The 455541-nt window shown below is 41.8% G+C and overlaps 15 protein-coding genes, 2 long non-coding RNA genes and 1 pseudogene across 33 annotated transcripts; 10 read left to right on the top strand and 8 right to left on the bottom strand.

The window, feature by feature from the left end:
* Nucleotides 1–5436: 5436 nt before the first annotated feature.
* Nucleotides 5437–46234, bottom strand: ntn2 (netrin 2). 3 transcript variants are annotated; one of them, XM_086303382.1, is made up of 7 exons: nucleotides 45811–46234; nucleotides 32217–33471; nucleotides 19683–19871; nucleotides 15155–15304; nucleotides 12700–12753; nucleotides 7808–7882; nucleotides 5437–7724 (listed from the first exon to the last, which is right to left on the bottom strand). In XM_086303382.1, the coding sequence occupies exons 2-7, from the start codon at nucleotides 33265–33267 to the stop codon at nucleotides 7339–7341; spliced, it is 1905 nt and encodes a 634-aa protein (XP_086159508.1). In that variant the 5' UTR covers nucleotides 33268–33471; nucleotides 45811–46234; the 3' UTR covers nucleotides 5437–7338. The 3 variants fall into 3 exon arrangements, with proteins under 3 accessions (XP_086159508.1, XP_086159509.1, XP_086159510.1); XM_086303383.1 differs by lacking the exon at nucleotides 45811–46234 and adding an exon at nucleotides 43302–43646; XM_086303384.1 differs by lacking the exon at nucleotides 45811–46234 and adding an exon at nucleotides 42947–43018.
* Nucleotides 46235–60202: 13968 nt separating this feature from the next.
* nog2 (noggin 2) lies at nucleotides 60203–63002 on the bottom strand. The gene has a single exon (XM_086303385.1). It carries the CDS (start codon nucleotides 61632–61634, stop codon nucleotides 60975–60977), a length of 660 nt encoding a protein of 219 aa, XP_086159511.1. The 5' UTR covers nucleotides 61635–63002; the 3' UTR covers nucleotides 60203–60974.
* A 17086-nt stretch (nucleotides 63003–80088) lies between these two features.
* Nucleotides 80089–237428, bottom strand: ankfn1b (ankyrin repeat and fibronectin type III domain containing 1b). 5 transcript variants are annotated; one of them, XM_086303387.1, is made up of 24 exons: nucleotides 237120–237428; nucleotides 231724–231816; nucleotides 200669–200850; nucleotides 190334–190563; nucleotides 137735–137775; nucleotides 119571–119693; nucleotides 104705–104924; nucleotides 104261–104468; nucleotides 100870–101067; nucleotides 99999–100112; nucleotides 99356–99453; nucleotides 98559–98649; nucleotides 94913–95020; nucleotides 92723–92822; nucleotides 92063–92195; nucleotides 91849–91968; nucleotides 91535–91750; nucleotides 89005–89171; nucleotides 88727–88877; nucleotides 86963–87131; nucleotides 86661–86827; nucleotides 86303–86510; nucleotides 85442–86166; nucleotides 80089–85357 (listed from the first exon to the last, which is right to left on the bottom strand). In XM_086303387.1, the coding sequence occupies exons 2-24, from the start codon at nucleotides 231738–231740 to the stop codon at nucleotides 85049–85051; spliced, it is 4095 nt and encodes a 1364-aa protein (XP_086159513.1). In that variant the 5' UTR covers nucleotides 231741–231816; nucleotides 237120–237428; the 3' UTR covers nucleotides 80089–85048. The 5 variants fall into 5 exon arrangements, with proteins under 5 accessions (XP_086159513.1, XP_086159512.1, XP_086159515.1 ...); XM_086303386.1 differs by lacking the exons at nucleotides 231724–231816; nucleotides 237120–237428 and adding an exon at nucleotides 213181–213752; XM_086303389.1 differs by lacking the exons at nucleotides 190334–190563; nucleotides 200669–200850; nucleotides 231724–231816; nucleotides 237120–237428 and adding an exon at nucleotides 141562–141763.
* Nucleotides 236927–238487, top strand: LOC147323176 (uncharacterized). The gene is made up of 3 exons (XR_015130729.1): nucleotides 236927–237096; nucleotides 237615–237703; nucleotides 237785–238487. It is a non-coding gene; the product is annotated as an uncharacterized LOC147323176 (long non-coding RNA).
* A 7620-nt stretch (nucleotides 238488–246107) lies between these two features.
* On the top strand, nucleotides 246108–289886 carry capn15 (calpain 15). 2 transcript variants are annotated; one of them, XM_086303392.1, is made up of 12 exons: nucleotides 246108–246422; nucleotides 265982–267650; nucleotides 273421–273629; nucleotides 275549–275732; nucleotides 276618–276841; nucleotides 277409–277534; nucleotides 278570–278722; nucleotides 282729–282890; nucleotides 282981–283216; nucleotides 283363–283532; nucleotides 286378–286556; nucleotides 287693–289886. In XM_086303392.1, the coding sequence occupies exons 2-12, from the start codon at nucleotides 266004–266006 to the stop codon at nucleotides 287868–287870; spliced, it is 3468 nt and encodes a 1155-aa protein (XP_086159518.1). In that variant the 5' UTR covers nucleotides 246108–246422; nucleotides 265982–266003; the 3' UTR covers nucleotides 287871–289886. The 2 variants fall into 2 exon arrangements, with proteins under 2 accessions (XP_086159518.1, XP_086159517.1); XM_086303391.1 differs by lacking the exon at nucleotides 246108–246422 and adding an exon at nucleotides 249744–250758.
* Nucleotides 289887–291400: 1514 nt separating this feature from the next.
* On the top strand, nucleotides 291401–301981 carry LOC147323178 (putative protein MSS51 homolog, mitochondrial). Of its 4 annotated transcripts, none has more exons than XM_086303394.1 (7): nucleotides 291401–291603; nucleotides 292880–293058; nucleotides 293257–293406; nucleotides 295666–295790; nucleotides 296737–297300; nucleotides 299800–299893; nucleotides 300903–301981. In XM_086303394.1, exons 2-7 carry the CDS (start codon nucleotides 292901–292903, stop codon nucleotides 301108–301110), a joined length of 1299 nt encoding a protein of 432 aa, XP_086159520.1. In that variant the 5' UTR covers nucleotides 291401–291603; nucleotides 292880–292900; the 3' UTR covers nucleotides 301111–301981. The 4 variants fall into 4 exon arrangements, with proteins under 4 accessions (XP_086159520.1, XP_086159521.1, XP_086159522.1 ...); XM_086303395.1 differs by having other exon boundaries at nucleotides 292883–293058; XM_086303396.1 differs by lacking the exon at nucleotides 291401–291603 and adding an exon at nucleotides 291728–292327.
* Nucleotides 301982–303602: 1621 nt separating this feature from the next.
* On the top strand, nucleotides 303603–307292 carry LOC147323179 (putative protein MSS51 homolog, mitochondrial). The gene is made up of 6 exons (XM_086304760.1): nucleotides 303603–303712; nucleotides 304139–304288; nucleotides 304378–304502; nucleotides 304775–305338; nucleotides 305480–305573; nucleotides 306720–307292. Exons 1-6 carry the CDS (start codon nucleotides 303696–303698, stop codon nucleotides 306922–306924), a joined length of 1155 nt encoding a protein of 384 aa, XP_086160886.1. The 5' UTR covers nucleotides 303603–303695; the 3' UTR covers nucleotides 306925–307292.
* An 862-nt stretch (nucleotides 307293–308154) lies between these two features.
* LOC147323180 (myeloid-associated differentiation marker-like protein 2) lies at nucleotides 308155–309048 on the bottom strand. Its single transcript, XM_086304762.1, has one exon. The coding sequence runs from the start codon at nucleotides 309046–309048 to the stop codon at nucleotides 308155–308157; it is 894 nt and encodes a 297-aa protein (XP_086160888.1).
* A 2487-nt stretch (nucleotides 309049–311535) lies between these two features.
* Nucleotides 311536–312791, bottom strand: LOC147323181 (uncharacterized; annotated as a pseudogene).
* Nucleotides 312792–312999: 208 nt separating this feature from the next.
* Nucleotides 313000–320609, top strand: cog7 (component of oligomeric golgi complex 7). Its single transcript, XM_086303399.1, has 17 exons — nucleotides 313000–313476; nucleotides 315028–315176; nucleotides 315399–315515; nucleotides 315864–316032; nucleotides 316145–316227; nucleotides 316325–316447; nucleotides 316545–316743; nucleotides 316834–316961; nucleotides 317834–317988; nucleotides 318128–318244; nucleotides 318368–318433; nucleotides 318547–318733; nucleotides 318840–318980; nucleotides 319130–319213; nucleotides 319308–319422; nucleotides 319551–319694; nucleotides 319804–320609. Exons 1-17 carry the CDS (start codon nucleotides 313311–313313, stop codon nucleotides 319968–319970), a joined length of 2310 nt encoding a protein of 769 aa, XP_086159525.1. The 5' UTR covers nucleotides 313000–313310; the 3' UTR covers nucleotides 319971–320609.
* A 1624-nt stretch (nucleotides 320610–322233) lies between these two features.
* LOC147323183 (ubiquitin carboxyl-terminal hydrolase 31-like) lies at nucleotides 322234–337913 on the top strand. The gene is made up of 16 exons (XM_086303398.1): nucleotides 322234–323689; nucleotides 327421–327558; nucleotides 327687–327775; nucleotides 328804–328896; nucleotides 329163–329298; nucleotides 329399–329549; nucleotides 329727–329907; nucleotides 329993–330104; nucleotides 330199–330293; nucleotides 330820–330897; nucleotides 331709–331838; nucleotides 331982–332101; nucleotides 332179–332404; nucleotides 332483–332641; nucleotides 333557–333709; nucleotides 333799–337913. The coding sequence occupies exons 1-16, from the start codon at nucleotides 323150–323152 to the stop codon at nucleotides 335334–335336; spliced, it is 3939 nt and encodes a 1312-aa protein (XP_086159524.1). The 5' UTR covers nucleotides 322234–323149; the 3' UTR covers nucleotides 335337–337913.
* A 15603-nt stretch (nucleotides 337914–353516) lies between these two features.
* Nucleotides 353517–359427, bottom strand: LOC147323184 (heparan sulfate glucosamine 3-O-sulfotransferase 2-like). Its single transcript, XM_086303400.1, has 2 exons — nucleotides 358363–359427; nucleotides 353517–355231 (listed from the first exon to the last, which is right to left on the bottom strand). Exons 1-2 carry the CDS (start codon nucleotides 358857–358859, stop codon nucleotides 354613–354615), a joined length of 1116 nt encoding a protein of 371 aa, XP_086159526.1. The 5' UTR covers nucleotides 358860–359427; the 3' UTR covers nucleotides 353517–354612.
* Nucleotides 359428–362011: 2584 nt separating this feature from the next.
* Nucleotides 362012–365621, top strand: LOC147323185 (uncharacterized). Its single transcript, XR_015130730.1, has 4 exons — nucleotides 362012–362108; nucleotides 364321–364506; nucleotides 364600–364772; nucleotides 365217–365621. It is a non-coding gene; the product is annotated as an uncharacterized LOC147323185 (long non-coding RNA).
* Nucleotides 365622–370566: 4945 nt separating this feature from the next.
* lrrc4bb (leucine rich repeat containing 4Bb) lies at nucleotides 370567–381396 on the top strand. Its single transcript, XM_086303401.1, has 3 exons — nucleotides 370567–371175; nucleotides 375134–375735; nucleotides 375854–381396. Exons 2-3 carry the CDS (start codon nucleotides 375493–375495, stop codon nucleotides 377828–377830), a joined length of 2220 nt encoding a protein of 739 aa, XP_086159527.1. The 5' UTR covers nucleotides 370567–371175; nucleotides 375134–375492; the 3' UTR covers nucleotides 377831–381396.
* Nucleotides 381397–392802: 11406 nt separating this feature from the next.
* On the top strand, nucleotides 392803–400332 carry LOC147323187 (testicular acid phosphatase homolog). Of its 3 annotated transcripts, XM_086303409.1 has the most exons (12): nucleotides 392803–393034; nucleotides 393509–393642; nucleotides 394698–394793; nucleotides 395747–395833; nucleotides 396795–396941; nucleotides 397180–397278; nucleotides 398183–398278; nucleotides 398720–398852; nucleotides 399086–399168; nucleotides 399283–399389; nucleotides 399654–399835; nucleotides 400042–400332. In XM_086303409.1, exons 2-12 carry the CDS (start codon nucleotides 393553–393555, stop codon nucleotides 400149–400151), a joined length of 1230 nt encoding a protein of 409 aa, XP_086159535.1. In that variant the 5' UTR covers nucleotides 392803–393034; nucleotides 393509–393552; the 3' UTR covers nucleotides 400152–400332. The 3 variants fall into 3 exon arrangements, with proteins under 3 accessions (XP_086159535.1, XP_086159534.1, XP_086159536.1); XM_086303408.1 differs by having other exon boundaries at nucleotides 399086–399389; XM_086303410.1 differs by lacking the exon at nucleotides 399654–399835.
* Nucleotides 400333–400346: 14 nt separating this feature from the next.
* On the bottom strand, nucleotides 400347–441056 carry LOC147323188 (myosin-binding protein C, fast-type-like). 5 transcript variants are annotated; one of them, XM_086303402.1, is made up of 30 exons: nucleotides 440948–440993; nucleotides 437074–437088; nucleotides 419241–419261; nucleotides 418034–418057; nucleotides 411245–411313; nucleotides 410989–411137; nucleotides 410771–410888; nucleotides 410611–410659; nucleotides 410364–410420; nucleotides 410079–410251; nucleotides 409766–409898; nucleotides 409109–409233; nucleotides 408864–408969; nucleotides 407065–407231; nucleotides 406554–406719; nucleotides 406335–406441; nucleotides 406209–406238; nucleotides 405961–406103; nucleotides 404572–404731; nucleotides 404331–404435; nucleotides 404057–404245; nucleotides 403811–403945; nucleotides 403526–403693; nucleotides 403278–403366; nucleotides 402803–402998; nucleotides 402557–402696; nucleotides 401500–401659; nucleotides 400969–401105; nucleotides 400695–400881; nucleotides 400347–400500 (listed from the first exon to the last, which is right to left on the bottom strand). In XM_086303402.1, the coding sequence occupies exons 1-30, from the start codon at nucleotides 440967–440969 to the stop codon at nucleotides 400478–400480; spliced, it is 3363 nt and encodes a 1120-aa protein (XP_086159528.1). In that variant the 5' UTR covers nucleotides 440970–440993; the 3' UTR covers nucleotides 400347–400477. The 5 variants fall into 5 exon arrangements, with proteins under 5 accessions (XP_086159528.1, XP_086159529.1, XP_086159530.1 ...); XM_086303403.1 differs by having other exon boundaries at nucleotides 418034–418054; nucleotides 440948–440984; XM_086303404.1 differs by lacking the exon at nucleotides 418034–418057 and having other exon boundaries at nucleotides 440948–441056.
* LOC147323189 (uncharacterized) lies at nucleotides 422319–423519 on the top strand. The gene is made up of 5 exons (XM_086304863.1): nucleotides 422319–422334; nucleotides 422441–422522; nucleotides 422614–422676; nucleotides 422770–422832; nucleotides 422949–423519. Exons 1-5 carry the CDS (start codon nucleotides 422319–422321, stop codon nucleotides 423487–423489), a joined length of 765 nt encoding a protein of 254 aa, XP_086160989.1. The 3' UTR covers nucleotides 423490–423519.
* LOC147323190 (uncharacterized) lies at nucleotides 433883–435291 on the bottom strand. Its single transcript, XM_086304763.1, has 2 exons — nucleotides 435237–435291; nucleotides 433883–434469 (listed from the first exon to the last, which is right to left on the bottom strand). The coding sequence occupies exons 1-2, from the start codon at nucleotides 435289–435291 to the stop codon at nucleotides 433916–433918; spliced, it is 609 nt and encodes a 202-aa protein (XP_086160889.1). The 3' UTR covers nucleotides 433883–433915.
* Nucleotides 441057–455541: the final 14485 nt, after the last annotated feature.

The raw sequence follows: 455541 nt of genomic DNA on the forward strand, positions 1-455541 counted from the left end.
AAAAGTGGAGTTGCTCAAGTGGGTACTTGAAGCTGACTCCAAAAATCAGTCCCCACAAGAAAAAGAAGTGGTTTTGGTCTCTACAATAAAAGAAGCTGTACTGGGAAGGATTTCGTGATTAACTGACTTGTTTGAATTGTATTAGAAGCTTATAAATTATTAGGAGTTTGGCCATTCTGAATGAGGGCTGCCGTTATCATCTAATTCTGACCAGTCAGCTGAACCTAGTCCCATATTTGTGGTAGCAGTTATCCCATGTGTGACACACTTACACTGGATACACCTTGCTAACCAAGCAATAGCTAATAAATTAGCACCCCATAATCTTTCGTCCAAGTGGCTATTTCTGATTAGATTTGAGTCTTCATAACAGGACTTTATAAACCAACATCGCCATGATCATCTTTATGGGTAAACCTTGAAAACCCTAAACCTTTCAATGAGGTTTGGCAACCACCAGTGGTAAGGGAAAAATGTGCATTTCCCAGCTGGTCGCCAAGCGGTTGCTTGAGGTTGGTGGCAGTTGCTGTGAAATCAGTTGCCAAATCCCCGGCCACGCAGGCTGATCAGTGAGGTGGAGACTGCTGGGAGTCGCAATCTGAAATTGGTTACAAAGAGGTATGCCACGTTGCACCAAAAACATACCAGCATTTTCTTTGATTGCTAACAGATTTTCATGGTTCCCCTAGATTGCAATACACTGACTTGTCAAAAAAACAATCAACCGTTGCTCTCCGAGCTGTAGTGAAACTGTTAAAAGCGCAACACAAAACATTAACGGAGAATGTTTGCCTTCAAAGTCAAACTTCCACCCTTTGAAACATGTTGGCTGCCTCTGTGAATCACAGCTTTTAGCCACTTAACTAGTAATTTCCAAGTGTTATCATGTTGTCATCTTCAATGGAAACTACAGGCAATTGCAGCAATCTGCTAGTGACCAAAGCAAAAACAAGGACCTTTGCTGCACCCTCTTTTCGACTGATGTTCACCCAGCGATTCTCAACAACCAGTAAAGGAACACACATTATTCCCACCAGCTGGTCTCTAAGCCTGTGTGACTGAGGCCTTAAAAGTTTCGACCACTCAAAGATTAATCGCTAAAAATCGATGTAGCAACCAGCAGTTTGTAAAATGTTGTTATGAAGACTCAAATGTCAAATTTTCAATGTTGTTTCTAACTGAAGAAAGAAAAAGGAAACTGTATGTGACAGAATTCCCCTATCTTTGTGATTCACTAGTATAGTCTATGGATAAACCTTGCTAACCAAGGTAACTGGGACTTATTGATAGCTTAGGACTCCACCCTCCCATCCCAATATGTTAATAGTTAATGGTAGCCAAAAAGCTAAAGCTGAGGCTTCAAATGAACTTTACAAAATAAAGGGTGACATCAAAGTGGGTTTGGGGTCTGGGACTCGGTTATTGGTTGTCACAGAGATTAAAAAAAAGGAGAAAGCTTGGTGCCTTGTAAAACAACATCTTAACATCTTTATTTTGTTATTCATAAGAAGAAGCGAAGAACTGAGGCAATATTTTGCTCATGTAAATGCTGATCATCTTTAATGACTGAATGTCCTACAGGACAAAGGATTTTCAGTTTTGTTCTGGTTGTAGACGGTTTTGCTTTGGTGTATAGTTAACTGAACTCAATATAAACAGCAACTTGATAGAAGGCCAGGATGTCCAGGAGAAAGATGCTTGATTCAGAGATTCAAGATATGTTTCAGTGTGTGTGTGTGTCCAGTCTGTGAAACCTCTATTCTCAGAGCCTCAGTGGCCATGCCTGGGGAGAGTGATGATAAATGACTGCTTTCCTGTAATTTACCTTCAGGAGAATGGATGGAGCTGGCCTGTTTGGTTAGTGGGTGGGGAGATGAGGAAGAGAGGACACTGTAGGTGAAAAAAAAAGAGAAAGAGAGTAAGGAGATTCCTGCTTTGAGCCTTTCTCTGGAGTTGGGTTTCCTCCAAGGTGAGGAACGCATTAAATTGTGTGTATATACTGTGTGTGTGTGCGCCTCATTGTTTATTTACAGAGCTTTAGCTCTTGCAGCGTTCATAGAGGAGGGGAGCCGCTCTACCCAATATTCTCTTCTTCAAACCCCCATCTAGCCCCCGTGAGTGGAAACATACCAGAGCAGTGCCAACTGTGTTTGAGCAATGGAGAAAACACACATGATCAATTTTATATAATTTCTGCAGCTAAGGCTAATAGCTGCTATTAAAGAGACAGATGATCAACACAACGCACAGTTCATTACCTAATAATTTATTTTTTACCATTTAGATTAAAAAGTCAGTGGTTCATTGCCTCAGAGGAAAATGTACAAGGAAGACTTCGATATAACAGAAGTGAAAAGCAGTGCTAGACTGAGGGCAGGATCCCTTTGTTCCCCCCAAAAAGGTAGGTGGACAATTTTTGTGTGAGTGAACCATTATTCCCAGGACATTAATGTAACAGGACATGGTGGGCTTTGTGTGTCAGTTTCCATCTGTACCTCTATGGGAAAAGCAGAGGGTCCAGTCAGTCACGTTTTTACTCCATTCACCTCAAAGTCATTTACAATTGGGTGGTTGTTGTCTGGAAACAACATAAAACCGAAAGGAATACATTCTGTGTAATATCTGAACCACGTCTTCTGGTCGTGATCACGAAAGCATATGTTCCTGGTTTCTACATCCATATAACATCCATAATCATCTGGTTTGTACATCCATAAATGTGAGTCATCCCAGGCTAAGTGATGCTTTACAAAAGACAACATAAACGGCAGAGGCAGTTCAGTACATATTTACAATATTAAAAAAAAAAAAAATGCATCAGGACAAGCCAAATGTGTGGATGAAAATGACGCATGTGCACAAAGAAAAAAAAAAAATAGTCAAAAAACAAACAATGGGAAGTTGACCAAGAAAATTTGTGTGATATAATTCTTCATCATGGACCGTTTCAGAACCCTACCCCCACCCAAAAACGCTAAACTTCAAATAAGTTTCCTCTCACCTCTCTGCAAGTTGTGTGTGTCACTTGTTTGCTCGGGAAGGTTAATTAAACACACAAACTCACACACCTGTGAATGCTATAAATGCTGTGGAAAAAAATACACAGGGGGGAGGAAGCAAAGTGAAGCAGTTATGGTCTCAGTTCCACTGCCAAGCTGCTGGGCTTGTTAATATAAAACAACAGGATGGCTCTCTCTATGAGGCTCACAAAATAGCTTTCACAAGCGCTACACTTCCACCCCCTAACCCCCCACTCGAACAAAATCTGGCCAATTTTAACCTATTTTGATTTCGATGTTCAGGGTGGGCACTTAAGAAAAGGAAAAGCTGGTTCGTAGTTTTCGATCATGTGACCTGTGCAGAGGCCTGCAGGGAAAACTGTATTTTTTTTTCCAGCTTACATACCAGACCCTCCACAGAACTGCAGGAGAACCGTGTAAATATTTCATCTTTTACAATCCATGAATGTTTAGATCACCCTTTTAAAGGATTCACACAAAGATGTGATCCCGCTCCATTCTGGTGATGTTTTACTTGAACTCTACATGGATAAAAAATTTTGGACCACACCTTTTTATGAATTCAAGTGTTTTCAAACCCATTGCCACAGGTGTATAAAATGAAGCACCTAGCAACGCAGTCTGCGTTTACAAGCATTTGTGAAAGATCAGTTCTAAAGAGCTCATTGAAATCCATCACATTTGTAATTTTTTCCCCTCTTCCAGATATTCTACGATAAGCTATCGGTGGTATTATCGCAAACATGGGTGTGTTTAGAAATAGTGACAAAGTGGAAGGCCATGTGAGGTTACAGAGCAACCGCTAAGGTGCACCTGTGACTCAGTAACTGCAGATTTGCAAACCTTGTTTGCTGTGTGCCAGGAGCTTCACGACATGGATTTTGGTACCTGAGCAGCTCTTGTAGGTGTGAGGTAAACTACTTTTGTCCATATAGTGCATTTAGTGGAGATTCCTTCACTTTACACTGCAGTGCAAAAGCACAAACATGCTTAATCTTGATTTGATTTGCTCTTTTAGATTTGAAGGTAAAAAAGCTCTCAACTATTAAAACAAAGGCAAGGGCGCTTTAGCTAAAACTAGCTAGCTAACACATGGTGATCCATCAGCTGCTGGCTTCAGATGTTTTATGGCAGAAGTGACACACCAGTAACATTTTGTTTAACATCATTATAGTGAAACTTATTTCCTATTGCTATTGACAAGATCAGTTGCTGTGGTGGATTGGTGTGATCTGTCCGCAGTAGCTGCATGACAGGATGCCTCAGTATACCTTTCACGCTGGTCTGTTTGTTCGCCACAGGCAACGTCATCATCATAGTCCTAAACATTTATGGTGCAGGAAGCTGCTACAGTACTCCTCGGAACAATAGGTGTCGCTACTCTGAAAAAAACAAAAACCTCTGCATCGGCACTGATATAAGGGAAATCGCCTCCATCTATACTTTTTTCTCCACCAAGTCATCTTACAACATGTCCGTCTGATCTGTGACCATGTGAGCAGTAAAACCTGACATGATTGTACACTTTTATCTGCTTGGCTGGTACAACGGGGCCCTTAGGCTAAATGTGTTCCCATGCAGTGCCACACTCTAAAGATTTGCAGGCAGGATAGTTATACATGTGTATAGTTTAAGAACTATCCAGCATTTTGGGTAAACTGAACTGGCAAAAATGATCAACAGGCATCGGAAAAAGCCTCTTTTGGAAGCGTTCCTATAGTGTGACATATCACGTGAAAACTAGAAGAGAAAGAATTTTGTGGAATTCCTTCACGAGGGTGTTGGGTGCTCAAGGAGCTGAGGCAAATATTTTGACAATTCATTGTAATGCCAGACTTGCATACCAAGATGCGGACACGGGTGCTACTGTAACACCACCTGTCTGACAGGTCACAGAGGACAGCCGACACATAAATAAAGGACTGCTTCTGCATTTTTGAGAAATTCCATCAGTGGGATTTGTGCCCTCAGCATAGTGCCATAGAAAACCTTTTTTTTGTCACACATCAGAAGTCGTGGTGGCTTATAATTCATTTTGGTTACAACTTGTTTTTGCATTGTATTATAAAAAACAAAAACAAAAAATGTCTTGATGAGAGTGAAAAGCATGAAGAGCCACAATCGTTTGAACAACATCTAGTCATGTTCAGAGTTCATAACAGCATCAAATATCATGCCATTAGACGTCCTCAGTTCTAATAACACTTCATAAACACAATCAGACCATTTACCTGTGTGTCTTTTCTTTGCAGATTGATTTACATTCTCAGAAAACAAGAACTACAGTGCAGTACTATACACCACAGAGGAGTCTGGAAGCCTCTTTCTGTGCTTTCACTTATCTAAAACACTAAATACACAACATGCAAAATGGGTTAAAAGGAGAATTCGGGGGGTGGGGGGGGGGGGGGGTGGAGGGAGGGAGTTTGTGGCTGACACACAGACGAGAGCAGAGGAGAGACACTTTTGGAGGAATGACAAACCAAACATGCCGCCAAAGCCAAAGGAGCGTAACCACAAGCTAGCATGAGATGCCTGTAGGAACACTCAATGCTATGTGAGCTTGATGTGCCCCTCAACTAAACTGTGTGTTTATATTGTACTCTATTTAAATAAATTGTAAAGTCGTTTACAAAATGAAATAACTGCAAAAGGCAGATAAAAAGCTTGAGAGCAACCAGATGGGTCTCTCTGCGGTTAATTCGTTGGTCCTGACTTTCATAGTCTCTTAATTGAATTTAAAAACTGACTACTCTTATTTGGCAAGGCATGACAGGGTTATGCATTTGGGGTGGGCAAGTGGTGGAAGATGACCTGGGAAGTTTTCCTTTGGATCTTCATGCTCATATTAGTTTACCTCTCTCTGCTCCCTGTAAGGATTTGATGGACCAGCAAAAGAAAAAAGAAAAAACCCCACAAACATGCAAACTTAACAAAGCACATGAGGACTGAAATATGATCCTCTCATGTCATAATACAATCAGTGAGCACTAAAAATGTTCCAGGCTCATTCATTTTGTCGAAATACTAAGCAAGGAATGAAAAACAAAAACGAAAAAACCCAACAACACAGCTACGTCTTTTCTTTATCCAACTTGTTTTTGTGTTTTTACTGCATGAAAAAGGAACTCTTGTTTCAATCTCTTGTTGTGGCAAACAAAAGCCTGCCAGTCTTCATCAGTCAACGCAATGAAATGTTCGGCCATTTTTAAAGACATAAGTGACGCTGGCCACACAGCAACGTCTGGAAGAGCTGTACCCAGCAAAGAGAATATCCATGAAGCGCAAAAGTCTCAATGGAAAAGTTGGTTTTGTTCTGAAATTCGGTCTGCGCCGCTTCATCTTCCACAAAGTGACAGGCCATAAGTCATGATGGTGACTTTATAAACCACTCATAAGAGGGAACAGTGGTGAAGAGGCCTGCGATGTGACTCACTCGTGCCCAATGCAACAAAGGGATACATCTCAAATAAGGATGTGGATGGCTGAGATAGCAAAGTAGCCACACAAGATATACAAACTCTAGTATGAGCAGTGACATCGGGCACTTGACCGTATAAGAGCCTACGTGAGCAGTTTATTCTGTGAGGGCTGTGTGGTGGTGGCGGCAGCAGCAGTGGTGGTGTGACTGAGGTTTGCTGTGGAAAATGTCCCTGCAAAGGGAGCCCTTGGTTCCTCGTAGGACATAGAAGTCCTATAGTCCAAAGAAGATACTGCAAAGACCTTGAGAAATTAGGCCTGTTTTGACAGGAAAATTCTGAAGGTCATCAGTGTGAGGTGGCCAAGCTGGAGATCTGTAGCTTGTTTTGTTGCTGATATCAGTCTGTGAAGTGATAAACACTCTATAATAAAATCCTCAGAGAACAGTGAGGGGTGAGCATTGGTAGTCTTGCATGGAAATACCTTAAAATGGCAGAAGACAGGCAGTTTTGACAGGTGGAGGTCAGGGGGTTGTATTTTTTAGCAGGGGGTTGGACAGTTCAGTTGCCGTCGTCGAGGGGGGGAAATGGCGCCTGCTTTTGTCTACACTTCACACCCTTTTTAATGGTCCCTTTTTAAGGCAAACCAATCGGACAAATAGACAAGTGGCCTTACAATGAAAAAAAACTTGAAAAATAAAAATGAAAATAATTATACAATATACACAAAACGTGGTCCTTAAAACAGGCAGGGTACATGCAGTCTTTGTAATGTGCAGCGTTCCCACAATGGAGGAGAAGAAAGGACTCGAGTGGCCGGGGATAAGAGAAGTCAAGAGTCAGGATTTGTGATTGAGTGCTGTGGAGGGAGAGGTAGGGATGGACGCTGCTTTTCCCAATCATGCTTTGCTGCACTTCCCCTTCTTCTCCTTGCGCTGGAACTTCCTCAGACGTCTCGTCCAAACGTCTCTCCACTGGATCACCAGGCTGTTCTTATCGGCCACCAAGCCTATGCGCTCCGCCCCTGGACTGCTGGCTCCACCTCCGGGCCCGACTCCTGGACCTGCTCCTGGGCCCGTTCCACCTTCAGCGCCACCCATCACCAAAAATCGTTTGCTCATCTGGATTTTGGGACACTTGCAGGCAAGGTCCTTCATGTGTACCCACAAGATGTTGTCACCTCTCTTTAAGGGTTCGCCCCGGCTCTTGTACACAGCCACCACGCTAACGGAGAACTTGGCCCAGTCACCCACCGTCTCCATGTCCAGCACGTTCACTTGGACAGCTGGGAACACATTTGCAAGAAACACACTCAAAACTCTTTACGCTTTTTAATTAATGGTATGGAAAGGAATTCTGCTCTCTTACCATAATCCTTCTTGCAGTATTTCTTCATGTTGATCTTCAAGTTGCCTTTCACTGGTTTACAGTAGGACTCACAATCTGCAAAAATAAGGACAACCAAGTTCACACCTGAAATGCAGGCAGTGACTCCAGTGCTTGTTTTCCACCAACATGTGGCTGGGGCCAGTTCTCTCTTGGTGCACTGAAAACCATCCTTCATTTTGACAGATTTGGGAACCAAATGTTGCATAGTGTTACTAACAGAAGTCGGTGTGATTTCCTTGGGAAGAATATCATGGTCAACAGAATCTGCAGACTCCAAATGCCAGTCACTTGTGAACCCTCCCTTTGGGACAGATTTTTGACACAAGTCATCAGTCTTCTTTTTTGTGGTGGAAATGTGTTTAAGCATTTATAGGCTAGGCACAGTCACAGTATTGGTGAAAAAGGTACCAAAGGAGCACATGAATCTTTCATATTTGCTCAGTCTTACTAACACGTTGTAATGCATAATTAGTGTCACATCACTTTAAAATATAAAACGCAGTGATCAAGCAAATATAAACATAACATTGTGATATGTGCTGATTTCTATATAGAAAGGCCAACTTTGACTCCCCGTCCCATTAATATATTTCACATTTTTTTATAAACACAAAAAATACACATCAAAGCATGATCTACTTTTTAAATACATGTGTATTTTTTTCTATAATAACTGAGTAAACTTATACTTGCCTTTACAAACTGACTGATGTTGCCAAAGGCTGAAAGGAAAACTGGAGCAGCGCTAAATAATAGTTGGGCTTGGTGTGGTTTTTGTGTGCTAAAAAACAGCTTCTGACAAATCACACATCCAAATCCCTGCAACAGCCAGTGCTGGGAGGCAAGTGAAACATACCAGAGGAGTAAAAGTGTTCAGTTTGACATGTTCTCCGGGGCCTTGAGAAAAGGCAGAGCGTGGTGGAAGCAGGTCATGGTTGGATGAATGTGGATAGGCCTTGGCTGCCAGAGTGACAACTAAGACCACACACTGGACCAATGACCTCTGCTGACCATTAGTAGGTGGGGTTGCAAATGATGTGGTTTTTACGTTTATGAATATGACAGTCAAAATTGATTTCTAGGCTGGATGACCATTCTCTGATCTTTTTCTGACCGACTTTAAAGGCCAGTCACGGTTTGGTTTAGCTGTTCTGTGTCCTCCAGCATCTTTTTCAATCCAGCTTTTCCCTCATGCAGATTTTGGCCAAAGAGCAGGCATGTGGCGCTGGAAACACTTTGGCGCTTGATTTCAGCATTTGGAACCTGAGCAGCCACCTTTCCTTCTATTATATGACTCACAGCTTACCTGCAACCTGAATTAAATTAAAAAAACAAAAAAAAAGAAAAAAAAACAAATATATATATATATATATATATATATATAAGTTGTTTGTAATTTTATGTTGAGGAATAGCTGTGTACAGCAGTTTCAATGGACCAGAAAGGTCGGAAAGAAACTCTCAGTTGTATTATAGAACCCTTCAAAGATTTGAAAGCATATGCATGTAATTACATCGCGTGGTTTATTTTCTTGTAGTCCTGAAATATTTGTTTTGCCATGTCTGTATTCTCGGAGATCGGAAAACATGTTTTGCAAGAACAAAGAGCAAAAGGGAAACTGAGAAGATAAGCATGATTAAATAGGCTTAAACAGATGAAGTGCGCTAAAACAATGATAAGAATCCCTTTTAAACTTTAAAGCATTCACTGTGCTTTTAACTCAATTTCTGCCACTGGAGCTGCAGAAAGAAAAATGCTGTTGTTTGTTAGTAAGACTCATCTGTGGTTGACACAGGCTGCTGGATTCTGTGACTCATTGAATTTTGGATCCACAGCATAAAAATAAAAATCTATGAGAAGGATACAAAATAAGTTTTAAAAAAATGAAAATGGTGAACTGAAATTGCAAAAGAAACAGAGTTTTAGTCACTTCTAATGAAGGGACGTGAAAAGTTGACCACCAACAAACCACACGCTGGTAAGTGGACTGGTATCTCTCGTTCCCTTCAAGAGGAATAACCATTTAGCCGTTTTTGCTTTCCAAAGAAAACCAAATAAAAATCGCTGGACATGAAATGTCCAAGTTTAAAAACAAAAAAAAGAGAAAAATGACCCTTTTGGGAATGTTGTATGAGTGAAAGGGTGTTGTATTGTTCATTTTTTTTTGTGGAAGAACTGAGGAGGAGGAAGAAACGGGGGACCGAGGAGCTCATTAAAACGTCCAGAAAGGTTGGCTGTATATCAGAGTGCTGGAGATTTTATTAGCCAGAGAGAGGAAAGAAAGGGAAACACAAAAGGAGAAAGAAGATGACTTTCAATACGCTGCAATGAGTGAAGGTGTGGATGAGTGCAAAGGTGTGTGGTGCATGTGTGTACGTTTTACTTTAAATAAATGTTGCAGAATATCACAGTCTACTTAAGGGCTTTCTCATTAGTACAGAGTATGTGGTATTCATGTAAGTATGCATGCAGCTGTGACAGGCGTGCATGTGCATGAGATGAGCATGGATTTCATTAGATCACAGCTGTTTTGTGTATGTAGGTCTCTGTTTTTGTATACAGTGGCTAACCTGCTCTTGAAACTCTGGCTGGGGCGACAGTATGCTCTTTCCCATGAAGCACTACTTACTGCTGGGTGATCACCTGGAAAAGCTCTTGGTGAATTGCCCAATGACCCAGAAGGCCAGCCTGCTGAAAACATGCACAATTGGCTCCAAGACTCTCGATGCCCTCTTTCCCTTGAGCCCCTTTCACTGTGCCATGACAAGGACAAATTGCATCCAACGCCCCTTACACAAAAAGATTTTGGGGGCCTTAGGTTTCTGATGGTGAAGCTCTTTCTGTGGTAGTTTAGGAAGGAGAAAGATGGGGGAAATGCGCTGGTGTGTTTGGTAGAAGCTGAGGTGAATTGACAATCAATGACTCTTGTGTTCTTAGACCCTGTAACATTTTCCCAGGAAAGTAGTAAACAAGAAAGGGCTGGACTCTGCTTCTTTGGGTTAAAAAGACCCAAGCGATGGCGGTAAAAGGTTATACAGAACAAGTTGTAAATGAGTGAAGAAGCTGCGAGTCTAAGGAAAATTAAATTCAGGACTTACAGTCACAGTAAAAAGAAAGTACACCCTCTGTCAGTTCCAATGTTTCCAAAGGAATTTTTTCCAGATGCAATTTTGCAAACTTGAGTTGTGCTGCCATGTTCGAAAGAGAAGAAGTTTCCTCCTGGAGACACTTCCAAACAATCCATACTTGTCCAGTCTTTTTCTAATCGTATTATCACGAACTTAACATTGACCATGCTGAGGCATGTGCAGTCTGAGGTGTAGCCTTTCTGTTTTGAAGTTTCTCTGAACATTGTACGGTCTTGACTTTGGGGTGAATTTGCTGGGACATCCACTCCTGCGAACGGTTTTGAATGTTTTTCACCAGTGGAATAATCTTTCTCACTCTACAATGATGGATTTCAAATTACTAGTTCCAACTTCGCAGATTGGTGAGCAGCATCAGTTGCTTCTCTGAGATGATTTCTGATGCATTTCTTCTTTAATGTTGTGCTAATACACAATTGAATACTCCAGACCTGCAAACTGTCCGAACTTCAGCTTTTATAGAGATGCTCACACTGAGGGTGTACTTTCACACACAATTCTGCGTTAGCATTTTTAAAAATAATAACACAGTATAATCATGTGTTGTTCTTCTGAGGTTGTATTTACATAATTTTAAGACCTGATTTTATGTTTACTTTAACTACACTCACTTGTAAACATAGTCATGGTAAAAAAAAATGAGATGAAAGATCTTTGGCTAGAATTCACCTCACCTAATTGAAATCATTTAGGTAAAGTTTGATCCCAATTGGATTTATTTTATGCAATTATCTGCTCTAAATCTCAATAATTAACCTACCACGATTAATCTGTTGTAATAAACCATTTCTTTCCCCCATTTTTTGTCCAGGATTTTTGCTAAGCTAACCAGTAACCGGTAAGCTTAGCTTAGCTAGTTTACAACATTTACCTTAGAAACTTCACGAATTCTCCACTCCACTATTAGACATATCTGGAGGTTTTTATTTGGAGTGTACAACCAATTTTGGCCTTTTATGTGGACCTCGGTAAGAGCCATTATAAACATCTTGAACTCTATGAATCGAGTCCTCAAAATTTATAGCATGCAACCTCGAAAGTTAAGTCGAAAGTTAAAGTTGGAAATTTATTGTGAGGGTTCTGAAAATACGTATTATTTTTAGAAGAGAAAGGACATAAAAACAAGAAAACCATTATTGCTTTAAAAAGAATGGCAGTAATAGCAAATTTGGGAGGGGTGCACAGTCTGCCGCTTCAGTGATAATATATGATATAAATCCACTAATGAATCAACGTTTCCAAATCAACACCACCATTTAAATCAAACAGTTGTAGAATGAAAAATGCGGACAGGGTAATTGACCGAAGCCTAGAGTGTTAGAGGGAGTGACTGAACAAATTTCCCCCAGTTACTTGCCAACACTCTTTTCATGCCTCGCAACGTTCCCCTTCCACTATATCTCCCAACTAAACTGTAATTAATCACCTCAGCTGCCTATCTTCTGCCCTTGGCTTAAAGCTGCACTTAAAGTCTGAGCACAGCGTGTCTCCACTAACTTGAGGCTAGCAGTTGGGGAAACTATGCCAAGGACACAGGTTTTTAAGACAATGTAAAATTTTTCCGTCCCCAGTGCAATCGTTTCCCTGAGAACTTCAAATGAGCAAACCCGCCCTCTATTAATATTTATTCCACGCCTTAATATTTAATATTTCTGGACACGTATTTTATGTTTTTGTTCCTCTCATAAAGTAGGGGTGCTCAAGGTGCAAGGAGTATATACTAACCTGCTGGTTCCTCTGTGCTGCTCACGACAGCTGTGGGGTTGACCACAGGGATTTCTGAAACACGCACAAGAAACACAAAGTTATTTCAACGATTAATTCTAAGTCCACACCTTTTAAGTATGTCTGAAATGATCTGGCTGCCGGCCTACAATGAGAGCACGTGTGGTCAAAGAAACAAAGTGTGTCCAAATTCATTAAATGTGATCCCAAATATGGGGGTGGGATGGGAAATAGTACTGAGAAAAAGTAAAAAGTGCTATTTGAGGTCACTGGGGAAAAAAAGAAGAAGAATCAGGGTTGCCACACAGTAGGTTTGTGGTGTACTATATGTCAAACTTATGAAAATACACAGGGCTTTCCAGACAGACGTGCTAGATAAACGCTAAGAGACTGACAGGAATACTTATTGGTGGTGAGAGGGAAGACCGGTTCAAATAAACCATACATGCCATAGACTAATGCAGTGGTTTCAGTGTCTTTTTTTAAGGAGATCTTCAGACTAACTGGAAGAAATAATCAAAGTCCAATGTTAGTTGATGCTTCACAAGAATCACACCATAAACCAGTTTGGAGGAGTCAGCGCATTGAAAGTAGGCACACAATGGCAAGGTGGCTACACTAGATTAGTTTCATCCTCCTCTAACAGATGTGGGGTTAACACTGCTGTGCAATCTCCATGCAAGCATGTATAGACAGATGGACGGATGGCAAAGGGGCAATTTTGGTGGGATCATCTTGAAACAGATACAGCCCTCCCTTGTTGTGCCCGCTGGCTACAAAAAAAAAAAAAAGTGCCTTGTAGAATTCCTCCAGGACTACTCCTTTAATCGTATGCATCTTTCCAATACAAATGCTAATGCTAACAACAGGCCCCTCTCCTTTTACCGTAAACAGAATTACTGGAACGCCGGCTTAGCATCCACCCAGAGGATCTGCTTTTGATTGGATTTGGAGGTTCAGGGGTTGGACCGAGTGTGTGAGAGTGTGTTGGCAGGAGGCAGAGGGGGGTTTCTTGGAAAGCTGTTTTGAGGCAAAAGCAGCAGTTGTCTCTCTAAAATTATGGACACCCTGCCAACAAAAACAAACAAGGGCACGGAGCTTTGTGAAGGCAGGCACAGCTGCTAGAAGCCACTTTGAGACCCTTTGCCCCGATGGCCACATCTTGTGAAGATAGACAGATGATGAAAGGATCATTCAGATGTGGGTTGCTGCCATCATACTAATTGGCTTCTTAATGGATTTGTCTTCTGTCTTGGGATACAGTATCCTCCAGGGGTAATATGCTGACATCAGGCTATAATGGCAGACAGGGTTGTCATAATGTGCATAGCTTAAGCATGCCCACACCCACTATTCCTCTTGTTCTCGATAGACAGTTCACCTAATGGCACTTAAACGAGTATAGTCTGCCATCCATGACCACGGTCGTCTTCTCCTTCTTGCCTATCCGCCATCTGCTTCGGAGCTGCATGCAAGAGGAACAACATGGCACCGTGTGGCAGTGTGGCAGAGCTGGTCACGGCACTGGGCGGCGCGGCATGACTTGATTTGGTGGAGGCTATCTTTTGATTGTTTGCAATGTGGCACAGACACGTGCTGGGCCCACGGGCAAAATTCGTAACTTGCGTGGACTCACATTCGCTTGTTACAGGAAATCAAAAACCTAAACACAGCTACTAGAGCACACACACACACACACAAACACATATGGTACATAGTTAAGAGAAAGTAGAATAACAGCACAAGCGTTAACAACAGTATGCCTCTTTGTTCCTTTAGCATGGATCGCGTTTCAATTTAACCCAACTTTATGCTGGGGCGCTCGTTTGGCTCACGTTTTGGGCTCTTCTCCATGAAATGTCATTGCAGTTTCAGTGGCTATGCAAGTCAACACACACACACACACACACACACACACACACACTTTCATATCCTAGTGAGGACATCTAATTGACAAAAGTCTTTCCCTAGCCGCTTACCCTAGCCTTTCAAAAATTAATGCCTTAACCATAACCCTTAGCCTAAACTTAAAATGCCTTCAAACTTGTGGGGACAGGCATTTTGTCCCCATAACTGACTGTTGTCCCCACAAGTAGTGTAGCATTCCAATTTTTGGTCCTCACAAATATATCCAAATACGGCAGGCGCGCGCACACACACACACACACACACACACACACACACACACACACACACACACACACACACACACACACACACACACACACACTTGGGTTATGTCTGTCCGATAGCCAGAAAGACTACATAAAAGTATGTTTTCACTTATGTTCTGTATTCTTCATGGTTTGGGTATGTGCTGCCTTTAGCTATGGATCATGCTTTTTGTCAGATTTTAATAGTCACAGGCAAGCTGATAAAATTAACCATGACGATCTGATCAGTGTCGCATGCAGTAACTGGTAGCTGCGTGTGGATGTGTGTCTGAGTTACTCACTGATGCAGGGGGCCACGGGCGAGCGGCTCTGCTGGTACCCTTTGGCGCAGCGGTTGCAGGTGATGCCCGTGACACCGTCCTTGCAGGGGCACTGGCCTGTGGTCTGGTTGCATGTCTTGCCTGCTGCGCCCACAGGGTGGCAGTCACAAGCTGGCGTGGGGGGGTTGGGGGAAGATGTCAAAGAGGGATGGAGGGTGGTGGGGCAGATAAAAGAGATAAGAAATACCAGTTCATCAAACCTGCTGCAAAATGCAAAATGATAAGACAAAACTCCTCCGACATTCAGTAAATATTATTGATTAATGATTGATTGACTGCATTAATACTGAATGTTTGGGGGCCCACATGTCTTTAGCCTTTATACCTAGGTTTCTCAAACTACTGCATTGTGAAAAACTGCATGCATATCCAGAAAACTGATGAGAAATAAGATATTTGTGTGGAGGACATTACAGGACAACTAAAAGCACAGAAAGCTATTAGATCGGGTGGACGATGCATGTAGTGCATCAGTTTCAGCAGGAGATGCAGACCAAATGCTCGTTTCCTCTTTCCTAAATGCTGCATGCAGCCTAGTGCCTGCCTGCCTGGTAACACACGCTCTGCTGTTTCATCACTTCCCAAAAGTTCCGTGGATGCCCACCAAATGCCAACACCAACAGGCAATGCTCCGGTCACCTCACTTTGGCAAGACTTTTGAGGTTTGCTTTTCTAGGTGATTTATTTAAGCCACTTTAACTCATTAGTTTTTTTGGATGTATGAAGAGCAGTTAATCATATGAGGCCTAGAGTGTTGGTTGAAGCCATTTGACAAAAGCTTACAAGAACACAGGAAGTGTGAAAGCAAAAACACAATAAGCCATGAAACCCAGTAGGAAAACTCTGCCTTTTCCCCCTTTGTTTTCAGTCTGACACTTTGGAAAAATACTCTCAGACTAACAAAAAAAAAAGAAAAAAAAAGGCAAAAGCAAACTTGCAAGGGCCTCAGCTGTAACACAATAGTTGTAATTGTCCAGGCTTATCAAGAAAAGGCAAGAAGGACCAATATTTCATACAAGGGAAAAACCCTGAAATCCAGCAGACTTCTACAGAGCTTGCCAGGGAAAGGCAGCTGCTAACATGCCACGGTTTCTTCCCACCACCTGACGAAACTGTTAATGTGTTTATTTGCGCCCGCAGATTTTTTTTTTTTAAAGTTGCTACAACAAAGGAGAGGACCCTACCACCTGTTGGATCGGCAACGCGAGCGTTTAAATGGCTGAAACTGACCCAAGAGTGTCTGCATGACGGCAGGGTGTGAGGAGATTAGCTCAGCTCAGATCTTTAGAATCGTGTCTGCCTTTTCTGGCAAGGCCAACGAAGTCTACAGGTGTCAAAGTGGCTGCACACTGTTTGAAGCCGAGATGTAAATCTGATGCTTCATCATGAGTGCAAAATCCCCATTATTTGAGTCACGCAGACTCCAATGGGAAACTTGAGCTTTGAAGGCACTTGGTAAAGTGCGACTGAACTAAGGACAAGAACGTTAAGCATGTGGCAGGGTGTGATGCAGGACTAATTCGGGTGCCGGGGGTCACCAGACGCCTTTTTATGCTGTGCCAGCAACCTCCACCTTCATTTAGAGCCAGAGTTTCTTCTGCTTCTGGCTAGGAACTATTTGGGATTTTCCTGAAGTTTGCATTCTCAATAAAACTCAAATGATATAGTGCATTGGTCCGTCAACTTTTACCGTTTTTCAAGTAATGAAAAATGCTTTCAGACCAAAGGAAAAGCACATGTGAGATGACCCATGTCATAATCCCAAGTTGTTCCTGCAGAGACATGTGACAAAGGCAAGGAGTTTTACAAGCTATTGTCTCTGCACTGATCACTTAACATTGACAGGGCTGGTCAGTATAAACAAACTGCGAATGATGCACAGGACCCCCTCGCTTCCCTTCTAATTGAGACTCTGACTGTTTGGAGTTCAGAGGTTACTGTCAGTGTTCACATTGTTCAGTAAATAACCAGCAACGGCCAGATCTGAACGAGCTGTCAGGGGCAGGCAGGATGGAGACGGGGGTTTGGTCGTGTCAGTCTAACCCCCAGCCTTCCTTCCTCAAACTGTTTTTCTGAGGTTTTATGTGCAGAGGCTAGAGCCAGTTAGAAAGCTGTAAAAATGTCCTCAGATGTTGATGGCTTTTCAAGCCCATGTGACTGCAGATGTGACAGGCGCTGCATTGGGATTTGCAGTCCCTTTCTCAGGCGTCTGCTTGTTTTAAGTGATTCAAGTGATTTTAAGTGACTGTGTTACTCAACTTGTGGTGACTGCACTTTGTTCACTTCAGTTTTATTTATGTAGCGCCAAATCACAAAAACAGTCACACCAAGGCATTTAATACTTAAACCCCAACCAATCAGATGATCCCCTATGAGCAAGCGCTTGGCGACCGTGGGAAGGAAAAACTCCCTTTTAACTAGAAGAAACTTCCAGAACAACCAGGCTCACGGCTGGGCAGCCATCCGCTGAGAGCAGTTGGGGGTGAGGACACATGGAAGACTGCCTTTGTCTGCTGTCATGGAAAGTAGCTTTCAGATTTGCGGACTTAAAATATCCACGTTACTTCCGGAATCCTGGTTTTGTGTTTAGATTCCTTCAAATACGCCTCACACTGTGAACAGACAACTAGACCTGGACAAGTTTGATCAGTAACAGACACAACCCCTTCTAGATTCTGTACTTCCCACCAGCCTCCCTCTATTCCCGCCTCCTCCTCTGAACACACCTGTATTTTATTGCAGTAACTCCATTTCAGACATGACGACATGACACGCACCCCCTTCAACAATACCACACCCCTGACCTCTGTCGCGACCGGGTCACAGGCAGAAAGGACATGGAAAGCAAAGGGCTGGAAAGAAAATCATAGATGCTGGTATGAGAATAAGAGGAAGACAAAGGTTTAATGGGTTTGTAGAAAGGCAGAGTGAGGGAAGTCATAAGTCAGGGTGCAATCAGAGGTCCTGGTTGTAAACCATCTGGCAAGACAGAGATGAAGAAAAAGAGAGCAAAAGCAAATGACATCTCCTAGAATGCTGTGGATCAATCATGGAGCTGGCCCCCTCAGCTTTATAAATGTAAGCTTGGATTCTGTCACATCTGGAGCTTTTGGAAAGGAGGGTGTTAAACTGTTTATAACCTGATCACTTGACTTGGATCGCAGACAAACTGTAGTGTCAAGTGGCCTGCATGTGTGTGAAAACATTATGCTTCCACGTACTGCAGGAAATGAAAGATGAGAGAACCATTTGCACATGGGGATGCACATCTCAGAGCGGATCTGTTGTCAGGGGTGCAGCAGATCCCTTTCTGTTATTGTTTCAGTGCATTAACAGGTCAAATGACTTAAGTTTTAAGGTATGTGACCAAGTCGCTGTGGAGGGTTTTTTTTTGTAATTTTTTTGGCCATTACACGATGAATGGCTCAACATCTCATTGAAACTACCATGGGCAACTGCGGCCTGATATCATGCCATTTCTAACCTCTCGGTGTTATATTACAGGCTGCAGAAGGAAAACTGACGAGAAGCCAGTGAGAGATTCCCACCGTGAAATTACAGCCAGGAGATCTTCATGGCTATGAGTGTTGGCAGCTTTCACTAGTGCCGTTTTTTATGTTCTGGAAGTGATTTTTTTTAAACCTTCATCTGGATCATACGGCTACAAAACACTCTTATTTATTTGAGTATTTTCTCGAGCATCAAATACAGGAAACAAGTGTTATTTTTGCAATATTTCCAGCATAATATGGGGCTGAAAAATATCACTGCAAATGTGAAATAATGAAATCAATTTTCCATGAGACATGCATTGGTTACATGAAAATATTATGTGGTGTGTGGGCAAGGGGGGAAACATTCGGTGGGGTGGCCAGAAAGACTCCAGGCATAGTATCAAATCATTTCTCTCTGCTATGGTATGGCAAATCAGACATGCTGATTTTTTTTTTTTTTTAATATATACATATATAGTAAGAGTTGCCATGACAACATATGTTTCCACTCATAAAATATTACCACTTCTCCCCTTTCTCAAACACATAGACTGGCTCAATCAGTGTTTGTTTGAACATTTTGTAAACATTTAGCACCGAGTAGCGCCAAAGAAAAAGCTAAACTACATTTAAAGTAATAATCTGGGACATTTTCATATAATCACATATATCTATAAACAAATATTTTCTACTCTATTAATGACTGACATAACGCGAAGCGATCCGTGCTCGTGACTTGTGGTTGGTAATTCTTTCCCAGGAAACCACTTGTGTGTTATATTTCTGACAGCAGATGAAGAGCGAGCTCTGATCATAATCAAGGATAAATGAATGAGTGCTACAGTTCTGCAGTATGCTTGACTGAAGCCTAATAGAAGTATAGAGGAGGAATGAGCTCATGCAGCAAATAGCACAGACTATCTTGAAAGCCACGTTGGAAAATTAGTAATAAAGTTCTTCATAAACACTACTGTTACTTCTTGTTAGATTCTCACCTTTGCAGGCTCGCCTGTGGGTGATTGGTCTGGCCATGTCCCTGTAGAAGCCCTCCTTGCAGTAGTGGCAGTGGCGTCCTGCGGTATTATGGCGGCAATTCATGCACACCCCGCCACTTTTCCTCCCTGACAACTTGTACAACTCCATGTTGAATCGACACCGGCGGGCGTGGAGGTTGCAGTTGCACGCTGCGGAGGGAAAGAGCAAAGCCGTTATGGTATCGGCAAGGGTGAGGAGGATAGATACAAAAGTTTACAATAACTTCTCAGTATTTATCTTAGGGTTCAAACATAAATTTAGCAGGCTGAAATGTTCACATGGAGCACGCTCAGCAGTAAAATATATCCTTACTGGTGGGGTATGTATATCACAAGAGAGCTGGGAAAGATTTTCAAGTAAGGCAGTGTAATAATAATAATAATAATAATAATAATAATAATAATAATAATAATAAGTGGTTTATAATCTATGCTGCATCTGTGGGCTTGGCTGCTATTCCAGAACTCATCAATCAAAAGTGATATTTGCAGAGCTCATTTTCCCCATTTCATAATTAATGAATTCGGCTTCTCTCAGCCCATTAGTTATTAATCACTGGAAAGAGAGACATTAATTTCATGAATCACTGATGAGTAAAGACTTCTTAGATCTATTAAAAGCGAGACCAAATCAGATATAGGAATGGGCTCGAGCTAGCTGTCTTCTAAATGAGGCGAGCAGGATATATGGGACATGTGAGGGGTGGTTATAGCTCTCCCAGTTACCCTTGAAATCCAGCTGGTTCCTTAATGTCTCTTTTGCTCACAAGTCTTTTCCGTTGATTCCTCAGCATAAAACTGCGTTCACCAACTCTGACATTATTGATAAACTCTTTTCATTATCTAAACGTGGGGGTTTTGCATTTGAGAAGTCTAATGAGAAACCCACACTTCTTGCTTGTGTAAGACTTTGATCCAGAACTTCTGCTGGTTAAATCAAAGTCAGACCTGGAACCTGAAGACTTGGCCGTGGCTTCAAAGTCAACTGTCGCTGAGCTTAGCTTTAGCTCAAAGTTATCTGCAGATGCATTTGAAAAGCGGTAAACAACAGCAGAGCTGTTTGAGTGAAAATGTCAACAGTTGTGGCAAAGCAGAAGTATTAGAGGATCACAACAGAAAGTGATATTCATTAACTTTAGTCAAACTGGAGAGGCGTCAAGGAAATAGATTTCACTACACAATAAATGTTTAGAATAAAACAAGAAGGATGTAGCAACAGAGACTAAGTTAAAACACACTGGGTGAGGGTAAGGCGCAGAGGGGTCAGTTACAGAAACATGTGAAATGTATATTTTCTGTCTTACCCACTCACTCCGTGTATACATGATCATATTTGCAGGGCTACAAGTTTGACACCATCCTCATGCCAGATGGATAAACATGAAGCTAGCGAGAACAGCCTCTTACGAGGGCCAAACACCTAGCCTGGCTCTGACCGGCGGCAACTAAATCTGCCAGCCCTCACTAATTAACACATTATATCTTGTTTGTTTGTAGAGCTATTTCTTGCCCAGGTGCAGTCACTTCATGAGGACACGTCACCACTCTGAAGTTGCTAGGCAAAAAGCCGAGCTACTAAGGTACTACGGCTGTGTATGAATTAAAGAGCATAAAAATGGTACATAACACACCTGCAACACCTGTAACCACAACATGGTACCTTTACACCTTTGTGTTGAGTAAGTAAATAAAAGTTTGTAAGAGCTTTTCACAGACAGTATGTACAAATACATTGTACACAGACACAAAACAGTAAAATAAATAAGAAAATTAAGTAATTAAGTGCCATAATGGGCAATGAAAACAGGTAGTTTATAATCATCATCATCATCATCATCATCACCACTACTACTGAATAAAATTTTGTCCAACGTCACTTTTATGTTCTATGTATTAAACCCCCGCTTTTATAAGTTTTTAGTGTTTATATAAAGACCAATTAATAATTAATCATCTTTTAAATGACTCTGTCACTCCTTTAAAACAACAATGCTGTTCCAAAGATTTGGGAAATATCAGTTTTTTTTATTTTCAATTATATAAATCTTTTCAGTAATTAAGTTTACTACTGACAAAATAAGAAACCAGTTGTAGAACACAGAACTTTTAAACTTATTTTGTTACAAGTTCGTAGAAAATGAGATCTCAGTACCCATTTCATTACAAATATGTAAAGGTGGACTATAAGTGATTTAGAAAAATAGAGATTTACTCAAACTGTGTTCAGAAACTACCTTAAAAACGACTTATAAGGGCCTTCCATAACGTCATGTCACAACTACACAGTCCTCATCTTCAACAAAGCCCCCCCCCACTCCATGACCCTTTACTTCTTTATTTTTTGGTTTGAGCCTGTAGCTCTGTAAAGCTCTTAGCTACTACAATCAAACTAATGTTTAGTGTTGGATGAATGCAGTACACTTTACCCACTCTTGCCTGATCGGAAAACACTGTTAGCATGTTGCACAGCTAATCTGGCAACTATTTGCACGACCTGAGTATATACGCCTACTCACCAGCGTTGTGTTAGAATACAAAAGGCCAGCAAAAAATGCCTTTAATACTGAGCCTGCTACAAGTGGGTATTTTCATGTCTCTTCATGTCCTGTAGTGCGGGCTAAACTCAGTTAGCCCGATTGTACATAAGTGGAAAATAAATAGCCATAATGCAAGTGATTTCAGAAATGGTAACTCTATTATGTGAAAATTTAGTGCAGCATTTCATTCTGTAAGACTCTTTCCTTGCTCTGGGTCCAGTTCTGGTTCAGACGTGTGGCTGAATTCTGGAGTTTTGTTACAAGACAGTGGGTAAGTCTATACTTACAGGATCTGGGCTTATGGCGGGTAACCAAAGTTCTTTTGCTTTACTTTTCCTGTTCTGAGATATCTATTGCAATGGCAGGAGAAGGCACAGCGCTGTTCCAGATAAGCTGCCACTGCCAAGGCCCCTATTTTATTTAAGGGAAACTTTATAAAACACAGCAAAGACCGTGTTTGTACAACCACTGCAGGATGAGAAATCCGTTTTGTATTTTAAGCTGACACTTGACATGCACATTCTTGAGAGATATGAGACTTAGATGAACTTATAATGATAATGGTATAATGTGTGACCTTTAAGACATATTTCCCAATAATTTACAGATGATTTTCATTTCTCTGCTCCAGCCAAGGTCAGTTCTCCAGTACTATTAAGTTCAATGATCTGAGCCTTTTGCAATCACTTAAAGGACAACTTCACTGGAGGAGAATCCCTCAAGCGCAAATGTTAAGCAATAAGTACCCCACATATGGTGAGCAATACATATCGCTGTCCACACTCAAAGGAAAGCCTGGCACCTGGTTGGGAAAGAGGCCAAGTCTCCCCCCGACTCACCCTCTTGCGGGCCCTGGAAGAAAAAGGGGAGCACATTCCCAGACTGTTTCCCAATTCCATCTGGTTATTATGTTGCCCAATTTGTATGGAATCCTCGAGCTAATGAAAATACTGTTTTATGTATAAATTCATATCAAGGCAGCGCTGTTTGTGTAGAGACCCTGCTGGATTTATTTGCTGTGCTTTCATACTCTGGAGAGTCCAAGATCAGAATTAATTCTCAACCCTGGAGAATTATCCAAAATGGAATATGAAGGCAGTGTTAGGGGAGCGGGGCAATTTAATCCTGAACAAAGTTTGAAAAATGAGTTCAAAGCCTTTTAACCCTTAGTCTGCTCTTAGATGGCGAGATGGTTGGTCCCAGGTTTGAGTGGGAAAAACAATATACATCGACTGGTGAGAGACTCCCTGCATGTGTGTGTATGTGCATGTGAAGATCTAAACAGCCTGTCCAACTTCTTCTAAGGGAAATGTGACAAAGAACACACACGTCACACTGAGTGGCTGGGGCTGCAGGGGTGGAAAGCGGGTGGGGGCATGGAGGTAGGGGTCTGTGATTGTGATCAAGCATCTCAGACACACACACAGCTGTGAGCACTTGTGACCATTAACACCTTGTAGCAGAACATGAAAGCGATGGATCGCGTTTTCTGCCCAGCTGAAGTACCAGCGGACCTCTTATGGCATCCTCTAGATTTACAGCTGTGCAATAAGATCGGCCAACAAAGACCGGACTGAGCTTGGACACGCTTAAGTGTGGAGAATGTAAAAGAAAGCTCCAGAATTTAACCTTTAAATGATTTAGCACGTGTAGCTGCAAAGGATTTAACGACATCCAGACATTTTGTCACAGGAAGAAAGAATTGGAAAAAGTTTAGTATCTGACAGTAAAAGAACGACGCAAATGGGGATGGATGCAGAAAAAAAAAAGTGCAGGAGAAAAATGAACAAATCCCAGAAAATCAGCACTAAAAAAAAATTAAAAGCAAGTAGGTGTTTCTATGCTACCTGCATGTGTTTTTTTTCCTGCACTTCACACCCTGCGTGCTGTTAACTCAGAGCTACAGCTGCCCCAAAGATCCTGGAATGTTTATGGGTTTGTTTTGAAGTGCCTACGCGCACACACACACACACACACACACACACACACACACACACACCACCTCCCACCAAAATGCCACCCCCTACCATCACCACCACTGCACACCCTCTCAACCAAATTAGGCTCAGCGGGGATAACTGAACTCTGTTGAAGACCATTTTTCAATTCATTAACACATCAAAGCTTCCGTAGTAGTGCTGTGCATAAAGACTCATTTTTATCTAAAGGAGGAAGGGGGGGGGGGGGGGGGTAGTCATTTCAGTATGGGGGAGGACTTCTGTGGGTGGCAGCAAAGTCAGCAAAGAGTCTGTGATTGCCCCCCAAAGTGAACGATTTTCCTCCGTGGGTCAGTGTCCAATTCGAGGATGCGTAAAGCTGGTTTCTCGTGTTGTCGTGGAAATCAAATAACAAACACAGGCTACAGGCTTGGCAAACGGAGGGATGCGGAGACCAAAATAAAGGGAGGGAGGGAGGAGGAGAACCCTTTGGAAAATTTTAGAGCAATGAATTGTTTCACCACACTGTCATCAAACCGAACGGTGCCAAGTGCAAAACTTTCATCTGCGGTTCTTGTTTCGACCCGGTACCTTCCCCCTACACAGTTCGTCATCTTAGGTGATCTGTGTTTTTCAAAACAAGAGGAAATATTTCGAGATCGAGAGGAAAAAAAATTAAACACACACCACACCACTTAATATCGGTTATTGTGTTAAGATGCCTCTACGAGGAAATGTGCTCCGAAGAGGTTCGCGTGTTGACTCGTCAAGTACGAATGCCAAATTGGCCATTAAAGACTCTGCTCAACAACAACAACAACAAAAAATGCGAGCGTGTTTGTGAGTGCATCAACCCTCTTGCATCCACTCCATATCTCCGGGATAAATCTAACCTCGATTTTCCGTCAGGCCGAACAAAAGCCAAGCCGAACGTATACAGTGAGCACAGCCAATTGATTTTGGATGCCTGTGCGAAACACAAATCCCATGGCTAAAATTGGTCCTTGAAAATTGGAGTGCGCTCACACCAACCACCTTTCCCCTCTTGGCCCATGCCACAGTCCAGACTTGCTTGCAGCAGCCCCCCTTGGGTGCTCTCTTCGCCTGGCCAAACAGGCTCTGCTATATGGGCTGCTGCCATCATGTGTGTGTATGTGTGTATGCCAATGCGCGTGTGTTTGGGCCGAGTTCCACCTGGCTGCTCCAGCCACCTGCTCAGGGCACCAAGGGGAACACCCGGTTAATTAGCTCCTTATTATAGCCAAGCCAGTGTACAGTGTGGACACACACACACACACACACACACACACACACACACACACACACACACACACACCAGTGATAAGTGCCTCAAGAGGTAATAACTGCCCACAAAATAATATGGACTGAGGGTAAAAAAAAAATAAAATAAAAGTCATAAGCAGATGTAAGCTCTGCTGGATCTGTAGACTCTAATGAGCTGTGGACATCAAGCTGAGACAATGACTTAAAGAGTCAGAGCTGAGGACTAACAGGAAATCCGGCTGGGTGCATTACACACTCAGTACAGTATGCAAGAGCTTCTTGTTCCCCCCCACCCCATACACACAGACATCTTTCAATTTCAGATATGATACCACTTCTCAGACTTCCCCTCCCTCTGATGGGTTCTGTGGTTAGCCTCACGCCGCTGGCTTAAGAGCAAGCTCTCAGGAGCCCTTTTGAACTTAAGAGTCCCCTTAATACCTCTGCTACCCCTCCTCTCTTTTTACTTTCATAAGACCCCATCTCAAATGCTGGTCGCTCGTCTCTCCTTTGCTCGTTTCCTGCCTTGGCCCTCGCTCTCGTCCACCTTTTTCCCTGCATCTCCACTTTCTCTCTCTGGATGGCATCAGGCAGGGAGAGATTTTAACAAGATTAGTCTGGAGGGTTGCCAGGTTGGGGGCCTGGTGTCAGTGAGATTTGAGTCCTTAGCTCTGTTTCCCCTCACTGGTCCACTTCACATCCCTACATCGTTATCTCTGTCCTGCCACTGCCTTTGCTTTCCGTCTCTTACTTGCTCTTTTTTTCCTTGTCACAGTCAATAAGATGCAATCAGGAGAAGCAGCAGAGGATGTTGTGCAATCAAATCATCATGGAGAATCAGTAAGAACCAATGTAAAGTGCAGCAGTTTTTACTTTTTGCCTTGACTCTTGGCACACACATGCATGATGTAGCCTCTGGGCATTGCACGAGATGCCCTGTTTGGGTTAGAAATAGAAATAGAAAGTGACAGATGGAACATACTGTGAAAATTCACCACCTTGGCCAGAGATGACAGCAGAAATGGTGGAGAACCGTGGCTCAAACCCCAATAATAGCTGAACATTTGAAGCGGCTTTGGAGTCGTAAAGGTGATGTTTAAATCAGCAGTGAGAAGCAGAGGTAGCCTGACTTACAGATCCGGTCTGTAAGATGTATTCATGGGCTGAACTTCCTCAGTGGAGATGGATGCAGTCTTCTTTTGACTTCACTTCAAATGCAGTACACAAAATGCAAACGATGCCAGCGACTGATTGCTTAGATCAGTCTATTTCCCCACCGTCTGAGTCAGGTATAGACATGAATGAAAACCTGTTAAAAGGGAGCGCATACTAAAACATACTTTCTTTTAATACCCTCTGAAACTTGTTGCCACCAGCAATACCGGCTGGCAGCCAAAATACTACTTCTTTCTTCTTCTTTTTCCAGGCAAGAGAACACAAACACTTGCAACAACATATGAAGAGGAAAAACATTACGAAATGACGAATTCAGCGATAGAAGGAGGAGGCTGATATCAGTGAGGCGAAATAGATGAAATACAAAACAGCAGGCGTGAGTTTGTCCAGGCAGAAGAGGGAACACTGAAGTGTGTGCTACAACGAGGACAGAGAGCAAAGACAACGCTGGAGGTGAAGGGCACCTCAGGAGGTGATTGCTACCATCTGTGGGTGAGAGTTGATGTGGGCCTGGGAAAGCAGGGTGGGCACACACACTGCAGCTCCACCAGTTTGCTTTGGCACCGGGATGAAATGCTACATCACACTTCCAGATTACATGTGGCTTTCACACATGCACAGACGCGAGGAGATTCGTACGCACACTAACGCGCACTCCCTTGGCCTCGGGCAGCTGCGGAGCATCCAGCATTCTAACCCGGCTGACATTAAGCGCTGTTATTTGACACTTTGCTGTCCTGAACGTTTATTTAACCGCGCTTCATTCTTGCCAGGAAGCCTTTATGGGTGGCTTTGCCGAATGAGAACTGCATCAGTCCCTTGCGGGTTGGCCACGAACCAAAGCTGCAATACTGACAGAGGGAATAAAAGCAAAGAGCAAAGCTTACAGTCAAAGTGACCAAATCCTGCTGTCCTAAAGGACCTGCTTCAAATTCTTAAAGCGCGCGCACCCCACCAAAACAGAATTCAGAGGCCTAATGTTATGTTTGTTGGCCTCGCCATGCCATAACTCTCGTGTCTCACGCTAACTATCCCAGAGGCATGATTTTAAAAACAACATTCTGCGGCTGTGTAATTATTTGAAAGCACAGGAGGTTTCTTTAAAAAAAAAAAAAAAAAAAATCACTTTCTTTTGCTCGCCCCCTCAACAAGCACACATACAAACAAAAGTAACTGAAGCATCGTTTCCCCCTTTGCCTCCATGGCAAAGGCAGCGGAGGTCACTTAGTGAAATTAGGAAAATGGAACAAACGTACATCCTTAGCCATCTATATTTAGCATCTTACTAAGATTCATTTCATAATGGCCTCTACAGTCAGATTAAAATAATAATAATTAAAAAAAAAAAAAAAAGTTCAGCTGACCATGTTGTACCAGTTTAAGGTACCAAGTGCTCTGGTGATGTTAGCTTTTCATTTCAAAATAAAAGCACACAAACGTTGCTCATCTGTGAAATCAGTCGCTGATGCATCTTCACGCATACTGTGCCATGCTTTCATGTGTGGGATGTTTAAGGATGAGGTCATTTCTAACAAGTAAGTTTCTAAAAAGTGTCTTGATGAATCTGCTCCATGACTGGAACGCGGGCCTGACCTCTGCTTGGCCTTGGCGGAGGTGAAGGCGGAGGAGGACGAGGAGGAGGGGTGCTGTGAAAGGATGGAGGCCTATTTTGAAATTCTAATAAGGATTGAATAACCATCTGCCCCTTGTCAGTGAGAGAAATGAAAAGGTGGAAAAAGAGATATAAAAAAAAAAGAGGAAAAAAAAGCGGCGAATTTGCGCTTCTGTGGTCTTTCAGAGTTTCCAGCTCTGAAAGCTTCATCAGAGTAATGGTTCTGAGCATGTGTTGCTGGCCGGCCTCTTGCTTTGACACCACTGCTGGATCACACTGCTTTCCCTAAGAAACCTATCTGTCAATGTCCCCCTAATTCCAGCTAATAGTTTCCAAAAAACATAAGCTGAGCCCACAAAAAGCCACAAGCCCCCTGAAAAGCTTGAGAGGGTTTGTGACAAGACTCGCAAAAATCTGTCCGTTCTGCTTCTCCTTCCTCTTCCGCTGTAAAAGTCACATTTTAATAAGACCACTGATTCATTAGTGAAGCAGACATGATCTAATAGCATCTACGTATTATATAACAGCTAATAACTTTTTTCAGAGGTAATAACTAATTTGTGGGATTTCCTTCAGGTGATGACATGGCCTGAGGTATAACGAGAGTCTACAGTGAAAAGGTCTTTGACTGATTGGTTGTTTAATTTCAAAATTAAACCCTCTTGTGCAGAAAAAAAGAAGAATACCATATCATTCATTCCCTCCGTGGACCCAGTGTCTCAAATTTCCTACTCAAAACATTCAACACCATGCCCAAAGACGTCAGCAGAGCAGAAACACTCGGCTTTCGCTGCTAACCGCAGCTCACCTGCATTTCTGGCAAATCAGACGAAACAGCAGTTCAATCAGTCTTTAAATGACTTCCCTGTTTAATGCATACCAGCGCGCCTGGCTCAACACTGGAAGCAGATCTGGCTCGGTGGGCCACTGGGGGATGGATGGTGTCTGGCCCCGAGCTCGCAGCGTCCCAGCAGTGCTCTGGACTTCCTGCAGGTTGAGTACAAATGAGGGAGAGGAAGGGCTGGAGAATAGAGCAGCTTGTTGTTGCAGCCAAACAGGGCCGAGACGGCTGTGGACACAGCCAAGAACAGAGAGCTACGAGACCATAAATTATCATCTACTCAGGATGTCACATTGTCGTTGACTCCACAAGAGGGCTCTTCATCTTACGGTGCGACATTGGCAGATTCAATTTATGGCATGATCTAGTGTCTCATATTTTTAAGTTAACATAAAGTATTTACATTACGAGACCGGCCACGCCAGCAGAAAAGCCCACACTCCATCACAACCACTAACCAAATAGCTCTTATCCATCTGTTTCCTTATTCTCTCCTGTGGCTCGGACGCCGAGCAGATAAATCACAGATTTTTCCATCATGTCTCCCTCAATACAAACAGACACAATCCTTTACGAGGCTGCCCTCTCCGACTACTACAGCAGGGATTTGTAAACCAATGTCTCGAGGCAGGATTCATAGAGAGGGAGGCGGCAGATGGGCGTGTGTGCGCATGGCTTGTGTCTGGAGACGCTATGCGAGTTTGCCAAGAGCACAGACAGAAATCCTGGTGCGGGGCATGTCGAACATTTAGCAAAACCCAAGTTCTGTTGGAGGCGATGTTCACGTTGTGCATGTTAAGATTTAAGTCAAGACCGATAAGACCAAAACCTTTCACAACATTTAAAAGGAACTTGAAAGGGTAAAAAAAAAATTAAAAAAAATTAAAAAAATCAGCCAAGAGGCACATAATTTCTCAAGAGCCGACTCGGCTTCAGTGGCAGGGTGCAAAACAGCTTTTGATGTGGCTCCAAATCTGCCCACTCTGAATTCCTCATTACCCACAAACCACCTCCCAATCAGCTTAACTCCGTCACCCCTGCACGGAGGATCGTGACCTTTCAGACTCTCCCTCCAAACCCAAACAACCCCAGGACCTCTTATGACACCTAAGGGACTCCTCCACTATGTAACTTACCACTCTTACCCCCCCCAATCAGTTTGTGTAACGTCTCAAAAAGAAAAGCAAGCAGAGAAATCGACAAGGCACGGCAGCATTTTCTTTTCTTAAGGGGCTTTATTTATACACTGAGAAGCCTCTTTAAAAGGCCCTCCTGCTACTTTAAGAATATTTTGGAAGTGGTTCCAGTGGAATAGGCTGTAAAAAAAGCAAAAAAAAAGAAGCTTGTGGAACGTGAAATTAGGGACAACTGGGACTGGTTTGTTGGCAAATCAGGATGTGTGATCAGGTATAGCGTGCGACTAGCAAAGACCTTTAACTGCCCTGTATCAACACCGGGATTAGGTCATCGTAGTTGGCCCGTGGAGCCGGGCTATTTAGGCCAGAACTTCTGGGTAAAAGTGACATATCAATCCCACAGAGATGAGATCTACGGAAAGCGGGCGTAACACTTCACAAACGGCTACGGGACATTTGAAAGAGGGCGTGCGCAAAAGTACGAGGGCGAAATCACTCAGGGATTGACAGGATATTGTTACAGAAAGGGGTTAGGTGTATGTGTGCCTGCATCTGTGAGCCGAGAAAGCGAGGGCGTCGAGGAGGAAAAGCCAAAAGTAAGGTTGAAATCTCCCGTGTCAGTTCTAAGTCCAGTCTAAGGCTAGAACGGCCTCGCTTCTCTGGCTCTGTCACTCTCTGCCCCCTTTAAACAGATTTGGCTCTGTTCAATGCTAAATATGAACTCAGGCCAGCTCACAGGGCAATTACAACATGTTAGAAAAATATACTGAGTTTTTCAATGTTCTGCTCCTGTTTCTCCCCCCTCCTTCTCTGGCTGTAATTTTATTTCATAAAGGTTAAAGCAGGGACAGTGGTTTCTAATATGGTTTTATTTTGCTACGCTAACACATTTTTATGACAAGCAAAATTGACCTGAATTGAGTTCAACGTAAGTCTATTCACACCAACAGAAGAACGCTGTAAAAAAAAAAAAAAAAAAAAAAAAAAAAAAAAATTATATATATATTTGTGTGTAACCACCAAAGAAACAGCCACACATTAGAGGATGAATCCTGATAAAAACGCTAATGTGACATGTAAGCAAGACCTTTGTACAGCCATAAAATTGGTGTCATAGAAAGGCCTGATCCTATACAAAGGTAATCTACTTACATTACAAAAATTGCCACAGAAATTGCCATGATTTTTCTTGGCATGCTTTCAGAGCATGTCTGGATGACTTTTACTGAGTGTGTCGTGAGGTGACGGCAAACGCTGCCAAATAACATTCTTGGAAGTCTTAGCCGTAGCCGTGTGCCAATGAGTCGAGCTGTTGTCATCCACTGTTTAGACTTGCTTGTGCAAAACAATTTTTTCCTTTTTTAAATAGACAAGTTCAGGATGTAGTTGAGTGCAGTAGCCCTGTTTTTCTCTACTGGAACAGTAAATGCAAGAGGCTGATGAGAAATGAAAGGAACGTATGGGCTTGTGTTTTGAGAGACATTGCCAAAGTTGTCAGCGCACAACTCTTCACCTGTATAAACAACATAATGTTCTGGCAACATCATTAATTACTCTTATGACAGTCAAACACAGGTCTTCCAACTCATATTTATCCTTTTCTACAGCTCGCTCTTTCTCTGTGTTGCTTCTGTATAAAATCATTTTTGGTGCCCTCTCAGTTCAGCTCACGTCCTGAAAATAACTGTGCCGTGAAAAGACGCAACAAAATAGACAAACATTGAAATTTTCAGGCATTTCCTAATTTTCATCTGCTCAGCTAAGACATGCAATCAGAACTTTAGATGCAGCCACTGTTGCACTGATTTTTGCGCCACAGTGTTGTTCAAATTCAGACTTTTTTATGATTGTCTGCAACCTGAAGTAATGATCCCATGCAATATCCAGATTATATCCACGAGATATCTAGAGCAGAAAAACTAAAACATTGTTAAAAGCACATAACGGATGACAGATAAGAAGAGAGACTTACGCAGACATTCATTGGCCTCGCGAGCATTGGCCCTCTGCCAAGGTCGGTCATAGTGAAAGGGCTTGCAGCGGTCACATTCAGGTCCCTCCGTGTTGTGTTTGCAGTCACACACCAGTTTACCTTCCTTGTCTTTCAGACAGCGTGAGGCATGGCCGTTGCACTTACACCTCCCGCCCACCTGGAAGTCTCCCACTGCATAGAAATAAGTTGGGAGTGTTGATGTCACTGCCATGGGGTCATCATCCCTCCCTCCAGTGTTGCCTCCGGCCCCTAGTACCAACTCCCGGGGCATCTGCGGCCGGCTAAAGACCACACGGATATCAGTGACGGTGACCCAGTCCTGAAGAACTGGGCTGTTGTCAAAATCTTTACCAGAAGGCCGTCCATCCAGAGTGCTGAAAGCTATAAGCCCTCCAGACAGCGGGTAAAGGTCAGTGTGACCATCTGTGCAAAGAGCTTCCTGCTCATTCTGCTTGGTGATGGTTGCTTTGTTGGGTCGGTTGTACATGCGGCGGCACTGCGAGGAGTAGAACTGGTAGGGCATCCAGCTTTTGCCATAGTCCATGCTTTTGTATATGGCCAGGGACTCGGGTCGTGGTGAACAAAACTGCAGGCTGACGTAGGTAATCTCAAATTTTTTACCCAGCGAAAGGGTGAGAGTCACATTGTACGGAGAGGTGTTCAGATTCTCCGACTGCCAGCAGGTGAGGTTGTGGGCCGAGTTGAGGTCGGTGAGGTAGGAAGCCGGGTGGGCACGGCGAGGGTCGGCTGCGTCACAGATTTGGCACGTGCGTACAGAAGGCCGCTCGTCGCCCCGCTCCACCACGCTACAGGAACGGGAGGGAGGTCGGCCACACACGCTGGAAACCATCACCTCCTTGCCGAAGGCAGCATTGATAAACTCAGGGATACACCGGCGTGCTGCACCGGTGTCATCATAGCAGGGGTCTGGAGGAGTCTGCTGTCCTGTGAAGGGATTAGCGGCACTGTGGGTGAAGGTTGAGCATGCCAGGAGGCACAGGCCCAGCAGGTACCTCCAAGGTTCCCTCATCCTGCTCAAGGGGCCTGTGTTTGGATGTCTATGTGCAAGGATGAGGGTATGTGTGTTTGCCCAAGTGTGTAAACTGAGTGTCTGCGTCGTTGCACTGATGTGTCAGTGTGTGACTCCCCCCCCGTGAGTGTGTAATTTGTGAGTCAGTGGAAGAAGAGTGTCTGAGCTCAGTGACCCTTCGCTTCAGGCTGACCAGAGCCTTTCCTGTAAGAGAGAGAAATAAACACAAGGGTCAATGTCATCGACATATTTTACCATAACAGGATAGAAAATGGAAAGTGGCATTGATGTACTGCATAAAAAACAAGCAAACAAAAAACCCAATGTTGTGTATCTTTAAAACCAAATTATACTTCCCCTTATAAAGGAAATTAAATAAAATCTTTTACATTGTACGGCCACAAGTGAATGTTTTCATTGACTGAAAGCCTGTCAAAGGATCAGACAGATGAGGGGCCCGAGAGAGAGAATGTGACCATTTAAAGAGAGACATAAGTGACTGCAAGTAGCTGCATCCTGAATTTCAATGCCGGCCTCTCATTCACTACTCGAGTCCTACGCTATTCAGGTCAAAACTGGCCAAGCCTTCTGGTCATGCTTGAGCAGCATGGCAGAAGTCACCCCATAATCCCTGGTGGTGCGGCAGAGCAGTGAACCGTGTGTGACCCTGGTCAAAGCACTGCTGCAAGCGCTGGTCCTAGAAGGGGAAAAAAAAAGAAAAAGACGGGGGGTGGATTCTACATACGAAGGCCAGGCTGTAGTTACTTGCTAATTTTTGAGGAATTTTACAGGAAATCAACCGTTGCAACGCTATTGTGACACAGTGCTGACCGCAAAGAAGGCAGCATTGTGTTTATTCGCTGAACCAGAAAATTCACCAAAAGTGATGGGTATTTGAGAAATGAACTCCACTTTAAAAGAACTTAGAAAGGCCTCAGTGTCTCACAGACTAAATCTATGGGTCAAGACAGGTACCTGGCTGGCTTCTTTCATAAGCTGAGTGCTTGACGAGAGGCCTCTTGGTCCCCGAGAAAGATCGAGGGGCACAAGGAGAAAAAGCCCCAGAGCAAAGAAAGCAGACAATAGAAAGAGATGTATATGGCCTGAGGTTTCTTCTTCCTTAATCCCCTTTTTACTTCCCTGGATGTCAAGTCTAGAAGAGCCTCATTTTAAAAGTGACAGCGGAGGGGTTGGGAAGGTACCTCAACCGTTTGAATTCAATTACAATGCATCACACCCACCTCCTTCTACCCCCACACTCTTTCTTATACTACAGAATCGTTCTTCATCTTTGTAGAACAAAAAGCTTCATCTGTGGCCAATCAAAAAAAAAAAAAAAAAAGTCAATTTTTGTGGATTTTGTCCATAGAAATCCTCAAAAAAAACAAAAACAAAAAATAACACCCACGTGTCCTAATAAATAGGATGCCTCTTCTGTGCTTAAACACCATTCAGCTGATTGTCAAGCATAAATTCAGATGCTTAGAAAAATTAATGTGATGAATATCGATATCAATCTCTGTCACGCATTACAGAGTGTAACCTGTGTGGTGTTAATTTTAGCAACATTAAGCAGGTAATTTTTTTAGGTTTAGGTTTTTTTATTTTCAGTATGTGTGTGTTATGGATACATGCAGGAGAACATTGGATACAGTTTTCACTCTTAAAGAAAAGAAGAAAAGTATGCTGTTAATAATTTTAAAGTAACAGGTACATTTGGAGTATTTGAAAGGAAAGGAGATAAAATATCATACAGGTGTTTTTCTATTTAAACATACAATGTCATAAGGGAAATGCAGTATCTACACAGTATTGTAAAAGGGTTGTGGGCTGTATTATAGAGTATCCGAATGCCCCTATCTTAATGTGAAATTACATAGTTTGAGGTGCAATCGTACTCTGTTGTCCTTCTGTACCTACTGTATGTATGCATCACAACTTCAAATAAAAAGTTCAGAAAAATTACAGAGAACTTTTGGGACATGACAGCATAAGTTGTAGGATTTAGTATAAAGTGATATAGTGGGAAGTTCCCTATATGTGAGTATAGGGAAATACAACCTAACACATCTGAGATGTGAAGCAGACATTCAGAAATAATCTTCTTGGCAAGTTAAAGACCTCAGCATAAGAATAAAAACAACACATTTCCTCTTACACTATGCACAGTGGATTGAGAGGATGGGTCTGCTCATTAATGACTGGACTAAGAGGTCTTGGCAGGATAGATAAGGACACAGATAGGTTGCATGTGTCTGCGGTCAGGGAGGTTAAAGTGGTTACACAGACGGGAGTTCATCAACCAAACGTACTCCATCAAAAGACCGGTCATGGTAAGGCTGGTGGGCTTGACACTCAGTGGGGAGGGCGCAGAGAGGCGGCCGATAGAATTAGCAACTCATTAGCATCCAGGCCGGGCTTCCATCAGAGGCATGCTCATCTGGGAAAATAAACTGTGGGGAGTCTCTGAAGGAGAGAGGAAATAGGAGTGGAAACAAAATAGGAAAAAGGTCTAGAAAATATCACAGGATTGAAGATTTTATGGGCATGTTTAGAAAGAGTTGGTGGGTGGACAGCAGACCAAAGAAAAATAGATGGCATAATCATATATAAGAGTTTTGGTAGGCAAGAAAGGAAAGGGACACGGGAAGGAGAGAAACAGTGAGGGGCACGACAGTGATAAAGCAGAAATGACTGGAGGGAGGGCAAGCAAGGACAGAGATGAATGGGAGCAGTAGGAGAAAGAGGGAAAGTGACAGAGATGGAGGGAGGGAGTTGAGGGAAGGACATAAAAATTGAGAGAGGGTGCAATGGAGGGGAGACAGATTAAGGTAGAGGACTGCACGGGTCTGTGTCTGGACTTTGGATGACTAAATATGGTGCGGCCCATGTGCCTGCCGGGACTCTTGCAGGGTCTGGTGCTGTCAGGCGCGTCTGACAGACGAGCATGTAGGTTAAACAGAGACGGTACAGTGACACGGCTGTTTAATTCCACTCAGTCCGCCCTCCGAAACAGTTGCCAGCATGCACGAGAGACTTATCTCACTTCCACTAAAATCAGCCTTTTGGTATTTTTAATCTCTGCTATGACATCAGCACTGAGGTGTAGCAGGTTGACCTTTTAAATACTAAGAATCTGTTTCAGCAAAAAGTTATCTGCCTATAGCTTTGGCCGTGTGTTTAACAAGCTACGACTTCCCCTCAGTGGGAAAGATTTAGCCTCTCATTAAATGTGGTTCAAGTAGCAACAGCTGCAGTCCAGTGTCTCCGTCTTTCTGATTAAGACGACGAATCCCACACAGAAATGTTGGGTTAGCGAGGAGAGGCTGCAGCTTTTAAAGAGAAACAAAAAGACTTGCAGATTTGCTTACATTGTTCTAGTAAAGAGATATTCTTATTGTTGTGGGAGAAAATAAAATCATGCATGCAATATTTTTACATTATGATTCCTGCCAAGAGTTAAATGAGATGATTAAAACCACTCTCGTTCAAGTGAGTGTAGCAGTTATCCTGGCTCTGTTTAAGTGTTGGAAAATCTGGCTGCCACGTTGCCCAAGCTCACTAATTAATTACATTTGAGTGTAAAGATGTTACATTTAACCTGAGGGTAATGCATCGCTTCCCATGTTGATCTCCTATAATAGCTACGCTTTTGCATTTCACGTTAAAGTTGGCCTGCTTACAAACCTACTGGCATCATTTAAGTGAGAAAAAAAGAAGTAATTTTAAAATGATTAGCTGGTCGAAGTGCGGTGATAAATACAAACTGCACATTAGGCAAATTGTCACAACAACATTCCTCTGTGGCATAACGGCAATGAAAATCCTGAATGTGCAAACATGCTTTGATCCCAAATCCTGGGCTGTGGCAGTGTTAAATTATTTGCTTATTAGTAATATAGACTCCTTTGGAAATGAGAGAATGAAAATAATATGGGGCTTTTAGAGTGAAAGCCCTCACTCTCCCCCTGCATAGCATGTTTTTAAAGATTACTCAGGCCATTTGGCAGTCGGAACAGATCCAGCGGTTTAAAAATCAAACCAGTGAGCCCAATTAAGGAAGGCTGATGATGAGGGGCAATGGGAAAGGAAATTAGATTAAAGAGATGTGGGCGACGAATAGAGGGAGCAGAAATCCAGGAAGACAGACGAGAGAGAAAGGGAGGAAGAGAAGAACAGGAAGATGACAGGGTGGTCTGGTGGTTTCAGCGGAGACATTCCTGGGAACGTTTTTTCAGCTTCTCGCTGTCACCGGGAGATCATCCCATGTTGAGTTGTCTCTCTTTCAAGCGTGGGCGCCTCTGTCAGAGTTCACAGATTAGGAAAACAGAAGTGGCTGAGAGGCTTTATTTGGCTTGGGTGAAGAGGAGGGCGCCAGGGGAGGTGAGGATAGGAGAGGGACCAGCTGAGCCACTTTGTATCCCAACTGGGAGCCGTTCCTGCTGTTCTGGAGCGACGGTGTGCTGGCTGCACTCAAAGTGGGACTGAATGGAGGCCTTCTGCGACAACCGTCTCAGATGACAGCAAGCTGGGGTCCAAATTGGTACCCTGCTAACCCTCCAGCCTGCTGTATAGTAATCCCTAATGGGGTTATTACCGGCTGCCTGGAATCATGATGGGATTTTTAATAGGCTAACAACAGGGCTACCTCCATTCTCATTATCAGCATGGAAAGATACACTGTATGAATATTACACCGCTGAACAGGAAAGCAACAGGAATCCCCTACATCTACTCCATCCCCTCAATCTTATCCATTTATCAACTACTAGTGTTCTATTTCAGATATCAGGAAGTAGTCACGTTTCACAAGGTTTATTTTAGCTTTTGTGCCACACCTATAAATTATTAATTGATGGCATTTATGAGAGAATAACATAAATTTATATATTTGAGAAAATGGAACCGGCCATAAATGACAGTTCTGATTAATCATGAATCACATCCCTGTCCACTTTGCACCCACACACACACACACACACACACACACACACACACACACACACACACACCTGAAAGATAAACAAACTTGTCCAGACCAATCAACATGACTGACAGGTTTCAGGTAACAGGGGTCAGATATTATCAGCCTGAATCCCACTTAATGATGTCCATCTCCACGGTCATGAAGATCCTACCATTGGTGTGTGTGTGTGTAAGTACGTGAGGGTGAAGGAAAGTCTGAGTACCTCACTAGCATTCATTAGGCACTGAAGAGGCAGGGGGAGGGCTGAGGAAAGAGGGGTGTAACCTCTCACAGCTGAGGGCGTCATTAGCACGGGGATCACTAACAAATTTTTAAAGCCTGCTTATGTCTCCTCAGAGGGTGTGTGTGTGTGTGTGTATATATAATGTGACAAATCCTCCAATTCCAACCTTCAAAACTACTCACCATCACCTTACTGCTATATCAAACTCCTGTAGCTAAAGCAAAGTCCATGAGATAGTACTGGCTGTTTCTGGGATAACACAAAGCCGTTTCAAAGTGTCTGTGTGGCTTGAGACGCAGCAGGCAGATCCACAGAAGATCATAAAACATCCAAGTGAAAAAAAAAAATTCTCTACCTTTCTATCTGACAGAAAGAGACACCACAGGGAGAAACCCTGAACGCCCAGCAGAGGAATGCAGCAGCTTCTCTGGCCCAGCCCACACCGCCGGCCCCGAGTCTGACAGCAGTTCTTTAAATCAACAGAACCTGATCCAGAACCAAACAGGAGGAGAGACGACAGACAGAGAAGTTAAGACGGCTCTCACAGACTCTGGACGGGAAGCTGTACTGAGCTGCTGATCCTTGTATTTAGTGCAAAAAGTCACGAAAACTGCTGATAGGACACCTTGTTGTATATTTTTGTCTGTTAAAAAGAGGGTTTAGTGAGGTGAGCCTGCTCTCGGTGAGAAAACGAGAAGCGTAAGGGAGTGGAGAGGACATGAGCAGACAGAAAGTTTTAGGCATTACTCATGAATTTACACGGGATTAAAGAGGGTTAAACTGTGAGAACAGAAACAGGCAAAAATACACATCAAATGAATACACAAGACCTTTGGTTTTAGTTGTTTTTCCAACTTAGAGCCTCCACACATCCGACTCATGTGTTTTCTGCTTCACTTTTAAATGTGACTGCACTCATAAAAAGCGAGAAGAAAACACAGTAAGTAGGGTGAAGACGAGTATGAGCTCTACAGTTAAAAAAATATAATAAAATATGATGCATTTAAATAATTTCTTTTTTAGTTTTGACCTTTTTTTTAAAAACATTTAGTCAGTGACACAAACCAAACATCTGTGGTAAAATAACTGATTTTAAGACTAAATCCTACAGAAAGCTCAACCTTAAATCACACTGCAAAATAAAGTATGTGAGTTAGCAGTTACAAACTGAATCTATTTGAGTCACAGCCAAATGGATCATGGATCATTCTGAACATAAGTATGTTGCGTTACAGGATGTGGAACTATTTTCTTGAAAAAAAAAAAAAAAATCTCCATGAAGCTCCCACGAGGAAAAACTTTTCTTCTGGATTTTTAGCTGACAGGGTAAAAGTTTGGAGTACAAGGACCGGCGTCCAAAAATTTATAGCCACCTATGTCACGCTGTGATCTGTTTTCAAATACAAGAAATATTTCCCCTACATGTGCTGTCAAGATGAGCTTGAGAGAGAGAGAGAGCGAAAAAGATGGATGATATCCTCGGACCACGATGGCGGGCAGACTAACAAATTCCTTTAACACTGGATGAAAGCTATCAAGTAGCAGGATTACAGCGATAATACAGACATGTGAGAAATGCTGAACTTCCCAAAGTGTGGTGTTTTCAGGAAGCGGTTGGACTGGAGGGCTGCCCTACGGAACATTTCCCATGGACATAAGCACAACCCAGACCGCAGCTTGAGAGGCAGGTGAGCCGTTTCTGGGTATGAGAGGAAGTAACTCGTTCAGAGGCATGGAAGGATTTAAGGAGAAGAGAGGTGAACGCTCCTTTAAAACCCTTTGAAGGTTGGCTGCGGTAGGCAGAGCCGCGGTTTTCCCAAAAGCCCCCCTAACAGGAAAAACGGTCTCTTTTCCTCTTTTTTTTTTTTTTTTTTCCCCATTGCATAAGAGCAACCTCTACCCCACCACAGCCAAAAGCACGGACCTACTTTGAACTCCAAAGGGGGTGCAAATCGTTTTATTAAGTCCTTGAAATACTCCGAAGGTTGCGTTCATTAAACACACTCCTTGACAAACAAGTTGTATTTACAAGACACTTTATCGGATGCCAAAGCTTGTGACTCAGACAAGCCTGCTTCACCTCTTCCTGTTCTTTCCTCTCCATCTTTATTCATTCTCCCTTGAGGGCGATGTTACTACACCCCAGGGGGATTTCTGTAGGGGAGTTGCCCACAGGTCAGAGGTCATAGTGTAAAGGCACTAACACTTTTCCATCACTATGGATGTGTCTGTGTGTATCCAAGTCAGATAAGTATACTGATAGGAAATAAGTGGGGCCAGATATACGCATGTGGACCACACACACACACACACACACACACACACACACACACACTGCATCTGGATGAAATCTGCAGCTAGCAAACGCAGGCCTAGCGTTTGCTGGTGCAGGAAGTGGTGGGATAAAATGTGAATCTCTGCCTCTGGGTCCTCTTCCCACAGCGAGAGCCATCTTGGGTATCACGCTGATGAATGATGGGTATTTTAACAGAGAAGGTAAGCAAGTACAAACACCTAATTTGTCACTCAGAGAGATATCACACAGGCAATTCAGTCAGCAGTCAAGATAGTATTTCAACTTCATTCTCACCTCTGAAGTGGAGACAGATGCTGCCTGAGTGAGTGCATGTAATGTGGGTACTCTGTCACACCACATTCAGCTCATGGGCTGCATATAAATGCAAGGTTGGAAACAGAATATATCAATTCTTCATGGATTGAAATCAAACTCTAATTCTTGGATCTTGTGTTTTATCCCTGTAGCTACCAGAATCTGATATGGTAGCTCCTGACAAACAGCTGCATCGTGAGTTCAATGATAGCCTCTCCCACAGGCTCGTGGTTGAGCAGACCTTATTAATTAATCAGCCTGCACAGTTTATTCGAATGCTCGACTCAAGGGGGATGAAGTTACACACAGTAAAAACAGAGCAGTGTATGCGACTAGGAGAAACAGATATAGCATTACTTTCCCGCTCTCGTCAAACTGCTGAAGCCACAGAAGGAAAAATATAGTGGAAGTGTTGACTTTACTCGCTCAGGTGGACGGAGCCAAGATCCAGAGGAATCCTGCTCTTCAAGGCAGAAGAAAACAGTCTGCTTATGTTACTGCAGCTTTAACCATCCCCATCCAGCCGCACTTTAAGGAGTTAATAAAAATCTGCACTATGTTGCTCTGGATTAGCCTCCACATCATGTGCCTTCAGCTGCTCCTGGCTCTACCTCCCTCGCTCTGTCACTGATGGAAGCAGGGTGTGATGCAATTAAATAATGATGATTAATTTGCAAAAACAGGGAAGCAGTGGCTGCACTCCAGATGAACAGCCCTTTGCTTCAGATGCATTAAACTCCCCCTGCTTTCCTCTGGCTTCGACTTGACATTTCACATTCTTTCTGACCTTGGCGAGCGGCAAGGTTTCAGAGGCCCTCATCGTGCACCGATTCCAGGCGTTTGCGGCGAGAGTGAGAAGTAGGTCAAGTGGCTGACACTGTTTCAGAGCGCAATAGGGGGATACTTTAAGTCTATTGAAGCAGTTAAGATAAGCCATCGGTATGGGATTCTCGCTTTCGCTTCCAGGCTTGTACCTGCTTGAGAGCAGAGAAGTGGATGAGCTCGGGGAGGGTGAACCTCATCAGTATTGTAAAGGCTATTGTTTCCCCATCACACCCTGACAGGAAGTGGACTTAAGTGCAAAAATGTATTATCATCATTTGCTATTTAGAGTTTAGAGCACAGGTATCAAATTAATTTTACATCACGGACCACATACACGTTACTTTGATCTTATGTGGGCCGTACCAGTGAAACTCCCCTTTCTGTCAGTGTGCAGAAGCTTAACTACACATTTAAACCCAGAGAGATTTTAATATAAAAAAAAGAAAGTCAAATTTCAACAGCATTTCTAAATGATAAAGAAATGCTGCTGCAGTAAATGTATGAAATCTGTCAGCACAACTCTTTGGGCTTAAATTCTGTGTAGCAGTAATGTTTAAAATGATAGAAATCTATTATTTATTTACTTTGGGGTAGTATGAATGGTAATGGGGAAGGTCTGGATCAGTTAAAAAAAAAAAAAAAAAAAAAAAAAAAAAAAAAAGGCTTCAAAACTTGTAAAAGGACGGTCAAAAGTCATATATTCATGTCCTCCTACACATTTTCCATCAAGTGGGCCGGATTGGAGTCTTGGGCGGCCGATTCTTGCCCCTGGGACTTATGTTTGCCAACCCTGATTTAGACAGATTTTCCTGACCTTTAATAATAAAGACAAGTTATTTCTCCAAACGAGCTACTGTGTCTTAATTTAAACATTTTTAATGCATAAATGTCCCTTTTTTTTAAAAACCACAAGTTGCACGTGGTGGCGTCGAACGGAAAAGGGGGTAATATTAGAAGCGGCCAATGCACCGATTACGCGCCAGTGCCCGAACCTGGAAGCTGTTGCATGCAAGCTGGCTTTCATATAGCTCACCTCTTGCACCTCGGCACGGGCTGACATTGTTGTTTTTCCTTTGCGGCGACACGTGGGCCAGGTGTAAACCGTGGAGGCTGACACCTGTTCGTGATGTCCGCCGCTCTGATCCAGCGCGTCCCGGTGATTCAGCAACCCGAAACTTACACGACCTCAGTCTGTAATGCGGTAATAACAGTCATTGCCTGCGTTTAAAACAAATAGCAGGTTTGGACAGCCCGTCACAGCGAGCGCCGTGAGTCACTTACTAGGAAAATAAGCGGTGCGTAAAATTGAGATCTGCTCTCCGCAGAGACGCGCACACGCCGGGTGTGTGGAACAAACAGGCACGGTGAGCCGCAAATTATAAACTTACCCCAGTGTCACAAGACGGTAGAGCCGCTGACTTAGTACTTTTAAAAGACGTCCTACAAGCGAGAGATCCACCTTAGCATCAAGCTTCGTGCTCCGTCAAAAACCGTCCTCTCCAAACGAGGGGAAAAAAGTGAGGCGTACTTTCTCACGTTCGTCTCCTTTTAAAAAATAGTTAAGCACAAGTGAGAAGATAGCGGCGGGAGGAGAGATGAACCACCGAACTCATCCCCGTCCGAAGCTCAGAGCGACTGAAGAGCGTCCAGTACATCCATATGTAAAGAGAGCCCGGGTTAGGCTACTCCCCGTTAAAATCAAACCCAGATTTCCCCCAAAACCAAGAGAGAAAGAGCGCACCCGAGAGAGAGAGTGAGGGTGAGAGAGAGTGAGGGTGTGTGTGTGAGAGAGAGAGATCTGCATATCCAATAGCGCACAGTATTTGGATAACTTAAGTTTCATTTTTCCTGTAATTTGAAGAGGCGCCCAATTAATAAAAGAAATAAATATGCGCGAAGAAAAACACTACTTATATCATTTGATTTCATTCCACGGTCTCACTTTTACAACAAATACATCTCCGCCACTTTACGGACCGGCAGTTACTCTGCTGCCTGCTCTGAACGCTACGTGCCGGGCTGTGTTCACAGGCAGCCATATGGAGGTCGTAATGAGCGCACAACGCTGAACCTGTTGAAACAGAGTCAGGGGTTAGCGGGGGCCAAACAAACAAGAGGCAGATGCAGAATGTTGTGACTTATTAATCCCAATAATAGTCCAGCACACGCGGGATTTATTTGCGTCGAGGCACCGACTTTCCCCCCCTTTATTAATAATAGTAACATGGAATCAAACACACCAGGACTGCCTGTTGTGCGCTTGTGTAAAAAGAGGCTCGTTCTGGCAGAGAAAATGTGGACCTGCGCCCTCGGCTATGACAGCATCGCATTAACTCATTAACTGCCTTCATGTGACTTTAAAGAGCATGCGGTCTGTCGTGATGAGTGCTGGCAATTTTATACAGCCCGTCTGGGGAGCGCGTGCCCAAAGGCGCACTGGGGGAGCAAATGGATTTTCGGGGATTTGAGAATTAAAGCAGGTATCGCAGACGTAGGTAACGGCAATTAGAGCCGCTGACGTTTATCACAAAACGGCCAAATAAAATAGGCCGTGTCGGGACTTTTGGGCAGAGTTCATTTAATGTAAGCACAGAGGATAACTTGTCACACGTGTAAAACCAGCCCGGCAGAACCGCGAGGACGGGCCGCAGTTCACTTCATAATTCCAAGTAATTTATAGGCGACAGCTCGCGTGTTGCTCTACGTGTTATTGCAGGTGCAGCCTGCCTACCGGTGGGTAGGCCGGTCATTAGTATCGCGGTCGATCAAATCCCGAGAACCTCCTGGCCCGCTGTAAGCTGATCAACATTCCTCCTGTAGGCGATTTACTGTACCATCCTCTGGGGGGAACAGCATGGCCCAGCTTGGCCTGGCCCGGGCCCGGAACCGCCCTGCCTTCATCCAGTAATTCATCTCAAACAAAGACCGTTCAAACACGAATTCAAAGCCGCGGATAATTAAAATTAATAGGCATTAACCCCCAACCCCGTGCGCGTGCGCTACGCCCACGGAGCACACCTGCAGCCAATACTAATTAACAGTATCAGTGAACACAATGAGACACGGAGAGGGGGGGAAAGGAAATTACTCAAATCAGTTAATGGATTTAAACACAAAGGGGACAACGGCTCAGAAAGTGGGCTAAAATTAATGAAGTCTGATGAAAGTAAGTGACGAGCAAGGGCAAGCATACAGGGGAGCCGTGCAGTGGAGACAGAATATTGGGATTTTTCGATTTGCTTCCAGAAAACTTAAAACAAAGGTTTATCTGACTCCTTTTGTTCAGCGATTAATACTTTATTTATATAAGAGCAATTTAGTTCTTAATCTCAGGTGGTTTGTCTCCACTCTTTCCAAATAACTCCAAGAGTTAAGCTTCTAAATGGGATCTTGTAGTAAATCTTAATATTTCGGATGCATTTCTATCCCAGTCTTATTAAAATCTCTCAGATTTGCAGATTGAACATCGATACAGGCGCTTCAAATATTCTCCAGTGTTTTGAATTAAAATACTTGAGTTTAGTGCTAAACGTTTGAGAAAGTAGGGCAGCAAATGGAGAGAAGCTGACACAAACACAGCAGGCCTTCATCAATTGATCCAACAAACTGTCCGAAACACAAAATACTCAAACTCTTTGGTTTGTTAAAAGGAGGAAAAAAAACAAGTAGGGGCATTTTGCTGCCAGCGTTTCTGTTTACACGGGGGCAGTGCAGTCCACGTTCACGCGTTTTATTTGAGAGAGGGGACAATTTTGACGCATTCCTGTGAAATAAAGGAGCTCCACCATCCAGCCAGTAATCTAGGTAGATTATCTCTGCAGTTACAAGTGGGAGAGGCTGGACTGCGTTAAAGACAGAATGAAAGAAAGCAAGACTAACAACAGGCAACACACTCACTTGCTGTCAGATGGGATTCAAGCGGGGAGCTCTCCTCGGTCCTTTAGTTGTTGCACTTGGATCAGTCTGCTGATTGTGTCTGCAAAACAACCCCGTCTGTCTGTTCCAAGCCCGGGGGCTCTCGGCACTAGGTTCCCTGTGGCGGACACCCTGGAGAAAATGTCAGCCTCCGACTGTTTCCTCGCTTCATTTTTTGGCACCCCTGCTGTCGGGCGCAAGGAGAGATGCTTACCTTATCCAGAGGGGAAACCCCCAATTGGCTTTCAGTGGAGACGGGCCTCCCTCTTGTGGCGAATACCGTGTAATACTCAGTCAGACTAATAACCTGTGCCTTAAAAAAAAAAAAAAAAAAAAAAAATCTGCCCCAAAGTACATAAATGCAACTCACACTTAGGTGGCGCTATAGTACTGAACATTTTCCTTATCACGGGGTTCTAGTGGCGGCTCTGCATTGCCTCAGAGCAAGATAACGTGAAAATGATACCCAGTCATGTCACTAATTAAGCTGGTGAGTTGAGTGGATTTCCACCAGGTGCACCTTTGTTGACGTTTTATCAGCCTCAGATTTTCTGAGACAAAAAAAGATTCGTGGTTGTTTGTATGGCAGTAAGCAAGAGAGCATTTCCACGATATAACTGGATCAGCTGGCGTGGCCACCGTGGAGACATGTATGCCTTAGCATGAAAACAAGTGTTACTGTTAAGATTAGGGCTGTTTCGTTCAGTTACCCAAGTAAGCAGCGTTATATATGAACTAACACAGTACCGATCATCATTATTAACGTTTTTGACTAATCAAACAGATTTCAGCGTGATGACACATTTTTTAAGTCTGTAGCTCACAGCTGAAATAAAGTAAAATACACAAAGAAAAAATACTATCATTTCATGTCGGGATTTCTTTTTGCTGTGTTATAGGTTCAGATAAGTTGTTGAATTAAACAGATCACTTTGCCATATTATTTGATTGTTTGGATTATTTGTTTTTCATTTACTGCTTTTCCCATCTTTTTTTCACTATAGCTACACAAGGAAACTCACCAGAATGTAATGAAATCTTCTGTTGGCACTTAATCACAGATAAAGTCACTCTGTTAGCACTGACTGATTTGCAAAGTCTTATTTTTTAATCCTTGAGGTGAGCGTTCTCACTGTTAGTTTTTAAAAGCAGACGTCATGAGCACAGAGGGGAACTCTTTGCTCATACTATAAGTTATCAATCACAAGTTAGGCCCCACAAAGCTTTATCATTCTGCTGGATACACAAGAAGATGACAATTTATAAAAATGAACATAACGTTGCATTTATTAATACTTTAAATTTAAATATAGGACATAGGAAACTGTTTACTAAGGACCTGAGGAGTTCACCCCTGCTGGCCTATAGAAGAAAATGTGGGCGTAAGAAACTTTTTAACATGCAGAACTTATGAGCTGTCGCTGACATTTTAATATCTGTAGAACCCACAGACTGTATTTTAAAGATGCACAAAGGCACTTTGATGTCACCCACTCAATTTTTTGCTGATATTTTGAAACCCTCAGTTTGGCATTTTGGTTTCTACAATTGTTTTTGTTTGTTTGTTTGTTTGTTTGTTTTTTAAACAAGAATGTTAAAAGAAATGACCATATTTGGACAAGAAGGATGCTATCAGCTAACATTAGTTCTTTCTATCCAGAGTGGTTAATAACTGGGATGTGTATTGTACTGTGACAATAAATGGGATGCTAATTTTCTGAGCAAAAACAGGATGTAAATGTTTAGACTGTGTTTAAACTGTGTCAGTATCTTTAAGGCTACAGACACAAATTGGTTGGAGAGTGCAGCACGACTAAAATTAGCTCAACCGTGTGTACTTGAACTTCGGATCGAGTTGCCTTTCAAATGGTTGTTTCTAAGACGGGATTCTGAGAGGTTTAACGCACAGCAACTTAAGAAAACACCAGCAAATAGAAAAAATGCCACAAAAGCACACGAAACACAGCAAAAGTTGAATGAAACACAATGGAAATGGAAAAAAATGAAACACAAAAACGTCTTTTGGGGAGACAATGATGTGATGTAACAGAAACCAAAGCATGTGAAGGATTGCACTCAGGTGCACTTAAAAGAAGCTGAGGATTCATCTGAACTGTGAGCAGGAACAGACATAAAATAACATGTGCTTTAATCGCATCAGTCATATAATACTATAGATACATGTGTGCTATTAGGCAGTGCATTTGACCTCTCAGGGCCACCGTAGAATCCAGGTCTGCAACCACTCGCAGTCAGTTGCTGTCTGCAAATGGACTTTCATGCATCAAGATGGAAATAAAATGAGGATAACGCACAGTCAGTCTTGATTGAATAAGCTCAAGTTTCAAATTAGATGCAATCTGTTTGTGTTAATGGAGTGAATCTGCGATAAATAAGCAAAAACTGCAAATCTGTTGCCATCTACATACTCAATAACCTTGTACACTTGATTCAGTTATATAAATAGTGACATAAATGCTACAGGATGTCAATTTAAATGCAAAATGAAATAGCAATGTAGGAATATAACCAGAATACACAATGCAAACAGCTGAAAACCAGTTGAGATGAGTCCCTTATTGCTAAAAGATGCATCAACTTAGACAACTGCAATCAAAACTATCGCATCTATTTGTAAATGGTTGCCAAATATGAGAATATTCAATGCAAACACAGTAAAACCACCAATTTTTCCAAGTTGCAAGGATGTTGATGTCCTGTTTTCACTCTGAAATAACTTAGCCAAAACGTAGTGCTGAACAAGATAACATAGCACCCAAGTTTCACTCAAAGCCTTAATACAGTTTAAATAGGCGAGTTAAATAAAAACATGCTACTCCTGAAGCTAGCATCAAGCCTTTTAACTTCATTTTTTATCCCAAAAGGTTGTTGCTTGGTTGAGTTTTCAGTCTCTCAGGAAGTGTTGGCTCACATTTGTCTATATAACCTTTAAATACTTAAATTATTAAGCATAATTAGCTCACGTGGAGGTGAATGGAGCAGAACCTTAAACAGATTATGCCCCTTATCTAGACTTCCAGCAATCTCAACTGTTGTTAAACAATAATGTGGAGCAATTAGGGTCAAAAATAAAAAAAATAAACAACTCGAGCCCATTTTAGCACACCCCCAATTACAACAGCAGTCTCTTGGGGAACCCCGCATGTTTACTTTCCCTCTGCCAGCTCAACTGAAGTCAAGACGGCGGCATTGTGGTATACATCTCACACATTCACTTGCCCAGGGCTCAGCTGTCACTTCAAGACCCGAAGACCTAAGTGGGAACGGAAGTGATATTAATGGGTATAATACCATCATGTCCTTGTCCACTGTGTGTGCACGAGTGTAGGCCCTCTCTTTGCCCATGTGACACAGTGCTTGGGGTGTGAATATCAACATGTCAACATTAAGGAAAGAGAGCTATCAATAGCTCTTCTATCGGTATTATTGTCCCATCCATCATTTTGACGTTACGCCGCCGAAGGTGGCCTCTTCCGAGCTCACACTGATGACTCAACCACGGAGAGTTTTTAAATGAGGATACCTTGAGGTCGCAGCTTGGAATCAGCTGTAACCCAATCTGCGCTGCTGAAGACTCAAAGGATGTGTGCTCTGTGGGGGGATGCTGTTGACCTGATGTGGGATTTCTTGGGGGGTAGCTGCTTACATTTGACAGCAGTGACTGTCAGGACTGACGGTGGGAAATTGGCTTTCCCACTTGGTATGTAGTGCATGTGTGATTAACCCACAGAGAGAAGCTATGACTTGGAAGTCATACATGTATGCATGTCTGTGCATTAAGGAGGTGGTTCAGGTGCCTCTCTGGTGGTATTTAGACCCTTCATTTGTGTGGAATCCAGCATCATTATCCCAAAGTGTTGCCAGCTGGAAGTGCTTGGGAGTTCCCATTTGAACTCTATGTGTGTTCTGAAGATGTAGAACGACTGAAAGAGTCAAAACTCTATAATGAAAGCTCATGTTCTGGTTTTCATTCCACCCTGATATTCATGAGCAGCAGAATCTGGCACTGTCTTGCTGATTAGCTAATAAATTGTACAGCTACAACAATGCCACCCAAAGCTACAGAGATGCTTTCTCAATTATTTGTAATGCAGTGAGCTGGAAGTGGATGATGGTAAGGGTTGAAGTCAAGCATATGATGGTAAATAATGGGCTAATAAAGCTCCAATCGATTCCAGGAAAACTTTAGGTGTTCTAGTATTTCCTCCAGTGCAAGCTTTTCAATATATGCTTATAAAATGGAAAGAATTGTTGCAATTTCTGCAAAACATGAAGACACTAAATCAGGATAATTGGAAATTTATTGTGTTTTATGACCTGTGTGGTATCAGGCAACCAGTGTTGGTGTTGGTATCACATCAATATCAGCGCGATAGGATCAATCCTTTGTTTTTATCTTCTAAGTTTAGTATGTAGGCCACGGAATTGCGACTTAGCTTCAAAAGTGAAAATCACAGTGATTTTGTGGTCGTTAAAATGTGTTCAGAATCTGAATACATATTAATCATCATCCCTGATGACATGCTGCTCTCCCAGCCTGAGCCACATTAGATTAGAAGTATAAGTACAGGCTACGCTGGCACGGTTTTTATGGGATCATCTCAAAACTTCCATTACTGCACACAACTAGACCTCATAAATAATTTAATGCCTTTTCCACTTTTAATTAGCTAATTTTAGCTGATATGCATGCTATATTGCGGAGTTTTCCATGCAAACCAGTCTGAATGACAACTTACTGCAATATTAAACTGAGAATAGGTTATTTTATGTATTTGTTCGTCCTTAATCATTGAGTCAGTAATCTGATTATTGCAATCCCATGCAATCCATGGCAAATATGGTCAAGTTAACAACCCCAAAAAATAAACACTTCAGTACAGCTATGTGAACATGACAGTAATACAGACCTCAAGCTTGTAAAACAGTAAAAGGTCAGCTTCTTAACTGCTTATCACAGATAACCACAGTGTGGTCATACAGCTTTACAAGCTTATTATACTGCACACATTTTATTGGAAGAGATAGCTCCTCATTTCCCCACTAGATGACAGTGTTGATCTAGCTTAGCGTGTTTCTCTGAAGCTAAAATAGGTGACCACTGACCAAGGCCTAATCCATACTGTCAAAAACAGTGGAGATTAACAGCAGGCCTGCACAGAAAAGCTGCCAGACTGATCCCAGGTGTGCTGTAGCTCCTGGGATAAAAAGCTTCTACCCGAGGATTTCAGGCCCACCTGTAGCTCTCTGTCATCAATTTACCACCCTGCAGGTATAAAGCCTGAAAAAAAAAAAGTCATTTGTGGTGTAAATGAAAGCATATATTTGAATCAGACCCTAAAATGTGTGATTTTTGACTGGCTTCAGACCAGCAGATACTTTATATTCATATTTTCTAAATCAATCATTTTAAATTAAATCCTTATTGAGTGTGTCATTGATTTTTCCTGCACGGCTCAAGTCTCAAGTGTCTATGGAGAAACATTATTCTTTGTAGGGCTCAGCGGTCAGCTTTCCGTAGTCATTTCCGTTCACAAAAGAGGTATTTACCTTCAATATGGTTTGCATAAGCTTTAAGGAGGCTCAGGGTGGGTCAGTAATTACAATGCAATTTAAAACCAGCCCTCCCATTACCAAAACGATGCTTCTTCTCATCAGTTGAGAAATATTAAAGTGCATAATGGGTGGCATGAATTTTACAAGGAAATCTTTAAAATAGGAAAACAAGAGATGCTTTTTTTTTTTAAAGCATCTTAATGTTTTGTTGTTTTGTAAAATCACTGCAAACAGTAAGATGTTGTTTCATTTGACTCAGGGAGAGACTCATTTCTCTCAAGTGAAACATACTACACAATTGTCCAGCCAATTACTAGAGTATTACATTGTCCCGTTCTTTGTGGGCTCATTCAGTGTAACTCGAACCATTCCTAAATGCCACTAAATGCTCTCTGATTCAAACAAGTTCGTAGCGGTGTTCCCATGGGGTCAGCCCTTGTGCACTTTGTGCTGAAAAGCATCCTATTTGCCTCTCCCTTTACATTCAGATCCTATTGAAAAGTGCATGCAGACAGACTCGCACGCACGCACACACGCACACACACACACACACAGCCTCCCTCTTTGAGTCTAAACCACTATAGCCATATATGTCCATTCCCTAATTGGTGGTTCTTCTTTCAAAGGAGTGATTATGTGTGTATGTGTTTAGTGGCGTCCTCTCTTTGCAAGGCGTCTCGATTCAGTCCATCTCCAACGCCAGAGGGGACAAAAGAGGCACCCGTTCCTCCTCTCGGGGCAAGGGGCCATTGACACCAATAAATCCCCCCTTCCACTTCCTCCCTGGTGTGTTGGGGTTATGTCAGGAATGTCCCAGGTCCTATTGTCCCCTCGTGCTCTGTTTTTGGTAACCCATCACCAGGCATTCTCTGCTGTTCACAGTGCCACCTCCCTCCCCCTGAGAGACCAACAACACACATGCATGTCCACACCCTTCGGGCTTCTGTGTCCCTTGGTCCCTAACCCTGAATAGACCACCTCAGCTGAATACGACAGACAGACAGACAGGCGTCAGGACATCAGATTCGGCGGGCCGAGTCTTGCATAGTTGCCCAGTGGGGGAAAAAAGAGCCAGTTATTTATTTTCACCTGTTTGGTTGCCTCAAGCTCTTTGTCTAATGGAAGGACGAAGATAAAACAATGGCCTAAGTGTTTTAAAATCCACAGTTAATACCTGTTCTGTACACAACCCCCTTCCCTCATTGTATGGTGACTGCTGAGGACTCATTAATTTTATATTAATAGATCATAACTGAATAGACAAATTTAGGCTTCTAGATTCAAGATCATTTAATTGTCTGCTTATGTAGGGCCCCATACTGCTACACAATAAAAGATCCAAAACCACAAAAAGAAAAGAGAAGTAATTTAGTCATTAAACAAAGCTGGAGGATGACTTCAGACATCTTACAGCCTCAGGAGAGAAACTGCCCCATGATCTGGTGATATGTTGGTGGATCGTTCTTTATAACGTGCCAGACAGGAGCTGTAGATGAGTTGGGTATTGCCATTTAGATGGTTTAATCGCCCACTGGAGAGGGCTGCATATACCAGTTTGTTTCCAGTCAATAAGTAACTTGAAAGCAAAGTACCATCGTTTTTTTGACTTTCAGGAAACTAAGGTGACACAGAAACAACATTAAAAGACACACATACACATGTCTGAACATGTCTAATTATCAGGGTTACTGTGTTCAGTGCACAGCATTAAAGAGCATTTTTGTAACCGCTTATGGGTTAACTATTATTAAGGGATGAATCTTGTGGTTGTGTTTTAATATAATACATAACACCAGCCATCCCAGTAATAACACTGCAGTTGTCTTATTAAATAAAATACCGCACACGGCGGGGTGGCTCCAGTACAGTGGGCTCACTGCAAAAACGTGAATGGCTGTTTGTTTTTTCTGAGTTAGCCCTGTGATGAACCATTCAGGGGGCGCCCCGCCTGTCCTCCAGTGTCCGGGTGGTTAAGAAAATGAATGAACTGATGCCTTACTGTATGATTACCCCCGGTCTCCTCTTGTTATAACTCTTGTTGCAACTTGTTTACCTTTTAAGTCCATGAATGTGCTCATTCATTATTATTGATAGCTTCTCCATCTCTTAACCAGGAAGGAGTCGTCTCAAATCCATCTTGTCTGCATAATCTGCTTATCCAGGTAAACTTCATCCACTCTCTGCCTCACAAACTTGCTCACACGGTGCTTCGGACACATTCATTAATCTTTCGCGTTCCCGCAAAACCACGCACAATCCTTCAAAACACCACGAGGCCGTTCATTCCAAGAACCCCATGCATTCGTTCAGCCTGTCACAGTACGCTCCCCTCAGATGCTTGTTTTCCCCTTTTTTTCATTCATTCCAATCACACAGGAGGTAATATCGCATGCTGCTGCTGCTGCTTAATCGTGTCACCTGCCTGCATTCGAGCTTGCACCACTGCCAAACCCCAAATACCAGAGGTTTGATTTGTTGTTTGGTGGTGGTGGTGGCGGCGGCGGTGTAGAGGGGTGTTGTATGTTTTCTGTGTGAGTCTGAGACTATGTGTGTGTGTGTCTGTTTAGGAGTTCGAAGGAGTAGGTGGGTTGTACACATGTTACGAAGTGAGGCGCCATTGCGGCCTAAAAAACTATTAGGCTCTGTAAATACACACTGTGGCAAAAGTAAACATTCTCAGCATGCCATCTAGGCGCACAGAGGGGTACTGGGAGACAGCCGCCGGACAGGCTGTGAGGGGGAGGTGTGTATGTGTGTGTGCGTGTTTGTGTTAGCGAAGAGAGTAAAGCAGCAATCAGGGAGCAGAGCGGAGATGGAAAATATAGATTTTAATTGGGGGAAAATTCAAGTGTGTGTTTGTTTTCATGTTATTGGTATCGCGATTGGGCTGAGTGGTCAGGTAAACAATTTAAAGATAGTTTACCTGCGTGTGTTGCTACGATGACCAGAAACCGTTTATGTATGAGGACACTGGAGTGTTTGTGTGTGCTGGTGATGAGTGATAGAAAAGTGTGTGTTGTGTATATATGTGAGCTTTTTATTCCTTGTTGTTCTCCCCTGAGTGGTGTGTGGGAAGAGAAAAAAAAATGAAATAAAGGCAAATTAACTGAGTTTTTTTAATGAATAAGAATGTATACACTGATGCAAAGGGACTATTTTCTGAATTTGAGACCTTTATTGGCGATAAAGGCACAAGTAACCATGGAAACAGAGCTTAGAATATGCACTATTCCCAGCCCTGAGAACGCCACACCACCCATAGCTCTATTTTTAGGCCTTACTTTGAGCTTAAAATATCTGTTACATCTAACAAGAGTTAAACTGAGTAATCAGCAAGCGTGACTACAGAAATGTGACTCTGACACTGATTAAAATGGTAGCAGCGAGAAAGCATATAGAATGACCAGGATCTCACTGCATGTGTTTGCCTGCGGTGCATTTAAGGATACAAATCACATAAAATAGACACAAGTTCTCTTATAGTCTTCACATTACTCACATGCACAGATTAGAAATGGAAACTAATAGTAATATGTGATTAATAGGAGCAGTTGGGTTCAGGGAGAGTACAGAAAGCAGAGGTTATATGGAAAGATTAGTCCAGCTAAACCACAACAGAAATACAACTTCATTAAAAAGTGAGGGGAACTGAGCAGAAGTGTTTACAGTTAGTTAAATTAAGAGATAAATGCTAATGTTACAGTAAATGTTATGCTGCAGTCACACAAGGAAAACAATGGTTGGAGACCAGAACATGACCAAAATTATTGCAATCAACTTTAACTTCTGCTCTTGTTTCTTTTGAAATGTTTGCTTTGAAGATGGGGAGCAAGTTTCCAACCACTATTTATCTGTTGCTGTCTTCTTCTTCAGTCTGCTATCATTTCACTTTCCAATGGGGGTCAAGCTGGCAATTACCGCTCCAATTGCTGTTTATAATATTTAACTGTTTCTGTCTACATGCACAGAAATCCAGATTAATTACTTACATCCAGAGTCCAGCCAGAATCACATAGATTTGAAACGGAAATTCAGAAACTCCTCCACAAATACTGACATACATGCTGCAGGATGCCAATTTTTAACTAGAAAAAAAAGACATAAGCGCTCAGTAACCATGCTTTTAAATAAGAAACATAACCAGAATAGCACCACTTTTCAACCAGTTGAGTAGAGTCCCCCATATTAAAGGGACAGGCTGCAGATAAGTTCCACTCACTGACTCATGCAGGTTGATTGCAACCTGTTTGCATTTATAAATTAGACGGCAATTATTTTCAAACACTCACCAATCTGTCTGAGAATGATTGCAGCCAGTCGGAGTCAGACGACAACTGTTTGGAGACAGGTTGCCTCCCATCACATGAGCGCTGTAATCACCTTGCAGTCGACAGTCGACGGCCAGAGGTTAAGGGTGCTGCACGCTCAACCCCTGGGCAACCATTTAGTTGTTGCATCATAGTACAATAATCTCCAAAAGCAAACAAACAATAAAAAATACAAAAATTCAATGCAAACACAGCGCAACCGTTGATTTTTTTCCCTGTTCTCAAGGAGGTCACTGTCCTATTTTGACTCTAGTGACTGAGCCATTAGTTAAACACTAGATATATCTATGAATAAGCAGGAAGTTATTAACTGAAGGTGTGCTAATCAGCAGAAATTAGAAATAAACACATAAAATTAGAGAAATGCATGGATTGTCTAAACATTTGAAAAACTAGTTGAACACTTTGAATAAATAGAGAGGAATATTTGGTAGAGGTTTAGCTGACACTGTTGGCCACAGCTCGTGAGAGTTGTCACTAAGCATAATGAATAGATGTTCCATTGATCAGTAATATAAGTAAATGAATGAATGATTGGCATAATAAGGAAACAGTATGAATAAACAGTTGATAAAGTTCACTAACCCTGGGTGAGCTGAATGCCATCACTAGGAGTGAAAGGTAAGCTGGAAGAAGTGTAGATACAACTGGAGCTTAGTTCAAGTAAGCGTGGTAAGTGGTACTGATGAGGGGCTTCTTGAGTCTATCTGACGTGCCTGTGAGGTATGTTAGATGAAAAAGTCTGGGAGCCACTGCTGTAAGAGGATGGTTTTTAACAAAAGAAGGCATTTGCACTCTTCTGATTTGAAGCTATGCAGTTGAACCTCACATCCAGACCAAAACTAGCAGCAATCCAGTTTTCAGAGTCTGCAGACCTGTATTAATGAATGCATTCATGACTCTTAGTAGCACTGTGCTCATCTCCCAGCTTTCTGCTTAATTACCATAAGCACCACTTGCTGGCAATGGCTGGAGTTTGATTACAAACACCTGTTATTTGACTACAGTCACCTGTTGTTTGTCTGCAAAGATGGGCCACTGTGTTGATGCAATGGCATGTTATGAATTCTATGCCCACTGCTACTGACTCCAGGTCAGGTTTTGCGAGCTCTCGCGGCGATGGATGCCTGGCATCATAAAAGCTGGATCAGCCCGGCAGAGGTTTGCTGAGAGGCATCTGTGAGTTCCTTGAAGACTTCCCATCTTAAACTGGCAGCACATGTGAAAACACAGACATCCATTTCAGGCATTTGAGAGAAACGGGGACCTGGAAAACCCACTGTCACAGTAGCTTCTGCTCTTCTCTCTCACACACGCTCTGCAGGCACACTTACCAGACAGAACTCGTGTACAACATGAACAAATGCTTGACACCTATACACACACATACCATCACACACCGCAAGCCATGGATGATGGTGTGATGGAATTCTGGGTATCATCTGCGGTGAAAGTGTGTGTGTGTGTGTGTGTGTGTGTGTGTGTGTGTGTGTGTGTGTGTGTGTGTGTGTGTGTGTGTGTGTGTGTGTGTGCCCTCCCTCCTCCCAGTGCTCAATCTAATACCCTGTCATCATCAATAACCTCACCAGTGCTGACTCACTGGCTTTTACAACTATGAGGTTTGGGCCTTACTCACAGCCACAGACCCTCGTCTCCATCTCTGTCTGTCTGTCAGCCCACTGCACACACACACACACACACACACACACACACTGGAGTTGTGCATGTGCCTGTGGAAGATTTTATGCATACATGCAATCAGCATGCACGCTCACTTGCACACATATTCTTCTATAAAGATGTGTCCACACAGGTAAGGATGTGTCACTTCAAACCCTTTGCCACCCACCCACACACACAGTCACTCCCAATCTGACCACAATCCATCAGAATAATTGACTATCATCAGGCAGACACAGACTCATCATCTTTACCACTAAGCATGTCACCCCCTCCTCCCACCTACTCCCCCATCATCCCCATCCTAATTGCCTCCAGGCTTTCATTTAATTTTCTTTACAGCCAGCAAATATGGGAGTTCTTTTACATTCACGTGAGGCTGTAGATATGTACGGAGTGTGCACATATCTACCAAACCATATTTATTATTGTAGCTCACTTCGCAGGAGGTCGGTGCTGACGAATGTGGAGACGGGCGCTGTCAGACGATGATGATGCTGAGCATCTGATGGGGTGAGGCCACACGAGTCTTGACATTTTTAAGGACAATGTGATGTCCTTAAAAAGGGTTTTTCTTTTTTCTGATTTCCTCCAGCATAAGATGTCAGTCAAAAGTCTGTTCATAGCCAATAAAAGGGTTATAAATTTACAAACCCAATTTCATGATGAAATTTTCTGATTTATTGATTTTAAAAACAAAATGGACACATTTGATCAGGGCATGTAAAGCCGTTTGTAGTCCAGCTCGTAGTTTGGGGGGAGAAGTAAAGACAGCACAGTTACCCATTTTAGGACTGTTTCCTCCCTTGGGTGTAAGAAAAAGAACACAGGTCCACTTTTAACATACGGCTGCATCAGACGCTTCTATATTAACTCTGTATTGAAAAGGTTTCTATTTGTAGAATGGGATAAAGTTAGTGGATGTGGACTGGATTTGACACTTCAGGCGGACAGATTGAGCGAGGAGATATGTGAGCTTATCTAATTAAATGACAACTTCAGGACAGTTATCAGTTATCAAACTGAACATTTCTGTTCAGTTTAAATCTCCAAACAAAGTCGTAAACCTGCCACTGAAGAAGAGTGCAGAAATCTGGCGGTTGTGATCATGGTCAGAGTGCCAAAATGTGCGTAATTGCAATTGAATGTTGTTGTTTCTTGTCAATGAAGCACTTTCTTGACATTTTAAGCACCCAATCCCCCCTGGAATCCCCACAAAGGCCACATGGAGCTCCCCGGACCCCACTTTGAGAACCAGTGATCTGACTAGCTGGCAAGGTCTGTTTCTAAAAGGTGCGCACCTAACTGGCTGGAGCCAGGGCGGCGTATTGCCTTTCACACGCTTCTAAAATACTCTCCGGGCAGAGCCTGAAAGGGTTACTGTTTCCCAAAGTGCCTCATTCTGCGCAGTCGAGAGGGGGCGGCTGAGTGGCGCCGTCGAGTCAGAGACGCAGTTTCTAAAAACCCCGAGACATCATCAAGAAAGAAGCTGACAGTAAGGAAAGCAGCCCCTGCTCCCCTCCCCTCCCGCTCCTTCTCTTCCTCCTTCGCTGGCATGCTGCCGTTCTTCCCCTCTGCTTACCAAATCCCCCCCTAAGCGGTTCTGTCACAATAACCGGGCGGCAAGTGTCAAATGCGGCTCTGGCCGCAAGAAAACACACAAATGGCTTAAAGGCACACAAAATGCGCTCAGTGGAAACACTCCGCTTTCAGACGTTTAGTCATAGCTCTGTTGAACTCGTTGATTGTATTTAGACCAATAATATAAACACAATTTAGAAAACCCTACTTACAGAAAATTACTCAGCTCTTTGATTTCACGGGACTTCGTTGCCCCCCCTTCCCTCCCTGCGCGTCTCCAGCGCGTTTAATTGCCCATATCTCTTTAACTTGCAGACAGCATGCCCAGGCTCTCCAATTAATAGTCTGCTAACGTCAAAAACAGTTGACCATTGTTTTATGGGCTTTGTGTTCTCTCTCTCTTTCTTTCTCTCTCTCTCTCTCTCCCTCGCTCTCTCCAGGGCGGTCAGACTTGAATAGGCGCCTGTCTGCTCCAGTCCACCTCTATACAAATACCTCATTGGAACTTGTGTGGAGCTTCCAGAGTAAAAAACACAGAGAGACCCCAGACACTGGAGGCTTTGCGCGTCTGCTCTTGCGATTTCATCATCTGACACTGTTTGAAAAGTCTGAATCATATTTTAGCCATTATGTTAACACCTCGAAGCGCATGAGCGAGTTGGAGATGAATGCGTGTGCGTGGCCTCTCCCCCTCGCTCTCCCTCTCTCTCGCGCGCTCTCCGGTTGAGACAAATGAATGCCAGGTCTGTGGAGGCGCTTGAGGTATGCGTTGCGCATTAAGCAGCGTAGTAAATCAGCCTTTTCTAAAATCGCTGTGACGGCGTGGAGCGTCAGACAGTCCACACAAAGTCACCGAAACTTTATAGTAGTTTGTAACTCCACTCCACTTCGGAGCCCAGCCGTCTACACTGTAAAAAAATATGTCATTTGCAAAAGTCTTTTCACCCTTTATTATTTTAATAAAGCGAGGTACAGTTTCAGGGGTTTCCGGTTGAAAAACACACGAATATTGCAAGAATACTTCAGCGTCATCGCTCTGATATGTGAAATCTCTTCAGTCACCCCGAATGGAAACCAGTGAAACGTATCTCTGTGGCAAGGAAAGATTTTTACAGCTTAATGAGACATTTTTAGATAGCTTTTTGTTTTTACAGTGTACACGCCCCTTTGGATATACACAGTGGTGTAAGCATGGGTTGACACTAACACATGTTGAAAAGATGGACTTTATTGCTAAAACGTGTAACCATAACATGTACACTGATATGTTGGGTTTTTTGTATTTATTTATTTATTTTTTTGTCATTTTTAGAAATATTCAAGTAGACATCTCCCATATTTTTTTATTCTGGTATACTCTGCTATTCTCTGTCCTTATGCTCTATACTCACAAATCGTTAAAATAATAAATAAAACGTACAGATTTGTTTATTCCTACAATACTATGTATTCCAAAAAAAAAAAGCTGAGTTCACGCCTTTATATATATCTTTAACCTCAACTTTTCTTCTTCTTTTTTTACAATTTAATTATTATTGATATTAATATACAAAAACTCTAGGCAGCATCGCAGTGAAATAACAGTCAGCATCAATGTTCAGTTGAAGAAGAAGAAGAAAAAGGTCACCTCTTGGAGAAGTGTAGCATATGCAATCCATTTTCAATGTCTCTTAAAAATATCAACAAAACAAAATGCTCCTTCCTCACGAAGTGCTCGTGTTCCCCTCCGAAAAAAAATGTCAGGGTTGAGAATAAAATATGGTCCTGGTTCAATTAGAAAAAATAGCTGCATTTTTCTTAAATATGTACAATGTTGGTATTTCACTTAAAATGCTATATAAAAAAATAGATTTGCTATGGTGCCCACCTCTGTAGAGAGTTAACAGTGCAATAGAAACCGTATTTCCAGTCCACTCCCCCGTCGACCACCACCACCGCCGCCACCACCACCACTACTACTACTTCCTTCCTTAGAGAGAATCAGCACGAACACTTGCACTCTGAGATGATTGGGTATTGCACCTGTATCCACGTACAGTATTTCTGTTTTAGAAAGCCTTGACAATACCACCGGAGGAAAACCTTGGTGATTGACTTGACGGGTTTGCAAGACATCCCCTCGGGGAAGGAGCACGAGCGCTCAGAGAAACAGTTTCCCTCTTTCATGTAACGTGGCCAGAACCTCACACCCAAATCTTTCCAGGTGTACACAACCGGGCAGTGCGTATAGGTCCACAGCCACTGCAGGAATTTCCTACGGGCTTTCTTGCCCACTTTTAGCCGCTTTCCATAGGGGGTCTCTGTGAGGTCCAGCTTTTTAATATCGTTGGGCATGGACCCCTGCAGCTTCACCTGGTTATCTGGCGCGGAGAAGTTCACCAGCATGGGGGGGCTGATGGACATGAAATTGGGGTCAAAGTTACTGCCGAGTCTTTTCCGCAGAGTCCTCTCGACCAAGTCCTGCTCCCGGGGGTCGTACTCCGGGTCCGGGTCCTCCTTCAGGTCGGGCACGGGGAGGTGATCGCTGGGCGAAGGGCGGAAGTGATCGCTGGGCGAAGGGCGGAGGCGAAGGTAATGCTGGGAAACTCCGAGGTGAACGCAAACCAGCGCGTAAACGAACAGCGTTTGAGAGAAGCCCATAATTCCTCTTGTTCAACGCACGGGCTCTTCTCGCGTGAATAATACTCAGTTCTTTTCCCGGTTACTGTGTTCTGTGGAGTCACCAGCCCGGGGCTTCATAAATAGTAGAAGTTCAGTCACCAGCAAGGCGATACTTTTAATAGACCACGTCGGGTTTGAATGACATGGAGCGGAGTGCTTTGCTTTTTAGGGCTCCTTCAACTTTGCAATTTACCCGCTGATGCAAATGTGCAGCATGGAAGCGGGCTACCCCGCTCTCTGCAGAAAGAGTTGAGTCAAAAAAAAAGAAAAGAAAAAAGGGAAAACTCGAGCGCCTATTCACGCTCTCTCCTGCTTCACCCCGCTCCTCAGATTCACTTCGGGTTTCTCTCGGTTGTCATGGTTACCCCGAGGACTCGAAGCCACGACGAAACTGTCTGCACTGGATGACAGCGGCCGAGGCGAGAGCTGCATGGACTGAAGTGTTTTCTGAAAGGGACAGAATAGATCCGGAGCTCCCGGGAGAGAAGGGCGCACAAAAGAGCACTTCACCAAGTTTTAAATGTCACGCGCCCGGCAGCGATTGCCAGCCTTGGCCAATGTTATTTTTACGCACGGCTTTTAGAAACGTGGCTTCTCTTAACGTCGCCTGGCGCTCTCAGGTTTGACAAGGTCCCAGAGCGCACAGTCCACGGACCGAGGAGAGGGGGGCGGGGAGTGGGGTAGTCTCTGCAGCCAGTCTCCTGCGGTATTCCAGCCCGTCGATGCGCACTTTCCCTGAAAATGACAGAAAACTTGGAGGAGCCGTGTGGCACAATCTCAGTTTTTTTTCAGGACGCAACAGCCGCTTATCTTCCCAGAGGATGTTCCAAATCGCAGAGCAGCTCGGTTTTACATGTAAAAGTCTCGCTTGTAATATTCCCACAGAACTCTGGCTTTTGCGTGTAAGTAGTAGAAGTAGAAGAAGAACGATGAAAACACAGCTTTCCAGCGAAATGCAGCCTCACTGCACGTGAAATGCAAACTGCGTAAAGACAGAAAACGTGGTTGGGTCAGAGATCCTCTCAGTGTGGCATCGCTGAATCTTCACAACACCAGCAACAAAATAAAAAATAATAATAAATACATTCAAATAATATTAATTTCAAAAAGAAAAAATCTTCTAATCGCAATGTCGGTGCATGACGAGAGAGTCCATAATCTGCTTTTTTGTTCCCCGGTCTATGAAAGCGGTCAATTCCTTAGGGAGCCTCTCTCCTCCTTTGATAACTGGGTACAGCAGCTACTAAGTCGCTCCTACTTCAGGAGTGTGAGAGACTTGGCGCTGGAGCATTTCTTTGCTTAGGCACACTGTGTGTGAGTGTGTCTGTAGCGAGTGGTGCTCAGTCCCAAGTTAAATATCCCCCTCCGACGGTACAAAGTGTCAGAGGGGCCTGCCCACCCTGGCCACTTTCACTATGATTGACAGCCCCCCCCCCCCCCCCCAACCCTCCCCTCACAACGTGGAAAATATCAGCCACAATGAGGATCAACTGGGTCCTAAAGCACCAGCCTTTTTTTAATCGCATTTAAGAGCAATATTCCCAGACACACAGGATAATACAAGATATTTTTTTAACCCCTCTCTCTTTCTTACACACTGTAAGTATAACAGCAGCTGCTTCTCCTGCGGTTTTCATCAGCAGAGTGTCTCTGATGCACTAATAGGTTCAATGCGCTGTCAATACTCGGCTGAAGTGTAAAAGAGTTTCGTGAACTTTACCATGAAAATGATGGGAAACGTTTGGTAGCTTGTCTGCGGAAAAGGGGCATCACATTCCACCTTTGTTCATCGGGATTTGGGTCTACACAGGAATTGGCCCGTTGAACTCGGGGGTCACAAAATAGGCGCATAATTAAGGGGCTATAAATGGCCGTGGATAACTAAGCGGTACCTTTCCCATGCTAAGCAGTCATTAGGGGAAAATCAACAGAACGTTTTTTTCTTCTTACTATTAAACTATGTTTATTTTCCCATAATCCAAATTAGAACTTACACAAACAAGTGAAATTTATTGATAGTCAAATCGCTTAAACATGTTCGGTAGACGCACTAAACTGATTCAGGAGTCGATCTCCATTCCAATGAACATTTAAACATTTTCAAAACTTTAATAGACTTAAAAAAAAAAAAGAAAATGTAAACATGCTTTGAAATTAAACTTTGCATCAAAAGCTGGTCAAACTCCATCAGCACGTGCTTGCTCTGAATTTAAACCTGACTCTTGGTTTCATTTACCTACGCAGTCTGGATGGGCTGTGATTGTGCTTGTCTTTTGTAGTAGTCACTAGAGGGCGGTGAACTAGCATGGTGAGGACATGAAGCCAGGGGCTCCCCAGACTCGCCCTCACAGTTTGACTACTCATGTTTGAGTCCATGGGGAAAGAATGTTCACTCGTAGTTAGGGTGCAGCTCAAGTGAAATTGCTCAGCAGCTCTGTAATCAAACTTCTAAAAGACTCCACTGAGGGCAAATGAAGTAGTTAACTGGAATCATACTCACTAAGAGTATAATATAAAAAATTCCACAGTTGTGAGATGGAATCATTTTTATCACAAGAAGTGCTGTAATTTCAGTGTCTTGCACAGTTCTTCAACTTCATTATCCAGGTCTAACCAGATGGAAAAAGTTGCCAGCAGTCTTTGGCATCCTGTGAGTAAATTCCCTCTGACCCCCTCCTAACATCTATCCAGACACACAGAGTCATAATCTGGTTAATGATTAGGGTGCCGGTGTAGACAGAACTCAGTGGGCTGCAGGGACAGTGAGGCTGAGCCGGCTACTGTAGTACTGGCTATTCCCATTGTCTTCCTCCACAGCTCTTGGTGTGCTGGACTGAGAGAGAAACCCCATGCCGGGAGAAACACTTCCTGAGTCCCACGCCCAAATACTCTAGAAACCCAGCAATGAGTCAACCCCCATTTACTGGCTAATTACTGGAGATAAAGACAGGGAAAGAAGAGAGGAGGGGACCGGTGGACACAGTGGGGAAGGGTCGAGGTGATGCTGAGCATGTGTGGTGGTGGTGAGTGGGGGAGATGGCAGAGGGGTGATGGTGATGAAGAAGATGGATTCACCAATGGGGTAAGGGTGGGGGTGAGAGGGTAGTTTTAGTGCTGGATGACAGTTTGCTGTGGAATGGCTAATTAAATAACGGCATTAAAGGACCCCGGCTCGCTTTAACGAAGCCCGTCAACCTCTGAGGAGCGGGTCAAACTATGGAGGAGAGAGCGGGGAGGGGGTCTGGTGCTGAAAATTGGCCTTGTATAACAAGGGGACTTAGTCCTTTGGTTGTGCAGTGATTGTTCACGCTCCCTTAGGCCTCAATAGGGCGCATGTGAAGGGGTGCTGGGGCAGCGGGGGTGCCCTAATGCATAGATTTGACTCCCTTCTCCTTTTTCTGCTATGAATGCTATACAGACATACACTCCCACACATAGCTCACCACAAACACTTACACACACTGACACACCTACAGCTCCATACAAAGGCCTTTACCCAAAGTCCAGACAGGAGCTTATGCACTGCAGGGGCACAGCAAGGGGCAGCCCAGGCCAGACTGGCCGACTGTGCCCACTGAGGACTGGTAGAATGGCACAGATGGGTGGATGGAGATGGACAGATTGGAGAGGAGAGAGAGGGGAGAGACTAAACATAAGAAACTCACAAACTAAGACGACAAAATATTACCTGTCAGAAGATTAGTTAAGGAAAGTCATGGAATTTGGCAAGCTGCTGTGGCTATCTGTGGCTTGAGTGGCAGAGATAGAACAAATCCCAGAGGCCACACCCCATCAAATAAAAAGATATGCCCGGAGAACGTCTCATAATTCATTTTGTGTTGTGGCATCTACAGCAGAACACTCTCTGATGGGACTTTGGCAGTCTGACAGATTTCAGAACCAACCAGAGCCTGAACATTTTGTTTTTTTGAGCTGTCAAATCAGTAGAAGCATTTATCAGTATTTCAGATAAATATTTGCAGAAACGTTGAGATTAGAACAACGTCTAATGTGTTGGAAAGTCATTTTAAAAGTGCTTGATGTGACATATTATGTCCTTAGACTTGCGAGACCTGCCTTGCAGCAGCATACACAGAAATGCTCACAATGCAAATACATAGCTTTCACCATTGCTTGTCAATATTGCATATCCCTTTATTCCCCGCTGCCCTGTCATCTTCTCCAGGCTTACTCCCCTCTTCCTTCTCCCCCATATTCGACTCTGTCTCCGAGCTTTAACTGAAAGCAGATGGCTTGGGAAGCATGTCAAAAATCTGTCTCCCGTTAACACTACTTTTGAAGCCCCCCTCCCCGCCTCCCTTCTGCTATATTTTTTTCCCTCTCCCCTAAAATTCATCATAAAGTTATTTTTGCAAAAATATCCAGTAAACAGCATCAAAGTGATATTTTTCCCCCTTTTCCTCTAAGAGAAGAAAAGAAAGCTGAACTAAGTGTAAGGCTTGTTATTGAAAGAGCGCCGCGCCACGCTGTTGTTCAGTCTGAAGTCAATCTGAGCAGGGCCCCGCATCCTTTGTGTCTATTACGGCATTCCAGTCGCGATGGAGAAAATGCTGCTCCACGCGTGATCAAAAGCTGTGATTAATGGTGATCATATTGTAGACAGCTCATTGGCTTTGTGATGTGATTGCGGGGCCCACTTTGAACTCTGAGACTGAAGAACTTGAGCTAAGCCAGGAAACTTTACTGTGGCACAAGCACTGTGAATATGAATGTTTTTCTTTAGGGTTTTGTACGTGTTCAGTCACTCATTACCGAAGCTGTTCAATACCTGAGTTTTCCTTTTTATGAAGATTTCATATGGCGGTGCACATGCAAAGGACGGGGCCTGAAAGCTGAAGTCACATTTCTGTCGTATTGACAGCTAATCCTAAAAAAACAATCCTATGATCGGAAAGTGAAATGAAATTGGAAAAATGAATCTTCTTTTACTTTGTTGAATGCAGTGTTCCTATTGAGGAAAAATTAAGCTCCAGCAATAACAAACACAATGCTGGTTTTCAGCTGTGATGTCACCCATTGGCTGGTGGAATCCCGCTTCTTTGGAAGAGACAAGGTTGCCGCTCACTAATGCAAAATACTAGAACAAGAATAGGCAAACTTAAATATTTTTACATTTGGTGACCAATTACAAGCAGCTGTTGTGACCAATTTGTCACGGATTAGTTGAGCGTGCAACACCCTCGACCTCTGAGCAACCATGTTCAATCTCAAGGTGATTGCACAGGTCGCCTGGTGGGAGGCAACCTGTCTTCTGACAGGCTGCAACTGCTCTGCTATCTGCGTACAGATAGCAAATTAACTCTGTCTTATTTCCATTCAATCCGATGTCATGGCACAGCATGTAATAGACACCGGCATGTCTATTACAAACATTATTAACATATTTACATTGACATACATATTAGCTGCCCAGCTTAATTGTTTCTGACAATTAAGGAACCTGGAATATACGCCATACGTTTTTTGGATACTACCGACTTTTTTGCTTTAAATATATTATCTCCCCCTGCTGGTAATGCAACTTCTGCATGCATGTCCATTTCATATTCTGGAAATGCAAGCATGAAATGGACACGGTGGACCTGCATGTCTATTACACGTTTTGGTGTGATACCGAGTTTTTCCATTTTATTGCCATCTTTACACAAAACACCTCTGAAGACAGCAGCTGATCACAAGTTGATCAAAGACCTCAGAACCTTTACCAACCTCATAAATCAAGAGAGAATATTAGACTTCTGTGCAGTATTACATAGAGCAGTCGCCCCCTGCTGGGCCCGATAAAGAACTTAGCTTCCTTTTTTCTTACCAACATAGTAAATGGAGCCAACAGCCACATAATCACAGTCTGATAATAATGTCATTCGTTTTTAAAGTAGTCATAGACCAAAGTATTTGTGATTACAAGTCATAATGATTTGATCAAATGTCATGGTAACATTGGAGTATGAATATTTGTAAATGTTAGAGAGCACTTCTGCATAGAAATAGTGCTTTTATGAATGGGTGAATGAGGCATAAGGTCTTCTAAGCAACACGTTTCATGCTGCTAAAAAAAATTAAAAGCTAAGTTTCTATGAAGGACCTGTTCACAATAACTGAATATAGTGTTTTCACAGTTATGCTTTTTATTGAGTTTATAATTACTCATTATCATCATTATTCTGTTTTTATTAGCTTAGAGCAAACCCTTCAGATCTATATGGAGAAGGGTTACTATAGTTTGAATTCGGTGACCTCACATCTACATCAAATCCTACAAACTCCACCTCTGAGTTTTCACCATCCATGAAAAGTTTGAGTATTATTGCTACAGATGACTTTAAAAAAATACCTCTTTCAAGAAAGACTTTATTATTATAAAGTAGCTGCAGTTAAGCAGTGAATAAAAACATGTATTTAACTATTATGTGCTTGTTTCGGCGTTTGTAATGGCCTAGCTGGGTCACTTGGAAATAAGCATTGTTGGTTTCCGTAAGTCATTCCCATTTTTCTTCATGAATCGCTATTTTCCTGTAATGACGCCTGGCAGCTTTTAATTGGCTTTGGCGTGCCCTCACAAAATTCCAGGGTGATTACCCGTATTCACATCGTGTAAAATTGAAACAAAAAGAGGATCTCAACAGTTTGAAGCATCCCATGGTCTTCATCTATCCCTCTCCTTTTATATTTGATGCATCCCCTTTTGGAAAACCCCAAGAGTGCCCCCATCCTTCCTCTGTCATATCCTCCTCCTCTGGCTCTCCCAATGTCCCACCCTCCCTTCTTGCCTCCTCGGCCCCCCTCAGATCAGGGAGTGATGAGGGCGGAATTAAATTGATCGCCACCTTCCGGAAAACAACAGGAAAAAACAGCGCATTCCAAACGCCAGGAGGGCGTTCCCCCTGGTCTTCCCTATGGCAGGATGACATCATTGGCCGGCCGCCAACAGCCTGGAGAGAAGGAAAGGCTGAGAGAGAGAGAGAGTGCAAGACAGAGAGATGAATAAAGAAAGCGAGGGGAAAATAAGTAGGATATACGAAATGTCAAGACTCAATGGTGTGTCAAGTGGTGTGTGAATCGGATGCCATGGCAGAGATATGAGAGCCGCAACAGTGTAGTACAGCACAGTTTGTTTCGACACTTAAATAATGTATTTTCAATCTCTGTGAATGCTAAAGCTTTAATCTGTTATTCTAATCTCCTTTTCCATCAGTGAAATCGTTGTTGGCACACTCTATCGATCACCCCCTGGATGCTTGTTAACGGTCTCGATTTACATGAGAAGAGAAATGGAGAAGCAACTACAATGGAATAAAGACTTTAAATGAAAACAATTTGGGTATTTCAAATTCTGCTGTCCCACTTGAAAAGATTACATTTTGAAAAACAATTGTGTTTCAAAATGTGCCATTACCCCCTTTTTTTTTATCACTAACTAAAGAGTAATTTCATGTAACCACATGTCTTTCAGAAGCTCTGTCCAACTTAGGTAAACCCTGACCACAAGTAACTGGCAATTCGTTCATTCTCCCGACCACTAAGCCATTGTGTTGCCACAGGCCATCTTGTCGAAATGAAACAGTTTGCCCACAGCCACTGACCACAACAGATGTTCCCTTGCCCGACGCTCTCCGCAGCATGTGTGTTCTGTTGAGTCTAGAGCCAAGATACTTCCATGGACTGGCACTGGGTAACAAAAACAAAGGGAGGGAAATTCTACGATGGCGTCTCCACCAGTCTGTGACGGGCTTCAGAATGAGGGCGTCCCATTGCACGGACGTGACGGAGCGCATCGGTGTCATGACCCGCTCTCTTTTGGGCAGTTCTCCGAGTGGTAGTGCTGGGATCCTGGTGCCCTTTGGTCCTCTAGTGTGCTTGTGGAACACGCAGGAAGGTACAAGGGTGACGGCCTGCCCAGATGCCAGGAGGACTGGGAAGGCTTTGGGAAATGTCTCGCTGGTGTGTGAGCGCGCAACACTTCTGCTTGGGGGGTTGCCCGCTTGGTTGGGAACTGGACGGAGAGGGATGGTGTCTGACAACAGCCCAAGTGTGCACTCAGTAAGCTCGTTTGTGCAAAAGATGTACCAAATGTTGACTCACACTGGTTTGCTAATCAGCAGCCACAAGCCCCTGGAGCCATGTGTAAACAGGAGCGTCTGCCCTTTTTCTGTCACCTTAGGGGGGAACAGAATTAGGCTTGAGAGAGGCAGGTAGGCATGAAAAGTGAGAGTAACGAAGTGCCAGAGTTATGAGATATTAAATTGGTGTGGTAGAAGAACAGCACATCAGTAAAATTCACTTCGACCTCATTAGAGCTAAAGCCGAAACACTCTTAATGTCTTAATCAAGGATTCAAGATCCACCCACCCACCTTTCACTGTAAATAAGAATCTTTTCCTAATTGACTGCCCGCTGAAATAAACATTAGTGAAGGAGTAGCTACAGACAGCAGATTCCCACAAAAATCATTTAAAAAACTGACGCAATGAAGCCGACTTTAGGTAGGAAAAACTTTCTATATCAACATGCTAGAACTGAAGTTAGTGTAAAAATGGTGTGAGATTCTTGTTCTTTAATTCTTCAACTCACACTTTTCTGGCTCAGTTAACCTTAAAACTAGTTTCACTATGAAAGAGGAATCAGAAGAAAAGATATCTCCCTCCATACACTGAGCAGGAGGCAGAAGCTGTTAAATGCATTTACACTCCAATAACTTTCACAAGTCAGAGGGACATGAAGGGAAAGAGAAAGGGAGAAAAAGTAGATCCATAAAGAGCTACGGATACTATGGATCTGTGCTGGTGTCTGCTTGATAGCCAAACAGGACCGCAGTTGTGCCAATAACCTTGCTGACCTTACTTAAACTTGAATTTGGCCTGATGACAGGTCATGCTTGTTTAAGTCTACTCTTTATTAAATGTCCAGATCAAGACACCCTTAAATTCAAAGTGCCACAGCAAACAGTGACTTCAACAATTTTGGCAAAGAAGAACGTCGTGGCATGTGCAGAGCGCTGATCTCAAACCCGTAAATATCTTTGGGATGAGTTGAAGGCCACATCAGTCTATTTTTTCCAGAGAATTAGATTCAAATGACTTCATACCTTGTAATTCATGTGCTAATATTCATTTGTATTACAGGAATTTAATATCGAAGTATAAAATATTATCGTAGAGGTCAATTCATTTTATATAGTAATGTTAAGACCCTATAATAATAGAAAGAAACCTCAACGTTCAGGCAATTGTCTATGATCATGCACTTGGAAACAGTGGGAAGTTCCCTTTTACAGGAAGTAGGAACCACATGGCCGTTTTCACACCTACTCAATTCAATTCAGTTTTATTTACACAGCACCAAATCACAACAACAGTCACATCAGGGAGCTTTATATTGTATAAACCCTACAATAATACAACAGAGAAAACCCCAAGAATCATACGACCCCTATGAGGAAGCGCTTTGGTGACAGTGGGAAGGAAGAACTCCCTTTTAACAGGAAGAAACCTCCAGCAAACCAGGCTCAGGGAGGGGCGGCCATCTGCTGCGACCGGTTGGAGAAGGAAGACAGGACAAAAGACATGCTGTGGAAGAGAGCCAGATATAATAATAATTAATGATTAAATGCAAAGAGGTGTATAAACACATTTTGAGTGAAAAAGGCTACAATGTGTTAGCAAAAGAGAAAGATGTCAGAGGAACGTGAAAGGAAAATTTACTCCGTTTACTGTGGTTTGAATCAATTGATGAGTTTGTAAACTTGTAGCCTTTCTCCATGATTTGGTTTCTTTTCACACAGAAAAAAATACAAGTGAACTCCAAGCAAACCAAAACCTGCCACTACAAACCACGTGAGAATGTTTAGTCCGCTCATTGGCCAGATGTGTGTGGGGTGAGAGTGACAAAGGTAAATACAGGAATAAGGTACTGGGTTCTGCACTACTGGAGAACACAGAGAATTAATTTCACGGCAAGTTGCTAGCCTGCACAGACCTTTGCACAATTTTGCACATAGTACCTTACTGCATCCCAGAATACAAACATACGTGGACGTTTTTTAGGGTTCACACCATACGTGAACCACTCTGTAGTTCATCACAAACAGGACCGAGACCAACTCATTTAAAGTGTATCTGTGCAGTTGTTTACTGGTCTGCACCCTAGTGTGATTACTGTGTTCACATCTGCACAAGTGAACCGCACCAGGGGGAGAAACAAACCAGGGTTCAAGTAAAACGGACTAAACACTGGGCCTGAGCGACCCAAGTACCATTCTTTAGTAGTCCTGTCCAGCATTTCCTTTAAAAAAAACAAAACGATTATAAGCTGTAGTTAAGTTTTACAAACTTTAGTTATAAACTAACTAAATTCCTTAACCTTAAAGTGGAACTATTTTATGTTTGCATGATTTGTACCTCAAAATAGTCCTTGCTTTTCATATACTAGGCCCTGCAGTTCATCCACTACTTGAAACAACCTACGTTTTTAAATTTGCAGTTGATATAACACACAGGTATCTGTCTAATGCTGCTTTTCTCAAGCTTCTTGCCAGTATAATTCTGAGACTGTTAAGGTGTTCGATGGAGGATGTAATTGTGAACGTAAAAGTGTAATGAGACAGAGAGAGAGCGAGACAGAATTCAGGAGCCGGGCACCTCTCAGCGTCTGTCTGTTAACAGCGTGTGCATCGTGAATGTGTGTGTATGTGTGAGTGTGCGTGCGTGCGTGGTGTAATTACAGCCAGGTCTCCGGCATGGAGCCCAGTAGAAGTATCGTCAGTCTGTCTGTGGCATGTGGTGGTGGTGCTGCTGACCTCTCCTTTCCTGTCTTCTCCTCTCCTCCTCGCTCACACAGGTGATAAGAGCAATGCTGCTTCTCTGTCCACGTATCAGAAATTAATTGTATTTATTTTTAATGAGCACTGACGGTTTTTATTTTTGTGGACTGCATGCTTATTGCTTGGAGCATGTTAGAAAGGCAAAGAAACCAGCAATCGGTCAGCTCCAGTCACTATTACCTGACACAGTGTCCATGGTGGTGTCACTGTCAGCCATTTCTAACTTGCTGCTCTCTTGGAGTCAGCCTACATTTCTACTTTAAGGGTTGCTTGAATAAAAGTCGGTTATTTAGATGTGAAAGTGAAGTCATGTTGGATAATTTGAAGGCGTCATCTGCAAATCATATGTGCTTCTACTGTTTGTTCCAACATTAGGCCGAGAGGTTTTAGTTTTTTGTTGGAAATTTGCAGAGCTGGTTTTACATGTATAGCACAGATTATAGACTGGAATAGAGGTGAATATCAGCTTTTTGTTTAATGTTTGGTCGGTTGACATTAATGTAAGGTTCTGGTTCTCAACCAGGCCTTGAAGTGAAGCTGAGATGGAGGTGCGTGCCGCACAGCTCTATTATTTTTGCGTGAGCGTACTGATAACAGCACCCAAAGAAGCGTGTCGGAGAGGCCGTCTGTAAATTGTGCGTGTCTTTGTTTGCGTGTACAGTCTGTGTGTTCCAGCAACCGCGTCAGTGACGAGGAATGTCACAAGACATCGCAAATCCTAATGATCAACATCGTGATGCTGTGTTACATGTGCTGCGTGGTTAGTGCGCATTAACCCAAGGCTGCCTCTGTTGTGGTGAGACGAGGGTTTCGTGCCAGGCATCGGACAAAAAAGGAGATGAAAGTGCTCAGAGGTGACATTCCACGGGAAGTCATTTTATTCCTTTGAACGTTGAATCAAAAAACGTGTCAGTGACAGTTTGCAGTGGAAACATTTGAAACCGCTTAAATGTCTAAAAATGCTGATTCTTTGATGCTTTTGAAATGCGATTCTTTAATCACTGTGGAAGACGGGGGGAAAACACACACACACACACACACACACACACACACACACACACACACAAGCACAAAAATTAAAGTTGACGCATCTCCAGAAACCACAATGTGTCTAAGTGTGAATGGCAGATAGCTCAGGTAAACATTTTCAGAGTGTGTGTGTGCATATTTGCGCCCCCCCTTTCCAAACCCCCTTCCCAAACGCATACACACTGCATCCAGGGGGATTTATTTGACCCCTTATTGCCAGCGGTGAGCCTGTGGTGGAGATGAAAGCATGCCTTCCCAGTGTGGCCCCAGTTTCTATAGCTATGGACACAGGCTCACACTGGTCAGAGACAATAGAGGGGCCCTGCCACTCGCCCCTTGCCAGAGCCCTCTCCTCTCCCCACCCCATCCGTCACCGCAATCATATTTTCAAAACAATAACACAGCCGGGGTGGGAGTGGGGAGAAAGCATGATTGAAGTGTGTGCATGTTTGATCTGCTAGTATGCGAGTGTGTGTGTCTTTTGTGCGTATATACATGTGTGTTGTTATTTTTAGGCACGCGTTCGGTTTCAGGCCGAGTGCGAACATGCTCATTTGACTTGTGTCTGTGGCTCCGTGCATGCAGTTTAAAAGCAACTGCTTGCAGGCATGCGTTTGTGTGTGTGTGTGCGTACAGATGCAAGCGCGTTGGTGAGTGTGTGAGCTGGGCCTTTGATGGCATGGCCGGAGCGTGCCTAATGTGACTGCTTGCTGGGGTGGGGTGGAATCAGAGGGGTGGCAACGTTGAGCCTCTTGCCCTCATACTGTCTATCCTGCAGCAGCCCAATGCTCCCCCGCAAACTTGAAAGGACCAAAGGAATCCCCCCCCTAAACCCCCTTGACAACCCACCACTCCCCCACCCTGTGTTTTCAGAAAGCATGACATCATCCTTTGCACAAAGGCGGCTGGAGAGGTGGTCAATATGGATGCACAAACGGGCTACAAATTAAAGGAACGCCAATCTAAAAAGTTTTAGTAAGTTTTTGGGTCATTGGGTGCCACCAGAACAAATGTTTGGAGAGTCAAAGATTAACTCACTGTAGAGTTCAAGGATTGTTCTTGCTTCTAAATCCTAATATTTACTCTTTCTTTCTTTCTTTCTTTCTTTCTTTCTTTCTTTCTTTCTTTCTTTCTTTCTTTCTTTCTTTCTTTCTTTCTTTCTTTCTTTCTTTTACTCTGAGATACCTTTCGATATATCTTTAATTCTGCGGACCTTCTTTTTTCAGTAACCAAGACTGATAGGAAATATATTGCTTTCAGGTCCAGACATAGGGTTTTGAACGGAGCACAGAATACGTCTTGACAGATTCTTTTGCTGCCCCTTCCTGCTCTCACCAGTGTCTGCATTTCTTTTTGTTTCTGTCCACAGTGTTGGCTTTCCTCGTACCAACCTTCTGGCAACTCGGAGAAAACCTAAGCTGTGATTTTCCCCAGGGAGACGAACGCTTGGAAGACAAACAAATTGCTTCAGGTCTGTGCAGTTAATGACTGAGGGTGAATGCTTAATGAATTTTCTTTTTTTCTTCTTCTCGTGTGACCGGAAGTTTTATATTAAGATGTGACCCTTTTTCCTTTAATGTAGCCATATTATTAACTAGTTAACTAGTTAATGACCAAGTAATTACAATAATAACCACTACTTGATGAGCAGTCTCCTGGACTGAAAACTGAATCTGAGCAAAGTGCTAAAAAAAACTGCAGTTCCTTATATGTCCACTTGAGACTGGCTCTAAAAAATGAGTCAGTCCCATAGACTCCAGTGTTAAAAACGCCCAAATTTAAACATATTTACAACCAGATGATGATAATCCATCCATTCCTTCAAAATATAATTAAGGCTTACAGTTATTTATGCTTAAAGTAGCAAAATTAGACAAAATAGCTAGCTGTAATCACTGAACTGGACTTCTCATGATTTTGGTGCCATTTGGAGCAATTTTGCTGAACTCAACTAAAAAATACGTGTTTTTTGTTTTTTTGTTTGTTTGTTTGTTTGGCCTGTCCACAGAGTTTGTGCTGCAGTTTTGGGTCAGTGAAACTGCATGTGTTTTTTAATTAGCACTAATTAGGATGTTTGTGTCTGTGTGATGTATCTATACAGATGACAGCTCAGCCTAAAAATAAGTTAGTGACATTTGTGGTGGATACATCCATATTCCATCTACAATCCGTGGTTAATATGGGAAATTGTTTATCATTTCAAGCTCCTTGAAAACGGTGTTAACACAATTACAACTTTTTCTTTGTAGAGAAAGAACTGAATTGGAGTCAGATGTCTGAGAGCATAAGAAGAAAATAAGATATTCTCCTGTCATGACTTTGTTAAAAGGACAGAATACAAACCTTTGTGACACCGAGAGCTGCAGTGAGCTCAATCAAAGCCACCTGCATGCCTAATGTCATGGCCACTGACTTGTGACTGACACACACACACACACACACACACACACACACACACACACACACACGTACGCAATCCTGCAGTGACACTTCGGAGGTTAAAAAAAACACAAAATGTGCACACACAAATTCTTTGCTATTCTCTCCTTTCCCTGCGCTCTCTCTCTATCTCTGCCTTTGTCAGACACACTTTCGGCTCGTACAAGTGCTGCTTAGAGGTGAGGGCCCGTCGCCCTTGCCTGTTTAATGGGCCGTCCGTTTGCCAACTGTTCCTTTGAGGGGGCCAGTGCGTCGGGCGTCGGAGCAGGGATTTGGGAGGGAGGGCCGATGCCGCTGGATCAGACAGATGGAGGGGGGTCCGGCTCCATTCATTTAACTCTATGAGAACAACAGAGCCCCACTTCAAACAACAAGAACGCAACCTGCTGGCCCCATCGTCTGCCATGCACAGGCACGCACATGCTGCAACACATGCACACACGCACATGCTTTTATTAAAGCTTTCTTAATGCGTGTTTGATCTGATGTGTCTTAAATCTAAAATCTATCCCGACTCAATACCTCAAGATAAAGTTGTCACCACTGCTGTTCACAATGCCTGTGTAGCTCATCTGCCTCCCTGACACACAAGCACACACACACATATGCACAGCGGGCAGGCTCCGCAATGCCCATCCCTGTTCCCAGCCCTTCTTTTCCTGGGACTCCCTCCTCTGCTACCACCCAGCCCCCCCCCCCCCCCCCCCCCGAATTCACTGGCACTTCCAAAAAGCTCCGAGGCGCCAGCGGAGCGGGGCTCATCTCTTGGGAACAATAAAGCCAGATCTTCATAAAAACTTCAAAAAGGCCTCGCCAAGTGTTTTATAGGTGCTTTAAAGGTTTATGGGCCCTGGGGAGGGAGGGAGGGAGGGAGAGAAATGAATGATGCAGTAGTAGGCTTCACTTTTCCCACCCACTGCACGCATACACAACACAAGAACACACACACATGGCATCATGCACACGCATATATGCCACTGCTGATCTGCCAGTAAGTGCCGGGCTGAAATCAGCTGGTGGTAGGCAGGGCATGGCAGGGGGTGGTTGTGGATGAGGGAAAGGGTGAAAAGGGGTGGGGGTGGAGGGTGGAACAGGTGATCATGGACTAGAAAAGCCGGCCATTTACCATTTACCATTTATCAGTCGGGGTAGAAAAGGAACATGAAGATGAAAGACGGATGCCAGTGCAGCAGCGTGCATTTCAAATACTTGCAGTTAGAATTTCTATTATTTTCAAGCTCAGACACTTTTGTATATATTCAATGTCACATTTGCAGACAGTGAGAAATTAACTGACTTGTTGGACTGGTACGCCCACTTGTACTTCATGTAAAGCCTGCGTGTTTATGTGTAGTTGTCAGGCTGAGGTGTAGTCCAAGCTTAATCCCCAACGACCTCAGGATGGGTTAAGAGTCAGAGCAGATTAAAGTCCACAGTCTGCACACCATCAAAATACACTGGATGCTGTTTTTTAGGTGGACCTCTTTTAGCCGCACAGAACAGGAGCAGGGACTCACATGCAATTAGCTGTTTGAACTCTTCAACTTCCAGTACACAAGCTTAACAGAGTCCTACTTCTGTGCCAGCTAAAGTGCTGATGAAATCACCTATCAAATGATTCCCCCTAGATACATAGCTTCACATCGCCACATGTGGATGCTTATATTTTGATGAGTCACTGGGCCTGTGCTGAGCGCATTGCACATTCAGTCTCTTTTATGAGCATGAATAGGCACTATTCAAGGTGTTTTTGGAATGTTTGGGTTTTTTTGTAGTTATTCAGATATACGCCAGGGGTTATATTTAGCTCGTGTCTTCCTGGAGTCAGAAGGTTTAAAATTAGGAGGTGTCAGAATTCCAGCACAATTCTTAAGTTACTGTCAATAAACGGTAAGGGGCTGCTCTTAAAGGCGTAGCGTGCTGGCAAGGGTGAATTATAGCACGATATAGGTGTAATAAAGTGCTTGGGAAAGTGTGTATGGATTTGTCATAATATAGTGTAAATCTGCTACATACATGCACAGTTACACATCTACACATCTCAAGATTCCTGAGTCTTTGCTCTGTGTGTGTTGTGCATCGGTGTGGGTTTGTGCGTCCATCTCCACATTAGTGTTTGTAGGATCTGTTGACAGCAAAGCATGCAGCATTTTATTTGCTCAAGGGCTGAAAAAACACATGGCGTTAGCAAGGGAGTGCTGTGATTTGAGCCTGCTGAAAGCAGCCTGGCCAGCCAGAATTCAACCACGGTTCAGCTGCACATATTAATACACTGTATGAAAACACACAAGATTAATCAGTGTGCATGTATAAATGCATATTTTACTGCCATGCAGATGGGCTTTAAGGTTTAGATAGATAGATAGATAGATAGATAGATAGATAGATAGATAGATAGATAGATAGATAGATAGATAGATAGATAGATAGATAGATAGATAGATAGATAGATAGATAGATAGATAGATAGATAGATAGATAGATCAGGCAGACATGGGGGGCAGTCAGTGGTATCAATTCCTTTATCCTCCAGGCCTGTATACTTTTACCAAATGCGGCCCAGCATTATTGTGCACCAGGAGGAACCCAGGACCCACTGCACCATTATATAGGGGCTGACAATGGGTACAAGAATTTCAACCTGATACATAATGGCAGTCAGGTTGCAGTTGCCTGTAGGGGCCTGTGCATCCTCCATGGATATGCCTCACTGACCCAACAACAAACCCATTGTGAATGATGTTGCAGGACACATAATTCTCCAAGGCTTCCCAAGACGCTTTCATGTTTGTCACATGCTCAGCGTGAACCTGTTCTCATCTGTAAAGGCACAGGTCCAGTGGACCTGCCAATTCTATGGCAAATGCCAATTAGGGTCCACAGTGCAAGGCAGTGAGCACAGGGCCCACTAGAGGATGTCGGGTGCTCAGGTACCCGTCATGAAGTCTGTTTCTGATTGCTTGGTCAGAGGCATTCACACCAGTGGCAGAGATCATTTCGTAGCTCTGGCAGGGCTCATCCTGTTCCTTCTTGCACGAAGGAGCAGATACTTGATGGGTTAAGGACCTACTTAAGGACCTTGATTTCTGACTCAACATTTGAGTGGCATTTGACAGACTTTAAGAACACATTAAATCCACCTTCCCAACATTTCTAGTTCCCATTATCTACCACTGCTCTGTCGTACAATCCTTTGGTTCCTATTGGTTGTGGGGTAGACCCTTGGTGGACTGGTCCTCTTGCACAACTCTTGGTCGTTCAATCAAACTGGAAATTTGGAGCCCAAAACAGCACTTTAGCCATGTTTCTTGAGGTGTTACTGTTCCTGTCTTGTGCTAGGGTGTAGTTGGCTCCCATCAGGAAATGCTATTGTTACAGGGGACATCTATTCTGAAATGCATCACTACTATAAAGCTTATGCTTGTAAATGGGTGTATGAAATTTGTGAGTCTTCTCTAGGGCAGCCGAATGAATTTTTCTTACAGTCTTTCTTCACAGAGAATACTTCTTTTTCATAAAAGACATATCTGTCGCTGGATTTGTTTTAATTTAATTCAAAACGTGATGCTTGCGCTTGAATTTGGATTATATAATATATGAGTGTTCATCCATGGAGAGTTTACTCTGTTTGCCTTATATGGCTCTTCCCTCTCCACTTATAGGCTAAGATTCAGAGTGCAGCTGCCCACCATTCAGTTTTCATCAACTGGGTGGCAAAGAACGGTGAGGTCATTTCAATATAGCAACAAGAGCCCTCTATTTGTCACCCTCATTCATATCAGATGAATGAATGGCTTTTGGGAATGTATCATGCATGTGGCTGAAACTTCAAACTAAAAGAATAAGCCCCACAGAATCAGATCTACACACACTTGAAATACAAGCTTGCTTGGTCCTTCTAGCTAAAAATGTCAGTGACGCTGACAGAGTTTTCAGCTTTCACAAACTAGTGCAGTTCATTTGTAGAGTGGACAATCTGTGAAACAGGAAGTGTAAAAAGGTAATATCACATAAAAGAAGTTATTGCTCAGTGGGACACACATGAAGGTCAGAGGCTTCCTACACTTGTGTGCGGCAATAACAAGAGAAGAAACCACAAAAACAACCGAGGCTTTCATTTTGTAATATTCATTTATTGTTCAATAAAAATAGATTTTAAAAAAGTGACGTGATGTCTCCTTCATGACTTTGCCTGATGCATCTGCCAACTCCTTGTAAACATGGTGCCTAACTCTTTTTTTTTTTTTTTTGGACTGGAAAGGGAATTTTTTCTGAAAAGAAAGAAAGAAAGGAAAACAACAACCAGCCTGCTACTTCTCTGATCTTTGACCTCTGTTATGATAACCCGTCTTACATTTACTTTCACATTTAGGGCCGATACAGTACATTCATCCACACTGGTCTCGTTCGTCTATATACATAGTTCAGTTTCTGGCTGTGTGATTTGTTTTTGCAGATGGCCCTCGTAAAAACGGCTTTAAACAGTTCGAATAAAGAAGACATCTAGGCGCTAACACAAGAGTTCAAGCCATCAGTAAAACCAATTACAACTTATTAGAACAACAGTTTGTCTTAAGACATCTTTATACAGTAGTTACAAGTAAACAAAAGGAGTACGGAAAGTAAGTTGAGTCTGTAAACACTTTGAAAGACACCACTGTTGGCTCCCTCTGTGAAAGCTTCAATGGCATCTTGTGAACCTGGAATGCTACAGTAACTGAGGCCAGGTCCACCGACTTCATCAAACTCTCCTCCTTTGGACCTTTCTGGTGCTACATTTGAAAATTCTGCAGGTCACTGTGACGGTAAGACGTTGCTGAGCTTGGCTGACATTTTAGAAGAGGAAACCTATTTATCATAGGCTGAAAATAGCTGAGAGGGGGGAAAAACTTCCTGTTAGAATGAGATACTGTAAACTATGCACAGACTGCTGTCTTTCAAGTGTTTCAGTAGTTTATCTAAAAAAAAAAAAGAAGAAAGTGTAGATTGGTAAGAGGCCCAATTCATTAAGAATGAATAGGGGTTAATAAGAAAAATACAGGTCTCCATGAGAATTGCCTTTGCTGAGACAATTTATGTGTCGTGGGGAATTTCTCGATGGAGGTTTATGTATAGCAAGATTGCTAGCATTATTGCTGGTAGCATCTCCGAGTTACAACAAATGGAATTATAATTTTAAAAAAAAGAAGAAGAGATGGTGTTTTGTACCTGTATGGGATTCTCAAAGTCCCAAACGCTTTCTACAGGAAATAAGGCTGAAATTGTAATGTATAATTTAGAATGAAGAAATCTCCATTCTGGCTTTTAAGTTCTGATTGATAAGAAGTTTGAAGGAATATTTTTGATGTTATATTTTGGAGGTAGAGTAGATTTAAGAACATTATGTAACATTTGCCGAGGATAGGCAACAGTGACCTCTGTGGCCACAAGTGGTAATTACAGTCAAAGCAACAATATACAAATTCCCATACTTGAACTGCTTCTTTGGTGCAGTTTACCAACATACAGCAGAAGCCAGTATTAGAAGTTATACAGTAAGCTGAGTGAAGCAGATGATTTTTTAAATTTAACTGAGATGTGAAAATGTTTCTGATGTGGGCATCTTCAAAAACCAGTGAGTCAACAGCTTTGCTATGTGCACGAGTATAAGTCATAACAAGCCAGCCATTACTTTTTAACTGCAAGACCGAGAGCAAGAATGTGCGCTTGGCATCAGTTGTTTTATTTAACTGAGCGCTTTGCCAAACCCAAATTTACTTTTGATGTCAAAGTTGTCTTATGTGCAGCGTGATTCAGTCACACTAGAGTAAAAATAGGATGGTAACCTCCTTGTAAATAAAAAAAAAAAATCAGTGGCTACCGAGTGATTGTGCTGATTGTTTTCTTTTTTTTTGTTTTTGTTTGCAGTGACAATGCTTGATTGCAGGCTAGGTTGCACACCTGGTCACCTGGTGGAGGCAACTTGTCTCCAAACAGTTGGTGTCTGACTCAGACTCACTGTAGTCACTCTCATACAGATTGTCAAAGGTTTGCAACTAGCTGGCATGTAATTTATAAACAAAGACAGACCATCAATGCGTTGTCATCAATGCGAGTCAGTCAGTGAGTGCAATTTGCCTGTGACGCGTCACCAAGCACGTGTGTCATTTTGTAGTTGAATTGCCAACCAGCATCAACAACATTATTGTTTGTGAAGGAATCTGATTTTTTCTTTTTGTCTATGAGATTCTGGCTGAACTCTGAATGGAAGTAGCTGATGTTAATTTCTGTTTAATTAGAATTTTTGTGCATCTACATGTAACAGATATGCGAATTTTGTCAATTTATCGCAGTAAATCACTGTGTTGTTACTAATAGATTCCGTATAGATTCCTAATGACTTTATCTTATTGCAATTTTACATCTTTGACATCATCAAAGATGGCGACTGACTCCAAGTGGTTGCAGACCTGGGTCTGATCTCAATATTGTAACATTAGTCTATGACTCCATGATGTGACTACCAAGCTACCTTGTGTTGGCTAGCTGAAGACCCAATTGGTGTTGCGTGATGTAGTCCCACAAAGTGTTACGCAAATTTTGTGGGAGATTGTACCTGATCAACCAGAATTACAGTGCAAGAACAGATGGGAATACCACTATACGCTTGAATTAAGTTGAGAGCAGCTGTTCAATGCAGAATTCATGGTCCCGTGTCTGTATCCATTTGCGTAGGTATTTGGCTACGCAGAGTGAAGAATTTTGGGCATGCAGCTTATGCAGTCCACCAGAGTGTGCTATCCTCTAAAACCCAACAGTGTACAGCCCAATGGGGATATAGAGTGAATACTGAGCAGCTGAAAAGTGGGCACTCTATTTAATTTCAGCTCTTCATAGGTTATAGTGTCAGTCTTACCCAAAACTGGCTGGTGTACCAAGCTGATGGAGTAGTCTTATAGACAGCATAAAAGATGGAGGTAGTTTCTGGTATTAATAAGTAAAACTAAGATAAAGTCCTTTAAACCTTCATTCTTTCTAACTGCCACCAGGGGGTGTTACCTGTGGTTGCAAAAAGACTTCTGGTCCCATAGAGGAGTCTGGGACAACTCTCTGACTTGACTTGACCTCTGTAAACACTTTCCAGCTGACTTTATGGTCTCAGTCACTGATTTTGGTTAGAGTTCATTTTGTAAATCTTGGTGGTACGGTGTTTCAGAAATGAATATACCCAGGGTATGTTTATTGGCGATGGACTTTTTATTGACGAGTGCTTAGCAGTCACCAATCACACCTGGTGGCAGACCCATGGCAATGGTGGCAGGAGACAAAACTCGTCGCGCGATCTCCAGCTCCTGCAGTCTGCATGGAGAAGCATTTTTGGGCAAAATACTGAACTCCAAGTTTCCCTCGATTAATACATCAGAGTGTGAGCGTGCATGTGAATTTTAGTGCTTAGGCACTGAATAATAGTACTGTATAAATGTGTGTGTTACTGGGTGAATGATTTAATAAAAAGTATAGTAAGTAAAGTAAAAAAGTGCTCAATTTGAGTAGAGTGGTCTTTGAGGTTAAAATGTGATGTTATGGTAGCTGTTTCCATCTTTTATACTGTCTATGAGTAGTCCGTGGACCAGGTGTTCCACAGATTTTTGACACTGCCCCCTGGTGACAGGAAACTGCAACAACATGCAGATGGTGGTCTGATAAACTGTGTGTAGGATCAACACATAACCTTAAAGCCTCCTATTAATACAAATACGAATGGCTCGATCAGTTGGCCACGAGTCTCGCTTTGTAGAAATGTAAAAAAAAACAAACGAGTCCCTTTGCTGGAGTCGTTTCATGTGTAACACAGTTTAAAGCAGAGTCAGACATGGTTTGGGATATACTGTGTAGTGTGCATCTTACAAATGGTGGGCCTCTTAACAACCCTTTGGGATAACTTGTTCTAGACTGAAGTGCACCGTTTTCTGTTGCATCTGGGAACACCACTGAATCAAACACAACAAAACACTGAACTAGTTAACTCTGAGCACAGCATGACTACAGTACTTGAAATGTACTCGGCACAAATCTGGAAGGTTTGCATGCTTTTTTTTCTCCATCAATTAGAATAACAAAAAAAAAGGAGAGAGTAAAAAGTATTGCTTGTTTTTTCTCTGTTTTGAAAACCCAAATCAGCTGGTTTTATTTTGTGTTTCTCCACAAGATGATCATATCGGTTAGCTACACTGTGACTAAGTCTACTACACAGCAGACTTGTTGCTGCAAAAGGGAGAAAAGGAGCACCGGAGTTAGTGCTGGGGTTTATGTGATGTAACCTCCACCCTCCTTCCTATTCACTCTTTTTTTCCCCTCACTCTCACTCTCTATCATGCTCTCAATTCCTTGGCTGCTTGCTGCTAGACAGTACAGTGGCCAAGAGCAGTTGAGTGACAAGTTGACGGGCCAAATCGTCGGGTCCATTGCATCCCCGAGCAGAGACGCCAGCCACCTCTGTACTTCTCCCCTTCCTTCCTGCCTCCTGGGCTAAGTCCAGAGCCCACATCCTGGGAACATGGGGCCGGACGGCTGGAGCCGACAGCACAATAAGAGGGTTCATAGGAAAAGCCGTGTCCGCGTGTGGCTGGGAGGCGCTGATGCTGCCCATGTCATTTTGGCAGCTCGCACGGCTCTATCTGCTGGCCTCAATCACGCCAAAAGTCAAAGAGACGCTCCATTAATCTCGCTCAGCATCACAATCTTTTACCCAATGACTTCTGACAGCACAAAAAAAATAGTTTCTCTTTGTTCTACTGTTATTGTTCATTTGGTGTCCATATGAGGGTCTCTGATGTTCATCAACAAAAAAAGAAAGGTTCTACGTATGGGAGAACAGATTTCATGGAAACAGATTCTCGGAGTAGCATTTCAGATAACCAGAACACAGCAGAAAATATGACAACATGATATAGCTGCAGCCGAAGACAGTATCAACACAGTGAGAGGGAAAAAATTGTAGAGTTTAGGAGCCTGCAGACAGCGTGACAGTTCAGTACGTTTATCAAAACAGAATCTCGGCACGGGGTGAACTCTTAAGATTTGCCCCTCTCACTTCTGGGAAGTATCACACTGTGGTGGCCCGGCTGTGTTTGAGGGCTAGTGGCGAATACTCCTTAATACGAACACACAGTTTGCCCCTCAGCCAGGGGTTTTGAAGCTCCAGGGGACAGAAGTCGTCCTGTAACCACTTCTCTCTGTCGTCCACAACCAGCACGAGGCCGAAGTGCTTCAGCTGTTCAGGACTGTAGTAAACACACTGCTCCTGTTCGTCACCGTTTTCACTGCTTCCCATCATGCGCCGGGACACGACGTTCATCTCCTGCACCACCAGCTGGACCATCTCCCGTGCGGATGTGCCTGGAGTTACACAAAGCTGAAATGTAGGAGGAGATATTAGCGTTTGCCAAAACAAACACAAGGCGCTCTGAGTGAAAATCCCTGGAAAATGAATCAATACCTTGACGCTGGTCTCCTTTGGCAGACCTGTGCGGTACTGCGGGTAGACTCTGAGTGTGGCATGACAGCCTTTCCTGAGAGCAGCAGGTGATGGTGAGGCGAGTCTCTGAGTGCCGCTGTCTTCTGATAATGTGCGTGCCGGCGGAAGCCGTGACAGGCAGCGCTCAGCGGAACAGCAGCGGTCTACTGATGAGGGCCGGTGCCATCTTCGCTGCGGTGAGGTGGAAGGTGAAGGGCAAGTAGTGTGGTAGGAGTAAGGCTGCTGGTGGGCGGAAGGGAACTCCAGACTGCTGGTCCTCACGCAGAAGGCCTGCCTCTTCTCTGTGATGTGCAAAAGCTCAATCTGCCTGCTGGGCAAGATGAAGTCACTGTCAAACAGCTCCGGAGCCCCCCTTCGCCTTTCTCCTCCACATCGAAAGCCTCCACCTCCTCCACACCTCTCTCCTTCCCTCCCGTGCTGCGGCTCTGATGCTTGGAGGACGTCTGGTGTGGAATCCCGCAGAGCTCCCCCTCCACGTCCACCCCCGCTGAGATGCATTCCTCCTCCTGAGCCGCCCCCGTCGATGCGCAGGAAACCACGGGGCTCCAGGGGCGCAGAGGACGAGAGAGGTGAAGGGGGCAACAGGTCCAGCTCTCGGGGGCTCTGGGCACGACTGGAGTCATAGTCACTGTCGGTAGTGAGGAAAACTTCAGAGGAGCCTTCCTCATCTGAGAGTCCAGCAAAATCTAAAGGGTGCAAGAAAAGAAAGAAATTTATAAATGAGTACAATAATTCCACAATATCACATTTTCTGGTATAAAAAAAATTGCTCATGTACAAAAAATATCTTTTGGAACCACACGAATCAGACGTCTTTCTGACCTGAGTGCTTACGGCATCGTTCGGGTGAAGGCATAGGAGAGGGCATGAAGTCTGGCTGAGATGAGGTAGAGGGAGGCTTGTCAGGCATCACCTCTTTAGAGAAGTCAATTATCCAGCTTACAGAGATGCCTCCTGTCGGCTGCTTGTAGCGGGCGTACTGCAAGGCATCCATAATCCATCTCACATCCCGCCACACCTCCTCCATTTGCTTTGGGAAAGTTATTAAGATCATAAGTTACAGTGACGTCTAATACTGTGCTACTCTGGGATTGTCCATCATAATGGGATATTTACACCTAGACTATGCTACAGGCTCGGATAAATCACAAATAGCTGACATGCTGACAGTATGTCATACCTGCATGTGTTCCTGAACTTGTTGGTGTTTCTTCTTGGCAACGAGGAGCTCAGCTTCAGAGAAGGCCTCCCGTAGTGCCTGCTGAGACATGAGGGACTCCAGCTCCAGCAAGGCGGACACCCTGCAGTACTGGCCGATGAAACTGGGGCAATAGGCATTAAAGTGCACTGAGGAAGAAAAGAAATCCAATAAGACCCAAAAGCAGAAATATAAAATCTTCTGAAATAGAGAAACACATATAGTAACAGCAGTTTTTCAAATATTTCTTTTATATAATACTGCATAAAATTTTATAAACTAACCCAATTCAAAGATCTGCAGCGGCAGTGTGAGGAAGCCGGAGCGCGGGGAGTATGGATTATTCTGACCGGGAGCCGTGCAGACTTCATCTGAAGGTGGCAGGAGGAGGAGGAAACACACTTTCTCCCCAAACTCCAACACTTCCTGGCTGTAGATACGGAAGTCCTGTGCCTAAACACAAAGAGACAGGTGATCTCTGTGGGTCTCTGGCTCCACAGGTATCGATGTACGCTTAGTTGAAGTCCTTTAGGACTGTAAAAATGTGACATAATACAGATATTTATATTTAAATCTTAAGCTTTCATTTGAATATATATGCAGTGTTGTTTGTGTACAAGAACTTTGTGGCAGAGGAATTGTTTTCAGGTTGTTTGACATCCTGTCTGTGAACATTAAGTCTCACGGACAGAAAATTAAATTTGGCAAAATGTTCAATGCAGTTCGGTTCTATTTACATAACAGTTGCCTTAAGTGCTTAATATTGTAAAGTAAACCCTATGATATTACAGAGAAACCCAACAATCATAGGACCCCATATGAGCAAGCATTTTGGCGACAGTGGGAAAGAAAAACTCCCTTTTAACAAGAAGAAACCTCCGGCAGAACCACGTTCAGGGATAGCTATCTGCCACAACCCGTTGGAGGTAAACACTTTGCTGTGTTGGTTCTGGAGGTCAATATTCAAGGTCGCTGTACCCTCATCCAATTAGATTCTCTCTGTATCTTAAAGAAATCCTACAACTGGGAGGTTGTAATAATTGGTTGATATTCTAAGAGTCATTTCTACTTTCCTTTGATAAACACAGTAAAGATCAAGTAATTGAGCCCAAGTTTATTAAGATTTACAGAGTATGGATCATAGAGTGCTATTTAAATCAATTTTATACGTTTCAGTATTTTAATAGCAGAATTAGGAACCAATAAAAAACCTTGTATAACAAAAAGCGACCTCATTGGGGGTTACCTTATCACACTCTTACACTTACACTTTAAACTGATTTACAAAGATTTCCCTACATGAGTGATTCATACCTTTAAGTCTCCAGTTCTTCATTCTTATAACAGTTAAATAAAAGACTTTGAGCAATAGTCCTTCAAGCTTCCTGAAGGTCTTTCAAACATTTTTTGGACATTGGCTGCTTTTTCACTCATTTTTAGTCCTGACCATTTTCAGAGGAATTTTGTTTTGTTTGTTAAGCCACTTAACACTGACTTGTGGATCATTCAAGCATTAAAAAAAAATCACCAAAGTAAAGGGATAAACCAGTGATGTGTCTGGTGATGTGTGGGGTCATCTTGACAGAATGGAACAAAAAGTAGCCAAAATGCAAAGAAGAGCTTTGAGTGTCATTCAATGTTCCATTTTTCTAGCAAAATACAAAGAAATAGGAGGCGGCTCAAGATTGTGACAGTGTGTATGTATCAACACAGTGCATATTTATCTTCATAGTCATGTAACTTTTAATAGCAGTGAAGTTTATGGTGCTGGCGCTCCTCCATTTGAACAGTTGGTGGGAAAAGTCAAATGGACAATGACTGCCATTGTGCAGGAATTCAAACCATGTTCTTTTAGAGAAATCATGTAGAATTAGTGGTCTAACCAGCGCTGCCTCAATTTCCACTGGAGTCATTTTAAAGAGCTTTCTGCTTCTGCTGCTGCCTGACTCGCTGTATGCTTCCCCAGGTTCTACGCATCAGTCAAAATCACTTTTACTAAACAAATTGTGGACTCACTCACTAAATAGATACAGTTGTCTTGTTCTGACCTGATTGCCAGGAATGTTGATGTGAGCTATCAGGTCCTTGATGGCATTACGCAGGTCCTGTAGGAGGCGATGGGGAGCACTCTGTACATCATGGTCCATTTCCAGTGACTCCTCCAGAGAGCTGAGGGCCTGAAGCCACTGCCACTCCTCTCTGGAATATCACAGAAACAACTCCTTTATTGTTTTGCTAGTTTAGTTTAGTTCTTGCTTTTGAAATTTATCAGCCTAACCAGCAGGACTGCAATTCAATTACACATTAGGTAATGCGTGATCCCAACCTGGACACATTGCTGTTGTCTCGAATTTTGGTATGACAGAGCACGTTGGGGAGTTTCTGGGGCACCAGTGCTCTTATCTGCTCCACCGATGTACACAACTTCAGGTAGCCCAGATATAAGCCTGGAGACAAAAGCTTCCTGCTACGCCTGTGGTACGCCAGCTTCTCCTAGAAACAGCAGACAGGGTGTCCCTTAAGACTTTTCATTGCATTTTAATACCACTAAAACAAACATACACAAGATGGAAATACAGAGTAAATTTAAGACGTAATGCAGTCTGCATGTCTTTTATTAAAAGAAACTAGACTAAGGGGCGTATTCGTGATAGCCTTGTGGGCAAGGTAGCCCAAATGCTCACTGTTTTGGGAATCCTTCCACATCTTCAGCTGGTATTTCAATGTAACTGGCATAACATCCTTCAGCCGTATACCTTGCCTGAGTGGGCCATCTAAGACAAAGTTAGCTGGCAAGCTCTGACCAGCCACATCCTTCTTGAGCTCCATTCTCCTCAATGGTTCTCCTCAGTTCTTTAATGGGAAATGAGGTAATGGCCTCATCAACCAGAGCTTAGCACTTGACTTCCTTCCTCATGACAAGCTGATAGCAATCATTATCAAGCCATTTGCCATTAAATGTGTATCTTCTAACTTCTGTCAACTAGCATTGACTAGAACTGGCCAGTCTTTACTTGACCTCCCTGCTGGGAATATGCATCAGTGAGTTTTGTATTTTAGTACATTTTTAGACATAGTCTGCCACAATTAAGGTACCAAATGTATTTAATCAGTCCAGTGTTACTGTTAGCTGTTTACAAACTCAAATGGTCGGCCAAACTACGTATAAGCTGTGGTTTTGTTTTTAGAGCAAAAAAGAACCAGGCACATGTTATGGCTAAACACCATTTTTACCTTCAGTGTCTGGTGTCCACTTATGTTCACTGACAGTGCTAGGATAAATCATCATCAGTTCATCTCTGTGATTTGGTGCTCTGCAACTGGAAAAAAACCTCTACCAGACTCTGGACTGTTCCTGTTCCAAAAGTAGCATGGCCGTAACACTGTTGTCACACTGCATGACCTAAAGGTATGCAGGGGGTAAAAATAGCAGCATTGTATGGTGGAATTTCCACCCAAACTGAACTAAAACTGTGGAATTCAGTACCTTTTTCTTTATAGAAGTAATTTTTAACTCTATGAAAGTAAGTGTTGAACGGGGTGAATTACATGATGGCTGTGCTTTTAATTTTTTCTCCGTAAGCATCCTCTCATTCAGTAGTCCTGTTTTTATGTTTCGCTGTTCAGTTAGTCTTGGATGCTTTTCATGTTGTTCCAGCGTGTTTAAAGTGGAAGTCAGTCCTGCAGAATAGCCCATCAGCACATTTTTTCGCATTTCATCATATAATTTGTTCATAACTGGCCACAAAACAAATATTTCAGTGAGCTGTGGTTTTGCCAAAGGGAATCTTCGCTATTGTTTTGGAACCACAGGACAAAACCAGTGTGCTTTAGAGGCCAAACAGCATTGCAACAATGGCATCAGGTTTACTAGGTTATATAGACAAAATCAACTTGTGGTTTACTTCCAGATTGTTTTTTGGTTGGTTTTTTTTGCTGAACTAAACATCCACACTGAATTAGTTATATAACACTAAATAACAACAGTTACACGGTTAGATCATCATCGTCTCCAACATGCTGAAAGTTTAAACTGCTACTTGCTGAATAAGCGGCTTTAAAACGTGAAGCGACTTCAAGATGGTTACGTTTACATGTTGAGCTGTCACAGATTGACCTGACGTTTGGCATTTTAATTAATCTGATGACAAGTCTGCTCAGTATGCTGAATGGCCTAATAATGACAGTGACAAATGGAAGAGCAGAGTCACGGTGATTAATGTTTGTCTAAATAAAGGGTGTCTGCACAAACAGAACTTGTAATTGGAAGCAGATTTCAATTTAAAGTCCTATTGTTCCTGCCTCGGTGCCTCATGTCTGTCAGGCTGTGTTTGGTTTTCTGTGAATGAGAGCCTCAGCGATTCCACTAAATACATGTTTCGGGGCATTTTGTTGTCGACAAAGCCCTTTATTCGACGTGCTTTGATCTGGCCACATCCTCGGGTAACATAAATGCAACATAAACTGCTGTGGAAGCGTTCTTTGACCAAAACAAAAGCAAAAAATAGCCCAATGTACAAAACTGAGGTAACTCCTAATCACTGCCAGCCCACTTCTCTACAATATGGGAGCCAATCAGCTTGTTTTGAAGAGAGTGGATATCTGGACAACACACAACACACTGACATGAGAGGTAAGATTGTGTAAAATTTCATCTTGTATGTCCCGATTCTGCACATTCACATGCAGATACTGTCTACAAAGATGCCTGCTGTCATGGTCCCATGGTTTTGTGTTATTTCTGAGTTTTGGTTTCTGTTTGAAAACCGCTTGTTGATTTTTTTTTTTTATATTTCTGTGCGAGCCAATTACATGTTACAATTACACAGTAATATCTTAAGACCTGCTGGACTCACATGAAGTGTGATGAGGAGCATGTCCAGCGCAGTGGGCTCTTCGGGGGATGATATAGATTTTCGTTGGAGCTGCAGTTTACAAAGCTGCGTCCAGCGTACCCCGTCAAGGTTGGGAGACGCATTCATGTCCTTCAGCAGCACCAACAGGGCGTTACCATGCTTGTCTTTGATCGGCTCAAAATATACCTGACCAAGATCCTGGGTTCCCAGTGCTCCCTGATAAAAAAAACATCAGATAATATTTCCTAAAATGTTTCACACTGAGCTCATATGATCACAGCCGCCATAATTTACTCATAAAACTATTAGACTACCTGTAGATGGGAGACGGCCTGCAGCATCTTGAGGCGAGTCTGCAGAGTGCATGAACACGACGTCTGGGAAGGACCGAGGCACTGCTGCAGCCACGAAATTTCCTCCCATAGATAGGACACCTGTTGCGGGATAGGAATCATAATAAGGGGCATTGTAATCATTTGTGCAAATGCATAGATATGTGACTGTCAAGTTAAACTGTGGTCCATGCACCTTAGTAAACCATAGAAAGTCCTGCATCAGTGAGCTTGAATACGAATCTTCAATCTCCACAATAGGAATCTGCTCCTCTGGAGTCACCAACACGTTGTCGTCTCTGTAGAATATGGACGCCAGATAGAGACCTCTGGAAGGAAACGCAGAAAAAATGTGTGTATGAGTATTTAATACAGCTCTGAATGTTTAAATGTCAAAAAACACTAGAATCAGTACTTTGCTGTTTTATGTAAATGTACATCGTAAAAAGGTATCTTCCACAGCGTGTCTTTTATCCTGTCTTCCTCCCCTCAACCCTATAAACGGTCACAGCAGACGGCCGCCCCTCCCTGAGCCTGGTTCTGCCGGAGGTTTCTTCCTGTTAAAAGGGGGTTTTCCTTATCCCTGTCACCAAGTGCTTGCTCATAGTAGGTAGTTTGATTGTTGGGATTTTCTCTCTATTACTCTAGGGTGTTTACCTTGCAGTATAAAGGACCTTGAGGTGACTGTTGCGGTGATTTGGTGCTATATAAATAAACCTGAACTAAAAATCTGGCGGGAGAGTGTAAAAATAAAATGACAAATTACACACCAGATTTGTTAAACATATAGTTAAAAGCCTAGGACATGGAGTGCTCTAATTTTTACGCCACGGTTCAAGGATAAACTCTCTTCTACCTTTTCAAACTTTTGACAAATTTGTTGGTGGGCTGGAAAAGGTGCCGCAGGCTCTTGGACACTGAGTGCTTCCTGCTTTGTGGTGGAGCTTTGCATTGCTCTGTGTGAAAAAACACAGGAAAAAAACAGAAAGGATTAAGCTAATTCCATAGCAACAACAGAGTCAGATTACCTGAATAACTATTCCAATGCCCTTGATGCTTAAAATCACAAATAGCATACCAGACACAATAGAGCCGTGACTCTGACTGGATTTCTCTCTAAACTGGTGTCTACTCCTGTCCTAACTACGCCCAGTGGCAGGCTGTTACCAGAGTTACCTAACTGACAACAAACCTGACACATCCAACATCGCGGTCAGAGTGGAATATTTCTTGACATGCTCTCCAGTGGTGCGGTACCATTTGACAGTCAAGCTGGCTGCCAGCAGCAGAGTATGGGCCTAAAGGGAACTGCTTACTCTCAGGTCCCAGAGGAGCTGTGTGTACATGTGTGTGTGTCTGTGTGTGTTTACCTGTACACGCTATAGCTGCTGGAGCATGGCAAGCCTCGAGCAACAGCCATACGCGCAGAGTCAAGGAGCTGTCGTAATTTGTGTGTGTGTACGTCTGTATGTGTCTTAAGCCTTCGCCGCTCACCTACAGGGGAGGTCAGTCAAGTCTGTGGGGACGTGTTTATTTTTAGTGGACCAGGAGGGGGTTGGAGGCCAGAGCGAGAGAGGTGAATGCATATCTATATGTGTGCGTTTGTAAGGGTGCTTGTTGGTGAGATAACGCACCTCCCCACTCATTAGAAACCATGAGTCCCAAAACCCTTTACAGACCCCCCCTGCCCAGCTCCCCACAGGTGAGGTAACTCCAGCCCCAAGCCACTTAAAGTCAATAAACCTCCCCATTCAGGGCCCAAGAAGAACTAATTTTCTCTTCAGGTGGATGAGTTGAGGTGTAGTAACCAGAAAAAAAAGCACCATTCGACCCTTCTCACCTCCCCAAATTTCGCTCCACTCGCGACTCTGTTCAGCTCCAGCCTTGCCAGGCCTCAGTCGCTCTTTGACACTGAGTAAGAGAGACAAGAAGGGCTGACTGCTGGGGTGCCTGGGTTAGTCAAGACTTCTTTCACAGTTTAATTAATAGTGTTTGGACAAGAGGGAGAAGGTGGTGTGGGCTTTGAGCCGGGCTGCGATGGCGGGGGGGTGCGTACATGGACATGTAGGGGAGTCAAGAGTTGAAAGCGAGAGCATGTACTTGAATATTTGCGTCTGCTCGTGTACACGCGTACCCGTGTGTGAGCCTGTCTATCTTTATGTGTGTGTATATATGTGAGGACAGTAGACAGGGCGACTGGTGGGCTGCAGGGGGCGAGAGGGGGAGGCAGCAGTAGTCAGTGTTAATTTATGCCCTCTCCAGACTCCAGCCCGGGACTTGTCTCTTACAGGAATAACAAACATGACCCCAGGACACGCCACCTCGACTACCGTGTCTGAACTCTCAAACTCAATCAGCCACCGTCTGAAGAACCAAGAGCCACTCAATACCGGCTATTATATTGCATCTTGCCCTGTTGCAAATATGGTCTAGCCACAGTGGACAATAGTAAGTGGGTGAGTGTGTTTGGGCGTGTGGGTGTGAGAGAAAAAGAGGGACAACTTGCTCAAGGCTAAGTGCAGTTTGCCGTCATGTAAAAAGAGGCAGTGTGGATAGGTTTTGACACTTATGGGACCAGCTTACAGCCAGCAGTGTTTAGGGATATAAACAGCTTGAGTGTGAGAGAAGCTGATCTGCATTTTGTCCCAGAGAGGGAGAGGTATTCAACCGAGAAACGGCTGAGTCATGGAAAGACTCGTGAGGGATGGGGAGGGGTTGCCGAGACAGACGGGAGGGTATTATTTTTGAGGCGACGTGTCACCTTAATATGTACGGCCTGAGATTGTAAAGTGTCTGTCATGCTGAGATGAAACACAGCAACCTGTTACACCTGTGATTTCAACTCTGCATCGTTGTGTTTCTTTGCGCAGGAAAAAGAATGCTCATGAAACATGAAGTCGTGCCAGTATTAAACACTGATCTTAAGGTTAAGTTTAAAACACCTTTGAAATTTGGTTGGGCTTCAAATACTTCAAGCTCTCATATTAGTTTTTAGTCTTTCTGGGGGAAAACAGCCCCTTCGAATTGGTCAAAAAGTTGTTGATACCATGGCAGACACAGTGGCGGTGAGCTTCTTTTATCTGCCCAAGTAGCTGGTCCAATGACTCCTTCTGTCCTCTCTGACGAGGAGCGCGGCCATCAATGTCCCTCCAACCTTCAGGGAGATGAAATAAAGAAAGAAAAACTGTTATACAACAACTTGTTACTGCAATTATCTAATCAGCCAATCATGTAGTGGCAAATCTATGGATTTAGGCATGTAGACGACCTGCTGAAGTTCAAACTAATAGGAAGGCAACAGTTACTCAAATAACCACTTGTTACAACCAATGTATGCAGAAGAGCATCTCTGTTTGAACAATACACTGGATCTTGATGACAGAAGAACACCCCTGTCAACTAAGAACAAGAAATTGAAGCTATGATTCCCAGAGAAGATTTGAAAAATGTTTCCCAGTCCGTTGAGTTCTGAAAGCATGGATCCAACCTGCCTTTTATCCTTGGGTTATGATGCTGCTGTTGGAGTAATGGGGTGGGAGACATCTTCTTGTCACGCTTTGGGCATCTTAGTACCAACTGAACTTTTAAACACCACAGTCTACCAGATTATTGTTGCTGACCATGTCCATCCCTCTATGACCACAGGGTACTCATTTTCTGATAGCTGTCTCCAGCTGTGTCACTAAGTTCAAATCAACTAGATTCTTTAACATGACAATGATTTCGCTATACTTAAAGGGCCTCCACAGTCTCCAGATCTCAGTCCAATAGAGCAGCTTTTGGGTGTGGTAGAACTGAAGATTTGCATCAAGAGTGTACAGCCGAGACAGCTGTAGCAACTGCGTGATGCTGTCATGTCACCAAAATCTCTGAGAAATGCTTACAGCTCCTTATTGAATCTATGTGACAGGTCTGAAGCCAAAAGGATGTCATGGTGTAACTGACAAAGTGGCCAGTGAGTGTATATTTATCAAGACTCACAGAGCTCATACATAATAGGTGTTTTTAGCGGAAACCAACATGACGAAATTAGGGTACTGGTTCGTTTACACACATTGGTCTAGAGTTAGCTTTTTTTTTAGCATTTTTAGTTGTACCATGATCAAAATTTATACAAATATTTATGGCCCTATGGCGACATTATGTGGTTTTAAGTCCATCTATCCGTCCCTCCGTCCATCCGTCCATTCATCACCTTGACTGTTTACCCCAGTTGGGTCACAGGGTGCTGAAGCCTGGTCAAAAAGCAGGCTGGATGCTCCCTGGACAGCTTATAAGTCCATCTCAGGGTTAACACGGAGAGACAATCAATATACCTACAGGCAAGGTAGAACCACCAGCAACTTATTCAGGCAATCGAAGAACTTGCAAACTTCACTGAGAGAAAAAAAAAGCCTACAGTATAATAGCAACACCAAATGGTAACCACTCCAACACTATGCCACTCAGGCTAACATCTTATTTCACGTTTTTTTTTTTAATTAGTGCAAAACTGTCAATTGTACTGTCATGAAACGTGGTACAAAGATTAATGTTCAGCAAGTTTTTTTAATGAAACAAAATTATTGTTGATTTATGAAAATGGTCTTTTTTAAATTCTATTTTGGACACTGAAAAACAGGAATGTTTCTGTCATTTAACTGTTTACCTATTAATCAACTATATCAGTGTAGTATGAATGGCTGTGGGGGAGGTCTTTATCAGCAGGAAAACCTGTAAAACTTATAAAAAGACAGGTAAAAGTCCCAAAAAATATCTGCTCTCCGTACTTTACAAAGCTGTCAAGTGGGGTGGATTGGAGCCGTTGCTGGGCCGATTCTGACCACCAGGCCTTACATTTGACACCCCTGGCTTATAGTACCACCTTACTTGAGTTGCTCGAATGGCAATGGCCATTTTGTCTATATTGGACACATAAGCTGAATGTGCTTAACATAAAAGAAAAATTAGTAAGAAAATTAGCAGAAATGAGCTGACATATTATTATTATTACAAACTAAACTGGTATATAATTGAGTTTTAGGGTTGTCAGCTACTTCATATTTTGTGTTTGAAAGCTCACTGGCTTTTATAACCAGAGGCTAGTGAGAAGAAGGAAACTAAGCTGATAGTAGACTGTTTTAATAGTGGACCGTTATCAGTTATGGAATGATAAAATTACAGGTAATTAATAAACTCTCAGCAATTTACATTTTATTAAAAACAGCACTTATTTTGTATAAATTATACTTGATGTGACATTAATATCCAGGTAAGATCAGACCCATATAGTCACATTCTCTGCTGGACAGGCAGATCCCCTGAGCACCACTGATTTTGGGTTCAGGACTGAACATGTGCACAGAGATTCTGACGTAGTGCTCCTGCCACCTTGACAGCATCTGAGGAACGTTAATGTACCACAAACTTAACTGTACCCCCAAAACGCTAAATATTCTCATTCCTCGGTCTTTTCGTGTTTCGTCTTTCCCTGTGATGGAGGCACACTTACACAAAAACACCTACTTACAGTACACTGTATTACAAACACACACTTGGCCTTCTCTGCTCATAGATGACCAGCTCTGCAGAAATCCTTCTCCCTTATGCATTAGAACCAGAGGATGTGTCAACGATAACCCACCCCCAACCAACATCAACTCCAACCCACCCCCCACTCCCTCTCCTGGAGCCCCCCGGGGGGTGCATGGGGCTGAAACACGGTGAGGTCTATTCCCGGAAAGGTGCCTGTCCCGACAAGACAAGCGGGCCCTTTAATGGGCGTCCACGGCCCGGTATAAGGCCCCCACTGTTGGGGCCGCGCCGCGCGCTACAGCACAGACATACAAATATTTCCAGTGGTAGGCCCAAATGGAAAACACAAACACGCAACATCGAAATTAGCTCTGGGAGAGGGGAGGGAGAGCGGTGGGACAGTAGAAAAAAAAAGGAGAGGGGGAAGCCTAGTTTCACAAACTTGCTGAAAAACACTGTGTGCTGATGAGGACAAACATGTTCATGTGTTCTCCAGATGTGCCACGAGCGTGCCAGTGTGCCCACAGCAATGCTACCTATGCTCACGCTCTTACAAAAGGTGCATTTTGCATCTGCAACAGTCAGAAGAGTCCTTTCACAAATCTCAAAAACATGGAAACGTAAAAATTTCACACAAACTAAAGAAAGAGACAGATGGACTGAAGGAAAGGGAGAAAGAGGGTCAGAGCTGCAGCGGTCAACAGCTCAGCTGTTGCACATGACTCCACGGTTAATTTCTTGGCTGAACCCGGGTGGCTTCTCCTGGCAGCTGGGCCCAAGCAGCATCCTGAGGCTACTGTTACACTCACTAACATCCGCAGTGAGGGTCCCACAACCCGCCCAGCCGCCCTGGCAGAGCTGGAGGAGAGTCCAGCTGTCATCCCTCTAGTGATGGCACAGCAAAATTGGAATGACACCAGCGTGACAAATTCAATTAACAAAATTAGGCGATGCCCGGGTCATTTTATGTGTAAGACTACGAAACAAATCACTTATGCAAGACAAACATACACACACACACCACAGTTATTAATTTAGTGAGGTGAGCCAAAACCTTGTAGAGCAAGGGGCACGTTTTGAAATCACCCTAAATTTGGAGCTTTATGTTTAGCTTTGTGTAAAATTTAGACACAGGCTTTAAAATACTCATATTTATACAAAGAAAATAGACAACTTACTGGAAGGTGCAGCACAGGCCGGTGTGGAAATTTTCCAAGGTCCCCAGCCCTTCATGTTGTACGCTGACACCTGCACGTAGTAATAGGTCCCCTGGGAGGAGAGCAGATAGGACACTTACGACAGAATCTGCTTGCGTGTGGCAACAACCGAAAAGGAAGTGTTTCTGTAAATGACCATCTGCATACATGTGCATGTGTGGAGCTCAGTGCATCTCTGTCTCCCAGCGTGCAGACGGCGAGCCCCTGCCTCTCCTTTCTCAGCCAGATCAATCACACCAGCCGCCAAAACTCACTGGCCTTGCCTTGACCCCTGTTCTTTTTTGACAGGAGTGAGCTTTAGCTGGTAGTGGGGGTCTTAAATGGGGGATGGGTCTTCCCTCACATAATAACTAACAACCAGTGGAGTGTCCATTTGTCTCCATGTCCGTTTAAAAAATGCCACCCATAAATCAGGTGGCAGGCTACCAAGCTGCTCTTTTTTATCATTTTGGCAGCTGCCTGCAAATATCGCTTACGGGTGGTCAGGAGGGAATAGGGTTTGGTGTGACGCTTAACATATACAGTAAAGAAGGGTCCAGGGCTGTGTGTAACAATACCAGGGCCCTTCCTGTGAGAGAATAGCTACAAGCTATTCTACAAGCTACAGCTGGAGAACCTGCAGCATAGTGCTGCTTAAACTATGGTGATAAAATGTGATTGGAACATTTTATCTGTAAGTTGGAAGGAATCTGTAAGTGCTTCAGCTCATGGAAATGTGCATGAAGAAAAACAACAACAATGTGCCGGCAGAAACTTACAGATGTTAGTCCAGTAATGTTGCACTCGAGTTGAGTGGCATCATCCACTATCATCTCACCCAGCAGAGGACTAAACGAAGGATTACCGCTCCAGCTCACTTCAAACATACACAAACACAAACATTTTTCATTAGTTATCAAACACTAGTCATTACTTTACAGTAGAATTACATTGCTTTTCCTTGTTTTCTTTAATTAATATGCTTTTACAGTAATGAATGCTTACACTGAACACGCCCACTATGGGTTTAGAATAATAATGCATGCACAAGAAAACCCCTATGAGCCAAAAGCTTCAGGCTGTTGGAGCTTTATGATGTCAAAGAGAGCGGATGTCCTTAATATTGTCATCTCAGGGACAAATGTCCCACCCACTGTCCATTTTACCCAATGGACTGCCAATCAGAAGAAAGCTGTGTCCTTTAAGGGAGAGAAGCAACAACAGCTTGTTTCAGGCAAACAGGCCAAGTAGAGATTAAATAAGGATTTTGAACTGTGGGCCATGCAAAGCTACTCTCCAATAGTCCAAGAATAAAAAGCTTGGAGCTGGAAATGAACCTAATATGTCCACTTGTAACTCTACATATTGTAATACTGAGTGGTTTGTTCTAAATGAAGTGGCTGGTCTGGTGTGACGGCCGACCTTTGTATTTGGTAACCACAGCAGAGTTGACACAAAGAGGTTCCTGGAAGTCAACTTTTAGACTGGTGCTGCTGCTGACAGACAGGGAAACTACACTGGGAGCATCTGGAGGACCTGGAGAGACAGAGGACCAGAGAGAAGGCCGGGTAAATAAGCAGAGTACACACAAGAATACACAACAGTCAGATTACTGTAATGGGATCTTTTACATGTTTTGATCTGTGCACAGTGCACTCACTCAGTTTGAGAGGGTTTGATATGCAGTGAAATTGTGTATGATGGTAAAATCAAAGCATTTAAAGGCAGCGCAGCTTCATCTTTACCCTATAATCTTCACAAACCGATATAAGCTTAACACAAGTATGTCACAGATTCTCACTGTGGATATAACAGCACAGACATTAACCTTCAACCTGTGCTTTATTACTTTCACGTGCATTCACACATGCCCATCAAATTACATGAGTAATGTAGAATTAAAAGGCGGGAAAAGATCTTTTTTACATCAAAATGCACATTGGTGTGGGTACAAGGGAGGAGTGTCTGCTTTCTGAAGAGGGGGGCGGGTTAGCTGTCTGCCACTAAGCGTGTCACGAAATGCCTATAACAAATTAAAGCAGGAATACAGGCGTGTTATGTTTGTGCACACACATACATGCCACATAGTTGTGTGTTCGGCTTCCCAGTGTGGAAGCCATTAAGTCAGCCCAGACAGAATGACAGCAGAGGGGGAAAAGGGGTGCAAAAAAACAAACAAACAAAAAGAAAACCAAAGATGACTGCTGGACTGCAGGAGTGATTCAGGCGGCAAACTTTTATCGGCTGGTTAGCATGTGAAAAAAAAAAAATCTAAATCAACTTGAAGCCTTACTGGCATGCTCAAAGCCTGTCTGCATGCGTCGGAAGAGCCGGAGCCTCCACTCCCAAGCTTTTAGCTGGCGCTCACGGTCAGATCCCTCCCGCTCACCGGGACCCTCATTCCGCACCTGGGGCTGTAGCTCCAACACTCGCTGCTCGGCCTCCTGCACCAGAGTGGCCAAATGAACCGCTCGGCCCTCCAGACTCACAACTAAGAGGGAAACACAGTGAGAGGGGGAATGTCAGCAGATAATTTTAGTATCAAAACAAGAAGCATTTTATCACACGAGACTCTTTTATTGCCAAACCAAATACATGATCTCTGTCCCACGAACAGGGGATAGAGATCATTCCCATGTTTGGGTATTATTATTATTATTATTTGATATGTGAATGTTTCCATGAAGAAAAACATGTTCTAAATTATTTACACTGTATTTTATTAAGAGATTGGACGATGCGCAGGCTTAGATAGCGCTAGAAACCCATCTGTCGCCCGCAACGGTGCAAATTTCTTATGAAGGCCGCTCTCTTGCTCCCTTTTTTTAATGCCTTTGTTTGCCCAAAATACTGCGGCAGATTCCACAATAAACAGCATTTAATATAATTAAGCAGTCTCTCTTTTGGGCAATGACATCACCTCGAAAATGACACCAAAAATGGGGCAATGAAAGTGAGAGGGGTGAGAGAGGGAGGAGTGCTCTTCATGTGCGGTTAGAGGGGAAAACAAAACGGTGGGAACGTGCATGGGCATCGCTTTAAAGCGCCATTGTAAAAGCTATTTTTCTGCAAATGTGCGGAAAAAAGTCAACTAAAACTATAATAACGCCACAGGCTGCTAGGACCAGAAGATACTTTCCAAAAAGGGGAGAGGGGTTTCAAAGGCATCGCTAGAGCAGACGAGCTGTAACCCAGGGCCGAGCGGTCGCTCATAGTGACCGGTGGTGTTAACGCAGAGATCAACGGTGCTCCGATTTGCAAATGCATCGCTGTAGATCGTACAAATCAAATTACAGGACAAGTGACGTAAAGCTGCTAAAGGTCAAAGAGGACAGCGAGATACTGTACTCCTCCTGCAAGCGGCTGGTCATTTCTTGGAGTGTTTGGGACCGGTGTGTGTCTATGTTTAGTCTGTGTGGTCTGTGTTTGTTCATTGTAGATTCCACTGTTGAGCGTTAGATTCCACTGTTGACAGTAAGTTTAAAGCTCCGTGTCAAAATGTCCATCTGGGTGTTTAATTCTGCGGCTCTCTCTGTGTCTCCTCGGTGGCTGGGAGCTTCTCTTTTTCAACCTTGAGCGTCTCTTCTGGGTGTCACCTCTGTCGTACTCTGCAGACACTCATGTGAAAACTTGAAGGCAGTTCTTTGCTTTTATTTTTTTTAAAGGGATTACGTGAAGGTCAGGGTCGAATTAGGTTAGGACAGAATTATTACTGAGGATCCTTGGACATGGACTATAGCTTGGATGGAAACAATCAAAATAATAATAATAACAATATTAGTTCACGTTGATTTATAATTCCAGCTCCTCTGGGCTTAGAAAAAGGCCCAGAAGCTGTCATGAATGTGTATGTGTGTCTTGATTTGTCCTTATTTCACATTAAGGCTTTGTCTTGTTGAGAGCCACTAAGGGATTAATAGTGTGAAGATGAAGTTGCTTTTGAGAGCGTGTTTGTCTTTGCCTGTCCTTGTCTCTCTGGTAACCACACACTGTGTAGTCAAGCATGGCAATAACAATAAGCGCCATAATCAATTCCTTTTAAAGTTCAAGGAAAAGTCTGCATCATCTATAGCGTCAATTATCCTCAGATGGCGTTTTGAGCATGTTCTCGAAAAAACAAAGCTTTGACTTTCATTATGTCCCGTCGTTTGCTTCGTTTGTTTCTCTATTTATGTCTTTTTGCGGACAGCGCGCACGGCCCGCTGTCTCGTGAGTTATTGGGGTTCTGGAGAGAGAGCACAATCAAACACTAAACTTTAGTAAACACCACTTTCCATTCAAGTGTTTTCAATTTAATGATACCTTTATAAGACGTCTGGCTCGGTTCTTGAAAAAAATGAAGTGTGTGTTTGTGTGTGTGTGTAAGTGTAAGTACAAACACAAACAGCCTAGGAGCCTTACTGGCGAGTTGTAATCATTAACAGAGGAAGGCGGCGGCGGCTCACCAGATCACAAACAATTAAAAGTGCTTACGCAGATGACTAATATTGCATCACAATGGCTGCCCCTCTGTTGCCTCTAATATGTTTTCACTGGCAGCAGAAAGCAGAAATAGATGTGTGAAATTGTCAGTAGAGTGAGGATAAATCCATTACTGGTGTGAATGAAAGGAGACTGTGTAATGTTTTAACACCTGCAGTTGATTTACATGACGCTGATATTGCTGGTTCAATACAACAGTTCTCCCTTAATCAAACGCCACCCTCTGCCTTGGCTACTTGGCATGAGAGGACACGGAAGACATTTGAGAAACGATAACAGGTTGGTTGTGTCTGTAACAGAAGATGAGAAACACACGGTTTTGGAGCCAGAGGTACCCGCAGAGGTTCAGGGAGAGAAAAGACCGAAACTACAGCACAGCGATGAATGCACTGAGATCGAAAGAGAGAAAAGAACACAATCTCTCATCATTCACACCTTTATGGTAGTTTCTAAGCTTGCTGCAATCCAAAATCAGCAAAGCTGATTAGAAAGCAGCAGTATATTGCTTTCCCCCGGTGTAACAGAGGGAAATCCCACTTTCAGAGTGTCGCTGACTTCTGATCATTTCCCTGGGAGAAGCGCTCCCCTGACTTCAAAGCTCTTACTGAAGTGGCGCTTGTAATTTCCAGTCTCCAGTGTGGGAGCAGAGCACAAATTAAGCCTCCAGAACTAATTAAAACCGTCATGATAAGCTGTCTGCTCGAGGCAAAGACACAAAACCTAATGACAATTGCCTCTGCAGCAGCGTCTCGATTTGTTTTGAGTACACAGAAGTGAGTGCTCAGTTCAAGTGCACGCAGGCAAAGAGGAAGGCTTGAGTTCAAGCTGGGGAAACGCCAAGTCCAAGACAGGTTTATGCTCATATTCTAACTGTAACTGTCTAATTCTTGTTTTCACATGTGTGTGTGTGTGTGTTTAGATCCTATTCCAACAAAAGAAAAACATTCTTCTTATTTCATAAAAAGATCACGTGGAAAATAATGCACAGGTTTTCTCTTCCCACTGTTTAAAAATACTAAATTTATACATTTGTTTTGTAGGTTAATTCCTGCAACTTTAATTTCAGTGAGCACCAGACTGCACGCGCATGTGTTTATGCAGTATTATAACACTATGAAAAGATGAAACTTTATTTGTTTTGTTAACATTATCGTGAGCTTAAACCATCACTACCAGCAGGTACGCTCTGCTTCTCTACTCACAGTGGGGGCTCTCCTTGGCACCGGCTCGCAGCAGAAGCTTAGCCATGGGCACATTATTGGTCATGATGGCGATATCAAGGGGCAGGAGCCCCTCGCTGTTAGGAGTGTTGAGATCCAGCTCCTCCAGACTGTACTGTGAGAGAAGGAGCTGTACCAGGTCCAACTCTTGATGTTCCACTGCCTCAAAAAGAGCTTCATTACTCTGAAACTGTAATAATGAATGTTAGGAATGAATAAAAATGAATAGGAAAGTTCTTTGCAGTGCAAACATGGAAAACGCCATTTTTCTTCATGCTTTCTGTGTTGCTATACAGTAAATAGATATTTGGGTGTGCAACGCCAATACCTGAGACTATTCAAGTCTACGTGTTTTCCCCGACTATTTTTAGATTACAATGTTCCTGGGCTTATTATTTTTTCCCTCTCCCTCGCTCTCTGACTTACTATGGTGGTTTTGCGGAGCCTCTCCTTGTCTCCTCCCCGTCCTGACACCACACTGTCCTCCAGAGCAGGGGGGTTGGTGCCCACGCGGAACTTTCCAGACAAATTGCGGTAAAGGCGGCGAGCAGCGCTCGGTGAGGACAAGCTGGCAGACTTGCGAGCCGAGACTGGCTGGTGGGCCTGGTCCCCTCTCATGGGCTGCGTCATTTTGGCCGAGTCAGCCCTATGGGAAAGATGGATGCATGGGAGACATGAGTGATAGGTGGGAGTAAGAAACAGAATCTGACATCTGGTACGATACATCACGCTGTAGGAGAAAGAGGGGAAAGAAAAGGTGCTGAGTACAAAATTCACTATGTGTTCGCTTCTCAAGTCTACCATAATATCTTACATCTTTGGGAAAGGTCACTGAAGTCATGACCAGCTGCTATAGCAATAGAGGAACAAAATACAAGGGAAGCAGAAACAAGCATTTTAGTTTACACTTACAGGTTTATCGAGATTCTACTTTATAAAATCAGTTTCTGCTTATAGAAACCAGCACATAAACTGCACAGCCGGCAGAAGGACCGGCGAGACCCCCATACAGAAGATAGGTCACATCAGTGGCAATGCATGCAACACTGATTGCTTAGAATGAGGGTTGCAAATTGGCTTGCAGACACACATCTGTGGGCAGTGCTAAAGCAACGTAATTAGTGCACTTTGTACGAGATTTGTCTATCAACTCAGAAGCTGATGCCGAGCTTCACTTTGCGGCCTAATTAACGCTAAGCTCTGTTATATTACCCAGTGGGAGTGGGGGCTAAAACACCAACGATCGAAAGCATGGTGATACATTACACTGATTTGCCAGATGGGCACCATGCTGACATTATCAGCTCTTACTCGCAGGTGGTGCACAGTCATCCTAAACTGGCAATGCCAGCCTTGGTAGCCGGTTTGCCAACGCTGCTCTGCAATATCATACGTTAGTCAAAAAGATCATCATCTCTTGCTGATGGTTTCTTGGCATGACTGGTATGAAGATTATACTGTTCCCTCTCCATTTTGCCATGGGAACTATGTGGACGGCAGTGTGTTTCTGGGGAGAGTCTGGCATGTAGCGCTCTCACACACTCAGCTGCTGAAGGAAATGTCATCAGGACTCTCCGGGCGCTGGTGATAAACTCTGTGTCGGGTCCCACCAAAGAGAAGCAGAGAGATAACTGAATTCCTCAAGGACGCCTTTTCAGCAGCCCTAGCTCTTGTTTAGTACACCTCTCCCGATATCTTATGAACTTGTTCCTCCTCTAATCATCTCCTCCCCACTCCGTCTAACGCCTACCCTTCTTTCTATTGCTGTTTCACTCTTACTCTTTATCCCCGTACTGTTTATATTTCCCAGTATTTCCCAAATTCTCTCCACACTGTCATCACCATGATTCAACACTTAATCCCGCATGTTTATAAACAACTAATTATCCGCTAATTGTCCACGCTGATTATTAAATAAACAAGTAGGTTTCCATGTGAGGTGTAAGATAACAACTAAGCAAAAACTTAGTAAGTAGATGAGAAATTTAACTGTTGCCTTGCTTGGTTACCTCAAAAAATGCTCACTTGTTGGCAGCCACACTGAGAAACATCATCAGATAAATACTGGTGATGTTGTTAAAAAGAAAATGGTACTGGTTGAAGACACTACTGTAAATAAAGCTGTTAGTTTGGGCCATCTTGACACATGCCAAGAACAGATTTGCAAAGGTGAGAACATCTGTAGGAAAAATGTTATTTATACTCCCGCTCCACAATGGACGTGTGAGCCCAAATGAGTGTGCATACATACACACACTAACCCTCCCCCAACACACGTAGTTCGTACAACAGCTGACAGCGGCCTGCATTGTAGACTTTAAAGCGGGTCCAAGCCCCCGCAACAAGGCCTTTTTCACATGGCCAATACACCTAAAATACCCCCGATCCCCGTCCCTTCCCGCTCCGTCCCATCCATCTCCACTCCATCCCGTAATAGAGGCCTTATTTTAGACATCCTCGTGTTCCCGGCTGGGTCTAACCTATTCCAGGGTTCCAGATAAAGCGCGGCAGGTATTTGGAATAATTTTTCCATGGGCCTGGCCCGGAAGATAAAACAAGAGATATATTTGTAATGCGTGTGCTGGTATCCCATTTCAAAGAGAAAGCCCATTGGAATCCAGCTCCAGGCTTATTGTTATTTGCCTGAGATGGAACAGCCGACTTTTTTCTGTCGGCAGGATGGTGCCCCATCACTCTCTGACGACATTAGGGTGTGTGTAATGCGCTCTGTGTGTGTGCCCTGTGCTTTCAAAGGGATGTTGCATCCTACACATGAAATGGGGATGTCATTCCCCAATGACACAGCGCCCACACTAGAGAGAGAGAGAGATGAAACGTATAATGAATGGAGCCATTTAAAAATTATAAATAAATCAAATCAAATCCTAACAATTAAGCGTCACAGAAACAGAATCTATGATGAATGTATGTACGAACACCCTTGGAGAAACTATTGTACTGTGCAAAAGTCTTGAGCCATCTCTCATTTCAAGGAGCCAGACTTTGTTGTAAGGCTTTCTGACAGTCTTTCAACGTTTTTCTTTGGACATTGGCTGCTTTTTCACTCATTTTCAGTCCAGTCCTCCTGCCTGACCATTTTCATGTTTTTTTCCCCTCAGACAGCTACTTAACACTGACCTAACCCAAGGGATGAACCAGGGTTGTGTCCCACATAACAGACAACCTAGTGGAAAAAAGCATAATTTGTACTTGATGAAACAAAGTTATCAAAGATCTGACATAGGGCCTGAGAAATGCATCTGGTTCTTCAGAAGACCCATCTAATCTTCACAGTGGAAGGGTGGCTGTAAAAAAGCCACTCTTAGGAAAGGGAAGCAGGGAATAGGGCATCGAGGGCCGGTGTCCTGCAGGTTTTAGATGTGTCCTTTTTCCATTGCAGCTGATTTAAATGGCTAAATTACCTCCTCAACCTGTCTTGAAGTTCTCCAGAGGCCTGGTAATGAACTGATTCAGGTGTGTACACCCAGGGTGAGATCTAAAACCTGCAGGACACCGGCCCTCGAGGTCTGGAATTGGCTGGGCTAAGGTATGCCAAACTACACAAGAACAGAAATTTCTGGTTAAATCTGTCACGAGTCTGTATGAAGGAAGGCAGGAGAGAGGTACAAAAGTGAAGGCCTAAAGCCATGTGTAAACACGGTAGAGGCTCAGTCATAGTTTAGGGCTCAGCCAGTGGTGTTGGAGATCTTTTCAAAGTTGATTAAATTATATGGGCTATTTTGAGACTTTTGCACAGTAGTTTAATCATACTGAATACTGATGACCTGTCTATCAGTGACCTTAGTGTTGACTGAACATGAATGCACGTGTTTGGGCAGCTCAGATAAATGCTGAAAAAAATCATTAAAACAACGAGTAGCATATTAAAACTGAAAAACTGACAGTTAAAGTTGGTGAAATTCACACTGATGCTGTTTCTGTTATAAAGTGGTAAATGCCAGGCATGTCCGCACCTTAAAGACCTCTAGGGCCCGGCAGTATGGCCCAAGAGAACAGTTTCTCCGACAATAAACATGAAGAACCAGATGTGCAAACTCAGACTCACAACACACAAATAACCATGCTTGAACCTACTTGAACTTGAACAAATCCAGACAGCGACTATTGCACACAATTTCCTACTGTTTTACCAGTTTTTGGGAAGCAGGAAGCAGTTGTTCTGGGAAACCAAAAGTCTCAACCTAAAAGCCAAGCTCCACGCTTGGCTCTTGATCAGTGCCACATCAAATACACCGAGCATGCTGCTGTGAACATCTATTAGGCCCACAAAAAAAATTAACACCCCCAAGTTGCAAACACACGTACATGCAGCATCCGCTTTATCAAACCATATCAAAAACAGCTTGGGCCTCCAGTCAGTGAGTCACATGTAAACAGAAACTTCACAAACACAGGGACACGGAGTCTAGACATTCACTTACTGTTTGACCGAAAGTCAAGATGGGAAAAACTATTATTTAAAGAAATGGTAAATAATTGTCAGTTAAAGCATTTGGGAGCCAACCGTAAACACGCAAATACCAGCATTTGTGTGCAGAAGGGCGTTTCACTGAACCTGGTAGCAGAATGGATAAACAGCAACTTCAATGAATCCATCCAACCGGGGGTGACAGATTCACCCATCCTCTCAATAATAATGATAATAATAATGTATTTTCTAGCAATCAATCTACCCGCAGCCACAACAGCTGTTCTTGTTCTGGTGGTTCAGTCTTGTGAGATTTGGGAATGAAAACACGTTCCCTCTCCCTCACCAGCTTTGATTCCGACACATTTTTGCTGTTCCCCTCTCTTCCTTTGTTTCCCCGTCTTTCACACACAATTAGTTTGCCTCCTCTTCTTGTCACATAGTAACACGTTTTTGCCATTAGCTGCGCAAGTAACTCGGGGAAAAATTCAAAACAGTTGCTCGGATGTTTGTAACGAGGTAATGCACAAATAGTTAGGACAAATAGGAACGAGAATGCAAGAAGAAAAATGTTGTTGGCCACTGCTTTGTATTCCTATAAACACAGATAATGTCAAGATAAACTGGAAACAGTGGAAAATCTCTTTATATAACCACAATTTGCTATTGCAAAGTATGCATGTGCGTACATACGTGCCAGAAAAGGACATTACAGAGAGTGCTGCTCAAATTAGCTACAGCAGCACAAAGGAGGATCTATTGACAGTGAGGAGCAGACTACATAATTGCAGTAAAGCAAAGAGAACAGTACAAATAGATATGGACAGTGCTGTTTAAAAGGTTTGCCCTTAAAAGAGGCCCAGTATGCTACCTAAGGAGCAAACAGTCATTTGTTTTCCTTTCTTTCTTAAAATCACCTTAACATCCCTCTCTATCTCCATCCACACCCTCTCCCACTTCTCTCGCCCCCTTTTCCCACTCAACCCATCAAGGCCATCCAGTCCCAGTGTCTTCACCTTCAGTCTCCAATGCCACTCGCTCAAACTCCTTACTATGGCTAGTCAACTCCTACGAGAGCACATTAATGTGATTCCTGTTTGGCGGTGTACTTCTAACTGAAATTACTACGTATTACTCGACGTGTATAAGGTGATTGTCTCGACAAAATAACTGGAGACGGATGGATGGGTAGAGAAAGATGCAGAAATGGCAATAAGCAGCAGCAGAAGGACGGCGCTTGGGGAAAACAAGGTGGCGGGGAGTGAGGGAGGTATACGGGCGAAAGGAGAAAGTCACACAAACTCGTGCGCTCGCTCACACGCGCAAACACACACATACACAGAGTACGCTGGCTGCTCTAAATGTGGCTTGTAGAAGGAAATTCTGAAATCTGAGTCTTGGCACCAGACAGGCTGGAAGCAGCCAGGCTGCTAGAGGGAGAGCGAGAGAGAGAGAGAAAGTGGGGTTGGGTGGGAGGGAGGGTGGGTGGGCGGATTGGGAGGACGAGGGGAGTATTGCTAGAATTGCCTTGGCTCTTATCAGCTTATAGGCAACATGAGGCCACTGCAACACTCAGCCACATGCAGCCCCTCGTGCATACCGCATGATTTTGCAGAGACGATCAGAACAAGTCTACGACTCTTTTGGGTCAGAGTCTGTGTGTGAGGATTTACTGAGGGATGTATCAGGTGTGTGCATCCATTAAAAATAAAACACTTTTTTTTACAGTAATTCTTAAGGCAGAGTCAAATGTGGGTGGAATATCATTCCTGATATGCATTCAAAAAGAGGTCAAGTGGCCTGTAAGCAGCGCACCCAAGATTTGTAGTATATTAGAATGAAGTCATTGAGATGACAAACAGCACTGATAAGTGCAGAGTAAACATTGCTGTGTTTAATGAAGGGCTGCAGACAGCAACACTGAGTCTGGATTCTGCTGCGGATTCTGTTGTTTACATTAGAATAACACTGCAGCTTCAACTTTCCCGTTTTCATAATCTAGAGGCGCTACCTCATATATCACTGTTCTTGTAAAGTGGTATTTATTTGGTATTGTTAGCTCTGAGTGAGTCAGGGCTGCATTCTTGTAACCTATCTCGCACGGAGATAAAATCCGGGAAACTTGACTGTGATGAGCCCAAGTCTGTGCCGCCGACTGATACACGTCTGGTGTAACAGTCAAACAATTACTGAGCAGAAAAACAATTCACCACATGTAACTTACTTTCACATGTGTGCATATTTATTAAGCTGCCACAAAACCGTGCTTCATCCTCCCTCATTTTCTTTTTCTCATTTCTGCTTTTTCCACTCTTTTTTCCTCGCTTTCTCTTCTCCTCCCTTGGGAGAGTGGCAGAGAAGGGCTAGGCGGTCTGCTGTATGTTTAACCTTTGAAGTGGGCCTGCTGTGCCGAGCAAGGCCTGCCACCTGTTGGCTCTGTGTGTGCGCATGTGTTATGTGTGTGTGTGTGTACGCAGAGGTAAATCTCTCTAATTTTGATGAGCAGAGACAACAGCGGAGTCACCATGGGGATGTGATGTGGCGGGCGGTGGCCGACGTTCTCAGGAGGGAATGGGGGTGGACTTGCAAGGTGGGATCACCCACACACAAACATACACAAAACCCCCTCCCCTGTCAGAGGCTTGGTGACACTGTGTCTCCCACGGCGATCGTGGGTCCAGCCTGGGTGGCTCCAGACCTTCTGTATGTCTCTCAGTATGCATGTGTGTGTCTGAGTGTGTGTGTTTGTGTGTGACACCAATGGGGTTCCTGCCTGGGCCACCATATGCCACCCACCCAGCCAGAGAGAGGCTCTGGGCAGATGGGGGGGGGGGGACCCTCGGCGACTGAAGCCACCAGTTGGCTCATTCTCTCAGTCACACGCCGGTCGGGCGCCATGTTTAAAGTCCCACGGCTATTTATCTGGGCTAGGGATGGAGGGAGGTGGTCGGATGGGTGGGGAGACCATTCTTACTGTGATAGATGCTTTGTAAAAAATGATAACACACATTCTCACACACATGTGCACTGTCCAAACTGGATGGACAGATGAATGATAGAGAGGATGGAAACACGAATGACATCATTGTGAGTGTCTGTGTGTGTCTGTTTGAGAAAATCACACATATATTATTATTATCCTTTATTTATCCAGGTGAAAGAAATTTAACTCTCATTTCCGAGAAAGACCTGGCCATATGCGAAAACAAACAAAAATATTAAACGCTGCACTGTACGCACGCACACACACACACAACCACATGCAAAGACATTTCCATGACTACACAGTGTGCTGATAGAGGAGGCACAACATGTTTGTGTGAAACAGCGAGTTTGGTTGTGAAACAACGCCACGATGCCACAAGCCGCATCATTCACATTCCACAGTGTGTCCTCTCTCCTGTCTTCCTCACCTCACCTCCAACCAGTCACAACAGATGCGCATCCCTGAGCCTGGTTCTGCCAGAGTTTTCTTCCTGTTAAAAGGGAGTTTTTCCTTCCCACAGTCACCAAGCGCTTGCTCATAGGGGGTTGTCTGATTGTTGGGGTTTTCTCTGGAGGTGGAACACTAAACTGTGCATAGCAGGAACATTATTAAATAACAATATAAACATTGTTGATCATTTAACGGAGACAAAAATCTGATGATGTGAGATAAACTTGGCTACTGCTAGCTGAGTGAGAGCTGGAAAATGAAAAGGAGAAAAAAGAGCTAAGAACAAATCCACTGATTTGTAAGTAAATTCGACTCTTTCCTGATTTTCAGAGTGCAAATTATTTTCCAAGACTACTTTAAATGAGGGGGTATAGTTCCTCAAGACTTGGCTGATTGCATAATTTTATTAACCATGCGTGATTATACTCTAACTCTCTGCACACGTATGCACAAGGAGAAACCAACACACTGACGCTACACATTTCTCTCGCGCTCTATCCAAGCTCTCAGTCTAGTTTTTAGATCTTTTCACCACTCTCTCTTGCTGTCTCTTTCCATCATCTTTTCAATCTGTCTTTTCATCTACTTCAGTCTCAATCAGTCAACCTCTCTCCAGTTTTCTTCTCTCTCCTTCTCTTCTTACCTATTTCAGTCTTCTCTGACTTTCCCAACTTCACCGTTTAAGTCTCACTCCCTCCTTCCCATTACACTCCATCCCTACTCCAGTCTTTCTGTGCCTGCGTGCTGAGTTGAGGTTTGGAGTGGAAACTAGAGTATCAAGTCCGAGACACACAGGACAAGAGGGAGCCAGCCTCATAAATCTCCCTTAGCGCAGCCCACAGCATCCAGTCGGGATTGTGTATGAGTGTGCTGCTGGTGCACGCACGGCTGAGGCTGGACATATATGTTTATATGTATTTGACACAACATTGTTAATCTGCTCAAGTGCATTTTTTTGCAAGCGTGTCTTTTTCTTTCACGTGCTTTGTGTCCGTGTTTATGTATGAGCATGAATGTGTAAGCAACCTTGGACTTATTCAAAAGCAGAGCTAGCAGAAATTCTGCACCTGCATGTGGACCAGAATCTGTAGTCTCATCCCACCAACAACTCAACCTCAACAAATGAACCTTGCGGCTCAATATTCAGAGAAAATTCTTTCACGCATTAAAAATAGTGTACAAAAGTCACTCGCCTTTTTTCAACTTGTTTCCCCTTATTGATTTCTTTTTATGCTAGAGCAAATAGTATATATTTTTTGCTGCCATCTTAAAAAAAAGAAAGGAAAACTATCTGGACTTTGACTGGGCAACTGTAACCATGATTCTTTTCTTTTGTCAGCCATTCTATTGCAGATTAGCCTCTGCATTATGGCCGAACATCTCCACTTTGGTCTCATCTTTCTAAATGCCGTTGTTCCAGAAGTCTTGTGGTTTGTTCAGTTACAACTTTTCAAACCCAAGCTGTGCTGCCATGTTCTTTTTAAACAGAAGAAGCTTTCTCCTGGCAACCCTGTCAAACAAGCCACACTTGCTCAGCTGTTTTCTAATTGTACCGTCATGAAAGTTAACATGCTAAGTGAGGCCTGGAGTCTGACATGTAGCTGTTTGTTTTCTGGGGGATTTCTCTGAGGATTGGATGGTCTAACCTTGGGGTGAATTTGTGGAGTCCTCACTGCAGAATGATGGACTTCTATAATCTTTCTCAAGATTAATGGGCAGCAATCACCACTTCTTTAAGATCCCTACAAACTGGCAAAACCTTTACTTTTATAAAGGTGCTGATGATCAATTAACCAAGTCATCTGATGGCTGCTACTCTTAACTCCTGTGGAGGCAGTAAACCTGTGTTAAGCTTTACTTTGATGCTGATGGCTGGTCACTTGCAAACACTTCAGGCTTTAGTTGCCTAGGTAACAGTTTGTATGTCAATTAACAGTATCTCACATTTTCATTAGTAGTCACTTCAATCGCTCATGTGGAAGCTTCTCTGAACCGTCTTACTCAGGTCCCACCTCTCCAGTGGTTCTTTTGCCCATAGTCACTTGAAGTTGCTCAACATTTCTCGCTCTCTCTGCAAATCACTTTGTGGGACGCAGCTTAAGGGCGTACTTAGCTTTGTTTTAGCTTGACTCTAGGCTCTATAATAGCTTCAACTATATGTGTGCAGTCCACACAGGGTTTAGCATAATTAGTTTCCACGTGTCAAAAGCTTTTCAGTGTTTAAAACAATTTAATTCAGTCACAGAGCAGGAATAAAGTGTCACACATTCCAACAGAAGCAGGAGTCCACCCCACTCAGCAGTGATTTTTAACAGATCTTTAACATGTTCCGATCAAAATTTCTAAAGAGAAAAATCACAGGCATTTATAACCTCCTCATTAGTCCGTTTCGTTTGAACTGACAGCTCTCGGCTACAGAAGAAAGGAGAAAAATTTACAGAGAGAACGAAAATAAAAAGGAAAAAGCGAGGAATAATAAATCAAATTAGAACCAAATGCGGCAAGTGGCACAATGTCCAAAACCACTTTACACCCGGGCCCCCTGAGCATTGTCCTCCTTTTACCACTAAGACTTTGGTGATTTCTTAGTACTCTTTTTTTATTCCCTTTGTACACATTTCATAAGGATTAACACTTGGTAGCTCCCATTCACCCCTACACACCCAAAACAGCGCTAAGTATTACAATATGTGTTTGCTCATGTATGTGTGTGAGCATGAATAAGAAGGAGATATTTGAGTTAATATATTGACCGAGGGATAGGGCAGGCCAGTTTCTCTCCTAACATCAAAGTTCAGACGTCATCCTCAGAGTGCCGTCAGCTTGGAGTGATTCCTGAAGACACGGTGGCACCAGGCAGAGCGGAGGGCCTTCGGGGGATTGAGAGAATTTAAGCCTTCTAGCGCACGCTGACTAAAAACACAAGACAATCAAACACTTTCTGGTGTCGTACCAACTGCGCTCCTTCCTTTTCCAACTTTAATTTGTGAAGTGGATATAGTTTGATTACCAAACGTGGATGTTTAAGTACTTATGTATAGAGTTTCCTCGCCACGAGTACTGCAGGGGAAATGTTTTGGGAAATAAAAACTGCTTGGCTGATAGACATGGCTGTTTCTCTATTGCACTCAAGGGTTTTGGTGAAGGGTTAGAACTGCCTCTCTGTCACTATTAGAGAATAAAATAATGAAGACTTACTTGCCGGCCTAGTGTTGCATCAGAAGCAGTATCCCTTTACAGCTCCAGTATTAACTCTCAGACTCTACCAGATGTCTCCTGTGTTCACGTAATACACAAAAAACGAGATAGCAAATACGCACACCAGTGCTAATCAAGACACCCCCATGCGATCTCAGAGGTCTGAAGCCTGAGTTTGAATGCTGATCTCATTACATGAAACTTTGTTCATGTTTAATATTGTAACCATTGCAACCGTATACATTTTTTAAATAACGAAAAGCAGTCTTTTTATCTAAATAACAGATTTCCCCAAAGCCACCGTTTTAAACATTCTGATTTCCATTGTATTTGCAGTGACTAGTAAAAGAAGATCAAATCAATCTTTGGCAATCATAAATTGTAACAGCTACCCTCTTATTTTGCCTTTAACACTTCTTAAAACTCTCACTCTCCACCCTCCTTCCACTATTTTCTCCACCCACATCCCCAGAGGCCATTTACTATGATTACCAATAACAATAACACTGCCATTATCTTTTACTATTGCATTTTCCCAAGGCTCTGCCAGCCTTTACAGACTTTAAGCTACAAAACGGCTCCCGTTTCAAGCTTGTATATGGGCTGCCTTGGCTCAGAATTCCCTTAATAGTCGCAGTTTGTTTGGGTATCTGACATGAATCGACATAAATGGCAATGGCCCACTAAATAAGATAGTAAAGCTTTAAGCCACCTGAGTCAGCCTTACTCCAGAGTGCTGCTGGCTGCTTTCCAGCTTGGTGTTTTATACAACCTTTGTTTCACTTTATAGTTAGAAGTTTTATTTTGAGTGAAAGCAGGGGGCAATGAGCAGAAAAACATAATGAAACCTTAATTTAAGAGCATATTTTTGTGGATAAAATCCTACATATTACACATTGATTACGGGGACACACATTCCAGGGAATTTGTTTTACTGCGTCTGGTTAAGAACACACAAGATTCTTCACTGATTAGTAAGGCTTGGAAAAATGGAAAACAATTACAGACTGCTGAGCTCTACTGGAAGATCAGCATGCAAAACATACAAAACGCCTTACTGTCCGAAAATTATACAGTACTATGCTAAATTCTTAAGCTTCCCCTCCTCTCTTCGTTTAGCTGATCCCTTTAGGGTTCATCATAGCAGATCAACTCCCACCATCTAACCCTGTCCTTTTCACCCTAACCTTTATTTTTCTAAGAAAAGTGGAAAATTGTAAAGTGCACACATACATTGAAATAAAAAATATAAACGAGCTGGCAAGTCATTATTTTGTATGGCCATCTGTATTCTTCAACACAGCCTGAACTCTATTACGCAGATATTGGGGTAATTTCTTTAAGTAGTCTTCAGGAATAGTTCTCCAGGTGTCCTGAAGGACATTCAAAGCTCTTCTTTGGATGTTTCTGCCTTTTGTTTTGATCTCTGTCAAGATGATCCCACACTGTCTCAATAATATTGAGGTTCAGGCTCTGGGGAGGCCAGTCCATGACGGATAGTGCTCCATTGTGTGTTTTTCTATTCTGGCATGCTTTTACTGCATTGGCAGTGTGTTTGGGGTCATAGTCATTCTGAAAAATTAAGCTGTTGCCAATCACACTCTTTCTAGACTGTACTGGAAGTGACTGGTGTGATTTGGTGCTCCATAAATTAAACTGAATTGAATTAAATTGAGTGGTGTGTTAAAATGTGATGGTATGTTTTTGGCATTCATAATTCCATCAGTTTTGACAAGCTCTCCAACACTACTGGCTGAACTGCATCCTTAAACCATGTCGGAGTCCTCACTTTAGACGCTCATTGCTGTACCTCTGTCCTGGCTTTCTCCATCCACAGTGACAAGGATTTGAGCCAAAAGTTTCACATTTGGATTTATCACTCCATCACACCTGCTGATTTTTCTTATTTAATTCAGACTTTTTTCCCTGTTTTCACTTCCTCAAGAATTGCTTTTTGACAGCCACCCTTCCACTTAAGACTATTTCTAATGAGCAGTTAACTGATTAGCTGAAGGGGCATCTCTTAAGCCCTCTCTCAGTTCTCTTTATCCTATTTCTCAAGCACATGACTCCATCGTGTTCATCGGCTTTAGATAGCTTTTAAGGGTTGCAATTTCTTCTTTTGGCTCACAATTATCCAGTTTCATTACATTTTTGGGACACATTCCATGCTATGCCAAAATATATTTAGATTTCTGTGTTTGTATAGACCAGAGGTGGGCAAGTCCAGGCCTCGAGGGCCGGTGTCCTGTGGGTTTTAGATGTGTCTTTGATCCAACACAGCTGATTTAAATGGCTAAATTACCTCCTCAACATGTCTTGAAGTTCTCCAGAGGCTTGGTAATGAACTCACCTCTGGTATAGACAGAACAAAGGTTCAACCCTTGAACTGAGTGTCTTCTTTAATCCTTAAATAATTCATAGATCTGTGTTAAGTGGCTTAGCAAAAAACCTCAAAATCATCTAAAAATTGTTGGGTATAAGAAATGGACTGAAAATAAGTGGAAAAAGTAGCCAATGCCCAAAGAAAAGCTTTGAAAGATCTTCAGAAAGCCTGGAGAACTACAGACCAGACCAAGCCTGGTTTCTTCAAAGCAAATTACAAAGACATGAGGGGTGACTCAAGAATTTTGCACAGTACTGTATATATGGAAGAACTTTCATGAGTAATTGCAACTCATCACTGCGAACTACGCTAGGCAACATGGCATGAAACCACATAACATCACATACTTAACAAGTACACTGCTTAATCATGAATATTTTTGTGATGACATTTATCCCTGAGAAGTTCTCATTAACAATGATTAAAGCAAGACAGATTGTTTAGACTACAGGAAGTGCTGTAAATGTTGAACACTTTCAAATATGCAACTGACTGACACACATGTTTTCCTTTGGAGTCTGTTGATCACTATGCATTCCAGAGACGCTTTTTTGGCCCTGTCAAAGTTGGACCAACCTTGTTTCACCTCCCTGTAGCATGACTCAGGCCTCAACCTTGAATCTCTCCCCCTGGGGACCCCTTATTTATGATGTCACAAAAGGCCAGTCACACTCCTGTAACAGTGGCAGGGCCCGCAAAAAGTCAAAATCCAGCTGTAGTCAAGCCCCCCCTCATCCCTCTTGTAAATGAGCATGTCCAATCTACCCACTGAGTTTCATTAAAACCAGACCACATCAATCAGGGCCTGAACTTTAAAGGCCAGGTCCCTTCTCAAGCAGCATGGAAGAAAAACATGGAGCTGTTAAAGTAAAAGACCTCACACTGCACATACACTCTAACGCTCATTCACTTAACACCACATTTCTGCTGGCGGACCACACATCGCAATACTAGTCCGAGACCACACAGTTGGTCTCATAAGGCCAACAAAAGACCTCGTAAGACCTCACACCAGGCCCTAGCACGATTCGATAGGACCTCAGAAATTTAACACACCTGTAACTCCACAAAATGTAAAGTAACTGCCGAATAGCTACTGTAGTCCCTGCACAGTAATCATCGACCTAGAAAAATCTGGTGATTGGGGATTTTCTTACTTGACAAAATTGAGTGCAAAGGAAGTGTAAGGTCCTCTTAAACCTGTGCCTGTGCTCCCAAATGTAGGGAAAGCACAAAGGAAGAGCCAAGAATACATAGCAGGAAACTCAGGAGGCATGTCAGATGGACGAAAGGCAGGATCAATGGGCAGATAAATGAGTGTAAGCCAGGCAACAAGAGGGGAGACTGGGAAGGATTCCCATGGGTGGGGACTGGAAGGCAGCCTCGCAATGGAAAGCTTTCAAACTCCTTTCATCGGGTGCCTGAAGACTGGAGCTTTACAAGAGCAAGATGAGCCGGCGCCACTGGAGCATCTTGGCGCTCTTCAACGAAACCCAGACGCAGAGACAGAACAGGACCCTATCACCACTTTGCCCACCCTTTGCTCCCACCCCAGCCCCCCCCCCCAGTTTTCATCAACCTGAGACTTGACTTTGTAAACAGACATGACTCATTGCAGTTGTCTCTCTTTTCTTACATGTTATTTTTATTCAAAATTATACCCGTAACAACACTTAATATTTCACTTTACTAAATATTCTTTGCAGTGTGATACGTGTTTAGACCTTTTGCTACTGCTTCTTGCAATTTTTCATAATTTTTAACAGAAGATGAAAAAAACAGAAGTACAGCCTTTGACTTTTAGTGAAAGCATGTGAGTTCAGAAATTGCGAGACGGTCTTACCAGTCGACACTAAGAGATCGTCTCCTGTAGGATGGAGGCCTTTCTGATGAAGTCTTCTCTGCCTTCGCTGGTCGCTCTTTGAGGGATAGACGATGAGTAAATTTGGAGATTCCCGACTCTGACCTGGGCAACAGAAAAATTACAAAGAATAAGACTTAGTAGGACTGATTTAGACAAAGATCTTGGCCTACTTGCTTGGCAAGTCTTAAGAAATCTTTTCTCTTCTTTGACATGTATTATACATTCTTACACAGAAGTTCAGAAGCACTTAATATACTGCCAGGGTCAGCTTGCCCTGGTGCTTCACTGTTAACAACACCTTTTACTCAGCACTTAATATAAAAAATGGCTAATAAGAAACAAGCACAGGGACTGACATATAGCTGGTTTGCCAAAAAGTGTTCAGCAGAGGTTAAATACTGGCAGAGAGCATGAATATCTGAGAAAGATCGATTCACTCATGCCTCAGACTAAACTAGTTTTGCAGAAAGCGCACAATACTCAGTGGGAATGTAGTCCACGAAGTTGACAAACAGCGTAACAATGCTTCAGCTCCCAGAGGAAACATTAGGTTTCAGGGAAAGCCGCATACTTCCTGCCTCATTTTCTCGAAATCTTTTTCCACACGAAAAAAAAGTCAAACACATTTTAATATCCTCTACTGGGCTGCCAATGTCCCAGTTCAACTTTTTACTCAAAATTAAAAACAGGAAATGTAATATTCCATTCCAGCCCGGACACATTTGATGAGACTCAGCATTGCAATATTGCTGTGGTAACACTGGGGACTAATCAAAATGTAATATTATTCTCTATCAAAGAGCCAGGCTTGTAGAGGAACACCGCTGGAGGAGCACGTCATGTAAAAATTCTCAACAATTATTAAGCAAACTTTTAGATCAACATGGCCAAAGTGGACAACGATCCAAAGATAATTTTAAGGCAATTCAAAACCCTGCAGAAAAAAAAATACAGATGAGACAGGATTACATAGATGATGCCCAGGCGTTGTGCAGGATTATCCCCTTTCCCAATCTCACACACATGCTTTTTCCATTTCATTATGAAATGGTAAAACAATAATAATGGCTCATACATATTCACACACGTACATAGATCTCCTCTCAACCTGAGCCAAAAAGCATTTTAGTCTCCATGGTGAGCTCTGTTGGAGACAAACTACATGAATGGTTAGATCAAGATTTGTGCAGATGACAGAGGCGCTTCTTGCCACTCAAAAACAAGACTTGCATCTGCCATCACTCTTGTGGATTTATGTGAGATGCTTCAGAAATTACTGTGAGCATAAGGCTTTGATAAAAGAAAAGATTAATAAAAGCATATACAACATTACCAGATTGCTGAAAAGTGAGACGTGATATGGATGAATGAGAGTGTGGTGATTCACCCCGTTCCACCTAATTAAACTGCTTGAATGGCATAAGATCACGTGTATTTTTATTAATTTTTTACTTTTGATGAAGACGTCTGAGAGGCTTTTGAATGAGTAATTTGTATGATTTTGCCCAGGAGACTGCTTTGTTGTACAAAGGAGACAGAAGGTCTGAGTGTATCCTGACAAGTGTAATGCATCTATGAGGGAGGACTCAGATCTAAGAGAATGATTACTTAAAAACATGAAATTTGGATCCAGACCTTTGTTGCATCACAGACCTTTACATATTCCCCATTGCTGCAAATGAAAGACTGATGTGAGCTTGAAAATTCAATTCAGTGAAACATTACAAGATAACCTGCCTCTCTGACTTCTTCTTCTGATTTCTTTCTTCTTTTTTTAAAGTTATAATAAGAAAGACTTTTAGTTTAAAAACACAACAGCAATTTAAAAATAAATGAAATACAGTGACACTGTTGTTAACATGCTAACCAGCCAGTAGTAACATAAAACTCAAATTAGATTTCAAACTGAGACAACTAGAATTTGACCGATATAAGATTTCAAGACCAAATCTAATAGTTTGGTGATTTAAATCAAATAGTGCAACTTTTCTTTCTTTTAGACACACGAAACATAAACAGATTTATCTAACATGTTTTATGTGAATTATTATTTGATACGTGTTATGTGTATTATATATTTATAAGTCATTACTTAGATAACATGACTACGCAGTTTCATAAGTAATGCATGACTTTATTGTAACAAGTTGTTTAAGAATCAGTTATTCTTTGTCTGACTGTTGTTGCTTTTGGTGTTCTTGTTGACAAATAGGGAAGTTGCAGTGTGCACTCTGGTGGACAAACTATGTAACCTCAACACTCATAAAATGGTTGAAGGGTGTTTCACCTATCACTTCTTTAGTTTTTACAAATATTGTCATCGGCTGTTATAAATGCTAATGCCAATATTTCGGCAAACAAAGCTAATTGCCCGACCCCCGCCTTTATACACTATATTGACAGAAGTATCCACTTGTCTGCCTTCACATGCATATGAACTTGAGTGACATTCTATTCTTAATCTATATGGTTTAATATGATGTTGACCCATGCTTGACATATAACCAATGTTTAGGAGTGTGTTTATGGGAATTTTTGAGCATTTTCCTGGAAGAGCATTTGTGAGATCAGACACTGCTGCTGAATAAGAAGGTCTGGACCACAATTTTCCACTCCAGTTCATTGAGGTCAGGACTCTGTGCAGGTCAGTCAAGTTCTTTCACAACAAACTTGCTCATCCATGTCATTATGGACCTTTGCTTTGTGCACTGGTGTTCAGTCATGTTGGAACAGTAAGGGGGCATCCCCAAACCTCTCCAACAAAGTTGGGAGCATAAAATTGTCCAAAATGCGTTGGCATGCTGAAGCATTACGAGTTCTTTTCATTGGAACGAAGGCCGCATGAAGTTTGGCGGTCTGTAGCGATAGACTCTGCAGAACGTTGGCCACTATGAACCTGGACATTACCTGATCCCATTCTGTGATTTTGCATGGCCTACAATCCTAGTTACTGTTGTTTCCAATCACTTCCACTTTTTTATAATACCACTAACAGTTGACTGTGGAATATTTTGTAAAGAGGAAATTTTACAACTGGACTGTCGCACAGGTGGCATTCCACAGTGGAATTCACCGAGCTCCTGAGCGCGACTCGTTCTTTCACAAATGTTCGTAGAAGCAATCTGCATGCCTATGTGCTTGACTTTTTACCCCCGTGGTCATGGAAGTGAGTGGAACATCTGAATTCAGTGATTTGGATGGGTGAGTGAACACGTCTGGCAATATAGTGTATACCAGTCAGGGTTGAGAGACAACCTTATGTCTATTCTGCCCTCAGTATAGACATATTTATCACTTTTACATCTTAACCAGTGAACAAAATGAAAAGGAACTACTGGAGAGCGGCATGGCCAACAGATAAGATGGATGATTAAGGCTTTTTTTTGGCTTAACATGGACAACCACTCTCTTGCTACACTTAACACTCCTTCCCACTCTCTTTTTGACATTTCCTTCCATTAGGCAATGCCGAAAACTAGAGGCCCGGTCTCCTCTGCAAGCCAACGTTAACCCGCAGATCAGATTTCTGTGCTTTGGCAGTGTCTTCTACACTGATGTCAATGTTAAAACTCAAGTATATGAACACCAAGATGAAAGTGATTTCTGCATCTCAGGGCTGATTAAAGGGGTAATTTCTTCAACCTCTTCTCCTACACCATTTTCTACACATTGTGCCTTTAAAAAGACATGAAGACAAACATCTAATGCGACTAATTAATTACCAGTGTTATTTTCCCCCTCATTCCAACCAGTCCACATCCAGGACAGGCACCATTAACCAACAAAGAAAGTTTTCCTTCGTAATTGCAAAACATTTCTTTTTGATTAAAGACAACTTCTGAAAATTTGCTCTGATGCTGTGCAAGTTATTTCTCTTCAGACCAGCTGCCATAAGCTGAGATGAAAATGCAGTTCTTGTTCAAAATGACCTCATGCTATGGCTTATCTAGTAGAATAACAACAAGCCTTACTGCCTGTGTTCCCACTCCTACACCCTCAACTACTGTTTCCTGACCCAACGCCAACATCTCCAAAGAGCTGGTTGACCTCTAAGACAAAGAGACATATTTTCCTGTATGAATCACACAAATGGGGTGTGGGATTTTAGTCATATGGCAGAGAAACCCCTAATTGACGGCATTAAGCTAGGCTGGGCTTCTTCTTCTTCTTCAAGGGCTTTTAATTAAATTAGCACACAGGCTACTGCCAACAACTGACGCTGATGTCTGTTTTCATAAAGTGTGGACTTGACTAGTCTGTAAAATTCTGATTTATGAATAGATTTCAGGAGCGAGGGGTTTGGCTCATCATCGGTTGTTAATGAGTGATTTACTTTTTATGGATCTAATACGTTTATTTGGTGATTTACATAAAGAATTCAGTGTAAAAACTTCAAACAAACCTTTGGATCAAATGCATGACATGTACTGACCGTAGGATAAAAACTTCAATGCCATGAAAACACATAGGATCATGACTTCAAAGACACGGGGACCAGTGGACACAGAAGAGGACTCAGGGAATCCCTTTGAGGGGTTTACAGGAAAACTGCACATGCGAAGCAGGTGGGTCTGAGTGGAGGGGGATCTGCTGGCAACTGGCTGCCCCTTGGCTCCCTGAGAGCGTCAATGCTGGCTCCACCCCATGCAGCTGTCCCTGATAACATCACCACAGAAGGCATATTGCGTTGACGCAATCCCCTTGGAGGCCCAGGATATCCCGGTCGATTATCCTCTCATCAGAATTACATTTTCTCTTTCATTTTCCTGGTGTTGATTACAGTTAGAAAAATCAATGATTTGATTGATCATTTTTCATTACAAAATTGACACTGGAGGAGGGTGGGTTATCCACACGCAACCGATGACATTTTTAATCTATACCACGACCATGAAAATGCAGACAAAGGAACGAGATGACGCAAATGCACTTGCTGAGCTTCCCTGTCCTCTTTGAAAACTTCTGAATGGCGTCATACCTGTGTGTCAGTCCTCTTTTGCTTGAAACATAGAACATAGAAAAACAACAAGCACTCCGCCAAAGCAGCTCATTCTTTGGGCAAAATGTACTTTTAAGTTGTTCTGTTCTATTCTTTTGGAGTTTAAGAAGCTGGTAGTGCAGTATGAACGTGTAGCATTCATTTAATTGTTTAGTAAATCTGTTTAAATACTTCTTTTATTTAAAAAAAAAGGTATTCAGGAACATCGTACATGCATTCAAACTGTTGTGTATTCAAAAAGTTATAACCTGTGACTGTACTGTACATAAAAAAGTGATAATAAAATAACATGGCAATAAGAAACTGTTTTAATAGCTCTATATAGCAATTTAAGAACTTTGACCGTCAGATCAAAGTGACAATTTACCTTGAAGGAAAAGTCAGAGGTCAAATATGACATTTCTAAAATCTTTATACAATACTCTCTATATGTTGACAATATGCACCACAATTGTAAGAATCATAGTTTCTAGTTTTTAAGTCTTTTTGTCAGTTTTCAAACAATAAAGCACTAAGTTGACTTTGAAGAACTTCTTGGATATGAGCCGAATATTACTGGATTGTTAGCATGACTCCACTCTACACCCCGACAAACTTTTATCAGAACTCATTCAAAAGTTGTCTAATGACACGCACGCAACCAAAAAAAAACTTCTTGGAGGAGCTAACTGAGTTATTTCAGCCTCCGTAAAGCATGGATACAGAACACTCTCTGAGCAAAAACCATGTGTGCGCTGACAGGATCCCCTGCAGTGGATGCTTTCTTTTCTATTGTTGTCTTTGATTGCATCCATATATGTATATTCATATGAATTCTTTCGTTATTATTTTTTAGATTTTATGTGAATCTGTTGTGCAGCAGGTGAAGGTGGAGGAATCCATTTTATCTTTATACATACCAACCCATATACTGTTTTACTTTATATCTTTTACCTGCAATGCAGGGGTGTCAAAATCAGTTTAGCTTGTAGACCACATGCGGCCCCTTTGATTTTAAGTGGGTCAAACCAGTGAAGTTGTCTTTTTCTGTTATTGCAAAATTTAACTACACATTTAATTCTTGAGCTACAGTACATCTCTTTTATACTGTGCTAGTAAATCAAAGAAAACTATCAGCGTGACTCTTTGGGGTTAACGTATAAGAAATCAGTGCATTAAAAATGTTCTGGTAGCTCATTGCCCAGACTGTTCTGTAATTCAGTAAGTTTTTTTTAAAATTCCACATAGGAGGTTATCAGTTATCAGAAAATTATCAGTAGGAAAAGTTGTAAATCTTATGAAAATACAGTTAAAAGTCCAAAAATCTATGCCCTCCTTCACTTTTTCCAAAGCCTTCTGGGATTAGAGTCTTTACCAGACAGTTGCTGAAACATCTCATCAACTGTTTGACGGATGGCCTCGAAAATGTAAAGAGACTTGTGGTTATAAGAAAATAAAGCCTAAAGAATTTGGTAATCCCCTGACTTTTCTTCTAGCACAAAACATTAGGTTCAAATTCTTGCATATTAATGAAATCTCTTGCCAACTACCGGATGGATTGTTTTAAGCTTCACTATAGATATCCTTACCCTGAGGATGAGTCCTAATAACATGTGGATCCCATATTGATGGATTGGCATTAATTTTTGTACAGCCATGCATAGCTCGAAGACATTGTGTTCTAATCACTTTCAGTTATCTGTTGCTTTCCCTCTAGTTCACTATGGGCCCGAAATGTTTCAACAGCTTTGTGATGGATTTCTATAAAATCCAGATACTCGATGCAGAATGAACCGTAATAACGTAGCACCCAGTTTTCTATTTAAACTGCTTACATATAGAGAATTTTAAAGCTCAAATGCTGACAAAATTCTAGTCTTGGTGGTTCTTTAAGCATTAACTGGCTAATGTTAGCATTTTTTTTTTACTAAGATAGTACAGACCCTGGCCTCAAGTGGCTACCTGTACATAGGAAGAAACTAGCAGCCACATACTGTAGCTGCTAGTGATCTAATCTCAATAAAATTAAGTACAGGTGGAAAAAAAACATTGGTGATGCAATCTGATTAAAGAAATCTCAATTTTGAGATGAAACAGCTACCAGTAGGAGCAAAGACAACTTTTTTAAGAAGCAACATTGTTGGAACTAAAAGTCCAGTCTCCCAGTTTGTCTGCGTTCCCAACTGCTTTTACCACAAAAATCTCAATAACTACAACAGTGACAACCATTCCAATAATATATTCCTCCTATTTGAAAGCCTACCACTGCCTCACTCCAATGTGACTTAGATTATCCACTCACCAGTAAGTTTTCCCAATCCTGTAGCACAAAAGTGCTTTTGTCAGCACTGAATGGCTTGTGTGATGATACTGAGAAAATGTTGACCTGCGATTACATGCACACCTCCAGCCGTTACACACACATTCATAGTGTCACTGCGACAGATTGCTTTCTTGCAAACAACTCACCTAATGCCACTTTTCAGCTCTTGTTCTGTTGCCATGGCAGCAATTAACCGTTCAGAGGTATTCATGTGCAGAAGCTCTGCTAAAGAACTAATTGTTCTCACTCAGAGTACACAAAGCTACAGACGGTGCACTTTGACCCCCGCTTACAGCCTCAGTAACCCACTATTCGAGAGCAGAGTTAAGACTATATGGAATTCTAAAAATCAATGAAGCTTAAATGTGTTTAACATTGTAGAGTTACAGTGCAGACACTATTAACCTATTTTATTACTTTTAATGGTTAAAAATACATCTTTATAAATTATTAATAAACATAAACAAACCCGATTGACCAAGTTCCCAAGCTGGTTGGCCGAAAGTTGCAAAAAAATCCCCAAAAGAGAACATGATTTTACTGGGGGGGGTTTTCTATTTGAATTTTAGATTTTACATAACATATCTGAATCCTCTAAAGAATGTAAAATCAAACTCCTTCTAGAAATCTCTTGCCTATGTACCCTCTCTAAATAAAAAAGAAGCATGCCATAACTGTAAAGTCCAAATAACTGACACATTGCAAGGCAATAACTGGTGGTACATAAGAAAAAATAACTCTAAAAATGCTCAAATTTATAAACCGCACTGTGGTCTTAGTGGATGTATCTTCAGTGATATATCAGTACAGCAAATTAGTTCTCTGTTCTGCTTTCCCTCTTTTTGAGCTTTGCCTGCAGGTCAGTTCAATTTACCCTTATTTACTTGATAAGCACCACCTTGATGAGTCATTAAGTCACCACTCTAGAAAGTCAAATTAAGGGTGAATTCATTAATAGTGTCAACATGTTTTAACACATGGTCAATACATTTGCCTAACATGCAAAAAAATCCCAGTTCAGGACCAGAAGGAGACTGAAATCCCTGGAAGGGCTGCGGTAGGAAGGTCATCCGGTGTATAAGCTTGTGCCAAATCAAATGTGCACATCCATCTGCTGTTGCAACCCCTTGTGAAGAAGGGAGAAGCCAAAATAAGCTCAGTTTATCAATAACTGCACCACATCAGGAAGCGATACAATATCCCCTCACCCAAACAATTTGGTGACTTAAGGTTATCAAAGTAATTTTATTCAACTTATCAACTCAATCTGCCTCATCCCATGCTATGGATATGCTAAGACCAGAAAACTACATTTTTACTATCATAAGCCTGTGCCCTTGCACCAGTCAGTCAATGCAACAATGGCTCTGTCTCACACATTTCCTGCTTCAGGTGTTGACTGACTCTTTGGTGCCATTTTTGCCATTAGGAATTCTTCCACAGACCTTTTTTGTCCTAAAATGTGTTGAAATGTCTCCATCCGTGTAATGTCTCTGGTAAGATTATTCTTAAATACTGTTTTTTTTGTATCCGTCCACACGTTTTATTTACATATTTGATAGATCTGATTTGGGAAATATTGTGACAAGCATGCTCTGCATAGCTTCTCAAATCATAAAGAGGGTTTTGTGTGAGATGTGTTTATAAAGGGATCCCATTGAAACCAGCAGAATGCTATGCATTACACAATCTATGTGGTCTGTCTGAGGTTACACTGCCCTTAACCACTGATCTTATGTCAGATTACTAAGGCACAGACACTACAGTAAATCATGAGCATGACAGACAAATACCTGACCCTGTTGGAGCAATTATGGGCAATGGCTCCCTACCTAAAACAACTATTTTGGAAAGTAGGGAAAACAAAGCGCTAGGATTGCTTTCATCTGTGTCTCCCGCTATGGCTTCTTATCCCTGCCAATGGAACACTAATACGCCAAAAAAGAATGTAGCCCCCCCGACCAGTACAAGAGATACAGGCAAAAGAAGTGCATGCAAGCTCAAATGCTCATAAGCGAGTGCGTACACGTACACAAACATAGTTTAATTGATGAACGTACCCCTCAATGTGTTTCATTAGGCAAACAAAAAGGCTTTCAGTGGTCCAATCATAAAAGAACACAGCCAAGCTATGAACATTGCTAATTAAAATGTGCTCAAAGAACGCCTTGTATTCCACTCACCATCCCCATCCAAACCCAAGTCTGTGTGCATGTCTCTCTAACATGGTCGGGGCTGCTTTTATTTCACTTGGACTGAAGTCTCACTAATAAAATACTGATATTTCTTCAAGCTAACAAGCTTTCCCTTTGGTTATATTGTCTGAGTGTAATGCTCAACCATTGGTAGCTGCGATGGTCAATAAATAAGAAGCAATAACACAGAAACTTTTTGAATATTGCCTGATACAATTTGGATAGCTTTTCGTTGTCATCATAAAACTGTCTAAATAAATGCGTCAGAATTATACAAGGGAGTCAAAACAGCGATATGTAGTTTGGAAGCATAATTCTTCGAGCACCCACATGTTCCAAAGGAGAGAGGAGGCCTTTAGGAGTCAGTTCACTGCCTTGACAAATAAATCCTAATGATCTAATCACAACGCTACGTGCCAAAGGAAGGGACTCTGTTATCGTCCTACGTGCATCTTCTCATATGCTGCCCATCCACCCACTGCGATAAACAGAGATATTTCCATCTTGGCTTTTTTCCCTCCATTCCTTCATTTGCACATCTCTGAGTCACAGTCATCGTTTCATCTTCTTCTTCTTCTTTTTTTCAAACGTCTCTCTTTTATTACTTTGCTCTCTCGCTCCTGTTTTCCGCAGAGTCGGCACATACAGAACTCGTCAGGGAGACAAAAATGAGGGAGGAATCCAGCGCTGCTTTTCACTTCGGTTGGCTCCCTGTGGTGTTGGGTTTGATACCATTCCCTCTGTGTCCCCCCTCTCTGTTTGATGTGTGGCATAAGGCTGACTCAACACAGCCAGATATACAGATGATGGATTTGCAGTAGAATTAATGTTGAGTTGAGCTGACAAGCACATGGAAGCCAGCAAATTATTAGAGTCTGTAGTTGGAATACCATGCCACTGAGAAAGGACGGGCAAAGCAAACAGTACCACAGACAGTTTTCACTTTCCACCCGCACTCGGTTAGGTGGGATGAGATAATTGTGAATATAATTTGGGGGAAACTGATCTGGGCTAAATGGCTATCACGTTGGGTAGACATGGTAACACTCAGCCGAACCTCATAATACCCCAGATGTCTGTGCCAGTTACAGGTGTCCCGAATCCAACGTGAGCCAAGGCACTGACCCAGTCAGTCATTAGTGAGACACAATCAAGGAAATACATACAGTACCATAATAATATTTACATGTCTCGGCAGCTGGTTTCATCTGATTTATAACCTGTAAGCCTCATTACTGACGCCACCCTCATCAGTTTACATGACCCACTAATAATGCTGCACAGAATCTTACAATTATCCTCTTAATCTTCATATAAAACTCCACATAATAGTCCAGCTGGCCTCCTGTGAGACACAGAAAAGCTGATAAAACTTTGTGGAGCCTGTATCTTAACCCCCTGTGCTGTTACATTCAGTACTGGAGCACTGCTGCGGGTCTGCAGAGCCTCATGTCTGACTAGTTGACTAATTAAGTGAGGGTTTGGAAAAGCGTGAATATACAGAGTGTCTATGTATTTCAGACTTGGTGTCTTTACAAATTACAGTAAATTGAAGATTTCTAGGCCTAGCCTGCTGGAGATGGACACCCCGCTAGTATCATGTTTAAGGCCTAACACTGACACACAAGCTCACGGCATCCCACTTTTCCCTATCCACCCACAATTGAGCATGGCGTCGAGATTCCAATCAGGGTTGAGCCAGCAGACTGAGAGGATTATTTATGCTGGAAGGGATAAGGAAACCTCGAAGAGGGAGAGACATGTGTTTGTGTGTTTATAGCAATTCTATACTTGTGAGAACCAAAGATTAAATATTTAGGCAAAATTTACCAAAGTTACTTTTTCCTCCAGTCTCCACTTACAAAATAAATTTATTTAGTTGGATATCTGGTAAATAGTTAACACACTGTAGCAAGAGCTAGATATAGAAGCTGGGAAAATATGCATATTAACATCTACAACTAGACAAACCTTGAACATCACGCACGTAGAACGCATGGTGTGAAGGACTATTTTTTGTTTCTAGAAGATGCATTTAGATCTGATGGCTAAACACTTTTATTTGACTGCAAATCGCTTTTAATTAAGAGGTCTGTAGAAAACTGTGAAAGTGAAAGCAGTGGACTGTTGATTACATTTTTTTAATGTTTGTGAGATGTGCAACATACTAGGACCAGTTTTGTTCTGATGCAAAGATTTGTAGCTATAGGAAGATGTGAAATGAGTATTTTGTATGTGAAACAGTTTTTTTCACTGAAATCTGTGAATTATTGTGATGAATAATCGTTATCACATTGATCATTTTGGCTGTATTCATGCAGTCGGGGTGGAAAATTTTAGTACAGCTACTTTATTCTGCAACACAGATTGAAATCTCATATTTAAGCTTTCTTTACATTTCTTTAAGGGATTTCAAGAATAGTTCTCCAGGGTTCTTGAAGAACATTCAAAGCTCTTCTTTGGATGCTGGCTGCCTTTTGTTCTGTTTTCTGTTAAGATAATCCCACACTGCTTCGATAATGTTGAGCTCCGGTCTTTGGGGAGACTAATCCATGACTGCTAGAGACCATTTAGATGTTATTGCATGGTGCAAAATGAAGATTGCCACAGCCACTGGCTGAAATAAGCTCTATACCATAACAAAGCCTCCACTGTGTTTACAAATGGTTTTAGACACACTCTGTCGTACCGCTCTACTGACCTCATCCATACATAACAATGACAATGATGATGATTTGAATCAAGAAATTCAAATGTGGATTCATCTCTCCACCTGTTGCCACCAATTTTCAGTCCAGTTCTTGTCTAACCTGGTATCCCTCAGCCTTTTCTTCCTGCCTCACTTCCATAAGAAAGGTTTTTGTACAGCCACTATTCAGTCTCATCAGAGACCATTTCTGATGAGGCTTCAGCAAACAGTAGACGGGTCCCCTCGGGCCATTTGTTTCTCTCAGATCCTGTATCAGGTCTTTATTGGATATGTTTGTCTGTTTTTTTTTTTTTAAGGACACTGCACACCATACAAAGATATGCCAAGTTTTCAGCTAACAGCTCTTTGGGAATCACCTTGTAGGTGCTAAAATACAAATTTGTCCCTCTCGACCTGTGTTATGTGTGGTATTTTTCAAATATTGATCTAAAGAAATGGGAAGAAATTATGTGTTTTTGCGACAGTCAGCAACAAAGCACCCAACGACACAATTTAAAATGGGCTCTTTGTCTGTTATATGTAGACACAACAGTGATTCATACCATGACCTGATTGTTCTTTAATGCTTGAATGATTCATAGGTCAGCATTAAGTGGCTTAACAAAAAAACAGCTTTCCTGTGAAAATGGTCAGGCACAAAGACCATATCATGGTCCCCATGTTAATCCTCGTGTTTAGATTCTTAGGGTTATTTAAGGTTTTTATTTTGATTTATATTCCTTCCTGAGCATCATAAGCATTTACTCCTTGTCATGTTGATCTACTTAATGTTTAACATTCGTGGAGATATTATTCCCCTCTGGGTTTCCCCTTTCTGTTGTTGTTCCTGCTACACTTCAGTAATCCTTCGCTTCCTGTGTTTTGGCTTTAGTTTTACTTCCCTTCTGTCTCATTGTCTTACCTTTTTGTGATTATTCTCACATGTCTCATTTCTCACAGCTGATTCCACTCATCATTTAGCCTTCCACGTATAAACTGTCCTGTCTCCCCTTGTCTTTTGTCGATTTGTCTGTAATCTTACCCCGTGTGTTTCCCCTCTGTGATCTCATGCGGATGCTGTTGCCTTGCTTTTGGACTTGCTGTGGAGTTCTGCTATTTAGTTTACTGGACCTTGCTACAGCCTAAATAAACGACTTGCCTTTTGTTGTTGGAGCTCTGCCTCTCTGGGTCCTCGAACGACATAAATCATGACAGAAAATGAGTGACAATGAGTGAAAAAGCAGCCAATGTCCAAAGAAAAACTCTGACAGAGCTTCAGGAAGCCTGGAGAACTGTTGCTCAAGGCCACTTAAAAATATACTTAAAAGTCTGCTTTCTTGAATGCAAAATGTAAAAACATGGAGGGTGGGGTAGTTCAAGACATTTGCACAGTACTCTACACGTAGATCACAAACTAGAGTGCCATTTTAAGAAACTGTCACAATTTGAGGATAATTATGCAAGTCCTGCAGTCTTTTGCATACCCAAGCACTCATGGGAACTCAAATTACTGTCATTGAGGAGGTTTTTAATGTTTTCTAAATACTTAACTGGTCTAAAAACATTACTTCTTGTCAGCAGCTAAATTATGAGGGATTCCTGAAAACAGGGGCTTTCATCATGGTCACCATGGTTTCCATTCTGGGAAGAGGTGAGATGGAGAATGGATTTCATCCTACTTTCCTTCAGTCATAGGTCAACAAAGGGAAATTCTTCCATAATAGGAAAACAGAAACGTAAGAAATGCAGTTCGGTTTGGTTTCTTAATTAATCCAGAAGTCGCCTGTTGAGAGGAAAAAAAAAACTTGATGGTCTTTGAGTGACCTTGTATTTGTGATCAGAGTTAAAACGCTGCGTTGGCCTATTTGTAGCAAAGAAGAAGAAGAAGAAGAAAAAGCTTAATCCTGAAATGATGGTTGCAGTTGTAAGCCAGCAAACTATGAGAATCCAAAGTGTTGAGATGTTTTTGGGAAAGCTGATCAAATTTTGATGTGTGGTTTCAATACTGGTTGGAGAGGTTTGGTAAAGGCCTTGTTGTGCAACATGACAGAAAGAAATTTTCCCTAAGAACTCCCTTAGCTGGTGTGGTTGCAGGGATGGAGTGTTTTTATGTGAGTTCGTGCTTTTGTATTGAAAGTTAGAATGGAAAAGGCTCTGCTCCGTAGAACAGCAATGTTCAAGTACTCTAAATCATGCTCTCCCTTAACGACTCTCCCTTCGCATTATCTTTCTCTTTCTTTACTTTGCACACTCACCTACATGCAAATACACAATTACAGCCTCGATGCTTTACCAACAACAATGGCTGTCTCTCCCCGCTCCATTCCTTGGCCTGGCAGCCTGTTGTTGGGAAGTTCTCAAACAACCCAACCTCACTGCAGCCAAACCACATCAAATACAACACGCAAACACGCAGTAGTGTAAATTCTGCTAACAGCGCGCCCTTTTCATGTAATGAAACAACACTGGATAAATACTGCAGGTACAAACACGCAGGCAAAACATGTGCGCGCACATATTCGCACTGGATCAACTGTACAAATAGTCCTGAGCTCAGACAGTCAGCCAGCAGCAGTCTCCTCCAGCCCGCTGAGTTAGCTCCCACTCTTACCACCATTACCACTATTGTAAATAATCCTCAGTATGTATTTACTTGGGGATTTCAGAAACCTGAAAAAAAGAAAAAAGAATGAGGCGAAAAGAAAAAAACCCTGGAAAAATGAAGGAATGTGTTTCACGTCGGTCAGTCAGCGGGAACCCTCATGCCTTATTGTGTTTCTGCTAGAATTTGCGTTGGATTGCTTTGGGAGATGAGATTGAGTCGTGCGGTGGATATTCACTCCATATCTGTGGACTCTGAGTTTGCTCGTTATGTTTTTTGCTTTTCTTTTTTCCAACTAATGCTAAAAGGGGGAATGGAAAGACGTGACGGCCGAGGTCTTTACAGCATGTAGGGCACATTGCGGTGGATCGTGAGATCATTGAAATCATGACCTGTTAAGTGTTTCACTCTGAAGTGTATATATATATATATATATATATATATATATATATATATATATATATATATATATATATATATATATATATATATATATATATATATATATATATATATATATGTACATATACACACATATATATATATGTGTGTATATGTACATATATATATATATATGTACATATACACACATATATATATATATATATATATATATATATATATATATATATATATGTACATATACACACATATACATATACACACATATACATATATATATATGTACATATACACACACATATATATATATATATATATATATATATTTTTTTTTTTTTTTTTTCTTCTCATCATAAGTTATTCCTACATCACCTACATATGAGAACAATTGCATGACGTGCTCCCATGAAGAATTAATCTAATCAAATTCTCTCTAAATTCTTCTCACCATGAAGGGACAGAAGTGTCTCCCAGCCTCTATGATGCCACAACTCAGATCCCTTATTATTCCACCCTGCCGTCTGTGTACAGTACGGGGAGCATAGACAAGCTACATAAAACCAAATTTTTGAAAACTATTTATAGTACAAGCTTTCACAAAGCTTATTGGACAATAAGAAGCCTACAAACAACAACATAGTGCAAAATCAGATACCAAATAAGGTGCACAAGTCTAACACCACAAGATGAAATATTTGTTTTGCTTTCCATGCAGTAGCAGATCTAGGGGTCTGTCAAAAGCTCTGTTTTCAGGGACCTAAAATGCCAATTATATGAAAACAAAACACCAAAACTCATACCTGCGTATGTCCAGATAAGACCTAAACCAATTAATATGGTTGGCAATTTCAATGCCAAAAACTAAAAAGGCAATTAACCAAAGCAATAACAGCTAATTGGCCATTAAATATACTTTTACCACTTTTATTTTTTTCTGCTTTGGGCAGAAACCTCCATGCCTCAGAGTTTGTGGAAAGCAGATATAAAAATGAATGTAATGTGAGACATTTTGGTACATCTGGTATTAAGCTTTGCAGAAGGGTTCTCAATCACTTGTAAATGATGCAGCGATTACCAGCTAAAGCACATAAAAAGAAGTTTTGAGTGATGCAACATCAATAAGCTTCCCTTCACAAGCACAGCAGATCGAAAGAACATTAGCAAAAGATCTACATGAGATGACTGGTCATGTGGTCCTTTATGGTGTTTAATTAACTATAGAAAAAGAGGTTTTAAGATATTTCAAGCCTGACTGTAGCTTAATGGTAGCGCCTTTGTACACTAATGTTCACATTCACAATGGGAAGCAGAAAAGAAAAGGCAGAAAACAAAGGAAATGATCGTTAATACGGAGGAGGAAAACATAATGCAGGTTTAACATTAAAGAGCACATACTCAGCAACACAGACAATGTCTGTCACATACTTACATTTTTTTTGAGACAGAATGAACGTCTGTTATCGTTTGTGCCTCAGGTTAATGATCAGATTTAGCACAGAAACATGTATTTCATGATGTTGATGTCTGTGCCCATGATGTTCCCCGTGTACTCTGCTCTATCATCACTTCCGCTTATTCGCTTGTTTGTCACAAATCAGTGTGCGGTAGAGTAGAAATCAAGCAGCTCTCTTTCCCTTAGCCTAGGCCAGACTTCTGTCACTTGACATCCAGCGATGGCCATGCTGATGAGTCTCTTGAATACAGCTGCTTGTCTCCTGGCAACAGATGCCTCCAACTCCGGCACACTGAGTGCTCACAGCGCCGGCACAACCGGCATGTAACAAACACCAGATATGACAAACAGTATGCATAAAATCTATAATGAATTAAATCAGCGGTCCCCAACCCCTGGGCCTCGGACTGGTACCAGTCCGTGAGTCGTTTGGTACCGGGCCGCGAGAGTTGAGGCTCAGGTGTGAAATGTATGATTTTCAGGGTTTTTATCGGTTTTCAGCATTATTTTGTTATCGTTTTTATCGTTTTTATCGTTAACTCGGTTTTCCTGGGTCTTTTCACTTGCGTTATGAATAAATCTTCTTTTTTTTCGGTACCGGTACTAGTTTTATTTTGTTGTATTTATCCGCGACACCTTAAAGGCCGGTCCGTGAAAATATTGTCGAGCTTAAACCGGTCCGTGGCGCAAAAAAGGTCGGGGACCGCTGAATTAAATCACACCTCAAAATCTACTGAAGTGGAAAATATGATACAAAAGTATCATTTATGGAAAAAATAGCCTAAAAAATGTAGAAGATATATTTGAGTAGACTTCTTTATCAAATACTGACTGATATTTATGTGTTTCATATGTAACTTCAGAAGTGCATAAACACATGTGTTTCTATGTGAAGGTATATGCACTGGCAAATGCAAAGATACATAGTAGTGATTGCATTCGATGCATGCTAATATGTGCAGAACCTGTGGCTGATAACGCTCCCTGTGTTTACTTACTGAAAATGGGTGACGTGAAGCTCTACAGTTTATGTAGTCTGATGTTCTCCTTCTTGTAAATTACATTTATTTAGCAATTTTTTTGTCCCTCTCTAAATTCTGGAAAATCCAAAGAGTACAACACTGAAAAACTGGAGTGACTGAGAATTAATATTGTTGTGGAATGGATTACTGGTCACGCACAGACATGAAGGGATTTACTGGCACCTTAATGAATCTGATGAAACTGTCTAGTAACGCTGATTACCTTAAACGAGTAAAAACTCAGCTGTCTAATGTTGTTCTTACCACACTTGGGAATTAAGACAGAGTCAGTTATGTAACACATTGTACCAAGTTCTATTTTTACGGCAGCATACGGCAGAATGTGCGTTCGTGGTTAGACGTGTCCAAACCAGTAGTGCTGATTTCAAGAACTAAATCTAGGAAGTGAAATCTGTAACACAAGGATGCGAGGGAATGGTGTGCAGACAGGTAAAGGTGAAGTAAATGAAGGGACTTACTTCTTATTCTGATTCTCCTTTCGGTCAGCTGAGCCCAGACTCTGGAAATAATTAAAGAAAAAGAGAGATCAGAAATGCTTTCAAGGATTTCCCGTCTTTAAGGATTCAAAGAGAAGTCTCCTGTACATACTGTGAAACAATGGGATGGTTCAGAGGTTCTAAACCTAATAAACTTCATGAAGACTGATTTGTTACATTAGTGGAGGTTTGTCTGCACTGGAGGCATAAAGGGTTACATCAAAAAGGCTCTGTACACAGTTGGCAACCACCTGCTCAACAGCGGAGACTTTCTGGTAATAGCAGTAATAATACAGTAGAAATTAATAATTAATTAATTAATATTATTAGTTAAAAAAAGCATGAAAATCAACCAAAGCATCAGTTGGTTAGTTATTCCCAATCAAGTCACACGTTGAGCTATCTTTTCTGTTCTCTTAACTGAGTTTCGATTATTAGACTTGAAGTGATCCAACTACCTTCTAGGCAACACCAATCAAATGATCATCAACATCCAGTAAGTGCCAATTACGTCAGTAACGACCTGGCCTCCAATGAAAAACAATAAGCTCTCTGGATAAAATTACAAACACTTATCCCATGGATTTGCTTTATTTGCACGCATTCATCAAACCGTGGCGTCTTCATGCAAGGTGGCGCGCACGGTCGTTTTAAAGGAAGCGAGGGAGAATAAACGTAGAGGGAGCGAGTTTAAAAGCCATTTTCCCGATGATGAAGTCAACCGAGTTTAGAAACTCGAACGACAAAACGAATACACCCCGCCGGCTTGCCTCAACGGGGGATGTTTGAATGCATCCCTCTGGCAAAGCCACACACAATGACACAAAACACATCTATAGCGGACGTCTATAAACCCTGCTGTCTGCATCCTTCTGAGGTGTATTGCGCTCAAAGGAGATGCATGCTGAGACAGCGCATACACAGAAATACCGGCACACAAACACAAACAACTGGCCTTAAGCTGTAGACAATTTTGGAGTGAAATTTTGTTGCTATTTTGCATATTTACCTTTGGGAAAGATACTAATCTGGACTCTTAAATGTTAAAAGCACTGTGGAGAAAAAAGTGGGGAATCTGAATGCCCTGAGGGAGCCGACCAAACAAATACTGTCAGTCAACACACTTAAACCCACTGCATTTCAATTTGACCCATCTATTCTCTGTGGTATAATCACAGGGGACTACAAGGAAATGTTTCTGTCTTCTGGGAATTAAAAAAAACCCCTCCGATGCTCAATGGATTACAAGACCATGAGCTTTAAAATTGCTCTAATATCCAAGATCCACTTAAAGCTAATGCTAGCAGGTTAATACACTACAATATTAAACATAACAATGGGTACAAGGCTCACTCTAACATTTTCAAGAATACCAAAAGACTGTAAGTGTGTAAGTTCACCTATAGGAAGAACATTTTACTGTGCATCTTGAGACACTTGTCAGTTCTTTATGTTTTGCTTTTAAAGAGCCAGACTTTCTTGCAATTTTTTAAGGTGGTCTTGAGCAACAGTTCTCCAGGCTTTTTGAAGTTTTACCAAAGATTTACTTTGAAATTTGGCTGTTTTTTCACTCATTTTCAGTCTGGTCTTTGTACCTGACCATTTTCTCAGGACTTATTGTTTGTTAATCCACTCAACACTGACTTATGAATCACCTGGGCATAAAAAAGCACCAAATCAAATGGACAAATAAGTGTTGCGTCTACACATTTGACACATCTTTAGTCGAATCTACATAAACTCAGTAACAGTCTGACATCTACAGCAGATAAACAGTATCTGAAAGTCATGTTATTATTAAATAGGGAATAAAATGCACACAGAAACCTAAGACATCTGGCCCTTCAGTTGAGCAATCTACTATTAGTCAAAGCCTCATCAGAAATAGTAAAGATGGCTGTTAAGAAGACATTCTTAAGGACAGGATAGAGGGAGAAAAGGCTCACATATTCCAAACAAAAACTCCTCTGAAACTCAGGTCTTATGAAGTGATGAATCCAAATCATATTTTTGGTTTGAATCAGCAATCCACCCTGCAATACAATCTGGAGTGTCTGATTGGCAGCGGCTTCATTTTTCAGCATTACAGTGGTTTCAGACACACTCCTAATGCAACACAAACACCATCAGTCATGGATTAGCCTCCCCAGAGCCCGGACCTCCACATTATTGAAGCAGTGTGAGATCATCTTCACACAGAACAGAACAAAAGGCAGAAACATCCAAAGAAGAGCCTTCAAGAAGCCTGGAGAACTATTCCTGAAGACTACTTAAAGACATTAAAAGAAAGCTAGGAGCTTTCAGAGGCTGTGCCGAAAAATAATGGTCATTTTACATTTTATCTGAACTGTCTTAAATGCAAACAACACAAACAATCAGTTTGCTTTTTGAAGCTCAAAAAGATGCAAACGTTTGAAAAAAGCATCCCCTTCCTTTTAATCTCAACCTGAACATCACAGAAGTGTTTTTCTCTTTCTTTTTTGGAGTGTGTGTGTGTGTGTGTGTGTGTGTGTGTGTGTGTGTGTGTGTGTGTGTGTGTGTGTGTGTGTGTGTGTGAGTGAGTGTGTGAGTGTGTGCTTTCATGTAAGCAGTGTGAGCTGACATTTTGACCAGCCAGTGACTTTTCTACTCTGGCGCTCAGAGTGTGTGGATATGAGTGTGTGTGCTTTTATGTGCTCACTGCTATGACATTTTGACCAGCCTCTCTGTGCATACATGTTTGCATACAAGTTTCATCCTGATGGAGGGGACAGGATACACCACACAGAGTGATTAACCTTTCACCTGCCAGCTCGCCCACAGTGCCTTCAGGTAGTACCACTCTCCCAAGAGGGATGAGGGCAGGTGGGTGTGCATCATTTGAAAGACAGCTCTGCAGGGGGTGAAGGAGGGCTATTTTAGAACCTTAGAACATTAATGACTCGCAGCTAAATTGTCTGCACACGAATATCACTACAGCATTACACAATATTAGTATTTTACACTCATATTCCTATTTTTAACATTAGATTGCCTCTTTTAAATCTTCAAATCAATTTTCAAGCACACCGAAAGTAAGAGAAGAAGGATCATCCCTCGTATTTGAGCCATTACAGCATCTGTCCCTATTACACTTTTATTGTTTTATCTTGGCTGCTCATTAGTTTTACTTTCAGTACCTGAAATCTAGCATAAGAAAAAAAACCGAACAAATAAAATCAGTCAAACAATCAGTCGCTCAGTCTGCACCTGCTCACCTCTTTCTCCCTGTAGCCACAGAAAGCATCACCAGCAGTCAGCTGAGGTAAAATACAGGATGAGTTATAATCACCACTCCTTTACCAAACCTTCAGCCTACATCAACATGAGCAGCGTGCATCGCACCTGACAACTGCTGACTATTTCTGGAATGTATGGAAAAAATTCATCTGGCTTTTCCTGTCAGCTGTGCATAAAGGTGCTGTAATTACTGATATGAAAGAGACCACACGGAGCGGTCAGGAGTCTGATAGCAATAAATACAAAACAAGCAACCAGTTAAAAAAAAAAAATCAATATCTCAGCAGCGTGTTTGAATAGGAAGGTGTGTGAGCACATACCTTTACAGTACCCAGCACCCCCTGGTTTCTGCTGGTAAATCACATTCACACCATATTCTAAATGTTTTAAAAGCACAGACATGTTTATCTCTAAATATTTCCTCATTAGCAAAACAAAAAAAGAGTGAAACATGAACTACACATAAAGTAAAAATGCACAGGCAGCTGGCAAACTATATTTGCAAAATCTGTATGCACTATTTGCAAACACACACAGAGACACTGACATACCTGCTGAGTCCAACCCAGTAAACCCAGTCAGAGAACGCTATTCCCACTCTCTCCCTGTGTTGCTTCTCACTTCTTCTACAAAACCCGAGGTCCTCACTGCGCCGACTCCGATTGCTGTTCACCTGTTCAACTTCAACTCTTTAGCTCTGTTTCTCCCCCTCGGTGTTCAACTCTCTCTGTTTTCCTGTCTTGCTGTCTGAAGCTTTTGGTCACACGTAAGGTTTGCGAAGCTTGCTCCAGTGGTGGCTGCTACCACCACTGACTTGTTGTACTTTAATTGTAGTTGCTAGGCGATAAGCTTCTCCAATTCGGCACACAGTGTGAAGGGGAGGATGGAAGGGAGGGGGGGGGGGGAGTGAGAGAATAGGTGGTGGTGGTTGGGGGGGTAAATGCTCATGACACAGCATAGCCTAAAGAGAAGGATGGACGATTTGCAGGACGGGAGGTAGTTGAGAGATATGCACAAGGAGAGGAGATCTCACATAGCAGGTGCACTTCCTTGTTTTCTTTTAGCGGCCACTGAGTGCAACCTGGAGCAGCAGCGCACTCAGAGGATTTGCTGTAAATACTCTACATGGACAACGGATTTTAGAGAATTCCTGTGTGCACATTTCCTCACCCTTTTTTTCTGTTTTATTAAGACATTGTTCTTTTCATATAGCACTGCATTATGTTTGAAAGGACAACTGAGAGCTCAGGTCAACAGCAATTAGTTTGTTATCTGTCTGAGTACTTTACCCCAACCCAACCTAAATCTTGCTTTTGAAGTACACAGGTTTCTAAAGCTGATAAACTATTTAAATCAATTGTTTTTCTGTTTGCAATATGTTATCTAGCCTATCTCTATCACAGCGTGGTGCTACTGTTCTGCCTTGTTAACAAAAATCAGGACCTGTCTTTTAATCTATCTATCTATCTATCTATCTATCTATCTATCTATCTATCTATCTATCGATCGTAGTTTGTCACCACTACACATGATTAAAAATATATTTAATCATGTTTCTGACAAATAATGTTTCTGAGTCAGGGTTGAGAATCATAGCTTCCTTTATTGCTTAAACTAAGAACTGGTGTTTCCCACATGCCACTGACTCACACTGAACTTACTGGCTTGTAATACTCTCAAGGCATTCCCTGCAGGGATGATACTCTAGTAACTCACCGAACCCCACTAACTGGAAAGCCTCATTTACTGTGTGTCATCACTGTTACATTATCATTATTGATTTAAAATGAGTCCTTTGGCTTTTATTCTAAAGAATCAATTGTAAGTCACTCACCGTAACCAGCAGGACTACAGAAAAGCACGTATAACTTAAATATTAAGTTATTTGTTTGGTCTCTATTACAGATGTAGGTTATTCTCTAAAAGAACATATATAGTATTCCTTAAATAATGATGACGTTCTTCTGTTGTTAGATTGGATTTTTGTTTTTTTCTTCAGATTTTGGGGGGAAATGTGTCTGGCAATGCATCATGTATGACGTCTGCAGGACACACAGTGGTGACTTCTTGACCCAGAGTTCAAAGGAATTGTTCAAGACTATTTAGCCATCTTTAAACATGCATTACAGGCCTGAACTTTCAGAAATTACCCACCGGATGTGGGTGAATGTGAGAACAGACGTCTGATGGAATCTTTACCAGCTCTCTGGTACAAAATACAAAGTGATTGCCCATGGCACTAATTTGCACTGATGCGAGAATGGCGAAGATAATAACCCAATGGAGTCACAGTGAGCAAGCGGGCATCATGTGTTCTGTGCTCCTCCGGGCAGGTCCCTTGGACCAATCACATGGAAGTAAACCATTTCCTGCTATGTCTTAAACTCGACATTGTCCAAAGATCTTGCATGGAAATGGCTTTAGAGACATGGAAACCTGCATGTCTAAACAAAATACTATAGCAAACGCCCCCACCATGCTTAAGACTTATCTCTGGTTGATGTTAATATAAGTCAGTACAGTAATAAAATCTACCTTGTCCTTAGCTGTTTTGGTTAAGTTTTTGTGTGTACGTAAAGGTGCATGCAAGTGTTATTCGCCACTATTTGCAAAATAGGCTGGATGAATCTGTAAAGCACCAACCAGACTCACAAGATTTTTTGCTTGGTGAGTGTTGGATGGGATAAACCTCTGCCTCCACATCAGTCTGACTTTAGACAGTTATTAGACTGAAAACAATGAATGGTTGCTTTCAATGCCAGAATGGTCATACAGCATTGATTTATAACTTTAGCTACAAAAATTTAAAATAATTTTGGAAGATGGGGACTTGAGGACAAGATGGTTCAGTGGCTCAGTACTGTTTCCTCATAGCAACAAAGTCCTGGGTTTAAACCTGGTGGCTTGTTGTCGACCGTGTACAGTCCAATGACATCCATGCTAAGTTAATTTGTGATTCAGAATTGGCTGTACCCAGCCTGCACCCCATCTGGGGCAAATTCCAGGCCCCATGCAACCCTGAATGGATGAGTGATAGAAAAATTGATGGATATATCCCAAATTATCCATTCAGAGTATCAGTTTGTCCATATTATCAGACAACTTTTATCCATTTGCTGAGCTATCTATTTTTACAAAAATTCAAAGAGTAATAAAAGGACAGGAGAAACACCCTTCAACTATGTTATGAATGTTGATAATGTATAGTTTGACCACTAGAGGGCACTCTACAAATTAACCTGTTGGAACGCCACAAGCGTGCATTCTTAAATCATCAAATATCCATTTCGGTCTTAAAGATTAGATATCAGTTGGGACTTTTTCTTTTGTTGTTTCTTGTGAAGCATTAAGCGGCAGCTACCTGTGGATTACTGATCATGAATAATTGTCAAAAGCTGGAGGATTCTCTGGGAAATTCTAAGACATTTCTGCTTAAGCAGCTTGTTTACCCACATTTACACTTCTAATTCCAGATGCACACTCTCATTAATAATTCTAGCTTTAAGATAAATTTATCATAACAAATATGAGATCATGTATGACAGGACAACACAAAGGGGGTGAGTTTTCTCACCCCCAATTTGTGCAAGCACAGTATACCTTCAAAAAGAGTGGACTTGGTTACAGACCCTGCATGGCTTTTTGCATTCACCCAGCAGAAAACTTGTGAGCTTGGCTGCTAATCTCTACATGTGTGCGAGGGTTGTGCAAGTGGCAGTAAATCCTTGCTCGTGTGTTCGTGATATTTGCTCATGAAAATTTTTTATTGTTTGCCTCGCTCATGAGAGAAATTAAACGCCATATAAATGTAAATGTAGGAGACAGAGCATATATGTGCGTGTGTGCATGGTGTACTCTGACTCACTGTGTGTTTTCAGTGCCTGTGGCTGTGGGCACACACAAATCTCTGCCACCTCATTGTCTAGGTGAGCAATGTAAGCATCCTGCCACCCGAGCTGAATAGTGGACATTACTCATAGCTGTTGGAAAAGTCAACCATATTGCCAATGTTCTGAAAGGCCAAGCAGGAAATACTGTCACACTTTCTTTTTTTATCCTTCCATTTCCCATTGTGTCCCTCCACCCCCTCCACCCCATCTTGTTTTACTCCAAAAAATAAAATCCACCTGCCAATTTCAGCCTCTGAGACTAGAGGAGAGGCAAGCAACCCGCTCGCAAAACTGAGGGGGCCGTAGCAGGTTGTCCAAACACCTGCCAGTCAAGTGAGGCTTTTCTAACAATAGCTCACACACACAATACACGCAAATGCAAATGCGCACACCTCTCGCTGTCATACTTCTACGCCTCCAAACTCACATTTAGCAACATCCTTTAAGGGCTCTCAGTGGGTTCCTGGTAGCCCTTTAGTAAATCACTCCTGTGCAACCTTGTGGGAGAAAGTGTGACAGCTGACTTGGCGACACACTACATGCCCCCGCAAGCCTCCCAGTGACAGTTTGAAGAAAATACGTCAAATAGTAATTAGTCAGACCTAAATTTGGAGTATTTCTGCTGGATTTGTTGAAATGTGTGTTTAAAAGTTGATTCGATTTGCTGTACGATATATTTTGCTGCTGATGGAGTGATAAAAGCACTCTAATCTGTATAGAGAAAGTAGAAAGACATTCATTACTGCAGCTTTATCACTTGGAACATTTCACAGTGCCAAATGAATAAAAAAAATGCACAAACAGTTTCACTTCCAACGCTGTGTCCAACAACCAATAATTGGCCTTCAAATTAGCCAAGCTGTGACTTTTAGGACATGTAGAGCTGTAACTGCTGTGCTTTTTGTGCGTGATCAGTTGGCAGATTCGGAGGATAAAAATTCTGCATGCTATGGCAACAAGGCGCAACCCAATTAGAGGCTCCCAGTCCATTAGCAGCCGGGAGCCTCCTACACATTGTGTTTGGCTAGGGGGGGAAAAAAGGTCAAGAAGGTGAAAAAGAGGTTGAGTTTAAAACGAAAGGAAACAGCTTAGATAGAAATTGTCAGGTAGGAAAAAGAAGCAATGTGCGGTAAAACTGAGAAAAAAAGGTCAAAATCTTTGGTCTCATTATAACCAGACAAGGGTACAAAAATACACTTTCTGTTCTGCAACACTCGACAGGTGTTTTGAGGTTTAAATAAGCGTCTCATAAACCAAAACAGTTCAAATAATTTACAGGTCTGTTAACAAAATACAAAGAAAAATATACTCAGTCGAATGCAAGGGTGAGGATGCAGAGAGTGCGTTCCTTCTTGTGCTAATCATTTTCCACTGTGCTGTTAGACAGAATTATTAGGGCTCTTAAAAAACTCAGACACTTCTATGACAGAAATAAAAAGGGAAGGGAAACAGATGTCACCGGACAGGCAGATGTATTAACAGCAGAACAAATGGACAGAACTGACATGAAAAGCTAGTTGGAAAGGTACGCATGTGCAGATGGGGAAACATGGTGCAAAATCACTGCTGTTGTTGCACATGTGTGTTGTGATTTCTGATTTCCCTGACCAATCAGAGCACGTCAGCCATACCGGGTGATGAGCGAGTGACAGGCTGGGTCTTCTCCCCCTTTTACCTCACTGTCTCCAGTTTTATAATGTCATTATTTGTATAGGATTCCCCCTCCCAGATCTTGTGGTCGGGGGACCAAAGGGACCAAAACATGGCTCATAAATCAACACAGCAGAGACTATGGATATTTACCCATAAATCATTGCGGCGGAGCCACCTACAATCAGACTAATAGGGCTGGAAGACGTGCTGTCATCCAGGCCATGATGTCATCAAGCCCGAGCCTTATGGTGTTGATGTTGGTAGTGGGTCGTTGGTACTGTGTGTGTGTGTATGGGGGGGAGATGCTGAGGGTGGGGGATGGGGGGGGGGGGGGGGGTGTCTGAGTATGTGGTGGTAGGTCTACAGTTCTGCTTATGTAAGTGTCTGTGGTGAGTGTGTGTGTGGTGTATGTGGGAGGCAGGATGTCTGTTTATATGGGTTTGTGTGTACTGGGGTGGCCAATGTGTGTGTGTGTGAGCACGTGTATGAAGATTTGTCTGTCAGTACACACTTTCATCATGTGCATGCATTTGTGTTACACCGATCTTTACACTGTCATATGCACACGCTCAACTCGCACATTGAAAAGCACTCAAACACTGACATGCAGACACACACACACACACACATTAGTCTTGTGGTTATTGCTGGCTTACAATGGGTGTGGGATTCCATAGAGAAAATCTAAACAAGTCGAGCGGTTAGCACGGGTCTGCCACGTTTCCACACAATGGTGCTCATTGACATAAATAACTGAGGACTTTGTGAAATGAGACACCCATTAACTTCTCCTCCATAGATAATTGTCCATTAGATGTTGGAAGAGCATTGCATTGAGAAATAACTCAACTCTGACGCTAAATGCAACTTGTAATAATAAAAAAAAAAAAAGAAGTCACATTGTGAAAGCGGCCTGGAATCCGTTAAGATGGGTTGGCTTTTTTTGTACTATCACCCAGCCAAGCACTTGGATTATCAACAAAGAAAATTATGGCTTGTTTTAGGAGCCTGTGCCTATGCCTTTGAACATGGAAAAGATGACAACAAGGGGAAAAAAAAGGAGACAAAGATGAAGAGGACTGCAAATTAGAAAATGAGAAGAAAGGCAAATATAAATTATTGTAGAAGAAAGCGAAAAATGCAGTCCAAGAAACACAAGCAGCAGAGAAAAATGAAGTATTTTCAAATCAAAGAAAAATATGAACAAAGCGCAGGAGTTCCTAGTTATTTCTTTGCTTCTTGAAAGTAAATATAACCAATTATGATGACTAATAAATGTCCGCAACACGTTGAGCACTGACGTCACCCCTGACGTAGACACTGGTAACAATAGCCTTCACCTTTGATGAACCAGCTTTGTTGTCGGACCCACGTATTCTCCCTACCCTGATGTGCCCATATCAGTGCTTCACTTCCACTTACTGTCATACGCCTCACTCTGTGCGCGTGCTCTGGTTGGATGCGTCACAGGAACATGAAGATAGGACAAATGATCCAAAGTACAATGACTCATTCACAAAAACGAAATGCCTCCTGCCTACGTCGCTCCGAGCGTACCACACACAGTAGCAAAGCAGGCGCAGCAATAAGGGGTGAGTCAATTCTGATTAAACTATTGTGACGATAACAATCTGCACGGATCATCTCTGAGGTGAAAAACAGATCTTACAGGCAATGACACGCATCAGTCGGGCCGACATTAGTTGTCAGCATTTCGTCTTATTACAGATTATTATTACAGATTCTAGGCGATTCCTTTGAAGTTGTTGGGAAGCCGTGCCACAGAAACTTTAGCCCAAAGTGAAGCGCTTGGTCACATCTGTGATTTAACATCCACAAACTTGTCCTTCAAACCTTGGTGCTCACACAAATGGGTGACAAATGAAAAGAAGAAACAACAGTCTGTGTCTTAGCGAAGCCACCGGAACAGAAAAATACTCTTACGTGGTCCTCAATGATAGAGATGGAGAGTGCGCTCTAACACTGGTCACGATTTTTCCTAACTGTGTTCATTTCTGGCTAAGATATGATAGATGTGACTCCAAAGGCCCGAACAAATGATTCACATCATTTCCATACTTATCAAACCATTCAGGGACCCTCCTGTGTGCCCAATGGACTGTGATAAGGCCATCCCAAACAAGTCCACTTCCTTTATGACGGAAAAACTTCATCAAAGGATAAAAGTAATCACTCCAAACAAATTTGACCCTTTGTTGTAAGGGGACAGCAGGACCCAACTCGCTCAAGCACAACACTGTGGAGTCAGTTTTTCTTTGTCATCCATCCGTATGTATATACAGAAAACACACTGCATGGTCACACACATGCACTTCGCACATTCCACTTACTCATGCCAATGGCAATGGCTCTATTTATTTTCCCTCATTAGTTTTAAATGGCCCATCCAGACATTACTGTGGCCCCTGCTTTTAATCATGAATGCTGGCGTCGTCCTCTTTGATGTCCTTATTCAGTCTGCTGGCCAACCAGCAAGCCAACGTATCTACTGCCTTCCTTTTCTGCTACCGCAAACTGCAAATTCTGCTGAACTCTTCTTAGTTCTTTCTTAGACTGAATCACACATCAATCAAAAATAATCTAAAGCATTGATGCACTGATGAAAATTACAGGACAGTTTAAGTACAGCTTTACTGGTCAATGTAATATAAACACTCACTGCTTAGCAGAAGGCTAACCTCTACTGTAATTTTACGGCAATCGTGGACGATTTGACTGATCAAATGTTTTTAACTAAACTTTCTCTTGACAATTTGTAGTTATCAGAGATCCATGACAGTTGATGATTCAGGCATACAGGGACTATACTTATTCCAGTAAGTTCATCGACATTTCCAGCCTTTTTCCACATTCCTTTCAGAAATTCAAAGGATAAGGCATCACGAGGGTACAGTGTCCTGAAGTCACCACCTCACAGCAACAAGTCTCATAGAAATTTGGACAACTTGCAACTCTGCCTGACAAGTTTGATTTTAGTTTGTTACATCTGATATGACATTTGAGCGTTGTCAAAGCATGCATGCTAACATAGAGTAAATGGATGAAAGCTGTATGGGATAAGTTGTGGGTAAGATTACACTGCGTACAAATGAATGCGGTTTAGGTTGCTGGCAGTTTCTATAATGAGCACAAGACTTCATATCATCAATGCAAAGATCAGGAGAAAGCATTTTCTTAACTATCCAGTTTATGGTTATGGGGGAGGGCTATCACTATGAATCACTGCATGAGAGGTGGGGTACACCCTGATCAGAATGGTCAACCATTGCAGGGCTAACACATAGAGACAGACAGCCACGCTTACTCACGTTTAAACATACAGCCAATCTGAGACTATCAGTTAATCTAACAAGCATGTCTTTGGACTGGGGGAGGAAGCTGGAGAATCCAGGGACTATGCAGAGGATGCAAACTCCACACAGAAGAACTCCAGCTGGCCAGCAGGTGACAATGTGGAACCTTTTTGCCGTGAGACAAAAGTCCAAACCACTGTGCCACCTGCATTAAACATGACATATGAAAACATGCTGATACTCTTGAATATGTGTGTTCCAACTTGAAGGCTCACTGCGAATACAAAGGAGGCATATTCTTTAGTGGTCTTTGCTTAAGTGGACAAAAAGACTTCTTAGATTTTGATAGAAGGAAAAGAAACTCACTGCTTTCACCAACAAGGGGAGAAATAATTATTGGACCCCTTGCTGAATCTGTGAATTTGCTCTCAAAGAAATGAACGGTTGCTTATTTTTATGGTAGTTTCATGTTAATGCAGAGAGACAGAAAAAGCACATTAGATAAACATAATAAGCTGATTTTCATGTCATTGAGTGAAATGAACATTTAATCCTCTGCAACCCAGCCAGAATTATGCCTCCCGCAGATTGGCTGATTGCAATCAATCAATAATTACAGATACTCCTGATCACAACAATGTGTACAAAGTACACCTGTCCACAGAACCAGTTTCTTCCATTCCAACCTCCACCACCTGCACAAGGCTGGAATGAGCTACAACACCATCAGGAAGAAGCTTAGTGAGAAAGTGACAACTGTTGGTGTGATTATTCAGAGAGGGAAGAAATATCAAATGCCCATCAGCGGCCCTCCAAGATCTTTCCTTATGGGATGATGATGACTATGAGAAAGTTGGTGGGCCAGCCCAAAACTACACGGGATGACCACAGTCCCAGCTGCCTTCAGACACCCACTACACTGTAATGGATTGAAATCTCAAGAAGGCAGCCTGTATTAAGTTTACCATTGAACCAAAGTGGTCTCGGCAGAAAGTGCTCATTAAAATGAAACTACTGAAAAAAAATTATAGAAGTCTAAGTTTGCAAACTTAGAAATTCACAGGCAGGGTTTTAAATAATAATTTCTCCCACTGTACATTTAATTAAATGTACTTTATCCATGTTGATGCATTGTAAAATGAATTTACACCCCCCCTTGTGACATCACCAGTCTATGTAGTGTTTGTATTCAGCATAGCAGGGGGTTGGCCCACAGACACCAGGTCCAACAGCTACTAATTAGCTGTTAAGAAGGATAAAAAAGGCTTTGATATGAATGACAACATCACAGCAGGACCCGATTTTGACTGGAGGCCTAAACACACACTGTGAGCAAAAAGGGCACTTCATTGTGGTGCGTACTTGGACTCATGCCTCCATCTCTGATATGCAAAAAAAAAGAAAAAAAAAAAAGAGAGAGAAAGGGCAGGTGACTAATGGGAAATTTTGGTCAAAATGGTCTGAAAATAACTAACAATTAGTTTTCATTTAGCATTCATGTCATCGTTGTATTTATGTAATCATTCAAATTCACAGATGGAAAGAACCTGGCTTTCTTCTTTATAATCACCGATTCAGAAATGTGCTGTCCAGCATTACACTATAAACTGCAGGCACAGCCTAACGGGCAGCATCTGCTGCGATGCTGCTAGGTGGCACAGTGCTAACAGCAGTAAGTTTGTGTTCCCTCCTGACCCCAGAGTGATTTATTCAATTTTAATACAGCATGTTTGCTTTGGAGCGCGATATGTATTTGGTCATGAGACCATTAATAGACTAGAAAACACGTTGAAAAATGAGCTCGCTGACGTGTGTGTTTGAGCACTGTATGTGCCGGAGTGTGTGCGCCTTTGTGAGTGTGTGTGTGTGTTGCAAGAGTCTTGAGGCCCATGCTGTCACTCAGCCCAGCTCTCAGGGTGGTCTAAACACTGAGCCTTTTTGACTGAGTCACACACGCACGCACACGCACACACACAGACGTGCATGCACAAACATACGCAGACAAACAAACAAACACTCACTGGTGTACATGTAATAACATACATAACAAAGTATACATAAATATATGGCCATATATATGACCATAATGAAGCAATCAAATAACCTCAGCGCTTCCCCCTCTTCCTGTCCCAAACCGTACGCCTAAATATACCGCGGCGGACTCCATCGCGTAGAGGCAGAAACGGCGAGTCCAGAGGAAAGGACCAGCGCTCTGCACAGTGACCCTTTCATGCTTCACATTTCTTGTGGCGAATGGTTTCACAGGAAGGATGCTAAGTTTGACAGCATGGTGTATTAGCCAGTAAGTGGCTGTCATTTGGCACCTTTTTTTCTGGCAAGTCAGCGAGGCGACCATTAACAACCATTCTCTTACCAGAAGAAGACAGTTGAGGCGAAACCTCTCGATACCCAGTTTTTTCCAAAAGCCACCCAAGCTTAGGCTGTTTTGGCTCTTCAGTCAATTGCATTACAGTGGCATTGATTAGAATCTGTTTCTCCTTAGCCCAGCGAGTAATAAAGCTCATCCCCAAAAGCACGACAATTTCACATTTGCTCGTTCAGCAGTTTTGACGATTTCACAAGTCGGAGTATCTGAGATGACAGCATTTCTTGTAAACAGCACTCAGCCGAGACAGCTTCGAATCTAAATATTTGCCTCCTTTAGCTCCACCAGTTGCCACTTCAGAGACAAACTGCATTATGATTGCTTGCAGGATCGTGGTGTTAAACAAAAAAAAAGAAAAAATGATCAAATGGGAGAGCGCGAAAGAAAAGGGGGTCTCTTTGAGCCTGTGTGTATAATTGGAGCGGGGAAACATGGAATGCAAGCCGTGCAACATGAAAGTGGTGCAAAAGGTCCCGGTGTTGTGTTTGGTGACGAGAAGTGAATACTCCTGTCATTACCAACCAGAACAAAAATGTAGATGTGTAACCAGAGTGTCAACAGACTAGCAACAAAGAGATAGGATCGAAAATAGGTTCAAACGTGAGAAAATGTCTGAGCACGGCACCATGGATTGATTTTTCCATATCCTCCAAAAAGACAACAAGCCACAAAGTGAATGCAAAAGTGATTTAGTGGGGCTATTAGCACTGAAGTATCTGGATTAGCTCTACTTTCGTCTTCCAGGTGAGGGGGAAATGAGTCATTAATATCTGAGCCATGCTACATGCTTCTCTTGCAGCATCACAGCTTGCACGGAGGGGAAATGCCCGGCTCCCCTCCCTTTCCCGGTATTAGACAACCACCGAACAAATACTGCAAATGAGCCCCGCTTCCCCCACAAAATGGTAATAAGCCATAATTGCCTGTAATCTGAATACATTAGTTCTAAGAGGGTCCTGTTGCTTTTGTGTGCAATCATGGTAGAGCTTGAGCACTAAAATACGATGATAAGAAACATGTATCTTTGTCTGCAGGCAAGAAGGGGTCTGATTTTGGTCTGCCTCATCAATTATATGTTGCATGTTTCATTAACCAACGAGATTAGCTTGCACATAGAACCTTTCCAGAGAAAAAACCCACAAAGATTTTACACTTTCTGTAAGTTAAAGATTTACCAATCAAAGAAAAAACTAAAAAAAACACATCATTGTCAGCCTCTTCGGACCTGAGCTCACTTATATTGAACTTAATGTTTTACTTTATTGCCTCCATGGTGAATCCAGAATGGGAGGCAAAGCCTTCAGCTTTCTGTGGAACCCGCACCCAGCTTGGATTCAGGAAACAGACACCCCCCTCTGCTTTGGATTTGGCTTGAAGTGTTCCATTTTGAGAAAGCACATAGTTAGGATGGATCAGGTGACCCTGAAGTGCTCCATTAATTATGCTGCAAAAAGCCTAGGCCGCTGCAAGTTTCCCAGAGTGTTTCTTCTCCACTCACCTCTTTTCACTAACACGGTTTATACACCTCTCTGCATTTAATAATTAGTTATTATTAATCTCTGGCTCTCTTCCACAGCATGTCTTTTATCCTGTCTTCCTTCTCTCACCCCAAGCGGTCACAGCAGATAACCACCCCTCCCTGAGCCTGGTTCAGCCTGATGTTTCGTCCTGTTAAAAGGATGTTTTGTTGCCAAATGCAACGACAGCTCATAGGGGTTAATTTGATTGTTGGAGGTTTTCTCTGTATTACCTTACAATATCAATATTAATAATCCATAATGTCTGAAGAAAAAATAAAGTCAAACATCAAAAGTCAACATCTGTGATAATATGTGTAAAGACCTCACTGATTATATATACAGAGTGTGGAGATCATATACTGCCATCCACATGAAACTTGGATGGGAGTACAGAAAGCCCCCATGGAAAAGCCTTGCTTCTACTAGCAATGGCACATTGTGATCAATAAATATTACAACAGCATGGCTATAGAGCAGAACAGGTGCTAAACTGCTCTTCCTTATCTCCGAAGCAGCTAAAATTATTTCAAAACTGCAGCAATTAGTCAGTTCCCTAATGCTTAGAGTGCTGATAAAGGAAGGGATAATGCAGCACAGCGGCAAACCCGCTCTTGTCCAAATGAGCCTTTGCAAGGTGTTGCATTACATTTCTAATAGCATTTTACAAAGCCTTCCAATCGTTTTGGAAATGTTGCTGCAGATTAACCAGGCTGCAAATTAAAAAAAGAAGAAGAAGAAGAACTGGGGTTTTGCCGAGACACGAGAGACAATGTGAAATTGAAGCTGACTGCCACGGACAAAAGACAGATCGCATTTGACATGATATGCATTCAAGCCTTGACTTTATTATCCCACATGACTTCTTTACTTAGTTGGTGTTTTCCAATGATGGATGGTTGCACTGCTGTTTTTCTGTTGGTACGCAGTTATGCAAAAAAATAAAAACAAAAACACAAAAACAACCTGCCAGCATTTCTTAAAACTCGGAGGGTAAGTACAGGACAGTCAGAGGAAGAACCCATTTAAATTGTAGTCTGCATCCACTTTAGTTATGTTTTTTTAACAAGGCAAGATAACGTCCTGGACTTGCATGCTCTGAGTTGCTGTTTGTTTGGAGTTGTATGTTCCCCTCCGTCTGGAGGTTGGCATGCCTTCTTTCTGTTTCTCCTTTCATTTTCTCATTGCGCTCCTTTCTTTCTCTCCGACTCTCTAGAGTGAGCGGCGCCATTGTGTGCTTGCGGCTTGTTTACGAGGAACACTGATTCACCCGTGAGGTTTGGCTTGCTCGTACCCGAAGTGTGAGGCGGGGAGGGTGGGGGGGGGGGGGGGGGGGGGGGGATATGAATGAATTTACTCCAGTACTCTATTTCTACCCTTTTATTCCCAAATTCTCCCATCAGCGTTCTTCCTCTCTACATGCTGATATCTCGAGTCGCACTTTTCCACTGCGCGCGCGTCAGTGAGTGTGTGTTTGCGCAGAGCCAGACGGGCGGCCAACACTGGCCAGAGGCTCATTTTTGTGGCCGGGCAAGTGTGTATCCCGACGGCTTGCAGGCGTCTCGGGGGCCAGCTCCTCCTTCCAGCTCCATTCCCTCACCCCGGGGCCTCTCCAGAGAGCCTTTGCGACCCAGCCACTGCTTAGTCATTTCGAGATTCTCCAGCACACAATCAGCACTTGGTTTCCAGCATTTATTAAGAGTGACAGACTGCGATTGTGAGACCTGTTGAGAAGAAGAGGATGAGGAGGGGGAGAGGGAGGGCGGGCGGGCGGGCGGGGGGGGGGGGGGGGGGGGGAGTCAAGTATTCAAAAACTGGAAAGAACATTGAGAGCGGGTTTCACGGCTCAGCTGGCAATGGGAAGTCTTGGACTAAGATGTAATGATATCGCTCCAAAAATGTCAAGGTTAAAAATGTCTGCCTGTCTGCCTCCCTAGTTGCTGACGGCCATGTTCTCTATCTCTCATGTGCAATCCCGGTGGTTGCCATAGAGACCCGCAATATCGCCTATTCTGGGACACTAGCTGGATGTTAAGAGAGTAAACCAGCAGAAAGTCAAACACGCTAAACCAGGGCTGAAGTCTATATTTATCCCCACCAGGGAAGAAAACGTGCAAACACCCCCACCCCACCCCAAGAAATGTTGTAACTATAGAAACTTTGTTGGTTATTAATATCCACAACATGTATGACAACAACTGGCAGCCAGCGACTGGGCTCTTTTGTGTCCATAAGTGGGTCTGTGACCGTGTACACGTGGCAAACAACTAAAATGGCACACGGTTTTCAGGAAGTTCAGAGGCTCAGGACATCAACGAAGGAAGGGGGTGGTGTTTGATTTCTCGCTGACACAAGAGGAAAAGGTCGGGGGGTTGATGAGCGAGACCAAAAGGGGGAGCGAGAGGGAGAGACAGGGCATGGAGACAGCAGCATCCTCTGCTTCACACCTCATCTTTCCCACAGTATTTGGTTTGTTTACAAGCAGGAGTCAGTGACAGGTTCATTCCTTGTATCCCAGCCCGATGCCAGGCAGGAGGCAGTCAGCCTGGACTCTGAGGTCTTTCTGCCAATCAGTGGGCCACATGGGCCAGAATAACAACAAGCTGGGATTTCCATGTCGTCACAACCTCCCCCCTTTCCCACCAATGACTGACACTAATCTTTTCCATTTCCTCTTTGCTGTCTCATACTCCAGCTCCCCCCTTATCGCATCCATTTTGGGAAAGCCTTCATCACTCCGAGGGGCAACAGTAACCGTGCAAGATCAGGAACCTTACTGGAGATCTGTCCAACCCCACCCCCACCCCCCTCCCATCTCTTACATCTAATCGTTTCTGCAGTTTGTGCTGGTTTGGCATTAGTGTCCGGATGCTGATACCTAAGACAGCAAACCCGACCCCTGCTGACTCCACACAGCCACATATCCCCAGAAACAACCCCCAGCTAACAGTTTAGCCTGAAATCGCAACAACCATCTCCCTCCTAAGTCTGATCTACTTATCCCCTTCCCTTCAGTTATTTGTTTTTCTTGCCATCTGATGGCCTCTACTATACAGTATCTGTGTGTACGGAGACATCCGTGAATGGCCAGCTATTCTGGGCATGTGGAACATGGCATGTGCCGGATCACATCCATGAGATCTCAACTACCATACCACGCTTACCATCCCCTGCTAAAGCATTTATACAGCCTGGTTCAGGTGTCTTGCCCAGTAGTCGCAGAGTCTGGAAAACATTTTGCTTTGTCACAAAAGGCCAGAAGCTTTTCTGGTGCACCACAAGGGTGGCCCAGGGTGGCCAGACAAGCCCTGGCAGTCTCATCAACCTATTCCAAGTAAACTTCCAAAAAGTGCAATCCTAATCCTCTTAGGTGTTTGAGTGTGGTTTAAAAGTATCTATGATTATGAGCACGAGAGTGATCCAGTGTGTCAGTGTTACGAGTCTTCCTGCTTTGCAAAAACAGATCAAGAGAGCAACAGAAAAACTGAAGAGAAGCACTTGGAGAGACAATTGGGCCTGAGATATTCTGTGTTCTCCATAACATGCCTTTGAATCGTTTGAAAGAAAAAACAAATTACCACAGTCTCTGCAGAGCTACAGCTCTTGTAAATAATCCGAGTCTGGGCGCCACCTCAGAATCCCAGCCTGGTCCCTGGCCTGATGGGTACCATGTCAGTTCAAGAGGAGGGAGTGGGGGTGGCTGTTGGAAGAGGAAAGACTGAGGCGAGGAAAGGAGGGTGAAAGAGGGGAGGAGGTAGAGGGGTATCCGGGCCTGCTCTTGCATCATCGTTTTAGCACTACTTATCAAATGCTGCCTGGGTAAGAGAGCAGGCTACATGCATATAAGTCAAGGAACTGAACAGGCACTAGTCCCTCTTTCACTCTTTTGTCACACGTTTTTAGAGTCAATCAACAACGTTTGCTTGATTACATCCCAAATTCTTGAGCACGCTTTGAGAAAAACATGGAAAAATTCTTCTCTGCATGCTTTCTAAACAGAAACTAATGTTTCAGTACAGACATCGTTAATCCTTACAGCAATTACAAGGACTTATTGTCACAGCTAACCCAGCAGCACAGTGTTTTCCCACCAAAATGAACCACTCAACACACACTTTTTCTCACACCATAACAAATCTTTGTAGGGTTTACCTGCATCCAGTCTTCTTCTTTCCAACCTTTAATGGCATATTGCTACATATCTTGGCACATTACTGCCACCTGTAGATGACTTGAATTAAAAGTAAAGATGGAGAAGTGGCACCTCAGTGTTTTATGTGCCACATATTTGAAACAAGGCTTATGCAGCTTAATCAAGGTAGAAGACCTCACTGTTTGCAATAAATTCCATTGTTTAGTTACTCCTTGCTCTGCATTGTACTATATTCCAAGTTTTACGTTGCTTTTAGATTTGACCTTGACATTCTTTATATAAAGCACATTTAATTGCTTTGTTAAAATGTACTATACAAATAAATTTGTCTTACTTGAATAATCTGGAGCCATTTGTAAGGCTGAGTATAGCATACATGTGCGTGCGTGCATTTTTGAAAATGAAAATATACCAAAAAGACTTAATACACTGGGTGGGAGATTTTCCCATTACAAGGGATGTCAGAGATTTCAGGTCTGGTCCATTACTTCCAAAACAAAGAATGTTTATAGGCTAGAGAAGGGTCTAGCTGAGTATGAATATGGAAAATTGTCCTGTTTTAAACATGCATGGCTTAATAGAAAGAAAGAAGGCATAGGGGAGACATGAGAGAGAATGTGTGAAAGATGAAAGCCAGTGAAAACCCTGAGGTCATATAAGAACATACTACTAGGTCAATGAGACAAACGGGAAAGAAGAAAAACAGATGCAAATCATACTGTATAGTACAAAAAAACACTGCTCCTGGACTCCAGCTTGCAAGCATGCAGAACACTTGTGCTTATTGTCAAGCGTGTCACAGTGGATGTGACACACAAACATGTGTGTCTCCATCGCACGCAACTTGTGAAATGAGGTTGCAATGACAAGTGTTATAAGTGCTCCACATTTTACAGTGCTCGCAGCAGCAGCAATCATGTCCAGACCAATATAACACAAATGTGGGAGAATGAACTCTAACACAGGGCTAAACTTGACCACACTATGTATACAACATTCAGGAATTCAGATTTTACAATCTCGCTTTCTTGGTTAAACACATCGCCCCAAAACTTTTGCAACTGCTAAACTTTGGAATGTCGTAATACTCGCAAGTTAAGCTCAGCTCATCTTATTATCTGATTCCCAAATGTGCAAATTGTAACCAGCAACAAAGAGAAAACATGTGATGAAACAGAATTTTGTCTCACAGATCAAATTTACACAAAGTAAAAGAAAAATGATGATTTGAACAGACATGAAAACGAGCTAACCTGACATGAATCACAGACCTTATTTGATGGAGCTGTAATAAAAGAAAGACACTACACCTTATTTTACAAATCAGGACCTAATAAAGACAAATGTACTTCTTATTAGGACTACACCAAAATACAGAAGCGGTTAAGTACGCCCTATGATTCAATAGCTTGTAGAACCACCTTTAACAGTAATAGCTTGAAGTAATGCTTGACTTTATCCATCAGTCACATTGATCTCGTCTCTCCAAAGGACATTATTCCAGAACTCAAGTTGCTCAAATGCAACTTCGCAAACTTGAGGTGTGCTGCAATGTTATTTTTAGAGACAAGAGGCTTTCTCCTGGCAACCCTTCCAAACAAGCCATACTTGTTCAGTCTCATCATTTAACATGACGACTCAGGTCTGTAGAGTCTGAGATGCAGATCTTGGGCTTTTTGTGTTTTTTGCACTTTTTCTGAGCACTGCACAGTGAATGTGTTGGGACGTCGACTCCTGGGAAGATTGGCACAGAGCTCCATAATTTCTATTGCTGCAGAATGCTGGACTTCAAATCTTTGGGAAATTATTTTAGAACTGTTTGCTGACGTCTTTCCCCCTTGGCATTGTGTTAACAAACACCTGAATGCTTCAGACCAGCAAACTGCCAAAATGTATGTGTAGTTTTATAGAGGTGCTCACACTTGATGATGATCAGTTTCACATCTTGCTGGCTTGACTACTTTAAGCTACAGAGAAAATGCAAAAGTTTCCTTAACCCAGGTAACTGGAAATGAGAGAGTGTCTTCCATGTAGCCGGCCCTATCCTTTCAGACTTCTCTCATCCAGGCCTCTTGCCTGGCTTCATTCAGAGTTTGGCAGCACAGACTTGAATAGAAGGAGAAAACTGAGTGAGTTCTATCTTCAGGTCGCTACCGAGGAAACGCTACATCATCACTATTGAGACATCCATGATATCAAGTCATTAACAGCATACCTTTAACATTATAAAGCTGCACATACTGTATGTAACATACACTTGTGCTGTATGTGTGAATGTATCTCAGCTCTTGACTTTTAGTAAATGTGGCAGGTGTAGAGGAGAGCAGCAAGCAGACAAGACACAGTTCATTTAGAGTGGAGATAAAAGAAAGCACTCTGGCTTTCTTCGTTATATCCTGCTGGTGTGTGGTTTACAATACACTGCAGTTAATTGATACTGTGTGTATTAGTTTATTGTTTGCAGTTAATTTGTGTGGTACTGCAGCACAGCAGTTGCGGTAAAGCTGTGGCTGTTCACAGCAGTTTGTCAGCCTCTAGTGGTTACCTGTAGAACTTTCAGCTGACACTGTAGTAGCAGATTTCAGCTGCTGGAGCTCCTCTTTGGCTACTTACACTGTCTGCAATAAGACTGAACAACTGAGAAGGCAAAGCCCAACTAGTTAGTCCAGTGATTCCTTATCCTTTACTAAAACTGAGTCTTTATTAAAAAGTGTAACAACATTTTAAGTGTGCATTTTCATTAGATGACTATGGGGTCGTCAATAGCAACATGACTCCTATGTGTTTGATTATATTTTTCTTGTCAGCGTCTCCTAAAAGTGACGACGTGTTGCCGATTAACACAATGTTCACTTCCGTTTATGAAATCTGAGTCATACTTCCTGTGCGCTGAAAGGCTGAAACGGTGAGATTCTCTCGCCTTTTACATCATTTCATACACCAGCTTCCATTCATTAAGTCATTCATCTTTCACACTCATCTCTCCTTCTGTTTCATACTTCTGTGTCACTGTCCCCAGCGGGTTAGTGCCTCGAAGTTCCATCTGTCAGCACCATCCAGGAGGGGTGACAGAGCGGATGAGGCCCGGGGGAGACACATCAAACGTTGGATGCTGGCCTTGGTTTTCTCCCCCCGCCCTCCCTATCTCCACCTCTATTTGAGTTTGCTGGCCCCTCCATCTGTCTGCGCATGATTTGGAGCTGGCTGTCGCAGGAAGGAAAGAAAGGACCTCCACCAATGACAAATGACAATCTCAGAATAAACACGCCGGAGAGGGAGGGGATGAGAAATAGAGCTGAATCACTCTTTCATCATCCATCAGTCTCTGTTGGTCTACTCATTAACCTCTGGTCTCTGCCCATGACTCTCTTCTGGTGCCTGTCACTCATTTTCTCTCATTCTCTCACTCTTGTAATCATATCGGGCAATTTGTCCTTTTGCAGCTAGACTGACAAGTTTGGCACATTTCATCTTGTACGGAGTTATACCTGAAAAGTCTCAGTTTGATTTTAATCACAAAACACTGAAAGTTATTCTACAGCAGTACAACTTATGAGTGCATACCAACAGTACACCAGCTCGCGCTCTACTCTAGCTCTCAGCACTAGCTAAAACCTGTAGCCAAGATGCCGAGCCCCCCTGATCCCAGTGCCGGCTCAACCAAGCACACACATGACAGATGCCTACTCTGCTGCAACGCAGGCATTCAGAGCATCTCCTCCAACACCAAAGGCATATTCCTTTTATAACCAGCAGGGATTAGGGCCCAATGGAGGAAGCTAGCATGTGCACCGGCCTTAAGCGGCTTGCAGATAAAAAAGCATCTCAAATTGAATCAATAACCACCAGCCGCCAACTAATCCTGGCTAGCCCCCATAAACACCACTGCAGCAGTCCCTCTCTGCCAATGCCTTAGCCCTGCTCCACCACTCCCAAGCTCCCCTTCATCTTTTTATAACTGAACCCAAGTGGCCATGCAGGGGTGCTCAGGTGAGGGCTTTTTAAGCAGGGTAGGGTGAGATGTATATTCAGAGCACAAGGGGGATGAAGGGGTACACTTGTTCGCCCAGGTAATCCATGGGCAGACAGGCCAGCTTTGGATTGCACGGTGACGGGCAGCTGGAGAAAAGTGGACAGCTGATGTAGGTCGAGCCCATCCGCAGCACGCCAGACGGGATAAAGAGATATAAGCCCCACCATGCTCAGAGCTCCCCCCCATCCCCCGAACATAGACCCGTGTCATTCCAAATCTCTTTCATCTTCTAACCCAGCGGGTGCTAAAGCAAACTTTCCACATTGGCTCTCCAGGGTCTGGGCATTATGGAATTGCAAAAAGATATGCTCTCTTTTCTCAGTGCCTCAAAGGAGTGCCGCACTCCTTCAGTGATGGAGTCATTCAACGGGTGTGAATGATGCAGACACCGTTTTAAACGGGCAATAACTGCATGAAATTCACCAGAGTAAAAGATCCAATTAATTTTAAAAAACTGCATTGTGTTTACCTTTCACCAAACAGGTTAAGTTCCTTGAGCTCTAAAAACATGGCACTACAATGTAGTGTTTAAACAGGAAAAATCCCATGTTTGACACCAGAAAGAGACACAAATCCCTCAAGCACCGGCTTTGTAACTTCATCGCATAGACGCTTCCATTTGTGTCACCATTACTACCCTGGTTTCAGCTGCACTCAGACCAAACCTCTACATCAGTGCTGATAAATGAGAAGTCAAAATCAGAGGCAAAGACATTGCCGAGCTTTTGTTGTTGTTTTTTTTCCACAGTCCTTTCCACAAAGTTTCATCTTTTCATAGTGTTGCAACATCACCCTCTCTGTAGTCTCTGAATCTCTGAGCTTAATGGTGGAAAAAATCAGACACAAACGCACAATAATGCCGTAAACTCAACTGCGGCTACAGCAGCACAACACGGCAGATTACAAAACTCAAGAGCTGCACGACCTGCAGAAGTGGCCGTCAACTATGTCGTCGGTGCCATTCGCGAGACGCCGCATGTCGGGTATAACGCGCCCCTTAGGGGGTGCACCAAGGACGGGCACAATTTTGCAAAATCAAATCTGTGGAAGCATCTGCTGTAAATTAGGGAGCAACCGAAAGAAGCTGCTGGTTGAGCTCTAGAACACTATTCGCAGAAAAAGTCAGGGCCTCAAACTATACAGACAGTGGGCGGTGTGTCGTACTGCGAAAACATTACTCTATTCACAGAAATTGGAGAAGTGGAAGAAGATGGATGGGATGGACAATACTGCATATTTATCAGTATTACACTTTTCAGCAGAAGCAGTGCTGCACAGCTAGGCATACTAAGTGTGGGGATCCCTGTGTTTCTATTCTAGCCACTTCATGTCTTTTTTGCCACTATCCCCTTTTATCTCCTTGACAGCTCAGTTTTTCATTTCAGACGTTTAGAAAAACTTAGTGTGGGTCACTTAGTCTGTTGGCAATACATCATCAGCTTTTTGCTAGGAGACAGAAATGACAAGAAGGCACCATCATGAAACACAAAGTCAGTGGAAAGCCATGAATTGTTTTTTCTTCCACTGTGGGCAGGACATGAATGTGTACTGTCTCTATTCCCCTGGTGTTAAATAAAGACTTTGCTTGCAAATATAAGCGACATGTTTTTACAGTAAAATCAATTTGTCATCTGCTTTTATAGCTCACAAGCCCTCAGTGTCAGCTCACTCACACACACACACACACTCCTCACAGCCTTCTTCTTTCTCCCATCTAAATTATTATCATTTTCCCTCTTTAAATTTTGGGTTGGGGCAGAAGATGCAAGCTAAGACGAGGATCAAGCCGTGGAGTGGTGGGATTTCCAAGCTGTCAGGAAAACTCAGCAAATCCTATCCCCAGGCCACTGGCTCCACACAGGAATGCGGGTTGTCCACTTTAATTGTGCTTTTCTCCCGATCCCCATCTTGCAAAATCAAATTTCCCTTTTCCCACTTGTGCATTCCCTGAGGAGCCTGGTGTAACATATTTAAACGCTAACTCGAGGCCACATATAAAAGTCAGAGAGAGCTTAAAAAGAGGAGGTTTCGATAGTTAGATAATCGAAAACTTCAAAGTCAAAAGGACTATAAGAGACAGTCGGACAGTAAATCAGGGAGACACTTCAAAGTAAGCTATGGAAACAGTCGTGCAGATGGATGGATGGATGCAGGGATGGATGGATGCAGGGATGGCAGAAAGAAGAAAGAGAAGGATCACAAAATGATTCAGAGAGAGCACACAAAACCAACACCACCAACAGAACACCCTAACAATAAGCTGCATATGAACTAGAACTATCAATGTAGAAAAAGTATGATCATTGGTCTCTCTCTCTTTCTCACACACACACACACACATACACACACACATACACACACGCACACATGCAGCTGTTGTTAACAGCCAGCCAGGGAGGCTGACAGAAAGGCAGACAGACAAATAGAGTGAGAGATCTCCATGTGAAAGACAAAGGAGGGTACAGTAGTGGGTAGCAGCAGGCAGCAGCCAAGGGAGACTTCATTAGTGAGGTCAGTGCCCCAGGGTACTTAGTGTAACACTGGAGGCCTATGCACCCACCCCCCCGGCCCTATGCCGAGGTGGATATTGCATCTTTGCGATAACATCTCCCTACATAGGAGGGGGGCCCCAGCATCACAGCATAAAGACCCCTGTTTTCGGCAAGTTTGAAATAAGGCTTTGTTCCCCCAAGGCCGCGGTCCCCTCCCCCCACCACCTTCTCCTCCTACTCTTTCCTCTTGGGTGGGCCAGAGACTCTCCAAAAAACTGAGCAACTTGTGTCTGGGGATAGACCCCCCCTCCCCAACACCACCAACACCACTACCACCACCCTCTGCAGATATACACAAACGCACAAAAACACACTCACACGGGCGCATATACAGGCATGTGCACACTTACACACACATATCTTCCACCGGCCTCAACCCCCTGATCCAGACAGTGGCGTCCCCTGGCTTTTGGCCACGTCTGTGTGGAGTGGTTGGTGAGAGAGGTGGAGAGCCTAGGCTTCATGGGGGGAACTGCTCCAGGAGAGAGGCCTTGGTGGGCTCATCTCACCCAAGGGAGAGTAGGAGGGGGGTGGGGGGGCACAGAGAGGTGTGTGTGTGTGTGTGTATGTGAAGGCCTGAGGGGGCCTAGCCCTGGTCAAAGGTGCCTGGCTGCCTGGGCACTCCAGGGAGCTCCAGAGACAGGCAACCTTTACATGGAGCCTCCATTAGTACAGACGCTCCACAGTCAGTTACATGCAGTTTACTGTAAAAGCTCTCACTGCTCATCAATAGCCATACACACGCTCAGACATGCACAGACCATAATAGTAACATTCATGAATCTGCACGTTCATTTTTTTTTTTTTTTTTACCAGCGACTTCACACCAGCTAACAAAACCAAGCAAGCCTCACACGAGTGTATGCTAAGAGGCTTTGTCAAGGTCTTACTGTAGGATGGACAGTATAAATATCCCTGTTGTGATGCTGAGATGGGTTGCCAGGTAGGAAAGACATGCACACCCCCCATTTATACCCGCATCTGCTAGTGGATTTATAGGACCTTTAAAACGGATCAATCATTTTCCACTCCCAGGTCTCTACACCTCTCATCCACTCTCTCTTCACTTTCCTTTTTGATTCTACTGTCGGAGCGCACATGCAAAAAAAAAAAAAAAAAAAAGAAGAAGGAGGGAGTGGGGTTACACGTGTGCATTTTGCATCTAATGTAACATAGCCGTATGTGCGCCCATGCCTGCAACTCTTTGCGTGTGTACGTATGTGCACAAGGCAGTATGCGCTTAGTGGCTCAGTCAACTACCAGCGCTCGGCGCTTTAATGTTCATTATCACTTGTTTTATAGTGGAATATTTAAGTCAGGGGGCCTTGGCGTGGCTACGGCTATAGTTAGAGAACAAAGGAAAGCGCTGGGGGTGTCAGGAGGGTGTGGCATGCCGGAGCACAGCATAGAGCTTTTCAGTAAGTGTTGCACCCCACACTTCATGGAAAGCCAGGGGGGCTGGCCAGACCAGCCATGCAGGCAGACGGAGCTAAATTCAACTCATTCCCGTATTAATGGGAGCTTATGTGCCATTCCACCTCACTGAAGAGGGCATTAGCTAGAGCCAGACAGCCAGGATACACCTCAAAATATCTCATCTCTCTGGCCCACTCTGTCTCTCTTGCATTCTGTATTTTTCCTTACATGTGGGTTTGGCAGCGCGGTCGGTTACGCTAAGTCTGTGTCTGTTCAGTAGACTGCTCTGTCTAAAACTCAGCAATTTCTATTCACTGCATATAAAGCCCTGGGTAAACTAAATAAGAATGTCATCTGCTTGCCATAAAAGTGGTTTGGCAGGACAGTCACATCACTTAAGACATAAATAGAAAGGTAGGCAGGCTTCTCAGACAGAATGGATCTATAATGCAATGAGGCTTGGGCTTTTTTTCCACCTGCAGAAAATTTAGGTAATAGTGATATACTGTGTCTATCTGGAAGTTTGCTTTTGCTCTCCGGTTATGGATATGACATGATGTTTGGTCCCTCTGGCACAGGGTGAGATGGACTTTCCAGGCCTGTGATGAAAACCTCTTGACACTCCTGCAAAGTGCACATACATTTCACTGGAGCTGGGTCAAACTGAGGGCCACTGTCACTTACTGTGTCGCTGAGTATAATTTAAAAGAAGCACATCATTCACTTCAGACGGAGCAATTAAATTATATTTGACACTGGCTCTCTCTGCAATGTGCTTTACAGTGCTTGGCTCTCTCACATCAGTGCTGTTTCTCTGATGATTATGTCCGTGCCAAGATAGTTTTTTCCCCTTTTGCCTCAAATTGTTTTGAAGCGTGTTGTTCTGCTTTTAATTGTCTTCAACTGGTTTGTTTTTTCGCTCTCCCTTTTGTTTAGGGATTTCTGTGTATACATACACATACACTGGAACATCGAAAGACATTCATTGTATAACAGGCAATTTTGTGTGTGTGTGTGTGTGTGTGTGTGTGTGTGTGCGGTGCAATGGAACGAGCTGAAGAGTTATTAGCTGGCAGGGATAATTGGGCTCTATGTAGGTGGCATGACCCAGCTGTCTGCAGCAGGAAGGCCCAGAGCTGAGCGTGACCTCAACTGCTGACCTTACAAATGCAATACAGTGACCTCTGACCCTCCCCACATTAAAGAGACAGTGTTGTCTTTCTGCAGTCAGCCAGCAAATTGGAGCACAAGAGGCCAGAGAATCTTCTCCTGCTCTGTTTGTTCAGACTGGGGTTGCATCCTGTTGTATTGTCATCGGAATCTCTGTGAGAAATATCACTGCATGGCTGCAAGGTGCATTTTAAAGAATTTTTCCCCCATACGTCTCACCTCTCCTCCTCGACCCACTCCTTTTTTTTAACACAGTGTACCACCTATATGTAACTAACTGTATAAATGAGGTAAACCTGGGGTGGGGCAACGAGAAAGATATCACTAAACTCTTCTACATGGCATTTCATGACCCATGACACTGCTACCACATCAGAATTATAGCCAGTAAAAAGGTTCTTCATAAAGTAGCAGAGGTGCATTTTTCAGGTGAAACAGGTTGTTTTTACATTACACTTGCTGACTCTTGATTAGTACAGACCTATTGACACATTAGCGTGCAAAACTTTTTCCCGTCCCTCATTATCCCTCTTAATATTTGACACATTTTCAGTCCAGTCCCTGTACTTGATCATTTTCAGAAGAATGTTTTTTGTTTGTTAAGCCTCGTCACTTATCACATGAATCCCTCAAGCATAAAAAGTCAAATAACTCAAGGGATGAATCTGTGTTGTGTCAACGCATAACATCTCAGTATGATATGAATCGTGTCCAAAAACAAGAAGTGGCAGGCTTACAAATCTATCTACAGCACGTGAACAACGCCTGGGTCTTCAGCTGAGAAATTTATTGTCCACTAAAGCCTCATCAGAAATGTTCTCAGTGCAAGATTGGTTGTCAAAAATCCCTTCTTAAGGAAGGCAAACACGGAGAAAATGCTGAGGTATGCCACAGTGAACAAGAACTGGATGGAAAATCTGTGGCAGCAGGTGGCATGGATCGTCTACAACCATGTGTAAAACATGGTGGAGGCTCTGTCAAGGGTTGGGATTACAAGTGATCCAGTAGTGTTGGGGGTCTTGATCAAGAGTTCCATCAGATTTTGATCCACCATGTGATACCATGTGAAAAGCTTCTGACTTGTAACAGGTTATTTTTCTATATGAAAATGATCCCAAACGCACTACCTTCAGAGAACAGAACTAAAGGCTGCCAACATCCAAAGAAGAGCTTTTAACATCCTTCTGGAGCGTTGAGGACTATAGATCTGCCTAAGAGGGTTCAGGATGTGTTGAAGAATAAAGGAGGTCAACACAAATACAGAATTTCAAGCAAATGAGAATTTAACAAACTCTGTTTTTGCCTTATTTGATGTTTTTCCATGCATGTTTGCAGAGGTTTCAATAAATCTCTGGATTCTATTTCCCGTGTTCCTACCAAAATATAATGAAATAAGAAGAACTTCGGATTTTTGCACAGCACTGAGCAAAAAAACCACAACGTTGAAAAGAAAAACGAAACATCATAAAGGAACATTCCGCAGGATGTAACTATTATGTCTTTTTTGTTGTTGTTGTTGCTCCTGGAAAAACACCAGAATTTCATCTCTTCTATCATCCAATCATCACAAACAGGTTATTTAGTTTGTTGTGTTGGAAAAATAAACTAAGCGTGAATGTTTCTCAGGGACCAAGCTGAGTGTGGCATCAACAAAATTCCAAACGCGAGTCACCGATCCGTGCAGTGCTCGCACACAAGAAAGACACGCACAAAGACGCAGCCATACACCTACATCTTTATTTTTGGATACAGTCTCTCAAGAGATCACCCCTGTTGCCTCTCTGTGCATCAGTCACTGAGGGGGTAGGTAGGCCTCCCCTGGGGACATTAGAGAGAAAGATATCTGTCAAGATGGAAGCGGTGCTCCCTTAGGCTGCCACTGAGCGACAAGTGTGTCCCTTTCCCTGCCCTCCTGTATCACAATACTGCTGTTGAGTGACTGGAAAGCCCTAATGGATGTAGGTATCTGCTGTTACTCTGATCTTCTATAAAAGCCCCCGGTGAAAAAAAAGATAAAGGAAAAACCAGAGGGAGGGGGAGAGCATGTGTGGGTATAATGTAATGTGTATATGTAGGAACTCCTTTGATGGGGAAATGCGCCTGACTTGGTAGCCTGTGAGTTAGTGTGAAGAAATATAATGAGGACATATGTGGGTGCACAGAAAAAAAGTGTGTGTGTTTCAGTGTCCAGCATACATTAAATGTGTGTGTTAGGTCATTAGTAGGACTTTAAAGGCTTGGCATCGCCACTGAAATGCGCAATAAACCAGAGGAATTCAACAACTCACAAGGTCATCGAGGAAAAAAAAGATTTAACAGCTAATTCATCATCTAGATGACGGGGGGTTTTTAAGCATCCAACCCCCCCAAAAGCCACTTTTTGTTTCATGCAGCTTCACAGAGTGGTCAACCTTACTACAGAATTACTATTATTATTATTTTTTCAGCATATTCAGCATAAATGCTTTCACTGATTGTACAGGCGATATTCAAGAGTTTGCCACCAAGTCAGTCGTCAGAAAATAGCCAGGTCTCCGTCAATTTAACCTTTCCATTGGGGGCCGTCTACAAGAGGTGCAAAGTGTGGAAATTTATTCTGTACCACCCCTCCGAACAAATCAACAGAGAATACTGTTTCCACTCAGGAAAGAACTCTTCACATCTCAGATATTCTTACGGCATCTTATTTTCTGGGTCTCACATGCTCGCACGGACCACCCTGGTTCATCCCACCCCATCTTTCATTTCACAGCCCAAATCCCTCTTTCCTTTTCACTTCATCCTGTCCATATCCTCCTTCATCCCAGTGCTCTTCTCTGTCTTGCCTGTCACAGATTTTTTTCTCACCTCCTCTCCCTGTTGTTTTTTCGTTGTTTACTGCACATCCATCTGCCCTCTTGAGCTGCGTACTGTCTGCAGCCTGAATGAGCTACCAAAGAAGGAAAACCATGGGTGCCATATGAAGTGGCAGCTTCAGTGCACCATATCTAGGAGATGTCCAGGTACTCTATGGATTAAGAAAAATTGCAATTCATATAAATAAAGAACTTAAATGCAACTTTCTGTGCAGACTCACATTAAGTAAGAGTAAAACAAGCAGTGTTGTGTCGGGTAGTACATATGTAGAGTACACATGCTACCCATTAAGGGGTAAGAGGGGTAAGATGGCATTAATTGATCTCCATAGGGAAACGTTTTCTCTGCACTTCATTCTTACAAAGCGCTGGGAGCAGTCAACAGTCATAGTAGGGCCCACTTTACAGCTCCAGATGAATCTGGAGTGAAGGGGACAACAACAGAAGACTCTATCTAGCATGTTTATCCATCTGATTTATATGCTATGCCTGGTTATAGTATTGTGCAAAAGGTTCAAACCAACCCTAGAAAAATGGGAAGTAGGTGCAGCAATTTATTGAAACTTGTACAAACATTAATGGAAATAAAGTACATACGGCAAAAATATTGCCTTTTAATGAACTTGAGAGTCAACATTTGGTATGGCCGCCTTTAATCTTCAACAGAGTCTGAACTCTCTTAGGCAGCTTTGTTGTAATTTCTTTAAGTAGTCTTCAGGAACAGTTCTCCAGGCTTCTTAGCAAACTTTGAAAGTTCTTATTTGGATGCTTAATGAACTTTGTTTTGTTCTCTGTAAAGATGAGCCCTCACTAAAGTTGAAGTCTGGACTCTGGGGAGGCCAATCCATGAAAGACCTTAAGAAAGGCTGGAGAACTACTGATTTAGGACACTTGAAAAATAACCAGAAATTTGGGTACCATGAAAGGAAGCTTAAAAAAATCTGGTTCAAGGCTTTTGTACAGTACTGTATTACTACGTGAAGATATCTGCTTATACAGAAGCAACCATGGGCATGAATTCTATAGTTCATTGATTACAAAAGGTCTTTCCAAGTCTGTAAAAACAGGCTACCCTGGTCTTTGGTATCAATGTCTCTGCAAATTCACTTCACTTTGGGTCCTGTTTTCTCTGTCTTGTGTCCCTTGCACTAGCTGTAGCATATTTCATGAATACTTCATTATAATCATTATTTTTGCGCTCTAAACGGAGGAGGAGATGTGACCTTTAATAAAAACTGTTGACTCTCTTTACTACCTCTCCATGCCTCCCTTTAGTCAAAGATGATCTTATCAAAAAGGGGGATAAAAGAGTGAAGGAGAGGAGAGTGGAGATAAAGTGTAAATGGAAAATGGAGAAAACAGAAAGGTGGCTGTAAAATAAAAAAAAAAGAAAAACAAAAAGGTACAGGTAAAAAAAAAGAATTAAATAAAAAATACTGAACTAAGGGGTGGAAATAAAAAGACACTGAGCGATATACAGATCTGACAGAGTGCAGCTAAAGGCAGAGTGGATAGCTCGGCCTATTGTTTCAGGCTAATTTCATGGGATCAAACCAAAGCACAGCCCCAGACACAGACAGAGCTACAGCAATCTGCTAGGAAATCTCCCCTCTAATTGGCCCCATGGAAAAGGCAACTGCCTGCGCACTGCTGCTTGCTCTTGATTGCTGCACCTCCCTACATAACCGAACCGACTACACCAGCAGCAGCTAGGCCTTCCAATCAATCAGCACAGCAACAGCTAGCCCTGTGTACCAATAAAGACATCACACAGGGCTAACAGTAAGCGATTAATTTGTAATGCTGGAACACTGTGTGTCAGTTTTAGATGAGAAAGGGGGGAAAAACAAGGATTTCACTGTCTATCAGCCAGTCTGATGGATGAAAACACTGCCAGACTGGGGGACAAGGAGTGAAAACTTGACAGGGATCGACTGTGTCTCTTTGTATCTCTATGTGGATGCATGGGTGGGACAATAAGGGGGAGAGAGGATTTGATTTGAAAGGGTTTATTTTGAAAGAACACAGCAGCTGAAGGAGGGAGATCGAACAGAAAGCTCCATACGATGGGTTTACAAGTATCTTTCTCTTTGTCCGACTTCCCCTCGCTCACCTACACGTCATTGTTGTTCCCTCCATCTTTCCTCACACTCTTAATCTACATCTTGATAATGTGCAAGTTTTTCTTGCATGTGTGCAAGAAAAAATACTTTTACATTAAATCACTCTGCCGAACATCAGCAAAGATAAGCAGGCAATACAGTGAAAATACACGACAAGGAAAAGTCAGAGGTTAAATGGCGAGCTTCGGCATAATCTTGTACAGAGAGCCTGCCAGGGCCCGATAGAGGCGACAGTCCCTTTCTGGGGTGACTCATTGTTTCCGAGGCGTTTCATATGCATCGCATTAGGAGACAAAACACAAAACAGAGTCCTCTGCTGCCTTCCTCGCTCCTTTTTCCCAGGCTTCTATCTCATCCTCTGTTCTTTCTCAGCATTCTCCTGCTCTTATTTTGATTCGGCACTCAGGCAGTCGCATGCATCATCTTCACCTCGCTCTTCATCATGTTTCCCACTTTGTTTCTTCTGCTTCTATAAATGCCAGTCTGCTCCTTTTTCATTTCACTTAATGAAACGAAAAAGGAGTCGGTAAGAAATGTCAAACGCACCAGTTACTGTGCTTGTCAATCAGTTTTATATATCTTTCGACATATTTCCTTAGCTTCGCTCACTCAGTGTTTTGTTACCATTTCAGGAGCCAACTGTTTTTCGTCTGGTATTTCTTCACCTGTCTAGTTGATAGTGTGGCTCAGAGAACTTGGTTATCAGATCACTAAAAGGCACCCAATCTGCCAGACACACATGTATATGTCACATGTTAGGTTATTGATTTTTTTAACCTCTTTTTCTGTGCCAAGATATCGTTTAGTACTTAAAACCTTGCTACTGACAAGCCAGTATTTCTACTGACCTGTGATCATAATCTGGGTTTTCCCTTTTCCGTTCAAGTCCAGTAAAGTTAAGAAATATACACTGTATATAAAAGATGATTGTAGTCAGACTGAAAGCTTCAGCTGTAGCATTTTGACTGTCTCTATTTTGTTGTTTTCTTTGGAGTCACAAGTGTCCAAATACAGAGGAATGCCCCATTATCAGCGTGCAAGGTGCATCCCAACATCTTATAGATGCATCACATGGACACCGCTTTATATGTACCATATAAATCAAATACAGTGGAACCCCGACTTACGAATACCCCATTTAACGAAAAATTCAAGTTACGAAGGCACTTAACGGCAATATTTCTGCCCGTGTTATGGCAAAATGCCCGCGTAACGAAATCCGCTGGCTCTGATTGGCTGAGCCCAGAATGCCCAGAATGCCCACAATGCCTTCCGAATCATGTGAGAAACCCTTGGCTTTCGTACTTGCGCTTTGCTGTTCCACTTGAACGACGTATTGTTGTTGCAGTTAGCAATTAGCCTATAGCCTATTGTTCACTCAAAAGGCGCGATGGGTGCTTGGACTTACGAAAATTTTCGACTTACGAAAGAGCCTCGGGAACGAATTCATTTCATAAGTCGGGGTTCCACTGTACTAGCAACTAATTCATGATAACAGTGCAATTAATATCAAAGCAAGCCTGACTGATTTTGTATTGTTAAGGCTAATACTGACACCAGTATTTAGTGATCATAAATATATCAAAATTAGTCATGGATTACTTGTTTATGCTGTTTATGCTGTTTGTGGCGTTGCAACAGTGTGCTGCCAAAAGAGTGTCCTCTGGTGGACACACTATGGAACATTAACATTCATAGGATGGTAGAAGGGTGTTTCTCTGCTCTCTTCTTTACTTTTTAAAAATTTCACTTACTGGCTGTTACAAATGTTATATCGATATATTAGCAAACAGCTAATGTTGGCAGATATATCAGCGGAACATTCACACACTGGTGGAGGCAAACCACAGTTGTAGCCACAGCTGCTCTGGGGCAGACTGACAGGGCCCCTCTGGCCATCACCAGTAAGCAGTAGGTGAAGTGTCTTGCCCAAGCACACAATGACCAGGACAGACAGAGCTGGGGATTGAACCAGCAACCTTCCGGTTAAGACGAGCTTCCCAACCCCTGAACCACGGTAGCCCCGAGTGCCAGTTGCAAGCTTGGGGTGGGGTGCATCAGGAATGAGGTCACAACCGCTGTGGAGAAAGATGGCAGCGTAACATCACAGTCAATGACTCGCATTTTGGGGCCCAGCCTCTAGCGGCCACTCGGGGAACTGCAGCTTTTGCTACTCTCGCGATGGTTTGCTGCTTCTTGGCAAAATTATCAGTATCTCTGACATGTTTAAGAAAACCACTGACAGTAGAAGTGGATGAAAACTCCAGCCAAGTTGCCCAAAAAAACATGCCTCAGTGTGTACGAGTCCATGTGTGCAGTGATATGTGTGTGTGTCTCCGATGACAGGCGCTCTTAGTGACTTACAGTATGTGTATGTGTGTGTTATGAGAGCGTATGGGAGATGGGGGGGGGGAGGAGGGGTAAACCCTTCTAAATATGCATCTTAATGGCTGCTCTGTTCCCACCATTCACATTCACACAAGTGATGGAGAGAGAGCGTGGGGGCGAGAGGAGCGGCGGACGTGGAGAAGAGGTGCTGTGTGTTTTCAAGTGGCCAGCCAAGACAGGGACAGAAAGGACAGAATGGTATAAGCAAACGTCAACAGGAGACGAGCTATGAGAGGAGTCGCCATACCTGACTCCTTCAACCGTGACCCCATTCCATATTGACACACACTCACACACATACACAGGCCTCAGCAGCAGTAGTATTGAGGAGCAAGAGTGGAGAACTACCCTCCTCAGGCAGTGGCTGTTTGTCGCTAAATGAAGGCCAGCATTCTTTGGTTTCCTAGGGAGCTGGGTGCCTGCCAGTCCCCCGGCCACTGAGTGCCATTTTATTAAGAACAAAATGGAGCCCCTATGAAAGGAGCCCAGCACTGAGCCTGCACAGGTCTCACTGAGCTAAGCCTCGGCATAAACAAACACCACCTTAAAGAGACAGGCTTGCAGAAAATAAGGGACGGCAGGGCCCCTCAAGAGGCCCTCTAAGAGACAGAAACAGCTGTGGGAGTGGCAGAGGCCATTATTGATAACCAGGAATCCCCTTAGAGAGACAAGGTGAAGGGTGGAAGAACAGAAGAGGGCTATGGGAAAAAGCCTGTTAGGATTTGAGGGAACTCAATTGTTTTAGGAGAGTACCAGTGATTCAGTAAGTTTCAGTTCCAGAGAACATCCACACCTGCCAACCAAGAGCACTAATCTGGGGTAGCAGTAGGTACAGGCTCACCAGAACTGGTACAAGGGTCACAATTTGTTATTAAAAGCATAAATCCGTAAATCCAACCTGCCTTTTGTACCATTGCGACTGGTTTGTTGACACAAGGCATGTTCAATCCACGGGTTTCTGCTTTTGAAGCCAAGGAACTATTACCATGCATAAAAAAATAAAGAAATATAAACTGTTCTGTCAAACTTCACAGAACCGAGGATCTTTTTTTGGGATCCCTGCACTGCTCCTCGCCCTCCCTTCAAATGATACACGACATATTTCACTTGTCGAGGAGATATTTGTTTAAGATTAGTACAGATGTATACGGGTCAATCCAAATATCCAATTCATCACGCAACCAGGAGGGGTCAGTAACAGAGTTTATATTCAGGCTCACTATCTATATATGGGTGTGTAAGTGAAGGTGAGAGTGTGTTTAAATGTGAGAGTGAGGGGAAAGCAGAACTTCCTTTCTGCAGTACGTGTGTGCAGATTTTTTTTCTTAGAAAAACAGCTGATATAATTCTTTGACTTTAAACCTGTGCATTACTGGTTACTGTAAACCATACCTTGCCACTTTTAAGAATCTTTTGTGCATCACATTAACACATTTCTGCGTTTTTGTTCTTGCCATTCCACACTGTTTTGCTCTCATTGTGAGTAAAATAAAATAGACTTTAACATAGAAACACTGAGTGCAAAGACTCACTGGTGCAGGGGTGGGTTAGGAGGTAAAACACACGTTTTCAACACTAAGGTCAGCAGCTCCAACTGCTGGTCCCAACCTTGGCAGGCAGCAACTTTTTGTGTGGTTTTTTTTGTCAACCGAACTTGACAACTCAATCTATCATCCTTCATTCTGAGACACAGTTTAAGGCAAACACTCGAGAAAAACTGATGCGATGTGATGACACGAGCCAAAACACAGAGTTCAAGGAGAACATTTCGAGAGGAGAATGTGAGACTGTGAGAGTTTAAGCTGCTTTATGGTTTTCTGCGTCGGTCCTGTGCACAGTATTGCAGACTGTGCTTTACATGTTGTAGCTGTGTACACTGAAAAAATTGAAAGATTTCTGGTTTGAAACTTTAGATTTCACTTTAACTAAAATTAAAAATGACTTGCTGCGGAAAACAATTTGTCCTTAAATAAAGCTGTACAAATCTGAGAAAGGCGATGGTGTCACGTCACTGTGTGACATCACTGACATCGCTCGCCATAACAGTGACGTTTACCCCACCTCTCACCCCAAGGCACTTGGTACCCCCCCCCTCCCGTCCCTGAATTGGATAAGCGAAAGAAGTCGGAGGGATGGATGGACGGATGGATTCTTTCCCTTCACAGTGCACTCTGCTGTCACACCCTTTCCTGTTAAGGTGTATTTTCTTTAACCGATTCTTACCATTTTACCCACGCAGCGCACCTTTTATTGGAGAAATGAAAGCATTCTGTGCGAAATCCTTCATATCTAGCTAGCCAAATACACCAGGGGAAAAAATGTGATACAGTAAAGTTCAATTTAGCTTGCCCACAGTTGCTGAGTATCTGCAAACCACTTTGCAACCCTCATGCACCCCAGTCCCTCAACAAGAAGAACTGTCCAGATGAATTCTATGTCTGTATTTTCCCAAACATTTTTTAATGCCACCAATGAATACCTACATACGCAAAAAGAAACGTGTTCCCAGGGATCTGCAGATCAGCGCTTCCCCTCCTGTTTCTCAATCACAGACACACGATAAAAACACACACACAAAGTATGATGGGACCAGAGCCAACATCTGTCTTTGATATTATTTAACCAACCGCTTATTGTGAGAGCCCACCAGCACCACGGATGGCGTCTAGAGCTGTGTGTGTGTGTGTGTGTGTTAATCTATGAATGCGCTCCGGTGTCCATTCAGACGCTTTGGCAGGCCCGGCGTCGTTTTGTTACATCGTTTAAGGGCCGAGCCGCACGCATGTGTGCGTACGCTGGTGCGTTTGCTCGGTATGTGTGTCGGCATTTCTGAGAATGTGACTGCATACCAGTGCGCAATGTGTGTTTCCACAGACATGTGAGAACAGTGTGAGTGTGTGCGGTGGCGATCCCCCTCCACAGTGAAAGCCGCAGCCTCAAACCACATCAGAGAGTGTGTGGGAGACAGAATGACAAGGCCAGGAACCAGCCAGCGTCTGCCTGAAGCCACACACAGGCACACACACACACACATACACTCGCACTTACACATCAACTTATTGACACATACTGTCCCTTACGCGCTCTATTTCGCCGCCTAACACACACACACACATGCACGCAAACACATTTAACACCAACCGTCATTAGACCACAAGTCCTAACCAGTGGTCACCGTTTAGGCCAAGGATGCAATAGAGGGAGATGTTTATGTTTGCATACTCATAGACGGGCATTAACAGAGCGGAGAGGAAAATAGGCCATCTACCGTAAATTTGTTTTTGTTTTCATCAGTGTGCGGGTTAAATAAAAATATCTGATTTACAGCCATCTCGCCGGGCAGAGAAATAAAAAGCAAAGACGCAATAAACAGGAAAAACAAACAGAACACAGATATGCATATTCTTACATGCGCATATTACGCAGGCAAAATATGCAGCCATTCATATTCATGAACACCCCGACAAGCACATACCAGCAGAAGACAGGCGTGCTATGATGGTACTCGCCTTCTTTTCCCTTTTTCTTTCTTTCTTTTTTTTTTTTACAAACACAAACACGTTGCCGTTGCCAGCCAAAGGCCATTCGTGCAATTTCTCACGCTGACACAAGCACACGCACACACATAGACACACACACACACACAGGGACAAAGATGTGGCGCAAGTGTAGGTCATCCATGGGTGAGTGAAAGCTAGAAGCGGTGTTTTTCCTTGCGGTGGACACACATCAATTTCAAGGAAATTGCTCGCCCCATTATTGGAAAGTGTTACCGGAATGTCAATTAAGGGGGAAGTTTTTAACCTCGCACCACACAAATAAACAGTGCGCCCCGCTCCCCCTTATTAAAGGCGGTGTCAGTGCAGACAGAGAGTCTGGACGGGGGCAGAGGGGAGGGAAGGAGGAGATGAAGGGAGCGAGGGAGGCCCAGAGAAAGGGAGACGAGGAGACAGGAGATTTTTTTTTGGTGCTCTCAAAGAAATGCTTTTGGCCCCGCTTTTGTGCCGGAGGGCCCTAGACCCTGAGAACCACTCAAAACCTGGGTTCTGGCCCTGGCTCAGGCCCACTTAAGGTTGACCTCATCAGGCAGGGATCAGCTTGACAGGTGGTTGGCTCTCGGTAGGTGCAACAGCGGGAGACCAATAAAAAGGAGGGGTCAAGGCGAGGAAAGAGCAGGTCACAGAGACACAGATGGAAAAGAGAGTCAGAGGGGAAGAAGGCAAAACTAAGACAAGTGTGGTATAAGTGATAGGTGCGGAAAAGGAGCGACAGAGGGAAGAAGACCGATGTCAGTTATTAAGGAGGTCAGATGAGATGGAATATGCAAAGGAGGAGCGGGGGGAGGGGTGGAGGTGAAGGGGTAGTTTGTTTTGTGCAGGATTACTTGAAAAATACAGTGGGCACAGTGCAAATAAACATTGCGGGGGGAAGAGGAAGACGCAGGCAAAATTGTTGCAAACACATACAGAAAATTAGCTGACCATTAAAAACAACTTCAAACAAGACATTCAAAAGCAGCAAGAGAGCCAATACGACCATACTGAGAGTCAGGCTGGAGTAGATGTGGTAGATTACCTTATAGGGTCGGGCAATTAGGCGATTATAACAGCTACGAGCGGCTGGTTGGGTCCACAGCCAGTTGTTGTGTCCACTGGGATTCTTTTTAACTTGTAAAGTGCAATCGCTGATCAGGACTCGAGGTCGTACCACCTTTTTTTTAATCTTTTTGAGTTTAATTACGAGAGCTGGAGAGCTGTACACTGACACTGACAGAGGAATGTGTGACGGCAGGCGCTGTATGGTGAAAGGTTTCTTGCAGAGCAACGAACCAGTTTAGAAGTTTGTGTGTTTGACAAATTTCTGAGCTGATTAGGTATCTTGATGCATGTCATCCTCGCCCATGCATATGCATACATATATGTTAGTTCCTGTAGGGGCTGCCAGGCATCCTTCATGTGTTTGCTTTATTTAAGTCTGTCCATTCTCCCCCTATAACAAAACACTAGTGCGAACACTAGTTTTTCACAACGGCCAGCTAGAAAACACAAGACAGCCCTATGACCTGTGTATAGGAAAGATAGATCGACACAGCAGCAAATCTCTTATACGCTGATTTCATGGTCCTCACATGACCTGCTCAAACAGTACCCAAATAGTACAGGCTCTTAATGCCCAAAGCATATGAAGAGTACTGACTGACTTTTGAGAATAATCTAGAAAGACAAGGCAGAGACCCGGTCGACATCAAAACAGGTATCCTCGATTGATGCTTTACTGAACAAAGCCTCCAAAGCTGGGTGGAGTGCGCTCAGATGGCTCCAGGGGGTCTAAGTCTGCAAGCTCGCAGGCATGTGAAATGCCTTTACACAGCCAGTGTGTGGGCCTCTGTTTGGAAAAGGGTTTGCCAAGAGCCCCATCACCATAACAGATGAACAGCTGCTGAGAGGCTTTTCCATATAGCCCTGTGAGAACACACGCCGCCCCCCCCCCAAAAAAAAAAACCTGATGCAATTTCTCTTCTCGCTCTGAATGGAAAAGGTATTGAACGAGAGGGCACGACTGCAGAACTACTCGTATCCTGCAGTAATAATAAACAACTTGGGTGGGAGCGGGCATAATCTCTTGAATTATGTTTTACCATCCAGTAAGCACGGCTACACGTTCGGGGAGTCAGAAAATGTTTAAATGTCAAGCTGAGTGAGGGGGAAATCCAAAAAACTTCCCAGAGCGCAGTGTCCATGGTTATAATATTTTACACAACGTAAGCATGGAAGTGTTAGAATAAAAATATACAGAGCATACGGTATTTAATGCTGTGCATGGTAGGCTAAGGGGGATTTTAAGGGGAAAATCTCTCAGTGTAAAATGTTTAAGGAGAACATAATCAAGTGGTAGTAAGTCGGGAGGTGTTCAAGACCACACCCCATTCCCTGCATCCAGGTCATTGATACCTACTGGCAACTGGAGAGTCAGGCCACAGGTTAACCTGATGCAGAGTTAAAGGCTGGGCAACATCACGCCACCATCCTGCTGTAGGGCTGCGGGAGGTTGGGGATTAAGGAAAGACACAAACTTCAGTGTCTGTTTCTGCAGCGGTGAAGGCCGGGGAAAACAGAACAAGAGATTTCAAATCTGGTAAGCACAATGCCTAAAATACAGCCAGTGGTTAGGATGTTTGATAGCTTAGAGGGTTTAAATAGGCGCATGGGAGAAAGGAAGGGAAAAAAATGGGGGGGGGGAACAAAGGAGATTATCATACATCATCATTAGTGAACTACAGACTCCACAGTAATCCGCTGCAAGAGCTCCGATGTCAATAAGGAACCGAAATCCCGGGTCTGAGTGCAAAAAGAACCAAAGAGAGATGGAGATGGGGATGAGAGAGGTTCTTTACACAGGTATTTCACCAAAAAGAAGTCCGGCATATTCAAATAACAGGATGTTTTTTGCTTATGTTTGTAGGTAAAACAGCCATACTGTGGTTCTGATCTTTGGCCATGCTCAAGTGCATGAAAGTGGATGGAAAGAGCAACAGTTGATGCTGTAAAGAGGAGGGTATGCCTGAAAATGGGGATGAATTATATGTGTAGACGTGAGTGTGCACGGGCATCTGAGTAATAGCGTATGAGTGTGTACCAAAATAAAAAGCCAAGTGTAACCAAGCAGACTACGAATGTTCCAGACTCCAGCCACTAATGCAGGTAATTAAAAATGATGTGTTGAAATCAGTTTACATTAAGAGACACTCCACAAAACCCATTTTGCTGCGGCTGCCGTTGTTTGTTTGCAGTCATTAATCGTTTTACTGCTTTAACCCGTCCCACATCTGCATTGCGGGGGAGAGTGACAGGAAAGACGGAGGGTGAGAGAGGCTCGCCGTGCAAGCACAAGCTCATGAGCCAGACAGTCGCTTTGTGGGGCTCGGCTCGGTGAGACACCGGTAAGCGCCCCTGATTGTCAAATCGGCGCTCAGCGCGGGAATGCTGAGCACACAAAAACAGCACTGTTTCATTGACACAAAGTGGCCAAGAGCTTGGCTTCTCCTTCCCCCTTTCTGCCTGCTGCTGTGCATTCCAATAAAAGTCTCCATAGATAATGAATGCTAGTAGACTGTCCGCAGCCAAAGCTTGGCTCCGATGGCAGTCCACTGTGGTGTCTGTGTGTTAGTCATCTCAGGATGAATGAGTCACCAGAGAGAAACCTCAAGCACCACCCAGGTAACAGTTCAGTCACACAGGCAGTGAACACAGCAGCGAGATGAAGGAGAGACAGCCTGTCAGGCAGGAACTCTATTCTGTGGGATCGTGATGCCACCTTGTGGTCTCCAGAAGCATGAACACAGAAGGCAGACGCACAGAGACACAAACATTGGGGAATGTTATCAATGAGACTAGTATTAAATAGAGCAGTGTGCAAAAACTGTTGAGCTACACCTTGTTTCTGTATATTCTGCAAGGAAAATGGGAAATAGGTGCACTGATTTATTAAAACGTGCAAATTTACACTGTATGCACACAGTATATAAGGCAAAAATAATTCAAACATGCTTGAACATCAATATTTGGTATGACCACCTTTATTATTACAGAGCCTAAAATCTCTTATGTAACATTTTTTGTCATTTCTTTAAGTAGTCTTCAGGAATAGGTCTCCAGGCTTCTTGAAGGACATTCAAAGCTCTTGTTTGAATGTCGACTGGCTTTTGTTTTGTTCTCTGTCAAGATGATCCCACACTGCTTCAGTAAGGTGTGCGTCCAGGCTCTGGGGAGGCCAATCCATGACTGACAGTGCTACATTGTGTGTTTGGGATCATTGTCGTGCTGAAAAATGACACCAGTGCCAATCAGATGCTTTCCAGACCGTATTCCATGGTGAATCAAATCTAATGACACTTTTCTGTGTTCATAATTCCATCGATTTTGAGAGGATTCCCAAAATCACAGACCCCAAACCATGACAGAGCCTCCTTACACACAGCTATAGATGCTCACTGTTATACCTCTCTCCTCACATACCTCTGTACATACTGAGGATATGTAATTTGGCATACGTGGGGGACACACACAGTGTTTTCGGATCACTCTATGGCAATCCCTTTGTTGGTGTAAAAATGACTGTTTTATGCCTGTTAAGCTGTAATATCTTTGGCATTTTTCCTAGGGTTTCCCAGCAACAAAGTTCCTAAAGATATCATTTTAAATTGTTTCTTTGATAAGTTGTCTGTCATGTGCAGACACGGCACTGATCCTTGAGTTAGGTGGGTTTTTTATGTTTGAATGAGGTCAGATGTTGAGTTGCTTCAAAAAGTTTTCAAAAATCATTGTCAGGTAAAAGCTTCAGAAAGTCTGGAGGACTATTGATCAAGATCGCTGAAACAGACTGACTGGTTTCTTGGAAGCAAAATATAAAGACATGATGGGTGGCTTTATATTTGACGGTACGACACCCCTGGTACTCCAGTGTGCACTTAATGATTTGAGTAAAATATATTTTTGTAGTAAGATGTAGTAACCTTGAGCTGAGTAGATAGAGAGTCAGTCAGAATGAGAGAAAACAGCAAAGGACTGGAGATCCTTTAAATAATCTTTAAAGAGACAAGACAAGCTCTCGTGTGCTTTACAGCTAGTTGATACAAGATAAACTTGAAGAGAGCACCAAAGACCGGAGAATAAGATGAAAGGGCATCTCATGATAGATCTTACAGTGATCTCAAAGTGAAAGAAAAGTGAAGGTGTTTTCACCCAGCACTTCATCTTTTCGTGGCCTCATCGTTATACAGCTGGTTGAGTTTTCATATTGGCAATTTGGGATCAAGAGCAGGCTAATCTTGAAGAAAAATCCTCACTGCACCAGAATCTCTGATCAAAGACAGCAGAGTATGAAATCGTGGCCTAAACCACGATAACAGAACTAAGCCTGCAAAATGTGATGAAAAACCTCCCAACAAGCAAACACGACAAACCATTCTGGATGCGCAGAAGCTGGATTATCTAACGTATATGTAACAATAATTACTGGTGCACATAGAGCTGCAGTTTGCTATAGAGGCAGGCATAAAAAAATTGTTCAGCCATTTGGCAATCATTTTTCAGGGGGTGATTTACCAAGTTACAAGTTCCTGGGGTCCAAATTAAAACTATACATCAAGACAGTTTAAAACAGTATTAACATTACTCGGGACAACAATGACGATCAGCACTGAGTTAAGTTCCACAGGTGCTGCTTTAGTGAACCTGTGTGATTTTATCTGTTTATCAGAGGGCCCGACCTCTGCACACAGCAGTTTATAATAATTGTTTATGAATATTAGAGCAAAACAGGGCAAAAAAAGAAAAATGAGAATTAGCTCCCATAACCACTTCTTCCTCTGCCTCCATGTTGGCCACACCGTCAGACTAATTACCCCAGTAATCACTGTGTTAACATTATAAAGGGCCTTGAGGCTGCACTCCTCTATCCTATTTCAACTGAAGTTAGTCAGCCAGAGGAAATTATGAAGCTCTCAAAGTGCTGCTGCTGTCCTTTTTAACTCCGTCATCTCTGGCTTTAGGTGATGTTGGCACAGTGAATACAAAAATATGACATTATTGCAATCATGCTCACAACATGACTTCCCAGGCTGAGACCCTTACCTACTTTTGTACTGGGTTTTACCCATTACCAGTGATCTATCATTGTGAAATGCCTGGCCCATGCCTAAACCAATGTTCAGAAAACAATTTTGTCAGTGTCTGAAGCCTAATCTGGGGTTTTTATTTTGTTTTTGCTGTTATTTATTCCTCCTTTTGTGCCAGAGAACAAAGAAATCTCATCCTACATATTTATGAATCTGGATCCCAGATATAAAGACAGCAAAACAGACGGGACACGGATAAACATTGGCCTCTGCCACCGGTGAATGCCAGCTTGTTTGCCAACAGGCCAGTGGCAATTAACAAGGTGATTACACACTGCTCTATGAATTAACAATTAACAAAGCTGAGTATCTATGTTATCCTGGCAACTTCATGTGGTACCAGAACATGAAAAAATCCCATGCAGACAATTTGTCGAATCATTACCATAATGATTCGACAAATCGTCTGCATGATTTGTTTTCTTCAATGTGACCTTGAAGAAAACGGTGATGCACTGATTTCTTCAAGGTCACATCTTACCTCTTGTTTAACTCTGGCCTATCATAACGCTGCTGATTTTTCTCATATATAGCGATGGATTCTCTTAAAGTAGCTCTTAAATCTAAGCTAAACAGCAGGTACACAACTCTGGCCCCACCTGCTGTTCAAACCTTCTGTTTGCACAGGGCAGCAAATCAGAAAAAAGTTGCCCAAAACAGAGGGTGGCTTTAATCTAGAGGCCCTAAAACGGCTTGTTTCACACAGAAATGTGGGGCTACATCAATGCCCAGTCAGAAAAACAATGACCCATGAATAATGCAAAGCTGCTTTAACAGAGTCCAAAGAATACAAATAAGGAGCTGGAAATGAGCAGAACTGGTCCACTTTAAGCGCTGAAAGCCTGACTGATAAAACACTTTATGTAATAAAGTAAAAACAATAAAGAATCAATTAAAGGCTTGAAGAATAAAAGCTGTGAGCTCTGAGGCTGAGTAGCCACAAACAGACAAACAAAAACACACAGTGTTGCCCCTCAGCCTCCTAGCAGACGCTTCTGTGCTATGAATTTGAATTTGAGGTGACAACTTTCTTAAGTTAGATTTTCAGAAACCTTGCCCTAACCCTACCTGCACGTATGGTATGAATTTGAAAATCCTACCTCACTTGCTTCTCAAGTTCTTGTGTTCAAAAACGTGGGTTTTTAGGCCGCCGCCTGCCTGCCCACAAACCTAGCAGGTGGACAACAACATCAGCCTTTTTTACAGCTGAGGGGTAAACACTCTAGGTAGTTATTAAAACAAAACTAGCCCTAAAATAAAGTCAATTCTGGGATTCTCAGGAAATTGTTACCAACAATAGGTGCTCATTCTTGCCCTCTAGTGGACAAGAATCCCACAGACCTACGTCGAATCAGTAATGAGAAAAAAAATGCGTTTGCTGGATTTACGGCTAACAAAAGCATCCAGTGTGATCTATTTTGAGATCACTGAGGTACACAAGCCATCTTAGGATACATCAGATGGTGGCTTAGCAATGAAAACAAATGGAAAGCTCCATGAGCCACGTGAAAAGAACACAGTCCATCCAAACAGGGTTTTATCTTTTTTGTCTGTAGCATAAATTTGTCTCAGACAGATGGGGAATAAACTAAACGGCTGTCGAGCACGGAGAGTTTCAAACTGTGAAGATGCTTCTGTCCTCGCTTGCTAATTCCAAACACAACTAGGAAGGCTCATTCTTATTATGAACACAATATATTCTGTGTTCTCGGATTCACCAATCACCACAAGTGTTTTGTGAGCAGACGGTCAGTCAGGGTATACACCAAGAGTAGAATAAATGTAAATCAGCTGCTTCGTAGACCCCCCGCACTCACCACCTCAGCTCAATGCTTTTCGTTCGAGGTGTAAACAGGCTGACTTACAAATAGATAAAGTGGCGAAGCAGACGTCACAGAAACACTTGTGGTCTTCATCTAAGCCTCGCCAGTGGCCTTTAAATGTCTGATTTTTCAGAGTATTTCTCATGTGTGTTAAGTGTGTTTTTATGAGCTATTATGTGCGAGCACACTCTGTGCCCGTTTCCTGATAACATAAAAGAGCATAGCCGCAGGTGGCGATATCAAGTTTCTCAAACCAATCCAGGCGACCCAGAGCCTTTGACCAAAGCAGCATGCTGAATATAATTCGCCTTATTCAACAGTCTAGATACCACTGAGATTCCTGCCAGTACAGTATCAGGACTCCTGCCACCATGCGAGGAGCACATCCACGTACGTGATTTGGTTGAAATCTCTCTTGTGGTGTTTCCTGTGGGTTTCCGGTGAATATGGAAATGATGAAAAACAATTATTTGCGTTCCCTGTGCTTTTTTTGTGTGTGTAATTTTTAATATATTGCTTTAATAGAGAATCTATGTGAGTCACCAGAGGATGTGTCAGACCAAAGTGCAGCGAATACGCACGAACATCCCATTATGTAGTTACAGCCATTCAATCAACAGAAATGATACGATCTGTACTTTGATTATGTGGTTAGTCAGCCTCTTAGCTTGCTGTCAGTAGGCTTTGAGTGCATTTGCACGTCAGCCACACATTTAAATAAATAAAGGACACACAGGCACATACATGCATACATATTTACACTGCATAGGCAGCATGTCAAGAGATGAAATTACAGCAGATAGAAACAATAACTGTTGAAAGGCACACTGCTGTCAGTGGAGAAAATGATCCTTCCTGCAAATACAATTTGCAATCCCTTTGTAATATTACAGTAATATTACTCTTGTACATTGCAAACAGTCCAACTACATCATCTGTGGTTTGCATATGGCTTAAACAGGCTTAAAATGTGTTTTTCTACACAAAACCACAAAAACTGTGCAGCTGTTACCTAATGTACACAGCCTTATGTACTGACATAAGGTAAAAAAAATTCAATTTTTCTAACAGGCTTGAAAGTCAAGGCTGTTTTACCTCTTTCATGACCTCCTACAAACATTTTGACCCATCACTCCATAAGACCTGAGTTTCATCCCAGTTCTTGTGTAATTTTGCGTACCTCTGCCTTTTCTCCCTCTTGACAGCCACTCTTCCACTGAGAACATTTCTGATGACGCTTCAGGGCAACAGCTAATAGCTCTTTGGCAAACACCTATTGAGTGCTAACATACTATTTTATACCTCTCTTACTGTGGTATTTTTCATAAATTCAGTTAATGAAATGGGAAAAAATCTTGTGTTTTGCAACAAGTTTCTTAATACATAATACTCATATACTCATATTTGCAAATTATGGTAGACTGAATCATTCATCACTGTAAAGTCAGATTACTCATGATTTAGCTGGTCACTCTCCCCCGGGCTCTCTCAGCAGAGTGTCTGCAAAGAAGTGGAGAGAGCTGCATCTGTGCAGCTTTGCTCCTCCAACTTTGCCACATAGCATGCTGTAAGAAAGGTGACAGCTAACTGAGGGCGTTATACAACTGTGGGAAACTCTGGATTTTATATATGCAGAACTGCAGAGTTTCTTGACTGTGTAGCTCAACAAGTAAAAGTTGACAAAAGTGCGAGGTGTTTTCGGTATCCCGGTGAGCGAGACACATTTTCACTCACAAGTGTACAGCTTGTAACAATATAAAGAAAGGTCAATAAGGGTCGTAAAAGCCACGAGCTGCTTCTGTTCTGGGTAGAGCACGTGATTAGTGGTGTTTCAGTCTAAAATACAAAACAGCTTCACCGTGACAGTTGTTGCTGAACAGATAGCACTGCCTGTTGACCTGAAGACCCTGAAGATAGGCCCTCACAGAGTGTGACAGTTTAAAGGGAGATGGCATTGATATCGTTACAACAGGTAATTAACTCGGACCATAATGTAGAGTTTGGCAGCCTTACAAACACGGGTTACTTTCTCTCCTTCTGTTCTCTTACTCCTACCTGAAAAGCTTTAGTCTTTTCTTTTTTGTTACAATAATTACAATTCCATATTTAGTCCAAAGAATGAAAAACACTGAAACATTTTTCCTTTAAACACCTAATCCGCCTCCATTAGTATCTCCGAAAGATACTGTAGATTACTTCTAACATGCGTGCCAGCAGGCAGGCCTTCTGCAGTGTGGGCCGACTTGCGCTAATATTAAGGCATTGTTTCTCTGCTGTGTCACAGTCAACCTCCATAGCACAACACTAAATACTGCAGCACAACAGTTGTTTGCATGAGGCAGCAGGCTGAGGCGTAGTTGTTTTTGTCACGGCAATTTTCGCGTCGCTCTGGAGAGCATACAAGTGTTGAGCAACAACACGGCTCTGAATGTTTTATCTGTGCATCCGCAAACGAAAAAGGAAAGACTGAGTGATACAGAGAGAAGACAACATATTTAAAGCAGGTATGATGCAGTAGTAAAGTACATTTGACATTTCCTCAATTACAGTGTACTAGAAGACAATACAATGTGAACTCTCACCCCAAAACACCCGCGGCAGGTCATCAGATCCAGTGCTGTTCCCATTTCTAGTAAAGATGGCCAACTGTTTAAATGTGATGGAAGTTAATAAAATGAACTTCTTCCCTTCTATTTTCAGCCCGACTATTGTGACCACGAACTGATCTGACACCAAACTGTTGATTGGCTCAAGTGTATGAAAGGAAAATAAAAAATGGCTAATCCCATTTAAAGTTCAGTTAAGTATATTCTTGTGATCCACATCCAGCAGTATGCCAGAGAAAAAACACCCCACACACACCTTAAATTCTCCCACTGAGCTATCCACTAACCTGTCCTGGTCTCCTGTTGCGCCTGTGACACCCGAGAATCAATTACAACGCTTCGGCTGGTAATGAGGTCTCCAATTACCTGATCCACAGGCTAACGGACAATATACAGGTCTTTAATCTTTCATGCGCCTTCAACAAGCCCGCTGCACTCGTCTGGCAGCATTTCCCCCCAAAGATCTGACGCAACCAACACTGTTACATGCAGCTTACGGAATTAAGCTCAAATCAAAACATCATTTTAAGCAGCAAGTGGGGTAATTATACTTTACTAATTAGATAAAATGAAAAGGACCAGGGACCAGTAATTTTGGAAGCTTGAAATTAGCCAGCAGCTTTGGGTTTCCTAAGCTGACCACTTGATGGATGTCATTTTAATTGCCAAAGCTCCAAAACTGGAGTAGCTACAGTCCTACAGTCCTCCCTATATATATATAAAATAGACTTTATTTATTTTTACCTATTGTTTCAACTTTAACAGAATAAACTTGAGTATATATGCAAGACTAAAGTAAAATAGGTAGCATGTCAGCTAAATTCATTGTGTTTTTTGCGGTATTGTTTCCATTTTTTAGCTGCACTGTGGTGCAGTAGTTAGCACTGTTGCCCCTTTCTGTTTACATTTTGCATGTTCTCTGCAAGTGCTTGGCTTCTTCCAAAACTCATGCAATTAAAGGGGTTAGGTTAATTCTTAATTGCCTATAGGTGTGAATGTGAGTGTGAATAGTTGTCTGTCTCCCTGTGTTGGACCTGTGACAGACTGGTGACCTGTCCAGGGCGTACCTCGCGTCTCACCCTAAAGTAGCTGGGTTAGGCCCCAGCCCGCCTGTGACCCTGAATCGGATAAGCAGAAGAGAACGGATGGATGGATGGATGGATGGATGGATGGATGGATGGATGGATGGATGGATTTTGCACCATTTTGCACCTTATGCTGTATTCTCAGGACTGTCAGCCCTAGATTTTTTCCTTGCACTCTCCTCTTTATCAGCTTTGATCACCATAGTTTCTCTTGCTCATTATCTTTCATGTATCAGGACAACAAAGCTTTAAAGCGATAACTTGTTTTTTGGGGGTTGTTTTTATCATCACATGTTAACAGTCGCCTTCCCTCAGGGTGACGAGCAGGATTTATTTGGTAAAGTTGAAAATAGCCACAGAGTCACAAGCACACAGCTGTATAAATTAATTAAAGATAAGGAAAGAGCGAGTGGGACGAGCTGTCTTCATTTGGGAGCTGCTGTGAATGTCTGCATGAAGCTGCACTCACAGCAAGTGAGAAAACTTAAGTCATGCTCTGCCGAACGGCCATATGTTCTGTGGCCGGAAAAACCTTTAATCCTAAGTGCCTATTTAAATGAGCCGGCTTTGAGATGTGTGAAAAAAGGGGATGAAGGAAACAACGCCATGATGATACAGGATTTAGCTGGACACGGCTGGGTGGGACCGAATCAAATAACAGGAAGTGAAGGAATCAAACTTACAAACTTCCTCTTTAGCTTTCCCTTCCCACGGTTCTGTTTGCCCTCGACCGCAGTCACTGCGCCAAAGTCGGAGCCCATGTCTAGGTGCTCATCGGCTGACATGCTCTTGCGCAGGTAAGCAGCCCGCGCCCGGAAATGGGAGAACGGCGACTGGGAGCGTGGACGGGCCTCGGTGCAGCCGCTAGTCTCATTGTCACCTTCCATGTCATCCTCCAAACGCCAAAGCTCCCCTGGATGAAAACAAAAAGACAAATTGAAAGACAAATTGTCTTTAATTTGTCTTAACTGAAGACAAATAAAGACATCACAGTGGCATTACATGAAGGCAACAATAAGAAGAAAGGAGAAGAAGGGAGAAAAAAGACAGGAGAATAAATGAGAGCAGGACCGACTGGACCGTGCGCAATTACTGGAAACTCACTCTACAAATTCTGAGCTATCATCCCTGATTGCTTCCATAAAACATTTCCAGAAAGTAATTTAGCTTCCTTTATAGGTAAAATACTTTATAACCGCAGCATTATTCTCACCATGCCTCCTGAACAGCGTGATTATGATTTCATATGCTGGACAGAGAGGGCGTTTTTCTCCAAAGCGCTGACATGATGTCTGAGTTCTCACAGTCACACCACAGAGATGGATGAGTGCTGTCAGAAACTGCCTCAGACAAAAAAAAAAAAAAAAGAAACTGCCTCAGCTCCACTAATCAGAGACAACTTCCATCGCTCTGCATTTGACGGACGTCAGACGTCTTGTCGCATCCCGTCTGCGGCATCTGACCAACGGCATTCAAAAAAAACACGCAGCCATATGCTGAGTAAGCAAAATCAGCCGTCTTCATCAAGGTATTAACAACGACAGCAGTGAAACGTGCTCATGATTCAAATATCATCTCAAATTATAGTAGGAAAATGAGCACACAGTGTACTTCCCAGCCCCCAATGAATCACTGTATAAGGTTAAGAAGGTCAAAGTCGCAGACATTTCTCTGCTGTAAATACTTTTATTAAAACATCAGATAATTGAGTGCAGTCAGGACCACTGGAGTCAAAACCAGAAAAATATATAAAAACTGGTATTTATATGTTTTTCAGTCTATTTGGCTGTAATGCATTTATATGGCTCTGTTCTGGAGAGCCTCCCCGCTCTTCCAAGTGCACCTCTCCTCACATCCATGTGCATATGTGGAAAGCTGGAAAGGTGCAGAGAGCAGCAACAAGAGCCCATCAGAGAACCAAACAGGTATTAATGACGACAGACATGACAGAGCAGAGAGGCTGCAGTGCAAAAACTCCCTTTTTCAGACAGGAGCATTCCTAAATCTGTTTATGTGATATCGTTACCTCATATTACACCATTTCACTCTTTAGTTGGGTTTCTTTAATGCAAATTTTAGTGATTTTCTTTACTGCAGGATTGTGTCGTATGATTGCATTTGGTTTTTACTGTTTCTTTTATTATTTATGTGGATAATTTCTTGAGGGCCTGTCTGTAAACCAAAAGTTTATCAGCAGGGACGATAAATAAAGAAATGAGAAATGAGGTGGAAAGCCACTAAAATCTTTTATATAGGCTTTCCTGTCAGGTTCATTAAGTTACAGTCCATTATATTTATTTTAAAGAAAAATATATTAGTTATATGCATTAAATGGGCTACATTTATATTCGCACTTTATTAGGTACACCTTACTAATACCAGGCTGGATCTCCTCTTGTCTTCAGAACTGCTGTCAGCAAGATGCTGGAAACATCCTTTTTAATTGGCTCCTTGGGGATAAAGTGTTTTTGAATTTGAATGTCCTCAGACATGATGGCATCACACAGTTGCTGCAGATTTGTTAAATGCACTTCCACAATGGGAATCTCCTGTTCCTCCACATCCCAAAGGTGCTCAACTGGATTGAGATTTGGTGGATGTGGAGGTCATTTGAGTACAGTCAACTCAGCAGAAGTCCACACCAGGTGGTCTTCCACTGCTATACACCATCTGCTTCGAGCTTTAATGCATTGTGAATTCAGAGATGCTCTTCTGCATACCTTGGTTGTAAGTAGTAGGAATCTTTTCAGTTTCTATTGCCTACCTATAAGCTTGACAAAATCTGGTCATTCTCCCCTGACCTCTGGCACCAGTAAGGCATTTTCGAACTGCCTCTCACTGGATATTTTCTCTCTTGTGTGTTGTGTGGGAAACTCCCAGCAAATACTCAAACCAGCACCAATAACCATGCCATGTTACAAGTCACCCAAATCCGCTTTCTTCTCCGTTTAGATGACGTTTGAACCTTAACAAGTCGCCTTGACCATGTCTACATGCCAAATTGCACCGAGCTGCTTGGCTGATTAGTTATTTGCATTAATAAGCAGTTGAACTGATCCACTGAACATTTCTTATTGGTTACACAAATTTATGTAGCACTTAACTGTATAGATACAGTGGCTCCAGTGCAGTGGTTTTTACATTTGCATAACAATTGAAAGATCCCCAGTTTAATCCTGGGAGGATCAAAGAAGAGCACACTGCTTGGACACATGTGGAGATACCTGCTGTGGTGACAGCTTGTGATTAAGCGAGGAGCTGAAAAGTCATTTTTGTGTTATTTATTTATTTTTATTTTTTGGTACACACATAGCTCTTTTTCCCCTCACGCCCTGGGGCTCAAACCTCTGGAGGCACCCCGCTCTACCTCCCGAGCCACAGCTGCTGTGATTCATTATTCATTATATCCATTATTAAAAGAGTAAAACTGCAGCTCTTTTGGCAGTGAGTGTTTTGTGTGAGCTTATGAATGATCTCCAGAGTGTGAAATATAACCTGTGTATCAGTTCCACAGTCTGAGCCGCAGCCAAAGCCGGGCCAAATAATAAAAGCAACAAAATGACTGAGCCTGATCCCTAATACAGGATGTTGCTTAAATCCACAAACCGAATGCAGCTGGATTATTAAACAACTTGGATTTTTAGAAAAAAGTTGTCTGCATACCGAGACATAAACAGAGGTAGAGAGAGAAAGAAAGAGGGAGGCAGCATCATGGTCGATGACAGTGGTCGCTAGGCAACAAGCAGCCACGTGAGACCAAACTCTCTCTCAATTTGATATTTTCAGCAGAGCAGGAGCCGTGGAAGAAAAAAAATAGGCAGAGAGACAGACACCAACACGCCATCAGACCCAGATAATTAGTCTAGATGTAAAAGGACATAAGATGGAAGCACTTGGACTAAATCAACCAATCACTGACAGAGAGCTGAGTTATTAGACGTAGTAAAGGGGAAGATTTATCAGATCAGAGCAGCGAGGGCTCGGGATTCACTCGATGCTACTCGGCCAAAGTGGGTTAGTGATGACATTCACATAGTTCAAACTGCAGCCAAAATAGGACAGAGAAATGTAACGAGAGGGAGGAAAAGGGAAGCAGGGATACTGGAAGTCTCTTTCAGAGACAATGGATTCACTTCTGCCATGTTCACTTTATTCACTTTAGTCATGAATTTTAACAAATAAGCTCTCTTATTGTATTAAATGTAGTTTATTACTGAACCTAAACATCTAAGTAACTTTAATACATTTATTAAAAAAAAACACTTTCATACCACCATAGATGGAAGTGGCGATATTATTCTTTTTTAAAGTTCCAGATTTGTATTCTTAGAGTAGCTTTTACATGATTCACAGATCGAAATAATCCTCACACAGGCCCTCAGTTCACTCTTTCTGAAACAGGACATTTATTCTCTGTCACTCTTCCTATTACGCTACGCTACATAAAAGGCAATGCTACCAGTGTAGGAAAACCTTAACTCTCTATATATTAAGTCTCCTTCATTTTAATAGTTCACTTATAATATAAATAGTAAAAAACATCAGTAGGTTAAAGCAGACCAGACTGCAAGCAGACCAGCAATGAACTGAAGAAACACCTGTGAGTTAAAGCTCAGGGCACAGCCGAGCAGTCTCACACAGGAGCTGGTGGTAACTAAAGTTGTCGCCTCGCTTTAGTCATCCGCAAAGTGTGCAGATCAGCTGCGTCCTCAGTGAACTAGAAAAGAGAGCACTGGCATGAGTTGGTTTTTTTGGGTTTTTTTACAGTATTTTGATGTGAATTATTTTGAACACAATGTGAATTTCTCATTTTTAATAATCACGGTCAAATCCAGTTTATTGTGACAACACCAGTTTCTTGTATGTAGAAGGTTTTTACAGATGGGTGGGTCTGCCGTACTCGCAACTAAGGCTATGACCATAATAATCATATCAGTTCTTAATGACATCACACAGAGCCAAAAGTAGAAAACAGCCGTCCGATTATTTTAGTATATTCACCTATGGTATCAATTAGAAACTCCTACATTGGCTCGTTCTTGAGTTATCCCATTAAGTTGCAATATATTTGACCTCTCAGGGCCACCGTAGAATAGTCTGTCCTCAACGAAGTGGCGCACAGGAGGTGAGAAGCATGGAAATGCTGATGTTATCACTGACAGAACCTTGTTCAGTATTTTCTTCTACACCATAACAAATATCATTCGCACAGCTTTCTATGAAATATCATGATATCATTTTGAGCCTACATCTCAAATAGTAGGTCCACCTTAACATAAATCAACCTCAGAAAGGTTTACTTTCAGGTTGCTTGATCTTATTATTTATAATTTTCTGTACACATGTATCATGTGAGGTCCCATTCACATTGATTGAAATTTGTACCAGCACTGACTGCAGAGCCGGGAGACAGCGAAAGAAGACAGAAGCCAATCAAGAAAGAGGGGAGGCAAAATAAAGCCCTTGCTGTATCAGCATCTCGTCCCCTCTAAGCCCTCTCACGCACTCTAAAATGCGCCGCTCCACAATGACCTTCACGGTGAAGAGAACGAAAATATCAGATATCTTCTGGATGAGATTTTTTTTTCATTACAATGTGAGCAGCTGTTTTAGCTCATTTCAAAGTTTTTACCGCCTATGTTGCTGCCTGCGTCTCTGCCAATCCAGTGGGACTGAGTGACTTCAAGAGGAACCTATTTTTTTCTTATTTTATTTAGGTCTTCCTCTCTGATGCTGGCTGCGTCTTTTTTGGAGTTACATACTTCTTGCAGTTTCAGGATGAGCTCCTGTGCAGATTTCTCTTGTATTAAACATCACAAGTGAGAATGATAACGTGGTATTTTCCACCTTAATCCAACATTTGAAATGTGCCAAAAGTCATCTCTTCTCTCAGAGCTCCATGCTGTCAAGCTGAGTGACATCAGTCAGCAGTGATAGTGAAAGTGTATGTCTATCAATACGTGTGAATGAGGAGACAAGCGTTAGGATGTCTAGCTCAATGTCTAGCCTTGATCTTTAGCTTTGAGCTCTGGTTTGATGGTGCTTGGCTTGTTCAGGGTTGAAGGGAAGATTAGTTTCCAAATCAGGCACTTTGAAAAAGTATCTGAGCTGCTTGAAGAAATTAGAAATGCACTGCCTAAATAGCACAAGCACAGATTTCATGAGAAATGATTTAAATTGGCCATAATGTTTAGTTTTTGTCTTAACAGATAATCAAAGGTTTGCATTAATTCACTCGCATTAAATCGAAATTTCCCTGATTCATTTCTCTCCTGCCTTCAGTTTCAGGTGTCTGCTATTGTGGTGTTTCTATAGAAGAGCTCTTTTTGATCTATACAAATCAAAGCCCAACTGTGAAGGGCTTTCTTTCACATAAAAATCCCTGCCACCTATAAATGTTTTCATCCTCAAAAAAAGCCCTCATTTGTCTTTAAGATGAAAGCCTTCGCTGTCAGCGGGCTTACACCGTCAGAATTCTCCATGACAGTTTCCCCTCTCCTGGGAGGGAGCGGCGTTTGATTCCTACACAAGAGGAGGAGAGAAGAGAGAAAACAGTGAAAAGATATACACTGTTTTCTCTTGTACATGCAGCTGCTGAGACAGATGGCTGCTGGGCGCTCTCAGCCAAGTGAAGCATAAGACAGGATATCACAGAACCAATGCAGGTGTGGGCATTTGAACAGAAATAAGAAGACTTTAGCTTAAGCTTTTACTGCCCTTTAAACTCTTGTATCGCCGCCACAAGATCATTTTCAAATAACTAACCCTTTGAGTTGCGCTCAGGCCAGAGACTGCCGTTTCATGGTGAAAAATGAAAGACAGAGCAAAGTTCACCAAGAAAAAAAGAGCACTTCTAGGTTAAACCCAAGTGGCAAATTTCATACAGGGTGCCTTTACACTTGCTCAGTATCTGCAAGCTGCTTTGCAACCCACCTCTGCCACACTTCCTCCTTTTCATGCTGTTTCTTACTTTATCCATGCCAAGTATGTTTTGAGCAGGGGTCTTGCTGCTGCTGCTTTCCTCACCTCCATCTTTCCATAGATACACCATAGTAGGGTTGCCAACCGTCCCTTAAAATACGGAATCGTCCCGTATTTCGAAACAAAAGTACACGTCCCGTATTGAGCTAATAAGGGACGCACTTTGTCCCGTAATATAGTGAGAATCAAAAGTAGTCTATAAATGTTAATGGAATTAACGCTTTGTTTGAAAACATAATTCCCAGCCCCTCTCCTGCTTTGTGACCAATGAGCTGACAGCACACTTATGACAATTCGAGTATGACAATTCAGATTATCTCATTGGTCGAGGAAAGGTCGCTTACAGAGAAAATACCGGAAGACAACAGATGACCACAACAACAAGCATGGCCAACAGGGAAACAAACGCCGACACTGCGGTGCAAGTCTCGGATGACAGTACACCTAAAGCTGGGCAGACACTGTGCGATTTTCAAACTGTACGATTGACTCGCAGGGGTTAGAAGTTGGTAGGTCACGATGCAGGTCTCACACTATACCGCCCGATGCTCTGATGCGACCTGAGTGCTCACACTGTGCCTCCATAAAATGAAGGTTATAACAGACAATCTGTCGCTCGCTCTCTCTGTCTTTCACACCACCACCATCAACTTTGCTAAATTGCTAATGAAAAACACTGATCAGGCAGCTGTGATTAAGCAGCAGTGTAAATCCAACTGTTTTCACGGTTGTTGTGGTCGTGATAATTTTGTGATGCCACATCGAAAAGGCTCGGATGAGCTTTCTAAAGTTCTACAAGTTGTGCCTCCATGGCTTGTGTCCAGATCACACGCTGCACAGCCGTGCTGCGCCGTCTTTTTCACCAACGTTTACGTGTTTGCGCGTGCGCAGTGTGAGCGGCTGCGGTGACACCCTCACGAGCGATTGATGATCGGGAGCTGGTCGTGAGGTGTTAATCGCTTCTCGTTACCCCACGTATACTACACGACGCACGATGAAGGCCAAAATCGGTCTGATCACCAAATCCGTCGCACGACTCAGAAATCGTCTCAAAATGGGCCAAAAATCGCACAGTGTGAGCCCAGCATTAGAGCAGCAATGTTTGTTCACTCAGAGAAAGAAAAATAGGCTGTAAAAGTACAGGGAGGAATGGGAAAAGGAAAACACCTGGCTGGAAAAAGTTAATATGGGCATGTGCAGTGAATATCAGCGCTATGTGGCCAGAAGTGTGATAATATAACTTATTTTGTGTAATAAACATCTGTAAGGATAGATGATTACAACAAATAGATGACTAATACATAAAAGTAATACATAGATGAATAATGATGATGAGTTAAGATGCGTAATCATGGGAACAAGCGGGTTTACAAACAGGAGCAGCTGATTAGCATTAGAAAAGCTGAAATAATACCTCAACTGAAGCCAATTGTACTAAATGCACTAAATGTGCACTGTTACAAGAATGTTTTTCTTTCTATTGTTTTCTATTATTTTAAGTTAAGCAGGACAGAGTTCTTTTAAAGAAAGATTTACTTATATTCTCAAAAGTTAAGCATGACAGGCTTCTGTTTAAGAAGGAGACCTGTTTTACTGTGTTAATGTTGTCATTTTGAGCTAAAAATAAATGGCTAAATGATCATTTGTTTCCCATGTGTTCATATCACAAAGAATATGCATCTGCTTAAATCAACTTCAAGTCAAATGGTTAAAAAAATAATTTCACACACAAAAAAAGAGCTACCACACTGGGAAGCATAGCTGGACTGGCCATCGGGCATACCGGGCATTTGCCCGGTATGCCCGATGGCGATTTTTTGTTTTTATGGGCCGATGGATTTTTTTTTTTTTTTTTTTTTTTTTTTTAGGAAGGGTATATATAATGAAAGGTGTTGGATTGGCCAATTGGTCATGATCGACTCTGGGCTGGACCAATTACAGCCGAGGAGGCTGGATGCACCCTCCCCCTTGTTTAGCAATCACGTGATTTTCGCGCATTGCATGCCGGGAACTCGTGGCAAAACAATCCAAGTACCGCATCAAATGCAAACATTTGCAGCACCGCAAAACGTTCATTCTCCGGTTCCAATACCTTCTTTTTTTTTCTTTGCCGCACAAAAAAGGAATGTACAAAACAAAAGGAGAACAATGCCGGTCCGTACAAAGACAGACTCGACGAAAAGACAAAGAAAAGATACGAGGAAAAAATCAAAGGAGTGAAAGAGTGGACAAAAGACGTCAGCGTGCTGCCCAACTTTCACCACGCTCAGATTTATAATTATACGCTTCTTGGAGTGAGTGCATACACTCATGAAGTTTAGTAACTTCAGGTCACTGCAACAAGCCCAGGTACAGTTTACCGACGGACAGGACCTTGAAACGCACCGTGTAGAACGAAAGACTATTGTACATATCATAAGTTTACCAGTCTCACAAATCGTCTTCATAAATACACATTCATTAACAGTTTATTAATAGGACCTTTGAGCTCAACGGTAATTAATTAGTAGTGGAAATAATTTCTGGTAGTGTAACAGTGTTTATGTGGTATTATTCCACTTGCCACAAATATCAGTGTAATGGGGAAACAGCGCCCCCCCTCTCGGTGTGGCTGGCTGCAGTAATCGCTGCCAGTCTGCCGTAGCCATACGAGAGGTGAGTTGTATTGTTCCGCACACAATATAGCTAAGTAGTACAGACACATAAAACATGTTTGATTAGCTGACGAGCACCGAGTGTAATAAGTGCTTAGTGGACACATGTCCAACACCAGTTTTATGTACTTTTCATTTGTTTATTAATGTGTGAAACTGTATGCTAAAGCGGAATGCTAATGAGATGTTCTGCCGTAGTGTGCTGTGCGGAGTGGTGTGTGGCGAGCCTGTGCACTGATAATACACCGTGGCAACGATCGATCAGAGACTCCTTGTCTTTTTAAAAACACTACACAACGCAGAGTCGAGGAGTCTGGGCCGAACTGTTGCAGCGGGATGAAGCAGAAAACGGTTACAGTAGCATTACAGAAATGTAGCAGTGACAATAATATTGTATGTTGTAATCGCAATGGACAATTAGTGATACAAAACAACTGTTTTATCTTGTGAATAAAAGTATATGGTTTTGTCAGTGTACCATGGTTATAACAGAAGCGAAACGCAATATTGTGTCAGGACAATTCACTATTTATGCACAATAAACAAAGGAGCATAGCGCGACAATTTCTGTTCAGCGCCAGACTTGCTTGTAACCTATATCACCAATTATGTTAAGAAAAATGACGCATTAACTACTACAAAACTCTGACCTTTGTGGGAATGCTTGGAGCAGACTAACATGTGAGCTGGAGTGTTCTGAGATGTTATATTTGGTATATCCAGACCATCCGTCGGCTCTTACTTCGGAAACATGGCTTAAAAATTTTCACTTCAACGACGTAATCCGATAAAAAAAAAAAACGATCTCTTTACCCATCGGCTTCCCGTGGCTGTCATGCGACCGGCTATTGCAGTTAATAATACAACAGCTTCTTGCCATTTTTTGGGTTTCTTTTTATCGCTGTGTGACTGATTTCAATTGAAAGCCTGCGTGCGCTAGTACCTCTTGCCACAAGTTCCCAGAATCCTTTGCGGTTTTATCCCTGAATGACGTCACATTTCAATCTTTATCCTGGTGGGCCGGTCTCTAGTCAAAATGCCCGGGCCGATTTTTTGTCCCAGTCCAGCCTTGCTGGGAAGGGTGAAGACAACTGGGTTGCCCGGCCCTGGCCACGAGGTGTCCCTTATTTATTTTTCAGGGAGTTGGCAACCCTACACCATAGACAGGTGGAGAGGTCCTACCACAGGGTCAATTTTCCCTCAAATTACTGCAGATTGAAATTATAATCACCTTTTTCAAACAAAAGTGGTCATGGCCTGACCACAAAGTGGTTAATTGCATCACTTTGATTCTAACAAGTCGCTTGATATTGTTTCTCCAAACTCTGTTAGCTGAAAAAAAATAAGCTAGCTGTGTGGTGCTAGCTTCCATTCTGTCTTTACCTGCAGGTGGCAAAGTGCAGGCCTTTGAGTGGCTGGTGGCAACTGGAGGATTCTTCATGCGCGGAGGACTCCCGCCAATGAGATCAGAGTGGTGGACCCTGGAGACCGTTGGAGACTGGGGGATGCTGGGGAGGGTACGCGACTTAGCCAGTATGGGTCTCTGTAGCTTCCTTTCCAGCGACCTGCATAGACAGCATAAATGGTCAATTACACGGATCGTTACAATACCACAGCCAAATCCAACATCAGCACTAACACTGACTCAGGCACATACTGGTAGACAAATACAACTTACTGTTAATGAGCAACGAAAGCATCTTTGCCAATCAATAGCTAAATTGCTTCCACCTCAGTATAATCAACCCGAAGGTCATTTGGAACACTAGAACAGTAGATCGATAGTGGACTGAACACTGTCCAATGGGACGCAAATCAATGGCTACAATCACAAGATCGGCTTAACAAATTGGTGACAAGCACACATCCAGGCTTACTTGTGTCTTTTTTATGTTAATATTTTCTCACAGGAGACTGCGTTCCTTGTGCTCTCACAGCCGTGCTGCGTTAGACTGCAACAGATGACTGATATTACATACAAATCCTCTCTGAAACATTTGTGTCTCATTTATAATAGAGACTAAGAATCTGAAAACAACAAACTCGGTACTGACTCAGTGCATTGAGTCCACCTCCAACGCCACTTCCGATCAGATTGATGTGCTGAGATTTAATGAAACGTGGCCGGCATAGCAGACATCAGCCTGGTGGAGCTGGAAGACATGTGACCTCCAGACTTTAGCGTGACAAGCCTGGGTACTAAACACATGATCCCCAGCTGAAAATGAGTTGAAGACATGCAAGCTGAATTCTCAGAGGCTGATTTTTCCTGAAAGCTTCAGGGGGAAAGTTTTTATCTGTGATTAAATGTGTGTTTTGTTTTAATATATACACAAATGTATATATATATTATCTCATATCATATAATATGAGATAACTGTTTCATTTTGAGCATTTTGAAGATGAAACAAGACAACCACTTGCAGATTTGGACAACAAAACAAGCTGTTAAATTTCATAAGCCGGCATAATGGTGTGTCATTACACCAGCATATGCCTTAGAGAGCAAGTGTGCCTGCATGCAAATTTCAAACCTCTCTGTCTTTTTGGGTGTTTTTCATTTTTCCTCTCTCATTTGCCGTCTAGTCCTGTTTGTTTCATTGTGATTTGTCAGCCCTGCAACCCAGATTACGTTCCAAAAACTAACAACAGTTCCACATTTTATTATGTGGAACTGTTGTTGACAATTAGAATTGCAGTTTTGCAATTATTTATAAGGTCTGAGGCAGAAATTAACTTTACTAATTTGCTGGGAAATAAACACGAGAGTTAAATGTTGCAGTACTGTGCAAAAGTCTCGAGTGACTCCTCATCCTTTTGTATTTTGCTCCCAAAGAGCCAGACTTTTATTGTCATTGTTTAAGAGTTCTTGAGCCATAGTTCTCCAGGCCTTGTACCTGACCATTTTCAGAGGAATCTATTTTTGTTTGCTAATACTTGCCTATGAATAATTCAAACATTAATAAGGCACCTAACTCAAGGGCTGAGCCAATGTTGTGTCTACACATAACAGACACCTTGGCAAAAAAAACAAAAAAACATTTAAAAATATATCTTCAGGCACTTTGTTACTAGCAGCCTGTGCAAAAACACATTATTTATTCCCATTCTTTAGTTGAATCTATGAAAAGATATGAAAAGAAAAGTCACAGTTTGGCAGGTATTAAATATTTTTGCACCAACAAGGATATCAAATTGCCATATTTCAGTATGCTGCGCACTGTGTCCTCAAAACAACTGAAGAAACCGAAACCATGCAATACCATCTGAAAAGCATCTGATTCACAAAAACTTTTTCAGCATGGCAGCAATCCAAAACACACTGACAATACAATAAAAGCATATCTGCTTAGAAAAACACAATGCAACACAATCAGTCACGGCCTCCCCAGACCCCAAACTCATCATTATTGAAGAAGAGCTTGCAATGTCCTTCCTGAAGACTACTTAAAGAGATGACAAGAAAGCTTTCCTAATAGGGTTCAGTGTTTAGAAATGAAGGTGGTCATACCAAATATCGACTCTCAAGCTCAACAGAATTGTACAAACTCTGTGTTTGGCTTATATACACTCTGTATGTTTGCACTTTTTAGTGAATCGCTGCACCTATTTCTCATCTCCACAGTAAAATCTAAAGAAATGAAGAGTGACTTTTGCAGATGACTGCAGATCATTTACTAAGCATGAATGATGACTCGACCGTCTTGAGTTCTTGGCAGGCAACCTTACGGTGATTACAGGACTGCCCATATGAGCTAATGTAAACATCTTGTTTGTAAGTGTTCCCATTCAAAAGATTCAAAAACATGTACTCTACAGATAAATCTGCCTGTTACCACCAGAGCAGGTAGAGTAAGGTAAGAGCTCTTAAAGGGCTGGAAAAAGCAGAGGCTTGTGCAGCATGTACGCATTAATCACAGTCTAGATTCATTCAGCAGACATCAACCAAGGCCTCAATAAACTAAATAGGTTGAGTGAACCACACAATAAAAACGAGAATGAAATTCTGTATTCTGTATAACAAAATTCTATAACCTCTTCAAATGTTTCAGAGAAGCTCACAGCCACTGATTCAAATCATATACCATCTTATTCCATTAAATTTATGTTGTCTCCACCGTGCTGCTGTTTATGTCGTGCTGTTTTTCTGCTTCATGAGACATTTATTTTTATGTATCATAATGTGTTTCTAACTGTTATGCTCAGCAGAACAGGAGCCTGCTGTAAACCACTTTAAATTGAGTCAGGCCAGTTAAACATGACTTATTTAATGTAATAAATGGAATGATTGAAGGGATAAAAACGCCTGGGCGGACTAAGTGACAAACAGAAGCATCGTGTGTACCATTTTGTGTACATTACCGAAGGATGGGCATTAACTTGTTCATCACAGAATGATTTGCCATCGGCAATCATTCACTGTGGGCTGGCTGAAGCAAATTAATCACTGTATACTCCCATTACTGTATAGTAAAGTTGCCCGTTTAATCCAATTAAACATTTCCTGTGCCGATTTGACACACAAGCAGCTGTAACTGGTAACTGTCTGCCAGGCTTCACTTCCACTAATTCGACTCTACCTCTCGACAGTGTTTGAGGGGCTGGTGCATCTTGGAGCGTTGTTATGCAATTATCAGGCAAACAACATGGTCTGCCGTGAGGTTACTTGTACTAAGAGATTGTCCAAGAAGTCGATGTGCTCTAGTTTCAAGGAGTATTTTATTTGCATGCAATTAACAGGTATCTGTGTTCCTGACAAGCATACATACTGTCATGGTCCTGGGCCATGTTGGCCTAGTATTCTTAGTTTTTGTGTGTTTTGTATTTTGTTCCCTATTTATGCCTTGGTTCCTAGGTTATTTAGTTAAGATGTTCCTTATTTGGTTACCTCCTGTGTGCCCCTGTGTATCTGTGAGCCCTCGTCTCTCCTTGTGTTTTATTCCATGTTTTCCCCAGCCCGTTATGTCTGTGTTCTCCCCGTGCTCTCTCTCCTCCTGTCTGAACCTCCGTGTACTTCCTGTTTTACTTTGACAGTCTCTCGTCAGTATGCGTCATGTTGTGTTCACTCCTGCCCTGTCTCGTTATGGTTATCTGTGTCAGCTGTGTTCCCCATGTGTTCCCACTTCCCTCGTTAACCCTCTGTGTATTTATCAAAGTCAAAGTCAACTTTATTTGTCGATTCTGCCACATGTACAGGACATACAGAGAATAGAAATTGCGTTACTCTCAATCCCTAGATAAATAGCAAATGAACATTTAAATATATTTAAATATAAAAGTGATTAAAAATGCAAGTAAAATAATTAAAAAGTAAAAATTTAAATAAATACAATTTTACATATAACAAGAAAGCTATACAATATACAATATAATGGGTAAGTGACATTGAGTGTAAACCAGGCAGAGTAGTGCAAATAGGCAAATAGTGCAAATGGAGATTTAGTAATGTACGGTAAGAGAAAGTGTAACAACAAAGTCTTATGAGGTAATGGCAGTCCAATGCTCCACAAAGTGACTGGTAACTGGTGCAGGCCAGTGAGTGAGTCAGAGAGTGTGTGTGTTTGTGTGTGTGTGACAGAGTTCAGTGAGACCGTGGAGGAGAGAGGGGAGAGGGGGCAGAATCGGGAGGGAGTTAAGCTTCCTGACAGCCTGATGGATGAAGCTGTCCTTCAGCCTGCTGGTCCTGGCCTGGAGACTCCGCAGTCTCCTCCCTCAGTTCGGTGTCGCGTTCTCCCTCATGCTGTGTGTGATTCTCCCTGTGTTTCTTGGTGAGCTTTATATTTAGTTTTTCCCAGTTTAGTTTTGTATTACCCGTGATCTGCCTTTCCAGCAATAAAGCTGTGCTCTCTGAGCTTATTCCCCGTGTCCCCGTGAGTGTGCGTTTGGGTCCTCTCCTGCCTGCCACACAGCCGAATCATGACACATACAGTCTATTGATGCAACTTGCTAACCAAGCAGATAGCTTAGAGTTAATCTCATGTCTTATCCAGTTATGTTGATTTCTTGCTCCAAAAATAACAAGATATCAGCAGCTAAAAAGCTTAAAATTATGCTTTTCCAGCTGGACCTCATAAATCAACTGGCCTCATCACTATGGATACATCCATCTTTCTGGTAAATGTATCCTTTTAAAGAACACTTTTTGAGCTGTTACATTTAATTTGACCTCAAATGCAATGCAAAAATCCCGGGTGTCAAAAAATGTCTCCTATGTGGTCCGAAACAGGGTGAAAGGCTGGTAACCGTGGCGATACAAATTCAGAAAATGAACAAATTTCATCAAATATCATCAATCTGATGTAAGCCAGACATTAAAGCCTTTCTTCTACACACAGGATCATATCTAATCCATTAAAGAGCTTGCCTTTACGAAAGAAGATTATTAGTCATTAATTAATTCATGAGGAAATCCAATGCTGCAGCTTTATTAAGAAGTGCATGCACTCAGCGGTGAATAGGAGTCTTTTTGGTACCAGCATGTTTTTACAAGCCACTTCAGTAAAACTCAAGTGTGCTGTGTTTGAGGGGGGATACTTATGTTCTCTTTTAATTCCCTTCGATCGCTGGCTCAGGATATGCGGCGTAAGCTCGGGGTTTACTCGGCGCTAGGGAGCTATCAGGTAAACCAACAGCGGGTGCAAAGTCAGCACATCTGCAGGTTTGAGAGGCAAAGCGCTGCCGGCAAGGAAACCGAGAGCTAAAAGAAAACACGGGTGGTGAATTTGTGAATGTTTGACACTGACAAACCGCGTGGTGTGTAATACTTTAACGCTGACTACGGTATATACATGTGTGCAGGACTTACACAAATAGAAACTTTGATAGTAATGCAAACTGAAAGCTCTCTTACTCCTCGGCAATCCATACTGACTTGCATGAAAAAGCATCTGCCCGAGGTGCGCGCACACACATCTCTTCTCAGTGAGCATAAGATGAAATAACTCAGAGTCCACGGGTAAACAAACGCACACACATACAACTGCACTGACACACACGTGCGCAAACACAGTTGTTGGCCTCCCACCAGCACATCATGATGATAACACACTGTGCTGAACAGCCGGCCCAGGCCACTCTGACAATTTGGGCTTCACTCATCCAACAAACCTGTTGCTTAGCGACTCTGACTACAAACGGGGGAGACGAGAGATCGCCGGAGAGGCTTATTCTTGCTTCCCAGCAGCAATTTATACTTTCATAAAAACAGCGTCTCGCCCAGGGTTGCGAGCATCAAGTGCACCACGTTTTGTGGGGTGTTTCTTTTTTCTTTTTTTTTTGTCACCGAATTTATTATCGCTTATATTTTAGTCGAGCTTTCTTTGGCAGTGTACATTTGTGCGAGCGCTCTGAGTGAAATAAAATGACACTACAACAAATGGGTGACATTTTTTTTCTTAGAAATAACAGAAGAATGCATGAAGAAGAACATTAATTAAAGATGTGGAGGGGCTCACGAGGAAAAAAGGTCACCATGCAGAGAGATCTCGACCAGGAGTCAAACTTCTGACCTTATGATTGAAAAGCAATGTTTTTATGTGGTGTGGGTGGTTTGTGGGCTACAATGTTACTCCTGGATTGGCATCATCAAGCCTTAACAATTAAACTGATTTTGCAACAGTGTTTGAGAAAGACAGGGACTTGTGGTGAATTTGTGGTTCTGTGGATGTGTCCTTCAGTGTTGGAATTGGTATTGGTCTACAGAGAGCTTAGCATGCGTGCAACCTACACACATGTGCGTTGAACTTTGGTTGAAAAGTGGTCCGGAACAGGAAAGTGGGAGAAGCACAGACGGTGGCTACAGAGGACAGTTTTCATTGTTTTTAGCATTCGGCTTCACTTCAGCTCTCTGTGTGTTAAAAGTGTGTGCAGCGCAACAGCACAAGAAGTTGAAGGACATTGCACCCTTAGCTTCGATGTCCTTCTGAATCGATCATGAGTTAAACCTGCCCTAAAGTACACCTTGCATTTTGAATCTAATGAAGCAGTAATATACAAAATGAGCATCACGTTTTATTCCATAGGATAAGAAACTAACACATGAGACCACACGCTTATGGATAAAGTGTTTCATGAGGTCATAAATCAGGTGATAAGTTGGATCCTTTTCTCACAGATTTATATACAAACAGACTTCATTATGCAACAAGAGGAGCCGCCACCTGCTGGCGATTAGAGCAAGTGCAGGTTCAAGGCACTTCAGCATCGAGGCGTGTAAGCTCTGTCTACTTTTTATAGCCATCCTCTGGTAAAAACAGAATCACGTGTTTGAGTGGTGTTGTGTTTTAAGCACTCACCCGGTTTGTTTTCCTTGTTTTTTTGGGGGTGGAAGGAGCACTTCTCTATATCTTTGAACGCTTGACTTAACATGAAAAGACTGCAAAAAAAGCCTCTGTTCTCTGTCTCAGTGCAGACTAAAATTAGATTTGTTTCTACAAGAACACATTCTGGTACAACAGAAGCACAGCAATTTGTATTAGTGACCTATATTAATTCCAAAAGTAGCACGTGCAGTGCCTTCAGTCCTTTTTGGTAATCTGATGTGAAACTGTTGAAGTATTTTTCCATTGAATGCTATGTAAGGGTTCTTCCAGCCTCAGAATGGGTCTCTGGGAGTAAATACACACAGCAGTAAGTCTGATCACCACATGCGCAAAGGCATTTAACAGAAAACGGTGTTTGATTAAAACAAATGTACACTATGCTTAGGTAGATGAAGCGCTAGCTAATAAAAGACATTGGAGGATGGGTTATGAAGACTTTTGAAGAAACATCCTATGCTGGGGATAGAGATGGGGGTTGGCTGTGCTGGTGAATGTAGCTGCGTAGAAAGAACTATCTATGGTGCTGAACTGACTTAAAGCACACTCGCAGAGCACAGCAAGTGCACATCCTCATACTTGTTTACACACGTGCCCACGTTTTCATGCTCCGAACTTCAGTTCCAAACTTTTGCCCTTCTTGTCTTCACATGCTTTCATGAATTTGTCTTCTTAACAATTTTATAGATTTTCGAAAGATTGTAATCCACAGAAATCACAGACCTGTGATGTAAGTGTAGTATTTATTTTATTGTTGAGTTTAAATGTAACTAATTGAGAAGAAATTGGTCAAAAAGAAATAAGAGCAGATTAAGTGACAAGCGGGAGAAAAGGCTATTCTACATTACGTAAAGATGGACATTAACTTGTTCATTACAGACTGACTCACCATTACCCATCATTCACTGTGGACTGACCTTCTTGTCACTATACATTATGCTAATGGTTGTACCTGAGAGGGGTCATGCAGCAGTAAAAGACGACTGAAAATACAGCATGTCTCATGTAGTAAGGAAATTTTGCAGTTAAAGCCTTTAGCACTTTGAAATCATGCTTTTCTTACAAGGGATGTAATCAGAACCAGTACTTCTGATATCTTTAAATACCAAAATTCATTGTTTTTTGTGATTGTGCTGTTTTGTAGTTTTTCCTGTACATACTGAGCCTGCAGATCTTCCCGGACTGACAGCGGCAGTATTGTAGTCTTGTCTAGTCAAGTCTCCATTGGCTAACATATTTAGAATCGCCAACGTTGCATAAATTCTTAAAGCTGTGTTGACACTGGAAATTACGGGGCAACCAGCAACCACAGAAAGCAAATGACTTTCAATGACATGAAGCATCTACGGACAACGGGAAATGGGCGGGACCTGAGATAATGTTTTTTCAACTTCCAATTCCGTGTTAACTCACATAGCACAAAGCATTTCCAAGGTACCGCTGTCTGAACACATTCAGCTCCACCTAGACGTTATCACGTGCGCTTCACGTTACCGTAACTCCTCAACCATTTTGAACAAGAGAGAAAATTCAAACGGTTCCTGAAAGATGAGATTACTTCATAACTTTACAGCCAATATTTAAAAAATAAGTCCAGGTGCCATGTATGATACTTGGGTGTTAAAGGGTTAGGGAGTTTATGTTTAAGTACATAGATCACTCTTTTTTTCTTTGCTACTGTGATACTGAATTAGGTATTGAGAGTCACGTAACTCTACTGGCACTGGTAACAGCCACTGAATATCTGCATCTGTGACATGATGATTTCTAATAGTAATATGGACGACTTACGAGGGCTGTGCGACCCGCGCTCATTGTTTTAAACTAGTAAGTAGGCTGGTTTGTTGCTGGACTAGCGGACAGTCTCCATTCTGCCCGCTAGAGAGCCATTCTTGCTGTGCCTCAGGTTTCCATCACTCTCACTCTTCGCTCTCTTCACCTGCTGGGTACATCTTTTGCAGCGGCTCTGGTGTCACAATCAAGCCTTCATTATCCCCGGACAGTTTGTACCCAGTACGTTCTGTAATTAGCATTTACTTCGAGTTAGAGCTGGGCGATATATCGAGTTTTTAAAACATATCGATATATTTTTATACGAGATACAAGATGTGACAATATCCTTTATATCGATATAGTCTATGTTACGTTATAATTATAGTTGTGGAGCCGCAAGTTTGCCTCTCTTTCGTCCACTTTTGTCTCTACGCAACGTTACTCCGCCTCGCCTTCACTGAAGACAACTCCCCCTCCTACCCCATCGCTTCACGTGCAGGCAGCGACAAGACGGACACGGCAAATCTCCGTTAACGAGTTACTGCGCATCGCCCCATGCGTGGGGCTGGACGGCGTCAACGTGCTAACGAGCTAAACATGCTAACGAGCTAACCGCGCTAACGAGCTAACAGCGCTAACCCTAAAATCCTTTCATTCTCTCAAAAGTTGATAGCGCGCCTTATGTATGAATTCTGGTTGTGCTTGGTGGCCGCGAACCGATTTTATGTGGTACACGGCGTTCAGCAATCTGTCAAAAATGTTTGAGTACGACTTTGGTAAGCTACGGAGCTGCACCGCTTGATAGATTGTCGGCGCATTACGGCTACCGAGGAGCTTCGCGGAGTGATACGTACTGTGCATCAACGTAATATTACCGTATTGTGTGTGTATAAGGACCATAAATGGCACCTGTAAGAGACGTGGTTATGAAGCGGATTTCAAACTCCAGGCTATCAGTCACACAGTAAAACTTGGGAACAGAGCAGCTGTAAAATCTGTCTGTCTTTGTTATTACGCTCAGCGTCTTTTAGTTTACATTTTGACTGCACAATTGTGAGCTCTTTGTTTAGCACAAAAACAACCTTGTTTTCTTTTATTTATGGAGCATTATTATTTAATGAATGCTCATAATTTAATTTTGAGTAATTTTTCATGTACATCTGTGCTGTATGTTAATAAAAGTGCCTGTGTGACATCTGGGACACAGCTTTGACTAAGAACTCTTTTTGTTCTTACTTTATGGCTTAAAAAAATATCGAGATATATATCTTATATCGCCATCCAGCTAAAAAATATCGAGATATGAATTTTGGGTCATATCGCCCAGCCCTACTTCGAGTGTCTATCGCCTGTTTGAAAAGGTACATATCTCACTGAACTCTATCAATCACAAAGCTTTTCTAGACAGACAAGTACAGCATGAGCTCTTTGTTAGACAACTGTAATGCTGGAGATTACTGAGGCCAGATTTTCATTCATTCACTGAAAACAGAACATTGTTTGATAGCTGTCCCTGCTGAAGTCACCCTCTTTCTCTGCAACCATTAATAAATAATACATCAATCTCTATTTTTGGCCATTTTATTGCCCTTTTCCCCCCCCTCTTCCCTGCTCCTATTCATTTAAAGGCAAAAGAGACAGCTCCAACTTCAACAAAAAAAGTCTTGTAGCAACTCTGATAGCCTCAAACCCCTCTGGCTCCTCCTTTATACACGACAGTGTACCGAGAGAACAAGCATGAGAGTGGGGCAATACAGAGGGAAAGAGAATGATAAAAGAGGCCGAGCGAGAAAGACTGAAAGTAAGACTGGAAGAGATTGAGGGGCGTAGGAAGCGGGTGGCTTGTGAGAAAGAGACAGTGAGTGGGAGAGACAGAGACAAAGAGACTGTGGGGATGAGAGATACTGGATTTGTAATGGCAGGGAATGTGAGTCTTTTTTTTTTTTAAATACACCAGATGTCCACCCACGTTAACATTTCTCCTGTGAGAACGATACGAGATTTGATGGATATATTTTCAAAGTCTAGAGTAGTGGCACTGGTGGGAGTTTTTCACACTGGGGCTCTGATTTTCATTTTTATGCTGGTTGTATAATTTAACACTGACTCAGACGTAATTTTGGGTTCTTGTTAAGAGCAAGGCAAGGTTGATCATTAGAAGGACAGTCGTGCCGGTAAGCAGAAATAGAAACACAGAGCTCTAAACTTAGCGTCGAAGTTTTCTCGTTTTCTTTCCGGGCATTTAGTTTAACGGTAATCAGAGTGAATAACGTTGCCTTTCAGAATTCAGGACGCTAATTGCAGCGCTGCAGTACACAGCAAGAAGTTGTTAGATCTTAGTAGAGCCACGCAAATTGAGTTTGCAGGAGGGTGTGGACAGCTTCTGTTTGACACAAACAAAATTAGCACTGTTGCGGAGGAAGCAATATTTCTAAATCCATCTTCATTATGAATTACAAGACCAATCCGAGAACTAGAATTGAAGAAGTAGAGTTTGATTGAATGTGAATTGTGGTCACATTCTTCTCTTTCTCCCTAAGCTACCACATTGGAAAAATGGTTCATGTTGTACCCACATCATCATTTGGGTACAACATGTAATAACGTAATCAATTTATCCTATTACATATTTGTAAAATGTTTTTCTAATTAGTGGATGAATTCTTAAGTGAGAACAAAAACTTGTTTTGCTGTCAAGGTAACCTCGATCACCGAACGCCAAATTACAGCCGGTTCATCTCTGAGTCAGAGCGGATGTTTGTGCCAGATGTAATGACATTTCTTCCAGGTGGTTCCGAGATATTGCATTGGCAACAAACGGGGCAGTAGTGGGGGTCAGAACACGACGTCACGGTGACCGTTGCCTTCGACGACGGGAAATTGAATCGATTCATTCTCGAGTGCTGAAATTTGAGCAGCCTTTAAGAGATATTGCATTCGGGTGGAAGGTTTGACCAGCTGGACGGTTAACCAGAAAAGCTAATAACAGTCCTGTTTTTGAGATTACTGTAATTTAGAAGATGAAAAGTAATTTAAATCTAGATTACCAGGGTGATGCCAGAGTAGACCATAGACTTGTGACATTGATGTTAGTTCTTCAAACTAAAAACTAAAAACCTGACTTATTGGCACCTGTAAATTTGTCTTTGGAGATCAATAACAGCAACAGTTGTGATTGTAAATACGTGCGTGTGTGGTAAAAATAAGGTGAAGTGGGTAGACTTGGCCAAGAAGGACTCTTTGCGTCTCCTTCTCTATATGGAGCCTATTGACTTCCTCTCTATTTTTGTTCTGTGCAAACGCTCCATATTCAACTGCACGACAGTGGAAAGAATCTATAGTAGCTACCACCATGCCTGACAGCAGCTATCCGCCGCACCTCCACACTTATGTAACTCGAAGCTTACTCACATGCATACAAGCACATGTTTACATGCACATACAGGTACACAGTCGCTTTAAAGCCTCACAGTCCTGCAAAACATACAATTTGCATGTGGGCTGGCTCATTCATTTCATTTTTGTTTAGATGTTTTTCAGAATGTTACATACATATATTACACTCCCTTCAGTATATATCTGACTGATATTACTTAACCATTAAACCCTGACACACATGTAGAGGTGCAAGTGTGTGACCAAGTGGCGCACACCCTCGAACCTCTCATGTGCACATGCTCATTCTGTTGCACTGAAAGTCACAAGATACAGCCAAGTGGCAATGTTTACAGCCTGGAGACAACAGTATATACCAACCAGGCATAGTGACACACACACACACACACGTAGACACACACGACTTACCTGGCCTCGGCCACAGTGCAGCAGTAACTGCCACTGCGCTGCGAGCTTCTTCCCACCCGCAGCTCCTCTCGAGACTTACGGCGATTAAAGTAGTCTGTGAGTTTCCCAAAACTCGCCATCTTTTTCGCTTGTCGCTCAACTCCACCTCCCCGTCTCTCCTTTTTTTTTCGCTTATTTTTTTAATGTTGATCCGTAAAATAAGGAAAGATTCTCTTCTACAAAGCTCCACTGTGCACGACCTCTTGACTTACAGTCTGCCTTGCTCTACTTCTACCTGGATTCAGTTGTGCAGTTTGGCATCAGCTGCAGGTCCGACTTCCCCCGTGCTCCTTCATCCCTTTTTGCCAGAACACTTGTGCAGAAGAACGAGGGCTCTGCCTTTCCCTGCCTCTAACTCCCCTTTCGATCCGTCTGCTGCCGCACACGGTGCTTGTACGCTGATTCTCTTAAAATAGTAACGTTTGTAACTGCCTACCAATCGACACAGCAGGAGCAGTGTCTCCCCCAGTGGACAGCAGACAAGAAGGAGGAGTGGGAGAGAGAGAGAGAGGAAGAGAGAAATGACAGAGAAAGGGAGGGTTCCTCAGTGTCTGTCTTCTTGTGTGCTGAAGGAAGCAGGGCTGGTGGGAGAACATGAGCTGCTATGATGCTTGTACCTAAGCCCACCCCCCTCTTTCTCACTCCAAGTCTCTCTGTTTTTTAGTGCATATTGGCTGTGATGCCCAATTGTGCGCTCTCTCTCTCTCTCTGTCTCTCTCGCTCCCTCTCGCACACACACTCTCTCTCTCTCTCTCTAATGCATGCATTCTTTCACACACAACCCTTCGACTCTCGGTGAGCAGAATCACAGCGTTCAAGCAAAGCTGGTGAGCAGGTGCCAGCGGTTGAGCATTTGGGTTCATCACTCTGTCTCCAGCTTCGATCTCTCTCTTCTTTTCCACCCCTGTTTCTCTCCCTTTGTCGCGGACACACACACACACACACACACACACACACTCGGATTCAACCTAAAGTGCACCTGCTCCACCATGATAACTTTCTCCAATTGTTTGTCTTTCAATTATTTGCAGCTGAGTGTCTTCAACCCTGATTTTTTTTTTCTTACCAGTAATGAAATGGAAGCAGATTTAGCTAGGACCACCAGCTGGTGGACACATATATTGAGAAAATTAAAGACAATAGCAGGATGACAGGGACAATAAGGCAAGTGCAGCAAGAAAAAAAAATATGAGGATGGATGAAAAAGAGGTATGGAGTGAGGGCTATTTGTGAAGTGCCTTTTTGTGATTCACTGTGTATATATGTGTGTCTCCCTCCCACACATCCTGACAGCTACCTACTCTGTCTATTCACTGTCTCACCCTGACTACATTTTTCATTTTTATCTCCAAACATGTGATTGTGACCTCATTGTTTCTACCTCAACCATAAAACTCGCTCATTTGCATCTTTTCCTGATCCAGCGGGCTCTAAAGTATGCCCATGACATTTACAGGTAATGGACGGCATGGGCACAAATAACCAACACTGCAATAATCAGCTGCTTCTCCACTGAGCCTCTCATCCTGCAGTTTGGACGCCAGGTCATTAGTAACGGTAGTTTCTGTTCTACTCTCCCCCTTTGACAAGTTCTTAAGAACCCTTTACTACAGGTTCCAACAGAGGTATCTTTCACCCCTATGTCCTCTTAGAGAGTTAAAACAGCAACTTCTCAGGAAAAATGATACCAGAGGCGGTCTTAAAGTAAGGGGATTGTCCATTGCTAAACTGAACAGCTAAACAGTTTTTACATCGGAAACACTGTAAATATTAATGTTATGCATGATTAGAGGCATATTTCAGTTTCTTCAGCAACTACAATTGGTTGTTTTTTCCTGACTGGAATTAGCATCCTATTTAGTATTGCATTGTTGATGCACCTTGCTAGACAATCTAGTTAGCTAGTGCAAGCACTAGCCCACAAAACTGCTGAGAGAAAACCACGAGTCTAATCGTTGCACAAAGTTGCATTAATAAAATCGGAATAATTGCACCACAGGATTTTGTATTAGTCCAAGTAAAAGAATTTGTCTTCAAAGGCATGTCTGTGTTTTTGGTACATATTACGTCATGGGGATCTAAGGGTCCTGGAGTAAATCTCCAAGAAATGAATGAAAGTCAGTGTAATGCCCTCTGAAGTCATGTGTGTGTGTATATGTGTGCATGTGCATGATGTGTGATTCCACACTGAAGTTAATGTTGTGTGAAAGGTGTGGGCTGTGTGCTTGCAGGTTCCTCTGCTGAAGAGTTCGGCTTATTGATCGGTCTCCCCTGTCTCCGTCTCTCTGAAAAATTCTCTTCATTCCATGCTTCTCTGTTATGATCTACACTACCCCTCCCGCAACAACCCATTGATCTGAGAAACAGCGTGGTCTGGCTGTATTGCCCAGCAGGCATGCTAATATTTGAGTTCAAATGTCAGAGAGACACAGAGAACACTGACAAAAAAGACGCCGATGAGCTTTAAAGGATGTAAATTTCACCTCTTTGCTGATGACAAAATGTTATTCTGTAATAAAATCCCTGTGATGGGAGCATACGCATTTTGAAAGTCAATTCGGGAGTTTTATGTAACAACAACAAAAATGTTATTTGTTAGTGTTTCCAGAGATTTGAACCCATAATTGGAAGAGACACAATGACATTTCTGCAGAACTAACAGAAGAATATATTTCTTCGCTCATTTTCTTCCACTTGCCCGGATTCCATTTGCACTGACAGCAGGCCAAGCAGGATATTCCAAGCATCCTTTTTCCCAGCAATGCTTTCCAGGGTGATCCCAAGCCACTCCCAGGCCAGACAAGACATTTAATCTCTCCAGCAAAGTTCTGGATCCACCCCCGGGTCTCCTCCCAGTTGGGTGTGTCTGAAAAAACTCCATATAGAGAGTTCAGAAGGCACCCCAATCAACAGCAAGAACCACAACAAGAAGGAGTAGCGCCTCTACCCAACTCCAACCACACACACCCATATTTTGTTTTCAAGCGGTTTATTTCACACCTCAAACATGTAGTAAGCAATTAAACAAATAAAAGTAAACTGCAATAAATTACAGGTAGTAATAAAATACACTAACTCTTTTATGCTACGTCCACACCTACACGGGTATTTTTGAAAACGCAGCTATTTCTATGCGCCACACGTAAACAGCGTTTCGAATCACTGAAAACTGAGATTTTTTAGAACTCTGTTTTTGCGTTTACGCGTGGACGAGGAATGCAGAGTTTGTCACACAACGCCAAAGGTATGTGCCTTTTTTTTACGTCACGATGTGCGCCACGTTATTGTTTACATGAGATGAATTTCTGCAATGGCAGATAGAGACAAAATACTGTTAATCTGACTATCTTGAGTTTTTACACGCTTACATATACACACGCAGTTACTGTCCCTCCATTTAGAAAGGCAGAGGCGTCACGGTGTGATTATTTTAGGTGTAGTTTCCTGTGTAATAACATTCAATATTACTATCAATACATTTTTCAAAAAATGCCTCTCTATGCAAAATGGGTTTAAAAACATAAACAACTGTGGGATCCTGTTTGTCTGTGGTTTGCTCCGTTTAAAACAAAAATGATTCTGCATTGTTTAAAATGAAACTTTTAATCACTGGGTGGGTTTTAATTAGGCTCTGTCTCTATGCTCATAAGGCTGAATTCCATTTAATTAAATATTTACCAATGTAATTTTGATATGGTTTTATGAATAGTGAATCGATTTGCAGACACATAAATGCCTACAGTATTTAGCAGAAAAATAAAAATTTTGGATGATGATTGTGTACGCTCGAGCTAAATAGCAATAGAGAGAAAAGAGAGAACAGGAAAGAGTTTGAGCCGCAGAGACAGTGAAATAAAGAGCTCAAAGGATTGAGGGAAACTCCAAGCCTCTAAGGAGAATTTACCACCACAGTGAGGAAGAGCTGAGCTCCAACTATTGACAGCTTTAGTCTGCGTTTGGCTCTGAAATGGCTTTGGCTGATGAATAAGTCATGCAATGCTGTTTTTTAGGGCTATTTTCATTCAAACATAAAAAACATGCTCACTTTAACTATATCCATTTGGGAACACAATACTTGGCTTGCAAAAGTTGCTTTCATTGAACTAAAATGGTTATGAGGTCATCTCAAACTTTTAATTACGATTAAAAATACATAGGTCTATTTAGCTGTTGGGGCAAAGTGTGAACTACATTACTCCCTACAGGTTTTATTCTGTACATATTCTCAGAGAAATCTGATTTTCATAAAGAGTGAGTTTATGTGCATTTATGGAAGAAGTGTGCCTGCTTTCACAGACCAGCTATAAAGAACAGTCGTCGGCAACTGAAGTGAGTCCCTCCAGCGATGGGCATGCTCAGTACATACTCTAACTTGGCCCTTTGGTCACTCTTTTTTTAAAAGAAATAAATGTATTTGACATATATATATATATATATATATATATATATATATATATATATATATGCACATATATGTATTGCTCATAAATCAAAAATGGTGTAGCAAATGAGGCATAAAATGCAACAATGTAATCAATAGTGACTTATGACACACTGAAATATTCATAGTGTGCTTGAGTTCAGACACCTTGATACATCATTCCTCCCCGCCAGCTCATTTGGCAAGAGAGAAACAGCCACAGAGAAAGTGAGAGACAGTTTAAGAAAGCTTCTTCCTGTAATTACTGCAGCAGCACTCTGAAGCTTCCCCTACTGGGATCAGTCAGACAGCACCATTCATAAGAAACACACACAGAAGCCATTTGCAGTAAAACGAACGCCGTCATTCTGGAGCACACCAGTTGAATCTTTGATAGTCTCTGGAATGATAAGCACTCTGCACAGAAAGACACACGCTCACACACACTACACGCCAAGGATGAACACTGCCACCATCTTTATGAGTCATCATTAAGGGCCCTGCAAAGCTGCCCCAGGACATCCAAAAGATATAAGCTCCTTTTTTCCATCGCCTCCCCTTCATTTCAGCTTCGGTGATGCAGTAGTTTGCACCGTTCTCTCTCAGCGAAAACTCTCTGGGTCAAAAGCTTCTGGTCGTGGTCGGGGTTTTCTATTTTGCAGTTTGTTCCCATCGGTTACTCCAGCTTCCTCCCACAGTCCAAACACTTGCATGTTAGGCTAACGGGTGATTCTGAATTAGCCGCAGGGCTGGATGTGAGTGTGGTAGGTATCATCTTGTTATGGATTGGCAACGTGTCCAGCTTTAACAATGCTCCAAAGAGAGTGACTGGATGCTACAAAGTGTGCACAATGTGCATGATGGACAGCAAACAGATATAAAATTTGTTGGCACGGATGTTTAGAAAGTGCAGCTCCCAGCAGGGTGCTGATGCCAGTCCACATGAACATTTAAAGGAGGTTCATAAAAGAAATCACAGATTACGATGTGTTTAAGTTAGAACTCATTGGTAACAAATCAGTACCAGTATTTAGTACCATGCTTTGTGACACGCACACTTGCGTTTCTTTTTCTTGCCTATTTAAAAGGTATCTGTGTAATTTTGTGCACACTGAGAAGTAGGAAGGTTTAAAAGGATGAATGTCAACTAACTCACTACCTCAAAATTCTGAATCTTAAACTTTGAACGAGAGCTAATTTATTATAATCTGTGTGAACTGAACTTGTTCAGGGGTGTCATTCAAAGACAATATGCCTGAGCGTGTGTGTGTGTGTGTGTGTGTGTGTGTGTGTGTGTGTGTGTGTATTACATTAACTACATAGCTCAAGGGTGTATGGAACAAGCTGCAGCTGCGTACCACATAATTCATCTACCTCTCTGCATCTATTTTGCAAAGGGGAAGATTGAGGGATACGAAATACTGTCTACAATACTCTGCTGTCTTGCTTTCACATTTACTTGTATGCATACATATGTGTGCTCGCCAGAAGGTCTTTCAAACAGCTTAATCGAACACTGGCCTGTTAACAGCTGTTAAAATACAGAGACGGCACAAAATTGTTTCTGTCAAGAGTACTTATAAGCAGTCATATATTTTTTTTGTTGTTTGCGTTCTGTTGAAGTCAAACATCTTATTCTTCAGCTCTGGACGCTGCCCACCAGCAAAAATACTATTTGATTTTCACTGGAAACTATTCAACTGAAGTCGGTCCCAAATTGTTCAAATGACTGGCAAAGACATGTGGCCTGCTAGCTCTAAGTAAGCAGGCAAAAAGAGTATGGAGCACTGCCACCAGCTTCTGGAAAAAGTAGCACATTACACTTTACGCATTACTGTTGGTAATGTGTAATGTTTTATTCGCAAAAACCAAAATAAAAAACTGTCTTTTTCTTTCAGAGAAATGACACATAAACACAACATTTATTATCTGTAGTTATTTATGTATTTGTTTGTTTGTCTGTCGGACTCTGCTCGGATAAGTTTTTTTTTTTTTTTTTAAGGTTTGCAGTGTTCCTAAAATATGTCATCAACAGGGAAGTTGCAGAATGCCCTCTAGTGGACAAACTATGTCAACATGGCTGAAGGGTGTTTTTTTCCCCGTCTCCTCTTTTTCTTTTTCATTTATTGGCAACGATAAATGCCAATACCAACAGATTTGCGAAAACTCAATACTGGTCGATATCAGTTTTAACTCAGAGATCTAAGTCAGATTGATTCTGCAAAGAAATTAGATGATTATTCAGCCAAAGGCTCTGAATATTTTTAGGAATAATGGTCAGCAATTGCCTTTTTATGAGGCAATGTGAAAAAGCAAAAGGTTTGACAAGTGTGAGCGAATGCGGTGTCTGAGATGGTCATATCCAGGGCATACTTTCTTAAATGCTCTACAAATGCATTCCCACACCGGCCCAACACTGCAGGGAAGCTGAACACATATAACACAGAACAATGAATTATCATTTTACACTCTCATGCCGACCTTTTGACTTCTTTTTCTGTGTTCCAGATCTGCCACGGACGAAAAGCAGCTGCTTGTTAGAGGGGCTGTATATCTAGAGCCCCATTGCCAAGTGATCCTTGCCATTTGGCCACTGGGCTCTGTGTTGGGTTGATATTCAGTTTGGGCTTGTCTGGCATCATTTGAAATGCCTTACTTAAAAGTGACTTGGGGCAAACCTGGAAAGTTTAGTTCCTGTTACTTTGCATTTGTTTAAATCTGTCTCTTAAGGCGATGGAAGCTGGGTTTACCATTTTATCATTAACCACTTTCTCTGTGGTTTTGTAGCAAAGACCTGCAGGTTCTGTCGCTTTCGTTTGATTATGTAGCTTAGGGCTTTTATTTTTTTATTAGGTTTTGCGTATGTTGTTTTGCTGCATGAGGAGACCCTGAAGTTTAGTCACTTCCTTCTTTTGTTCATTTTCACTCCTTAACATATTTGTCTTAATTATCACTTTGTAAATAAATGTTGACTCACTGCCAGTGTTCAGTATTTAGAATTTTGTAACTTACTAAGACCCATCTTTGCTTCTCACTGTGCCACCCCGAACATAATAACTGCTCTGTCTGAGGTGGACATATTTAGAATATCCCCCAATTCAGACCACATACAGATCCAAGACAGAAGATGCAGAAAAAGCAGAAAAAGCACATGATTTCCACTTTAAAACTTTTTATTTCGATGTCCTACGCAGACTCAACAACACTGGAAAGCAGGAACACCTACACGCACCACAGTGAAATGTCATATTCCTCTAATTTAACCATCATCAGAAAGACAAATGGAAATGCTCTGCCTGAAGGCTGAGGAACTAGACAGCCCTTCTGTCTCCTCTTCTTTGCCTCCATAATTTCCTCATTTTAGCCCATCTATCCATCTTTTTCTCTTTCACTATATGACAGCACCCCACCCCTGTCTGCATAATGCCAGGAGATACACTATAATCCAGGGAATAGCTAGCCCTAGGAGGGTGGTCTAAATAAAAGATGAATCCATGTAAGTATTGGTTGCTGACTCTGAATTTCTCTTCTCCTTGACCTGTAAAACTACTGATGAAACATCTCTTCCAGGTTGCAAGTCAAAACTGCTTCTTGATGTCAAAAACATGTAATTTCAAGGTGTTCGTAGAAATGACAAGGTAAAAAGAACTGTAGTAGAAGATTAAAACAATTCCAGCCCCACCTCTAGAAGTCTGCTGATCTCAGAAGTGGTTCCCCGTTTATTCTCTAGTGATTAGGAAGTAAATCAATACTTATCGGTAGAGCTTCACTGACATGATTTAGCCTGGATATAGCTTCATAACAGCAGGTTAGAAACATGACTGAAAGGACTTTACAAGTTCCTGTAAAGCTGTTTGTAAGCATCTAGGCTTCAGCTCTGATTACATAGCTGCAAAATTTCATTCAGTTCACACCGAGTACCTGATAGCATGTAAGAGCTCTGCATTAGGACTATATTCTGGGTCAAAGTGCGTTTTAGTCATTGTTGTCTTGAATTTATGATTTTCAGTGTGCAAAATGCAACGATGCTGATGTATGATGATGTCATTTAATTTGACTGTGAAGAAAATGTGATAAATGGCTTGTTTTCCCATTATTGCTTTAAATCACGTTAGTATTAGATTTATATTAAATTTATTCTGCCTTGCTGCAGTTTCATGTCAGCATCTCTTGCATATAGCAGATATAATCAGTACTTGTGACACACACACACACACGCGTTGCCAGTGGTCGCATGTCTGCACTCTGAAAATAAATGTGTGCGTACGGAGCTGCTACACTGATTCATCGTCATCTCAAAGTGAGAGAAAACAGAAGGAGGGTATTTCTGTCTGTTAGTTTGAGTTTCAAACTGGAGCCTGATGTAGCATCAACATCTTGTTACAGAGATGGTTTATCACTATCTCTCCTCAGCTTTTTGTTTCGGCACGTGTTTGCTGGTGAAAGGGTGTCGAGATGGAGTGGTGAAGAGCGATGGAGAGATAGGTGAGTGTTTTACAACTAAAAAAGGTACAAAGCTATCATCACGGAAAACGGGAGGTCCACTGGGAAGAAGATGGATGATCTCAGAGCACCAATTAAGAGGCAATAAAAGGGAACAACTTTGCCATGATGTAACAGACATCATGGCAAAGAATAAAGAAAACTGAGGCTGATATAACTACACAAATACAGACACAGGGGGCAACCGGAGGAGGAGGAAACATCTGAGAAACTAGATACAGCTCAACCAAATCAGATGAGGAGACAAGGGGAAAATATAACTAAAGGTAAGACGCAAAAGATGCAAGACTATCAAAATAGCAAAAAACACCCGAACACCCAATACAGACACAAAGACTTAACAAGTTATAAAAAGATACTAGTTAGTAGGGCTTGGCCATATCATACCGTTCACCGATATGGCCGAGCCCTACGGCCCTACGGCCATATGGCCGGTAATATGGCCGGTAATATGGCCGGTAATACTTCACTTCATGTGCTTAAAATGGAAGGCTTTTTGTGCTCACCTAAAACCTTTAAGCTTGTCTTTTGCTAACTTGTGTAGAACTTCAATCTTAAGACGTGTACTGCCACAGCAACACAAACACAGCAGCAATAGGCAGAAATTTCCCTTCTACTGTATGATACCCGTGTCTTATCATTGCCTACAGTTAGGCAATGATAAGAAAATGAAATATCGCGATAGAATATGGGTAAAACACGCATGCGTAGTGCCTTTGTTTTTATACGCAGATGGCGGAAAAAGCATGGCGGCGACAGAGAATGAGAAGGGCGAAAGCGGATCGTTGAATGAAACAGATGAACCAGAATTGGTTTGTAAAAGCCCTGCGGCAGACTGGCGTCCCGTCCAGGGTGTACCCTGCCTCTCGCCCTATGACAGCTGGGATGGGCTCCAGCGCCCCCCGCGACCCTGAAAAGGATAAGCGGAAGCGAATGGATGGATGGATGGTTTGTAAAAATGGCGCAACTTCAGTGGTGTGGAACTGGTTTGGCTTTGGTGTATCCATCAGATACACACAAAGGCACAATTTTTGGTAGAGCATGCAAGCGGGCTGTCGTTATTACCGTGTTTTTCAGAAAATAAAGTACACTTAAAATCAATCTTTTGATTTTCTGAAAAATCGACAGTGCCCCTTATAGTCCGGTGTGCCTTATGTATAAACTCTGGTTGTGCTTACTTACCTCCAACCGATTTTATGTGGTACACGGCGCTCAAAAATCTGTCAAAAAATGTTCTAGTATGACTTTCGTAAGCTATGAAGCCGCACCACTTGATGGATTGTCGGAGCATTACGGCTGCAGGAGCCTCGCGGAGTGATAGGTACTGTGCTTCAACATAATATTACCGTATTGTGTGTGTGTACAACCTCTTTTTAAGTTTTGTGGATATTATATATGGTTATGCTCAGGATGTGTCGGCCAGTTTCCACTGGAAATGCCTTTTGGTTAAACTGTCAGCAAGTAATTTGCATTTGAACTGTTAAATTTTTTATATAACTTTGATGCACATAAAAAACAGCTGCTTGTTTAAGCGAAAATACATTGATGGGGTTTTTTTTGTACTAACAAAGTTGTGGAGTTGTAAAGTATTTTGTCTCGCGTCAATTATATCATCAGGTATGTTGTTATCGCAAATTTTCAAATATATATCGCGATAAATATTTTTGGCCATATTGCCCTGCCCTACTAGTTAGGCTAGACTAAACTAAAGAATACAAAGTAACAAACAGTTGTTAAGAAAACTATAAAATAAGGATTCCGAATTACAAAACTCAAGTAGCAAAACCAAACTAAGGATGCGCGCGCACACACACACACACACACACACACACACACACACACACACACACACACACACACATAATTGATTTTGTGATATTGTAACATATATCAATATCAACAGATATGAAAGAAAATTATTGTGCTGTTATTTTTTTCTAAACCACTGAAAATACCCCTCCAAAAAATAATTATTCTGGTTCTAATACTTCACTTCATGTGCTTAAAATGGAAGGCTTTTTGTGCTCACCTAAAACCTTTAAGCTTGTCTTTTGCTAACTTGTGTAGAACTTCAATCTTAAGACATGTGTACTGCCACAGCAACACAAACACAGCAGCAATAGGCAGAAATTTCCCTTCTACTGTATGATACCCATCTACCCATTTTCTTAACCGCTTATCCAGTTCAGTGTCACAGAGGCAGCTGGAGTTTATCTCAGCTGACTGGGATAGGAAAGAGGCAGGCTACATCCTGGACATGTCCTATTGTAAGACATGACTTCTAACACTCTTCATGCAAAATTCAATACTCTTCTGAGTCAGAAACCCCTAGAGGACTCTATAGCTTTTTGTGAGTTACTTTTCTTTCAGTCAAGTAACTCACATTCACACAGCAGCTAAGTATGTTCACTGCTGTCCTTTTTTAACGACACATAAACACTTCAGACATCCTCACATACACACACACACAGTCTTTGTTTAGATGGAAGCTGACCACTGCTTCTGTTTTTGCTCATGTCTGATGTCCAGCTGACTCCCCTTCATGATTCATTATGCGGCAGTTCAGTGGGATATGCACTCCGCTGAGTGCGCTTCCTCGTTGCCTTCATTGTCTGAAGAATGATTAGGCTGCCACTGCTGTATCTATTTGTGTGTGCGAGTGCACATGTGGAGGTGGGGTGTTCGATGTGCAGCGAGTGCTCTTCCATTGGCGTTCGCAATAACCCAAACCAAAAACACACTCAGAATTTCTGGGGACAAGCGAGCCATGTTTGGTGTCAAAACTCCACTTCAAGGTACAATAACAGAAAAGGACAACCGGGAATCAAAGGGGGGGTGCTGATGCATTACTGTTTAAGCGTGTGCACATGGGAGTGTTTGCAGCAGGGGTTGACAGGGTACTGAGATCGTGTCTGTCTTAAGAACACAGGCATGAGACCTCCCGGGTATGTTGTTCGCACGTCCTTGGAGAATCACACCCAGCAGCTTACACGTGGACAGATAGGACGCACAAACACAGTCGCTCCCTGCGAGGCAGCAGTAATCCATCTTCTCAGCCCGAATGCATGCAGCACACTTCCACTCAGCATGATGCATAGAGATGAGAACAACGTAAACAGGCACCTCAAGTTGTTTAGTTGTGACAAAGATCAAAGAAAGAAACACGGCAGCTAAGACAAAAAACAAGCATGCTGATCTGACGTCAACGCCATTAGGCCTAATAAATCCTGAACTCAACAAGACAGCTAAAATATTCCCTCAGACAGCAGCCACTTTGCCAGTGACGCGTCTCAGCTTTCACTTCACAGTAAGGCTGTGTATTTTGCACCAAGTAAGAGGGGGTGTGTGGTAGGGTAACGCTTTATTTTTTGTAGAGCTTAACTAAGTGAGTACTGAGAGCTGGAACCCATAAATCATCATCATCAAAAACAATTCACATAAATAAAGCAGTGCAAAGGCCATAAGTACCAGCACCAGTTTGTCTGTGCAGCCAGCACTGCTTCTGTGTGACAGAGTAGTCCTGAATGGCCCAGTTAGAGCCAGTTATATTTCCCCAGTGACAAAAAGTATTTGCTCAGCTCATCACAGTAGAGTTTAGGAAATAAATATCTTGAATCTTCTACTAAGCTTCATAGTTATCTGTTCATTCGCAAAAAACAAATAAAACCCACTGTAACATAAAAGCATAAAGAGCTACTAAACGTTAGTGTTATTCATGCAGAAATACACATTTTACAAGACGTCCAGTAGCCTCCTGTCTCCTTTGTGAGCAGTTATGTATTAATTTTACATTCGTCATCTGCCTGCCTCAGTTCTGAAGAGCCTGACTCCCAGGCGTCCACTTTCTGACATCGGCCTAGGGTGTTTGTTTTCCTTAAAGCACTTTTATAGGGCATGAGAACCCCTTAATAGACAGCAGGCTTCAATTTCTTAACACTGACTTCTTTATCAGATTGCTGCCAGCTTACTCTCAGTGGAGGTAATTCAATTCAGTTAAAAAAGGAGCCTGTACATTTACTCTGGTCAGCTGTTCCAGACAAATGATTCTGCTGTGTGCAAAGACAAATGACCCATTAAAGCATCTAAAACACTGCTGCACCTTCTGCGATCATTTTTTCCCTTTTTTTTTTCTTTTGCCCAAGACATAAGTCACATTTAAACCCTGGATTAAGCTCTTCAAATGATTTCATGTCATTTTCTAGATAAAAAATGTACTTACTCAAGATAAACAGTCCAGTGAAGAATGACCCTAACTGCTATAATCAGTTACATGACGTCCCCGTCAACGTGATGATGATGACAAATAGTAAGATTAGACACATTGGCAAATGAAGTAAATAGTATTGATCCTCTTGTCATAATGCATTATTCTGCTGGAAAGCCTTGGGTACATGCATTTATATGGTTGTCATTTTTACATGTACCAACAACAAGAGTACTGCAGTCCAAACTTGGCACTTATTTAAAGCAAAGACCTCTACAGTTGGTCACTGTGCCCTGCCACACCGCAAAATGTAATCATGACGAGCACAAGGAACACGACAAACAGGCCAGGGCACTGACTCAGTTTCAACGCTCCTCTACAAGCCAATCAGATGGAGCATTTTAACAAATCCAATCTGCAGACCCTGCTGCCAGCATCAAGATGGTCCAAGACCACGATGCTCTCCTAGGTTAATACCCAGAGGGGTCAAAGCTATTTTTGGCAGGACAAGATATACACAATGTAAAATAAAATCACTGTACATTTATCTAGACAATTTTGTCTGGCCTAAATGTTTCCTTAAACAGATTATTCTTGTTTTTTATGTATTTAAAAGAACCATGCCAAATCTATGTATTTGACCTACTGCTGACTAGTCTTCTTTTCCTTATTTCTTAAGTAGTGTTGCTCCAAAATAGGTAACCAGGCTCTTCCTGTCTTGTGCAAACATACATGGAAGTATATAAGCAAAACGTTTGGACAATTCAAACGAGCTTGAAAGTCAATATTTGGTATGACCACTTATATGCTGCAACACAGACTGAATTCACTTAGGCAAACTTTCTTGTAATTTCTTTAAGTAGTCATCAGGAATGGTTCTCCCGCCTTCTTGAAGGACATTCAAAGCTCTTCTGTGGATGTTGGCTGCCTTTTTTTCTGTTCTCTGTCAAGATGATCCTTCACTTCCTCAAATATGTTGAGGTCATGTTGAGGTTGTGCAAACCATGATTGATAGTGTTCCACGACATATCCAGATATGTTTTTACTGCAATGGCAGTCTGTTTGGGATCACTGTCATGCTAAAAATGGTGCTGCTAATCAGACAATCTGATGGTACTTTTTTGCTTTCATAACTCCATAAATTTTGACAAGATTCCCAACACCACGGCCTAAAATCTAGTCCCAAACCATGACAGAGCCTCCACCTTCTGTTTTACAGAAGGCTGTAGACACTTAATGTTGGACACCACTTCTGACCTCGTACATTTTGACGACAAGGTCACTTCAGTAGACCTTTTGCCACTGATTTTCAGTCCAATTTTGTATAATTTGGCATACCTCAACCTTTTCTCCATGTTTCCCATTCTTAAACATGGCTTCTTGACAGCTACCCTTCCACTGAGATCATTTCTGATGAGGCTTTAGTGAACAGTAGATGGATCAATTGTAGTGCCAGATACACCTCTCAATACTTTTTTGATGGATTTTCTATTTCTTAAGAACATGAATTTCAGATACTGTTCATCTACTGTAGGTTGTTTTTAGGCCTTCCACATCTTCTTTTATCCTCCACTTGCCTGTTTTCCTCACATTCCTCGTTTGAAGCTTTGTAAGATCCCAAAAGACGGAAGGAATAAGTAGTAGGGTTTAAGAGTGTAATAACGGACTGAAACAGAAGATGGCAGCACTGCATGTACAAGGATGCCAGCTGCCGTTAAGCCCCGAAGAAGAAGAAGTAGTGTCCGGTATCGTAGCTGTGTCCAAATTCAGGCACAGCATCCTCCTGTGCCTGCATTTGTAGGCCGATTACGTTACAGCGACACGATGAAGACTGTCCAAATTTGAAGACTCCGACAAATGCGGCCGACAAATGCGCCCTTCATTTCCCCAGATTTGAAGGATGGGTCGGGTGTATACTTCGTGGCCCAACCTATCAAAGAATTCATAGCGCGGCCCTGCTCAGTTTCCAACAATAGCGGCAGCTAGTTAGTTTTAATATTACTCTTATTATTCTTTCTGGGTCACAAAATAAACGTTTAACATATTTTCAGGCGAGAATGTAGCTGTGTAAACTTCAGATATCTGCTTGGTTTATCAAGACACCACATGTTTTCAAAAGCACTTTCGGAGACGTCTGTTACCCACCAGCTCGTTAGCTAGCGGGGGTTCAAGGCTCACTAGAGCCGGTGAGAACACCGGACTCCCGGCAAATCGTTTTCAAACCCACCGCCGTCTTTCACTACTCAGGTTAAACATGATGTATAAGTCACTTAGATAACTTAAAAATGTTATTGTTTGGCTTATTTCAGTATATTCTTTGTTCCTTAGTAAATCAGTTTGGCTGAGATTAAAGTTATAGTTTTTACACAGCTGAATAAATGTCAAGCAGACAACTGATTATCAGAAGTGTGAGATGCTCGAGAATATACTCGTGTCCTGTTATATCTCAGATAGCAAGGAGCAGACAGCTGAGTTTATTAAACTCCACCGAAACAATCTGCAAATTTCATTAAAATGTAATAAACTATGATCTTGTCTTTATTTTTAGTCAGCACGTACCTTAAGCACTTAAAGCTGTAAGCTAATGATAGTCATATAAGAGCAGGTGCATGCTGGTGCAATAAGCTGTACGTTTTACGTCCAATGGATGATGATCTGATTAGTCGACTAATCGCAAAAATAATCGGTGACTAGTCGACTATCAAAATAATCATTTGTGGCATCCCTACAGTCAAACTGCATTATCTTTGGCCTTTTCTTTTAGTCATTGAAAGTAGAAAGAAAGTGTTGCATTGTTATGCCTCAATGATTCACAAGCCATTTTTAAGTCCTCTGGAAATGGTCAGGTACAAGGTCGGGACCTTCACAAAAGCTGGAACTATGATAAGAAAGTCTGGCTTCTTGGAAGCAAAATATAAAGAAATGAAGGATGCCTCAAGACTTTAGCACAGTACTAATACTACTGTGACAAAACAATTTTAAGACAGTTTAGGAGCGCTAACACCTGCAATTAGGTGTGAACCAGCGACAGGCTATGTCATGGGATATTAAACAGTGCAATCTAATATTAAACCACACTTGTTCAGGAAACATCTAAGTGATCTCAGATATCAATGTTCCAGGCATTTTGTTAGAGCAAATATACAAATGAAAAAGTAAGCCTCTTAGGAATTCAAAACTACATGAAGACAGAGGAAATGTTATGAGGCATTAAAATGGAAAGGCCATTATCGCCCACTCTCCCAAACTCCAATATTTGAAATATAGAATACTGATGAGTTAATCAATAAACTGGCAACATCAATCAACTAACAAACATCTTTTCTTAAAAGGCTTATTGTATAATTAGATTAAAAATGGGACTTGCCAAATGAATTCACACAAAGAAACGCTAATAGGATTAATTCCTCATGGTAAATGGTTGCATCGCCCTCTGTTGGTTGAGTACCTAAATCTAAATAACCACAAATATAACAAGTTTTCATTATTATGCTTGGCCTTATCTTATCAAGACTGAGTCAACAAAACATTAATTGGAATGCGCCGAGTGTCAAACAATTACTGACTCCGCTTTATCTGGAAAACACAAACTCTATTACACCGGTGATGATTATAATAAATAATGTTGTGTGTTTCTCTGTACTCAGGCACAACGATAGAGTGGAAGGACAGAAATATGGTGTCTTTGGGTGCATTCACGCAAGACCAAACACACACACACACACACACACACTATCGGGAACAACAGAGAAAGTATTTGCTGTCAGAACCATGTGTACAAGCTTGAGTGTATGTGTGTGAACATGCATGGGGGTGCGTTTATAGCCCCCTTGCCTGTTGCCATGACTCACCAATGAGTCACAAGCCAGGGAGTGCGAAGTTGCGCAAATCAGGAGCCCTTCTTTGTCACTTCATAGTTTGGCATGGTGCAGCAGCAGGTCGGTGACGTAATCTAATCATTAAGAGAAAGCTAGTCATCCTGGCATGGGAGTCATAGGTGTCAGAAAGGGAGGAGGGCTGATTCAACAATCACTGACTCAATATGAGACACGAGTAGGGCTGACACTTGGTTACTGTAAATGAATGGTCTCACTTGACAGGTTGGAGTGTAGGGAGCTGAAGGGAAAGCAAGCAGGCACGCATCCCTTTCTAGGCCCAGTCACAGGTATGAATTATACATTCTGCGTCCATGCCGGTGAAAGATATGTATAATGAAATCCCACCATGGATCGTGTGATTCACACACACACACACACACACACACACACACACACACACACACACACACACACACACACACACACACACACAGCGCTTACTGTATGTGCACACAGCCCAGAAACACAATGCCAATCCTGTTTCAGCTATCTGCAGAATGAGCTGAGGAGTGAAGATAGAACTCCCATGGCTCTTATCACACTCTGCCCAGCTACAGCAGCGTCGACAAGACGAGAACCGCACATGTTTGCAGAGGAAACTACTGTGCGTTGAATGAAGGAAAGCAGGTTTTCAGAGGATAACAGCACATTATAAAAGCTGAGTCTGAGCTAGATGGCATGACGCTGAACTAAGAGTTTTTGCATTCGCAAAGTGGACAAAAGGCATTTAGGGTCAGATAAATCACCTGCCCATCCCCCAACAACATTCAGATGGTGTGGTTACTGCTCTTCTGCACCATCCTTTCCAGGCTTTTTTAAACTTTCTGCTGACTCGCTGTTCAAAGAGGAAACGTAGCCACAGAGTTTACGAATAATGGTGCGCCTTCATTGAATTCGAGATGCGACTGCTCCCAAGCGTATTCATGTTATATGTGGGTTGCTTTGTATTGCCTGCCCTCTTTGGTTCAGAGAGCCTTGCAAGATTGTTTATCCAACCCTCACTTTCGCAGAACTGCCTCCATCAAATCAAAGAGCCAACCTTTCGCATGCTGGACGATGATGAGTTCTGTTTAGCTAAGAATAGAAAATAACAAGATTTCTAAATGCACAGACATGCACCACAACAACCTGCCTCACCAAAATATCCAAAACATGCAGAAAGACAAAAGATGTGTTTAGATGTCACCACTGTTTAATCACTTATAAATATCCTTAAATCAAAGTCTTTGAAACATTTGGCCCCTGAAGTTTCTTATTAAGGCATCTTATTTACAGTTCCCAAAATGCTTGGTGAGCTGATGTAATCTCTTAGTAGATGCAGTATAGCTATACACCGCCAAACACAATGCCATGCATGCAGCTGAAGCTTGGGCAACAACAGTTCCAGGAAGCACCAAAATAGAGACAGGACGTTCATTTAGTAAACACAATAAAGCATGTCAGCAATCTGTGTAAAACAAGCTGTCAAATAAGATAAAGAAAGACATGATCTGTCTTACTCTATGAGTTGCTCCATTCCAGCACCCTGAGGCTCCAGTGGCTCCCCAGGTGGGGATTTGTAGTCCTCCTTTTTACACCCACTTGTTTATTTCCTGGAAGCAGAGAAACAAGTGTGTTATTCCGAAAGTGCATTAGAAGAAAAGGCCTGTATTTATCGACAGTTATTTTTACAGTAGGGTGAAATTCCTTTGTTTTCCCAGTTAGGAAGCTGAGGTCAGCAGCACACTGTAAACAATGTAAAACAGAGGGAAATGCTGAACAAGCACATGTGGGCCTATCTTTAAGTCATACATCAAAATCATCATTCATTTTAAAGCTGAAGGTGATTTTTTCCTTCAAGCTATCGGTCTTGTAGTTTGCATGTCCTCTGTATCTGTCAACCTCTCCGTGTTTTTTTAAGGGCCTCTCAAGCCCAGTGAGATCTTGAGGTGTTGAGTTTCAACGTTATCGTCATGCTGTGTGATTTATGATGGAAACAGAGCATAGGGCTGGTTTCTGTGTCCTTTGTGAATTTCTCTGAATGTTACACTACTACTACCAAGTATCGCAGCCTTCTACTTACACATCATGAATCTGAATAGGTGTTTAAAGCCCATAAACACGATCAGGACTATCAGGTCTTTTCTTACATCCATTTACAACTGGTTAATTACATGATTTGTACATTTAGTGTAGCAATGGAACTGACTTTCAAAAAGTTAATTCTGTTCCTGTTTTCAGTGGGAGAAACGTTTCGTCGCTCATCCAACTGACTTCTTCAGTCTCCATTGACTGCAGGTTTCCCCAACCTTACAGTACATTTGCACAATGACTAAAACTAGCACCACTGATGAACAATGGGCCACACGGTCAGTTTCTTGATCATTAATATGCAATTTGTCATGACCATTGATCAATGGCCGTAAGTAGCATTCACAGAGAGTGGGGGAATGGCTGCAATCACAGCATTGTAAGATGGTGACAGATGTACCCTTAGTCCCCCTCCTCGATTCAGAGATGGTCTTTCCCTTTTCACGTAACCTCATTGACTCCTCGCTCAAACCAGAGTTCCTCCCTGTCCAGGATGTGTACATCCTCATCATTGAAAGAGTGGCCACTCGCCTATAAGTATGACTAGACTGCAGAGTCCTGGCATGATGAGTTAGCTCTTCTGTGTTGTGCCATCCACTTAGCCAGAGGTTAAGGAGGAAACACTTACAGACATTTTTTCTGGCAAGTCCAAAGGCCCAAAGATCCATGTAACTGTGATATATAACAAATCAAGTCATTTTATGCTTAGAGTACATTTAAAGATGTCTATCTGTCTTTATTAGTGAAAAACACTGTTGTAAAGCAAAAATACCCTGTAAATACTATCATTACTGTAGATAACTATGTATTTTTACTTTATATTACATGTAGTTAAACCTATGGGTTCATTTATAGAAGGAAAACAATAAAGTTGTTATTAGTTAACCTTCAGTTAAAGTTAGTAGTGTTAAATGGCAACAACTAAAAAACAATAAAGCAAGCATAACACTGGATGACATGATAAATAGAGATGCCCTTGTTGACCAGCCAGGGACCAGAATCAACTGATTGCCAGTGTTATCGGCCTTGACCAGTGACTGAAAGATCAGCTAGCAAGCCTGTGCACAACAAGCACAGGAACACAGGCAGACAGTCCTCAGTGTGAGTCCTCACTCAACACAGATTCTCAAATGTTTTTTGAATGTTTAGAACAGCAACCCAAATCAAACACTTAAATTACCTTCACACAGCAGAAAACAAACAACAAACAGCAAAACAGAAACTAACAAAGGCAGAGTAGCTAAAGCTAAAGCTATCAAGAGCTCAGAGCCAGCTACAAGCTAGCAGCCTCAATATAAGCAAAGAGTCAAAGAAGTTGCAAGGAAAATTCTGGAGATTCGTGAAACAAAGAAAAGGGTCCGTGTCCTGTTATCTGGTGAAGCTATAAACATACAGAAAAATATGTCAGGCAAAACTTGTAAACTAGCACATAATGACAAAACAAGCAAATCTGGTCTCAGTTTCAGAACTGCGAAACCCAGACCATAGGTCTTAAGATTAAGCCCAATCTGAATATGCTTGAGAGTTTAGTTTTTAGTTTTTAGTCGACTTTTGAAAGTCTTTAGTGGAAAAAGATCCCCATAGCCCTTTTAGGGACATTTAAAGAAGCAAAAATGTTTTTATAATTAATCCTATACTATTGCCAATATTACTATACTAGGGCAGACACGCTCATGTTTGCCAGTGAAGAGTCAAGCTGTAGTATTTGAGCCAAATGCAATCATGATAATTTGGGACTTCCAGCATATAAAGGATTTTAGTACAGCAGTGGATCTATTAGAAGTATAGGTGACCTTTCCAAAGGTTATTAAAAGAAAATAAGTGTTTAAGATTAGCTAAAAGCATTACAAGAAAAAAAATGAATCAAATCACAAAGGCTGAGATTTACAATATGGTACCAAGGAAGGTTTTTTCTAAATAAGTAACTGTTACTCAACAATTAAATTACTAAAACAGTTGCTCTTTCATTTCCTGTGATTGACTAATCAAGTTACTGCTGCAGGTCTACAGTGACAGTTATTCTTTTCTTTTTCTTCACACATACACAGCTCAACTTGAATCAGTACAATGCGCATGAATCTAATCAATAGCTTTCATGTAAATGTCAGGCAATTATGCAGAGTTGCAGCACCTGGATAAACTGCATATGGGTGCTAACACCTCTTTCGCCCCGAGCCTGCATGTTAATTAAGCTGAACATCTGGCGAGAGGAAAAACACACTGTCGGATTGAACCGACGGGATGCTGCCTTGATCCAAAGTGCTGAATGTTTTGGAAGGTGAACTTCAGTTACATTTTTGATGTGCTTATTTCCCTGTGCCAAGATCTACTGCAGTCCAAAAAAATAAAATAAAAATACAGGGATTAGGAGCCAATCTTTTGCTGATGGTAGGAAATCTCTGGCTAAGAAAAGACAGCGGATGCTGAAATGTGCTGTAAGGTCAAGTTCCTACTTTTAACTGAATACATCATACTGATATCACAGAGGAGGGCATTGGGATTACATGACATGCAATGAAGTTATTAGTTTGTTTTTATTTTTACGTCTGATGTGGCAAACCGTACTAAACTGAGACTAATGTGCCCTGGAATGGACTGATTGTGATAAAGAAACAAAAATAAATGGAGACTTCCACCGAGCATAAATGCCCTTGTGCTCTTTGTTTGGGGAACCAGTCGATTGAGTTTTTGTGTCCCAGCATGGCAGAGTTTGGTCAACAGACAGACAACCAGACAAAGCAATTTATACCAGCTGTTCACAGATAAAAAGAACAACAATACATCAAACAGCAAGAACAAAAGACGACTCCACAACAGAGCAAAGTGTTATTGACTCACTGGTATCTCGGCTTTATTATCGCTCTCTAGTTCTGCCAGCACTAGCTAGATTTTGATAATCCTACTGTATGATGATAAAAGATTAAAGCAACATTTAAAAACGGCATGTTTTATTTCTCTTTTCACATATTTGTAAGGTATACACCTTTCCTTTCCTTCCACCTAGTCATGCATACTTGATCCATGCTGTACGGTAAGCAGGAGCAGTAGCCAGCCGCTGCCTGCCTGTCCCATCAAACATGCATAAGAAACAGATGTATCTTTGATGTAGGTTTGTTCATGTTGCCCCCGTGTGCATGAGTGTGTGAATGAGTGTGTGTGCTTGTATGTTTAGTGTCTCTTTTTTTTCTTCTTTTTTTTAAATGTGCTTCCAGGCCCTACGGGCACAAGCTAGGCTGAGGAGATGCGGCTGCATGCCCCGACACACAAGCAGAGACGGAAGGTTGCCACAGATCCAAGGGAGGATAAATGATCGATGCAGCCATGCATTATCTTTGAAAGCATGATTCCTATTGAGGAAAGGAAGTATGCAACTGTAATAGCTCCTGTTATTAAAACTACACCATTATGCATTCATTCCAGGTTTTGTTCAGCCTGCTTCAGATTAGCACAAGTGGTGCTCTACTGTACTATATTTTAAAGGCTTAACCATGAATATGTTTGCCTTTTGCACTGACAGTCAAGGAAGCTTTGAGAATAGGCACCAATAAATTCATACCTTCATATATCCATAAAGAGAGAACTATTGTGGAATATAATTATTATTTTAAAGGTATATTTAGGGATCCTAGTACTCACAGCTTGGACTGTATTCAGAGGTTACTAATGTTAGAGTATTTCGCTGGCACTGCACTTAATGACAAGCATGGCACCGGTTCACGAGACACTCATCTTTAAGCACCTGGAATAGTGAAAACTTCCCTTGCACAAGACTGTAAACAAGCATAACCATGAGTCATCTGAGCGAAAAGCTTTCCTATCCTGCGTGTTGCCAGCTTCATTCCAGCCAGTAGGTCCCAATTTGCTCCGTCTGGTGTGTCTGCTGTATGACTGAACTGTAGTTACCCTCCACCCACCTTCAAAAACCCCCACCCGTAAGTTGATGACCACCTAATGTTACCCAGTCCTCAGTTTCCTACCATCTACACACAAATGCAAACATACCGTAGTGTAACACATGTATTTATTTTGTCATTCACACAGCTACTACTTCCATTCTCTCTCTCTCTCTCTCTCTCTCTCTCTCTCTCTCTCTCTCTCACACACACTCACACACACACACACACACACACACACACACACACACACACACACATCTTTTTCCTTTTCCCCTAAGACAATTGTGTGTTGCTAACTCTCTATTGTAGAAGCCAGTCATTTCCACATGTGTGCTGACCATAAAGCAGCAAAGGGCCGACTAAAAGCATCCTTTTCCTGACTGGCAGGGTCACAATCTGCCTCATATAAACACAGGACACACCTTAGCCCAACAGATTCCACATATCCTTCTGACCTCGTTACCTCCCCCGAAGTGCTCCTCTTTCCACTGACACAGGATACTAATAAATAAATGTTGACAAAGCCGCTTTTTTTTTTTTGGTTTTGTTTTGTTTGTTTGTTTGTTTGTTTGTTTTTTATATCTTTCTCGTTGACGGGTAAAAGACAAAAAAAGAACACTCTTTGGGGTTTTTTAATTAAAAAAAAAAGTTTAAAAGCAAAGCTAAGCCGGGGTCCTTTTGTGTCTCTCAACGTGCCTCGCGCAGGGTTTCCCTAGCATTGTCATGACAACTGTGTGTACGCACCGACACTGGCCTTTGAAAACAATACACCCACAAAAAGTTGACTGAAGTGGGCCAGCTAAGATTTTTTAAATGAAAAAAATCGTCCAGAAAACAGAGTGAAGCAGAGATATTAAGCGGAAAGGAAATGAATAGCGAACAAGTGCACAAGTGGGGACAAAAAGTGTAAGATGCAGTCATTTCCATACCTTCTTGTCGAAGAAGTATTTGTTTCCTTTTCAACTATTCCCGGGTGCCGTTCTTGTTAGCTAGAGTCAAGCGACTACTTAGCTTTTGTCACTGTGTTCTAAACAATTAGTTTGTGACACCGGTAATGTGTAGCGAGCCGTAGCAGCACGAGAAACAACTCCACCAAGCTGTAACTTTTCTCCGCCCCGGACTGCCTGCTTCTGTCTATCGGGGGGGATGCTTCGCTCCGCCTAGCTCAACCCTGAAGATAAATCACTGTGATCCACCGGATTTCAACTTTGTGTCTCCTTGCTGGTGGCAACATGTCTCTCCCCCCCGTAAAATTACACAGTATGCTATTTATAATTAGCGAGTTTCTTTAATCCCATTATATTTACCGCTTTTTTAGTGCAAAATCGAAGCCACTATTTGTGCCCCGTCTCCAGGCCAGAGTCAATTGTGATGATTGATTTCGGACAGGACAATTATATTAATAAGAGTTTAATGGGTTTTAGACTTTGCCCCGCTTCTTCATTAGCGAATCGGCTTAATCCTTTGAACTTTCCTTGTTCAAACAACCCGAGTGACACAGACATTAAAAGAGGTAATCCAGACTCACTCAACTGAATGCTTCACATGCTACCCTTTACTCCAAAGACATTTACATCTCTCCCCTGTTTTAAAGGGACAGCAGACTAAGATGGAGTGGAAGGGCCACAGCAACACTGGCACAGTGTGGTGATAAGAGGACGCTGAAGAGAATGCAGAAAACTGAAGCTTGTCAGATTGAAAAAAGCACATTAACTTGAGAGTTGGCTGGATTTGTAAAAAATAAAATAGCTGGCAATGGACAGATGCAAGATATACACGGTTACACCCAGTATCAACAACAAAGAGGATGTATGTTGTATCATAAGACACAGTGATAAAGTTATTTCACTAACTCATCAACACAAGACATTTTGTAAAGGGTAAACCCAGCCATGCTAGGGTTTAGCGTACTGAATCAAAACTAGCTATGTGTTTTGTTTGTTTTTAATTTAAATGCCCACAATTGTACGGAAGTAACAATCATGTTGTATATTATGTGTAATATATTTACACAAATGTTTGAAGTGCACTCACCAGCTTTTGTGTGTATTATCATGATGTTATTGAAAAGGATAAGATTATGTTTAATTAAGTGTCCTCACACAGACACACACATGCACACACACCTGCTCTTGTCTCCTTCCTGTCTCTCATCTCCTTCTCTGCTCCCCCAGAAGACTGAGCGAACTAGTGAGCCCTTCCTTTCACTGAATCAAAAAAATAATGCCGTACATAACAGTTTGACCGGCATGAACTAGTAGTTCTTTTTTAAAGTGATTCTCAAAGACCTTTTAGCCAAGAACTTGGTATATCTTGGTATAGTCAATTGAAGAAACTGGACAAGTGGAGGATAAAAGAAGAGGTCTCTGCCTTAAAAACAAAAACAAACAAACAAACAAAAAAAAACAGCAGCAGCAAAAACCTGACACAGGACCTGAGACACCCATCTGACCCTTTAGCTGACCCATCTCCTGTTCACTGAAACACACACACCTCTTCTTGTCTTATTCTTCTCCCACAAACACATTTTCTCCTCTGCTTTCTACCCTTTCTGTGTGGAGTTTTCCTGTACTTGTGTGGGTTTTCTCCACATACTCCAGCTTCCTGCCATGGTTACTGGGCGATTCTAAATTGGCTGTAGGTGTGACTGTGAGTGTGCATCAATAAAGACTAGGGTCAAAATTATAAGAAAGAAAGTCATCAGAGTCCCTCCTGAGACCAGCTTTATGGAGGTAAAGTTGTAGATCAGCAATAATAGGAGTCTGATGACAAGATATGGTATGCAAAGTTGTCAAATATCACAAAGTACATAATTACACTGTAGGTAGCTACTTACAAATTAATATTTTTGTCTTTAATTTTAAAAGAACATTAAGTTTTGGAGCCAACATGGTTCATACTGTTAACCACTAGATAGCATCAGCGTGCCACTAGCTGGCACTGATACTAATACCATAAATAGGACTATACAAAATCTTACAGTGTTCAAATTACTTTAGCAAAGGTTGAAGGCTAGGTGTGCAGTGCATTCTTAAACACAATTCACTCCCAAGTAATAACAATAATCTCAAGAACTGAAGCAATCAACAAAGAAAATATTTACCCCATAGAATTCTACAGGACTGGAAATCTTTTTACAACCATATCTCCCCATCCGGTGGCCTTGCAGCAGAATGCAAGTTTTTAGACTATTGGCTTAATTTAATCAACCAGGAAGCTAGCTAGCATCCATGTTTGATAGTGTTTATGACTTGGATGTAATATTTTACATGAGAGTGGATGGAGCAAGTGTGCGTGCACCTAGCTGCAGGGAGCAGACTTTATCACTATTCATTACTTTATTGTCTCCTAATCACAATCTTTTATTTATTTTGGGATGATTTATTTGACCTTAAACATACCTTGATGGTAGTTTTTGTTGGTTGTTAATTACTTTTGCATTAATTTTAATATTTTAACCTAAACACTGCTGAAGTAGCTGAATACGTTTGTTTTTTTTAAAGTCATATTTAAAAAAGAAACCCTCTGCACCATATTTCCTGCCTTTTAATCCAGGATTTTGCAGAATAACATTCTCGTCTGGCAAACATCAAATCCTGCAAAGCTTCTGTGTCTCACTGTCGTTTGATATGAATGCCTTTATCATATACGGGGGAAACACATGCAGCTGACTGATAAATTAAGAGAAAGCCCTTAATAACTGAAGATTCTTCCAGACAATATATGATGGATGAATTTATCGTACAAAAAATGAAAAGCATCTTTTTCACCTCCAAAGGAGACTTCTTTGAAGTAACACATCAAGGCTCTCCATTAGTAACATTAGAACACAAATGTAGAAAGCACTTTTTTGTGGGCTCCAATTTTCTATGTGGCCTCAACTGTATTTTTAAGGCTACTGCCATTTTAATTTGGGGGGTAAGGGAAGGGGGGACAATCAAGCTTGGTTAACAAGATCTGTCAGCAGACTGTGCAGGTTCAGTGTACAGGCACAGATACTTGCTAATTAGCTCAACTATTAGAAAAACTAGAATTTCAGTATATAAAACAGACTTCTTGAACAATCTGTTACCAAAATGAACTGCACAGCAAGTCAACTAATTTATCAATATTTCTTACCAGAGCTCCAATTCATTTATATAGCACATTAGAATATGTCTAGGACTGTCTAGCAGCCAATACATGAAACACCTGACTGTTAGCGTTTAAGTCTCTAATAATGCAGGAGATCAATATCCGACCAATATCCTTTCTTTAAAAAAAAAAATCAGGCTGTAAATATGTTCATTTCTGCCATAAAAATTAACACGAGTCTGTGTCGACTGACTTGCTTTTTGAACCAGCCTTATTTGAAGTATTGCAATCTCTTTAGTTCCCTTCATTTGTTTGCTTCAAAGTTTCAGTTTAGTGGGAACATGTTTTGTAAGAATGGTCTCTGCCACATTAGGCTTCCTGACTTGTAAGTCTAAGTCAAGCAACAGTAAATTGTTCTAATGTTCATAATGACCCATCACCAATATAATGTTTTTGAAACAATTATAATGCCATATAATATATACTTATTTAAAATAAGAGTAAATCTGATTTTTTATTGTAGAAGCCATGGCGTCAGGGTCAAGGGTTCTTCACTGTCAATTGACATTGTCATCTTTCACCAGGTTGTTATCAGCCTCCCCTCCGTAATCATCATGTTTTTAATCACAGTTTTTATATGTAGGCAATGCGTCGTTGCCAGGAACAGCAAGCTGGGTGAGGTTATGGAAGGACACAGTTATAAGTGACTTTAGTCTTAGTTAGCAAAGTGTGACAGCAGAAAACACAAGCTGTCACACTTTGCTGGGCACTGAAACAGAAGCTGGCATATAAAAGGGCCTAGTGATGCCATATAATGCATCATTAGTATTATTATATATGCTACAGCTTTCTCTAACTCAAGGTTTTAAAATGTATTGAATATTTCTATATAGAGCAATTATAGAACATTTTTATTACAGTCAATTTACAGTATGCTCAGGCTGAACATAAACAACAAAGGCAGTCTCATTTCATGTACTTTAGGTTTTGTAATTCCTTTGGCAAAATTATTGGCTGTTTTATATGTTTTATGGTTAGGTGAAAAAGAAAGCTTATACAAGACTCTGTATTCCTGTGAAAAACTTTGTACAGGCCATGGTTCAGTAGCTTGTAGGTCTACCTGTAGCAGCAAAAACTGAAGTAATCATTTTCTGTATGACTATTAGTCTCTTGCATCATTGTGGAGGAATTTTGGGTCTCTCTTCTTTACAACATTGCTTCAGTTCATTGAGGTTTGCGGGCAGTTGTATATGCACTGCTCTTTTAAGGTCCCATCACAGCATTTCAATGGAGATTGAATAGAATTCTTTTCTCTTTCAGCTATTCTGTTGTAGATTTGCTGCTGTGCTTGACATCATTGTCCTGTTGGATTATCCAGTTTCAGCTAAGTTTTAGCTGTCGGGACAGACAGCCTCACATTGTACTCTAGAATCATTTGGGATACAGAGGGTTCATGGTTGACTCAGTGACTGCGAGGTGGTTAGGTGCTGTTGCTGAAAAACAAACCCAAGTCATCAACCTTCCTCCTTGTGTTTGACAGTTCGTATGAGGCGTTCGTGCAGATATGCTGTGCTTGTTTTTTTGTTTTTTTTAACCATTTGGTATTAATCATTGTATTAACACACACCTGAATGCTTCAGACCAATATACTACCAAATGCTGCTGCTTATAGAGGTGCTCAAACTTGTTGATGATCAGTTAATCAAGTGCATTTGATTAGCAGCACCTGGCTGCTACTTACCCGCTTAATTCCTATGGAAGCAGAAAGGATGTACTTAGTTTTTAATAGTTTTTCATTCAGTAACACCTGTTTAAATTATTAGATCTTTTTTTCACATTGCTTACATCTGCATCTGTGATCAAGGACAACTTGGGGATGTCTTTTTATGGTGATGGGAAGAATATTTACCTCTAATTAAACTTTTACCATGTGTGACTCAGAGTTAGAGTTTACAATACACTGATACTTCCTGTTGTCCAGTTTCTATGTTCAGGTAGTTTCAACTTCTCATTATCTTAGATGTTTAGCCATCATGAACATGTTACCTCACATTCTGCGATGTCTACTGGCTACATAGTTTCTACATGAACTACATGTGGGCTACATGTGAACTACATATGAGCTACATAGAAATCATAGCTGAAGGTTGTTTTTAAGGGTGATCCCACTTACTCCGGATCTGCAGCGCAGGAACTCCTCTAAATTTCTGTCTGTTTAGAACCACAGTACACTTACACAAAATTTGTCTTGAAGAAATGCATAATATAATCATCACCAAGAGTGATTTCTGTCCTTACAAGCCTAATACCAAGCTGTCAGGATCTGGTAATGGGTTCACTGTAATGGGGTCAGCCCCATACACAAGAAACTGTGATGCACTGTGTATTCTGACACCTTTCTGTTTGAACCAGCATGAACTTTTTTAGCAGTTTGAGGTACAGTAGGTTGTCTCTGCGATTCAACCACATGGGGCAGCCTTTTAACTCCCCAATGCATCAATAAGCCTTGATCGCCCATGACCATGCAGAGTATACAATTCCAACAAGCTTCAAAGTCAATAATTGGCATGACCGCCTTTATTATTCAACACAGTCTGAATTCCCTTAGGCAGGCTATCTTGTATCTTCTTTAAGTAGTCCTCATGAATAATTCTCCAGGCATCTTAAAGGACATTTCAAAGCTCTGCTTCTTGTTCTAATACAGGGGTGTTAAACTTATTTACCACTTTATCACGCGGAGAAATGGCTTACTTAAGATAAAAATTAGCTGTATGTGGCCCACAATATAAAATGAGTTTGGTATCCCTGATTTAGTCCTCACTAGGCCATAAAACTCAATGAACAAGTGGAAACAAGCTGGAATGAAAAACAACGCATGACAAATCTGTCACAGCATGATGAGGAGATACAAGGTTTAACTTTTGCAGGATGCTGATGAATGGATGAATCTCAGGCGTGCAGGATAATTGGACATCGAGGTTAGAACTCATCAGTGAGAACTGATATTGTTAAAGAAAGAGAGAGACACAGCAACAAAGAAATCACAGGAAACAATGTGAGGAAGATCCCCCCCAAAAACTGTAGAGACACAGTTTTACCAGATGTTCTCTGCTGTTGTCTGGATTCTGAAATGGGAGAAATAATAATATTGAGCAGAAACAATGAGAGGACAGGACATCAGAGATTGGTGTTGTGTGTGTGAACCATGTTTGTATGTTTTTAGGTTTTAAGTTGTTTTTGTTGGTTTCATTAAAGTGATTTGAGACCATCAAAATGAAACATTCTCATTTTATTCTGATGTGTACATTATATGTTGATGACTCTATTCTTTAATGGGGAAAATCCATCAACCATATCAACCAAAGTAACTTCATCACTGATATCATTTCTAGAGGCTGATGAAAGGTTGGAAATGCTGCACCATCCTTATGATTTCCCAAAAAGGTGTCCTTCTTTCCCGCGGTGCTACGCCCTGAAAGTACACTTATAGTTTTAGCAAATTACAAGAGGATCATTATTATTATTTAACAGTTGGAAGGTGGATATGGTGAATGATGGATGATGATGGAGAGAAAGATCAGTGAGCGTTGATTTAAGAGAGGTGGAGGAAGAGATGGAGAAGTGGAACAGAATGGAATGGAGGCCAGGTGGAGAAAGGAGGGATGTGGAAGCGACTGTTGTCCAGCCTGCTGAACCCCCAGCAGCCTCGTGCGCACTCTTGTCAGCAGAATGTTTCCTGTTTCTGGTCACCCAGGACCAGGAGCCTTTTTTCTTTTTCTCCGGCTCTTTCTCCCATTTTATTTTTTTCTTCTCTTTCCTTTCTTTGCTTTTTTTCTTGGCCTCCTCCTCGTCGCCTGATGTGGATCTGAAGAGCCTGAAGCTTTTTTCTTTTTCTTCTGATGTTCCACGAGTTCTGTTTTTGTTCCACAGTTTATTATTTTAAACTACATTATTTATTTTATTCTTCGGCTAAAACACTGCACAATTTTGCAGCTGTTCTGTCTTGTCCTTTTGAGTTTCTCTGTTTTTTTATATTTTGCCTCTCATTGTATGTTTTGAGTATTTCAGAATTTCTGGCCTCCACTTCTTTGTGCTTTTTTACCAGTTTTTCGTAATCTTGCACTTGTTTTATTTTCTCCTGCTGCATTTCTGTTCTGCAGCTGTTGGTTCTTCATCTCAAATGCTTTACATTTCTGCTGCAGTTCTTGTTTTTCTTCTATTTGTTTGCTTTGCTGAAATTGCTTGTAGTCATGTGTATCATGATCATGATGTATCATGTATTGTGTGTGCATCTTTCAACTTCGCTTCCAGCTCTGCCACTTCCAGATGCATCTTTCCCTCCATTATTTGGTATATGTGCTCCAGCTGTTTATGTTTTTCTTCCAGCTGTGCATGCTGACTTTTTATGCTGTCCATCTCTTGTAGCTGCATAAAGATTATTCTTCTCTTCCAGATCTTTGTATTTGTGCTCCAATTCTTGCATCTCTTCCAGATGTTTTTTATTCTGAAATTACTTCTGTTCTTTTCGAACACAACTTGGATGTGTGCATTGTTAAGGTTTTACCATATCCACGTTCTCATGCTTCAATATATGGTTTTCCTCTTCTAGCTGTTTGTTTTTTTCCTCAAGTAGCTTACATTCCCCCCCACCAGTCTACTGTTGTGTACAACAGTAGACTGGTGTGTAGTATGCAAGTGAATAGTGCAGAAAATAGAGATTTTTGATGGAAAACTGGTCTCAAAGCACATTGAGAAATAGAGCTGTGCAGGACGTGCGATTCTATTGTGGTGGAAACAAGACAGAGTAGGAGATTCATTACAATCTTTTTCAGATGTGAAGCGTAGTTTTGGTGTTCTTTTGCTGTTGATTCAATGAATTGTGTGATGCAACCTGCCCTTTCAGGATCTATGAGAGGTCCTTTTTCTGCTCCCGACATGTCTGTGTAGGTGTCATCGGATGAACAAGAGGATCCGTTGATGTTTCTGTGGATACCACTCGTCTATATTTAAATAACAAAACTGGAGGGGAAACCCATTAAACCAGATATTGTCCCTCTCCCCTCTGATAGGCACTGGTGCTTTACAAACTCGAACATTAGACAACCAACCAACCACGTTCCTTGTTGACAGAAGATGGCGCTAAACATGTTTTTAAAACGTTAACTTTAAACACGTATTTCTTAAATCCAGCTTCACAGACAGTGTGACATGTATGTCAATTTTTGAGAGCAGGGCTCAGTGATGTAAAGTAGCCTTTATATGTGTAGCATTTTATGTCCCTTTAATAATTAAGATGAAATTATTTCGCATACGTTTGACAACTCTGGTCTAATAGTCCTGAAGAGATACTGAAGAGATAATCAGTGTTACTCACTCATTTGGCAGTGGTCAGAATGCTATGCCTGTAAAGCTGAAGATCATATCTTTTGCATTGCAATATTAGCCTCCCTGGCCTGGGTGGCTTCTACCGACGGTCCGAAACAATAATTTCAGATGTGGTTCATACCATTGACCACTGGATGGCGATATAGTGCCGCTAGCTGGTTTCGAGACTAATAAGATTAAAATGTACCATTTATCATAAGACGGACCTTTGTACAGTATAAGCTAGAAAAAATGAAAGAAAAACACGAAATCTTAAAGGTTCTGCGTAAACTCGCTTTAGCGAGTCATTAAATATATCTTTATTACATATTTGCATTAGGCGACGGTGACCGTACCCGGATATCCTTGTTGAAAGATCCGCGTTAATCACGGGAAATGGAGTTTTCCATTTTGGCATTCTCCTTTTCTTCTTACGTAATTTTACTTGCGGTTAGCTTTAGATAACAGCCCTTGGTACGTATTTAGCGTACGACTTGATCGCTGTTTGCTCTTTAGAATTCCCCCCTCCTTCCTCTCCGAGCTGTTTGAGGTAAACCGACGCGGTCGCATCAGTATCGATAATACACGACGGAGTGGAAATAAGCGCACATACGCGTGTTTGACACAGATATGTTAGGTATGAGTCGACGGCAGAGAGCTGGGAGCTGACTAACGACCGGGAAGCTCGGCGAGTGAAGAACAAAACCGGGGGAGAACTTACCGTTTCCATGGCTGTGAAAAGTTAACGTACAGACGACTGAAAACGGGAATAATTCCTCTTCAGCCGAAACGAGGTAAGAACAACCGGTGCCTGAGAGTACTTCACCAAGTGGGGTAATGTCAGGGAGGGTCGGTAATGTCGGCCAAATTTGAGAATAAGAGTGTCTTTGTGTGTAAGGTTCCCCCCGGCAGTAGCAGCAGGCGGCTGTGTCCTCGTCTCAATGGGATTGTTCAGAGTTTTCGTCTGGCTGCTTTAGTGACAGAGCTGGCAGGCTTACACTTTGGACACAAATAGATTGATTATGTGAGAGAGCCTCGTGTATTTAACAGTCGGAGTTTATTCACCTCACCTCACAAGGAGAGACATTAAGTCCCCATAACAGCGCTGACATTTGTTCTTTAACCCTGCCTGCTTGGGGCAGCAGGGTTAGGGGAGGGAGATAAGGCAGGAACCAGACATACTGCAGCCTGGGGTACACATTAACTTGCTCGTGGGCACTCCAGCTGGTTGGACAATATTACGAATGTGTGTGTGTGTCTTGAGGCCTGGACTGTGGCAATAGTCTGAAGTTTTGTCGTTAGAGTGTCAATAAAAGGTGTTTTGTTTTTATACCTGGAATGATCATGAAGGGTTAATTATTCCTGCTGTGCTTTGTTCACTGGTGGGAGTAAATATAGTGTCAGCCCGAACACGCTGGGTTGTGTAGAAATGACAGTTTACAATGTACTGTGAAAATCAGCTCACATCCCACCTCCTTTCCCCTTTTTTTTCCCAGTGGGTCCCTGGAGATTAGAAATGAAACCTAATCTCTCTCACCCCTGTCTCTGTCTCTCGCTCTCTGGCACTAACTGTGTCAGCTGTTGGTGCTGACTTGCAGTGGAACAGGTGGTGCTTGGACAGGTGCACCCATAACAAAGGGTTGCAGTCCCTTGACTCCTTCCTCTCTTACCCCTTCTCTCTTTCTCCCTCTCCCTCTCTTTTTTGCCAGATCTGCACTCTTTAGTAACCCATCTATCTATTACAGTACTACAGTGATGATGATTTCTCCTGTCTCAGTCAGTGTGACTCAGTGAGCTTAAGTGAAACCACTCCAGTGTTGTTGTGTAAGCAGCGTTTCATTTTTGGAAATGGAATTGTATTACTAATACAGTAAGCTCCCTGTTTACGTCTTTCCGCGAGAAGCAGTTGGTCTTGAGCAACACCCTCCGGTGTCGAGCTTGGACTTGAGTCTACATCAGCAGCTGCATTACATACTGTAGGCTTGCTTGTTCACTGGAATTGTAATTGGAACATTTCCAGACAAACCAGTTTATGTCTTTACACATTCCACTGAGGAGTCATGAAGATTACACCCTTGCAGTTACAAAAAGCTGAGGTCCAGACAGATAATTGGCCATGCAGTCAGTCTCTCCACGATCTGTAGCTCAGGTAGACTTAACTTTATTAAAGAAGAAAATGGAGAAAAAGCAAAAAAAAAAAAAAGATGTGGTTTGAGCCTGTTAATGTTCTGGCCACTCCTGTGTTTTCATGTGTGTATTTTGCTGGTGAACACTGAGTTCAAAGATAGAGGAAGGGATCAGGAATGAGGGCAGCAAAGTTACATGAAGTGGAAGAGAGCAGTGGGGGAAGTTTGAAGGCTTATCTCAGTAATGTGCAGGGACAGTTGAGCAGTGATGAGTGTTGCAGTCACCGCTGTCTTCTGCTTTAACCCTTCAGTGCTCTGCCTGCAAGTGACCAAAGGAGAAATCTGTCTCCGGAAACCAACAGAAAAACACATAACATTTAGGCTAGACAGCTGTAACAGTGTGTATTGTTCTTATTCTCGTGCTCTCCTACGGCTGGCATGCCTCATCTTGCCCCTGTGCTGCCGTACACACTCATTACTAACGTCGCTCCTATTCACAATAATGAGCGAGACCTCTAAAGCTTGGACTCTACTGGGGTTTATTTAAATCTCTTGAACGCAGCCTTCCAGCTTTGCTCTGCTCGCCAGGGCCAGTGCGCCTGCGCTCTACCGACACTCCAGTAATCCGCTGGAGGAGATTGCATCCTCGTCCACTGCGCTCAGGCTATCAGTGAGGGAGACTTAAAACATGGAAAAATACATAACGGGAGCATGGGAGGCTGGGAACGCGTAGCGGGACCCAGATGTAGAAGCATTATGGGGAGGAGCGGCTTTTACACTGCGAACAAGCTCACATCCAAGGCGATAACGGGACCGGGGCGAGGATGTCTCCTGATGTAAGGCAGCGAGGCTCAGCGACTAACATCCCAAACGCTGGAAATATGAGATGAGCGCACGCAGGAGTGGAGCCGGCGGAAGATGGTGAAATTTGCGACCGAGTGCTCCTTCTTCTTCTTTCTCCTGCCTGGACGAACGAAACATCTTCGGGTATTCACGCTTCTCCCAAAGCCTGCGGATCGCTTCCTGCTTCATGCACATTACTCTCCATGGCCCTGTGTACCGCTGTGGAAACTGATCACCTTTTTTCTTTCTTTTTCAAATGAGTAACGCTTTGCAGTTATGCTAACAGGACTTAGTTGAAAGCTCACATACGCGTGTGTTTTTAGTGTGACGTTCACCGAACCCGTAAAGCCAAACTACGGATCCGATCCCATGCGAGCGACCCGTGGGCACAGCGACCAGCTAATACTTGATGCCTATCAAAGCTCAAGCAGACCAGGGAGCACCGGGGTGTTTACAAACTGTCGATACTCCTAAAATCACCCATGCAAATGTAGTTAGTCTCTGACGCCGTGGCTGTGGGGATACTCCTTTCCCTGTGTCGCTTCGCATGCATAGACCTGCTATGACAAACTGGCAACCCCGCATAAATCCGAGCGCAAGATGATGAACTGAAGTGGCCTGCCTAGGCTGTGGGATCAGACAGAAATTAAGCTGTGACTCTCAGACAGAAGAATCTAGGATCATCTCCAGTCCTTGTGCTGGCACAGCACCGCAGCATGACACGGAGCATTGCTCTCGGGTGTTTACTTGGATATTGCTCAAAAGTTGAAACTGAGTTGTAAACATGTTCGTGCTGTGACAGCTGTTGAGGTAAACACGCCCGTGGCCGGTGTTGCTTTGAGATTTAATTCACGTGAAGTGCAGGGATTCTGCACATTTCCGAATTGATCTGTGTGAAATGGCCCTTCCTCACGCTTTCAAACATTATGTTTTCTCCTGTGAGAGAAATGCAGCTGGGCTGTTTTACTGGTAAACCTCCACAGCAGCTGTTAGTCAGACTGAATGTCTGAAAGGGGACACTTGGCTATTTGCATACTTGTAGTGTTGCCAACACTGCTCCCACGAAATGCGATGCATTGATTTCCTTCTTGCAAATAACTTTTGTGTGACTCTTCCCCCCCCCCCCCCCCCCCCCCCCCCTGCCCCTTCTACAACATCATCTGTGCCACTACTAATCTGCAACATTATCAGCTAACTTCATGGACAGTGGGGTCATCTTGGTGTCCTTTTGCGAGTTTATCTTAAACGTAACACTTTTTGGAGGTGTCTGGTTTTGTTGCTGCAAAGTTTTAAGACAGTGAACACTTTTACGTGCACACGTTTTCCTTTTCCTTTTTTTTGAGACATTTTTCCGAGCATGTGTGAAAGGAAGAGGAAGCAGCACAAGACTTTTGCTGCACAGGCTGGGGAGATGTGTGAGAATGAACACGCAAGGAATTATGAGTGGCACTATGGAAGACTTGGTGGAGAGTGTTACAAGCTTAAAGTCTACAAAAGGGAGAATTACAAGGCTTTGCTGTGAGAAAATTGTATTTTCTCCTCTGTGACGCCAGCTGTTCCATTGGAATCGCCGCTTCTTGCCTCAATTTACTGTTTGAATTGAGAACTTCCACCCTGTTGTGGATACTTGGCCACCTGCAAGTTAAACTCATTTGAGTACCCTTCTTCTTTTTTTTTCTATTTGCCATCCTGTTGCTGTTTTTTTTCTTTTCTTTTTTTGTTATAAATACTTTCTTTCCCAGAGGGATCCTTGGTGTTATTTGAAGGAGGAAATTCTTCATATTCGTAGCTGAAAATTGCCAACGGGAAGCAAAGACCACATGATAAGGGTTGTTTGTGTTCTTCTGAAGGCTTCCTGTGTGCCCAACTGGGTGCAACAGTGGATCCCTTGTCATATTTGGTGCTTTAGGGAAATACAAAGAAAGAAAACCCCCAAAACAGAAAAAACAACATTTAGAAACTAACTTCTTATCTCCGTGGTGATGGGGAGTTCAGCCTCGTCTCTCACTGCAGAGACCGAGTCGGACCATGGCTTTCGAAGTACCCCCTACCCTTCGTCACCCCCTGTGGGCTGGCTCAGGAACAGCCACAGCAGCCCCGTGTGGGGTACCACCTTCATCACACGGCAGCAGCAGCAGCCGTTGCCTCATCGAGAGCGCAGGTAAGGGGCAGCGCTGTCTAACCAATCAAGCACTTCTCTCACATTGAGCACACTCGGGTCGGGTCGGGGGCAGTTAATGGCAGCCTTAAAGAGGTATTTAATTTTTGCAATTGAGTGATGCTGCTCATTTGCGTTGTTGGCTTAAGAAATGTGCTGCGCTCTCTTTTATAGTCTTACAGAAACGCTTACTGAGGATTCGCTAACCCCTCAGCTATGGATCAAATCCACTGTCTCATCAAAGCTTATCTAATCAAAGCCTGCATTTTGATGTTTTTCTATGATGCACCCAAAATCTGACTAAGCCGGATTTGTCAAACAAAATCCCACCTCCTCCTAGCTCGGCTGTACAGTATGTGCTGCAAATGAGGCAGGGCAGAGGGGACTGAATGGGCAGATGGAATGACCTAGGCTCAGTGAAACCAATGCAATGAAACCCTGCCAAAGGATTAATTAAAATATGAATTTAGTGTGATCATGGATATCTATTTGTTGACCCACAAAATAACCCTTTCTGTGTTTTAGAGGCTCCTCAGTTTGCCCGTCAAACATAGCTGTGAGTTTTCAGAGTAAAACACAGATTTTTCAGAGTTTTGGGTTGAGAAAGGTTTATGTGTAGCTGAACAAACTCCTTTGTGGAAGAGACAACGCTATTCCTTTTTGTATGAATAAGATAGATTCACTCAGTGCATCTGCAAGAAAGGCTGCATTAATCCATTGTTCTGGTGTGTGCCTTCTGAATCTCTGATTCGCTGTCAGAACAGCGGCACACAGGAGTTTGTGAGAAGCTTTGAATGTGCCGCACATCTGGCAGTTTTGACTGACTTTCTTCCAAAGCCTGATCTTCCCAACCGCCCTCACAGAAACCTATTTAGAAGTGTTTCCAGTTTTCCTCCTGCCTTTTTTTCCCTCTTTTTTAAAATTTATTTATTTTTTTTAGGTCATGTCTCCCGGAACAAGAACAGGCAGTTGATATCGACCGTCTGCAGTGTATTGAAGTTGTTGCTGAGTCACTCAGGGCATCATGGTCTGGTTGTTAGTTATTGATTTTCAGAGAGGCCGATCACATTTCCCCACAATGGATGTCATTATTTATTCAGCAATCAGTCTCCAGTTGGGCTTTCATCTTTCTTGATTCCTGCCCACTGCTGTCGATGCTTTGCTTGCAGTTGCTCCACGTTTAACAGTTAAGTCTGTCAAGGCTTCCTTGTCTTATTGTTTCAAGGTTCTCTTGGGGTTTTTTTGTTTCTTTTTTTTGTTTGTTTTGTTTTATTTAACCATGAAGCAGAAGTCTGGAGATGTAGGCTCTCTTTTGTGAGTGTTGTAGGCCAAGATAAGGAACCAGGCGTGTTTTTCAATGCCCAGGCTCGAGCATGGCTCCGTAAATATTGCTGAATTCATGATTAAAACTTAAATCTGGCTCGTACTGTCAGTGTAGTTTGACATCATACAGTTTATTTGCTTTTCATTCAGCAGAATCTTTTGTTTGTGCATCTCTGTAGCAACAAGACTGTGCCTTCAGCACCAATCAGACTACACTCTCAGTCAGTCGAGTGCATGCAGTCCGTTTCTGTCTGCTGCTGGAAGGCATGGAGGGACACACACACACACACACACACACACACACACACACACACACACACACACACACACACACACGCACACACAGACAATAGATGTTTTAGAAAGACATTGCCGTACCACTTGAACGTGTTCTCTCATCTACCCCACTCACCCTCTCTCTCATGTTCACTCAGTCTTTTGTCCATGTACACACCACTGTGTGAGCCTAACAACGTTAGGCAAGCTTTGCTGAGCTGTGACAGAGCATGAAATATAGAAACAACAGTACACCATGAGCCCAGCTAAACTTCAGCAATTCTCTTACGCTTTATTCTCTAATATATTGCCCTATAAACCATTTTCTTTCCCTCCTTTTTCTTTCTTTTTTCCCTCTACCTTGGAGACTGCATGAAGAGACTTGTCCTTGAGTAATTTCAGTTTGTTTGCGTCCAGCAGTAAACCCCATTGACTTTGGGAAGTGTTTTTGTGTGCCTTGATTCAGCACCTCAGCTGTGAAGGTTCACTCATGATAACAGCCCACTTATCACACAGAGATGTGCAACATAAGTGCACTTGTGCACACTCCCAAAATGGGACATTTAATAGCATTGCTGGCTTCATTAATCCTTTAAAGCAGTGGCGTTCTGTCGTTCAGACGTTAATGTGGCTCACAGCTCAAATTCAGTGAGGGTGACAGAACTAGCCACAGTAGCCACATGATGTTATAAACTGTTTGAGATCTGATGGCGCGTCAAGTGACACTTACTGCATTAGGTACACATGCATCTTAACATGGCAGCTGTAAATTGGTAGCTAATTTGATAATTGAAGAGGGTATAGGAAACAGATCTATTGATAGTCTTTGGGACTAATATACTAATCATTAAATGTGAGGAAAAAAATGTCAGACTAAGTGACTTGGATGAAAGTAAGAAAACAAGCCAGAAGACAGAAACATTTTAGCACACTTTTAGCAATGTGGTTAAGTGTTGTCTCTGCATTTGGATTTAGAGTCTCTTAATCACATTCTTCGATAATCAGATTGTTTTTAAATGCGGCTTGAATGTGAAATGTGGCGTTCAGCCCAGTGCATGAAATTGTACACTGATCAGTCTGCTGAGTGTGTCTAACATTAGCTGTGCCAGCACCCGCAGCCTTCTTTCCATGCAGGTTGATATCCATGCACCTCTGCAGAATAAGCTCAACTGTCTGACGTGAAATACACAAAATTACTCTGTTTAAGGGCTGTCTACAAACTCTTCTCAAACTTTAGGCTACTCATTGTAATTTGTATAGTATTTTTTCTCTCTCTTGTTTTCTTTTCTAAATGTACTTGTATATTGTTCACATGTTGAAATAAATTACCAATCAATCAATCAAGCAGCTACCAATGAGAGTGAAGGAAACTATTGACTGACACACGATTGGGTTGTAAATATGTGTGTACACATTCTTACCCAGGCATCACAGCCTGAAGCATCCACCATATGTGTACGTGACTTTAGATCCCAATCTATGAGGTTATGACTGTTGTCCAGTGTGTAACTGTGTACAACTCTCTTCCTTCTAAGCGCACATGGAAGGATTCTAAGGCTTTCTGATGCTGGAGGTATTAAAAAAAAAAAGGAAAAAAAGAAAATAGGCTTTTGTAAACAGCTGGAATTAACACATTTTTCCAGCTCCTCTTATTTTTTTGGCAAACCGGACATTTACATCTTTACTCTGGTCTATAACCTACTCGTTACTGCAGTAAAAATGCTTGAGTAAGTAAGCTAGTATTTTCACATCTGTAATGGAACTGAGATTTCAGAGTAAAGTAAATGAAGGAAAAACTGAACATATATGAGAAGAGTTTAATGACTTTTGGAGAGGGGTTTTGTGTGTGCCTCCGGCAGCTTAATGGGGCACAAACTGTCTTTTGTGCTCTCTGTGCTGTTTATGTACAAGTGTGGTGCCGAACTTAAGAAAAAAGAAAAAGATTTTTGGGTAAAGCGTCAGCTTTGAGACTTCCTCTTATTTGTTGCGAGAGATTCATGTGGCAGTGTGAAAAAGACTGAGAAAAGGTGTCTCACGCCAAAAGTGTGAAAGTTTACATGCCTGTGTTTCAGTTTATTTATTTATTTTTGAATTTCTTACGTTGTTACTTTTCAGGTCATTCTCCAAAGCGATTTAGCGAGCCAGCAAACTCACAAATATACAGGAGAGAAATGCACACTCTGTTAATGTGACTGCTTGTCTTCAGATAAGATGAATGTTATAAAGGAAGCCAGTGTTATGCAACTTTGGAATCTCAGTCATGACGCTATTGTAATTACGGCAGCGCAGTTAAGTTTTATCACAGTGCTTATAGTGTGAAGTCACAAATGTGACTGCTTCATTGCATTTCAGCCGCATACTCCTAGCATCCTACGTTACACGTCGCATTACGGGGGCCCTAAGGTCGGTGTCTGCTCTCTGCAGAGTTGCTCCCAGTCTCTGCTGTCCCAGCATGATGGATGACGGCGTTTATTGCGACCGCGTTCCACTGGCTGTGCTCTCTTTAATTGGATTAAAACAGGTCCACTTGGGCTCAACAAGCATGGTCGCTGGCCGCGTTTATGTCTGAATTATTTCAGCCTGTTCTCTCCCTTGCCGTTGCCTCATCTGATGGAGACAGGGCCGCGTCAGGACAGTCCCCAACCAGAATAGACTTGGCATGGAAGCGTTGTCTCACAGCGTGGCTTTCTGTGGAAAACAGTGCAGGGATGCAGCAGGGGAAAAGAAGGAGGAGGAAAAAAAACAAAAACGCCCGTTGGCTCTGCAAATGACATGATTCCAGATTTCCCCACTCTTGTTGCCATGGAAATGTGTAGCATATGTTCAGTAACCTAATTCCACTGGGCCCAAGATAAGACGGCACATAATAACCTGTCTGTCTCGCACAGAACGAAAACTCTGCTGCTGCTGAATTACACCTATGGAGAAAGGGTATAATTCACGTTAATGTTAATGGTTTCACGTAGAAACTAGTGCTTTCCCGTGGCAGGTGGTTTTTGCTGGTCTGCTTTCCCGGGTTAGATTTGTGTCGCAGTAACAGGGGTGGAACTGTTTTAGAAGTTGCCCCCGGGCTCAAGGCACAGCTGCGTCAGCAGTGTCCTCGGCCCCTTCAGATTTGGGTGCCCCCAGGAACTTCAGATTGGCTCTGTGCCCCTGCCATCTCTTTCCCTTCTTCCTCTCTGATTCTGGAGCTTCCTGCTAGCTTCCTGCTTGCGCTCGCTTTGCTCCATTACTGATGTCTGTTGCAACCCAGTCAGACAGTTTCCTCTGTTTAAAGATTCAAATGTCTGAAGCTGTCTCCACCGCTGACAGATTCACCCATCAAAAAACGAGCGCTGGTCGTGAAATATTCACCGAGGGCACAGCGAGAGGTCAGAAGCCGCTGTTATTGTTTCATTCCTTTTCTCCATTTTTTCCTTTCTCACTGGTATTTGCAGAAGTGATTGGTAGTTCTTAAATCAGTGTGATAATACATATATGGTTTGAGTCCTTCATCATAAGTAGTGTGAACTAAAAAGTGAGAATACAAATGTTGAAACTGATCAGAAATTCACACACTGATTTACTCTGTTTAGAAGCAAAGGTTATATTGTGTAAAGCTTCCAATAATATTTAGGTTTCATAACAAGGGAATGTGTGTTTAATTTTTAAAGTTGCTCTCAGTGTATAGTTTCTCCCGTACTTTCTGGCTGCCTAAGGGCAATTTCTCAAAAGAGCTCGTCTGGTATGAGTCTTTGTACCACTGTCAACATCTTAAAATTGCCCATCTTAATGTTCTATCTCAAGAAGTCTTGGAAAGACTTAATTAAAACTTTCTGAATTATATTTCTATTGTCCCGTGTGATTAAGGCTTTGCTGTCTCCAATCCTTTGTATCACGTCACCAAGTTTCTTTTTAACTGCTGGTGCTCTAGATTACTGCAAACAAGTATCACTTAATGGCTTATCTCTGCAAAAAAACCCATAAGGGTTGATGTGAGTGAGTCATATTCATCACAGAATTACCTGTCATGTAGGAAAAAAAACAGGTTCCTGTTAATCGGTGACCCTGACTCATCAGTTTCTTCAGAAAACAGAAAGAACTTCCACGTAACAGAAATGTATCTTTATTTTTTTTTAAGGAGGAACACGTACTCTAGTCTTGTAAGTGAGAAAAGTACTTTAATAAAGTCAAAAAGTTCCTGTCTGTGAGACTGTTACAGGCAGGCTGCATTCATTACTGATGGGGGTTAAAATAAATTCTCGGTTTTCTCGAGTGTGGCAGAGATGGTGTAAAAGTGCTGATCTAATCCCCGTCACAGCACACAGGGTGTGTTCAGAAGCAGCAGAATGTTTCAGCTTTCATTATCCATTTTTACAGCTCGTCTGATCCAAGGACATATTGGTGTCTGATAGGTCTCTCTTTTTTTCTCTCCAATAAAAAGCTCTGTGCTGTCGAAGAAGAGTTGCCACTCCTACTGCCTGCCAGTACTGTTTGCATGTAAGAGGTAAAAAAAAAAAAATATAAAAAGTACAAATAGGAATGCCAGGGCTCTGAAACCCTGCTGACAGTTATGAAAATCACCCCCATTTTCTCTTCTACTTTAAAAACATCTATCTGTTCATCTTCAAGTGCACAGCAACCAAGACTTTTTTTCTAACATTATATAAGTTTTAAGTTTCTATATTTCCACTTCTCTCCCTGCGCTCACTCAAAAAAAACAAAAAAACCCATCTGAATATTTACCACCAGAGAAGCCTCACTTTGAGTGTGTTTGTGTGGGAGCTACATCTGGAGCCTGTCTTGCAGTTCAAAACAGTCACGCTCTCCTGAGACATCCAGGCTTACATGGCCTATTAAAGTCATTCCTGATAAACTTGCGTTGTAATAAAACTGGTTTCCAAGAAAGTAAAACAACTGTGGAGATTGTTTACATTCGACGGACCTTATCATAGGAGTTTAATCCTGTGGGAAAATAAGCTTTGGCAATTTAAAAAAGTATAACACACCGGACTGCACTGTAGCCTTAATTATTTGCATTATTGATCATTTATTAGGTTTAACAGACCTCATGTTAGTGCAAGGAAGCCCTGATATTGAACTATCGATGGAGACATTTATATTGAGTTATTGATTGATGCTTTTACTTTGAATTACACTGTAAAATGAGAGAAATTGACTTTAACCCTGTAAAGCCTGAACCATGAAAAAATTACCAGGAAATTCAAGTTTGTTGTTTTTGCTTTCTTTTTTTATAAATTGAGTATTTAAAAATAATTATAAAAAGAAATTAAATTAAAAAATTTTATATAGATTTTAGTTTGTATCATATTTTACATCCAGTATTTTTTGGCAATTTATTATCCAAAAAATTATAGTGCAATTAATTTGGGTTTTTGGAGGGAATAAAAATCAAACATGATGTAGTTTTTGAGACTTCCATCAGAAATGACACAATTTGGTGTTACAGGGTTTAAAGTATTGTGACATAGTATACAAAAAACAGTCCAGAATGTCCCAAAAGGTTGATTCTGTTCATCTGGACATAGTGTTTTCAGCGGTGAGCTCCTCACTGCCCCATTGTTCATTCAGTGGGCTAGTTTCAGTCATTGTGCAAATGTATTGTTTATAGGGTTAGGAAAACCTGCAGTCAGCTGAGACTGAAGAAGTCACTTGGATGAATTGTTTCTCCCACTGAAAACACTTGGTCCAAATGAACAGAGCCAACCTTTTGGGATTTACTTACCTGGATGATTAAGCATGAATTATTGGGGTTTAATAACAATGCAAATAGTCAGTTGCAGCATATTCTCAAAGTATGAAATTAAAAACTCAACTACGTTTACTAGAAACTGTCGATGGACACACCCATGTTGTCCTGCGCTGTAGGAGGAAGAGCTTCCAACAGCACTGAAGGAGCAGGTTTCACTGGCTGACTGGCTAGGTCGCACCTTCTACTACTGTGTGGCTCACTGAGCCAGGGTTTTCCCATCATAGCCTTGGAGGTTTGGTGGATGATTACTTGGGGCAAAAGGGTGTGTTTTGTGTGCAGCGCAGGCATCAAAAGCTGAAACTGAAAGTTTTTTTTGTTGTTTTTAAATATATTTGTGAGTAATGGCACACAGTAAATTACAATAACAAACACTTGAAGTATTTGGAAAGTCTGGTTGTTCTTGATTCCATCATTGCTTGGATGTTTTCATGTTTTGTTTTTGTCGGGATTCTCGGCTTACGTCTTTGGCCAGCTTTCACCACAGGAAGTAAAGTCTGAAAAGAGCTCAGTTACACTAACATGTTTAGTGCAGTGATCTAACAGGTAACTTAAAAATAATGCAGAATTCTTGTGGCCCTTAATACACTATAAATGCCTTTTTACTAAAGCACACTGTTAAAGAACACTTTTTTGCAAGTTTGAAAAATCTGTACTTTGAGGATCCTGACTGAAATATCAGATTTTCAAAACTGATTCTGATATTTTAAAATATCAGAATTTCAATCCCAGAAACAAATTTGTCATGTCAAGTTATTTATTTACTTGTTTAGCCTCAGACCCTACTCAGCTGGCATGTTGCCAACTGTGATGTTGCAGAGTGCCCCCTGGTGGATAAGCTATGCGTCGTCAACACTCGTAATATTTTTGAAGGGTGTTTTTTCAGTCTCTTCTTTTATTTCTTAATTTTCATTTATTGGCCGTTTATAAATGCCAATACCAGTGGATCAGCAAATGGCTAATATCCTCACTGATATGGGTCATGCGGTGCTACTTTGCATGCACAGAGCTAGAGCTGTCACTACAAAGTTAGTCTTCCCAGGAATACTATATTCCAGAGTAAACAAATTATGCAAACACTCTCACACTGTGCTGCTTTTGGTTCTAATTTCCAGTCCAAAAAAAAAAAAAGATTATTTTCTTTCTTTTTTTTTTTTTTTTTTTTGTAGTAGTGCACACTAGTCTGTTATTAGTCACTTGTGTTGCATTGCTCTTCCTCATATACTGCACAGTTACAGGAACAGGTTTTATTTATGTTTGAGCAACAACCATGAACGTAAATGCTACAGGCGCTTCGGTTATGATGACCTGTTAATATCTAAACTCATTCAGTCCATGGTCACACACATCCTGGAAATCACATCCTTAAGAGTCAGTCCAGAGTTTACATACCTGAAAAAGTGATAACGAATCTGCTGAGTTTGAAGTTGAGCACAGTTGATCAAAGTTAGAGGCCAGCAATTCCTACTTGGACACATCAAGTAGAAAAAGCACAAGTAGAAATTCACTGATTGCAAGCAAAATTTCAAAAACGAGTCCTAACGATGTTAAATGCTCTGATTTAAGTGAATGAGTAATTAAGTGCCGAAAATTAAAGCGATTGTATGAAAATGTTAAATTAGGCAGCTGCTTCGTGCTACCTGAATTTAAATGTGAGACACTAAATTTGCAAGATTTTTCTCACACTGTTTCTCTGTTGTCTTGCATGCTGTGTAAGAGCAGCAGCTACATTTACAATTCTTCCCGTCAGACAGGCGTGTAAGGTGTACTGGCAGGCTCGAACCAGCAGTGTATGCATTTGGATACATTATTAAATAGGAGCACCCCACAGCGGAGCAAGTTTGCTTCACCTCATTCAGAAACTGAGCTCAGCTTAGATAGATTTGATAGAAAAATTCCTTCACTTTAACAAAATCAAATTGGCTCGCAGGCAGCCAACTCTATTTGATATTCACTGGATCAGTGTTTCACTACAAGCTGCACACAAATGTACCGACACCAACCTACAGCTGGAGTCTGCGTTTTGTCTGCCAAGTATGTTTTCATACCAGAGAGCTGACTCGGTATGTTCCTTTCAGATATATGTCCCAAGTGCACGCACATGATAAGAAACGTATCAGCTGGCACTCAGGCAGGCAGCAAGAATTTTGAGTAAACATTATGTTGAGGTCATGGGATTCTGTATAGTTGCTGCGTAGTTAGTTAATGTTTGTTGTCAAGGCTTTGAGGAAACGTGTGTTTTGCAAAAAAATTTCAAGCTCAGCTAGACAAACTGTCATAGAGCCTGAATGACACTTGCGCTACGGTAACTGACAGGCCATCTGTCATTTAATATCTCTGAAGTGCTGACTGACTCGCTTTATATTTCTGCTCGGTCCTGTGTCAGACTTCATTTATTAGACAGCAGGTTAAATGCTTGAATTGTGGAAAGCTGACATTTTTGGCACGTTTTTAGATAAGAATAAAAATCACAATGCCTGCACTGTACAGAAGAACTGACACTGTACTATAAGACAAATACGGTGAGTACTACAAATGCAAAAATTAAAATGTTAAAGTGGTCAGTCATTAAGGAGCTAGGCTACCAACAGCAGCCACAGTTTCTGTGCTGATAACATCCTTTTTTTTTTCTTTTTTTTTTTTGTGGCCATGCTTATGTTTGTGTTGAATGAGTAAATCAGGAGCACTGCGCCTCTAATGGCCAGTGGCGATTCCACACCTTCCCCTCAGGCCCTGGGCTCGGGGCCAACCTTGGAAAGGCAGTGCTAATGACTGTCGCACAAAGGCCAAATGTCTCACAGCGAGGCAGGGAGAGACTGGCAAGATTCTCCTCGTTTGATCTCGCATTAGAGTTCAGTATGTATAATGAATCCAAGTAGCCAGAGCCATAGGTGGCCTTAGACACAGTTATCAGTGATTTTGTAGCATTTCTTAAAGCCTTTCTGACATCTCTTGTATCCAGGGTGCTGTAGATACTGATCATCTTGACTATGTTTGCTGTTTGTAGGTACTCTTATCTAAACCCTGAAGACTTCCTTGTAGACACCTGAGTTGTGGAAGTTAATTTACTCTTTTTATGCAATATTACAGACTTGCTCATTTTCCACTAAGACATTTTAGACTTGTACTCTTTATAACAGTCTGCTGAAACTTTGATTGTCTGACACCCAGTGAAGTGTTGAGAAATCACCGCAGGGTTATAAATGTTTTTACTTAAGTGAAATTCCAGTTTCAGAGAAACCACTTTATGGGCAGCAGGCTTCATTGAGGGCCTCATTGCAGAAAGATAGGCTTTCTAGAGGTGAGGGTGCTCTTCTATTCTCTTCCTCTTCAGTGTAAGCTACTGGCTGACTGCCCAGGTCTGCGACACAGAGGAGCTGAAGTGGGCACTTTTAGACCAGCTCCAGTGAGCACAGGGCCAAGGACAAAAGGTGTGTGCATGTGTCTGTGTGTATGTGTGTGCGTGCTGCACACTTTTGTTAGTGACTGGAACATGTACATTAAAAACATCCTTTTAAGTATGGTCCAGGGATCACAGGCTATAGTACTTCATCCTCTGCTGCACGCATGTATTGTACATATAGTCCTGTGCAAGTCTTGACCCACCCCTCAATTCTTTATATAGTTTGTTTCCAAGCAGCCAGACTTTATTTAAATGTTTTTAAAAAATGGGTTAAGCCGTAGTTCTCCAGGCCTGTGAATCATTCTTCCTCTTACATTGCAGAGTTACAGGAATCCTGGTTTCATTTATGTTTGAACAGCTCTGAACATGACCTCTGATCGAAAGTCCTCAAATGCTACAGGAGTACTTTTTATAGGTTCCTGTTAATATTGAAACTCTTAATGTCTCTTGTCACCTGTACAAAAAAGCCAAAGAGAACACAAATTGATAGGCATGTAATAGTATTTTTGCACCAACAAGGTGTTTATTGAAAGAGCTGAAATTGTGTGCCACAAAATGTGTCCTTAAATGATTTGGGGAAACTGCACAAGTGGTAGGCAAAAGAAAAGGTAGCCGGCCTTTAAAAAATAAAGATTTGAAAATTTGGCTTAAATTATTGTCAGTTTGTACAACTGGTGAGTGTCTCCACTTATTTGTACAACATGGCGGAGGCTCTGTCATGGTTTGGGGCTGCATTTTACCCAGTGGTGTTGGGGATCCCGTCAAAACTGATTCAATTATGAACACACTGAAGGACTATCAGATTTTGAACAACAATTCAATTTCCATCGGGAAAGTATCTCAATTGACAACAGCTTGACCATGATCCCAAACAAACTACCAGTACAATAACATCATACCTGGATGGAAAAACACATGAGTCATGGATCGGCCTCCCCAGAGCCCAGACTTCAGCTTTATTGAAGCAGTGAGGGATCATCTGGACAGAGAACAGAACAAAAGGCAGAAACATCCAAAGAAGAGCTTTGATTGTCCTTCAAGAAGTCTGGAGAACTATTCCTGAAGACTACTAAAAAAAACAAAAGCTTGACTAAGAAAGTTCAGACTTGGTTGAAGAATAAAGGTGCTTCTTAGAATTGTACAAACTCTGATTTTGATTTATATATAGTATTTCCATGTGTGTTTGAATATGCAATAAGTGAAGGGTAGCTCAAAACTTTTGAAAAGTACTGTACTGGGTGTGCACATAGTACAGTCAAAATGCATTGAGAACCCCAATTGAGAGGTTATAGTTGTTCATCACACCGTACTGGGTGAGAGGTAAATACCGCTGCTTATAACTAGTATCAATAAGATAATTTTAAAAAATCCTTGAGGCTGATCACTTTAATAAAAAGCTTTCATGGTGTCAGCTAAAGATGGAAATATAATGAATCTGTGATCCCTGTGCTCCAGTGAGAACCACATCAATTGCTTTGACAAATTCTCCACGTGGCTGACACTGCAACTTTGCTCTCTTGCTGTAGATGAAAGAGGCCTGACAGTTATAAATGTCCACAGGGTAGAATCTGTCATCAAACATGAGGTGTTGACACTTGTTGTCGTCATTGATGTTTGCGGCACTCAGATACGCAGACCTTTAGAGAGCCAAACATGATGTAAACATGTGCCATCCCAGCTGGCACAGTGCTGCCACTTAATTCAACTACTTTTAGCATAGCTGCTGAAGGTGCGGAGACAGGGCTGTAGTCTCAGGACACACCACAGACCTTTATTTTCTTTTTTTCTTTTTTTTGTGGTTAGATGAACAATGTCAGTTATGTCCTTAATATTATTACTCAATGAACATTACTTCATTGGCACCCCTTTTTTGTTAGTGGCTAGAAGGGCACTTAATATTGCAGAGCAGCCATGAAGACATTGCAGATAAATGCAGTGATAAAAGCGTTTGTGTGCTTTTAAAGAAAAAGTGTGTTCTATGTTTTGTTTATCATTAGAAGGCTGAATTTACTCCTTACAGTGTGGACTTCAGGGGTGCTAAAGGCTACTATTTGCTTCTGCTTCTATAGTTTTGCTATCCTGAGAAAACACACAAATGTAGGTGGACAATAAAACTAGCAGCAGTGCTGCATCTATGGATAAATATAGCTAGATGCCTGCATTCATGCAAGCATACAACCAAGCAGCGAGGACCCACACACTCAAGAGACAACTAAAGTAACACGTTCACATTTCTTCCTGCTTGTCATTTCCCTCTTTACCTCTGGGAGAAGGGATGACAAGAGGAACAGACATTGCGCTGGGAGCAAGAGGTCGTCTGTAAGAGGTCCCCCTGGGATCTGGGGATTCGCTTGATTTGAAAGGTTTAATGAAGTTGAACTAAAGGCAGTTGGCTGGCCGTGACACATGGCACTTCAGGGGAGAGGAGCAGGACCCAGGCACTCCAAACTGCCGTGTCAGCAACAAGGAATTATCAGAATATGCTTTTATAGAAAAAGTTTGTTTTACATCGAGTCTCAGATCTCACTATAACTTCTGTATGCCCAGCTGTTTGTCTGTTTTTCACCTGCCTTGACAGTCATTTATCCAGTCCACTTTGTGGGTGCATTGGTGGGGACTTTAGCAATTGCACTACTGAGTTTAAGGTCATTGGTTCTCATGTTTTGGCTAAAGGTTGTCCTGTGTTACCATTGTTTCCAGTACACTTACTGCTACCTGCTACACACTGTGGGTGTGGTGTTTGTTTGGCGTCACAATTAAGTGCCAAACCTCTACCCCAACCTAGAGCTTGCAATCCTGTGACTGTAGAGCAGCTGTCTTCCTGGTTTGCTTGATATGCACCTGGAGTTCTCCCTTTTTTATTTGGGCTATTTTTAAAGCTAATAAATTGTCAGGTGTTTTAGATTACTTTTAATTATGATTCATTTGCCCAATTAGAACCTGACCGATATTTTTAAGACCAATACCATTGGTCTATAAATGAAAAAAAGCAACAAATGCATTATTGCAATGGGAATGCAGAGCTGAAGTACAAAAATGTCTGCTCTGATTGTAAAGGTTTCAGGCTCGTGCCCTAAACGAAATCTTTTAACACAGCACATGTAGTTCTCCAACCAAAATATCACACAGAAGATCAACAAGCTTCAGTGACTTTGAGGGCAACATGTTCTCTGCTGGGGTCAATGTGAAAAACACTGAAGTATCCTAGCTCTTGGCACCTTCCCCTCAGCTATCCTAAAATCCCCACATTACCTTCTCTGTTGGTGTTCACACATGAGCAGCCTGAGTGACACTGACATTTATGGGTTTGTCCAGATAGAAACCGTGTCCGTCCCTTGGGGCTGTCCCTCTTCAATCCGCCCCCACCCCAACCCTCTCTGCTGCACAGTTGGAAGTATCCGACTGTGCTGCCTTCCCTCCAAGCCCCTAATATACCCTCTATCAATAAGTCAGATTGACTGAACTGCAGGCACTCAGAAAGGATTGTACACACGTCAATCCACAGTAACAGACTCCTTTTTAGGTTTTAGTTTGCGAGAGGTGGAAAGAAACCGAGGGGCCCGAATAGATGGATTTCTTTCTGTGCTGTTTTCTCTGTTTGAGTCCTCTTAAGATATGTGGATAGTAGCGAGCTTTAAATTTGCTGTAACTCCAGTGGCATGAATGACTTGCCATTTAAAATATGCCTGAGTCATAAGCGCTGTGAGAATTAATAGACTCATCCATTTGAGATTCATTTGGGCAAGAGATTGACGTGACCTTAAGTTGCTCCCATCTACCCTGCATTAACATTCACTGAGAGGGGAGAGAGCCGCTAATATGAAGTGGAAAAGATTGTGTGTGTGTGTGTGTGTGTGTGTGTGTGTGTGTTCTCTGTTTTGTTTTTTTTCTTTTTTCCCCCCCTCCTCTCTCTCGCCTGTGTTTTAGTGAGTGTCAGTTAGGGAAACTCAAGCAACACTGTCCTAGTATTCTGAGGCGATAGCAGCCTCCTCTCCTCTCTTCTCGCTCCTCCTCACTGTGCGCTGTCTCCCTGGCTCTAATCAGGTGGCCATTGTGTATGGATTTACTGCCCTCAGTGCCCCCAGGAGGGAGATTTGATTTTTTTCCCCTTTCCCCCCCTGCACTGACTAATCTTTCCCTCTTGCGCTGTATTTTTCTATTCTACTTCTTTCTGCCTCTCCTCGTCTTGCGTTTTCTGGGTTGTTTTTGCTGTTTGCTCTTTTCTTCCTTTACGTGATCACCCTGAATTCTCTGGCTTTTTCCATAAGAAAAATCTTGTCACGTTTCCTTCTCTTCTCCCTTGCTCTGCTGACACTTTAAGCTTCGCTTGACTGAAATAGCTTGCGCGTTTATGCAGCAATATAGTTAATATGCATCTATTTTTGCCAAGCACTTATATGGCAAAATGTATTACTGACTGATTTGTTTGGTTCATTCTGTTCTGACTCATTGTTTTTTCTCCTTTTTTTTCCCAGCCACTCTCACTCTCCAGGCTCCATGGCAGCAGCGGTGCAAGGCAGTGAGTGGTCATGTGGGCGCTGTACTTTCTTAAATGCCGGTGCAGCACCTCGCTGTTCTATCTGTGAGGCGCCACGCCAGAAACCCGACCTCAACCAGATCCTGCGCCTCAGCAGCACTGAGGAACACCGCTGGACCTGTCCCCGCTGTACCCTCAATAACCCGCAGGGATCTGGAGCCTGCTCGGTCTGTGGCTTTGGTCCATCACCCGCCACTCACACACCTCCTACGACCACCATAGCTGCCACTGCCAATGGTCTCCCTTCTGCTCCCACTGAGCCCCCAACACCCACGATCACCCCCACAGTGCTACTTGAGCCCCATGGACAGCATCCAGCTAAGGAGGAAGTGTTTCGGCGGTCTGAGAGCAATGGAGAGGTGGGTGGTCAGGAGGGTCAGCAGGCGGGCTGGGCTTGTCCTCGGTGCACACTTCACAACACCCCTGTGGCGCTTTCATGCTCAGCCTGTGGTGGGCCTAGAAAACTGTCTCTGCCTAAAATCCCCCCAGAAGCGCTGGTAGTGCCTGAGGTGCGCACGCCAGTATTGGGCTTTCCTGTTCACACAGCCGCTTCGGCCCCGCTACTGATTGACCTAACAGATGACTCCCCCCCAGCCCCGCCCTGTGATCCTCAAGAAGCTCCCCATGTGTCTTCACAGGCCCTCGCCTCCACCTTTACTTCATTCTCCTCCCTCCAGAACAATCCTGTGCCTCGCAGCAGGCGAGAGGTACCGCCTCCGGGACGCCCACCGAACCCAGGAACCAACACTCCCAGCCCCACTTCCCCTTCAGCTGCCAGTGTGCCACCCCAACCTGGCCCACAGAGGCCAGCTAAGCCCAAGCACGCCCAGCCCCAGGAACCTTCTTACCCCAGCAAGCGCCTCAGTATCTTGGAGGAAGAAGAGTCTCAGCACCACCCACTGACGCCCCACCTACCTGTTGCTTCCACATCAGCCTCTACCTGGAAGTGCCCTAGCTGCTCCGTGGCCAACCAAGGCAGCTCAGCGAAGTGCGAGACCTGCAGATCGTCAAGGGGTGGTGCTGACCTCATCGACCTAGTAGGCTGTGAAACCGTACGTTTTACCCCAGCAAGCCCCTCGAGCCCGGACTTTAGCACATGGGCCTGCTCTAAGTGCACCCTGCGCAACCCTACAGGTGCTCCCAAGTGCTCAGCTTGTGGTTCTTCAAAGCTGCATGGCTTCCAGGAGCAGCAGGTGCCTCTATCCCGCTGCTGTACACATTGTGGCCTCCCAGTGGGGCCTGGTACTGCATCTTGCTCCTGCACACCTTCCTCTTCTTCATCATCCTCAGGTCATAAAATACGTAAACAGGCCCGGGGCTTTCCTTCATCCTCTTCTGCCGTTGCCTCCTCTGGTTCTTCTTCGTCCTCCACCTCATCTAGCCTCCAGGAGAAGGTAGGACAGTGGAGCTGTCCAGCATGCACGCTGCTCAATGATATCAAAGCCAAGAACTGCGCAGCATGCCACACACCCCAGCAGTACCTCACCCTTCGCAAGGTGGTTAAACCTCTGAAGAGAAGGGAGAGCATGCATGTAGAGGCGCGACGACGGAATGATGAGGGCGAGGCAAAGGAGCTTTGGGAGAACATAGTCAGCTTCTGCCGGGAGGTAAGAGAAAAATGTTGCTGTTAGTAATTATTGAGAATTTGAGGCTGCTTCTGGAGTGTGGTTGTACACTATTCGTTCTAGTTCCTTTGAGTTAGTCATGTCATGAGTCAACTTTTTTTTTTTTTTCTTACTTTGCATGCATGTGAATGTCCTGACTTTGAGACATCAAAGGCTGCTTAATTTCAATGTGTAATGCATCAGAGGGAACACATTGCCTTTCAGAGCACAGTTCTCTCATTGTATTTCCTCTTTTTGTGCTGTCATTGTTCCCACTACTTTAATATCTCTAATTTCAGAGAAATGTCAATAGGTTTTGTTATTGCCATGTTTCTGCTTGCTTCCTTAGCTGGGTTTTTAACGACCACACAGTGAATCTTTACCACCTAAATGAACTACGGATATGGAGAGTCTAATGTTTATAACCAGATTACCTCTGGCCCTCAGCTGCAGTGAAGTCACTTCACAGAATTTTGAAATTCTGTTTGACGACTGTGACTCTTGTGTCAGGAGGATTGCATTATTTTGGTTTGATTGTGTCTTTTGATTGTTCTGATTGTTATGTTCAAGCAGCAATCTCCAAGGCTGAAAATGAAGCCATGGTGGAAGTGCCAAAAACAGTTTCTGTAATGGCCACTTGAGGATTGCTCCAAAATGAGTCCATTCTAGTAAATTCTCTTATTAAATTGCCCAACAGCAGAAGTCAATCTTTTTGGTATCAAAACATGTTTTGGTCACAACAGTTGTATTGCTGTGCTCCCCCACCCCCCCAATTGTTTCACCAGTTTATTAGGACTCACTGTAACTGATGCGTCTCCTTTGACTGACAGGTGGATGCTGTTTCAGCTTTAAGCTAGGCATCTCCTCAGCTAATACGAGCCCCTGAACTGGACTTGCAAACCATGTTTGTGGTGTTGGTCTCTTTAAGAGTATTTTTCTATGCAATTATTAGGCAAATATTATTTTAATCACACTAACAGCATTCTAGTTCCCAAAATCCAAAAATGCCATTGTACAAAATGATAACTCTTCATTGCTGGAACTTGAACCAATGGGTGATGTCCATCTTTTTTTTTTTTTCTGTCCAGCTGTAGCTTAGTTTGTATTTTGGAGAGATTTTACACTGCTTAATGAAATATATTTCCTTTCACTGTGTCGGAGCAGACCTCTCAGTAAGAGATAAGAAATATCATTATGAATGTAATTTCCTTTTAAAACAAAACTAAGTACTTTAATTTTACCAAGGTCGGGACAGACAGCAAGAAGTCCTTCTATAGCACACTCAAAACAAATATCACACTGCAAAAAGTTAATTATGATGTTTTTACTGAATTGAAAAAGAACATACTTATAGTAATTATGTTTTTAAAGAGAATATCTCAACCCTCAACATAACTAGCTTAACAGGAGAGTTCAGCTAGCTTCTCCGTTGTAAATGTTGTGCCGAAAAACCTCTAGTTTGTGACAGGAATATTCTTTCTGGATTAAAATGACTTGATGTCATTCATTTTTGAAATATGATTGACAGATTAAAGATCAACAAGTCAATTTACAACAGTTTAATTACAGGCAGTCATTTTTTGGCAAATGCTAGAAATCACTTTTTGGTATGACACCAGATGATTGATGTTGTTTAGTTTTTCTCATCCCGAGCCTGAGTCTTCACCGTAGCCCAGGGCCTCATACCACTTATCTGTGCCATGATGTAAGCAACCCTGACATCGGTTCTTTATATCAAACTGGTTCAGGCTCACTTTATCTCTGCAGTGCCCAACCTTTGATAAGCCTGTATTATGTTATCATGGATAAGCTACTCAGGCCTATCAGAAAGGTTCATTTGAAACCATTTAAGACCGCCAGCACCTGCTCGGGAGACCGACCTGATTGGTCTAATTACACCTCAGGAAAATGAGGGCATTGCAGAATGTTAGACCGTTTAGATTCAGCTAAGTTTCCAGCCGGCTTTTATTCTGTGAATTTATTTGGGTGTCAGATGTGTGCCCATTTACTACACCAGCATGACACCTATCCTGCCATGTTTACAATAGCATAAAGTGAGCCTTCGAATGCATTATTAATGCCTTCTTTGAAAGTCACAGGGCTCACTGCTGCAAGCGTGGGAGGGAAGTTGGCTCGGTAGGAAGGAAGGATATCGGAGATCCCTCATCCCCACCTTCTCCTCTTCTAATTTCATCATCTAAGCTACGCTTTCATTTATCGTCTGTCTTTTTCTCCTCAAATATTTTACGTCTGCCCTTTCTCGAGCTCTTCAAAGTACTTCATCTTCCTTTTATCCCATCTCCTTCCATCACATCTATCCCCACATGCTCATCCTGTTCTGCTAATACCTCAAAATACACTTTCCCCTTGCCACCCACTACACCCCTCCACCCCCATTCCACCCTCTCCACACGACTGCACTCTATTCTCCACTGTAGTAGTCAGTGTGAGCCTGGATGTGTGTGTGCGCATGTGTATTTGCTAAGGTGAACGTAGGGCTGGCCTATTTTTAGCAACGGAGTTGGAGTGGAGGGGAGCACAAATGATATACTTCCCTATAGTGAACGTAATCACTGACGGCATCAACTGCTGCATCTCGGGTTCACGGGCCAAAGAGATTAAGGTTTTTGTTTAGGCTGTAACAGGATGTGCAGTACAGTTTGACAGCAAGACTGGAGGGACCGCTTCAGAGCACCTGTTTTTTCTCTGCTGTTTTGTAACTGGACCAAACTGGAACTGGAGTTTGTTTTTGTTTTTTATAAAAAATATTCTCCGCTCACCTGAGTGTGGTTGCTTTCTCTTGCCTCTTTTGCTTTTTTGACTCTTCCTGATTGGTTGTGAGGGTGAGAGGCACGTGTGCGTGTGCATGGTGCTAATGCCTGAGAGCAGTCTGCTTACTCACTGTGCCAAACAAATAAATGCTGCTAACAGCCATCAACTTAACTTGTGAACTGTGACACACAGCATGGATTGAACTGCTTTTTGCTGTTCCCTTTCCGTGCTATGCAATAAAACCAGGCCACATTGCAGCGGATTGTTCTTCTCTTTACTACTCTTCATACTACTTAGTTGCTTAATTTTGTGCCATATTATCAAGGACCTTCTTGCCAGGCTTGCGCTGCTTGTTACAGTATTGTGCATGGAAGGCTTTTTTTTTTTCTTCTTTTTCATAAAATATGCTTTCAAGATGCTAATTTTGTAGCTTGGGTATCAGAATGAGACTGACACAGCCTTGTATGGCTGCCAGTTCTGAGTCTGGAAATGATGGGAAAGCAGCTGGTTTTCCTAGCTCAGCACTGAGTTGGCTGATTGCAGTGTTTGCATGCTTACATGTGCACGGCGATGGAAACTGAGGTGGCAAGACAGCCAGCGAGAATTATCCTGTAGAGTCCACAACACCAGAATCCTGATTTAGGAAATTGCTTTATACGTGGTTATAATTCCTAATTTTACACTCTGCTGAAGTCAGATTGTTTAAACTTTGATGCTTGGATTGTAGAATATTCGATATGAGGAATTAATGCTAATTCAAGGTTAATCTCACATTAAATACACACTGCATCTTAATAGAGATGTGACGCAAGTTAAAAAGGGAAATACGATCTAAATTGCCTTTCTAAGGTATTGAGCCTCCATTCTTTCCAAATATATATTTTTTATTTTTTTTAACGATAATAACAGTGGAAAGTCTTGTGTAACACGTCTAAGGAGCCTTTAAATGAAACCAAATGCTTACAAGAACAGCACAATGGGTCTGCTGCTCCTCTCACTGTAGGGATCCCAGTCTGTCCCAGCTGTCATAGGGTGCTGGAGAAGTTGCCAGGTTAACGCATAGAATCAGACAACCATTCAGACTTTACATACATGCCCACAGCCAATTAACTTAACAAGCATGTCTTTAGACTGTGGAAGGATCCTATAGAGGCACAGGTAGAGCTCCACACAGAAGAGAAAAATGGTTGTTTTGAACCAAGAATGTAAGGATCAAACATTGATTTTAATTTTTTTGTTAGAGGATCGTACAGATGATAAATTGAGTCCAGACTGCAGTCCAGAGTGTCATATCACTGTGCCGTTTCAGAAGCGCCTAATTAACATCACAGAGCATCATGTACACTCCAGATATGAATAGGCAAGTGGCTTTAACCTTTGAGGCAGACTGCAGCAGATCATTCTGCTGATGATAATGTCTTTCAAATGGGTTAGGGCAAAACCCTTAAAGGTACTCACAATACAGGATGTGAGTGCAACCGGATAAACCACACGCACTGCGTTCAGAAAGAATGGATAACATAATGGATACATAATCTGGTAGGTTTTGGTAGCGCAAATGCGCACATCAGTAGCAGCATTAAAATGTGTCTGTGTAGGTTCCCTGTCATCCAGTTTATTGTAGTCTTAAGAGATTGGGGGGGGGGAAAGAAGAAGACAAATAGATTAAAGTTTTAAAAGACATTTCACCTCTATTCCAAGAGGATACGAGCTACTTTTTTCAAGCTCTTCGGACCAACATTAAAATAATTCATATAATATTGTTTTCATTCTTAAAATAGAGACTATAGAACTGTAAATGTGAGGGTTTCCATACATTTCACATGAAGCAAAAAAGAAAATGTTTCCTGTTTTACATCAAGCTCAGAGGAAAATCAGCTCAACTGGGGTTAGAGCAGTTTGTATGTAACAAGTCAGACTCTTTAACCCTTGGTCGCTGATCATAGTTGTCTTTCTCATGTCTGTTAACATACAGACTGTATTCTTTGAATTGCATTAGTTGGAATTTCAGGATCTGTGTGTATGCAGGGACAAAGCTTTGATCTTCACCTCTGTGTTAAATTGATATCAACCGAAAAAAGCCTTGCGATAACAGCCTGCACATGGGTCACAAATAAACCTGTGAACTACAGAATCGATAAGCTACGTGACGACCTTGAATGGCCAGGGTGGTAAGGAAGCCTTCAAATGACTCTGTCTAGTAGCAAATGCTGCATCCAGGCTACAGAATTGGATTGTGGGGGATGGTTACCAATTGATTCGCTTCACTCTAACTGCCAGTGGGGTGCCCGCTTTACATCACCCCTCCGCCTGCCTTGCTATGCAACTGGCCGAGTCCACTTCTGACACGGCAGATGGGAAACTGGATAGGGGTTTGGCGTGTGTGGCTGTTTGCCATCTCAGGTTTGTACAGGAGAGTTTTAGATGGGCAGATAGTGTGTCAGGTTCGGTGTCTGGATCTGTTAAAGTATCCGTGTAGTTCTACTCCTGTGTACAGTAGCGGGGCAGTGTTAGAACCCATCATGTAATTTAAAATGCGGTGTACTCTGCAGGGGAATGTGCCAGAAAGCAAGAAGCTCCAAATGTTTGAAAGTGATTTGCATTTTTGTGCCACATCCTGGTTAGGAGAGTACAAGATGCCACAGTTGGGCTTTTACTGTGCACATAATAATCTCACGTGGAAAGTGGAAAGAATAACAAGTAAATGTGGAAGGCAGTAATTCACCCTCACTCAAAGCATAATCCAGGGCTTGTGTGATGGTCTGTACTGTCCTGCAAATCATGTGAAATTGCAGGATAGTTGGTTCTTTAAAAACTTGCATTAGCAGTTTGAAATGCTTCAGGTCCTCACACAAGATCCTTTTAAGAGTGATCATATTTTAAAATGGATTTTGGAGTTTAAAGATGAGGTGTTTTCATGTTCAGTAGTTTTCATGTTCAGTAGTTTCACTCCTTTGTCTCTCTGCCTTCTTTCGCTCTGTCTTTTCCTCCTCTTTCTCAGAATTCAGTGAACTTTGTGGATGACAGTTTTCCCCCCGGACCTCGATCTGTCGGCTTCCCAGAGGGCGACAGCGTCCAGCAGCGAATCAAAAAGTGGCTGCGTCCCCACGAGATCAACTGCAGCAATTTCAAAGACCGAGGAGTCAAGTGGTCCGTGTTCCGCACACCAAGGCCCTCGGACATCCTCCAAGGACTTCTTGGAAACTGCTGGTAAGCTGATACACCTGAACATAAGAACACACAGGACACTGATCGTTTAAGATAACCTTATAAAAAACCAAAACAAAAAACGCGTTGTTGATTCATGGTTTGATTGGAGACAAAATAGAATAGCAGCAGATCCTCAAAGCAACAGGAAATTTTTCATTCCGTTAAGTCTCTGTTCAGTTTCTGAGAAAGGTCAGAGGAATGCAAAGCAGACAACAGCCAACACTTCTCTGTGTGCGTCTGTCAGAGTCTGCTTTCAATGGACACTGCCGCTGTGAGCTAGAGATGGCGTGGCAGTGAAACAGTAATTGAAGAGGATTAAAGAGAGAAACTTAAAAAACAAAGCAAAAAAATCAAAGGAAAGAAGGTAAGCATGAAATGAAAGGTTGAGCACAGCAGACAGATGTACAGATACATGTGACAGGGAGATTATTCACAGTAATGTGGTCCTGGACACATGCTTTATCTCCCTGCCCTTGTTCTGGGTGCCCTTTGGGGTTTATGTGTGTGTATGCTGTTGTCATCCATCATCTTCCTGTAAGCATAAACGTACACACACACACACGCACACACACAAAATAACAACAAAGCACAGTCAGTCAGGAAGTTGTCCCCAGTACAACTTTTCGCTTCATCACCAGCGCACACAGCTTATCAAAAATAACCCTCCCCTGAGCAGAATCCTCTCACTCGAAACAGGATGTAACCCAAATTCTTTGTCATTGGCTTCGTCTCCCCCACTCTCTCACTCTCTCACACATGCTCACACTTGTCCTAATAAACCAACAAACAGCCCAGCTTCTGCCAGCCCAGCCAACCAGTGACGGCAGAAGAAAGTCGTGCCAGTCGCCTCTGTCCTTGAGTACGGCTGCAGTACAGGCCAACATCAGAGTTCACATTATGACGCGGCTAATTGGATTTTCATTGGATTCCTTTTGTTTTTTGGCCAATTTGTATTTCATCAGTGACTGAATGGGTTGATCGGCCGTGCTCAGCTGACACTTAAACAGATGGAATATAGCTTTAGTAATGCCGCCACACAAGAGCTTCACTCTATAAAATAATGTGCAGACTGAAAGCAGCATTCCTTTTATCTTTTCAGATATTGCTGCAGTACTGCCAGAGGCAAAAGTAGCTGCTCAATTTGACAATTTTTTTTTTAAACTTTTTTGCTTTTTTTGTTGATAGAAGAATCAAACTAGTGCATGTACAGCAGTGAGTCTGCGGCGTGCAGAGGCAAATACCTTTAGCTCATTGTCCCCTCCAAAAAGACCTTTCTTTGCAGAGCCATTTCATTAATAGTGTTTAAAGATCTCTCTACATTTTCCGATGAACTAATGTACACTTTAAACTCTCTTCCCTTTCAAGTCGAGTCCTCATGTCCCCAGCTGTGATTCCCCAGTGTAAAGAATTACCATTTTCCACATCTATCTGGATTTTTGATTAGCTAATTTCTCTTGCAAGTTAATTAGAGGAAGCAAGCCTGTTTGTCTTTGCTGTGGGGTGTATTAAGAGTAATGGGGAGGTAACCAGAAGGCACAGAAGCTTGACTCATCAAATGTGATTGATTTTCAATGAGGGCTAATTATGTATATATGTATAAAAAAAAAAAAGTCTTTCATAAGTGTTTGAGGCACTCTGTTCAGGAGAATGCTTTAATTCCACATTTAGACTTTAATAGCAGCTTCTCAGTTTTTTTCCATTCCTATCTAATCACATCAGTTGACGTTCCTAAACCATGTCTGTCTCTTTGACGGAAGACGGCGCTCATTCAGCCATTCACTTGTCCATCACACTCAGCTGATCATTTATGTGGTTTCTCTGCCTAATTCACATTTTCTTCGTGCCTCGTTTTAGTCGCGTCTGTCCGTCCTGATGTGACGTTTCATTTTCCAGTTCATTGATTTTTATCGGGTCTCTAGGTTCCTGAGTGCACTCGCTGTGCTGGCAGAGCGTCCAGAGCTCGTGGAGAGGGTGATGATCACCAGGACCATTTGTCCAGAGGGGGCTTACCAGGTTCGGCTATGTAAAGACGGGACCTGGACGACGGTGCTGGTGGACGACATGTTGCCCTGCGACGATTACGGCTACCTTCTGTTTTCCCAGGTAAGTGCAATGCAGAAAGGTGTTTATGCTGATACTGTAAACAGACAAGAGGGAATTTTAGATAGACATATACAAAATGGATAAATACTCAAACAACTGTCTGAAATTTTGGGGAAATAAATATTGCAGATCTGTGTATTAAGTTGGGAATTCTTAATACGCAAAAAATAAAGAAAAACATGATATGTCCCATATTAATTGCTCCAGATCTCTGAAACATGAGGGTAAATTACTGCCGGTGAGAACTGACAGATCCAAGACTTTGGTAAAGACCTTCTCATCCCTTAGTTTGACCCTGAAAACGAGTGCGTTTCGTGGGCAACTCTTAAAAAGAATTACATTTGACTTGGTGAACCCTGAAAAATAAGCAATTAATTAGTTCAAGTTAGTTGTGCTTGTGATAAGAAATACATAATCATCTCAAAGGACCCCAGTGAAGAGAAGAATCTAATTAATGAACAGCCAACAATTACGGGTCAAATGAGGTACTGAATTATGCAACGAATAAAGCACAGGCAAATAAAAGCAGGCATTCATGCGTACGGGAGAGACACACTGCGACAGCGTGACACCTTATCTACACCTTATCATGACTCCAACAAACGTCATCTTTTCAAAGAAGACAAAGGAGCAAAACAAGAGGGTAGAAGTCGCGCTCGGTGAGGCAGTGACCTCTGAGCAAGCAAGAAATGCTGGAAAAACACTGCACATGCACATTAACAGATAAAAAAAGAGCAAATAAGAGATCCTACCTCTGTTATCAGGTTATCATTTTCATTGACCTTTAGATAGAGGAAACTAACCCAGAGACAACATCCTGCTCCCTTTCTCAGTGAGTCATACTCAGGCTGATGTTTCCTCTCTTACTTTTTACAATCATTCCAGGCTCAGAGGAAGCAGTTATGGGTGGCGCTGATTGAGAAGGCCCTGGCCAAACTCCACGGTTCCTACTTTGCCCTGCAGGCAGGGCGTGCTATTGAGGGTCTGGCCACGCTGACAGGGGCTCCGTGTGACTCCCTCATGCTTCAGGTCAGCTCCACGAACCCGCGAGAGGAACCCATCGATACAGACCTCATCTGGGCCAAGATGCTTAGCTCCAAAGAGGCTGGGTAAGAGAGGGAGTAAAGGTGGTTCAGTTTAAAAGGAGCATATAAAATAATAAACCTTGTTTGAAAACACTTTGAACCAATATTCTCTGATCAAAACTACAAACAGGGGCACTACAAAGGTGGTGAATGCCAATTTAGAGCATGTGTCCATAATAAAAGTTGTGCCAGTCATCACTTTGATACACGAGCTTTCAAAGCAACATGAGACAAATAGTGCAACTCCAAAGGGGCCATTTCATCTGCGTCCAAACTGCAGGTCCATCTGCCAGAATGATTATTTATTTTATCAAAAGCAGTGTACTAATGAAGACTTCACTCACGTACTATGGTAAACAGAGACAAAGTTCATCACTGATGATGTTTGGTCTCAAACAGAGGCACATCAGTGGGATTAATTAGTGACATATACTAAAAACTACTATTGTTTTTGTTTTCTGTAACTGTGTCTGCTCAACCTCGAGGTTAAAGTTTTAAATTTACGTGTTTTGTTTTTTTTTGTTTTGTTTTTCTCCCTGGTTACTGAGTAGTAATTGCATTAGTGTCCTAATGTCATTTCTTGTCTTTTAGGTTTCTTATGGGAGCGTCTTGCGGAGGAGGCAACATGAAGGTAGACGATGCTGTTTACGAGTCGTTGGGTCTGAGACCTCGACATGCATATTCCATTTTGGACGTACGAGATGTCCAGGGTTACAGGTACAGGTGTCCTCTGTTGTTCTGAACACGCCTCCTTATTGCAAATGTATCTTCTTAGAAATCCTTCATACACCATTAATAAATGTATCTGGGCCGTCATCAGTCAGTGTTATTATTTGGTGGCTAGAACATGAACAAGCCCACGAGCCATATGTTGAGCATCACAGAACCCGGTGGCTTGCCAGTAGAGAACGGGTGCACAACAGATCTGTATGATTGCTCTGTTTGGAGCAGCACTGGGAATCCACACAATTCCTTGCACTATAAGAACATATATGTCTTCTTTGTAATAATCACACACACAGAAAAGTCTGGGGCAGAATCTTTGACTATCATAAATAACTGGAACATCGTATGGATTAAAAAAGCGAGTTTAGTCCTCTTGTCTGTTCATCCTCTATTATAACTCTGCCTCTCCTCTCCTCTGTTCTCCAGATGCATTTTAGGAATTAAGTCATCCTTCATCATGGCGTACTGAAATTGATTTCCGGGTCACAGTCTAGAAGGACGGAGGACTGAGGAGGCACAAATTAGAAAAATGAGAAAAGCCTAATGAAGGCTTTTTCCTTCTTACCTGTGAGGAAAAAATTTGACAGTAGCCAGAAATCCCAGAAGTAATTTGCTTAAAACCCACACGCAGCCACTTTCATTTACTGCCATAAAGCAATCAGAGTGGAAGGCTTGGGCTAGACTTGGCCACAGGGCTAGATCCAAAACGAGTTACAATCCTCCTGCTAGGAGCCCCGAGAAGATAAAAAGCACTCCAGAAACAATGAACCACATGCACTTTGTTACTTTTTTTCCCTGGAAAATACAGATTCTCCAATATGTTATTCTGTTATGCCCCTTGTGTTTTCTACAGTATGGAGGAGGCGGTAAAATAAAAAGGGTTGTTAAAAAGCAGCCAGTCATCCATAAAAGGAATAATATGACTGTGCAGAGATGGGGGTTGCTGCTTTGACTGAAAGCTGTTGTCACATTTACTGCTTGCTGAATCTGTCTCTCTCGCTGTTTCCGTTATCTTCCTGCCTCCAGGTTGCTGCGGCTGCGTAACCCTTGGGGTCGCTTCTCGTGGAATGGCAGCTGGTCAGACGAGTGGGCAGACTGGCCTCAGCACCTCCGCCATGAGCTGATGGCGCACGGCAGTAGTGAAGGGGTCTTCTGGATGGAGTACACTGACTTTATAAAGTAATTATCATTAGCGCAGCATAAGTGTGATCTTTTTTTCCTTTTCTTTTTTTGGGTGGTCATGCTGAAATCATTTTGGTTAATCTCTCTATACCCTAGTAACCCTTGAATTCCTACAGTTATGTATAATAAGGCTATTTTGTTGTCATCACTGTCATGTTTGCTTTCACAGTCAGTGACTGTACCTGCTGGCACAATAGACCAGTGGCTGTGACCGCTAGGCTACGCTCACAGATTTCTTGTGTTTATTCCAAACATACTCTCATTAGAAGACTTTCTGTTCGATTTACCCACCACTAGCTGCTTAGAATTGGTTGAATGAGTTAAAGAGTCCTTTATCGTACCGTGATGGACACACGTAATGTGTTAAACGTGACGGACTGTTTGGCAATCTCACGCCTCTGTGGATTTTACTGACCATCTGGTATTGACACCAAACTGAGTTACAGTGTTTTTGTTGTCGTTCCATTTTGCTTGCTGACAAGCGCATCATACACTGGTTTCCACAACATGTTGTTATTAAGAATTGTGGAGGGGGGGATTTGGCAGGCAGCGGCTTAGGCTTGTCATGGCTTTCAGTTTGTTTTGTCATATTAGACTAATCCTGTCACTCAGTCATATACAGCATTGATAGTGACTAGTTTTTCTCTATCTGTGTTTTGCTGCATGCTGACATGCGCTTCTAGTTATCACGTGGAAAAATAGTCACAGTTTTTATTCAAGTATTTCTATAAATGCTATTTTCTTTGTCATATAAAAAACGAGTGTGTTCTTAAATAGCGCTTTTTTTACTTACTTTGATCACTCAAATCAGTTTCTTACTTCAAGCCTCATTCACCCATTTACACAGGCCTTTTATTTTTTACTTATAACCAAACATTCACACACTGATGCATTGGCAGCAGATATGGGTTCTCTAACTTGTCCGAGGATACAACACGGAGGCTTGAAGAGCAAATAATCAAACCACCTTGCGCTTAGTAGACGACCCGCTTTACCACCTGAGGTACAGCCACCCTTAACCCCCTATATATTTATTATAAACACCCCTGTTCTGTACTCTACTGTTACAATAGATGGATACTCATACTGGCCACAGTAGGAAACAGTGATGAGCTCAAACCTCAGGCTAGCTCTGTATGATGTTAGTGAAACTAATGTCCCCAATAAGGCCATCTCTGTTACACACCTCTGCCTGTGCACACAACAACCTCATCCATCTGTTGTTTAAACAGCATAGCCCCCATGACCATGATCACCACATTTTTTAAAACTTCAACATCAGCGTTTTGGTGGCTGCTGTGTTTTCTTTTCGCTGTCAGAAGTTCCCATAATTGGATTAAAGACTGTAGTGCTAAGTTATCAGCTAAAGCTAGCTAGCTTGTTAGCGAGCTTCATTTGTAATCTGTATGGCTGCAATGCAAGGACACATATAAGCTAATTAGGGCTAAGTAATAGACTAACAGAGAAACTGGAATTTCACTTATTAAAACTGAAGCACAAACTTCTTCTTGAAAGGTGGGTACCACAGAGAAAGCCATATTATTAGGTAATCCACTACGGAAGCTTTAGCTTTATTGCTACGGTCTGTGGGGACTGCCCCTTGGTTTACCAGGAGCAGCCAATCGGTTGAAAGTTGGGTTACAGTTGAGGAGAGAGAAGTTGCTTGTTTCAGGCAGAGAGCAGAATGAGGCACATGAGCAAAGTCATGCAAAGCAACTCTAGTGGAGCCAAAGAATAATGACGGAGCTGGAAATGGCTATAATGGGGCCCTTTTACAAGCAACTCAAATGGCCATAATATTTGAAGAAAACTGAACAGAATCCAAATTACAAATGTAATAAAGCTTAAATATAATCTACCATTCACCAAAATGATATTTCATGGGTAATTGAATAAATGGACAAGACTCCACTTGCATAGGAAGTTTCGTTTTTTTTTTTTTTTTTTTTAAATAACTGTCAGCAAAAAGAACTGAAGAATGGAGGAAGTTCACAACATGAGCAGCTTGACGTAGGGCTAAATTGTCTGTACAGTGCATTTGTCTCTCTGAATTTATTGCTCTTGTTGTATTATGAAGGAGGAGGGACATGAATAACAATGTGGCTGTCCTCCTGAACAACTCCAACCTGAAAAATGTGTTCAGCCTAGATGAGAATCCCATATGTCTTTGGGCTATTTATTGTTTTCTCTGACAGGCAAATAATCTCTCAGCTTTGTACTACATGACAAACTTGCAGCCAGCATCTCCCTAGACTTGTTTTCAGTGTGAAAAAGAAAAAGCGGTCAGCTTCTCGGACAAGCAAGGCCCTTAAATTGGCCCATCAAGTAAACAACCAGGGCCGATGTTGATCATTGATAACATTCCTGGAAGGTGGCTAGACACAAAAGCGAACTAAATACAAACAAGAGGATTCATCAGCAGACGTGTTTGTCTTTTCTGATCAAAGCTGAGCGTAAAACTTAAGCGTTCCCTCTTTTTCCTCCTCTCGCTTCTTCCTGATTGACAACAAGACAAAAGTAAGATGTAAGACTGTTGTCAGACCGAGGTTAGGAAGTGATGAAACACTGAAAAACAGACTGAAAGTAAGGAAGAGAGTCTCCCGTGGGGCCGATGTCTTTGAAGAAAGAGGTCTGATATGCTAGCAAGGTAAATTGTGTTTGTACAGGGATGCCCTCAGAGGCTATGCTAACGTTAGAGTTGCCTGTGATGCATACAAATAATCGTAGCTCATGACAAGAGGAGATCAACCGGTCACACTGCTAGCATCTCAGAGGAACAGGCTCTTATGCAGGTCTTTTTTCTTTCTTCTTCTTCTTTTTTTTTTTAAATTTTTATAAACATGTACATAGGGCTGCTCAATTAATCGAATTTTAATCACGATTACGATCTGGGCTTTCAACGATCATTAAAAATGACTGAGCCGATTATTAGCCCCTCCCTCATTTATCCGCGACACCTTAAAGGCCGGTCCGTGAAAATATTGTCGGGCATAAACCGTCCGTGGTGCAAAAAAGGTTGGAGACCGCTGATTAAGAGGACCCGAGGGAAGCTCGGAAAGCTAAGCAGAAGTTATTTGGAGAGTGACTGCCGTTGGTTGAAAAGAGAGTTTAAAAAAAAAAACTTCAGTGGTGTTGCACACTATTTTATATTATTTTTTTAAAGTTATTGTTAACCCTTTAAAGCCGGTCAGAGCAGCACGCTCCGTTTTGCGTAACTATTTTTAAACCCCTGTAGAATCTGAACCGTGTAAGCTAGCGCAATAATTTGTTTTGCATATGAAACCGGAGGAGTTGTACTTAAATCTGATGCCATCAGCTTGTCCTCGGTCACGGTTTCCTTCCACATATAGCTTTGCAAAAATTGCATAAAAAGCGCTTGCAGGAACAAAAACATAATATTCCAGAAACACGCTTTGCCGTTCCTATCAGCTGTTCGTAACACTTCCCACAGTGAAATGATGCACCTGCTGTTTTCTTTGCAAATCTGCATCATAGGATTGTTTTTTGTTTTTCCTGCAGTATATAAAAATTGCTGTATCTCCAAAATAAAACTATGAAGACACTCAAAATAAATTTCCTGTGGTGGGAAACTATTTTTTGCAACTTTATTGTATTTAAAGTTTTGAGGGATAAACCTCTTAAATTTCTCCAAGTAGAAATATATGTAAACAAAACAAAAGCGATTTTCAATTTTTTTTAGTTTATTGCACTTTTTTGCAATTTATGTAATTACTATGGACTTAATGCATACATATTATTAAAATATGGGCTATAACAGTTGTATTGATGTATAGCAACTTGAAATGCTCCCACAAATGACACTACAGCATGTAAAAAAAATAAATAATATAAGCTCTGGTGGACTTGGTTCTATAGTAGGTCTTAAAGGGTTAAATAAATATCGTCAAATAATCGTGATCTCAATTTCAGTGAAAATAATCGTGATTATCATTTTTGCCATAATCGAGCAGCCCTACATGTACATTTTTTCCCCTTCCCACAGGTACTTTGACTCAGTGGACATTTGTAAGATCCACTCTGACTGGCAGGAGGTGAGACTACAAGGCTGCTTCCCCAGCAAAGCCAATGGGCCAGTCACGGTCACAGCTCTCACTGTGCTGGAGAGGACGGCACTGGAGTTTGCTCTTTTCCAAGAGGGAAGCAGGTAAATAGGACTCTAATCTAAATCTTTCAGTACCCACACATTTTTCCTCCTTGCCCTTTTTTCTCCTAAGCCTCTTCCTCTTCTCTCCAGGCGCTCCGACACAGCCGACAGCCACCTGCTGGACCTGTGCATCATGGTCTTCCGTGCCTCCTTTGGTAGTGGCAACAAGCTGACTCTGGGCCGCCTAATGGCCCACAGCAAGCGAGCAGTGAAGAAATTTGTTGGCTGTGATGTTATGCTGGAGCCAGGGGAGTATGCTGTTGTCTGCTGCGCCTTCAATCACTGGCAGATGAATGTCAGCAGCACAGGGGGTCCACCCACACCCAGTAAGTGTACAGATGCATTGGTCACAGGCAGGGCTTTAGTGTTCTTGCTTGTGAATGTTCGCTTAATGACGAAGGAACTTTAAAAAAAAAACAAAAAAAAAAACTTTAATTTTTGTCTTCATTAATTGTTCTCCCCTCCTTCCCAGTCTCTAGCCCCACCAGTGGAGCAGTACGGCGGCCCAGCCAGGACTTCCCCGGCTACATCCTGGCCATTTACAGCTCTCGTCAGGTGATGGTGGAGCAGGTGGAAGCGACCGCGACCACATTGGCCGACGCGATTATTCTACTCACAGAAAACAAAGGCGAAAGACACGAGGTTAGAAACACCCATTCCAGAAAAAGAGAAGTAGTAAAGCTGCAATAATGCAAACCATATTTGTGTTACTTGCTACAGTCAAGTGAAAAAGGTTTTCACAGAACTCTGTGGGGTCCTGTTAAAAATTAAATATACTCCATGGTTCAGCAGCTACAACTTGGGGGAAAAAAATTGTTTTTCTATATGACTTTATCCCTTTCTTGTTGTGGAGGAATTTGTGGAGCCTGACTGTTCTTATCACTATTAACCACAAATAGCTCAGTTCAGAAAAAATCTTTAAGATTCCTTCCTAGTAGAATTACATGAGGTAAAGAGTTTAGGTCTAAACCGCAGCGCTTCCATCTTTTGGAGGTCTGGACTTTGACTGGGCCATTGCAGTCATTCTCTCGTAGAGTTGCTACTGTGTTTGTGATCATTATAGCCAGTTTTGACAAAGATGTATTTAGTTTTTCTCAGGACTGCAGAGAATTCTCTATATAGTTGTAGGGTTTTGTCTCTCTTTGTACCCCCAATCTCCTTCTCACACGCACGCAGTTTTATTGCCTTTCAGTATAATATTACAGTCCAGATGATAAGTATTTGGAAAGTTTTTCTTTTTTATCTCCGGGCTGTGCGCTTCAGCAATTTATTTTGAAGTGAAAGACTACTGCCTGAACGTGTCTGATTTAATTTAAATGTGTTGGAATGAAAATACACAAGTAGATAAAGCTTTTAACACATTGGGATAACCAAAGTAATCAGATAGTTTAACCAACCAAAACCATCATATTTAGTAGATAGTAGCTGTGACAAAGGCATTGGGGATAGCCTTTGTCACAGGTACTATCAGCTTTTTTTATGTGGGGTCTCTTTCACTTTAGTGTGGTTTTAGCTGTTCATTAGCACTTTAACTCGTCTATGATATTCCACTTAGTCACCCTGAAGAGCCTGTTTTGACAGTTTGGTAGTACAGCAGGATGCTGAACTGTCCTCTACAGAGTTTGGCTGAATTTGGGCAATCCTCCCACAAGAATACACTAACAGGATGGAGTATTCTGTCCAGAATGCTCCAACCTACCTCACAGCATTTATCCTGTTGCGTCTAAACATCAGTAACTCACTGTGTTCCCGGTCTATTGGCAGCCATGCTGTACAAGACCAGATCATATTAGAAGTACCTCCATCTCATCTTTGACAGACGAGATAGCTCACTTTGTGTTGTGAGCTCTTCTCTTTTACCCCTCCACTCGTTTCCTTTTTTCAGAACTTGTATAAGAGTTGTTTTTTGGTTTATTGTCCATAGAAGTTAGTTCCACAGCCCTGCATCACAGTTTTTTGGGGGTTTCTTTTGTATTTTTCCTTTGTTTTAACGTATGTGCACACTTTCTTAAGATGGGCCCAACGTCTTTGGTTGCATTAATTCCATAAATTAGTAAATAATGGGGTTGAAAAAGTACATCTGAAACATTAAGAAACATTTAATAGTCTATTGTCCAATCACTATTGGACCACTATCTCCAATTTGGACAGTCTATTAAAAGGAATTCCACATACAAATCTTTGTATATGATGCTGACATCCTCAAGCTAAAGCACAGAGCCTGCAGAACAAAAACAAATGCACAACAGTCTAAATCCTCACAGTCAGAATGGTTCATACTCATCAATCTGAGGCATCTTACACGCTTGCAAGTCCTGTTCTGCCTTCACACGTGCACGTTTCTGTGCGTTACCTCTTGCACGAGCTCGCGCACGGCCGTTCATACCCAAGGAAACAAATCCTCCTGGCTCTTCAGAACAATGCTTTCCTGAAAGCGCCTGTCACATTTGGTGAATATTTTAGAGGATGGCAGAGCTTTTTAAACACTTGAGATCATCTTTGTTAAATCATTCAGCTCTTCAGAAATTCACAGCTGAGCACTCAGGAGCACATTGCAGCCAGTGCGTCAGCTGTAGCGTTTTAGCAATACAGTTAAATGAAGATTTTCAGTTATTATTAATAAATAATTTGAGCAGTCCCGAGCTGTGAAGAAAGGAGAGCTTTGTGTTAAGAGCAGATAGAGTACAAGTATTGCCCAAAGCTATTTTTCAGACACTGGATGGCATTGCTTGTGCAATTGGACGTGACAGCAAATGACAGCAGCTAAAGTAGTTTAGCTGCACTTGTGTTTGCTTTACTACAAATACAAGTGGCCCTAAAAGAGAACAGCAGCCACTGTTAGAGAGGTAAAGTGGCAGCTGAATGCAGAATGTTTTTTTTTTTTTAATCATTATTATTATTATTGCATTTTAATAATATTAAACTGATTGCACAGAAGTATTTTTTCTCCATTGAAGCTACTTTGTATTAAGCACATTTCTTCCTATTTCAAAAGCATTTTAAGAGCATTTATGAGCCATACTTACAGAAATGTAGCCACCTCTCTGTAGATAGTTGCCGCAATGCTCTGTAAATCTATGGAATTATAAATACTGTATATATAAACTGTACTATATGGAAGTATATTATACTGTATATATACTATACTATATGGAAATTTAGGATTCTCTATATATATAATACTATATGTATACAATGTGGAAACATGCATACTATACTTAATGAAAACATAGGATATCCTATGGTTGGAAATATAGAATTCTGTATACTATACTATGTGAGTGCTTTATAGGATACTGTATATATACTATACTGTATTCTTACTAAATAGAAATGTAGGATACCGTGTTCTGTATTTTGCTGACGTAGTATCAGTGGTGCTAGCTTTGCACAAGTGGTGAAATCTGAGGTTTGCATTTAGAAAACAACCCTTCTGCTTTGAAAAATGAAAAAAAAAAAACAAGCTTGTTTCCTTGTGTGCTCTCAGGGCCGTGAGGGCATGACATGCTACTACCTGACCCACGGCTGGGCAGGTCTCATCGTGGTGGTGGAAAACCGCCACCCCAAGTACTACCTCCACGTCTCCTGTGACTGCACTGACAGCTTCAACGTGGTGTCCACACGCGGCAGCCTCAAGACCATCGACAGCGTCCCGCCTTTACACAGGTACACAAACCCCACTCTCTCTTTTCCTCACTTGCGCACAAAGTCAGAAAAGATAACAAGTGCACAGATTAAATTCTCCGGGAACATTTAGGTGCAGCAAATATCCACCACACTTACATGCTTATATAAACACAGTGATCTCACAGGATTAGTGCGCTGTGTTTCTTAATAAACTACCCCAGGCTGGTCTCAGCACAGTTAATATCTGCTTTTGTTTTCTGCTGGTCTCTATTGTGTTTCTCGCACTTCTCCAGGCAGATAGATGCTGGGAGAATCAAGCGTGCAGAAGCCGTTTACATGTTATTAGTTTTCTGTTTAACAGCATGAAATCTTCCAATAAGGGAAAATTGAGGGCTTTACCTGTCACAAAGTTACAGCCCATATAATGGCAAACTGTAAAAAGTCACCATGCATGAAGCTGCTCTTGTCATTTTCTCCATCTAAAAAGAACATAGTGTCACTTTGCTTGCCTAAAAAGCTACTATCGCAAACTATCACAGTCTCATATTTCGCTCACTTGCTTTATACGATTCATAGGTGAAAGCATTTAGTGGCAATGTAATCATTCAAAAGAAGACCATATCCAATTCATATTCATAGAGGTGTGAGTAGCACAGTCATGGGCAGCAAGCCTTTATTATTTCTCACCATATGTCACCATATTATCCCAGTTTGTCTTGAAAACAGAATGAATCATTGGTTCTGATTAATCAGCTTGGTTTTCTCCACATGTGGGTTTAGCTTCTTCGAGCTTCAATTCAGTTAATTGAAACTCATTTTAATTATTTTGACGAGGGAGTGGGATGAAACGACTGTGGCGCTCTTGTCCGTCAGCAGCCATCGGATAACTGTTGTAGCCGTTTGTTTTGCCACTTTTCGTCAGAAGCTGTAGCTGCACTTTTTAAATTTTCTTCCATTAATGCATGATTAAATTAAATGACGCTGCACTTTTCTCCTGAATGACGAAGGAGAAATGATGCTGGAGAGTTGAACCAATTCCCCCCTGTGGTTGTTTTCAGTCTCTTACTTTTGTTTCATACACAAGGCACGATTGAAGACCACTGTGTTTGTATTCACTCTACCTGCATTTAAATGTCAACAACAATAGCTCGAAGGCTCTCTCTCTCTCCCTGCAGGCAGGTGCTGGTGGTGCTTTCTCAGCTGGAGGGAAATGCCGGCTTCTCCATCACCCACCGCCTGGCTCACCGCAAGGCAGCCCAGGCCTCCCTGGGAGACTGGACCCCCACCAAGGCCACACACAGCCCCCAGCTCACCCCGGACATTGACGGCCTGCACCGACCCCGGCCTCTATGACCACCGCCCACGGCCTCTATGACCACCGCCCACTTTATCCCAGACTCACTTGCTCTAGTCCAATAAACTGTCAGACCACTGGAAAAATCAGACAAGGTTAGGCACAGTGTGTGGATCCCTAAAATGCAGAGAAAGATGCGTTTTTTTGCATCTCTTTGGTGGTGCATCTGAATGTGAAGCATGACGGGAGAGGGAAACGTTTAGTTGCTCTCTTCCTAACGCTCCATGGATGCTCGAGATTTTGTCCGGACTGCACATGCTCTGTCTGTCCCTTGCCAACTGGATGTGCCATTTGAGGATAAAATGAGCGACAGGGGAGTACTAAAAAAACCAAACAAACAAAAAACCCCACAATATTTCACCCCGGCACCTGAGAGGATCCAGTTCTGACTACTTAACATTCTGGACATTTTGTATAGCTGGCAGCACCTGCTGTATGTGAAACAGATGTCAGGCCTCAGTTTGGTATGCTTGGAGATGACCCTGCTTTCAATGAGCTTCAAAAAAAAAAAAAAAAAAGCCGGGGTGAGGTGCTGAAACTACTGAGCCATTGACCGGCCCACGGACCATGAGCCAGCCACCAGATCAGACACTTCCCCCTCCCCCCGTGTCGTCCACCAAGACTGCTAACAAAGTGGGCAGACTTCTGGGGGGGGTTTATCGCCCCTATCCTCAGTGCGGTACTTTATGAGCCAAACCCCAGTGATTTTACCCATGAAACATACATGTCCTGTATTTTTACATTTTTGGAAAACATCTCAGTGTGAGTTTAACTTGTTTTATACACAACCCTCATTGCCTCTTGTCCATATTTGTGTTAGGGTTTTTTTGAGGTTGTAGACAAAGCCATCATTCATAAGGTACTGTTCCCTCTCCGTGGCACAATCTCTAGCTCAGGACCAAACCTGTGATTTGTACAGTAAGCTGGATTGGCAGGTGGATGGTGCCCAAGAAGCTGCAATAGCATCTTTTCACTGTTGTCTCCACTGTTTGTGATGTTAGTGGGGTCATGTTTGTAGAGACTGTAAGGTTTTTATCTTGTGAAATACTGAGCCGTGATGGAATCACCTGGCCTCAGTTTAGGGTCTCATCGCTGGAGGGCTTCTCGTCCACTTCAGAAGACAGTTTATATCTTTCCCCATGAATTAAAATTTATGTGTATGGCACCTCCTCCCAGTCATCGCCCTCCTGCATATTACATGAGTCTTACACTTGAGGTTTATAACACCCAGCAAATTGCATCTGATCTTGTTTGGTACAGAAGGTGAGTTTAGTGTCTGTTTCCCACGCTTGCACAGTTTGCCAGCATGTCAGTTTGTACTATAACGTGCTTAGGGAGTACTGGAGTCGCTATTGGCTGTTTGAACAGCCAGTTTGCCATGGGGGAGCTCTTAAGAGGAGCTGCCAAGTTTACTTTGGGAGGGCAGGGACCACTTTTGTTTGCTTGGGTGCAGCGCGAGCGTCTGGGCAATCCTCCCACAAGAATACACTGACAGCTTGTTAGCAACAACACAGAGTCCTCGTGAAATAACAAATGATCATTTTGTCAGACTCGGTGCACACACAGCGAGACAGGAAAGAGACCCCCGAGATGGGTTGTGACACAGAAAATAGTTCTCTCTGAGTGTGCTCGTTCAAGGGATAGCTGTTTTACGTAGGTCCTTATATATAGGGTCACGGTTTTTTGTTTTTTTTCCCCAGTGTCAAAGCCATTACTCCTCATACATCATGCCCTCACCATGGCAACATAGATGTCTCATCAGACAGAGGGGAACAATTAACATGGTACTATAGAGACAGGATTGAGTGGGAGACTTTTTATTTTAAAAACGATGTCTTACTGTTAATTTTGTGGTGAAATGGAGAAAAACTTGAAACCTAATAAGCAAAAATCCAGCAGCATTCATACAGTTAATGATTAAAAGGGAGAAAATTTGATTTATTTATTTTTTTGTTGTTGTTTTTTGTATCTAAATCATTTTAAATGTAAAGAAATTACAATTTTATCATATCATTCATATCATCTCATTTTTCTCCTTTTACTTTTAAAATCATTGATGCTAAATGGCTGCGCTGTGTCCCGATGCTTGCAGTGCAACGTTTGTTTTTAACGAAACCCAGAGCTCAAGTAACTGTAAATATGCTTTCCAAAGAAACATCAATGTGTAATGACCACTTTCAGATGTGCGTCCCCATCTGGCCCTGTGTGCATGTGTGAGAATGTGCGGTCGCAGCCACGTAGCTGCTTCAGTCCCTGTGTCTTAATTTATTCATACAAGTGATTTGCAGCCCTGTTTTTCTGAAGCTGATGAATGACAGATAAAGGAATGTAACGAGGCTTTTACAGCTTCACTCTGAGCCCAGATGGATTGACGTGAACCTGCACTGAAACGACTGCGAAGGCACCTCAAAATCAAGCGTCTCTGCTGGATCACTTTTACTTTTTACAGGAGTTTTAAGTTTTGTTTGCTGGTCTTCTGTTAGGTCCTGTCCGTAGCTCTTCTGTGCTTTAGGAGCGCCCCCTGCTGCTGAATAGAAAACAACCAGAGAAGAGGTGGTCACTGACAGACCCATCCAACCCCCCCTTTTTTTCCTTTCCTCCTTTTTCTTTTTTTGACCCTCATTGTAAATTGTACAATTTAGACAGAAAACTGAAAACTTAAGTCAGACTAAAGATTTAAAAGCAAAAAATGACCGTTTGAAAAAAGAAATTAAAATATGATAGTAGATACAAAAAAGTAACCTAATGCTGAAAATAATGAACTCTAAAGAATGTGATATATATATATATAAATATATATATATATATATATAGACATATAAATATATTTTATTGATCCTCTTTTTTTGGGAGCGGGGACGTGGTATATGTGTACAAAAATATGTATGTTTAATTTTCAATCTCAGGTTCCAATGGACCAAATAAAATTTTTTTTAAAAATGAAAAGGCTTTGGTGATTATTACGAAGTAGTATTTCCTTTATGTATACAGATTTATTTATTTATTTTTAGTTTTTGGAACTCATAGAAATAACCTGATGCGTGCGCATATTTAATTTTTTTTCCTGTTCAGGAAAAAAATAAAATAAAAAGATGAAGTCAAAGCTTTCAAGCTGCAGGGGAAAAAGCACTGACTAATTGAAAGAGCAGTGTATTTCCATATCAAACGTGGTTGGTTTTTGTTTTTTTGTTTTTTTTAAGCATATACATTGGTTTCTTCACTTTTCACTGAGCTTTACAGATCTGTTTTCTGGTGTGTTTATCAGTTTCTGGCCTGTAATGTGCATCGTTTTCATCTCTGAGCCCCCTCTCCCCTGCTGAGAGCATATTTTTTTAGAACATCTCTTTGGTACATAAACTACTTTAACATACAGCCTTCCTCCTCTCTCACCCCATCCTAATTTAGCTGATTTGAATCTTCACCCACCCCTCCCTTCTCTCCCTCCTTTTTCTAAAAATGACCTGCTCCCCACTCCACTCCTCACTTTTTGGCTCCTGCACCCACCTCCAAGGCAACCCCTCCCTGCCCAAATCATCCAGTCCCCCCCACATCCTCTTCATTTAACCTCATATGACAGGAGTCCCCAACCCTCCCACTTTGGCTCACTTTTGCAAAACCCAGCAGACACACCAGAAAGGCTCTCCGAGGTTGTGACATCCAGCATAAGGAGCTGTCAGCCCCTTTCTAGAATCATCTAGGAGGAAGCCTCTTCTAATTTGGAAACGAACAAAGGTACGGCCACGATCATATCTTCTAACATAGCCAGGGCATCTTCATCGTTAGCAGCAATGCTCAGACTAGTGAAAGGTCTGTGTACGCTAAAATGCAAACAGTGGTCAGACCAATGAGGAGAGAAAAGTGAAAACTTGCCCTTCTCATGGGAAACCTGTTCACTTCTAAGCCCTAGCTTCCCTGCTGCTGTGCAGATATGAAATAACCAATTAGATATAAGCCTCTGAGTTTAGTCTGCACACATGATTAAGGTTAAATCACCCCAGTACATGATATGAAATTGAAAAGATGCAGTATCCCCTCAGAGTGGAAGGAAACTTTTCCGGGAAAGAGGACTGCTGTGAGTAAAGACTAGGGTCTCTGTGTGAGAGGGGGAATTTATTGTGCTGTTCTCAACAGAATATTGTGTATTGCTGCAAACTGCTTGAGGTTTAGTGCGAGGGGAACGTTTTCAGCTGCTTCCAGACAGGTAGATATATTTGATCGCAAAAAAAAAAACACGAGTGGGGAAATTACAGCCATACATTATCATTATTTTAAGCACAAATTCAACACTTGCTTCCAGTAAATTCTAAAGAAGGACGGAAGGAGGTATGTGAGCTAGAGATGTAGGAGTGCCACCACCAGATGATCACATTTCTCGCCCATCCTGTCCAGCTAATAAATCATTTGATATTCAACCCGCGGAGGGCACGGGATGTGAGGATTTCCATGAAGGGCAGAGGTACAATGACTCACCTCGAAGAGCATGCCTAAATAGAGCCTTGGCTTGTCTCAGATTTGTGTGAGCTTCTTGTCATGAGAGTTCTCATCGGGGCTTTCAGGTCAGCGAGTGTAACTGAGGACAAGGTTTGTGTGTTTCCTTCACAGCATTTCACATAAGTGAAAGGAAGGAATGTGTATGAGGCTGATTAATGTAAGGCCACTTTCACTGTGGCTTGGTGAAAATCTGGGTCTCAAACAGTCCAGTACACCTGCTAACCCAGTCATCATAAAACAGTCAGTGCAGTGCGAGTGTAGTGTGGTGGTTGGGTTGGGTAGTAAAAAATAATACTTGAGTGGCATGGAACGGTATGTGTCCCTGCACCAAAGTCCCCATTTACAGCCCTGCTTCTTCTCATTTGTCAGTCTGACCACTGGCTCTGCTCTGTGTCTGTTACTAAGCAGATAACAACACACAAAATATAAACCAGCATGTTTAAACTGAAGACCTGGTGTTAATAAACCATGCAGTGCATATGTTTATATAGTTATTTAATGCTTCGTTCTTCTCCAGTAGAAAGTGTAGGCCATAATAATGGCATCCCAGATCCCTGCACTGCCACAGTCCTACACTCCGGGGACTGACAGCGTCTTTTCTGACCAGTCTGGCTTTTACTCTCTGGACTCCAACGTACCTGGACTCTCAAAGGTGATTCTCAACAAGCTCAACCTGAAGGACTATGGAGAATACAGGTTTCCAATTTTCATTTTTTCTTCTTTTTTTCCAACGTTCATAACACCCAGACTGCTTTGATTGGTTACGCTTTAGAAATTTGCACAAATTTCACATGTCCTACGTGCTCAAAAGTTGCCCTTTATGTCACTTTAACACCTCAGATTCTTGAGCATGTGTCTTGCTTGGCAAATGATTTAGTGTCTGACTCTAATCAGGGCTGTACTCGAAGGGAAGGCTAGAGGAATCTCATTCCGCAACTACAAAGAGATGTTCCAGAGGATGGAGGAAACTTTCAAGTTCTGCGCCGGCTGTAACGAACTCCCCGAACATCTCGCCGAGGGACAGACCCTGAAGCGCTGCGTGAAGTGAGTGCAAACTGCACCCTGTTGCGTTTGATTTACAGTATTCTGTCATTAACGCCGATTAACAGCAATCGTTGTTTACAGTCTGAATATTTTCTGGAAATTAAATCTCCACTGTTCTCTGGACATTTCTGTCACCACACAGCCAGGATCTTGTTTTGATGTTGTTGTCCAATAGCTGTCATGTGTGAGGCATTACCAGCTGCCGCTGTATCAGCAACAGAATGATAAGCCACCCAAGTGTGGACAGCACTACAGAGGTGGATAATGGCCAATGGCAAATATAGCTAAGTCCCCTGACTGTGATTCATCTCTCTGCAACTCTGCAGCTTATTAAGAGCAGCTTAATGCAGTTCATATGTCACACCATCAGAGAGAGTGCTCAAGGAGAATATTGAGGAAAAAGCAGCAGAAAACACTGCAGTGCATTTTCATGAGCTCCTAATTGTTTTTGTGCCTCGTTTTTCTTTGGCCCTCCGGCTCCCTGCTTCTTTTTTGCGTCCTTTCCCATCTCTGATTCATGCCGACTCATTCATGCTGTCGTACAGGCGCGTTCCCTTGAAATTCTCAGCTGCCTCTGCCTCTAACCTCTTACCAGTAGCAGGAGGCATTTAGGCGCACAAAAAACGGAAATGCTGACAAGTTATACCCTCGAGACCTTTGACATTAGAATTACCACCAGCGTTAAATCAGTAGTGCTGACTTTCTAATGCCGTCCTAATCCTCATTCTTTTTCGCTTTCCTCTGTTTATTAATCTCTTGGGAAATGGTTCACACTTTAACTTTCAAGGGCACCTTGTTTTTCTCACCCGTGTTTTGAGTCACTTCTTCTACTTATAAGCCTCTTTTGGAGAATTAGTACTAGCATTAGTATTAGCAAAGTGCACCGTGCTGGAACACGGTGGCTGATAAATGATTTTATGTAAATGTGGGGTGCCTCTAAGGCTGCAAATGGCTGCAAGGTAAAGTAATATAGTCTCCCAATGCAGCAGCTGCTGCTGGCTGTCAGACCACTACGCCAACACATTGCCTCATCATCGTGCATGCTGTGTGACAACACAAAGGCCTGCATCCTTACTGAGAGGTCATAAATGCCTGCTTTTACCTAGTATGCCCCTGTTTTATTTATTTATTTATTTTTTCCCCCAGCAGCTGCCAAAAGCAGGTCAGAATTCATCTTCAGTCTCATTAGTTTCTCACTGCACAGGAAGGTCAACATATTGGTTCTGTATGTAAGAAGCTATTTGTGACTTGGCACAAGCAAAACATTCTAACTGGTGGCCTAGTAATTAAGGAGCTCTCTTGATATACATTACGCTGCATGGAGTACTCATAAATATTTTTACTCTTTAGCTAATACTTAGCATGAAATACCTAAAAGCTTAGATAGTTTAGCGTAATACAAAATTGGAACCAGTAGGGTGACCAGAACCCAACATGCTAAATGTAAAATAAAGTGTGTGTTTCTGCAGGACTTATGGTGCCTTACATTTTCCCACCCTGGGAGTACCGTAGGCAGCATGAGATGGTGATATAGTCACCTGTGGGAGACACAAGATGACAACCTTTGCCGCTATCTTCACAGACATTAAATAAAAGCTGGGTTTTCAGAAACTAGAGACAAACAAAATGTGCAGGATTGTCTCAGTAGGTGAGAAGGGAGGGAAAGGTATAAAAATACTGTGCGCTTACCTGCTTACCCTACTATATTTCCATGCTCACCTTCTGAGTGTGGCTTTTCTTGGCAATAGATTGGACTTTTTGAGCTTAAATTAGGAAATCCATATACAGCCAAGTATGCAGTCCTGCGAAAGTCTAAGAACACCACATCATTGTTTTGGCTAGCTTAAAGAACCACTGCTAGCAGCAATAACTTGAAGTGATCGCTTTCTGTGTGACTTTATCAACCTCTTGCATTGTTGTGGAGGAATTATGGCACTCTGTTTTTATAATGCTACTGTCATCAATATTTAAGCTGCAAAATGAGACCTGTAGAGTCTGAGAGGTAGCTAACTGCAAATAGCACTGACATTTCATGGTCTGACCTTGGGGTGAGGATGGTCGGACAACCACCACTGAAAAGATTGCAGCATTGTGTTAAACATGTACCTGAATGTTCCAAAACAAACTGCTGAAGGTGGAGAACAGTAGAAGTATGGAGAATTACAGTTTCACAAATAAAGTAATGCTTTTGCTTACCGTCTTCTTCTTCCCCACACCAGTTTTTCACTATGTTACCATTGTTCTTCGGTTTTCCACCAGGTGTTTGAATGTATACTACTGCACTAAGGACTGTCAAAGAAAGGACTGGGCTCAGCATAAAAAGGTTTGCAAGATATTGTGGCTGGTGGCAATTGACAGACTAGTGGAGTGGCTAATGTTCACAGGTGAGAAATTAAAAGGTGGTGCTGCTGAAATGAATTCACATCTCCATGGCTTAAATTTTCCTTTTCTTGAGAAAAAATTATATTTCAGCCTGCTTTTTGAAAGCTGTATCATATATATCAACACATTTGTACCCCTCCCTCACCAAAAAATGGGCTCATTGCCTCGGGACAGCAATGTGCAGTTTTCTGTATATTTATGAAGTAGATTTGTTTGCTTTTATATCCTGCCACTCAGCGCTCCTAAAAATAATAACACTCTCTGATCGGAGTCACTACTCCAACACACTTGAGTCGAATAATCACAACAAGCAGCCCCAAGGACCTGAGTTTGGAAGCGCTGTTTTCCTGTTATCCCCGTAAGAAAAATGGTCTAATGGCATAATGATGCCCTGAGGCAACGAACCAGAAAAAGCTGTTTTAGTAAATACATGAAATCCAAATCTGTCTTTAAACAAACAACTATACTTGGTCACATATTCATGCATATACACACATTGTCTTGTTATAGTTATTTCAATTTTGAACATGCATACATATGATATTAGTTTTAGCAGTAGCTAACATTGAGTTGCATGCAGAATTAGTTCCTGAAAGGACTGTTCCACTCCCAGGTCAAAGGGCAGATCCTCTTCTACTGGTTATTTTACTTATTACAGTGACGTGTTATGAAATAAAGTAAATTGTAGATTGTAAAGGACAGTGTAATAAACAATTATGTGGTTTGTTGCCTACCTGGGCAACTCCACACCATAGAGTCATGAGGTTTCTAATCTGAGATGAAATACACAAAGGAAACGCCTGAAAGACAACGAGTGAGACAGAGAAGTGAAATTTTTCTCTCCTAAATTTCTGTCATAGTTGACCAGTGTTTTGCTATCTGACTTTAAAAGCCTCTGTGGACCTACAAACTTTGTAGCTCAATCATAGTATTGTACCACTGTTACAGGAGACCTCCCCATCCCTACTGAGAAGTGGACCAAGTCAGCTGGTGAGGTGAAGAACTGGGACGACTGGCTTTCCAAGCAGGGGGATCTTACACCACGCCTGAACACGGTCTTGTCCGGTGCCAACATGGCGGCCCTTTGGAAAAACGCCTCCAGACCTCGACCGGATGATGCTGACCTGCGACAATCCTTATGGCGAATTCAGAGCGAGTTCCTCTCTCGAGTTCTCACGGTGGGCTTGGCCGTGCAGCACTTTAAACTGGACCCATATGACAAACCAGTCACTGTTCACCTAGTGGGGACATCTCACAATGAAACCATGGGAGCCAGACTGACCGACTACGATGAGCTGAACCACATGTTCCCTGGACACCAGGGGATCGAAATAGTCATGGTGGGGCCTGAGGTGGTGGACGGCCCCATCATGAGACCTCCTCTCAGGGCATTTGGCCCCAAGCACAGAGTCTACATCAGCGCCTACAAGGCTCTTTACCATCAGTTCTGGGAGGATATGGTGGTTAAACAGGAAGCAGCCAAGCCGGACCTGGTGGTTGGATTTCATCCTGGTATGTATTCTAATAATCCCACAAGACATCAACGAAGAGTGCAATTTTGAGAGAATTTTAACAGTGGCCTGAATTGAAAATGAATTTAGATTAAGACCTTAATGACTGCTGCAGCTATTTTGGACTGAAGCGATGGCTTGTCTTCCTCTACATGTGTTTGGCAGCTACTTCCTTCAGAGAACAGAGAAAGCAGGAAACCTGTAGCTCACTGGATCTGGCCCATTCATTAGTGCCAGGCCTTTATTGGGGATTTGGGTGATTAAGGGGAGCAGCTGTAAAAGAGTTTGGCTTGAGATAGCTGGAGTCAGCATAATGTTAGTAAGCTCTCCTTTTGAAGAAGTGTCTCAGTCTATCACTGCCTGCCCTCTCGTGTGCAAAGTCATTGATTTGAAGCCGTCGGGGGACAGCTACATTTAAAGCTTTTGGAGTAGAACACAAAGGGTAACTGAAAGTCTTGACACCTACTTCCCCGTTTATACACTTTCACTGACAACCACCTCATTAAAGCCGCACTATAACCCAACGCCCTTTTAAGCTTTTGCACTGAGTCTGTTCTTTGACCTTTTAACCTGCAAATCAGCAGTAAAGCCCCAACCCAAAATGCACCTGTAACCCTGGCTCGGTTATCGCTACAGGCTCCAGTGGAGCTAAATATACAGGAATCAGTCATCCTGAGAGTAAACTGCCTGAGAGCCTGGCTGCAATTCATACTGCAAAGCTGGCAGAGCACTGCATTATGACACTGTTTAGGTGATAGGTGCGCAGGCAGCGTGACGAAAGGAGTAAAAAAGGTGTGTGTGTGTGTGTGTATGTGCTGAAGTCACAAGAGAATGAGAACCGGGGGAAAGGGAAAGCTACTAGAAAAACACATTTACAAAATAAACTATGGAGATATTGACCTTTGAGAATAAGAGGGAGAAGGTAATGTCAGCTTTCAGAAAGAAGATTGATGTGGGATATGTAACATTAACCATACAGGGATACAACGCCCCCAAAACAGGTGCCTCATAAATGCAAAAAAACCCATCCAGACTTCTTTTTGTTGTCCGTGATATAAACTGGATTTTCACAGCTATATAACACTTTCTTGTTGCCTGGTTTGTTTGTTTTTTTTAAAGTCTATTATCATTAATAATTACCATATGGCCCGAATTTACTGCTGCCAGGCAATTATGGCAGTCGTTACCAGTCAGGCTGTAGCCTGTCTTTGTCGCTTTGTCTCCTGGGGTATGGTTTAAACCTCTAAACGCTTACTCGGTGTTAACAGCTTTCTCGTCACGATAAGTAACCGCTGGGGTGTTCATATCATGGAGTGCATTAGTGAAATTGAAATCGCCCTCCACCTCCAGTTTGAGTTCCCGGGAAAGATGAGGCGCTTGATAACATGACGCCATCTCTGTGCCACGCTGTCACATTTCCTGTATACACCCCCGGTATCTGCAAACATGTTTCTCACATGTCCACTTTCCCGTTAATGCTGAGTAAGACATAACCACGTCCTTCTCTGTGATAAAATAATAATAATGCAAGCACAGGAAAATTCTCTTGTTTGCTCGGTTTTGTCTCACTCGGGGACACTTAAGCTGGATGGATTTACAGTATTTGCTGCCATGGCAGGCTGGAACCTCACTAATCCGGTTGAAGGGCAAACTTTTCACCATAATACCCCATCGCCACCCCGCACCACAAAAATCTGACTTCTGATATAAACCCGAGTCGGGGGAAAGTGACATCTGTCAGTTAATATACCCGAGGATTATGCAAGCAGCCCGTCCTAAATGTAGCCGGACTGCTGTGACTGTCTGTGTGACTGACTGGCGAGTACCACACATTTTCAGCTGGTGTGATGCTGAAAAGAAAGATTTAACAAGCTTCCCAATGTCCAGCTAAAGCTCACAAACGAGGTCCGCTTGCTTGTGGCAAAGCTGCCGTCTTCACATCGACACCACAGGTGTGTCGGCATCAGTGAAGCTGGATTATATAATGCTGTTTACTTCAGACCTCAATCCTGACACTGACACTGCAATACACACCTGTCAATAAACTGCTGCGGAGGAACACGACAGCCAGAGATTCCTTGGTTTATTAATGAGATTAGGTATGCCCAGAAGGGATTGTAATCAAGCTAACAAGAGAAACACATGGTTTGCTGGAGCCTAATCAAGTGTACTCTGTTCCATCTTTACCTCATTGACCAAAAGGAGACTGAGACTGACTGTTTTCTCTGTCAGTTTGTTGTTTTAATCTTTTAGCTTCCAGATGCCTCATTTTTTTTAAAGAGTGGAGCATCTAGCAGGAATAAGACGCACATATTTACTTTACCAGGATTATATTGGAGGATGGGAAAAGATGAAAGGAAGATAGAAGTGCACTCTTGTTTTAACAGTGTAGTGGGTAACAGGCCATAAGCAAATGTGATACTAATTATTTAATATTTCTAATAATTAGCATGTTTGTGAACGTACAGCATACAGGTTCACGTGTTTGTTTTTAACTCAGGGTTCCACGCTAACCAGGGTCTGATAGAGGGTTGGCTGCCCACTCTGCTGCTGCTCAGAGACTATAACATCCCTTCCTTCTTCACCATGTTCAGGTAAGTCATGCTTCTGTGGCTCTAATTGCTTGGATTGCATTTTATGTAGCAGGCTTAATAAAACTTCTCACTCTCTTGAATATTTGAAATTCTTTGCGCTTGAGGGACTTCATTAACTCGTTTTGTATACCATCTGCTAACTCCAGAAAAAAAGAAAGTCAGAACTGTCGGAGATTGTTGATGAACATACAGTGCTATGCAAAACTTTTCATTTCTTTATGTTTTGATAGAAAAATTAGAAATAGGTTCCACATTTTATTGAGATGTGCAAACACACATGGAATTACACTACAGAAGGCAAAAGCAGAGTTTGTATAATTCTAAGGAACTCAAATGTCAATATTTGGACCACCTTTATTCTTCAACACAGCCTGAATTCATCATTACATTTAGGATCTGTTGCCTCCTCTTATGTTTAATATGTCAAGAAACCTTAAGAACGGCTCCCTGACAGCCACCCTTCCACTGAGACCATTTCTGATGAGGCTTTTGTGAACAGTAGATGATCCACTGATGGTCCAGATGCCTTGTTCAGGTCATGTGTCAGGTCTTCGCTGGATTTCTTCCTATTTCTTAAGGCCATAGCTATCGGATTCTGTTCATCTGCTGCAGATATGCATTTTTAGGGCCTGACACTTTAGCCCAGTTTTCTGCTCTACTGCTTACCTAGCTGCCTTCATTACCTTCGGATAGTTATCTCTTAAACATTATTCCTCTATACCTGTTTCCAATTTAGTTTTTTTTGTTTCTTTACAAAGGCCAAGTAGAAGAAAAGATTTGTTTCTTTTACAGCAGGAGCTCTAAACAGAACCCCCCCTTGTAGAGTATAACGGGATGAAATTGCACAGTTCTGATACTCCAGTCTTTCACCCTTTGTTGATGCCGTTTTGCCAAAACGTCTGTTTTCTTGTAGCCGTTTGTGTTTCTTAAGCACTCACGATTCACACGCACAATAAAACTAAACTTCAACCTAAATTTGAGTATTTTCACACCTCTTTTGTCTCCACAGTGAGATGGAGCTCAAGTACTCACTGGAGATTCTGCTGGAGCTGGAGATGCACATCAGGGACAGTGGGCCCAATCCATTCACCTCACAGAAACCAGAGCAGGTCCAAGCCTGTCCTAACAAACCCCTCGTCTACTGCAACTCTCATTACGTCAGTTTCCAGGGACTGCTTCCACAAGAAGACCTTGAGGGCCGAGGTGCAGATGCTTAGAGTCCACAGTGAAACCTATGAAGGTAACTCAAAGCCTTCTTTTTGGACCTGACAGATTTGCAGGTTTCCTAAAGTCCTTGGGGGACTTTCTGCAACCTGTCAGAGATGGCCATAACTCTGCTGGACACTGAATCATACCTCTGGCATTGGGAGTGAAGGAAAAATAATCTTCACTCCTTCCAGAGTGTGCTAAAAACTATCTTTTAATTCTGATATGTTTACCTAATGAGGAAGAAGCCAGCAGTGTTTGGGGGGGTAAAGCACCAGCGGATCCCAGAGGTTTCTACTCGCTTCATTATGCAGGGTGACATGACGACTGTTGGATATGAAGAGTCACTGTTGTACCTACATTATGTGACCAAAATTAGCTTCATCGTCACTTAACGACTTCCTGTGATTTGTTCTGCGGCACGAGCGAATTCCCAAACATCACGCTGGCTGCACACGAATTTAACACACAATCTCAAATAACGCCTATATAAATGACAGCATTATCAAAGAAGCTGAGGTTCCTTTGAGATTTGTGATGGTTGTGAGTTTTTCTACTTTATCGTGTGGATTTGTCTCTGCTTTGTTGCTCAAATTTGAGTCTTTAGTTCTTGAAAAAGAGTTGTGCTGACAGCAGAGAGCTCTACTGATGCACATTAAAGTAACATTTCTTTATCAATGCCTCTGTTTACTGTGTGTGGTCTTTTATTAAGGTTTATCATCATGTCTAATAGCATTTTTAATGGTGGTAATCACTTAAGCGTGGTAAAATATAATAAACACACCATTACTGTTTTGATTACAGGCCCAGTATTGCTGTATTGTAATTTATATTTTTTTAAAACTAGGGTATTAAAGGATATTTTCACATGTGCTAAACGGAGGTCTGTATTGGCAAGTGAGTTTTATTTGACAGGTACGTTTTATTTACTGTGGAATAAACAACAATTACCATACATTAACCTTCACTCTCTCCTAGCCCATCTGCCTCTCTTAAAAAACATCACGAGCCCCGTTTTTCAAATAATCATAAAACAATTTATAGCCAGTCTGAAACCATCGGACACAAAACTGAACAATGCTTTTTAAAATTAACACTATTATGTTATAAAGCATGGACAAAAAGCCGAATTCTGCCCTCAGTAGCAAATGGCACATAGATCCACCGTAAAGAAAAATGTATTGTTTCATCCTCATTCAAAATGTTGATCTGGTGTCATTTCCCCACACAACCATCTCTAACTGTCACAGAAGACTTTTTTAAAAAGAGAAAATATCCAGTGAGCATCGGCTCTCTGAACAAAATGAAGTGCGTGGGGAACAGAAGAGCACATCTGGCATCACTCCTGTCAGCTAGGAACAGAAAACTGAGACTACACTTCACACACGCTCACTGAAATTAGACAACAGATGATTGCAAAAGCATTTCCTGGTCAGATGAGTCTCAAATGCCGCAGCCTACCTGAGCAATTACTACTGACCGTGTCCACTTCTTTATGACCACAGTGTACTCATCTTCTAATGATTGCTTCCAGCACGATAACAAAACTCAAAACATCTGAAACCGGTTTCTTGAACATGACAATTAGTTCTCTTTATTCAAATGGCCTCCACAGCCACCAGCTCGCAATCCAGTCGAGAACTGTCAGGATGTGGATGTATAGGAGATTCTCATCATGGATGTGAAACCATCAAATCTGCAGCAACGGATCTGTTACTATGTTAATATGGACCAAAATCTACCTTGTTGACTCTGGAATGAAGAATTAAAGTCGATCGCAGGTGTACCTAACAAAGTGACTTGTGAACATACATTAGAAACAATTCAAGCATAAAATCTAAATGATAAAAGTCTTTATTAATTTAGAATCGCCCTTTTTTTGGGGTCAAAATGTTGCTTTCACTGATGGATACAAATAAATCTATTTGACGCCGTTTCTAGAGAGCAGGCCTGGTGGGGCGACACTGACCTCTAGTGGATAGAAGTTGTAACACAAAGCTATAGGAAAACAAGTCATTAAGAGGCCCAAGGCATGTTTTGGACTAGTGGAAACAGTGTTTCTTTATAGCTTTCTGCCTGATTGGCTTTATTCTCTTTATATCATTTCATTTTCAGGGGAAAAATGTATTCAGGTTTAGGCAAAAATCTTCTATTAGGCTATGTGTAAATACCAGAAGTACATACTCTGGGCCAGGTTTACTATTGAAACCATGGGCAATAAATCAGTTATAAAAATAATAATAAAGTAATTTGGGGTGAAAATATATCAAACCCACAAATTATTGCAATCGATAAATAAACAACCGTAACACCATAAATGCAATGATAAATTAAATTTTTAGGGGGTTGTTACGTCATAAAACCTACTCGTACATCTACTCATTCATTCATGCATTTTACCTCCTCATGTGAGTCTGGCTCTTGTGAAGTCAGGAATGGTCTGGAGTTGTCAGACGTTTCTAGAAGGCAGAGCACAGGTGCTATATCTGGCACTGCAGCCCCCCAACAGACCGCTCACGTATCATAAAAGCAGAGGAGCAGCAGCAGAGGAAGCAGCTGAAAAGCGTCTGTGTCACACTCATTTGCTCGGTTCGAGATGACGGAAACCGAGAGGTAAGTGGAATGTGTCAAGTCCAGTTTTATTAAATGTACATTTATTTTCACAGAGCACTGTGAAAGTGGCCGATGAGTGAAAGCACATGCGGGAGGAGCGGGGCCTTCACCGACAGCTTGAAGTTTGAATTGCCATTTTCAGTCTTGAAACAGTGAGGTAGTGGAAGCCTGTTTCAAGACTTTCTTTATGGGTTCACTGTGTATAAAACATACCTTATATACAGTATATGGTTTTTCCACTTGTTCCAAGTTGTAAACATGAAGCTTAAAGCAAAAAACACTCTTCCCACCCACCACTGAGAAAAGAACTGAAGGTTACAGCATGAATATAAGAGTATGATGAACACATGGCATGATGTTTGTCATCATCAGGCTCTGATCAGCTGTATCCCATTGATCTTTAATAATTTGAATCTTCCTTTCCAGGGCTGTTCAGCAGACCAAGGATAAAAGCATGACTTTCCGGTCCCAAAAAGAGATGTTTGAGAAGATGGAGGAATCTTTCAAGATCTGTGCTTATTGTGAAAAGCGACCGAATGAACTTTCCAACCCACAGAAGCTAAAGCGTTGCTCCAGGTAAAGAGAGAGTAAAAAAGCAGCGTATTCAGATTTTATCCAGTGAGTTTGTACTGCCAGTACAGACCAGATCTTTTCTTCCTCTCCAGGTGTCTGAATACTTACTACTGCTGTAAAGAGTGTCAGAAGGAAGACTGGCCCAAGCACAAGAAGTCCTGCTCACAGCTGCGACTGGCTGCCATCGACAGAGTTGTGGAGTGGCTTGTGTTTAAAGGTAAATTGCAGATTCTTCCAATTATTCCAAAAATGGAATAAAGTATCCGACATAGTGGGTTGCTTCAAATGTCTGATTTAGCAGATTTTCTTCGACTACATGCCGTGTCTGACCCAACCCCAGAGGGAAACTGAGGGTTTTGTGTGAATGTGTAAACTGCTATGATATTTTTTATTTTACAATATTATGCTAAAGTAATAATGTGAATTTAAAACAAAAAACTAACAAACCGTTTTAACCTTGCTCAAACTGCCAGTTTTATTTGTCTTCAGGAGACCTCCCGTTTCCTACAGAAAAATGGTCCAAATCCCAGTCCGAGGTAAAAGGTTTCGATGACTGGCTCTCCATGCAGGGAGATCTCACAGCACGCCTCGATCCCATTTTAAATGGAAAAAACATGAACGACTTGTGGTCCAACGCTGGTCGGCCTCGGCCAGATGATGACGATCTGAAGCAGTCGCTGTGGAGGGTTTGCAGCGAGTTCTTCTCCAGGCCTCTGACAATAGCCTGGGGGATGAGGCTGTTTGGTCTAAACCCTTTATCCAAACCTCTCACCATTCACCTGGTGGGAGCAGGCCACACTGAGACTCTGTCAACCAGACTGACCGACTACGATGAGCTGAACAACATGTTCCCTGGACACCAGGGGATCGAAATAGTCATGGTGGGGCCTGAGGTGGTGGACGGCCCCATTGTGAGGCCTCCCCTCAGAGCTTTTGGACCCAAACAGAGAGTCTACATCAGCGCCTACAAGGGCCTCTACCATCAGTTCTGGGAGGAGCTGGTGGAGAAAGAGGAGGCAGCCAAGCCAGATTTGGTGGTTGGATTTCATCCTGGTGAGAAATTTTTTTTCTCCCTTATATAAACACATAATAGTGTGCCTGTTTCTTACTGAGCAATAAAAAGTTAAGAGATCTTATTCATTATTTGGTTTTCTTTCCTTCCTATTTTAAATGTATTTATTTATTTTTATTAAGGATTTGATGCCAGCCAAGGTCTGGACGAGGGTTGGCTTCCAACTCTCCTGCTTCTCAGAGATTATGAAATTCCTTCTCTCTTCACTGCTCTCACGTGAGTGACATTTTGACCTTATTACATTTATATTTAGTTTTCAGGTTCTTTAACTTTTTTTGGTTACATTTCTGTTTTATGACATTTTATTGCTAAAGGGAAACATTGCGATCCACACCGCATTATTTTACTTCAGATATGAAGTTACTGCTGTCTAGAATAGTTAAAATGAGCTCAGCTTCTCTCAACTACTACATTAATGTTCTGTTTACATGTTAGTTCATCAATAATAATCAAATATAGTACAACATTAACTAAGAAAACCTTGGCTGTTCTACATGACGAGGACTTTTGATAGTATTGTTATGGCATGCTAATGCTACTTAAAGCTACAGTGTGTTGGATAACAATCCTAATTTGTTTAATGGGAGTAAGAATATTCCTAGCGGCGTGTATTTAGGGATAAGATTACTCACCATCACAGTCAGCAGCTGAAACTGCTGCAGTAAAACCCAGCAAGTTCAAGAGTAATGCCAAACATTACATCTTCAGAATTAAATCCAGAATACATCTTCAGTATTTGGATTATTAAGAATTAAGGAGCAGCTTTTTCAGCCAATGAGGAATCTTGGCCTTGTATAACCTCAGTGAGTGGGAATATGCACCTGCAGCTTTGGAGAACTACTCATTCCAACAGATCTTTAACGCACTGATGCTGATAATATGGGACAATGGGGGGAAAAAAAGAGTGCTTTGTCCATCACTGGAAAGGCACAGCCCACGCGGCCTGTGAGGAGCACCGGGTCATTTGCATTTACAAGCGCTGATGCTGATACAGCCAGACAGTGAGAATACCTCAGCTACACAGGCGTGGCAGAATAAATAAGAGATCTGTGAGGGGTTTTAAGTAAGAACCTGAGCAACTAATTCTGGGGAAATGAGAAGATCCTGCGTTAAGTGGCGTCATGTGGGATCTTCAGTTTAATAAGCTATACTGTAACAGTCAGTTTTACATTCTAATCAGGTGACATGCTTGTCAGTTTCATTATTGTATTATACATTATATCTTACAAGTGCACAGCAGTCTGCCGAGCCTAAACTTTCTGCTGCTTCTGCTCTTTTATCACTGAGAGCTAATGTGCCCATTTGCCATGCTTTGCTGCGTGTAATGTCTGCTGATCATGTCTGCTTGTTCTCCGTCTGCAGTGAGACAGAGATGACCTACTCTTTGCAAATTCTGCTGGAGCTGGAAATGGACATGAAAGGAAGTGGAGCCAACCCTTTTGCATCACTAAAGCCAGAAGTTGTGGATTCATGTGCCCACAAACCTCCGGTCTACTGCAACTCCCACTACTTCTGTTTTCAGGGTCTGCTGGAGACTGTGGAGTTTGAAGAACCAGAGGACGCCTGAATAACAGCAGCGTGCTGACTCTTCCAGCTTTGGGACTATAAAGTTCTGTTTTTATGTGAACTTTAACTATTTTCTTAAAGTAGTTTAAAAAAAATACTACTTAATGTGTACATTTGCTGAATAGGTTCTGCCTGATGGCTACTTACTGTGCAATGTCCCTGCTGCATTTGCATTCTCACTATCCCAGTTTGATGGCATTCAGCAGCCACGGTGATGACATTTGACTATACTGCCTATTATTGTGTGTAGAGGGTACAATGTTATAGTAATAGTTTGCTTTCTTCTGTGGTTTTAATCTTTTGGTTATGGCCTCTTTTTTCATCTGCTGTTACAATAACCATGATGTGATAAAAGTAACTTTTCATTAACATTGTCACCTTGTGCTTTTTAATTAAAAAGGACAATATGTCAAAAGTTTTTCAGGCACTAAATTTATTATTTTTGCAACATCTTAAAACAAAAATCACTCAATCAGTTTTCTCTAGGCAGAGGAAATGAAACGTGCAGCACATTTGTAGCAAGAACGAAGCATAAACCCCCCTAAACTGCATTCATACGTACAAAGATAGATTTTAAATAGGTGATTGTCACCAACCAGGAATGATCACAATAGTGCGCACAGTCAGGAATATATGATAAATAGCAGGTCAGAGCTTGTCGTGATTATGAATACTATATAATATTGAATCAGATAAGTGGATTTCAACATAAGTAGCTGCAGGTGGAAAATGACAAGGACTGCTGTAAAAGTATTCTGTTAATAAGAGCGTGGTAGTAAGGAGCTGTGAGATAACACAAATGTTATTGTGGGGGAGATAAAACTTACAATCAGACAGTGAGGCAGAGGGAGGACACATGAAACTGACTCATGCCTCACTTCAAATACTCATTGTGCATTTCAGTTTGACAAAACATAACAAAGCAATATTCAAATACTCAATTTTATAATGGTAAAAATACAGAAACTATAAAAACAGAAATTATAATCCACATTCATGGTATTGTAGAGCTATCTGTCAAGCTACCCAACAATGATATCCTGAAGTGCTGATGCAGATTAAACACAAGTGTGTTATAGCCATATGCTTTAGTCTATTTACATGGACCTCAATATACCAGTTTCAGAAAGCATTATAGAAACTCAAAAACGAGATTTTAACCCTTTTTTTGGTGTTTGTTAACCTGAAGTACAACTTAAAAGAATTTTGATTGACAAAGAAAGGCACCAGTTTATGGGCGTTTAAAGCCACAGATACCAAGCAGAGTGAAAATGAGGTCCAGTACGAATAGAATGAGGTTGACATAGGTGAAAAAGGCAACCATGAACTGAATGGCCCATATGCAATAGCTGGGTGGACAGTCACTGGGGCGAGGGTTGTGTCTGAACATAAAAATGGGCCACATGATAGCAGTAAATACATAGAGCACAACGGAGATGACCAGGAATATAAAGACAAACCTGTCCAGATTAAAAGGCAAGCAATTCTTGAGTTTCTTGAGGATGTTGGTGGCAATGATTATAGGGATAATGGGAAATGGAATGGCGTATGCTATAACACACAAGATCAGAGGGAAGGAGTCTCTGTAACCGGTCAGGGACACAAAAATCATGCAGCTCACGAAAGCCTCCATAACTTTCATGAATCCAGGTAGGGCGGACAGGTAGCTCCCCGTACTCTTATCGAAGATCTTGTCCTTCACCACTTCGAGTATGTAGACGATGCCGGACAAGAAAGCAAATATGCTCACAATCCACCCGTGCAGGCATGTCCGGCAGATGTAGAAATTGGCATAGAAAATAGCAACGCTGACAGTCATAAGCGCGGAGGACATGGCCATCCCTGTGGTGAAATCTCTCCAGTCCAGGCAAAGTTTGAGCAGTGGGTCAAGCATGAACATCTCAATGATGGTGATGATGAGGGTCATGATGGGACAGAAAGACCAGGCAAACATGGCGTAGTTCCAGTAGGTATGGCTGCTCCCTCCTCTGAAGGCACTTATGACAAATGTAACCAGACACAGTAATATCTGAGCCATGTGCAGCCCTCCTCGCCCGGACATCAGAGTGGAAGGAGTGAACACAGCCTGCGACACTGTGTTCTTAATATCATCAAGTATTCCCATCTCTTTAAACTGAACCGAACAACTGTTAAAATAGCTGCGTAACCTATGTATGAGCTCCCAGGTTGCTCTAAGCACCCACTGAGGTATGTTTGATCTATGCTTTCCGTTCCTTCACAGCCCTGTTTTCCATGCAATCTTTTATTGCCTTTCATTTTGCATAACTTTCTGGGACTGATCTCAGTGTAGTGATAAATGTCTGTCACAGCATATGGAAAGGATATGAAAAGTTACAGAATGTCAACAGTGTGTAAAACCATGGTTTCCCAGAGAACGCCGTTTGTTTTGGAATCATTAGTGTAACTCTTTCAATATATTCTGGTTCTTTTTTAACCAGAATTATTCAAAAAGACCCAGTGTAACATCATAAAATAAAAGGCCAGCAGAAGATGCACAAGATGCACATGCCCACTCAGGAACTTCTGTCAGCTATCTCTGATGAAAAGATTATTTTTGAATTCTAACACATATAGTTAAATGCAGATCTGTGAAAGCCACTGAGTGTCATTCCCTCGAAACACTGTTAAGTGCAGGGGGACTATTTTGATTTCCAAAAAAGAGGACATTTGGCCCAGTCATGAAGAACGTTAATAATGCTGTTTGCTTAAAGAAAATTTTAATATACTCAAACGATGCCTTTTCTATGTGGTTAATGAATGGTGAAATAAAAAATGTCATATAGGGTTTACAAGACAACAAGTGCAAAAAGATAACTGAAAAACCTCTGGAATTAAATAATGGTACAGAAGTAAGGCCTCATCTGTATAAGAAAAATGACCAGTACCGGGACGGTATGAGGGAAATTTCTTTTGCAGTTCGTCTGAAAAGCTGCATTTGCGCTTTCGCATCTTTTAAACATCATCAGGCGTGCTCTGTCACGTCTGTGAGGCTGAACAACCACTCACAAAGCAGCAGTTCTGGGATGACGTCGCACATATGGATCCTCTGTAGGCCTATAGAAAAACCATTTTCATCAATCTCGAAAATCCCCCCGGACATCCCTGACGGAACGTGAAAAGTGTACATGTCCGGGGAAAAGAGGACGGTTGGTCACCTTAGTTTAGTTTAGTTTAGTTTAGTTTAGTTTAGTTTAGTGCTCTCTCTGCCCTGTCTTAGAAACCACACTTTTTCCTGTGGAGGCAATGTAATCTGAGGAGCTCAAATTGATGCAGAAGACACTGCCAGTGCCAAAGTGCCTTTTGACTTTGCTTCATGTGATCTGTGTGTTTGTGACCACTTAGGCTTTCTCTGAGAATAATCTGTGAATTGATTTGTTGACCAGCCTCTGCTGTTTGTTCTTGTGTTAGTTAGTAGTAGCAGCCTGGCACATATTTTAAGATTAATCATTAATCAAAACCTTTTGTTTTTGCTAGTGATTGTGTCTCACTGTCTCCTTTTCTAGACAATTGTGTTACTTCTCCACATGTCCTGGACTTAAGTGAACATAACTCTTGGCCCACCTCCTGGTCAAGATGAAAGCATGGCAAATCAGAGATTCCAGACCCCGGAACAGATTAGGAAAAAGTCTTGTTTATGGTCCAGGTTAAATATGTTTGAAATTCTTCAAACATGTGGGTAAGAAAAGCTTTTTACCCACAATTAAAGCATATGCCACATTTCTATTTGACAGTTTATAGTAGGAGTCACAATGTTATTTTGTTGGTTTCATATCCAAAGAAACTGAAAATAATAATAATAATAATGATGATGATGAAGATAACAATGCTACTACTACTACTACTAATAATGCTCAGATTATGACTTCATGTAGACTTCATACAGATCCCCGTGCAGTTCATCCATAAAAATTGTCCGTGCAATCCAGTAATTACTGATCCTTATTCCAGTGTTATGAACATATGTCAGCACTAAGTTTGGGTCCATACCTTCTGCCTAATTTACCGCCTATCATATCTATGTGCTCGCGTGCAGCCTTGTTCATCACTTCTCAGGATCTGCTTTCATCTCACCCGTCTAATCCTCTAACTCCTCTGTTTCCTGTTAACAAGGTAAGGTTAAGAGTGAAGAGTTTAGGGCAGCTGAAGTACAGTTTGAACAGTTCATCTGACACTGATGGATTAATGTTCCCAGGAGAGTATAGAGAAGGGGAAAATCTCCTGGAACGAGAAGAACGTTAATGACATGCAGTGGTTGCAGCACTGAAGGACAAGATTGAGGAAGGGACCAGAGAACCCTATAGAGTCCCACAGTGTTAGTGACACTACATACTGATTGTCATGGTCTGGGTGAGTGCCGGGTTTTTCCACAGAGTCGCCGTTTCCACCCCTAAGCTGAGTCACTGCATTCATGTGTGTTTCCACGCCTGCCGGCAATAGAGCTGCCGGTATTTAATACCAGCACTTACCATCACTCTTCGCCAAGTCTTCAGCTAACCGCAGTTAGTGCTAGCCGTCATAGTTATTAGAAGAACTACTCATCGGATCATCTCTGTCAGTACCACGCCACCCGGACCACTTACCCCTCCTTTGCCTATTCTCCACCTGTTACTCTGCTTCCTTTTGCTTCTCTGCAGCGGTGGTCCTCATCCCAACTGTCATTAAAGGTGTGGCTCTTGCTGTTTTCGCAGTTGGTTCTGGCCCTCTTATTTGACGTCTCAAAGATGTTTTCATCTGGCTTCCTCTTACTTGGCGAGATGGAATTCTGTGTCCTGTAGCCACTGGTTGAGCAGGATGGACCCCTAGAACAGTGGTTTTTCTTTTGGTCATGATCTGACCTTTCATGTTGGTACAGTGTTTTTCTGTGCACATCTTTCCAATCAGTCTTTTTTCTTTTAAGCTCTGCATCACTCATATCCTTTTTATCTACTTCCAGATGCTTTCTTTTACACAGTGCTTTCATTGGAATTGTCTCAGCATTTTTACTCTGACTGGGCCTGATGAGATTGGGGCTGTTCCTCTGAGTTGAAGGGAGAAAACCGTTTTGGCTGCGGGGGCTCACTAGTGTTTTTCTCTCCGCTGCAGAGGGAGGGAAGTTCCTTTGGGCAGGTTGTCTGGTGTCAGAGGTGGGCTGGTATGGAGACTCTGTCCTGCTATCTGACGCCTCGTTCTTCTTTGTCCTTAAGTAGTTTATGTGTTCATAACAGGACTCAACATAGGAGCTACACTGGTGCAAGCAGGGCACACTTTTGTAAACGCATAGTCCAGCACCTGATCAGGTGTCATTCATTTTTTTGGATCGAGGTGAAGCAAGTGCTTTACCATTTCAACAAACATCAGGATATCACACCTTTTTGCAGTTGTATGTGCATAATCCTGATCCTCGATGAGGTGGATATGTAAGAGGCCATCCAGAGAATGTAACTTTATACTGAATCTCAAACTCCTGAAAATATTGTTCAGTTGTCTTGAGTTTCCAGTGGTAGATGTAGGAATTTAACTCTCTGCAGAAAAACGTGGCAGTCTTTTGCCCTTAACATTTTCCCCAGGAGTTGTCCTTGGGTCTCCGTTATGTATCGTAGCATGGCATATTCACTGTATCCAGGGTACAGCAAATAACCAGTGTACAGAGTCACAGCCACGCAGCCCAGAGACTATATGTCTATACAAAGTACGAATGGCTTTCCCCCATGTCCGGGGAAAAGAGGACGGTTGGTCACCCTAGTTAAGTGTATTGGCTATGACAAAAAATAATAAAATATGTTCGGATGTAATGTTTTTAACTTTAATTTTGACTTTGATTGGTAGAATTTTTTAACCTGGGGTTGTCCACTTTCCAAGAAATACCATTTACGGTTCCTTTATCAATGTTTCTGTACGGACCAATTTAATGTGACCCCTCTTCGCCGCTTTATGTGCTACTGTTTTATGAACTGCCCTCAAGATATCATGCTTCTTAAAAAACAAACAGATATTTACACTTTGTTTACAAAGAACGCACATTCCTCAGTCTGTTGATGGGATTTTTATTGGGCAGCCGGCCCGTTTTTTTAGCATTTGTTTTTAGGGGGAAGGTAAATAGAAAGCGCTACAGGAAGTTGTTGTCAGCATTACCACTGCAGTCAGTACTAGTTAGAAATATGTGCTCCCTGTAGTCTTTTAAAGCCGTAAACCTTTGAAAATAACTCTGGAGGAGGCCGTCGCATTGTTGGAACTCTATTTAGTTGTCATGATAATTTCATTTTCGTGGGCTGTTTATTTTATATTCGTGTCGAAGCCGGTGCTGGGGAAAAATTAGCTAGCGTAACGATAGAAATGGGTCGATGACAGAGACTGCAGCGGAAGAGTTTGGCCGAACGAAGCAGCGAGATGGATTTCTCTAAATTCCTGGACGATGATTTCGACGTGAAGGACTGGGTGAATGGTGCCTTCAAGGTGGTGCAGAAGGACGCGCCGGGGAAGGCAGACGCACACGCTGCTACACTGGTCATGAAGCTGCAGGTCTTCATCCAGGAAGTCAACAATGCTATCGAGGGTCAGTAGTTTGCATTGGCCAGTGCGTCTTTAGTGATGTCCTCACCATTGTAATTTGCCTTTATGGCCTACACTGTTAACTTAGTAAACTACGTCGCATTTACAGTTAATGCAGTATGCTACAAGAACATTTCTGCTGCATTTATTGCATTAATATAAACGGCAAAGTCAGTTTTATAAATACTTCTGTAGAACCAATACAATTCAGCTGCCCCACAATCCTCTAAAAAGGACCATAACCACGTGACCATGTGTCTTTGTTGTCATTAAGGACTATGGTTTGTGCATTTGGAAATTGCATGCTGTATGAAATCTTCTGATGACAAATTAAAGGAAAACTTTACAGAAAGAGTCATGGTGTCCCCATCAGCAGGTCATTAGTGAGCACTGAATGGCTTTAGGTGTAGGAAAATTATACGAATCATCTACTGTGGCCTTTACATTCACCAGATCTCTACCTGGACAAACACCCATGAGAAAATGACTTGTTAGACGTGAACACAACACGTAATGAGAAATTGTCTTTGAGAAGATTTATGTTCTATTCATACATCAGTTTAAGAGTTTGTGTATCTAGATCAGAGGTGTCAGAGCTGGCTTAAAATTTGTACTTGTGTAATTTATTACATTTTTTCTTGCTTATAAAGATCTGTTTGTCATGAATAATATACGAAAGTGATAAACAAACAGTTAAATGACATAAAAATTTTATTTGTTTTCACTATTGACTATAGAACTTTCTGTTAATTACCAGAAACCTTCTGTTGTAAAATTACAGGTCAGTCTGGCCAATAAACTACCAGAACATTTTCTGGTTTTCTTTTACCTTTAGTTCTTCAATTCAGTTTTAGCTCCAAATCACAACAACCATCGCCTCAAGGCACTTTATATTGTAAGGTAGATCTTACAATAATACATACAGAGAAAAACCTAACAACCATATGACCCCCAATGAGCAAGCACATTGGCAACAGTGCGAAGGAAAAACTCCCTTTAAACAGGAAGAAACCTCCAGCAGAAACCTCCACCTCAGGGAGGGACGGCAATGTGCTGTGACCGGTTGAAAGAAGGAAGCCATGATAAAAGACGTGCTGTGGAAGAGAGCCAGAGATTAATAAAAAGTATGATTTAGTATGATGAGGTCTGTTTAAGCCCTAATTATTATTATTGTTATTGTTGTTATTGTTAACTTTTATTTAATCAGGAAAGAAATAAACTCTTGAGATTAAAAATGTCTTTTCAGTTGTTGACACCTTTCTTACACTTCCTACAGAAGCTTTTCTTTATCATGTAGGAAAAACTAACAAATACTGTTGAAATTGGATTCCCTTTTCCATGACATCTCAGCTAAATATGTAAAACTTCTTTTCACTAACAGAAAGGGAAGTTTACAGTTTACTGAGTTTACAGAGTTGGTGGGTTTCTACATTACGATATCAAGCGCCATGGCATTTGTATTTATACTGTGTACCAGTACTGCATGGATAAAATTGTGTTGAATTTAACTATGACATGTTAAAAAGTTAGAGTTGTGTTTTCATTTGTTGTGTAGAGAGCAGTAACCAAGCCCTTCAAAATATGCCCCGAGTGCTGAGAGATGTGGAGGCTTTGAAACAGGAGGCCTCTTTTCTAAAGGAGCAAATGGTCATGGTTAAAGAGGACATCAAGAAATTTGAGCAGGAGACAGTGCAGTCCATGCAGGTGTGTGCACAGTTCCAATACTTACTTGAAGTGTATTCAGGATTTAAATGTGATCTAGTGCATTAGGAGAACATGTATACATACTTTGTATATTGTGTTTTTGAAATAATTTGCTTAATAGTAAGCATTATAATAGTGAAAGTCTAGCACTGGACTCAAATGTGCAGAGTACTCCATACTTCTGAGGCTTGAACTGTATGTTTCATGCATATTTTCAACCAGGTCCTGGTGGAGATAGATCAGGTGAAGAGTCGAATGCAGCTGGCAGCTGAAGCGTTGCAGGAAGCAGACAAATGGAGCACACTGAGTGCAGACATTGAGGAGACCTTCAAAACACAGGTATGAAAGAAAGACTCTGCCGCAGAGCTTTTCTTGGTTTGTTTCTGCCTGCCTTGCTGCTTACCAATTATGTACTGATGTGACTCACACTGGCTCATATGCGTGTTAGAGATCAGAATATTGGAGCACTTTAATCTTGTTATTTAATCTAACTTTCTGAGTGTACTCAACACATCCTGTAAACTGATCCACTGTAGAGTCAAACCTCTTCCAAGGCACTGGATGAGTAATGTGTAATTACAGTGCTATTGTAATTAGCTTTTTATCCTTTGAAAGCTAATTATATAATATTACGATATTGTGCAGATGTTGACGGTAACGATAGTAATCATATTTTCCTTTTTTCAGGACTTTAAAGTAATTTCTTCTAAGCTAACCAGCATGCAGAACAGTCTGGCCATGCTAGTGGACACACCAGACTACTCTGATAAGTGTGTTCACCTGGAGGCTTTGAAAAACAGACTGGAGGCCATGGCCAGCCCACAGATAGTAGCAACGTTTAATTCCATGTCTGTAGGTAAGAACCCCAGAGAAAGTGTTGTTTCTTGAATTTATTCAGTGCTTACTGTTTTGGTTTGCTGTAGTTTGCTTACACTGTACAAACATCACATGCTTTTGCCTCTCTGCAGACCAAGCCAAGCTGTTTGTTAAAGTCTTCACAGAGATCGACAGAATGCCGCAGCTTCTTGCGTACTACTACAAGTGTCACAAGGTAGGCACCACTGCATCTCTGTGACCTATAAATCTCTGCAAAGGCATATTCTGATATATTTGCTTCTGTGCATGACTGTCTGTTTTGCTGTTCTCAGGGCCAGTTGCTGAGTATATGGCAGGATCTCTCCCAGAGCGAGCTCAATCTGAATCAGCAGCTGTCTGAATTCTACGACACCTTGCTCTCCACTTGGCACGGCCAAATACAGTGGAGCAGCCAGGTGAGATGGACTGCAGTACCAAGATCGACACCTGATGGGTTTTACTTTGCTAACACTCTGTAGTGCTAATTTTTTTTTTTATCTTGGATTCACACAGGTGTTCAAGAAGCCTTATGAAGTGGTGACAGTGTTGTTGATACAGTCTCTGGGGGCCATGGTGCCATCCATACCTGTGTGCTTGAGCACGGCCATGGAGCGGGCAGCCCAAGAGGAGCGTCTGGGGACTCTGCTGGAGCTCCATCACACCACGTCCACCTTTGGACACAACCTTGAAGCAGCCATGCTGCCACACCTGGGTATGCACCTGAACCATATGTGTAAATACTGCTCATGGAAGATGACAACATAAAGTGTTCTCTTCATGTTTGGTCTTATTTCTGCTGCAGGTGAACATAACCTCTTGAAGCTGAGTGAGCTGGTCTGTGCGCTGTATGATCCCTATAAATCTTATCAGCTACATTATGGAGATCTGGAGGAAGCTCACCTTCTCATCCAGATCAGCGCCGTGCCTTTGGTTAGAGCACACCAGAAACTCAACCATGGAAATAACCAGAATTTTTGCAGTAATTACTTGTAGTCTGATCTTTATCCAAATCATAATTATACACTGAACTAACTAACTAATTATAACTGAACTAACAACAGAAAGAGTTGTGAACCTGTTTGCTAACAACTTGTCAAGTTGTCAGTCAGGTGTTCCAGTTACTGAGAGATTTGAAGTGTTGTTGTGCCCCTCAAACAAAGTTTACTTGCTGATAAAGTCTGCTGTTGCCTAGAAAGACTGGTAGGACCTATCGTCTGTGAAAACAAGTTTCACTTCTCCTTAGAATAGATGCATGAAGTCAGAAGCTAAATGGATGTTTAAAAAGAATCCACCCAAAAACTGTTTACAGATGAATGAAAGTCATGACTGTTCCTAAACTCCATGGGATGAGGATTACAGGAGAAGTGCATCATGTAAAACTGAACGAGGTTAGAAAAACAGCAAAAAGGGAAAAAGTGAGGAATAGCTGCAGAACTCCTCCAGCACAATTATTTTGAGGACTTATTATTTGCAGCAAAACGACACAAAGTTTTGAAGGAAACAAGGCACTAAACACCGCCATCACTGGAGTGTTTATTAAATCATCTCACAAATGACAAAATTAATTAAATATCAATTTGCATATCTGGCTTTTAATTTGCATAATTTTGCTACATCTGGCATTTTTGTGCAATTTATTCAGGCTTTTAAGGAAAACATAGATCACACTGATGATGTAGAAATCTAAAAAAACTCGCCATTACAGGGTTAAGTTGCTGAGATTCATAAGCTAAAAATGTGTTTGTATGTAGCAGTGACACTAATATAGTCCATTTTGTCCTGTTTTGCACATTCCACTACAGGAACATGGGGAGGTAATTGATTGCGTAGAAGAGTTGAGCCACTCGGTAGGCAAGTTGTTTGGCCTGGCTGGTGCTGCTGTGGACCGCTGTGTCAGACTGACTGATGGACTTGCAGTGTGTGGCCTCCTCAAAGCTCTCAAAGCCCTCTTCACCAAGTAAAGAGCCTCTACTCACACTCACATACGCCACATACTGCATGGATTGCTACAGATATGTTTTATCTCTAGATATAGTTTGTCTGATTTTAGCATTACTGTAGATGATTCACCAGCTTTGACGTGGTGCTGATTCTAGGTATGTGTCAGACTTTTCCACAACACTCCAGTCGATCAGGAAGAAGTGTAAGCTTGAGGACACACCAAGTTCATCGGTTTTCCAGGAGGACTGGACGGCTTTCCAGAACTCAGTCAGGTTATTACCTTTTTAAAAAACAAAAAAAACAACAAACCCTTTTGTTATAATTCACATGGGTTGAAAATAATTGCATGAAAAAAGCTGTCTTCTTGCTTTAAAAAACAATATTGTTGTTTGCAGGATCATTTCCACATGTGGAGAGTTGCTTAGACAATGTGGGGCCTTTGAACAACAGCTGTCAAACAAGTGAGTGAATCTTTTTACTGAATGAATATTTTTACCCAATGACAGTGAGCACACAGTCAAGAAGCTGATCTGGAATTTTAAAGAAAATGTCTACTTTGCGATCTGTCCCATAGGATCCTGGCCACGGCAGGTAAGTACTTGTCAGAGTCGTACAGCCCACGCAGCCTGGCAGGCATCCAGGAGGCCACTTCCACAGAAAGGAAGAGTGCCACCAAAAACCCTTGGCAAGAATACAACTACCTTCAGAGGGGAAATGTGGCTGAATACAACAATCTGATGGAACTTCTTTACTCGTTAAAGGTGTGGCAGTTTTCTGTATTGAACCCTTTCACTTGGTTTATCAGGGTCCTTCTGTAGCTGTTCTTCTTACCCGACACTTCCTCCTATTTCTGCTTGTCCCTCGCAGGAGAAAGGCACAGGTAACTCCAACTTGTTAGCAGAGCCTAGGACAGCTCTGACCAGACTCAATCAACAGGCCAACCAGCTGGCCTTTGACTCGGTCTTCATGCAGATCAAGCACCAGCTCTGCCTCGTCTCCAAGATGGAGGTGTCAAGTTTCTGCGTTATTTAATTTCAAATAAGGATCAAGATGATTTGAGTGAATGTGTGCTGAAAGCTTTTGGATTGAGTTTGCGCACTCGAGTGGTGGATGTGCCGTATCCGTTTAATCTGTTTGATTTGTGCTTCGTGTTTAAGAGTCAAGAATCACCTGGTCTTGGAGAGAGCTACACGGAGGACCTGCCTAATTTCAGCCTGTCACCCCAAGAGTACATCACTAATGTTAGTGAACTTTCATTTGATAAATATAAATAAACAGGATACAGTGGCATTTGTACATATTTACAGAGACCATATGACTTTTCCCTCCACATAGATAGGACAGTACCTGATGTCTCTCCCACTCCACTTGGAGCCTTTTGTGACACAAGAGGACCCGGCTTTAGAGATGGCCTTACATGCTGGGAAGCTGCCTTTCCCTCCAGAGCAAGGTTACTGAAAATTATCCCCCTCAATTTTCCCTAAAGTCAAAGACACTTGAGTGACAACTCAACTCATTTGAAGAGGAGATGTCTTGTAATCTGGTGCCCTTCTCAAAGACCACCTCCTTCTGTTTCAGGCGATGAGCTTACTGAGCTGGACAACACAGCAGACTACTGGTTGGGCTCCATTGCTCGGGCAACCATGCAGACCTACTGTGATGCCATTTTACTGATCCCCCAGCTGAGCACTCATTCCACTAAACAACTGGCCACGGATATCGGTACAGTAGCTAAAATGCGGGACAGATGACGTACTCCTTCTCATGGGGATCAATTGAAATTCACGATAGCCCGAAATTATATCTGAACATTTGTGTTTGTGCTCCACAGACTATCTGAGTAACGTGATGGACGCCCTGGGCCTGCAGCCGTCTCGCACCCTGCAAAATATCGTAACTCTACTTAGGACTAAACCACAAGACTACAGACAGACTGCCAAGCTGTTGCCTCGACGACTGACGTCCACTATCGCTGCACTTCGGAGCATCGACTACTAAGACAAAAGCAAAAGGACTCGATAGGTTGCATGGCTTCAAGGGCGGCCCTGGGGACGTCCTGTGCTGTAAACAAACAGAAGAATGTGATGTTAATATCAGCTGGTTTACATGTTACAGTTCCCCAAATATCATAGTGGCTAATCTCGCTGACAGCTGCAGCATTTAAAGACGTTTGTGTCTAAATATGGCATTTATGGGACGAGATTCAAATAAGGGCAGGTCTGACCTTTTTTTTTTATTTTATTTTTTTATTTTCATTTTTTTTTAACTGATTAATGTTTGTGAGTTTGAAATGATGATGTCTCACCAGTGACGACGCCTTCAAGTGAAACCAAAAGGGGAATGTGTCTTGACTTGTCATTTTTCACTTCTGCATTTATAAGACGGGGGCAGCTTCAGAGCATTTAAATCTACTTAAACAAGTCTGTCATGCTAATGAATAAATCGTAATTATTAAATTATATTTAGGTAATAATAGTGACAAACTTTATTCATTTCTGGTAATTTAACTTTGAAAATAAGGGAGAAAGTGATCTGTCTCTGTTGAGGTTGTGGGTGGGCTGAACTGGTGACATGGTTAATATTTTTACATGCAGTATGGTGGAAACGTGTATATAAAACATGGATGTAAACACTGTAGTGTGGCTATGTGTATTATTTTAATTCAGTGGACTGAATCAAGCGCTGAATGAGGATCCCTCAGTGGTAAACTGTGTATTGCGTTGTATGTTCCACTTCCTACCTTTAAGACATGAAAATTGGCTTGTCTGTCACGGTTAATTGTCAGGGGACTCGAGTAGGCAAAGAAGACTTTGCTGTAAAGCTCTTTTCACACATTTAAACTACTGAAAATGTGGACGAATCAGGTCGGACAGTTTTGCAGTTGTCCCTTATCGCAGCAGGAGATGGAGTGTGCAGCTTTGGGCTCATGCTACAGTTACATTAAAAAAAAATGGTGGTTGGAGACTGTGGCAAGACCCAAATTAGAGTGACCCTGTGATATGAAATTGTGGCCTGGTTGCTTTTGCATCTGAGATGCTGTCAGTTGCCATCTTCAAAGCAACTTATGTGAGTCGAAATGGCGATGGAACTGAATCAGTTTGAGTGAATGAGGTACGCAATGATAACTCTATGAACTGCTTAAATTCAGAGTCCACCCAGGACCTTAAATTTGAAACACAAATGTCTCAACTTTGCTTTTATATGGTAATATAACAAGAACACAACCAACCGAGTCCCTTAATGAAAACCTCAGGGACATGTTGCGCTCATCAGTACAGACTCACTCAGGTTGTTTGCAGTTTGTTGGCAATTGTCTGCGTTTATAAATTAAAGGGCAGTTATTTGCAAACCCTTGCTAATCTGTCTGAGACTGATGGCAGTCAGTCCACTTTGGATTGCAAGCAGTTGCACATCTATCCAGGTGGGAGGCAACCAATAACAAATAATTGTGGTCCTGTGACCAGTTGGTCCCACACACTTACTTGCAGTCATTCACTAAATGTGAGGAAATGAAATCCACTCATTTTTTTTTTCTTTAAGGAGCTCCCCACAGGTATTAGTAGTCTAGTGTGACTGAGTCTTTAGGGAGAATTGCTCTACTTTTGGTGCAGCCATCTGCCCAACCAGCTGCCAGATGGCTACATCCTTCGATCCTGGTTCACCCAAATATGTCTTCCTGTTAAAGAGAAGTTTTTCCTCCCCACTGTTGCCAAATGCTTGCTCATAGGGGATCATGTTATTGTTGGGTAGCTGTGAATATTGTGGGGCCTTTACCTTACAACATCAACTGCCTTGAAACGACTGTTGTCTTGAACTGTCGCTAGGCCCATATAAGTAAAATAAATTCTAATTAATCTGACTTTTCCACGATTTCCCGACATGCCAGTGGCCCAGCAATAGCCTACATTATCGGGAAAAATCAGCTGATAATGAAAATAACTGTGTTGTGTCTTTTGTGTAGCCACTGTAGAACAATCCATAGCAACTGGCAACATTTTTACATAATTTATTTGTTTGTTTGTTTTTTAATTAAATTTTATGGGGTTTTTTAAAACAAAAATTCCTTTGTTGTCCTTTCCCCCCAGCTATAAGCTCAGCTGCAAATAATGTAAAATAATGTGAAAGAGTAATATATTACCACTGTTACCGGATTGGTTGGGATCGGCGTCCGCGCTGTCCACAAACAGACACGGAGCATCATCACATGCCGCTGTACCTGCTCTCCTCCAACATGGACCAGTGTTTGGCCCTGACGTCAGCCGTTACCGCCCTGCCTGCAGTATCGTTGCCCACAGATGATGATGGTGGTGATGGAGACGGGAGAAGCGGCCTCGCCGTGAATCTCATTCGGAGGCGGAATTAAGGCGCACGAAGCGGACAAGTATTTAAACAAACAAAAAAAAAGGACAACAAACTTTCAGATGGAGAAACGGGAACGTCCGCTTCACGCGTTTGGCGCAGGGAGAGATGCCCCGCAGCAGCCAAACGCCAGGGAGCGGCGCGCTGTGTCGCTTCGGTCGGGGGTTCCTCAGTTTGGCAGCGCGCCCGTGGAGTCGATTTAGGGAAGACGTTCACTTGGTTCATATCTCCGACCCACCGGTTCTCAACGTCAGCGCGGATTCGATGGCCGGGGTCAGAAGAAATACCTTTAAAAGGGTGGAGCTGCGGTTCGTTTAATAATAAATGATGAGGAATTCCGCTCGTCACTCTCAGCCTAATTGCGAGTAGTGGATTTGATGTTTATGTGTGCCTGACACTGATACCCGAGCCCCATCAGCGCCGTGCTTTCTTTTTCCTTTTCCAGCACCCTAACAAAGAAACGGGTGATGATATGTCACCATTTGAAATGACGATGGCTGCTGGCGGGTGCGGGACTACCCCTGGCATTCACGTAAAGCGCCCTGATAGCGGCTCTCCGCGGAGGCAGTTTATGCAATCCGACGCAGTGTTGCAAGTGGGCCGATGATTTGATGCTGTACTCTGCTGTCTCCTAATGATATGATCCCAAGAACTGCCAGGCCTTTACGTTTCAGTGAAATATGCTCAGGCCTCCCGTAAAGCACCACAGAGCGAGGGAGCTGTCAGTGCGCGGGCACGGGGTGTTTCTCTGAAAAGTGGGGGCCCTCTCTGTAATTAAGGTGTGAAATCGGAGGGGCAGAGAGAGAAAAAAAGCAATCATGTCGAAAGTTGTGAGTAACAAGGAGAAGAAATCCTTCAGCAAAAAGCTGTTCCGGAGGAGCTCGGTGCGCTCCGTGGGGAGCTTTATGAGCAGAGTTCTCCGGACTCTCTCGACTCTGTCTCATTTTGGCACCGACGAGCAGGCCGCCGAGGATGAGACCGACGAGGCAACTTTGCTCCCCAACACCACTGGGGGGTCACTCCCGTCGGATGACAGCGACTGCGGGGGTTTCCCCTTTGGGGATAAGGTGCCCGGTGTCGCCGGGCTCAAGAACCACGGCAACACCTGCTTCATGAACGCTATCTTGCAGTGCCTGAGCAACACAGAGCTCTTTGCTGAGTACCTTGCTTTGGAGCAGTTCAAAGGTGGAGAGACGACAAGCAACAACGAAAAGGCCAAGTCCAACGGGGTGCTGATGCAGAAAAAAGGGGGAGGCCAGCAGCAGCCGGAGACAGGGGAGGTAACCGAGCAGCTGTCCGGACTGGTTCGGGCTCTGTGGACCTTCGAGTACACTCCTCAGCACAGCAGAGACTTTAAGGTAGGTCGTGGAGACCCATATAAAGACCCTCGCTCTGTGTGGGTCTGCACAAGTTTGACAAGCAAGCAGAAAGTGTCCAAAAGACACTAGATTTAAGTTGTGTTTCTATTTTATTTTGCAATATTTTTTTTTATTTCTTTGAGCTCCAAATTCAACAGTCATCTAACGTTTGATTAGATATGAGCTTATGGGACAACCAGCTGCACCTTATAGTCCAAGTTTTTGCCTCTTAAGTGCAACTAAGTGAACTTGAGCAACAAACTGAGTCCTACTTTTTAAGTGGTTGGCTACAAATCAATGTGTTTTTTATGTTCTCTAAACTTACATGGTTAGAAGATAAATCTGAGTGTGAACTCCTTAAATATTACAAAGATGATTAGTTTTATATTTTAGATATGCCACTTTGTGTTTCTGACTTTGATCCAGGTGTGATTGTCATACACGGGGCAGCCATATATGCACTTTACAAGCAGTACAGTGTTTATAGTAGAATCCCAGTGATCCGTGAAAAGTCAGTGTTTATAGGACTAACACTTCTTCCTTGTAAATGAAACAGAATCTTGAGCAGAGCTGTATTGAAGCTGACTGTATCAGCTTTTTGCTTCCAGCCTTGTCTGTTTTTCATTGTCATCTCTTAAATCTGCGTCCCGGCGATGAAAAGTTTGCCTGTCACGATCACAAAGATTTGCTTCTGCATAACAAAAGACGTGTTTTCTCACTCATGATGTGTTCTTGAAAAGTTCAATACAAAGTGGAGAGAGACTAAACAGAAACGGGCCATACAGCGCATTCTTTGTTCTTGACAATGTTGCTATTTCTGTCTATTTTCTTCTGCTTTAGTTGCCAGCCAAACTGCAAACAGTCCAGCTGGATATAGATTATTTTCATCATCAGAAGCATTAAACATGTTGAACTGGACATGGACACATGGGTGAATATAACCTTAAAAAACAGAATAAAACTATGTAGGATTTTTGCAGCATACAAGTGTTTTCTAGTAACATTAGTAACGCTTCCAACTGGTGCTTTTAAAAGTGTCATTTCATAGATATTTGGGAGAACACATACACACACACACACACACACACACACACACACACACAGTACAAATGGATCTTTCTCTTCAAATGTCTAAAAAATACTATTACAACCTTAAATGCTGCTAACTGGACTTCAGCAAAGCAAACTTTGTTGTGGTTTGTGTACATTAAAGATGGACATTTGCTAATTTTCCACCTCTTTTCTTAAACCACAATCTGAGCCTAAACTGGAAGCACTTAAAGACCATTAGGGAGATTTAATAAGAACACAAGGGAATTATTTTATCGTCCATTCTCTCTCAGAAGCCGCTGGTTTGAGGATTTGGTTGTAGTACACTACCTAAAATCTCAAAGACTTTGCACAAGTCTGCACTTCTGCACATCTCATCTTAAGATGAGATTTTATTTGTCCAAAGAGTTTGGAAGTTCCTTTGTTATACCAGCTGAACATTAAGTGAAACACACTAAAAAGACTTAAATATCTCAAATGTGTAAAAATATCCAATCCAACAAAGAAAAATGAAACAGAATTAAACTAAATGTAGATAAAAGCATAAATATCAGATGACATTGAAGTGGCTTCCTGTAACAGGGTCAAGTGTCAAAGCCAATGCAGTCACTCTACACACAGAGTAAAGTGTTGTGACAGTGCCAACATGAGACATTCAACATTTGTACCCCCCCAACAAAACAAAACAAAGCAAATTATATGATGATAATATTGATATGATATTTTTTAAAACCCGTACTGATACTGATATTTGATGATCTAAAAATCCAATATGTCAGCCGATATTTTTTCTTTCAGACCCATGAAATATGAACAGCTTTGCATGACATTCATCGTGTGTAGCTTTTTATGGGCAGTTACTAAGATAATATTTGTCTAATAAGCAAAGTTCTCCAGTTCAAATCTGGGAGAAGATGCAAATCCTAAATCAACCAAAAAAGTAACAAAAACAAAAAAATGGAAAACCATGCAGGGCTATCTGTTGTGGCAACGACTTGCGAATATGGGAGCAGCCAAAAGTAGCTTCTCCTACTAAGATAATTAAAAAAAAAAAAACTAAACTTTTTTACTGTTACAATCAGTCTTTGACTACTTTTTTTATGAGTGTTGCTAACAGAGAAGTTGCCCTCTGTTGGACAAACTACTATTTCTCCTGTTTCTCCTTCTAGTTCTTTTTAAAAACTTTTAAACTTTTTCTTTATCAGGTGTTATAAATGCACATACATACATCGTGCACCTTTTAAATACACGGGAAACATAGTTATATTTTTGCTGTGTGGTGGTTTCATTCATTTTATGGCACATTTACTTAACACTTATTTAATCCTTTCAAGCTCAACCTGCTATTTGACATTTAAGTTGAACTACAAGTTCAGCTAAAATCCTGGTCAAATGTACTGCAAAGGTACAAACGAAGGTCAGTAAGAGTCACGCAAAAGTGTTTGAGTGCACAGCCTGGGAAAACAGTTTGTCCTTCCTGGCACTGGGGATTTTTGTAGTGCCTTGTTGGTGTCACTGGTTTTTAATTTAGATTTTGAACTCTGCATTGCAGACCAGAGGTTTGGGGTATGAAATGTGAGGGCACTTATTTGGCAGAAAAAAAGCCAACAACTCAGGCTAATGATGCATTATGAGAAAGATATCACAGCTTTAATGCAGTGCCTCATTTAATATTACTTTTTAAATATTATCACCAACTGATGAATTCAGAATGAAGTTACACAGGCTGAGCATCAGTATCAAGCCACTTTCATACTGATTGGTTATTGGCCTGTTGGCAAAAAACAGCATAAACCAATGGCATTGGCCGATTTTTATCAGCTAGATGTTGACAAACAGTGCGATGAACAATAAAAGACTCTGAAACAGTTCAGCCATTGTTTTTATATCGCACAACGAAGAAAACAGGGAGTAACGACTAAAACCAAATACAGTGGCACTCAGGACAATCAGGACAGTTGCTATTGGCTTAGAATTTCACATTTTGTGCATCCCTAGCTTTGCCCTATGGGAATAACAATCCCATTTTTTTCACAGTGTCTTGTCTGTCGTTAACCAAAAATACACACAGCATAGCAGTTTATAGGGTTCTATTTTTGTGAAGGTGCAGTGTTTAAAAGAGACCTGGGTATTTAGAAAATGAATCACTGATATCATCTCAGATCTCTTTACTTAAAGACAACCTTTGTGGTTGAGCCACACAAGATAGCCTGGCCCTGTTTTTTTTTGCACCATTTTGCACAAAAGCGCTGAGGCTGCTTTTGTAACTGCTCTAAAATAAGGACGACTGTCCCATAGGAGAGGCTGAGCGGCCACACAGTACCCAGTGCCGCTCGTATCTTTGACCTTGTGTGACATTTGATAGCCTCTGCGTGGAGGTGACTTCACAGCTTCCAGCCTGGGCGGCTTTGTAGAGTACGCACTGTTTTGATCTCCAGCAGCTTATTGTTTAAGGTCAAGCTTCAGCCAGTGTCCTTGCTTTAAAAAGCTTGGCCTGACCTTTAGGACTCTGCTAATCGTTGTCCTGGTTAAACATAGCTGAATATTTCACAGTTAAGCAAGGTGGAAAAAGGGAACGAGTCGCTCTCTGTGAACTTTTACTACATCTCTGTTTTTTTTGTGCAAGCCACTTAAATCCATCCAATTCCTTGATTTTTCTTTTTTTCTGCTGTTGTCTGCAGAATGTAGTGTCAAAGAGTGCCCTTCAATTCAAGGGCAACTCCCAGCACGATGCCCAAGAATTCCTCCTCTGGTTGCTTGATAGAGTTCATGAAGACCTCAACCAAATTGTCCCCCTGGACAGCAGACTCCCCAGGAAGGTAAACACTGATTTAGATCACAGTTACGTGTTACCGCTGTGTCCTAAAGTAAACAGATATGCAACTGCGCATTCGGTAATTTCTGAACATTTTATTGCTTCTTGACTGCTGCTGTTGTTTATTCTCAGCCTCCAGTAGAAGAAGAAACTGTCCCTGAAGGATCTCCACTACCAGCACCTGGCTCTTTTGTACAGGAGCTGTTTCAGGCACAATACAGGTAAAATTTGCAGTTGCTGGCAGTTGCACATTTGTTTTGACTCTTTAGCACCGTGCTTGTATTACAAAACATACATACGTAGTTAAGAAAATCCTCGACATCCTTTGTTTTCTATGCTGAGAGTAATTGCCCATGTGATAAACATCCAAGTGAAACGCAGATCACAGGTCGAATCCACATTGGTATAGATGAGGATATTTATACACAGCTGTGACTTTGACATCAAACCAAACACTGTGCAAATGGAAAGCGAGATCACTCATTAGTTTGTGGATTCTTTGCTGTGGATGTTTTATCCTAGAAAGTGTTAAGCAGTGTTAAATAAGAATGAAAATACATTTTCAAGACCATAAACTCACCAGAAAAGTGTTCACTGAACTCATAAATCAAGTGAGAAGTGGAGTCATTTCCTCAGTCTTTACAGACTTCTTTCTGTAACTGGAGCAATTGCCCCCTGCTGGCCATTATTATGATTGCAGGTTCAAAGCTGCTGTTGCTCCTCTTTATTCCTTTTCTTTTCCTTTTATTTAAAGCCCAAGAAACTTAAAATTCAGTTCAGTTTTATTATATGGCACCAATTCACATTAACAGTTGCCTTATATTGTAAGGTAAAAACTCTGCAGTATTAAAAAGAAAACCCCAACAGTCAGATAACCCTGAAAAGCAAACATTTGGCAACAGTGAGAAGAATAAACTTCCTTTTAATGTGAAGAAACCTCCAGTAGAACCAGGATCAGGGAGGGACAGTCATCAGCTGTGAGGAGACAACAGAGGGAGGCAGAATTAAAGACAAATTATGAGAGTTTTATAATTGAGAGTGATTAAATGTAGCAGTGGTGTATAAACATACAGAGATTGAAAAGAGGTCAGGAAAGAAGAAATGCTTAGTGCATGATGGGATGATGGGAAGCCTCCCAGGAGCCTGAGCTTAGGAATAAATTTGATCTGGCTCAACTATTCAGCTTCATATAAGAACATAAAAGTGGTGTCAGTTGTAATTCATTAATTCTCCTTGTTTCTCTGATTAGATCCTCCCTGACTTGCCCTCACTGCCAGAAACAGAGCAACACCTTTGATCCTTTCCTCTGCATCTCACTGCCAATCCCGGTACCTCACACAAGGTAAGGTGACTCTGGGTCTAGTTTAGAAGTAAGACAATCCATCATACAATTAAAAAAAAAGTCCCTGTATCCAAAACTGTAATGAGACAAGATCCTGTCTGAACTCCAAGCTTGGAAACAAAGGGAGTGTCAAACCGAGCCCAGACAAACACTGTGAGAGATGTGACAGGAAAAAGCTAAAATTAGAAGATGCTGTCTATCTTTGGAACATCGGTCCAGTCATGGTTATGAAACAGCCAATTAAATCCAGTCGTTCTGTTGTGCAGGCCCCTGTATGTGACAGTGGTGTATCAAGGAAAGTGCTCCCACTGTATGAGAGTCGGGGTGGCGGTGCCCCTCTCTGGCACCGTGTCCAGGTTGAGACAAGCTGTGGCCCAAGAGACCAAAATACCTGCCCAACAGGTGAGGCCTCATTTAAAACTTTCCTCTTTGTGTTCCTGTTAACGAACCCGCATCAGTAATTTAGTGTTTTGGGTTTTTTTGATTCCCCGTCACTGCTTAGATTGTTCTCACTGAAATGTACTACGATGGCTTCCATCGCTCCTTCTGTGACGATGACGACGACCTCGAGATCATTCAGGAGAGCGACTCCATCTTTGCTTTCGAGACACCCGAGCTGTTCAGACCGGAGCAGATCCGCTCCAAGCGATGTGGTACGACATCCTGTTTACTCACTCTTTGTCTCAGTGTAGTGGGTTGACAAAAACAGGCAAAATGTTTCATTTTTGGGAAGGTAAAGCAGCATGTTGGATTGATTTTTGGAAACACTTCACAAGGGAGCACGTGGGTTTTTTCCCCCCCAACTTGAACTTTTTCTGTGTACGTTTCAGGAAGCCCACATGCCAATCTCAATCAGAACAACTTGAAGTATGGGACAGATAATAACAGGATGGCCACACAAATACAAGAGCCTACAACACCACCTCAGAGTCCCAATAAGAACAGCGGGCAGGCTGAGAAGATCGTCCTGCTGGTGTGCAACAGAGCCTGCGCTGGACAGCAAGGACGCAGGTGCTTTAATGAACAGAGCTGTGTAAGAATTGCAAATTTAATCCACAAATCTTCTAAAACTTGCTGTTTTTCTATTTTCCCCCAGGTTCGGTAATCCATTTATTCTATATTTGGAGCGTACAGTGACCTGGGATGTACTACAGAAAGAGATTTTGGAGAAAATGAGGCATGTTCTGCGCCCTGGAGTCTTTGTACAGGTGCATATTATGACGTAAACACAGCAACCTCACATTTTGATAAGCTTTTAATGAAGATTAAGTTTTTTCTTGTCTTACCCTTGACGCCCTGTAGGTGGGGCCCTTCACTTTGCGTGTGGTAGGAGTGGTTGGAATCACATATCTCTTGCCTCAGGAGGAGCAGCCTCTCTGCCATCCCTCTGTGGAAAGGTAATGCCGCATATCCCCGCTAGGATGCAGTGTTACCCCACCTGAATGTCATTGTAGAAATCCTGTGGCGTGTTCTGTCCAGTTGAAGGTGATTGAAGAGCCTCAGCGAACCTTCATTGGTATTGATGTCAAAATAAATCCTGAGATGTCTGATAGCTTGTCTGGTTCTAATAGATTTTCTTCACAGAGGCTGTCGACCTCTGGGGTTGTTGCATGGATTTTTTTTTTAATGAAAAGAAAGTTGTGAGTGACATTTGCTCCGCTTGTGTTACATGAACAAACAAAGACTCGTTCAAACTAAACTTTAAAACAAAAAACATGGTCACCATCACAAGTTCTGATGATGACTTCAATACTAGGACAATGGTTAATAGTGGCTAGTGGTGAAAATCTAAAACAGAAATTACCTCTAGAGGAGGCGTAAATCTTTCTGTGCTTATGATAATAAATATAATAATGAATTAAAAAACCCAGTTAAATGTGTAAAATTAAACATTTAATGTGTCTCTGGTCTAACTTTTAACAGAGCATACAAGTCCTGTGGTCCTGGAGGACCCCCTCATGTCAAAATTGTTGTTGAGTGGGACAAGGAGACGAAAGACTAGTACGTGACACCCACACGCACACACACACACAAAATTAACACAAGAACTGGACTAAAAAAATGATGGACTGATAGAGTGATGAATCCAAATAAGAGTTTTTGGTTCAAATTGTTGTCTGTAGAAACGGAGGAGGTCAGGTGAGCGGTACAACATTGAGTATTTACAGACATCTGTAAAACCCAGTGGAGGCTCGGTCATGGTTTGAGGCTGTACTTCAGCCAGCAGTGTTGGGGATCTTGTCAAAATTCATGGAAATATAAACGCAGAAATGTACCATCAGATTTTGTTCCACCATGCAACACTATCTGGAAAGTGTCTGATTGGCAGTGACTTTGATTTTCTGCACGGCAATGATCTTAAACTAAATTTCAGTAAATGCAGAGCTCGATAAATAAAAACAGCAACACACAATACAGCACTATCAGTCGTAGACTGGCCTCCCAAAAGCTCAGAACTCAACATTATTGAAGCAGTGTGGGATCATCTTGACAGAGAACAGAACAAAAGGCAGAAACATCCAAGGAAGAGCCTTGAATGTCCTTCAAGAACTCTGAAAAACTATTCCTGAAGACTACTTAAAGAAATTACAAGAGAATAATGAAGAGTCATGATGTTCCCACCAAATATTGACTTTCAAGCTCTTTGGAATTGTACAAACTCTTTTTTTCCCTTATATGCTCTATTTCTATGTGTTTTCTCATATATATAAAACATGTGAAGACATGAGGGGTGACTTTAGCACAGCGCTGTATAGTAACTCTTTTGAAGTTGTGTATTCCCTCTGTGACTTCGGCTGTGTTACGCCCACAGTCTGTTCAAAAGAACTGAGGACGAGTACATCCCCGATGCTGAAAGTGTGCGGCAAGCGAAGGAGCAGCATCTGCAGCCTCAGACCTGCTCACTCGCCCAGTGCTTTCAACTCTACACCAAAGAGGAACAGGTATGCTGGTGTGACCTGCACAAAAAATATTACTGATACTGATTAAAATATATATATTTCCCCTTGCATGCAGGGGTGCAGAGCGTAAAGCCTGTTTTGTGCTTAAAGTTTGCCACTTTAAAGCGTTTTCACATTAATTTCAGCTTGCTCCTGATGATGCATGGCGCTGTCCACACTGTAAGCAGCTTCAGCAAGGCAGCATCAAACTCAGCCTGTGGACCCTGCCAGACATCCTCATACTTCACCTGAAACGCTTCAGACAGGTGCAAGATTGTATCTTTTCATACGATGTAAGTAAAAAACAAAAAAAACCCCAAACTTAAACGTATTGCTTCTACAGGACGGGGATCGGCGAATGAAGATGCAGAACATGGTGAAGTTCCCGCTTACGGGCATGGACATGGCACCTCATATGGTAAAGAGAAGCCAGAGCAGCTGGAGTCTGCCCTCCCACTGGTCGCCATGGAGACGGCCGTACGGGATGGGTCGTGATCCAGAGGACTACCTTTATGACCTGTATGCGGTGTGTAACCATCATGGGACCATGCAGGGAGGACATTACACAGGTGAGGAAGCACCATATCCAGCTGGGTACAGAAGCTCTCCAGGATATTTATGTTGTTTTATTTCATTGTGTCTTGTAGCTCACTGTAAGAACTCCATCGATGGGCAGTGGTACTGCTTTGATGATAGCGATGTTCATCCCATATCTGAAGATGAGGTCTGCAAGCAGACTGCTTACATCTTGTTTTATCAACGACGTGCAACTATCCCGTCCTGGTCTGCCAACAGTTCTGTGGGAGGTAATTTGTGACAATGTTACTGTGTGCAGACTCATGTCCAATATGCAAGAAAAAGCATTTGGCAATAAACCCATAAAAAGGAACACAATTTTGAGTCATTTTCTCATGCACCTAAATGGTAAATGGACTGGTGCTAGTATATCACCTTTCTAACATTTGCACACACTCTCACATGGATGCATTGGGGGAAACCTGAGGTTCAGGATCCTGCACAAGTGGGCTGAAGGAGTTAGAGATCGGTCCACCGACTGTGATTTGTAGGCGACCTGGTTTTACCACTGTTGCTATATTATTCCTTGGAAGTTCCTTTATAAACACTTACACTAGCACATCTGTTAAAACAGTGCAGAGGGCAAACATTCAAACTGATTCAAATTTGCTGTGGATGATCAATGCTGGTGATGAGTGCTCGGTCTGTGGCTACCACTGAGCACTTTCAGCAGTTTATGTACTCTACAGTTTCAAAGCCTGAAGATGGAGCATCGTGCAGGGAGCAGGTGGTTCTTCTTCTTTTTTCCTCAGCAGTCATGAGATTAAGCACTGGGAATTCATCCTCCAGGGTGTGACTGTGGTGTTTGAAGGGAAACACTGTGGAGAACTCCACTGTGTGGTGGCATACAAACCCACTGGTTAGATTTGCTTCCCTGTGACTTTGCACACTTGCCCAAAATGAAAATAATTTTTAAGGGCTCCTGTTTTCAGACACTGAGAGAAATCCGGCTCACATCACAGAGATCTAAAAGTAGAAGGTCTGAAGGTTCATGAGCAGATGACCTTAAAGGTTTTTGATATTTATTTTTTATGTGCTGTATCCTGGAACTTTTTTATTGCACCTCATACCTCACATATTAAATTATCCTGTAATGCTCATAATATATAGATGTTCAACCACTGTCTGTCTGTTTGGCCTCTCAGGTTCCACCAGTTCCTCTTTGTGTGAGCACTGGATTAGTCGGCTGATAGGAAGTCGTCCACCTAGCCAAGCCTCATCAGGGTCCTCCAGACGCACCTCGCTGGCCTCTCTTTCTGAGTCTGCTGAGTTTGCTGGTGAACGGAGTGAAGATGATGGTAAAGAACACTAATATCACACAATTACATGTGTTTTTTTCAGCTGACAAGCATGACTATTTTCTTAATGCATGTTCTCTGCCCTGCAGGTTTATCTTCCAGACCAGCAGTGAGAGGCATGCAAAGGCAAACTTTCTCCTCAAGATCTTCCATCGCAAGTCCCTTAGCACTGAGTGAAAACGGTGCTAAACCATCCTGGCCCCACTCTGCTAAGCTCCAGCTTCGTTCCAACTCTCCCTCACGCTTCTCCCTGGAGTCCCACTCCTCCTCCCCAGTACTGGAAAGGATAGGAGAGGTGGTTGATACCAAGCAGGCTACCTCCTGCTTCACTGGGTCACCGAAGTTAGATAAACTGTCAGGGGGCAAGTCGGCTATTGGTGCTTTGGAGAGTAATGGAGGCGCTAAAAGGCTGATAGAGCAGGTGCACTCGAAAGCTGTGCTGCAGGCAGATCAGAGGAGCTCCATCCAGGCAGGAGATAACAACAATTTACTGGCTGGGGCTGAACAGGTCAGTCCAAGACATGGTGCAGCTGCAAAGGAGGTGAAACCAAGGACTGTGGCCGTGGACAGCAGCGGTGTCAAAAGGTCCTCTGCCAAGACTGGGCTGGAGAGCGAAAAGAGCCCAAAGAAGCGCGCTGCCACCTCCTCGACGTCATCCAGCTCTCTCTCTCCTGCATCTCCGGCCATTGATAAGTCACAGTCTCGAACACAATCCAAAAGCGCAGCGGCACCATCAACGCCAAAAGACAAAAGCGATGGAAGCACTAAAATTTGCAAGGGCGGCTCCTCCAGAACAGCAACCCCCTCTAAAAAAGGATCATCCCAAACCACGGAGGTATTACATCCTGAGTTGGCTGCACAGAAAAAGAGTGGATCTCCCGGATTACAAAACTCACACCCTCAGAGGAGGACATCACCCAGAGGGGTTAGTGAGAAAAGCTCCGCTTCAGGAAGGAACAGAGCAGCAGACAGGAGCACTAGCCGTGAATCGTCACGGACCAATACGGCGTTAGAGAAGAAAGTTAGCCATGGAGGTCCTCCCTCCAGGCTGAGCGCTGCTAGTAGAGCTGAGGGCAGGCCAGGCAAGGCTATGGAAGACAGAGCAGCAGCCCGGAGCTCAAGCAGTAGCTCCTCCATTACTAGTCTCCGATCCTCAAGTGTAGGTGTTTCCTCTTTAAATACAGCTCCACCGCTAAGAGGCCCCCAGAGGAGCAGTAAGACAGAGGACAAAGGTTTGTCCTTCTTTAAAACTGCTCTGAGGCCTAAAGAGACCCGGAAACCAAGTGATAGCGGCAAAGCAGGGGCAGGAGAGGGGAAAGGAAGTCCAGAGGAGAGTGGTGGGAGCGCATCTAGAGAAGGAGTCCCGCACGGAGCGAGCAAAAAAACATTGTGCGTGGCCTCGGAGTCCAACGCGAGCACAGCCAAAGACAAGGAGTCCTCTAAGGCATCAAGTTCCGCCAAGCACTCACTGCTGCCCTCCACAAAATCAAAGCTTTCTGGAGCAGAAACAGCAGCTCAGTCTCCTGCCACTGCAAAGGACCCTTCAAAGAAAGAGCCGGCTAAAAAGACATTACAGTCCAGAAAGATCCCCATCAACTCCACACAAACTAGCCAGAAATCCAAGTGATGTTACTCCGAGGGTCTGAAAAACAATCTCTCTAAAGTGCAGCTCTGAGGTGTTTTTCTGTTTCTTTTTAACCATCAAACCAGACACAAAGCATGTCTGGCAAAACAACTTTGAAGCACCTGTAGCTTTTCAGTGGTCACTGAATACCAGCTGCCATATTGGACACCTCTTGCCCACATTGTTAAATAGTTATTTAGGAATGGATTTTAACAGAAGCACTTTGTATGGATTGCATTGATTTTCAGGCGTATTATACTGTGTTGTAAATAAGCATGGGCGTGTGTTTAAATTATTGCCTTGTTCTGTCTGTAGCATCGTCGGGAGAAGAGCAGCTCATAGCGAGAATAAAAGTCACTTTGCACAAGTTGGAAAGTGGATGCGGAAAGGAGAAAGGAACTTTTCAAACACGGACTCACTCAGTCACCAAAGGAAGTTTACTGGCAATTTTTAACATGCTGATGCAGCAAATTATTTTCAAGAGAAGATCTTTACGTACAGCTCTCCTCCAGTATCGAGAGCCATTATGTCAACGACAAACATCAGTGCCTCAGATAATCGCAGAGAAGTATTTAATCGAAAGTTGTGTAACTGCAGGTGTTGGTAAATTTGTAACTCGATTTTAATATTTATCAAGCACTGAAAATGTCATTTCAAGTAAAACACAATAACGCCTGTTTAGTGCGAACCGCTGTTTACATGTGCTCTTTTTTGACGTAGTAATTCTGCAATAGCCTTTAAAAAAACAAACAGAAAAAAACAAAGTTTTTCTTCTTTTTTTATTCGACCACATTCTGACTGTCGCCAAGAAGCTGAGGAGTGAAACGTGCGTCATCAGTGTCTAACGTCTGGAGATCCTCGGTCCACCATGGTTCTTAACATTTGTGTTTATTAACCTGTAATAACCCCTCAAAACCACCCCTGCCCTCCAGCTGCTGACGCCAACACTTAACTGCGGTGCCCAGGTTCCCTTGTGGGAAATCGAGCCTCTTCAGACTGCCAGACGTCTCCAAACATTCCTCCCAGACGAACACAGGGTTAATGTACAAAAAAACCGCATAAACAACATGCTCAAAGACAGCCTGTCCTCTGTCTTCACATGCCACATCACAGCTTGTGCGCATCTTAGCTTGCAATACAGAGTAGTACTCCACAGAACGCACTGACTGTAGACCCGAGAAAAAGAGATCACTATTCCTGAAGTATGTGACAGTTGTTGCATGATAAATTGCTTATGCATGCACTTAACTATGCAAGCAGATTCTTGTAAATGCCCACACTGAGTATGTAGAAGTGCCACTCTTGTTGGATGTGTATTTATTTCCAAGTATATATATGTATATTTACATGTATATATATATATATCTATATATTTATATATGTATATATATATATATTAATTATTATTATTATTATTTTTTTTTTTTTCAAAGGCCAGCATCGGAGAGCATGTAAAGGCATCTTTATTAAAGCTTTGTTTGCACATTTCCTCAGAGTAATATAGAGTTCATATGAATGAAGGTTTTCTGTAGTGTATTCATTTGTCTCATGTTTCCCCCTCGAAACAAACACTCACAGTTGCACTTATTTTTTTAAACAGTTTTCATGACTTTTGCAGCAAAAATGCTGCTGCAGCTTTCGGATTGTGTTACAGTCGGATCACTTTTAACTGGTCAATATTAGCAGAGCTATATTTGCCCCAGGATGGGAGTGTTTTATGATAGACCCAGTGACAGGCTTGTTGTCTGGGTTTAAAGGGGCATTAGTGGTCTGTGTAGTTCCAGAGACATCTGCTGTAAAGATGTCTGCCTCTTCTTTAGTGAAATGGAGCTGTGGCCCTCACCGTGCCCAAAAATCACAGATTTTAAAAGCTCGGCAGCAGAAATCTGATGTAGTGCAAAGAAAGAAGTTCCAGCATGAAACTGCTTGTGAGGATTTTTATTTGTATTTTTTTTTATTTGTATTTTTTTTTTAAGTAACCTTGTGACTTACATTTAGCTGATTTTGGAGTGAACTCTATTTCTGTTCATGCATTTAGACAGATTGTGGCCACTCATGACCAGTCTGCATAACTGTGCTGCTTTTGTCAGAAAAAAACTGATGTGCAGTATACACGTATGCATCTTTTACATAAGATCAAAACATGAACCCTTCTACAAAAACAAAACAACCCCCCCCAAACAAATGCTAATATCTTACAGTGAAACATTGGAAGGCTTCATTAACCTATACAACAGGAACTCTACTTAAGTCAAACCAATCAATGAAAGTTTTAATAATAAAATGATTTACTGAATGTCACATTTAAGGGTGAGTGTATATCACTAGCCACAAACTGCTTTGCGGGCTCTAAGTTTTCAGCACATGCAGTGCAGAATAAATCAAAGATGCTATCTTCAGTGCCTGCTGGCTACAGTTTGTTGATGCTGTGGTATTAAAACCCAACACATGCAGTATATGAACTGGAAAAAAAAAACCTGACCTATGTATGTCGCGCCAGTGTTGATGATATGTCAGCAATGTGGAAATGCAGTACTGTGAGGAATTATTTGTTTACACAAAATGCATGGGAATTATTAAAACCTTTTTATTTTCCCATTTGTATCGAGTCATTTTATTTAAAAAGTGCTGTGTTCGTCTTTTCTGTTGATCTGAGGAGGAAAGTGGGGCGGTGGTAATCACAACTGAAAGCAGGATCAGTGAAAATGCTGTCTCTGTCTCTCTGTTTGCGTGCAGACAGCTTGACCTGCAGGTGCTTTGTTTTTCATTTAGAGTGTTTGTATAACTAGCTTGGGGGACAATTTATTCTTCCATTTCTCATTACCTCCACTTGGTGGTGCTCGGTGTTTGCCTGAAAGTCTCAGAAGAGCCAGAAAAAAACGAGTTAGGGAAATAAAGCAGCACTCGGTGTGAATTTGCTCTTGACAAATGCCCTTCAGTCTGAACTTGTGGGATTATTAAGATATATAAGAGTGTCAGGTCTAATGCTGTCAGCGGGGCAGATGATATGTTATTAAACTACAGCACCATCATTTATTTAGAGCTGATTCAATTGCAGTTTTATTAGTTTGGCCCAAGGCTGGGCATATTAAGAGTTAATGCTGCCTCTTTGTCTTTTCTATTCTTGTAATTTTGTGTAACAGTCATCAGTTTTGGGGATTACATTTTCTGCCGCTCACTTCTCACCTCTTGTGCAGTCAGAAGACTGATGAAATTTTAAAAATTGCCTGGGGTGTGACGGGGCTACAACATGCTTCTCCCCACATGCAGCAGATTTTATACACTTGTAGGAAAGTGTATATTTTCTCTCTTTTTTTGAAACCCTAAAGGACAATGAGAGGCTCTCCTATTTAAATGCACGTATGGACGTAATTAAATTCACCGACTGCAACCCGGCACAGGATCATTCTGTAATGGAGCCAGGCTCTTCTAGTGCCGAAATCAATAATCATTTGCCAATTGTATCACTTCCAAGAGAACATCATTAGCAAGACCTCGGTGGAGAATTCAGCAACTTTTATCAGGATTTAGCACACAAACTGTGACATTACCCTCCGTGACTCCTGAACACAAGGCTGAATTAGTTTACATGTTTTGCTTTTGCTACATTAATGTGCTTGGTGCGTCGTAAAAAAGGCAATCTAATTGTATTGATCAAACCAATCTCGGTATCTTCTGGGGGCCAAATTTAATCCTTAATGCTGCTGGAAATGCTCCAGCGTCCCCGCGCAGGAGCAGGAGAGGAACGGGAGCTTCATGATTTCACTTTTTCACTGCTTGCTGCTTGGATGGATCGATGCATTGACTACTGTGCTGAAGGTGAAATACTCAGTGTGGCCACACACACACACTTATAAACACCTCTATAACACAACACAACAAATAGAACCAAGTGTAACAGCCATGCAACACTGTGAAACACATCTGACTGGATTTTCATTTTTGGTGCCCGTGTTTGTGTTGGTGTTCCATTGTTTTGTATTAAAATTCATAAGATGCTGCAGTGCTATAATACATCCAGTAGAATCTTGCTATTGGAATGTGTGTTATATGCTAACACACACACACACACACACACACACACACACACACACACACACACACACACACACACACACACACACACACACACACACACACCCATATATATTGTATACCTCTCTGCAGTATGACCTTATTATGCAGGACAGTGCTAATTTGTGTTGCATTATGAGCTTTTCTTTCTGTCTTTTTACATTAATGATATGTTTCTTTTTAGTTATTCATTTCCTATCTGATCCAATAATTTAGGGTATATAATCAGCCTCATTTAACTTGCCCAGCATTGTTCCCCTCTGACAGGACAGAAAAGAAAGATGCAGCAGAAAAGTGAAAAGCTTTCAAAAGCCTGTGGTAGCAGCTAAACTGATTAATCCTAAAGTCAGATATCTTGGTATTAATAGATCAGAGAATTATTTAAAAGGGTTTCTTTTCTTTGTAAAAGAAAAAAGCCTTTTATGTAATTTAATCATTTTTAGCTTTTCAACCAGTATTGTCACATGAAGGCACTCACAAGTTAGTTTCATTCACAAGATTTCTTCATTTCTACATTTAAAATGTGTAAATAACTTTAGGCAAGAAACTCGTACTTATTCTTGTGTTTTTGGTTTCCCTCTGTCAGTTCATAAACTGTATATAAAAGATGAAAATAGCCACCAGGAAGGCAACCAGTGATTTTCTATGTCCTGTTTTTCAAACCTCAGGCCAAACATTTTCATTGTTACCAGAGTTCATGAGTGTGGGGTGGACCTGATTTAAAGATAACTATAAAAAGTCATTTGAGAGCAACTTGTCAATTGCCAGTTAGGGTCACCCTAAAACATGTCCTACTTCCTTCTAGACACTCAGAGGACCAAAAGACTTGAAACTAACAACAGATCTAAACTGTAATATTTAACTTCTTTGTCTAACCACTGGCATTACCCTTGAAATGTTGGTTTAAACCACTTTTGTTTTTTTCACTTTTGTTGAAATGATGCTTTGCTCATTTTAATATTCAATTCAATTGATTTAAATTCTGTTTTATTTATAAATCGCAACAACAACAGTGGCATCAAGATGCTTTATATTTTATGGTAAAGACGCTACAATAATGCAGAGAAAACAGAGAAAACCTGAACACTTGTATGACCTCATATGAGCAAACGCTTTGGCGACTTGCTTTTAACAGGAAGAAAAAGGGCGGAAGACAGAGCAGTTTAAATAGAGTTCCTAGCACAGATGTTGTTATTGTATACCTAAGGTCGGTGCTAGATTGGATCAACCAGAGGGACTGTCATCACTGCTGTGATTTTTTATTTGTTGTCACAGTCACACTGGAGAAAACGGTGGTTGGAGACTGCCACACGACCAAAATTAATGGGACTGTGTTCAATGAGCTTGTAATTTTACTACCTTTGAAATGGTTGCTTCAAAGATGGCGACCAGATCTGCGACCACTTACAATCAGTTGGTATCTGTAAAGCAACTTTGGTTCATGTGGCAATAAGATGGAGTCAGTCTGCTGCCAGTTTAAGACTGAATGAGGTAAAACTGTCATAAATCAGCCAAAACTGCAAACCAGTTCATGTCAACATAACAATTCATTTTATTAAACAGAATTTCAGGTTAAATACTTACATTTAGAGTCCAGCTGGAACCTCATTGATGTGAAACAAAAATCCTCAAATTCCTTCACAAATAATGACGTGATTGCTGCAGGATGCCAATCTACCTGTGAAAACCTGGGTGCTGGCCAACCTGGCTTTAATAGTAAAGCAGATGTAGTATAGATGAGTTATACTCACCAGCACAGACTGATTGCAGCATTTTGGCAACTCGTCTGCAATAAATTAGACAAGAGTTATTTACAAACCTTCCTCTGTCTGAGAGTGACTGCTGTCATCCAAATCAGATCGCAATTTGGAGACAGGTTGCCTTCCACCAGGCAACCTGTGCAACTGCTTTGTAGTTCAGAACTGATCATCCAGATGTTGAGGGTGTTGCATACTCAAGCTTGCTAAATCAGAAAAAAATAGCACCATTTTACACCAGTGTGACTCACAGTCCACATTTAAAAATGTTAGTGCTCAACAAATTTCTTAAGCTTCTATCTATCTATCTATCTATCTATCTATCTATCTATCTATCTATCTATCTATCTATCTATGCTAACAAACTGCATCTCCTTAAGTACCCAAGAAAAAGACGGAAACTGTTAAATTTTCTCTTTTTTACATTTTCTACTCAACCCTTATCAATTCATAATCATAAAGTGAAAATTTAACAACCTATGCTTCACCAAATGTGTTCTCAGTGTAGGGCTGTTTCCCCCCCTGCCAAATGAGAAACAAATTAAATCATTCACTTGTTTCAGCAGCGAGCGTGTCAGTTATTTCTCTTCTCTTGAGCCCAGTGATGGAGTACTTTAGTTCTCCTTTAATCGGATATGAAAAACCTAGTAAGCCTTGAGTGCATCGGAGAGCGAGCGAGCTGCTTTTTAGGAAATGCAATATACATGATGCGTCTTGTGGGATATCTAAGGCTGAATTACGTAACCCTAAGCAGTAAGTTGTGTCTTGAAAACAACTTTAACACCCAAAGAGACTCTGCTGTTGTTTCTGGACTAGAGACAGCTTCCACAAACTGTCAGGGTTGGTGATCTTTGTACCCTTCTCTAGCAGCACAGGATTAATGTGCAGTTTTTTAATGCAGCACAATAATCTTGCTAAATATAATCCCCATCATCGCTCCGCACATTATCAGCTCAGTCTTAACTGCAAGATAGTTTTAATTCTAGCGTAAATTACCCCCAGATTTCTTTGAGTAATTAATTCACTGACATTCAGTTGAGTGCTCTTTATGAAGGAAGAAGCTGGAAGACGATACAGTCGCTAAAACCGCAACCTGTAAAATGTCTGAGACCCAGCAGCCTCATCCCACAGGCAGAGCATTTATTTCTCCTACATAATGCGTGGCAGTGGGTAGCTGGAATCCCAAGGCCGTTCTAATACAGAGGGACTCATCAGGATGCTGGAGAGCAAGGTGTGAAGTGTCAAAGTTGGACATAAAGCCAGCGCATGTCTGCCACGCTTCCTCTGACACCCATCCTACACCATTGGCTGTGCGAGGAGTGATTGACTGAGAGGTTGATTATGCTTTTTTCAGCCAGGTGGTTGGCAGGCAGAGAGGCGCATATCACCAGATTGCTGCATCAGCCAAAGTGTGAGGCCACAGTTTCTGGCAACAGTGCGTCTGGACGAACATCACAGGAATAATAAAAAGATGCAGGGATGTCAATCATCAGCTAAAATGTGTCTGTTTGGTTGATGATCCTTTTTTTTCTCTCCCTGTTTTGTTGGCAGCAGTCTCTCCATCTTCCTTCTTGTGTCATTAGAGGCTTTTGCCTTTTGAGCAATGCTGAGACGGAAGACAGGCGATACTGCACGGGTAAAAAAAACTGGAGGTTTTTTGGGTTCTTGGGGGAGACGGAGGAAGTCTTTGATGTTGGGGAGTTTTCATGGAGGCAAATAACACACTTTGATATTTTACGAACCATCTCTGCTTTTAAAAAAAAAATGCAGGCAAAAAGCGGCAGTATAAACACCACATACGCAGCTACAAACACACAAATATCCACACATATACTCTGTCAAAGTCAAGCTTCGAATTACCACCCAGCTGAAAGATTTGCCGTGATTTTTGTCTGTGGATATTTGTCTTCCACACCGCAGAGTTTCTGAAAGTTGCAATTTTCCTGATGACCAATGAGCGGAAGCCTGTCCTGCTTGATTTTCAGAGGAAGATAAATTAGTGTTTGGATGAACATAAAAGGTAATGTATTCATAAAAGCTGTGATGAGTGCAGCTGTCTCTAGCATCTGACATCCAATCTGAGACAAGCCGCCCGGGGAGTCTGGACCATCCTCCACCCTGAGTTTGTGTGTGTGTGTGTGTGTGTGTGTTACTGTGTGATGGAGTAGAATTTCATTTTTTGTGATGGAAAGCACAGTACGAGTATTTCTTAGAGAACTAAAGATTATGTGCTGCTGCTTTGATTACATTCAGAAGCCAAACATTTAAGTTAAGTATTGTAATGATTAAAGAGGGCTGCTGATCAAAATGAGCGTATCTGTATCAAATATTGCTCTGATTTACTTATTTAAGCTGTGACTAAGATGCAAATTTCATGAATGATGTGAAATATAATCAACAACTTGATGCTGAAATAAATTGGTTTTTTTTAATTAATTATTTAAAAAAAAAAACAGAATACTTTATGAAAAGCAGCATGATAGAAAAATCATGAGGATTACACACCACTTCAAAATATATAATTAGTTTGTGTTTTCTTTTTCTTTTCCATAACATAATTGGTTGTACCTTTATATACACAATATGTGCAGGGGTTAATGCACACAGCAAAATGAAATAACTGTGCATATGGAGCAGGCTTATGCAGAATCTCCTAATCTCACACCAGGATTCAGCTGGTCCCTCCTTTCACACCGATCAAATGCTGAAACGATGAGGTATAAAACAACCGTTCTACATTGTGAGAAGTGCAAATCTTCACTGGTTTAATGACCTATTTCCCACTGAAAAGTGTTTAGAAATACATTTATTACCCGAAAGAACAGTTTGGACCTTAAAACCTACTCACAGACCCGCTCTACTTGGTTTCTTTCATTGCTGAGCTCCAGCTTTGCATGGCTTCGTCGTAACCCCCTCCCCACCACTGAAATCCTCATGCGCAGCATGTCGACTCAGGTGTGGTCTGGAAGTCCAGGGGTTTGCTGATACATCAGAGATGTTTTGCTTTGCTGTGGATGCGAGGTTCATCTGGAGGCAGCCTTGGGATGAGACTTGTTATTCTCCTCAGTGAGACACGAGGCACGAGCTCTAATTAGAACACATCTCCTGGTGAGAGAGACGCCGAGGGTTTGACTACTGCTCCGATCTAATCAGCTTTCTGCCGCACTTTAGCTACTCCGCCGAAAACAGGCTCTCAACCCGCCTGACAAACGGATGCAACAACAGGGAGATGGCACTAAACAACTGTTTCTAATTTGGAGGACTTTGCTGAATTTTACTGATCTGAATCTTGAAAGGGCACCCGCCCAACGCTGTCTCACATCTTTGTCATCTTCTTCTCACTCCCTGCTGGAGACGAGTTAAAAAGGGGGCCGTGCAGGTGGCTGCTGATTCGAGCAGAGATGCAAAATAAAAATCAGAATGTGAAGCCAGATAAAATGTCTCTCATTTTATCTGCGCATATTGCAGTTGGTGCACCCGGACAAGAGCCCATATTTAAATTACATGTCACTTGAAAGTCTGTTTTTAGTACACTTAAATTCTTCACTTCCATAGCTTCCTCTATAATGGTCTCCTACCTTGTCATCTCCACAGACTGCAGTTCAAACACTGGTCTGCAAATAGTTGTAGAACATATATCATTACATACTTGAGACTGTGCCACAGTTGTCAGCACTTCCTTTTAATTTGGCTCCTAAGCCACCGGTGAGTTCGACCACTGGGACATCCTGTCGGCTGCAGAAGTTAAACTATTCTGAAGCATTAGGAGTGAACGCGGCGCACTGCTGAATCCCTGCCTCTGCAGTGTCAGCTGCTGTCTCACTCAGATACCGAAGGAGCTCATTCCATCCCATGAGGACATCCTGAGCAAAGGACGAGGACGGCTGTGTGTGAATCCGTACCCTTAATTCAGTGCAGCTTAAACAGAGCGTGCACGTGCACGGCTAACAGCTTCGTATGAAAACAACTGCAATATCAAGGTTTCAGGGGGGAGGACTCCTTTGGAAATAATCCTTCCCCTCTTCTTAGTTCCATACTCATTAAAAATCCAAAGGGATGGATGTTTGAAGCTACATTAAGCAACCGTGGCTTCAGCAGGAGACGAACCACATTACATGGCATCTGCACAAAGAACATCACTGTGACATTTCGCTGCTTATACTTGGCCTTCAGCCCGCTGTCTTAATTCTGTCTAGTTATTCTGTGGTGCATTAGAGGAAAGCGTTCCTGTTTAGATTTTCATCCCTACATTAAAAACAGCACTGCTGCTTTTAGCCTTAATCAATATCAGATCACCAAATTATTACAGCAAATACTCTAAGCCTCTTCCTACAACTCTCCTTGGAGAGCGGGAGATAAAAAAGAACATGGTGCGTCTACGCCTGTCCTTGAAGTCTTGTTATTAGTCTGAGCAATAACTAGTGCTTATCAACAGCGTGTTGACGTATTTACCGACCCCTTCAGCTCCTTCAGGTATTTTGAGTGTTTAATAATTACCAGGAAGCTCCGCGGGGGGGATGGAGTGATTTGAAATCTGCTATAGAGGGTGGGGAAAATAACAACTGTTTGATCACCCAGCACATTAAACATAACCTTGCTTTATGATTTGTTTGAAAACTCTCTGTTTTACAGCAACAAGACAGAAATATTAATCAACATGATCACTCATCAGTTTTAACAAATACTCATTAAGCTTAACAAGCGCCCCATTAGCTCGAGTGCAAATAGGTCACATCGTAGTGCTACAAAATGCAAAGGATTTCGTGATTTGCATGGACTGGGTCCTGGGAGATTTCCTGTTGGAAAAGAAAAGCTGTGTGTGTGTGTGTGTGTGTGTGTGTGTGTGAGAGAGAGAGCAAGTGTGGGAGAGAAAGAAGAAGAAGAGATCTGACCTGCCAGCATTCTCCAGAGAGCCGTTTTTGCTAGCAGGGTCTAATCAGAGTCTGGCTGATGCTGGTTCTAGGGATTGCTTTCCTCCAGCCCTCAAGCCTAATTAGGACCCCTGTGTAACATATAGAGTTGCTGCTCACAGTGACGACTGGATAGACGCTCACCTGTGCGTGCTCTTTAAGCCACAGAAATGAGTCGCTTGCAAACATGATGACAAGAGATGCGCCGGAGGTGGTGCAGCCAGACCGGCTACTCCCCCACCTGGAGGTCGTGCGGGTTTAATGAATGTTAGGACAGGCAGAGGCGGCTGTGAGGAGAAAGAGAGAAAGACACACAGAGAGAAAGGCAGTCGTCTGGGTTGGGGGGGGTGTCACAGAGAGTGGAGCATCTTTCATGTCTTTTTTTTTTTTTCTTTTAACAATGCTCTGTGACCATTTGCAGAAGCGGTAAGGAATGAGGAGAATGACAGTTGTAACATATAGTGAAGACAAAAACATGTTCCCTGAGCTCAGTTTTCTGGATTTTCTCATGTCAAACACAAGGAAATCTTCAAAGGATACACTGTTAAATGCAAATTTCATGAGTGCTTCAGATGAAGCATTCAAACAGATAAAAGTATCTGGCTTCTTCTGAGGTATGTAGATAGAGGAGCAGTGAGGTCTATATTTTCGCTGGGTGCGAAAACTGTTATTAATGAGGATTAGTTCTTGATGATCCTATATGTCTAAATTGTGATATTAAAAGAAACACATAAAATGGTGAAGAAGTAGCTGTTTATGAGCTTGTCAGCCAAACTCTCTGTCTACAGTACTGTGCAAAAGCCAACCCTCATTTATTTATATTTAGCTGGGAAAATAGGAATTAGGGGCAGTGATTTACTGAAACATGGAAACATAGGCATAAGCAGAGATGTCTGGACACATTTTCTATCAGGATGGTCCCACGGGGCTTTAGTAACTTTGAGGTCCGACCTCTGAGGAGGCCAATCCATGCCTAATAGTGTCCCATTGTGTGTTTTTCTGTCCAGGTATGATTTTACTGCATTGGCGGTTTGGGATTGGGATCACTGTCATGCTCCATGTTGCAATCAGATGTTTTCTAGATTGTATTTGATTGGATGGCGGATCAAAATTGTACTTTCCTATTTTCATAATTCTGTCAATTTTGACAAGATCTCCAGCACCACCAGCTGAAATGCAGCTCCAACCGTGACAGTGCAATACTCACTGTTCTGCCTCTCTACTGACGTCCTCCATACATTTTTAAGGCAATTTGAAAAATGTTAAAATTTCAGTTCTTCACTCCATCAGAGCAGTTGCAACTGATTTTCAATGTGGTTATAGTGTAATTTGGCACAGCTCAGCCTTTCCCCCTTGTTTCTCTTCCATAAGAATGGCTTCTTGAGAGTCACCCTTCGACTGAGACCTTTTCTGATGAGTGAACAGTAGATGGATCAACTGAAGGTCCAGATGCACCTCTCAGGTCCTGTGTCTGGTCTTTGCTGTGTTTCTTTCTCCTTGTTAAGGACCTAACTGCACCTACCTAACTCCTAACTTTTGACCACTTTTTAGCTAAAAGTTGTTTAGGAATCACCTTATTGGTGTAAAAACACTATTTTCCCCTGTCAACCTGTTAAGTTTGGCATTTTGCAAAGATTTACCTAAAGGAATGTGACAGGCTGCTGGTAACAGAGCGCCTAAAGATGCAATTTAAAATGGGTTCTTTGCTAAGTTGTCTGTTATGATTTGACACAACACAGTTTAATGTCCTGGTTTGGTGCCTCTTTTAATGCTTGAATGATTCACAGGTCAGTGTTAAGGGACAAGCAAACAACTGTGCTCTTAAAATCTTGAGGAGTGATTCATCTTTAAAACATTGTATACATGTTATAGTTGTTTGAATGTAATTGTGATGTTAAAAAACATCATATTAATTGTATGATCATGTCAAAATAAACTAGAGCCGATAACTGTAACCAAAACAGACTAGATGGCAGTATTTGTGCTGATCAATAACAAACAACAAAACCAAGACAAGCAGTAAATAACCAGCCAGCCATGAACAAAACATTTGGTTTGACCCCAAATCACTTTGGAGATTCTTGATAAAACCTATATTCATTTTCTATCATCATGTGACTCATGGTATTTTTCTCTGTTACAGACATGTCTTTGCTTTGCTGTCGTGTTCCCTGCATATGTTGTAAGCAGTGTTGGGTAAGTTACTTTAAATTAGTAACTTAGTTACATTACTAGTTACTTCTATCAAAAGTAACTCAGTTACTTCAAGTTACTCGTTACTTTCAGAGTAACTAGTTACTAGGGAAAATAACTTTGGTTTTACTCAGAATTCTCTTGTTAATGTGTTGCTTCCGTAACTGGATACCCAGCCAGACTGCCAGTCTTCTAACTTGCTTACTTGCCACAAGTGCACTGTGCCACCTACCAATAGAAAGGAAAAAACATAATGTGCACATTTCCACGAGAGAAATCCCACGCCTGGACCGTCGTTGACCGCCGCATGATTCTAGCCTGCTTTTTACATCCAACACAAAAAATGCAGTCGTGGTGCTTTCGATTGTACTCAGAACTCAGAAATTCTGCCTTCTGAATAGGAAGATGTAGGTAACACCAGACTGCAGATGAGCTGCATACAGGGCTGGACTGGGACAAAAAAAATCATCTCGGGGAATTTGACTAGAGACCGGCCCGCCATTATAGGAAAAATCATAAAGCCTTTGAATGAAAACAAACGCTGTTGTGACAGTGATGTACACTGTTCTGATGGTATATATGCATCAATCTATCAATCGTTTGTTGTAAGACTCAGATAATTATTTTTTTAAAAGCGAGACATTTTAAATGAAAATAAGAAAGAAAAGTATTTCCCCTCTCCCTGTTAATGCCCTACATGGCCCTCCTGGCAACACTTTGCTAGACCCGCCCCTGCACAGTTACCAGCTGTCAGCTAAGTAAAAAAAGGATCCTGGTGTTATTTGTCTCTCAGAAACAGTTCATAACTTCCCTTCAACTCATTCATGTCACCTAAAAGGTAAACCTGTTTCTCCATCACAGCTCTGATGATTCAGTAAGGACATCTCCTGGTTTCATCTTCATGTTTCCCTCTCACCACATATCCAAACCGACATCCTGACCAGCAGCTTTACAGCTGTGGCTCCAGTAAACATCAGCTGATACTAGAAAGTAATAAATAAATTCTAACAACAGCTGATCAAGCTTAAACGTGCTGCTGTTGTTTAGCGCGACATCCGCTGGTTTCCTCTTTCTGGCGCAAAGTGGGCGATAAATAAACAAAAGAGAAAAGCCAATCAGCTGATCATTGATCAGTTTCATGATTGAAGTAGAAACAGGAGAGGGAGGGTGAGAGGATGAGAGAAGAAGAGGCAGCTGTGCAGCATAAACACAGAATAACTCCAGCTTTGTGTCTTTTTCATTGTAGCTGAAGTCCGGGACAAAATGTTCCTTTTCACCTCAATACAAAACCCGTAATATTTTCTCTGAATACGAGACGATTCTGTTTTTTAGGGAACGGTTGGCAACTCTAATAATTAACCGTATGAACAAAATAAAGTTCAACATCAGTAACATAGCACCCACCCAGCTGTATAGAAACTCCGTCATGCTAGCTAGTACGCAGTACGAAAAAGTCAGCATAACGAAAATAAACTCCACCTAAACTTGGTTTATATGTGACTCAGATACACTGCAGGTCATAACTTCTTACCTGAAGTTCAGTTCACCTGATACTCAGATCGGTGGCTGCTTCGGGTCTCTCCTCTTGCCTCCCTTTTCCTTCATCCACCTGCTGGCTTCCACCACTTGCTAATGTTATTGAATCTGTGGAAGCTCCACGATAGCCACCACACGAAGTAACGAATAATGAGCCTATTTAAATCCCAGTAATGACTAACGCGTTCCCGTTTTTGGCATAATAACTAGTTACCGTGCTCGTTACCACAATAATAACGTAGTTACTGTAACGCGTTACTTAATAACGCGTTAGTCCCAAAACTGGTTGTAAGTCTCTTTAAGGACCGATGATGGATACACCAGTAAGATTGGGTAACTGTTTCCTCCATTTAGGTTCAAAACAGTTTGATGTGAGGAAGGCACCCAGCGATACAAAACGATCAACAAGGCCCCTCAAATGCATATAACCTACAGGGTGGGCCATTTATATGGATACACTGTAATAACATGGGAATGGTTGGTGATATTAAAGTCCTGTTTGTGGCACATTAGTATATGTGAGGGGACAAACTCCTCAAGATGGGCGGTGACCATGGTCGCCATTTAGAAGTCGGCCATCTTGGATATAACTTTTGTTTTTCCAATAGGAAGAGGGCCATGTGACACATCAAACGTATTGGTAATGTCACAAGAAAAACAATGGTGTGCTTGGTTTCAACGTAACTTTATTCTTTCATGAGTTATTTACAAGTTTCTGACCACTTATAAATGTGTTCAATATGCTGCCCATTGTGTTGGATTGTCAATGCAACCCTCTTCTCCCACTCTTCACACACTGATAGCAACACCGCAGGAGAAATGCCAGCACAGGCATCCAGTATCCGTAGTTTCAGGTGCTGCACATCTCGTATCTTCACACCATAGACAATTGCCTTCAGATGACCCCAAAGATAAAAGTCTAAGGAGGTCAGATCAGGAGACCTTGGGGGCCATTCAACTGGCCCACGACAACCAATCCACTTTCCAGGAAACTGTTCATCTAGGAATGCTCGGACCTGGCACCCATAATGTGGTGGTGCACCATCTTGCTGGAAAAACTCAGGGAACGTGCCAGCTTCAGTGCATAAAAAGGGAAACACATCATCATGTAGCAATTTCAAATATCCAGTGGCCTTGAGGTTTCCATTGATGAAGAATGGACCCACTATCGTTGTACCCCATATACCACACCAAACCATCACTTTTGTTGTGCCAACAGTCTTGGAGGGATCCATCCAATGTGGGTTAGTGCCAGACCAATAGCGGTGGTTTTGTTTGTTAACTTCACCATTCACATAAAAGTTTGCCTCATCACTGAACAAAATCTTCGGCGTAAACTGAGGGTCCTGTTCCAATTTTTGTTTTGCCCATTCTGCAAATTCTGTGTGCCGATCTGGGTCATCCTCGTTGAGATGCTGCAGTAGCTGGAGTTTGTAAGGGTGCCATTTGTGAGCAGCTAATATCCGAAGAAGGGATGTTCGACTAATGCCACTCTCCAGTGACATGCGGCGAGTGCTACGCTGTGGGCTCTTGCTGAATGAAGCTAGGACAGCCACTGATATTTCTTCATTAGTGACAGTTTTATTGCATCCACATTTTGGCAAATCCAACACTGAACCAGTTTCACGAAACTTAGCAAGCAGTTTGCTAACTGTAGCATGGGAGATGGGGGGTCTCGTAGGGTGTCTTGCATTGAAATCTGCTGCAATGACCCGGTTACTGCGTTCACCAGATATCAACACACTTTCGATCCGCTCCTCACGTGTTAACCTCTTCGACATGTCAATGGCTGTGAACAAAGAGAAACTTGTAAATAACTCATGAAAGAATAAAGTTGCGTTGAAACCAAGCACACCATTGTTTTTCTTGTGACATCAATAAGTTTGATGTGTCACATGGCCCTCTTCCTATTGAAAAAACTAAAGTTGTATCCAAGATGGCCGACTTCTAAATGGCCACCATGGTCACCACCCATCTTGAGGAGTTTGCCCCCACACATATACTAATGTGCCACAAACAGGACTTTAATATCACCAACTATTCCCATGTTATTACGGTGTATCCATATAAATGGCCCACCCTGTACAGTAACAAGCCTTTTTTGTTAATGTAGAAAGTAGAGTTATCTTTTTGTTAAAATGCAGGGAGTAAAAGTAAAAAGCTGACAGACAAATAAATAGTCAAGCAAAGTAAAAATACCTGAAAAGTACAATAAAGCTTTGATTATCCTCTGTTGCAGATGCAGACAGCTGGAGGCCTGAAGACCGGGTAATCATTCCAGATATACTTCTTTGAAGTCTGCCGCCTGAGCGGATGCATGGTTGACGCATTGTAATGTAAATTCTCCACAGGTCACAAAAACAGGCGGGCATGCGGACGTCCGCTCACTGTCTGATGTCAAACTTTACGTCACTCAGACCTGAGTGGGCTCTAGCGAACACACTGACAGCAAAAGTATAATCAAGGCTTAAGAAAGTATTTGTACTTGATTATTTTCCCACCTCTGCATGGTGCGCTACATAGCTCCACTTCATGTCTCAGAACTCTTAAACTATTGAAAACCCATCTTTAATTTGATTATTTAAAAAAAAAAAAATCTGTGCCCATAAAGAAACACATTTCTGTGATGCACCGTGCAACTGTAGTTTCGAAAGGTGTACTGAAAGTAGTAATAGTTTAAGTTGTTACTACAATTCTGATTTTTCAGTGATTTAAAAATCGGATACTTCGATGTATCTGCTCATATTTTTTCATTGCGACAGAAACAGATGGATTTTCTAACATTTGTTATTTATAGTTATTTATTTACTCATTTACGTTTTGTCTGACTGCGCTTATTGGTGTTTTATTTTGCAGAGTGCCCTCCAGTGGACAAACTGTGCAACATTAACGCTCATAACATGGTTGAAAGGAGTTCCTCTTGTCTCTTCTTTACTTTTAATTTTTATTTATAAATGCAGGCATCTATAGATCAGTAAATATCTGATATCGATCGGTAACATCAGTCCACTGATAAATTGGGCTGTAGTTGTTTGCAGTGTCCAGTTTCCAGTCAGATCCACTCCTCAGGAAGTACAAGTTGAAGTTTCAAAATACGACTTCACTAATCTGGATGATGTCACTATCTTTTGTCCATCTTTTACATACAGCCTATGACTGCACCACCCTTTTTTTCTGCCTTGTAATCGGTTGATAACATTATTGGGAGATTACTTTTTTCAGCTCCCTTATTCACAACAAATCCCCACAGTTTTACACTGGATGCCCTTCCTCACACAATCCCAAGAAGATCTCTGTCTCCTCCCAAGATTAGACTGGGGATTGTTTGCTTTTTAGGCAAATGTAAACCACCACACTATGTAGCACCTCGTTTGATAACATGAAAAACAAGAAAAGCTAGTTATTGCCATACAGCTAGTCTTCTTCCCTTCCACTAAGATATGGCTAATGGCACAGTTAATGCAACAGTAAGGATAAATTACCACACACAAGACCCACAATATTGTCCTTTGTGATATGGAACCTGAACACCTCATCATACATTACACAGTGCTTCAAATCATACTCACTGTTCATGTATTACAAAGTGTTTTCTTCCTTTATTTTGCAGCAGTGTATCAATCTGGCTCAAGCTCAGACAGTCTGGCGTTAGTATTCATAGCTTGTAGCCAAATCCAAACTTTTCACTGCAATCTTGTGACATGCAGCCCCGGAATCTATTTGATAACCCGCCACGAATAGGTGTTCCCTGCTTTGTCTTTGAAAAGTGATTGAAATTCCTTACACCTACACCCACTCATGCGCCTCCCACCACAGAGGCACACAACAAACCTTACAGAATGCAATAAACCTCAAAGGATGGTGGTCTAAAACATAACTATACAAACTAGATGTGAAAAGGAGGAATGTGGGGGGGCAAGAGCCGTGTGAATTTTCCACGTTTGGTGTGTTGTTTTCGAAACATCGAGCAAAAGCAGAAAATAGGATGTTTTTTTGTTTTTTTACAAAATGCAATTTATCAGTGTACAGCATGTGCTTTAGAAGCAACAGAATTAATAATCTCATAAATTGTGCTTCCGTTTCATTTAATGAAGTTTATGAACAAGCATTGTGATTAACGCAGTGATTAAATACTTCTGCAACAAAAACATAAACCAGGATTTGGAAACAAAGCACGGAGTACAGAGTGAAATGCTCGTTACAGCACATGTCTGCTTCATGTCGGAAAGAACGGAAGAAAATATCTTTCACTTTTTGAAAAAAAATGAAGAGTAAGTAATATCAGGTGGTTCATACTTGCCTTATGGCTTTACATTTTAGATTTACCGCCACAGTGGTGCAGCTTAATTCTCTTCTCCCTGAAGACTTCACTGACATTTTCCAAGGGCTTGCTTTCAAACTCTACTTTGATTAGTCAAGCAGATTTTAAAAGGAACTAATCCCCTTCCCTTCGAATTTTCTCTTTTTTTTTTTTATGAAGCAGTCAGCAATAAAGTCAGCAATAATACAGAGTAACACAAACGGAAATCTGAAAATGATGCCTATATCTGGCAACAAACAGGGTGCTGATGCTGGTAACTGATCATTACAAGTGCAAAAGCAATGTCGTCTTAGATTTTACTCTGTTCATTAGAGTCACTTCAAAGGAAAGTACTGCCTCGGCTGCTTCGCTCGGAAATTGTCTAGAGACTGCTGATAGTTAGCTATTCACTTTAGCCTTGACACATTACTGAAGGCAAACCACTTTAAAAGAACATTTTTGGAATAGCTAAGTTTTTCCAGCACCACGTAAACATACATCTCGAACCTCTACTCCCACTTAAAGTCGTGCCCCACCATTTCATAGAACTTGACATTATAAGGTCGATAGAAGTCTCGCAGTTGCTCAATAGCGTCTCGGTCTATCTGCACATGAGTCCTCCCCTTTGACTTGCCAAGGCAGCGGGGCGAGCCGCTGCTCTCCGGCTTTTTAAGGCAGGGAAAACCCTTGGTGCGGTTGAAATAGAAGTGTTTGTCGGTGACGATGCGTTTCAGCCCAAGAAAGTCCTGCACCCGAGCCATCTCCCCTGCTGGGTCTGTGATGAGACGCTCTCCGCTCACAAAATGGATCTGAGCCAGAGGGAAGTAGTGGAGCCAGTTTTCAAGGTGCAAAGCATACAAGCCGATCCGAATGGCGTTCCAGGACATGTCAACGATTCCCAGGCTCTGATTCCTGAAGGCCAGGTCCTGGAAGCTCGGCAGGTCCGGCGTTTTGGATAACGTCTGAGTGTAGTCCGATATTGCTCGAGTGACGGGGTCTCGCACCACCACTATGAGCTTGGTGTCTTGGGACATGGTAGAAATCCGGTGTGGTGTCTCTTTTGTCACAAAGTAGCTCGGTGTCTTCTCCATTGTGATTTGGCTTTCAAGAGTTCTTGGCATTAAACCTCTGAATGAAAGATGAAAACACAGAATAGACATTTCTCATTTACATTCATTTAATTTAGGATTTCTTTTAAAAAATACTAAACATTTGAGCGCTTAAGCAACCTTAAAAGCTAACAGGTTCAAAGGAAAGGTCACAATGCCCTTCCATTTCCTTTGTCAAAGTAAAGAAAAAAATCTATGTAACATATCTATTTAGGGCAGGATTACACAAGTGAGTTGTAAAGGCATAAAGCTACCCTAAGTGAGCTTCGGTTTGGCCGTGAACTCAATTTCTTGATGAAAATCATAATAGGAGCACTGAAGCAAAGTTGTAGTAGTCTGTTGTCACTGGAGACTTGTCTCACAGACAGCTCTCCTGTGCATCAGGCCTGAATGTTTCAGGAGTAATAAATCACCACGAATGCAAACAGAACACGTATAGCAGCGACTCTGTTCGGTGACTTCTTCAAACTAGGCCATTCTTTACAGAGGTGATATGAACAAGCAGGGCTTCGCTGAGAAAAACTTGAAGATTGATTGGAAGTTCTAGAGGAGAGAGCAGTTAATGATTATTTTCATTGTCAATTAATTTGCTAATCTTTATTTCACTTCTGTTGTTTCCCCAACTAATCCATTTCAAAACCTGTATTTTTTCCAGTGGTCACGAGGGTGACTTCTCTCTTTTTATTATTAACAGTCTATAAGACTCAAATTTGATTCAAAACCTTAGGAAATATTTTCTGATCAGTTATATGACTAGTTTTCACTCTTTATTGCTGTGGCGCATTTACATTAAACAAAAATCTGACAAAGGATCTTTTTGGTGTGGATTTGGGGCAATTTCCTCAATTTTTCAGTCAGAGCAACTCCTTGCTTGTCAAGATGGCATCAAAAAGCCAGTGGGTGATATCATGTTGTCTACATCCATCTTTTATATACAGTCTATGTTTCTGTTAAGGCTCTTCTTTCAAACCATCCATTTAAGTGATCTGAGGTTGTATTTATTCTATCATTAGCTGCAATTTTTCGAAGAATGTTAAAATCTAAAAAATAAATAAATAAATAAACGGCAATAATACTAACAAGCTCGTGGACATATGACAACATCAAAATTGACAGCAAATTTGTCTCAGCTGTAGAGACATGGCCAACCAAGCCACCATCTGATGCTTAGTAAGATCACTTCAGACATCTTTAGTCCTTCTTCTTGTTATTTTTGCCTTTGCATAGACATTGAAAAAAAACATGTTTGTGGCACAATCAATTAGCAAATTCAAGGTGACAGTCCACACCGTTCATTTTGATTTATGAACGAATGTTTACAAGGAAGCTTCCGGGAAGCAGCTGTTTTATTTTGAAAGCAATCGGCGTCTGACCTTTTCTCAACAGCTTTGACAGCTGACAATCAACCTGCAGTAATGGGCGAGGGTTCACATCTGGAAGACACATCTCTGAGATAAAAGGGCTTCAACTGCCAACCATTGTGAAGAGTGCCAATTAGTGGAGATACTTTGAGTCTGTAATTATTATATAATACTACTGATACACATCCCTCCTGCAGCTTACATGACAGTCTATCATTAACATGAAATGCTCTTGAAAGAACCGGGGGATAAATACGAGAGCGCATCTCTGCGTAATTGCTTGTCTGTTACTGTATGCATGAGAGTTACTGTATGCATGTTTTTTCATTTTATCATCAGATAAACTTGTGTTTGCATACATATTCTTCCTCTAAATCTGTGCAATTATGTGCATGTTTAATTTATGGCTATTCGGTTTGATCATCAGTCAATCGAAGCAGTTTGTTAGGGATGCACTTTGTCCCTCCACCAGGGTGAGAGCTGAGGATGTAGGTGATCAGTACAGTTTGATCACCAGTCAGAAAGATTTACCCCCCCCCCCCCCCCCCCAATAAACTACCAAGGTGAAAATCATGAAACTCGGAGAATTGGTGGGGCACGGGCAAAGGAAGAACCCATTAAATTTTGGAGCAGATTTGAATCGCTTCCTTTTAACTTGTGAAATGGAGCACTGACCTTGGCTGAGGATGCGCTGTCTGAGTGCCCCTTGTAGTTTAAGGTGCCTTGGGTAGCATTTGAAAAATCAATAAATAATTCCCTTTCATGGCTGTCTTGTTTAAATATTATAATAAACAAACACGACTACAGCTGAGATGTCTAGGAGTTACAGCGGGCATGCAGGACGCTGTTTGCACTGTTCGCCTCCAGAGGTTGGATTTTATGAGAAATTTGATGAACTGCTCTACAGTATGTCAAAAGAAGAATAAAAAGGGAGAGAGAGAGCGCGCCACTCTCCTGCCAGTATAAACACAGCACATTCCTCAGAACTTCCCTGCAATAAAGCTTGAAGTGAGTCAATAAACTGCAGAAAACACATCCAGCATGTTTACCCAGCTCCAAGTCTGATATACACAAAGAAGCACCAAAACAGAGGGTTCATATTCATCACTGATTTTTTTAGGGAAATCAGATGATTTTACATTCTGTTATTATATTATATTGTCTCTTTCCCCCCATGATTCCTTACCTTTTCAATTTTTTTTCTCTGTAGGAAATGTAAGTAAATTTAACCACTGCAGAATTTAGACCAGGACGGAGGGGAGAAAACAGATTCAGGCATAAAACAGAAGAAAATGAGGCGCTACACCGCTTACCTGAATTCCACTGTAATTCCCTATGTACCATGTGAAGGCACACGGTTATATTGGCCTGCAATCGTTATGACCTTTTAGAAAACGAAGCTGGAAATATAGTGTATCATTCTCCATAATTTACTATCATTAACATTTAGTTTGGTGGGAGAGAAACGGCCTAATCAGATATGCAGAATTATGCAAGCACAGCTGACTAGAAGCCACAAATTTTCAGACACACTCGTGGGTCTCTGCGGGAGCAGCAGCCACGAGAAAAGGCTGCTCTTTGACCAGTTTCTAGATTACATAAACTAGTTAAATTAGTTAAGCTAAAACCACTTTAACCAAGAATCTTAAAGTCAGATGTTGTGCAATAAAAGCTGACTGAAGTCCAATCTGGTGTAATTTCCTACTTATTACTATGATTTCTGATAAATTGCGGGATTTGTGGAGCAGATGGACACGCACCTGCACAGGTGAGACACACGTTGTCTTACCTGTACCACTCCAGGCCTCTGTCATAGTTCCTGTCGAAGAAGTGTGTTTCGGTTCCCGCCGCGCGCACATCCGGATGTATTCTTATGAACTCGAGGACGGCTCTCGTGCCTCCCTTTTTCACACCGACTATGATGGCATTTGGTAACTTTTTATTGCCGAACTTTAAATTGCTCATAGGCGGGCTGGGCGTGCCGTTCCCGGCGGTGTGATGAGCGAAATGGGGTCTTTGGTCGGCTTTCAACCGAGACGCCTCAACAGCGCTCAACCTCGCGTCCGACGGTAAAAGGCAGGAGAGGGATTTCTGAAGGCGCCTTTTGGCTCCATCTGCTCGCTGACAGCTGGGCGTCGGATCACCTGACGTTTGCATGATGGCACCGTCAGGGAATAGAGCGCAGTAGAATAAATATGAAAGGAAAAGGGATAACAAGCAGATGGACGTTCCTCTGAGCCGGTGTGAGAAGGGGAGAAGTCGACCGAAGAGGAGCACGCATGCCATCTCTCCATGAGTATGAACAGTGCATGATTTTTTTAATTGATTTTTGCGTTCCGTCCTTTTATGATTGTCTTAGCGGCTCCACGGGCTTTAAAGAAGAAAAACAGCAGACTTCAAGTCTGTTACCACAGTCCATCTGAGTCCCATCGCTTCAGCTCCTTACCTGAAAAGGTATCTTCCCCTGCGCACCGAGTTGCGAAGCCATCCTATTTTAAAACTCCTGGACGCGTCCGTGGCCATCACGCAAGGATGCAAAAGCTGTGCGCGCTCTCTGGCAACTTGAGCGGACTGTCAGCTCCAAACCGGCTGAGCGAAGGAAAAATATTTCCACACAGTGACGTCACGGTGTCTTTGCATTAAAAATGGTAAAAAAAAAAAAAGAAAAGATAAAAAGTATTCATCTGTCTCCACTTGCTCATCTCACTTTACCTTTTATCACGTTTCATACTAACATCTAAGCACCTAGTCGACTCTTTGTTCATTTAAAGGTAAACATACAGAATGTTTGTAAGTATTAATATTTGAAGCACTTTATTAACGTAAAGTGAAACATTTTTGTTAATAAAATCAATAGTATTAGAGCTGATTTACACCAACACACCGGAAAACACGAGAGTAAAAATATCTTTAAATATCTATAATTTAACACTTTAAGATCCAGCAAGCTTTGCTCTTCCTGTTGGACCAATCACAGCACTGGTTCAATCTCTTCTGATGCGGTTAAATTTAAACACACTGAACACAGTTGGGTTTTTTCCCCCCATTTTTTTTATGGTTCATGACCTTAAAACTGTATCCAGTCAGCAGAGAGTCATTCGAGTGTTCAGAAGGTTGGATAAAATCAACTCTCTAAAGTCCCAATGTGAGAATTTACCTCACACTCCATTACTGGGAAAATTAATCACCACCTACTAATAATCAGTTTCACTTTTAAGTTAAAAAAGGACTATGTGAGACTGATGTCTTATAACTATTCTGGTCTTCGTTCATTTGATAAAGCATGATCCAACTTGTCATGCCATCTGAACTTTCGTGTTGTGTCCTGAATTCCCAATTAAAAGTTTCCTTACATTAGCACAATCTGGCTGTAGGGGTGGGCAGATTGATCCAAATATTGATACTATTGATACCAACGCTGATATTTGCATCAGCTCGATACTAGCACGAGTGGATCGATACTTTGTATCCATCCTCTAAGTTAAGTATGTAGCCTTTTTGTGTTGACTGCCAGGCCTATTTTATTTATAGCCTATAGCACACTGTAAAAACAGAAGTTGACCCACACACATTTACATTTCAGGTCTCAACAAACAAATAAACCCTACTTTCAAAATACATGAAAAGCTGAAAAGGTGTTTTTTAATGTGTTAACTAATTATTGTGAAAAGCCAAACTCACAGTGATTTAGTGATCATTAACATGTGTTCAGAATTTGCAAATTCATGATGATTTATGTCATAAATCATAACAACTGCTCTCTCATACATAAGCTGCCTTCATAGGTTAAAAGTATCGGTATCGATATTGGTATCAACAATACTGTCCCTGTATTTACTTGGTATGGGATCGATACCAATATTTGCAATATGACACATGTTGTAAGACTGGACTTTCTGTGGTCTCAGGGCCTCTTTGGACTGGTTTAGTTGTCCACTTTGCTCCTTGTATTGTTTCCCAGCTTCTATATCAGTAGTCTTGTTCCTGATCTTGTTAGACCTCCCCTCTCCTTGTAGCAAGTAGGCATTAAAGCATCGTTGTGTGGTCATACACTTCCTGATGACAAAAACAAATGCAGACAAGCTCACAGTGGAAAAAGAAGAGGATGAAAGCTCCCCGGACTGCAGAGACGCATGGGGAGGAGTTGAGGTGTCACAGTGGTGCTCCTGCGGGTGTCTGCGCCCAATCTGAGAAGCCTCTGATTAAAGAATGATTTATAGGGGCTGGTTGGAGAGACCCGCTTAGCAATCCGTCTAGTGAATGAGATTTTTCCTCAGGAAGAGGGCGGGTAAATCAAACCTCGGGGTGAGAAGCCTGCTATGCTCAGCGATGGGGCGCAGTGATTAAACGTTATAATCACCTCTGCCGTGTGCACAGCTTGACTTTTCAGTGGAACAATCAAAAATATTGTTGAGGAAAATCAGTTTAACCTCAGTTTCATTTACTGAACATACGGTTTATCTTGTTCTAGCTCATTACAGAGAAGGACAACTTTTTTTTGACTGATATAAACTATGACAGAAGTGCAATGTCGAACAATCTAGTCAGTGCCATTTTTTTAAGGAAAAAAAAGATATGAAAGACCACCCGGGCTTTCCAGGAGAAAATTTAAGAGTGAGACATTCCCCTCCTTAGCCATTCAGTTTAACTAAGACTCATATTTAGATTTGAGATTCCAGAGAGAGCGGTGGGGGTGTCAGGCTTGACAGCATGAGTCATGATCTATGTTTAAGGAATGAATGATGTGTCTGTAAATGCACAACATATTTCTTAAAGTGTTTGATTGTCTTTGGGAGCTCACTGAATACGGGTGCCAATGACCACTCACTCCATCAGAGGCACGGCTCATTTGTCAGAGGCAAGCGAAGCCTGGAGGGAGGGTTCCTCGGCTTGTCCTGACTCCGATCAGACACTGGGGGAAGATACAGATGAGCCAGGCAACTTTATATTACAGATGGGTGAAGAATCACTCCCACAGTTTCCGTTCACACCCTCTTTGGAAAAAAAAGTGCACACACAGAACTGTTTTGTTAAGTGACAAACATGTAGTCACACAGTGTTGCTTGTATATCAGGAGGCCAATTAACAACATTTTTATCTTCTTTTTTAATATACGGCTTGAAAGGAAGAATTTATTCTTGACTTCAGACATGCAAATTGCCATTCTGAACACAGCTGAAGGACTGATTCCAGATTTTTAGCAGGTGGCATCATGCACTGCAACTGGTCTGGTGTATTTTTGTGTCTTCAAATTCCCTTCTTTTTCAACATGCCTTTTTTAGGGGTTAAAAAGGGCATCCAGTTTTCTCCAGCTGTCAAATATATAAGGATCACTGGATAACATTTCTACATGACATCTATTTCCTTTCAGCATGCCCAGCAATGACACAACACTGACATCTGCCGGCCACACTTTGGCATTACAAAGTGCGCCATAACAGATAAGATCGCAAGTGAAAACGAAAGCAAGTCCTCAGCGTCAGGTTCCTGTATCAGAGGCTAGCAGTGAACGGAAGAACAACAACATGAATAAAAGTAAGTTTAACTGCTTATATATATAATTTCTAATCAGAAATAGGTTACTACCACCAAGGAGCTTGAATAAATTGTTTTATAGAATATATGTGTGAAAGTGAAACTACAATACTGTGCAAAAGTCTTGGGCCTCCCCGTTTCTTTAAATTTTGTTCCAAAGAGCTGTGATTTCATGTATTTTCTTTTTTGGTCTTAAGTGGTCTTAAGCCATAACTCTCTTTTGACGGTAGCTGCTTTTCACTCATTTTCAGTCCAGTCTTTGTAGCTGACCATTTGGAAAGCTTTGTTTATGCCACCTAACACCGACCTATTAGCATTAGCAAGCATTAACAAGGCACCTAACTCAAGAGATGTACTGGTGTTATGCCAACACATAAAGAAAGCGAAGCAAATAAAGTCACTGTATCTTGTTAATAGGTGCCTGTTCCAAAACACAGCATTTGTTCCCATTTTGTTAATTTAATCCTTGAAACACGCCAAAGATAACTCAGCTTAAACAACATAAAATGGCATTTTTGCACCAACTATGTGACTGCCTAAAAACTTGTTACATGAGTGGAGGACAAAAGAATATGCGGCAAAACCTATATACAACAGGAAGATGAGTATCTGAAAGTCATACCTTTAAAACAGGAAAAAAAATCCAGCCAAGACCTGACACATGACCTGAGAGATCCATCTGGCTCCTCAGTTGTTCCATCTACTCTAAGGCAAATAGAGAAAAAAAGGCTGAGGTATGCTAAATTACTGAAGAACTGGACTGAAAATCAGCTGCAACAGGTCTAATGGAGTGATGAATCCAAATGTTACACCCCTAGCAGTTGCCTGTGTGGGTGTGTCCTATCATCTCATGCCTTAGGTGCCATCTTTTTCTTTTGTACAGCTGACTCACATCAGCAACTAAAGGTATTTAAGCCCAGAGAAAGGTGAGCTCTGGTGCCAGAGAGCTGTGTGTGTTTGGTGGTTGCAGCTAGTGAGCTGTATTTTGTGATTGCTTGCTCCTGCTCGGTGGAGAGGAGTGTGTTTGGTCACTAAACTGTTCTTTGCTTTTCAGTTAACTTACCGATGCCTGAGTTTTTGTTTGTTTCCTTAAATGGTGATAGCGGCTTGCCCGTCTCTTTTAGTTGAGTTATAAATAGAAACTTTAATAAAACTCTTTAATTTAACAATTTTGCCTCTGTCTCCTTTTTCTGACCCGGACACTTTTCAAATTCAAAATCAAATTTTGTTACTTTCCCTTATCACCTGGACCCCTTTTAAAGGAACGTAACACCAAATTTGAAATTTTTGGTTCAAATCATTATCAAATCATGGAGGAGGTCAGGAGGCAAGGCAAGTTTATTTATATAGCACAATTCAACAACAAGGTGATTCAAAGTGCTTTACAGAGACATTAAAAAACAAAAACAAATAAAAAGCATGATTTAAAATTGAAAAGGAGGTGAAACGGTGAGTTGTATCTATTTATCTGTAAAGCATGGTGGAGGCTCTGTCATGATTTAGGGCTGCGTTTCAGCCCCTGGTGTTGGGGGTCTTGTCAAAATTGATGCAATTAGAATTGTAGAAAAGTGGCATCAGACTTTGATTCTCCATCTGGAAAGCACTGTTTTAAAACAGCTTCATTTTTCAGTACGACAATGATCCCAAACACTGCCAATGTAGTAAAAGCACATTAGAAAATACACTACTACAATACTCCAAAGAAAAATACACACTAGAACAGCATCTGTCATGGATTGGCCTCCCGAGAGCCTGGACCTCAACATTATTGAAGCAGTGTGGGATCATCTTGGCAGAGAACAGAAAAAAGACAGAATCATCCAAAGAAGAGCTTTGAATGTCTTTCAAGAAGTCTGGAGAACTATTTAACTGTACAAATGAAGAGAAAGCTGACTAAGAGAGTTCAGACTTTGTTGCAGAATAACGGCGGTCATACCAAATATTGACTTTCAAGCTTGTTACAATTATATTTATGTATTGTATTTCCAGTTATCTTTGCCTATGTTACAGTAAATTCTGCCACTTATTTAATTTTTTCCTTGCTTTTACATTATTTCATCTTGGAAAGTGAAAAGTCATACAAAAGATTAAATTGCTAAGTATAAGAGTTGTGTGTACTTTTGAGACTCCCTGATCTCTGGGATCCTAGAGTAGAACAACAGGGCCTTGAATAATCTGAAATCTGATGCTATTCATTTTTTTCTTCCAACAGAAGTAACAATTTATTCACATGTTGATGGACAGACGATGGGCTCTCATGAGAAATTTCTCAAAAAACTCTTCAAACGAGGAGCAATAAAAGTGGAGAAAGCTGATGATAGTGAGGCTGTTATTGTCTTCGTTCCCATTGTCAGTCGTTTTGAGACGGACATAAATTCAGCTTTATCAAACATTTCAGGTAAACACACCACAATCTATGATAAGTGTTTTGTTTGTTTTGGTATTTTTTCTGCACGTTATCACTCGTGTTTTCTGTTTGTCTGTCTCAAAGGAGATAAAAAGGTGATCGTGGTGGCCTTGCATCACACCTATGACCCAAACTACACTGTGCCACATAACAGAAAGATGGACAACAAACTCGTTGTTAACTGTTTGTTTTATGAGAAGAAAGGACTTCTGTCATGTCCTTGCAACAAAAAGGCAAAGAAGATGGTCTGCGAAGAGGTAATTACACAAGTTACGTTGTTTTTTAAGCAAAAAGTGCTGGATACGCAAATACAAATAAACATGGATTCATCTGGATTTGCATCATTTTTACATGTATTGGTCAACAATAATACAGACCAGACTATACTGGTATCTTCACACTGGCTCTGTGTGCCAGGTGGTCAGTATGTTGTTGTATGTTCACGCCCACAGGCAGAGGTGGAAACAGCAGTTTCCACCAGATGTTTTCTGTAATATGAGCCAAATAATCTAAGCTTGCATATAAGATCTTCCCATTTGGAATATTTGAACAGTGCAGTTGGATCAAAGTTCTGATATTCCAAATTACACATGTCCAATGGGAACACTCTCACTGCCTGCAGTAATTTCAGCAGTATTAGTTGTTGTTTAATTTACCCTGTACTAACTGCGATGCATTCATTATTTATTTATTTTTTGCAGCTGAACCTCCCAGGAAAATTCTGGCAAAGAAACAAATCAAAGAAAGATCCTCAAGAAAAGACCACAAAATCAGGAAAAAAAGAAAAGACAAAAAGTGAAAAAAACCAAAAATAATCTGCATAAATTTAAATAATTGCTTAGACACTTCCTCTAGGACTGACGTTTGTAAATTGCTTACTCAGCTTCGGTCCGATTGTACTATATTATTAATGAGTCTGCATGAATTTAATTGCTCATTATTTATACTTTTTCCTTTCCATTGTGGCTGATCAATTAGCTTATTTGTTGCTCTGTTACTGAACAAAACATTGTAGCTTGACTCGTGACACATTCTGCTCATTCAAATGTACAGAAAGGTTGCATCACATGTAGCCCTACCATGGCTTAATAAAGGAATTTTATGATCCAGGCTTAAACTGATTCTGTTGTCATCTATTAGACTTCCTCATTCACAGTACACAAGGCTAATGTCAACATGCTAGCATGTCCAAAAACATTATGTTAAAGTGCTTGATGAACCTTTGGTCGAAATCATTGTATTCATATATTAGCTGATGAAACAAGCTAAATTCATGTAAATACTGTCCATTCAAGAACTCTTGAGATTTGTAAACCTAGTGGTGAGGTAAAGATAAGGAGCAAACAGAAGAGAATAAGACTTTACCCTCTTAGAACCATTAATATTTAATACAATGATTGATTTGAACTGTATTCTTAATAACTTCACTTTATAGGATTTAAGGTGGGACTTGACATGAGCTTTGTAATGTTACACCTGTTGGTTATAAATTTATGAAAATTGCTTTTAATTTTTTTATTTATCTACAAAATTACAAAAGCAAATTTTCCAGTGTTTGCATTTCTATAGTCCATCCATTCGCTTCAGCTTATCCTTTTCAGGGTTGCGGGGGGTGCTGGAGCCTATCCCAGCTGTCATAGGGCGAGAGGCAGGGTACGCCCTGGACAGGTCGCCAGTCTGTCACAGGGCTAACACACAAGGACAGATAACCATTCACACTCACTTGCACATTCACACCTAGTGGCAATTTGGATTATCCAATTAACCTATCCCCACAAGCTGCATGTCTTTGGACGGTGGGAGGAAGCCAGAGTACCCAGAGGGAACCCACGCAAACACGGGGAGAACATGCAAACTCCACACAGAAAGACCCCGGCCTGATGGTGGAATTGAACTCAGGACCTTCTTGCTGTGCGGCAACAGTGCTAACCACCGTGCTGCCTATTTCTATAGTACTATAGAATATTTAATCACCTGTTTCCTTCAATCACAATCACCCTGGCTGTGAATGCACCAGACTATCACCAGTTTCTACATCAAATCAAAGTCCAGGGAGCTGACAGGAAAAGACAGACATATACATTGTCATGCCTGCTGTGTAATGTCTGGAAATGTCCAGGTTGCATTGCATGTGTAGATGTCTGCTTTTCTGGCTTGGGTTTCTGCAGCAGTGACTTTGCAGCCTTTGACTTCTCCTCCACTCTTCCCTTTGACTGAGGAAGCTTTAATGATAAAGATGTGTAGCGGAATAAGAATGACTTGCTGAAGTGTGCAACATTTGCCGAGGTTTGGCACACGCAGGACACTGATATCCCCTGGGACATCTTGTAAATCATATGCTGATCTGTTTGATGGTCTTTGTGTGTTGCTGACTTTGTTGATTCACGGAGGCCTTGCATAGTAATAATCTGTTCGCGGAAGGTTAAAGCTCGGTATTCTCTCATGTATTGACCCAGATTTTTGGCAGGGTCTGTGGTTTATGTCATGATCTTTCTTGGCAATTTCATTCAGTCATTTTGCATTTTTAACATTTTACAGTCACTCTGCCAAATTTTCTTGACACAGCTCTTGAGACTTGCCTCAGGATTCTCTGTACCATGTTTCCTGCAATATATGGTCTATATCAAACCTCCAAGTGCATAGGCACATCTCTCAATGTGTGACATGTTATGTTACATGAAATGGCAGCGACTCAAACTGAAAACAAACAAAGGAAGATGACTTTATTTTTTCTTTCTAAATTTGAAAGAATTTATAGCTGTATGCTTAAAGGTTGTGAGAGTTAGCACACTGATCAGGAATAGTACTGTTTTTTCAAACTTTGTGTATCTCAACCACTTTAGCTCCACCTATAGGTAGAAATCGGCCACACATGCAACATCTGATAATGTGCATGCATTTGGCAAGACAGGTATGACTGGATTCTCCAAGCAGACTTCATGGCATCCTATTATGACACTTTCTTCTTCTTCCATATTTTGACATTTTTTGCATTTTTAATTTTTTCCCAAACAAAAAGGGGGAGGGACGTTAAACCTTCTACTGTATGTGCCGATGGTCAGGCTGAAGGCCATGCATAGAATAAAGATATTTTTTAGCTATGCAAATGAATGAAATTTAGTACAAAATGTTGCTGGTAAACTCCTTAAAGGAAATCACTCATAACGAATGGTAATTGCACTACACTCTGTTGCTCACAAGATGGCAGTTGAAGATAATGTTTTCTCTGAGTGGAGCTCAGCTGGTGTTTAGGAGGCCAATATAAACAGAAGAAAACTCTTAAACTTGGTATTTTAGCAGTAAAGATAAAAAAGAGGAAAGAAATTAAGAAAATGCAAGTGTTTTACAAAGTGACAATGTTTAAGGAAAAAATAAAATAAACATAATAATTATCTTAAATAGGTTACAAATTATATTCATGGATGAAAATTAGTTGAAACCGGATGACTTGAACAAATATTTGGACCTAAACGTTGTGTCAGTATCCACCTTGATGTTAGCATCTTACACCCAAATTCACAAAACAGTGACTGAAAAACAAACACACAAGTTTAACTTTCCTCTTTCAGTTAACCTTCTCGCCCTCGGTGAAGCTGTGGATTACTTCCTCCTTGGATTAGCGCGCACACTGCGGGCCCACATCTGCATACGAACGTGGCAGCACGCCAGCGCACATCCAAGTCCTCCAAATCATATGCACAAACACACTGTGTACAAACCAAAACTGAGTTCTCACAGACAGGAAGTGATGTCACTTCTTGTCTCCAAGGAGATGGAGGCAGTTGCTAAGATACTGTGACACCAGGATTTTTCTCTGTGTTTTTTTCTTTCCCTCTCCCTCTCCAGCACGCGCGCACACACACACACACACACACGCACACACAGGGATATCGCCACGAATAAGTAGAAAGTCTCTCGTATCGCTCTTATTCTCTGGCACCAGATGGCAATGAGCGCCAACTCAACTTTTTTTTCTTTCTTTCAATAAAATCTCTAAAAATAACAGAAATATAAGTTGGTTTAAAATTTCACTTGAATGCCGTTGGGACCACTAAACAGATCACCTGTGTGCTCCGACTGAACCAAACGTCAGAGGTGCTGCTCCAACAATTAGCAACATTTTTATTCTTCGCTTTGAACTATGTGCAATTACTCAGTCACCCACTTCCAGACCGGCGAGGCCTGTCGCTCCTAAAATGATACAAGTGACTGATGTGTATCAGCACCCCTCCAAAGCTTCCACACAGTGTGAGCTGCACCTCTCTAGTGCTATCAGCATGCCACATATGTCTTGGCAGTAGCATGTTGCTGCCAAATCCTCTTCACCCTCCCTTTCTCCTCCCCTGTGGCTCCTAACACAGCATTAAGAGTTTATGGGGTTTGGGTTGTATTAGAAATGCCATGTGCCCGTCTTCTGGATGGCGGGATTAGCTCTCTCTGCTGTATTTCGCGTCCGAGAGCCTTCCTGCACTGATGACACAAGCAATACAGCAATGAGCGTTTGTTCATTTACTGTGCACAAATGCATGTCCTTCTCCCTCTCTCCAGTCCACCGCTCCTACACACACGCTCAAGGGTGCCTGCGCACACACAAGCGTACTATACATGCATAAAGGGAATATCAGATACAATGTGCAATGACACAGTGAGGACATAGAGTAGAAAGTGGGGGGAAGAAGGAGAGCAAAGGCACAGGGTGGGTTTGGCAGGGGCGGCATGGAATCATTTTAAATGGTGCGGGGGATGGAAGGCGAAAAAGATGTACGGAGAGAGGAGCCGAGAGTGGTGGAAAAGCAGTGAAAGGCGTCCAGGGCTGGATGAGAGACGGAATATGGGCTAAGATTTTAACATGAATGAGAGGGAATGAGGGAAGAGGAAGAAAGAGGGAAAGGAGGAATATCCTCTGCACCACTGTGTGACTGGAAATTTAATAGAGGGAGAGAGATAGAGTGAGAAAGAGAGGGAAGGGGAGAGAGGTAGAGGGGTGGGAGAGAGAGAGCCAGAGGAGGGGGAGGGTAGAGGAAGAGAGAGGCAAAAGGCACAGAGACCTCATTGCTGTGCAGCTTTCAGTAAAAGCTAGTGGTCGTGAACAATGCTCACTACGGCATTCACCGAGAGGGAGGGTAGGAGCAACTGAAAGGGTGAGGGAGGGAAGGAAGGCGCGAGAGAGAGATGGAGGGAAAGAGAGAGGAGTGCATATATCTCGGGGGTCTTTCTGAAGCATCACTGGCCTTTTCTGTCCTTTGACCTTTAGTGTGAGCTGAGACAGAGCAAAGATGCACTGAGATTTATTTTTACCCACAAAGTAGTCTTTGGTAGTTGTAAAGCTGCAAAGGGGGCTTCTCTTCTTCTGTACTTCAGACACGTGGACACATACATGACAATGCTCAATGGAGGGAAATCACTTGTGAGCTAACATCTCTTTAACTGGCCACTTACTTGGTCATACTGTTCTCAATTCACTAATTACATTACATGAATTGAAAACCGTAACAAAATATTTCACGTCTACATTTGCAAGGCTCAGATGTATGGTTTAATTCACGGTCCGGATCTTCACAGGCCTGCAGTGTATGTGTTCTACATGTTTGGGTGCTGACAGGAAGTAATAGTGCTGGTGGCTTCCTTATTTACAGCTTAAATCTAACAAGTCCAATACAGAAGCCTTTCAAGAGGGTGGGAAGGCTTGGAGTAAACACTCATATGCACAGTCTGCAGAAAGCAGGCCTCATTGATTTGCTAGATATAATCTTACAAAAACAAATGCTCTTGCTAGCTACGGGAACATTACAGAGTCTACAAAACTCTTTGAGTGAATCAGAAAGGTTTATTTCTGTTAATATTTGGTGGCTTTTAAAAGAAAGTGCCCATAAAATAATAATAAAATAATAATAATAATAAATGCTCAAAATCTCACTTGATAGGGAGAAACGAACTGACTCAGGTTACCCTCCCGATCATACAGTGCTGCTGAGTCATATTAATAAATATGTGACTACACTGCTACTCATAACAAGCCCAGAGCTTAAGTTTCACCGGGGGATGTGAGACACAAAACACGCGGAAAGCAAACACGTGAAATATCTCTCATTTTGGAATCCGGCTCTGAACGTTCACTTTAATACACCCAAAGAAACGCAGCCACATCCACGGGTCGGTGCTCCTTCGTCTCTTCTCCTAATGCTGTCTTAGTCGGATTCAGACTGAAACATACGGAATGTGCGTAAAGAGCCGCTTATGCTGGACGCAAACTGCTCTGCCCAGCGGGCGCCGTCGCGTTTGCTACCTGCGTTCCTCTCCAAGGATGATAAGGCGCATCGATGCACTCGTCCCCGACCTCGTTCCTCCGTGCCATAATTATAACACCATTTTTTTCCTCGGCGATCCCGAAGCCGATCTCTGTTTTTTTCCGCGCGCACGCGTGTGTGTGGATTGTGTTCATCTTTAACCTGCCATCACTGTAGCCCCCCGCGTTGCGTTGGCGCTGCGGATCTAGCCTACAAGAACAAGAGCCAGCTCACAGCCGTGGAAACAAGCGAATCAATTTAGGGAAGAGCAGGAAAAAAAAAGAGGAGAGACTGATAGCGAGGTTGGGAAACTGACGATCGGAGAGGGGGAGAGAAAACATCGACCTCACGCCGCAGACGCCGAAACATTAAGGTAGGCTATTTTGGCTGTACAGGTAGAAGGGAGTGAAATGGCTGGTGTAATTATTACATTTGTTACCTAATCGAGAGTGATGCTGAAAACAGTCATGAGATGCCAAAGGAGGGGACAAGAAATTGAGTGTGGCAAAAAGCTGAGATGCATAACAATTTAAGCAAATAATTAACATGAGCACACAGTCCACGTCGATGCCAGTGGAATAAATCTGTGCTAGTTGCATTTAAAGGAATCGCTTCTACGCGCAAACCTATGTATTGCACATCTACACAGGTGATATTTCCCAGTCAGCAATGAACCTAAAGGTTATTTTGCGTGCAGTCGTGTTGTTATGCCGCCGAAGAGAGGATGGATGCAAGCCATTTTGTAATGCAGCATGTGCAGAATTAGGCCTATTCAGAATTTCAATTGCGTTCCCGAGAAGGTGCGCCGTAGTGAGCGCAGCTGCATAGATGAATAAGGCCATTCTGTTCAATTGTAGGAGATATTATGCTACAGGCTATATGATGAGGAGAGATTGCAGATCAGAGGTTGCGACTGCAGGGTAGAAAAACATGGGCAAGTTATGGGTTTTTGAGATGTGATGGAAAAAAATAAGAAAAATAGGGGGAAGAAGAAAAAAAATACAACAACTTGCAATTGTTAAAAGTCTGAAGACGTTTGCTAGAGCTTGTCTTTTTTTTCCCTCTCTCTCCCTCTCTCTAACAGTGGTTGATGTATCCATACTGGTGAAATGCGTCCCATCCATCCTACCCCAATTCCCACGTCCTGAATCAATCTGGTGTTGTCATAGTTACAGTAGATGATCTTGGCCCTGCTGCACCTGTGTCGCTTTGTGTTCATCTTGAGCATCTGTAAATACATGAGGTCTAATTGGGGCTTGTATTCAAAAAAGCAACCCACAGCCTCAGTTTATATTGAAAACAACAGCACCACAATTTTTTTTCTCCATTTTTCTGTTTTTTGGCCTCTTCATAAACCTTAATGACAGTTGTGGAGTGGAAGACATTGATACAATCAGGCACTCGCGATGATGTGATTGGTTTGTAGCAGTTGGTCAGCAGCTTTTAGCTAATTTGTCTTTTAACGAGTGAGCGATCTCTCAGGCCTGATCGAATAATCAATATCTACATCGTTGCAATCTGCTTTTGACACGAACACAAAGGGCTAAAATAAAAAAAAACAAACAAACAAAAAAAACAAAGAGAGAGAGAGAGAGAGAGATTCATTTAAGTGAAATTGGCTTGAAGAATTTAATGTGGCCAGTGTTTCAGCTATGTCAAGAAGCCCTAGAAAACACATTTTGCACAAAGATCAGAAAGAAGGCCAACTGCGACAGGATCAGATGGGCCAAGATTCTAGAAATAAAGACCATCGCAGTGTATTTTGTAGCTCTCGAGCTCTCCTTTTGTCAAGAACTTAAAGATGGCAGGTGAAGTCAACAGGCATGTTTGCAGGTTCAAGGTCTCTCCCACAATACAGCTCTTTACAATACAATGTGGTGCTCTCCGCTGACTGGTTGCACCACCTCATTTAGTGACATTTCCCATGTAATGCAACGAACAAATGCAGCTCAAGTGCTTAACTGTACTTAAGGGAAAAAATGCTGCATTAAACAACTTATTGATTACAAGGGCCAGCTGGTTTTTAATTCAAGGGGAATGCATCTTTCCCTCAGTGATGCAATGAAGGAAGCAAGTTTGTTTTAACAAAAGGCTGTGTGTGGGGCCAAAACTTCACCATTAGCTTACATTTCTTTCTAGACTTCAAGTGTCATGAAAGTGGCTGGAGGAATTTGGAAATACTTTCCATCCAGCTGTGTTTATATGATACTTTGTACACCGCTCAATTTAAAAGGAAAAAAAAGGGAGGAAAGAAAGGCATAGCACCACCATCGCTGTGTGTTTTTAATGAAGTAGCAGCGTATGAAACACTGGTACTTCTTTGGCCGGCTGAATATTAATGATGTTTTGCTTTGATGCTTTCATGAATCATTGCAACTATCAGACCTCTACTCTGAATCAGATACAATTCTGATGTCTAAGAGAGCCAGTCAGATTATTGAAATGCATAATTAGCTGTGAGATGGGGATGAGTGGGAGACTCTTCAAGGAAGGACAACAGTGTAAAGAGCACCATAATGAGGACTGGTGCAAAGGAGCTGCTTACTGTAATATTTAGGTTTATTTGTATTCACACGTCTACATTCATTAGCTTATCTGGGATGTACGTATGTGCTGTCATTTCTTTGTGTCAGTTACAGTTATGATGGTCGTAGATCTGGATGTGGGCATGTGTCGAAGAGAGAGAATGAGACAGGGCGAGAGAGTCAGTGGGATGTGCAAAGCATCTGAAAAAAGTCTATTTTTAGCGTACATTCCCTTACGAGCTTTCTTAATAGCTGCTTTAACTTCTTCGAAGTATGTTTTAGATGAAAACCAATGTTGACCTGATCCTCAGACCTTGACCATTAAGATTCGTTGCAGATTTGTTCCTGCTGTTGTTATGCTGAAGGCCAAAGTTCAACCCTGTTCTATCTCCTATGAACAGAATTCCAAAATTCAGCTTTGGCTTTTCTTACCGAGTGTGTTATAATAGCAAATACTGCAAGCATACACTATAAGCTTTGAGTTAAATGCATTTTGATTTAGACAGCAAAGGCGCTGTTTATCCATTTTGGACACAAAATGTTGATCAAGCTCAGCTAAACACAGTAATGTGGAATAGGGCACTGGACAGTAAAAACACAAGATGGTGAGTGAGCAGGTTGCCACAGCAACAGTGTTTCTAGGCGCATGCATCGTCGCTGCATAGGAGAGGAGATGCTAAGGACTGCCATGGAGCTGTTTCATAAAAAAAGAAAGAATAAACAGTTTATTACATTAATAAGAGATTCTTTTATTTTTTTAAATGCATCCAAGAGTTATTTTAAATGCCATATCGATAGAGGTGACATTGTGTTTATATTAGTGTCAGGAAACAAGGATCTTTTATCATTTGTTCTCAGACATGACAGACTTGTGACTGCCAGAGTCATAGTGACGAGAATTATGTGCTTGAGAAAACAATGAGCACTTTCTCTTTCTAATCATTATAAGGGGAACAGCCCAAGCATTTCTAAATTTAGTGAGTCTGCTGATGCTCGCAGCCATTTCTGTTGCAAGATGTGTGTGTGTGACACTCGATTAACCAAAAACAAGGCTTTTGAAAAACACAATGCACATTCAGGAATTCAACCCCCCCCCCCCCCCCCCCCCCCCCTCCAAAACAAACAGAAAGGCTTATTTTGCACCATTTTTTCCTCTTTCTGTATAATCCAGTTGTCATATTCATGTCTGGTTCATCAGTTTTAGTTGTTGGGGGAATCTTGTCCGATTTAGCGTGGCATATTGGGCACCGCATGTGCATTGCAGTAAAATGTCAAGAGTCAATAATCATTCCTTCATGTCTTAATTTCTAAACTACTGCATGCAGGCATCATTTGTTACCTCATTTGTAATGCTGTGCTGCTGATTCATGATGGATTGCATGAATTTCTGCATTAACCTTAGGGCCACATGGACTTGTAACTGCATACAACCACTTTGCATTCTTTGGGAATGTGAGAGTCTACCTCTGTCAGTGCGTATTTGGCTTGAAGAATGCCAGTATCATAAAGTGGATGCTGCAGCACCTGTGACCCAACTTGCAGTTTTAGAATTTTGTGTCCATTTCAGACCATGACCCTGATGTTAGGTTTAAACCTAAATGGCAGCTGACTCAGTGGTTGATAGACATGTCTTTAGAATAGAAAATTGTACCATTATTCCAGAGGAGATATTGGTGATATTTAGAGATTTTCAGTTCAGTTCTGCAAATAGTCGCATGTGTGTGCTAGGCTTGTAAAGTAAATCTTTCTGCACTGTGCACTCACTTGACCTCCTTCCTCTCTCTTCTTTTGTCTCTTCCCTTACAGGGAGAACCAACAGTCTCCATCGTGACAACACTTTCACAAGCAAATCCTCCCCTAAATTTGATTTCTCTTCTAATAATTGTCATGGGAAGAAAATGCAGAGTTCTCTAAAATGAAAAATTGAGAAAGCCCAAGTATTTGATTACCAAGGAACTATGAGCAAAAGCAAAGTAAGAATCTATTATTGATAAAGTCTTTAATATAGCATTGCACTTTTTTCCTCAGTTTTTAAGTGGCTGCTTGAAGGAGCAAAAGAGAATCAGAGCGTTAAATATGAACATCAAGATAAGCACCTGAAGTCGCTTGATTGGAGGTGACCTATCAACTTCTTAGCAATAGGGGTAGGTCATGACTCAGTTGCCATGCGTGTTGTCATGGTGACCAGTCCAGGTACCCCTTTCCCCCTCCTCTGGTTGGTCCAACTTTTGTTGTGGTTTCACAACCATGGACCTCAGCTGACAGAGGCAGCACCCCCGTGCCCCTCCCCCTGTATCTGCTCCAATCAGGCAAGCCGTGTCATCTGTACAAGGAGGAGTTTAGATCAAATCCCTGACAGTATTTCAGAGAACACAAGATACCTCAATCTACAAGAGAACTCAATTCAGGTAATTTTGGTTTCATCCACAAATGGAAAACACATTAAGACTTTAAAGATAGATACCTTGAGAGCATTATGTTTAATTTTGCTACAATATGCCTCCCTTTTATTTGTTTCCACACTAGGTGATCAAGTCTGATACATTTAAGCATCTGCGACATTTGGAAATCCTCCAGCTCTCAAAGAACCACATCCGACAGATTGAGGTGGGAGCTTTTAATGGTCTTCCTAACCTCAATACACTGGAGCTTTTTGACAACCGTCTTACAGTGGTGCCATCCCAAGCTTTTGAGTATCTAAGCAAGCTAAGGGAACTATGGCTAAGAAACAACCCAATCGAGACGCTGCCGGCGTTTGCCTTTCATCGTGTTCCCTCTTTACGGCGTCTTGACCTAGGGGAACTCAGGAAGCTGGATTTCATCTCAGAGGCTGCCTTTGAAGGTCTGATAAACTTGCGCTTCTTGAATCTTGGCATGTGTGGCTTGAAGGACATACCTAACCTCACCCCATTAGTGCGACTAGAGGAGTTGGAGCTATCAGGGAACCAGCTCGGGATAGTCCGGCCTGGATCCTTCCAGGGTCTAGTTTCACTTCGCAAGCTGTGGCTAATGCACTCCAGAGTGTCAGTCATTGAACGCAATGCCTTTGATGATCTCAAAAACTTGGAGGAGCTGAACCTCTCTCACAATTCCCTGCATTCCCTGCCTCATGACCTCTTCACCCCTCTGCACCAGTTGGAGAGGGTACATCTAAACCATAACCCTTGGGTTTGTAACTGTGACGTTCTCTGGCTCAGCTGGTGGCTGAAAGAAACAGTTCCCAGCAACACCACTTGTTGTGCTCGCTGCCACGCACCCCCAGGTCTAAAGGGCAAGTACATTGGAGAACTAGACCAGAGCCACTTTACCTGCTATGCCCCAGTGATTGTTGAGCCACCCACTGACCTCAATGTCACTGAAGGCATGGCTGCTGAGCTGAAATGTCGTACTGGAACGTCAATGACCTCCGTGAACTGGTTCACTCCAAATGGCACGCTGATGACCCACGGATCATACCGAGTTAGGATCTCAGTGCTCCATGACGGAACACTGAACTTCACAAATGTGACCATGCAAGACACAGGACAGTACACTTGCATGGTAACCAACTCTGCTGGAAATACCACTGCATCCGCCGTTCTCAATGTATCTGCTTCGGACCCCAGCAACACCTACAGCTATTTCACCACCGTCACTGTGGAAACACTAGAGCCAAGAACAGACGAGGAGGAGTCTGCAAGACAGTATATTAACGAGACCTTCATAGATTTTCCTAATCCTACTGTCCACCAACCTGGTGTTACTATAACGCCTTCTCTCTCTTCTCTCTCCTCACTGTCTCCACGAATCAATAGAGCTCCTGAAAATACAGTGACTGAGCCCCCAGAACATGTAACTAACATTCCAGGCCTGGATGATGTAATGAAAACAACTAAGATCATCATTGGTTGCTTTGTGGCCATTACTTTCATGGCAGCAGTAATGTTGGTGGTCTTCTATAAACTCCGTAAGCAACACCAGCTACACAAGCACCACGGCCCAGCCAGAGCCATTGAAATTGTGAATGTAGAGGATGAGATCGGAGCCGGAGCAGGAAGTGGCATCTCAGGTGGTTCGACAATGAATTCTGGAACAGGTGGAGAAGGAACCCTACGGATACATCATCCAGAAATAGTCAACCTTCCCAACATTGGTCGTACCGATACGCTAAACCATTACTACAAGACACATCATTTTAACAACAATGTGATGGGTCTTAGTATTGGCACTGAAGGGATGGGGCCAGGAGGGATCCTGAGTAACAAGAGCCAGCAAGGTCAAGATATTCCTATCTCCTGTACCTCTGTCCCGATCTCAACATCCAACTTGCTCACCTCATCAGGCAACGGCACCAACACCATCCCCAGTTCGATGTCCCCACCACTCCCCATGTCTCTGCCTATGCCTACCATGGGCTTACATGGATCGATCAAGGGTTTCATGGGCCAAAGCCAGAATCCACAAATGGAACCTCTTCTTTTCAAGGGGAGTTCGAAGGAAAATGTACAAGAGACTCAAATCTAACAGCAAAAGTGAGAGTATTGAGTGAGAGTGAGTGAGAGAGAGTTGACGACAGAGAGGGGATTGATCTTGGGTTTATGCGCAGAATGATTAGACACTAGAGTGCACTGACATTACACTAGGAAAGAGGATAGACTGAAACGGCAATACACAAACACATAGACTTATCTGTGACAGTGTACTGAGCCAAGGATTACCACAATGGCCCACTTGTGTTTGTAGTAACGATCATGGCCATGGAGATCAAGGAATGGACATTGCTACAATGTAAATCTGTGCCAAAGCAAATGTTTTTTGCAGTTTCTACAAGCTGTGTCCTCATAGGAAAAAAAAAATAGCCTTTCAGAGTAATCAGTCCCCAAACCGTTGTTGGCCAGCAGAGTTGAAAGACACGCACAGCACTTGCCACACTGAAGATCAGAGATATTGCAGAATAAAATCCAAGAGACATTTTTCTTCCTCAAAAAACCACGAGCCACATTCTCTCTCTAGTGACTCAAAAGACTCCCTCAAGGTGAAAATTATGTAGGCATAAATAGATGGACAAAAGGGTACAGTGCAAACTACTGTGAAAAATCCACAAATTATATAAATATATTTTCATCTAAATATGTATCATTGCAGACTCTGATGCAGACATATTTTGGGGTGGATGTATAAGCTGGTATAGTTTGTTTCTTTGTGAATAATCAGGGGCGGCGATAGTTGAGGTTTGTTATGATATGTTTTAAGTTTGGCTACTTCTCAGAAACATAAGGGCTCAATTGCAACACTCATTGTGAATCTTTGAATTGGCTTTGTGGCATAAAGTCCATTTAGGTTGTATTACAGTAAATGCAGATCTCTGTTTGACAAACTTTTGTCTGTTGTTTCAGTAATAATCATTACAAACTTTTGTGTTCTGAAAGTGTATTATGTATTTTGTAAAAGCCAGCTTCTTGGTATTTGAATTGACAATTCTGATACTTAAATGCCAGCATCAATTAATGGTAAAAACAAACACGAACAGGTAATCCAATGCAATGACCTGTAAGGGTAAATTAAAGTGTTGACAATGTGTTATTTGAATCAGATCAGTAGCCAGATATTTGCTTTTAGACTGGAATTTGATATGATCTCCTTGCTCGTGGTTACCATAATCATGCCATGAAATGCTGTCATAAGGATGAGTCGACATCTATCTGCAGCAGCTTTCAAGAAGGGAGTGAACATCCATCTTAAGAAGATTGGAATGAAAGGAAATGTACAGTATATTAATAATAATAATGTCTGGTTGTATGACAATTGTAAGATCCACATTTTTAAAGTGTAACTTTCATATGTTAAATGCCATTTACGCTTCTTGCGTTTCAACTATGTATTTCTTTATTTTTGTTAGTTTGATATAATGTGTACAGTTGTCTAGCCATGTATCATTACGTGTGAAATAAATCAATCATATATTGGGTTGTATCGGGTCAATATGGCAACCACGCAGGTTAAGAGTGAGACATTGTGCCGTTCTCTGTGCTAAAACCTGGATTGAATGTATGGTTAGTGGTTTAGCCATTAGTCACCCTGGTAATGACACGTACTGTTAACGCGGTCAGACAGGCTTTTAGCGACTTGCCTGTGGATGGGCTACACTTCTGGTTTTGGAAGATGAATGTTTTCATGATCTAATCCTTTAATGAAGGCGGGTTTGTCAAAAATTAGTCTTCGCCCATGGTAATTCTTCTGCTCTTGTGCTGACAAAGTTTGAAATGTGAACAGACAATTAAGGAAAAGTAATGTTTGTTGCAATTGAGCGCAAACTGGACAAGTAACCAGTTATTCCAGACAATGGAAAATCAGTGTTGACTGTAATGAAGGTCTAATTTTGCTGGGATGTGTGTGTGTGTGTGTGTGTCCCTCAAAGCTACACATTGTATATGAGGTATTTTCTATTCAAAAGAAGGATTTTGCCATTAGCAATGAGCTCATGCGTTCTGGAAGAAGGCATAAAATGAAGTATTGATAGTAACAGTGATGATAATAAGAGTGATGCTGCTAGACAAAATCCAGAATCGGCTCTCACATTGTTATATCTGTGAAAGGAACATCTTCTAATGCTAGCAAGCTAAGGCATTTTTCAAGTATGCCTTGAACATATGTATTGATTTTTTTGTAACTTGGATTGTCTAAACTGCAGCCATTTCTCTATTATTTCTCAACCTTATGTTATTATTTCTGGTCATAAATATAATTTAAAAAAAATATATAGTCAATGTAAATCTGCAACCTGTCCAACAGATTTAGAGGGCAGGATTTGACTGTATCCCCACAGAGACACAAAAAGAATCTAAATTAATTCTAAAGACGTAACATATGGCTGCCCCCTTGATGTGCTACATTTGGTGCTCCGTCGTCAAATTTCAAAGAGCATACTAGATACCTCCTTGTGTGCCGGGAATGAGGGTACATTTCTCCACGTTAACCGTGGAACAAATCTTTTACCTGAACATTACTGTAGCAATGTTTTATTATGATGATGATGACTCACCTAATCAGCATGGAAATGTTCCTTTCAAATCTCTGAGCATCCGTAAAACACGACATGCAAGGTTATCATCGTTATTATTAACGTTTGAAGGAAACGCAGATGGCTTTTGTTGCATCTTAGTATTGTGGCTGCCATTGTACTCTGTGTTCGATGCTACTGCAGAGAAAGCTCATTCTCGTAATGTTCAGAACTATATGACCCCTTTTAATGAAGTTGACAAGCTTGAGACTGTACATACCGATCATCTGTACCTAACTGTAGCATTGAGTTTGGCTACAGATGGAGTTCTGACATGTTTGTATCCTCTGCATCACCCATTGCTTACAATGGATGCTTCTGTCCAAGTGACATTTATTGGTTTGTTGGAGGCAAAACTCCTTAATGAAATGGATTATGGTATCTGAGACACCAAATTGCGAGACAAGAAAGTGGACTGACCTTTTGGTTCTTTAAAGGTAAGCTGTTCTGTTTGATAAAACAATATTAAAAAGATAGTCTGCTTTAAAAGATTTGAAAGAGAAATGTGCAAAGCAACAGAACTTTTAGATTCCTTTACACAAAAAAACTATATATAAAAATGTCATGTGTTTTCTTTTCTTTTTCTTTTGTGTTTTATTTCCAGTTGTTGGTTGTATCTTAGTATGTGGTATTATCAGTTTGGGCCTTTATGGATTGTCATTAAATGTCATTTTTTCCCCTTCAGAAATTCATCCAGGTACACAGTGTGACAGAAGAGTGTATTTCTTGAGTTATAGCAAAATCAACATGTGCAATATTTACACTTCAATGACTGTCATGCAGTGACTGAGAGGTATTTTATTTCGCTGTTTACTATTTGTGTGATTTCAGTTTTCTGCTTCCTGTAAGGATATAGTCTTTTATTAGAAACATACCACTTTCCTTTTTTGTTGTGATTTCATTCTACAGAACACAACCACAACTATTCTAAATATGAAATGCATTAACAAGTTTAAAATGACAAATGACCTTTCAAATAAGTTATTGCGTGAACTTTTATAATATAAAAGGAAAAATATGTCAAGTATAATTGTGTTTAAACTTTATTTTCTGACCTACTTTTCGTTTACTACACACGTTTGCTTTTTCAGAGGTTAATCAGGAAAGAGGAAATACTTTCAAAATAAGGTTTTGGATCAACACTATGGCTTGCCCCAGTCATGTTAAAAATAATTACATTTAGAAGTATCTTTTAGTACGGAAATGTAATTTTGTTTCTTGCAGAATTATAGCAAACATGGCTATATACACTCACTGGTCACTTTATTAGAGTTAGTACAGGCTGGGACCACCTTTTGTCTTCAGAACTGTTTTAATTCTTAATAGCATAGATTCAACAAGATGCTAAAAGCATTGCTCAGAGGTTTGGGTCCATATTGACATGAAAACATCACACAGGTGATGATGATGTGAAACCACATTCCAAAACCTTGAAATTTGGGGACAGTGAACTCATTTTCATGTTCAAAAAAACCGCTTTGAGATGATTTGAACTTTCTGATATGGCAGGTTATCCTGTTGAAAGCAGCATTATAAGATGGATACACTGTGGTTATAATATGATGGGCATGATCAGCAGCAATACTCAGGTATGTTGTGATGTTTTTAAACGATGCTTAGTGTGTACTAAGGGTCCCAAGGTGTGACAAAGAATATCCCCCACACCATTATACCACCATGAGCAATGTCGTTTATGCCAAATTCAAACCCTATTATATTGATATATATCATATGTTGCAGCAGAATTGGACACTTATCAGACCAGGCAATGCTTTTCCAATTTTCTATTCTCCAATTATGGTGAGCCTGTGTGAACTGTAGCCTCAGTTTCCAGTTTCTTCTGCTGCTTAAGCTTATTTCACAGCGTTGTGCACTCAGATACACTCTACTCCATACCTTGGTTGTAATCAGTGAATATTTAAGTGACTGTAGCCTTACTGCCAGCTTAAAGCAGTCTGGGCATTCTCCTTTGACCTCTGGTATTTCAGTCCTGAGAACTAAATGAACGATTTTCTGTTTTTTCTGACCGTTGTCTGTATACCATAGAGATGGTTATGTTAGAACACCCCAGGAAATACTCAAATACTCAGACCAGCCACGTGGCACCACCAACCATGTAAAAGGACATTCAGAGTTACTTAAGTCACTTTTCTCTAATATTTCGATATTTGTTTTTTAATGTCAACAGGTTGACTTGACCATGTCTACACCTAAATGAGTTGAGGTGCTGCCATGTGAAAAATGATCTGTTATACTTTGCTGATTGAAATCATAAAAACAGATACATTTTTATCATTTATTTTGGAAATGATCTTTCTAGCAACATTGCAATTAAAGAACAAACATTTAACACAAAGTGCTCCACAACATCACCTGCAGTCTAGAGTTGGCCTACATCAAAGTACAACTGACACACACTTCATACTAGCTGCATTTGCTTTAACTGAGCTATACAGAAAAAAGAAGGTACACAAAGGTCATACCACTAAGTCCATAATTAAGGTGTACTAATTGAATAAGAGGTGCTGGTGTGCCAATCACAATCTAACAAATTCAACAAAAAAAACTAACAACTCTGGAATCACTATAGCGTGGAAACCACGTTAGTAAATCAACTGGTGCTTTGTGTTATATTAGGGTAATTATAAATTACCCACTCTGCCAATTTTTATTACTAGTATAAATTTACTTACAAACAGGCTAAAAAGGGAAATCAAACAAACAATCACTTCTTTCCGGTGATTAGACATTTTCCATGCAAGGCAACTGTGAAACGACTCAGTGGCTATGACACCAACATGAACAGAACTATGCGTCTGACACTGTGGCTTATTCTTGTTCTGCATCATTATCACTACTTCTTTTTCTGAAAGGGTTGATTGTGTGTTGTAAAGTGTTCTTAAGCTAAGTGAAATGAGGTGAGACTGTATACGCAATCACAGTCTTGTCTGCAAGATGTATCATAAGTTCAAGCCGCATTATAAAACAAGTTCAAGGGAATAAGCATTGCAATAAGTGTTGCATCAGCTATAAGCCATAACCATGAATCTGAATGTGTTTAGATAAAATGTTTGGACCTTACATCGGGGAGATTGTATCTGAAATATCTTTGGGGGCACTATGTAAAGTCATTTTCTTGAATGTAATTGTCCTTGGCTTGTACTCCGGTCTCCAGAGACCTCAGTCCCCACGAGATGTCTTACACATAATGTTAAAGGCTTGCACACCAAAATAGCAATAGACAACACAGCTTCAGTATAATATGGTTAGGCTCTATTGAAGTATTTCTGAAGCCAGTAAAGACATCAAAAGAAATGTTCTGTAACACCATGAGAACACCATGAGATGACACATCTTGAAGCATATTATAATTATCTGTTCTGTAGCATTTTTCCTGTTTGTCAGCTTGTATTAATAGCGAGCAAACATATGGTACGGAGAATGTGCAAGACTTGACTTGAATTTGTCCTTTTTCTGCCATGTTTGAAAAGAGCAATACTCACATGGAGCGAGGGGGGTGTGAGAGCGAGAAAAGAGTGTGTATGCTGCAGAAAAAAATGCATTAAAATGTGCCGAAGATGAAAGAGAAATGCTCAAAAGCGAATACAGTTTTAGCATTCTGTGATCTTGGCGTGCATATAATGTAATGCAAGAGGGGTACATTTAAATTAGCAAAGGTGGAATTTAAAATACCGGTTTCATCCCTTGCAGCAAGAAACAACCACAGTCCACAGGAGGTTTATATATCAACAAAAATCTCCACTTGTAATTTTAAACTGTGCTTTCTATTAAAAGGGAAAGAGGAAAACCTGATTTCTGTTTGCAAAATTCTCCCTGTGCAATCACATCTCCTTTGCACAGTTGTAGAGCAGTCATTTCCTATAAATCCACTGTGCCTGCACTATCCTCTCCTCTTCCCTTCTCCCTTCAAATCCAATAACCTCCCAGCTGTGTGTTTCTCCAGGGATTCCCCCAGCTCCCCTGGCCCACAGACAGACTGCAGAATCTGTGGGGAACCTGACACAACATAAACTCCACTGTGAAGCAGAGGTGTCAGAGTCTGTGGGCTGCATCGAGGAGCCATGGAAATGCAAAGGCCTTTTTATTTCTTCACACTTTAAAGGTTGAAGGGACAAATGCATGCGTAAAACACAAGAGTAAAGTGTTCGATATGAATGTGTGAAAAAGTACAACCTATGACCTATTTATTCATTGTAATGTGAAGATTCACTAACTACTGTCGGGCTTAACTCTGGCTAAGGAAGCATGAGAAAAGCTGTATGGAATTATATGAGAAAAATGTGACACTGACCCACTTGGGTATAGTTTATGCAAGACGGGTAAAAGGAAACCAGTGGCCCTTTGATTTAAAGTCTGCTCTTTAAAGATTCATTTTTGACTGTTACATGAAAGTATGTGCTTACTACTGATGTACTTTGAGGGCTTTTTTATACTGTACTGAACATACAGTGCTTTGCTTTTATTTTGGTCTATATTTAGACCCCCTCAGTATTATTAAGAGGCATTGAGCAGATCTTTTTTGTTTGGTGATACAGTTTCATTTTTCACCCAAAATAACTCAATTATTAATCCAGGCATAGAAGATAAACAAACATACCATAGGGAGACTCTTTTTGCTAGACATGTATAGCCATCTCGTGTAACTTGCAAGCACTCACAAGCCCTTGTAACCCCAGACAGTTCTTTCCCTCTACTGGGGATAAAACACTCAACCTGACCAACAAGACTTGTCACCCGGAAAAAAAAGCTGTATATCTTTCTCTCCACTGAATATTGCCAAATGGGTTTGGAAATAGAGCCGCTGCTTTATGTGTGTGGGGAATTAGGCTGATGGCAACTTATGTCTGGTTTGCTTGTGTTCTAAGTTGTTTTTACTCATGCGCAAATACTTTTATTGAAATTAGTATTTCTTACGACTGTTTATGCATAAAATAATGTATATAAGGTAGGGCTGTTCAAAATGTAAAAATAATATAAAGGTGCTTTGGAAATCTGACTATTATTAATAACACATCAGACCATTTTAGAGTCTAATTTTCTGTATTAGGTCAGAGACAAAAATATCTCTTGGTGATGAATCCAAATGACAATCTGAAATAGCCTCTTTGAAAAAACACAAAGCAGGCTTTGTTATATTGCTTTATAATCATGTTATGTGCTACCACAATATAACACAAAGAAACCTCACCAGTGTTTGTTACACTGTAGGGAAGGTATATGGTGGGTGAGGAGGTTTAAAGTAATTACTTTCCTATTAATATTCTCTTTCCAGCATACATCGTAAACTGACACATCCTATGTATTTACTGGAGGAAGATCTGTAGTAAATTGTTCCCCAGTGCATTCACTCCCACATACTAACACATTTTTCAGGCAGTGGAGCTAATGTTGTTATTAGATTATTACACTTACTTGAATATTGATTTGCCGTAACTGCAGGTATAGGGCAATGCCTCTACTTTGCCTTGTTAATGTTGTGGCACTCTATGCATTTAATAGCACTATGAATTATGTAGAGACTTTTAGCCTACTTTGATGCTGTAGTGGTATTCAGATATTCAGCTCTAGCACTCAAGCCAGTGAAGGAGCAAAATATGAAGCCACAGCTAGCAAGCAGATAGCTTAGCACAACAACTTGACATGAGCCAGGGAATGGTATTTTGAATCTCCTGTCCAAAGGTAAAATCAGCTCACCTGCTACTCCACTGCTCATGAATTCGGTGAATAACTTCTAAATCTTTGAATTCATACTTTTTTTTTTTCAAAAGTGGAAAAATTACACACTGTAGCAGTGGTTAGCCCTACAAAGCTAGCTTAGTTAGCAAGAGTAAGAAATAGCACAGCTGATGCTTGATGTACACTCATTTGTCATTAAATATTTTTATACATAATTGTTATGCACAATTATGCACTTAAAAAACATTCAGTGTTTGTGGCAAATGACGTATACAATTACCGTAAATTGCTTCCCTTTTTAAAGTTTGAGTTTAAAGCTAAACTTGTAACTATGTCCTTGAATCCTAGTTTTATTTTTTAGCATAAAATACGGTATATTATCTAATAATTATAGCCTAATTATTATGTTAACTGTGACAACCCAGGTGACAATGGACATGTCTGGACAGGTTGTCATCTCTGAGATAACACCTTGTACCTTGCCTTGCTTACACTAATACTATACTGCCAATTTAGCAACACTGAATCACCTACAACATGTAACTTTGGAGTTATAAAAGAAGACATAACATCTAAGCAAGCTGAGGGAGAAAATGCAAACACTAGACAGAAAGCCCAACTGACAAGCACAGTCAAAACAGATCCATCTTAATGTTAAGCAACAAAGTGACCTGAGAATTTGATCTCCCAAACAGTGGAAGAAATTATAATAAATGCCCAACAATACAACAGTGCAGCAGCACACATGTGACCAAGTCTGCTTATCCATAGTCATTCCAGCAAAGTGTGGGCTAAGCTTGTAGAAGAACAACAAACAACACAGTTTTCTCAGATTTGTGCTCAAAAATTTCTTCTCGTGTTAGGGAGCTGCCTTAAGAACCAGTAGATTAGGAACCTTTGTCGAGTTTAAAGTCAGAATTCTCTGTGTTATGAAAGCGGCTCTCTTTTTACCTGGATAAATCACTGTGATCAATTATACTGAATACACAACCTCAGTTTATATCGTGAGTTTCTGTTCGAATGATCACCTTTTCAAAGATTCTTTTGTTTAAAGAATTTTTTCAATTGCATTGCCACTAGAATGTGCATGTATTCATTTTGTTATTCATAAAATGTCTAAATGTTTTTATTCTTGATTCTAATCTGCTGCTTAATCTGTTTTACACTGCTGGAAGCTGCTAGGAAACAGGACACACATTTAAATCCATTCAGTCAAATTAAGATTAATTTCACTTTGATCTGCTAACAAACTAAAGTGATTTCAATGTCGTCTTTATTAGGCTGTGGGACAGTAACTTTTAATGACTAAACGGATCCATTTTAAAGTTTCAGAACTCTAATTTGCTGCGGTCGCCTTGGACATAAACAGTAGCACTGAGAGCGCACTCAGTGATAAAATAATTAACTTAAAATTTTTATTTTACCACTGTGTGAACTAAATCCGCATGTCATAATTTTCTGCAGAGTTAACCTTGTCTTTTTTGTAAGAGTGTCACATTTTTGCAGTTACTTTTTATGTTCTTTATAGATTTTAATCAACATGTTATCATAATTAGGTGACACTCATAGGCATCATTTTGTGTGCATGAAGAATCATGTGACCTGTGAAATGCCCCCTTTTTATGTGAGGCCTGAAGCAGAAAGCCTGAACTAAGAGAGAAAGATGAAAACTACTTCCACCACTATTGCCAACTGAGGTGTGGGTCATTGTCAAGCCAGTTGTGTTGAACATTGTAGTATACCATACCCCTGTTCTAGTTTGGTGCATTTCTTGCAGTAGTACCAACTGTGGGCCTGGCAATTTTAAGGATTCCTTTTGATGGGTTAGCTTTTGTTTAGTCAGAATGTGTGGAAAACCCTTTAAACTGGTCATCAGCCCCATTTTTTCAGAAAAGGGGGTTATGATTTGAAGTTTGATTACACAAATAGTAAAATGAAAACAATAATTTAATAGCAGAACATTTCTCCATAGACAGGCAAAATTGATATCATCGATGCCCACAGATATAAACAGATACTTCCATGTGTACCAAAAATATGATACGGTGATCAAAATGTACAAGACTGTAATTTCTCTAATGAAAGATATACTGACTTTTGTGAGAGTTAGTGGGTGGTGAATATAAGTAATGAATATAATACATTATTTATATAGTAATATATAATATAAATATTAATTTCCTTGTAAATTAATTTGTCAGAAATTGTTTTTTTTTTTATTTAATTTGTATTGAAGATATTTTTGAAACTGACCAGTTGCTTGTCCAGTTTTTTTTATTATTTTCTAAAATGCCTAAAGAGATTCACTCTGACTCCAAGATAAATGATGTAAGCAAAATTGTTACATTGTTGCATTTTTCTATCTGATATTAGCAAAGTGTTTTCTAAACTTGATATATATTCAGAGGAAAATGTGTTTGTGCATGAAAAGAGTTCCTAAGAAAAGGTGGATTGTCTTTTTATTTGTATCAAAAACATGAGATTTTTCTTGGTATTTAAAAAGATGATTCATGGAGAATAGAATACACTTACCTCTCCAGATTTTAGATGCCCATTTTGCTTATTCTCTGTTTTTCCTAAAGATGGAAGTTTTTGTCCTGAGGGGGTTAAGAATATTGACAAGAAGAGTTACTGACTGAGTAGACAGCCAGGTTGTTGACATGCAGCAGAGTACTCCAGGTACCTAACAGTCTAAGCAGTCATACATGTTTGTGGGTTACATGATACATATTTGATATGATATATTTGTTTCACTCAGGGCTGATCTACTGAGTTTTGCACAAGCAGTCAAAATTTTATAGAGGAAAGGGAAGGATGTGGGCGCTTGTTTGCAGGCCACATGAGCTTTGCTTGCTTCACATCTTTACATATTGGGAAATTGATGCAACACTGCTTTGTTCTGTTGGCTTACGATATATATGAAGAGATAATGAGATTGTGTTCTGTTCTGATTGAAGGGGATGATGACATCGATATGAAATAGCTGTGGTCTTCACATGGCTTCTGTGCGTGATCTACACAGATACATCTTTGTCTAATGGGTCATTTGACCTGCACCAGTTTATGCTGATTGAATCACAGTGAAATAAGCATGTAGCACATTGCCAGCTATATACACCAGGTAGGCTAGTCTGTTTCCTTTTTCTTCTTAACAATGCCTGAGAAATGATTGAAACTAGAGGCGACTTCTATAGAAAAAAAACAAATGGCCAAGCGGACACAGTCTTCAGTATCACTTTGTGCACAGCATCAGTGATCATAAGAAACATACAGAGAAAATAGATTCTCAGTGACATTTATGCAAATGAGACTGTGGCATGTGAGTCTGCACCCAGCATGACGAGAGGGGAATTCACCATCACTTGGCTGCTCTACTGCTGCTGCTGCTGCTACCATTAGCATTAGCATTGTTCACACATCCCCTCATCTTAGGCCGCTTCCACACCCCTCCTTCTCATCCTCTCTACCCCAACTCCTGACCGTGTCTCCACCCTCCCAGTACCACCACCCCCACCCTCGTCTCTGCCTGCCTCTGCGTCCTCTCTTTCCTGTTCTCGCTGCAGTGTTGCTATAGCAACGGAGAAATGTGGGAATACCTCCGTCCTTCAGAGAGGGGGATGGAGGAGGGGTAGGGGGGAGATAGAGGCGAAGAGGAAGAGGATGGGAGAGAGACGGAGAGTTAAGCGGCAGACAGAAGAAGAGACAAGAGCAGAGGAGTGGAGGGAAGACTGTTAATTAAAAGACAGACAGAGAGGGGCTGCGACTCACTGAATGGACACCATTGCCTGTCACTGAGACTCCTGACTCACTTAGTGACTCCAACCGTTTGTCCATCTCCTCTGGCCCCTAAAAGCAACCCCCCCCCCCCCCCCCCCCACACACACACACACACACCACACACACACCACACACACTACCACCACCCTCCCATTGATATTCAGTCTCTGCGATGAAGAAGATGCCACTGTTATCAGGCTGCAGAGGGGTGTGAGTGTCTGTGTGGGTGGGGGTGGGTTCGACTCAGATGGCATAGTGTCGCACAGCCATGGCGTAGCTTCACGCTGAGCCTTACGCTCACATGTTTGACGATCCATGTGTTCTGGATGTCTCCATTTGTAGTGAGGCTGCAGTTTCCATGACAACGCCCAGACTAAAATAGCACCCCCTTCCTCCCCCCAACCCCCACCACCAGCTCTTCTCTCATACACTCATAACTGTTCACTCCTGATCTTGAGGCTCGTTCTAGATGTCCCATACTGCTCGTCTCCATTCATCATATGGACTGAAGCACTAATACCGCCAACACCATCATCAGCTCCACACACACAAGTGCGTACACACGCACACACACACACACACACACACACACACACACACACACACACACACACACACACACACACACACACACATGCATGCGCACGCATACACGCCACTCATCACATCTCCTCCCACCTCTTATCTCCCATTTTCAGTCTCTCGGTCGCCCTGCAACAGATTCTGTCAACACGCATCAGCCTCTGCGTTGCCATGGCGACGGTCTTGAAAATCGCTGCAATTATTTCAGCAAAGACAAAAAAAAAACGAAAGAAAAGAAGAAAAAAAAGGGAAAAACCACACTATAGCCACTCGGGGGAGGGAAACTGATCGAGTGAGAGATGTCTGCCTGTGTGTATGTGTTGGTGCTTTATGTTTATGAGAGCAACAGAGGGAGAGAGTGTGTGCGTGTACATGCATGTTTTGCGACCCTTCAATGAACCAGTGTGTGAATTTTAGCATTTTTCAAACAAATATGCAAATGTGGTGATGTGATTTTACATTATATATGAGTTTCTTTTGGCCCCATATTGTAAAAAGCATTTATTATCCTCCACTAAAAACCCTAAATGGATATGCAAATATATGTATATGTTACTGTGAGATGAGTGCAGGTGGACTCGCTGACCCATTTTTAAAGGGGTGCTTTTCAAAGCCAACTTGTACCAAAGTCTGTATCACACACATGTTGCCCCCATGCGTGTGTGTCTGTGTTTGTGTATCAGTGAGTGGATTACTGTGTAGTGCTGTGGTGTGGAATTGAAGGGGTTAAACAGATGTACACACAGACCACTGCACAGTATCAGAGTTTTAAATTAGTTCCGACATATGCTGAACGTCAGTGCACATATACGTTTTAAAAGCTGGCATTATAGTTGCTACAATGGACTTTATCACAAGTTCTTTAAGGTAAAGTTCTTTAATGGTCCCCATGCAGAACATTAAAAAGGACCAACAAGCAGGCAGTCAAATAAAATGTTCTTTAATGACTTAGAGAAAAATACAGAACAAAAGGCTCTGCAGGAACATGCAGAACTCTCAAGTGTCTCGCAGAGTTTCCAGAAAGGGAGCAAGGAAACCAGGAAAGCAAAATAACCAGGAATAAACAGGTAGATCACATGATGATATGGAAAAGATTGACGGAAAACACGCAGATTACACACTAGGGAGAATGTTAATAAGGCTCAGGTGAACTGAATCAGACGCTAAAGTGGGTGTGAAGAGAACAAAGAGAGGAAGTAATAGCACAGAAGCATGTGAAGGACTAACCTTTAAATTAAGAAAAAACAGAAAAGAATAAAGTCGCAGAGAAACAAGAAGACAAAGAGAGGCGAAACATGGAAAGCAGAGAAAAAAAGTAAAATACGCGAAACATGAGGGCAAAACCAATTACACTAAGGTTACAAGCTAAACTGTGGCAACTAAAAATACTTTAAATCCAGTGTGTTTCTGTTAATACTGTGTGACACTGTAAAAATTACTATAAGGCAAAGAAATAATAATACCTGATTTTTTTGTCTTCTTGAAAATAAATCCCAGTCTGCATTAAAAGGACAAAAACTAACAGCATTTTAGTCTTTGCATAAAGTACACATAATTAGCATTGCATACATAAACAACTGAAGTGGCATTGTGATAAAATCTACAAGCCTTTAGAAAACACTTTAGTGAACTATACAAACAGAAGAATAAAGATATAAATTATCACCAAACTAAAAGCAGAACTGGACACATTTAATCTTGTTGTTGTTTTAACAAAGTACGCGGGATTCTCGCTCAGTATACAAGCTGCCAGTTATGCTCTTTTTTTCTTTGCAGATCATTATCTATAAAACCTAATTTAGCATCTAAAATGTTACTCTGACACGCCACCTCAGTGAATACTTTAAATTGCTTGTTACAAAAGATGCTATCTTACACTTATCAAACACGATGGCAACGCTGCATAGCTCTAAATCTTTACACTTACTAATCCCATTGTATCTCATAAAGCTACTTTGATACTAACAGATACTTACATGTGTGCCATGTAAGGGAAAACACTCCAGGCCCTGTAATTTTAGGGCAAAACCAACAGTGGATGACATAGCAAGTTATAATGAGTGTTTGTGGCTCTGGGCCAGTGCTTAAGTGAGGACATGTGTGTTTACGCATGCAGGAGTACAATTTTAGAAGCCAGGTGGGTGCATCTACACTTTGTCATGGTGCTATTGTAAAGCATCTAAATGTGGGGGTGCTTTTAAAGTGAAATTATCCACACAAGGGTCACACGTTTTCATAAGATCAGAAGCTGACACAAAAATGCCTGCCGTGGCGGGCTGTCATGTCATGTGCGCAGCGGGGAATAGAAGGAGACAGTGACTTGGACTCCAGTTGACAATGGAGATAGACTGGGACCAATAATCCCAGAGGAGAGGTGGAGAGAAAGACAAAGAGGGAGAGAGAGAGAGAGAGAGCGACACCCACGCAAGGCCAGGTAGGGAGGCTATAAAAGCACTGCCTAAATTTACTGAAACATGCACTTAGTGTCAGCCTGGGTGTGAGTGAGGATTTGACACACCCACCCACACAAACACACACACACACATATATATATCTATATGTCTGCGAATCATTTGTACTACAACACCAAAATATGTGAACAAGCAGCTGAGGTAAGTGCAAATCTTCATTTATATTAAAAAAAAAAGCATTTTGTTGCATGCATGCGCACGCTGCATATTGCGCTTTAAGGTTTTAATTAATGTTTGAATCACAACATAATAATAATTTCTCTTAACTGGAAAGAAAGAACACTATTATCAACAGATCAGTGGCTCAGCTTGTTAAAAGATTATGGAAATTTACTGAAAGTGACTTCAACTTTTAAGAACAAAGTAACCCAAATTAAAAAATATATATATTTCAATGATTATGTTACATGCTTAGTTGATTCCTCTTATCATAGTCAACATGTACTTCGAGTAAAATATTATAATAATAATATAAACCATATCCTAAGATCATGACTGGTACACACAGCCCACTTTATCTCCATCACTGCACTGTTTCTGTTTCTTTTTGTTCCCTTATTTAATGGGAAATTGTGATTTTATAGATTAACTTTCTTGATACTTTTCGTCTTTCAGTGAAAGAATTTTGTAAAGCAGGTGACGCTCGACTAGCTGAAAAGATGCAGAAGTTGCAGAAGAGTTTGGGCTGTTTGTTCCTTCTCTGCTGCATCTGTTTGACTGAATGCCGGGTGCTGAAGTTTGTTGTAGCTGTAAGTTCCCCCATTTGTTGCCTCCCCCCCACAAGATGTTTGACAGCATTTCTTTGTTGAATCCTGTGATTATTATATAATCTGGAAGACACTTTGCTGTGCATGGTTACTGATTGCATTGTAGTTTTCCTGCCCGATCAGTATTATTGTTTTTGCACTTTTTTGTGTAACAAAGGATTACTTTGAGCCTAAACTCCAACAGTGTCTAGCATATCTCTCCCACACACTGCAGCTTTATACATAAACCTCTTTACATAACACCTTATTACCCAACTGAATGATTTAAGAAAAAGAAATCACACTATTCTTATGATTTGGCGTTTCATATTTTTTATTTTTTTGTATCCTTTAAAAAAAAACTTGTATGTGTATGTTGCTTAAGTGCTTTAACCACTTACCTTGGGACAGCATACAATAAAATTATATATCTGCTACATAACTATTACGGCTTAACCAACTGCTTGACAGTAAAAGTGTGTTATCAGCTAAATCCACTAAATTCCTGCTAGTCTTCAGCAACCTCGTATACAGCTCCACTGAATTTCATTGAGTTTAGATTCACAAATCTTTGGGGTTTTTTTTTTTTTTTGAAAACTATTATTTTTAGTTATTGATTTAATTACTTTACATACATAAAAAAAATCTCATGTTGTTGTGCAGCAATTATATTCAAAAGCCTTTGGATCTTTGCTGACTTGTGCTTGTGTTATTGTGTTATTTTTATGATGTGTTTCACTCGAGTGGTTTGTAAAATTACTGTGGGATCAACAAGAGTGAATCAGATGTGTGCACAATCCCGTTAATTCAACCTTTCTGTTATGTCACGGCTCAGAAAGTGAGCTGTCAGGTAATAACACTAATGCAACAGTTCTAACGATTGTGCCTTGATGACATCATCAGAATGACACTTGTGCCTCAAATCCTGCCCACGCTGTCCACAGTCACAGATCTCTATTTATTACCTCTGTCTCAGGGTGATAATCTTGTTTAAGTGTGCAGTGTAATGCTAACACAGCAGCATGGCATCATGTGACAATATCTGTTTTGCTGCTCAGGTGTTCCGGCACGGAGATCGATCACCTATTGAGTCATATCCCAGGGATCCATATGGGGAGGAAGTGTGGGCTCAGGGTTTCGGACAGTTGACTGAGGTACTTGATTTGTCATTGACATTTTGGTTTGTTGTTAACAAAACACGTGAAGAGATTTTGGTTGTATAAACTGAATTGTCTAATAGTTTTACTCTAGCTCTTGTTTTACACAAAATCATTTGGGCTGTGGTACGGAGGCCCTACAGTGCAGAAGAAACAAAAATTGTAGAAATTGCAATACAGCATTTTAGAAAAGAGAAGAATAAAACAAAATACATAATAACAGCATAGCAAGAAACAAACAACAAAACAGTCAAAGCTGTTATTTATCTTAACAAACAAATTAGAAAATAACACCAAGAGGAAAAAAAATTAAGTTACACAACAGAACACAAGAATATTACATAAACCTTTTTTAAAAAAAAACCCCCAAAAAAACCAAAAAAAACACTGACATTTAAAATTAATAACAAAACAGAAAATTACATTTCAGTAGTTTACAAAGTATGTCCTTTCTAAATGTTTCTAGTTTTCTCTTTAATGTTATTTTGTTTTGCGCTTTAAGGCCACCATACTTGAACTGGGGTGACACACAGTTCACTAAAATATAGGTGAAAAAGTCAAACAAAAGAAAAATAATAATAGAGACTTTATGCTTATAATTTGACAAGAAATTCATAAACAGGAGGATCACAGGCTTAACACAATGAATGCATCACTGTACTTCAAAAACTGCTGAATTCATTTACTTAAAATCTTTCACTATAAAATACACTTTTAACAGACTTCGGGCTTTAATTAAATTCCTTCCTCCTGTGACTTTGCTCTGTTGTCGGGCAATTAGCTGCTTTACAGTGTATAAACTCATTATTTTGTCTTTGAGAAACACTGGTAACAGGGTAAAAGTTGCTTATCTATGTAAAAAGGTTGATTAGGACCATAAATCTGCAGCGTTTTCAGTCAAAAGGTCAAATTCTGCTAAAAATGTAAAATGCTGGCAATTTTCCTTCCAGCTGGGCATGAAACAGCAGTTTGAACTCGGCCGGTTTCTAAGGAGGCGTTACGGAAATTTCCTCAGTGAAGACTATAACAGCAAAGAGGTAGGTGTATCTGTGTATGCAAACACATATGCGTATCTGCGTGTTAATTGCTGTTTCCTTCCCCATCTTTGTTTAGGTGAACTCTGTTGTGAGCTTCCTAAGCCTCTTGTCACGCGTGCCCTGTAAAATCAAGTGCGCGTACGAGCAGTCACCATCTGTCACGTCTGTAAAAACATACAATAAGTTAATGAGCCTGACTCATTTTGGTGAACTCACTGTCATGACCGTGCAGTGTGCTAAACATGGGAGGGTAATGTAGCCCGTGGGCTTCATGTAAAGTACAGCTGTCAGCAAATATGCAGCTTCTGTGTGCTGGATCCTAAACACACTGACATTATAAGAGATTTGTAATTTCTTTTTTGCCTCTGCTTTGTCATACTCGTTACCTTCCTTTTTCTCTTGCTTTAAGTGCTCGTCTTTCTCTCTTAAACAAAACACAATTACCACAACTAATGACAGCTGTTCTCAGAACTTATCACTGACAATCTCTTGCCTAAATCTCAGTGAACTTGTGCCATACCTTTTCGCGTGTTGCCATGTCTGTTTTACGTTCACAAAAGGGGGGCAAAACAGAAGCACTCCTGGTATCACAAGAACATCCAACCTTATCTGCTTGATTTATGATGTGTAAAAACCTGATAGAGAGTGACAGAGAGCTATAGAAGAGGGAAGACTGATGTCAGAAGAGATCACAGCAAGACAGATTGTCCCCCCCTCCCCTTTCCTTCTCATTCATTTGACTCTTCTATGACTCTTTGGGTTAAGGAAGTACCTCAGTTGACTTGGGATGAGTACTGCTTGCAAAAATAAAGGCAAAAACTTTAATGAGATTTCTAAATGTAGAAAAGAAACGTAAGCCTCATTTACCCCAGAACACAGCACATAGTCGGATCAGTGAAACCACTCCAGTACCAGCATATGAATGCTTTTTAATGCCATGTATTCTCTGTGATTACAACAGATATATGTGCGGAGTACTGACTACGACCGCACTCTGATGAGTGCCCAGGCTTGCCTTGCTGGGATGTTCCCCCAAACCAGACCCATCATGCCCCAGTTACTGTGGCGGCCTATTCCAGTGCACACCATCCCCAGAGCCCTCGACAAGGTGGGCTGCTGAGCCACATAAATATTTTCTTTTCACAGCAGCAGCCACGCAAAGCTGATTACAAAATTGTATAAATTATTTTGGGCTTTTCTCTGTAGCTCCATGCGGCCATCTGTGTGCATCCCAGCTGTGATTCCCCACAGTGTTAAAGTGTGAAATGAGCATACATTTGTGCCCACAAGAAGTACCTCGAGTTAACGTTCATTATTTCCACTGATGTTTAACTGCTGTTTTAAAGTTGCTGAGGTCTCCAGGTAAAGACTGTCCAAGGTTCAGCGCTATGATGACGGAGACCTTCGAGAGTCATCCCTACCAGAAGTTCCTTAAAGCTCACCAGGTAAGACAAAGGCCGTCTCCACACAGCCAGACAGACCTCTAAATACACTGTTCTGTAGCCCATCAGCATCTGTTCAGTGACGTGAATGCTCACAGCCCAGTTTGTGTTCAGCATATCTTTTCCGTGAGTCATGTGCCTGCTAACCAGTGAAAACTTGTTTGTAACCCCGTCGTTTAATATCATCAGGCTTACACAATCAAAATTGCTGCAAACAAAATCGTGTCCTTACCTCAGCCTCTCCTGGTCTGCTTATCCCGGCCCTAATTTGTAAATTAACTCACATGCTGAAATGCCTATTTCAGTAAGTATATACTTCACAGTTGTTGATGTCAACGTAATCAGCACCTCTAGTAGACGTGTTTGTTATGCTGAAGACATCATGTCCTCTCAGTGATTTTCTCAGGCACGGTGACTCCAGTGCCTACGAAAAGCTGCACAGTGCAATTTCTCTCACATTCTCAGAGACACTAATTAACGGTTAGATTGAATTAGATTAAGAATTACAATAAAATGGTTTTAATTAAATGGAGTCCCACATGCGGCCTATTAGGGTGATAGTTGAGATCAGGCCAGGGCATCCTGCATTGAATTTTAACACCCTCTGCTGGAGGCAGAGTACCTGCAAGGTATATACACGAACCAAACTGGTGCCACGTATCACCGTGTTATCTGACCAAAGGTTAAACTTACAGTCATCGCCACATTAATGAACTACTAATGCTAATTTATGCAATTTTTTGATTATAAACCCCTAAAATAGATATCTAATCAGTGTGCCTGGACAAATATCCATAAATAAATGGAATGTTACTCATAAAAATGGTAATTAAACTGTTGTGTTCCCTTGAGCCTTATTATTTAAAGAGTTTAAACTGATGTCCTTATTCTTTTCTTCCCTGTGCAGTACTTTGTGGAGGCTCTCTCTAACCACACTGGCTACCCCGTGTCCAAGCTGGTTGGTAAAAAAATATGGAGGGTCCACGACACTCTTAACTGTGAGGTATACTTTAAAGCAAGCCCACAAATAGTTCTGCTACCTGTATTATGCACATTACAAGCTGCTACAAAACCCAGATGCAGAGAAGTGACAGAGAAAAACACAAAAAAGGAACAATAATGTGCTTTCGTCAAAGTATCTCCAGAGAAATAGAGCGAGGGTAGGAGTGCGGGGAAATCACTTTATACATACAGTAAAAGACGAATGGGGCAACATATTGAAATGATAATTAAAGCATAATGAGATGGGTGGATTCTAGGCCAGGTTGAATATGTTCATTCAAACTTGCAAAATGAGCATCTGTTATCTTCAGACTGGTGCTAAAAATAGATGGGATAATAGAAACTATAAAGTACGGCCATTTAAACCTCGTTTGCTGCCATGTTGTATAATGTGATTATTAGCGTAAGGCAGTGCCGTAATGAACATTCTTCTCTTTTGCAGAGGATTCATAACTTGACTCTGCCACGCTGGGCCACCCAAGAGGTCTTGGACACCCTGAAGAGAATAGCTTCCTTTGAGGTCATGTACAGCATCCTCAGTCACAAGCGAAAAGAGAAGGCCAGGCTCTCGGGAGGTGGGAATTCACATTAGAGGCAATTAATTTAGAGCACTCAAGAGGAAAAAAAAAAGAAGAAGCTCTGTTTATCTCATGTGACTGCTGGCCGAAGCTTTATTTATTAGCACATATGAGCTAATGGGACAAAGATGATTACAGGGCCAAGACAGGATGCTCAATAAGGTCAAAAGGATTGTCTTGGTATGTGAGAAAAATTAATTTGCACTGTTGACATTGTGGTAATTCTCCAGGGGTCCTGCTGAATGCCATCCTGAGGAATTTCTCTAAGGCTGTAGAGCAAGGGAGCACTCTCAAATTCATTATGTACTCAGCTGTAAGTGCATTGCTTGTGTACGAGCACACATTTATAATCTGCTGTGTAAACTGCTGCTTGATGTACTGTATCTCCTCGCCTTCTTATTGCTTTGGTGCTTGTTCCTCGTTCCAGCATGACTCTACACTCATCACCCTCCAGGCAGCTCTGGACGTGTATAACGGGCTTCTTCCTCCTTACGCTGCCTGTCAACTCTTTGAGTTCTACCAGGAGCATGATGGGTAATGACTTCCTTCCAGTTTTATTTCCTGCACTATTCTCTTTTGCATATTCAAGCACACTATGTAGGTCAGATGCCCACCACATTTTGAGGTATCGCGGTTTTCTGTTTGGATGCACCGAGCAAATACCTTTCCTTTGCGATCTGAGGAAATTTGGCAGCCGCCCAGGGCTGCAGTTGTGAAAGCATCACATAATACAAATACATTTGCATAACACTTACAGATGTGTGTCCTCTCATTGGATTCGTCCTAATAATTACCCAGATCCTATTCTGTGGAGCTGCACTACCACAATGACTCTCGGAACAACCCCTACCCCAACCCTGTGCCAGAATGTAACGGGTTGAGCCCTTGTCCTTTATCCTTGTTTAATGAGCTGGTGAAGGACGTACTGGCAGATGACTGGCAGGCCGAGTGTGGGTTTAAGACAAAATGGTCAAGCACAGGTGAACAAGATAAAGTTTATAATCTGTGTCTATGTCTGTATTTGGTGTTGCCACCAGGTTTCTCTGCAACATGTTTATTATTATTGGGGGGTTTTTTTTGGAGGGGGGGATTGTCTGGGATTATTCAGAACACACTGCCTCATTTAAACATATCAAGGCTTTTGGATATTTGCCATGTATAGCTAAACAGTTGTTGTCTCCCACAGGTACCATAACAGCTCTTGCAGTGGCTGTGGGACTCCTGGCGGTGGCGCTGTTATTCAGTATAGGGGTGATAATCCTCAGGCGGAGAGGACAGTACTCCAGGGAAGTGTAGCAGAGATGATTGACACACTTGTACCATGAAATATATAAATATAAAAATGCTTCCCAACTAATGTTCACTGTAATATGATCGTGATAGTTATTGTGTGCTTGAGCAGATTTGAGCCTTCATAAAGAATACACAATATACATAAATAATCATGAAATAATTTTTTAACAGACATAAAATGTAATCAGAATAAACAACTTTTACAGCAAGGATCACTATATTTTATTTGATTCAATCTTGACAGTGTGCTCTCCTCATTGTGACGTCCACTGCTTACATTCACTGTTTGGCTCATAATTTGAATTTCATATTCGTTGCTGTCCAGTTTCTCACTTCTCTGGCTCTTTGTAAACTGTGAAAGAACAAGAGAGATAGTGGTTGTCAGCTTTTGTTAGATTGGAGTCCAAGTATGATGGCAATCATTGTTTTGTTGTAAAGTGTTTAGCAGAACCATCAAGACTCATCCTGTCCTAAAATAACCAAAGTTCCTCCTGTTCCTTCATCTGTCCTCCTCTACCCGCTCAGACGGTTGCCCAGTGTTCTTACCTCGGACATCAAGTGTGCACTCCACTTCATCCTTGCCCAGTTCATTGACAGCCATGCAAGAGTATTTCCCTCCATCGAAGGTGCTGGGCTTTCGAATGTTGAGGGTCAGAACTCCTTGATTGTTCTGCATCAAGTACTTGGGATCCTCCCCAATAATCATCTTGTTCTTCATCCAGACAATCTTAGGCTAAGATTTGAACAAGCTGAGTTAAGAAAGCTAAAGCTAAAACTTCTTGGCTAATTAGTGGACTCAATTTTTAACATGTGCTTTTACCTTAGGAAAGCCTTTGACAGCACAGCTGATAGCAGTGCTGTAACCAGCCACAACACTTCTATCCACCAGCGGCTGAGTAAACTTGGGAGAGCAGCTCATGTCTTTCTCCTTGTAGGGCTTTGATTTGAGTTCCAAGCCTTCAGAAAAGGGTGGGAAGTAAATCAGGGAAAAAAGGTTGCAAAAATCAGAAATGAACTGTATGAACTTAAACATGCAGCTCACATGTTTAAAAAGAACAACAAAAATACAACTTTGCCACTAAAAATATAAAGTACTTCTTTGAATTATATGCAGCATGAGTATATGAAATCAAAAGTTTACTTATTTATTAAATAGAAAATCATTAAGGATAATATGGTTGGTATAAACTGAATATACACCAATGAACTAAAGACCAAACACCACTGGAATAAATGGCTTACACTGTACTTATAACTTGGCTAACTCAGATGTATTTAGATGACTTAAAATCAGCATTTTAGGCCTAAATATGTGTTCAACTGCATGTAAATATTGGAAACACTGTCATACCTGTTTTGCCAATCACAGCCGTGTTCTTGCTCATGCGCGGCTCCTCGCTCAGGCCACAGAGATTTTCGCTGTAGATGCGGAACATGTATTCGTTGCCCATGACCAGATCCGAAACTGTGCAGTTTGTTCGTCTATTGTGCTCATAAACAGTGAACCATTCCTAGAAAGAGAAAAGAAGTGATAATATTATATTAAACCACAAAATCCCCCACAAATCTAGCATGGAGAACAAACCAAGTGTTGCTAAAGGTAAAAGAAGCAGCATTTGGTAGCTAATGTTAGCAAACCCAAGATTCAGATTTGGCTCCTTCTCTGATGCAAAGACGACAAGAGTAAGCAGGATTGGCCAGAACAAATCAGTGAATCAGATAAATAGCATGTTATTCTGTAATTCTCCATAAAGCATAAATAAATATGCTTTTGTGCGAATGCAGCCAAAGCACACACTTCATCCTGTCAGCTGTGATCTCTCTGCTTTGAATGCATGAAGCAGGTTGGTCAAACAGACTCGCAAGACCTGCAGCTCTTCATAAATCCACTAAGCTATAAACTGTTTATATAAACAGATGTCTGCATAATCTGTAGGCAGGGGCCAAGATTTCTGGTTTGCTTGTATATCACGTTCTGTTGACCAATCACGCTTGAGCAGGCTTTGGCAGCATGCCGATAAAACGGTCTATGTGGAGAACAAAAGAAAGGCCGCATTTGTTAAAAGGTTTTATTTTAACTTGGAGTTAGGAATAATCCTTGATTGCAAAAGTTAAAAATTAAGTTAAACAGTATATAACAAATAGCTTAAATAAGCAGAATGATATGTAGCACAATAAAATAGAATAGACCATGCCAAAAGAAACTAATCTGAAACCACAGTAGATACAACAAAGTTAAATAAAAACGTGAATAAAGTAAGAAAGCAGTGTCCCTGCAGGTAAAGTGAGTCATGAGCGATGATTCAGAGAGATAACGTCCTGCGTAGTATACAGGTCCTCGCTGGACATCTTGGCAGGTGACTGTGGCGCTGACGAAGACTGAAAACACCCCCATTTCCCTTTCTCACCTTGGTCTTCATGTCTGCCTTCTGGATAGTGTATCCAGAAATATCACAGTTGCCATCATCCTTGGGGGGGTCCCACTCAAGTGCTGCATTGAAGCCCCAGACGTCAGTCACCTTCACATTCAAAGGTGGCCCAGGCTTGTCTGTTTGGGGTTAAACTTTTATTAGTGTAAGCTTCTAAACTCTGATGAATATTGCATCATCTCGTGTGCCGTTGGGCTAAGTCGTCTAGAGTCCTGGGAGTCATACCAACAATCCTGATGTTAATGCTGGCCCTGTCCTCCATGTTCTCAATCTTCAGAACCAGCTCATATGTTCCAGAGTGCTCTCTCTCTGCTGAGCGAATGAACAGAATGCTGTCCACGTTTGAGTTACGCACGTTGACCATCTTCTCGTCAAGCGGTTTGCCATCCTTGAACCAGTTTGCGACGGGGCGTGGCTTGCCCTGTGGTGCAAAAACATAATCAAGTTTTATGACTTAAAAAATGTAGCTTCAGGTTGTTTTTTTTTCTTCATACTTTCAATACTCAAATTATTAAAACGATGCACAAAACAAAAAAACAAACAAACTAAAAAACTAGGTTTTGTTTTCTAAAGTAAGCTCCTAATTTATTATTCTAATGCTTTTTAGAACATAAGAAAAAAACTAAATTTGGTTCTCACTAAGATATCACTGTTACTGATTGTTATACTGATTAGTGCACAGAAACTCATCCTTTCTAACCTGGAAGGGGATAGTCAGGTTGATCTTCTCTCCCACTTTCCTAATGTACTTTGTTCTCAGGTCACGAGGAAGGCGGATCTTTGGATGTTCTGAAGAAGAAACAGACATCCTGTTTAAACTTCTTATCATAACATGAGTATGAGTATGAGTCTCTGTGGTCAACACAAAGAAAAACTATGCTACACCCAAATGTGCTATTTACATTTATACTTGCTCACTTTATTTGGCTGTGAATCTGACTCACTCACCGACGATCTCACGGATGGTGACGGGCTGTGACATTATAGCAGGAGGACTGCGCCCGGCAATGTTTACTGCCACCACCCTAAAGTTGATCTTCTCTCCCACCGGGAGGCCGCGCACCACAAATCCCTGTCTCTCGCACAGCTCCTGGTTTGCCACCACCCACTCAGTGTCTACGTTAAAAGAAAACTTCATGTATTAAATTAAACTAAGTGTGATCTGTGTCTCTTTCTTTTTTTCATTCATTCAGCTGTTTTCATTTATTACACGTAAATATACGGCATTATCACCTCCTTCCTTGCAGTATTCAATAACGTAGCCGTCGAGGCCCCCAGCTCCAATCTTCTCTGGGGCGAGCCACTTCAAGCTGCAAGTGCTGTCTGTCACATCGTGGACTGTCAGACGCGTTGGCTCGCTTGTTGGGGCTGAGGATGACAGGAAAGGAGACTCAAGAGAATCAGTGACTGGCTTCACTGAGCAAAGGAGGGACAGGGAGTTGCTGAGAAAGAGGACGTAAGGACGACTGTGAAACGTACCAATAGGCATGAACGGTTTGGAGCTGAGACTTGGCTGAGACATGCCAATGCTGTTGACAGCGAACACCCTCATCTCATACAGAACACCTTCAATCATCCTCTTAGCCTCGTATGTGGTTGATTCGTACACGTCAAAGTTGAGCTTTGTCCATCTGGAAGAGCCTTTCTTCTTCCTCTCCATGAGATAACCTGGTGGAGTAATAATGCAGTTACATGAACAGGTTGAATAATAATTTTGTTTTCCTTAAACAAATTAATATAATGCATGTTCCACCTTTAACTGGTGCACCGCCATCAAATTTAGGAGGGTCCCAAATAATGGAGGCGCAGTCCTCTCCCACTCCTGTGCACTTGATATTCTCAGGGGGGTCGGGCACATCTGATAAAAAGATTGCAGTTTATTTAAATACAACAGAGAAGACAGGTCAAACTGGTATTTGCAAAAAAACATCCCTTTTCTGCTGCCCACTATGAGGGGAAACCAGCTGATGTTATCCTGTAAAACCTTCACTTACCCACAATCTTCAGAAACAGCACAGCCTTGTCCTCTCCGGCAGGGTTGGCGACAGTGATGGAGTAGTTGCCCTCATCGTCTCTCTCCGCCCCCTCTATGACAAAGCAGCTGAGGTCTTTCCTGGACTCCACCCTTACACGTCCTTCAGTGTCTGTGATTGGCTAACACATGATATTAAAGCAGTTAAAACATGCCTAACAATTAGGGTTTACTTGTAACTTAAAGTTGGGCTAATAGAGATTAGAGTAGGGGTATCAAACATAAGGCTTCGGGGCCAGAATAAACCCACTCACATATCTAAACCAGCTGAAGGCAGAATCTTCTGACTGTTCATTGTTTTTTGCACGAGGAAATATTGTGTTGCAAGTCTTTAAGAGTGGATCACATCATGGGAAGGGGCTGTCTGTGAACTGTTAATTTTATCCAAGCCAGAGGTCTGAATCATCCTCTGTTTTACAGCCAAAGACATTACTCAGGGCCTGCAGTACCACACTGAAGTGAGGCGGTTAAGCCAAAGAGCTGTGCCAGTGCTTTTCATAAAGTTACAGCAGTAGTGTTTCTTTGTAATAAGACAGAAGACAGAGCAGGAAAAAACTGAGGCATGGCGCATTTATGAAGCTGCACTTCTTTTTCTGAAGACATCTCAGACTTTTCATCATCTTTTTTGTGGATGGATAGTTCATAAAGTGTGACCATTACAAGAATGTATTGTTTATACTGCAGGGAGATTTATCTTTTTTATTCACTTTTTACTGTCCACTTGTTCTGCCACTTCAGTCTGCTAGTGATGAAATGGTGGCACATGAACTAAAACGAGTGTTAGCTGGTGGCACTTGTGCAAACCAGAAGGGCATGAATGGACCACTTGGACTGACCTTAGGTTGAGTGTAAAATAAGAAGAAGGGAGCTGTCTTAGTATGACACTGATGGCACCTAAGGTCTGCTCATAACTCCACATGTTATCATTAAATTATATTCTAAAAAGTTTTCATTTCCACACATGTCCTATTATTTAAGTTGTCAAGTTATGCAATTAGTTATTAGGAGCAGAACCACGCCTTCTTCAAGCTGTTCGTCTCGTTTACGTGCCCCACCCTCTCTCACCTTTTCAATTCTTTAACTTCTTCACTTCTATTTAGTACATGGGGACTTGCAAGGCCCAGGAGCCGCTGTCAGTCCCTTTTGAGGCTTTCCCAAAACCACAGCTCAATTCATGTCCAAGCCATTCACCTTTACCTACCTAAATGCTGACAAACTGAAAATGAGGCCCAGCTAGTGAACTAAGAATATTTCCTTTACAATTTTATCTCATTTTTAAGTTTGCTAAATCTATATGTCCATATATCTAGTTTAGTTTTAGTTAACTGCAGCTATTTTTTGGAGCCCTTACATTATCTCCTTTGGACCAGACAACAGTTGGAGCTGGCTCGCCAGTGATCTCCACATCCAGACGAAGCTTGTTCCCAGCTACCACGATGATAGTGTTTTGGGAGACCATGTTTCCAGTGGTGTCCAGGTGGATTTTTGGAGGTTCTGGTTAAAATACAGCATTCAAAGAGAGTCATCAATCAAGTAGGCTGTCTTGGGTTTGAACTATAAACAGGATGTTTAATTAAGATGTAAATTACAGGTACCTACCTTGCCTAGGCACATAGTCGATCTTAATTTCTGTTATGAAAGAGAAAAGAGGTGACAGTATTATCCAGGCTGCTGGTGACTAATTTTTCCACAGCAGGACCTTTGTAATTGTTCGGTCTTTCTCACCCAAGAAGTTCAGTTTGGCAGAAAGTGACAGGGCATATCCATCAGGTACAAATGTGTAGTCTCCAGCATCCTCTGGCTTCACATTATCAATGACCAGTCGGTGAAACCTGAGACAAGCAGTGCAAAAGATATCATGTAGTTTTATGGAAACATCTGTGTCAATAAAACCCCCCAACTTTGTTCACATGAAGGCAAAACCGTTTGGTATCGTCTTTTCACCTTCCAATGTGGGTCATTTTGATGCGCTCGCTTGGCAAGACCTCCACGCCATCTTTGTACCACTTTCCTGTGACCTTGTCGTCAGACACTTCACACTTGAACATAGCCTGATCTGTTGCCCTGACTGTCAGATCAGCGATGTCCTGCAACACCTCCAGTTCCTTTTCTGAGGAAGGCCACAAAAGCATAGATCAGGCAGGAGACAGACTGTGTAAGTGTAGCAGGAGAGGAAATAAGGACACCCACTGATCCACTCATCTTGACACCCACTGCCATGAGTTGTTACTTTGTTTTTAAAGAGAGGTGCTGAGCCCTTGGGCCAGCAGTCTTCTGCAGTGAACGTTTAAATGAGAGAAACCCTTGGCTACTGTATATATATTACCTTTTGATACACATGTGTGAATGCTCTAAAAATATTATCATTATTAGCTTGGCTTTTCTAAAAGTTTATGTTTTACTCTCACTCAAAACTAAAATAAAGACGTGAGATTATTATGATTTCATGTGGTACCTTCCACCTCCAGTTCTCCTTTGGTATGACCCCCATTTGTCCAAGCGTGGTACATTCCGATGTCATCCAGTGTAGCTTCCTGAATGATAAGTGTGTGCTTCTTTCCATCCTTCTTAAAGCGATATTTTGAATCTTTGTCTTTGTGAATCTCTTGGTCTTCAAAAAACCTGGAAATTAATATAAAACAGATATTTTTTAAAAGTTGTCACTAAAACTCTCTAAAAACAAACTGTAAGGTGAAACCAGCTCTAACTTTACAAGTCACACTGCAAAATGACTTTGGAAATGTATGATTTTAGATTAATCAAGATTTTACAAGATAATATAAATCTAGCTGTGTATACCACGTTTTTAAAAATATAATTAATTTCATTCATTTGCTCTTTGTGCTTTTTATTAGGTTTTTCAAAATGCACCTTTAAATAAGAAGACACAATATTAAATTTAGCGACGCTGTATCAAAATTATCTCAAAAATAAAAACTCCAGTGAAACAAACTGAAATAAACTTCAGAATTTGAGCTTGAAATGCTTTTGTTGACTGACGATGTTCAAAGCCATCTAACTTCCATATCAAAATCTACACATTTGGTTGAATTTGTGACAAAATCTCCTGAATCAAGCAGATCAAATAGCCTCCACACATTTTGACCAGAACCAAGATTTCCTACAATATAGTTTCATCTGATATGAAGATGAGAAGGTCACGTTTCTCTTAAGGTTCCAGCGCAGCATTTTAGGTTGAAGTCTGAACTTTGACCGAGTCATTACAACACTTCCTGCTGTTCTTAGAATCATTGTCCTGCTGCATGACCAAATTTGGGCTAAGTCACCTCACATTTGACTTAGGAATACTTTAATATACAGATGAGTTCATGGTCAGCCAGATCATTAACCCTCCACTACCGTGCTTGAGAGTTGGTTTGAGGTGTTTGTGCTGATATGCTGTGTTTAGTTTTTGCCACACACGGCCCCGTGTATTATAGCAAAACATCTACAATTTGGCCTTTGTACAGTGTACATTGTTCCAGAAGTCTTGTAGCTGATTCAGATGCAACTTTTTACACCTAAGCTGTGCTGCCATGTTGTTTTTAGAGGCTTTCCCCTGGCAACCCTTCCAAACAAGCCACACTTGTTCAATCTTACTCTAATCTTATTCTCATTAATCTTATCATTTTAGGTGCTAAAAGAGGCCTGTAGATTCATCTTTTGCAGGTTTGAGTATTGCATGGACTAACTTTGGGGCGACTTTGCTGAGACATTTGCTCCTGGGAAGATTGTGACATTGTGTTAATGTACATCTGAATGCTTCAGATCACCAAACTGCCAAATCTTTTCTTTTATAGCGCTCACACTTGCTGATTGATGACTAATTGATAACTAATCAAGTGTATTGTCCTCTTATGCACGCGGTAATGGTGTTCTTACGTTTTTTGGAGAACTTTATGGAGTCCTGTGAAAACTATTGTTTTCTACATGTGACTTTAAATCAGGGGTGGGCAATTCCAGGCCCCGAGGGCCGGTGTCCTGCAGGTTTTAGATCTCACCTTGGGTCAACACACCTGAATCACATGATTAGTTCATTACCAGGCCTCTGGAGAACTGCAGGAGCTAGTTTAGCCATTTAAATCAGCTGTGTTGGTTCAAGGACACATCTAAAACCGGCAGGGACACCGGCCCTCGAGGCCTGGAGTTGCCCACCCCTGCTTTAAATGCTTTTGTAAAAAGAACAAGTTAAAAAACTTTCAGCATATGTACATAACCTGAATCTTTATTGCTGATAATGTGAATTTCACTCACCACATCACGTGGGCACCCTCTTCCGACACCTCTATCTCAAACTCCACTCTTTCTCCCACAACCACGTGATAGTCATCCATCAGCTTGGTGATAGTCACAGGGGGCTCTGAACACAACAGAGGAAGATTTTACAATTCATGAACCAAGCACTGAAACTTCACTTTTCATGCTTTGGGACAAGACGTGCTGCTTTACTGTATTCTCAGATCGCTACTGTTACCAAACAAGCAGAAGAGAAAGTGCACCTTTGACAAACACCTCTGTGAAACACTTGTCTTCCCCAACCACGCACTCATATGCAGCATCGTCTGCCAGGGTTGCCTTATTTATGGTGAGTGTTCTGACATTGCCGCTCGCCTCCATGATATACCTTAAAAAGACAGTGTTTTTTCATCAAAAAGAAAGCACCTCTGAAAGTATTTCCACTACTGTATAGTATCAGATCCTTCCGTTTTAAAATGTGGATTTGAATCAATCTTATGACAGTTGCAGTGGTACATATTTTGTCTAGCAAAGCCAACACATATATTACAGTTTTCTGCCAGGATACAGTATTTTTCCCACATTGGGACATTTAAGGAAACAGAGATCTTTGTCCTGCTTGAGTTTCTGGATTTGGGGCATATGATGTCTTGGCAGTATGACTTGCTTTAACCCACTGGGAGGCCTCTTATGACTGCCTAAAAATAAAACATGTTGATGGCAGCATCGTTTCTGACTGTGTCGCACAGATAATTTTAGCTTGATATTTTTAAGCACTGCCCACCAAGTCAATCTAAGCTTGATGATCTGATGATATGACACACTACTGTTTAATTAAGCCGTACCCTGTACAAAGCACACAAAAAGATGCGTGTGGATAACTGGTGTGTGTGTGTGTGTGTTTATGCTTTTAATCATACTTGGCTGAGGGTTTGATCTCCTGACCATTCTTCAGCCATTTGACCTGAACATTGGGATCCACCACTTCACACCTCAGGGTAATTTTCTTGCCCTTTTCCACTGAGTAGCAAGATTCAAGCTTCTTCAGGAAAGCTGTAGTTGAAAACACACAGAGAAAAACCTTAAATTAACTCATTAACTCACGTATGTCATACCCGCTCAGCCTCATAGTGCCCATCCTCTTGCCTTCTTCTTTCTATCCTTTTCCTCTCAATCATATTTGCAATACTCCTCCACTTCTTCCCCTCCCTTCCGTTAATTGGCCCGACTTACCCTCGCTATGTATAACAGGCTCGGCCTTCATTTTTTTCAGACGCTTCAGCATGCCCCTCAGGTCAGTGATGCCATACTCAAAGGCGATTTTCTCATACTCGCTTGGGTGGGCACTCTTAAGCAGTTCCCACACATCTATCTCTGGTTCTACTTTTTCAGGTTTCTTCTTCTTCCTGGCAGAGAAATAAAAGGGGGTTTCTTAACAGGTAGGGCAGAAGAAGCACAAAATACAATGAGGAAATCATACTGTCTCCTCGATAAACAAAACAATGTCAAGATTCTCACTTAGCAGCTTTGAGCAGAGCGCTGAAATCCAGATCTCCCTCATCCTCTCCAGCGTCACTGCATGTACAGAATCAGACTAACTGTAACACACATAATGCATTTTGCCATGGCACAACATTAAGTGTACTATACTGTCAAACCAATGTGCTGTGAGACATGTTCACACATATATACACAGAAAAAAACATTTTAAAAAGTCTATGCATGCATTTTCCACAAGATGAAACACAAACCCCAGAGCACTTACGCTCTCTTGAAGGCAGACAAAATATCTGCCTGCTCGTCCTGATGTGCAGCTGTAATAAGAGAAGTTGCAGAGAACGCACATTATTCCTGGATCAGATCAAAACATCAGTATGTATAGAATCCGTGGCAGCCTTAGCAGGCGCGAGTCTGTTTTCACTCACCCTCAACAGAGATCTCAAAGGTGGAGCTGTCACATTTGTCTTTTGAAGTCACTTCACACCTGTAACCACCAGCGTCTCCAGGGACCACTTTGATGACCTTCATTTCATAAGTATAGATCTTAGGGAGAAAATATTCATTAGTTCTTAGCTATTTCTGAAGGAAGAGGATCGGCCAACACGGTACAAAAAAAATATCTATGTCTCTCTTTGACACACACTTTAGTATTTCTGTCGTAAGTTTCTTTGAACTGCAAATGTTTTCCAGCCTTGCTGCCAAGGTCCAGCCACTTGCCCTTCAACCATTTCATGGTGGGTTTTCTTGTCAGGTTGGTGGAGTCGACCTTGGCTATGAAAGTGACATCCGTTCCTGCCATTCACAAGCAACAGTTAATTCACATGACATTATATACTCAGATTGCATATTACGGATTACTGGAGACAGCAATAACACAAGCATTCATTTGTGTATCTAACCTGCGACAGCGACTACATTATCCGGCGGTTTCTCCACAAAGAGCCCAGTGAGCTCAGTAGACTGAGGCTCTGAAAAGAAGGAGTAAAAAAGATTTGTTAAATCAGTAAATCATTAAAATCTGGAGCCCATTTTTATAGATTCATTTAAGACATGTGCTGCAAAATAACATACAACAAAAAATAATGTTCAAAATGCCAAAATGCAAGAGACACGGTGAATGGTTTGGATATATCTTTGCTTATACGGAGGATCTAAAGTACATATAAAACACATACAGTATAAGTCACATTGTTTCTGAACAATGATACTTCCATGCACGATGGGGGCACTTTTTGGACACTTGCTTGCTGATAGAGCAAGCTCAGTAACAGCAGATGAAGTGTCCTGCTTGTTCAGGCAAGCAAAACGTACAGAAATACACAATCACTATATAAAAATCTGAAACTATTAACAAATGCACCTGGTGTCCTTTATGCATCAGCTTTTTTCTACCATCATCCAAGATTTGGCATTCAAGGTGCTACTCTATAAACAATGCACACTTGTAATTGGCATTAGGTTCTTTTGTTGCGTCCTACTCTACAGTGCAGCTCTCTGCTTTGTTTTCTGACAGGGAAAATAAATGTGCCTAATAAATTCAGTTTACTAAACAATCACAGCCAAGACTTGGCTTGGAAGCCATGAGAAGCTACTCAGGAATACAATCTCCTCTTTGAGCATGACCAACACATAGCTGGCACACATCTGAATTTCATCACGTTTTCACGCATTGCATTGTCACAGTCCTGCACTGTGCTTTCACATCGTCCTCATTCTCCCTCCAGTGCAGGGTCTGCTACAAAAAACAATTATCCCACTTTCACATTTGAAAGTATAACACTTCTAAGTTATACTGTACCATAAGTCTGTATAAACTCAAGGTAAGTAAACAACAGTTACACAATGATTATTTTAGAGTCATTGCATCGAAACAACACACAGTAAAATGCAACCATTCTCTCATAATGATAAGATCATGATCTCAGTAGTCATGATCTGAGCTTCAAATAATCAGTTTAATCATCAAACATCGAATCTAATATTTGAAATTATCTTGATTACTTCTGCTGGACTGATTTCCAAGGCTGCAATCAAATCAGATACTTTACCCCACACAGAGCAACAACAGAACACCCCATGCTGCCTGAATAACAACACCCCCCCTCCCCCCCCACAAATATTACACAAAAATCCCAAGCCAGCACTGAGTTTAATTCACATTCAAACTGCTTAGTATTTACAAAAAAAAAAAAAAAAAAAAAGCTCAAGTGTTTATGGGAAAAAAGGTAGATCAGAATCCAGGTGTGGGTTACAGCGGTCAACTGAGAAGAAGTGATGTCCAGTCAAGTGGCACAGAAAGCACATGCTAAGGTTTTATCTATTAGGACATTATTATATAATAATAATTATAAATAACACAGTCCATATCAGGTTCTTAAATTATTTAAATACAACTAATGACATATTATAGTGTCCCACAATTTGTTAATTAAATAAATAATAATTTAAAAAGGCATTTTAACTTACTTTTTTGTAAAAAGTAAGTTAAAAAGCAGAAGCAATTTGTTAAGCGCCACCTTAGTGCTTCTATGGGAATTAAGATGGTAAGTAGCAACCAGGTGTTGTTGATCAAATGCGCTTGGTTAAATGTGAATAAATGTTGAATGCAAAAATTAAAAGAACTTGAATTTATAATTTATATACTGCTTTTAAATAGAATCAAACGACAACATTAATCTCACATACTTCACCAAATAAATCATTGAGGTGTGATTTAGATTTAACTTAAAAATCTATTTTTATATCCTGTTCTTATAAGTTATAAATCTAATACGTAGTATAAACTTAGTATAAATTTTGTTGCAATAAATTCAGCCAAGGGAATGTTGGATTCCAATACTTTTTTTTTAATTGGCAGTAACTTTTTTGCAGACATCCATTACTAGTATGAGAGCCCCGAAACAAACTGCAGTTGGCCAAGTGATGATAATCCCCCCACACATTATACCCCTGTGAGCATGGCTTTAAACAGCCTTGGTATGATAAGCACTTCCCACACAGAAATTGACTCTTAAGAGATACATTAAAGGCAAACTCAACTCAGAGGAGTGGAATAAACTTTCTGTAGCCAGGACAGGGGATCAAAGAAACGGCAGACCTGAAAATATTTTAAAAATCTATAAATCTATATTTAAAATGTGGACTGTATAAAAAAGATATTTGACCCCCCTGATGATTCTTTGAAATTAAATTTAAATGCCCTGAGTAATTACTGCATGACTAAATCAGTGCACAAACTCAGCCATATGCCACAGTGTTGAGTCAATGATGTTATTCAGCCTGATATATTAATAACATTGATCTCTGAAAAAAAAAAGACTTCTCAGATCTGACTTAATGAGGATGAAAAATATATTTTTTAGTGACATTATGTTGAATTATTAAGATAAATTAGTCTAGAATTTGATATAGACATCATAGCTTCTACATTAGGCTGATTTTGGTACATTTCTTCAGATTCCCTCTGTTTCTATCTTCATCCTGGCTGCGTTTGTCTGTATTGCTAACCAGAATGGTGTGGCTTGGTGGATTCGTGGTGGACGATGGTGATGATGAGAAACTGTACTCCCAGTGTTGGGGTGAAATATGGCCGACAGCTTAAGATCAGTGGTTCTTATGTTTCCCTTTGAAGGTTTTGCACATGTTCAAGGTTTTTTTGTCTTTGTTTCATGCTCCAGTTTTTCCCACTCACACTCTACCACTAAGCTTACCCTTTCTTCTCTTATATATGTGCCATGCTGAGCTGTGTCTGGATCATCTGCAGTACAATGTACCTTTCCTCCCTCTAGGCAAATGTTGTCACAGCAGGAGTAGCTTGCTGAGTTCCACATTCAGCGATGGGCATTCATGACATCAGAGGAGATGCACACTTATGAATGGTAGGAAAGGAAAAAGCTGTGGTCATACATCCACCGCTGGCCACATTTGACAGGAAATTTATAGAGGTGCCCAATTTATTATTCATGACCTCATATTGACTCTCTAGCCCACTTTTTGCTTGGCAGGCCACTACTTTCTGGTATGATTCAGCACAGCAACCAGCCTTCCCTACATGGCTGCCTTGTTGTGAGGACACAAAACAGTCTTGACACGTTTGATAGAGTCTGTGACTTCTCATCTTTCCTTTGCATACCTCCACGTCCATCATCTGTGTATTTCCAACAGTCCAAAAAAGAAACACTTTGGCAATCGTCCTGGTAATACTGGCATCGCTCCCAAGGTCCAGTCTGCCAGTCTTAACTCCAAACATATTCCTAACATATGACAACATACACCGCAGGAAAGAGTTTACATTTCTCAGTTGCCACTAATGCTGCACCTTACCTCATACTAAGAACACATAGATGTTCAAATTGGAAAAGGAAAACCCTTATAAGTGCTGTGTTTCCCTGTTAAGCACAGCAAGTCTTGGACATTTTGCACACGTCTGAAAAAGTACACCAAGAAATTAGCACCCTTCAGCTCCCTGGGGCCTTCACCCTTCCAGAACCATTCCATGCAATCTCCATCTAGTTCATAGGTGTCAAACTCTGGCCCGCGGGCCAAATTTGGCCCACAGCCTAATTACATTTGGCCCGCGAAGCCATACCAAATTACTATTAGAGCTGGCCTACTGGTATTATACAGCTAATATATATATCGTTTAGTATTAAGCTTTGCTTGTTCCATATTCAGTTTTTCAGCAAAACTTGTTTGAGTCCATAAGAAAAGATTCATTATTATACCTGGAGGAAGATTTTGTTTTTCAATAAATATTAGCGTTAGCCCGCGACTTTGTTCCAGTTTTGAATTTTGGCCCACTGTGTATTTGAGTTTGACACCCCTGATCTAGTTAGTCAAAATAGAGCAGACGTTCAACTGATCACTCTGGCATCACTAAGGCAGATGGGGACAGCTTTGTATCAAGAGCTCTTAAATTTTTCTTGTAAAACCTGAGCTGCAGCGCTGTAGCAACACTTTTAGATTTAGCCTTTATGACACTTTAACGAAGTTTAGTTAGTCAAACATCTCAGATCCTTTGAGCTGACAACACATGAGCCTATATGCAGATCACATGCTCTCTGGAGGAACTGCGTTTGATAATGTCTTGGATGACCTCACTACCTGACCTCTCCTTGCAGTTTCCTAATACAGCATGATGTTAAATTTGAGAAGCAACCATAAAAAGTGTCATAACATCAGATGACACTTGGCACGTTAACAGCAACAGCTGCTATTGTGCCCCAATGAGTGCCGCACACGAACCACAGCTGTGTTTCCACTCTCATTGTTTAAATTGCCTGAGGGACAGAAGCACAAGAGGGTTGGTATCATAGGTCACAGATGGAGAGACAATAATTTTCACATGGAGAAACAAATTCTAAATTGCTGAAAGAACATAAACAAAATAATTTGTCTGTGAGTTGTCTGGTAGCATCAGTGGATACCACCAGTAGGGGACAGAAATGGATGAATGACATAAGAACGCTGTCACACACTAGGATGCCTACAGTGTTTTCTCTTTCTGAAGCTGCTACGGAGATAGATACACAGACAAGCCATCTTTAAAAACACTGGGAGAAAACGTGAATAACATGATTATCTCTGTACACTCCCACCTATCAAGAGATTAGATATGTTAGGCACCAAATGATCTGACATATCAGGATGACATACTGCTGGCAGAGAAGAAAAGAGAAAATAAAAAGGAGCCAAGCTGACTGGGTTTCAACATATCCAATATGACAGCATTCTGGGATCCAGTCGTGGGTTGCCAAACAAAGTGTAACCAATGACTTCAGGAGAAGGACAACCTTCTAGCACCCAAGGTTCACTTACAGAGTGAAGGTTGGACCATGCAGTTAGACACAACGTGCCCTTTAAGGTGATGGATGATGCACAAATATTTGTGCCTGTCACTCCCATCTAGTGTGATGGGGTGAATTTAAACTTTTCCTAACCTTAACCAAATAGTTACCTAAAGATAAATATGTGGCATTTAGTGCCTAAACCTAATAAGTGAGTCAAAGTGAAAAGTGTGTGAAAAACAGAAAAAACCACGAGCAACCATCTGTTTGTCTGGGTTTCTCTCGGGAAGACAAGTTAGAATCCTGCACCATGGGAAATAGCTAAGCCCGTGGCGATAGTGTGACGCTCTGGGCAATGTTCTGATGAGAAAATGTGTCATTCGTGTACATGTTTGACTCGTATCACATATCCCGTCAATCGACATTGTTGCAGACAAAGTAGAACAAGTTATGGTAATGTTATTACCTGACAGAAGTGGCAAACCTTCAGGCAAACATTGCATACAGCAGAACGTTCAAATTTGTTCATGAATTAAACATTGAAGTTTTGAGTGTTAACTCCATAGTTCCCAGTTTGATTAAACATCTGTGGGATGAACCCAGAAAACAAGTCAAAACTATGAAGACCCTACCTCACACTTTACTACTATACCTGACAGGAGCAAGGTATTCAAGTGCCTTCAGGATCTCTGAAGGTAACTGAATCCGTCCTGCTAAGTCTATCCCATGACAGGTCGGAGGAAACTGTACAATATTAGGTTATTGTTTTAAAACTTATGGCTGATAAGCACTGAGAGAAGTAGAATCTCTTTTTATAATCCCCAAGAGGAGCTCTGTGGCATACCACAGAATTTTGGTCAAACAGCTTCATGCACATTTTATGAGCTCTGTAGTGAGTGATACTTTGTCTTGGCAGACAGCAGTCTCATCGCAGACCAAGAACCTTGTGTACAAACAACTTCAATCCAAAGAAGTTTTGTATGCAACCAACTGGTTTTAATAATATATGTTGTAAAACTGAAAAAATAAAAAGCACCACAAAACCTCCAACAATGCAGCTCCCTCTCTAGGCAGTGTTTTCTTTTAGGGGAATATTGTATTTTGATATAAATATTTTGGAGGAGCACATAATGGCTAATAGATATTAATTTGTAAATAATTGGACGTGAATAAAAACAAATATTATACTACAGTATATTTCTAACTTTCTTTAAAGATATAGCACATTTAAAGGCAGCTTGAAAGAAAGGCAGATGTGAAATGTCAAAATGAGGTCAGAGGTCAAATATGACATAATATTTGGATAATAACTATGCTGCAGAATTTTAAACAAACTTAAAGAAAAAAATACATTTTATGAAATTTTTTATAAAATAGCTCTGTATGGCATAATTATGACTGATCTTCAGATCAAACTATTGATGTTAAAGGAGAGGTCAGAGGTGAAATCTTTACATGATATTTTGTCGACAATACTTTTAAGATTTGTACTTTCCAAGTTATAAGGCTTTTTGTCAATTTTCATCCAGAAATCATAAAGTTTATTTTGAAGGCCTTGGTGGATGTAAGAAAAACATTTGACTGTTAACATGACCCAACTCTACAACCCTACATAGTTTTATCAGAATTGCGTTTACAGACAGAATGAGGCACATGCAAATGCTAGGAAAACAAATAACCTCCAAAAATTTAAAAAAAGCATTAAATCTGTCCAAACTGAAGTAATCAAATGATTTCATCTAATAAACTGGACCCAGGCTCACTAAACGATATATTATGTGACAGTTTGACTAGCACATAATACCGATATTTCACTGATATTAATCTTAACACTCAAACAGATGATTTAGAAAACTATAGTTTCAGCAAACACATCAACATAAAATGCTGCTCTTTTCTTACCATCTCCATCAGTTTCTGTATCTGCTGCAGACAAGGAAGCAAACAAAACTGAAAAAAGCAGCTATGAAGCAAAAATGCTTATTGTTGCACAAAAACCACTTATTGCTGCAACAGAGACCAAGCAACACAGCAACATGGCTGTAACACAAGCACCATGCACTGTCACATTTTTCATTAAAATTCGCTAACATCCAATCCACCTTGAATATGCAAATTCAAATATTTTCCTATTAACACATTCAGAGTTGCTAGGTAGATAAACACATTAACTATGGAATTTTTAAAAAAATAGAAACAGAAACATACTTTTAAATGATGTAAATAACAAAACTGTGCAGTTTTACTCGCTACATGTGTTTCACATGTTTAGCATATAAAGCTTAAGGTTAAAGTCGACCTATTGTGCTCATTACCAGCTTTATTTCAAACTCTTCTAGAGTAGCTCCACATGTTTCATGGTTCAAAACAACCCTCATTCATTTCAAACTAGGCCTTGGTGCAGCCACATTGGTCACCCTCTGTTTGAAGCAGCTCCTCCCTTTTTAACACCTTCCTCCCTTTAAGAAAACTTTCTAATGCTTAACTCATCCTTGCAAGAAGAAGATTTGAAAAGCAGGTGGGAGCTGGTGTGCTCACTACCAGAGCAGTGTATTTCCTTCCTATGACATCATACAGATCTAATAGCAGAGCAGTTTAGAGAGCTCTGCTTACATGTACATATGGTGACCTCGGTATTTGAAACCATGACCATGTACCGAGGCAAAAAGTAAAGCATAGTAGGTCCACTTTAATTTCACACATAACATATACTATAAGGTATATGTATATAAAGTGTATTAAAAAAAGAGTCAGGTAAGAAAAATTATCACAACATGTGAAATGAATAATCCTGTTATTCATGTCATAACAGCACAGCAGTCAGATATGTTACAGTCGGTAACGTATCGCTTAGTTCTGTGAAGAAAAATCTTTGTGAAAAAAAGAAGATTTAGCCCATTTCGAGAATACACAACAAAAAGTTGCGAGGATCACCTGAGACTTGCAACCTGAAGGAATCATGCACATACTGTAATTTTCACACATTATGTCACATATGAACTCATATGTGAGGACATTAAATTGATACCACAGGCATATACATTAAAATATAACACTCAAGGTAAATTTAGTGCCTCCATGTCAGTTCATTCCCACGATTCTGCCTTACCTCCATCTTCAGCAGGTGCATCTAAGGAAAATGAAGGGACATTAACTTGGAGTTCCAATATACACTAGAAATAGTTACTACGTGCAGTGAAAAAGAATGTCTTTGTACATTAGACAGACACTGGGGCACCTACACATTACACCTACAGGGCATGGAAGCTCCTGGTGCGCAGTTTTTATGCTGATGTTCATGGCAGAGGAGATTTGGAGCTCGGGAGCTACTGAGAGCTATGGAAACTTTCATGCACAATCTCAGAACTCGGTGACCCTACTCGACCCGACTTTGCAATAATACTATTTACAGTTGATCATGGTTTATCCAGGAGGTAAGAAATGTCCTTCCTAGGTCCTTGATTTTATACTTCATTATATAATGTATGTGCTTTTGTGTCGTGACCCTGAATTACATAAAAGGAAGGAAAGGAATGGCTGGATGAATGGATATACTTTAGTCCTTATAGTGTATTATTCCCTGACACTAATAGACCACCACATCTTCTTCAGGATGTGGCAGAGGGAAAATGAATAATGGTTAAGTAACTAATAACAACAAATGTTGAGACCTGGAAAATGTTATATTTGGAAACGCTGCAAATGTAACAAAACCAAAAACTCACAAAAACTCAAGTAGTAATACGATGGCACCTATCCAAGATGGCGGCCAACTGAACGATGGCACCTATCCAAGATGGCGGCCAACTGAACGATGGCACCTATCCAAGATGGCGGCCAACTGAACGATGGCACCTATCCAATATGGCGGCCAACCAAACCGGTTTGAGAACCGGTTTGACCGGTTTCGTGCGTGTGCGCATGCGCGTTCAGTAATTCGATGGCACTAGTCCAAGATGGCGGCCAGCCAAACCGATTTGACCAGTTTCGTGTGTGTGCGCATGCGTGTTCAGTAATTCGATGGCACTAGTCCAAGATGGCGGCCAGCCAAACCGATTTGACCAGTTTCGTGTGTGTGTGTGCGCATGCGTGTTCAGGTGTTGAAATACCACAGGGTATCAGAGGGGTTATATGAGTTTATGTGTTTTTAACGGGGTTTTAATTTAATCAAACCATAGGGTTTTTAATTAAACTATTTTTCACTTAGGTGTATCGCAACATTCAGTTATGCATGTGTTCTTAAAAGCAATTCTTTGTTTCTTGTTTCATTCTTGGCGGAGTGGAAGCTGTTTTGGTTCACAGTGCGCCTTAACAAAGAGGGTGTGCTCTAGTCAAAAGTGTTGGTAATAGTGTTTTAATCACACTAATTTTCTAAATCTGACAATGTCTCAGCTTGCAGTGAGGCATGCATTTTATTTTATAAATGGCACAAATGGGAATTTCTTCTGAATGGGTGATGTCAGCATGTTCACAAGCGTTTCATTTAATCAAACCCCTAGTTTTAATTTAACTAGTTTTTACACATCTACTGGGGTTTCTTTCCAGGGTTGATGCGATCATTTTATTTAAAAATCGGGATTTCGGAATGTTGAACTAAGAGTGAGACAAAGCCAGCCAGCTAGTTTTTAACACAGTAAATGTTACAAATAGCATTCAGTCCTTTAGAAAATAAATGCTATAAGCAGCCAGTATCGCTCTTTTCATCAGCCCTTTAGAAAATAAACGCTACAGTGATACTTCTAAAACCAGTCGCCCAGACCCGCTCCAACTTTTCAACAGCTGGCTAATTGTTTGAATTTGTTCAGGATTGTAAAAGCCCACTGCGGGTATCACTTAGTTGTTGAGAGTACCATGCGAACAAGGGCCCAACCTATTGTTTAAAGTGGCCAGTATTGGCTCTTTTTGTAATTCCTCGACAAGGTAAATGGGGCAGTTGGTACCAGTCGGGTGGTGACCCAGCCTATTGTCTGAAGTATCGGCTCCTTTGTAATTCCTTGAGAAGACAAAAGCCCTGTAGGGTCTCATTTAAATTGATTGGAGACATCTTGTTTCATTCTTGGCGGAGTGGAAGCTGTTTTGGTTCACAGTGCGCCTTAACAAAGAGGGTGTGCTCTAGTCAAAAGTGTTGGTAATAGTGTTTTAATCACACTAATTTTCTAAATCTGACAATGTCTCAGCTTGCGGTGAGGCATGCATTTTATTTTATAAACGGCACAAATGGGAATTTCTTCTGAATGGGTGATGTCAGCATGTTCACAAGCGTTTCATTTAATCAAACCCCTAGTTTTAATTTAACTAGTTTTTACACATCTACTGGGGTTTCTTTCCAGGGTTGATGCGATTATTTTATTTAAAAACGGATCAAACGGGCCATTTCTTCTGTAAGGGGTTTCATGGTTTCAGAGTAGTTTTTAACACAACAGATAGTCGCAAATAACATTCAGCCCTTTAGAAAATAAACGCTACAGTGATACTTCTAAAACACGCTGCACACAATGTCACCTTTTCCCCCAAAGCAGCCAGTATCGCTCTTTTCAAACTAATCGTCTTTTAAATACACTCATTTTGTGATTCTGGTGTCACACCATGCACCGATGCAAGCATTTTATTTATTTAAAAACGGATCAAACGGGCCATTTCTTCTGTAAGTGGTTTCATGGTTTCAGAGTAGTTTTTAACACAACAGATAGTCGCAAATAACATTCAGCCCTTTAGAAAATAAACGCTACAGTGATACTTCTAAAACCAGTCGCCCAGACCCGCTCCAACTTTTCAACAGCTGGCTAATTGTTTGAATTTGTTCAGGATTGTAAAAGCCCACCGCTGGGTATCACTTAGTTGTTGAGAGTACCATGCGAACAAGGGTCCAGCCTATTGTTTAAAGTGGCCAGTATTGGCTCTTTTTGTAATTCCTCGACAAGGTAAATGGGGGGCAGGTGATACCAGTCGGGTGGGGACCCCGCCTATTGTCTGAAGTATCGGCTCCTTTGTAATTCCTTGAGAAGACAAAAGCCCTGTAGGGCCTCATTTAAATTGATTGGAGACATACCTTTCTTTTTGGAAACACCCACCCTATATAAAAAAACACGCTCAGAGCCCGATACCCTGAGCCATTTACGCCTCAAGATTCGCTGCAGAGCACACCATTTTCTTTGCGATCATCAACACTAACATCGTTCTTTATAACATGGACATCGTAAACGGTAAGTAAAACAAAACCTATTATTGGATTTTTAAAAAGTGTTATGTTAACATATTATAGGATATTCAAACTATCTTTTTTTCCTAAAACAAAAGCTTAATTTTTAGGAGTTCGGGAGAACGGCCCAGGACCCTTTTCTTTAGAAACGGGCGCTTTTACAGCTGGAACTAGTTCTCTAACAGGCACAAGGTGTGTACAGCATTACTGGATTTTTAAACGTATGTATGTTTTAAACTAGCGATTGTTTTAAATTATGTAATAACGTTTTTGTTTGTTCCAGGGTTAACAAACTGAGCAGGAAAACATTCAGACACCGCTACCACAGAGCCCTACCTTACATCAGGTGTGTATACAACGGGATGTATAGTTGTGTATTTTTTTTTAAAGGGGTTTAAACAATTACAAATGTTCTAAACTGACCGTTTTACACCTACAGAGCCACGCCAGAGAACCGGGTGTGTGGAGAAGCAGGACCATCCCGAATAACGCACACTACAAGGTAAGCATAGGCATATATAAATTAGATAAAAAGAGATAGAGAGGGAGACACGCTTATTCAGTTTGAAATGGGTACATGTATAATATGTTTTAACACATGTCTATCTATCTTCACAGACTGCAGAACAGCACCCCTCCTCATAATGATCAGGACACCATACGATTCCAGACGTTTTTGGAATGTTTAAGCAGTATCGACCTCCCAGAACAACAAAAACCTGGAGCTTTGTGCAACAGTGGAGAGTCAGAACCGATCTTCATCAGCGAACCTGCAACACCCCCGAGTGAGTGGCTACCACGCGATTTCTCTGATGTTTTTGAGTACAGCATGTCAGATTTTGATCTAGTTCATATACCCACCACCCCAGAATGTGTCAGAAATAGCGTTGATTCACACATAGATTTCGAAGAAGACGGCATAACAGACTCTCAAATATCAGCGGCGTATGATGCTTACATAAAGCTTCCAGACGCTCAGCCTGCTGAACAAAGTCATATAGCTTCAATAGCTTCAATAGCTGATAAATTATGTTTGATTGAAGCTAGACTCAATCAATACCACCAAGAAGCACAGGTACAAAGGCAACAGTTTACCAAACTCATAAACAAAGTGTGTAGTACATTAGACAACATCTGCAGCAAAATTTCAAGTCCCTGACTTTTAAAATCCAGACCATGGACCCTCCAAATAAATTATTTAAACATAATAACGGAACCTCCACTCCTGTTAGATGTTTTGACTTAGAGACTTTTATGCAGTGGGCTGAAGAAACAGATAAAAAATTAGACGATATTATAGCTAGACTTAATAGGGTGCCTGCATCAGCCTCATCCGATACACATCCTTGTCAGACTGTTCCTACGTCTGCTATTGCTGATGGGGCTATTGTTGCTAATAATAGTGATAGTACAGCTGGTGTTGCTCGGGCCGTTGCTGTTACTGATGCTAACCATATAGCTTGTGCTGCTGGTGATTTTGCGTCTGATGCACAATCTAGCCGGGTCACCTCTGCTGCAGCTACTGCAGTTGTTATTGAGCCCGTTGTGCAGTCTGGGTCCGGCAGCCGCTCTCAGTCACACATTAGAGAGATACCTAATTTTAATGCTCGCGAATTGCGTGAACGCCTTGATTTTAGGGGTATAAGTCTCGATCATCCAGAACAAGTGCCGGCGCGAGTGCGCGAGTGCTTAGCCAATGTGATAGACAGAGCTGTGGCGGGATCCCAACAGGGCAGTGTTCTAAACGTGGTCCTGCGTGGCCCCTCGCTGGCTTCAGATGTTCAGGCTGTTTTAAACGCTGATGATCGGTATGATCCGGAGCTGTTTCTCGATCAAATTGCACAAGTTATGCAGAGTAATGATGAATCTATCGGTGATGATGAATTAGAGTTTATTGTCACGGTAGCTCAGAACAGTAGTGGCGGGTCTCGCTTAAGACTGGCGCACATACCTTATGATGAGATTCTCTCAAAGAAAGGCAGACATTTATACACACCAAACAACACAAACAACAATTTGTGCTTCTCCCTATGCATAGCACATTCATTAAACTCATCATCCTCTGAGCATGAAAAACTTGCTACAGCTAAACAGATGCATGCTGAAGTAGGTCTATGCGACACACAGCAAGTATCATTCTCTGATGTCGGTAAATTTGAGAAGCACTTCAACATTAAGATTGTAATCTATTACCACACAGAAGGGCGTAAACGCCTGGAATGTTTTTACACACATGAAGAGCCAAACCCTAACACGTTGATGATGTATCTCCATAATCAACATTACCACCTGATTTTAAACCCGACCGCTTTTTTGGGGGGATCCTATGTGTGTAATTTCTGTTACAGTATATATAATACACCATTACAGCACAGCTGTAAACATAGATGTAACACATGTTACACACTCTGTCAACATCACAGGGGACCCACAGTGAAATGCAGCGACTGTAACCGCATCTGCAAATCACAACACTGTTACCAACAACACAAATTACCTGAATTAAAACACAACATGATCCCCTGTGATAATATGAAACATTGCATGCACTGTGGCACCACATATAGAGAATCCAAGAAATTGCCACACAAATGTGCGCAGCCTAGATGCGAGCACTGCCGCGAACCTAAATTAGCAGGAGACTCCGACCATCAGTGTTTCATACAGCCTGTTGAAAAACAGAAGCCTAACGATAAATACATTTTATATGATTTTGAGACGCGGTACCACAACGGTAAACACGAGGCTAACTTTGTGTGTGCGTCTGATCTGAAGGGCAATAAGTTCACATTTAATACATTAAAGTGTGTGGAGGCGTTTGTGCAGCATTACAGACGCCCAAGGTTTCGTGGGTACACTTTCATAGCACATAATGCATCTGGCTTTGATAACTACATACTCCTCGAGTACTTTGTCAGACAGAGCATAACACCTAGTGTCATAATGAGCGGCAGCCGTGTGATTTTAATGCATGACAGGGACTATGACCAGCGGTGGATTGATTCGTTCAGCTTTTTGCCCATGGGCCTTGCCAAAATACCCTCTGCTTTAGGTTTTCAAGACCTGCAGAAGGGCCATTTCCCACACAGGTTTAATACGAGGGATAATGAGCGTTATGTGGGCCCGTACCCAGACCCCTCCTTCTACGGCTATGAGCACATGTCTGAAAGCGATAAGGTGCGATTCATGGAATGGTACCAGGTTGCCTCACAGAATCCCTTTGATTTTCAGGCTGAACTCAGGCGTTACTGTGTTAACGATGTTGATGTCCTGCGTAAAGCATGCATCATTTATCGTGACACGCTACTGGGTTGTACTCAAGTTGATCCATTCATGTATACCACCCTGGCTGCATTTAGTATGGGTGTGTATAAAACGCTGTTTCTGCCTAGAGACGCGCTCGCTCTCACGTATGAAGGGGCATACGTTGAGCAGAACAAGACGTTTTCTAACGTCTCTATTGAATGGCTTCAATATGTGTCCCACACCACCAACAAAGTGGTAAAACATGCTCTCAGAGGAGGCGAACAGAGGGTTGGACCGTATTTTGTGGACGGTTTTGACCCCACAAGTAATACAGCTTATGAATTTGCAGGATGTTTTCACCACGGTTGTGTTAAATGCTACCCCGAGAGTGAAGTTAATCCTGTCAGCAAAGCATCCTATGGACTGCTGCATCGCATGTTTTGTGACAAAGTTGATGCACTGAGATCACAACACAGTGTGAGCGTAATAGTGATGTGGGAGTGTGAATGGGCTGCCTTGAAGCAGACAGACCCTGCAGTTGTGGCTTTCATGCATACGTACAGAAAGCCAGAACGCCTGAATCCCCGAGACGCCCTTTTTGGCGGTCGCACAAATGCTCTAAAGCTGTACCACAAGACTGCTTGTGATGAAAAAATATTTTACTACGACTTCACCAGTCTCTATCCCACAGTGCAGTCTAAAAAAGACTATCCTGTAGGACACCCTCAAGTCATTTACACCAACTTTGACAAGCTAGAAAATTATTTCGGGTTTGTTAAATGCACAGTGCTCCCACCTAAGGGTCTTTTTCACCCCGTCCTACCCTACAGATGCCATGGAAAACTGATGTTTCCACTCTGCAGCATGTGTGCTGAAGACCAGAACCAGCATACTGCATGCGGGCACAGTGACAGTGAGCGGGTGTTGAAAGGCACATGGGTCTCATTTGAGCTTGAAAAAGCTGTTGAGAAGGGATACAGGGTTCTTGCTGTTGATGAGGTGTGGCATTTCCCCAATAAGACCGACACATTGTTTAAAGACTATGTGAAAGCCTTCCTAAAACTCAAACAGGAGGCCTCGGGGTATCCTGAACATGTGAACACACCTGACGAACAGCAGAAGTACATAGACGAGTATTATGAGAAGGAGGGAATAATGCTAGACCCATCCAAGATTTGTGTAAATAAAGCTGTTCGTAACTGTAACAAGCTGTTGTTAAACTCGTTATGGGGTCGTTTCAGCATGAGGTCAAACATGGCATCATCTGAGCTCATTACAGACCCTTCCAGATTTAGCCAGCTAATGTTTAGCGACCAGTACGACGTGCGTCAGTTTTGTTTCATCTCTGACGACGTCGCAATGGTGCAGTGGCGCCACGCTGATGGTAGAGCTTCCCGTGTGAAGGACGTTAATGTCTTTGTCGGGGCCATGACCACTGCACACGCCAGACTCATGCTGTATGATTTGCTAGACAACTTGCAGCAGCGCGTGCTGTATTGTGACACGGACAGTGTCATTTTCACGGCACGCCCTGGCGAGTGGATGCCTCCTCTAGGTCCGTTTCTGGGGGATCTCACAAGTGAATTAGATTGTGGAGAGGATGGTGTGGAGGATTACATAGCGGAATTTGTTTCCGGTGGGCCAAAATGTTATGCGTATCACACATCGCTGGGCAAGACCCAGGTCAAATGTAAAGGCGTCACACTGAATGCATTAAACTCGAAAGTTGTCACCCACGACTCCTTGAAAGGTTTAGTCCGCAAGTTTGTAGCCAATCAGACATCAGACGCACACCTAGTTGCCGTGTCTGATAGCATCAGACGCGATAAAAAGAAGCTTCATTTGAAGAATGAAACCATTGTGAAAAAAGTTAAAGTTGTTTACAATAAGCGCCGTGTGCTCCCAGACTTCACAACCCTTCCTTATGGATTTTAAATTAGAACAGGGGTTTGACGCCCGGTTGCAGCATCCGTTCAGCATGGTGGTCAGCGGTCCCAGTAACTGTGGCAAGACTTTTTTTGTTAAAAACATAATTGAAAACTCTTCCAGGATTATATCATGCAGCATTGATAACATTGTGTATATATACTCATGCTGGCAGACACTATATGACCAGCTTCTTAAGATAAGAAACATAAACTTTGTTAACGGTATACCCGAATCTCTTGCTGATGACACCCTTCTGCCTGCAGAAAAGAACAATTTGTTAATTATAGACGATGTGATGAACGATGCAGCTAACAATTTAGAAGTACAAAATGTGTTCACAAAGTATGTGCATCATAGGAATTTGAGTTGTATATATCTAGTTCAGAATTTGTTTATTCAGGGAAAATCCAGTAGAACCATTTCCTTGAACACTAATTACCTAATATTGTTTAAAAATCCGAGAGATAAATATCAGGTTATGCTTTTAGCCAGGCAAATGTTTCCGGGTAATACTAAATATTTTATAGAAGCGTTTAATGATGCCACATCGACAACATACGGGTATCTTTTAATAGACTATAAAGCTAAGACCCCGGACTATTTAAGACTCAGAACAAATTTACTGTCAGACCGTCCGGTTGTTTACATTCCAAAACAAAAATCAGCAAAGAGGTGAGAGGATGTCATCACGCATGCGGAGGAATCTGTCTCTGTTGGAGATGATATACAGGGCTCCTCCTACTCTACGCAGAGTTATTATTAGTAATTCAAACTTAGATTTTATCAATGCATTGTGTGAGATAGCCTTTAATGTATTGCATGGTAACATTCCACTGACCAATCAGCAGTACAAACAGCTAAAAAAGAAAAAAACAATAATCAGACTGATTGCAGACAAAAAAATAAAATCTTTGAAAAAGAGAAAGACAATCAACCAATCTGGAGGGTTTTTACTGCCGTTATTAGGGGCTGCAATCCCTTTCATAACCAGTCTGATAGCAAACAGGTGAAAATGGAACATGTGCAAAAGATGTTTTTGGTACCCCAACACCAGTTGGACTTAATAAAGCAACAGCAGCAGCAGCAGCAGCAAACAGGCACCATCAGACAACAGTCTCAGAACGAGTTGGACAAGGAGATGTTACAAGTGTTACAAGATTCTGACATAGATGTGTATGAGAAGGCTAAAAAATACAGCGATATTCTCCAAAGATACCTCACCCTTGTGAGACAAGGTGCCCGTGAAAAGAATGTACTGTCTTTATCATTACCTGAACAATTTAACAGGGATGTGCAACCCCAGTCGGCGGACACATTGCCTGTTCATGGTGATGCCGGGGTGCGGGATCTTGTTGCGGAGAATGTTTTAACACACATACCTAAAAGGAGTAGGAGGAATGCAGAACTTATTCTATCAGCGGTGAACCGTTCGCCACACTTGATCTCTTACAATGACAAAGGCGAAATTGTTGTTGATAAACAAACCATCCCTGGTTCACACATTTATGATCTAATTAAAGCCGTCACAACCACACACACACCTTCTGAGGGTTTGAGACCTATCGGCTGGACAGAGTTTTTAAAAGCTTTCTCAGATTTAAACATACCGTTATCAGCCATATCTAACACAGGCATACGTAAGACCGTCGCCTTGTATAAAACCGATCACACACTGTCTGAAGACCATGGTTTTTTAAAACACACACCAAAAAAGAACACCCCCGGTGGACCGCTGCGACATAGTACACTAAAAAAAATAAAGAATAAAAAAAACAAAATAAAGGGGGGTCCTGTAGAGTGGTTGGATTTTTGAATTCAGGTTTTTTTTCTTATTGCAGAAATTGTTTTTCTGCTAAAAATATTTGCTGTTTGGTGTTTTTCTACTGTTGTGTTTTTTTTCACTTATTGCTGCTAAATTGTTTTGTTTTATTTTCTTTTATTACTGTTAAATATTTTATGTCTTTTATTACTGGTTAATGTTTGATTTCTTTTATGTTTAAACAAAGTATGTTATGAATCTATATATATATATACGAGATTTGATAATAAATACCATTGACTCGATTAAATCATGCTCTCATGTTGTTTTTATTATTATTCTCATTAGTACATATCAGTATCCACATTGCACACACACATAATCACTGCATACAGCAACAGGTTGTATGTTGTTGACAAATCGACACACCATAGCATCATTACAAATTAAATCAGACCCATACATGTTAAGCAGGCGGGCATAAGATACACCATTTTGCATATGATATAAAAAAAATACACAATGTTGACCGCATGTGATGGAGAAGTCGTTCTGCACTTGTTTTCCTGAATATAAAACAGTGGAGCCGTTTTTTAGAAGAAACATCTTTATTGCTGGGGGAAAACTGTCTAACGAGTGACCAAAACTATCAAAAAAATAACCGCGTCTGTCTCTCGAAATATAAACAGCAAGCCAATGTTCCCCTGGCATCGTAGAAGGGTGGGTGTTTACAATACACATAGCAGGGAGTCTTTGAAGCCGTTCAGTGGTTAGTTGATCATAGGCTAACACGCCTAGGAAATGTGTGTTTTTATTGATAATGCCGCCGACCACGGCTGATAGTTCTATAGTGTTCATGACCGTTTTTGTCTCAATAGTAGTCCAAGAGCACCTGTCTCATGTTAGATATTTCAATGACTGAATCAAATACAGAATAACACAAGAGGTTCACTGTACGGGGTAGTGGATTTCTGAAACGGGTTTCCAATCTCACGTTCCCAGTTTTAATTAACGACACATTCCCTGAATGTCCTTCGTCAGCTTCCAGATTGAAACAGAATAAAGTGTAGCCGTTACCAAAGTCGTCACGTGTTATGGCCAACGATCTGTCCTTTAAATGTCTCCCTGTGGTTTGTATCAGCTGGTAAAATTCTCTGATATAGTGTTTTCTCTGGAAATTTGGCTGGAATGGTTTAGCAGGATAAGCCTGACTATCAGCATATAAAGACATAAATTCTATATCGCAGTTTTCAAAATGAAATGGATTACGCTGGTAGGAGCCTGTGTATGCTTCATTGTCTATGAATGCAATGATGACAAATTTAGGTATCCTACCCATAAATAAATTGTCATTTGTTGATATTCTAGCCCCTGCAGGTATGGAGAAGGTCTTTAAAGATACTCTGTCTACCGTGTATTTTGCGTTTGCATGGTGCAATGCCTTGCTGTGTGCAAGTCTGACGCTAGGTGATACACTAACTTTCTTGACAAAGAGACTGGCTGAGACAATTTTAACTCTGTATGCATTGGCATCCGCTGTCATGAGAGCAAATTCGTCTTTAGAGCGCACAAATTTCAGCGACAGGTCGATTCCATTAAGTAACAATTTTTCTTGAAAAAACAGGTCTGCATGTACTGGTGCAATCAATTCAACAATACTACTATTTGCTGTGTAGCCACCTCTGGTCATCAGACCCTGGTTCTCTCCTTCTATAGATGTGTCATTCATGTGTGATGCTGTATCCTTACAGAATAACCCGGTGCTGAACTGTGTGTCTAAAGTGTCCTTATTATAATTGATAAGACATTCTATCACACCTCTGTATGGATATGTATTGGATGATTGACTAATGAGCCGGTCTCCCAAATTAATATCGACTTGACTAAATATGCTGCATCCAGGATAATTAATAAATCCTACATTAGCGTCCCTAGCCAGGTTTGAGCCATCAGCGTTTGTGATTCTCACCCGTGTGTAGATATATGAGTCATTTAGATCCAGGTAATCTTCACCCGACGATGAGATGTAAAACTCGATCGGCCCTCCATCAGTGATTGCAGATACAGGTGGGATTTCAATAAATGTACTTTTCTCAATGCTAGTCTGTGTGTATGGGACAGTAAAAAGATCGAGCTCTGTTTTTACACATTCTCCAGAATGACTGTGTAACAGTGCCATTTAGAATATGTCAAGCGCTGCAGTTTTTGAACGAGTGGTTCTGGGTCTCTTCACTCTGCGTGACGGTGTCCGTTTGGTGGCTCTCCTGCTAGGTTTTGTGGTTTTACGCTTTTTAGACAACGGCTGCCCTGGGGGTGGGGTCTTAGATGGTTTGGGCGTATACACATACAAGCCGTTACCGTCCTGCTTAGTGGTTGAGGGTCTGGTTATGTTGGTTATGACATCAGACACTATGCCCGATGCGGCTGTTTTTAGGTGTGGTTTGACTATGCTGACTCCTTTTTTAAACAGCGGTACTGCAAATCTAAACAAGCTACGGAACAACCCACCCAGACCTGTCCCATATTGTGTACTGGTCCCAACATACCCTCCGAGCTCTCCACCAGCCTGTGATAAGTAGTATTTTACATATTTTGAGTCATCAGAGTTGTAGACGGCCATCCTTTTTTTTTCAAAAATGCTGTGTTATCGGTCGGAAGTGTAACTTGACAAACACTTTGCCGTATAAAAAGGGTATGTGTTGATTTCGATCGTCTTTCAAATCAATTTCTATGTCGTCGATTAATGTCTTTGACACAGGTGTGTAGTGTGGGCTGTCAAATTGTAGAATAGGCAACCGGCGGTCATCGTCTGTAATATTTATAGCTCTTAATAGCCTCGCGTGGGCGTCACCCACAAGCTGGTAATCAACGATATCTGCATAAATAAAGATGTTATATTTTCCCCCGTATATGTCTGCGGGGTGCGGGGCATATGTGTTTTTATAATGAAGTGCAAACGGTTCTCCTGTTTTGAATCCTAGGATTTCCGCCAGTCTCCCTCTAAATGTGAGAATAGTCCCCCTAGGCCCCATAACACAGGCATGGTTACTAACGGCGTTGTACTGCATTTTAATGTCTCCAGTGGCTTGGTGCTGTTGACATTTAAAATTAAATTCTTTTATTATCTGTTCCACAGATGCATAATGGCCCACAGACAGTTCGATCATGGTTATGGCTATGGTTCCATCTTTGACGGGGTCATGAATTTCCACTTCCGAATCTGATTGTGGAAAAGTCCGCCATATGCGTGGGTACTGTATCTCTATAACAGCGACCTCATATGGCTGATCCAAAACAATAGGTTTTGCTAGCTTTGTTCTAAAATTAGATATCTTATTACCTGGGTAAACATGTGATGAAGCATTCGAGAAGAGGCTTACATAGAAGCCTGCATTGTTGTTCTTTTTATTCATGCTTTCTCAGTCTATGCTCAGTGTTGAATGAATGTGTGTAGAGCTGCGTCATCTGAGTTAATTACGCCTCAACGATGTCTTTTTCTGGAATCCACGAATTAAAGCTGTTGGGCCATCCTAGCCATTTCACTAGCACCTGCTTTTTCCGACCCACTTTTTTTCTAGCCAATATGTTTTCAATTTTAAATGTTTTGTTTTCATCAACAACCACACGTTGTATCTCAGGCTCATAAAATGAACCTTTCAATACCTCTCCTGCTAGATCCACTAGTCTGTACACTGGGGGCTGTCTCCCTATACGTTCCTTGACTGTGAAAATCTCATCGGTGTAGGTCTGCTCGTATCCTTTTCGAAACTTTCCTCTCAGTTTTGATATTCGTACAGTGTCACCGATATTAAATTTAAAGCGCAGTTCCCTCTGAGGCCTCGTTTTGTACAGCGCGTTGAAGACCGACTTCTCATTATCCTTATTCACCTCTGCCGGAGCCATTTGGATAGATCTGTGATAAGCATTGTTATATGCTTGTGTGAGATCTGGTATGATATCTACATATCTCCGGGAGTTGGCTGATGTTAAGTACTTCCACATTCTACCCTTGAAGCTACGATTGAATCTCTCGACAATACTGCATTTAACCTCGCTAGCTGTTGAGAAATGCTTGATATTATATCGCTTCATTAGCTGTTTAAAGGTTGCATTATAAAACTCTTTGCCTTCATCTGTTTGTAGTTTCACAGGGATCCTACCCTCACTAAGTATATCTTCAAAAGCAGCTGATACAACAGACCCTGTCTTGTTTGTTAGGCATCTAACCCATGCGTATTTTGAGAATACATCTATACATGTTAGCAGATATCTCACATTATCATTATCTGTCACATATTCACACATGTCAACCAGATCGGCTTGAAACTGTTTGTCGACCCCTGTCACCAATACTCTATTTCTGGGGAAATGGATCCTCGCAGGTTTATGGAGTGTGTAGGTGTCGTCTTGTTCTAAATAATGTTTGACCTGAGATAGTGGAGGTGTTACACCTGATGCCTCCCCTGCCGCTATACGTAGCTTATTTAAACTGGCTAACCCCGCAGGATGGGCTGGATCGTGATATATTTTATGCAATGTGCTTTCCATGATTTACAAACCACAAATGACTATGATGTTGATGTTAACAAGTCTTTTTATTTAATTTTCACAAAGACACAATCACAGACAATGGATACTTGGACACCCCACATTAAACCAGATGTAACCCAGCCCAGTAGTTTCCAATCATGCGGAGCATGGCTGGTTTAACACGGCGGGCGCAAGTACTTGCATCTAGCAGGTGCCCAATGTTGTCATTAATGGCGCATACTATATATCGCTCTGATCTCAGTTCACACATGATGTGTTCTGCAACTCTGCGGATTTGTGTTCCAGACCCATCTGCAGTGGATGAGCGTACAAACAGCCGGATGGCAGGGATGAATCGCTCAGTCTGGAGCCTTATCATCACATCATCATAGTAGGTGTCGAAGAAATACTCAGACAATTCCTGCAAGCAGCTGTGTTGCACCTGACTGGGGTGGCCTGTTTGGCATCCGTAACATGTCTCTTGTATAAACTCATTCAAAGCCAACATTAACAGGTGGAGAGTTGCGAGTTTGATGTCGATTACAGTTTCATCCCACAGGTCTGATATGAGGGGGTCCTGCGAGCATTGTGGTGAGGGTGGTGGAGTCTGGAGGGTCGGGATTAGCAGCTCTGTTGATGGTGACTCCAACAGGTCCCACGAGGGCGTGTCATTCTCTGTAAAATGAAAACCACAAGCTCTTAATTTGTCACATAGATACACACTCAACCCCACACACCCGCACATTAAACCTACCAGTTTATTGTTTAGCTGTCGGAAGGTCTTATGATTTTAGGTTTACACAGGGTACCAGGCAAACCAGTCTTCGGACAACTCGCCAGATCGTCAAAAACAAGGCGCTTTCTAATACTCTCGTACGCAGTGTTGAGTCTGTCCTTCTTGATCGCGTCATCAATCTGGCTAAACAGACGCGACAAACCTCTCCAGTCGCACCACTGTATAAAAAACAAGTCCTTAAACCATCTTGTGCGCTCTTCGAGGTTTAGAGGGTATGGATTTAACCTCCAGTTTTCAAGCCCTCTGGAAGCAATAAGACTATCCCTGTCATCACATACACTGAGAAAAATAAAGTCGTCGGGGTTGCGATTGAAACGATCAGCCTCAACCCTGTAAAGCTCAGGGCCTGATGCACTGTTCCACTGGGAAACATACAGCAGCTCTGGGAAACCCACATTGTCCAGGTCCGCACACACTACGGTGCGGAAGAGCTTCCAGTTTTTAGTAGACATGACTTGGGCTTCCCCCCAAAACAATCCCTCACCACAATCTACACTAAGCACAACTGTCCCTTCGGTATATTTAATGGCATACACATACCCTTCGACGCCTCGATATTCTAACTTGAATACAGTTCCATCTGCGGCGTTTCCACAGCGTTGCTTTTTACGTTGAGGACCCCGACTGCATACTCCTGAAGACATACCTAGAGTGCCTATGGCATGGGCGATGTCCTGGCTGGGTGTCATTCCGAGCTCCATAGGTCGATGCGTCGGGGATCCTTAGCGAGCGCGATGTGTCGGTGCTCTAGGTCGATGCGTCGGGTATCCTTAGCGCAATGTGTCGGTGCTCTAGGTCGATGCGTCGGGGATCCTTAGCGCAATGTGTCGGTGCTCTAGGTCGATGCGTCGGGGATCCTTAGCGCAATGTGTCGGTGCTCTAGGGCGATGCGTCGGGGATCCTTAGCGCGATGTGTCGGTGCTCCTCAGACCGTGGCGGTGATGCTCTTAGAATGTGAAAGGATCGCTTTTATACCCATACAACCTAGCACATCCCACTAGGAGGAGTCGTTCCCGCCCAGAGGGTAAGAACACCTGAACACGCATGCGCACACACACACGAAACTGGTCAAATCGGTTTGGCTGGCCGCCATCTTGGACTAGTGCCATCGAATTACTGAACGCGCATGCGCACACGCACGAAACCGGTCAAACCGGTTCTCAAACCGGTTTGGTTGGCCGCCATCTTGGATAGGTGCCATCGTTCAGTTGGCCGCCATCTTGGATAGGTGCCATCGTATTACTACTAACTCATACAGTGCATGCCTGCAGTGAAATGCAAACCAAAGGTCACAGTGAGAACTCAGAGTCTACAGATGTGGAAAATGCATCCAGTTGCAGTCAGTCAATGAACTATGTTAAAATCCTCAAAGACAGCTTGTCCTGTCTGCTTCACACACACAGTTCATTTCTGTACAATCCAAAACTATTCATATTAACAAAGAAAAGAACAGTTGTTCTGAAAAGGAAAAGCAAAAGAAGGAGTAAAGACGATGATTATTTCTAATTAGAATGGTTATGAATATAAACAAACAAGCATGTTGCTTTGACATACACTGCATTCATGTGCAGATAACATGGTGTAATTTCCTTGATTTTACATAATCACAGTGTAATATTAAAGTGTCTGCTTGTAGTTAGCTCTGGTGATGAGATGTGATAGGCCAGCTAAAAAACGCAAACACACTAAATGGGAGTGGCACAACAATTTCATTATTCCATTCAGCAGTTTCCTGTTGTCTCATGATGTGATTGAATTTTAGGCCTGTCTTCTTGACTCAGTAATTGCTCAACTCATTATCTAGCAATAGCAAAACCATTTGTTCTGTATTCATCAGGTAATTAGTTTTACAGATTAGTTAAAATGCATTTTTCAACACTCAGTTCAACTCAAACCCACTCTGTGTCACTTATCAACAATGCACAAATCCTCAAAAGTCTCAAAAAAAGAAGCAAAGAAAGTCATTGTCCTTCTTCTTCTTCTTCATCGGCCTCCACTGGGGCTACAATTAGTGGATGTTTGTTGGACATAGAAAAATAAAAAATAAAACCATGACAGTCCCATAGGAAAACTAACATTAGAGACACATGGCCACACTAAAATATGGCTTGTGGAAACCAAAGCACTTCTGCCAGAGCTCTTTCTGTATGGCTACATAATTTGAAGACATTGGTTAAACAACAATTTCATAATGCATTTCATAAAATATTCTCAAACACTATAAGATAAAAATAGAGACCACACAGTCGCATGTAGGCATGCAGGAATAAAATGAAGATGCTCACTCGCTTGATAAAAAGTTTATGAATAAATAATATCAGTGGACACTGATTACACGCCATTATAAGCTGAAGCCTGCCTCTGTCTGATACATGCAGTTGACATGATATATGAGTGAAAAGTGAAAATGTGAGAGCTATAATCATGTCACCATGTGATAATGTAAGACACGCAAAAGGTCAGTTGTGGAGCAGTTTACTTACCCACCGCTGGTTTCTCTGAAAAACACAAAAAGGGGAAAAGGGTTAGAAAAATATATTCAGAAGTTATAGAAATGTACTGTGATCTGTTACATTTAAGAATCCTTTATCTGTTTTCAAAGGATCCTTCCTCTCAGGGAAAACGATATCTTTAGTAGACTTACTGTTTTGCATCTTTAATAACACCTAGTCTGACGATGGTTAAAGTTCCTGTTTGTCTGAGGGTAATGGCTTTCTACAAAATGATGACGTTTACCATGTATCTTATTTATTAGTGAAGCTACTAATCCCAGAATGTAAATTTTAAATATGGCATGCGGTAAGAAGATACATTTTACATACAAAGTAGCCACTTTTTAAAAAGTAGCTTTAACAATCACATCCAATGTGATTGTTAAAGCCTAAATATGGTAAAAGCAACTTGTCAATGGAAATAGAGGCTTATAATACACCCGACTTCCACAGTGTCTTGCTGGGGGTCACTGGAGTAGCTGCTAAAGGCCAGGGATGGTATCTTATGACCTCCCTGAAGTCATACCATATTCTCTTAGCTACACAAAGTTTCCTTGAATAGCCACTCCAACTTGACCTGGTGTGGTTTACTGTCCACATGTTGTAAATTTCTGGATAAAACAGGTGTTGTGACAGAAAATATAATCATGATTTATTGTGTTTCTCTTTTTAAAAGATCTTAAATGTGTAGAATACAATACTAATACATGCCTGCATGCCTCATAACAACATTATATTTAATGCTACAACTGCATTATCTCATATGACATTGTTCTAACAAAAGGAAAAAATGAGACAGCTTGATAATTTTTTTTCAGTAGAAGAAGCTGGAAACAGATATAAATTGAAATAGTATTCAGAGAAAAACGAGCTTTTGGCTTTAATACTTCATATATCCTGTTTGAGGATTTAAGACCTGCATTGAGTGTAAATCTGCACCGGCATCTGCTATGTAAGTCCACATGGAGAGAGAATCTTGATCATCTTCAACAAGTCTGTGATAAAGCAGTGTAATGAACTTCTGAACAGCTGCTTCTCACAGTCAAAATAGTCCCCTCAGAGACTTTCGGTGGTTTCATGTGCAGTTCTGCTACTCATATAATTAGGAGGCTTTTGAAGATGCGCTGATAGATGTTAATATACAAGTATATTAAAAAAAGAACAAGACTTACATTATCCTTATGACAAACACAATTATTGACATTTTGGTGCACAATGTCTGTGGCGCAAACCTGACGCCACATGTTAAAACAATAACACGGGCTGCGCTAGCTGTACTATACTCACGGACATCTTACTTTGAAGGAATTGATTTCTGGGGCCTGGAAATTGAACAGCTAGCTGTGGAATGCCACTGTATTACTTTCAGAGGGAATTTTCCCGTCACTGCTGCTGCTATTTGAATTCAGTTTGGATCAATGCACTGCTTGGATTCCTCCATCAGCTGATGCAGAAGTCGTCCAAATGACTGTGGTGAATGGTTATGGATAATAAATGGATAACCCGGACGTTTCCCTGCACCAGGCAGTCAAACACGTTCTCTGATGTCTTGCTTCAGCACTGCTGCCAGGAAAGATAAAAAAAAAAACCTTTCTTGCCTCATGCCACAATATCTGCATGTGCTTGCTAAATTTTGACGATTAAGCTGCTTATTGTGTTATATATGCAGTTAATGAAAGCTCTGCCACTCAGTGAGGAAGTGACAGTGGTTTCTAGTGGTGGTACTTTATTATATGGATTATGAAATCACAGATTTTGCCATCAAGAGTGACTTAAAGACAAATGTATTCATTCGCCAAGTGGACATTAATCATTTCATCATTTTAAGTTGAGGTTTTTGAACCCTTTTGAAGATAAACAGCGCAGAGGGATTGGAGAAACTTCACAGAGCAGTTTTGATTCAGCTTGTGCTCATCGTGTTTCATCAGGACACAGCGATGAAAGGAATTATGACCGTGTAACATACCATTGCTTCCAACCACTGACTAGAAAACTGTCACACACTTGACTGACTGCTCTGGAGCAGTGCCACATTAAAGAGGGCATCAGACCTGAAGACCAAGAAGGAACTCTTTAGGTGAAAATGACAGATTACATAATGATTTATCTCAGCCGGGACTCCAAAACTGTTAGGCAAAACCCGATACGTCAGGGTGTGTGAAACTCTATGAAAGTAGAAAAGGTCAGGGCTTACTGCAGAGTATTTTCAGCTGTTAGTTGAGGGTGTGATCTGAGTGCTGTTAAGTGAAGTAGCACAGAAAATCTTTGAACTAATGTGGAAATGTGAAAGGTAATTCAGTTTGTGGGTAAATAGTGGTGTTGCACGCTAGGTACAAAATGTCACCAAAATTCTTTTCAACAAGAGTATTAGTTGAGAAAGTATTTAAAAAATATATTTCGTCAAATATTTCCTAGAAGCACCAAGCACAGCTTAAAAACGAAAAAGTGCCAGGTTATCTGATCTTTGTATTTGAAGCTTTGCAGTTAAGTTTGGCTTGGAATGACAGAGCAGTGGGTGGTGCAGGCAGAGTATGCAAAGTGGAATCATATTCATAACACTTTGGCTCTATATGGTGAATAACAGCAGTGCCTGGTTAGGTTTCTGGGATAAAAATAAAAGGGCCATGATTAGATCTTTAAAAGGATTAGGGCAAGGACAGATGCTGGGAAACAGAATCAAATATTACACAGTCGAATTAAGAATAATGTATGAACAACTCCAGCAAAGCCTATGACTTTCACTATCACAATGTGGTCAGCGGGAGACCCCTTGGGGGAAAGGGTTTGGGAGGCTCAACACCCGTCAGCACAATCTTGCCCTACAAAACTCGGCTATCCCAAGAGATCTATCAGGGCAACTGAGACTGTCTGCAACCTGAGCCTGCTATCAGCTTAGTCGGTTGATTTAAGGTGATACTGAATGGGAAGACAGTAGTGAAGGTCAACAGGCAATTATATATGAGAAGGCATGATGCAATCAAGGATGTCAAATCCCTATCCTATTGGGCATTACATAATCCAGAATGCAGATTATCATATATAATAGCAACAACAGTTTTTTACCCTGAACGCTGCATTGAAAACAAGTACTGTGTATATGTTCTATGAAGTGAGTCAGCTACAGTGACACAAGCTGACCTTCATATAGGACTCACGTAAAGCTCCAGCAGTATTTGCTTATGGAGCTGCTGCAGCTGGAAGCTTGCCAGTTCAGTCAACAAGAAAGCAATCTGTGCTCCGATGTCATAAAGATATTCAGTCTAGTGATGTAATAACAACTGGCTACGTCATTATTTACTCCGTCTCAAATCTTCTTTATGGACAGATAACAAGAAAGCAGACAGGTGAAATGGGAATATCCTTGACAAATGCGTAGTATCAATAGTGAATTATTTCATTTATCAATAAAAAATTATGGCTATTTTCCATCATATTTTGTATCAATCGCTTTGTAATATATATAACATTAATACCAAAGCCACTTTCACCTCATTTAAGTTTGGTCATCTGCTTGTATTTTCTGCCATAACAGCAGACATGCTGCACAAAATACTACAAAACCATCTTTCATAGTACTCTTGTTTGTTTTTCACAACCTATAGGATATGTGTAGTGTAAATAAATACGCATATATTATTTTTTTAAATAAAATTTCTCAGTTTTAGTGCACTATGTAATGATTATATATTTAACACTGAAAAAATGAAAACAAAATATAGGGAACAATTCACATTATCCATTAATTTCTACAACATTCGTGTGAATTTACTGTTATTTATATTTTTCAAGTCAACACACCTCAGTATAATGAAACTCTCTAAACTAATTACAATGAAGTATGATGTTACAAAAAGTATCTGCATACCTTCAGGGACTGGCTCAGGCATGGTTATTCCTGTGTCTTCTGTTTGCTGCTGGAAGACTGAGGGCTTGTGGGGCTTTTTTCCTTTTTATTTCTCCCCTCTCTCTCTTTCTGTTATTCAAAGCTTTCCTGGCACTCAAGTCACCCACGCCCTCCAGTGAGCGAAGAGTTTTGGAGATATGACACCCTTGGGGAGTTCAAAAAGAGACGCACCCAGAGTGAGACCTTGTTAAGGTGGAGACAAAAGAGGATAATGTGATGTTGAAAAGGGTCACATTTGCAGGATGACGAGATTAATAGGCTTACTAAACCTGTTGAGCTTTTGAAACTTTGCTGGACACATACAGAATACACTGAAACGAGTACTAGGCGATTAAGTTTTTGACACTTTATCTAGCTCCTTGCAGTGTCAGACTAATCTCTCACTTATCACCTTTTATGCTCACATTAAAATTGAGATCAACAAGCATTTGAAAGATTATCTTTAGGTTTATTTTACCTCACTTAATACTTTGTTAGATATGCTGTACTCCCTTAGATGTAAGCTATGTAGCTATATATGGTAATACATGGCTGACCCACCTAACATACATTAAATTATATATATTTGATAGATGCCTACAGTTTTTCAGAATTTAACAAGTTAGCAATCATCTAGCCTTGCATCCTTGTAAAACCTAAATAATTTGCAAATTTTTACACTGAGTACAACTATTTATAAGATTGTGTAAGAATATTTAGAAAATATACTTCATTTGCTTTCTAGCAGACAATTAGAGAAAGTGCAAAATCATTAAATATGAGAGAAGCTACTTTCCTTTAAATATGAGAGAAGCTACTTACCTTAGCACGAAGATAGAACAAAAAGGAAAAACAATTTGTCTTTAATTTCATAAAATCAAGACAATTTGCATATAAAGTAAGCATAAAAAAATTGTGGTTTCTTTATTAGCAGTGGCATGTGTTTGGTGTTTTCCCCTACTGAGAGGCTCAAGCTATTTTTTTTCTGCTAAGCTAAGCTAACCCTTTGCTAACATTCCTTTCATTAGCCATCTCCTTTTATTTCCCTCAAGAATTGCGCTCAAGTTCTTACATAAGCAAAGGTACCAACATGTTGTCATCTAAAGTAATGTTAGTTTGTATTGTAGTGCTCCAAAACGTGGCTTTTCTTTTTCCTCAAGACAACTGAAAGCAACACTTAAAATACAGGTCAATACCTGAAGCTTACACATGTTGGTGTGAACAGTTGCAGCATGCTTTTATAGGGTTTATAGAGTTACCCTTTGCAGCATCTTCTTTTCCCATACATTTGTTTGTATAGATTCAGATACTATATATATCTTCATCAATGGATGCCTTCTCCTCCTTCATTTATCAGAAATGTGCATGCATCAGCTAGAGTCAATTTGGAGACAAGACCTCTGCCCCTGGGGTCAAAGTGTGAATCCCTGAAAGGGACAGGAATGTCATCCGTGGGCCCAACTGTCTGCAAGTTAGATAGCCTAGTGGTAAGACAGGTGGTCCCTAACCTAATATAACTTTAGTACCTACTCTGCAGTAGAGGCTGGCATATCTCTAGAAAGGGAAAAAGATCATTGGACTCAGGTAATTTATCTGATGTATGGTTATTTGGCTTTGGACAGGGCATCTTTATGCTGATACCTATTTTACAAAATATTGAAGCAATTGTTTTTTTAAACTCTTTATAATGTCAAAAGCTGATATAACTGAGTACAGTTCCTTGCACTATGATAACAGCATGTAAGTGGTGAATAGTAAAGCTCATGCATGGAAAGTAGACTGTGCTGTTTAAAATAACCCTGATGCAAGAAATAAAATTACAAAGAAGTTTGCGCTTGGCAGCTAGAATGACTGTGTGCATGCGCAGTAAGAGACAGATAAGTCCAGCATGTATATTAAGTTTCTCAGAGAACACTTTGCGCAGTTTAGCGCTGCAAAAAGCATTTTAAATAGTGATGAGATGATTAATTGGCAACATGAAAATAACCCTTCCTACTCAGCACCCAGTGTAGCTAATGTTATTAGTCAGTGATTATTCAGGAATATGTGATAGAGTTTTTGAGGCAGTGTCTGCAAGCAGAAATTTAAATTTTGAATTGAAAGCATTCTAGCTGATGCAGCATTTAAGAAGAAATGCTGAAATTACCACTTCATGCCTCTAGCATTCAACATCTGTTAAACTGACAAAACCCTCAGGAGGCCGGGGATGCTCTCTTATATGGCTTTGTGTTATTCCTGTTAGGTTTTTTTCACCTTCTTACATGTTGAATTGCATGCTTCACTGTTTTTATCTAAACAGTGTAAACTGTATTGCAGATATTGACATACTTAATATTACCCCTTTTATTAATCTAGAGCCACAGAAGTTTGCAGATGATTCTGACGTTCGTGACTTTGTGTTACGGCAATAATTTTTAAATTTATACAAGATTTCTTCAAATACTCTCAACAATCTGATAAGAGAATGAAACGGAGGGAAACTTGAACTATCTAAGGACTTTTACTGATCGACAGTCGCAGATGTAATTTGTAATTTGCATTTCGTTCTCCTGAAAGAAAAGCACATCTTTCAACATCTGCTAATATATTATCACTCTGATTTACCAGATTTTATTGCTTTAGCTGTCTGACTTGCAGTTGTTGATAAGCTTTTATGAGGAGCCCCGTGGTTACTGCTGAAGACACAAATAACTGTAATCTATGGCTGTCGTGCCAAAAGATTTGCCTAAAGATGAATTTTTTTTTCTAACTCCTTCTACACATTGAATTAATTTCAAAGCAACAGGAACAGAATCTTTTTTGTACCGTCTGTAATTAGATGGCTTAATTTAAACATAAAATTCAGTAGCAGTACTTCCCTGCACTGCAGCAGCTTGGTAATTTACGCTGAAGACTGACCAATCACTTCACTGCCTGGTGGGCAATATAAATATATTAGGGTTTGTTTTATTTTATTTTGTTATGGTAACTCCCTACTTTAAGTGCATATAAATATATATTTTTTAAAATCTATTTATTTTCACGGGGTGTCTTAATACTATATACAATCTGAGCAACCCATATTTTCTGTACCTTTAAGACAAATGAAGGTTTATGTTACAAGTATTCACATAATGAACACTCTGTCATCTACATTCAATAAGTCTAATGGCATTTTCTGCCTGAAATGTTTTGTAATTAAATTCAATGTAATTGATATCAATATTTTTTCATTAGCAGAGTCATTAGTCAGTCATCTGGAAAATATGTCAACAGCTTGGGGCATTAAAAATGTCTGAGTTTGTATCTTCCAGTTCAAAGTGTCTTTTTATAATCCCACTATTTTTACATAACATTGAAACAATCCCAGCAAATGATTGCAAAATTATTGGTTAAAGGCTTCATTGTGTTAACCTCCGGCTAATGTGTGGCATGATGGCTCCATCTTGTGGTAATATTAGGAAATGTCAAATACAACTATGAAGAACTCAACTCAGGTGACTGAAAGTACTGACAGTACATCAGTGATAGTTATGAAAGATTTGAGTAATTTGAGTGAATTTAAATGTCCATCGGACAGCTCAATTGCAAGGGCTTCATCCTATCAAGATTCAAATTTCAAGATATTTTGCATGATGGTGCTCAGTTGAAAACACAAGCACAAACAAATACTTTAGACTTTACTTTCGTTTTACATTTAACTTTATTATGGTAAAGCACATACATACAAATACATAACATTCACAGCCTGAACTTAAGTACATTTTGTGCATTTGACTGAACAAATGTGAGCATTTTCTTGCAATAAAATAATTGTGGGCCTGCAGTAAGATTGCACATCAAGTGAAACTCCAAAATAAAAATCTGATGCTACAAATATTAGTAACCAAATTTTCAATTTTGCCCACTTCCCTTTCTAAAAGCACAGGGCTGAATTATAATTTTTATTTGTTGTTGTTCTGATGCATTTTTCATGTTTTGTGAAGCCATAAAGCACTTATCAAAAATCATGTCTCGCAATATATACATTTGAATCTGCATCACTTAATTTAGTCCATTTAGTTGTCATTAGAGCACCATAGGGCGAAAGGTGGGTACACTCTTGACAGGTCGCCAGTCTGTCGCAGTGCTGGGATAGCCTCCTTGGATGGATGGTTATAGCTGTAGAGTTGTCACATGTTGTATTTCACAGACAGGTGCCTCCACAGCACCTGCAAGCTGCTATAGAGTGTCTTCTATAGCAGCAGGTCCTGAAGCCTTCCAACAGTAGCAAAAAACAATTTGGATTATTTTTTAAAGAATATACTATCCCAATATTATTTTGATGTTTAAACCCAAATACCTGAAAAGAGTCGTACAGCAGAGCCAGAGATCTCAGAAAGTTACCGAATCTGACACACGGTGAAGAGAGAGAAATCCCCTCCAATGCTGACGGTGGATCAAGGAGGCCAGCGCTTATGCTGCAGGCCCGGATGCACTGTCTACACTGGCTGTCTCTCACCCTTTACCCACCCCTGTTGCTTGTCATGTGTTTCTTTGGTGTATTAAGAGTTTTTTCATGTGCTATGTGCAGAGGTGTTTTTTTTTCTGTTCTCAAACTGAACCCCCTGTTGGAGCTCAGTCTGGGGGAGTTATTTTTTCTCCTTATCTTTCCTCATGTGGTGCATTTTCCATTGTTATACCTCTCTGACCTGTCTTCCCCATGTGATGTTTTTGTGTAATGCATGTATGGTCGGAGGGTAAGATGGCGCCTCCATTGCATGCAAAAGGTCGGCAGCCTTAACATGAAATTTCCCCTTGTGGGACTAATAAAGACATCTTATCTTATCTTATCTTATCTTATCTTATCTTATTAAAATAGTAAGATAGTAAGAACGATCTGCAGCTCTCTGGGGAATTACTCATCTGCAGTAACAAACCAGTTTTATTACAGATTGACAAATATGGGACATTCATGCTGATGAAGCACAGTTTATTAAAAATGATTTAATACATGAAATGCAATGGTCCTGGAGCTGCCAGGGAAGAAAAGATGTTTAAAATCCAAGATGAAAATGCAAGTACTATTACATGGGGTTAAAATAGTGTTTTGTTGAAGTCAAACCCACAAAAGGCTTTAATACAATATTTCCGACATTAGATGCTAAATATCTAAACCTATCCGGCACCCATGGAGGCAGCCTACAGTTAGAGTTGCCCAGGAAGAAGGGTGTGGATGAGGTCTCATCAATGTTACCTAGACTTGAGCAGCCCTTCTAAGAGCGTGAGGCCCGGGTTCGAATCTTGCCCATGGCAGCATGTTTTCAGCGGACTCTTCAAGCTGAAGGAACTTCAACCTGTGCAGTTTGTTTCAGCGAATTGTTTTGCTTGGTCAGGATTTTGGCTAATTTATTACAATTTGCAAAGTTTTTATGATTTCAGCAACTTTTCTAATATGGACTCCAGCTTCTACACCTGTCTTCAGCACAGTTCAGCTTCTTCATGTTGTGCCAATTTTTCACCTTTCAGCAACTACTACTTTAAATGGAACTTCAGCTTGTTCAGCTTGTTCAGCTTGTTTTAGCGGACTGTTTTGGTTGTTTAATATTTCTGCTATTTTATTAAAATTCTGCAAAGTTTTTATGATTTCAGCTTCTTCAACTGTTTTCAGCAGACAGTTCAGGTTGTTCTGCACCCTGCACATTTTTTGTGTCATCATATCTCTTTTTGAAATGTGAATTGATTTGGCTCACTGAGATGAGCAGCTGCCCTGATTCTGGTCGACACAGGTTCGAGTCCTACCCGTGGTCAGTAGCGGTTTTTGATACTGGCGGTTGCCCAGGGCAGCATCGTGGTGGGGGTGGCATCAAGGACATGGGCAAAAAAAGTCGCTCGTATTCATGCTGCCCTGAAATCATGCCAGCGAATTTTGGGGATGGCATAGGCACGGATCAGTTTTCTATCACCCATTTGCTGGGAGTAAGGGCGCCCTCCGTTTGCGACGTGCGCCTGCTGCTTGCGGCACAGAGAGGAGAGGGCGGGGCGCCGGGGGATTCGCAGCATCTAATAGCCTACCCGCAAAATAAAACAAAATAAAATAAAACCCAACAAACACGAGACATAATGATACAGATTTATAATTTGAATTGATGTTTTTTCGAAATTCTATAAGCGAAAAGTGAGCGCGAGAGCCTTCGGTGCGCCTGCTTGCTACTGAAGTCAAAGTAAACTGTATTGTCATCTCCGCTTCATATAGTACAGTACATAGAGAGACGAGACGATGAGGCTCCAGTTATGTATCCTGAAACAATCAGAATCACAATCAGAATACTTTATTAATCCCTAAGGAAATTATGTGGGTCACAGTTGCTCCAAGAAGAAATGGTAAAAATAGTAACAGTAACAGATAAAACTCCAAACAATACATTATGTTACAGGTCTTAGACATTTAAGAAATATCAATAATATATACAGATTACTCAATTATAAATATCCAGGATTGACTGTGATTATAAATAAATATCAAGAAAATTGCCAAGAATATTACAGAGTAGAAAAGAGCGTGTGTAAAAAGGGTGTAACTACTGCAGTGTTTACAGTGTATTAGATGGAGGAGTTGTACAGGGAGATGGCCACAGGCAGGAATGATTTCCTGTGTTGTTCCGTGGTGCTTTTTGGTAATCTCAGTCTCTCATGAGCATGTTCCTGTGAGTAGCCAGCATGTCATGGAGTGGGTGGGAGGTATTATCCATGATTGTCCTTATCTTGGACAACATCTACCTCTCAGACACCACCCTAACAGAGTCCAGCTCCATCCCCACAACATTACTGGGCTTTAGGATCAGTTTATTTAGTTTGTTGGCATCTGTGACCCTCAACCTGCTGACCCAGCAGGTAACAGCATAGAGGATAGCACTGACCACAACCGAGATAGAACATTAAATAGTAGGGATAGTGAAAACTTCTGTTTACATTTGTTAGCCACTTGGCTATGATAGTAAACAGTAGACACTGATGTAGCCTACTGAATCTTTCGGACTGTGTTCAGCACAATATTAATTAGTGATTGTCAGTTGTTGATTTGTCCTATTCTCATTGTGTGACGAATTATGACGGCTGTTTGTTAGCCGTTTGCATACTATGCATACTCTCTCTCTCTTCATACATATGTGTGTGTGTGTGTGTGTGTGTGTGTGTGTGTGTGTGTGTGTGTGTGTTTCTCTGGTTAAATTCAGTATGGTTCTGACAACAGTTTTTACAATAAAATATGTTAATGTACAATCCTTAATATGTTTTATGTGTGGTTGGGGGGTGGGGTGGAGGGTATCGGGGCACCAGAGGGAGTGTTCGCCTAGGACGCCAAACAGGCTAGGACCGCCACTGCTCGTGGCAGTTGCTGCACAGCTTTCTTGCTAGCGCTCGTTCTGCATTCTTGACACTCTTCACTTTACCCTTTCAAATAAAGCTGTCTTCAGCAAACAGTTCAGCTTCTACACCTCTTCTCGGCAGATATTTCTCCTTTTTCAGCTTTTTTCGGCAGATAATTTCCGCTACACTGCATTCACGCTGCATTTTCACAGGAACTTTTTCTAGTCTTGTTTAGTATCACTTCGATTCATTAAGACAAGAAAACATTTACTCCAATACAAGAGAAAAAGTGGAGGTCCCACTTTTAACAGTGTTGTGGCGGACCACCACAAGTTGAAGGGAAGTGTGGGGGTGGAGATTTTGGCGCTGACTATATGTGAAGTTCTGTCAGTTAATAAAGTTGTTGGAGTGAGACACTGAGACCTCTCCTGTCGTTGTTACATACCTCCACAGTGTAACCTTTTGGACAAAACATACTTTTGACTCTCCATTTAACATATTCCATCCAATGCTGACAAAGCATATCAACAGATACCCTGTTTTCTTGTCCCAATTTGCACGTTTGTGTGATTTGTTGATATTTTGTATTATTTTCCTATGGTTAACTAAAAAACTTTTGAAATGCTCTATCCTGTTCCAAACAAGTTTGACTCTTGAAACATCTCCTAGAAACCACTTTTAAAAGGTTCAATCAGCTCAGCTTCTCTCACAATAACACTACCATGTGGTCAGCCACACAGCTACATTTCAGAACACACTGCCTGTCCTTTATATTGCATTCAGTCTTCTCCAAAGTTAATCCATATCACTGTTGGAAGACCTCAAACATTACCCATATGTTTGATCTAAGATAAGTTAAAATATCTGGAGGTGATCATTCAAAGCAACGGACAGTACAGATGACAGGTACAGGCAAGGTGGAGTGATTTGTGACAGAAAGGGATTAGAAAGAGTAAAAGGAAAAGTTTACAAGATGGTAGTGAGCTGGGTATTATGCATGGCATGAACAAAATGGAGGAACTGAAAAAAAGCTTACCGATGTCAAGCATAAGGGTGCTATAAATATTGCTGCTTGCTGAGACTGTACAAAAAAAAGTTAACACGTTTCACCGTAGCGTCAGAGAAACCAGCCACAGAGAGTAAACCAGACAGTTTAGTTTCCACCACATTCTACTTTCCTAAGAAGCCATTAGACCCAAATCATTTTTAAAATTGTTTAAAAATATGAAAGATATGTAATATGAAAATAAGTTAATATTGGCACCAAATTTAACTAGCACTAATAAACATGAAATGAGCAGATGGAGGTGAAAGATCTCAAGGCGCGGAAGGAGAAGTAACTATTTAGTTAGTCTCTTGCCAATAAAAGAGACCAAAAGTTATAAAGTTAACAATTGAGCTGTAATATCCCAGGATCAGAGAAATTATTATTGTTAGAATATCATGTAGCTTGTTCAAGGTTATCTTAGGAAAACAAAGGAATTTGTACAGTTCAAAATATGTGGTGTCATTTGAGATTCATATGAAGCTTTTATCTTTCAGTTGTGACCACTTGATGCTGTGTAACTTCCTGAATCTACTTTGTTTTTACACATCGTGATGATCAGATAAAGCTCACTGTCAGTTACCCTGCTAAGAGGAACTTATGCAGTCAAAATGATGATCTCTTAAATATTAGTTGGTGTTTAAAATGCATCAACAATTTACAAAGAAGTGTTACACAGTGCAAACAATTTGTCTCAGTGTCACTAATCTACTATCCTTTCTTCTAAGAAGAAAAAGAGCATGAACATGGAAATGATGTCAAATCTAAATGCAGCGATATCTTAAAGACTACTTACATGTTGTAGTCTATGCAGAATTAATCAGTATGGAGTTTTAATTTGGATATTAAAGGAAAACGTATACATATGTCACCCCTTTTCTGCTCTTAGGGTGCCTCTGACCCCACTGCAGCAAATACACCAATAGTGAAATCTACTGGACTTTGTAATGTAAGAAAGTAATCAGTGAAACAAACAATGAAAGCAGCATAATCAATGCTTCAAATGTGGTGTTGACTTTTTTTTTCTCGTTTTTAGTAGCATAACTCTCAGGATAACATTGCTAGGAGGCACCAAGTCCTGCCCCATCTCACCTATGGTGGCTTTTGTTTTAAATGTGTAAACACACCTCTGTGCACCAAGATAAAAGCAAAATGTTTGTAAGTTACCCAGCTCAATAAATTCAGTTCAATTCAATTCAATTTTATTTATATAGTGCCAAATCACAACAAAAGTCACCTCAAGATGCTTTATATTGTAAAGCAGCTACAGAGAAAAACACAACAATCATATGACCCCCTATGAGCAAGCACTTTGGCGACAGTAGGAAGGAAAAACAGGAAGAAACCTCCAGCAGAACCAGGCTCAGGGAGGGGCGGCCATCTGCTGCGACCGGTTGGGGTGAGAGAAGGAAGACATGCTGTGGAAGAGAGACAGGGCTTAATAACAGATATGATTCAATGCAGAGCGGTCTATTAACACATAGTGAGTGAGAAAGGTGACTGGAAAGGAAAAACTCAATGCATGACAGGAATCCCCTGGCAGCCTACGTCTATTGCAGCATAACTAAGGGAGGATTCAGAGTCACCGGGTCCAGCCTTAACTATATGCTTTAGCAAAAAGGAAAGTTTTAAGCCTAATCTTGAAAATAGAGATAGTGTCTGTCTCCCGAATCCAAACTGGAAGCTGGTTCCACAGAAGTGAACTGAAAACTGAGGGCTCTGCCTCCCATTCTACTTGTAAATAATATAGGAACAACAAGTAGGCCTGCAGTGCAAGAGCGAAGTGCTCTAATAGGGTGATATGGTACTACAAGGTTATTAAGATAAGATTGGGCCTGATTATTTAAGACCTTGTATTTCCTTGGAGGCCATCTTGTCTTGGTGGTAAAGAGGAAAACTGCCTCAAATGCAGCTCTTTTATAGGAAATGGGCTGGCAAGAGTAGGAGTTTGGTTGGTCAACCATTTGCAGAAATTTAGTCATTAGAGATGTGTAAAATGACCTTTAAAATATGTATTTTCATACATGACACGTCTACTTTCATTTTTGACAAGTGATTGATAATGTTAAGATTATTTGTGAAAACTAATCTTCTTTGTTTGTCCCTCTCTGGAAGGATTATGTCATGGGGCGGTTTGAACTGAGAAGGCGTGGTCTGAAAGGGTATAAAGGTGGACTTAGAGAAAAGAGAGAAAATCGTTTGGGAGTCAACACCTCTTTTAGTCCACACTCCAGTTGGTGGTGGTAATACACCATTTTGTTGTTTGCCAACTGCCAATAAAACTTAAAAGAAGAAGAAGAAGAAATGGATAGGCTGCCATTTTGGAAGTTTCTGTGTGTGGGTGTAAAAGACTGGCCAATAAACTCTGTTCCATCAAGTCAGAGTGATGTCTGCTGTTTTCCATTCCACACCTCTCTGTGATCCAAATATATAATATAATGGCAATGGCATCAAAATAATGCATAATGTTTGTTTGTGTCATGTCCAGTGCTGTAGCAGGCAGGATGGGGACCCAAACGCAGGACTCAACAAAGTAGGCAGCTTCACTGCTGTAGAAACAAACTCCAAAACAAACTCATGACCAGTGTTGGGACTAACGCGTTATTAACTCATTCACTGCCAGCCATTTTCAAATCAGGTAACTCCCCACTGCCAGGGTTTTTGAGCATTTTTACTCATTTTTGAAGAGCCACAGAAAACTGTGTGTTATGATCATATAAACGCTGAACCTACCAAAATGAAGAACAGACTCTCTTCTTTCATCCAAAAAAAAAAAAAGCTTGTTTCTACCATTTTCCATTCTTTAGTAATCAGCTGTAGAGGAGAGGTGGGTTCCACCAAAAATGCCTGTTTTGACCAAAAAAAGGGAGAAAACGAGCTTTTTGTGAAAAATACATTTCAAGCAGAAAAGTGCCTTTGACACTAATATTTCTTGCTCTGTGAATAAAATAGTTATTCACTTCTATAAAACAGAAATAACACTGAGAAAGGTTATGTTTTATCAAAACAATTTATTTACAAATATATGAAAAAATAAAATGTATTCTAGCCCCTCCCATTGAAAAACGTAATTGACGTCTATAGACGTCAATGGCAGTGAATGAGTTAAGTAACGCGTTACAGTAACTACGTTATTATTGTGGTAACGAGCACGGTAACTAGTTATTATGCCAAAACCAGGAACGCGTTACTCGTTACTGGGATTTAGATAGGCTCGTTATTCGTTACTTCGTGTGGTGGCTATCGCGGAGCTTCCACAGATTCAATAACATTAGCAAGTGGTGGAGGCCAGCAGGTGGATGAAGGAAAAGGGAGGTAAGAGGAGAGACCCGAAGCGGCCACTGGTCCGAGTGTCAGGTGAACTGAACTTCACGTAAGAAGTTATAACCTGCAGTCCATCTGGGTCAGATATGAACCAAGTTTAGGTGGAGTTTATTTTCGTTGTGCTGACTTTTTCTAGCTAGCATGACGGAGTTTACAGCTGGGTGGGTGCTATGTTACTGATGTTGAACTTTATTTTGTTCATAAGGTTAATTATTAGAGTTGCCAACCGTCCCGTAAAAAATGGAATCGTTTCGTATTCAGAGAAAATATTACGCGTTTCTTATTGAGGTGAAAAGGAACAGTTTGTCCCGGACTTCAGCTAGAATGGAAAAAGACACAAAGCTGGAGTTTTTCTGCGTCTTTACGCTGTCAGCTGCCTCTTCTCCTCTCATTCTCTCCCCCCTCTCCTGTTTCTACTTCAATCATGAAACTGATCAATGATCAGCTGATCGGCTTTTGTCTCTTGTTTACAGTGGCGCAAAAAAGTATTTAGTCAGCCACCGATTGTGCAAGTTCCCCCACCTAAAATGATGACAGAGGTCAGTAATTTGCACCAGAGGTACACTTCAACTGTGAGAGACAGAATGTGAAAAAAAAAATAATCCATGAATCCACATGGTAGGATTTGTAAAGAATTTATTCGTAAATCAGGGTGGAAAATAAGTATTTGGTCAATAACAAAAATACAACTCAATACTTTGTAACATAACCTTTGTTGGCAATAACAGAGGTCAAACGTTTACTATAGGTCTTTACCAGGTTTGCACACACAGTAGCTGGTATTTTGGCCCATTCCTCCATGCAGATCTTCTCGAGAGCAGTGATGTTTTGGGGCTGTCGCCGAGCAACACGGACTTTCAACTCCCGCCACAGATTTTCTATGGGGTTGAGGTCTGGAGACTGGCTAGGCCACTCCAGGACTTTCAAATGCTTCTTACGGAGCCACTCCTTTGTTTCCCGGGCGGTGTGTTTTGGATCATTGTCATGTTGGAAGACCCAGCCTCGTTTCATCTTCAAAGTTCTCACTGATGGAAGGAGGTTTTGGCTCAAAATCTCACGATACATGGCCCCATTCATTCTGTCCTTAACACGGATCAGTCGTCCTGTCCCCTTGGCAGAAAAACAGCCCCATAGCATGATGTTTCCACCCCCATGCTTCACAGTAGGTATGGTGTTCTTGGGATGCAACTCAGTATTCGTCTTCCTCCAAACACGACGAGTTGAGTTTATACCAAAAAGTTCTACTTTGGTTTCATCTGACCACATGACATTCTCCCAATCCTCTGCTGTATCATCCATGTGCTCTCTGGCAAACTTCAGACGGGCCTGGACATGCACTGGCTTCAGCAGCGGAACACGTCTGGCACTGCGGGATTTGATTCCCTGCCGTTGTAGTGTGTTACTGATGGTGACCTTTGTTACTTTGGTCCCAGCTCTCTGCAGGTCATTCACCTGCTTGCCTATTGTAGATTCACTCTTCCCAGTCTGGTGCAGGTCTACAATACTTTTCCTGGTGTCCTTCGAAAGCTCTTTGGTCTTGGCCATGGCGGAGTTTGGAGTCTGACTGTTTGAGGCTGTGGACAGGTGTCTTTTATACAGATGATGAGTTCAAACAGGTGCCATTCATACAGGTAACGAGTGGGGGACAGAAAAGCTTCTTACAGAAGATGTTACAGGTCTGTGAGAGCCAGAGATTTTCCATGTTTGAGGTGACCAAATACTTATTTTCCACCCTAATTTACGAATAAATTCTTTACAAATCCTACCATGTGGATTCATGGATTTTTTTTTCACATTCTGTCTCTCACAGTTGAAGTGTACCTCTGGTGCAAATTACTGACCTCTGTCATCATTTTAAGTGGGGGAACTTGCACAATCGGTGGCTGACTAAATACTTTTTTGCTCCACTGTATTTATCGCCCACTTTGCGCCAGAAAGAGGAAACCAGCGGATGTCGCGATAAACAACAGCAGCACTTTTAAGCTTGATCAGCTGTTGTTAGAATTTATTTAATATTAATTTCTAGTATCAGTTGATGTTTACTGGAGCCACAGCTGTAAACCTGCTGGTCATGATATCGGTTTGAATATGTGGTGAGAGGGAAACATGAAGATGAAACCAGGAGATGTCCTTACTGAATCATCAGAGCTGTGATGGAGAAACAGGTTTACCTTTTAGTTAACATGAATGAGTTGAAGGGAAGTTATGAACTGTTTCTGAGAGACAAATAACACCAGGATCCTTTTCTAAGTAGCTGACAGCTGGTAACTGTGCAGGGGCGGATCTAGCAAAGTGTTGCCAGGGGTCCATGTAGGGAATTAAAAGGGAAAGGGGGGCACAAGAAAATACTTTCTTATTCTCATTTAAAATGTCTCACTTTTAAAAAAATAATTATCTGAGTCTTACAACAAACAATTGATAGATTGATACATATATACCATCAGAACAGTGTACATCACTGTCACAACAGTGTTTATTTTCATTCAAAGGCTTTATGATTTTTCCTATACTGGTGGGCCGGTCTCTAGTCAAAATGCCCGGGACGATTTTTTTGTCCCAGTCCAGCCCTGTATGCAGCTCATCTGCAGTCTGGTGTTACCTACATCTTCCTATTCGGAAGGCAGAATTTCCGAGTTCTGAGTACAATCGAAAGCACCACGACTGCAGTTTTTGTGTTGGATGTAAAAAGCAGGCTAGGATAGAATCAGGCGTCGGATTTCTCTCGTGGAAATATGCACATTATCTTTTCCTTTCTATTGGTAGGTGGCACAGTGCACTTGTGGCAAGTAAGCAAGTTAGAAGACTGGCAATCTTGCTGGGTATCCAGTTACGGAAGCAACACATTAACAAGAGAATTCTGAGTAAAACCAAAGTTACTTTC

The sequence above is a fragment of the Aulonocara sp. 'chitande type north' Nkhata Bay genome, linkage group LG8, assembly GCF_057382095.1.
Source record: "Aulonocara sp. 'chitande type north' Nkhata Bay isolate Kocher_YH1m ecotype deep benthic linkage group LG8, A_spYH_male_GT1.1, whole genome shotgun sequence".
Lineage (NCBI taxonomy): Eukaryota > Metazoa > Chordata > Actinopteri > Cichliformes > Cichlidae > Aulonocara > Aulonocara sp. 'chitande type north' Nkhata Bay.

Excerpts from the sequence above, each read along its gene's own strand:
- LOC147323180 (XM_086304762.1), bottom strand. The coding sequence starts at position 309,048 with ATGGGAATACTTGATGATATTAAGAACACAGTGTCGCAGGCTGTGTTC.
- cog7 (XM_086303399.1), top strand. The coding sequence starts at position 313,311 with ATGGATTTCTCTAAATTCCTGGACGATGATTTCGACGTGAAGGACTGG. Across the intron at positions 316,228-316,324 it reads ACTACTACAAGTGTCACAAG|GGCCAGTTGCTGAGTATATG; the intron begins GTAGGCACCACT and ends TGCTGTTCTCAG. Across the intron at positions 319,695-319,803 it reads ACAACTGGCCACGGATATCG|ACTATCTGAGTAACGTGATG; the intron begins GTACAGTAGCTA and ends TGTGCTCCACAG.
- ankfn1b (XM_086303386.1), bottom strand. The coding sequence starts at position 213,299 with ATGGCGAGTTTTGGGAAACTCACAGACTACTTTAATCGCCGTAAGTCT. Across the intron at positions 200,851-213,180 it reads TGCACTGTGGCCGAGGCCAG|GTCGCTGGAAAGGAAGCTAC; the intron begins GTAAGTCGTGTG and ends CTGTCTATGCAG. Across the intron at positions 98,650-99,355 it reads ACATTACTGGACTAACATCT|GGGACCTATTACTACGTGCA; the intron begins GTAAGTTTCTGC and ends CTCTCCTCCCAG.
- LOC147323178 (XM_086303394.1), top strand. The coding sequence starts at position 292,901 with ATGGCATCCCAGATCCCTGCACTGCCACAGTCCTACACTCCGGGGACT. Across the intron at positions 293,059-293,256 it reads AAGGACTATGGAGAATACAG|GGCTGTACTCGAAGGGAAGG; the intron begins GTTTCCAATTTT and ends GACTCTAATCAG. Across the intron at positions 293,407-295,665 it reads ACCCTGAAGCGCTGCGTGAA|GTGTTTGAATGTATACTACT; the intron begins GTGAGTGCAAAC and ends GTTTTCCACCAG.
- LOC147323190 (XM_086304763.1), bottom strand. The coding sequence starts at position 435,291 with ATGGAGCTCGGAATGACACCCAGCCAGGACATCGCCCATGCCATAGGC. Across the intron at positions 434,470-435,236 it reads CCATGCCATAGGCACTCTAG|AGAATGACACGCCCTCGTGG; the intron begins GTATGTCTTCAG and ends TTCATTTTACAG.
- LOC147323187 (XM_086303408.1), top strand. The coding sequence starts at position 393,553 with ATGCAGAAGTTGCAGAAGAGTTTGGGCTGTTTGTTCCTTCTCTGCTGC. Across the intron at positions 397,279-398,182 it reads AGTTCCTTAAAGCTCACCAG|TACTTTGTGGAGGCTCTCTC; the intron begins GTAAGACAAAGG and ends TTCCCTGTGCAG. Across the intron at positions 398,853-399,085 it reads GAAGGCCAGGCTCTCGGGAG|GGGTCCTGCTGAATGCCATC; the intron begins GTGGGAATTCAC and ends GTAATTCTCCAG.
- ntn2 (XM_086303382.1), bottom strand. The coding sequence starts at position 33,267 with ATGAGGGAACCTTGGAGGTACCTGCTGGGCCTGTGCCTCCTGGCATGC. Across the intron at positions 7,883-12,699 it reads CAGCACAGAGGAACCAGCAG|ATTGTGAGTCCTACTGTAAA; the intron begins GTTAGTATATAC and ends TTATTTTTGCAG. Across the intron at positions 7,725-7,807 it reads ATACTGCAAGAAGGATTATG|CTGTCCAAGTGAACGTGCTG; the intron begins GTAAGAGAGCAG and ends ATGTGTTCCCAG.
- LOC147323189 (XM_086304863.1), top strand. Across the intron at positions 422,677-422,769 it reads AGAGCCCTACCTTACATCAG|AGCCACGCCAGAGAACCGGG; the intron begins GTGTGTATACAA and ends TTACACCTACAG. Across the intron at positions 422,833-422,948 it reads CGAATAACGCACACTACAAG|ACTGCAGAACAGCACCCCTC; the intron begins GTAAGCATAGGC and ends CTATCTTCACAG.
- LOC147323184 (XM_086303400.1), bottom strand. The coding sequence starts at position 358,859 with ATGGCATGCGTGCTCCTCTTCGGTCGACTTCTCCCCTTCTCACACCGG. Across the intron at positions 355,232-358,362 it reads AGAGGCCTGGAGTGGTACAG|AGGTTTAATGCCAAGAACTC; the intron begins GTAAGACAACGT and ends TCTTTCATTCAG.
- lrrc4bb (XM_086303401.1), top strand. The coding sequence starts at position 375,493 with ATGCGTGTTGTCATGGTGACCAGTCCAGGTACCCCTTTCCCCCTCCTC. Across the intron at positions 375,736-375,853 it reads TACAAGAGAACTCAATTCAG|GTGATCAAGTCTGATACATT; the intron begins GTAATTTTGGTT and ends TTTCCACACTAG.
- LOC147323188 (XM_086303402.1), bottom strand. The coding sequence starts at position 440,969 with ATGCCTGAGCCAGTCCCTGAAG. Across the intron at positions 406,442-406,553 it reads AAAATGACCCACATTGGAAG|GTTTCACCGACTGGTCATTG; the intron begins GTGAAAAGACGA and ends TGCTTGTCTCAG. Across the intron at positions 403,367-403,525 it reads CACCATCCGTGAGATCGTCG|AACATCCAAAGATCCGCCTT; the intron begins GTGAGTGAGTCA and ends TTTCTTCTTCAG.
- capn15 (XM_086303391.1), top strand. The coding sequence starts at position 250,580 with ATGGGGAGTTCAGCCTCGTCTCTCACTGCAGAGACCGAGTCGGACCAT. Across the intron at positions 275,733-276,617 it reads GCTACCTTCTGTTTTCCCAG|GCTCAGAGGAAGCAGTTATG; the intron begins GTAAGTGCAATG and ends CAATCATTCCAG. Across the intron at positions 283,533-286,377 it reads ACAAAGGCGAAAGACACGAG|GGCCGTGAGGGCATGACATG; the intron begins GTTAGAAACACC and ends GTGTGCTCTCAG.
- LOC147323179 (XM_086304760.1), top strand. Across the intron at positions 305,339-305,479 it reads GGTGGTTGGATTTCATCCTG|GATTTGATGCCAGCCAAGGT; the intron begins GTGAGAAATTTT and ends ATTTTTATTAAG. Across the intron at positions 305,574-306,719 it reads TCTCTCTTCACTGCTCTCAC|TGAGACAGAGATGACCTACT; the intron begins GTGAGTGACATT and ends CTCCGTCTGCAG.
- nog2 (XM_086303385.1), bottom strand. The coding sequence starts at position 61,634 with ATGGGCTTCTCTCAAACGCTGTTCGTTTACGCGCTGGTTTGCGTTCAC.
- LOC147323183 (XM_086303398.1), top strand. The coding sequence starts at position 323,150 with ATGTCGAAAGTTGTGAGTAACAAGGAGAAGAAATCCTTCAGCAAAAAG. Across the intron at positions 323,690-327,420 it reads AGCACAGCAGAGACTTTAAG|AATGTAGTGTCAAAGAGTGC; the intron begins GTAGGTCGTGGA and ends TGTTGTCTGCAG. Across the intron at positions 330,294-330,819 it reads TGCCATCCCTCTGTGGAAAG|AGCATACAAGTCCTGTGGTC; the intron begins GTAATGCCGCAT and ends AACTTTTAACAG.